Here is a 550,414-nt window from a genome sequence, read left to right on the forward strand (position 1 = left end):
GAGGCTCAACCACACCCATCACGTGAGCCTCTCCCACTCTGTCTCCAGCTCATTCTACATTAGGATGATGCAAGCTTTGATGTTAATGGTGGAGTTGAGGGTAGCCCTGGGGATGGAACCCAAGGTGTTCCACACTGCTAGTAGGCATCTACCACTAAGCTATAAACTCTTGCTTGCTTCATTTAAGACAGGGCTTCCTTAAGGACCCCAGCTGGCCTTGAACTCCCTCAGCATCCCAGGCATACTTTGAACTGGTGATCCTCCTGTCTCTTCCTCTCAAGTGCTTGGAATTCTAGGTCAATTGGGAACTTTTTTTCTAAAGGAGTCCAGGATCCTTCCCTCAGGAAACTCGTTCCTCATAATAACCTTACAGTAGGAGCCTGCCAACACCACATGCCAAGGTTAGCCAGAGGTGCAGCCATGAAAGCAGGAAACCCCATACGTGTACATTAATGCTATCCATTCTGCAAGCATCCAACTCAAAAGCCTGAGACAATGGTTTCCTCAGTGCTGCCTGATCTCAGAGGAGGTGTAGCCTCACCAATGTCTCATTATTCTACCAAATATTCTAACCTTTTTTTCTGTGAGGAGCTGAAGGTTGAGATAGGGTCTTACGGAATAACGCTGGCTGGGCTGGAACTTGCTGTGTAGACAAGGATGGCGTCTAACTTTCAGTGATATTCTGGCCCTGGCCTCCAAAATTCCTAGACTACAGGTGTGTGGCACCACACCTGACCACCCTAATATTTTATAGAGGGTATTTGGGAAGTCCTCCGGTTAGTCCCAATGTAGAAACATAAAAGGCCAGGTGAGGACTGTGGCTCATTAGTCTAGCATACATGAAGTCTGAGACTCTATCCTTGGCACATTCACATGTTTGTACATACATGCATACATGCATACATACATACATACATACATACATACATACATACATATAGCCAACTAAATCAAACGCCCTTTCCTCAAAAGAGCCAGCCAGCTGCATAAGCTAGAACTATTTCCTTTAGGGACTGGGACAAAGATGAGTCCCATCAGCATTTTCTCTTCTGTGACTGACCTGAGCAATGAATCAAAATTTGAACAGTCATGATAGGAGAAAATATCTGGTCAGTTCTTTCCAAGAGGAGAAAGCAAGCAAGGCAGACAAAACCCCACCTGTGTTTCCAAGGGAGCTGTCAATATTAGTCCTGCATGCAGCCTGTTTTTCTCCCTGTGTTCCTGGAAGCTGTTGCGATCACCTGCCACGGAGAGATGTTTTTCCCCTGGGAAATGGGTAAACACCCATCTGAACACCAGTGAACTTTTGTGCACACAACCTTGTCCATTGAACAAAACACACAGGTGGTCTGTTCCCAGGGCCACACCCACCACTAGGCTGCAGGGGGTGGGACACCAGAAACCAAGAGAGCAGCACCACAGTCATACCAAAGAAGTCTGAGTTCTAGAAGCTACCCTAGTCCATAAAATAGTGACATTAGGTTTAGCAGTCTTACCAGCCATGGGCTCTCAATCTCTTCGTGGATGCAAACAAACAGATAAGACAGTCATTTTCAAGGTGGATACTCCATGAGGGCTGAAACCAGAGGCAGGTTAAGCCAGTATCATCTTGTACCTTGATTTCTCCCAGCTGGCTCAAGCAGACAGCTCATTCTATCATCTGTGGTCCTTTCAGGAATATCTTTCAGGAATATCAGTAAGATGCTGATGTATGGGCACAGATTGTTTGTGTGCTTGTGCACTAAGGACCGAGGGAGACTGTACCTGGCTTGTCATTGCAGGTAATACACTGGGGCATGTCAGAGATTCTTTTTGCTTAGTGCCTTTGCAGTTTCCTTTTACAAATGTGTGTGATCTCATAAGCTCCTTTCCCTTTTAGGATACTGAGCAAGGGTCATGAAGCCCATTTCAAAGATGGAGAAAGTGAGGAACAAAGAACAGGAGTGAATCCTCATAAATCCATGTAGTGGATGGCATTGCCAAGCCTAGAATCTGCACACTCATACATTGAGCATCTTTTCCTCCACAGCCCCAAATGCCCTTGGCTGGGTGAGTTCAGATTTCATAGATTACTATGAGTTTTTTAAGTCTCTATCCACCCAGGAACACAGATCCTTCTGGATGGCCTTTCAGTACTCTACACTGTGGTACATTTAAATCTTCCAAAGTATTCATTTAAATATCATACCAAATGGCCATCACCCAAAGGCTCTGATGCAACTGGATCAAGCAGATCCTTGGTATATGGACTTTTTAAAAGTTCTCCCACATGGTTCTAATCTGCAGGCATCATTGAATACCTCTAGCCTCCAGCCCTACTAAGAAATAAAAAACAACTGACTCAGCATTTGGGTGAGAATCCATTGGAGATGCTCCAATTTTAGTATCAAGATTCTAGGTCATCTATGTCACACTGAACATGGCAGTCAAGGAAAACACCCAGCACATTTACAGCCATGAAGATCACCCACGTGTTCAACTTCCACACACCGCACAAGGGACAGGAGGACCGAAAGGCATGGGCCCAGACTGTGATCTATCCAAATCCTAAATGTGACAAATTCTTTCCCTCGTCAGTTTCCATTTATTATCCCAGCATTTCCCTTTTTAAGGAAAGAGAAATCAAGCACAATGCTGAGCTGAGGTTTTTCAATGCCTGTCAGGACCAGCAGAATGCATTCATCTGCCCCTCTTCCCTACAGAGTAAGTGCATAGCATACTAGAAAAGGCTTAGCTTTTCTACACGTATGTCTCCACTGTGTCTTGAAACTGTCATTCCTCTGATTCATTTAGGAGTAACCAGAATTAAGTCTCATGTCATTGATGACTTTTAGGGTGGACCAAATTACAGGGAAGTCCTATGCTATCAGCAGAACCATGAGGTCCCTTAGAAAACTCTCTGATCCTGCTTCCTCAGCATGTGTGTAAATGTTGTAGGGTGAATCTTGGACACACAAGACCCACAGGTTAAAGGCTGGTTCCCAGGTTGGGGATGTTTTTATAGCGGAAGTAGCCTAGAGAGAAACCCTTGGGCCATATGGGGCAGGCCCCCAAAGGAAATAATGAGACCATGACTCCTCCTCTCTTCCTTGCTCTTTTGCTTCTGGGTCATGAGCTACATGGGTCTGCCATGTACCCTTTTCTACGATATGCTGCCTTACCTCAGACCCATAGCAACAAAGCCAATTTGTCATAGATGACTGAACCCCCCCCAAGCTGTGAGCCAAAATAAGCCTTCTCTCTTTGTAAGTTAATTACCTCAGGAATTTCACTACAATGAAGTAAAGTTGACTGATTCACTCTGGTGGTGAAAATACTGTCAATTCACAAACATGCTTGTCAATGAACTAATGTTTCATTGGTGGGAAAATGAAATGACTAATCATTAATCATAACACTATAACCATTCTGGAAATGGCTTCCAAAAGTCCACCAAGCTTCCCAACCCATCTGAAACTGAGAAACAGGGATACTGAGCTGAGGGACACAAGGCCACAATGCTGAAGGCCACAGTTTGGGAACATTCAGCCTTTATTTACCCACATGATTTCCGTTTTTGAAACTCACAGGTATTTCCTCCTCATAATAGTAAAACATAGCCAGCACCACACAGTCCCAGTTCCCAGAGGAAAGCTGCACCCTCACCAGGGAGCCCAGTGGAAACCCAGTTTCTCATGAAATTTCCCGCCTGCACATGGCTACTTGGAAACAACACTTACTGAAGAAGTCCTTAGTTCCCTGAGAAGAAAACTACAATATACAAAATGTATGTAATAGCAGGACATTGCCAGGGATTATTTTTGCACACTGGTCACTTAGAAGTAACATTCTCAAGCTTCTAGAAGAAAAAGGATGTCATTTCTCCATCTGTGGACAAGCAGATTCACATCTGAAAGGGAGCTGGTGCCTCAGAACAACTTGGGTAGGGACTAAACAATACTGGTATCTGATGGTTGTTCACTCAAGGGCTGGATACTAGGTTGCTTCCCTTTGAGTCTGGAATGTCCCTGAGGGCTCATGTGTCAAAGGCTTAGTTGCCAGCTGGAGCTTTGGGGAAGTGACCAGATCCTGAGAACTCTGGAAGTATCTGTGAATTAATCCAGTGGTGGCTTCCTAACTTGCCAGAATTATTAACAGGAGGTGGCATCCAGGAGGTTGGGGCCTAGGTGATCATGGTTGTATTCATTCCACAGATAACTCAGGATGAGGAATTTACTTGGGGGTTTGGAAAAAAACATTTGGATTTTTGGTAGTGACTATACAATATATATTTGTGCAAACCTCTTCCATATGTATACAAACATATGTAAATGTAAAATCTACCACTTTAATCATTTGCAGGTCTACAGCTCAGTGGCATACAGTAGCCATTGTCTTGTAACCATCGCCATCCCCCATCTTCAGAACTTTGTCATCTTCCCTAATGGAAACCCAGAGCCAATCAAACAGTAACTTTCTATTCCCTTTCCCCAAGCCCCTGGTAACCATCAAGCTACTTTCTATAAATTTGTCCATTCTAAGTATCCCTTGCAAGTAGAATCATGCAGTATTTGCCTTCTTGTGTCTGACCTATTTCACTTAGCATGCAGCCTTCAAGGTTCCCATCCACTGTAACTGGTGCCAGATGTGCCTTCCTTCTTAAAGAAAAGGAAGAATCCCAGTGGATGCATTTGCATTTTCATTCATCCTTTTCCATCGTGATAACTTGGGTTACTTCCACCTTTGGCTGATGTAAATAGTGTTTACTTGAGGAAGGATTATCTGAAGTACCAAAGAAATATAGCCCTAAGCAGAGAAAAATGAGCTTGCTCCATAAGGATAGGCAACTATCTGAAGATTTGGATTAGGCAGGCTTCTTCTCATCTATCCTGGGATGCTTGGTGCATGATGCCTCTATCCTATCCTAGGACTGGTAATAGACCAGCCAAGTGCAGGACCAGGGTATACATTTCTCAAGCTCCCATGTTGAGAACCATTTGGTCTAAAAGGTATGTTGGGGTGCAGGGGAGTGGATGAGCTGGCCAAGGCTGACCACAGAGAAAGTCATGACTGTAGGATTCAATTATGAAGAGCATCTACCTGCACAGGAAGGAGGGATTGAAATGAGTTACCACCAGAGACAGCCAGAGATAGATTGGTTTAGACAGGGAATGCAGCAGGTAAGCCCTAAAAGATGAAGAGTAATGAGTCACAATAAGCACCCAGTAGAGGATAAGCAGGCTGGGTGGGAGGGAGCCAGTGGGCAATCTTCTACAAACAGAAACCAGCAAAAGAGCCACAAGTTTGTCACTGGACCTCTGCATATCACTGGACCTTTGAAAATGCTTCCTTTCTCCAGGGTGTCGCTTGACTGAAATTTTAAAAGATGCATGCAGCTGCTAGGCATGAGTCAGCTGGCTACATCATCCACTTGTTCTTTGTTATTCCTAGAAAAAGGACAATAGGGTTTCCTGGGTTATTTGTGAACCAGGTGTTAAGATCCATCTTAGACACAATGTAGCACCTCACAGCCTTCAGATTTTCTCTGCCTCACGAATGGAAACAAAAAAGAGGCAAGGAGACACAAACTTGAAATCCTAGACACTGAGACAGGGGGATTACAAGTTCATGGTATGTCTGTACTATACAAAGTGAGTTCAAGACCAGTCTGGGGAGACCCTGTCTCAAAAAGTAAAAAGGAAGCTAAGAACACAGTTCAGTAACAGAGCACTTGCCTAGCATGTATAAGGCCCTAGGTTTAATTCCCTGGGCTGCCAAAAATACAAAGGGTGGTCCAGCAAGATGGCTAAGGTGATAAAGGTACCTAATAACCTGAGTTCAATTCCCAGGTCCCACATGTTGGAAGGAGAGAACCGAACTGATTCATCATACAACTTGCCCTCCAGTCTACAAACATGTACTTGTGTGTGTGTGTGTGTGTGTGTGTGTGTGTAAACAATTTTTTTAAAAACCAAGGGTTGCAGACAAGGAAGACTTTCCCATTGCTGGGCCACCTTACTGTCCCTTGGGCCTTTCCTAAATACAAATTCTCAGAGCAGTGACCTCCAGAGGACACATACTGTCTGACCTCACACAGTCCAGAACCTCAAGGGCTGTTTTGGACTCTCTGTTCCTCTACCAAGTTTATTGGCTTGAGGGGCATATTGTGCACACACACCCAAACACAGAAACATGAAGATATGGAACTATAAGAAAAGCCCAGACTATAGACCAGTGTGGCCTGTTCTGACAGTAGTTGGGTAGATTTAGAAATCCGCCCGGGCCTACCTTTAAAGTTGATAACTGGGTACTCAGTATTCTAATAAACATCACTTCCTCTATAGACTATTTCAGATAACTTGAAAAGGTTCCCAGTCCTGTATGCACTTAGAGAATAGTGAGCACTGTACTAGGAGTCATGAATACAGAATAAATCCAAAGTCGAATGGTTCATTACCCCAGGTTCCCTATGAATGTTGGATAGAAATGAAAGGGGGAGTCTGACTCCTTCAGCCTCCCAAGTGTAGGCTGCAGAGAGTCTTAAATTCTCAGGCACTCACTCATATATTATCCTTTCTCATCCTCAGAGATACTCATAATTCATCTGATATACAAGTAAAAGTAAATGCAGGCTTAGGAACTTAAGGTAGTTCCCATCTTCACTCACCTAGCCTGTGGCAGAGCCTGTAATGTAATCTTTCTTCTTCTCTATGACTCTTAGCCAAAATAATAAATTCTTTGGGAGGGAATAATAAGTTTTCAAATACATGTGATACACAGAGGACCAGGTGGAGAGGATTGAAAGGTGTTGTTGTTTGGGATTACGCCTTCTTGTCCTGCTCTGTTTCTTTGCTTCCATGCATAATAGAGCATGCTATCTTGGCCTCAATAAAGAGTAAATGGTGATAACCCCACACAGCAGAGGTCTAGCTTTGTCACGAGAGGTATAATTAAATTCTCAAAGCCAGACACTATTACCGGCCCTATTGCTTCCCCTAGCCTTCAATCTTCTGTGCAACCCTGCTGAGCAAGAAGGAAGAGAAAGACACCTCTCATGGTGCACACAAGTTAATCTTGCTCTGTGCACTGAAGAAGATACTTGATGGACCACTCAGCCAGGAAGAGTCCCCTCTAGGAAGTGGAGTTTCAGATGTAGAAGTTACAGGGATGGAGTTATAGGTAGCATTGGGAAGCCTGTAAGCCATCTTCAAGAAGTGTTATATACTATAATTAAATGACCTCAGAATATTACAGAGCAAGATTAATGATGACTGACTGACAGACAGACAGACAGACAGACAGACAGACAGACAATGAAGTTTCTTTTCTGAGTTAGCGGTTCAAGACAGGGTTTCTGTTTGTAGCCTGGCTGTCCTGGAACTTGCTCTGTAGATCAGCCTGGCCTCAAACTCACAGAGATCCAACTGTTTCTGCCTCCTGAGTGCTTGGATGAAAGGCATGTTGAAGCTTTTTTTGGACCATCTTTTGAATTAACGAACACACACACACACACACACACACACACACACACGAGAAGTCCACTTAATACAACTAACACTTCAGATACAATGTTATAGAGGCATATGCCCCAAGGAATACAGGAAAGCAGACCTCCTGTAGCTACACAAGCCTTAGATCTCAGCTTCCCAATATAACCCACCCATTTCCTCCCAGGCCACTCTGCTGCTGACACCCAGTTGAATGCCCTAAGCAAGAATGTTAAGTCTCCTTGAGTAAAACCCATTATCCTAGACCCAGAACCAGTTATACTATAGTCTCTGCCCTAAGAATTCAGATTATCACTTTAACATTGCTATACAGCAGGATGCCAAGAGAAAATATTCTTTAAAATTAACCCCCCTCAAGAATAGAGGAAAGCAAGATAAGAGACGCCATAATAGAGAGAGCCATTTATAGGTTGAAAGAGAAATCTGGCACTAGGGAAATGTCCAGAGATCTACAAGTATGACACCAACTGGCAATCTAAGCAGTAGTGGAGAGGCTACCTTAAATGCCCTTCCCCAATAATGAGATTGATGACTACCTTATATGCCATCCTAGAGCCTTCATCCAGTAACTGATGGAAGCAGAAGCAGACACCCACAGCTAAACACTGAACTGAACTTCTGGAATCCAATTGCAGAGAGGGAGGAGTGATGAGTAAAGGGGCCAAGACCAGGCTGAGGAAACCCTCAGAAACAGCTGACCTGAACAAGGGGGAGCTCATGGACCCCAGACTGATAGCTGGGATACCAGCTTAGGACTGACCCAGACCCCATGAACGTGGGTGTCAGTGAGAAGGCCTCTACAACATATGGGGCCTGGATTAGTATATATCGCTAGCACATGAATGGACATTGGGAGCCCATTCCACATAAAGGGATACTCTCTCAGCCTAGACACACGAGGGAGGGCCTAGGGCCTACACCAAATGATATGACAGACTTTGAAGATTCCCCCATGGAAGGCCTCACCCTCCCTGGGGAGCAGAAAGGGGATGGGATAGGGGATTAGTGGGGGGCAGGGGAGGAGGAGAGGGAGAGAGAACTGGGATTGACATGTAAAACAAGCTAGATTCTAATTTAAATTACAAAATAGAAAAAAATTAACCCCCCTTTCTCTCTGTCATGTGTGTGTGTGTGTGTGTGCGTGTGCGTGCATGCGTGCGTGCACGCACGAGTGTGCTCTAGTACATACATGCATGCACACATGTTTGTAAACCTAGAGGCCAATGGTGGGAGTCTTTCTTTCTCGATCACTCTCCACATTATTTTTTGAGTATTTCTCACTGAACTTGGAGCTCCAGGTTTCAACTGGACTGGCTGGGTAGCCTAGGACCCACTTGTCCCTGGCTCTCAATGCCAGGGTTACAGACATGGGCAATCACACTCAGTTTTTAGGTGTGTGCTGGGGATCCAAATTCAGGCCCTCATACTTTCTAGCAACCACTTTTCCTACTGAGCCATCTCCCCAAACCCTAAGGGAAACAAAACCCTCACACTTTCTAGCAACCACTTTTCCTACTGAGCCATCTCCCCAAACCCTAAGGGAAACAAAAATTATTCAAACATGATCGTCCATATTCTACTCTGTCCTACTGGAGCCCACATCCTAATTCTGCAAGGCTGGCCCAGGAGTAGGAGAAAGGTGAAAGTCAAAAGCATCAGGGAAGACATCACACTCAGTTATCAGCATACGATGTATTTATTCATAGGGTAGAGTCATGTGAGCCAAGTGTGTTTTCTGCCTTGTGCTCAGATCTCTGCTTGCTGACGTTCCTGCCCGTTTCCCACCATCCCACTCTGCCGTGACACCCTTTCTCCCTGGCATGCTCCCTTTCCCTCCTCTCCTTACGTGCTTTCTCCTCCCTTGATAAAAGAAGCCAGGCTGCCAGACAACTGTGAAACATGCCAACAGGAGACCTGCTACGCAGCTGGAAACCCAGTTCTAGGAGGGTTTTTTTATTGTTGTTCATGCATCTCATTGAATGCATTTAAATACATTATATACTACCCCTAACTGCATGAGGCAGAGAGAAAGGCGAGTGCTCTTTCTGAAATCTCAATAGAACACAGAGAAGACACAAAGTGTCTCTGTGTGTGTGCATGCACACACAAATGCATATGCACATATAAAGATATATATACCCTTATGTACATGCATGCATATGCACTTACATGTATCAATGTATAAATGTGAGCACATATACAAATGCATATACCATATGGATTCACACAAGCATGTGCAAGCTCAAACACACACACAAGCACACACATACACACACAACTCACTAAGTGGGCAATAGTGCAGCACTGATTAAGCCTGCACCAAGGAGGAAATACACCGAAGCTAATCTTAAGGAAACCCTGAGGTGTCAGGCAGTTCCTCTCTACAGTGAAGAAGGGCTCCAAAGAGGAAAGACTGAAAATGTCACAGGACTAAAGTTCCCAGGATCCCTGTCACCATAGACCTCCGGGTCTCAGCCTGAATCCCCATCATAAGCACACCTCCTTTCCGATGCCATTGGAGCCATCCTTTCTTCCTACAAACCCTAGGGCAGGCTACAGGGTCTCACACCCAAGCTAGCTTGGGCACATGTATCCTGGTGCCAGACTCCTCAGAGTAATGCCTTCCTCGGCTACATCCAGGATGAGACCTTGGGCTTCCACTTCCTCCTCTGTAACTCGGATATTGAAGACAGCTCCTGCCTGTGGGGCCTGGGAGAACACGATGCATTCTCGAAATGCCACATAAAGGTCACCTTCTGTTCCCTGAGTCTTGCCATCACTTCAGCCATGTTTAAAAGCCAAACAGTTCATCTCCTTGCACTCAGATTACACACAGGTAAACTGAGGAACAGGCTAGTAACTAGCAGTATTTTTGTCCTTCATGCACAAGTTGCCACCGTGACATGTTCCTGTTCACCTGTCTGAGGTCTCTGTACTGTATAGACTCACCTTTCTCCAACCAGTCCTGCTCTACTGTGACCAAATCTTCCTGAAACGCTGCCCATCCTGGCCTTCCTCTGCTCCAGAGTCACAATGCACCATTTTTATTTACAGTCCAGGATCCCGCCTCTCCAAACACAGCCTTCTGCTCCACCACAGGGCCTTCTCCCCATCCTGTTTCCTCACACTTACTCCCAACTCACCCTGGTCATGCTGTGCCTATCCTTCCAGACGTCTAAGTTTCATGATGCCTCATGGTTGCTCCAGCATCCCCTCAACATTCCCACATCCATGATGGCATTCACTCACCCACCATCACCACCCTCAGTTCCCCCATAACCCTTGGAGTATTCAGTTACACACCAGGGACCTCTGTAGTGTCACTCAGCAACTGTTACCTGCTGTGCCTGTAGGACCAGATAGCTTTGAGCAACCCATCCCTGGGATGTACCAGGATTTTTCAACCTGTGAGGAGGATGACTGGTCCTATGCACTGTAGGATTTAGCAGTGTCTTTGATCTCTACCCTCTGATATAAGTAGCAACACACACAACCTCCAAATGCTACCACATTTCCTGGGGGAGAAAACAAATCACTCCCAGTTAACAATCCTTAGGATATACTAATGTCTTTAGCTATCACATAAACTCTAGGTCACCAGAGTCTTTCTCATTCCTCCAAGCAGCACCAGAACATAGCCACACACACAAGAGATATGGTATAAATGTATGACATGAATAAACACAGGAATGGTCACATACTTGTGAGGCAAAAATACAGGACATGACAAGGGTTCATGGGAGCCCTGAGCAGCAGGACCCAGACTTGAGTACACACCAAGTCCTCCATGTACCTATTAACATGACAAACAAGCAGAATTTCTGAATCTCCTCACTGCCTGGGAATCTGAGCCAGTGTACAGTGCTTTGGATATAATGGGCTCAATAAAACTTTAGAGAATGAATAATCTCTAAAGTACTATTTACAGGGAAAATCATAACTAATATGAAATAGGGAGTTGCTACTGCCCACACAGGCAGGGACCAGCACATTTTCATCCTTCCCGTGCATTCTCTTTTTGCTTAGTAAACAGAATAGATTTGAGCTGCAAAGCTGTGTGAAATCACAAAGTGGGCGGGGACTTGGAGTCAGGTGGATGTGAAGTCAGATACCAGGTGCCTGCATGATTCACCCGGAGGCTTTGGCAGGTGCCTTTGGGAGCATCCATCACCTGAACTGTAAAGTGAAACATAATGCCAGACACAGAGGGTTCCTGTGGGGCCTCACTGAAGCAGTCTATGGGAAAGTGATTACAGCGTGGCATCTAATAACAGTACCATTTCCTCTTTGTACTAATCAGAGCACTTGATAGTGTCATTTCTCACCAGCAGAGCAAGAGGCATAGAACTTCATGCTATACCTAGTTGGTAAGCTACACACACACACACACACACATACGTGCACACACTCACACACACATGCACGCATACACGTGCACACCTCGGTGTTTCCTAAAAGAGGCATTGATTAGATGGCAGAGTTCCCGTGCCTGTTTGGGTGGATAATCTCACCTGAAAGTGGTGCAGAGAGGTTATATGATTTGCCCAAAGTCACAAAGCAAAGGGAGACACTTGTCTTTTCTACTTTATAGCTAACTAGGCTCCTTTCCCCCATAAAATCCTCAATCACAAGAAGAGATCAACACATCAGCAAGAAAACATATACAGCAATTCTAAACACACAGTTCCAGGTACCTAATCCTGCTGTCTGACCCTGCCAGAGCAGATTCATCCTTGGTGAGGCTAAAACCTATGAGAACAGGTGAGTCCAGCAAGGAAAACTCTATAAAGTGAATGACAGTGACCAAGATGAGAGAGAAGACAGATAGCTTCCAGCTGGGGAGATAGCTGTTGGTAAGTGCTTGTACAAGCATGAAGACCTGAATGCAATCCCACAGCCCATGTAGAAAGTTTGGATGTTGTATATACATATAATCCCAGAACCAGGGAGACAGAAAGAAGCAGACCCCTGGGGCTTGAGGGTCAGCCAAACTAGTCTAACTGGGGATACTTAGGTTCCAGTGAGAGAGAGAGAAAAAAGGTAGGGTACTAAGAAGATGACTCAGAGCCAGGCAGTGGCAGACATACTTTTAATCCCAACACCCAGGAGGCAGAGGCAGGCAGATCTCTGTGGGTTTGAGGCTATCCTGGTCTACAGAGAAAGTTCCAGGACAGCCAAGGCTACACAAAGAAAAAAATAGAGGAGAAGTCTTAGAAGGTAAAGTGCTTTCTGTGCAAGTCTGATGACCTGAGTTCAGATCCCTGGACATACATAAAAGCAAGACAGAATAGCACAAATATCTGTAATCCCAGCACACCTCTACATGGAGATAGGGAGGAAGATAGGGTAATTGTCAGAATAGGCCAGCTAGCCTGACATAGGCAACAGCACCAAGACTGTCTCAAGCATATTTGAAGGCAAGGATAGACACCTAAGGTTGTCCTCTGACATGCTATGGCATATGTACACCCATGCTATGACACGCGTGCATGCACACACACGCACACACACACACACACACACTCATGTAAGATAGCTTTCTTCTGCACCCCCTCAACCCTGCTATAGAGCCCAAAAGCCAATTCTCAGGCACCCCAGTATGGTCACCTACTAAAGCAGATTGCAGACAGAATCAATGTGTTCAAACCCTGTGACCAGGCTCTAGAATTATACACTAGGATCTTGGGAAAGACATGTTAGGTAATGGTGTCATTTTCTCCCATTAACTACCACTCCATCACACACAAAGGAATTTCTCAAAATGTACCAGATAAAGAATAGACATCCTGCTAATGACTGGCTTTTGTTTTTGTTTTTTGTTTTTGTTTGTTTGGCTTGTTGGTTGATCTGAAGCAAGAATCATCTCTTTAAGTCAATTTGAACCAAAGTTCTCTTCTGAATCACAACCCCAAGAGGGGCTCCTCCTGAACATCAAGTCTCCTGCAAGGGGTCCAGGTTTGGGGGAGAATTAATCCCTATACCTTGGGGCCTGAAGCATCAAAGTGTCCCAGCTCTGGCAGGACTCTCTTTCTTCTCTTTCTCTCTCTTCTTTTCTTTCTATACATTTTTCTAAAGCAACCAGAAGACCAAAAAATCATGAAAATTCATATGGATATGGACTGTGGGAAGCACAGGTAAAGCTGAGGTTATTATTAGAGTGAAGAAAGGGGAAAGGTTCCTGACAGTAAAATAAGACTCAAAGCCATCTCTACATCTTAGCCACTACATGACCTTGTTAGTTCTGTATTCTGAGACTGGTAGTTCTTTTTTAAAAACAAAATATGGAAGAACTGAGCAGGAAGCCTCAATTCAAATGATCTTATTCTATTACCCTTGCATAAAGCCTATTAGTCATCAAATGGCATAAATCACTTTAAAACACCAACTTTGGTACAAATGTCAAAAGGAAGTGGCAATCTAGAAGCCATAAAAAGCAGATCTCAATATGACATGGCGAGTCACTCCCAGTTTGTCTTAACATAGCCACCACTAAACTGTGTGTCAACATCTACGATGTACCTTCTATTGCACAACTGCCATAAATCTTCAATTAGATGGCATTACATGGAAGAAAAAGGTTCTGTTAACAAAGGAACAGGCTGTCATCATCACTTCTCTTTACTGCCTCTTTAAATCTTCAAAGGACTAAGCAATCTCCTCCAGAAAGCTTGAATGTAAGGAAGTCTGGGGATCTGTCTTAGTAATGACTTTGATACTACCTTAAGACCCTGAAGGTGAGATGCTCACCATCTGTGGCTCTCCGCCTTTAGGGCCATTTTTCCCTCCACTTCTATCACCCATCTCCTGGAAGTCAGTCTCTTTTCCATTTTATCTTCAGCTATGGGGCTAGCCAAACTGTAGCTCAAGACAGCAATGATATGGCCCAACACAAAATGGGAAACTTCATTAAATAACAGTTGTTGCTTTGGGCACTTATTTGTAGAACGAAGATGTGAATGTAACATCTTGAGGCATGAACTTTGTAGGTGACAACTTTGTGCCATAACATCAAAAGTTGAGACACCCCAACAGCCCTTCTCTGGAGACATCCAGGTATGGGGAAGGAGCCAACACTTCCCCAGATATTAGCTTTCTTAGGTGCCAGGGCTTTACCTATGCCGAAATTAGACACATCAGTGACTACTGCAATCACAGCCAAACTGGCCATGGGTACCGCTCTGTGTTTCTAAACCTCACCTGTTCATAGCCACAGCCTTTTCTCCCTGGATACCTAGAAGACTTCCTCCCTCTGTTCTGTAGGTGGCCAGGTTCCTGCTCCAAGATCCTAGCCAAATGCCTTCCATTTGGCTCAGGTACAGTCTAGTATGCCTGGTGATGACAGAGCTCCACAGCACTGGCTGGTTTCTAACCACCCTCACCCCTGTGTCTTCCCCACTCCTTCCTCCACCCCTTTCCACCACACTCAGGATATACACTCCTACAACATGCCTCATTGACGGATCCCAGCCCAGGTCCTTCCCCATCTATCACTTCTTCTGTACTTTCTTGCCATACGTGAGGGCTAGGAAATGTAATCAGTTCATAAATCAGTCTTTTGCAATACTGTATACTTCTGAACCCAATCAGTTGGTTTATATGGAGATAAATTATAATCTGTGGTGATTTGAATAACTGCATTTCATGATTTTAAAACAAGTAATGTTTACTTCAGCTCTTGATATATGGGAGTTCACCAAATATTAAGAGAACTTAAAGCCATTACAAACATAGAAATTCAACTTTTTTTAAATGTTACCAATGGATTGTTTATTAATGAATCATTCCACTCTAGTTGTATATTTACAACTAAGGATTGTTATTGCCAAAAAGACTTCTAGCTGTTCTGTAGGAGCCCTTGATTTCAGGAAAGGTCTACATGACTCAGACGGGGGACCATATTCTCCCTTGTATTACGCTTAACTCTCAGAGCTCTCGCTTGTTCACGTTTTGTTCCTGGCCCCTTCCTCTTTCCACTGCTGGAATGGAGGTCCCCATGTGGGGTCATAATATGAAGCTGCACAGGATATAGCAATGCCTAGAAGAGGTCTAAGGATGGGAAGATAGATGACTTAGTGGATAACTGCATTTACATGATAATCTGAGTTCAAATCCCAAGCAACCACATAAAAATCCAGGCATGGTCACACTTACCTGGAACCCCAACACTGGAACATGGGGCAAGCAAATCCCAGGTACTCACTGGCCTGATACCCTATCTGGAATAGTGGGCTCCAGGCTCAGTGAGAGACCCTGTATCTCCAGGGAATGAATAGAGAGCCATAGAGCAAGGCACCTAATGTTCTCTGGACTCTGTTCATGGACACTGACACATCTCATAAACACATACACACACCACCACCTCTACTGCCACTATCACCACCATAAAAGGAAGACAGTGATAGTCTTGTTTCCTGATACCATGAAGAAATACATTGGCCCTGAACCTCTTACTTTCTAAGACTTATATACAAGAGAAACACGTATCCCATTTTAATCAAAGTTATTTGTAGGGGTTTTGTTGTTATTATTATTTTCAGCCATCCCTTGATAGGTATGTTCAGTGAATAAAGTTTCTGATACATAAGTGAAAGGACTAAAGTTCAGATCCCCCCACCCAACCCTATGTAAATACTAGACAGGTAAGGCAGCCATCTATAATCCTAGCCGTTGGGGAACTGGAACAATGGATTCCCAGCACGAGCTGATGAGGTAAACTAGTTGATACATAAGCTGTGAGTTCAACCAAGAAAGACACCTGACATCAACTTCGAGCTTCCACTTTCACACCCACATAAATGCATGCACATATAAACACATTCCCCCACGTGAACACACATAAGCAAAAAAATAGAGAAAAAAGAAAATCCAACATAAGTTTATTATCAAGATCAGTTACTGATAACATCCTTATTGATAACCCTTACATAACAGAGAAATGCTTAAGACACGTGGAGAAATATTTAAGAGGAGGAAAGAAACTTTAACCTACAATAGGTAAACATAGGTTTTTAATTTTCAATCCTTCTTCACTAAATCTTTGACTGACAGCAATGAATATTCTCACATCCCCTTCCTCCTTGTATTCTCCCAGTACAGCAGATTCCAGTATTGTCATTCCTTCAGAACCCAAATCAAAACACTCAAGCAACCATTCTGGAATTCTAATTTTCCTACAGAGATAAAATTTTCACTGAGTATGTACTCACTCATATATGATTTTAGACATGGATCAGTGGAGTGTCAGCCTACAATCCCAGGGCCAGTGAGTCTGGGAAACAGGGAGGTTCCCAAGAGATATGCATGATACCCGAGAGACATAGAAAGAGGCAAGATCTCCTGAGCAGATTGGGAACATGGGAGGAGAGGAAGGGGAACCAGGAAAAAGAAAGGGAGATAAGAGGAGGGTAGAAGAAGACATGGGGGAACAGAAAGGTAGTCTGGGTAAGAAAAGAGGAGACCAGGATGAGAGATACCATAATAGTTGGAGTCATTGTAGCATTGAGGAGAGAGCTGACACCAGTGAGATTTCCAGAGATCTACAAGCATAACACCAACTGGAAAACTAAGTAATAGAGGAGAGACTACATTAATAGCCCCTACCTAATGATAAGGTTGATGACTTCCTTATATGACATCCTAGAACCTTCATCCAATGACTGATGGAAACAGAGACAGATACTCACAGATAAACACTGAACTGACCTGCAGGAACCCAGTGATAGAGATGGAGGAGTGGTGAGCAAAGGGGTCAAGACCATGATGGTGAAACCCACAAAGACAGCTGACTGGACAAGGGGGAGCTTGTGAACCCCAGACTGATGGCTAAGAGGCCAACAGGGGACTGATCCAAACTCCATGAATGTAGTGTCAGTGAGGAGGCCTCAGAAATCTCTGGGGCCTTGGTTAGTAGATTAGTGTTCACCATGTCATATAAATGAACTTTAGGAGCCCATTCCACATGGAGGGATGCTCTCTCAACCTGGACACATGGGGAAGGGCCTAGGTCCTGCACTGGATGAAATGACAGACTCTGGAGATCCCCCCAAGGAGGGCCTCACCCTCCCTGGGGAAAGATGTGGGGATTGGGCTGGGGGTGGGGGTGGGAGTGGGGCTGGGAGGGAGAAGGGGGAGCTGGGAATGACATTTGAAGCATGGTATCTCCTCATAGGGAATGGGCTCCAACTACCTACTTCATGTACCAGGAATAGATCCTAGTCCTACTGCCATGGGCCCCTCAGATATCCCAAGATTCACAAATGTCTCCCAAATACAGAGGGCCTACTTTGAACCCATGGAGGATCCACAGATGTCGGTGTAGAGTTCATTAGTTTCCACAAGGTTGGTTCAGCTATCTCTGTAGATTTCTCCATCATGATATTGACCTCCCTTGCTCATGTATTCCCTCCTGCCTCTCTTTGAGGAGCTCAGCTTGTTGCTTGGTTGTGGATCTCTGCATCTGGTTCCATCAATTATTGGATGAAGGTTCTGTGATGATACTGTGATGATTCACCATTCTGATTACAGAGGAAGGTCAGTTTGGGCACCCTCTCCACCTTTGCTGAGAGTCTTAGCTGGGTCATCCTTGTGAATTCTTGGGCATTTCCCTAGCACCAGGTTTCTCCCTAACCCCAAAGTGGCTCTCACTCTATCAAGATATCTCTTTCCTTGCTCTCCCCCTCTGTCCCTCTCCTCCTTGACCATCCCATTCCCCCATGTTCTTATCCCCCATCCCCTCCCTTTACCAAACCCCCACCCCCAGTTTATCCAGGAGATTTCTAATTTCCTTTCCCAGGATGATCCATGTGCCCCTCTTGGGGTCCTCCTTTTTACCTAGCTTCTCTGGAGCTGTGGATTGTAGTCTGATTATCCTTTGCTTTACATCTAATATCCACTTATGAGTGGGTACATACCATGTTAGTCTTTCTGAGTCTGGGTTACCTCACTCAGGATTTTTTTTAGTTCCATCCATTTGCCTGCAAATTTCATGATGTCATTGTTTTTTTTTTACAGCTGAGTAATACTCAATTGTGTATATTGCCACATTTTCTTTATCCATTCTTCAGTTGAGGGGCATCCAGGTTGTTTCTAGGTCCTGGCTATTATGAATAATGCTACTATGAATATTTTTGAGCAAGTGTCCTTGTGATATGATTGAGTATCCCTTGGGTATAGGCCCAAAGGGGTTCGTCGCTAGGTCTTGAGTTAGATTGATTCCCAGTTTTCTGAGAAACCACCATACTGATTTCCAAAATGGTGGAACACTCCCACTAGCAGTGGAGGAATTTTCCTCTGACTCCACATCCTCTCCAACATAAACTGTCCTCAGTATTTTTGATCGTAGCCATTTGACAGATATAAGATGGCATCTCAGAATTGCTTTGATTTGTGTTTCCTTGATGATTAAGGATGTTAAGCAATTCCTTAAATGTCTTTAGGCCATTTGAGATTCTTCTGATGAGAATTCTCTGTTTAGCTCTGTACCCCATTTTTCAAATTGGTTATTTTGTGTTCTGACGTCTAGTTTCTTGAGTTCTTTATATATTTTAGAGATCAGCCCTCTGTCAGATGTGGTGTTGGTGACATTCATATGGAAAAAAAACTAGAATAGCCAAAACAATCCTGTACAATAAAGGAACTTCCAGAGGCATCACCATCCCTGACTTCAAACTCTACTATAGAGCTATAGTATTAAAAACAGACAGGTGGATCAATGGAATCAAATCAAAGACCTTGATATCAATCCACACACTTATAAACACCTGATTTTTGGCAAAGAAGCAAAAATGGTACAATGGAAAAAGGAAAACCTCTCTAACAAATGGTGCTGGCATGACTGGATGTTAATGTGTAGAAGATTCAAATAGACTCAGTCAAGTCCAAGTGGATCAAGGACCTCAACATAAATCCAGTTACACTGAGCCTGATAGAAGAGAAAGTAGGAAGTAGCCTTGAACACATTGGCACAGGAGACCATTTCCTAAATATAACATCAGTAGTACAGACACTGAGAGCAACAATCAATAAATGGGACCTTCTGAAACTGAGAAGCTTCTGTAAGGCAAAAGACATGGTAAATAAGACAAAGCAACAGCATCTGAGAATTATAATAAACAGGTTAAGGGTAGGAAGAGAGGAAAGTGGGAAGGAAACGGAAGAAGAGAGGGAGTGACTAGAAGGAGTGAAAAGGCATGCTTGCTTTAGAGACCCTGGGTCTGATCCCCAGCCCCCACATGGTGGCTCACAACCTTCCCTAACTCCATTTCTAGGGAAGCCCCTTTGTAGCTTCCATGGGCACCAGGCATGCATGTGGTACATACATACATGCAGGCAAAACATTTATATTCATAAAATAAAATGAGTCTTAAAAAACTGAAGTGACTAGACCCTAAGTTTATAGCCTACCGATGCCAGTTTTACTTTTCTATTGAAATTGTTTTGTACATAAATACAACAGGTTTTCCAAATACCCTTGTCAACACCCCCACCCAACTCATACCTATCCTATCCTTATCATTTATTTTACTACTAGATCTCAACTCATAACAATGGAATAGTCAGTTCTTAATCAACCAAAATAAGAAAGGTAAAAGCCCCAAGAAAATTCGAGGAAGAATAACAGGAAACTAACACAAGAGACACTTGGATTTATGAAACACAGGACAGGAAGAATGAAGGAGAGGACAGCCACGACTCTCCCTGTGTCCCTGTGATTTTCCAGAATAGTATGTGTGCACATACACATACTATATTTATGTTACAAATTGGAGTGTACTCAAGCCCCATCACCACACAAAAAATTAGCATGTATTTCTTAAGCACACCCAGTCTCCCCTGATAAGAAAAATGACTCAAAAATAAGCTGCATACCAAAAATAAACTCTGAGAAGCTAGCTTGGGAATCAACATTTTCCATGGGTAATCCTCCACGGGTAATCTGGCTCTATAATGAAATTTAAGCTTCTTCTAGTATTTATCTTCATCAGATGTACCATACTATAAATGGCTGAGACTCTGTCTTGTCAGGAACAACATGACACCTTTCAGGCCTGTGACATATGACCTTGCCAAGGTCTCCAGTGCAACCCTTGGATACTACAGTAGGATGTATCTTTCCCCAAACAAGAGGCCTGAAATAAACCAAAGGAGTCAAGTCCCAAAATGAGTATCCTAGGCTATCCTTCTAACTACCACACTGCCTTATTTCCTCTTGCTGTCCCAAACAGCAGCAATCCCTACATTTTAAACTGATAGGCATTTTCCATTTATCTTACTAGAGATTGGATACTGAAGAGATTCACAACATAAATAGGGCTCCACTACGCAGGAGCCCTGCTGCAACCCAGCTGGTCCCATCCCATCTCCAACAGGTTGCTTAAAACATATGCAATACTAATATGTGGAGAAAGGAAAAAAGTTATATATATATATATATATATATGGATATGTATACATATATATAGTATTATGTATTTCAGACTTTGTCAATATATTATTGGGGACTTACTTCACTGACAAGAGTGCATAAATGAGACCCTGTATTTGATTTCCATCACTGAATAGATAGACAAACAGACAGATAAGATACCTAAGAAAGTTGTTGACATAGGCACCATTCTAGACCAAAAGATATAATTAATCTTTTCTCTTAATTTCATTTAGGAACATCTATTTATCTTTTATTGTTGTTGTTGCTGTTTTGGTTTGTTTTTGTTTTTGAGAAACTCACTCAATAGGCCAAACTGACCTGGAATTCAATGTGTGGCCTATACTTCAGGCTGACCTCAAACTCCAGACATGCCTCCAGCCTTAGCCTCCTAAACACCAGGATTACAGGCATGATCCACCACACTCAGGTCCTCTATCTTAGCAGTGCTGTCATAACTTCTTCTGTGCTCCACTCTGTGACAGTGTGACCGCCCTGTCCCCCACTGCCAAGGAAGAATAATACAACTCAGCTTGCAAGATACAATACAAAAGAAAGTCATTTCTCAGCAGCCATATAGGATGTCTGAAAAGTTAAAGACATGAGAATAGTGACATAGGTCAGAGGTCTTGAAGATGGCACAGTGGGCAGGTAATGCTTGCTGTGCAAGCATGAAAACCTGAGTTTAAATTCCCAGCACCCATGTACAAATCCAGGCGTGGCTGCAGTTGCCTGTAACCCCAGCATTGGAGGATAGAGACATGTAGATCCTAGAAACTCTCTTGCCACCCAGCCAGTCTGGACAAAACTGAGAGCTTCCAGTTCAGTGAGAGAGAGAGAGACCCTGCCTTAGAAAAATACGGTGGAGAGAAATAAATAGACACCAGATGCTCTCCTCATCCTCCACATGTGTGACCATAGGAGCATGAGCCTGCAGGTGGGGAGCTGATGTCACTGACTACACCAAGGTCACCAAGAGCATCATCACCTACAGTCTTCAGTCCAGAGTCCTCAGCTCTCACTGAAATCATTTGGCTAGCTGCGCTGCCACCTCCTGCTGGGGACCCAACAAGACTAATTTTAGAGGTACAGGCTACAGCCTAGAAGAGGGCTTTTTGTAAAGATGGTGCCACACAACCATTTGTCTAGATGACCCTGGAAACATATCATAAAGCTCTATAAGTGTATTAGTAAGACAGACCACATACAAAAGGTCTAAGGAGATGGCTCAGTTGCACAAGCAGGACAGTGTGAATTTGACACCCAGACTACACATAAAAAACCAGGTGCCATGGACAAGGATGCTTCGCTTGCAGTGGTATCGGTGGCTGAAGATTCATAACTGAGAATGAGAGGCATTGAAGGCTTCTGTGACAACCTCCCTCCAAAAGAAACAGGAAGCTATTGAAGAGAGGCCTCCAAAATTGTGATAACGATGCTCTTCACAGCTGATGGCTTCTAGGGGGTGGTTGGAGGATGCGCTGCACTCAGTTTTCTTTAAAGGTCTGGCCATGCTCCTATGAGTATACGAACAACATATATTGGACTTGGTGGGAGGTTATTGCTTGTCTGCTTGGCTTTGTGGGGCATCAAAGGATAGGAAGATGAATCTGGACCTAGGAGAAATTGAAAGCAAGTGTGATCAGGGTACATAAAAAAAGCCAGATACAGCAGCGTACTCCTAGAATTCCAGTGTTGGGAGCAGAAACAGGAGTGTTCTCAGGAGTTGCTGACCAGTCGTTCTAGCCAAATCAGCAAGTTCTCAATTTGGTGAGACCCTCTTCCCTCAAAAACTAAGATAAAGATTCAACATCCACCTCTATGTGGGCATGGGGGGAGTGGGGATATGAATATATACACAAGGAAATACTCTAAGGTTTTACCCACTTACAAATGCACACAGTCACAGTGCCCCAAAAGCTGACAGTCCATGATACCTAAGACTAAAACCAAGGAAGCTAAGGATCCCTTGAGAGAATGACAACCTGGAAAAGGCTTCAAAACAGCTCCCACTAATGCTAACCAACCTTATATACTAAGAAAGTCACAACCAAGGTCAACTGCAGCCGTAACTGGCCCCTTGTGTCCAGCTCAGGAAGCTGCCTCCCTGCCAAGCCACTCCTATGTGGCAGGAGGCAGGAAGGGTGCTCACAGAGAGATGACTAGAGGAGGCAGGCAGTTCACCAATGTGGAAGAGCCGTCTTCTGGCCACATGGCTCTATGGTGGACAGTGACCTTGGCTGCTGGGTGTATCTTTTTGTTACTTCCATTTCCTAGTAAACAGAAGCTCACAGTGTAATTACCATGTCCCTCCAGGCCTGGTGCAATCTCACTGGGTTGATGGCATTCCGGGCTCTCTGCCACAAACCTTCCACAGCTGAGGGGACCCCCAAAACAGAACGTGGACTTGAGCCTTCAGCCATCCAATTCTGTGCTTGCAGAAATATCCTTTGCCCAAGGGGCCACATTAAAGGGGCTGGGGTGTGTATTAAGTGTATTAAGCAGAAGCAGGCTGAGAGAATTGCTATGGGGCTTTAATGTTTAACAACTAGCCACTGAAGGATGGCCACCTTGTCAGGCTTCACACAACATGCTTTATATTAACTCAGGCACACTGCCAGCACAGGCACAGCAGCCTCTTCACAGGTGAACTGTAATTCAGCTCACCGTGGGGACTGCATTCATTACTATTCCCATTGCTGTGTCAACCCATTTGAGGAGAAGTAACTTAAGGGAACAAGGGATGGATAATGCAGCCCATCCTAGAGGGACATCATGGAGGCAGGAGCTGGGCAGCTGGTCACATGACAGTCAGGAAGCAGAGAGAGATGAATGCTATACTCAGTTTGCTTCCCCTTCCAGTGTATTCTAAGGCTGTAGATGTGGAATGGTGCTGCCCACCTTCCCGTTGAATCTTTCCACCCAATCCAGAAACTGTTTCCCAGTCGTGCCCAGAGGGTTGTCCTTTTGATGATGTCAGAGCCTAGTCAGTAGACAATATTAACCATCACAGAACTGACTAGACTCAGCCTCCAGACCAACTCTGACGTTTTCCTCATGCAGGCTTCCAGGAATTTTTAATCTGGTGGTGGGTGTTTTTTTGCTAATTGTTCATTTGTTGTTTGGTCTAGAAGTTCTGCCAACCTCGACCACTGCCCACCTCAAATGTACTGTTAGAATTATTTTTATTGACGAAACTGTGGCAATTTTCTAATTCAAAAAACAACAATAAAATCAATCAATGAAATTTACCTAGTGATCCACTTGTCACTTGGTTTCAACTGTGTCCGGAGCTTGGTGACAGCCTTGACTAGTTTGTTGTGTTCCTTTCATGACTCACCACTATCAGTTCTGTGTCTGAACAATATAGCCAAACTGCTCTGGGTATTTTCTAGTTTTGAGATAGGTTCTTATGTGTGGCACTGTGGCTAGTCTGGAACTCACTGCATAGCCCAGGCTAGCATACACTTAATCCTCCTACCTCTGTCTCTTGAGTTCTGGGATTACAGGTGTGTGCCACCAGATCTGGCTATCCTTCAGTATTTTCTATCACAGTATAACTTTTGTCTTCGGACACCAGTACACACATGCCTGCACACACCCACACACACCCCTACCCTGCAATGGTTACCCATAGTAACATGGAGTTGCAGGGATAAGAGTCCGCCTAACACAGACACAGGCAGCTGTGGAAGCCTAATTGCATTTCTCAAATCCCCAGTGTGCGCAGGGCATGATTCTTCTTTACTATACGGAGGAAATGAAGTGTTCACATACAACCTAAGATTCCTAGCAGGAAAGCAAGCAGGGTGAGGGCTGGGGCTGGAGCACTCTAAGCCCACCCTGGACAGCATCTTTGTGCCCATGCATCTTTCCCCCACCCCCGCATTCCTGTCTTCCCACTAGGTTTGGGCAATGCCCCCATTTCTCCTCCTATAGCACACAGATCAGCAGGTGGTAGGAGGGTCGGGAGTGTGGCTGAGGCTGCACCAGGCAGTTCACTTGGATGTCAGCTACTAAGGCAGCTTTTCTGGTTGCCTGCCCTTATCACACCCTCATGAACTGCAAGACTCCTTCAGGGCTCTGCTCTGACCCCTCACACTGGGCAGGGAGGGGGGAGCCTCAAGTAGTTTCTGAGCCCAGTCAAGGTTTAATTAGCAGAAATGAGGAGCAGAGCATGATAGGACTACTCTCACCCAAGGGTCATGAAGAGTTCATCCAGAAAAACTGTCCCAACTCTAATCACTAGAGAGACACCTATTAGCGCTGGCCTACAAGGTATCACCAACACCCGGCCCTGTGAGTGTGGCTGCCACCATTCACAGCTACCCTGCTTCCTCTCTACCCAGGGAGCATGCTCTCTTAGCAGAAAGTGCTGGAATACAGCTGCAGGGGCGTCTGAGTTTCTATAGCAGCAGGGACACAGTGGCTCACAGGACCAGTGTGTTACTTCTGTGCTGCTGTGACAACATGCCTGGCAGAAACAACTTGAGTGAGGAAAATGTTTCCTTTTGTTTAGAGTTTCAAGAGGTTTCAAGTCAAGAAGGCAGGGGAGCACGGTGGAATTCATGGCCATAGGGGTATTCGGTGGAGACTCCCCCATCATATCAGACCAGCAGAGAGAGAGGGCGCATCAGAACCAGGGCCTGCCCCTCGTGACCTACTTCAGCCAAGCAGGCCCCACCTCCTAAAGGCTCCAGAGGCCACTGCACAGAACCACCAGCCAGGAGACACTGCAGATGTGAACACTAACGGGCAGTGTTCACATTAAACAGTCACTGCTGTGGAGAGTCAAGCTCACAGATTCATGGGACACCACGATACAGAAGCCTGGAAAGGACAATAGGGGCAATGAGGGGAGCATCAAAAAGCACTACGTAGCCTATTTATATGCTACAACTAACATCTGTGTTGGGAAAGGGAGGGAGCTAGCAGGTTCACTTATGCATGTAGACGTTGTATATATACACACAAGTCTACTTTGGCAAGTGTATCCGCTGGCTGCTATGGGATGGTAAGTGAGGTCAACTGTTCATCTGAGGCTCTGCGTAAAACCCTCTAAAGCAGTGGTTCTCAACCTTCCTAATGCTGCAAGCCTTTAACGCAGTTCCTTGTATTATAATGATCCTCAACCATAAAACAGTTTTCATTGATACTTCCTAACAGTAATTTTGCTACTGTTACAAACCATAATGTAAGTACCTGGGATACATAATGTCTGGTATGTGACCCCCATGCAAAGGCTGTTCAACCCCCAAAAGGGGTCCTGACCCACAGGTTGAGAGTCACTGCTCTAAAGGCAAAGCTCGTCATGCTTATCCAGAACATACAGGAGAATCGCTGGAGGCTTTTAACCACTGTTGCACATGTGATTTGGGCATCACTCCTCTCATCCTCAGGAACGTTCTGCACCCACTAAGCAATAACTGGAAACTCCCTCAGATTTGCAACTCTAAGTTGTTATCTGTCATTTTCTCCTGAGAGCTGAAGCCAGCGTGAGAGTTCCAGTGGGTGTGAAGGGGTGGAGCTAGGGAAAAAGACATCCCGAGATCTCAGTAGCGTGTGTCAGGGGATGCAGTCCTGTGGAGACCCGGAAACGGCAATGTTCTTTGTGTGTGTGTGCACACACATGGGCAAACATGTGGACGCCAGAGCTTAATCTCAGTACGTCTTCTTCAGTTATATCGTCTCTCACTAAACCTAGGGTTTATCATTGCAGCTAGACTGCAACTGTTCAGTGAATTCCTGAAATCACCTGTCTTCACCCCCAGCATGGAACTACAGGCATGTACCACCATATTCAGCTTTCATGCAGTGATGAGGCTCTTTTGCACGTTTGCTCAGAAAGCGTCTCTCTCCAGCTATCTCCAGCCCAAGCACCGTTCTTTAAAGCAGGATGGAAAATCCATGAACCCATAACTTGCTTATGATTCGACATTATTGGAGTAAAACTATTTCCCCAGAGTCTGACATGCTCGGTGGCCATCACAGGATAGAAATTTCTGTGTTGACCCATAGAACAGACTATCCCAGTCCCAAAGTCATGGCAATGGAATAAGCGAATAGAATGGTGGCTAGAGCTTCAATAATGCTAAAGTGATGACTGAAATGGACTCCTAGAAGCAGTGGGAAAGGTGACACTAGCCCTTCACTTGAGATTCCTGCCACCACTTCCTCCCACCCCGATCTGTACTGTGGTCTTAAGGAGTACTAGAGTATATGGGAGTCAGTGGTAGAGACTCCAGTGAGCCCATTTTTGTGGTGTCTTTACCTCTGCTGGGTGGGAATCTTCAGTGACACAACTGCTTTTGAGTCACCCGATGCTCCTTTAAGTCACCTCGCTCAGCGTTTCACAGAGCTGCATTTGGCTGGAGCCACTTCCTTTGTCTGTCTTTGCCATGAGATGAGTAGACTTTTCTTTATATCTTCCCAGGAAAGAAGTACAGCATGACCATGCATGAAACAGATGTGTATGTCTCGTGTATATGTGTGTGAATATGTTTATGTGTTTGCGGGCACGTGCCTTTGGAGAGCAGAAGAAGGCATTGGATCCACTGTAGCTGGGGTTGCTGAAAGACCTGAGAGGCCTGATCTGGGTGCTAAGAACCAAACTCAGATCCTCTGCAAGTGCAGCGAGCACTTTTAACCTCCAAGTCACCTCTCCAGCCCCAGATAATATTTACACTATTGGTAATCAACTTCCCAAATCCCCACTGTCCATTTTGGATAATATTGGTCTTTGCTGAATGCCAAGGGTAAATCTCCATCTTACTGAATCCTCAGAACCCTTCTGAGCCGAATAGCATCTTCTTGGTGACATGGCCCTTGTGAAATCCACCAGCCAACTCCAGTTACCTGACACCTTTCTTCTGGGTTGTATGCCACTGAAAAGCTGAGCATCTTGCTTCAGGCTGGGAAATGATTGGAAAGGACTTTAAGGAGAGCTTCAGAGTCAATCCAATAAAATCAAACTCAAATACGCATATAAAGTACAAATCAACTCAAGCTGTCTGTGCCACAGGGCAACTCCCAGGTCCTGCTGCCTGGAAGGGAAGTGTCCATGGAAAGAGTCAGCAAATTATACAACTTGTAAAGGGATCAATAAGGCTGTTCAATTTTTTCATTAGAGGCTGTGAGTATCGAGGTAGTGCATTTGATTTAAACCATGTGGCTGGAAGGGTTTGCATAAATCAAAGTTTTCCAAATAAAAGAGGGCAACTGATCATTAAAGGGATCTCAAATTCCACTTTTTGCATAGGTTACATTTTCTATGTATGGACTTTTGTTTCTGACCCACTCTCTGAAATGTTAAGGCTAAACCATTAGAGACCCCAAATGTTACCTCTCCACTTATTTATTGCCTTTTTAAAAAATCAGATGATGTAATTGAGGTGGTGGAGTCTTGGCTGGGCCCCAAAGCATGATTTTAGCAGATGGTTGTATTAGTCAGGGTTATCCAGAAAAACAGAATGGGGATGGGGTGGTTGTGTTTTAAGGAGCTGCTCAAATGACTGTAAGACTAGCAAGTATCAAGATCTAGGAGAAGGTGACAAGCAAGGGACCCGGGAGAGCTATGGCTAGAAGTTCTAGTGTGAAGATAGATAGGCCAGACACCCAGGAAAAGCGGATGTCTTTGTCCTCGTTAGTGTCCCAGATAGAAAGCCATCAAACAGATAGCATCCTGACTTACTCATGAGAGTCAGCCTGTTTTTATTTTTTTCTATTTAGGCCCTCAGCTCATTGGGTGAGACCCTCCATATACACATTAGGGAAAGGGTGCCTTATTTAGTCTATATACTCAGATATTAGTCCTACTCACATCTACACAGTCAAGTGTGGTGGTTCACAACCTCTGATCTCAGCACTCAGGAGGTTGAGACATGGGGATCTTGAGTTTGAGATCAATCTGGACTACAAGCAAGAGCCTGTCTCAAAAGCAGGAAGGGGAGAAGGAGGAAAAAAAATGTAAAACCTTATGGATAGACGGCAGGCTCCAAATATTTGACCAACTCTCTGGCATTTAGTGACCCCGCATAAAATATCTCCCACACCAGTGATGTTGGGTTTCCACAAGGAATAACATGGGAGCCCAGGAGGAAGCAGGAGAATCATGAGTTTCATGCCAGCCTAGGATACACAGAGACCCACACAGAGCTAAGCCCCACAATACACTAGGTCAGCTTAGGTACCTGAAGTCTGGAGCCCAGCCAGGGGATGCTGAGGTGGGAGACTTGCCTCAGAATCCCACCCTGCCTTTGTACGGTCCAGTGAGCCAGGGCCCCAAGCAACTTTGTGTTATGAAGAGCACCACTAAATGAGGCAGACTCACACTCTCGTTGTATGGGGTATTAAACCCTAGTTAATCTACAGGCATGAAAATAGTACATCTTGGTATTTTTAGTATTTTTTTCCTACTGAGAGTTCAAACTTCCTCTTATCTGTGACCTTGTCTGGATTCACAGGCCTCTAACAAAGTTAACACTGTTGCCAGAAAAAAAAGCTTTATAGTTTTCAGCACTGCCACCTGAGAGTAACAATTTGAGTCCTACCCAGGATTATCAAAGAGCTCAGAGCCTCAACAGCTAGGGTCTTGATGTTCTGGAATATTAGGCCAAGTCTCCCCACTCCTTCAGCTAGAGACAGGCAGAGGCTAGCAGTCATGTTTGCCGCTGAAGGGAGGACCTTAGCCACGAACCTGAGGTACTCAGACCTGACCATGATGATGTAACCTTCTTCTACATCCTTCCCCGAAACAGGAAGATGAGCAGGAAGATGAGGGACCCTGTAACTAATGCTGGCTACTACAGGAGCCTAGGGCCAGGTACCCCAGACTTCCCAGAGCAACTAACCAGAGAAGCAACTGCCTGCACCAGCCCCCAGCCCCCAGCTCCACACCCTCCCCGAACCTTTACTTCATTGAAATAATCTGCTTTAGCCATATTTGCTAAAAATACCCTCTGCTTCTGTTACACTTACTAATACATTCTATTTCAGGCCTGTTTGCATTCTTGCTCAGAAATACCGGAATGAGGAGCAGAGAAAGCACGCGAAAGGATTCTAATCATACTCCCTCCACAGAAAGGCTCCCGTCTCGCCCTCAGTGCTCAGCACATGAATCCCAAAAACAAGCCTTTCAGCCCTGGGTAATAACTGGCAATATGAAAGGGGGGAGCAGGGGAGAGCCCAGAGGAGGTCAATCGGGACAGAGGTTTCTGCCAGGGAGTGCCCGGGCTTCCTCTTCCTCACACCTGCCCTGCCCCGGCTCAGGCCAAGCCCAGCCAGGAATTGCTGCAACCATAGATGTGTGTGCCACTTCGAACTGGAGACCATCAAAAGAGAACCAAGCAGCCCGGACGATGATGTCTACACCAGGAGCCAAAGGAGACCCAGGGTGCAGGGATAGTGTCTCAGTGTCCTGGATCAAATGTCTTACAGAAACACTCAACCTCCATTAAGCTAATTCCCCTGCCTGGCTTCCAGGGGCCATCTTGGAAGAGTGAGTTGGCTCAGCAGCCCTGACTGCCGGATTTTCCAAGAACATTGGTTTTCTCCTATAATTACAGGGAGGATAATGACCGCGCTCCATCTCCGCTCTCTGCTTTCCTGCAGGGGAAGGAGGTGGAAGAATTATTATGTGCCCAGTCTTTAAAGTCCATAATTCATGCGTCCTTCTTCCTGTTTTGTCCCAGGCTCTCCTTACACAGGCCAGGCATTTGCCTGTCTCTGAGGTAAGACACAAAGGGAAATGCTACCTGGATCTTTTTGCAGCTCAGTGGTAGAGTGCACAACAGGTATATGTGAGATCCTAGGGAGCTACAAAAAAGGAGGAAGGGAAAGAGGCAACGAGAGTTGGCAGAGGGAAAGGAAGAAGGGTAGGGAACTAAAAATAAATGAACTTTCTCAAGTGGAAGTGCCAGGAGTCCAATGTTAGTATGGGCTACATACACTCTATTCTCACAAAGATAAGAACGAACAACGACAAAAAAAGAGATATGAAATCAAATGATGACTGTAAAGATAGACTGGACTCTCCCCAAACCGTTATCTGGGGGCTCCCTCAGGTCCCCCCCACCCCTGAGTGTAGCTGAGCAAAGGAGTAGGTCATAGCAGGAAGAGGAAGTTGCAGCTGGACCCTGTCATCAGGAGCGCAAGCTAAGGCAAGCAAGTGCCTCTGTAACTGATGCCTCTCTTTTGCACCTTTGTTTGCAAGGCATCCCGGGCAGGAAAGTGATTGGCCACCCTGAAACAGGAGAGCCCAACATCCGCAAGCATCCTGAACCACAGCAACCGCAGACGTTATTCACAGACTTTCTTTGTCCCGATAACAGAAAGCATGTGTACAAACAAGGAACCTGCAGCTGTAGCAGGGTAGCCTAACCAATAGGCTCAGATGGCCTCGAGCAGCAGGGTCTCTCTCGGTACCTACAGGTGTGAGCATGCACCGTGCTCCCAACAACAGACAGTGCCAACTGCAGTCTGGCATCACTCATGAGCAACAGGCCTCTCCATGAGTGTCCAAGAACAACAGGGAAAAGTTCCCCAGCCCTCCCTCTTCATTTTCCCCCACTATTCCTCTCACCGGGATGCTGTTTCAAAAGACAACAAATGCTGTCATTCCAGTATGTTCTCCTGGAGTCTCTAGGGGAGCACAAATGACTGCTGCATTCTCTCAGCAGAACGGGAGGGGTGGGGAGCTCTCAGATAAGCTATGGACCCCTAACACTACTAGGTTTTCTAAAACAAATAGGAAAGCATCAAGTTGTCCCCAAGCACACTTCTACCCAGCTCAGAAGTGATTGAAGGACATATCTGATTCCCGCCCCCCAAGCTCCCCTACTTTCCTCTGTGCCTTAGTGAGCAATGCACGCTGTGGGGGTGGGGTGGGGTGAAGAAAGGACAGGAGCTAAGAGCTGGCTCTCTGGGTTCATGGCCCTCTTTTCAAAGCTGCTAAGAGGATTAGAGTGGTAATTGTGCTCTAAGATGCACTATAATACAGGGATCCTCCCCCTGGAGAAAAGGCACATTTCCTTACAGTGGAGGGAAATGCAGGAAGAGGCAAGAAGGGTCTGTGGCAGGGCGGCCTAGGAGGACTGGCATTGAGAGGTCACTGACCCACACAGCACCCAACTCCCACTGGAGGCTTCTAGAACCGCCTGCATCTGCTATGCCCACCTATTGCCATGTGTGCTTCTGATGCCACTCAGGAAGCCCCAACTGAGTCTGATAGGCAGGGGATTCTGAACACTAGAGTCTATTACCTGACGGGGCTCTGCTGTGTCCACTGGCCAGGGAAGGAGCTGTCAGGAATCAGCTATGCACCCCAATTTTCCCAGATGGGGACAATAGGATCCACATCGTGAGTCACTGGGTTCACTCATCCCCCAGGGGAATTCCCACACATGTTCAAATTGATGAGTCACTGACTTCAGAAAAGTCACTTCAGTTTTGCTGAGTCATAGCTCCTTCCTTCATCAAGGGGAGCTGTACCTTCTGAGGCCATTGTATAAATGAAATGAGACAATTCACATCAAGCACTTGGCACAGTGTCCTGACCACAACAGACACTCAATGCACTCTACCTGTTGTCACCATCAATGTCAGTGCTACAGATTTACACACTAGCAGTTACTCCAAAACAGCTCCAGGGAAGCATTTTCAGAGAGAACCCAGAGGAGACACTAAGGGTAACTGGCTAACATTACTGTCAACTGCTTGAGGTAAGTTTGGGACCCAGGTTTCAGGTTCTGGAGTGCTCAATACATGTTGTCTATGATGTGGGTGTCAAGACACATCGGGACACCCACAAACTGTGACCCACCACCCAAGCGGGTTTGAAACACCATATAATGGATCTCTCTCCTCTCCTCTCCTATCTCTCCTGTTCTCTCTGTCTCTGTCTCTCTCCAATTAAAGGAATTTTAAGGAAAAGTCTCTGAAAAGAGAGCTAGAGACATCGATGCAAATACTGCTGCCTAAAACAATACTAGGCTATCAATTAGTGAGGGGTTTTCCATAGGGGAAGTTGATATAAAGATACCTAATGTCCAGAATAACAACATCTAGAATTCAAGAGGCAAGGAGGAGGAAGCATACTTGAAGAATCCCATTCTGGCGAAGGTCATGAGGGTTCCCAGCAACCAATGGCAGGGACACCTGTTGTCCTCTCTAACTTCTCATCAATGACACCTTTATTTGTTTCTCTCCTGACTTCCCAAATACCAACTGCTATGGCTTGAAACATAAATGCTGGCAAAGGTCCACATGGCAAAGGCTTGGTCCTCAGGTGGCACATAATGCTTGAAGTTTCAACCGTCTTTCAATAGAGCCTTGAGGAAGCTCGTGGACTAATAGAAATGGGTTTTAAGAAACAAGCATAAGCTAAGGCTGAGTATTCATAATTAATAAGTCTCTGTGTCGTGATTTGGGGGCTGGCAGTCAAAGAAAGCCTGCTACATTTCTGTCTGACTTCTGAGACAAGATCTTGTATAGCTAGGCTACCATCCAAGTTACTACATAGTTAGGATGACCTTGAACTTCTGATCCTTCTGTCTCTACCAGCTAAATGCTAGGAGTATAAGCATGTATCATCATGTCCATTTTACGGGGTGCTGAAATCAAAGCCAAGATCTCACTCATGCTAAGCATATATGTGTGTGTCCAACGAGGCTATGTCTCCAGCACATGGATTCTTGGATCTCAGAAACTCAAGAGTTGAAGTACACTTGTCAGGATCTGTGACAACCAAAGCTGAACTTCTGGTTTTGCCTGATGGGCTTGGGTGGAAAGACCAGGACATGTTTCACATAGCTACCTGATAGGAAAGCCATTCCCACCTGGTCACTAAGAAACAGGTTCACCATCTGTGATAGTTTGAAAGAAAATGGCCAATAGTGTCAAAGTGCCAAATTGTGCCAAAGGGAGTGGCACTATTGGGAGCTACGGCTTTATTGGAGTAGGAATGGTCTTGGTGGAGGAAGTGTGTCACTGTGGAAGCAGGCTTTGAGTTCTCTGTTGCTTAAGTTTTGCTCAGTGTCATAGTTGACTTCCTATTGCCTCAAAGATATAGAATTCTCAGCTACTGCTCCAGCACCACATCTGCCTGCATGCTGCCATGCTCCCCATCATAATGATAATGGACTGAATCTCTGAACTGTAAGCGAGCCACCCCAAATAAATGTTTTCATGTAAAAGAGTTGCTGTGGCCATGGGGTCTTTTCACAGCTATAGAAACTCTAACTAAGAAACCATCCTAAACAAGATGCTATTGACAGCTCAGATGTCCATGCAATAAATATGCATGTCTCAGACCCAGAAGTAAACCTGAAAGATACTGGTGAAGGAAGCCACTCTCATTGATCCATATATCTACTGACTCCCATTAGCAGTAGCTATATCCTACAGGCTAGACAGAATATATACCCAGGGGAGAATCAGTACCAAGTGAATGGCTTTAGCCCCAAGCTACTGATTGGTAGTGCAATTGAGAGCTGAAAACAAACAGGAGAAAAATAGTGTAGGGAAAGATATGCTTGAGTGAAAGAAGGACAAGAGGAAGACAGTACTATGCCAACAAAAAGAAAGCAAGTGAGCCCTAAAGACCTAATTGCAGACGGCCCCCCGTACCAACATAAAAAGTCAGGCATGAAAATGCACACCCATAAGTCCAGCACCAAGAGGGGACAGGAAGATTCTGGCAGCTTGCTGGTAGCTTGTCTAGCCTAGTCAACCAGTTCCAGTTCTTTAAGACACCTTGTCTCAGAAAATAAGGTGGAAAACAATAAAGGCACCCACATATGTATGAGTATACACTACAGAGAGGAGGAGGAGGAAAGGATGGAGAAAAGAAGTGATGGGGAGGAGAGTGAGCTTAAGCAGCAGGCTTGGTGCTGCAAACCTCTAATCTCTACACCCAAGAGACAGAGATGGAAGACCTAGAGATTCAAGGCCACCCGAGGCCACACAGACAGACACTATCCAATAACAAAACATAAAAACAAACAAGTAAGCCACCAAGACACCAGCTAGTTTAATGTAGAGGAACACAACACCGCGGACCCAGAATAGTACCTCCAGCTCCAGGTTCTCGAGATCAAAAGGGCACAGACACTGTTCTCTAGAAAGATTTACAATATAAAGAAATGTCCAACATTAGTCATTGTGTGGTTAGTACAAGAAACCATATGCAACATAAAACTAATTATGTTGACTTTGTTCAGCGAAAGAAAGATGTCCAGGTGGTTGGATTAAAGACCCCTCTTTAAGTCCTTGTAGTACAGGAGGAAAAGCATGTGCATTTTCCTTAATTCAAACAGGGAGGCCCTAAGTACCACACAGGCAGAGCCAGTTCTCACAAGCATGGTAGAAAACCATCACGAATCCAAGAGACAGCAAAGTCAGCACTGTTTCTATAGTACTAGACATTTTGAAATAATCTGACAAATGCAATCACCTGGTCACGTGCTAATAAAGCAACACTGGGAATCTCTTAGATACCACTCTAAGATCCAAAGGAACGTGTAAAACCATCAGGCGAACACTCACCTTTTTATCCATGGTTTTCATCTGTTTATATCAGAAGAAAGTGGTCAGAATTTACAAGGTAACAAGAGAGGAAAAGAGAGAGAAATCTGACAGAAATAATATGATTATTAAAAAAATCATATGCAGTGACTTTAAAGAATAATTTAATGCATGCATTTTCCAAATCCCTTGAAAAAAGTCCTCTCAACTAAACTTTCCTATGATATAATATTATTTTCTCCAAAAGATATAAGTTTTCAAACTGGGTTCTTCAAGCCTTATAAAGTAATATTCTGCTTTAAAATAATTTTCCAGACACTGGATAGTTGATTTGCCTTCCCTGGAAACAGGTTCTCAAGGTTCCCATGTCAGAAGCATCTGCTATACAGTTACATGTTAAGGGATTGGTAATTCCTGGGAAAGGTGTGCCTTTGTTTTCCATGTCTTGTGGCAGAGGAAATGACCCAGGTAAAGGAACAGGATGCAAATGTTGCTCTCTTATGACCACATGGAAGCAGTTAACACAAGGCTGCCCACTCATCCAATGGGCGGACCTGGCTCACAGGAACAGTTCACTCTGTGAGTCACTTGTATAGGCTGAAATCCAGCTCTTTCCTAAGTCTACATGAAAATGAGAGCATGTGAGAACTGCTACCTTCTAACCTAGAATGCTGGAATTAATTCCGGTGTGTAAAAATGCTGGGTGGCCTTTCCTTCCCTAAATAGAAACAAGGTCATGTCCCCATTCAGAAGAGCCCCTTTAGGCTCAGCAGGCAATGAACTTCAAGGGCCCCAGCTTGGAAAACTCCATGTCCTAGACAGTAACCCACCTTCCTCTCTCCACCCTATTTCTCCTTTTTAGTGTGCGAATATTCCTGTGTGTAGGTGCACATAGATGTGTGTGTGGGCTAGAGGACAGCTTTGACTGCCATCCTAGGGCACTGTCCACTCTGTTTTTGGAAATAAGGTCCCTCGTTAACCTAGAACTCTCCAAGTACACTGGGCTGGCTGGCCAGGTGAGCCCTGAGCCTCTACCTGATCTATCTTTCTATCTCCAGGATTGCAAGCATGCACCACTATAACTGCCTCTACCCCCACCACCTGCCACAGCCACCAGTTTGGGAATACAAGTCTCCATCCTTGTCAAGCAAGCTCTTTACCAACCACCTTCACAGATCCTCCTTATCGGGAGAGCTACAGGCTTCCATCTCCCCCACGACTTCTCCTGATGGAAAATGTGCTGCATTTCTATCACCCTCAATCACCCACCTCTCCAAGGCAAGATGCTATTGTGGGCTGAGGCTAGATGAGCTTTGGAACTTGGAAGATGCTGCTAAATAATGAATAAGATGAACCACTAGACCTCCCGCACTTTATCATCTGCTTACCTGCATCCAATAAGAAAACCAACTCTCATGAAGGAGATGTCAGAGATGACCAAAACAGAGACTAATTCTTCTAAAAGTTTTCTGGAGGCTTTAGGTTACAAAAAGAGGGCACATGATCTGAGATTTGCATGCAAAGCAGACTCCAAGTCTCTGAGGTCCAAACCACCCCATATATCCTCAGTATGTAGACTATATGGAGCTGCCACAAAACATTTATAGAGTAGAGGGTATGGGTCAGAAGTACACCCAAGAGAGAACTGGCCAGCCCTGAGAAATGTACACAGGGCTCTTTCACCCCAGGAGACCTTAGGAAAATCTTGTCTTCCTCCTAGGGTCTCTTTCAATCTTCCAAACTTAGCCATTTCCTTCCAGCTGGGGGTCAACCTCATCCCAACAGAGACACAGAAAGTTCTAGTTCCACCTGTACCTCAGACACCTATACCCTTACTTTTATCTTTAATAGTCATTCTCCATGATTTAAAAAACACTTTAAGACTATATTTAAAGCCAGGTGGTGGTGGTGTATACCTTTAATCCCAGCACTTGGGAGGCAGAGGCAGACAGATCTCTGTGAGTTCAAGACTAGCCTTGTCTACAAAGCAAGTTCTAGGACAGCCAGGACTGTTACACAGAGAAACCTGTCTTGAAAAACAAAACAAAACAATAAACGATTATTTAATAAAATCAGTGTATCACAGGAACAACACAAATAGACTGCATTGATACAGTGTCTTTGGTTGCAGTCATGACAGGGTAAAAGATACACACAATCTCTCTCTATCATTTCTTACAATGCCAGGTAACTATAACCAGCTCAATAAAAATGTCAATGAAGTGGAGCATGGTAGCACATGACCACAACACTAACACTCCAGAGTGGAGGCAAGAATATCATGAGATTGAAGCAATCCTGGGGTGCCTAGAAAGACCCTGATTTTTAACATTCTACCAAGAGGAGCCTCAAAGAACATGCTGTACAAGCCTCGTGTGGACAGAGAGGTCATGCTACATATGAGTGGTGACATGCATTGTACCTGGTTTCTGTAGATGATTCAGTAGTTCATGCATTCACCAAATACACATGCCATCCCTACAGTGTGCCACATCAGACTCTACAAAACCTACCTCTTCTGAACATGCACAGTGAGGAAAGCAACTGTTTATGCAGACCTAAAATAAGGGACAATTTCACATGTACACTCTACAGAGTAGGGTGTAGTTCATGTCAGCTACCTGACTCTCAACTGTCCAGAAATCACAAGCATGGACCAAATCACTAACTCTTCATCTGCATTCCACATTGCCCATGCTATAACTGTCTTCCTGTTCCTTCCAGTCTCTGTGTGGTGAGGAGCAGCTTTCTCAACAGAACAAGAAAACCAACATCTTATTCTGTCATGCAGACCAACCTCATGGTACTGGTTTCTCCAGTCATTTCCCAAAATACCCTGTGCCCTTCAGTGGTTTAGCAGTTGTGTTGTTTTGAAAATGGGTTTTCCTATGTAGCCCTGACTGGCTTGGAACTAACTGTGCAGACCAGGCTGCTCTTGAGCACACAGAGATCCATCTGCCTCCTTGGTGCTTAGAATTAAAGGGATAAAACCGTATGCTGGCTCTCCTGTGCCTTTTAATCAGAAAGAGCTAGAGGTCTTAACAAGCAAATATGTTCCCAGCCATGTTGATCCTTACAATGAGTTGGTTCCTTTGGCAACTATCATTTGTCTGGACCCGATAGAGCTCTCAAGTAATATAAGCAGGCTGTTGTAGCTACTGCAGTGACCTTCCTAAAACACAGAAGGGATGATGGAACATTCCCTGGAGCCAGAACCTTCCCAAGGAACACGGAACAAAGGAAAGGCTGTTCTCCTTGGCATGTCTATTAGTGCTTGCACTTGCTAACAACCTTCAGCACATTGTCTCACTGATTCAGCTCCAAGTTATCCTATTCCCCCAAAGAGAAGAACTTATTCACCTCCGTTTTAGAAATTCTGAAACTGAGATGAACTTTCTGAAATACTTGTCAAAGCCTGCTTATTCAAGACAGGTGATTCAAGATTATATTAACCTCTTTCTGACTTCCTCTGACCAGCTTCCACCAGAGAGTAGGTAGCCATATTTAAGAACAACAGAAAAAGTAAATAAATAAACAAGCAAAAATAAAAAATAACACAGCTGAAGCAGAAACCCAACTCTATGATGCAATGGATGATCTGGGTTACATTGTTCCTAGTCAGACTCCTCTTGGGAACATTGGAGTAATACCACATAAAGGGGCAAAATAAATAAATAAAAGTCACAACATAAACAAAAAGGTGACCATTGTTTAAGAATGTTACCTTTTTGACTAGGGAGAAGACTTGATCTGTAAAAAGCATGAGGGCATGAATTTGATTCACCGAAACCATGTGAAGAAGCTGGGTGAGGTGACTTTTGGTAGTAATTCTAGGGTGGTGAGATAGGAACCTCCTGGGCAGCTGACCTAGCCTACTTGGTGTGTTCCAGGACAGTGAAAGACCCTGATTCAAAAAACAAAGTAGATGGCACTCATGAACAACCCCCAAAGTTGTCTCCTGGTCTTCACATGTGCATGTTGCTAAAAGTTGTTTTTAAAATAAGATTGGCTCAGAACTAATCAAGTAAAATGTTAAAATTATTAGAAAATTTTAATTATGTACAAAATCCCTCAGTTTGTGGGTCAACAGAGATTTTCTATAACCATTGGCTTCCTTGAATGAGCAGTGTTTTTCATTTTCATTTATCTTAAATGGGAAAGAAAAGCTGCTGTATTGCTTTATTCTTCAATTAGCTACACATCATTAAATCTCTGCAGGTAACTGAGATGCACGGAAGTCTTGAGTACTTTATGGCTGATAGACATACTCAAGTTCTTAGCTACCATTCTCATCAGGGATCCTCATGCTGGCTGTAAATGCAAATAGACAATTTAGTATGGATTATTTCCAGCCTGAAATCCAAAACAGTCCAGAATGCATGTGTTGTACTGGGAGCCATAGGTAGTGTACTAAATGGTCAAGTTCAAGAATATGAAATATAGCAGAATGTACTTGGAGATCAACTTCACTCCTTCCAACTTTGTCTAACATTTGCCACTGATGCTAAACTTCTGAGATTATGGGAGGTCAAGTCACAAGGCCAAATTATATGCATCGAGGGGTCTACCGCTTCATTAGTCAAGTGTTCCAGACATGATGCCTGAGTTGCCTACTCCCTGAGCTTGGGAATGCTAAATGGGGAGGAGAGTGATGAAAATATTGCCAAGCCAGGTATAGTGAGGATGCATGGCTGTAATACTATAGACCTGCAGTTTGGGGGGCTAAGGTAAGGGAATTACAAGTTAAAGGCCAGTTTTAGCTATATGGTAAGACTCTGTCTCAAGAAAAAAAAAAGAGGTGGTGAAGAGGGATATATGATAGATACATACATACATATTTAGATAGATAGGGAGAGATAGATGATAGATAGATAGATAGATAGATAGATAGATAGACAGATCAGATAGGTGATAGAGACTCACCTGTCAAAACTTAGATTTGTCTTATACCTGAATGTTTTATTATTTACTTTATTATTTAATATCAAACGATCATGGGAACAAGATGGGAAAAAACAGCCAATGACTTTGTGGTTGTTGCTGGAGATATTCTAGGTAAGTTTTTATAACCCAGCTAAGCATTCGTATCCAACATTCAAGTCATTGGCCTCAGGTGAGAAAAAAAATCACCAGATCTACCAAGTACTGCTCAAAACAAACTCAATACCTTTCTGAAAAAGTTTCTTTCTCTGCTAATGCTGTTGAGTGTGTGATGACTTAACGCAGCTCAGTGATAATGAATGCAGCAGCCAGAATTAGTTACTTCTCAGAACACTTGCAGGACAACTTGGGGGGGGCAGTGTTGTTTTGGCTCACGGTTTCAGAGTCTTAGTCTATCTCAGTGGACTGGCATCATAATGCCAGTGAAGGCTTAGCAGAGCTCATGACAGCAGGAATATGTGGGGAAGGCTCCCCACATCACAACAGGTTGGTCAGAAGTAGAGTCAGCCCATAGCCTTCAAAGCCAGTCTCTAGTGACCTGCTTCTACCAGTGAGGCCCCACCTTCCACAAAACAGTGCTACCAGCTAGAGAACAAGCAAGTAAGCCGTGAGCCTGTGGGGACATTCCTATTCAAGTTGTAACACAGGCTGAAGTACTACAGTTCTGTGGGGCCAATAGTAAAGGCAGAGAGGAAGGACTTAAACCATCCTTCCTACAGTCCACCAGGAAGCCACGCTCACCTCTGGCTACATGCACAGATCTGACAAGGTTCTGAAACAGCCACTCCTCAAAGATGCTTCAAGTCCCTTGAGCCAAGGTAAAGGAAACAAGACAACAACCATCCATAGTCACTGTAGCATTTCTCCTGGGAAGACAACAGATTGGAGGCTGCCTCGAGCAAGGCCTTACTAGAACATGGAAACTAGTTTATAGTGGTTATGGCCAAATGATCTTTTGGCTGTACTTTTTTCAACCAATAAAAAACATGGTTTCTGATGATTTTTAAAGCAAATCACAAACCTAAGAATGCCTGGGAATATGCTGGCTTCAAATCACACAGAACTATGGATTGAATGGGTTAATTAAAAATTAATTTTTTAAAACCTCATGCAACCAGGTTTGCCCACCCAGTCTATGTTGTTTATGTGTCCTTCATTCCCTGGGAAAATTTTAATTGTTGTAGGCCCAAAGAATAAAAAAAAACTTGGGCCATGGCTTTTTCCTATATCTTTGATGTGGGTTCCTTACAATTTCTCAAGTTTCACCAAAATTTCATTGAATTCGAAGAGACAGAGAAAATTCTTCAAAAAATATCACTAATCACAGAGACTTTTCAAATAAACCTATAACTTTTTCTGTGACTCAGAAACTAAGAAAGAGAAATCTGCCAGAATGAGAAACAAAATAACCATGAGAGATATATGTTCAAACACATATACTTTAAATATCCCGTGGTGTTTTCTGGCAATGAATGTCCCAATGACACATGGGATAGAATGACTATGTGGCTCATCTGTACATAGGTAGAAGTTGTCGCAACTTTCTACAACTAGTAAATTAAAATGTTTGTTTTCCTAAATTTTAAAAATTCATTTGTCATAATAAATGTCCTGTCTAGCTAATAACCTATGCCTATTGTCACTAGTTAGATAGATAGCATTGTCACCAACATGTCCCACTGTTGTGAAATCCAAATACATGAACAAGTCAACTTTTTTGAGAGAGAAAGAGAAGGTTTCACATATTCCAGAGTTGGTCTCAAACTTGATATGTAGTTGAGGATAACCTTGAACTTCTGACCCATTGCCTGTGCTGTCCAAGTGCTGGAATTACAGGTGCAGACCACCATACCTGTATTTTAAGTTGTGCTGAGCACTGCATCAAGAGCCTCAGGCAAACTCTTTTCCAACTGAGCTATATCCTCAGCTCTCAGTCAATTTCTTATTGATTCAAGAGAATTTCAGTCCCTAAGCAACACAGCAATAGCAGACTGGAATAGGGTGGCATACCACAATCTGGGTTTGTATTTGAAACATCTCTGAAGAAATCATGATATTATAATAAAATGAAATCCTCACTGCTACAGCAAGAAATTAAATGTGAGCATTTACCTCACTGTATTGTGAAATGTGCAGCAGTACTACTCGTGGGCACACCAGCAACTAACATCCTCTGACCTCAGTGACCTTAGGATAGACCTCTCCCCTACCACAAGTGTCTTCTTGCCCCCATTTATCACTAGTTGCTGACTGTCTGTCCCTTGGAGAATGCCTGCTCCATGAAAGCTTGGCCATGAGCATTCCCACATCGTGGCAGCACCTAAAATAGCTCCTGGCGTGGAGGAAGTGCGCAATAAGCACTTGAGTTGGTCTCTGGGAAAAGAAATGAAGTGGGTGACCTCACCCCTTTACCTCACTGTCCCCCACCTGCTCTTATCTAGCTCAGTGTGGAGGCCTGTAATGACAGATTGGGTTTTTGTTGGGTGGTTGTTAGTTTTTTTGCATGATTCAAATGCCAACAAAATATAAAAAGAGTCACTCAAAGAATTTATTTCTAAACCTACTACCGATCACTCCCTTCTCTGTGCTTCCTAGGTCATACTTGCATGAGTTTCTTGCTTACCCCTCTAGGGTTTCTTAATGAAAATACAAGTAAACTCACACAAACACTCTCATATGCCCATATTTCTTAATGCCTTGATTTTTATACTTGGCTATGTCCATGGAGACCCTTTCACATCAGAATACAGGTCATTATCATTCTCCTCTCAAAAAATTATTCTTAGATGTATTTATATCATGTGTGTGTATGTACACCACATGTGTGCCTGGTACCCAAAAAGGTCAGAAAAGACATCAGATCTCAAGGAAATGGAGTTATGGATGCTTGTGAGCCATGTAGGAACTTTAAATTAAACCCAGGTCCTCTGCAAGAGCTAAAGTGCTCCTAACTGTTGAACCATTTCTCCAGATCTTTTATCATTCTCTCTTAACAACTACACAGCATCACTCTGTAGTCATGTGGCAATCATTCTATTAACTAGTCCCTGGTGAACCTTTGAGGACTTTCAACATTTTAGTGTCACACGCAGTTTTACTAACAACTTCATGCAAATGTCATTTGTACTGTGTGATTCTATGCAGTATTATATGTAGGAATACTACATACAACCAAGACTGCTGGGTCAAGGGGTAAATGTATCTTTAACACAGCCTCACACAAGTTTGTTCAAAAATATCATTGAGTGGTATAAAATGTGATGCTGTAAATACATGTATGTGGTGTAGATCTGGAGGATGCTTTCCATTTTAATCTACGGGATTGTTCTATTAGTTACCGTCTCATCATTGTGACCAAATTACCTCACAGACACAACTAAAGGAAGGAAAGGTTTATTCTGGTCCATGATTTCAGAAGGATTTTAGTCTCTTGGGAAGATGGGGAGGGTACATAGTGGGAATAGCACCATGCCTAGCAATGATAGTTTGCACAGACTCCTCCTATGGTCGTAGATTAGGAAAGACAAGGTGGTAAGGGTGGATTCAGGAAAGGCTATAACCTTCCAGGCCCACCCCTTAAGCCTACCTATGCCAGCCATGCTCTACCCTCCAAATAGTCCACAGCCTTAGTAACAGAGCCACAAGCCCGAGATTGCATATTCAAAGCAGGAGCCTGTGAGGGGCATTTCACATTCAAATCACAACAACAGCTAATCTACTTTCTGACTCCCATAAATACCCTCTTAAGATGGAAATCCACACCACATCTCTGAATTCACCTCTGCTGTTCTCCTGGGACCCATCAACTCTCTAAGGTCAACACATTCTCCTTCTGGTAGGCTATCAGAAGAAAACTGCCTGCCAAAAAAGTCTGCCGGTTAATATGGTAGAATTACATTTTTCTAAGAGCATTCAAAGATTCTAAGTCAGCAGCAAGTACTGTTTTTATTACAATGCACAAAGTGACAGGAGAACAAACACCTAAGTGGTTATTTTAAAAGTCTTGTTCATTCTGACTCAGGGAATTCCCAAAACTAGTTTATGTTCTGAGTTGTTAGTAATTCATGACTTTTTTCACAGCAAGGCTCCATAATTAGAAAACGATGCCTCTTTGCAGAATTAACAAAAAGGTTCTTTCCAACCCCTCCCAGAGAAGGCATTAAGAAATGCCATCCTTTCATAGGGATTGGGGCTTTCAGGAAACCAAAGATTTTGTTGAGAAGGAATGATCATTCCAGGCCAGAAACATAGAAGCAATGATCTGCTCTCCTATCAGCATGGATCTCCCTAAACACAAACCTTACTGCACTCACCCTGTTCCTCTTCTGTTACTTTTCTGTTGCTCTGATTAATACCCCAAAAGCAACTAAATGAAGAAAGGTTTCTTTCTGGGGAGCCAAGGAACTCAAGCACAACCACAGTCAACAGCAGTAAGAGGATAAATACATGGGTCCCTGTCTTCTCAGTTCAATTTCTCCAATTTTTCTCTGTTTAAGCCCCCGCCCCGCCCCACCCCCACCTGAGAAATAGTGTTACCAATAGGACTAGAACTTCCTACATCAGTTAAAAATAAGACAATATCCCACAGACATGACCACAGACCAGTTAATTCCTCAAGAAGACTTTCCCTAGGTGATTCTAGGCTGTGTCAAATTAACAGCAGCACTCCAGTTGATATTGTGTGACCTTCGCTCATTTTAAAATCAGGAGGCATGAAAATACGATAGTCAATGAATGATAACTTCTGGAGACAGTTACCTTAATTAATAAATCATACACCACGCAGCAAACACAATCATAAGGATGTTTCAGCTGCTTTATTCCTAATAGCCCCAAACTCAAAACAGTCAAATGTCCATTGACTATGCAGTAGTACTATGGTTTGGAAATAAAGGTCCCGCTAAAATGCTCATGTATTCAAGACCTGGTCCTCATCTGTTGGTGACATTTGAGGTGGTTCTGGGAACCTTAGGAGGTGAGACCTAACTAGAAAAAGTAGATCACTGATGGTGGATCCTAGGGACATCTTGTTCATGTCTTCTTCCTGCCAGTCACTGTTTCCCATCTACCATGATGTTCCCTCCATGGTGGACCAGCCACCATGAATTTAACCCTCTGGAACTGTGAGCTTAAATAAATCCTTCCTCCTTGAAATTGTTCTACCTGGTACTTTGGTCATAGCTATGAAAAAGCAACTAACATATAGGAGTCTAAATTTTATATAGTGGAATACTTCACAGCAGTGGTGGGGAGGCAGGGGAGACAACTTCTGTATGCATCAATGTAAATGAATCTCATGATGCCTAAGTGTGGTTCCACAGATAAGGAATTCTAAGCAGGGAAAACTAACATCTGGCAATAAGAATCCTATGAATGTTCCCCTTTGGGGGTACCAAAGGGTTTTAGGGAGCTGTCTCAGATGCTACAAATTTTTTATATCTTCATCTCAGGTTAAAAAGAGAGAGATTTCTGAGATAATGTGTAAACAGTAGCTTACCATTTCATGCTGGTCAGTTAGCACTCGAATCAAGAAGTCCCTACAACAGAAGTGTCAGCCAGAAGTTCTTCCATTACCCATCTTCAAGTGACACCAGGTCCTTAGCTGATTAACACAGCAAATGTCAAAAAGTTTTTTTCTTAAAGAAACTGAGGCTTATCTCTTGCTGGATAGTTCTTACACCCTGTCTATGGATGGATGGGCGTTTCTAAAATAGTAGGCTCCATTCTCATCACTTCTGAGACTTTCGGCTAAGGCCAAAAGGAAATATTACACCCTTATCTTAACACTGACCATGCTAATTTAAATTCTTTGGAAAGACATGTGCTGCAACCTGAGGGAACCATGAATGAAATAAGCTAGCCACACAGAGACAAGCATTGCACTCTTTCAATAATGGGAGGTTGGAACAAGGATGCTGGTTTTCACCTGGTTAAGAGTGAAACAGTTCTGAACATGAGTGGTGATGGATACGCTAAGTGCAAATGCACTTAATGCCACTGAACTGTACATCTGAAATAGTTAGAATGGTCCGTTGTAGGCTACATGTATTTTACCACAATCATTTAAATGACCAAAAATATGTAATCCATCTCTTGCTCCATTAAACTGAAGAAAAGTCATTGTGTAGTGACACGCTTTTCTCTCAGACCGTAATTGAAAGGAAGTAAGGGCCAACATCAGCCGCTGGCTCCATGCACCCTGGGTGCCTCCCCCATCCTTTTTCACACCAGTTTGCTTCTCACCTGTCCTGGACCGTTTTTCTCAATCTTCCCCTCAATGGGAGGACACCTGGTCACTTAGCTTAGGAGAAGCATCCCTGAAAATTGCTGCCTCAGAACCCCAGCATGTGGTCCTGGAGACCACGCCCTCCCAGATGCAGGGGACGATGGCTCCTTGGCTGGAGAAAAGTCTAGAACATATACCTTTCAAAGAAGCTCAGAATTCCTCTAAATGAACCTTTCAGATGCCATAACCCTTGCTTCCCGGGTAAGTGAGCTTTTTCATCACTTGTGAAAATATATGACATAAATATCTTAAAGGAAGATTTATCTTAGCGCATGGTTTCCAGGTTCTAATCCATCAGTGGTGGGGGGAAACGTCAAAGCAGCTCACATAAGAAGTATGGAATGAAAGGGAGGGAGGAAGAGAAGGAATGAGAAGGAATGTCATGCTAACTCCTTTTCCATCCACTTATTCCATCTGGAACCCCAACCTAAGGGACTGTGCCACAGACGGTGTTTCTCCTGTACAAGGGGAGAGGACCAGGGAGTTTGGTACAGCCTGACAGCAAAAGAAGTCATTGTCTAACCCCAAGTTTCAGGACCAGGCAGTTGCTGTGAAATAATCCTTCTGTACACTGTGTGAATATATGTCATTATGATTGGTTTAAAAAACAAGATGTCTGGCCAATAGTGGAACAGAATACAGTTAGGCGGGAAAGCCAAACTGAGAATGATGAGATGAGAAACAGTGGAGTCACAGCAGTCAACAGCCAAATGGAGAACGAGTCAGACACACAAAATGGGATAGAGGTAAAGGCCACGAGCCTCAGGGCAGTACAGAGATTAACAGAAATGGGCTAAGTGGTAAGATCTGGTAACAAGCCTGAGCTATTGGCCGAGCATTTATAATTTATATTAAGTCTCTAAGTCAGACATTTGGGAAGCAGCTACTGGCTATTTAGGAGTAGGCAGACAGGCAGGGAAACTTCCTCCTACAGGAAGCCCTCCATTGCCACACTCCACAGCCCAGGAATAAAGCTGCTGTTTTGCTGTCTATCTGCCTGCCCCTCAGCCCTACTTCTCAACTGGTTCAGAGCTCAAGTGAGAGAGACAGTGGTTCTATCCAGGCTCCTCGTGCCTGGTACCCCAGCATCATGCCTCTAGAATCACAGTGGCCAGAACAAGTTCAGACAGGATGGGCAAGAACCTCATGCTTAATGGAGATCCCAATGGGATGCTCAGAATCCAAGCAGCCAATAACCTCTGAGATAGCAATCCCTGGCATCTGCCAGACTCATTCCTCTTTTATTTGGGAACAATGGGAATTTCCCAAGACAGGTAACTTGATAGACCTAGTAGTCTCTCTCCTTAAAGAAAACACTCAAGTCTCAAGAACCCTGTTCTCCAAAGGGCTGCTGCAGACCTCTTACTAAAACTAGAAAGAACATTATAAGCACCTCTGGAGGCCATGGAATCAAGCCCCAGAACTCTTGGGCCTCAAAAAAATACATAGTCTCCTTCTCTCTGGTCAGTGTATAATTCATCTCCCAGTGTGCAGTGCCCAATCTACAGGTTACAGGTCACCTGAAATGCTACTGTGTTCTACTCCATCTTATCAATGAGCCACTGTTTGTGTCTCTAAAGCTAGGTCCCTCCTTCCTTAAGAACAAGAAGCACGACCTAAGGGTACAGAATCTAGGGGTGCAGCCCAGTGACAGAGCACCTGCCTAGCATATATGAATCCATGGGTCATAGCCCAGTCCTGCAAAATAAAAAAAGTTATTAACTAATTATCAAAACCAGAGCAGCACTGCTATGGGTATTAAAGATAAACTTTCAAATTCTTCTGTTGGTTTTGTTTGTTTTAATCTACTGTAGGCCAGGATGGTCTTGAACTCACTATTTACTAGGTATCTAAGGGTGACTCTGAACTACTGACCTTCCTGCCTCAGTTGCCCAAGAGCTGGAATTATAGGCATGCATTAGCATAGTCCAATGAAACTTTCTCTATGAACCTTTGAGATCATCTACATAGTTTGACCTCCTCACTGTTCAGGTGAAACAACTGTGGTACTAGGAATGCAACTAGAAGCCAGCCACCAATACAGAGATCTGAATACGAACTAAGTAGGAAGGTGTTGTGTAAGACAGACTAATAGCTGTGGCGGTGATTCTGGTGACCTAAGGAAACTTCCTTCTTCCCTTTCTCTCTTCCTTGCCTCTTTCCTCCTTTGCTGTGGGATACTTGTATATACTGTAAAGATGTGTCTCTGCCCAGGGTGCCTTCTGATTGGTTTAATAAATAGCTAGACAGGAGAGAACGGGTGGAATTTCCAAGGATAGAAAGGAAGAGGAGGAGGAATCTAGGTACTTGAATTTCATGTCATACTGAGGAGAAAGAACAGAGCCACGTGCCAGAATATAGATTTTAAAAATATGGGTTAATTCAAGTTCTAAGAGTTAGTTGGTTACAAGGCTAAGCTAAACTTAGCTTTCAAAATTATTAAGTCTCTGTGTTGTTATTTGCAGGCTGGCAGTCCAAGAAAGTCCAATGAGAAAACTTACAACACTCCTTCCTTTGGTGAGAGAGCAGATACCCAAAATATTATTTTTACAGGGAGAAGGTCAAGATGCCCTTAAATTTACTTTTTCTATAGTCATAGATTTAGAGTTTTGTGTAAGTCATTGAAGTATGACTGACAAACAAAAAGTGTATATATTTAGGGTATATAAAGTGAAATGATTACCACAATCAAACTAATTTACATATTCATTGTCTGGCATTCACATTGTGATGTGTTGGTAGTGAGAACACTTAAGTCTAGTCTCTTAAATAACCTTAGTATTTTTTGAATGGAGAAAGTTGAATTAAGAGACAGGTGACCTGGCCTCAGCATGTAACAGTTAGTAAGGAATGTCCAGAGTTACCTGCAAGCATTTTCTCCTACCATGCTGAATCCCAATTCCTGTATTCTCAACATAGGCACAGCTATATAATGTGACTACCAACCCTCAGGCAGATGATTCGGCTGTATTCCCTCTACTTTGGAGGGGCTCCTAATGTATGTGGTGTGGCAAACTGAGCTTTGATGAAAAAGAATGAACCAACTTCCTTTAATTCTGAGTTTGCAAAGAGTTATCAATGCACCAAGAAACTAGGATCCCATAACACTCACAATGCATGTAGAATTTGGGTGTATTCTTAGGATAGTAACTGTAAACATTCTATGCACTGAACACTTTTCTAAGTGTTTTGCAAGAATGAGTTTAGTTTATTATCACAGCATCCAAAGGAAACACTGTCTCTATTACACAGTTAAAGTAACCAGAATACAGAGAGATTAAGCAACTGGCCTAGCCCACATAGCACTAAGGAACACTCAGCACTTCGCCTGGAGTTCTCCTCTTTGCAGCCACACTCCATTTTCAGGCAATCATATCCAATGATCTTTACAGGGAGCAAATGTCCAGAAAAAGAATTCTTTCTCATCCCTCTCTTTCAAAATAGTACAAAGGACTAAAAAGTAAAAGAGAAAAATAAAATCTACCCCAAAGGCTGAAAGCAAAGTGTTGGATGTTTAAAAGAAATTTTTAACCTTAATTTTATTTTTCTTATGGAAAATTCAAATTATTTCAGTAGTGCCTGACTGTCTCCTCCAAAAAGCCAGACAGGAAGTCCAGACAGTTCTTCCGTTCCCTCTAAAGAATAATCTGGAAGTTGCCCCAGTGAGCAGTGTCAGTCAGGCAGTCCATTAGGCCTCACTCTTGAGAAGAAGTGACAGAAAGGTACCAGTCATTTCTGCTAAGGGTTCTGGGTGTGTTTCTGGAGAAAAAGTCACATAAATGTCCCCGGTGGGGGTTGGGGACCAGCCTTCTAATTTTTGTACTACTTTTCACAGTACTGACAGTGAGTCCATATCACTTAATTAAGTAATTCGAAGTAATGTCTATGATGCTCAAGTGAGGCCCCACCAAAAAACTGAGATCCAAACCACTAAGTCTGAAAAGGATGAGGCCTCTGAGAATGAGCAGGGAAGGTTCCCTGTCCTTTCCCAAAGCCCCCTCACTTACATTTACTCCTCTTGTCACAATGGGACAGGAACAGGTGACTCCTGTGCTCTCAGAGTGAGTCCCAGAATGCTCTAGAGGACACAAACTAAAACATAGCATCTCAGCACTTGAAAGAATGGCGTTCCCTACAACACAGACAGAGAGGTTAAACTCCAGAGGTCTTGGGGATTATTGCCAGGGGTTCAGATTACAAGAAGAAAGGGAGGTCTATACCAAGGCTGCCATCTCTTCCTCAACACTCTCAGTTGAACAATGAAAGGAATAGTTGGGACAAAAGACATGTCTGCATGTTGTATCTTCAATAGACATAGAAAGTGATATCTACAAATAATAAGAACTTTGAGAAAACCTTCCTTTTACCAGTTGAGGACTTCCTGTTCCTTTAAAAAGTTTATTAATGTTAAAATTAGTAGCTGACATTCACAAAACGCCAACAATATGTCTATATCTGCTATTATTGACTACATCATTTGTTCACCTCTGAACCAACTTTTCAAAACATTGTTAACTTCATCATAGCAAACAACAGTCAGACCCTGGGATAAGTAAGGCAATTAAAAATTATGCTGACAATAAAAATAAATTAGTGATATAATTCTCTGTGGTTGTCAAGGCATGGTTTATGACTTTTACATTGGAAAGACTGGGAACATTTTTTCTCCTTTTATTACTTTGGACATTGCAAAATCAATGATTTTAATGGCTAAAGGCAAGTCAGGGAAAGAAAAGGCCTTGGGAACATTTCCAGTCTACAAAAAAAAAAAATCCACCACACTAGATGGTGATGTTTGGAATACCAAAAGAGAGTGTCTACCCTGCAGGCCAGCTGCGTAGTCCTTCTTCATGTCACTAATGCTGCACCCATCTACCTCACAGTCCATAATGGAGGTGTCAACATGGAAGCCACCCAAGGACAAGGGTTGGTGGACTAAGGTCAAAGGGAGATCAAAGACAGCGGCACCACTGCTAAATCAAACTAAGCTCTGGCCATGCACTGTTTTAACAAGCTTCAAGGTGGCTTCACTGCAGGACTCTCATAGGAATTCTGAGCAGTATTTTCTCCTCTTTAATGTCTCAGACATTCGGGGAATGGAACTGAGCATCCCTATGCCTGACTACAGCAGGACGACAGCACAGCATCCATTCCTACAGGAAAAGAGCCACAGTGTTATACTTTGACTTGTAATTGCTGTGTTTCTCTTGTTCCCTTTTCCTGCCATTGTATGAACCCTCAAAATTGGGATATAAGTTATCCATTGATATAGCTGGCCATGGTGCTTGGTGTATAATGAGCACCCATTGTATCTGTTTCCTAAATCCTGCTTTCTACTCATAAATTTCAGGTTTCCCCACAAGTCAAGATTTCATTATCACTTTGAACCTGCCAAATAAAGACCTTATTAAAACTGACACCTTTCAAATCGGACCACTTTGTCTTCGGCTGTGGTGTACAGTGCCTATGAAAGAAAATTATTCAAAATTGAAAGGGAAACATGAGACAGACAGACAGAGAAAAAATGAGAAGGCAAATTTATATACATGATATGCATATGTGTATCATGTATGTATATTATACTTCTGCCAGGAACCTGACATCATGCTACATGTTCTTATGGCTAAATGTGTGGTATTTCTGAATTTTTACATATCCACCTTTACTTTTCTTTCTTTCTTTTTTAAAATCCCTTTTTGTTGTTGTTTGTTTTTTGAGACATGACCTTGCTTTGTAACACAGTCCAACCTCAAATTTGTAATTCTCACACCTCTGCCTCCTAAGTACCAGCATTGTATACACCACACCTAGCTAATCCTAAAACTTAACATGTTTCTCCCCAAAGAGGAAATAAAAGACCTAGGTTTTCACTCTCCTACAAGGTTCAACAATAGTTGAAAATTCATTCTGTATTGTTTTTCCCTTGTTAGAAAATAAATAAGGAAATAGAGAAATGGAGGGCTTAGACCCTGCTCCAAAAGATGTGACAGACTTTGAAGATCGCCCATGGAAGACCTCACCCTCTCTGGGGAGCAGAAAGGGTTCGGGATAGGGGTTTGGTGGGGGCAGGGGAGGAGGGGAGAGAGAGGGAACCGGGATTGACATGTAAAACAAGATTGTTTCTAATTTAAATTTTAAAAAGTGAAATGATTCCTAATGATATTCTGCTATAGTCACAGATCTGTGCCTAGCTCATCTGTCATCAAGCAATCCATAGAAGCTGTAGAGACACACAGCCAAACTCTAGGTGAAGACAGGGGAACCCAGCAGAAGGGAAGGATTGTAGGAGCCAGAGGGATATGAGAACACCTTAACTAACCGGATCTCACAAGGACTCACAGAGACGGAACCTTAATGGGTCTGAGCTAGGTCCTCTGCACATAACAAGTGGTTGTGCAGCTTGGTGTTCTTGTGGAACTCCCAACATTGGAAGTGGCAGGTGGTGGTGTCTGACTCTATTGCCTATGCTTGGGACCCCTGTCCTCCTACTGGCTTCCCTCAACCAGCAGTGATATGAGAGTTTGTGCCCAGTCTTTTATCCCGTATGTTATTAGGCCAGGTCAAGTGGATATCCCCAAGAGGACTGATCTTCCTTCCTTCCTGTCTTTTTTTTTTTAATTAAGGGAAACAGAAGAGGAGTTGATCTGGGGTCAGGTGGAGAATGAACTTGGAGAAGTGGATGGGGAGAAAACTGTAGTCATAAATGTTACCTATGTGAGGAAAAATAAAAGTTTTTAAGAATATAATCATTAGAAAAATTTAGATGATGAAAAAAGTTTTTAAGGTTTGGGGTAAAAGCTAAAAATAGTGACAATGAATTGGAAGTGCTTTATAAGTATGTCTGAAATTAAGCATTAGTTGGAAAAAATATAACTTTGAGAGAAATAATATATTAAGAAAATCTAGGGAGATGACTCCGTGAGTACAGTCTCTGTGTACAAGTACAAAGAACTGAGTTCAGATCCGCAGCACCCATATAAAAAGCAGAGATGGTGCATCTACCGTTCCAGCACTGAAAGAAGAGACAGGAGGATTACAGGGGCTCCCAGGCCAGGTGGTCTAGCCAATCAGTGGCCTCCAGATTCAGTGACAGACCCTTTCTCAAAAAGTAAGGTAGGAAGCAATAGAGGAGGACAGTCCACGTTGACCTTTGTCCCCATAAGCATGCACAGTTGCATGCACCTCTGCATATACAGTATGTCACATATATATGCATGCACACCCATGAAAAGAAAAATAGTAACAAAGACTAATAACTCTTGGAGTCTATGGTTCACATTTTATTGTGTTTGTTCCATTATAATGCTTTAATAAGACTTAAAGAATTATTGCTAGTGGATTTTATGCCATAAAATTCTCTTTCATAATTTTAAAAATAAAATGACCAGTTATAGCGATGTATACCTTTAATCCTAGTACACAGGAGGCAGAAGCAGACTGATCTCTCCGAGTTCAAGGCCAGCCTGGTCTACATAGTGAGTTATAGGACAGCCAGAGCTACATAGAGAGATGCTGCCCCCACTACAAAGATAGCTGTAAACTTGCAATTTTTGTAACTTTAAAAATATGTTGTATACTTTCTACTTTTGTGTAAAGGAGGTCATTTCATACAATATCCAGTGTATTGTATGTTATGCAGACCAGTAAAATGGACATGCCTAGTGCTTCTAGCTCATCGAAAGTTGTCATATTTGAATATAGAACAGAATATACACAGAAAAGTCACATTTAGATTGGTGTTAAAAAAGAGTTTGGCTTGGTCATACCAAATTAGACAGATCCCAAAAATAAGTCTAAAAAGACTAACACATAGTGGAAACAGGAGGAGACAGACCTACTATTTCATAATTACAACATAATTAAAATGTGTCTTTTATGGGGAGTTATAAAGAATAAATTCTAGTCAAGGACTTAAAGACAATGTCCTGGAAACTAGGAGCAAAACTCAAGGGTAGAGCCCTACCCCAACATGCACCAACATGCACGTGACTTTGGGTTCAATCCTTGGCACTGCCAGAAATAAATAAACAAAAAGATAGAATCTTCTGTGAGAAAGGACGGTAAATTTCAAACAATACTACATTCTTTCCCATGGTGGGTTTAAAAAAATCCCCAGACTGTTTTGTATCAAAGATGCAATAAAAAAGAAGCCAAGTTCAAGGGGCACTTCATGCTGAAGCTCATCTCTACAGTGGGTAATCCAGTCAGCAGGCTTTCCACTAGGAATGCTAACTAGCAGGGGAGGAGAAAACATAAAAGCCCAACCACCAGGTACCGTATGCTGCCAGGCCCCAAAGCAGAGAAATGTAAAGTAATAAACAAAGAAAGGACACATTTTAGCCATATCAACTTAAGTTCTCTTCAGTTCAATAAAGGAAATAAGCCTCCTGCAAACAGGAGGGGACATATAGACAAAAAAAAAAAGGCATTAAAGACAGGCAGCTCTCACTGTCTGGACTCTTGTCAATAAAGACACCCGGAGTCTGGAGCTGTCAATAAATATTAAACCACAACAAAAAACTGTCCAGATCTCTTCAGTGCACACAGCCTTTCTAACTGGAAAGCAACTGACAAAATGACTTCAAAGATGAGTTGTGGAAAATAAAAATGATCTCATCCTGTACTGTGGAAAGCAGAGTCCTCAGATAGCCTGAGCACTGATGTGTGGAAGAAAGGCCCCTGGGGGTCACAGGTGACAGTGTCCAGTGTCTGTTCTACACCTAGGAGTCTTCCCATGTAAGGCATTTATGCCTCGGGTTAACTACTGCAAGGAGAAAATGGGAACAGAGTCTAGAAGGATTCAGTATTGGAGAGCCACAGAAAGCTGAGTCAAACGTCAATACTGAGTTTTTCTAAAAGATAAAAGTAACATAATGCGATCCAAGAGTGCAGTTTGTACAGCATCCAAAGGCGAGGCACTTGTTTTTATTGCTGTTTCAGTAAAAATAAGCTTTTTTTGTTTTTGTTTTTCGAGGCAGGGTTTCTCTGTATTGTTTTGGAGCCTGTCCTGGAACTTGCTCAGTAGACCAAGCTGGTCTCAAACTCACAGAGATCCGCCTGCCTCTGCCTCCCAAGTGCTGGGATTAAAGGCGTGTGCCACCAACGCCCAGCACAAGCTTATTTCTTAAAGACTTACTACTTATTTTTGTATCTCATGTTCATGAATGTCTTGCCTGCACCTATGTATGTATATCACATGAGTTCCTGGTACTCCCAGAGGCCAAAAGAGGGTGTCAGATCTCCTGGAACAGTTGTGAGCTGCCATGTGGGTGCTTGGAATTGAACTCAAAGAGTCCTCTGCAAGAGCAGCCAGTGAAACCACTGAACCATCTCTCCATCTCCCAAATCACAATGATTAATTGTGAAGTAGAATGGGCAAGGCAGGGAGGGCAGATGAAGGACACCACTACGGAGGGCAACGTTAGCCCATCTCTCCTACAAAGCCTCCGACTTCAGCAACTCTGGTGAGACATCTAAGTCCCAAAGGGGGTCAGAGACAGCACCAAAAACATACCCATGACTCCTGGGTATAGAGTCAGTAATAACCAGAAAATGTATGTTTTGAACGCATTTCAAAATGTCATACTGAGATGTTGAAGTTCTAAACAGTAAAACAAATAGAAAGTCCCAGGGAGGATCAGAAGATGACCTCATGAGAAAGACATGTCCAAGAACCCTAAGTGATAAAATGCTTCAAAATCAAAGGGTTCCAGAAGTTTCTTGAGAGAGTAACTGAATGAAAGGCCTAGGGAACTGTGCCGCCTTACTTTTTCTTCAGGGAGGACAATATCTACATGAGTAATTTCATCAGGACAAAGAACAAATGAGGTGATACACCTACCTGTGTGACACAAAGACTCGGCGGTGCATAAGGTATACAAGGAAAGGCTTATCACATGGTTCCTCCCCGTGGCAGGGAATCAATGGTCAAACACTAACAGCATGGTGACCAGCGCTCAGAGAAAAGAGCCAGTGACTTCAGCCACCTGAGTCACTCTTGGCTAACCTTGACACAGACTGGAGTATGCAGTAGAGTTAGCATAGCAGGCTAGGTACCATACTTTGAAAGGTTTGCTTGCTCTGACATCCCGGCTGCCCTAGGGACTGATGCGGGAAGATTGCTAGATGGAGGGTGATTTAAGCAGCATAGCCAAACCTTATTACGCCTTGCCTAGCATCTGAGAGCTTGGTGTTTGGAAGGGTTCCCACTACCCTAACTGAAAAGAGTGACTCACGCTGCCTAAGCCATTCAGGCAAACTATATGGTTTATGCTGAGCACCTGCTTCCCTTCTGGGAGCCTGGAATTTTAGTCGCTGTGGCTGAATAAAGAACCTGATGTGAAAGCACCCTTGCCAAGCACCCTTGAGACGTCATTTGATGCATGTTCCTTATTGGGGTGCAGTCTGCATGATGCGCTCCGCTTCCTGGGCCTCTCCTCCCTCCAACTCCTTCCTTTCTCACAGGATCAGTCTCGCACTGGAATCATGGGTCATAACCAGCCCAGCCTCTTTTAAATTCACCACCAGCATCCTTCAAGCCTCAGAACTCTCAGCATAGGCCAAAAACAAGTAAGGGGTCTAAGCTAATGCTGAGCTTTGGGAACACTACTTGCACGCAGGACACTGACTTCACAGTGTTATTTAATAAGCTTATAAACGGCTCAAGCACTGCTTTAACGTTTCCATTATGGATGCAGGCTTGCTAGCATAGTTCCTTAAATCTTAAGAATCTTCAGGAAGTCACCCACTACATGCTAATTCTAGGTCAGTAAAGGACATCCATTGACCTAGGACCCTTTTCTAAATCAGTGGTTATCCGTGGGATTCTCACATGGCAAGCTGGGTAGCAGACCCTTCTACATGTTACAGCAAACCCTGAAAGATTCTGTATGCAAATGAAGATGCCAGAAGGCTGAGCAAAGAGCCTCAGGTCATGAGCCAAGGATGTGGCCTGGTCCCCAGCCCCACATACACTATGGCATGTCAGCGTCTGGTTTCCTCCACCACACACTCCTACTGTCAGGGTGTGCTGTTCAAGGCAGAGCTCAGGACCACAGAACTGTAGACTGAAACTTCTAAACCATGCTCTGAGGTGAGTCTTTCCTCCCTCAGGTTGTTTCTGTGAGGTCCTCAAGTCACAGCAATGCAAATGAAACCAAAATAGGATCCTAACCACAAGCAATCTGAGGTGAATAATCACCAAATCAGACTCTCCTAGAAGACACAAGCATGTGCCGTTTGGGAAGAGGCCATCACTGTGAGACTGTAAATACACTCTTAATCTATGCTCTTGTTTCCCTTCTTCTCTGTTGTCTTCATTTAGAGAACACTTAGCATATACTAGCTTTTCCAGACAATCACATAAAACACTAATAATGCGCCCCTGGTCCTGGGAAACTCTAAACACCTGCTCCAAAATTCCACTTGCTGTCAGTTCCTGCTTCTCCAACCTCATTTGATCTCTCTCTTGTTGACAAAATTAACCAATTTGAGGGGGAGAAGACATACGCAAGCCTCAAGCCTGTTGTTTGAAAAAGCAAGTACTTAAAAATATCAAACCCTTCAGTCTGAAGACAAATTTACCATGTTCCTGGAGCAAGAAATGAGGAGGGGGGGACAGAATGAAAAATAACCCAGTCCTGTTGATGACGTCTGATGGCCTGCAGGACAGGAGGTACTAGTGTGGTGTACCAACCTATCACCATAAAAAGGGCAGACATAGAAGTAGATAAAATAAGAAAGGCTTTAAGCTAGAAGGCCCAGATCTCCACAATGCCCTGATCTCTAGATAACACAAAGTCTGGGGTCATGAGGTGGGCTGGAGTGGAAGCTGACTCAGCACCTGCTGTGTGCTTTGCTGGTTTTTCCATGCCAATGTGACAGACGAGCCCTCTGCCCAGGATGCATCTAGGCCAACTAATGAGCTGTGTGCATTTCCTCTGTTCCATGCACCATGTAGACTCTCCTGCAGGGTCTCCCTGGCTGTGTTAACAGCTCCCATCACTAAGTCTGCAGCACTGTGGGAGCAGCCAGGAGGGATTGGGCTTCAAGGGAAAGGGCAAGCATGAGCCAGACTAAGAAAGATGGAAAAGAAACGATGAGAGACCAGGAAACTAGATAATGGAAAGTCTTCAGGGGATGAGGGAGGCAAGTACTAGAACCCTAAAGTCCCTTTTGTTATTTATTCATTCCCACTTCCCATTAGGGAAGAAAAGCAACAGGCTTTATTTTCAAGGTGACTCCCAGATGGATTTGCATACAAACAGACAGCAGACAAATGGGCCTCAGACTCACCAATCTGCTGCAAGTGGAAGGGTTTAGACTCTACCCTCAGGATCCGCAACAGCAAGTTCTAACCCATCTCTGTGGGCCAAACGGCTCTCACTCGCCATCATCACTACCAAAGACAAAGAGGAGCTTCCAAGGAAGCACTTTCCACCATCTTCACAAAGCCCACAGAATCTAGAATCACCTGGGTCCTAATTCCTGAAGGTCTAACACCAGAACCACACATGGCATCGTGCATTTGAACTGAGACATGGTCAGGCCTTCTTGGTCGTCTTTCCCAGGTATGACCCGATTCCAAACCCCAGGGCACAACTGAAAGGGAAGTCACGGGATGATGATGTCAGAGGAACACAGGCAGGAGCCAGCAGAGATTGCCAAAACACCCTCAGATCCTGTGTGGAAAGTGAGGAGGTTGTAAATCTTAAGAATATAAAGAAGTTGGCCCACAGCCATCACTTCTAGCTTTCCCAGGGAGTCCCTTGAGGGAAAGAGCAAAGAGGGAAAAAGTCAGACTTGGTCACTGGGACAAGAAGAGAGACCTTTTTAAGGCTGATGATGGATGTCCCCAGTCCCATGGAGCCGGAAGTAGCAGTCTTGTCTGGCCTGCCCGATCCCTTGCCAGCTCCCTGGTGGTCACAAAGACACTCTGAAGGACCACACTTGACTTTACCTAGCATTAGTGAACAATGGAAGAAGTGAGGGGGCCATTCGTTACCTCTTAGTAGTGTTTACCCAATTCTCACAAAGAATTGTGACAACATACCTCTCTTCCATCCCATATTCTGCCTCCCTCTCCCCTACTTGCATGCCCTGCTCCCTTCTGGCAACACAACAGCCTCTTGCACAGTAAAGCAGGCAAGAGGAGTCTGTTTCCACCTCTGCCTTCAATCAGCAGGAGTCAGAGCACAGATGTGAACAGCCCCAGGCTCCAGGAACCATATGTAGAGGTGTGATGTGTGCTGCCTAACTCTTCCCCAAAACTCCATCTAATATTTTGCCTTATTGTTTTAATCTTTCTTCCTTTCTCAACTTCAATCATAATGCAATAAAAACAGTGTGGAGGGAGTATAAATTTTTAAAAAGAAAAATCAACTAATCTAATGTATTCCTTCTAAGATTCAAAAATATATATTTTAAATTGTTTATCATGGCTGTGTGGAAAGCATGGGACTGACCCAGACACCCTGAATGTGGGTGTCAGTGAGGAGGCCTAGGTAATCTATGGGGCTTTGGGTAGTATTTATCTCTGACATACAAATAGATTTTGAGTGCCAATACCACAATGAGGAATGCTCTATCAGCCTGGACTCTTGAAGGAGGGCCTAGACCCTACCCTGGATGACATGACAGACTCTGGAGCTCCACCATGGAGGGCCTCACTCTACCTTGGAATCAGAGTGGAGATTGGGTGGGAGGCTGGGGGGCCTGGTGGGGAGGGATGGGGAGGAGGGGAGGAAGAGGGAGCTGGGATTGACATGTGAAACAAACTTGCTTCTAACTTAAATTTAAAAAAGGAAAAAATAAAATTAACTGTTTATCATATGTTTACATCAAATCTCCTAATCTGAAACACCACCCCAAAGAGTTTATAAAAAGTCATTTGATCCTTGGGATGTGGAGTCTGGGCTCAGCACCTATCAGGAAATACAGGGTCATTCACAGTCTAAGATGCCCTTGTGCTCCAGTTTCCTCGTTGGCTAAACAGGGAACATACCACCCCATGCTCAGATCACTGCATGTGGCCCAAAACTTACTCTCATTTAGTGAAATTTAGATATGAAAGGCCTTGATTCCTTTCTATGTCAGAAACCAAACAGTATGGCACTAACTTACTCCACATAAGCATGCCTGACAGCAGGAAGTTAAGTACCCTGGCATGACTTGTCAATCTGAAGAGATGACATCCCTCCAGGTCCATGCTAACCACACTGCTTTGCTGGGTGTTTTCTCTTTCCATGGAGAGTGCCAAGATCAATGCTGCCACATTGGTTACTTCCCTTGTTATGGTAAGATACCTGCCAAACACAGATTAAGGGAGCAAAGGATTATGCTGGCTCGTGGTTTTGAAGGTGCAATCCATTGATGGGAGGTGTCCTTCTGTATGCTGTAAATGTATTTTTCTTTTATTGGTTGATGAGTAAAGCTGTTTCGGCCAATGGGCAGGCAGTATTTAGACAGACAGGAAATCCAAACAGGGAAAGAGAAAGGTATTAGGTAGAGTCAGGGAGACTCCATTTAGCTGCTGAAGAAGCAAGAGCCCTAGGCATCACTAGTAAGCCAAGATGGCATGGAGATACATAGATTAATAGAACTATATTAATAATTAAGAGAGAGCTAGCCAATAAGAAGCCTGAGCCATTGGCCACACAGTTTATAATTAATATAAGCCACTGTGTATTTATTTGGGACTAAACAGCTGCAGGACTGACCAGGACAGAAACGTCCATCTACAGTCCATCATGGTGGCAAATGTGGGGCACAGGAGCGTGAGGCAGCTGGTCACATTGTGTCTGCAGTCAGAAGGCAGATAGAGGGGAAAGCTGCTATTCAGCTCACTTTCTTCTTCGTTCTTCTTAACTTAACCCTAGACTCCATCTAGCTCATGAGATGGACAGCACTGCCCACATTCAAGATGGGGCCTCCCTCCTTATTCAAATCTCTCTGGATAAACTGTCACCACTATACCCAGAGTAGGTGGTGATTCTAAATCTAGTCGGTTAACAATGAAGATTAACCATCCAAACAGTCACAGATCCCCAAAGGGTGGGGATCTTGGCTTCACTGCATGGGTCCAGCAACACCTGTCCCTACACTAGTTCCCTCTGGAAATCATTGTGTCTCACTAGAGGGCTTATCAGTCTCCTCTCCTGAGCCCTTGGGCCTAGAGATGGTTCTAGTCTTTGAGCAGCTGAATAACCCATCAGTTCCTCTAACTTACTGTGTTCATTTGTTTTGCATTGCTGTAGCAATACAACTGACACAACGACTTATGGGCAGATTAGTTTAGGCTGGTTCGAAAGCCAGCAGCCCATCAGAGTCGGGGGAGGCAGAGTGGAGTAGTTCAGTCCATGGCAGCCTGAGCATACATGGTAGGGGCTCTTCACATCACTACAGGTCAGGAAGCAGAGAATGTCAGGATCCTGGGACAGGCTATCAAGTTCAAAGGCCAAACCCCAGTGACCAACTTTCGACAACCAGGCCCCACCTCCTGAAGGTTCTATAATCTCCCAAAACAGTGTCACTAGCTAGGAAATCTATGTTCTAAATATGAGCAGATGAGAGACATTTCAGATTGAACCACAACACTTAACCATGCCCCTGTCCTCAGCTTCTCCACCAGGTCTTCATCTGCCCTATCAGTAATGAGTGCATTGTCCTCCAGACACTCAAAGGTGTCCTCAGAAAACCTCCACAGCGAGCATCCAGCAGCCTCAATGGGAAAGCCCTCAGCAAAGGGATATGCTTTCCTGATACCAAGCTTGATTACACATCAGACCTAACCATGCCATACTTTGAAGATGTTTTATTAAAGAGAATCCATTGCAGTGCTCAAGTAATAGCTGGTCATGAACAGTGTGTTAGAGGAAATAGCAAAATAATACCAGGACCAGTTAAAGTTGACTGATGTTAAAAAAAGGTGACGTATACCTGGCATTGGGTGCTTGCTGAAATAATCACAGTATAATTATTTAATAGCAGAATGAAGATTTTATAGTCCTATTGTGGATATATACCACAATGTCTTTATCCATTCCTCTGTTTGTCCAATAAATCTTTATCCAGCATCTAAGATTCCAAAGGGACTAAATTAACCTCAGATCCCAGTGACCAAGACATTGTGTTTATCTTCAGATTAGAATCTAGTGGGGTCATGAAAGGAGCAGAGAATTAACAGTGAGTAAAAGGCGTGACGAGATGAGTATAGGCACTGGGAGACAGCAGGGGAAGGGAGCCTTACCTACTGCTGAGTAAGAAAGCAGGTTTCCTGGATGGAATGAAGCTAAAGATGTGGGGCAGGAAAGATGGTACACTCCGTAAAGTGAATGTCATGCCAGCATGAGGACCTGAGCTTGGATCCCAGGCCCTCCTATCTGTAACCTCAGGGGTGGGATGGGCAGAGACAGGCAAATCCCTGAACCTCATTGGCAAGTCTAGCTAGGCAGATTGATGTGCTTCCGGTTCACTAAGAGACCCCGCCTCGAGAAATAAGGCAGATGAGTGATAAGGAAGACATTCAGCATCAACCTCTGCCCTCCATAGACATGCACATACAAGTATAAGCACCATTCTCATCCATCCCCCACTACACACACACACACACACACACACACACCACCCAGGAAGAACAGAGGGAGAGTCAGGCTGAAAAGATATACACAAGAGCTAAGGATGCCAAATAAAAACCACAATCCTGCTCTAGTAGCTCGATATAGCTAGGAAAACATAACATAGAGGTTGGGGTGCAATAAGACATCATTAAAACACTCGTTAGTAGAGAGACCAGATATAGGTTGAGAGACTCTCTTACCAGAAATGTTTGGGAATAGAAGTTTTTCAAATTGCAGACATTTTTTCAGCTATTGGAATCTTTCATGTACCTTAGTCTTGGGACTAAAGTCTAACCATGAAATCCATGCATATGTCAAATACCTCCTGGGCAGAAGGCATTCTTATAGAAAGTGCCTGTATTTTAACTTCTACATGGCATATGAGGTGAGGTATGGAATTTTGTAGCATTACATCAGCACCCCAAGAGTTTTAAAATTTGGAGCATTTCAGATTTTGGATCTTTAGATTAGGTCTACCCAACCTGAAGCTGGGACATGTTTAAAAATGATGCATCTACAATCATGGTACTCCAGATACTAAGGCAGGAAGATCATGAAATCTAAGCTAGATTGTATTATCTATGGAGTCTGGCCTTAGAAAAAAAGCCTTTCTCAAAAACTTAGGAGCTACAGATAAAACTCAGGGCTTGTTTTACATGCTGAGGGTCATGATTTCAATCTTCAAGGCCATCAAAGAAAAATATGAGATCAGAGCAAGGATGTAGCTCAGCAATTGCACACTTAGCTGACACGGATTGATCCAAGACTGTCCCAGACAAACTCAACATAGGGTTACTCTACCAACAATTGCACACTTAGCTGCATGGATTTGATCCAAGACTCTCCCAGACAAACACAACATAGGGTTACTCTACCAATGACATAAGAAGCAGTGGGGACTTCATAGGAAATGGAAATTCCCACTGCCTTCTGGCAGATCAAGGACTAACATGATCAGATGTGTGATTTACAAAATCACTTTGGATTGACCCTGGAAAGCAAACCAGAGCAGCACCAAAACAGGATGTACACCCAGCAGAGATGCTGGCTCTTGCTGGGTGAGAGTGGGGACTAGAAACGTGGGGACCATTAGTAAATACATTGCAGAGGTTTAAAGAGACATTTGAGAAACAGCATCATTTACATTTGAGAGTGTGATTAGAAATGAAAGAGAAGCAGAAGAGATGGGAAGGGCTCAGTGGGAACGAGCACACACTGCCGAGTTCAGTTTCTAGTACCCATGGACAATTCACAACCATCTGTAACTGCAGCTTCGGGGAAATCCAATGCCTCTGGACAGACACCAAAAGCTACCCGGAATACCAGCAAATACTTTTCTCACTCAAATACCCGCCTTGGACTTTTGTCACCACAGGAACAAAACCCAATAATAACCAAATTATGTAGGCAAAAGAATTCACAGTGGTCTGAATAAGCCTGGAGAGAAATGCTACTATTATCTGAGCCCAAGACATGCACTCATCATGTTCAGCTGCTCCCATCTGGATAAAAGAGGACAGCACTGATACTCTGAAGGTGCTGTGTGCCTGGACAGTCTGGATACCTGGCCAAAAATCACAAAAGACCCAGGGGCAACGGAATTTATCTGCCATAAGTTAAATTTGACACAGTTAAGCAGTTGCTCATCATACTAGATTTGAGCTGTGGACAGAACACAAGGAAACAACTCAGATCCTACAAGTCCAGAGAAGGCAGCAGACATGGTCCTGTTGCCTCCATTTTTCTGTGTCCTTAAAACAGCTGTGCACTTGATTCCGTAGCACAAATACTAAAATTGGAACAACAGTGGTTAATTAGCATGGCCCCTAAAATTTTGTGAAGCATTCCCAATTTTTAACCAGAAGAAGGACCAGATTTTTAACCAGAAGGAGGACTAAATTTTTAACCAGAAGGGGGACTATGAAAAGGGAGGAAGAGATATAAGGAAAGGTGTGTGTGTGTGTGTGTGTGTGTGTGTGTGTGTGTGTGTGTTGTCAGAGAGAGAGAGAGAAGCAAAAGGAAAAGGGAGAGAGAAAGACAAAATACTGTTCATTCTTCTATGCTGAATCTAGATTTAACTAGAGAGAGAGAGAGAGATGCACAGACAGACAGACAGACAGAATGACATTCAATTAGAAGGACCATTATTCAATAAAATGAAAACAGGAAAGAATAGGAGAGCCAGAAAAAGTAATGGGGGTGACTATGACCAAGATACAATAACATATATGTATGAAAACATCATAATGAAACACATTATTTTGTATGCTAACTTAATTTTTTGTTTGGTTTTGGTTTTGGTTTTGGTTTTAGTTTTGATTTTGGTTTTCTCTGTACAGAAGTCTTGGCAGTCCTGGAACTTGCTCTATAGACCAGGGTGGCCTCAAACTCAGAGAGATCCACCTGCCTCTGCTTCCCTCCTGCTGGGATTAAAGGTGTGTGCCACCATGCCCAGCACCAACATAAAAACTTTTAATGAGTGATAAATACAGGAAACAAATCATCCTTTGTGATACAGGCAAAGAGATACCTTAAATCCCCATATGAAAATTAAAATTTGTTGCCGGGCATTGGTGGTGCACACCTTTAATCCCAGCACTTGGGAGGCAGAGGCAGGCGGATCTCTGTGAGTTCGAGGCCAGCCTGGTCTACAGACCGAGTTCTAGGAGAGCCTCCAAAACAATACAGAGAAACCCTGTCTCGAAAAACCAAGAAAAAAAGAAAAGAAAATTAAAATTTGTAACAATATACTTCATAAACTAGAGGGCGCCTGGTGATGGCAAGTCCTCACCATCAGCTTGACTGGGTCTGGAGTCACCTAGGAGATACCTCTGATTTCTTTTTAAGATCTACTTTCTTTTATTTCACATGTAAGGATGTTTTACCTGTATATGTGTGTGTATGCCCGGTACCTGCAGAGGTCAGAAGAGGGCACTGGACTCCCTAGAACTAGTTACAGATAGTTGTGAGCTTCCATATGGGTGTTGGGAATCAAACACGGGTCTTCTATAAGAGTGCTCATAACTGCCAATTTCTCTCTCCAGATCCAAGGACACACCTCTAGATGTGCCTGTGAGGGTGCTCCCAAAGGATTTAATTGCAGAGGAGGATCACCCTGGCTGTGGGCAGCATCATCCCATGGGCTGAGATCCGGGGCTGAATGAAGAGGAAGAGAGGGGAAGCACTCACATGCCTCTGCCTCTCTGTCCCCCTCTCTCCTCCCTGCTTATGAACACAATGTGTGACCAGCTGCCTCAACCTCCTGTCAACATGATGGTTTGCAGCCCCAAACCATGAGCCCAAGAAACCCTTAAGTTGCTTCTGTCAGGTATCTTAGTACAACAAGGAGAAAATTGAAAATTTGCTAATATAAACTTTTAAACTTAATAATTTCACAATGAAAAACTAAACCCATGCCTTCAAGATATAAGGAAAAAGCCCCTTGCACATGAATAACCCCCTCTCAAAACATCATGTTACATCTTTTCCAAAGAGAGACCATGCTAGTGGTGTCTCCTAGACCCAAATAAGATTTGCTATTTATCTATCTATAAGGGGTCTGGTGGAGAAAGCAAGTTTCTCTCCCATGTCCTCCAGTGTTCCAGCAGCATGCTGTGGCTTGAAATCCACCAGTTATTCACACCCAGGGAACCGCGTCTCTCGTCATACCTGTTATTATGTGGTAACCCTCACGGACGTGGGGCCACTTCAATCACAGCTAATGAGTTATTTTTTCAGTCCTTGTGTAATTATCCCATTACCAATGCATGCCGAAAAGCTAGACTAACTGGATAAAGGCAAGGCTCTACTGTACACAACTAAAATCCTTACCAAGACCAGTTACCAACAGATCTCCATGCATGTCCCCAGCACCCGCTGGCAGCCGAACCAAAGTGAGAATTTTCATAGAACACAACTACCACATAACAATGAAAACTGTGCCCAACCACAGGAGATGTCAGGAAGTCACAAGGATATGACAAGGAGCTTTTTAAAGGGGTTCTGGGAACAAGGAGAGTAGTAGAGTATGCTTGGTGAGCATGAGGCCCTAGGCTTAATCTCCAGCAAACAAAACATTAAAACAGTTCTGGGTTGGAGATATAGCTCAGTCGGTGCAGGGGCTGTCTTGTATGCATGAAGCCCTAAACTCAATCCCCAGTTCCGCACTAACCAGGTGTCCCTATCCTGCGACTTGGGACTGGCAACAGAAGGATAAGGAGTTTGAGGCCATCCTCAATTATGTAGTGAGTTCAAGAGTGGTTTAGACTACACAAAACCCTATCTCAAAACAAGCAGACAGACCAGGTAAAATGGCCTGGCATTTTACAAAGGACAGTGTCAGAGGGCAGACACCCTAGCAGGTGGCTGTGGCATGGGTCCCACTTGGTTCTCTTGTTAGCTAAGGAATGCCAGGGTGTGTGCTCCATGTACTCACCACAGAACACCCTGAACCTGCTCTGCCCGCAAATACAGGAGAGTTACTGATAAGAATGTCACACTTGCCCTGAAGCTCTCAGAGCAAAGCACAAGCTGGGTCGAACTTGAGGGAAACATTATCTTCCCTAAGACGTGGAAGTCAAATCCATCCAGCCCAGCTACCTGACCCAACATGCCCACTTTATAGGTTCTACAAGTGGGCTTCGTTCAGTTCCTCTTGCTTCCTAAGGCACAGAAAGCTGGCCATGTAGAATCTGGTCTTCAGTGCCCCAAAAGAGTAAAGGGACCATCACTAGATAACAGGAAGCAGTGTGGCCATCTCAGTTAGCCAAGGGGAGAGCAAGTTCATGACGCACACCACAGTGCGATGGCACCTCTCCCCTGAATCTGATGGCTGGAGTGCTGGACCCTTCAGTTGCTGCAGATGCGGGTGTGAACCCAGAGGACAGATGACAATTCTCAGAGAAGACCAAGACATCTGACAATTCACAGGCAAAAAGTGGAGTTATTCTCCAGCAGGGCAGCCTCTACATTTGGTCTTGTCCTGAAACCTTCAGTCTTCCAAGAGAGAATACAGGCTGTTAGAAATACTCAGAAATTCTAAGACATCTGGGAAGTTACATACTCTAGACAATTCCAAATATATGCATGTGTATACACATATACATACATATGTATATTTCTATATATGACAACATGTACCAAAACCCTCCAAGAAAAACCAAGGTTAAATTATATTTGTAAACCTTCATCATCTCAAGATTGTACTAACTCAGAAAATCCACTGCCAACCATGTCCTACTAGACTTAGGGAGAAAAACATAATTCATAAAATAATAGTAAATAATGTTTAAAGTGGGTCATCCATTGAGGCATGGTCTGCAATCGACTCTTACGTCATGCCTCCCCAACCTCTATCACTGAAATGCCATCTTTTCAAAAGTTCCATCAATGTGATTTTCAACTAAGCCTAGAAAAAGTCACCTATTCAATCCTTCACTGCTTAGTAAGAGTTTTTATAGAGTTCAGTTTTGTGATTGAGACCACCATGAAAGCAAGACATACCTCAAGTTGTGTCCTGGCAAAGAAAGCAGCTATGACAGCCATTGCTCACACCACCAAGAAACTATAATAACACACCAAATATGTACGTTAAAATTCCAAGAAACAGAAAAGACAGTTTTTCCAGTCTCAGGATTTCTGCAACTAAGGAATAATAGAGACTCTATTTTTGCTTTGTGGTGTGTCTGTGTTTTCTCTTTTGATTAAGACTGAATCACTTTCTGGCTTCATTGAAAAGCCACTGAGGCCCAGTGGGGAGTTAGCTGTTTGTTCAGAGCTCCCCACACTAGGAGAATCATGGTCTGACTCACTCTGAATGTGTGCCCTGCCTGCTGTCAATAAAGCCTGTGGAAAAGTCAGGAAACAGGACTTGGCTCTGGTTATCTAGTGGGTTTCCCATTTTTCACAGTAACTTGGAAAATGTTGCTACTCAACACTGGAAAATGTTATAGCCCTACATCAACAGATACAAGGATAACCTTCCAAGTAGCCCCAGGCTAGAAACATCACCTTACTGGATTTGGTTTTCTCCAGCTTTTCTTTTATTTATTAAAAAATGATACTATAGAAGGAGGTAGAGCCATATATGTCTTTTATTTATTAAAAATCATAATTAATGAGGGTCATAGAGTCAGGTATTCTAGGGATTATGCCTGTCAAACCTTGAGGAAACTAGGTGACTGTAGACACAGCACCATCAGAAAAGCATTGCCAAACAAACATGATGACCCGAGTTCAATTCACAAGAGCTCACATAAAGAACTGGGTGTGGTGACTTCAGCACTTAGAAGGAAGAAACAGATGAGTCCCAGGGCCTTGCTGTCCAGCCAGCCTAGCCTAATAGACAAGCTCCAGGCCCATGAGAGCTCCCGTCTTCTCAAAGCACAAGGTGTGATGTTGAGGGAGAAGGCCTGAAGTTAGCATCGGGCTTCCACATGCATGTACATGAATACACACGGCAGGTTTGGATATTAAAGTCACTGAAGCTCAGTTTGAACCCCTCTCCTCTGAGTTTTATAATGCAATGAAGTTGCAAACTGATGACTTCTTGCTATCTTCTTGAATTTTAGGTCAAAATGAGACTGTTGGGTTCAGTTCATCAAGAAAAGCAAGCAAAAAACAGCTATTTCATCTGAGCAATCTTCAATCACACCACACCCTCCATTGTAGCCTTCTCTAAAACCCTGGAGAATATCCCTCAATCAGTGTAAAGCATCCCTCCCTGTCCCTTACCATAAGTAGATCTGGGATGCCTAGATAGATGCTATTCCCCAAGACTCTAAACCGAGTAATCAAGTACCTTTTAGTCCTACCTTGGTTAATTTAAATTATAAAAGATTTCAATTTATACAAGAATGGTGGAAAAAATAAGACTAATACGTGGTTGTTGTGACAAGATGGACATGTTCGCATGTAGCTAGGGATGGAAAGTGCTATTCTGAAAACCAGTGACCCTATTCAATAAATGAATAAGACCCCAGAACTAACCAGTGTAAGTCTGGAGCCCCAGACATATTGTGCAATATCACTTGCCCTCAGCAGGCCCAGGTATCTCCAACACTGGACGGCTTAGGGAGTCACCCATACACCATTGGCCATACCCTAGAGGAGGCTCATTTCTGATGAAACATCCAGGTTAAGCCAGGGGCAATAGAAGCCAGGACTGCTGAACTAATGAGGAAAGAAGAAAAGTGAAGAAACAATCCTATAAATCAGCAGCAGCCACGGGCAAAACAGGGCTTTGTGCACACTGAAAAATGTGTTACACTGAGTTTGGCAGATTCTAGCTCTCTCTACTGCCAAGTGCCAGGCGGAACCATTCCTCTGTGGTCCACTTAGACCCAGCTTATGGCAATTCTTCTCTGTGGACAAAGCCCTTGCCCTGTCCTGGGATTAGAATACTTGGACTGCAGGTGCCCTAGACGTGCATTGTTTAACTCCATTCAAACCACTCACAAATGATGGCCTCCAGAACAGATTGAGTCACCCTGTCCCATCTTCTCTGAGTGACAATCTTCATCATTTTCCAAATTTTCTGTGCAACCAGCAATCAAGACAGGAAAAACAAGCAAAGTCTTACACACTGACAAAATGCTGATTTTGTCTATTCTATTAATAATACAAAATCTCAGTGAATGCAAATGGCATTGCATGAATAATTGCACAGTTCAACCCAAGCCAAACATTTCCATCTGAATTGACATTTCCAGGAACCTCTCCATTAACATAGTTAATACTGATTTATATGTTTTGAAAATGGACAAACCAATGACAAGGGCTTCCCCTGTATTTCCTAAAGGAAAATGATGTGGACACTAAAAATAATTAATGCAGATGATATCCAGTTTTAAATACTGCCTTTTATTCTGCTGTATTTGACTATACATTGTATACATGGATTAGCATAAGAATAGTCACACGCTAATAAGTAGTCCTACTCACATGACCACCTTTATTTTGTTTTTTGGTTTGGTTTTTTTTTGGTTTTTTTTTTTTGGTTTTTCGAGACAGGCTTTCTCTGTGGCTTTGGAGGCTGTCATAGAACTAGCTTTGTACACCAGGCTGGCCTCAAACTCACAGAGATCTGGGACTGCCAGAGCTGTTAGACAGAGAAACTGTCTCAAAAAACAAAACAAAAAAATTGAATAATCACATGCATTGTAAACAATGTTAATATAGAAGAAAAGCTTTGCAGAATATGGTATACCAATATTCCTAAAGAGGAAATTAATACACTCAGAAAGGGGCATATGAAAATGGGGAGGAGAGTCTAAAATCATGGGCCAGCAATAAGCTCAGAAAAAAGAATTATGGGGGGGGGGAATAAAATAGGATTCAGTATAGAAATTTCCAAATGGCAGTTTTGTGAAATCTTTTGAACAAAGAAATTGATTCTCCATAATTTATTTCCTTGCACTGGACTGTATTTGGCCATCCAGAAAAATATGAACAGCTTCAAATAAAACTACATCCACACAGGCACAGCCAACCAGTGAATTAAAGTAATCAATCATTCAACTGAGAAAAGTGGAAGGCTGAGCCACTATGACTAAGAGGGCTTTTCATGGACGCTATCCAACTTCAAATTAATGAAGAACAGTTGCTGCATTTTCTTCAGTACTTGGCCTACAATATTCTAAGACAATGAAGAACGCCCATCAGAACCCATCCAGAGAGATGCCTACAACTGGGCATTCATGTTACATTTATTCAAACAGCAAGACTTGAAAAGTTGCAAAATGTTCAAAAAATGAGACTATTTATGCAAAACACATCTCCATCTGAGTATGTGGTATGGGGACTCAGCAACTAAGATGTCAGGTCATAAACTCAAGCCAGGCCCAGGAGATGGCTCGGTCTGTAAAGTGCTTGTCTTGCAAGAACGAGAATCTAGGCTTGATCCCAAGAGCATGCTGTTTCAAAGGGGGGAAGCCAATCATAGCCATGCACACTTGCAATCCTAGTGCTGGGGAGCTGGGGAGAAAAGACTGTGGATGGGGCACACCAGCCTGTCAGTCTAGCCTAGCTGGCAGGTAAGACACTCTGTGTCACAAAACAGAGGGGGAGTGCTCAGGGAAAGATATCTAAGGCCATCCTCTGGCCTACACACATACACATGTGTACCCACACATATAAATGTGCACATGCACAAACACAGAAAGGTTAAGCAAGGATCCTCAAGCCAGTTATTCTCCTTCTGTGAATTCTGAAAGTACAGGAAAGGAAGATGGTTTCTAAGACAGAATACTCAGCCAACAGACCTACTGTCCACAGCTTGCTGTGTTCTCCATGCTACAAGGCCTGGCACTCAGAAATCAGAAAGTTTCCAACAGTCATCAAAAATTAAGCCAGTAAATCCTTATGCAAACACTCATTACCTTCCTTTTCCCATCTCTACTTTAAAGAGAAAGGTTTCCTTAATTAAAGAACCAAATTATACATTTACTGGATTATGGATTTCAAAAAGCCATATAACTTTCTAACAAAAAAAATCTGGGAACTGGATTAGTTGCCAGCAGTAATTTATTTTCTTTTTTATTACAGTTTTATCTGTGTATGTGTGTGCATGTGTACATGTGTGTATGTGAACATCACAGCACACATGTGGAGCTCAAAGGATAACACTGTGAAACTAGAGTTCTCTCCTTCCACCATATGGGTTCCAGGAATCAAACTCAAGTTGTCACACTTGACAGCAAGCAGTGCTGAGCCTCCTCTCCTACCCTCAACTCTAATGTTTTGTAAAGTAAAGGTCAGTATATCCAAACTAGCATATAATCACCTTCATTTCATCAAAGAAGGGATGCCTTCCCGCTGGAGAGAAGAACAGTAACGGCGAAGGGAGAGGGTAAATCTTTTCCTTTTAATAACTTACACTTCTGGAAACTGCACGGCATCATTTTTCTCATTCTATTGCAGACCAGTGAAAACCTGGTGGTGATCAGGATGCCACCACTGAGTGATTCTCAGAGCAAGGGCCTCACACCATGGCATCAACATCGCCCAGAAACTTATTAGAAATGTCGATCCTCAAGTCCCCAGCTACTCCGAAGACAGAGTTCAGCAACCTGTGTTTTAACAAGTCCTCCACGTGTGGTCAGCACAGGAGAAGCCTGAAAACACCCTCAGTAAAGCCCATGATTCCATAACTTAGAAAGGAGTTCAGAAAACCCAATTTCAAGACTGGCAGGCTCAGGTTACTTATTGCAACCTCTGAAAATATGCTTATTTTTCCAAATAAAATATGTGTATCTGAAATATATGGTGACTATATGGTGAAATACATGGTAACAATGACATAGAATATGTAAATTCAATACTGTTGTAAATCCAATAATTCAAGACAGACACCAGCAAGTGTCATGTCAGTGTCCTTTTCATCATTCTCATCACTATCAGCAGCAACAGCATCATTACCACCATCATCACCACCACAGAGCATCAACAGCATCATTCTATCATCATCGTCACATTACCCTTATCCTCATTGTCACATGACCACCCCATCATAACACACTTCATTACCATCCATCACACACTACCATCACCTTAGACATCAACAGCATCACACCATCACCATCACATACCATCAGTAGTACCACGCCACCATCATCACCATCAGATCACATATCATCACCATCATTATGTCACCATCACACACCACCACCACCATTACACATCATCACCATCACCATTATCATGTTATATTTACACCACTCAGAAGAGGAGAAAGGGGTCTGAATTATATAGAATGTTCCATTCTTCCCAAGAACCCAACCCAAGGTTAGAAAGGATCTCTGCCCCACCACGAGTTAAGTATAGAGAGAGGCAGTTAGAGGATGCTGGGTGATGTTCACAAACTCTTTGCAGAGAGGGAGAGAACACAGGAGACCCAAACACAGGTGAGAAAGTGGTTTATTAAAGGAGGAGGAGGAGGGGGCTAGGGGGAGGAGAAGGAGAAGGAGGAGAGGGGATGAGGGGGGGAGGAGGAGGAGGAGGAGAAGAAGAAGAAGAAGAAGAAGAAGAAGAAGAAGAAGAAGAAGAAGAAGAAGAAGAAGAAGAAGAAGAAGAAGAAGAAGAAGAAGAAGAAGAGAGGTCAGTCTAGAAAAATTGGTGTCAAATACCCCCACATTACCATGGCTTTTTTTGTTAGTCTTACCTCAGGCATTTGCTACAATTTATGACTGGTTTCATTTTCTTTTTTTTAACAAGAGCAGGAATTAAATTTATTCATCTGTTTTGAGATGTTGTGAATGTGAATTCTTGCCAGAAGGAATAGCAATTTTAAAAGTATTTTATGGGACATACATATCTGCTCAAAGAAGGGACAAATTGTGAGCATGCAGAATAAAAATTAAAAATCAGAAGGGGGGCTGGAGAGATGTTTCAGTGGTTAAGAGTACTGGCTGTTCTTCTCAGAGGACCCGGGTTCAATTCCCAGCACCCACATAGCAGCTCATAACTGTCTGTAACTCCAGTTTCAGGGGCCCCGGCACCTTGCCAAATATATTCACACAGGCAAAACATGAATGCAATGAAATAAAAATAAATTGTTTCTTTAAAACTGGGAAAGTTAGATAAGTCCCATGATTGCTGGCTATTGGTACTATGTGGCTACTACAGTAACTTGTAACAGGTAATATTGGTCTATATATACACCCAGTTAAACATAAAGATTTGGCATTTTTGTAACAGTAACTTTAGAGTTACAATGACAAAGGAGGGGAGAAATAAACTAGAATTTGAATATACTGCACAAAACCGAGATATCATCAGGAAATTACTAACTTTCAGAAAATCCAAAATAAATATCACTGTCATCCAACAGTAATGTTTTCACTATTGAAGACCTTCAGAAGTGATGCCCATGATTGACTTGGTAGACTGGTTTCATTTTCAGTAAGATACTCATTGCACTTTGCTTTCTCTGGTGCCCACCAAGGGGAGCTAACTGGGGGAGCAGGCAGTTTCTGCCATCTCTATCCAGAGCTCCTCAGGCTCCCAGCTCCCACTGCAGGTGGGGTTCCAGGAAACAGAAGACAGGGACTGTGGTAAAAAGAACAGCCTCCTTTCCTCTAACAGAGGGAAAGGAGCACATCTGTGTGGTTAGAACCCTGCTTCTCTTTGTGTCTCTGCCCATCTGTCACCAACATAGTCAGACAGACTCAAACTCTAACCAAAGATAAACCAACAAAAGACATGCCCTCTGTTTTGGAATCATTATATGGATTCCTAACTTTGTAACTATCATCAACAATATGATTGTAAGAGGCCAGGTAGAATGACTTTGAATTTGGCTGAATGGTAGAGCCCTAGCCTAGCATACCATACACAAAGCCATGGGTTCAATACCCAGCACTGAAAAAGAAGCCAGGTAGAATAGCACTAGTAATTTAAATGCATCTACAATATAGTCCTATAGACAAATCTAAAGTCAGGAGGTAGAGGCAAGAAAATTGTGAGTTTGAAGCCACCCTGGGCTACATAGTGTGTTCAAAACCAGCCTGAGTTTCATACCAAAAGTCTGTCTCCAAAAACCTAGTTCTGGGGATGTTGGCTCAGGTATCCAGCACTTGGCTGGCATGCTCAAGGCCCGAAGTCCTGTAAGTCCCATCCCTACCCCACCTAAAACACACACTAACTAAAGTGGGTGGCATCTCATGTCTCCTTAAAGGGCTTGCCAGACACTCCCACCATCACCTACCCCTGCTCTGAAAACTACACACTGCCCAGAGCCCTGTGTCTATGGTTGAAGGAGACAGCAATGAGTGTCTGCTTCTGCAGGACTGCACAAAAGGCGGATTGCAGTATGGATTCACTGTATGTACACAGTGCTAAAGCGCTCTGAATTATTTTTTAACCAAAGCCAAAAACGTCTGAGATCAGGTTCATGGCACCCTGCCAGTGCTTAGATTTGCTTATGGAGTAAGCTAACAAGGCAGGGAAGGCAAGATCTTAGGATGCAGTTCAATGCAAGACTGTGGACCTCCACGTGAGAATCCCGGGTTCAATCCCTAGAGCCATTTAAAAAAAGGAGAGAGAGAACACAAGATCTGGGCATGTAGTTCAGCTAGTAGAGTGTCTGCTCATCATACAGAAAGCCCTGGGTTCAAGTCCCAGCACCACATAAACTGGGTGTGATGGCACATACCTGAACTCATAACACTCAGGAGGCAGAGGAGGAAGAGGTCAGGAGGTCAAGGTGACCCCTCAGCTGGATCGGAAGTTTGAGACCAGGCTGGGCTACGTGAGACTGACTCAAAAGCAACCAAATAACAGTAACAACAAAGGAAGGCTAACTGCAGCCATCTTGTCCTGGGTTGCTTGTCACCCTGAGCAGCTCAGACACTTCATGAGCCAACAAGATGATGTCATGGAAGCCCAGGAAATAGGCTCACAGCTTTAAAAATGAATGAAGCCGAATGGATTTTTGAGTACACGTTACAATGTGGAACTGGATCTGCAGGACAGGAGGGTATGGGCTCATCAGGCACATTCTAGAAATGTCACAGAGATGCAAGAGCCACCACAACAAATCATTAGGCTGCTGCATTAGGCAATTAGTACAGATTCAAGACGATCAAGAGCCTTGAAACTAAAAATCTGCAGAAACTGGCTGGGAATAATCAATAAAAGAAGGCAACATGAAGCATATCTTTCAAGGTCAAACTGAGCCTTGGGATAGGGGTATAGCTCAATGGAAGAGCCAAGCATGTTCGAGACCCTGGGTTCAATTCCCAGTACTGGGAGTCAGGAGGACCTGAGTCTCCACCAATCTTAGGCCTTACCCAAGGCACAAAATTTCTTTGGCTCTAGTCATGACATTGAATGCATGTCATTGTAGCTAAGAGAGAACCCACAACAGTTGCCACAACTTTATGTATGTATGTATGCATGCATGCATCCATGTATCTGCCTAGCCACTTGACCATACTGGATGTAAAGACCTTTGATTTGAGAAGCAAACAATAAAAATAAAAACAATTATCAAGTCACTTTCCCCAGAAAGTAGCCCTCCATAGAAGCACTTTTGTTTCCCTGGTGTTGTTTCACTCCTGAGACACATGTACTCCAAGAGGACAGACGTAACACTGTAGACGTGGGCAGAAATCTGGAGAATACTAAGATTCTGTGAGACTAGCTTCCCCGTTAAACCCTTTTGGGAAAGGTAATAGTGTAAACTGCCCCAAGTTCCTGCAGTTCTGCCCCTGCCCCATATCACGCTCTCTAGACACACTCACCATGGATGGCCTCAAAAAAACACAGTGACATAAACAGTCAAGAAGAGTCACAGAGACACACACCCCAGGAAATGACATTCCCATCATCGTCGCCTTCAAAATTTCCAGGAAAGTGTCAATCAGTTGAGAAATATAAATATATACTGGCAATATAGCACACTCATTAAGTTGATGAAAATTGTGGAAATACAGTAAGAAAATCAAAAGTATAGATCAAGAATTTTCCAGAAGCACAGATAAAATCTATCTATCTATGTGATGATAGAATATTGTCCAACCATAGAAAGAGAGTTCTGGCATAGTCAATCACTAGAAAACTTTGTGCTAGCCCTGAAAGAATCCAGGTTCAAAGGAACAAGTTCTATACAATTCCATTAGGAGGTAGCTAAATTGGGCAAATTTATAGAAACAGAAAGTAGATTTGGGGTAGCACAGGGCAGAAAGATGACTCTGGGGTAAAAGCACTTGTACACAAGGATATAGTGGGCATATCATCTATAAGTGGCTGCGGGGAACTGTGGAGAGAAACGTCTAAGTGGGATTGGCTGGACAGAGAAAAGTCTCCTGCACAGAACTCCAAGCAAGGTGGGAGGCACAGACAAAAGAATCAGACAAAGGCTTAAGGGCCAGCTGGTGTGCAATATGCTGCTTGGTCAGAAACAGCAAGTGAAGCCCTACCTCATTGATTATCTGCCTCAATTAGGTAGAAGGGGAGCACCAACCATCCTAGTCTTCAGACTCACACACACACACACACACACACACACACACACACACACACACACGCACGCACGCACGCACGCACGCATACTCAAATAGCACAAGAGGCTTCCTGACCAGTCCACCTTATCAAATCCTATTTTCCTTGCTTTCCCCATAGTGTCTATCACAGCATTCACCACACAATGCTACTGGTCAGTTTATTCATTCTCACAGCCCTCCAACCGTGAGTGCAGCGGTCATGCCCTCAGTCACAGGGACTGCAGAAGTGGATCTATTCACTTGGCTCTACCTAGAACCTGCTTAAGGAGAGGCTGAAGGCACCACTGAGATGAGGAACTAAGTCACGGAAAGGGTAAACAAGGGACAGAAAACAAGAGTACGAAGTTCCCTGCTGCAGGTCCAGGAAAAGGGCAAGACCAGGGAAATCCCGAGAAATGGACGGCAGGGAACTTCGAGCAGTGTGTGACGACTGAGTTGAGAAAGGGGGCTGCTCAAGTTCTGAACTCTAAAGTCCAAAGCACCTCAGCATCACCACATGCCACTTGCCCATCTTAGATAGGGCTACCGTTGGTACAATGACACACCATGACCAAAAGCAAGTTGAGGAGGAAAGGGTTTATTTGGCTTACACTTCTACACTGCAGTATATCACTGAAGGAAGTCAGGACAGGAACTCAACTATGGCAGGAACTTAGAGGCAGGAGCTGATGTAGAGGCCGTGGAAGAGTGCTGCTTACTGCCTTGTTCATCATGGCATGCTCAGCCTGATTTCTTATAGACTCTGTGACCACCAGTCAAAGGATGGCACCACCCACAATGGGCTGGGCCCTCCCCAACCCCATCAATCACAAATTAAGAAAAGGCCTTACAGCTGGATCTTATGGAGACAGTTTCTCAATTGAAGTTCCCTCTTTTAAAATGACTCTAGCTTGTGTCAAGTTGATATAAAACTAGCCGGGACTCCCCTGATCTCCATCTGCACTGCAGAAGAACAAGTTGTCAAGAAAAGAAAGATATAGGGCTCTCTCTCTCTCTCTCTCTCTCTCTCTCTCTCTCTCTCTCTCTCTCTCTCTCTCCCCATTTTCACAAGCAAATGACATTGACAGATGCATATCTGGAATCATGGTGGAAAACCATGTCACTGGGGAAGAATTCAGTTTTCCTCTGATTCAGGCTTGGCCGGGCAGAACATAGAATATAGAACCACTGAAAAAAATGCATGCCTTCAATCCCAGCACTCAGGAGGCAGAAGCAGGCAGAGCCCTGTGAGTTGGAGGTAGTCTGGTCTACATAGTGAATTCCAGGCTGACCAGAGTTGCATAGTAAGACCCTTTCTCAAGCAATCAATCAATCAGTCAGTAGCATGACCAAATCACCTGAGATGAGATGGGTTTGAGCTGCAGGGAGGAATAGCAAAGTCAGTTTCCTCCTGTATTTACCATTCCATCTAACAGCTCTCTCTTCACCATCCAGTCCATGCCTACCTGTGAGACAAGAGCTAGCAAAGCCAAAGCAGCCCTCCATGCAGTGCCTTAGAAAACCCTCCAAGAGAAGGGATTGTTGTGAAATAATGAAGGAAGGACTGGGAGAAGAGAGGGTCAGAACAGAAGAAGACAGGGCCTGAGGAGATGGCTGGGTCAGTGCAGTACTCATTGCACAATCGTAAGAACCTGAGCTTAGTATCCAGCACCATGTAAAAACCAGGCTTGGTGGTCACACTTGTAATTCCAGATCAGAGACCAGTGGGTCCCTAAGGCCTTCTGCTGGCCAGATAGCCTCGTGCAATCAGAAAGCTCTAGGTCCCAAAGAGATTGTCAAAAAATTAAAGGGGGTGTTCTGGCCAACACAGGGGACAGAGGGAGAAATGGTGGGGGAATATAATGGGAGGGGCAAAGATACAGAAAGAGGGAGGAGAGGGAATAAAGACATGAAGCAGCTCAGTGGGGCTGGGGGAAAGGGAGGGATGTTGAGAGTCACCCCAACTGTTCAAGGGCTGAACTCAGAAGTCTGAGTGATGGGATGACAAGGAACAGGAAAAGTGAAAATGCAGGACCTGGGATGCTCTGCTGACATTCTCTGCCCTGGTTTGGTGACAGATTTTAAGCTAGGACATGACGTGATCATATGTCTTGTTTTGTTTTTAGACATGTAACTGCTGGGGATGAAGGATAACTTTAAAACCCTGTTCCTTCTACCACCACCTCCAAAACGCTGGGATTACTGCCATGAACCACAATGCCTAGCTTGTTTTGTTTTTCTTTTATGTCATGCTGAAGATTGAAGCAAGGTTTTATGCACAATAGCCAAGCACCCAGGCAGCCACATCTCCAGGTGTGGTATGATCATATGTGCATATCAGCTCTCTATCTTATCTCTGGCTACTCACCCCTCATCCCTCATCCCTCCTTCATCCCTGGTCCCACATCCCACATGCCTCCAAGGACATTTCCTCCCTGGGTAGACAATACTATCCCCATTTTCCTTATTAGATTCAGAACAAGCTAACAGGCTGGATCCCACCCTGGGATATAGCCTAAAGACCCAGCTTCTTTTTACAAAGTCAAAAAATAAAAAGAAGAAGGGGTTGAGATTTCTGGCCAGGGCCACAAGGGACAAGAGAAGCATGGATCATGGGGTAGAACGTGGCTTTTAGAAATGTACTACAAAATTTAGGGAGAGCTGTGAGGACCTTAGGCAGTGGGGGAAGGGGATAGGGATGCAGGTGAGAAATGCCAGGAATAGATAGTTAGAGAATAGGGTGCCTTGGAAATAAAACCAAGGGCCCCTGCAAAAGGAAATTCCCTGAGAAAGAAAGGAAAAGTCTGTGGTTTGGAGAGCTGAAGTTGTGATGACTCACTTTGGCCGACCTCTATATCCCATGTCAAGAAGAGGCAGGGGAAAGAGGCTGGAACCATCCATGACAAGAAGAGGCAGGGTAAAGGGGCTGGAACCATCCATGTCAAGAAGAGGCAGGGTAAAGAAGCTGGAACTGTCCATGAGAACATGCAAAGAGCAACAGGCAATGACACCCAGCACTGAGGAGACCCACAGTAGGACGCATGACTTAGCACAGCCAACAGCTTAATTAAAATTACATGAATCATTTGCCAAACATTAACCTCTATTTTCTTCTGCTTTCTTTATTATTTTCTTGTTTTACTCTGTTGCTTTCAAAAACAATCAGAGAAGAACAATTTAAATGCTTAGAATTTTATTAACAACTTTTTTTTCCTTTTGAGACAGGCTTTCACTATGTAGCCCTGCCTGGCCTGGAACTCACTATGAAGACCAGGATGGTTTTGAACTTGAAGAGGCCCACCCCAGTCTCTCCAGTGCTGAGATTAAAGGTGTGCCACTATGCCTGGCCTCATCAATAACATCCAAGAGCTAGCAAATGATTGCTAGGCAGGAGGCTTGTTAGTTTAGGTAAGAATGGCCCATAACAAACACTTAACTACACTTGCAGATAGTAAAGCTAAGTGTTTGTTCTCAGAGGAGGGGGAAGCAATGTCACCATTATGGCATTGCTTAGCAAACTCTGCTTTCATAGATACTGTCTTCACAAACTCCACCTCCCTGTGTACACTGTCAATAGACATTTCAAATTCATGGAAGACTCCATTAATAAGTTTTTTTTCTGGGGGTTTTGCTACTCGGGCATTTATAGACCAAGACAATTTGCAGTTGGTGTTAGCTGTTCAATGTTTGGATCTGACAGACTGTAAGTAATCTTTTTAGGAGAGCCGCTTAGGGCTGTGGGTGCATGAATCAATACACAATCCAAGCAGATAGCAGTGTACTGACACAAGTTCATCATCTAACTGCCTCTGATATGTGAGGCTAGGAAGGCAGCTCAGTTGTACCTTGCAAGGCTGAGGATCTAAGTTTGATTCTGAGAACCCACAGTAAGAAAAAAGTCAAGCACTATGGTGAGAATCTCAGTGCCATGTGGGCAAAGACATGCAGATCCCTGGGGCTCTGCATGTCTATGTCAGTGAGAGAGACTGTCTCAAAAAGGCAGAACAAAAGTAAATAACGTCTAAAGAATGGCAGCAGAGGTCACTTGCACACACATGAACATGCTTCTGCATACACAGTGCCCCTATGCATGGACAAACATGGACAGACACACAATGGTGTGCATTTATAGCTATATGATGTTGTTTTCTATAAGGAACATGATACCAAGACACACTGACAGATATAACAGCTTTGTGGTATGCACTAGAGACAGCATATCACCTTACAAAGTCCCTCCATTGGACTGATGATCAAAGAGATTAAGACTGGGCTGGTTTAACCCCCAGAAACAGCTGACCAGACAAAGGTTAACTCTAGAATCCCAGGCATCAGCCTGGGAATCCAGCATGGGACTGATCAAGACCCCCTGAATCTGGGTGTCAGTGAGGAGGCCTAGGTAATCTATTGAGCCTTGGGCAGCAGATCAGTACCCATACCAAGTATACACACGGACTTTGGACTCCCATAGAACAATGTGAGGTGCACTCTCACCCTGAACTCTTGGGAAAGGGTCTAGGCCCTGCCCTATATGAAATGACAGACTATGGACACCCCCATGGAGGGCCTCACCCTCCCTGGGGGAATGAGGGGATAACGGGGGGGGGGGGGATGCGGGGAGGGCACGGGAGGAGGGGAGGGAAAGGGAGAGGGACCTCGTACTGACTTGTGAAGCAACCTTGTTTCTTATCTAAATTTAAAATGGAAAATAAAAAATATTAATAAAAAAAATAGTCAATACAACAATTATATTGTAAGAAAACACACTTCTATGTTACATATAAACTATTCATTTTAATATAGTTAATATTATATTGCGTGATTCAAGTAAAAAAAAAAAAAAAAAAAAACAAAGTCCCTCCATCTCTGACATGAGCAGGTGACCTCATACTTTAGGTCTGCAAAATAAGCTTGTTGGATTACAGCCAGTTATAGATGTCTCCAAAAGGAGTGTTAAAGATGCCTATTTTCATTATTTGAAAGGGTTCGATGAATGCCACAGTTACTCATAACATGACGGCACAGACCATTGGGACTAGAATGGTACCAACTCAATGTATTGCGGTTATGGTGCTAGCTCCACATCCAGAAGCCTTCACCAGAAGGTAGGTCTGTCATATATCAAAGGAAATATAAGAGGAATGAATGTCTATTTGATTACTGTAATTAAAAAGTTGAATTTAATATCCCTTCTGTGATTCTACCTCATTTAGGTAAATCCATGCCATGGGTAACACAGGGCTAGGGATTTAGCCCAGTGGCAGAGCACTTGTCTAGAATGAATGAGGTCCTATATTTATCCCCAGCATTGAACAAAGAAAAAAGGTAGCTCAATCTTCACACAGCCTAGTACAATACTTATCAATCTGCTTTCTCTCTTAGCTTAGCTTTTCTATACGTTTTCAAGTCTTTGATTCTAATAAAAAATGTATATATGTATGAGGTACACCATAATTTCAAAAATAATTAGACACACGTGAAGAAATGAAGAGAAAACATGAATTTGCTCCATTAGTAGTTTTCTCTTCAACTTCTTATTCTTTTTTTAAATATTTATGTATTTTATGTAGATGGGTGTTTTGTGTGCACACCAGAAGAAAGCACTGGATCCCAGGGGACTACAGTTATAGACAGTTGTAACCTGCCATATGGGAGTTAGGACTTGAACTCAAGACATCTAGAAGAGAAGCTAGTGCTCTTAACCAGTGACCCATCTCTCCAGGTCAACTTTCTATTCTTCAAAATGTATCTTTTTTAATCTCTTTGACATCCTTTTTTCTAAAGTAAATAGAATGTTTCCACTTGGTACCAGTGCCCCTACAGGACTCAAGAACTTGGAAGATAGGAATATCATCTATGATACTGATGAGTCTCAGGCCCCTGCTGCAAACATCAGTGCTATATCAGCCCTCATAAGTCTATAAGGGTGAGGAGTTGAAATGCTGAAGAAAAAAGAAAAGTTTTAAAAGCTCAAAGCATCATATAGCATCATTTATTATACTACGAATTTTCACTGATCGTGGGTGACTACTTTCAAACATGCTAAACTTTTGCAAATTCAATATTATAAATGCACTGACTGGGAATTTCTACCCCATTCTCTGCAGGAGCTGTATACTATCCTCTTTCACAATGAAAAATCTCTTAGAAAAACCAACTTTGAATTATGGGTTGATGTGTTTCTGTATAAGATCTGCTCACGTAACTCTTTTGACCCCCCCCTCTCTCTCTCTGTCTGTCTGTCTGTCTGTCTGTCTGTCTGTCTCTCTCTCTCTCTCTCTCTCTCTCTCTCTCTCTCTCTCTCTCTCTCTCTCTCTCTGAGTGCTGTATTCCAGGGACACCATCTCATTAAATCCACACTAAGTAGGACCTATGACCACTGTTATATATACAAGAAGACATGCAGAATAGGAGCTCATGTAAGGTCCCAGGCTGGTGAATGGCCAAAATGCACCCATCTGAAGCCAGACCATCAACCCCAGTATGATTCCACAGTGTGGAGTCCATGGAAACACAGTGTGACAAGCAAGTGACAGCACTTTCATAGGGCACTTTCAATTAGCAGCCTGCATCCCATCATCTCAACTGCCTTCCTTGGCTACCTTGGTCCTCAGGCCATGTCACTGAGGCATTTCCCTTCAAGGTAGAGATTTTCCTTTCCTTTCCCTACTCCTCTCCTGCACCTCTACTGGTAACAAACAGATCAACATAAACTGCTACAGCGGGTAACCGGCTACCAGGACCCAGCACCTTCCTCGCACACGAATGGGTGCTTTCTGTGAATTGTAAGTATAAAGCTGCATCTTTCATCCAACTGTCCAGTCATAAAACTGCTTAGTCTTTCTTTCTAGAATTAACATTCCCAAATCTGGAATGACAAAAAAGAGAGTTGATCACCCACTAAGGTTCTGCCTGTTGGTTCTACACCTGGGCACTCATCTCTCCCGACTGCCCCTCATATCTCCCAATGGGGCCTTATACGTGCAGGTTTCAAATACCACACACATACACACACACACACACACACACACACACACACACACGGGGAGGGGGGGGCTGATCAAGCTTCTCTTATAGTTCCCCTGTTGCTACTAAATGTGGCATAAAAATGAGGGCTGGGAGATGGTTTAGAGATTAAGAGCACTTGCTGCACTTGCAGAGAACCTGAGTTTGAGTCCCAGCACCTAGATGGCAGCTCACAACTGTCTGTAGCTCCGGTTCCAGGGGATCTGACATCCTCTTCTGACTTCAGCTGGCACTGGGCATGCACATGGTGCACATACATACATGCAGGCAAAACATTTATCATATGAAATAAATAAACCTTTAACAAAGGAGAGAGAGAGAGAGAAAAGGATGGCATAAAAAGTCCAATGTCCTCTCTCATCACTCCCCTCTTTTCTTTTTTGGGGGGGGCTGTTTGTTTGTTTGTATGTTTGTTTGTTCAAGGCAGGGTTTCTTTGTGTTACAACTCTGGCTGTCCGGGAACTTGCTTTGTACAGCAGGCTGGCCTGGAACTCACAGAAATCCTCCTGCCTCTGTCTCTGGGATTAAAGGCTTGTGCCAGCACACCCAGCTCACTCCCCTCTTTCTAACTAGACCTTGAAAATAAACACTTACCCTTCACACTCTGACTTCTGGCCAAAGCTGGCCAACAGGCAGATAAACTTATTTAGTGATAAACTCCTTCCCATGGCTCAGCCTGTGGGCCCAGCACACCCCCTCACTGAGGCTTCCCCAGACTCTCCTGAGCAAACAGCCACTTCTGAAACTCATCGAGGGAACCTTCACCACTCTCAGCTCCTCTGTGCTGTAGAGTGGATCCCTGGCTCCCTGGGAAGATGTCTGCCTTCGGATCCCAGGGCCCAGCACATGGCTGGCACAAAGAACGGCCTCCAAGTGATTTCATAGCTGTGACTGCCGATAACATGTGGGAAAGAAAGAAAACCGTTGTCTTTATGAGAGGAGGAGAATCTGACTTGGAATGTGCTTTGAGCTCATAAAACATCCTGCAGTTGAGCAAGGTGATAAGATACACAGTATAATCCCAGCACTTGGGTGGATGCAGAAGCACATGGCCAACCATGTACTTATACATGGCAAATATATGCCATGTATATGACAAGTTCCAAGACAGCTTGAGCTGCATAGTGAAATCCCTGTCTCAATAAAACAAAAAACAAAGCAAAAATCCACATGAAAAGTAGAAAAAAAGATTGGGAAGTTATTTCCAGCCTAGAGGTATATCTCAGGAGTAGAGAGGGATGGTTTGGACATGACTTGCTGAGATGCCTATGGAATGCCCAAGGAGGTGAGTCCCTCCATCATGGTACAAGGTTGTAAGCATGAGTTTTCTGGCCTGGCAGGTCTCACTGCCCTTGAACTCCAAATAAGCACACAAAGACTTACATTAATTATGAAACTGTTGGCTGGTAGCGTGGGCTTCTTATTGGCTAGCTCTGCCTTAGTTATTAACCCATAACTACTAATCTAAGTATTTCTACACAAGGTCACAAAGACACCATGGTGGATAAGTCACAACTCCAAACCCATCCATCCCTCTAAATGCAAATGTCTCCAAAACATGGCAAGTACTTTCTAGGCACTATTTAGAGGGAGTCATGGTTGTGAGTTGAGCAGCTATTAAGAAAAAAGTCAAAGGCCAAGAAAAATGGTTCAGAGATAAAGGCACCAAGCTTGATGACCCAAGTTCAATCCCCAGGACTCTCATGGTAGAAAGCAGGAACTGACTCTGACAAGTTGTCCTCTAACCTTTACTTATACACAATACACACACACACTAAATGTCAAAAAATATGAAAAGAAAAGAAAAAAAGGCCATGCGACTTCAAACAATAAAAGAAGGCCAGGTCTGAATGTGAAGTAGGAGACCAGAACGGCTTCTGAATCCGGCTTCTTTTCCGAGCCCTTTTATCTTTCGGCAACACAAACTTCAGTGAAACAGGAGGAGAGTCCACTTTACTCAACTCCCCACTGTACTGCCTGGACCTGAAGTGCACAGTGAGAAGTAAGTCCAGAGTGACATCTAAGACAAGGTAGTAGGACTCAGTGGTAGAGGACATGCTCATCGTTCCTGCAAAGTCCCAGGTTCAATCCCGGGCACCAAAGAAAACCAAAAGCTAAAGGTAGCAGATGGCAAAGGCCTTTATTTCCCATCACTAGAATATAACTCTTCAGAATGTGCTTCAAAGACATTCATGGTCGACACCCATAGGAAGCAGGTTGCAGACTACCCTGCAAAAATAAAAAAGCCCCTGTTCCCTCCATACCTGAGTGTGATTCCTCCTACCAAGACATTATTCTGAAATTATATTTTAATTCCTAAAACCATAACTTGAGTCTCAATAGTTGTTGCAGCTGTCTTACAAAGTCATAACCAAAGCTTAATCGGCTCAGGCACTACAGGAACACAAAGCAAAGCTCCCATCAGCCTCTGGCCACATCAACTGAGCAATATACAACATTGTCTTCTGTATGTTTGTGTTTAAAAATGCCTTATTTGCTATAAAGTGTTCACTCATTAGCAATGAACTCAGAGTTTTATTATAACCCATGCCTCGGTGTTTATAGCTTATTATAACACAATGAAGCTTTTTATTACACCCATGCCTTTTCTCGGAAAGGTGCATCATGGCCTCCATGCACATAAGGGCCCCGACAGTGACAATGACACCTCAGCACTGCAGATATTCCACAGCTGATTCTGAGGTCATGTAGACTTGGAAACACATGTAACATGCTCACCTGACCATCGAAGCTCAACAGCACAGAGCACAGTGTAACACCAGCATTCACTCCTGTGATGGCAGGATGGATGGGGGCTGGGGTTCACTGACACTACCCCACATTCCGACAGAGGATACCACCAAGCACACTGGCCTGGGAAAAGACCCAACTTCAAATCTCCAAACCCTTTCACACTATCATCGCAAAGCTGAAAAGTACAAAGTTACCACAGCCAGTCAAGGGCAGTGTGTCCTTGGTACAATTTAAACAGCAGAAACACCACCAGAGGGCTGGAGAGAAGGCTCAGCAGGTGAAGGTGCCTGCTATCATGTCCAACAAGTTGATACCTAGAAGCCACCGGGTGGAGAGAACTGACTCCCAAAAGTTGTCCTTTGACTGTCACAAACCCACTGTGGCACTCTTGCAAGCATATGGATGCAAATGAATGAATTAATTAATTAAAAATAATTTCACAAATGCCACCAGAAAGCATAAAGTTGTGACATTAACTAAACTGTGAAGAGGATACTTCTTTACAGAATAAAAGCTGAAAACAGAGGTCAGTCCTATCTTGGTGGCCCTCAACTGGAAACTGTTTCTTCAAACAACCAGCAAAATCCAGGACTATCTCCAAGTTATAATATATTTGAGTGAGGAAATGAGTCCACAAGCTTCAAAAGCCAAGGACAGCTGTAGTCTAAATTACATTTAAGAACTACTAGATAAATGTGGTGGTGTACCCAGCTCCGGAGAAGCTCAGGCAGGATTGTGTGTTGAAAGATAGTCTTCATAGCAAGTTCAAGGCTAGACTGGACTGAAAACCAAGATCACAAACTAAAAAGAAAAAGTTACTGAGCACTGAAGTCTGTGTGGCACTCTGCTCAGTGGGATGCAGGTCCTAACAGAACAAAGCCATGGTGTGTATGGTCCTGTCCTTGGGGAACTGGCAGTCCACAATGTTCCTCATCTTGTAACTGCCTGTGTGTTCCTGGGGACCAACTCCCAGTCCCTTCTGCCCATGAGCCTCTAAGAGACACCACAGGGCTTGACATGTACCATACCCATATATGGGATCCACCATACCTCACAGCAGCACAAGCTCCTGGACCAAAGAATATCCTGCTGGAAAGGAAGAGGCTAACACAACAACTAGGCTGGAAGCATAATAAATAGCCTGGTGCTATTGTGGGGGGGAGGGGTAACTCTTCACTAAAATCCCAGCACCAGGAAGCCTATAGGAGGAAGATTGCAAGTTTGCAGCCAGCCTTGGCTACAGAGAGAGAGTTCCAGACCAACCTGGGCTACATAGTGAAACTTTGTCAAGGAAGGGCCTGCCATAGTATCACTCCAGCTCAACATATTTATTTATGTATTTAGACACAGTTTCATTGCTGTCACATCTGGAAGAAAAATGAACAGCTAAACCTCAGCAGTGATGAATATTCATGATCATGGACAGGATTGGGGGAGGGTGGGTAGAAGGCTCCACCCATTTCAGCAGGAAACATACTCTGCACTCTGCTTTTACAGTACTTTCAGAATGTACACTTATATTCAAATGTATAATAGCATTAGCCTAGCATTGGGGTAATTATATACATGATTTTTAAAAAAATATATTTAGACTCTTACAGACACAGGTTTAAACATATAAGCATATTTTTTGCAGGGATAAATATGACATCCCAGGATAAAATTCCATAAAATTTAAAGGAGAAGAAAAATAGGTAGAAATTCCAATGGTTAAAAATAGCTTATTCTAGCAGTTTCTAAGCAGATAATTACAGGTATCTAATGTCTATGGCATTTGGATTCTATTTAGCCAGTTACAGTTAAAATGATGATGTCACTGTTTCATTCTAAGATGCCAATATTCTCAATAAGAAAATAAATCCTTTACCACTCTTAAGTTATGATAAAAAATATTTGGCTGTCCACTGAAGGCTGTGTGGACTGATGGCCTCATGGCATTATTTAGGGAAGACTGAGGAAAAGAAGACACAGTGCCCATGAGAAGGAAGGCTACCACCTTGGTTCCAACACGTTTCAGATCTTAGGACATTCTGAGAGAAGCTGTTTCATCATTAGAATCAACTTGGTTTTCATATGTCGGTTTTCAAAAATGTTTAGGCAGAATTCAGGCCAAACAAAATGCACTTCTAAGCCAACACTTCTCTTTGACTTTGCCTCTAAGCAACACTCAGCATCCTATATTAACTTTTCCATAGACTTAAAGGGGAATCTGCTCACTCAGGAAGCCCTCAGTGAGTACCTCCTGTATGCCAGGCACTCACCTAGGGCCTGGGAGATCAGGGGAGACATGAAGCACTAGCCCTTTCCTTAAGATGGACATAGCACAGGGCCAGACTGATAGACAGGGAAATGCTTGCAATGCATTTGACTAAAGTCCATGCTAGGTAGCCTGTGTACAGTGGCCACGGGGCCTTTGCTTATATTAAATCAGAAATAAATGGTTCTAATTACAAAAAAAAAGTCAGAGATAGAAGAAGTGATTCATCATGGGTATCTTGGGAAGACACCACAAAGCAGAATCAAAGCCATGGATATGGCCTTTCTATCCTAGGATGTCTGAAAGGCATGAGCGTACTCAGTAAGATAAAAACCCACCCCTCCCCATTTTCAGTTCTTATGTTAAAAACAGGCACATGATGGAAATAAACCATTAAGACAAGGTTCAAAAATAAGTTTAACTGGGTACCAAAACTCATTTTAAAAAAATGTTCTTATTTTAATCACTTCTGTAAGGCAGCTGAAAGGTACAGACACCAAAACTCAGCTTGGGAAGCAATCAGCTTAATCTGCTGCTTAGAAAGATTAATTTAAACAGAGATTACCAATGGCTGCAGATGAGCTGGGTTGGATGATGGGGCATGGCTGAGATGAAGGAGAAATTGTGAAATCACACAAACACAGCTGCAGGCCAAACATGGAGACAGTGTAAAGAAAATCTCCTTCCTGGGTCCGAAACCCAACTCTAAAGAACAGTACTAGAGTTAAAAACCCACATGTCAGGGACAGCATATGAAGGTTCAGCCTCACCAGGCTGGGGGCTGCCTGTGGCCTAGACAGCAGGGATCATTTGACCTGACCTAGGGAGCTGCCATAGTTTGGACAGAAAGTCCAACCAGGTGGCTGGGAAAAGAACAATCTGCCCATTGTTGATCTTACCTCAGACCAGATTGATTCTAAGTGCTTGTTGGAACCACTTCAAGGGCCTGTTCTGCTAAGCCCCAGATAGGAGGCAGAGATGAGATGAAGCTGGAAGAGATCAAATATGGTCTCCACAGGGGCCAAGAAAAAAAGTGTGTTCTGATGGAAAGTGGTCCCACCCCCAATAAACAAAAAGGAGGTTAATTTGGAGACCATTCTGGGAATTCTGGCTTCAGGAGTCAGAATTTGAGCATGTTATCATTGAGAATGCAGATTAAACCCTCAATAGCACTCACCAGAGGAGTAGCAACTCGGGCAGCAGTTCCCAGGGTTTTTAGTTCTTCAGGAGTGAGGTCAAAGACAGAATAGCTGGGAGAGGTTACCCCACTCTAGTCATATGCCCACAATTGTGCTGTTATTGTTGCATTCAAATGTATACTTGAGGGTAGGGAGGCCACAGAGCACAAAGGCCTACGCTTCACCTTACTCCAGGGTACCTCCCTAGACTGTTCAGAATGTGTGTTTTCTAATAAACCAGTAAAAAGTAAAGTGTTTCCCTGGGTTTTGTGAACTAACACAACAAACATTGCAAACTAAGGAGAAATGGAGGGAAAGCCTGGATTTATAGCCAATGGGTCAGAAGCACAGGTCTCACCTGGGACCTGTGATTACTGTCTGGGACTCGTGACTGGGAACAATCTTGGGAGCTCTTTGCCTGTAGGGTCTTAATAACTTAACATAATGGCATAATTAAATTTTCATGGCATGCAACTGATGTCTGGAGGACTGAGAATTATTTACTGTAAGGGGAAGACATAGACAACTAAGAAGTAAGTGCACAGTGTGAAATTTTCAGTTCTGTCCTCTCCCTCCCACTGTCTAGATCCTCCTGCCATATCCCTAGAGGTGTTCTGGCCAAGAATGTTTGTCCTAATCATTATCCTCTCCTCAAAGCTCAAACTCCGCATGCCTCAAGAATGGCTTCATATCCTCACTTTTCTCCCAAGTCTCCCTCAGAATCCCTGATACAATTACAGTCTCCTGTTTCCACCTTGCATAGCATTGACCTCTACTTACAGAAGGCTAAAGGAAGCTAGGTCACTGGACCCCAACTAGGACACTTACCCAAAACTTAAATCTCCTAATCAGTCTCACTGAGGTCATAAGGATACACAATAAGAACATCCATAAAATGATGGCCATTTTAATGTCACTTCACCTCTTTCCTGCACTCATTTTCCAAGTCTTATCCTTATTTAGGGTTATGAAGATTTGAGTGAAGTCACTTTTGTTTTTTTCAAAAAGCCTGGCACAATAGATTATGCAGAGAAAGAGCTAACTGAAAATGTATTCCTCAAAGAGGAATGGAATTCTCTTAAAAACTGATCTCAAGTGAAAAGAGGCAAGATATCCTGAGCAGATTGGGAACATGGGGGGAGGGGAGAGGGAACCAGGAAAAAGAGAGGGGGATAAGAGGAGGGTAGAAGAAGACATGGGGGAGCAGAGCAGGAAGGTTGAGTCAGGGTAAGAATAGAGGAAACCAGGATGAGAGATACCATAATAGTAGGAGTCATTGTAGCTTTGAGGGAAGAGCTGACACTAGTGAGATTTCCAGAGATCTACAAGGACAACACCAACTGGAAAACTAAGTAATAGAGGAGAGACTACATTAATAGCCACCACCTGATGATAAGGTTGATGACTACCTTATATGACATCCCAGAACCTTCATCCAGTGTCTGATGGAAGCAGAAACAGATACTCACAGCTAAACACTGAACTGACCCCCTGGAACCCAGTGACAGAGATGGAGGAGTGATAAGCAAAGGGGTCAAGACCGTGCTGGTGAAACCCACAAAGACAGCTGACTGGACAAGGGGGAGCTTGTGAACCCCAGACTGATGACTAAGAGGCCAACAGGAGACTGATCCAGACTCCATGAGTGTAGTGTCAGTGAGGAAGCCTCAGAAATCTCTGGGGCCTTGGGTAGTAGATTAGTGTTCACCATGGCATACAAATGAACTTTGGGAGCCCACTCCACATGGAGGGATGCTCTCTCAGCCTGGACACATGGGAAGGGCCTAGGTCCTGCCCTGGATGAAATGATAGACTCTGGAGATTCCTCCAAGGAGGACCTCACCCTCCCTGGGGAATGATATGGGGATTGGGCTGGAGGTGGGGGAGTGGGAGTAGGGCTGGTGGAGGGAGAAGGGGGGGAGCTGGGATTAACATTTGAAGCATGCATGTTTCTAATTTAATTTTTAAAAATCCAGAAAAAAGTTGATCTTATTCAAATAAAGAGAAAAATAGTGAATTCCAGGGACAGGAGTTGGGGAGATGTGGGTCAAGGATACAAAATTCCCATAGGACAATATGGCCAAGAAATTAAGAAATAATGAGAGGTGTGTGTGTGTGTGTGTGTGTGTGTGTGTGTGTGTGTGTGTGTGTAAGAAGAAAATTCTATCATAAGCTGTTAACCAGGTCTGGTGCATGCCTTTGATCCCAGCATTCAGGAGGCAGAGGCAGGCCATCTCTGAGTTTGAGGCCACCCTGATCTACACAATGAGTTCCTGGTCAGCCAGAGCTACATAGAGAAACTATTTCAGATTCAAAAAATAATAATAATTGATGGGGGAAGTCCTGTACATTTGTTAATAAAGCACTGCTGGCCAATAGGAATCTAGATAGGTGGGACTAGGAGTCCAGGAGGATTCTGGGAAGGAGAAACACAGAGAGTCGACATGTAACGCCATGAGGTAGGAGCCCGGAAACTTCTCCGGTAAGAGAAATACCTAGATTAACAATTATGGGGTAATTACTTAAATCAGAGCTAGCCAGTAAGAAACAAGCAAGGCCAACAGCTTCATAATTAATACAGTGTCTTGTGTGTTATTTGGGGACTACAATGTGGCGGAGCCCAGGCGACTGGCGGGTGATATACCAAAGCGGCTAGCAAGATAAAGCTTCTCTTAACAAATAATCCTAATCATAAAGGAAGGAGAAGGAAGAGAAGAATTTCAAGGGAAATAATCCAGTAACAAATGGACAAAATCTCTAGACTCCACTTTCCTGAGATCCCTAAACCGGTCAGAAAGTAGAATGATGGATTCTAGAGGCTGGTGGGAGGAAGGAATGGGAACTTCCTGTTTAATAAGGATAGAGCCTCTGGGAAGATGACAAAGTTCAGGAGAGGGATGGTGATGATGGCTGTACAATGTGAACATACTCAATCAGACACATGAGATGGTTAAGATGATAAATTTTATGATCTATATAATTATAGTGCAATAAAAAGAAAAATAAACTTTACTCAATGAATACATGGATTGGTTACTTTACAACTACTGTGGGTGCCATTTTCAAATCATCTCCCCATTTTAACTAATACTGTGGGTAGTAGCTAGCCCATTCATTCCATTTAGCTATCACAGATTTTTCTGGGGAGGCATTATTTTCAAGTTGGAAAGAGTCAATTTCAGTCATCTAAATATATTTGCTTCCCTGGTTACTATATACTGTGTGAAGAGGGTACCACTCCTCTCAAACCCACCATCAGGAACTACAGGGGCTTTTTAACAGTCCTCCTGGGTTCAACCAACCAGCATGCTTTGTTTTTAAGAAACATTTGAAAACCATCATCCTGAAGAGGCATATTTTATTCATGCCAGTTTAAGTAGAGACAGGAAAGTATTCAGTACTCAAAATGGAATGAAAAAAAAAAAAGGTCAGGATAAATTTCCAACGGCATCTGGAAAATTGGCAGGAGAATTAAGAATGTGGAGGCACCCCTGTGGTCCAGCTGGGGCGAAATCTCCTTGCTATGGAAACCCTGAGCGCAAGATGAGCTTCTAAAATTGATCGCTTGGGGCATTTTCTCTGTATGTGATACCAACGATGTTAAAAGCCCTTTAGGAATTCCCAAAGACAGTCTTCTGAACGTTCACTTACAAAGCCAGGCTGGCTTAATCAGGAAAAAGTACACCTCTAGCTTGTCCCCAGAGCCCTATCCAGCCTATAGTTAAAATATTTAATTTTACAATGAGAATAACAAGAATCCAGGCAAAACTCTGGCTTCAAGGAAAAGTCAAAGACTTCCCCTACAGCCCTGATGGCTAAAGATTTAAAATACAAAGATACACCCTCCCTGAGAAAAGTTTGTCCTTAATCTTGACCAGAAACAGGTAGTATCTCACTCAGTATGAGGGTCTAGAACAGTGGCTCTCAAGCTCCCTAATGTATCAATTCTTTAATACAGTTCCTCATGTCATGATGACCCCCAACCATAAAAATATTACTACTTCACAACTGTAATTTCTCTACTGTTAGAATATAAATATTTTTGGAGATAGAGGTTTGTCAGAGAGGCCATGACCTATAGACTGAGAACCGCTGGTCTAGAATCAATGTTAAGCCTAGAATGATAGAATGATCTCTCTCTCTCTCTCTCTCTCTCTCTCTCTCTCTCTCTCTCTCTCTCTCTCTCTCTCTCTCTCTCTCTCTCTCTCTCTGTCTCTCTCTGTCTCTCCCTCCCTCTCTCTTTCTCTTCTCTCTCTCCTCTCTCTCTCTTTCTGTCCTCTCTCTCTTCTCTCTCTCTGTCTCTCCCTCCCTCTCTCCCTCCCTCTTCCTCCCTCCCTCCCTCCCTCTCTCTCTCCCTCCCTCTTCCTCCCTCCCTCTCTCTCTCTCTCTCTCTCTCTCTCTCTCTCTCTCTCTCTCTCCTCTCTCTCCTCTCTCTCTGTCTCTCCCTCTCCCTCTCTCTCTCTTTCTCTCCTCTCTCTCCTCTCTCTCTTTCTCTCCTCTCTCTGTCTCTCCCTCTCTCTCTCTCTCCCTCCCTCCCTCCCTTGCTCTCTCTCTCTCTCTCTCTCTCTCTCTCTCTCTCTCTCTCTCTCCCTCCCTCCTTCTCTGCCTCCCTACCCCCACCCCACATGTACTCCATGCACTCACCTTGTATTCATATTCCCTCAACACTGGGCTCTGGGAATATTAGCCAAACCTTCATTGAATCCCACTCATTGGCTTTTTTCCTGTTTATGTTGTATTTTAAGAAAAAGTCTTATCTAGATCACGCTGGACTGAAACCCACTTTGTAGCCCAGGCTGGCCTCAGATTCAAACTCACAGTAATTATTCTGATATTACAGGCATGTGCCACGACTCTGGGTTCCCACTCATTTGATTCTCAAAGTTCAGACTATGTTCAACCATCTGTATTCACCTATTGGGAACCTAAGGGCATTCTGACTGCTCCATTGTGGTGGCTGGACCAGGCTGGGTCACTCAGTGTTGTGGCCTTGGGCAGGGTCCTCAGAACCTCTGGGCTTCCTTATTCTCATGAGTCATTTGCATGTTACACGAGCCACTTATGCTTTTACTGACCTAGGCCACGAAGGTCTCTGAAAGACGATGGCACATGCATCCTTCAAAACTGCTAAGCTCATGCTCCCTGCTGCCCTGCACCCTCTTGTAGGATTTGCCCTGGCATCCTGAAATAGTGCTATGATGCAGAGAAACAAACTTAAACTGTCTCTTGTGCCTGTTTCTCTGTACGATAACAGGACAAAGAAACACAAACAGCCAGGTCTGGTGGGGCAGGCCTATCCCCAGCTACTAGGAAAGCTGAGTCTGGAAGATGTAAAGTTCAAGGCTATCCTAGGCTAAAGGATAAGTTCAAGCCCATGCTAGTCAACTTTCTGAGACCTCCTTATCTCAAAACTGGAAGGCTGGAGAGGTGGCTCAGCAGTTAGGAGCATACATGTGCTCTCATAGGGGACCCCAGTTCCATTCCTAGTACCTGCATCTGACAACTCAGAACCACCTGTAACTCCAGCTCCAGAGGATTCAACACCTTCTTCTGGCCTCTGCAGCTACCTATACTCACATGTATACACACACACACACACACACACACACACACACACACAACCACACACTTAATCTTTTAACTTAAGAAAGCAAAGCCAGGCCGGGTGGTGGTGGCGCACGCCTTTAATCCCAGCACTCGGGAGGCAGAGGCAGGTGGATCTCAGTGAGTTCGAGGCCGGGCTGGACTGACAGCCTCCAAAACAATACAGAGAAACCCTGTCTCGTAAAAACCAAAAAAAAAAAAAAAAAAAAAAAAAAAAAAAAGGAAAGCAAAGCCAGAATTGGAAATATAGCTTGTGTGTAAAGACCTGAGTTCAATCCCCAGCACATCAAAGGCGATACAGAGATAGTAACACAAACACACACACACACACAGAGAGAGAGAGAGAGAGAGAGAGAGAGAGAGAGAGAGAGAGAGAGAGAGAGAGAGAGTCTCTTCCAGCTCTAGAATAACACATGTAAGAGAAACCTCACCTACTCTGAGTGAAAATGAAAATGAACTACTTCAGAGACTCTCAGGTACTACACACAAAGCATCATCAGGTGGACTCTGAAGAGTCTTCATTGGCCTTTAATAAGAACATAGCACAGGGTTTGGGTACTTCATGGAAGGTCACAACAGTATTCACATCACAAAGTCACCACCCAGTGGTCATACACATGACCCTGAATGAAATAGCTCCCAGGACCACCAGACACCTCACCTCACACTTAAGGGGTGGGACACCCCATAGACAATGCCAACCCATGCAAAAGGTGACCTTCTAGTTGAAGATCAAGGAGAGCATCTACTACAAGTGTGTGTGCTAAATTTGCTCCCTCCCTTGACCTAAATCCAGATGGAAGACATCAAGAGGAAAGAAAAACTCCAAAGACAACAGGTGACAATCAAAGCCGTGGGTTTTGCTGCCACTTTGTGCTGTCCTCTTCCCCAAAAAGGGAGCAGCTTCAGAAGATGCTACCTGACAAGGACATAGAGTCAAAAGAAAGTGTCTCCTTATAAATAAAACTTTCAAGCCCATGGCCATTAACACTCACCCAAAAGAGATGGACCATTGCCAGACGAGAAAGGGCAAGTTACTAAAACTGGCCCTCCAGCCTCCAAGAGGCTCAGCAGAACTCTTGCTGTGAGCAGGGAAAAGGAAGCAAAGTCTGGTCACTCTGCCAGCATGCCGAGAGTCACATTAACTAGGTCACGTTCTCACTCCGGCCTGGATGAAGCCACTTGGCAGATCCAGTGTCTCCATGTATTGTGCAAAGGATGGCCATGGTCTCACACTCAGCATCAACCCATGAAACCCTCTGGCTACGCAAACTGCCCCCTCCCTAGTGATGCAGTGTCAGGATGTCCTTGGACTTCTTGATATCCCAAGAAGCCCATCCCCAGAGCAGTGGGGAGAACAGAATGCCAGCTTCGATCTCAGCACAGCCTAGGGCTGGTACAGCATGGAACACATGAACCACCAACAACAACCTGCTACTCTAATCCTTCATCCAGCTCCATGTGCAATTCAAGCTGGAATAGACGCAAACTCTGATGATACCCTAGTATTCAGAGCGCTCCAATCTGGAGCTGGCATGGATCCCTAGAAACCTGCATAATTAGCCCTCTCTCTAGCAGATGCTAATAAACTCACACAGGCAGCCTATCTTGAATCCTCTTCCAGATTACCCACCACACAGGAAGGACACCCCCTGGAGTTCAGTCCTTAGATAGGGTGATTTACATGGACGGATTATGTCCTGCATACTTAATGACATTGCACTACACAATTGAAGTCCAAGACTCATGGCGCAGATTCCTCTACTCACTGGCTTTTCAGAACAGGGTGAATGCTTCTTCCCAGGAACGTGGTAACTAAATCACATCCATGCCTGACAGTGCAGTACGATGTTTTCTTCAAAGGCAAACCTCGACATTGCCACACAGTTTATCTGAAAATTATCAGCACCTCATATCTTGAGGCAATCACAGAGCTGTCTGTGAGGACCTCCAAGATCTCCCCACTAAGCATTTTTCAGCAATTTATTAATTTAGAAGGCATGCTAGATGGGAGTGTTTTTGCCTTGGCTTCTAACCTTTGCAATTAGCAAAAAGGTATTTCTCTTTGTGCCTCGTAACAGCCCCACCAGAGACGATAAGCAGCAGTCACTCATGCTGCCAAAGAAGGTTTCCTGGTGAAAAGGGGTGCACCAGCAGAGACGAGCTTTCCTGCTTCTGGCCAGCTTCACTTGACGCCACTGTTTGCAGCCACAGCTCTAAAAGCTGCAGTCTAGGGAAAAAAGCTGAAAGTGAGAAAATGAAGTTTCAAAGATGACTCCAGTAAAATCCTACACTAACAAGGGCTCAGTTCTCTCCTCCCAAAGTGCTGCTAAGGCTTGGAGAGGGAAGACTTGAGTGTGTCCCCAAAAGGCGAGAGGTGGGGCCTAGAAGAGGTTAAGATTTACTGGGAGGTTCCAAGACTGGTCTGTCCCTCTGGTTCTGCTGCCTCACCTGAGCCTCCTTCAGTCCCAAGTTCCTGCCACTACAGTGCCATCTGCCCAGAGGTGATACAGCTATGGGGACCCTTGCCAGAGCTGCACTGTTTATAACTTCAGCCTCTACAGTTACGAACTAAATAAACCTGTGTGTGTGTGTGTGTGTGTGTGCAAGCGCGCGCGCACACGCTTGCGTGCACACATCTTTGTGTGTGTTATACAAGTGCATGCATATACGGGGCAGTGCTCCCCTGTGCATGTGGAGGCCAAAGGCTGATGTCAGGGTGTCTCTTTCAGCCAATCACTTCTTGATCTGGTTCTGTTTTTGTTGTTGTTGTTTGTTTGGGGGGTTATTTTGTTTGTTTGCTTTGCTTTGTTTTGCTTTGAAACAGGGTCTCTCGCAGAACCTGGAACTCATTGTTTTGGCTTGACTGGCTGGTAAGCAAAGCCCCAGGATCCATCACACACACACATACACACAATGTGCATGCTTATATGTGTTTGTTAAGGCATGGATGATGTCATTGTCCTGAAACTAGTAATTATAAAATAAAATATGTGAGAATGAAGTTATCATGTTGGTTAATATCTGATTATTCCATAAAATTGAAAATGCACAGTATGGCAAAATGGAGAAAATTGAAGTCATCTACCCCTTGGGAGAAGGAATGTTATTATCGTTAATGTGTATACCTTCAGTCTTCTCCCTACACATATGACAAATGTTCTTTCATAAAATTAGGATCATCTTATCTTATATATCCTTCATTAAGCAGTAATACCATTTGTCAATATCTTGATTCACAATTTAAAATTGATGATACCCCATTGTATTGATGCACCATGGCTTATAAGTTTCATGCTGAGTTGTTTTCAACTTTCAATTACAATAGAGTTGAGGAACATTACTTTCTTTTTCCTATGGACATTCGTGTGTTTGTGTGTGTGTGTGTGAGTGTATCTTGCATGCTCATGGGGTGGGGTGGTGCATGTGAACATGTATATGGGTACATGTGGGTGCCAGGAGACAAATTCTGGTATCACCCTCAGGAAGGCTGCCCTCCTCCTCCACAAAGTCTCTCATTAGCCTAGAGAGCACCAATTAGTCCATCCTGGCTGGAAAGCAAACCACAAGGATCTTGTCTTGGCCTCCCCACCACTAGAATTACAAACAAGCCCCTCAAGATGCGCCTGGCATCTTCATTCGGCATTATTCTGCTCGATCACCCTCTGCCCTATTCCCTTGAGACAGCATCTCTCACAGGACCTGGAGCTATGCTGGCAGCCAGAAAACCCCAGTGGTCCTCCTGTCTCTGACGCCCACAGTGGAGGGGCTAGCACACACAAGGACCACACTTTTTACTTAGGAGCTTGTTCTCAGCTTCCACAGCAAACATCTTATCTGCTGGGTCATCTCCTCATGCCCTGCTATGAATTTTAACTTGCAGGCAAGCACTGTCTAAAGAATACAGGAATTAGCCTTAGAAGATCAAGGTAAATAGGGACCTTCCTTCTAGAAGGTTGGGGGCACACACCCTAAATCATTTCTAACCTCCAGTACAGTGTTGAATAGAAGAGGCAAGAGCAGGCATCCTTGTCTTATTCTTGACCTTAGAGGAAAGTATCCATTCTTTTGCCACAAAGAATGAGATTTGCTCTATAAGTAATTGTTTTTCATTTTTCATGTGAGCATAGGTTATATGCATTGGGATTTTTTTGCATGTGTATAGAGCCACATGTGCATGGGTGCATATACACAAGTGTGTGTACATAGGAACACCTGAAGTTGTCTAGAATCGTCATTCCTTGCTCTTCCCACTTTATTCGTTTAGGCAAAGGTACTCAATCAAACACCAAGCTCACCAATACAGCTAGGCTTACTTGCCAGTTTGCTTAGCGAATCTCTGTTCTAGGCTGGAATGACCATATCACATCACCAGACATTTACTTACGTTCCTGAGGATCCAAACACTAGCCCTCACATTTGCCTAGAAAGTGCTTAACCTCTGAGCCATCTCCTCAGATTTACTTACTCATTTATTTATTTATTTTATTTTTTTATTTTTAGGGATGGGGTCTTAGTTGGCCTGAACCAGGCTGACCTCCAACATAGAGGCCCCCTGCCTCTGCCTCCCAGTGCTAGGACTAAAGGTGTACATCATCAAACCCAACCCAGAATTCATTTATTTATTTATTTATTTATTTTAAATTAGAAACAAGCTTGTTTTACATGTCAATCCCAGTTCCCTCTCCCTCCCCTCCTCCCCTCCTCCCCTCCTCCTCTCCTCCCCTGCCCTCCACCAACCCCCTATCCCATCCCCTTTCTGCTCCTCAGGGAGGGTGAGGCCTTCCATGGGGGATCTTCAAAGTCCATCATATCATTTCGAGCAGGGCCTAGGCCCTCCTCCATGTGTCTAAACTGAGAGAGTATCCCTCTATGTGGAGTGGGCTCCCAAAGTCCAATTGTACACTAGGGATAAATACTGATCCACTACCAGAGACCCAACCCAGAATTCTTAACTTATTTTAAAGACTTTTAGAAGGCTATTTCAGTATATGTGTGTTCATGAGCTATCCTAAGCATGCTCATTTCTCAATGCACAACCTCCTCAATGTTTATTTCTCTACCAGGACTTTAACATTTGCCATGCCTTTCAGAAAGAAAAATTACATGTTAAAGCAGTTGCTGAAGTTCAGGGAGAATTGAAATGGTCATATCTAATAAAATCTATGCCTGTGCCTGGTAAAATCAACACCTGCCCGTACATCTAAGCAGACAGCAGCATGTTAAAGTTCACCTGGCATTTCCCCACCCTGCCAACCGTCCAACTCACTGCTGAAAAGAAGACTTCATTCTAAGTACATCCTGAAATTCTGTATCCATTCTCCCTTCTTGGATGTTCTGTGAGTTCTCGTTCTGTTACCAACCAAAATTAGTTTTACCACAAAAGGCTCTTCCTGATGAGAGAGAGAGAGAGAGAGAGGAGAGAGAGATCTATTCTAATTGTAGCTAACTCCTAAAACAAAGATGGATTTGGTGGTTACCTAATTTGATTATTTAGGCAAATTAAACACTTCAGACAGAAAACTGCATCCTGGAACCCGAAAATCCAGGTAGGATTGATATAGGATGTGTAGGTTATGTGGGATGATGTAGGATATGTAGGACTGATGTAGGATGTGTAGGATATGTGGGATGATGTAGGATATGTAGGACTGATGTAGGATGTGTAGGATATGTGGGATGATGTAGGATTGATATGGGATATGTAAGATGTGTAGGATTGATGAAGGATGTGTAGGATGATGTAGGATATGTAAGATTGATTTAGGATGTATAGGATGATGTGGGATGTGTAGGATGATGTAGTATGTGTAGGATTGCTGTAAAATATGTAGGATATATAGGATGTGTAGGATGATGTAAATGTGTAGGATTGATGTATGATGTGTAGGATGATATAAGATGTGTAGGACTGATGTAGGATTTTTAGGATGATGCAGGATGTGTAGGATTGATGTAGGATTGCAGGATGATGTAAGATGTATAGGACTGATGTAGGATGTGTAGGATGATGTAAATGTGTAGGATTGATGTAGGATGTGTAGGATGATATAAATGTGTAGGATTGATGTAGGATTTTTAGGATGATGCAGGATGTGTAGGATTGATGTAGGATTGCAGGATGATGTAAGATGTGTAGGATGATGTAGGATTGTAGGATGATGTAAATGTGTAGGACTGATGTAGGATGTGTAGGATGATGTAAATGTGTAGGATTGATGTAAGATGTGTAGGATGATGTAGGATGTTTAGGATGATGTAGGATGTGTAGGATGTGTAGGATGATTCCCTAAGTGCATTCCCACCTTGTTCACTGGGACACACTTAGAAAGGTAAAGAGAAAAATGGCTAGACTATAAAGAAAAGGAATAGGGCCCAAGATCTCCTAAAATAAAAATAAGATAAGATAAAAATAAAATAAGATATATAACCTTTCTTAATAACATTAAGGACTTGCTTTTGAACATGGCAGAAAATATCACAGTAAACAGACAACCGGACTTCATTCTTTCTGAAGTGTTTCCTTCACACAATCTCATGTAAACTACCTGTTAGGATGTCAGGATCATACATGTGTATCTTGGAATCAGTGTGAATAAACATGCTGGATACCATAGGCAGTTTACATTGTAGGGATTTACAGGAAAGTTCTCCTCCACCTTCTGCAAGTTCGCTGCAATAAACTGACAAAGATGAAAGGAAAAAATCACTTACAAACTTATTAGCTTGCAAGAGCAGAAAAGTCACAACACAGAAGAAAAACTCAGAGTTGTGATTCTGTCTGCTGACATTATGCACCAATGTGTACACCCCCTTTTCTACACAGAGAGGGGAGAGGGATGGATGTAGATCCTGAGGACTTGTAAATGACTACTCTGGGAACAACATTCTTTTGAGTTTAAATGAGCTGGCCTTCATTTTTTTAGATAGATAAGTAGAGTTGGAAGTGGGGAGGTCTGTAGTTGAGTTCCCCTTTGCATTCTAGTCTTAAGGCAGGGAAGAGGGAAGAGGAATCCAGGAGTTTCCTTTTACATCACTTCTTCAGCCTGTAAGATGCCATGTTTCAGGTCCCCACAGCACATGGGATTGTTATTACAAGATTTAAAATGCAAGCTGGGAAGAACATACAGCCAAAGACTTGGCATACATTTTAAAACATGGTTTCTGTTAGTACATTCCAACCATTACCTTATGTAATGTTTTCCTTAATGGGATAAGATGGGGGAAAAGCCAACTAACTGAGAGTGCAGAAAAGTGAAAAACACATATTTTGTGTTTGTCCCTCATTCCTGGCATAGGGCTCCTAAGCCTGTCATAACTTCTGAGTGACAGGCAAAAGGTTCATTTTTTGTCATGTTTGGTCTTAATCCTGGCTCCTGACAGATGAGATTCCCTGACTCTCAGGACTAATGGGTGTGTTAATGAAAGGATGAAGGATGCTCTTGGGTAGACGGGATGGTGCTGGGTGCAAGGGGAAGCAAACAGGTAATGAGAGGGTTAGGCCACTAAGCCCTAACCACCAAGTTCAAGGGAAGGAGAAGAGCTGGGTAATGGGCTCTGAGATTTAAGTTGTTCCCGAGTTGGTATACACATCTGTGTGACAGTCAGAGAGCACGCCATAAATCCACAGGGACTGGGGCCTCTGCATCCAGGACATTTCTGTCCTCAGCCAAAGCACCTGCTCACACAAATGCTCATCTGCATGTTCAGCTGCCTCCCCCATGCAACCTCCTTTACAATAGACGGAAAATGCCAACAAGGACTTCCTGAATTCCAATAGTCACAACAGCAAATTATCAATCTGGGGAAGGGCTGTAAGAATCTTCCGATTACAGATGTGCACTCAAGCAAAAACCACAACACGGGGGTCTGAAACTGGTTCAGAAGTTGGGGCCATTTTTTGTGGAACTGAGTCTGCCACTGCAGCCCTACAAAACTGTGATGAGTTGCTATTAGAATCAATCTGTGTGACACTCAGCTGATATGTCCGTGGAATGGGAATATCCGTTCGTGAGGGAAAACACCAAGTGTCAACACATGACAACTGAACTAAAAAAATCAAGGTTTTTTTTTTTTTCAAGACAGGACCTCCAATTGTCTATATAGCCAAAGATGTCCTTAATACCACCAATAATTCTGCCTCTACCTCCTGAATTAAAGGCATTCACCACCCAATTTATATGGTAATTTGGTACCAAAATCACGGCCTGGTGAATTCTAGCCAAGCACTTTACCAAGTGAGCCATATCCCCAAAGTTTCACTTTAGATTCCCAAGCCACCTAGCAGGTCACACCCACAACCTACAAACTAGTTCATCGATGGCATTGCCAGATTTGTCATTCTACCAATGAAACAAGCTCCTGGCACCAGCTAATTGGCACATCTGAAATTATCTAATTACCTAAAGAGGAAACTGATGAAGCTACAGAAGAAACTGGAGCCATTTCCCAATGCCACACCCTCCTTTTGGAAAACTCTGCCTGCACCATCAATTCTGAGAAGTGCAAGTTGTTTCCATAGAAAGGCTTGCAAGTGAATTTAAGATAACGTATTTTCTTAGTCATGAAAATTAAATGCACCTCACAGAAGCTTCTGTCTAAGGGTTAGCATCATCCTGGCAAGCAGAGACAAAATCAGGAGCCCAGAGTGTCTACTTCACAGAAGTTCCTACAAGAAGAGCTAATCCCAGATGCTGTACTCACAGCCTGGCCACCTCCTGCAAGTCTCCAGCACTGGGTTTCTCTGAACTGAGAACTCATTAACAGACAACATAAATTAAGCCAGTATAAGATGTCTACTGTGCAAAGACAGATACACACACACACACACACACACACACACACACACACACACACACACACGGCTCTCATGTGTCAGCCACCAGAGACCACTAATCAACAACTGAAAATTACCAAGCAGTAATAAAAAAAATCAACCCCATGATAATTGAGCAGATAAAGTGCTCCTCCTGTGCTTGGTCTCCAGGAAGACAAGCAGCCCTCTGGAAAACAAAGCCAGGAACAATGACAACACAATCATTAAGCACATCAGACAATGCCCACACCATGTCATGCTGCTGACAGGAAGGGCTGGCATGGGTGGGGCACTAAAGATTAACCAGGTGTCATGCTAAGAACTCCATGTTTGTTAGCTTATTTCATTCTCCCAACAGCTTGAAACCATTCACCACACTCTGTCCCTGATGGGGCTACAAACACAGCAGTAAGCTGGAAGAGAAGAAAGATAGCAGCCATTTCCCTCTGACCAAGGAGCCCCTCTCTGCATTTCTATCTCCTTAAGGTAGCATCTTGGGAGGTGCCTCAGTCAGTAAAGGACTTGCTGTACCTGAGCACAACCACCAGCGCCCATGTAAAAAGTAGAGTGTTGGTGGTACATGCTTGTAACCTAGCACTGGGGTGCTGGAGAAGCTGGCTAGCCAGTCAAGCCAAAAACAAGGTGGACTGCCCCTGAGGAACAACACCCAAGGGCCTACAAATACCCTTATTCATGCACAGGCACAGACACACCGACAGACACACATACATACCTGGCAGATACACATAATGCACATGCACAAAAGGAGATTAGTATCTGAAATCCCTATGAAATTATGGAAAGTCCCTGGAAACTCTGAACTCAATCTGTCACCCACTTGGGTGGCACCATTGATGGTCTCTGTTCTTTCAAGTTGATCAAAGAACAAGATGTTTGCAAGGCCCTCTCCAGATCGAGCATCCTCAAGCTTACAAATTCCAAAATGCCCTTACATCCACTCAAAGTGAACCAGGGACCATAGGAGGCACTCGCCTGCCAAGTCTGCTTGCCAGAGGAATGCCTCGCATTACAGGCTATACAGTGAAATGTAAAGTTTTCCATCTTCTGTTTCTTTAGAAACAGTACCCAAGATATCTCTTTGAGTGACTCCCCTTCTTAACCCAATTGCCCTGCTGTGACCACACTAGGAAGGGGGCCACTTAATTCCTTCCTTGCCTTTATGAGGTACAGGCCTATTGTCAGAGTTCAGTACATACAAAAAAATGACCTTCTTTTGCTATTATTGTCAAGGCCCAGCCCAGTCCTTCTTTTCACTTCTACTTCCGTTTTTACTTCCAAGTCTAAAGGGGAAAGGAAGGCTTTCAACTAAATCAAAATGGAGGAGGTTTATGAAATGCCTTGGCTACAGGAAAGTACTTCGGTTTAAACATCACCTGAACCCGAGACTATTTGTTAAACCAAAGACATGGAGAAGTGAGCATCTGGCTAATTTTATCAGGACCAAGCATGTGAGTCTTAAATTAGTTCAAAAATGTTCTTAAGCATGTACTAACTGGGCAGCATCTGCCCCTCTCCCCAGAACGTCACTCTATTTTATAAGGACAGCAATCACATGGAAAGCAGAAGTGACATGATGTCATCTGCTTCACAAAAGGACTTTCTTTGGCCTCCTTTCTGTTGTCAAACTAAATGATTGTTCTAAAAACTAAGCTGCGTGTGACAGATTCCTTGAAGCACTAGGAACCTCCGCTCTGCCATTTAGAATCATCGATCCCCTTCGCCGGAAGCTTGGATAGGACTGAATTCATTGCTCTGCAGGATTCAGACCTAAACAAACAAGAGAGCCCTTCCTGGATGCTCACTAAATGCCAAATGCTGGTGTGTGTGTGTGTGTGTGTGTGTGTGCAAATATACATATAAACATGCTCTTGTGGGAAGGTGTACATATGTATACACATATGTCAGCTCATGTGTATAGAGGCTAGAAGTCAGCATCCATAGTGTCATTCCTCAGAAGCCATCTTTTGAGACAAGAGTTTCTCATTGGCCTATAGCTTGCCAACCCACCTCGGCTGGCCTGACACCTTTCTCCATCTTCCTGGTGCTGGGACTAATGCCCATACCACAACAACCAGTTTTTGTGCTTTTCTTCAAATGTGAGCTCTGGAACTTGAACTCAAGTCCTCACTTTATTGAACAAGTCATGTCCCCAGTCCTCTGGTGCCTCTTTACTAGGTTCCCATCTCACCTTCACTGAAAACTGTCTCCCCCAAATGCTGACACATCTGTCACTTACACCCCTATTCCTACACTCTCTGTAATGAGGCCCTACACTTCGTTATTTGGGAAGTACAATGCAAAACACAAATTGAGGAGATTTATATTCAAGAATAAACTAATAATTTAAAGTTGGAAGGGCCGGAAAGATGGTTTATTGAGTAAAGCATTTGTCATATAAGGAAGCCTGAGGACCTGAGTTCCAACCCCTAGTATTCAATAAAAAGCTGGGCACAGTGACTCATGCTTGCAGCAGTAGGGAGGCAGACAAGGGAGGTAGTTTTGATGATCAGGGAACTCCACCTTTAGCAAAAGATCTTGTCCTAAAAGTCTAAGATGACAATCAAGAAAGACACCCCGTGTTAGCCTCTGCCTTCATGCACACATATACACAAGTGTGCACATGTGCACACACAAACAAAAGTTCATAATCTCCCCCCTACACACACACACACACACACACACACACACACACACACACACAAAGAATTTCAAGTCAGAGACAGCATTCAAGACACTAAATTTAGCATAAAGCCCTTTGTGTGGGGCCTGCCAGAGATGTTCAGAGTAGGTGGAACATCTCTGAAACTTGTACCAGAGGGATGTATTTCCAGAACCTCAGAGGTCACACTGGACTCCAGAAGACTAAGGTGCAGGCACCTGTGAGCTCAGCTGCTCCTGCTGGAAACTTGCTCTGGATGAACTGCAGGCAAAACTGGAATCAAACCGGAATATTAAACCGCCTGGCTTCTGATACCTCTGGATGTTAACTCAACGTCAGATACAGCTCAAACTGCTTCTGATTGCTAAGAAGTTCCTGTGACAACAGGAAAAGGTCACCTTCCACACAAATCATTAGAGAAACAGATATCAAAACGTATCCTAAACAGAAACAGTGAGTGACTGCCTACCAAGCTGGCAGCTCTTTCTTAACAGAGTGAATGCCCCACATTTTAAATTTTCCTATTGCTTTTCTCCTGGTGCTTTCCAATTATTGAGAATATAAAAAACTGCTTGAGGTACATAATATATGATGAGTCATTTATACACAATAATAATGATTCTTCAAAGTTAAGGAGCCCTGAGAAAAAGGCACCATATTTAATAGCATTTTGAGAAACATTTATAACACATTGTGATATGAAAAGGAAAAGACTTCTTTAGAGTAAGAATTTTGAAAATAGGATAAAATAAAATACCTTGTGTGAGGGTAATGTGCTTGGCATCAAAACATATCTGTCCTAGTCTGCTAAATATTTATGTTTACACCCATAAACTAGTGTGCTTCCCTCAGGCTGGTCTGAGAAGCTTCTCTGCAATGAATGCTGGTTAAGCTGAGATCCATGCCGGGCAAAGCATTGAGAACACATGACTGGTGAATGCTTCGCCTTAGCCTGGATTCCCATATCGCCCTCTTCAAGGTTCAGCGATCACTGTGGAAAAGAAGTTGGAAAGAATGTACAAGCCAAGCAATGAGGATGGGGCCATAAAACACTGCCCTAGGCTGGTGATATGGGCATGGTACTCATGAACTCAGAGCAATTGTAGCTGTTAGAGAGGCAAACACAAGACAGAACCACTAAGCGTTTAATCATTGATGGGGATGTGGTTCACAGGACCCAGACCCATTCACGGGAGCCCAGGACAGTCAAGGGCTGCTGGAGGACAGGAAGTGATGTAGTCACTGGAGATTTATTTGCTCATGCTCCACACCACGTCCATGTGAGCAGCTCTCATTAAATCCAGTGGGTCACAAAAAAAGAAAGAGAGAGAGAGAGAGAGACAGAGAGAGAGACAGAGAGAGAGACAGAGAGAGACAGAGAGAGAGACAGAGAGAAAGAAAGAAAGAAAGAAAGAAAGAAAGAAAGAAAGAAAGAAAGAAAGAAAGAAAGAAAGAAAGAAAGGATTGGAGATTTGGTGGGAGGAGGGGGTGAGTTGGTAAGGATAAAAGGTTAAGGGGCCTGTTAAAAGCAGAATTATTAAATACATGTATGAAATTGTCAAAGAATAAGTTAATTTTTAATTATCTGTCATAATCAGTTTAGATAAGTGGCCAGCTAAATAACAGGTCATGCAAAAGGAACAGGGACTAGCCAGAGAGTGGTGGCACACACCTTTAATCCCAGTACTCAGAAGGCAGAGGCAAGTGGATCTCTGTGAGTTTGGGGCCAGCCTGGTCTACAATGTTCCAGGACAGCCAAGACTACACAGAGAATCCCTGTCTGGAATAAAAAATAGGTGGGGAAGGGACTGACAGAGTAGTCCTGATATGTTTAGTCATTGAGAAACCAACCAGACTTCTCTGCATTTCTGAATGTATGACTGATTTCCTGCAACCCTTTGTTAGTGGACACCTAAGCTATAGATGACATGCATGTCCCAGTTCCAGCAACCACTACATTTTGCTTGCTGGGATTCTAAGAAAAGGCTGTACTTGAGTTTTATTTAGGGTTTTGTTGTTGCTGCTGCTGCTGCTGCTGCTGCTTCTGCTACTGTTGCCATTGTTGGTGTGGAAATTAGTTGGAACTTTCTGTTCTATGGATGTGTTACAAATTACTTTCTTTGCCTGCAAGATAACCCAGTCAGTACAGCACTTGCCTTGTATGCAAGAAATCCTGACTTCAATTCCCAGAACCCACACAAAACTGCCAGCCCAGGAGGTACACACTGCTGGGTAGATGACACTAGCCACCCTACTAGATGAGTTCCAAGCCAATGAACTCAAAAATCAAAATACAAAAAAAATTGAGAATCTTGTCTCAAAATACAAAGGCGGAAATCAGCAAGGAGCAGCAGCTAAGGTTGTTCTCCAGCTTCAATAACCTGTGCATATACACACATTTACCTGCATGCACATACAGAGGGGGTACAGACAGACAGACAGACAGACAGACAGACAGACAGACAGACAGACAGACAGTGAAAGAACTTGCTTCATTTTGCCAGGATAGAAACAGCTAAACAGTAACAAAATGTATTCTTGACCCATAAAATGCCCATATCTTCCCTCAACACAGGGTTTTTGACAAGCACACACCAGGTTAGTTTCCAGACCTAGCACACTCACCTGCAGATTGAGATGAGCAAATCTTACAGCTCAGGGCTCTAGGGCAAGCCCAGGGGGAGGGTAAAGTTCTAAGCTTGCAACAGTAACAGAACCAAAGAATCTACACAGAGCCTCTGGAAGGTTCCTCTAGGGAACTTACAGAAACAAACCAGTGGGGGAGTCTATAGGACACATCCTGGAGGAGATGCACAGCCCTATCTAGTTTGCTGTGAGCTGAACACAGCCTTCTAGAAATTTCTTTAGACAGATCTAAGTTGGAATTTTTCCTGAGGACTTAACCATCATGTGACTTGAGGCCAGTCAGTTCTCCTCATCTGTCAATCAAGATTTAATCTGCAGGGTGGTGCCATCATAAATGACCTGTCACAAAGTCAAGGGTCCAGGGAAGCAGTGTCTAGAAGATACTCAGATACTGGAAACCTCATTTCTCTTTATCATACCATCCTCACACCCTCCCACCACACCAGTTCTTGCAACCTCTTCAGTACACCTAGTACCACAAAAAACAGCTGTTGGCAAAGGAGAACTGTGGGGTTTCTTTCTACTCAGAAAGCTTGGCCAAGGTACTGAGGACAGGACTTTTACCTCAGAGTCAATGAATCTGGGACATTGAGACAAAGCGCCTGTCAAATTGAGAGGGACGAAAAGTCAGGAAGTACTAACTGCAAATGCCTAGAAGCTTCTCTTTCTACAGATGTCACATTTTCTGAAGAAAAATAATGCAAACCATAGCATCATCTTCTGGCTTTAGATAAGCCGGTATGCAAAACAGAATACAATCATAAAATTGTCCAAGTGCTCAGTTTATTAGGAGAAAACAATGAAAAAGCCAGGGCTGTGGAGATAACTCAATCATCAAAGCGTTTGCCACACACAGTGAGGACCTGAGTCTGATTCCCAGAACCTGCATTAAAAAGATGGGTGTGGTGACACACACTTGTACTCCTAGCACTGGGGAGGCGGGGACAGATGGATTCTGGGGTTCACAGCCAACCAGCTTAGTCTTATAGTCCCAGGTCACAGTGAGAGACACTGTCTCAACAAACAAGATTGACCTTTGGCATCCATACTACACATACACATATATGTATGCACATCTGCACATATACCTGCATGTATATATATGCAGGTATATATATATATATATATATATATATATATATATATATATATGACCAAAAGAAAAGGTCAAGTACACATTGTTTCTGGGGAAAATCTCAAAACCACAAGAAGCCACACTGGAAAGGATGGGAGAATGCTAGGCAGGAAAAGCAACAGAAAATCAGTGGGATGCCCATAGACACAGCCAACCTTGGTTGCCCAATTAATAGAAGGTGGGACCATTCATGGTCATTCATCATTCATATTTTCCTTCCACACTATGGAGCTAAGAGCTGTTTTGATGCCCTAGCATACATCTTCAGGTTATTTTTCCTACAATTCATCTTCTTCCTCATTCAGTTGAAGGGCCTGAAAACAAACTAGCAGGGAAGTAAGGCAAAGCCTATGGATTAAAACTTCACGCTGGCTAATCTGGACGGATGGTGAGTAACCCACACGTGGAAAACAGCGATGATTTAAAGAAGAAACCTGGAGGAGAAAATATGAGAGAGCATTCTTAAGGGCTTATCAGTAATGAAAACATTTAGCAGAGCAGCTGCCTCAGTGACCACAGAGGCACTAGCACTGCCCAGGAGTTTTTTAAGGTGACCCATTACTCAGTATGCTAGGTATTTGGGGAAAATATAGAGGCTGAGTGCAAGAACAGGTCTCTGAGTCCAAAGGGCTTCGGGTGGCATCAGGGAACAACTGTACAAAAGATTAGAACAACTGCTGGGGGGCACAGAGCTCTGTGTCAGAGCATCTGATAGGAATGCACAAGATCTGGGGTCAATTCCAGGGAGGGAGGGAGGGAGAAAGAAGGAGAGAAGTCGGATTTGTTGGGCTGAGAAGACAGCTCAGTTGATAGTGACTGCCTTCAAGCAAGAGGGTCTGTGTTCAATCCCCAAAAACACACTTGGAAAAAAAGGAGAAAACTGGCCATGGTGGTACTGCTGGGTAGGTGGAGACAAGAGCATTCCTAAGACTTACTAGCTAGCCAAGCGTAGCATATCTGGACAGCTCTAGGTTAATAAGAGACCCTGCCTCAAAACAAGCAACAACAAAAAATATCTATGTGGACAGCTTCCAAGGAACAACACCTAGAATTGATTTTTGCCCTCTGCATCCATGCAAACATGTGTACAACACATATGAACAAACACATAACACATATATGACAACTGATCCTTGATAGTACAAGTCTACGTTTGAAGGAACTATCATAAGATTGAAGGGAGACCACAAGATGCTGTTCGTAGCCACAGAAATCAAGGGAAAGGACCAGGGAGTGATTGTGTCCTTTTTGCACCTGAACTATCTGAGAAACTGAGGGCAGCCATAGGACTGATAAGACTGATGCTCTCAAATGGAACCCAACATATTCTTCATAGGCCATTGTGATGACAGAGTACAGCCATCACAGGCCACAGAGATAACATGCAAGATTCTTCCAGCATTGCTCACCACAGAGACACTCAAAAACTGATGAGTGAATGACTGATTGGATGCTTCCATCATGACTATCCAACTGCCTCCTTGCCATAATCCACATGACCACCACCTCTTAATTCTAGGCCAACACCTTGTGATACTTCAATATCTCTTTCTCAGTATCTCTTATATTTCCATATCTCTTCCTCTAAACTCAATCCAACAAAACAAACACTTTTACAATGATCTCTTAAAGACTACTGTGATGATTAACATTGATTGTCACCCTGGTAGGATGCAGAATCAACTAGAGACCAACCTCTAGGCATGTCTGTTAGAGATTTTTACAGACTGGGTTAAGTGAGGTGGGAAGACACACCCCAACTGTGTGTGGCACCATTCCAAGGACTAGGACTTAGACTTCATGAAAAGGAAAACAAGAGCTGAACACCAGCCAGCAGCACTCCCCCCATCCTCTCTCCTAACTGTGGACCAGCTGGCTGCCTTATGTATCTGCTGCCGTGGCTTCCCCATCATGATGGACTATAAGTTAAAACAACCCTTCCTCCACTAAGTTGCTTCTGTCAGGTGTTTTGTGTCAGGAACAAGAAAAATAACCAAGAGATCTTTAAGGCTTAGCTTCTTATTCTTGAAAGCATGCTGTAGGACCCAGGGATGAATTTCTACCAGTATTCCTGAAGGCACCAGATCAAAGTCTTTCCACTAAAAGTAATCATGTGATGGAAGCTAACATCTGCCTGCCAAAAACTCGTCTGTTTGTGCCCTTCTTTTTGCACCCAGAGCATGGAGCAAGCCTACATCCCTCAAAAATTGTTTATGATAAGATCCTCACCATAAGCTGGAAAGACAAGCTGTTATCTTCATCTGGGCATGGTGGCACATGCCTGTAAACTCAGTGTTAGGGAGATAGAGGAGGATGGAGAGTTCAGGTCATTCTGAGCTACAAATTAAGTTTAAGGTCACCCTGAGCTACATGAGACCTTGTCTCAAAAAAGGCAGAGGAGCAGAGGACAGTGAAATAGCTCAGTGGGCAAAGGTGCCCACTGCCAAGCAGGACAGCCTGAGTTTGATCCCTGTGACCCACAACACGGAATGAGATAAGCAGTTCCTGAAAGTTGACCTCTGACCTCCACACGGTGGCATGCATGCGTCCCCCACACCCAGACCCACAAATAAATGTAATAAAAAATTTAAGACAAAGAAATTTTTAAATTAATGTAAAAAGCTACTTGGTTGCTGTAACTCAGCCAAGGCCTCATAGCTCTAATTGGCACCACTGGAACTGGAGTGCCATTGATCTAACCAAAGGCAATGTTGACTTTCTTCCACTCATTCATTCATTTTCCCAACAAGCCTTCAAGCCTTTACTAAGCACACTGGTATTCCATCTGAGCTAAATTCTGTCCCTGGGTAAGACCTGCTCCCTGTGGACGTGGGAACATGTTTGCCCACCTCAGCACAAGAGTAGAGGGACCCATATACCCTACCTTCAGATCTGACTGCCCCACTGACTTGGGGACATATAGCCTGTGATCCACGCCACAGCACATTGGGAGGGAACCAGGCTGAGGGGACTGAAGTACTAGCCACTCAGCGCTGCATTTCTGAGTAGTCCATCACAGCCTCAGAATAATTCACACCTACAAAGTGAATCACACGGCCACAGACGTGTGAAAATAATGACCAAGGCAGGCAAAGCCCACAAAGCAACATGTTCTTTAGGAACCACGGCTGCACCAGAGCTGGGACCAGTGCTTCACAATGTTCACTGTCTACTTCTACATGACATGAAGGGGAAAACCTCAGTCAAAGAGCTAGTGGCCTGGATATTGTCAGGCTTCAACATGAGATCGTGGACAGGTCACTTACTCTCAAAGCTCCTGGTTTCACAGCCTGTATAAGAAGACTGCTGGGCCACCTGCTCTCCATGCAATAAGAAAGTCACCAGCATCTAAGTGCAAGATGGGATGACTCTGAAAATATTCTCAAGGGAATGTATCAGTCAGCTTCTGTCTCTATAACAAACACCAGAGATGAAGAGAAGGAGTCTCCTTGGGCTCACAGTTTGGGCAGTGCCGGGTTGATAGCCTTATTGCTTGTAGACCTGTTGTAAAACAGCACATCAAAATGGAACAGATCAGGGAGCAGATGCTCACCTGGTGCCTCGGACCTAAGAGGGAAGGAGATGCAGAACCTGGAGTCCCATCATCCATTCCCAAAGACCTCTCATTGCATCCCCTTTTGAAAGTTCCTTCACATTGCAACAGTATCAAGGTAGAAAAAGCCTTTAACACAGGAGAATTTGGTAAACAACTAGAATTTGGTCCAAACTCTAGAGACTGGTGATATAGTGCCTTCCTAGCATGCAGGAGACCCTGGCTTCAATTTTCAGTGTCATATAAGCTCATTGTGGTTCATGCATATAATCCCAGCACTTGGAAGGTGATACAGGAAGATCAGAAGTTGAGAACTATCTATGAATACATAGCAAATTTGAGGCCACCCTGAGCTATGTGAAACCCTATTTCAAAGGGGAAAAAATGTAGCAAAGAAGTGAGCTTAAAGGTATCAGGTATTTGCACTTTGTCAAAAGAAGGGGCTGTGTGTGAAATGGTATTTATTTTGTGTCACCTGTCATGAAACATCTGAGAAGCCAAGTTCCCATATCTCACCCTATCAGGGACAGTCAGCCACACTTGGGCAAACTATTGTTTATCTCCTTTTTCTCAGGTATATTATTAGCTCTCTACAAGCCAGTTAAGCAGGATCTCATCTTGGCACCAGGTTCTGTCACACTGCTGAGTCTGGAGACATGTTTACAAGTGGTGATGAGAGCAGAAGAGGTGACCATGACAGTAAATCAAGGAATACTATCACCACAACCATGAAGCTAGCACAAAACACTGATACACTTCACACAGTCAGTCATCTGTGGCATCCAACCAAGACTGCCACTACCACATCCAGAGCCCAAAGCAAACCTGTGCATAGTGGCCCAACCAACAGCTGCTGGTAGAATGACAAAGTATCAACAATATCACCAGTCAGTAAATATTCACCACCCTACAACAACCAAGAGACTACCTCCATTAACAACTCCCGAGGCAGCCATCCCTGGAGGAACTGAGTGCCCAGGGTTCATCCAGCCATCCAGTCACTTCTTTTTACCTGCTGTTAGGTATGACCCCAGAACTCCTTGCAGAAACTGAATGCACACAAGCTATCCGCTAACGGCATTTAGAGGTCGGGTCTGTGTGAGACCTGTGGGAAGTCATCAGGGTTGAGTAAGATCATGGGAGTGGGTCTTCTATAATTTCAATAGTGGCTTTCTATAGAAGAGAGAGCAAGAGAGAGAGAGAGAGACAGAGAGAGAGAGAGACAGAGACAGAGAGACAGAGAGACCTGTGCTACTTTGAGACTTTCTATAATGGACCAAGTAAACCATTTTTCTTTATAAAATAGTCTATAGTTTCTAGTTACAGCTACAGAAAATGGACCAAGACAATACCCTTCCATGTTTTTCAAATTCTTTCACTAAATAATATTTGTTTTTATAATTTCTTTTTAAAGGTTTCTCTTAAGGTGTCAATCACTTAAAAGCTGAGACTGAAAATAATAATAATAACAATTATTATTATTATAACAATAATCACCTAGGTAGGGCCAGATGGAATCTACTAAGAAATCTTGGGAGAAGATTCAAGGTCACCATATGACTAATTTCTATGGAAGACCTGCCCAAAAGATGATTGATAAGGGATGTCCTTCTTTATATATGTTTCTTTTATTGGCTGATGAATAAAACACTGATTGGCCAGTAGTGAGGCAGGAAGTATAGGCAGGGCTAGGAGACGAGGAGAATTCTGGGGAGAGAACACAGAAGTGAACCACCAGAGAGACACCATGTAGCTGCTGAGGGGCCAAGAGACCAAATGAGTAACATGCAGGAGCATTCTCCAGTAAGATAAGACCATGTAGAAATACACTGATTAATAGTTATGGGTTAATAATTAAGAGAGAGCTAGCCAGTAAGAAGCCTGAGCCATTGGCCAAACAGGTTATAATTAATAATATAAGTCTCTGCATTTACTTGGGGCTGAAGGCCAGTGGAGCCAGGTGGAACAGAAACTCCATCTACAGATGATAGCTGTCTTTCAAAGGTGAGCCTGCTGCTAACACACCTGGGAAAAGCTCATTCACAAAGCTATAATCTGCATAATAGACTAACACCTTCTGGGTGACACAGATCTCCCTGAATACTCTGCTGCACACCTGGCTTGACTCATTTGGGACTTACAAAACATCTGTAATATGAGCATATGATTCACACATAATCAAGCCACATAGAGGGTGAGATCAAGATTCTGGTTCCTGACTGACAAAGCAAGGCAGAAAGGTCTCGTTCCTGTCCTCTACATCCCCTGACATTTGTCCAAGGAGAACTCTGCTCAGGGGTCTTGCCAGTAGGTTACTAAACCATGAATAGCATGAAATGGACCCAGATGGGAGTTCTCAGCAAGGGCTAAAACCAGCCATCCCTCCCCACCAGCAGCTTCTGATGCACTCTGCTGTCCTGCCACAAATTTTCACCAAAGGGTGATGGCTTGGTCTCCTTCTTTACGGCCAGCACCTCCTCTGTGCACCAGCTCTAGCAAGGAGCTTTGTTAGCATCATGAGATGGGAAGAAAAGTTCAGAACCAGGAGCCAGAAGTCTCCTCACCACTCAACGGCATTTTAACCTGGGTCATCTAGCACCTCTGGCTTTTGGGTTTCTTATCTTAGCTATTTGAAGAATCAGAAGGAAGCAGAGCTATAAAAGCTACTTTGCACACTGTGAAACAAGGAGAATGGTATGGCAGTACCTCAAAACAGAATCATGGGCCAACAGGGGAAAATGCTTACTCTGCAAAAATGAGGACCTGAGTTTGAATCCCCGGCATTCACATGAAAAGCCAGCCATGGCTGGGCATGGTTGTAACACCAGCACTTGGGGACAGAGACAGGCAGATCCAGAGAGCTCACTGGCCAGCCAGACTAGCCAAAAACATCAGTAAATTTCCTGTTCAGTGAGAAATCCTGTCTCAAGGCAATAAAACTGAGAGTGACAGGAAGACACCAACATCCTGCTGCAGCCTCTTCAGGCATATGTATGGGTGAGTATGTGCACACACGTGTGCATGTTCCATATCCAGGCAAAGCACACAAATAATTTAATCGAAATTAAGCATGGTGTTTACCTAGTATCTCTCATGCATGAGAACCTATGTTCAATCCCCAGGACTGAAGAAATAAAACTAATATGAAGCATGGAAACTAGACATGCCATGGTAGCTTGCACCTGTAATACTAACACTTGGGAGGTGAAAAAACAAGACGTTCAAGGTTATTCCTGGCTACCTGGAGACATCAAGACCAGCCTGAGCTAAATGAGAACCTCCCCTATAAAATGTGTGTGTGGGGGGGGGTAGATTGGACCTATCTATCATACGATCTGACATTTCTGTATATGTGCCCAAAAGATTTGAACACAGGATCTTGAGGAGAGATTTGCATATCCAGGTTGACAGAAGCATTATTCAGAGTTGCCAAGAAGTAGAGTATAGGTCTAATGATGAAGAAATAAGCAAAAATGCAGTATATTCATACAGTGAGATATGAACACTTTACAAGTTTGAGAATCACAATGTCTGCTACAGCTCAGGCAAACTGGAAAACATTCTAGGTAAAATGGACTTAAACACACAAGGCCACAAGTCCAGAGCGATAGAAAGTGGAATGGTGATTGACCTGGGAAGAGGAAGAGGAAGGCATTGGTTAATGAGTACAGAGGTTCAGTTTGGGAGAGTAAGAACTTCTACAGATGGGTGGTGGTGCTTGCCCAACACAAGTGTTCTAAATGTGAACTATACAGTTTGAAATGGCTACAATAGTTGAGTTTTAAGTTACACGTTTAACCACAGTTGTTGAAACAAAAAGAGCAGGAAACAAATGTGAAGTCTTGTTATTACATCCGAGTTGTAAGAGGGGCCCAAAAGGCCACATAAAGCCAACACTTTTTTCATCTTTACTAAGCACCAAGTCCCTTGTGCTCATCTCATGGTTTCCCGGGCTCTCTCTAAACCTGAGCAGGACCCTAATTACCTTGTAAGATTTCACTTCCTAGAAGAAACATGCCTCAGAAAACAACCATGAAATCTTAGAATGAAATCTTAAAACAGACTCACAAGCAAAACTTCATGGTCCTTGGTGCTTTTGTGCCTGTTAATGTGGTCTACAGCAAGGGACTCATTAAGCAGCAACTTCCTCTTTCAGGGGCTGCCCAAGGCTTTATTTAATATGATGCATTTGGGATTCCATCTATTATGCTAAATCCAACTCATTGCAAAACCGATTCCAGTGATCTGAGGTGAGCTCGTGGGAGACAGAGAGACGTCCTCTCAACAGGTAGAGCATGAACAGTTGCGTTCCCAGCAGATTGTGGCATAAAACATTGACCATAAACAAAGGCTACAATAACAATAACAATGCCTTGTTTGGAACCCAGCTCCCAAGCGTTAGAGCCTGTGACCTGAGAAATCCAGAGCTTTTGAGATCTTCTCCCCATCTCAAAACCCAACAAGGACAGCTTCTAACAAATTCTTCCCTGTGCTTCTGTGGTGTATATATGTGCATCGTGCCATAGCAAAACCCACTAAAATAAAGGCAGTATGTAGGGATTTTAAACTATCCAACGACCTGAGGACTAGCTCAGTGGCAGAACATTTGCAAGGCCTAGTAGTATCAGAGATTCCATCTGTGCCTGTGTGTGATGTTAGTGTTAACCATCAACTTGACAGAATCTAGAATCACCTTGCCTGCATTAATTGGTTGGGAAGATCTGCCTACTGTGAGCAGCACCACTCCCTGAACTTCATAAATGGAGGAAAGGAACAGAGTGGCAGCGTGCATTTATTGTTCTCTGCTTCCTGCTTGTGGATGTGATTGTGACCAGCTGCTTCCAGTGTGTGATGCTTTTGACTCCCCTGCCATCATGCACTGCACCACTGAACTGAAGGGTGAAACCAACCTTTTCTCCTTTGAGTTGTTTTGTCGGAATATTTTTTCACATCAGCAGGGGGAAGGAAGTAAGATACTGGGCATGCCTACACATGAATGTTTGTGTGTGTGCAGGTGCACATGTGTGTGGGGGTAGATGTGAACATGTAGGAGCATGTGTTGAGGCCAAAGGACACCCTCAGGTGTCATTCCTTAGGTACTATCCACCTTGTTTGTGAGACAGGGCCTCTCACTGACCTGGAAATCATCAAGTGAACTAGGCCAGCCAAAATACCAGCATGCCCCAGGAAGGCACCTGTGTGAGCCTCCCCAATACAAGGATTACATGCATGTGCCTTCACACCCAGACACTTGGTGGGTTCTGGGGGATCAAGCTAAGGTACTCCCATTTGAACTATTTCTCCAGCCCCGAAGAGTATAAACTACACAACTCTGCTGAAATGATGTTTTAAGTTAAGTGGCTTCAGTCATCAAATTAAAATACTATTCTCAGAGTTAGGAGTATAGCTCAGTGATAGAGGAGTTGAGAAGCATGCACGAGACCTTGGGTTTCATTTGCAACACTGCAAAAAATAAAAATAAGAAAGAGGGTTTATAGCTTTGTACACATGCGCATATGTGTTACCTGCAGTAAGAAACATGGCAGAAGCAAACAACTTCCCCGAAGGAGGAGCATATCAACGCTGAAGAAGAGCCATGGCAGCACGAGGGCAGGTGGGCATCTTTGAGGAGAAGACTCCTCCACCAGCTGATGTAGACTGAGTTTTCAAACTCAGCCCAGGAAGCAGGAAGAGAGGCAAAGAGGCAAATCTGGTTAGCCAGCCAGAGGAAAGGATGTAGCAAACTAGGTCACTCCAGCTCACAAGCTGGCCTGGAGAATGCTTTCAGGCTGAGCCCTCAGTTAATGCTAGCTCTATATGGTTTAATCACCTCCTGCTGGCAACGACTGCTAATGGTCCCGTGCAGCCTCCAAATCTGTGCAAACAGCATCTGTGGAGCAGGGACGAATGAGCAGCTAGCCTTCACTGAGCCTGAAATCACGTACTACTTACTCTTGGTGGTTCCCACACACTCTTCATTTCATCTTCATTGTCACCTTCAACCTAGGCCCTCTTAGTACCTGGTTTTATGGAGGAAGCCACAGGGCTCAGAATGGTAATGTAAGACCAAAACCCACACAGCCAGGAAGCAATGGAGCCCAACAGAACTTGCATTCACTCCCATGTAACTTCAGGTTCATAGCTGTTCAATGTTCCTTGAAGAACAATCAACTAGTGTTCTGCCCTAACTGAATGACAGCTTGTCTGTGGTTGTTAATTTTCTGAAAGGTTAAATACACATTCTACATATTTGCAACAAGAGCGTCCAAAAATCAATTTTCAACAGATACCAGCATGCTCTTCTCCGCTGCTCCTGGCACGGATGGACCTTAGGCGGTCAGCCCAGCTTTTGGAAGGCTCCAGTCTAGATGTCATTGAACCCTACACAACCCAGGAGGAGGGAACTTCTATCTCCACCTTGACCCAGAAAAATTAAGTCAACACCTAGTGTCACAGAGCTACCAACAGCTACCCTGATGTGACTTTCTATTCCACTTTTATTGCCTCCCCTACCCAGGCTCAGCAAATAAACTCTCTTAAATACATACTTGTCCCCAGGATTTGGTGTCAACCAAGAACAGAATCTCTGTAGAGCTGCAGAGACAGTTCAGTTGGTAAAGTGTTAGACATGAGTTGGGTTCCCAGAACCCACATTTAAAAAATGGATATGGTATGCACTTGTATACCATATCCCAGTTCTGGGGAAGCAGAAATCAGGCAGGTCCTTGGACTCACTGGCTGGCCAATCTAGCCTACCTAGTGAGTTCCAACCTAGTGAGAAGCTCTGTCACTTAAAGTAGGTGTATGGACACACACGCATGGTAGGTGGTCCCTTCATTTATTTTAGTTCTGGTCAAACACACAGCATCATAGCACAGAGCTGATAGTAGAAGTCATGGAATCAATGTGGTCTACCACAGAATGAACTTGACCTGTGGCATGCATTTGGAGGTTATTATTGGTATGATTCGAGTTGAATGGTGAACTTTGTATGCATTGTATATACATTGCATAATAAACCTTCTTTTAAAAATTAAATAGAATCTAATCAAAAGCCAGCCAAAGGAAGAAGTGATTTCTAGCACCACAGAAAGCCAAAAGGGCAAAACCGACATGGACTGAGGAAAAAAATAATGTTGACATCTTTCCCAGAGTCCACATGTCCTCCTGTTTTAACTACATAAGCACTGAATTGGCCATATTGAGTCAGAAAAGAAACCTGGCCAGCTGACTATGCTACCATGAGTGTGTTAGCCACCTACTAGAAAGTCCTTCATTAACTAAAGGAATGTGAATCCAAGGGACCTTGGGTCCCCTGCTGATTCCTGTGAAATTGGAGATGTAAGAACTCAGGCATGAGGTCCAAGAAACTGACACCCTTGGGCAAGTTGACCAATAAATTATGACAATTCCCTACTGACCCATCACCTAAGCCTTTGGAGAGGGGAGAAGAAGAAAAGAGGGAGGAGAGAGATTGGATGGGGATTTGAGGAGATTTATCTGAGGAAAGGAAAGATTAGAGGGATTTATGGAGACCCAGCCAAAGGAAAGCTCAACAAGTTAACCCTTATGTTCTCCCCTGAGAGTGCATGAGTGTCCTCCTGACACCAACCTAGCATAATTACTGTGCACTCCATTGGCACGCTTAAACCACAGATTGAGACTTGAGACCCAGCCCTCATTAGTTCCTCTGGGGAAAAGCTCTAGCCCACAATTCCACCTCCCAGATCCCACTAAGCTCATGCATAAGAACAGCAGTTTGCAACCCACATCTAACTTCCCCATACTGCAGCACCATTTCCACTCACCCAGAGCATAGGAGAAGGCTCCTAACTGGCCTCCCCACTTCTGCCCTTGAACCCGACAGTCAGTCCCTACCACAGCAAAGCCAAGTATCACTCCTCTGCTCAAGCCCCTCCAATTTGGAGCAAAAGCTAAAGTGACCCAAGCCCATATATCACATCTTCAGCCCTCCCACTCCCCTCTCAGTTCCCTTCCAGCCTTAGCTGGACCGGAACCGTCACAGCTTGACATCTTCATCTCTTTTCAATTTGCATAGAATGTAGCCGGTATTCCAGGGATAATCTTAGATGTATACACTGAATATTTAGCATGCCTCCAAACAAATGGAGAAATCCAAACTAACAGCAAATACTGCAGCTGGGTTAGCCTCCCAGAGAAACCCAAGTTTCACATTCCCCCTTTTCTTTCTAACCTTTCAAATGATCGTCACAGATGCTAGAAATCTGACTGATCTTAGAATCCACAGCATATCCAGAAGTGCAAATATGCAAACAACCCCAGGCAGTTTTGAATTCCTTATACACACAGACACCCCACCACCAAAAGAAAAGGCAAATCTATTTCCCATCTAGGGTTGCAGACAAATCAATCACTTTTGTCCTCAACGGGTGTGCCTATTGAGCAATTTCAGCAGTGTAAGGATGAGATGGGCGGGAAAGATGGTTCCTGCCCCACAGAAATATCCATTTATTCTCCTCCTAAAGCAGCCCACAATGGGTACTTAGGTAATGAAAAAACCCATTGCTACTCCCTCTATTCGGGGTAAGCAGCTGTCATGGACTGTTTCTTCCTCTGCTTGAATGTCCATAAAAATGTCCCTCCATGGGTGTGGGGAGACCGCTTGGTTGGTAACAGCATTTGTTACACCAGCATGAGGACCTGAGTTCAATCCCAGCACTCGTGTAAAAGCTGAACCTTATGGTGCTCATAACCCAGCACTGGAGAGGTAGAGACAGGCAGAAATCTGGGCTCCCTAGCCAGCTAACCTAGGAATAGGTGAATTCTAAGCCGATGAAAAGCCCTGTCTCAAAAAAACAGGGTCCAAGGTGGACCTCTATCCACTATATGCCGGCAAACATATGTGCTCACTAACCTGTATCAGCACCTCGCCAGTCACCCAAGGAACTATTGAAAATGCCTTCCAGGCACAAGAGAACCACAGAATATCGAGTTGCCGGGCATCTGAAAACTTTCTACATTCTTCTCTGAATGGTGGATGTTAAGCCTCTGTTTTATGAGAAGGTACTTAAGGACATCTCTGTGGCTGGGGAGATAACTCAGTCAGTAAAGTGTTTGCCTTGCAAACACGAGTGTGTGAGTTCCATCCCCAGTAGCCACGTCTTTAAGATTTTAGAAATAACAAAAAAAAAATGTTAGGCATGGTAGCATGCTCTTGAAAATCAGCTGGAAAAGCAGAGTCAGGCCACAGGCTGGTTCCTAGGGCTTGCTGTCCAGTCAACCTAGCCTTCTTAGTGAGTTCCAGGCCAGTGGGAGACCTTGTCTGGGGGGGAGGAATAAAAAACAAAAAAAACAGTGATGTGGCCTGAGGAAAAACAGTCAATACTGTTCTCTAGCCTACCAACACACCTGCATGTGATGTACACATATGCATGAATCTGCACATAGATGCATGTACACACATACACACACACACACACACACACACACACACACCCTCCAGCAGAGATGGCTCTAACAGCCTAGCAAATGCACCAACAGAAATGTTTACCATCTCTAATTTGCTGTTACACAACATTTATTTGCTCTCACTGTGTGCCAAGGATCTGAAAACATGTTGTTGATTAATAAACAGTAATTAAGTCTCACCACCTCACTCAGAGATATGGTTAGGTTCTGGGATCCCCCTTTGCAGGAGCCTAAAGTGAAGCTTAGAGGTTGAAAGCATTTCTTGGGGCCTGACTTGAAGGTGCATTAGACATATCTGCACGAGAGCCTGTCCCTCTCCCCTCCCTCAATCTCCTCTTTAATTCTCCTGATCCAGTCATCACTCCCTGGGCCCCCTACTCAGCAAGGACCCTCTAATCACACTGACACAAGGCCTTGACTCTCAGTTTCTTACATTACACCTTCTAGCCTATAAGGGAGATATCGGATTAGACTGGCAAATACAAGATTACAAAGCCTGGCTACTGAATCCTCCTCCAGCTCTGTTTTGTTTGTTTGTTTTTACAATGTTTTATTTCAAAAGTATTTTGACCAGTTTCTGGCAGGGCTTTCCTGCCTTAGGGTCTTGAAGCTGTTTGGTGAAAGTGTGGGGAACAGTGTGGCTGGAGTTATACAGATCTTTGGGCATAGACTTCAATTCTTCAATTATTTTATCTACACCTCTGATTGCTACTAGACTTTCACTATAAATAAAAGTCCAGATGTAAAGCCCAAACTGAAGGGACAGAAAGTAACTTACAGTGAGTCTCAGGCCAAGGTCACTAGCCTCGGCCCACGTTGAGCCAGACATCCTCAACTAGGACCCACTTCTAGCAAGTTCAGGGAGATGATACAATGCTGATAAGACTTTGAAATTCTTGCATATAGATAAGAGGTTATTCATAATACTCTCTTATGTGTATCCTTATTAAAATTGGATTTCCACATACTAAAGCCCTTTTTATAATTATTTGTAGTCCTAGGATGTAACCCAGGTCTCACACATGGTCGGTAAACACTACCACTCAGCTACAGGTTGAACCCCTACTCTCAGGTTAAATTATCATTTTTTTAGGCTATTAGTAGCTGAACAGCACTGAGGATCATAGAGAGTTGTTCTGGAACTAGAAAGATGTCTCAGTAAGGAAAGAGTCATGCCACACAAACATGAAGATCTGAATTTGCATTCCCATAGCCACATAAAAGCTGGGCATGGCCACCCTCAACTGTAATCCCAGTACAGTTGGATCCCTAAAGATCATTGGCCACTCACTCTAGCCAAATGGATAAACCCAGGTTCAGTGTAAGGCAGAAGCAAGGAAAGGAGACATCCAGTATTAACCTCTGGCCTCCATGGGCACTTGAACACACACACACACACACACACACACACACACACACACACACACACACAGGCCTCTTCTGCCTAGCATTCTGAATAGTTCTCCATCACTTAGCAGCTAGCTCATTAGCTTAATCTCTCTCATGCTTTGGTTTCCTCATCTGAAAACTATGGTAGTACTAAATAATTATGTCATGAATTTAGTGTGTGAGTTAAAGTGGATTAATACACCCAAGAAGCTTAGAATAAATGTCTGGCGCTTAATATGATTTTAAGAATGTCACCACAATTACCAATACTATTATGTCAATCAATTTTTTAAAAATCTTGATCATTGTATTTCCAGTATCACCCTAGGTATCCTGTAAGCATTACACTAGAGAGTTTCTTTGCAAAGAATAATTTTCAAACAGAAGGGACCCTAGGAAAGAACTAGCTCACAGGAGCACAACTTAAGTTCATGAAGCTGTTCTGCCTGAGCTCAGGTCAGCATGAAGTCACAGTTCAGTCCTTCCCAGAAATGGAAGCCACTCTAGAGAACCCAAACAGCATGCTACACAGTGTAGTCTGCCCAAAGCTGGCTCCCTCTCAGCAGCCTGACCACTGCAGAGGTGCAAGCATAGTCCTGGGGCTTTGCCAGTGTGGTCAGTGAAGGGAGATCGGATCCACCTGCCTGGAGGTTGCAGGCAATGGGTTTCTGCAGGCAGGTAAAAGACACATAGGGGATATGTTCACACAAGAGGGTGTTCTGCAATCTCCAATCCCCCATCTGTAACCATATGCCAAGTCCCTGATGGACAAGCAAAAGGTACATTTCTGTTTTTTTTTTCTGCTAACTGTGCATCTCGAAGTCACAACCTCAAACCTCAATGACAATCTTGAAAAGTTTGGAACAGAAGTAACGTCTTAACTGGGAGTTAATAGACTAACCCTCCTTACTGAAAAGCCAAGAGCCCCCTCGTTTTATTTCCACAGACACTAAGTCGGTGCACAGACATGTCTTCTGTGGTGCACAGCAGCAGCGGCAGGGTGACCCTGTTCTAGAGCTCAGCACACACTGCACAGACTGGTCCCAGGAATCCGGGTGCACAGCTGAGAATGCCACCCTTCAACTTCTCTCTGGGGGACCCATTGCAGGCAGGTGGGGACGGCGAAGGGAAATCATTAGCAATGTTTAGCTGTGGAACTCTTGAGTTTAGAGCTGGTTTGAAAATGGGGTCCTGGAAAAGCAAAGCAAGTGCAGAAATAAGAGGGCTGAAACGACAGAAGGAAGGAAAGAAAAGCACCCAGCCACACAGATATGCCAGGGAAACACCCCCCTCTTTTCCCCCGTGTCATCAACACCTCCTGGACCCCAGCAAAATGCTCCTTTCATGCAGCACGTGTGTGACTGTATCTGGATGGATCAAAAACAGAGACCGATCAGGTGTGGGAGGGAGGTTTAACTTGAACTTCAGACTCATTCGGCAGCGCTGAATTCTTTCACAGCCCTCGTACCTATCTGAGGCGCTTCAAAACAAAACAAAACCAACTCATGCGCAGGAAGGGAACTGCAGCTGTGCTGAGAGGCACATGTTCCGAGCACTGATGACACACACTTTTGATCATTTCTGCTTTCTTGAGATGTAACCATCAAGCATGAGACTACGTGAAGCCGCAGGGAGAAGTGCCTCTTAAGATTCACTAACCCTCCTCCCACCCAGACTGCGTGCCGCTGACCCTATGTGAAATATACATTCAAATGAGGCTCTGCCCACAAGTCACTCTGAATACTGCGAAATTCTTCCCTCCCATCATCCTGAGGCCATCCAAAGTCTTGCCTACCTCTAGTACATGCATATGTCAATTCCATAGGATTATATGATGTAAGGACAGGACCAAAGGCTTAATTTCCTCGTGACCACTTTCGTCAACCCAGTGCGTCCATAATACAGTGAGTAAGTGCACACAGCCAGCGACCAACGAGATCCACCATACTCAGCCCACAGTCACGCGTGGGGAGAAAATCGGTGGAAGGCGGTGGTGGCAAGGGAAATAGAAAGTCGCCCGCCCGCGTGGGCTGCTCTCTGCACGCCCAGCGCTCCCCTCCCCCGCCCAGGAGAGGTGTCACCCGTGGGCACAGACCCACGCGGTAGACTCGCGGAGGGTCTCCGCAAGCGCGGACCTGGGACAATGAGGACGCTGCGACCAGTCAATTTCTGCGGCGGTGGTGGTGGCGGGCGGCAGCAGCAGGAGCCACCGATGCAAAGCTGCCGCCACAGATGCCACTTCCACCCTCTGGTCCCCAGCACCCACTTACGTTCCGAGGGTCTCCTTGAACTCGAAGATCTTCTTTATGTCTTCCGCTTGCTTTTTCCAGGAGGAGCTGCTCTCGCCGTTCTCCCGGGCCATGGCAGACTAGCGCGATGGGGCAGCCGGGGGTGTGCTGGGGAGGGGGGCGCCGGGGGCGCGGCGCGAACGCAGGGGAATGCCGGGCGCGGGGATGCAGAGCCGGAGGATGCGGAGCGCAGGGAGGCTCCGGCTGCGGCAGAGCTTCCTCTTCGGCAGTTTCCTCTTTCGCCTTGGCTGCTGCCGCCGCGGTCCCTCCCTGGCTCTAATTTCTACTGCTCTCCGGCACAGACTTCCTGCCTCTGCCGCCGCCTGCCAGCCTCACTTTCTGCTACTTTCTTGCTTGGCTCCTGCTCCCTCCCCGCCGCCCGCCCCACTCCCCCAGCCCGCCTCCTCTCGCGGGCTCCCCGCCCTCCCAGTGCACCCGGCAGCTTCCCCGCCTCCCGCGAGGCGGCCTTCGGGGATGTCCCGCTCCCCTCCCCAGGAGCGCCGTGCCCTGGGCGCCGGAGTGCTGCACTTGACCACGGGGCCACGCACGCTCCGGGGCTGTCCGCGCACCCTGAGTCCCCCAGCGAGGATGGGTGGGAGAAACCGGCAGGTGCCGGGCGCTGGAACGCGCGGGGGAGCCCTAGCCTTTAGGGAGCTTTATTATGAAGTCAAGGCTGGGGGCGCCCGGGCTTTCCCTCTTCGGGCAGGAGGGGGGCGCCTCTGCGTGGCGCTCGGAAGCTCCGGGCAAGGTGGGGATGCGCGGTTCATGGATTCGGGGCGCCCAGGGCGGGGTGCAAGCCCAAGAGCTGGTGGCCCAAGCCTGCTGTGCGGGAGGGCGGGTGGGGGCTGGTTGTCAAGGCAATGGGCGGCGGCCTGGATGGAGCCAGTGGCGGGCAGGCGTTGACTCCGGGTCCCAGCTTTGCCCAAGCTGGCGCTCCCTGAGCTTGGCAGTCCCCTCCCGACTCTGCTGCTGGAGCTAATTCGCATTGCACCAAAATCAGCCTCACGTCAATTTCGGGGCTGCTAAAGGGAGCCTCGGAGTGTACTGGACACGGTACAGGCACTCCCAGAGCAGGTCAATCACTGCCTGGTGGTCCCTTTGGAAGCAAAATTCCTAAAGATATTTGGCGGCCAAGTGACCGATGGATGTGGGACACCGTGGATGACCTGGCCCCGGACTGGCCACTCACTGGAGTGAGTGGACTGGTTAGTGTCTGAATCCTTCTGATTTGCTCTTTCTCGATATGCTCTTGATGCTCTATGGCTGTGGCCCAAAACCCAGTTTCTGTGGAAAAGCAGTGTCAGGTGCCTTTCTGACCGCCTTCCCCCACCCACATACCACGCAGATGGCTTGCTTAGTAAGTAGGTAGTAGAGGCAGAGAAACAACGAATTTCCTCAGGCCTGTGATCTCCAGAGCGAACTTTGACTTGCCCACCAGCTCCAGATAGTGGGTCACCTGTTAGAGGACAGCCAGCAGAGGTTCCTTGGTCCTGTGACCTGCAACTGGCAGGAACTACCTCTAGATCGGAAAATTTAAGTTTTCTTTGTAGGAAGACTTCCTCTCCCTTAGGCTGCTCGGCTGAGTTGAGTAAACAGCTCTGTCCCTTGATTAGGGACACCTGTCCCATTTTCCCAGGACCGTTCCAATTTGAGAGTGGGGAGGTGTGAATCTGCTTTCAGAAAAGAATCGTCCCTCATCACCTCCCTTTTGGTTCTGACTGGCCACAGGCTCTGCCTTCAAGCTCTCTGGTGACCCTCAAGGAGCTCAGAAGACAAACCATCTATCCTTGGAATCTGAGTGCTGTTTTCCACCTTCCAGTGACCCCTTAGCTCAAGGCTCTTGAAGCTGAAAAGAGAAGAGAGGAGAGCATTGCCATTGGTTGGTTAAGAGTGGGATGCTGCCTGAGTGGTTGCAGGATCACCATGTTAAGTGTACCTACATAGGCCCAGATGGTGTAGCCTACTACACAGACAGCCTGTGGGATAACACAACACACACACACACACACACACACACACACACACACACACACACACTATGGGGGCGGGAGTAACAGCCTATTGCTCCTGGGACCAAAAATGAACAAAGCATGAAATGAAATCTAACACAAGACAAAATTATGCAATCAAGAGAAACAGTAAACATAAGATACCAGAGGGTGCTGCCAGCATCATATAGCAAACTGACCTACAGTCAACTGTTTTTCATAATAGAAGGAATATATTCTAGAATAAAAAATTCAACACAATAAATAGGTGAATCGGTAAGAATCGTTTGTCATCAAGCATTATTTACTTCAGTAATGATCTCTGTAGTACCTCTAGGCAAAGTGCAGCACTGTAGATCTGTTTTCACCACTATTAGCACAAACACATGAGTAATGGGTCACAACCAGCTAAGAAGTCACTGGGCCATAGGAATTGTGCAGCTCTATTATAATCTTATGGGACTAACTTCAGAATGCCATAATAATGCCTACATGACTATGCTTGCTGTTACAAACACAGAAAAGAACCTTCAAACTCAATATCTAAGAGAGAGAATTAAGGAACCTCTCTCAAAGATGGAGATATCCCCATAGTCCAAAGCATATAACATCCCCTTCAATGAGAACCACTGTAGCACAAGTTCGAATAGGTCTTAATAATAAAAGCCCAGAGTCAGATATAGGGGTAAATGCTGAGAGATCAGAGAGTCAAAGGAGCAAGCCACAGTCACACCTTACTTCCTAAACTTCCCAGCAAAAAAAAAGCCATATCACTTCCTGACTGTTTGCACAGATCTCCAGACCTCTATGGTTAGCTAGTGGCTAGTCCCACCCTCTGATCTTTGGGCAAGCTTTATTGGTTAGAGCACAAACAAAATATCACCACAAACCATGTGAAGGCATACGCAATACAGACAAGCAGAAGTCAACTGAGAGCACAAATGACGCTGTCATGCGCACCTTCTTGGTTGTTTCTTTTCTCTTTCCCCTCTTCGTCTCCCTCTCTTCCTCTGTTCAATCCAAAAGAAACAATTTCGCAAGAACAATAAAAGTAGAAGGAAAAGTAGAGGTAAGGGCCAGGGAGATGGTTCAATAGGTGGAGTACTTGCCTTGCAGAGGTGAGGGCCCGAGTTTCATCTCCAGAATACAAGTGGGTTTTTGGTTTTAGGTTTTGTATTGCTTGGGGTCTTTTGTTTGGTTGTTCAGTTGGTTTGGGTTTGGTTTTTTTAACAACAACAACAATAATAATAACAATAACAATAATACTACACCAGATGTAATGCCCAGGCTTGTAGGGTGGAAATAAGTGAGTTTCAGCCAGCCTAGTTGATGACTTCTAGGTCAGTAAGAGGTTATTAAAAGAAGAATAATAGTAAATGAAATAGATAGCCCATGAGGAGTGACACCTGAGGTTGTCCTTTGCCCTTGGCATGCACATGAGCAGGTAGGCACGCACACATACACGCACATACACACACACGCGCGCGCACACGCATGCACACATACACACACACACCGAGGCATGTCTTTTCCTGCCAGGCTGTGCAAGGTCCTTCAGAGCAAGGCTTTTGGCATTCCCTCCATTGCAGGTATTCTCAACATTGGCTGATGGTAATTTATACATGGTGACTGTTCCATAAAGGAGTGTTTAGTGAACAAAGAAATAGACCTGTAGCAATACTATGAAGGAACTTGCTTTCTTGTCCAAACTCCATAATGATGTTGGTTCACTGGTAGAAAGCTATTTCCATCTGGACTAGATTCCTGAGGGGGAGGAGACAGCTTTTTAATAGAGAACTAGCAAAATCACACCCAGTCGAGCTGATCAGTGGTGTGTATGAAGACACATTCATTTGGGCTGTGTTATTTCCATTTCTCCCTTACCTGATGCCATGTAAAATAAACAACAGTGCTTGATCCTGGAAAGAGCAATTAAGACTCAAGCCTTCTATCCATTAAGAATGCTTCAGGGAGCCAGGTGTTAGTGGTGCATGCCTTTAATCCCAGCACTCGGGAAACAGAGGCAGGTGGATCTCTGTGAGTTCGAAGCCAGCCTGGTTTACAGAGTAAGTTCCAGGACAGCCTCCAAGACAATGCAGAGAAACCTTGTCTCGAAAAACCAAAAAATAAATGTTTCAGGGGCTGGAGAGATGGCCCGTCATTTAAGAGCACTGATTTCTCTTCCAGGGGACTAGGGTTCAATTGCCAGCACCCACATGGTGGCTCATAACCATCTGTTTATAACTCCAGTCCCCGGAGGATCTGACACCCTCTTCTGGTCTCTGTGGACACTGTTGCATGTGGAGCACAGACATATATGGAAGCAAAACACCCATATATATACATTTTAAATAAAAAATTTAAAGAATATTTCAACCTTAACATCACAGTTCTATTTACTAGTGTCAGCGCTTAGTCTCTCCTCCTCTGTAGCTGACTGTTCCTGCTTGTCACGTTTTTATGGCTGAAGAACTGACAGCTGCCAGTCTCTTCCTGCATTTCGTCCCTAAGTCTATCTTCAGTAAACTATAGTCCGTGAGTCACCATCCTCAGTTACTCAAAAACTCTATGTCGAAGATTTGACAGGGGCTGGAGAGATGGATGGGAGCACTGGCTGCTCTTCCAGAGAACTGGGGTTCAATTCCCAGCACCTGACTGGCGGCTCACGATTGTCTGGAACTACAGTTCCAAGGGGTCTGGCACCCTCACACAGACATGCTTGCAGAAACAAACACCAATGCACACCAAATAAAAATATAAAAATAAATATTTTTTTAAAAAAAAAGCTTTCTCATATATTTGGATTGCTAAGGCTTGGCTTCTGCTACAGTCTGAATGACAAAGGAAGTGCAAAGATCCACATTTTAAAACCTTGGTCCCTACTGTGACTTCACTGAGAGGCAGTGGAGCCTTGGAGAGGTGGGGCCTAGTGGAAATGCTCTAGGTCATGGAGGTGTGATCTTGAAGAAGAATATGGAACACAGGCCTCTTCTTCCCACCAAAGGTAAACGGTTTTAATTTAACATAAGGCTTCTAACGAGTGCCTTAGTACAAGGCCAGAAGGGGAACTGATAAACACAACTGTGAGCCTTTTGTTTTTATAGATTCTGTAGTATAAACGTTTATCATTTCACGCGTTTGGGGACTTTTCTTTCCCTTTGTTGTTTGCGTGGGTTTGGTGACTTTTTTTGTGGTTGTTTGGTTGGTTGGTTGGTTTTGCTTTGGCTTGGCTTTTGGTGCTGGAGTTGGAAGTCAGTGCCTCACAAGTGCCAAGAACCTACCACTGAGCTACACCCTTGACCCATCTGGTATTTGTCATAGTGACGGGATGACTAACACAGATTCAAAGTCTTTATATTTTCTTGAGGCCCTTAACATTTTGTTTAGTTAAAGAGCTCAAGGAAAAGGCATTTTAATGACCCATCATTAAAGGGTTACTAATTTTACACTCATAAACTCTTTCCAGCTAACCCCCAGTTTATATGACCTGGGTTGAGTACTGAGGAAATGGTATTGGAGAACTAAAGACTTTACTATCAAAAGCAAATGCACAGATGAAATTTGAAAATTGCTAAATTACCTGTCTTCAGACTTTTGTACCTAACATGATAAGCCAGCTAGGCAAGCTGGCTGACAGAAACCAGAAATGAAGCCAGGCAATGGTGCCACACACCTGCAATCCCAGTACTTACAAGGCAGAGGCCGGTGGACCTTCAGGCCAGCCTGGTCTACAAGGGAGTTCCAGGACAGCCAGGGCTGTTACAAGGAGAAACTCTGTCTCAAAAAGCAAAAAAGAAAGGAAACCAGAAATGAGGTCCAAGTCCCAGGTCTTCCACTGGTGTGTGCATATACTTGAGTGTAATTCAAAACAGTTTGTAGACAGGCCAATGGCACATCAACTAGATAGATGATTTTTAGACCAACTAAATCAATGCAGTTTTTCATATGGTGAAAAGCTTATCCACAGTATTATTACTATTATCTCTGAAAGTGTAATAAGTTTTGTTTTGGTTGTTGTTTGTTTTGCCTAAAAATGTATTAATCAGAAACTGGAGCGGTGGTTCAGCAGTCAAGAGCAATCACTGCTATTGCAGAGGATCTGAGTTCAATTCCCAACATCTACCTGGAGGTTCACAGTCACCCATAACTCCACTTCCAGGGGATCTGACGCCTCTTCTGACCACTTCAGGTACCAGGCACAGACATACGTGCAGGCAACACACACACACCTAAAAATAAATACGAATGTTTGAAGGGGTGACGGGTAGAGCATTGGCTGGCATTTGCAAGACCCTATGGTTGATCCTAACCTGGAGAGGAAAAAAAGATAGAAGGGAGGAAGAGAATAAATAAAACAAAAATATATGGATGACCAATACCAAGATGTCCTAATAAAAATTAACTCAGCTCCAAAGAGATACTTGAGTTTTCTTTTAAATAGTCAATTCACATGTATTATGAAGATAGACATTTATATTTTTATATTCATATCTATTTATCATCCTGTTGCAGACTTTTCTTTTTTTAGGTATAATTACTGAGCTGCAACCCCAGCTTTCTTTTTAGCTACTCAAAAAGGAAGCAATGTTTTTTGGATTTATTCTGTGTGTGTGTGAGTATTTGCCTGCATGTGTGTATGAGTTCCACATTCATGCCTGGTGCCTCCCAAGGTCAGAAGAGGGAGCCGGAGTCCCTGGAATGGAGTTACAGGTGCGCATGAGCTGTTTCTGTGCTCAAAGGTGGGTCCTCTGGAAGAGCAACCAGTGCTCTCAACCACTAAGGCTCCTTACTTACTGTTTTTAAGACAGGCTTTCACTAAGTTTCCCAGTGCTGGGATCCCGAGGCATGCCAGCTGGCTAGCCTAGGCAAGTTAGTGAGTTCCAGGTTCGGTGACAGACTATCTCAATAAACAAGATGAAAAGTGATTGAGGAAGACATCAGACATCAACCTCTGGATTTCCATATGCATACACAGACACACATGTGTATATCTGCATATACACACAGAGACATGTACACCTGCGTACAAACACAGTGACATGCACATGTACACCTACATGTGCACATACATACACAGAGACATGCACATGAACACCTGCGTATACACACACAAAGACATGCACATGAACACCTGCGTATACACACACAGAGACATGTACACCTGCATATACACATAGACATGCTCCTGTATACCTTCATGTATACACAGAAACATGCACATATACACCTGCATACACACATAGAGACATGTACACCTGCATATACACACAGAGATACATACACATGCACACCTTCGTGCACACACACACCAACCTGCACACAAACACCTGCATGTGCACACACAGAGACACACACGTATACACCTGCATACACACAATACACCTGCATACACACAAAGATATACATATTCACACCTGCATACACACACACACACACACACACACAAACAAACACACGCACACCACAACAACAATATACGAATAAAATTAAGTCCCCAAGGAAGGGACTTGCAATAACAGGAACTACACAGTAATAGCTATTAACTGTTGAGTTCACATAATGCAACAGGCCCTGGTCTAAATGCTATGCCAGTCTTCACTTCTTAATCTTGAAGTAAGTCCCATGTCCCAGGTCACATAGCATGAGCGAAAGAAACCCTAGCAGCCTACTCCAGGGCCATGTCAACCAGTACGCCAGAGCCTCTATCAGTAGTATCATATAAAAATCTTTTACAAAGAAAAAAAACACAGGAAAGAGAATCTATAGGTCGAAACCAAAATAAGACTACTATACCTCCAGGGGTATATTTTTATTATCCAAACCTTTTCCCCAGTTTCATTTCCTTTTTTTATTTTACTTATTATTGATTATTTGTGGATTTATCATCATGCATCCCAATCCCATTCATCTCCCCATTCTTTCATATCATCCCTCTGCCCTTGTAACCTCCCCGCAAAATAAAATATAATAAGATTTTTAAAAAACTCATCGTGAAAGCTATAGTGTGACACAATGAGTCATACAGTATACCCTTTAGTCCAAACATCTTTACTTGCAAAGCATTGGTCAGGCTTCTATTTCTCCAGCACTGTCCTAGCTAGATCACCCAATGCAACAGACAGCAAGGCGCAGGGCCAATTCCCCTGCTCTCAATGCCCTGGGGGCCAATCTCGGCCCCCAGACCAGCATGGCCAGCTCTACTGTGCTTCCCAGGCAAGGTGCAGGGCCGGCCCTTCCCGAGTGGGGCAACTGCTGTGCAGCTTCCTCCCTCCCTCCCTCCCTTCCTTCTTTCTTTCCTTCCTAACCACACAGGACTTTTAAATAAACACAGCCCCTTGGGCATTTATGTAGAGGACATTGTCCTGTGTCTGTGTGCCTTAGGTCTGAGAAAAGTGCACACTTTCCCCAACTCTCTCTCAGATGTGCATTTTGCTTCTTCCACTGACTGACACTGAGACACTATCTTGTCAGTTCGTGTTAGAGCTAAGAGTCTATTCTTTCTATTCTTAACAGCTCAATGAAGTACACTTAGCAGTGTGCATAGACGTGTTTTCAGAATTAAGGACAGTCAGTAAATATGCTGCTGCCGCTCACGTAGAGAACTAGCCCTAAGAAATGGGATCTCCACTAGTTATCTACCCGGAGCTAAAGTTCACCTTGTGCTACAGACACTGAGGATCTTATCCATTTACTGTGGTGTGTGCGTGTGCATGTGCGTGGGTGTGCGTGTGCGTGCGTGTGCGTGTGTGGTCATATGCAGGCACACATGTGTATGCACATCTACGTGTGTATATGTATATGTGCTTGTGGAGCCGGGAGGTCGATGTCTGGTGTATTCCTCAAACAGTCTCCACCTTATTTTGTGTGTGTGTTTTTATTTGTATCTATGAGCGTCTGTGTGACTCTACGCCATGTGCACTGGTTCCCGAGGCTGCCAAAGAGAGAGCCGATCCACTGGAGCTGGAGTTGCAGGCAGTTCTGAGACGCCAGTGTGGGTGTGGGGGACAGATCTCAGGCCTTTTTAGGAGAACAGCCGGTGCCCTTAACCACGGAGCCATCTCATCAGGTCCTCCACCTTATTTTTTGAGACAAGATCTCTCACTAAACCCGAGTTCACGTTTCTGCTAGACTGACTGGCCAGCAGGCTACAGAGACGCTTCTGCCCTGTCCCCTGTACTGGGGTTACAGATATGCCACCACGCAGGGCTGGGGATCTGACCTTAAGTTCTCATGTTTTCCCAGCAAGCCTGTAACTAAGCCACCTCTGCAGACCATACTCTGGAATTTACTAGTATATTACTAATGGCTGAGGAAGACGCAATTGATAATACGGATGGATACACTATGAAAATGAAAGACATTTGACAATGTTTCCTTCTACAACATAAAAAAGCACTTTAAAAATAAAGCAAAAAAGAAAAATCTATATAGTCATCTATGTGAAGAAATATTTTATTATCCAAGACGTATTTTCAGTTTCATTTTCTTTTTTCTCCCCCTTCCCCCACCTTCATTTTATAAGCAAAGCTAGGCTTAAACAACCACTACAGACATTTATTTATTTATTTGTTTGTTTATTTATTTATTTGATTTATTTCAAGGCAGGGTTTCTTTGTGTAGCTCTGGCTGTCCTGGAACTCAGAGACCCACCTGCCTCTGCCTCCTCAGTGCTGGGATAAAAGGAGTGTGCCATCATGCCCAGCTCACTGGGGACTTTAAAAAACACTTTTGAAGTTTTCCCTCAAAAAGCCCATCTCTCCCATCTTTTAAAAATCTTTTCCTATTTAAAAAACTAAATTGTCAATATTAGAAGAAGAAAGCATGATTTTAATTTTTTCTTTCAAGTGATTGAACTACATAGATAATGATGATGTTAAATCAAGAAAAAATATTTAGTTTTAACAAACAGCTTCCAAAATTTGGTAAATACTAAATGTATAAAATCATAATATAGATTATTTTTATCTGGGAACTTAAGGACTACGATCTTCTTTCCCCAACTCTGCCCCCCACTCCCTTTTTGCAGGATTGAAGACCAGACCAAGTTTTGCACATGATAGGCAAGCAAACATTCTACCAGAGCAAGACTGACTATAGTTTTAATATTGATGTGCAGGCCTTGGCCATGTTCTTCAACATTTCTGAGAGCATCGATTGCTCTGGGAGTCATTCATTGAGCTTGTACCTTAAAATAGACACTATGCATAGAAAAATGAGTGGAGTATAATTCTTCCCAGGAGATGTTTAAAGTCTTAAAGAAAAAGGAAGGCGCATAAATATAGCAGTAACAAAATGGGATTTTGGCTCCATGGTGGAGTCTTCATCATCAGCTTCATGGGGTTTAGAGTCACCATGGAAATCTACATCTTCGAGGTTTGCGAGGGTATCTCCAGAAAGTCTCACCAAAGTGTGGGTGGCACTAGTCCATGGACTGGGGTCCTGGACAGAATATAAAGACAGAACCCTGCAGAGCACAAGTGTTTCTCTCTCTCTCTCTCTCTCTCTCTCTCTCTCTCTCTCTCTCTCTCTCTCTCTCTCTCTCTCTCTCTCTCTCTCTCACCTGCCTCATGCTCCTGCTGCTGCCATGCGCTCCCTTCTTTACATCGCTACTGTCCAGTCTTTTGTCATAGCAGCAAGGAAGGTACCTAGTACAGGCAGTGACGGGGATACACACAGAAATCAAAGTCGAGCTCAGGCTGAAGAGTGCCAGCTTCCAGGAGGCACTCAGGAAAGATGCCTGATAAGGACTGTCTAGGAGGACCAGAAAAAAAGTTGCCAAGCAGACAGAGTAGGTTGTGGATTTAAAGATGGGAAAGCACGCAAAAATACCAAACCAAGAATGGTGAAACCATTACAATGGTATAGTTTTGATTCTAATCCCAAAATTATATTGGGTTATGATGACAAAGATTTCTTTCTCACATCTGAGTTGGTTAGGGACCTGAGTATAGCACCATCTCAGACTCTACTAGCTGCTATGGCAAATGGAATCCAACTCAACTCTTGAACTAGCAATTAATTGTTGTATCACCACCAAAGTGACACGTATCACTTCCACTTACAAGCCATTGACTGCTACTAGTGGTGTACCCCCACCCAACACATAGAAGCCAGAAAGTGGCATCCTATCATTTGTACCCAGAAGGTGGAGAGGTAGAAACGCAGGGGTTTGTGGCATTCTCCAGGATCAGTTCATATCTGTGGATGCTGGAGTTCCTTATGGCATAATATTTGCATAAAACCTACATACTCCTCCCAGTTACTGAAAATCACCTCTAGTTGACTTACAGTACCTAACAAGATGTAAATGCTATGTAAATAGTTGTTATATTGTACTGCTGAGGAATAATGACAAGAAAGAAAGGACTGTACATGTTCAGGACAGATTTGATTTAAAAACAAAAACAAAAAAACGTTTTCCATCCACAGGTGGTTAATTCTGCAGGTGTATGGACACAGAGGACTGAGTATATTTGGCGAACAGTGCTAATGACCACCCCAAAGTACCACATTAGCCTCTGGTTTCAGCAAGAGTTTAGTGTGTATTGGGTTAGAGAGCCTCGTAGAAGGTCAACAGCGATGAGCTTAGATAAACTTAGAAGATCTATTGGGAAAAAAGCCTCCTTTAGACTAACATGAAAATGTTAAGTGCTTTGATGAGTGTGACAATCAGGATTTGCAGCATGGCAATATTCTACCCTGACTCTGTCACCAATAGGGAGTATAGGACCCTGTGGTTGCTTTTCTGCTCTTGGTATGATATAACCTTAACCTCAGAAAATACTCAGTGTCTTTGAAGGAGTTCAGACCAGTGGCTGCAGAGAAAGTCCTGATGCTACCTCTTGAATTCCTACACTGGGCATCAGTAATGGATCTCAGTTTCTAGCATTAAGGGATCTTCAATTCTGGGTTGAAGTCCTGAGGATGCGTTAAAGACAACCTAATTGGCCAGGGTTCTAGATGCAATCTACTGTTGTGACATCCCTACACGTGATACAGTCTCACAGAGAGGTTTCATTCATGATCTTTAACTCCAGTTCCATAGCCCTATGCAGTAGCATCCTGTGGTGGTGAGTGGGTTGGTGTACCGCTAGTAAGTGACTTTGTAGATAGTATGATTCAGGAAGCTAGTCAGAAGGTATTTGGCTCCATCAGTCTGCCTGGTATCAGCAGTTTGCTTGTTCAGGCTTTTGCCTTAGGACTACATGGAGAAACAACCTGCAGGATACAATGGAGATGGGTTTTGTTCATTTGTTTGTTTGTTGTAACATGACATAATCCAAAGAAAGGCAACACCCTATGTCCCAGTGTTGGGTATACTAAATACCCAGCAGAGCAAGGTGCTGTGAAAAATAAAAGAACCAAGATCTCCGCTGACATCTCTCACTCTCCTTGACTTCAGACATCCCCCATTCCTTTCTTTAATCAGGAATAATCTATGGGGACAATGATATATTTCTGCAAAGCACTTTGGACTTCACAGGAGAAAGGCAGCCAACAAACATACGGAATTAATAGTATGCGTCTTTTTTTAAATTACCTGTCACATCTGGCTCTTAGTACTAGACGGGTACGTTTAATATTAGATGTAAATAATTCTGGACTGTCGCAAGACTCCAGCAGGGGTTCTCTAGCTGGAGAAACACAAAACAATGCCAAAAAGAGCTATCAATTAACAAGACCCTACCAGTATAACATTCCCTGAATGCCTTGGCTCTGCAGGCATTAGCTCTTTTAAATAAAACCTTTTGCAGTCTACCACTGATCTACATATATAGTTTAGTGGCAGGGCACTTGCCTAGCATGTCCACAGGCATGGGTTCAATCCCCAGCACATATAGAATCTAACAGTAGAAACATGGCAGGTTTTCTACCTAAACCATAGACGTATCCATAAAGGAACCCAGGGTCTCACAAATCTTAAGCATACAGTTCACTATCTGAGCTATACCTACAATTTTTTAGTAAAGGTAAATGACTTACATCTTCTTAAATATGAAGGAAGGTGAAAAGAAGAGGAGATTTGGTGTGGTAGCCTCAGCACTAGATTAAGCAGAGACAGGAGGATTCCAGCAAGTTTGAGACCACCCTGGGGCTATATATAGCAAGGCCCTATTACAACCGGGAAGGGAGGGAAGGAGGCAACTTTCTAAGCAATAGAGTGCTTGCCTAGCACACACTGCCCTGAGATCTAAACCTGGACACCATAAAAAACCAGCATGGTGGCACACACTGTAATCCCAGGAGGAAGTCAGAGTGTAAAAAGTTCAAGGTCATCCTCAGTCAAGAGCTATCAGGTGAAGTTTCTGCACCCCATAAGCCTCTCCATCAACTCAACAATCAAAATCAGTCCAAATCAAGCTGAACTGAAAGAGGAAAAAACAGCTGGGTGTTGGTGGCTCACACTTTTAATCCCAGCACTTGGGAGGCAGAGGCAGGCAGATCTCTGTGAGTTCAAGGTCACCCTGGTCTACAGAGTTCCAGGAGAGCCTCCAAAGCAATACAGAGAAACCCTATCTTGAAAAACCAAAAAAAAAAAAAAAAAGGAAGGAGGCAAGGAAGGAAGGAAGACAGACGGACGGACGGAAGGAAAGGAAGGAAGGAAGGAAGGAAGGAAGAAAGAAAGAACAAAAGAAAGAAAGTCCACTTAAGCAGATACAAGGCTCCCAAATGACTTTCCAGTCCCCCAGCGAGAAGATCAGAAAACTGGTTTTCTAAGGGACAAAAATATCCTGTGGGAGAGGAGGTCATCATTTGGCAGGCTGAGATGCGGCATGGTTTGGAGAGAGATATGAGAAGGGTTTGGGGTGGAACTTCCACCAGAGCATCCCAAACTCTTTGGGTATAGGGATGCCAGGGGCTGGGGTGACACTTCCATTATAACAACAGGGCAATAGGACGCTGCCTCAAAAAGGAGGGAGTAGAGTAATTCCCTAAACTGACTGGGCTGCTGTGCTTTTTCAGGTTTTCTATCTCTTTCTAAATGCAGATGAAAGATGAGGGAAAATAGCCATCCACAATGTTATAGAGCCACAGTTCAGTGAAGAGCTTCCCAGCCATCCTGTTTTGTCTGCTTTTTCCAGAGTTCACCAACTGAAACATCTGTGGAATTTATACCTCGGATGAACACAAGCATTCTGGAAGTATCAGAGGATAGCTCCACCCCTGTGTAGGTACACTCTGGCCAATGCACTTGGACCCCTAAAACTGACAGGTGGGAGAAACTTTTAAGTTATCACCCTGGACAGGAGCCTTTCTCTTGATTAAATTTGCACTGGAACTAAGCAAAGTGAAGAACTTGGGCCCAAAAAACTCCATAGCCCCTTAGCCTTCCCTTCTCTTCCTCCCTGGAGAGCCTCAAGCATCCAAATCTCAAACATCTCCCGTCCTCTGAAGGTTAACGAAGCTATTTCCCGCTGAACCAGCCAGAAACAACACCAGAAGTGGGTTTATTTTTACCCCTCGCTTTGTCATCTATCATTACTGAAAAACTAAGAGACAGGTTTTGGCTGAATATCCTGTGGAATATTCAAGATCTCCATGCAGGGTTTGGCCCTCTGCCTGCAACATTTATCTCATTTGGAATGGTCTCCTCCCTCTCCTGCCAATGTTCCTCATTAGTGAGATGATTTGGATCAAAAACAGGACACTGTCTGTCTTGGTCAGGCACCAAAGGGATCCTGTGATGACATCATGATAGAGCACCTGTGACATCATAGCTTTTTTCATGAAAATACATCTTCTTTACACTTTCAGAATGTCTTATTCGTGGTGAGAGGGCGTGATGGAGCAAGTGGGGAAATCAGGGCATGGCATTCAGGAGTCAGTTCTCTCCCTCTGCCATGGGTTCTAGGCTAGCACAGGGACCCCTTCTACCCACTGAGCCATCACATTGGCCTGAAACAACCTTAGGTGCCTTAGATGATTTATTTAACAACGGAACTGTGGTTGGGAAACAAATTTCAACTTGTTTTTCCTTCTTCACTGCAGAGACAAAGGTGAAAAAAATGTTTTTATGGAGAGCAGGTTCTCTTGATTTAAGGATATCTTGCTTTGGGGAAGTACCTTTTTTATTTCTAAGATGGAAATCATATTGCCTTCTGATTAGATGCTTTTTAGGATCATGAAATGGACACAACTGGGATTCCCCAGTATGCTCTACACTCCATCACATTGTTCTTCATTTCCAAAGTCCTCGGTTCATGCCACTGTACATAACCCCCCCTTTTCATCTTCTTTTCCAACTAAGCAAACTTGATCAGAGCCTCTCAAAGCAAACTCAGATAGCATAGACGGTTGTTGTGTGTCCCAGGGGCCAGCCATTATGCTGGCCTTTTGATCTCCTGTTTGCATATTTAATTTCAAGTTTTCTCCTGTTCCGTATTTAACTTCTTCGTAAGAAGCACCAAACTAGTACCTGCTCTTTTTTACATTCCAATCCCAGTTCTTCCTCCCTCCTTGACTCCCACTCCCCCCACTCCCTCTCCCCCTCCTCCCATCTGCTCCATGGAAAGGGTAAGCCCCCCCCAGGAAGTCTACTAAGTCTGTCCCATCATCTCATTGAGGCAGGGCCCAGGCACCTCCCCACTCCCACACCCCTGTGTCTAGGCTGAGCAAGGTATCTCTCATATAGAATGGGCTCCACTAAGTCAGTTTGTGCATTAGGGTTAGATCTTGGACCCACTGCCAGCGGCCTCATATATTGTCCCAGTCACACCATTGTCGCCTATATTAAGGGAGTCTAGTTTGGTCGTACCTGCTCTTTTCAAACATGGAAATACTTCTTTCAGAATAACTTTTAACAGATAAGGAAACTGAGGCATCAGAATTTTCCCAGGGGCACAGGTCTAGTTAGAACACAACACAGTCTACAATATAGTCCCAGGGAGGAATTGAAAGTTCTCAGTGTGTGAACTCAATTGGGTCCCAGAGAACCCAAGTTAAAGATTACCTTAGGCCTGACTGTGGGGATGTCTTTAGTGAGATTAGGGCTTGTGTTCTCAGGTTCACTACCCGGAGGCTTGTGGTAACCAAGTAATCCACAGTGGGATCTCTGCATACAACTAAAGGCAGGGGAAGGTGGGCTCCCTTTTCCCTGCTGCATAATTGCTTGAGCTGGGACATTGTTCTGACCTTAGACTGGGATTTTCATCATTCACCATCTTAGTTCTCAGGCTTTCCAATGTGGGTGTCCAGTTCAGACAATAGATTATAGGCCTTCTCAGCCTTCATACACACATAAACCAATTCCTTCTAATATCGTAATACATACTCACACACTATTAGCTTCATTGCTCTACACAGCAGTGACTTGGGCTACAGAGATGGTTCAGTCAGTAAGGTAATGCAAATGTGAGGACCTGAGTTCAGAAACCCAGCACGCACATAAAAATCCAGACTGCATGTCTGTAACCCCAGTGCTGAGGGGAGTGGGGCAGGGGGGGAAGGGGCAGAGAGTGGCAAATACCTGACCTGAGGCTACAGACCAGACAATCTACCCAACGAAAATGGTGAGCTTTGGGTTCCAGCAACGACTCTGTCTCAGAAAAATAAGGTGTAGAAGGACTGTGGAAAAAAAACACCAACCTGGCTGACTCACATCACATCACACACACACACACACACACACACACACACACACACACACACACACACACACCTGACTTTTTCTTGAGCTTTAAGTGAAAACCAAGGGTTAATATCCATGATCTTTAGAATTTGTACATTACAAATCTCATTCAAAAATCTCCATAGCAAAACCTAAGTTTTGCATACAAATGTATTTGTTATGTGAGTAAGTAGTAAACCCTTTTCAGTATAGAAACACCTGGAAAGATGTTCCAGGCCTACCTGGGGCAGGGAGTAGCACAGGGGTGTGGTCCTGCAAAGAGGGGCCTCTCCTCTTGGGCTACCAAGACCTAGCTGGATGACAGCTGTCCTGTTGAGAAATGAAAGGATCACACCTGGGTTCTCAGCTCTGCCTCTTACACTGGCTGCTCACACACTCACCTGGATCATTGTTGCTCAGGCTGTCCCCTCAAGGAGTTTAAGTCACAGCGCAATTAAAATCCAAGACGCTGGGTATGAATGGTTGGGAGTTTGAAACTGAGCAATCTGATTCAACACCCAGTAATAACCTGGAAATCCACCACTGCTCTGAAATCCCTGAGCCGGCTTCAGGATGTCACCTGCTCAAGATGTCACCCAAGCACAAAGCCCAAGACTTCTTCCTTACTAGTCCAGCATATTTAGCACTAAGTAAACAATCGCAGCCTTAGGTTTCTCTCCCAAAGCCTCCCAAAGCTCCTGGCAGAAGGTCAGTGCTAGTTTTTCCCCTGGTGTTTGGCTGACTCAGATCTCTCCTCTCTCTGTGGTTGCCTTGAGGAGGCCGCAGTTCCAGGTTTTCTGGTTTCAAAATAAATTGGCAGAAATCTGAAGTGATGCCAATACCGCCCTCCTGCCCGCAGGCAGCTGGGTCCCAGTGGGAGGTCTCTTAGCAACGAGGCTCAAATCAAATATTTGGGCGTCTGGACACATTCTGATTGGAATGAGATCATGAACAAAAACTTCTCTCTTTCCTTCAACCCAGCTACCAAGGGTTACGAAAGGATGCTGAGGTCCTGTGCTGACTCCCTGCACTGGGTAAGCATGACTCATGCGGACCTTCAATTAGAGCCGGTCCACACACCATCGCGGTCCTAGACTGGCAAGCTACAGCTCCAACTTCTATTTCTGGCTTCGTATATATCCTTAAACAAGAAGATCTAACTTTTTGTTGTTGCTGCTGAAGCTACTGTGCCTGCTCCATAAAGCTCAAAGTTTTAATTTGGTCCTGTCGGGCTCTCTGCACGCAGCCCTTTCCGAAAATCAGATGTTCCCGGGATCACAAGGGCAGCAGAGGCAAGTCCAATTCAGAAGGAGCCCTGAGGAAGGAGAGCTTCGGGTACCGTCTTATTCCATCTGCATGCCATCCTTCCCTCCACTTCCCCTGCAAGTGACAAAGGCAAAGGAGGAGAGAAGTGGGCAGACATATGCCGGCCAAGACGGCTCCACATCTTTTATCTTCCAACCTCAAATCCTAATTTCTCTCTATTCTTGTCCATTCAGGGAAAATGATCTGCACGGAATCTGGCTTTTGTTGCTATTTGAAATAGATATTGTTTTTGTACAGGGGAAGCAGCTTTTGTCTATAAATTGAACTTTAAAAAAATAGTCTTTAGCCAGGTATGGTGGTACAAGCCTTTATCCCCATCATTCGGGAAGAAGAGGCAGGCAAGGTCTACATGGTGAATTCCAGGACAGCCTGAGCTACACAGAGAGAGCCTGTCTCAAAAACAAACAAGCAAACAAAAGTTTTAGTCTTTTAAAAATTAATTTTGACAGACTCTGGAGATCCACCATGGAGGACCTCACCCTCACTGGGAATCAGAGTGGAGATTGAGTGCAGAACTGGGGGGGGGGGCTGGGGAGGAGGGGAGGGAGAGGGAGATGGGATTGACATGTGAAACAAGCTTGTTTCTAACCTTAATTTTTTAAAAAGGAAGAGAAAAATAAATAAAAATTGACATTTTCATAAATAAATATATATAATTCACACATATATATATATATAATGTATTCTGGTCACACGTGCCCCTCCACCCTTCTGAACTCCTAGTCTCTTGTTGATCCCATGAGAGATGGGTGGGTGTCTCAGCCCAGCATGCTCAGCCTGTGTGTACATCATTGGTATTGAGCAGACCACTCCAGTTCTGATGTGAGTTACTTCTGTGTGCCCAGGTAGATGTCCTGCCTCTTCTTTCAGCCCTAATGGCTGTTATCGTGACACGTGGCCTTTTGTCACTGTGTGCATGCCTGCATGTGCTTGCCCATTCTTGTGCTTGTGCAGGCAAGTGGACATAGAGGCAGGGGTGAATGACAGATGCTTTCTCGGTCATCTCCATCTTATATTTTGAGACAAGATCTCTCTCTAAACTTGGAGCTCACCAATTCTGCTAGACTTGCTGACCAGGAAGCCCCAGGGGCCCTCCAATCTCTATCCCCTAACTCAAGAGCTACAGGTGTTAGCATACCATACTTTGTATATGGGTTCTGAATATCCAAACTCCAGTCCCCATGCTTCCCTGGCAAGTGCTTTACCAGCTGAGCCATCTCCCCAGCCTCCCTTGTCACCTTTTAAAGGCCTATCAGCACAGTCCTGGGGGCAAACATTGCAAAATTTTGAATAAACACTCCATGAATTTAACTGACATTCAGACCACCCAGAAGTGCCATTTTTTATAACAATGGAACATCAGTATCCAGAACCAGGATGGTAGTATTGGTGCCATTGGTTTACCTCCCTGTCTTGATGGTTTGTGACCTTGGTCAGGTAAAATAATCCCTCCCAGATTGTTTCCTTATCCAGAAAACAGGAGTGGTATCATTCTTTCTTTAGCTGGAGTGTTTTTAGATCACCAGGCAAGGAGCAACTGCAAAGAATTTAACACAGGGGGGCCAATCTGCAGTCTATATCATAATTGCCATGGCTTTTTCACTTGAAAGCCTGAGTCTTTGGGTCCTTGGATCATTACATAAAAGTGTCTTTGGGTTGTTTAAATGTTCTGATTATAAATCCTTATCTAAAAAGCTACAAAGGAGTATAATAGGAGTTGGCACCCCAGCTTTGGTAGTTGAGGGTAACCCAGGTTTACTAAATCACTCCTTGGTTTAAAGCAGATATACACAACACACACACACACACACACAACTGACTGACAGAATTTTTTAAAAAATAATTCTGATCAAAAGAAATGTTTAGGATAAGGACTCTATTAAAACACCACATTAAATGAAAAACTAAAACTGAGTCAAGTTGACATTGATCAACTTTATCAAATAATAAAAGGGAATAGTGTCCTCTACATAGTAGGTGCTTATAGTGACTTAATCTTGAAGCCCACATACGTGTGTGTGTGTGTGTGTGTGTGTGTGTGTGTGTGCGTGTGTGTGTGTGTGTGTGTGTGTGTGTGTGTGCGTGTGTGTGTGTTTCTCAATAGGGTTTCCCTGTGTAACAATCCTGGCTGGTCTCGAACTCACAGAGATCCACCCGCCTCTGCTTTGTGAGTGCTGGGATTAAAGGCGTGCTACCACACCCAGCATGCTATTGTCTTTAAATAATATGTAATTTGATTGAGTACTTGGTTATCTTTACAAAGTAGCCCTTTCCCCACAGTTCCTAACTTATTGTGCATCTTCTCTGTATCAAGCATTGCTGGGGGAAGAAACAATGGGGAAACAATACAAAAGTTCCATAATCTTGCAATTTACATTCTATTTTGGGACACAGTCCATGAACACTGCGCACTTACTATACCCAAACAAAAGCTTTCACTTTCAGATTATACAACCATGAAGGTTAGTTGGTAGGGTTTAATGCCTGTGTCTAAGCTTGAAGGAGGCAAACTGGCTAACCCCAGCTACCTGGAAATAATAGCTGGGATTTGAACCTGAGTTACTTTTTAGGTCTACTTTGGCATCAATAAGTTAAGTGATTAAGATCATCCCTCCTACCAAAAGCAGCTTGCAAAACTGGATGAAATCTTTGTCTAATTTTCTTAAAAGCATCAAGGTCATAATGAGATAGTTTAGAAACTCCTGCCTAAGTCAAGGAGCAGGCAAAGCCAGAGGCATCCGTCAATCCCAAAGAAAAGCTAGTGGGAGATGAGCTCTTCATTTGATAAGGGAATAAAATTCCAAATCCCAGGAACAAAGTTCAGAATCAAACCATTCTTCACTTTAAGCCAGATCCTCAGGGTTAGGGGACATTTATTTTACCTTCATCTTTACATATGCTCCCAACACATACCTGACCCTGAATCAGGGCCTGGGCTATCACAGGAATTCGGCTGTTAATTCATGAGTGAATGAATCAGAAGCAAAGTGAGGCAACTCTATGAAGTACATGTCAGGGGTGTGGACTACCAGGAAGGTCTCAGCCAAACAAAGGGGAGGTCGGACAAGCAGCGTGGGGCAGGCAGCTAAGGGCTCCCTCTTGAGCCACACTTTACAAAGCAGAGTGCAAACTAGAAACAGCCTGAGTCCTTTATTTGTTTGTTTGTTTCATGTGTAAGACTGTTTTGCCTGCATGTATGCCTATGCAACACTTCCTCATGCCCGTGGAGGCCAAAGGAAGGCATTAGACCCCTGGATTTATAACAGCTGGGAATCTCTTTGTGGTTTCTGAGATTCAGAGCTGGGTCCTCCGGAAGAGTAGCCAGTGCACTGATCCATCTCTCTTGTCCAAGACTGTCTTTAAAACCTTAAAGTCCACCTCTAGTGACATACTCCCTCCAACAAGACCTCACCTCCAAAGCTTCCCCAAACAGCTCCCCAACTGGGAACTGTGAGACCCAAAAGTCAGTCTGGACAAACGGCTAACTGTGGTGCCTATTACATACCAAAGCACATGCTGGCCCCCAAGCTCTCCAAACATCCCAAGTACCTGCTACAGGGTCCATGCCTGGTATGTTGGCTCCTCTCAGCTCTTCTCACAGTCCCCTACCCTAAACCTGTCCAGCTCATGGGCTTCCCTTCCCCTATCCTGTCATTCCCATATAACCCTGCCACTTACGCCGTGTGCTCTCTCTGCTTTCTTGGTCCTCTTTGCTCTCTTTGTCCTCTGTCTTGGTCTCCTTTCCTCCCTCTCTCTTTCCTTCCCCGCTCACTCTCTCCAACCTCCTCCTCTCATGGCCCAGTTCATTCTGCTGGTCACGTTTAGTCTATCACTTTCTCTCCCTGCACCTTTCCAGGTGCCTCTGGTGTTCTCTCCCTCATATGGACAATAAAAACCTTCTCCTTGGTGCTGGAGAGATGGCTCAATGGTTAAGAGCACTGGCTGCTTTCCATAGTTCAATTCCCAGCAACCACATAGTGGCTTTCAACCACCTATAATAGGATCTGATGTCCTCATCTGGGATCAAGGTGTACATGCAGATAGAACACCCATACACATAAAATATAGAAATCTTGAAAAAAATAAAAATAGAACCTTTCCCTCAAGCATACCTTGGAGAGATTGTGTCATTTCATACATCTAGTGCCAAAACCCCCACTTTATACAGGGACTAAGAGTTCAAAAACCTGAGTCTATGCAGGATGTCCTCATTCACACCAGCACAGTAAGCTGACCCCTGAGAAAGAGAAGAACTCATAACAACTTATTTACACCACCCCACCACTATTATACATTATCTGTCACACTTGCTAAAACTACATTTCTTTTTTTTTTTTGCAAAAGTATCTTGGACTTAACTCAAGTTAAGTATTTGTTTAGCATATACAAGGCCCTAGGCTCAACCCCCAACTAGCCCCCCACCCAATTAATTTAGGATGAAAATAGACTTATAGGAAATAAGTATTTTATACAAAATCAATAGCTTTTGAATTGTTTTGAAAAGTACAGTTCCAGACAAGTTTGGTGACTCTTGGGAAGCTGGGGCAAAGGTTACCAGTTTGAAGGCAGCCTGGGCTACACAGTGAGCTCAAGATTACTCTTGGGTCCATAGTGAGACTCTGACTTGAGGAAGGAGAGGAGGAGAAAGGGGACAAAGGCAAGGGTAGGAGAGGAGAGGCAAGCTACTCTGTACTTAGTACTGCGCACTGGTAACAACCCCTTCTACACCTAACCAACCTTCCTTAGGGTCTCCAGCGCCTTACCTCAGGGAACTTGTAGCATCTGGTCATCAATGAAGACCTGCTCGGGGAAGGGTGAAGGGTGCTAAGTTGCACGTCAGTACATGAGATTCTAGATGTGGCACCGAAGGCTCAGTGTTACCATCTCTTTGTGCCCCAGAGATCTGGCGCTCACTCCCCTGGTCCCAGCACCCCAGCTGTAAGGGAAAAGATTTAGCATTGAGCTGCCCGTGGGGAAGTGGAGGCATCAGTGGGGACAGGAGCATTTGCCAGACTTTCTAGGTAATGGGGAAGTGTATGTATAAGCTGGTGACCATGATGACCACGTCATGCTATGGCTAAGGGAAAGGTTTTTGTTGTAGAGATGAGAGAGAGAATAGCAGAGGCACCTGAAAGAGCCCAGGGCAGAAAGAGAAAGCAGACTGGACATGGCCAGAGCTATCTACAAGAGATGGGAGAATAGCGTAGGATGGAGAATAGAGAAAACATAGTGAAAGAAGCAGGAGCAGAGCAAAGAGACAGACAGACAGACAGACAGGCACATAGCAAGGATATAAGGAGAATGAGTAGCTGGGGAAAGGGAAGACCATGAGTTAGAGGGAGTTTAGGGTAGGATAGGAATTGAGAAGGAATAGGATGCTAGCATGGGTTTTGAAATGTATACCAGGCACTTGTGATACAGAGTGGGAGCTTGGAGGCCAGAATGCACTTAGATATCCAATAGGCACCATAGCTAGCAATAAGGCCTCCTATAGTCCAGATTGAACTCGCTTCTATTTGGAGTACCTTTTGGATTTTGCTTTGGATCTAACAATTTGTAGTTCCAAGCATTGTTTGGTTGGGTTCTTTCCTAGAAGCCCATGCACAGAGGACAGCTGCCTTAGGCCCTAGTGCAGTGGTTCTCAACCTTCCTACTGCTGCAACCCTTTAATGCAGTTCCTCTTGTTCTGATAAGCCCCCCACACCATAAAATTATCTCCATTGCTACTTCATAACTGTAATTTTGCTACATTTGGGCTGCACCAGCTCAACAGATCCTGGCAATTGTAAAAGGCCAGGCAGCAGTTCTCAAAGCCACTCTAGGGGCAAGCCAGCTCTCCAAACAAGCTAATTAGCAGTCAAAATGCAGCCACTTAAAGTAGCTTTCTGGCCAATCTGAGCTGACAGCAGAAGGGCCCCACAGGCAGTCACTGGCAAGCCCTGGTTCTCCTCTCCTTTCTATAACCCCTACCATATCATGATGTCCTTGTCACCCCAGGAACTTAGAAGAGCACTCTTATTCTGCACATGAACTGGTACCCAGAAGTAATGCCTTCAATACTGGGGGAGCCTTCACAGTTTCTAAGCAGCAGTCACAGTGGGGAAAGCCTGTAGTTCTGGGACAGTTCACCAAGCTTCCAGAAGACTTGGGGTTCTAATGGGATGAACTGCTCTCCACTTCAGCAATTACATAAAGCTTCCCTGACCTTTATGGTTGCAGCCTACAGAGGAATCCAAGCAGTTGCTACCTTCAAAACCAATGAGTGACCAGGAAAAAGAAGAGTCATGTCATATGGTCTGCCAGTGGTCAAGTGACTTTAGTGCTCCATCAATTGGGCACAGAGTCAAGTTAGCTTTGCCTCTTGAGGAAATGAACTCGTACCAATGTGTCTGTCCACACCTTTGGTCAACCCTCTAGCCTTGTGACCAGGATCGGATGTTTAGAGACTGTCTCAGAGTTGGCTATAGCCATGGAAAAGATCAAAGCTCATTGTTGTAGACCTATTTGCACTTGCTGAGGACATGCAGGGGGAAAGGTTGGATGCATCCATGGAGTCATTGCTTGTATTTAGCAATTCTGTAGTTCCTACAGAAACCAGAATCATAAGAAATCCCAAACAGGTGATCCATGAGCCCAGCAGAGTCTCTAAACATAATTTATGTAGCCACAGATGGTGTTTTAAGTAGTCAATGTTTAAAATATAGATTTCTAGGGGTTGGCACTTGTTGCTCTTGCAGAGGACTCAGGTTCAATTCCCAGCACCCACATGACAACTCACAACCACTTGGAACTCTAGTCTCAAGAGGGCTGACACCCTCTTCTGACCTCTTCGGGAACCAGACATGCAAGTGATGCACATATATGCATTCAGGCAAAACACCCATACACAAAAATGCTACATCTTAAAAAAATGTAATGTAGATTTTATACCAAACTCTGGATTCCTGCCTTGAAAAAATGAGAAGCTTGAATAACACTTCTGCTTAGCTGTCACCACATAGAGCTGAATAGTCCCATTGGCTTAGGCAGGGTCAAGCCATGGAGCCCATTATACCAAAGGCACAGCAAGGCCTCATGGAGCCCAAAGTTTATGCATTTTGGATCAAAAACAAATTACAAATTAAAATTCAAAATACAAAGTTGGGGGCACCTAGAAAGATAGCTCTGTTGGAAAATTTTTCTTGCACAAGCATGAGGACCAGAGTTCAGACCTCTATAACCCACCCCTGGGGCCCATGTAAAAACTGGACCTATGTGCAATCCTAGTGTTGAGGAGAGGGAAAAAGAAGACCCTGGAGTTTCTGGTAGGTGACATCCAGGTTCAATGAGAGACCTTGTCTCAAAAGTAAGAAGGAGAGTTACTGAGGAAAATATCTGACATTGACCTCTGTCCTAAACATGCACTCTCTCTCTCTCTCACTCTCTCTCTCTCTCTCTCTCTCTCTCTCTCTCTCTCTCTCTCTCTCCCCCTCTCTCTCTCACACACACACACATAAATGTGGAGGGTCAAAGACTCACACCAAGAATGCTGGGGAAATGTAGTAGGATGTTTACTCAGATAGAGAGAGGTAACTTACATGGAAAGCTGGAAAGCTCATCAAAATGTGGTCAGCATCCAAGGAGCCAGTGCCAGGCCCTCTCTCTCTCTATTTATTCCCTCTTCCTGGAGTACTGTAGCCACGCCCATTGGTGGCATGGCTAAAGCTGCAGGTAGTCTCTCCCTACACACACACACACACACACACACACACACACACACACACACACACACACACCAAAATTGTTAGGGTTTTGTCATAGGCCTAAGCAAGTAAGAACTTGGGTCACTCAATATACCTTGCACTTCCAAGGTAAATCTACCACAGTCCCATCTTAAGCCATACCCAGTGAGATCCACTGTAGGTCATCTGTGTCTGTGACTTTTTGTCTGTACCTTAAGGCCATCAGCCCTTGATACCTTCCTAGCTCTGATTTCCAGTATCAAATGTAGCCAGACCCTTTAAACTCCAGCAGCTTCAATGAAATTCATTTCATGTAAAAGGCAGTAAAAAGGCTATTATTCTTTATGGTTTCTTCTTTGCTAAGCAGATAAAAGAAGCTGAAGGCTGAAGGTGTTCTTGGTGGTAGGGCACTTGCTCAGCATGTGTGAGACCCTGGGCTCCATCCCTTTGCCCCAAGAAAGAGTCAAATATCTGTCCAGCATTAACACATCAAAGAGAAGTATGAAAATCAACAAAAAGCAAGAACATGGAGAAATGTCTGTTTAGTCCACAGTCTAATTTCTACTCACTCTTGAATGCTCCTGTAGTTTATGGGTATTTCCTAGTTTGGACTGTCAGTCTTTAGATGGATTTGTTCTGAAAGGTAAAGGAGGGACATGCAAAAGAAAAATTCCAAATGCACGATGAGCCACATTGCTACAAATAGAGTAGGAAAGAGACAGTCTGCAGTACTTATTGAGTATCTGCTGTATATGAGCACCTGTGTACTGAGCATCATAGTAGACATTGCTAGGGGCTGCCCTGTAGGTTCTTCCAATCTAGTTGCAGAAACAGGTGCCCACGGAGAAGGCTAAACAACATGCCCGAAGCAAGAAAGCTCTAGTGTGAATTAAGAGGCTAGACTGGGCAGATATTCCCAGAATAGAGAGGACCTCACTTGAACTCTGGGAGTTAGAAGTATGTGACTGGTGTTGGGAAGCCAGGGGTAGAAGGAAGAATGCATGCCCTGGGAAGATGTCTGCAGAAGGAGGGGCTAGCTGGAAGAGCCACTGGGCTATGGAACGGAACGAGTGGATGTAGGAAGAGAGGCAGGGAGCCAACATGAAGGAACCTGAATCCTAAATGATGAGTTTTGGATTTTCCACTGCAGTGATATGGAACAACAATAAAATTGCAAGTGGGACCTATCTTAGGATTCTTGTAGAGAAGACAGAAAAACCTAGAGTTCACCAGCAATCCTATCCAGGATGACTAGTTATTTTCCTTCTGGTTTTATTTCTAAATATATTTTCTCAAAGATGGAGCCAATATATCTCTTTCTCTCATAGTTCCATATTCTGAGACTTTCTCATGTGTGTGTATGTTCTATGAGAATAACACATTTACTAGTTACATAACATTCCATTTTCTTTTTTCTTCCATACATTTTTTATTTAACTTTTTATGCATGTCATTTTCAGTTCTCTCTCCCTCCCCTCCTCCCCCACCCCAACCCTCCCAACCCATCACCCCCACTCCACCCCACCCTCCGCTCCCCAGGGAGGGCAAGGGTCTCCATGATGGATTTTCAGGTTCTGTCACATCATCCTGGGAAAGGCCCAGGTACTTCCTCATGTGTCCAGGCTGAGAGAGCATCCCTCCATGTGGCATGGGTTCCCTGAGTCCTTCTGTATGCCAGGAATAAATACTGCTCCACTCTTGTAGGTCCCACAGATTGCCAAGGCCTCCTCTCTGTCACCCAGGTTTTGTGGGAGGGATGTCTGGATCAGTCCCATGCTGGCCCCTCAGTCATCAGTCTGGGGTCCATGTGTTCCCCCTTGTTTAGGTCAGCTGCCACTGTGGGTTTCACCAGCCTGATCTTGATTCCTTTTGGTCACCACTCTTCTTTGTAACTGGGTTCCAGGAGTTCAATTTGGTTCACAGCTGTGGGTGTCTGCCTCTGCCTCCATCAGCCATTGGCTGAGAGTTCTAGGATGGCATATAAGGTAGTCATCACTCTCATTATCATGGGAGGGCATTTAAGGTCGCCTTAATGCCAGTTGGTATCTTTCTTGTAGATCTGTGAAGATCTCACTAGTGCCAGATCTCTCCTCCAACTTATAATGGCTCCCTCTTTTCTGGTATCTCCCATCCTTTTATCCTCTATTCTTACCCTGGCTCAACCTTTCTGCTCTCCCATGTCCTCCTCTCCCCTCCTCTTTCTCTCTCTCTTTCTCCCATCTCCTTCTACCCTCCCCTTCTCCGCCCCCCCAATCCAATTAGGAGATCGCATCCCCTAACCCTTCTCTGGGTTACCATGCATGTCTCTCTTAGGGTCCTCCCTGGACCCCAGACTCTCTGGCGGTAGGACTGTGGGCTAGCAATGCCCTGCTCCATATCTAAAATCCATATATGAGTGAATACATACCATGCTTGTCTTTTTGTGACTGGGTTACCTCACTCATGATGGTTTCTTCCAGTGCCATCCATTTGCCTGTAAATTTCAAGATTCTTTTTTTTTCTGCTGAGTAGTACTCCATTGTGTAAATGTACCACATTTTCTCTATCCACTCTTCAGTTGAGGGGCATCTAGGTTCTTTCCAGGGTCTGGCCATTACAAATAATGCTGCTATGAACACAGTTGATCAGATGTCCTTATTGTATGAGGGTACATCTTTTGGGTATATGCCTAAGAGTGGAATTGCTGGGTCTTGTGGTAGACTGATTTCCGTTTTTCTAAGGAATCTCCATACTGATCTCCAAAGTGGCTGCACTAGTTGGCATTCCCACCAGCAGTGAAGGAGTGTACCCCTTTCTCCACATCCTCTCCAGCATAAACTGTTATTAGTGTTTTTGATTTTAGCCATTCTGACGGGAGTGAGATGGTATCTCAGAGTTGTTTTGATTTACATTTCCCTAATGGCTAAAGATGTTGAGCACTTTCTCAAGTGTCTCTTGGCCATTTTGGACTCCTCTATTGAGAATTCTCTATTTAGTTCTGTACCCCATTTTTTAATTGAATCTTTTGGTGTTCTGGAGTCTTGCTTCTTGAGTTCTTTGTAAATTTTGGAGATCAGCCATCTGTCAGATATGGGGTTTATGAATATCCTTTCCCATTCTGTATACTGTCGTTTTGTCTTGCTGACTATGTCCTTTGCCCTGCAGAAGCTCCTCAGTTTCTCGAGGTCCCATTTATTAATTGTTGATCTCAGTGTCTGTGCTACTGGTGTTATGTTCAGGAAGCAGTCTCCTGTAGCAATTCGTTCAAGGGTACTTCCCACTTTCTCCTCTAGGAGATTCAGTGTGGCTGGGTTGATGTTGAGGTCTTTGACCCATTTGGACTTAAGTTTTGTGCATGGTGATAGATATAGATCTATCTATAGATATAGATATAGATCTGTTGTCTTTTACATGCCAGCATCCAGTTATTCCAGCACCATTTGTTGAAGATGCTTTCTATTTTCCATTGTATAATTTTAGCTTCTTTGTCGAAGATCAGGTGTTCAAAGGTGTGTGGGTTGATATCAGGGTTTTCCATTCAATTCCATTGGTCTACCTGTCTGCTTTTGTGCCAGTACCAAGCTGTTTTCAAGACTATAGCTCTATAATAGAGCTTGAAGTCAGGGATGGTGATGCCTCTGTAGGTTCCTTTATTGTACAGGGTTGCCTTAGCTATCCTGGGTCTTTTGTTTTTCCATATAAACTTAAGGATTGTCCTTTCAAGGTCAGTGAAAACTTGTGCTGGTATTTTGATAAAGATTGTGTTGAATCTGTAGATTGCTTTTGGTAAGATTGCCATTTTTACTACGTTGATCCTACCTATCCAAAAGCATGGGAGATCTTTCCATTTTCTGGTATCTTCTTTAATTTCTTTTTTTTAAGGACTCAAAGTTCTTGTTATACAGGTCTTTCACTTGTTTGGTTAGAGTTACCCCAATATATTTTATGGTGTTTGTGGCTATTGTAAAGGGTGATGTTTCTCTGACTTCTTTCTCATCCCCTTTATTGTCTATATATAGTAGGGTTACTGGTTTTTGAGTTAATTTTGTATCCTGCCACTTTGCTGAAGGGGTTTATCAGCTGTAGGAGTTTACTAATAAAATTCTTTGGGTTACTTACATAGACTATCATATCGTCTGCAAATAGTGAAAGTTTGACTCCTTCCTTTCCAATTCGTATCCCCTTGATCTCCTTTTGTTGTCTTCTTGCTCTAGCTAGAACTTCAAGTACAATATTGAAGAGATATGGAGAGAGTGGACATCCTTGTCTTGTTCCTGATTTTAGAGGAATCGGCTTTAGTTTCTCTCCATTTAGCTTGATGCTGGCTGTTGGTTTGCTGTATATAGCTTTTATTATGTTTAGGTATGTTCCTGTTATCCTTGATCTCTCCAAGACCTTTATCATGAAGGGGTGTTGGATTTTGTCAAAGGCTTTTTCAGCATCTAGTGAGATGATCATGTGTTTTTTTCTTTTTCAGTTTGTTTATATGGCGGATTACATTGATAGATTTTCGTATGTTGAACCATCCCTGTTCCTGAGATGAAGCCTACTTGATCATGGTGTATGATTTTTCTGATATGTTCTTGGATTCGATTTGCCAGTATTTTATTGAGTATTTTTGCATCAATGTTCATGAGGGAGAACATGGGTCTGTAATTCCCTATCTTGGTTTTGTCTTTGTGTGGTTTGGCTACTAGTGTAATTGTAGCCTTGTAAAAGTATTTGGCAGTGATCCTTCTGCTCCCATTGTGTGGAACAATTTGAAGAGTATTGGTATTAGCTCTTCTTTGAATTTTTGGTAGAATTCTGCACTGAAACCCACTGGCCCTGGACTTTTCTTGGTTGGAAGACTTTTTATGGCTGCTTCTATTTCTTTAGGGTATATAGATATGTTTAAATTGTTTGTCTCTTCTTGATTTAATTTTGGTAAGTGATATCTATCCAGAAAATCATCCATTTCCTTTAGATTTTCCAATTTAGTGGAGTACAGATTTTCAAAATATGACTTGATGATTCTTTGGATTTCCCCAGTGTCTGTTGTTATGTCCCCTTTTTCATTTCTGATTTTGTTAATTAGCATGTTCTCTCTCTGTCTTTTGGTTAGGTTTGTCTATCTTGTTGATTTTCTCAAAGAACCAACTCTTTGTTTCATTGATCCTTTGTATTGTTTTCTTTGTTTCTACTTTATTGATTTCAGCTCTCAATTTGTTTATTTCCTGGTGTCTACTCCTCCTGGGTGAGTTTGCTTCTTTTTGTTCTGGAGCTTTCAGGTGTTCTGTTAATTCTTTAGTGTGGCAATTCTCCAGTTTCTTCATGTGGGCACTTAGTGCTATGAATTTTCCTCAGAACTGCTTTCAAAGTATCCCAAAGGTTTGGGTATGTTGTGCCTTCATTTTCATTGAATTCTAGAAAGTCTTTCATTTCTTTCTTTATTTTTTCCTTTACCCATGGGTGATGCAATTGAGCTCTGTTCAATTTCCATGAGTTTGTGAGTTTTCTGCAATTTGTATTGACATTGAATTCTAATTTTAAGTCGTGGTGGTCCAACAGAACACAGGGGGTTATTCCATTTTTTGTATCTGTTGAGGTTTGCTTTACTACCAAGTATATGGTTAATTTTAGAGAAGGTTCCTTGTGGTGCTAAGAACAAGGTTCTATAGATGTCTGTTAAACCCAATTGGGTGATAACTTCTGTTAGTTCCATTGTTTCTTTGTTAAGTTTCTGTCTGGTGGACCTGTCCAGTGATGTGAGTGGGGTGTTGAAGTCTCCCACTATAAGTGTGTGGGGTTTAATGATGATTTGAGTTGTAGTAATGTTTCTTTTATGAACGTGGGTGCCTTTATATTTGGGGCATATATGTTCAGAATTGAGACTTCTTCCTGATGGATTTTTCCTATGATGAATATGAAGTGACCTTCTTCAACTCTTTTGATTAATTTTAGTTTGAAGTCTATTTTGTTAGATATTAGGATAGCTACACCTGCTTGCTTCTTACGTCCATTTGATTGGAAAGTCTTTTCCCAACCCTTAACCTTGAGGTAGCGTCTGTCCTTGAAATTGAGGTGTGTTTCTTGTATGCAGCAGAAGGATGGATTCTGCCTTCGCATCTATTCTGTTAGCCTGTGTCTTTTTATATGTGAGTTAAGACCATTGATATTCAGGGATATTAATGATCATTGATTGTTGATTCTTGTTTGCTTTGGATCCGTTTTTGGTGGTGGTTTTATGTGTGAGTTTTTCTCCTATTTCTGATTTCTGGTAAAGTTAGATTATCTATTGCCCTTGTTATTTTGAGCATAGTTAACTTCCTTGGGTAGGAATTTTCCTTCTAGAGCTTTCTGTAGGGTTGAATTTGTGGATATGTATTACATAAATCTGGTTTTGTCATGGAATTTGCTTTGAAGGTCATTGTTTTCTGTTTCATCTCTGTTAATATGTTCAGGTCTTGCTGGTGTAGAGTTTCTAGACCCTGGTGGTATCATACTGGTTCCTCTGTTGTTGGCTGTGTTTTTATATTGCCTTCTTCCCATCCTTTCTTTCAGTGGGAGCTCATGGGGTCTCTTCCTCTCGTTAAGCACCAGGAAATGACCTGAAGACACTGAAGACTGAGGTGTGGGCAGACTCAGCGTGGTCCATCCAGGAGGGGGAGGTCTTCTCTAGGTGCAGAAAATGCCCAGGAAGATGGAGCCGGGGATGTAAGGAGTTGGGGTTCAGAGCAGGGCCCCCACTCACCTTAAGCACTGAGAAAGAACTGGAAGACACTGAAGACTGCGGTATGGGCAGACTCAGGGTGGTCCTTCTGGGAGGGGCATGTCTTCTCTAGACACAGAAAATGCCAGGGAGATGGAGCTGGGGATGTAGGGAGTTGGGGCTCAGAAAAGGGCCCCCCACTCATCTTAAGCACCCAGAAAGGACTGGAAGACACCGAAGACTGAGGTGTGGCCAGACTCAGGGTGGTCCTTCCAGGAGGGGCAGGTCCAACATTCCATTTTCTTTATCTTCTATATTATTAATAATTATTCTCTATTTAACATTTAAGTTGCTTAACTAATTAGGTAACTAATTAATTGATAATGCTACAACAAATATCCTAGTATATAAATATTGGTCTATATGAGTCTAAGTCATGAAATGAAATTAGGTATACAAAATATTTTTATATAAAATATTTTTAGGAACAAATTATTTTGGACACATTGCCCATGACTCCAGCGGATGGCTCCATGCACATGTGGGCAGCACTGACTGGACTTACTGAGTTAAAAATAAGCAAATAAATAAAATTACAAAAGGGAGGCCTGCAATTGGAAGGGAGATGTGATGAAGGTCCTAGGGAGAGTTGGAATAGGGGAGGGAGGTGTGGTTTTGATCAAGATGCGTTGTGTACATGGGTGACATTTTCAAATGATAAATACTTTTTAAAGCTTGCCAGTTTACACATTTATCAGTAGTAAATGAAATGACTATTTTCCTGTATATGCACCTTAGAACACAGTGGTTTGATTACAGAAAACCAGGGCTTCTGATATCTTATGTGCCATCATTCATGAACACACAAGTATTAGATTTGGATTGTATTCTGTCCAGAACATTTGATTCCTAAGATTGCTATTTAAATTGATGACTTAAGATTTTTGTAAAAACTTGTTAAATGAATTTTGGCTTAGAATTAGGACAGAATTTCCAAAAATGGCCCTAAACGTTCTTCTGCCATTTTGTACTGTATATTTATGCAAAGTGATGTTCTCAGCATTGACAACTGCAAAATCAAAATATTAATCACCTCTGAAAAACATTGAAGATACTCTATGTCCTGCAGAATCAAAAATTCAGTCAAGACTTAATGCTTTATGTAAAAGTAAGTGTATTCATCTCATTAGTTCGAATATTTGCTTTCATAGCTAATAAATAATAAATTTATACTTATATCAAAGAATTGTTTCAAGATAAATTTCCTTATTACTTATTACCAATAAATGTTTGAGTTGTAGACTAATTTTATATACCCAAATACTTGAAGTCACATAAAAGTTCTCAGGCAAAAAGAGGTTGGGTCATGAGTGGAAAAGCTTAAAAAGATCTGCCCTAGAATCAAGTACTTTTTAAAAATCTTTGTTAATTGAGAAGTAAAAATGAATTCATGAAATAGCATCTAAGTAGCCATTTTTATTATTTGAGTATAAATTTTTCAAAACATATGTTTATTAATGATGTTTCTTTGAAATATCTCTATTTTGGCTCATCTTTTTCTCTGTCCAAAGCAGTTATTATTAACTGGTTTTCTTCAACACTGAAAAAAAAAAAGAAGAACACAAAGCAAAACGAAAGGAACAGGAAGCTGGGCTATAGTAGCCATGGTGGTATACGTAGCTCCACCCACTTGTGAGGTAGAGGCAACAGATTGCTTAAGCTTTGGAGTTCAAGGCTTGAGCAACATAGAAAGAACGCTATTGGCAGAAAGAAAGAAAGAAAGAAAGAGAGAGAGAGAGAGAGAGAGGGAGGGAGGGAGGGAGGGAGGGAGGGAGGGAGGGAGGGAGGAAGGAAGGAAGGAAGGAAGGAAGGAAGGAAGGAAGGAAGAAAGAAAGAAAGGGAGGAAAAGGGGAGGGGAGGGGAGGAGAGGGGAGGGGAGGGGAGGGAAGGAGAACAAAAGAGAAAAAGAACAGAAAGAAAAGGGTTGGATAGACAGCCCAGCAGTTAAGAACACTGGCAGATCCCAGGCTCAGATCCCAGTACCCACAAGGTGGCTCACGGCTATCTGGAATTCCAGTTCCAGGACATCCAGTACTGTCTTTTGATGTCCATGGTGTCCATACATACATCCAAGGAAAACACCCATATATGTAAAATAAATAACTTTTTAAAATAAGAGAAGGATTTGATTGACATTCATTACAATGTGTGCTTTTAATATACTTATATTGTGACCAAAACTGGTTTTAATGTTATATTAATTTTTAATGTATTTATTTTTTCATTGTCCATTTATTCCCCTGATTTTTATTATGATATCTTCAATTATAAGATCACTTATGTTTTTGCTACTGTTTTCTTAATAAAGTTTCATTTTTAATAATTATTTTTATCCTATCTTGAATTCAATTTGATGTGACTTTACCTTTGGCAGTCAAAGTAAATACTTCTCCATCCTCCCATCATGGTTCGAACCTGTTACTCCTTCCTCTGCTACATGGTGTCTCTTGCAGTCTCTCTCCACCTACCTTTCCCTGAATTCTCCTCATTTCCTAGTCCCACCTATCTCCCTGCCTCTATTGGCCAAACAGTGTTTTACTCGCCAACCAATAAGAGAAACATGTATATAGAAGGACTTCCCCCATGACTGTATTCTTATAGTACCCATACAATATTCTGCTCAGCTTTGTTTCCATGGTCTTAGTTACCCTGTTGAGAACCATAGTCCAAAATATTACATGGAAATTTCTAGAATGAAACAAGTCCTAAATTGTAAGTGTATTTTTATTACAGTATGGTGTTATAATAGTTTCCTCTCATTAGTTTTTATGGTTAATCCTTTACCACCATGTGCCTTAGTTATTCTATCTCTGCGACTAGAAACCATGACTAGAGCAACTCTCAATAAAGACAGCATTTAATTGAGACTTGCTTAGAGTTTCAGAGGTTAGTCCATTATGATCTTGGCAGGCAGGCAGGCCAGCATGGGGCACAGAGCTTACATCCTGATCCACCATAAAGGGAGAGAGAGAGAGAGAGAGAGAGAGAGAGAGAGAGAGAGAGAGAGAGAGAGAGAGAGAGAGAGAGAGAGAGAGAGATGGGCCTGGTGTAGACTTTTGAAACCTCAACCCCCCCCACACCTACTCTAAGACCAAACATTCCAATCGTTCCCAAATGGTTCTATCAACTAGGGACTAAGCTTGCAAATAAATGCACCTTTGGAGGCCATTCAGACCACCACATCATGCCTAACTCATAAAACGAACTTTATCATAATTATGTATGAGTAGGAAAAATATGATCTACAACTCTATACTCATTGCTGTTTCAGTCATCCATCAAGGGTCTTAAGACACATCTCTTGCAAATAACAGGGGGGGGTTGCTGAAGGGAAGCTTGTCTCTGCTTTAGATATCTGCGTGTGCTTTTATAAATAATCCCCCGTGGCAGTAAAGAGCATCTATTTCTCTCGTTTCTTTTCGCCTAGTTATTACTCATGTAAAAGACAAATGTTCTTCAGAGAAACAGATGTCTGGACTGAGCCTAAGAAAGGATCTCACAATTCTATGCCTCTTTTTGTGGAAAAAAATAAAAATAAAAAGCATGTCCTGATTTTGCAAATGGAATACTTACTGACTTGGAAAAATTCAAAACAAAACACTAGTAAAATCTGACCATAAGCTTGTTTCATTTTTAAAATTGGGAATGGATGTGTTAACCTCAAGGGTGCCAGCATCCATAAAGGAAAGAGAAGTTCTGATCACATGGACTGACTTTCCTAAAAAGAAACTGTTTATCATAAGCACAGAGCCCATGGGGATGTGTTCTGCTACCCTGTTCTTTCAGAGCCACACAGGAATCCTTAGCTCCCCCTTGACCTTCATCTACTGGGCTCACATTAGCATAAAACAGTGGTGGGCACCAACACCTGTGCAGCACCTTCTGTGAGCAGAGAAACACTTAGGGAACACTGCTTCATCCAAGTGTCAAACTTGGCACAACAGCTTGAATTGTAGCCTTTGCTGCTGTTACGAACTGGATCATAGCTGCATCTACCCAGCCTTCTATTCGAACATGCTGCCAAGGAGACTTAGGCTATAGATGCATCTAAGCTGGGGAGGCTTTCTGGCAGCTCCATTCAAGTCTTGGAAGAAGAGTGCTGGTTCACCAGAAAATTCTAGGGATGCTGTGGTCTGCTCAAGTCATCACTACCACTGGAAACCAGGTCTGCATACCCATCCTCTTAGGTGGGATCAGGTCAACTTGCCTTACCAGCTAAGCATCAGTAGGGGCTCATAATACATAATCTATACTTTATTCAATGCAACTTTTACATCAATAGATGGCCCTTAGCAGTCAATCATTACTTGCTTGTGGAAGGAAGGATGGAAGGAAGGAAGGAAGGAAGGAAGGGAAGGGAGGGAGGGAGGGAGGGAGGGAGGAAAGATACTAAAAGGCAAGGTAGACCAGTACTCTATATTAAATAGTAGTTTGTTGTTGTTCAGCGTGGATTTTGCTAATGGTTTGATTTTGGTTCTGTTTTGTTGCTGTTGTTGTTGTTGTTGTTTTAATGACGATGCCTCATTATGTAATCAAAGCTAGCCTAGTTTGTATCAACCCTCTTACCCCAGCCTCCCAGTTGCTGGGATTATAGGCATGAGCCATCATACTTAGGTAGTAGTCTTTATCGGTTAAATTTATGATCTTAGCAATGTGGAAACTTTTACATGCCTTGGATATGCATGTGAATCTATCCTTCTTGAACTGAAAAAAAAAACATAAAATAAGTTACAACCACAACATGTAATGAGCAACCTGCTTCACATCCTGGAATCATTGAGACTAGAAAGGAAGTCTGGTAGTGTTTCTTTAGGTGAGTTACTGAGATTGCGATGAAGAAGAGGGATGGGTGGGGGAAGTGACCATCTGTGAGAGCTGGTGTGCTAACGTTCACCTGTGAAGGATCACACTGGGGGGGGGGGGGGGCGGAACAGACCACTGAGGTATATATAATGGGAGTTTTTTCCACATTTTCTTTGAGAAATTCATGTTCCTGAGGAATGTCTCAAAAGGAGTCAGTGGCATCTAAGCCTCCTTCTAGTCTTAGTCACATGGATCTAGGGGCAGCTGGTCTTTTACAAAACTGGCCTTAAAAAAGATGAAGTCTGAGTGGGGAATCGAGCCACCGATAGGAATTAGTTAGGTTTTCTTTCATTGACAGTCATGCCTTCACCATTTTGTACATACCATAAATATGTGTCCTACACCACTGCACAACAACTATTGGCCATTACTAAGCTATTGTAGTTACAATAATGAAACATTTCAGAGACAGTCAAACCTCATTAAATCAGAAGAAAGTCTGATCAAAATCAGAGAAAATGTGGCCCTGGCATTTCAAAGAGAAAGGCGACAACCCCAACTAGCAGGTTGCATACTAACAGCCACCTCTGCAAGGGTCATTTTAATAAACTTGGAAAATAGATGAACTTAATGAGCTGTGTATATAAAGGACAGAACATTTAGCAAAACCATTTCTCTGACTCAGCCCCCACTCTGTGTTTCTCATTCACTTGTATGTCCTTAATGAAATGGACTTTTTCAACTGGTTTGTTAATTCCAAATAAGGAGAGTCTGAACTCAATGAGTCTACACTGTAGATCAAAGCCCATCACTTTACCATTCACTATAAGGCAGGTATGTGCAGCCAACCCTTGGCTGCCCACTTGTACAACCCTCATCTTGCTAGTTCAAGGAGGCTGATTATTTTGGTTTGGGTTGCGTTCTATTTTCTGTTTTGGTGTTTTGAGACAGCATCTTCCTTGCTTTGTAGCTCAGGCTTGCCTCAGGTCCTCCCCAAGTGCTGGGGATTACCTGTGTGTGCTACCATCTCTGGCTTTAGGAATTTAGTTTGTAAAATTCAGTTTCATTTCTTCTTTGCTTCCAGGCTCTGAGTTCTTCATTCAACCCACTTCCCTCCCAGCTGCCAAACCCTGAGCAGCTAGAAACACAAAATGTAAATTTGTGTCCACAATCGTCCAAAAAAAAAAAATCCAGTCAATCCCAGTAATGGATTCCAGAGTCAAGTGGGAATTTTTGCAAGTTGCCTAGTATGCAGATCACCCGTGAATATCCCCTTCATCCTTACGGAGGACCACAGCAGCTGTAGGCAAGAAAGCCTGGTGGGCAGGAAAACAATCTTTAAAATTAGACATGCTAGAATTCCAACCTCAGCTCTACCCGTGGTATAAGTCCTTCATTTAAGCTTTTGTTTCCTTATTGGTAAAACTGGGAGAGTGCACACAAAGACCTGGACTTGCTGCCCAGGACATGGAGCAGATGCATGGAGTTATTGGCAGCAGCAACTCTAGAATTCCTTACAAGGAGGTATTGTGTTCAACCCCTTCTTAATAAGGGACAGAGAGGACGGGATTCTCCTCCATCTTCCTGCTGCTGACCTGTGAAGGGAGTATGGAAAGTGCCGCCATTCAAGTGACAAGCAATAGCTAAAATATTTGATAATCCCATGAGCCACCCAGTAAATCAGACCTCCCACATAGGAACTGATTCTTGAAACAGCACAGCTGTCTCCACAGGGTTATGTGTGAGGAGCCACTGGAAACTAGGCAAGGCCAGGTGGTTTGTCCAACACATAAAGCAATTGCTGGAAGCCTGCCAGAGCTGCTGATATGGAAGAATTAGTCAGCCTCAGGGTGCACAGGGAGCAAGCAGAGAGTGGGGAAAACACCCTTTAACTCAGTTCAACTCCACAGAGGCTCAAGAGCCCCAGCCCCTTACTAATCACTAGCAGCAGTGACTGTCCAAAGGAATCTCTTTCCAAATGTTTGATGGAAGTTGTTTTTAGGAACTGGAAATACGAGTTCTTCCAGAAGGTGTTGCAAAGAGTCATTTGGATTTTCTAATCAGGTCCCCAAAGTTTCTACCATCAAAGGCATAGCTGAAGCCATGAACTTGAGCTGAGATAGCCAATGATTTATTTACTTGAGTCACAACAGCAAAGGAGTAAAAGAAAGCTTCCATATGCCTCAGTTTCCCTCTCTGCAAGTTGCACAACTGCTTCACATAGTCCAATAGATGAAGCAAGTTGACTTGCAAAAAGCATTTAGATCTCATAATACAGGCTCTCTAAAGAAGTTGCCATTATCATCAAGTCCATAAAGTCACAGATTAAAAGCTTCAAATGGCTGCAGTGAGGAAGCCAACCCAAGAGTTGGGACTTACACAAGAGCCCTGTGGCCAAGAAGACAGTCCAGTTCCATGTGTGGCACTAAAAGCTTACAGGTTTCTAGAACTTCCTGGAAGTTAGTTTGAGACTAGCCTTCACTTCCAGTTTATTCAAGAAGAAACTTGGATGTAGGAAAACAAGGGGATTTATTTAGCAAGATTGATGTCACTTCCTTTTTCTACCATTATATCCCTTCTTGTTGCACATCTCTGGTGCTATGCCCAGAAAATGGGTTCCTTTTGTAAACAGGATGTTTGTCAATAATTTTCGTCTTAAACAAAGTACAACCAAGTGGAGGTGATACATGCTTTTAATCCCAGAACATGGGAGGTAAAGGCAGACAGATCTCTATCAGTTTGAGTTCAGCCTGGTCTACAGAGCTAGTTTTAGGACAGCCCAGTTTACACAAGGTAGCCTGTCTCAAAAAATATAAATAAATAAGTAAACAAAGTGCTAAAAGACTCACACAACAGAAAAGAAAAAAAGATTATATACATCCAAGGAGCACACTGCCCTGGCTCTGACTCCCCAAGAAATATTTGGCCAATGTCTTCTTGTAGGAGCCTCTGAACATTGGTACTATCCTATTCACACCTGAATCAAGAGATATATTATGTAAAAGAGGGGACAGCTGTGTTGGCCCAGCAGGGGAGACTGGTACTAATACTTCTAGTACTCATAAACATGGGTATTGCTTATACCTATGAAGGTAATCCAGAAAGAAGACCTCACTGGTCATGAAGACACATCATTGAGGAACTCACACCATCATTCTACTAGGAGACAAAGAAAAGAGGCTTGGGGTGCAGCTCAGTGGTAGAGCACATGCAAGACCCTGCATCTAATCCCCAGTACCACAAAGAAACAGACAAAAATAGGATTAGGAAATGGAATGAAGGGAGAGACAGGAGAGACAGGGGAAGAGAAGGAATAAGGACGAAAAGAAAATAGTCTGACAAAAGCTGAGCCACTGGAGAAACAGAAGTAAAGGGTGTGCAGGTATTCATCATAACTTTTAAGCCACCAGGCCTGGAAAATTTAGTTAAGAGATGACCAGACTGGAGAAATGGCAAGGGCATCTGAGCATGAAGGCAAAGCTTGTCACCTGTAAAAGTTTCGTATTGGCAAGAAAGCCTTATTCTAGCTGCCTGAAGAGAAGAAGGAGAAAGACAAAGGAACATTTACGACTAAGTAACTAGAGACTGAAAGAGAGATGGGGAGGGGGTAGAAGCAGAGACAGAGACAGAAACAGAGACACAGGCACAGGCATAGGCACAGACAAAAAAGAAAAGAGAATTCTAGCCTTTGGTCTCATTTAGGACATCTTATTGGGAGATGTCATTCTGTAAATGTGTATCTGATTGGCTTGAATAAAGCACTGTTGACCAATATGGAAACAAGATAGGTGGGACTAGGAGTTGAGGAGGATTCTGGGGAAAATAAACACAGGCAGACACAATGTAGGCCGCCAACGGAGTAAGTGGTCCGGACCCTTTTCTCCGGTAAGAGAAATACTTAGATTAACAATTATGGGTTAAATACTTAAGTCGGAGCTAGCCAGTAAGAAACCAAGCAAACAGCCAACAGCTTCATAATTAATATCATGTCTTGTGTGTTATTTAGGGACTGTAACTGTGGCAGGGCCCAGGCAGCTGGCAGGGAAGACTACACATTACAACATCTGGTTTACTTAAGTGAGAAAAAAGTATTTTTTCCCTTGAAACATGTCCTCATATATCCCATGTTGGCCTCAAACTCACTATTTGCAGAGGATGACTTTGACCTTCTGCCACTTGCCCTCCAACCCCACTTCTGGGATTATAGGTGTGTTGCACCATACCTGGCTATATACAGTGCTGGAGTTCAAACCCAGGATATCAGGTATGCCAGGCAAGCATCCACCAACTGAGCAACATCCCCAGGCACCAAGTAAACAAATCATTAGTGGATATCGACCAAGGGCCCAGCACAGGGAGTGTTAGGAAGACTTTGATGGCTGCCATTCACAGAAGCATCTTCACCCTGGGACAGAGGTAGAAACTATTCACTGGGCAGAATGACTCACCTGGGATGACTAAAGACAAGCTCTGGTCAAAACCAAGAAAACATTTCTCTCGTCCATTTCCCCAAAGCTCAAAGTGTTGTTTTAGGAGTTGAATATCATAAGTCTACAGATTCTGAGGGGGATTCATATTTTGACAGTGGGATATATCATTTTGCTCTTAATGGCTGTATTATTGCTCTTCTCCTGGTTCCACTCGCCTCGTCACAGTTTCCAGCTTTCCCTTATTGCCATGGTTGTGAGGGAAACATCTTTAAACTCTTGGAAATCAAATTAAAGTCAGGAACTTTTTTCTACTTAATATTTTAAGAACCTTTTCCATAGAAGTGTCCTGGCATCCAGTCAGAACTTCACCTCACAAACTGGAGAACTTTCTGGAGGCAGACTATCATATGTTTGACAATGAAATCTCTGCTTCACCCGTGCTTTTTCCCCTTTTGTTTTCTTCTCAAATAGGCAGCTTTCCTTCTCAGATGCACTTTTCTAAACCACAATTTGTTTTGCAGATGGAAATGGACCAAAAGCTCTTTGAATAATGCTAATGAAATGAGGGAGGTTCTGTTTTGTTTTTTATTGTTGTTTGATTTGGCTTATTTTCAGTTTTAAAAGAATATAGCGAATATATACTCAGTTCATTTGGATTTCATTTGCTCCACTGTTTGTTTCCTTGAGACAGAGCCTTGCTATGAAGCCAAGACCGGCCTCAATCTTTTAATGTCCCTTCTCCAGTGTCCCAAGTGCTAGCTACAGACATACACTGCTACACCAGGGTTGGATCATTTCCAATGGCAAAATACTGTAGTAAGTACATTAAAGTAATTGTAATTAGTGGGAACAATACTTTAAAGATTTGCATTTAAAAATTAACCATCTTGAATTTGTCACATTGCCTCCTAGAATCAGCCACCAGTTTTTGAGTAAGGAAGATGAAAATAAATTTTAATCCTTGCTCACAGGACCTGAATTCTATACTTGGGTCCTGAACTAGTCTAATAAATACAATAACATAGTAGCAGCCTTGATTAAACTGTCTTAGGATTAGCCTTAGAAATAAAACAAACATAAATATTATTTGCCTTAAAATTGTAATTGAATTGATTGATTGTTAAAGTAACTTACACAAATGGCTCTACTGGGTATTGTTTTTTGGTTGCTAGCATTCAGTCCACTTACTGACTCAACATTTGTTGAACACCATGCCAAGTGTGAAAATTTGCCAGTGGACAAGTGACCCTGTGTATTCTACCAGCTTTTTATTGTGATGGGGTGGAATAACAATGGAGGAGCATTGGTAGGTAGAGGTTGTGGCTAGTGTGGTGGCCTTTGACAATTTTAGCTTGGTGCCCACAGTTGTGATCTCCTCCAAAACTAAATCTGTTAGCGTGGAAATATTCTATTTATGAGATTAAAAGGACCCAGGTTCTCTCTAACAGTATGGTGGTAACTTGTCCTTCTTGACAAAAAAGATAAACGTCTTTCTTGAAAAGTTCCAGAAGTTTTGGAAATAAATTTCAGTTTATCTTTTAGGAGGATTCTTTTAAGTTCCATTTCAAGCTCTAGGATGTATATTATCTACTTTTTTCAACTGATATTATTGAGCATCTACTGTAAAGGACAGGATGTTTATAGATACAGAGCCTTTGACTGGGAATGGGGACAATGATGGGACTGCAATGGGCTGAAGTTTTGATAGAGTCTCTTGGCATATTCCCAGATCTGTGGGAATATAAAGAAGCAAGTAGTCACCTTCTGAACAGATTTAAACCATCAGTGAGAATTTTCCCCAACTGAAGGGTGACAACCTTCTAGACAGGGACAACATCATGAGCTAACAGCTATTTGAGGAGGTATGGCATTGAGGGAACTTTACTGTAACCATCATAGTGTACACATAGGGGCTTGGAAGAGATGAGAGTAAAAGATCAGGTGGTTAATAGGACCGTGGATGTGCACCATGCTACGCATGTATTACACAGCTGTTACAAACTGGCACATGGTGGCTGATGAGTTGGCTCAGTGGCTTAAGATATTTGCCACCAAGCTTAGCACCCTGAGTTAGATCTTTAGGACCCACATGGTAGAGGGAAAGAACAGACTCCAAAAGTTGTTCTCTGACTTCTATATTTATGGCTGTGGAGAGTATGTGCACACGCACATGTGTGCACCCGCGCGCAAACAAGTAAAATATAATAAACATATTTTAATGTATAAACAGGTACTCCTTATGTCACATAATCATGGTTTCCCCTCACGCAGGTGAGACTAGAGGGAGAAAGCTACCGTTGGTCCTCCTATGAGGGCAGGATTGAAGAGAAGGAGAACAATTAAAAAGCAGAAGAGACTGAAGGTCCTTGGTGACCAGCAGGGTCTGCCCCTTGTCAACGAAGCCTGCCTCTCACACCACAGAAGAAAGCAGAGCTACTTCTTGGAGGACCCTGTTCACAGATCCCAGTCCTACTCCAGAATCCCCTCCACCAAAACACCTGGGAGGCCCTCTGCTACAGTTTGGATCCAAGATGTTCCCCCAAAGGACTACATATTGGAGGCTCAGTTTCCATGTTGACACTATTTGAGGAGGTAACAGAGTCTTTAAGCAGCGGTACCCTGTGGAAAGAAGTTTGGTCACTGGACACCATGTTCTCAAGAGGGCTCTGATCTCTTCCTTTCTTTTACATCCATGGGTGCTTTCCTGAATTGCGAATTCTCACCATGCTCAATAGGGCCAATCAATCATGAACTGACATCTCTAAAACTGTAGCCAAAAAATAAGCCTTTCCTCTTTTAACTTGACTAGGCTGGGTGTTGAGTCACAGTAACAGGAAGGTTAACTGACACCCTCTCAACTCCAATCTGCCATCGGATGCAGTTTGAAAGGAGGGGGCCGCCCTGTTTGTGCTGGGCCTTCACTTTGAAAATATGAGTACATGCTTATCAGAACTTCAAAAGCGGCTCTTCCGGTCCTTAAAATCCTGATTACAATCAGATGCATACTGTTTTTAGTAGCCTGTGTGGCCTGTAAAGTCCCTGAGAATACTAGAACATAGGAATGAGAGGTGACATGAAACACGAACCCATTTAGCCCTGGGGAATGTAACTCAGCAGTATAGTACTTCCTAGGATGTGGAAGACCCTGAGTCCCATCCTCAGAACCACAAGAAAATGATGAGGGGGGGGGGAAGAAGAGGAGGAAAGAAATCAGAACTCAGAGTTTCGGTGTGGACCTCTTCTTCCATGGATGCCACCTTCTTGTTGTTAACACCTTTCTAGAATAGTCATAACTCTTTCCAACTCTCATTCTGAGTGGGTTGAAAGCGCCAAGCGCAAATCCATGCTTCAATGCTACTTCAGGAATTGTAGACAAGTACTAACTGAATTCTTGGGCAAATGTTTTTCTTGTCTAGATTTCACAGGGGGGAATGCTAAGACCAAACCCAAGTGGTTTTGATAGAACTATTTGAAAAGACTCAGGGTCGGACACCACATGTTTGCAGTTTTGAATAAAAACTAGAGCTGCTGCTCGTAGTCACCAACAAAGTCAACTAACAGAAGAAAGATATTCGCGTTTCCAGTTAACAGCATCAATCTCATTTCAGATGTATCATCTTGGGATTTTTTTCTTCCTTTTTGGCAGAACTTCAAGGTCCAAAGCACAGTTCAGCATAAGCAAAGGCCTGGCTCTGCCCCAGCATATTAATGAATGAATTAATTCTCACCAGTCGTTAACCTTGGGCCTGACATAATGTCTTGGTTGTGGCAGCATGAGAGGTCCAAAGCCACTGGAGAGAGTAGCAGGGTGCCTTCAGTCTCCTGAAAAAGGTGATGGAAGCATACCTGTGCTTTCTAGTATTCTAGAACCTTCTATGAAATACAATGGTGAGAGAAAGAGTACTAAACTTGAGGACCATAGCCTGTGACATGGGTCAAGTCTGGCCACCTGCTCTCAAAAAGTCAGTTAAAGAGTCATATTAAAGTAGAAAGCAGAAAAGAGAGATTTACTCAATGTGGCCACACTGGGAAGAGAGACAATGAGATCCAAGGAATCCTCCAAGTTGATTTTCATGGTTCTGAAGACAGTTAAGGTTAAAATAGATCAAGGATTTACATATCTGGTCAAGGTGTGGCCCCTTCTACCACTGACTCATCTTTGTCTGGGCTTCATTCTTGTAAAGTAATATGAATGACAAATGGTTAGTTCTTGGTGAAGTCTTTCTTAGAGATGAGTTCCTTCTCTGACTGGCAACTTTTCCTTCTCCCAGCCTAAGATTCCTTGAGAAATTCCCATTTATTTGGGCCCATTGATTCCTAGATCTAGGTACTAGGTACTTCTATTACCTGAACTACTTTTTTTTTTGAGACAAGGTCTCACTGAGGGAGCCTTGGCTGACCTGGAACTCACAGAGTTCACCTGCCTCTCCCTCCCAAATGCTGGAATTAAAAGGGCCAGCCCCAACTTACTTCTAACATTCGCTTTTCAGAAATGCATCTTTCCTCTCTAATCTTTCACAAACACATTCAATATGATTTCTTAACAGACTTACTTTTATTTTTCTTCTATAAAAACTCTTATGTGGTGGTCACAGCTGGAGCCTGGATCCTCTGAATGGAGACTCTGGTGTGGTTTTTCACAAGATGATCACAGAATTCCTGATAAGGAGACTTGGTGAACAGTCTCTTTCCAGTGACTGGGGTCAGGCAGATGTAGGTATTAGAGATGTCATCAAAGGTGGCCTTGGCAAAGTTGCCCAGGGTGTCCATGCATCCCCTGGCTGATGTATAGCAACCACCAATACTGGCCATTAGCAGAAGCTTCTTGGGCACAGGAATAGAGACGATGCCTGGGTCCCTGAGGCCAGGGGTGACGTGCACTGGCAACAGAGTCATGGCAGCCTGACCCCTTGCATGGAACAGTGCAGGGATTGCCAGTATTGTTTCCCCATAGCCTTTCTGCACAGGGACAATGGAAAGCTTGGGCCATTCCTAGAATGGCAGGGGCTACCTACCTCCTTGAAGCATTTAATAGCAAGACCAGCATGACCACTGCAATTCCCATAGCGACAAAAGTCTTAAACCTGGTCCCCTGGCTAGCCCAAGTCTGTTCTGCACTGGCATGATCTTTAGAACCTCATCCTTTAAAGATGCACCAAGGAAAAAGCCAATAATCTCAGATGAACCAGCAGATCTCCAGGAACTTGATCTTCATATCCTTGACCAGGTGGCCCAACTTGGTGGCAGGGATCCACTCCTTGTCTTCAGCTTTACCTCCACTAGTCCTGTGACTTCAACCACAGCCAGGGACCTGCAGATAATCAATTCAGCTTTTCCTCAGAGGGCTGCTGAATCTGGCACTGGTGTGTAAATTTGGAGCTGCTTCAGAGAGGAGAGGGTATTTCCTGATGTTCAGTGAGGCCCAGCAACCAGACCTATGCCCGTTTCATGGCAAATCCAGAAAGGGTGACCACAACCTGCTTTTGCTTATGGAACTGACCATCTACATTGTAATTAATAATCAAGGCAAGACAGTGTTTACTTATTTGTTCATTTAATTTTTGCAGATCTGGGAATTGAACCCAGGACTTTGTATATGCTAGGCCAGCGGCAGCCCCCACCCGAGATTATATATTTAGCCAATACACTTATCATAGAACCTGCATCTAGAGGAGCTAAGGAAATCAAGTCTAGTGTGACTTGACATCATGAGGGGGAGCCTCATGAAGCATTAGATGCTTAATGCTAAGAAGGTAGTTTAGGTAGGCAATAGCAGAGGAAGTAAGCCACAGGTTGGCATATGCTGTGACAGGTGGTGGTGGAATGTTCAAGAAGACAGGCTATATTGTCAGGAATTTAGTGATGATGGCTGGGGGGGTCAGCCCAGTGGTGGAGAATTGGGTCTGTGAGGCCCTGGGTTCCATCCCCAGAGCCATAAAGAAAAAAAAAGCATTTGGAGACTAGGTTAGAAAACTGAAGTTGTTCCAAATTAAGGAAGGTGGTGAAAGCCTAGGAGCTCCTGCCTGAAGGGGAGGGAAAAGCAGCTTGCACAGGGTGGGCAGGGGGAGTCCAAGCCTGGAGCTGCTGCCACATAATGAAAGCAATGTTCCACCAGGCAGCCAAGTCCCTCAGCAAGATTTTGAGGATGGCTAATTGCTAGGAAACCAACAACCACGTGGGATCATGTCCTCATCTCTCAGACACACCCACTGCCCTGCTTTACCAATCCTTTGTGGTTTTAAACCATCTAAAACAAAGTCTCTCTTTCACCCCAACCATCAACTTGTTTTCCTGCCTCACTTAATCCACATGCTTTCCATTGCTTCACACAAATACCCCAAAAGGAGAAACTGCTCCACTGTCCCTCCAGCTGGGGAAGCAATCCATTTCTACCTGGAACAAGACCACAGTGCGGCCCCAACATGTCACAGACTGGGTGTTCCAAAACACCAGCTAAGCTTTGTAGACCACTCTTGTGACCACTCACCAAGTCCTTCCTGAGCCAGTGAGCACTCACAGGCCTCCTTAGGAACCCAGGCAGTGCGCTCCTGGAGTGTTAAGGGGACAGATCTGTGTCTCTACTTGGAAACACGGATGCTTGTGCACAGGAGCCAGCACGGTTGCAGGCAACACAACTGAGCTGCTGCTGACACTAGGAAACAAAAAGAGCTGCCCAGCATGCAGGAATCACCTGGGAAACTCCTGGGGCCGCAGGCCTTGGGGTCCTTGCCTCAGTTCTCCTCCTCACAACCCTGCCTAGCAGCTGGAGGTAGAGCTCAGTGGTCATCCTAGTTAACTTCATTGTCAGCTTGACACAGCCCAGAGTCACCTGAGAGGAAAGCATAGAGGAATTGCCTGTATCTATCAGATTGACCTGTTGGCCTGTTTGTAAGAAAGGTGCAAGGGGCCTGGGGAGGCAGCTCAATCAGTAAACTATCTGCTGTGCAAGCATAAGGCCCTAAGTAAAATTCCCACACCCACAATTGTAATCCTGGGACAAGGCGGTAGACACAGGAGGGTCCCTGGGGCTTACTGGCCAGTCAGCCTCCCCCAGGTCCATTGAGAGTGAAGAGATGGCTCAGCAGGGAAGAGCTGCTCCTTTCACAGAAGACACTGGTTCAGATTCCAGCATTCACACGGTGGCTTACAACCACCTACAACTCCAGTTCCAGAGGATCTGACACCCTCTTCTGGTCCTAGGGGGTACTACATGCATATGGTACACATACACACAACCAGGCACATACCCATATAGATAAAAATAAATAAGCATGTAAAAAAGAAATCTTGTCTCATGAAAACAAAATGGGCATCTTCTAAGTAAAAATATTTATAAGGTTGACCTCTAACCTCCACATACACATGTACACATGTGTGAACACAGAATGCAAAATATTATTGAGGAAAATTAAATGCTCAAACACATAGTTAGTGTTCATATTTATGAGTCAGAAGACTCAATTTGTTATTTTCAACTTTCCCCAAATCTATCTGTAAATTCAATATTAACCCAATCAAAATCCTTCCAAACTACTTTTAGCTAAAATATGAAAGCTTATCCAAAATGATCTAGGTAAAAAAGAGAAAGCAAGCTTATAGATTTATACAACTCAATATTATGACCTACTATAAAATTGTAAGAGAGCATGGTATTGGGGAAAAGATCAATAAATATATCCACAGAACAAAATTTAGAGCACAAAACTTTGTCTTTGCGTCTACATTCCTCATATAGGGCATACAAAATGCATCAGTTAACTTTCAACAATGTTTCCCAGGTGATATGGTGGGGAAATTCATTTTGAGAAAGTATTCTGTAAGAACTAAATGTCTACATGAAGAAAAAAAATAAACCCTGATCCCTGGTATAAACAATGGTGGCCAGTATCTGTACATTTTTGCTTTTTTCTTATTGGTAACTTGACACAAGCTGGAGTCATCTGGGAAGAGTTAGTCTCAATTGAGGAATTGTCTTCATCAGGTTGGCCTGTGGGAAAGCATATGGAGCATTATATAAGAATTATTTTAGGATTGCTCCTAGAGCCCCAAAGTCAAAACTAAAACTAAGAAAGAGCACCTAGAACATCCCTATGGCAAGGATGTCTGTGACAGTTTCCCCATCAAGAGACAAAAAGAAATAACCTTGAAAGAAAAGACTGATAAATCCAACATAGTCAAATTTAAAATATGTTTGTTCAATGTATATCATTAAGAAATTGAAAAGCACAAGCCATGATCTGGAAGAAATATGCAATATGCACATCTGGCAGTGGCCTTATATCCGGAATATAAAAAGGACTCCTCTAATCAAAAGTTTTAAGCCAGCAGACGACTCCAACAGCCATTTTGCAGAAGCTACTGTGTGCAAACAGTATATGGAAGGGTGTGCAGAATCATTAGTCCTCATGTAAATGCAAAGGAAAACCAGAGTTGCATGCTACTTTCTACCCACTAAGAGCTGAAACTGAAAAGACTTACACTAGTTATTATTGGCAAGAAACCATAACAACTGGAATTTTCTTACAGTATTAAAGGGACTATAAGGCCCCACATGCTTGCCCATAAGCCAACCTGATAGAGGCAATTAATTCCTCCACTGAGACTCCCTCTTCCAAGTGACTCTAACTTGTGTCACGTTACCAAAGCAATAGAAATATAAAGATACTGGTCAGCATTGTTTATATCAGCTTTGTTCAAAACAGTTCAGAAATTTTAAAAATACAAATGTATATAAACAGATGGCTTAAGACATTTTGATGCATTAATATAAAGGAATACTATTTAATAATAAAAAGGAGCAAATTACTAATACATGAAACAATGCTCATGAATTTCAAAAATACTGTGGTTGAAAAAAGATGCCAGACACAAAAAGTAAATACTAAATTAAATTAGTCTACCTATACGAAAATTTAAAATAGGCATGTGAACACTAACTGATAGAAATTAAAATACTGGTTGCCCCTCTTGTGGGTAACTAGATGGAACTTCCTGGTTGACAAAAAAAATTGTTTATCTCGAGGAGAGTAGATATTACATGAGTATGTGCAGATGTCAAAATTTATCAGACGGTACACCTAACACCTACTTGTTTTACTGTGTGAAAATAGCACCTCAATCTGTTAGGCACTGAATAAGGAGACCTGTCTTATTTTTTTTTTCAGTCCCAGGCTTCAAGTTGCCAATTAAACCAACCCCTAAAACACACTAGCAGACAATTCTGTGTGTCCTGCAATACATTTCCTCATTGGGCCGTGAGCTACTGGGTAATAGGAACTCATTTGCATAAGACATCTTTTTTGCATAAGGTAAGTTCTAAAGAAACCCTTATACATTATTGGTAGGAATGTAAATCAATACCCCAATAGGGAAATTAGTATAATAGTTCTTCAAAGTAAAAATTACCATACGATCAAGCTATGGCATTCCTTGGGAATATACTTAAAGAAATCAGAGGCAGAGAACAACAGAGATACCTACACACCCATTTTACATATATATAGCTGTCCACAATAGCCAAGCTATGGAATCAGCCTAGGCATCCATTAATAGACAGATGTATAAAGAATGTGTGGCATATACATATTTTTAAAGGAGCATCATCCAAATATAACGAACAAATTTCAGCTGGAGAGATGACTCAGTGGGCAAAGTGCTTGCCATACAGGCATGAGAACCTGAATTCAGATCCACAGCACCCATGTAAAAGCAGCACATGGTGACATGTAACCCCAGTGCTAGGGACAGAGGCAGGCAGCTCCCAGAAGCTCACTGGCTACCTAGTCTAGTGGGGAGTGACAGAGTAAAACCTGAATGATCTCCACAAGTACATGAGTGCACACTCATGCACATGCACAAACACAGTAAATAAATAAATAAAATTCGGTTATTTGCAGAATGAAATGAAACTAGAGACCACTATGTTAAGCAAATTGAGGCCGACTCAGAAAGACAAATTCCTCTGTTGCTGGAGGTTTCTGTCCCACCAGTCCCACAACTTCAGCCCCAAATGAGCACGCAGATGCTATATTAATTGTTAAATTGTTGTTGGATGGATAGGACTCCTTATTGGCTAACTCTGTCTTAATTATTAACCCATTTCTATAAATCTATGTATTTCCATGTGGTCTTGGCTTGCTGGAGAATGCCCAGACCTGTTACTCCCTTGGCAGCTACACGGTGTCATCCCTCTGCCATCTCTCTCTGCCTACCTTTCCCAGAATTCTTCTTGTATCCTAGTCCCTCCTATCTTCCTACCTCTATTGGCCAAACAGTGTTTTATTCCTCAACCAATAAGAGAAATACATATTTAGAAGGACATCCCCCATCACTCCTCCTGGTTTCTCTCATGTGCACAGTTTAGAATTAAAAAGACAAACATGGAAACAGAGAAGAAATTATTTGGGAAGAGGAAGGGAAGTAAATCGGGCTGGAGGAAAAGAGAGAGTAACAAGAGGGAGCAATATGATCAAAGCATATTCCACATCTACGAAAATGTCACAGTGAAACCCACTATTTTTATAAAGTAACATATGCTAACCTAAAGAACAAGATGTATTCTGAGAAATGTCCACTGGATGGGCAAACGTGGAGGTGAGCTGAGGACTAAGATGTCTGGCTATGACTGACGTCCTTCCAAATAGAGCAAGTGAAGGTGTGATCTGAGGGCGAGGCAACTGAGGGCAGTAACTGGGGTTGGGCAGGCAGGACAGAGAGCTTACATCATATCAAGCACCAATATAAGTTTCAGATCATTTGCTTTTGGTCCTAGGAATTACCCCCAGGGTTTCCGGCATTACAAATACAAGTTCTGTCATGCCACCTAAGGAAATATATTTTATCCAGGAAAACCTAGAATATGAAACAAAAGTTTGCAGAATGCTTAATAAAATACAATATATCCAACAGGAAAAATCCAATTATAAAAATTACATCCACAAAAATTTTAGTAGACTATCTTCCTCTAATATATGTGACCACAGAGAGCCCTAAAGTATCAAGACAACAAAGTTGAATTGGTGTGAAATGACTAAGGGTTTTTTTGTTTGTTTTGTAGCTTCCCATAAAGTAAGTGTGTGTGTGTGTGTGTGTGTGTGTGGTTCATATAGCAGAAAAATGTCCTCTTATAAAATCATCAAGTCTAATTTTTTTTTGAGACAGGGTTTCTCTGTGTAACAGCCCTGCTTGTCCTGGAACTCCCTCTGTAGCCCAGGCTGGCCTCAAACTCACAGAGATGCCTCTGCCTCTGCCCCTGCCCCTGCCCCTGCCCCTGCCCCTGCCCCTGCCCCTGCCCCTGCCCCTGCCCCTGCCCCTGCCCCTGCCTTGAGTGCTGGGAATAAAGGTGTAGGCCACCACCATCCAACTAAATCTAATTCTTGATACAGCATAGAGTGGCCTTTTGATAATGCATGTCTGAAATCATGATTCAGGAAGCTGAGGCACGAGGATGGTTGTAACTTTGATGTCAGTTTATACTACATAGTGAATTAAAGAGCAATATGAACTTCATAGCAAGTCACTGTCATGCTCAAAAGAGCAGGGCAGAGAAAGAGAGAGAGGGAAGATAAAGGGAGGCTAAAATAAGGCAGACCCCTTCCTCCTTTGTTGACCTTGACTATAGCTGTGGAACATGTCACTTCTGATATTAACTGTGTTTTGCTCATGGTAGTGGGCCTCTGAATCTTATCTGAAAGGCACCGTCTTGTCAAGTTTTCCACCTTACTATTGAGCATCACCCGTCCCTATTGCTCCTGCCCTTACAGAATCTGTTTCTACCTCTACTGCAGGTAAATGAGGGCTCTAGAGGAGATGGGCCACACGCTGGCATGCCTTCTTCAATGCCCCCATATTTCCCACACCAGCTGCTACCCAGAAGCCAATTTCCTATTAGTTCAAAGCCTTCTGCCTATGCCTAACCAGGGTGATTAAACAGGGCTTTGTGTTTAATTGTGCTGTGCTCTGTGTGTTGGTTTTATCTGGAGGATACCAAGGTAATGTCTTCGTTTTATCTTTAACATGATAGATAGAACCAAGGCCTTTGCCATACTAGGTAAGCTCTCTACCACTGAGACCTATCACAACTCTAACACCAGTATTTGGTTTTCTTCATTTTTAAAACAAGGTCTGCTCATTGGAGCCCTGGCTGGCCTCAAACTCATGGTGATCCTCCTGCCTCTGCCTCTCGAATGTTGGATTACAAGCATGCACCATCATGTCCAATTCCCAATACCAAGTTAGGATAAGCACTTTAAGCAGTAAAATGGCACCACAACTGAGTCACCACTTCAAACTCAGCTACTCTTTGTAGGAGAGAACAGTCTATTAAATTTTAATATATGTAACTAAAGGTAGCTGTGACTAAAACCTTATTATAAATGTTACAGCAAACAAAACCAGTGACATCATCCATCCCAGAAGTTATAAGTCCAAGATTATTTTATTTAGTATATATGGAGCATCTACTGTGTTCTAGTTGCTTCTCTAATATCACAAACAATTCTCACATGGCCTAAGTATCATGTGTTCCAGGCATGCTGTGTGTTCTGGGATCTGACCGATGAGTAACTTACCATGAAAAACTCAGAGATTCCTGTGGCAGTCCATTCTGCTCTTAGTCACAACTGCTAACAGGTTCTCCCTTGGTCTAATTCATAATCCCACTCATGACTGCCATATGAGTTATAATCGACTGTTGGCCTCCACAAAAAAAAAAAAGAATCAACTTGCCCCTTTCTCTTATTAACTACCTGCTACCACGTGACTCAACATAAGTTGAAGACTGTTTTTCTTAGACTTGGAAGTTGACAATTTTCCAAGGAGCTGTTCTGTTTTCTGGCACTCTGTCAGAGATGTATGCTTCCTAGGTCATTCAAACAATGTTAAGGCCCTGGAGTGTGAGCTTCTAGCTGCTGTTTGACCCTGTGATTAGGAATGCAAAAGGAGAAAATTAATCTTTTGGGCTCTTGGTGGTGAGTCATGGAACCCATAAAAGGTCCAACTTCTGGCCCCTGGCATGGAAGATGGATGGCTTTCTACCCTGACTATGATCCCCTTTATCCTCTGAAGGCAGAGCCTCTCAGACCCGCTGATGAAAGCGTTTACTCACCCTGCTATGAGGAAATGCTTAAGTAGAAGAGGGTGGAGAGATGGCCAAAAGAAACAGACTGAAAGAAAAACACAAAGTTTTAAAACTTAATTATGCTTCAAGACAATAAAATAATTTGTTCAAAATGTTTATGGGAAATGAGTTTGAATTTAGATTCCCTTCCCACTCAAATCATCAGTAGCATGAGAAGGGGCAAACAAACAAACAAACAAACAAAACAGTTTTCCTACCCATGTGCCCACCATGAAAAATCAAGAAACTACTTTGGCAAAACAAAAGAGAGTTGAAGAAAGGGGATGAAATGGGGTCAAATGTCAGTCAAATGTGAACTAGAAGGGAAGCCATTAGGCTGAGCAAGCAGGAAATTCTAGAACCAAAAGACTGAACTTCTGTTTTGCCCTTCTGGAATATCTCACAGCTCTCTGGAAATATTTAGCTCCATTTAGCAGGGTCTTTGATCCATCTAATCTTCTTACACAGTCTGAAATCCACTCACATGTAGCTGCGGCACCCATTGTGGTCAACATCAGCAATTTCCAGACCCCAGCCTGGTGCTTTGCCAATGATCTATCTCTAGCCATCTCCTAGGAAATTTCCCATTACAAGGAAAAGAACATGGCTGAATTCAAAGATCTTGAGCTTATGCTGTTTCTTGAAGACAAAAATTAGGACACAAAACCAGACTGATAAGTAAGATTGTAATTTTCTGAACCAACCAGACAGAATATTTAAAATCAAGCCATTCTTGCCAATTCAGGACAAATGGGACTAATATTATTCCTGGGTACCAGTGGAAGAAATACATCAAAATGAAAATCTGAGAACCTCGCCCTAGGGCTCCCTGGTGATCTCCTTGCCTGTGGACTCATCTCATCAATTTTTTCAAGAGACTCAACTTGCTTTTGGCAGGATGAATACCTATGGTGTTCCCACTGGCTCACACCTGGGTTCTCCACCAGTCTGCATTTCCTACAGATTTGTTTGATGATCACATATGACAGCCTTGATCAGGGACAAGTAACTATGTGGAAAGTGCCAAACCCAGCCTTTTCTCTTATCCCTGGTTTAGCTCAGGCCCCACACCTTCTGCCCTACTCAACCAACAAGTTATGCAGCTATAAGTCTTCTGGAAGCTTAGGAGTTATCATGCTAGTATGTATGATCTTGGGAGTAGAGTGGAGTGGAAGAGTAAGGCATCTTACTTAATATTTGAAGTCACTTATCAAAGTGCTTCTGCCTACCTCTTTCAACATTCTACTTAGATGGTCTGGGCTAGGTGCAACATGATTACATGATTACATGGTGAGTTCATGGCCAATTCAAGGCCGTGAACTTAAAATAAACAAATAAATTAACAATCTGAAAAGTAAAAGTTTCTATCTTATTGCAACCCCTGTATTGTTTTGGTGTTTCTTATAGGGTAAGACCCTCAGCAACCATAGAGCTAACTGGTCTACCTCTTAATGAATTCTGGACATAAGCCCTCAGAAGAACAGCAATCCTAATCATTTACACATACAACATACTCCTAGCCCTACCTCTTGTTTCCAGGGCTCCTTCAAGTGACTCATTGGTCTTGGCCACCAGAATGGCCTGGTGACAGCTGAGAGACAAAGATAAGAGCTGCAGGCCTCCCCTCCCTCAGGACATTGTGTCATTCGAGTTCTGCCACAAGAAGTTGATAAGCACTGGGCAGACTCACTTCCCCACAGAGATTGTTTCATACCCAAAGATGCTAGTCCTCAATCCAGAGAGGCAACAGTGCCTTACAAATAATTAATTACCTTGCCACATGAAAACAGGGAGGCACTAGATGGGGGTCCAGTTCACTCAAAGGACATGTGTCTCTCATTCCATTCTCTCAACAAATATAGGAAAACGCAGTTACTGTCCCAGAATTGAAAACCATGTGACTGATGAACCCTTCTAATTTCTAACTTATCTGCTAATCCATAAATTGAACATCCAGTGGAAGTGTAATCAGGCTTGCTTGCATGTGTGTAGCTACCAGCACTCACCTTGGAGTTCAGAGTCATCCTTCCTTGCACAAGTCAGTTATCACAGGCTCCACAGTTTTTTTTCTAGTGATGCTGCCAATTTCCCCACAGATGAATGAAAGAAATCAAGTGTTTGAGGCTTAAATCAACAACTACAAAACACAACAAAGAGAGGACATAGCTAGCACATGACCCTCCTACATACTCTACTGGGAACTGAGGAGAAAATCCAATGTCTTCAGAGACCAACTCAAGCAAAAATTTCTCAGAATAAGGAATTGCAAGCCAGGTGTCACTTTAGCAGCTGTTAATAGAAAAGATTTAGTTGGAAAGCAGAACATAGTTAAAGGGTATAAAAGGAGAATCTCCATCATTAAAAACTCATACAGTGATTCAGACTTTAGTCTCCATGGAAACAACATCAGTTCTGCCAAGTGTCCCCACTCTAAGTACAAGGACCTAAAATAGGGAAGGCCTTTTATTGACTTCCACACGCTGGGCGCCCTCTTATGGTAAGTCTCATAGTAACATGGAAGAAACCACAGATCAATTTTTTTCAAAAGTGTAAATAGTCAACAATTTTTAACTAGTTTAAGAGAACACTCTTAAAAAATTAAAAACTAAAAAATAGCTCATGCATGTCCCCCTGAATCTAAGAGTTAATAAATATCAGTTGTGATTTCCTCACCCAAAAGTCAGCAATCTTAAAAAAAGGAAGAAAATTTGAGGAAATAACTTAGCAGTTTTACAGAAAAATAGTCTTTAAATGACAATTACACCTTTAAGTGGAGAAAAGCACCACCCAGAGTTACGGGGACGGGGCACTGTTGTACTGCCTTCTTTCTGGATGGTTCAAAGGGAAGAGTGTATTCCAGTTACAGTCATAGATGGAATGGTTTCACACAGCCTGGGAGGGAACCTGATATCTGAACACGTGGAGCCTGGGCTCCTACTTACTTTGATTTTCAGAACGAAGTAACCAGTGAATCTTGTAAGTACCAGGTGCAGACAATCCACTTACTTATGTAAACATCTCATAATTGACTGTGCCCGCCAGAGCAGGATGGCTCCACAGTCTAAGGCTCCACAGTCAGACAGTGATTATCAAGTGCTCATGTTTACAAAATACACCATACTGGTTAGAGGTGGTGGTAAGTTCTGTATTTTGTGTGGTTATGACACCAATGTGTTTGTAGACAGAGTGTCATGGGAACTAGGCTACTCTTGGTGTTTTGTTACCTCACCTAGCCTCCCAGCAGACAGACTCCCAAATTCAATGTGTTAGTCAGGATTCAGTTACTGTAGCAACACTGAGACCACCAAGTTAAAGGGAGAAAAGGTCTGACTCACAGATTTGATGTTCTAGTCCATGGTCAACTGTGTCATAGCTTTGGACTTGTAGCAAGGCACTGCATCGTAGTGGGAGTGAGTGGTGGAGCTAAATAACTCACCTCATGACTGGCACTTAAGAGGGAGAGAAAGAGGAGGCTAGGATTTCCCAGCTCCTGTCAAGAGTACTTATCCAATGTTCTGAGGAGTCCCACTAGGTCCCACATCTTCAATTTTCTGTCTCCTCCCAATAGTGCCCTCCAGGGACCAGGCTTCTATAAGCGTGTCTAACCTGTAGTTCACTTGCTGCATGCAGCCCCATTCTGCTAAGCAGTCCAGCACAAAATCAGAAACTTAGTTAAAGCATTTAGAGGTGTATAGCTTTTATGAAACCCCAAATCAAACCCCCGGGGGAGTGCTTACCCTCAAGTAACTTCCGGGTCAGGGGGCATCTGACTTCAGCTGTTGGGCTTAACTAGAAAAGTGGAACAAGGAAGGCCACAATGCCATCGGGCAGGTAAGAGATGGAACTAGGATGTGGGTAGAGAAAAAGGAAATCAAAGCAACAGGACTGGGAGTCAACCAGCAGCTCCTGAGGAGGGGAAGGCCTTTAAGGGAACCTACTGGCACCACCACCCCCAGGGAGCAAAAAATTCTGGTAACGAATCTCAGATGGGAAGAAGTAGCAAACTGTGTTGATAAATCAACTAATTTGGGGTTCCATAACTCCTTCTGAACTCCAACCCACAATTTCACTGTTCCCTAACATTTCCTGGGTGAGAAAAGAGATCAAAAGTCTAAAGCCAGCAGAATCTTTTTTTAGTCTATGGGGCCCATTCTTACTCAAACCAACACAGCAGCAAAGTTAGTAATTAGCAACTAGTTTGGACAATGTAGGCTGTGGTTCTCTAGCAGTCTAAAGAAAGAAGAGAATTGAAGGCACAGTGGCTGTGGCAGAGGGTGTTGATTGGGTACAGGAGAAATTTATAGATGAATTCATGAGGCTTAATATTTAAATAGTAGTTCTGAACCCTTAGTGATACCTAGAATAATTTGGGGATGTTTGAAGCTTGTGGGCCTCAGAGATTTCAGTTTAATTAGACCAGTGAGATCTTTTACCATTGAGATACATATACACTTAAAACTCTCTAAGAGACTATAATACACAACTAGTGTTCAGGATGGATGAGATAAAGGAAGATACTTTAGGAAATCAGGAAGACATAGAACAAGTATCTCCAAACAAGCATATCAGGGCACATTTGAAGGACAAGCAATTTGACTGCTTGGAGCTGAGGATGCTTTAGAGGGTTGGTCAGTAGATTTGCGTAGACCAGAGTGAAATTATGATAAGGCTGATGAACTCTGGAGTCATGGAGGAAAGATGAGGAGATAATTGAAACAGGGTTAGCAGCACTTGCCAGTTACTTGCTAGACTAGTAAGTGTGAGGATATGAGTACCTTTACAGATTGGGGTGCTGGGATATAAATGCAGAAATGGGCACAGAAAACACGATGAATGAAGATTGGCAGGGCTTAAATATTGAAGCTATGCAGTGGTGGTGCACACCTTTAATCCCAGTATATGGAGGCAGAGGCAGGCAGGTCTCTGTGAGTTCAAAGCAAGTTCCAGGATAGCCATAGCTACACAGAGAAATATTGTCTAGAAACAAAAGTAAATGAATATGGATGTTGTGGTAATTTGAATAGAGTTGACCCCCATAAACTCATTGAGAGTTTGTTGGAGTAGGTGTGGCCTTGTTGAAGGAAGTGTGTTGGTGTGGGGGTAAGCTCTGGGGTCTCCTCTGCTCAAGTTACACTCAGTGCACTTCCTACTGCCTTTGGATCAAGATGTATAACTCTCAGCTCCTTCTCCAGTACCATGCCTGCTTGCATACTGCTATGTCCTGCCAAGATGATAATGAACTAAACTTCTAAAACTGTAAGCCACCCAACTAAATGTTTTTGAGTTGCCATGGTCATGGTATCTCTTCATAGCAATAGAACCCCTAACTAAGACAGGTGTTAAGGGAAAGCTTGAGTTGTAAATAATTCTAATGTTTCAAGGCTGATGGTCAAGAAATATGCTAAGGAAACAAATTGTTTGTGTGGAGGTAAGAACATGAACCTGGTCATCTCACAAGCTTTGCTCCATGGGATTTTATCTTCCTCAGCAGAGCCAACATCTTACCTGTTCAAAGTCATGATGGTTTGGATGGAACAACTGCTCATCACTGTGGTTGGCAAGATACAAGTGCCGGAAGTGGGAACAGCAAAGTAGACATCCAGCTATGAAACTGCATGAGATAGGAATTAGGAATAAACAACAAAGAAAAATGGGGAGGGAACCTTGAGAACTCCTGAGCCCTCTCCGTGGTAGATTCAGACTATCTAATAAAGATTGCTAATCAACTCTGTCATCCTACCACAGAGATATTTGATCAAGATGTTCATTGCTTCTCTATTCATAATGATCAGAAACTGGAAACAACCTAGATGTCACTTAACAGATGAATGGGTAAAGATAATGTGGTACATTTACACAATGGAATATTGCTCAGCTATTAAAAAATGAAATAATGAAATTCACAGGTAAATGGGTGGAACTCGAAAAAAAATCTTCCTGAGGTAACCCGGACCCAGAAAGCCAAAAATGGTATGTATTGATGTATATGTGGATATTAGTTCAGTCAATGATAAACAAGTTACAGTCTGTAGACCCACAGAGGCTAGATATAGAGTAAGGGACTGGGGGCATGACAGATAGATCTCCATAGGAAAGGAAAATAGAATAGATAGTTCTGGATTGGTGGGAAGGGCTGGAGCAGAAGGATTAACTTAGGGAAGTGGTGGGGGGAGAGGGGCACATGGGAGGAATACAGGGAGAGACAGTTAAAATGAAGGTCCATTTGAGGGGTGGTATGAAAACCTAATACATTAGAAGCTTTGTAAAATATACACACAAATGAAGACCATCCAAATGAAATTGTCAAATAAAATGGGAGAAACAGCCCCAACTGGCGATCTCGTCACCAAATAAAGCTTTCAGCACCGAGGCTGGGTTACAGCTAATTGAGTTGTTGATCAAAGGGGCCCCATGGAAACCCTCAAACAACCAGGCTATTGCCAAGGCTAGAGGTTGCTCTCCACAAATTGACAGAAAAGCCTGATTGCTAAAGACAATACATACACAACTCATTGAATGTGAGGAGATTTAGCTGGTGCCTACATAGAGCCTTCACCCCTATGTTCTTGTGTCTTTGGTACAGGAAGGAACTCTGTGTGCTAGCAAAGGAGAAACACAAACACCAACCCAGCCACAAACCCTTTGATCTACAATGGTGTCCTGCCTGCAAGAAATGCTGGTGTTATGGTGGTACAAAATTTGTGGGAGTAACTAACCAACATCTGATTTGACTTAAGGGGTACTCCATAAGATGGAACCATACCCAACACTGCTTAGATGACCAAGGACCTGAAACGAGATAGCTCAGGGACATAGGGTAAAAGCAAATACTACTGTTCTAAAAAAATACAATGTAGCAATAAAATGACTCCTAATGACATTCTGTTATACTTGTAGATCTGTGCCTTGCTCAGCCATCATCAGAGAAGCTTCCTCCTGCAGCAGATGGGAACAAATGCAGAGGATCACAGCCAGACCTTAAGCAGAGAGACAGGCCTTGGAACACTCAACTCTAAATGTGATGTCTCTATCAAGTTCCTTCTCTCAGGGTTCAGGGGGAAAGGATGCAGAAGCAGCATCCTTTGTGAATGTGTTAGTTTTCAGTTTGGTGATTTTATGGGTCTCCTGACTGTGTGAATGAGTGGGTCTCTGCATCTATATCTGTTTCGTGTGCCTTTTCTTGGGCTCTTTTCCTTCTATTTGTTATGTTCTATTCCAATGCATTTCTTTTTGTTTATCTTATTATATTTGATTTTATTATTATCCTGTAGAAGCAGTGTTTTTTCTAATGAGAGACAGAAAGGAGGTGGATCCAGATGAAAGGGAAGGTGGAGGGGAACTGGAAATAGTAGAGGAAACTATAATCAGCATATATTATGTTGGGAGAGGCTATATTCAATTATTCAATAAAAGAGAAAAAGGAGAGGGGGGCGTTGATCATCTCTGGAAGACTTCCACAAAGCATCCTCAATGCCCCTGGCTCACATACGCTATGTTTTGGCATCTGTGATCACTCCATTTTCTGGTAATGATTCCTCAGTTTTCCTTTAAGGGAAGTTCCCTATCTGAGGGCATTATGTCTTATTGACACCATTCATCAAAGTACTGTGTCCTGTTCTGACAAGGTTTCAAAGCCAACACTTAGACATTAAATCTCAGGAATGACAAGAAACCTCTTTTCTGCCCCTGGATCTTCTCAAAGTTTGTCTCCATTTACCTCTTACTGTGAATCTCTGGTGAACCAAAGTCCACACTGTTCAAGCCAATAGCTAATTGGCTCACATAGGAAGAGTCAGCCCCACCTCATCCTCAAATCTGAATCTTGACACCACAGCATCAGCGCAGATGTCTGCATCTATAGTGGCTGAGTCCTGGAGTCACACCCCATGAGGTTTTTCTGATCCCTGTTCTCTCTGTGGCCTGCTGTGTCAATTTCCCGAGAATTCTCCAAGGTATATCACAGACTTCTGAGATTCCTTCCACTGTGGTAGATCAGAGGGGTTTTCCTGTTGGTTGAAGCTGTTCATGTCTCCTGTCATGATGCGTCACATTCTGGGATCTTTATTTCTTCTTAGGAACACAACTCGAGAGATTCTCACTTTAATTTCAGAAAAGGTAGCTCAGTAACAAGCATCGGTACTGAGAAGGAGTCCTCAGCCATTCTTCATGAACCCCACTGACTTCCCAGGTTCTAAGTTCCTGCTGAGCCAGCTTCTCCTCAAGTGTACCTGAGACTGACTTCCCAGGTTCTAAGTTCCTGCTGAGCCAGCTTCTCCTCAAGCGTACCTGAGACATGATGCTGCATCTCTTTCTCCTGTGTCCTCTTGCTTCCAATGGCCAGATTTAAAAATAACCAAGGAATGAACTAAATAGATGCCTTAGTGGTTAAGAGCACCTGTTGCACAGGATCTGGGCTTTGGTTCCCAGCACCCTCTTGGTGGCTCACAACTGTCTGTAACTTCAGTTCCAAGAAATCTGACAAGTTCCTTCTCTGGCATGAGGCATGCATATGGTACGTAGACATTCATGCAGAAAAAGATTCATTGCACATAAAGAACAAATAATTATTTAAAAGAATAATTATGAAGGGTCTAGGCCCTGCCCTGGATGAAATGACAGACTATGGACACCCCCATGGAGGGCCTCACCCTCCCTGGGGAAATGAGGGGATATTGGGGGGGTTGGTGGGAGGGCACGGGAGGAGGCAAGGGAAACGGAGAGGGACCTGGAATTGACATGTGAAGCAACTTTGTTTCTAATTTAAATTTAAAAAGAAAAAAGAATAATTATGAGAGCTAGAGATGTATCTTAGTGAGATAGAACACATTTTTAGCACACACACACACACACACACACAGAGAGAGAGAGAGAGAGAGAGAGAGAGAGCAAACAAATCAACAACACATAACACAAACCTAAGGATGCTAATGCTTTTATCATTACCAATACATGCACAGGAGGCCACACTTTTCTTGTATGTGAATTGGAAATAAATTATGCCTAAGACACACTTTTCTTGTAGGTGAGCTAGAGATAAATTCTGCCTAAGAAGTTTGGGTTCTCATTGGACAGAGATATATGCCTTTTACCCTGGAGAAAACAAACACCCTTAAAAGCAATAATGTTGGTTGATGTGTATGCACCGTTTTTCATCTTCAAAGCAATTTGTAGACATTAAATAATTGACTGCCAGCTCTTCTTAGATAAGAATAAATACATTCTGCTGGGCACATTCTTATCCATAGCTTCAGACCGAAGCAATGGATCCTGCTGATACACTGTGGCTGGACAAGATCACTTCTTATGAGGATAGATGGGGTTGGGAGTGTGGCAGGAGTGGGGAGGGGTGAAAAAAACAAGTAAACAAGAAAAACAGAAAGACCTGCAATCTATCTCCTGACTACTGTGAGTCTGGGAAGAGACTTTGGGTTCTGGCCTGACTCTGCTTCCACTTATCCCTCTTGGTGACTGCACAGAAGTCTCCAGAGAGATCATGTCAATCCCAAGCATCCCTAAAGCACCTGTCATCTTTGATGCTCCTTCCTCTGTGTGTCTGGCACACATGCTTCCTTATTCCAGATTCAGGAATTGCATAGCATAGACAAGGAAGCCAGTATTAATAGCGCATGTGTGTGTCCATGTGCACATGTGACACTGGTACTTTTTCTTGCTCTTTGCTCCCCTTCATCTTTCTTATTTGAGGATGGGGGCTGACAGCTGGGGAGGTGGGAAGTATACCTTGCCTCTTTTAGGGTTTGATGTTTTGCATCAATGGAGCTGAAGGGAGCACACTGAGATTAAGGTTTGGCTTACTCTTAATAAATCATCCCACCAAACCAAAGATGAGCCTGCACCTGGTCAGAGAAACACTGGCGGAACATTGGAGCAGCTGGGCACCCGTGAACAGCACACAGCACATGTGAATGAAGTTAGGGCTAGAGCCCCTTCTCCCAGTCGCCACTACTGCTCATCCATCCCACCTGTGAGTAGCTGTTCCAAATAACAATCCTTCCTGGAGAGAAGGGAGGCACATCGGACACAGCAAGCAAGTGAAACTTAGGAGGCTCAGTAGGGCACTTGTGGAGGTTTCTCTTCACTGTCAATTTGACTGAATTGGATCGTCTAGGAAATGTACCTCTGGGCATGTTTGACTGTGCTTGCAAAGAGAGAAGAGCTAGGGTGGGACTTCCCTTTCCTTCCCTGAAGCTTCTCTGATTCCTATAGAACCTCAGCCATTTTGGACATGTGGTCTCTTGCTCTCTTGGCTCCTGGCTGGCTCAGTTCCTGCCACATCTTCTTTCCCGCTCTTGCCACGCCACCGCCACTGCCACCGCCACCGCCAGAGCCACCACCATCACTAAGGCTCAGTTCAGTCTGCTGGCCTGGTTCTGTCTGGGCCATTCCAGATGCCTCATGGAATAATGCAAGCTTATACCAAAGCCACTGGGCCCAGGTAATGTGCAACAGAGTTGGATTCCACGCAGGGATGTCCTGGAAAGTCACAGTGTAAAGCTGTACAGGTCAAGTCTACATTGTAACAGAGATTCTAATATGTTGGAGTATGCCAGGACTGTCTGATGTTTGCTGAGGAAAGCTACAGGCACAAAGTGAGCTAGAGTAAGAAAAATGCTGTGTGTGCTGTAGGTAGCAGAACTAGAAGAGTAGGAAACCCTAACCTATAGGAGCCCAGATGATGCCACCAGCTGCTCCAGATGCTGGACCCTGGTGTTTTTCCTGTTGGATTTGTCTTTCTTTGATCCAGTCTTTCCTTTCTATCCTCCCATTCCATCCTTTTGGAATGGAAAAGTTTACTCTGTTCCATAGTTGAGTTTCATCTTGAGTCTCAAAAGACACTTTGAACCTTGGGCTTTTGGACAGTGTTAGCACCATTTGCATCTTGGGGACTCTTACAGTTGAACTAAATTACATAATAGGATGATTATGAGCCTTGAGGAACAAGAGAGAAACGCTGCAGTTAAAAGTGATGTGCTTAGACGTTAACCTGACAAGGAGTAGACTTATAATGGTTAATTTTCATTGCTGCCTTAACTGAATTTGAAATCAATGGAGAGATACCCTTCCGGGCAAGTACAAAAGAAGTAATGAGGAGGGATGAACACTCTGAAAGAAGGTAGCATCACTTCGTGGACTAGGGTGCATAAACGAGAGAAAGGAGAAAGCCAGCTGAGCACCAGCACTCATCGCTCTGCTTTTGGGGTTCCCGTTCATGAAAACAGGAACAACCTGTACTAATATTTCTCAAAAATCTAAAACTGTTATAAGTTTTAGACGCAGTTATACAAAATCTAATCTAAACTTCTCTAAAACCCAGTTGCACCACTGCTGGACATGTACTCAAAGGGCACTACATCCTTCCACAGAGACACTTGCTCATGCATGTTTGATGCTGGTCTAGTCACAATAGCCAGGAAACGATATCAAACTGGATACCTATCAACAGATGGCATTATGGCACATATGCACAATGAGGAAAAATTAAATCATAAAATTTGCAGGAAAATATGTTAAGTTGTGTAGCCAAGTTCAGGAAGATAAATAATTCATGTCCTCTTTCATACATAAGTCCATGTCCTCTTTCATACATAAGTCCAGCTTCTAATTTTTATATACGTATTCACATTACAGGTCATGAAACTAGAGAGGGGATCATGAAAAGGAAGAAAAAGATTTGGGGGAAGTGGGAAATGTGGAATAGAACACATGGATGAGCAAGTGTTTTTGTGGAAGGAGTAGCCCTTAGCTACTCCTCCAGCACCATACCTGTCTGCTTCCTGCCATGACAACCGTGGATTAACCTTCTGAAAATGTAAGCAAGTCCCTATTTAAGCAATTTCTTTTATAAGTGACCCTGGTCATAGTGTCTTTTCATAGAAATAGAACAGTAACTAAGAAACTTTGTATGTCAATTGAAGATAAAAGTAGTTAAAGAGGAAAAAATCAGAAATAAAAGGAAGAATTCAAAACAAAAAAAGAAAGAACCCTCACTAGAATATTTTCAGGAAGCTGACTAGGCTTCCCTTGTGGTTTTTTAAAGTGATGATGTAAAGGAGAGTGTGGGTTTTGAACATGGATGGGCCTGAGTTTGAATCTAAACTCTGAAGCTTAATTATCTGAGTTTCAGATACAAAATGGGGAAGATTATTGATGAATTCACATGATGATAGGTTTAAGAATTAGATAATATACATAAATCATTTGGTTTTCCTTGTGCTAGAAGTTCTGAAAATTATTGTGTCATGTCACTTCTTGTATCTTCTAAGTGGATGCCCTGATTTCCAGTTCTAAATCTATTCCTTTAAATATAACTGTACTTTGACATTCCTAATGTTTCAGATGTTTGAACAAAGTGCTTGCTTCCATACCCCCTCCTTGCCTAGTCAAGCTCAGCCACACTGGAGAGCATGCACCGAGTCTTCAGAAGCGAGTGAGTCTTGTTTCCATTACAGTCAATGCCATTATAGGTCAAAAGCGGGGATGCAGGTAGGATGGGTAAGATGACTGTAGATGACTCTCTATAAATTACCATCCTCACCCCAAACACAAAAGAAATAGGGAACTGAAGTGTTATTGGGATGTCACATTATATTTATTACTAAAGGTGGACAGCCACTGAGTCACACTCCTATAATGACAGAGCACTGTAAGCTTTTGTTCACTGAACATTTATTCTGATGCCACTGCCCCTCACTGAATTCTAACATCTTCTAAGGAGATGCTACTGTAATGGCTGTTTTATAGATTAAGAGACAGTAGGCCAAGAAGCCAAATACTTTAGCCCAAGATCATGCACTCAGATGGCAAGCAAGCCATCTGGCTTTTGAGTTTACTTGAGTAAGTGTAAATGTATGAGAGTAATATGCCAGGGGCCTGTCCTGGTGATTGGTCAGGACCTAGAAAGGAGGCAAGGGGTTGGCCAGGGAAAGAGTGAGCCAGCCCATGGTGGTGGTGAGACTCTTGCAGCCTGATCCAGTTTACTTTGTTTTAATTGTCTTTTTCCTGAGTAAGACCAGGGGCAGATGTTTTATGAATATCTCAGACCTCATTAAAAGATCTATGGCTGTTTTATGTATGTCACAACCTCCAAGGTATAAGGAAGACCTTCAAGTATATAAGGATATCCACCTAAAAGCAGAAGGGGCAGTATGCTCAGGACTTTCCTGGGGAAGCTTAGAAGCAGTACTTCCAGGAGAAGTCATAAATGATCCTTGAGAAATTTCCCATCAATCCAATGCATCTAAGATGTACAAATATTAAAAGCCCCCCCCAATGCAACGTGGAGATCGAGACCAAAAGAAAGCAGCAGCCATCATGTGGCTCAGCTTTGCAGGATCTTTGTCAACTAGATGTGCTGGCTTCGTGACTCTTGTCATCCCCATCAGATGTGGCTGTGCTAGTAATATATAACACAGCAAATTCCAAATTTCATCTCAAAGACCAAACAGACAAAACCAAATCAGAACTTCCTCTGGGGAGCTCATTATTCTGCAACTTTAATTGTAAAGAAGGTATTCAGTACATCTGTGGATTTTAAATGTGACTAAGCAGTGGTCACCACTAACTGTATATCTCACACTGAAATACTGCTGTTATTGCTGGAGAATGGGCAGGGGAAGGGGATATGCTGGGAAGATGAAAGTTAAACAGTCCTAGGATATGATGACATTCTATAGTATGTTCTAGAACAAATGGGTAGAAATAATTACTATCCAAGGGTTACTGAGGACCTTGAGCTGTAGAGCTTGACTGGAACTTGTGTCTCTGAATTATCAAGGCCCTCATCAGACACCCATGAACTCAGGCTTTTTGAAGCTGGCATCAAGACTTGAGAAGACTTTGGAACTGAGGAAATAAATGTGCTGTGGTGCTGTCTAACAGTGCCCTTAGTTAATAAACAATGTATTGAATAAAGCAGTGAGGCAGATTTCCTCTGTGGCTCATTAGTTGGGTTGATGGACCTTCTACTGAGATTTGAGAAAAATGCCTGCTCTTCCAAAGAGGCATATCGTGGAGCCATTGTGTAAGGGCACATGCCTGCAATCTCAGCACTAGGGGGGCAGGTGGGAGAAGATTGAGTTTGAAGCCATTGGGCCTACACAGGAAGATCCTGTATCAAAACCCAATAAATACTGAGGGTACAGCTCTGTGTAGAGTGCTTATTTGGAATGTGCAAATCCTGGTATTCCAATCCCAACACTGCACAACAAAAAACCATTTACCCTGTGATTTTCTCCTAAAAACAAAACAGAACAAAATAAACTAACTGGTTACCTTGGTACCACCATACTTTTCAAAGAACAGCTATGTTCTGATACCAGAGCTATCCTCTGCAAGGACATACCTTCTGGGTGAAGGCTTTGATGTGTGTGCCGGGTGCCTATCATCCCAGTTGTCCAGCTAGTACTCTTTTGCTGTAAAGAGACACCATGGCCAAAGACACTTACCTTAGTTAGGGTTTCTGTGAAAAGACACCATGACCAAGGACACTTACCTTAGTTAGGGTTTCTGTTATTGTGAAAAGACACCATGACCACACAACTCTTACAAAGAAAACATTTAATTGGAGTGGCTCACCTACAGTTTCAGAGGTTCAGCCCATTTATCATCACGGCATGGTGCTGGAGAAATGGCCTACAGTCCTACATCTTGCTGGCAACAGGAAGTCAACTTGACACTGGGTGGTACCCTGAGCTTAGGAAACCTCAAAGTCCACCCCACAGTGACACATTTCCTCCAACAAAGCCATGCCCACTCCAACAAAACCACGCCTCCTAATAGTGTCATTCCCTATGAGATTATGGGGATCAATTACATTTAAACTACAACATTCCGCTACCTGGCCCCCAAAAGTTTGCAACAATATTATAATGCAAAATGCATCTAGTCCAACTTCAAAAGTCCCCATAGTCTATCACAGTCTCAACAATCTTTTAAAATCCAAAATTCAAAGTCTCTTCTGAGATTTGTGAAACCTCTTAACTGTAATCACCTGTAAAATGAAAATCAAAAAGCAGATCACGTGCTTCCAGCATTTAATGGTACAGGATATACATTACTGTTCCAAAACACAGGGAAGAGAGCATAACGAGGAAATACTGGATCAAAGCAAGACTGAAAACCAACGAGGCAAACTCCAAGCTCTGCATCTCCAACTCCTTTCATCTTTATTGATTGCAACACACTTCTTTCTCTTGGGCTGGTTCCAATCCGTTATCAGCTCTCCTCAGTGGGTATCCCACAATGCTGGCATCTCTAACGTCTTCGGTTCTCCAAGGCAATCCAGGCTTCAATTTTACCATTTCCCACAAGAGTCTCTTCCTCTGTCTTCCATGTTCCTACCAGTATGGCCCATTAAACAGCGCTTAAAGCATTCCACTGTTTTCCTAACCCAAAGTCTAAATTCCTCAAAACAAAAACATGGGTCTGGCCTATCCCTGGTACCAACTTCTGTCTTTGTTAGGGTTTTTATTGCTGTGAAGAGACACCACAAGCACAGCAACTCTTATAAAGAAAGCATTTAACTGGGGTAGTTTACTTACAGTTTTGGGGGTTCAGACCATCATCATGGTGGGGAGCATGATGGCATGCAGGCAGACATGGTTCTGGAGAAGTAGTTGAGAGTCTGACATTCGCAGGCAACAGGAAGTTGACTGTGACACTGAGTTGTATCCTGAGCATAGGAAACCTCAAAGCCCACACCATAGTGACACACTTCCTCTAACAAGACAATGCCCATTTTAACAAAGTCACACCTCCTAATAGTGCCACTCCCTATAAGATTATGAGACCAATTACATCAAACTACCACAACACTCTCATAAAAGAAAGCATTTAATTGGAGGCTTACTAACAATTTTAGAGGGTTCGTCCATCATCCCTTGGTAAGCATGGCAGCAGGCAGGCATGGTGGTGTAGTGCTGAAAAAGTAGCCGAGGGCTTTACATTCTGTCCCACAGCCATCAGGCAGAAAGAGAGACACTGTGTCTAATATGGGCTTTTGAAACCTCAAAGCCCACCTCCAGTGACACACTTCTGTCAACAAGGCCACACCTACTCCAAAAATGCCACACCTCCTAGTCCTTATAATCCTTCTCAAACACTTCACCAACTGAGGACTGAGCCCTGCGGGGGCCATTGTCATTCAAACCACTATATCAGTTATCCAAGCAAACATGCCCAGATCTCGCTATGAAGGGACCTTTTCAGACGTACTTAAAACCACTACCGGTAGGGAGAGGGTATCTTGCTGGGTCTGACCCATTCCACTAGAGGGCTCTGAAAGAAAATCTGTGATTTTTCTGTAGGAGAGGCTATCCTACCTAGACAATAGGTAAAGCCAATGACTGTGAGTTTCCAGAACACCATTTCCCTTCCTGCCTGCCCACAGAATTCCATTGCTCAGGCAGCCCTATCAAAGACAGGGTCAATCTCTAATTACAAGTACACACACATAACAGGAACATTTTATATACACATGCATGCGTTATGGATGTTTATCTCACCCTAGTTGGCCTTTGTGGTTCAATTCCAATACATAATTATGAAAGCTGGAAAATTATGCTGAAGGACATATACTGTAAAGGAATTAATTATATCAGCATTATGGTTAGAAATTGCAGTCACTAGAAAAGCTGGGAATTTCCTTTCTTGCAGTATAGTATATATTGTGAAAGGGCCCCTTCCCTGCCTGAAGGCTGTTACTTGATTTGACTTAAACAATGGGTTCTCAAATAATGATCCCAAGAAACTGAGTGCAAAATTATTCTGAGCAAAGTCTGTGTTCTTATTAGATTCTCAAAGATGCATTTCCTCTCAAAATAGAATAATAGTTGCTTATGTTGAGGTTATGTCATTTATACTCATCTTTTCCCAGTGAATCTGCATACTTTATGAATGGAAAGTTGGTCTTCTTATTGCTTACCTTGTTCAAAAACTGCTGCTGGCATTTTATTTATTTATCTATTTATTTATAGAAAGGAGTATGGTACAAGCCACTTGCAATCAGGAGTTTAAGTCTTTACTTGATTAAAAGTTCATAATAGCACCTAAGAATGCTACACATTAAGAATAATCTCAAATAGGTAAGGCAATCATTGATGCAGAAGATACGTCATCTTCAGTTCATATTGAGACTGAACTAAATAAAATGATGGTAAGTTAGAGAATTTCAATGTGGTTCCATAGAGCCAGCTTGGGGGTGCACACCAGTGATCCTAGTGCTCAGAGGCTGAGGCAGGGGGTGGGTGGGGACCAACAGTTTAAGGCCAGCTGGGCTAGACAGGGAGGCTGCTCAAGAAAATCATAAAATGGGAACTGAGGAGATGACTCAGTGGGTAAGAGCTCTTGCTATGAAAAAAAGAGGACCCAAGTTAAAATCTCCAACACTCACATAAAGGCCAGGCATGGCCATGAGTACCTGTAATCTCAGCATTGGGGAGCAAGACAGGTTAATGCTGGGAGCTTGCTGGCCAGCCAGCATGCCTGGAACTATGAGAAGATTCTGTCCAAAGAAAACAAAAAGTGAAGAATGATAGAGGAAGACATTTGAGACCTGTAGCGGTTTGAATGAAATGGTCCCCATAGGGAGTGACACTACTCGAGAGAGATTAGGTGTAGCCTTGTTAAAGGAAGTGTGTCACTGGGGGTGGGCTTTGAGGTGTCAGAAGCCCAAGTAAGGTCCAGTATCTCTCTCTTACTGCTGCCTGTGGATCTGGATGTAGAACTCTTAGCTACTTCTTCAGCACCATGTTTGCCTGTGTGCCACCATGCTTCCCACATACATGGTGACGATGGACTAACCTCTGAACTGTAAGCCAGCCCCAATTAAATGTTTTCCCTTATAACAGTTGCTATGGTCATGGTGTCTCTTCACAGCAATAGAAACCATAATTAAGACAACACCTTCCTCTTGCTTCCTTGTGCACACAGAGGGGTGATTATACCCCCCCCACACACAAACACACCACACATACACACAAAACAAGACAGGAAGAAAAATTATATCACTAAATACCCATCATTTCTTTTGTTTGAAGAGAGATTTATACTTGATATATTTGAAAAACAGCATGAGCAGTCTAAATTCACACTAAATAATCCCTTTAGGTCATCAAATAATTTCATAAGATTATAGTGAAGTTGTCAGAACCAAAGGTGAGTCATCTGTGACCATTCTAACTATGACAATGAAGAAAAAAGCCAGAAGGTTTGAAGGGAGTGCTCTCACAGTTGCTTGATAGAAGATAACCAATCACAAAGATTCACAACTTTGTATAGAAAATAATTCTGTAAATTGTCTATTGAACCTTCGACAGTCACAAAACCTTTACAAAAGGAGAAAGGTTTATTTTGGCTCAGAGTTTAAGAAGTGTCAGTCCATGACTGCTGGACCCTGTATTTTGGGTCTGTGGCCCATCTCTGCCAAAGTACATGGTGGAGGATCGCCATCTACCTTGTGTGATACAGCATTAACCTCTGAACTGAAGCATTTCCATTCTGCAGGGAGGGTTATTAAGACTAGGAAATAAAATAATTGGTAAGTCTCAGGAAGTTCCTGAAACTTAGGGTTTACAAGGTTTCTCCTTCCACTAGACTATATACGCATGGGGTGAGAAAGGACTCTGACCTGTTGAGCTGCTGCAAGTCACTCAAAGAGCTTTTGTGAGTCAACACCCAGGTTAGGGTGGGATTTCAATGATGCATTTGCCTTGAGTTGTGTATGCTTCTGTATGTAACCCTAATAAAGGCTAGGAGTGGTAGCATGTGCCTTTAATCCCAGCACTCAAAAGGCAAAGGCAGGTGGATCTTTGTGAGATTGAGACCAGCCTGGTTTACAAAGTGAGGTCCAGGACAGCCAGAGCTACATAATAGAGACCTTGTCTCAAAAACAAAACAAAGCAAAACAAATTAACCCTATTGCTTGTTCCCTCCCTATCTGTGGTGAGTAGCCATTTGTTCATGTCTCCTCAGGAAGTTATACAGCAGCTTATGAGACACAATGAAAGAAAGGAATACCTAGTAAAAGCAGCACATGCCTGTAGCCTAACTTAGGAGCAGGAGGCTCAGAACTTGAGATCAGACTAGGTTACTGTTAAGGGGGTGGGGGTGGCTGGCCAGATGAAGGGGACAGTGCCGGGAGGGACTAATGTCCCAACATTCTCTTTATATCCCAAATGATATAACTTCTATCTAAAGGTTCTACCATCTCACATGGTTTACTGTTATGTAATTTGGAGATCATTTAAGATCCAGACAACTTAAAGAGAGCATCCTCTACCCACTCATCTAAATCAGAAAGTTCCATACTAGTCCTGACTCCTCCTTTTCAATTGAGCCCGTTAGTACAGTTCCATTCTCCCTTTCCATACACGGTTAGCACACTTCCATTGCTATAACTGAATTCCTAAGGGATTTGTTTGGATTATAGTTTGGAAGACTGGGAAGTTCAGGATCAGAAAGCCACATCTGACAAGGTCCTCATGCTCCATCATAACATGGCAATAGCAATGGGACAAGAAGGAGCATGGAGAGGGGAGGGGGGCAAGAGAGGTGACCTGGAGAGCAGGAACTGATCCATTCTCGTGAGAAATGGGACATGAATCCCCCCCAAAGGCCCTACCCTTCACCACTGCTACAACTGAAACCAAATTCCAACGTGAGCTTTTGTGGGGGCAAGCTATGTCCGAATCTTTGTACCTTGTAGTCTTTCATCCTACCTATCAACTTACTGGCCATCTTGTCCTCTTATTTATCTTAACTGTCAGCACAGAGTGAAAGCCAAGATGTCTGGGAGACAGCCTCCTCCTAATCCACCACCCTGCTTTCCAGATAGGAATCAGAAAAACAACTCAGAAACATAAGTCAGATTATGCCTCTCCCTTGCTTAATTCAATGGCACATCCCACTTCAGAATGAATTCCCAACATCTACTCTGGGATAACCTGGTTCTGTTCATCTCTTTCCTCAACAAATGTGGTAACCTCTCTGAGTTGTGGCTATTGTACCCAGCATAATATTGGTTGGTAGTACATGGGACAGACAGCTGGAAATTATAATGTTTCCTTCCAGTCACCTGGGCAGTGTGTCAAAAGCAATGAGGGCTCCTTTAAGTCAAAACAGAATAATGACTAAAATGATGGATTTTTAATAGAGTGGCTCTATTACCCTCAAAAGTCCAATGTATTTTTTAAAGCCAAATTACAATGATGTCTATGATAATTTCACTAGTTTATGTTAGGATAATTATCATAAATGAAAGATGTCACAGTTGATAGTGAGAAATCTCTCATTTGTCCTTGTAACTCTGCCCAAACTGAAGTTAAACTCAAAGGAAGATTAGAAATTTCAAGTCAAGAAAAATATTTCCTATTGTAATATAAGATACTATTTTATATGGGAAAATAAAGAATAATCTTTACTTCTTCATTTTTATTTCAAAATCTGCTTACTGTATGTATGTGTGTATGAATGTATGTGTATGTGCATGTACGTGTGTACATGTGCACGTTCATGGTGTGTGAGTGCATGAACATCAGAGGCTACTCGTGGGAGTCAATTCTCTCCTTCCACTATGGCTTCCGGGGATCAAACTCAGATCGGCAGGCTTATGTGCCTTTACCCACTATCTCATCCTCCATATTCCTTTACTTCTTAAGACACACACCATACATATGTACCATTATATGTTGTTCTCAGTCTTTCACTTGCCCAGGGCCCTCCCCTTCTCACCCCGATCCCTTTCTTTCCCTCGGTACTCATTTCTGCTTTCCCTTTACACAACATCTACCACCCTCTCCCTTCCCACGTCATTTAAGCTCTCTTCTTCCCCTCTCACGACCTCGTACTATTTCTGTAAAGAATAATTCTGACCACCTACCTGACAGGTATAAAAATGGAAACGAAAGAAACACAGATAAATCTAAATATGGAGCCAGAGAGCAAGTATTTCATAGAAAGTTATTTTATTATCAGAACAGTATGCTTCCTTATGTTTAAGATCTATTTGTTTACTTATTTTTTACAAGTACCAAAGTTCCTCCATCTTTTCCGAAGTGAATATACATGGATATAAAAACTGATGATTTTGCATACTGCACACCCCACCTCTACCTAGTTTGGATCACCGGGAAGTTATGTTCTATACACAGCCTCCTGGAGTAGCTGTGTTCTCTCTTCTACTTATTCTCAGAGCAGCACTCAGTCATCCTCTTGCTGATTTCTTTTCTGTAAAAGGAAACCAAGAATATGTTGAAGAAACATATTCTAACTGGGACGTCTGCCCAGCCAATGTCACTGTTTCTGTCAGAAAGTGTAATTTTCTGGAGGTCTTCACAAAAGATGTAGCTAGAAATTATGGTAAAAACATGCTTTAACTAATTTGATAAGTTGGCTTATTATATGGCTCCTGGGTGACAACCCTCAGGCATCTGAATACTTTTTTCTCTTTCTTACATAGGTAAACACATTCTCACAAAGAAGCACACATGGAAACATACACATTCATAATCACTGTGTAGTAGCAGAGACTTGATCTTCAAGCCCCATGACAACATACATACTTCAAAGCTATTATGTAAATTTTTCAAAATGAGTATGTCATAAGAGTATCTTCTGCCATCCTGACTGACAAATTATCCCTTCAGCTTGTAGTTCCTATTTACTTACAAAGTGGCCTAATTCTATTTCACTGTGGTTCCTTAACCCATAACCAGCTATAGAAGTCCAGGTGGTCCAGGACTGAAAGCAAGTGCCACAAAGCACACTTGAACCCAATCTGAAAGGATGGCGAGCACATAAACTTCCATATACTCTACCAGCTTAAGAAAATCTATGAGCTTGTGAACGTCTTCCCCGGTGGAGAGGTCCACGAAGTCCTTGGGCAGTCGATAGCTCAGATAGGGGCTGGGCTGCACTGTGACCTCACTGTTTGTGCAGCGGAAAGCTGGAGAATCCTTTACAAAAAGAAAACAGCCAAGTCTGTCTTTTTGTTTTTAAGGACTGTAGTGAGATATCCACCCCGTATAGGCAGCATTACAGGTGCAGGCGGGGTGGATATCTCACTACAATGGTCTATTTTCCAAACTTAAAAACAACACTAGCACAATTTCAATGCCAGTGTTTTCTTCTGTACTAGAGAAGGAAGAAAACAAGACCCTAAAGTAAAAGGCACCAAGAATTTAAAATAATCCCACATGGTCACTGAAAAGAGAATAGAAAGCCTTTCAAAGCAGCGTTCCGTTTAGAGCAGGGTAGGTCTCTAAGAGCTGCCTGTGTACGACAGCGTGTGTGGGGCAGGTGCTTCTGAGCAGGACAGGGCCCAGGTTAGTTCCCTCGGGGCCCCAGCAATCTCAGAGGCCAGAAGTCTACATTATCATCACTTTCTACAGGTGTGCAGTTGGGAGGCATGGTCCGGCAAGTACTTTGCCCTTGGGGCAGTACCTTGACCTTTATAGTGAGGGCAAATGTGTATTCTGAAATCCATAATCTTTTTATACGCCTCTCAGATCATCTGCTATCTCACCATCTGCAAGTTCACAGGTCACTAACTTTCTAACTCATTCTTTAATGTACTTGGCCAAGTCTTGAGTAGAATGTTTACATGTTGCTTTGTGCCAAAAAGGACTCCAGAGACAGAAGGCCCTGGCTTTGGACTTCCCAAGTGATGGCTATCTAGGTGAGGATGGTTGGTGTCCAGTAGAGACAGACAAGACAGGAACTTAAACAATTTGGGACCAGGAAGCCATGTAAAGCAGGCCACACCTTACACAGATAACTCAAATGCCTGCTAAGAGTCATCTGCTCTGTGCAGGCTTTGTTCTGGGATTGGGAGACAGAGCGGAGGACCAGGAGACAGATGGTCAGCAGGTGAACAAAGAAATGACCAGACTATGTCAGACAGTGAAGGTGTGCTAAGAAGACAGTGATGACCACTATAGAGGGATGGGCTGGAGACTCTCTTAGAGAGGTGGCCTTGCTAAGGGCCATCTGGGCTGACAGCTGAACAGGAGCAGAGCAGGCTTTGGAGGCAGTGGAGACAACTAGATTGAAGACTTCAGGCAACACTGGGCTTCTCAGGCTTCTTAGATTTCTGGGGTAGAGGGAAGCCTGGGTCTCTATGACCAAGGAGAACCATGGCAAATGCCGGGGAAGAAGCCGGGAACCACATCCTGTCAAGTCCCAACCTCTAATATTTAGAAGTAAATAAAGCATGGTATGGAGAATAATCCTGCAAAACCACTTCTGCCAACAACTATGTCTCTCTTACTTAACTAAGTAACATGTTTTCTTTCCAATAGCAACTACATTCCTTCACTGGTTGATATGACGGACATGAACACTGTCTGGCACTGTGCAGGCCCCACAGATGTACCAAGGATTGGAGAGACACCATCCTTTGGAAACCCGAGTCTAGTGAGGGTACAGTACCCCAACAGGCACTTGAAATGGTTTTGGCAAGGACCACATGAGGCTGAATATTGATCTGAATCAGGTGCAAAGGGAGGGCCAGAGAGGGCCCAGGACAGAATGATGACAGGAATGGAAGGAGGAGTGAAATAAAACATGCTCCTCGTAAAGGCAGAGAAGAGGCCAGAAAAGCAGGAAGAAAGCATGAGTCTCTCAAAGGGAGAAATGGTGTAAGACTAAGAGGGCACCTGCTGAGCACATCAGGAAGAGAAGGGTGGTGTATCTCTCATCAGAGGTCAAAAGTCACTCAGGGCCCTTGCCAAGGGCAAGGCCTACAGCGTGGTAGTACAGAAGCTGGTTGGCAGAGGACTGAGGATGTAGGGTGACAAAGAAAGGACAGACAGCAAGAGACTAGGGAAGTGGGCCATGATGAGACACAGCTCCTATACTCTTGCAGCAGTTCCGTAACTGGATTTAATTAGGGTTGCCTGCATGAGCATGGGTGGGAGGCTACTTAATTGAGTAAAGTAACTGCAGCTACCATTGAATACGATGAGTCCTCTCCCATCAACCATTTACTTTGTTGTTGGGGGAAGTCCTGTTATTTGTCAATAAAGTACTGTTGAGCCTATAGGAATCTAGATAGGTGGGGCTAGGAGTCCAGGAGGATTCTGGGAAGGAGAAACACAAGAGAGTTCGAGATGTAACCGCATGGGTAGGAAGCCCGGAACTATTCTCCGGTAAGAGACATACTTAGATTAACAATTATGGGGTAATTACTTAAAGCAGAGCTAGCCAGTAAGAGACAAACAAGGCCAACAGCTTCATAATTAATATAGCCTCTTGTGTGTTTATTTGGGACTATTGCGGATCTAGAACCAGGCGGGCAGAAAGGCTCCACTCAAGGAAAGTTTCTCTTAACAAACTTTGCCTATGGCTCCTCAGGCAAGTATGCTTCAGGGTAGAAAAAGAAAGGTTAGCACTGAAGATGGAAGAAAGGAAGAGTGTAGCTGTGTAAATAAATGTGGTTAAAGGAAAAAATTAGGATGGGAGCTATATGAACTTGGCTGAACCCTAATGGAGAGGAGTAGACAAGAAGAGAGTGAAAAACACAACATGCTAAGGCAGCAGCGAGTTTAAGGCTTAGGAGGGTGGGCAAGGGTGAGCTTAAGACTTAAGGCAAGCAAGAATGAGCTCAAGGCTTAAGGCTGGCAACTGAGCTGAGTAGTTTCTCCTTCCTGTAGAGGGGCTAACAGGATCTGCTGAGAGGAAGATAAGGAGTAATGCCTGGAAGAGGTGAGGAGCCTGGAGAAGTGGGACCACCCTGGAGAAAACTGAGATGAAAGCTGACCAGGGACTCTCCCCACGAAAGTGAAGAGACTCTGGTCTAGGCAGACATGTAGCTACTGGTCTCTGTGAACGCTCAGCAGGGAGCAGGACGAGAGAAGCTGTAGTATGAACTGACTGGGGGTCAAGGTTCTTCTGGGTGAGCATGACAGGCAGAGCTAAGAAAAGAGCTAGAATAAGGAGAAAAACTCTGCTTTCTAGGTAAAGGAATGAGCCACATGGACAACTCACTGAACAGTCTGATAGGAAGTAACAGCTAGCAAAGCTGTGACTACTGAACTCTTTCCCAGAGGTCCAGGTTCTGACTACGATATCAACAGAGTGATGAAAGGGCTGAAAAGGCTGGTCTTACTTACCTGCTCCTGAGCATCCTCTTCACTGAGGTCACCTCTTAGGTTGTTCTCAGATGTCAGGTCTTCCCAACTAAACAACAGTGAGTCTGTGACTTCCCCAAATGGATTAAAGTCAATCAGCCACACCTTCCCCTAGAGCACAGACAGGAAAAAAAAAAAAAAAAAAAAACAGCTAAGTATAAAATAAAACCAAACATAACCTATACTGTCTTATTAAAAAGGCATTTTCCTATTATTTTCCCTTAATGATCATCTTAAATTCCTGAGAACTGTTTCAGAAGATCATCCCTCGGTGTCCCACAGACAGATCTAAGAGGATGACTGATGCAGAGGGAAGAGAATCAGTAAGAAGGGCACTGAAGAGGGCCCATCTGAACACACTAAGAGTACAGAATTTTCTTTTCTTATTTTTAGTTTCCAATGTGGCATTTAGTATGTATGTATGACAGAGCTCAAAAGCACATGAAGGGGAAATGAAAAAGACAGTATCAACCTTTGAAAGGAGTTTCTTGTCTTCAGAGACAGTCTACTAGATGCTCACCTAAGGGAAAGAATGCTCCAACCTGTTCAGCTATGCTGAGTCAGGAACACCTGAGCAGAAAGTGGCCAATATAGACCTATATGAACTGGCAATGTGTGCAGTCCTAGGAAATCAAAGCCAGCGCATTTGATCTCAGAGCCACTTGGGCATATAGTATACATGTTTACTTAAAATTTTAATTCCCCCCACACCGTGTGTGTGTGTGTGTGTGTGTGTGTGTGTGTGTGTGTGTGTGTGTGTGTGTGTGTGTGTGTGTGTATGTTGGGGGTGGAAGTACATGTGTAGAAGCCAGAGGGAGATGTCAGCTATCTTCTTCAATTGCTCTCCCCTTATTTTTTGAGACAGAGTCTGTCCCTGAACCTACAACTCACGAATCAGGCTAGACAGGCTGGCCATCAAGTCCCAGGGACCATTCTGTCTCCACTTCTCCAGTATTGGAATTACAGGTACATGCCATTGCACCCAGCTTTTCATTTGTGGGTTCGGGAATCAAACTTAAGCCCTCAAGATTACATGGCAAGTACTTTACCAATTGAGCCTTCTCCTCAATCTCTGATTTTCTATGGCATATTCATTTACTTTGTACTGTTGACAATTAGATGTTTTATTGTAAATATGAAACTCTCATGTCTTGATCAGATAGCTGTGTGTACAAATTTAGACATGCCAAAGGAGAGAGAATGCTGAGTAGGCATTTACTGATATGTTTTCATCTAGGCTAAAACAAAATTTTAGAGAAGATGAGATACCTTAGGAGGATTTACTGCAGAGTTACCCAGTCAATGGCATGAAGCCAGTTCAAGTTTTTACAACCTGTCATGTGAGTAAGGTTCCTATTTAATATAATCCCCAGGAGAATCCTACAAGTTTCTATTGCCCCTGGAATCATTGGCACAAATCAGTCTGGTACCCACTTCTATATTCTTAGACTATGTATAGTAATACCAGTCATCAGACAGCCGGCATGACGCCATATTTGTTTAGAGGGCTGTGACTAAGACAGCTTTAGCACACTGCCTGTTGTTTTTTAACAAAATGGGCACTTTCTAATCTCCAGTTCTCCCTTCTTTACTTTTGCTTGTTAGTTTTTCAAGACAGAGTTTCTCTGTGTGTAGCCCTTGTCATCCTGGAATTCACCCTGTAGACCAGGCTGGCCTCAAACTCAGAGAGATCTGCCTGCCTCTGCCTCCCAAATGCTGAGATTAAAGATGTGCACCACCATGAGTGTCCCTACTTGACTTTTTATCACCAACAAAACTATCTCATCAAAAAGAGGGAAACTTTCAAAAATGTTATACCTGTTAGCATAGGAATATTGACTTCTATAAACTAAAACTATATCTCAATACAAAATTGGAAGTAACCTAATTTAAAGACAAAACAAACCATCAATGGTAGCTGGCAGCATCTGCTCTAAAAGTCAGATGCCATTTCCATTCACCCCCAAATAAAGTAAACCAGCTGTGTGAGCCATAAAACTGTGTAGAATGAAATTTTATAATTGAACTTGCTTTCATGTGACATCTCAAGTCCCTGTTATCCTAAGCAGTTAATTCCTGTGATATTTTGTTTGTGATCTAACAAATAAAGCTTGCCTCTAGATCAGAGTGCAGAGCTAACCACACTAGTAAGCCATAGACTTCAGGCAGTGGTGGCACACACCTTTAACCCCAGCACTCAGGAGGCAGAGGCAGACAGATCTCTGTGTGTTCAAGGCTACCTTGGGCTACACGAGATTGATCAAGTTTAAAAGAGAAATAGCCAGTCAATGGTGGCTCACACCACTGATTCCAGCACTTGGGATCACATGCCTTTAATCCCAGCACCAGGGAGGTGGAGACAGAAGTGATATGGCTGGGCAGAGAGAGTAACATAAGAAGGGAGGAGACAGAAGTTTATTGAATTGAGTCTGCGGATTCATAGGGACAGGATCACCTGAGAATTCAGAAGAACTAGTGGCTGGCTGCTTTGCTTCTCTCATCTTTCAGGATCAACCCCTTATCGGACTCTGGATTTTTATTATTAAGACCAATTAGAATTTGAGCTACAATTCTATTCAGGGAAATTCATAAATGAAGAGTCAGAATAATGTTTCAAAGGACCACTTATGCAAATGTCTCTGAACTAGACACTGCATATTGCTATGGAATATAAAGACCAATCAATAACAGAATCTGTTCCTTCAACAAGCTCAGTCTAGATTACAACATACTTCCTAACAATCAAAACTCAACACTATCCATAATAAGGAGCACACTCTCATGGGCCAGAGCAACCTCAGGGTGTGGTGAGATTCCAGCAGAGCACAGGAGAACCTGACTGATGGGGATGCTAGAAATGCTTCTCAGAGTAACTTGGATTTTGCCACGCTGTTTTGAGACAGGTCCTGCTGCACTGCTCAGTGCTCAAGTGATTGTTCTGCCTCAGTTACCCTATAACTATAATCACAGCTGGCACCACTGTACCCAGTGTTTGTGACTCAGAATCCGGAGGAAAATAGAGACAGTGGGGTAAGAGTGCAGTGTGGATGGGGAAGCAGATCAACGCAGAGAAAAGATAAAGAAAATATAACCATATTCAGAGAAGCTGTAGACAGCAGACTGCTTTGGTTAGTGTGTAAAATTCATGAGGGTTTCTACAATACACTGCAGACTGTCTTTAAAAGCCTCCTTTTTGAAACAGGATGAAACTGAGGTTACAAGAATCCCTTTAAATGTATAGACAACAACATGAGAAAGTGTGTGTGTTGGGGGGAGGGGTATCCCCAGTAGCCAGAAAGGAAAGGAGTCTGAAAACCAGAGATAAGAATATGGCTGATCAGCAGGAGCTTTGGGGGCTTAGAAACCCTCCCAGGGATCCAAGGATATGGGCTTTAACACTACACAACAGCCAGGGACTAGCCCTATGGAGGGGCTTAGGACTAGGGAGCAACTTCAGAGGGCTGCAACCTCAATGAATGAAAAGAATGTGCCAAAAAAGAAAGGAAAATAAATGTCTACCAATTGACTGGGAAGCAAAGGCACCAGATTTTGGGAAACATGACAGGAGCAAATGAAATTTTGATCTTTAAGGTCTTTGGGATTCTCACAAATAAAAGCTCATTAAAGGTTAACTCAAAGTAAAATGAACAAAATGAATAATGAGATTAAAGGAAACAACATGGTGAAAGTCTGCAAATATAACAGGGAAAAATCCCAGGATCTTAAGGAGAAAACAAAACAAAGCAAACCCCACATCATCAGCCTGGGAGATAATAAGAATAGAAATACTGGTGTTAGGACAACTGGATAAAGTCTACAAAAAGACATATTGCACAGCAAACAGATAAATGGACAAATACTAAAGAGATCAACGACTTAAACACAAAGCAAGAGATGAAATTAGAGGAGCTCAGAACAGCGATTCACATTTGTAATTTACAGCAGGCAGGAAACTGGGGAAGGATTGCTTTGAGTTCAAGGCTGGGCTGGGCTACTTGGAAAGATCCTATCACAACTCCCCCACCCCCAAACCAAAACCTACCTCAAACCAAAACCTCCCCATATAACCCAGCAATATTCTGTTTATAAGACAGTAAATGTAAAAGCATAAAAAGATGAACTCTCAAAACAAACCCAAGCCTGCCGCATTATTGATATCAGACAAAATATATAATGAAAAACATACGAAAGCCTTATTAGTATTAGGAATAGTAAAATGATAAAATTTCACTTGAAAATGATCCGTTATGGCTAATCTCAATTGTCAGCTTGGTTAGACTGAGAGACACCTAGGAGACTGTTAAGCATACTTCTGAGTATATTGTGAGGGCATGTCTACAGAGGACTGCTATGAAAGACAGGGACTGAAGGAGAAAGACCCTCCCTGAAGCTGGGTAGCAAAAGCCAAAGAATGGGGCCTTGGAGGGAAAGTGAAAAGCAGACAGAAGCCCATCTGTGCAGCTCTGAGCTCACGTGCACTCTCTCTTTTTCTCTGCTTCCTGGCATCATGAGCTGAGCAGCTCAGCTCTACCACCTCTTTCTTTGACATCTGTTACCAAAGGCTCACTGTGACGGGACCAAGACTGAAACCTCTGAAACTGTGAGCCACAATCCATATTTCCTACTTACATTTTATATAATTGCTTATTTACATCATTTTCCTTCAAAATAATAAAAGCCTGGCAGAAAATTAGTGTTATCTAAGAACATAACTTCAAAGTATATTACTTAGAAACCAACACAATTAGGAAGAAAGACATATTAACATATGCTGTTGCTCAGTAACTAATAAATCAAGAAGCCAAAAAAATTAGGATCTTTCCCCATGTGATAAAGTCTACATATTGGTATTCCTATCCCTTCTCCTAACATGTATTTGATTTAAAGAGGTTCTCAAGCACCATTCCCTCCAGAAGCTACATATATTAGCAACAAGCTTGATCTAGACAGAGCTACCTGTAGAATACAGCACACACAACCTAGACTTCCTTTGTCTTTGTCAAGCACACACAGAAAGTTTCTCTATCTGTCCAGAGAGCAATGAAACTATAAGTTAATAACAATATAACACAACATAACTGAAACCACAAGAGAGACAAAAATGACTTTTTTGTTGTTGTTGTTTTTATTTCTTTTTTTTCCTCTTCCTTTTTTTTTAAATTTAAGTTAGAAACAAGCTTGTTTCACATGTCATTCCCAGCTCCCTTTCCCTCCCCCCAAAATGATTTTTTTAAGATTCTAAAGTAAAAGACAGATGGATCTCTGTGAGCTTAAGGCGAAACTGATCACAGTGAGATGCGAGTTCTAGGCCAGCTAGAACTACATGGCAAAACCCTGTCTCACAAAAAAAAAAAGAAGAAAAAGAATGTACATAATGACTCTAAATTCTACTGCATATTATCATCTCATGGGAGCTTCTGAGAACATTTTCCAGTGCCCCATCCCAGACTTACTGGATGGGTGGATCACCGATGAGACAAGTATAGAACAGCTAAGACTCTGCAGCACTAAATCAACTTGCCCAACCACAATAAACGCAGACGGGTCAAAATGTCACAAGGAGCAAACACACTTCAGCTATATTTCATGAACCAGACCACTTACATACGTGAGTTAGCTTCCTACAAGAATAGCCACACAATAACATATTCAAGGAAGTGTCTAACAAACTCTGATATACGTGCCATTGAGTAAATGCAAATGAGCCTTACAATATGGTCTAAATCTCTGAACAGAAACTGTCAGGATGTTTAGACTGGCGTGCTTCTCACTTTTAAAAATGTAACTAGCTTCAGATCCGCAAGATCTCAGCTACCATTACTCATGTACTCGCCCAACTTCACGTTAAGAAATTCCTCAACTCTTTTATAGGCTAAACAGCTGCATCTACCTGTCAGCCCTACTAAGTTAGTGATGAGATCAGGACACTTGCCAAGGACAGAAAGAGACAGCTTGCCAGGTTACAACATTTTCAACTGCCATCATATGAAATAACTGGTTTAGTATCTGCACAATGTAGGCATATAACACATACCTCACAGCATTATACAGACAGATATGGAATTAAATGATACCAAAAGCCTTCTGGGAAAGTGCGTTCTAGACAGTAGGCTGGGCTCATCCTGCTCTAATTGCCTTGATGCTGCCTGCAGCAAGCCACTCCTCACAAACATTTACATGTCTGCCACTTCCATGTCAAGATAATAAATTCGTCCACTGTCCAAGGTTATCTTGTCTGAAGCTGCCATCAGAAGCACAGCAGCTAGCACAGCACAGATTCACAAATACTGGTCATGTGCCTGATCCATCAACTTCTGTAGCAAGAAGCAGAGCTCAACGATAGCCAGGGGACCCTTGTCTGCAGGATCAGATTTCTATCCATGAACTCACCCACGCCTCCCACTCTTCTGAGGTTTATTTCCACACAGCTGAAACTTTCCAAAGCATCATTCTTGTCTTTACTCCATTTCATCTATTTTTTTTCTATATGTATGATGTGCATACGTGTGTGATATGTGGTCACATATGTGTGTGTATGTACACATGGAAACCAGAGGCTTACACTAAGGTACTTCCTGGATTTCTCTCTGATTCACTTATTGAGGCAGGGTCTCTCACTGGACCCAGAGCTTGCTGGTTTGGCTGCTCTAGCTAGCCAGCCTGTCTCAGGGACTCCCATCTCCACCTCTAGAATGCTGGGTTTACAGGTGCTATACCATGACCACCACCCAACTTTTATGTGGGTTCTGGGGATCTGAACTCTGATCATCATGCTTGCCCTGCAAATACTTTATCCACTGGGTCATCCTGCCAGCCCCTAAATCATCTCATTTTATAGCCTTCCTTTCTAATTCTTAGTATCTACCATCACTCTAGAAGACAGAGAGGTGAAATATGGTAAACATTTTTACTTAGTAGGGGGAAACAGCTAACATTACTAGGGGACATGATTCTATGGGCCACATTCCCTTGGTCAAAAAGATTTCAAAGTGGTGACAGGCATCACAGTCACACAGTGGGAGGGGAATGAGACACCTGCTGGTGAACAGGTCAGACATGAGAAAATATATCTACTATCTTCCAACAGCTCGGTCATCAAGCAGGAATCACAGGACAATATTCAGCCTGAGAAGATCACATGGCTCAGACAGTGAAATCTCTGCTGCAGGAAGCTTGTATTTTTTTTTATCCCATTGCATTATAGTTTAATAAAGATTGCAAGGTGTGAATAGTCGATGAGTCCCAGCTCCTTAGCCAAACAAAGCGAAAGTAACAAAATATGTTGATCAATGCTTTTCCCCTTTTATAATCTCTTTAAGGGGAGAAGAATTAAATTAATTATGAAACACAATTCCCTAGGCTTGATATAATTATTGTATTAACTCACGTAAACTCTTTGCACACACAGTAAAAGAAGAGGGAAGGGCTCGTGGGACACTACCTTTTATCTCCGAACTGATATCTATTGCAGACTCTGGGAGAAGGGGAATCACCATCTTTTCTGTATATGCATCTGCTGAGCCCTTGATAGCTCCAAACCCAGCCATGCAGATGGTTTGAGTTCATCTTCTCATGACACTAACCCACTCTGATCACCCCACATCATGCTACTCTTCCTGTGTTCCTACAATATCTAGTAGGCTCACCAGTCATTATTAATAAATACCCAATCAGTCTTTACTATGTCATATTTGTTCTGCCTTCCAAGTATTTCTTAATTTGACTCTTTTGAGGAAGTTTGTATTAAGTCAGGCTTTTGTTTTCTTTTTCATCTCACCAGTTTGCATCCCTTTTAAGATGTTAATTGAAAGTGTTAGAAGTTTCTCAAAAGAAGACGTACAGATGGCCAACAGGCACAGGAAAAATGCTCAAAGCCACCCAGCAGAGGTGTGTAAATTAAAGTTACAATGAGATACTGCCTCATGTCAGCCAGAACAGCTGCTATCAGAAAGAACAAAGATAAGTGCTGGCAAGGATGTGAGGAACAGTAAGTCCTCATGTATTGCTGGGAGGATCGCAAGCTAGTCCAGCCTATGAGGAAGAGCATGGAAGGAAAGGAAGTTCCTCAAAAAGTCAAAAATAGGCTGCAGCTCAGCCCATAAAGGCACTTGCTGACAATGCTGATGACCCAGGTCTGATTCCTGGAACCCACATGGTGGAAAGAGAGAAGCACAAGCAAGTGCATCCACACTCTCACACATTATCAATGTAAAACAAGTAAAACGGAGCCACCACATGAGCCAGCAACCCCAGCTTAGCATACATCAAGGAGGAGAAGTGAGTACCTAAAGAAACCATTGTCCTCCCATCTTTATTTCCAACACAATTCACAATAGTCTGGAAGTGTGGACAGCTGACAAGTGGATAAAGAAAATGTGATCCAAATGCACCACAAAATAGTGTTGAGCAAAAAAAAAAAAAAAAAAAAATGCTACCCAGTTATTTGAGGCAAATATGAATGAACCGGAAAGCCTTATGTAAGTAAAATAAGCCAGGCAAGGGCAAATACTACAAGATCTCATTCATATTTGAAACCAAACTAGGAATCTCACAGGAGTCAAGAGTAGAAAGGTAGCTACCTGAAGCCAGGTGGAGAGCAAGATGGGAAGAAGGTGATCAATGTACAAGTTAATAAAGAAGAATAAAAAGTTCTATTGCTATATTGCATAGCAGGGTGACTATCAGGATGTCTAACCTTTTAACAATGGGATAGGATACTGTCAACTCAAATGTATTGGGTCCCATTCATAGCTATCCTGGGACACATGTGACTACAGGCTACAGGTTGAAAATGCCTTCTAGATAATGATGATGTACTGTGTGGCCCAAGAGAATTTTGAATATTCTTACCATAAAGAAATGACAAATATTTGAGTGGAAAGATACTTACCCAGAACTAAACATTACACAATGCAGACATGTATTGAAATGTTAAATTCATTTAATACTTTTATGTATTAGATAAAAAATAAATTTAAGTTAAAAATGTCAACCTGGAGCTGGAGAGACAACTCAGTGGGTAAAGTCCTTGCCTCACAGCCATGAGGGACCCAAGTTTGATTCCCCAGAAAACAGAAAAATGTCGAGCATGGCTGGTACACATCTGTAAGCCAGCCCTGGGGAGGTGAGACAGGAAGCCCCCTGAGGCTCACTACCCAGCTGGCTCATTTAATCAATGAGATCCAGACCAATGACAGTTGCTGCCTCAGTGGAGACATGCAGCATTTCTGAGGATGCTACTTGAGGGTGTCTTTGTCTACATGCACAACCTGTATGAATATGCACTGCATGTACAGCCTTCCCACATGAATATGAGTACATACACACATGCTCACTCAAAAACTTTAAAGGGTAAATCTATTATAAACGCAAACAAACACACATCTTTAGTCTAAAGCAAGTCATGCAAAGAACCTTCTAGATGATTTTTAAAAAAATTAAATACCAAATGACAAACTCCTGGCCACTTAAGTGTGTACAATGAATTGAAGAAGGACATAAAGTAGCCACTTATTAATCTACTTGTCCTTTTGCTAGTCTCTGCATTCAGGATACATGGCCATAATCCCAACGCACAGGAGCAAAGGCAAGAGGGTCATAAGTTCAAAGTCAATGTGGTTTACATAACATGTTCCAGGCCAGCAGAGCTACAAGGAGAGACTGTTGCAAAAACAAGAATGCTGAGTTTATTCATGGTGGATATGCTACTGTAAGGAATAACCTTGCACTGTGAATTCCACAGACCTCAGCTTGAGAACACATTACTTGAGCAGCAGATCTTCACAACCTTAAAGGCTGTACACTATGCTTGCCATTCCTGATTTTACAGCAAGTTAACTACAGTCTACTTACCCTACTGTCTCTGTATATATCGAACACAACTGCAAAGAAGAAAAAACTCAGTTACTAATAAACTAATACTTTTATAATCTGTATCTTTTTGAAAACTCAAGTACACTTTATTACTAAACACAGCAGAAGATCATTGGCCTTGAACACTTCATACTTCTAAATCTCCAAACTCAAGTCAGGAATGCGGACCCACACTCCTTAGCTCTGGGGAAACTAAGGCAGGAGGATTGCTGCAAGATAGGGGTCAGCTTGAACCGCCAGTGGTATCTAGGCTAGTGGGCTACAGTGTGAGACTCTGTCTCAGAACTACAATAATTAACTGACTCAATAATGAAATAATCCCACTCTGTTCCACAGACAGGTACTGTGAAACACACAGCATTGCAAGCATGGAGAGAGAACGGCCTTGGTGTCCAATAATATCATCTAATTAAATGAGTGGAAATGCGCACAGAAATCACCAGTGGTGACAACTGAAAGCACAGTGACACGCTACAAGCACAGACCTTTGAGCTGAATGTTAGAGACGGACCTAAGGAGTGAGGCTCAGTAACCAGGCTCACCACTGCACCGACAGAGGATACTCACAGTCTTCATCCAAGAACTTATACTGTATGTGTTCCTTGAAAAAGTCTTGAATGCATCTGCAAATTTCTTCTTTTTGTTTAGAAATATGATCATAGTATTGCGTGTAGTCCCGCTGAGAAATACCTGACAAGAAAACATCCACAGCTGTTATTATAAAATACTCCTAATATGCCAACATGTAATTCCAAGTTGTAATCAAAGCCATTAAAATTGGTCAAAAGAGCAAGCAGGTGAGCACTGCAGCATACATGACTCAACAACAAGGGTCATGTGGATAAATAAATCTTAAGCTCCATATTGCCATGCATTCTTAATTTTATTTCGCAAAATGGAAACAATTCAGCCACAAAAAGGCTTGCTGAGTAAAATGTACAAGTGGCAATTCTAAACCTGTGCATATGTGCTTTATTTTTCTACAACAGTCTCTTCAAATCGATAGACTCTTCCAGTGGGGGTGGGGAATAAAAGAGCCCTCTCGCACACCTGCCATGTCCACACTATTTATAAAAGCAGCCTGGTTTTACTGTTTGGAGGAAGCTGATCTGTCTTCAGAACCTGATCTTTCAAATCACAGAAAAATCAAACATTCCTTTTTTAAAAAGTGATTCCCAAATATACTGAAGGAGCTGTTGCATGAAGCCTTCAATGTATTTTAGTCCTAGAGAAAAGGTCTCTGCTGTAAAGAAAGGCTTCCGCTTCCTTACTACATACCCAGGTCTTTCTCTTAAGCATACTTAAACTAAGTCAAATGTCTACATTTATTTTAGTTATGGAAATGAATGCCAATGTCACATTCAGTGAGTAGTGGTGAGCTGATACTCAATTACACATCCCTTCGTTAACAAATTTATTTTATAGAAAACATGCATTGGCTGATGGGAACAAATGCTGAGACCCACAGTCGAACATTAGACAGGGTTTTCAAAATCCTGCAGATGAGGGAGAGAAAGCATTATAGGAGTCAAAGGGGTCAAGGACACCACAAGAAAACCCACAGAATCAACTAACCTGAGCTCATAGGGGCTCACAGAGACTGAACCAACAACCAGGAAGCCTGCATGAGATTGACTTAAGCCCTCTGCATATGTTACAGCTGTGTAGCTTGGTCTTCTTGGGGGATTCCTAACAGTTGGAGGAGGGGCTGTCTCTGAGTCTTCTGCCACCTTTTGGGATCCTTCTACTCATACTGGGTTGCCTTGTCCAGCCTTAATACAAGGGGAGGTACCTAGTCTTACTGCAACTTGATATGCCATGTTTGACTGACATCTGTAGGAGTCCTGCACTTTTCTGAAGAGAAACGGAGGAGTGGATTGGGGTGGAGGTAGGGAAAAGGAGAGGAGTAGGGGGACTGGGAGAAGAGGGAGGGGAACTGCAGTTAGGATGTAAAGATCATCATCATCAAAAAATGCATTGGAAACATTTTAAAAGAACAGATTATCTTCAGCATTCAGCCTGAATAAGTGATAGCTAACAAAATAATAATTCCAGAGGTAAGAAAGCAAGCAATGTACTTGTTTGTTGAATACATTTTCTTTTGCTCATGTAATAACAGAAATAAAGATTCTGGAGAGATGTCTCAGTTAAGAGTACATACTACACTGAAGCTTGGTTTCCAGCACCCACATTAAGACTTCTTAGGACTCCCTGCAGCTTCAGCTCCAGGCAGATCCAGCACTTCCGGCCTCCATGGGCATCTGCACTATGTGTACATACCCCCACACAGAAACACACGTACGCATAAATAAATCTTTAAAAAGAAAGATGGTTAAAACTTGGTTTTTATGATGTTTACAACAAGCACTTTCTGCCAGCAAGTATGTAATATTACAGATAATGTGTATTGAGAATGGTAACAGCTGTCCCCTCCATCTTTAGACTCCAGACAAGACTAACAGCGCCATCTTCCTGTGCAGAAATCAAACATAGGCTCAGGACCCTTAGGAACACAGAGCTGGAGACTCAGTACTAAACAGAGGCAGCAGCTAGCAGCAGAACTGACCTAATCTCTGAAGTTATGTCCTTCGAAAGCTTGCCTTCTTTTCTATGGTTATTTTATTTTTTTATAAAACATGGTAATTAAACATATTTATGAAATAGTGTGACATTGCTATATATGTGATAAAATAATAAAAATTAATACATTCACACAATGAAATACAATTCAACCATAAAAGAACAAAATTCTAAAATTTACAACAGTTATCTTCCTCTTTTAAAAACAAAACTATTTCTCATTTGTTTAAGTTATATGTGTGTTCATGTGTGTGTGTCTGCCTGTTCGTGCACATATGAACACACACCTGTGAGCAAACAAGTTCATGTAGTGCTCAAAGAACAACCTATAGGCATCAGTGCTCTGCTTCCACCACACAAGCTCCAGGGTTCAGAATCGGTGGCCTTCACCCACGGGGTCACCTCACCAGCCACCTTCTTTTGAAGATGACTTTGGGGCTAGGGCTATAACAGAACACTTGCCTCACATATAGCAGGATCTGGGTTTGATTTCTGGAAACACACACACACACACACACACACACATCAAAGATTACTTTCAAGGATAAAAAGAACTCACCAATAAGCTTGTTTTCCTTGACAAAACATCGGAATTCAGCCCCAGGAATTAATTCACACCATTTTCGGAGGACAAGCTGTAGACAAATGAATAAATATAACAGAAGTATACAAGAAAACCCTTTCATGTCAAGACCTTATGATAAAAATTCAGAAAAAGAGACCATTTAAAACAGGAGATGTGACAGGAGACCCAGACAACAGAGCTGTGACCTATTATTCTAATAAGGAAAAATTGTTCTGAAACACTTTAGGACAAGATGCATCCTTGCCAAAATTGGGGCTTACGCTTGGCTCAGTGGTTGAGCACTTGCTAAGAAGCTCAAAGCCCTCAGAGCATCCCAGGCAAAACTTTCTCATTCTGAAAGCTCAGACACAATATTAGACACCAGATAATGAAGTCAAAGCTCACCACTACTGTGTCACAAGCTAGCCTGTGGCTTGTATATTGTGAAACTCGTTAAGAACACCAAAAAATAAAATAATTTCTGCACTGAGACCCTATATTCAATCATCAGCACAGTGTTTGTAAGCATCTTTAAGATGGTGTATGAACTACTCATGAAGAGTCAGTCTCCCTCCTTCTTCAAGAAAGAGAAGGACCAAAATGTTATCACTGAGGACATAACTAGGTAGTGGTTCCTCAATTTTTCTGGTATTTAAAATTTCTGGTAATAATTTCCTCTTCTTAAAGAAAAGTAAGTTTTTCTTTAATTAAATGTCTTAAGACTTCAAAAGTATATCAAGTCCATCATTGTGGTATTTAAAAAACATGGCGAGGGGCAAGCGAGATGGTTCAGCAGTTAAGAGCACTTGCTGCTCTTGCAGAAATCCTGGGTTCAATTTCCAGCATCCACATGATACTCCACAACCTCCTGTAACTGCATTTCTAAGGGATCCAATGCTCTCTTCCGACTTCTATGGGCACCAAACATACACGTGAGACATAAACATATATGTTGGTAAAAACACTTGCATATAAAATGAACAAATTAAAAAAATAAAAACAAGCAAAAAAATCTGTGAACCTCAAACTAAAATATTATACATTCTTATGTATTAAAAGTTGATCTTGGGGTAGTGTGTGTGTATAATATAGCTATGGAAATTTTATTTAGCAACAAATAAGCAACTACAGCATACTAACAGCAACAAGTAACACACAGTGGTTGATTTGTAGAGCATAAAGCAGTAAAGACTTTCTCCTTGCCCAATCTTTCTGTTGTTCTCAGAAGCAGCTTTCTGGTTCTTATTTGTCTTTCTAGAAGTAGTCCAGGAATACGTAAGAATATAGCATATGGAAACATTTTTAAAAATACAGACAGAAGCATATGCTACATGGGATTCTGCTTGCCACGTTTTTCACTTTAATTACTTGAGGAATATCACTTCCCTGGCTTTAACTCGTGTGTCTTACCATGACGATGCTGTATCAAAATAAAGCAATATAACAGCAAAGGCCTAGTAAGTAAACCAGAGCTTTAAATGATGACATTTCCACCAGGATTATACCTCAGTGAAAGACTAAAGAAACAGTCTTTGCAGTTCTTATGCAGCTAGCCCCGAGTACTAACACCCAACAGGTGCTTCACAGGAACTTGCTCAGCAAACCAGTAAGTGTAAATATGTAATATACATATACAAACGATGCTATAAAGATTGGATAATGGCATGGGAAAACACACTCTGGAAATCAGTGGGGAAAAAAGACCCCAATAACAGATACCTTAGGACCTACCAACTGTTTAGTGGCAAAATAATAAGTTCAATGTTGTACAACAATCAGAGAAGATGTATCAGTATAGTTATTCAACACAAAGAATATTCAATAGTGAGTATCAGCGAACAACATTTTTTCTTTGTGATGCTAGGGACAAACCCAGGGCCTAAAACATGGCATACAAACTAGGCTGCATCACCAGTCTATAGTAGAAAACAGGTTTATACAGAGATGTCTAGAAGCAAATAATGAAGAAAAAAATTTTAATCATGGCACTAATTCTAAGATATTAAAAAAACCAAATATGAAAATGTTTTGCAATTAATAAGCAAATATGGTCACACATGTTTCAAATTTTTCAGAAATACTCTATCTTAATAATGCAAATTCAAAAAGATCAAAAGTAATTATAAGTGATAGCCTACTATGTAGCATTTAAAGGACAAGAACACTCCAGATTTAACTAATTAGTTAAGAAATTAGCTGTATTTAAGAATGGTGCCCATTTGAGAGGTATTTATTTATATGTACATTTTTTAAAAATGGAGTAAAAACTGGAGTTTGCAATGGTTATAATTTCTACTAAAGTTGTGTCGTCACTCTCCATTCTTCTTAAGCTCTTTGTAAGATGAGTAGATGATATAAAGAGGTAAAGTGAAAATGATGGCTTTTCTTGTTAGCGTAACTTGGATCTGGAATGACCCCCACAGGCTCCTACTTTCAGCCCTTGGTATCCAGCTTGCTGTGCTATTTTGAGGAGCGGTGGCCCTGGCTAGCAGACACAGGTCACAGTAAGATGCAGGCTCTGAACCAGACTTGGTTGGGTGAAAAGCACAAAGGCATTTATTTTATTCAAGAATATAAATATTCTCTGTGAATAGTACATATAATCAAATATATAGTCTATAGATAGTACATACTCATTTTTCTTTCTGTGGTGGTTTGAATAAAAATGGTCCATAGACTCATAGATTTGAATGCTTGGTCACCAGGGAGTGGCACCATTAGGTGGTGTGGCCTTGTTGGAGAAGGTGTGTCTCTGGGGGTGAACTCTGAAGTTTCAAATGCTCTAGCTAGGCCCTGTGTCTCTCTCTTCATACTGCTACCAATCTGGATGCAGAACTCTCATCTAACTCTCCAGCACCTGTCTGCTTGCGTACCACATGTTTTCCAGCATGATGATAATGGACTAAACCTCTGAAGCTGTAAGCAAGCTCTAATTAAGTGTTTTTGTTTGTTTGTCTGTTTTTTAAATAAGGCTTGCCATGGTCATGGTGTCTCTTTACAGCAATAGAACACTGACTAAGACACTCCCCACCCCACCCCCACCTCTCGAGCTCTTTCTGTTTGAGACAGGGTCTCATGACGTGGTCTTGAAAGGCCTGAAAACTGCTTTGTAAACAAGGCTGGTCTTGAACTCAGTGATCTGCCTGCCTGGGGTATGCACCACCATACCCCACCTAAATAATACATATGCTTCTATAAGTATGACAAGTTTCTTAAATTTAAAAATTTAGTATTTCTATGTGCAAATGTTTTTATTCATTTATAAAGAAACAGCGCTATTCCATGATCTTAGTGTCATAAAGAAAAAAGATGCTTACCTCGTATTCTATACAAGGATCTGGAGAATCATCAGTACAATGGATGAATCTTTGGAGAGAAGAAAATGCAATTAAGTATTTTTTAGTGTGTGTTTATGCACAGACAGGCTCATAATTATTGTGAGACTCAGATTTCATAGAAACAAGGGACCAATGAAATTCAGCCAATAGTTAATCCTCAAAACAGCATGAGAAGCTCATATATTCATAATCTCCATTTTTTTTTCCAGTGGGCAAAGAAACTGAAATTTAAGTGTCCAAGCTTCAAAAATAAGGTGGGAACGATATACAACTCAGTCTGCCCAGTTTCAGTGAAGGTAGGATGCCACTACCCACTCTCAGTGTTGGTTCAGCTGATGAGTCACCAGGCTGCACACTGTTCTATGACCCTCAGCTCTGCCACTGAGAACCACACTAAGTGGTCACACTCTTTCTTCAGTGAAGGTAGGATGGCATGACGTTATCCACCTTAGTGCTCACTCTGTGGATGAGTCAGCATGCTGACCACTGCTCCATGAACATTAGCTTGGCCACTGAAAGCCACACAAAGTGGCTGTCATTTCAAAAAAGGTTTGACAGAACAATTCAGTCCTCCACTACACACCCCCCCTCTAAGCATTGTTTCATGAACAATGATATATACCAGAATAAAACGTCCATCTGTGCCAAGCACTGGCTGGGCATCAGAAGCACAAAAACACCTAGAACTCTGATGTCCTGTAAGGAGTTTAACAGAGAAAGCTAGCAGATATACAGACAATTTCAGAACACTGGGGTGAATAAAATAAAATACTCTAGCAGCATAAATGAAGAACCAACTGGCTGGCTGGCATGTGAGGGAGGGAGAGGAGGAAGCAGAAAATGAGTTCATGTGTGAGGCAAAGGGAAATGTGTCAAGGCAGGAAGAGGACTGATAAGGCAAAGGACTACATGAGATTAGTACCAATGGGGTGCAGAACACAAGGGGAAGTGCCAGTGATGAGGATGGATGAAAATGTGGGCTGGGAATGCTGATTAGGTTTTTTTCACTTTGACACAAACTAGAGTCACCTGAGAGAGGGAATCATATTGAGGAACTACCTCTATCAGAATGACTTGTACACATGTCTGTGGGGCATTTGTTTTTTACTGATGGTTGACATGAGAGGGCCCAGTCCACTGTGGGCATTGCTAGTCCAGGGCAGGTGGTCCTGAGTTGTATAAGAAAGCAGGCTGAGCAAGCCATGGGGAGCAAGTCAGTGAGCAGCATCCCTTCATGGTCTCTGCTTTAGTTTCTGCCTTAGCTTCCCTTAATAATAGCTGTAAGGAGTAAGATGAAATAAATCCTTTGCTCCTCAAGTTGCTATGGGTCTGTGTTTTATCACAACAGAAGAGAAGCAAGCTAAGACAAGGAGGAAACCCAGACAATGTGGCCCTAGGGATAGGGGACTATAAAGGAGATCACTATATTTCAATGCATTAAAGTGTCAGGTGGGAGCTGGAGAGATGGCTCAGAGGTTAAGAGCACTGGCTGTTCTTCCAGAGGTCCTGAGTTCAATTCCCAGCACATGGTGGTTCACAACCATTTGTAATGAGATCTGGTGCATAAAAAATAATTTTTTAAAAAGTATCAGAATGGCACAAGGTTTTGACATAGCGTGGGGGAAAGACTGGCAATGTGAGGCAGACAGTGAGAGGGCTTACTACAATAGTCTCAGGAAGTGATGCAGAGCTAAGCGAGACAATGGGAGGGGTAAGAGAGAAGGAAAAACACAGCACCATACAAAGCCATTGGAAAGGTCAAGCCACTCTAACTTAGCAAGGGATTAAAAAGGAAGGAACAGGGCTCAGTTGTTAAGAATGCATTGTTCTTGCAGAGGACCCGAGTTCAATTCCCAGCATCCACATCACAGCTCCTGGGGATGGCCCTAACCTCAGATACATGAACATATACAGACATACACACATGTACACATAAATAAATAGCAATATTTTTTTTAAAAGGAAGGAATGGGTGGGCAGTAGCGGCACACACCTTTAATCCCAGCACTCAGGAGGCAGAGGCAGATGGATCTCTGTGAGTTCAAGACTAGTCTAGTCTACAGAGAGTTCCAGAACAGGCTCCAAAGCTACACAGAGAAACCCTGTCTCAAAAACCAAACAAACAAAAAAGACTGACAGAATGACCAGGATGAGTCTGGGATCAAGTAGGGGTTGAAGCTGATGCCACTCGCTAGCACAGGAGGAAAAGCAGGCGGTGCACGGTGAAGAAAGAGAAGAGTATTTGAGCAACCAGAACTGAGACAGGGAAACCACAGAGAAGTTGAGCAAAGCCACTAAAATGAGGAGGCCCAAAGAGAGAGAGGCCAGGGGAGAAAAGAGGGCCTAAGAGCTCAGCCAAGGAAGGAAAAGTGACATCTAGGCAAATGACAGAATCCTGGGGGACAACATTTAAAGAGTGAGGGAAAGAAAAACACCCCAGGGAAGATTAAAGTAGGAAACCTGAAGGGACACGCTGAAAGGCAAAGGTTTCAAAAACAAAATTGTGGCCAGAGCAATTTTTAGAGTCTGCCCAAAGACAGGGAACCGGGAAACCGAGAGGCCAGAAAGGCAGGTGGTAAGAAAGAGAAAGCATGCCCTTAGGAGCAGCCTCGCCACGGAAGGCAGGGCCACTCACTAACCCAGAGCAGCCTCGCCACGGAAGGCAGGGCCACTCACTAACCCAGAGCAGCCTCGCCACGGAAGGCAGGAATATTCACTAACTCAGAGCAGCCTCGCCACGGAAGGCAGGGCCACTCACTAACCCAGAGCAGCCTCGCCACGGAAGGCAGGAATATTCACTAACTCAGAGCAGCCTCGCCACGGAAGGCAGGGCCACTCACTAACCCAGAGCAGCCTCGCCACGGAAGGCAGGAATATTCACTAACTCAGAGCAGCCTCGCCACGGAAGGCAGGGCCACTCACTAACCAAGAGCTTGCCAGTTCAGCCAGACTCCCCAGGGCTATAATGACAGGTGTGTGCCACCATGTCCAACTATTTACCTGGATTCTGGGAGTCCTAATGAACTCAGGTCCTCATGTTCCCATGGCAAGCAATTCATTGAATAAGCCCTCTCAAACAGCTCCTTCCTTTTATTTTTAATTTAACATCGACAAGAACCATCAGAGACAGTTTGACAAAATGGAAGCAAAAAAAAGTTGTGAAATGGCTTGTATATGTACATAACTTGTTGTAACGTATAATATATATAACATATAATCAAGAAATATTTGTGAAAAAAATGAGCATGAACAAAAAGTCCTTTTCCTTCTTTGTGGCTATTATGGTTTGAATGTGAGATGTCCCTTATAAGTTCATGTGCTGATCACTTGGTCTCTAGCTGATAGTGTGGAAACTTTAGCAGGTGGGGTCTAACTGACCAATGTGGAGGTGGGTATCTGAAGTCAGACCCAGCACAATCCTTTCCCCTGTCTCTGCTTCCCAGGCACCATGAGGTTTGCACACTTCCACCATGATTCTCTGCCTTATCACAGGCACACAGCCATGAGGCCACAACTCCTGGGATTAAAGACCACACACTGTGAGCTGAACTAGACCTTTTCCTCTTGTCTTGTCACAGCGGTAACAATTCACCTAACGCATATGTGCTGGTGATCAAATTCTCTGTCAGTGAAAGCACAGAAATGCTCTAGCAACAAAAAAAACAAAAAACATTTTAAAGATGTCTTGAGGCTGGCAAGTTAGGTGTTAGGGTTCATGCTTAGCAAGTAGGAAGTTTTGGATTCATTTTATATGAGGGGAGCATCAAGTCGTTCAAACACAAATCCAAGTGTGAAAGTCTTTTACATCACTGAATGTGTGATCATGTTGGTACCTCTGCAATCACTTATGTTTTACATTGCAAATAGTAATAATTTTAGTTTACTTGATTGGCTAAAATTCAGAGAAAGCAGGCCTCTACTACCACTAATAACTGGAAGCCAAATGATAAAAGGCACAGTTTTTACAGTAGTGAGTGTTTACATGTGCCAAGCACCACCGAGAGCCTTTCACAGCTGCCCTCTCATTTAAGCCTTGCTGTCATTTGTCATCTCCACTCATCTGAGCTACTAAGGCAGGGCAGGGTAACAAATGGGAAAGAAGCATTCAGTCACAAGTTGTACCACGTCACTCACGGATGTAGGTGCTAGAAGTATTCTTACTAAATCTCTTAGGTTAAGTTTAGTGGGTAGGCAGAGAGACAGAGGTACACACACACACACCACTGACGAGACTTAGCCTAAAGAAGTATCAGTGGTGAAAAAGAAAAGAAGCCAGGGGTACGCACGCGCGCACACACGAATGCACACACACCACACTGACAAGACTTTAGTCTAAAGAAGTATCAGTGTTGAAAAAGAAAAGAAGGCAGGCAGAAGTAGTATATGTCTTTAATACTAGTACTCAGGAGGCAGAGGAAGAGGATTTCTGAGCTCAAGGCCAGCCTGGTCTACAGAGGGAGTTCCAGGATAGCCAGTTCTACATAGAGAAGAAACCCTGTCTAAAAAGGGAGGGAGAGATGGAGGGAGGCAAAAAAGGAGGGAGGGAGGGAGAGAAGATGGGAGGACGGGAGGACAGAAGGAGTAAAATCTATCATTAACTAAAAGAAAGTTGGGAAACCTGCTTTAACATACTCCAGCATACAGTGGTACTATCTGAAGATCTCATTTTCCTGTGAAAACAAAAATTCCTTTCTTCAACTCAACTAAAGTATATTACCCAAAGGAGCTATATTCTAATATTAGCTTTGAGTATATTTAAGATCTCTTAAGCAAAAATAAATCTTACAGGTTGTTTTATGTTAATTAAAATTGAGGTCATGAAATGTCAGGTTAATAAAAATACAATTGTTCCATCCTTTAAAAATAACTACTCTTTCCCCACCAGGACCAGCAGCATGATAAGACTAAGAATCTTAATAGAGTTCCTATGTTTTGACACCCAGCCACTACAGAGACGAGTAAGTACTCTTGATTAAATTACCCATATAAACGAGAAAAGACAAGTAATCAATGCATATTAAGAAAACAAGAACTGCTTGGTGTGGTGGTGCATGCCTGTAATCCCATGATCCAAAGGGCTGAAGCAGAAGCACTACCATGAGCTCTAGGCTAGCCTAAGCTACACAGTGAGTTCCAAGTCAGCCTAGGCTAACATGTGTAAAAAAATAAAACTAAAAGGGGAAGAAAGGAAGAGAGAGGAAAGGAGGAGGAGAGAGAGGAAGGGAGGGAGAAAGGAAGGAAGGAAACAATCAAAAGACCAGAGGTCAAGAAAAAAAATCATAATCAAGACCTTGGGTTCTAAAACTAATGCCTTAGCTACTTTTCTATTGCCATGACCAAGGCAACTTATTTGGGGATCATCATGGTGGAGAGCATGGCAACAAGCAGACAGGCATAGCAATGGACCAATGGCTGATAACTTACATCTTGATCCACAAGCACAAGGCAGAGAAAGAGACACTGGGAATGGTGTGAGCGTTTGAAACCTCAAAGCCCACCTGCAGTGATAGACCTCCTTTATCAATCCTAATCTTTCCCCAACAGTTCCACCAACTGTGGACCAGGTACTGAATGGCTATACTAGCTAGTCATCAAGTTCTGGGCTGCCAACCTATCGTACCCCTCTGCCCCTAGTGACAGGGTTTCAGGCAAGGAGCACCATATCCAGCTTTTATGTGGGTGCCAGAGAACCAAACTCGGGTCCTCATGCTTCTCTTTTACTGACAGACCCATCACCCCAGACACCACTTTTAAAAAGTGCTTCTATATTCTTACAAATACCAACTCAGATTCTTAGTCATCGTATTGCTACATTAAAATAAGTGTATTTATATACATATTTACATTCTACCACCTTATAACATTATTTTTAACTGGTTTAGCATTTATGTGATTTTTAAAATGAGTAGTTAGAGAACATATGTGGTACCGGAGGCTACTGCTGTAAGCTTTTTGTTACTGAGATGATTAACCAGATGGCCAAGTGTGTTTATGAAAGGAGAGGGTGGTGCTGAGCTGTCTTGAGGCTGAACATAGGAACTGAGCAGATTTTAGGGGCATCCTGATCATAGTAAGACCTCTCTTTTCAGATTAAAAAAAAAAGTTGGAAGATTACAACATTGTGCTTCACATTAAACAGGGTCTAATTATATGAAAAATAAATAAATCATGGGCGGAAAGACAACGGACAAATTTTGAGCAAGGAGAAAATAATGCATCAAAGCTTTGGTGGTATAGTTTTCTTGCTGTTCTGAAAAGCAAATCAAGAGTTTTAGGATATAGATGCCACTTCTTTAGGGGTTTCAACTATAGTAGAAAGAGAAAGATGCCAGTGAAGTAAGGGTGATTAGATGTGTTCATTGGCGTTCTCACAGATCTTTTCTCCAAAGAGACTAAATACTGTATTTAAAAATTAAACCACCTATGGTGGTTTGAATGAGATGTCCTCCATGGTCACAGACACTGGAACACTTGTTCCCCAGCTGGTTACCCTGTTTAGGCCATTTAGAAGGTATATCCTTGCCAGAAGAAGTCTATCATTGGGGTGGGGGTGGGGGTGGGGGTGAGGGATGTTTTGAGGTTTCAAAGTCCCACACCATTCCTAGTTAGCTTTCTCTGCCTCCTGCTCACTGTTAAAGATGTGAGCTCTCAGCTGCACCTGCCACAATGCCTTCGCTCTGCCTTCAGACACTAACCCTCTGGAACTATAAGCCCAAATAGACACTTTCTTTAGTCACAGTGTTTCATAATAACAAAGAGTAACTAAGACACCATCTAAAGCACATACACTGTCATCTAAATAAAGCTGAAAAATAATAGTAGCACGGTTATGCCAGGTCTACTTGTGCACAAAATTTTACTCCCGAGACTTCTGCTTAACTTCATTTAGAATTACAGAAGTCTCATCAGCAGTTTTAGTTGCCCATGATTATGATCATTTATTTAAACAACTATTCCAGCACAGTAGACTTGTCCCTCACCAGTTGGGCACTACTCTAATGAACCAATGTGTGGTGGAGAGGTGACAGTGACAGAAAAATGGAGCTGCACAGGCACTGTGGAGAGAGGCGGAACTGGAGACAAGACAGCGGTGACAGGTGTGAGAGGGCTGAGCTTGACAGTGGAGCATGGTATTGCCCAGGAGGGCGGGAGAGGGAGGTTGCGGTATACAGCCGCATGGAGCTTTCACAGACACAGACTCAGTCCCCAAACGCACCTCCAGACTGTGGGATCGGATCACCCGGGCTCTGGTCAATGATGGAGGCCCAAGATGAGAAACAATTCACTTTCTGAACTGGACCTCCTCGAAGGACTACTGTGATCCATGCTGCTGTCCTAGGCTGTGAGAAAGCCTGAGAGTCAAGTGTATGTATGAGGTCTGCGCTGCTGACTGAAGCGCTGGTGATGCCCTCCAGCTTTACTGCCTCAGGGAGGACATGCTGATATGAGTGGCCTAAGCTGCCACCTGAGGCAGGGTGCCTGGATCCAGGCTGCCACTGAAGGCCACGTCTGGGTCTAAGGTTCTACTGAAGTCAGGGTCTGCATTGATGTTTGTGGCCCACATTACCACCAAAGGTCACTCAGATGTCTTTCTGTGGTATGTGCTACCATTTAAAGCTATGCTGATGTCCACGGTCTGTTTTTCTTCCTAAGGAAGGGGGGATTACTGATCTGAGGGGCATGAACTGCTACCTGAGACCATATCTGGGCTCATGGTCCCACTGTGTCTGGGGTCTTTGCTGATGTCCTGAGATCTATGTTGATATCTGTGGCTGGGCCCATGGACCTACTGCAGCAGGGAGCATGTATATGGTCTGTACTGTTGCCAGAAACCATGTCAAGGCCCATGATCCATTCTCCCACTGACTGTGACTACTGTGATATTGATGACTCCAGACAAACAGTTGAGAGGGAAGGATTCTATGACACCACCACCACCACCACCCATCCGCGAAAGTAACAGCCTAGACAGAAAGCTACCAAAGAGAACATGTGAAAAGTATGAAAGAGTGCTGAAGTGTAGCTTTCCACAATTGATGGTTTCTGGCAGGGATGCAGGAGGGGAAGGACTCAGCTCTATTTATGGGGCAGGCCACTGAGATTTGACCATGTCATAGTGAGTGTATAAATAACACAAACTGGACTTGTTTTGTTTGTTTACTTCTCTTATTTTTTTCTTATTCTTATTTTTTACTTTTTCGGTGGGTCAGAGGTCACAAGAGTGGGGATTAGGGGTGGACATGGAAGGACTGGGAAGTGAGTGTAATTGGGGTACATGATGTGACATTCCCAGAGAATGACTTTCTTCTAACCAGAGGAATCTGCCAGAATACAAATGCGGCTGCATTTACTAAAACGAAAAATGAGGGCCACCAACTCCCAGTAATATCTGTGCCAGCACGACCATAAAAGGTCAGCAACTGCATGTTAAAACAATACAAGCTTGGACTTTTTGTTGTTGTTAATTGTGTTCATTTCTATAAAGCCAGAAATGAACACCTATAGAAATACCTGGTTAACCCTCTTTCCTCTATATGCTATTTTTTCTTTATGATGCTACCCTGTATATGCTATTTTTTGTGATGCTACTAGGGACTGAAAGCAGGGCCTCATGCATGCTAAATCATATATGTAATAACTGAACCATGCCCTAAACTCCTTTTATAATAAACTTAGGATGCAAACACACTCATTGATGGCTACAAAACATTGTTTTCTCTTACCAACGCTATAATGCCATATACAGAGCCCAGGTATAACAGAGCTGACTGTGACTGTCAGGTAGTGGACCTACCTAGCCATGCCAGGATCCCTTCAAAATAGAAACCTAGGCTGAATCAGAGTAGACTGCTGGAGCAAAACCTACTGCACAGCTAGGGTGTGCAGAGGCATGCAAGCACTGTATTTCGGGAGCTTAAAACAGAATTTACAGACGAGTTTAGCTATGATAACTGGTGTCTAGAAGATGAATAGGAAGGGAGGTCAGGAATAGCTGCAGTCTGGTGATGAGACAAAGGAAGAATGGGGCACACAGGCACACTCAATGGTGAATGCTCTGCCCTGCTATAATCAGCAGCAGCAGGGTCAGTTCTTCTTTTTTTTCTTTTGAGACAAGGTTTCTGTGTAGCCTTGGCTGTCCTGAAGCTATCTCTGTAGACAAGGCTGGCCTCAGACTCACAGAGATTCACCTGTTTCTGCCTCCCAAGTGCTAGGACTAAGGTGTGCACCACCACCACCACCAAGCACAGCTCAAGTTCTTTAACCACATAGTTACCATCAAGGAGACAATAATTCTATTTGGGGAAAAAAAAATGTATCCTCAAGATTTACTTTGAGGATCTTCACTGCAGAATCTTATAAAGGAATTGTTCAAATGCATCATGACACCAGACTACAGTGACAAATCATCAAATTCAGATAAAATAGAATCTAAGAAAGACATGGAAAGAGGTCACTATTTGCTGCTAACATACTGTCACTATGTACTGCAAACACAACCTATAGAGCAATATGAACAACTGAATCACAATCTTTAAGTTGGGCTGGAGAATTAGCTCAGCAGTTAAGAGCACTGGCTATTCTTCCAGAGGACTCGGGTTCAATTTCCAACACCCACAGGACAGCATTCAATATCCATAACTCCAGCTCCAACAAAGGCACCAAGCATGCAAACATATACAGGCAAACAAAACAACGTTTACATAAAACAAAAAAGTCCTAAATTTTAAAAAATGGGGCAGGTGGGCTGGCAAGATGGCTCAGGAAGTCGAGGCAGTTGCTACCAGGCCTGACAACCTGAGTGTGACCCCTGGAATCCATATAGTGAAGGGAGAGAGTTGACTCCTGTAAGCTCTCCTCTAACCTCTACATGATCTCTATGATTTGTATACACATACATAACACACGCACACACAAAAATATATGAATAATTTAAATAATCCTTACTAGACAAAGACAGGTGTATTTACAGTATATCTATGAATCAAAAGAAATTTGGAAGTATATACAGCTGGTTATGTAATGAGCTCACCATGCTTTCCTGTTTTTCCTCATCAGTAGTTACTAATTTTGTTTTTATATTATAAGCACATTTGAATTTTATAATAGAAAAAAATTATTAAAATGTTTCATATATATTATATTCTTGATAGTTGGATATATACATCCACTGTATAGCATTTGCTGTAAAAGAAAAAAAAAGATTTGCTTCAAAACGCCACTTTAGGGCCACAAAGTAGCTCATGATACAGAACTGTTATAGTAGAGCACTAGAGAGTAGAATTTTACCAAGAGGAAGCTATTCACAAGACACTTACGGCTGTGTGAAGTCACGAGTGATGAAATCAGAACTCTTGAAAAGCAGGAAGATGTCACTGAGGGTTTTACACTTCAGAGAACTATTCATTGCTATCCAGTATGCATCCTAAATAATAAACATATATGAGTTAAGACACATCCCACAACTGCAGCTCAGGCATATAAATGAAAGCACCTCCAGGGTTTAAAGAAAACATCCAAGCAAATTTCAGTAGAACTGTCAGATATCAAACACACTTCCCAGCAAAAAGAGCATGACCAGTGCATACCAGATACTCAGTTATGCACACTGAAGACGAAGACAGTTCAATAGGTAAAGGCACTGCCCAAAAACCTTGATCACCAAAGTTCAATACCTGGGCCACACATGGGAGAAGAACAGAACCAAGTCCCACAAATTGACCTCTCACCATCAAGTATGCATGCAGAATTACACCCACAAAACAAACAAACAAATACAATTTTTAGAAAAAGAAGTGTAGCTACACACAGAGATAGTAGGATTTACACATTTCAGCCCAGGGCCTGTGGGAACACCAGACCTTGAGCAGAGACCCACTTCCCCTTCTGCCTGGGAGTAGGCAGCTGTAAGACAATGTTTACTAAAAACAATACAATGCCTGGGGGCATTAAGTTCCTGGAAAAGGCCTGCCCGCAGAAACCACCCTGACCTCGACCTTGTCCAAAGACTAACCACCTCTTCTGCCACGCCCAGATCAGTTTCTGGGGTCAGAGCAGAACCAGCCAGGGTAGAGGAGAGAGCAGAAGCTTCTCCGGTGGGAGCCTTTTTTAGGAAGTTTTCTTGAACCTTTTTGGGGCCTGCTTAAAGTTTTCTTTACATCATTGAACAAGTCTCTGTGTTGTCAATCCCTGACACCCTCTGCACGTGTTCTCGGACACAGGCCGCGCAGCAGACGCGACAAGGGCCAAGTACTTTTCCAATGTTTTTCATGTTAAGATAGAAGGTGGATTAATGAAGTCACACACATTAGCTAATAAAAGATTCATGAAAGTGGTAAGGAAACAGCTACTCTCCAAAGTAAGTGCAGTCATTTCCATCCTTCCTGTTTAGGGAGACTGACAAACACCTGGACTTGGATTGTCAGTACACTTAAGACCCTATTTATTTGATCAGAAAGGAAAAAAGTGAAACAGTTCCTTCCAACCAGTAGCTGTGCTGGACATGTGGACATAAGGGAACAAGGCTCAGTGAAATGTGATTAAGTGACACTTCTATAGACAGACCAGACACAGGATAAATACACATTGAAAAACATCGATAATTACCAAAACTATCCAGTTATCCACACTACATGGAAGAAAGCACTGGTGCATGCATACAAGTCAATCAATAAACAAATGGACAAGTAAGGAATTTACAACCAAAAATAATCTTTCCATCTTAATTGGAAAACAAAGAAAATTTAAAACATTACTCTTATAGAGATGCAAAACTGACTGAGAAACTAAAAATTAACTCAAAAACCTCTATGTATTTTTATAATATCTCCCAATAAAAAAGTCAATAACTTCCCATCATATTTAATTCCACTAAATATGGTTTACACATATGCTCTGTATGTACATTGCAAACAATACAGCTGAATAAAAAAAAGAATGCAACTAATAACTGTGGAATATGGAAAAAGAAAATGCTAATAATCATAATAAGCATGCATCAGGTGAGTACATGGTGTTTGCAAATGAAAGCCACTGGAAACCCTGAATACTGGGAGAAACAAAGGCACCCCCAAAAGTGAATATGCGCGTCCTACTGCTGTGCAAAGCTCACGTGTGGGAGGGAGGTATGTACTGATGCAAAGACTGGAGGACAGCTTTCAAGAGCTGGTTCTTTCCTGCCTTGTTGGTCCTCAAGATTAAACTCGGGTTATCAGGCTATCTATCCCACTGAGCTATCTCTCTGGTCCAGCATATTTATTGGCGCTTTCCGACAGAGGAAATCCTGCTCAGCTGAGCAGGTGACCTTTTAAAAAATGCAGACTATGAACATACCTGGGATTCTAGCACAATTGGCAACACAAGAGGTCAAACTGTCTTTTGGCAGAATACGCAGTATTTCACAGACCCAGGAAAGTACATACAGCAAAATCAAAGAATAAAACAGAAAAAAATAAATAAATTCAAGAGCATTTTTCCTGGAATTAGGAATATAATCAGATATTCCATGGGGATATAAAAAGAAATAAAGAGCAAAATAAAAGTATTCAAATAATGAGATTTCCTTATGTGTGCCTACCCTTGGGGCACTCCAGTTAAGCTTAGGGAAGACACTACCCCCAAGCAAATTGATAGCTTCTTGGACTTGAGTGTTGAACTCAGGAAACTCTGGTGCCTACAAAGATAGAAAACAAATCATGAGCTAGAGAAATGAAAAATATGATCAGTATCTCAAGGTTGTAGGTAGGATATTAAAACAATTATTTAGAATACAAACTGTTGCTCTTATTCCTCCACTCAATTAAATAAAATCAGCAAGGAAATAATATTTACCAGAAATAGAAATAATCAACTTCTAAATGGGTACTTTCTAAAACATTCAAAACTCACATCTCTGAAAACACAGATGTCATCAAGTACACGGTACATATGGAACAAATCACTGGTGCTTACATAAAGCCAGCATCTGAAACCAACTGAGTTGGCATACGACCTGTAATCCCATCACTTGGCAAGCAGAGGCAGGAATTAAGAGCTGAAGACCCTTGGCATATAGCAAGTTCAAGGACAGTTGAGACTGGGGGTGAGGGGGTGAAGCAGTGTGTAAGTGTGCTCTGCACAGCAAACATAAAGATTTGAGTTTAAACTCTCAATACAAAAGCCAAGCATGGCTACCCACACCTGTAACCCCAGCACTGGGAAGGTAGAGACAAGCATATTGCAAGAGCTCACTGGCCGGCCGGCCTCACTGAAATGACAAGTTCCAAGTTTATTGAGCGACCCTGTTTAAACACAGTGAGATGAAGAGCAGTAGAGAGGATGATACCCAGTATCTTCCTCTGGCCTCCAAAAGGCAGACAGACAAACAGACAGACACACACACACACACACACACACACACACACACACACACAAATGGACTAATGAGAGCTAGTATTTTTCGAAAGAAGAGACTGGGGTGGAGTGGGTATTGCCTGTACATACACTCCAATTCTCAGAAATAATAATCAATGCTTAAAGGACTATTTGTGGGAAAGAGTCAGTAAAAATGAAAACATGACATAATAAATTACACCTAAACACTACTATTTATAAGCAAGTGTCAATATAAACAAAACTCCCAAATAGTATTCGGGTAAGTTAAAATGTTTTTTTTTTTCAGTTGAGTTAGAAACAGACATTTTTGAATAAAAAGTAACTCAGTCTAGTGTTTGTAATTATTGTTTTTAAATTTTATGTGAATGGGTATTTTTTCTGTATTTATATCTATGCACCATGTTCATGATTGTCTGTGGAGGTCAGAAGAGGGAATAGGATTCCCAGGAACTGGAGTTATAGAGTTTGAACTGCTATGTGGGTGCTGAGAGTTGAATCTAGGTCCTCTCAAGGGCAGCCACTTACTTCTGCCTAGAACCTAATTACTTAAACATTCATTAGCTTTTTGTTGTAAAATGTCAGACTTCCAGAAACGTAAGATCAACAAGAATGCTTACATACTATTCAGACTCTTTCTCCCTTTCACCTCATTTGCTTTATCATAGTTCCCTGAACCCTACTCTCTATGCACGTCTATTTATTTATATTTTACATCATGTAATGAAGTCTTTTCCATATATATATCCTAAAAAGCTGTTTAAACATCCTTTTATAAAAAAGTAAAATGATCACAATCAATAGGCTTACAGAAATAGAATATCATGACCTAATTTCTAGATTGTATTGAAGCATGCCCACTGTCCTAACAGGGTCTTTTATAGTAAAAGAAAAATCAGAACCCTTTTCCTTATCTATAATCCATTGCAGTTAGATGCCATGTTTCATTAATCTCCTATAACCTCCAACAGTTGGTTCCTCTCTCTTTGGCACTTATTGCTCATGACCTTGGTAAAGTTAAAGAGTATAGAGAGGGCTGGCTTCTGGGATCTTTTTGTCATATCCACATCATTCTTTTCCGTCTCCTTAGTTTCTGGCACAGTAAGCTACTGTGAGTCCATTTCACTTTCCCAACCTCAGAACTTCAGTGCTAGGTTTCTCTAACAAATTTCAGGTGAGTGGAGAGTGAATGGTATTCAGAAGCCAGCTTAAAGGCATGACATATGCTCCCTGCTACCATGATGAATGTCACTGATCTTAGTACATAGGAGTATGGAAAACATGAGAGAGAGAGAGGGGGGAGGGAGGGAGGGAGGGAGGGAGGGAGGGAGGGAGGGAGGGAAGGAAGGAGGGAGAGTTCTCATTTCAGAAGACTTATTTACTGACTGATTGTATGAGTTTATGTTCAGTGTATGAGTATAAGTGTCCTTAGAGGCCAGAAGCCATATAGTGTGGAGATCTGGAGCTGAAGTTACATATGGTTGTAAGCCACCTGATAGAGATGCTAGAAGTTGAACCCAGGATGACTTCTATATTAGCAGCAAACACTTTTGCCCACAGAGTCATCTCTCCAGTTCCCACCATTCTGATTTTAAAGTCTATGTCTCTCCAAAACTCAATCAAACCTTAATCCCAACCACAGTGATACTGGGAAGTATGGTGTTTAGGAAGTTAAGCCATGAGGGGCTACATTCATGAATAGAGTTAAGAGCTTCATAAAGGACATCAGAGAACCTTCTAGCTCTTCATCTCCCCTGCTTCCTTTAGCACGGTCTTATACTGCAATAAGGGGCCATCTTGAAGCAGATACATCTTCCCAGATACTATGTGTACCTTGTTCTTGGCTTTCCTATGAGAAGTTATGACTTCTAAACTACTCAGTCTAGGAAGAATATACATGTGACATGAGAGCAGAAAGAGAAGCTTTGAGAAGAATGGGAGCATTGAGGAGAGAGAAGACAATGGGGAAATGAAGAAGGGCAAGTGTGACAGTATACACATATGGAGATGTCACAATGAAACCCATTTCTTTATATGGTAACCAAGAAACTAAGTTTTAAAACAAGGCATTGGGAAGACAGCTCAGTAGGTGAGGTACTCACTTTTCATGAGTGATCCCCAGAAGTTGCATAAAAACTCAGGCCCACATCAAGGTACGTACTTAAAATCTCCCAGCTAGATGGGGAAAAGGAAGAAACCCGGGGCTTGCTGGTCAGTCAGCCTAGCCTAATTGGTAAGTTTCAGCCAATGACAAGACTCTGACTCAAATAAAGTGAATCCTGTCCCCTTTTGTTTTTTCTTTTCTTTTTTGGTTTTTTGAGACAGGGTTTCTGTGTGTAATAGTCCTGGCTGTTTTAGAACTCACTTTGTAGACCAGGTTGCCCTGGAATTCAGAGATTCACCTGCCTCTACCTCCCGAGCTGGGAATACCCCTACCAGTTATGAACGACATTCTTAGCAATGATATCCAAGGTTGTCCTCTGGACTCCACATGCACATGGGCACATGTGCATGCACACCTACATGCATGTGCACCTGTGCACATATACATAATATTAACATAGAAATAAATTGTAAGGCATACTTTGTTATAGCAGAAGGAACAGACTAAGTTACATACATTATCTATCCATCTATATTACTTAAATGTGAGCCCATATACTAATCACCCACATCCCCATTAAGATCCAGGTCAAATGTATCAATGGATGGATAGCTCCATGTCCATGAATATATACATAGCACAAAGTGGGTGGGTAATTAAAGAAGAGGACAAAAGTTGGGAGTGGGGATGGGAGGGGGTCTGAGAAGTTAAGTGGAGGAATAGATAAATATGATCAAAACACACTACATATAGATATGAAATTCTCGAAGAATTCATAAAAACATTATATTTTGAAAATCCTGGCCACATGTTGCTTCCCATTGAAGCATTTCTAGATGCACTCAGTTAACTGTTTTTTCTGCTTTGACATCTTGGCCATCTATCACCTGCCTTAAGTAACACTTCTCCGTGGTTTACAAACCCTCTGATGGCAGAAACCAAATAAATATCTTTGTCCCACAGAGCCCAATTTAGAGGCCTGAGTATGACAGAATCACACTGAGCTGAATGAGATTTTTCATATGCAGGAGTGATATGCATGACATCTGGAGTAAACAAGACAAAAATGTCCTATCTCAGCATCTGTTGGCATGGTAATCTGCGGAAATAACACCACTTTTAGTCATCTCTACATCTTCTCATGTATCCTTGAAAATGCATCTCTTTAATCAAACTCAAGAAAAGTTCCTTTGAATAGTACTCAGTTTCGAAAGAAATAACTTTATGCCATTTAAATAATCTTGAATAAATGAATACAGACTTTTCCCTTTAATTCACATTCATCTGGGAACCTCAGAGCTAACAATTGGCTTGAATTCCATCTCTCAGGGTCTAACAGAAGCAAGGAGAGCATCAAATATATACTTTTGATGTTTCTTTTGTAAGCAGAGGGGAAAAGGGGGCAAACTATGCTTGCCTGATAAACAAGGACATAAGCTATTTTTACAAAGAGTAAGTGATAACCCACAGACTGTAAGCTATCTCATGAAAAGCACATCAAACGTAGAGGCAGGCACTCCAGCCTTGAGGCTCATTCTTGCGACAGTGTAAGGCTGCCCCATCTGGGTGCAGCTCTGCACTTACTGTAAGTGTGGCTGTGCTCTCATCATCGGACCACTGCATGGACAAGGAGAAAGAAAACATTCAATTTAAATATTGGAATAACAAAAGACAGTATGCTACCTAAAAATGACACACAGCAGACATCTTCCCCTGAACATGATATATGAGGAGATGGCTCAGTAGGTAAAAACACTTGCTATTCAAACACAAGAGGCTGAGTTCTAATCCTCAATACCCATGTAAAAAGCCAGAAGCAGCTGGGCATGCCTGGAACCCTGGTGTTGGAGTGGGGTTGAGGGTATCCCTGGGGCTTCCTGGCAAGTGCTAGCCTAGCTGAAAAACATTCAGTTCCTGGTTCAGCAAGAGAATGTCTCAAAGAAATACAATGGGGAGTGATAAAGCAGGATACTGGATGCTCTTTACTGGCTTCTGCATGCAAATACATGGGACACATACATAAGTATTCACAAACCCATACACCACACACATGCACCGTGTATTTGTGTGTGTATACATATATCCATATGCACATGGCATATATATGTACATATATATGTATATATTTAACATACCTATGTCAAGTAAGACTTTCATGTAATAAAACATAAGGTAAGATCTGTCAAAAGCATTTCAGAGATTGTCTGAATGAGAACAAATACTACAGATTATTCTCTACTGACCTGTGTTTCTTCCGCTTCATTATCACTGTCTGGCTGGGAACTTGTTGGTGGATCTTCCCTAAGAAAACATAAAGCAAAATTTAATTAAGAAATATACTTAGGTGCCATGAATTTACAAATAAATAAATAGATAGATAAACAGACAAACAGATGACTGCAAAGCACATTGGAGAGTAATATAAAGAAATATTCACTTCTTAAGACAGAAGCTAATAAAAACACGGAATTTAAATAAATAATTAAATAAATAAAAGCCAGGTAGTGGTAACGCACACCTTTAATCTCAGCACTAAGCAGGTGGATCTGGATCTCTGAGTTTGAGGCCGGCCTGGTCTATAGAGTGAGTTCCAGGATAGCCAGGGCTCCACAGAAAAACTCTGTCTCAAAAAAACCATAGATAGACATACAGATAGATAAATAAAACATGGTTAATGGGAGTATACTGCCAGTAAGAGACGGCAAAATGAAACATCTGCCTACTCAAAGTCACTCAAACCAGGAGAAAAAAACCAAACTCCATCTCTACTAATACTTTAAGAGTCATATAGCAAAGACAGGGAGGATCAGACAAGATGAAGGCAGATACAGAAGGGAAACAGGAAGAACTACCTACACAGCTAAAGGACAGCAAACAGCACTGTGAGGTAAAACCAAGACTTTTTATTTGTACTAGGAAAACTGAGCATGAGTCACGGTGTCAAGGATTACTCTGGATCCACACTGAGTTACACAGGAAGAAGTAAAAGGAGGGATGGAGAGAGGAAAGGAGGCAGGCGGGCAGCAGGCAGGTCCACAAACTTTCTACATATTTCTTTGCAGGGTTATTCTGCCTTTCCACCCACCATACTCCAGAATTTATTTCCCCATCCCTCTGATTTACACTGGCTTCAAGACTCATTCTGACCCACATAATTATCCAAAGCAATACCACCTGACTCTGCACTAGGCCACCAGATGTCCCTACAGCTTTTCCTCATACCCTTTTGGAATGTTCTCACTGTTCTGTAAAGAAGCTAGGGCTGGCCAGCCTTACTGAGGAGGTCCACATGGAAAAGGAGACCCAAGTGACAGCACTAATTGTCAGGCTTGTGAAGTAGTCCATCTTATGATGACCCACCTCAGCCTGGTCACCAAATGACTATAACCATGTGACCAACAGAAGACTTGCCCATGGCCAAGAATGAAGGAAGATCAGATTTTTGCCAAATGAACAAGTTAACAAGGGAGCCTCCAACAGCTTGTTGGACATAGCAGGTATCGTGAGTTTCCCGACTCAAAGACAAAGAGCACTGTCTGCTCTTGCAGAGGACCTGGGTTCAATTCCTAGCACCCATACAGTAGCTCACAGATACCTATAACTCCTGTTTCAGAGGATCTGATGCCATCTTCTGATCAGGCACACACATGGCAAACAAACAAACATGAAGGTAAAACTTTTACTCAATGAAAATAAATAAGGAAGCCAGGCGGTGGTGGCGCACGCCTTCAATCCCAGCACTCAGGAGGCAGAGGCAGTCGGATCTCTGTGAGTTCGAGGTCGGGCTGGAACAATAACCTCCAAAACAGTACAGAGAAACCCTGTCTCGTAAAAACAAAAAAAACAAAAAAAAAGAAAAAAAAGGATATAAAAAATTTAAAAACCTGAAAATGTGTCTTATTATTCTAAAGCCACTTACTATTGTTCTTATACCTCAGTGTTTTCAAACATAGTTCTGCAGAAAACTTATCACAATGCTACTATGAAGTATGATACAAAGTAAGTCCACTATGAAAGACTACAACATTTTCAAACTGAAGGTTTAGTAGGTAAGGTAGCCCAAAAGTACCAAGCTAACATTTAGGGCTTTATGTGTTTCCTTTTATCTATTTAAAAGATTAGGTTTTGCAGGGCTGTGGTGGTGCATGCCTTTAATCCCAGCACTTGAGAGGCAGAGACAGGTAGATCTCTGTGAGTTCAAGGCCAACCTGGTCTATAAAGCTACACAGAGAAACCCTGTTGGGGGGAGGGGATTAGGTTTTTGTTTTTAGTTTTTAAATAGTGTGTCTGCAAAAGGCATGGTGTACACATAAAGGTCATAGGAAATTTTTCAGTAGTAAATTCTTCCCTGCCACTATGTGAGTCCTAGGTATCAGACTCAGGTCACTGTGTTTAAAGATTCCTTTGGTTCCTTTGCCTGCTGAGCCATCTTGCTGACCAAGGATATTCTATACTTTCTTTTTTAGAAGTAAAACATATTTTACATTTATTTATTTAGTTGTGTGTGCATGCAATGGAGGAAAGAGAATCACTCGTGGGAGTTGGTTCTTTTTTCCTACCATGTGGGTTCCTGGGATCAAACTCAGGTTGTTAAGGTTGGCAATTGTCTTTTACCCACTGAGCCTCTTGCCAGCCCAGGACTGCACACTTTCTATATGGTCTCTTACATAGAGCTGGCACCTGAGAGCACTGAGTCAGAAAGACAGTCTAAGTGTCTCAGTTCTGCTGGAGTTTGCCTCCAACCTGCAGTGCATCAGCCCCATGACCCTAGTTTCTTCATCCGCCACCTTCAATGCACCAGAGCTTTTATGATGCTGTTCTCTTAGCTTGGAAGATCCTTCTCTCAAGCCCTTTGCTGGCTACCTTCCAACCTTCCCAATGCAGAGACTTTGCTGTTTCCTTAGTGCATTCCCTAACCTCCTCCACAGTCCCAGTAACTTAGTGTTAGTAACTGCCCTTGAGTCTTAGGGTTTTGGTGCTGTGAAGAGACACCATGGCCTTGGCAACTCTTATAAAGGGAAGCATTTAATTGGGGATGGCTTACAGTTTCAGAAGTTTAGTCCATTATCATCATGGCAGGACATGGCTAAACACAGGTAGATATGGTGTTGGAGAAGGAGCTGAGAGTTCTACATCTTGATCCCCCAGGCAGCAGAAGGGAGACTGAGTGCCACACTAGGCATAGCTTGAACATGAGACCTCAAAGCCCACACCTACAATGACACACTTTTTCCAACAAGGCCACACCTCCCAAACAGCACCACTCCCTATGGGCCAAGCATTCAATACATGAGTCTATGGAGCCCATTCTTATTCAAACCACCCCACCTTGATAACATTTATCTCAATTTTCACTTACATACTTGTGAATTTTCTTAATTGTTGTACTTACTGAGATTAATGATAATGACAGTATTTTGTTTGTTAAGAATATAAAAAGAAGCCGGGCGGTGGTGAAGCACGCCTTTAGTCCCAGCACTTGGGAGGCAGAGGCAGGCTGGATCTCTGTGAGTTCGAGACCGACAGCCTCCAAAACAATACAGAGAAACCCTGTCTCGTAAAACCAAAAAAAAAAAAAAAAAAAAAATATATATATATATATAAAGAAGGGGCTGGAGAGATGGCTCAGTGGTTAAGAGCACTGGCTGTTCTTCTAGAAGTTCTCATTTCAAGTTCCAGCAACCACATGGTGGCTCACAACCATCTGTAATGAGATCAGGGAGGCAGAGAATATATATATATAGAATATATATAGAGAATAGAACTTCCCAGTGGGCCCTTTCAAACTTTCCTTCTATCCTCTTTTGTGACTGCCAACCTGCAGAACCTCTCTCTACCAGATATCAAGCAGCTATGAGGATGGGACTCTGTTCAGAGCATTACTCACTCATCATTGATTTTTATCCTTATAACACCTTCATCAGATAAGCTCTACACTACATATAAGAAAACAGTAACAAAATGATCTACAAAATAGTAAACATTACTTGAACCTAGACAATCTGACAAATGGATTAACCCTATACTGTTCTGACTCAAAAAAGCAGCTCATTTATCAACTACTAAAGGGCAGGTTCCCCAGGTGATCTGTGCAGTTTATAGTACTGTTGCTATAAGACAACTTCCTCCCACTTAAAACTTCCATCTTGAGCAGGGCAGTGGTGGCGCACGCCTTTAATCCCAGCACTCGGGAGGCAGAGGCAGGCGGATCTCTGTGAATTCGAGGCTGGGCTGTACCGATACAATACAGAGAAACCCAGTCTCGTAAAAAAACAAAACAAAAAAAAAACCTTCCATCTTGAAATTAGCTCATTAAGTCACAGGACATCCCATCCTGTGGGGAAGCTCTTCAAGCTCATATGTAGAGGGCATCACAGATAAGCATCAGGGAAGCCAAGAATGTTAAGCAAGCAATCTTCTCTCTTCAAGAGAAGGGATGTGTATACCTGTTTTCCACCCAGAAGGCTAGGAATGGATGTAGTTAATACCCTGGTAATCTGTGTTATAAGCAGTGCCAGGTCACACCCAAATTACCCAGACTATCATGCTTGTTTCAAACTCATCCTCCCTAGACCTTTATCTTGAGCATTGCTTCTGTCAATAGAACCCATCTTTAGGGGAGATGTGACCTCTATGCTATTGAGACCACACCAGATCCTAGGCCCCTAAGCTATAGAACCCATCTTTATGGTAGAGGTCACAGGTACTGTGCAAGAGAGTTTCAATGTAAGTCAACACCTTAAACTTTACTGTGCACATGGGATTGAGATCATTATTACCAGAAAACTTTTTTTTTCCAAAATTGTACTGTACTTAAATGTCTAAAATAAACTGCCTGGTGTCAGACTCTAGAAGTTTGAACCAGCAATGGCTAGTGAGTCTTGTGGAACTGGATTTCCTTCTTGCCTTGAGTGAATCGTTTCTCTGCAGGATGTACCATTTTCAGGGACTCCCACATTCAGGAAGCAAACAACTCAAAGGTTCCAAGAAGTGTATGAAGTCTATGATACTGAGCAGATTTTCTGGGCCTCCCCTCCTCAAGTAAATATAAGCTGTAAGGACTGCTGTGGAAAACTCAGCCAGGAGCATTTCACAAGAAACAGCAGAGAGTGGCAGGGCTACATAAAAGAGGATCAAATAGTCTGAACTGCCTAAAAGAGACAGTCTCTAACCTATTACACTGCCTGAAGGTTATATCATGTTCTAGGGTTCAGTTTTTGTGAGCTGTCACCATTCTTGGGGGGTTCACACAGCTGTCTTTGAGTCATTTCTACTCCTATAAGTAATTCCTCACTATATTCTTCTAAGTGGCTCCAATAAAACAAATTGGTTCACCAAGCTGAACTTAGGCCCGTCATTAGTCCCCTATGTGAGGTGAATAGACACCTGTTTACATCTCCCCTCAAATAGTGTTACATAATACCCTCAACTAACACTGTTCATTCCACATGGTGCTCGCCAATACCTGAGACTCATGTAAGCATCTAACTGATGAAAAATCAATACAGAAGGCTCTTCAGTGTTCACAGCACTGGAAACTTATAAAATGTCTTCTAATATTAGGGGTCAATTATACTATGAATTATATATACTATATATTCCCAAATATATACATTTGGGAATAGCAGTTTCCTTTTCAGTAAAAGAGTTTCAACTCAGAACTTCTATTAACCATGTTAGGCAGAACCCTAATAACAAGTTTACAACACTTTTTCTTTTTTAAATCATTTCCTTATCCTTTAATTATACCACACTAATGAAGCTCTTCTTTTACAATTTTCAGGGTATTAGATGGTTATCAAGGTCCAGAGAATGGTGTAGGCAGAGGCACGCAGATCTCTGAGTTTGAGACTAGCGTGGTCTACAGAGCAAACTCCAGGACAGTCAGAACTACATAGAAAACCCTGTCTAGAAAAATAAACAAAAACAAACAAAGAAGAAACGAAGGAAGGAAGGAAGGAAGGAAGGAAGGAAGGAAGGAAGGAAGGAAGGAAGCTGGAGAGATGGTTCAGTGAACTAGAGATAGTTCAGTAGTTAACAGCACTGGCTGCTCTTCCAGAGGACCTGGGTTCAATACCCAGGACCCACATGGCAGCTCACAACTGTCTATAACTCTTGTTTCAAAGGATCTGACACCCTCCTACAGACATACATGCAGAAAAAACAGCAATGCACATAAAATAGGAATAAATAAATGTTTTATAAAAAAAAGAAAAGGGGTTATCAATGCCAAGAAGCCAGAAATACAATCCAGAAAGCTACACTAAAAATCCAGTAGACAATAATGAGGTCAACTTGCACACATAGTAAACTTTAGGCCAGTGTAGGAACGTGATAAAATGCTCTCTCAAAAAACAAAACAAAAGAAAAAAACAAAGGGCTGAGGAGATGACTTGCTGTGCAATTATGAGGACCTTGTTTATTTTTTTATTTTGAGATAGGCTTTTACTGTGTACAGGTTGGCCCTGGAAATTACTATGTAGACCAGGCTGGCCTTGAGCTCACAGAGACCTATTTGTCTCTGCCTTCTGACTGAAGAAGACGGTATGCCTAGGCTAATCCATTTACCCATGCAAAAATGTTGATTTAATAAGTACACTGTTTCTTTATGATTATAAAGAATTGTTTTCTGATATACTTTACCTTCCAGAAACCACCAGAGTCCCATCGTCGAGTAAATAGTCTTTCACATTCTGAGGAAGCGGGAGAATGACACTGGAAAAGATACATACCAAAATAAAGTGTCACCTCAAAGGACTAGCCACAGTGGAAAAATGTAGATGGATTTTTTTTTGGGGGGATGGGGCTGCTAGCTCACCAAAAGAGAGAGAGAGAGAGAGAGAGAGAAGAGAGAGAGAGAGAGAGAGAGAGAGAGAGAGAGAGAGAGAGAGAGAGAGAGAGAGAGAGAGAGAGAGACTTACTAATTATGAAAGCTCGGCCTCTAGCTCAGGCTTGTTTCTAACTAGCTCTTACAACTTAAATGAACCCATGTCTATTCATCTATGTGCTGCCATGTGGCTCATGGCTTTTACCTCTCCTACTGCATGTCTTGCTCACTCTTGCTCCCTCATCTGGCTGGCAACTCTTCCTTTCTTCTTCCCTGAGTTGTCTCTGCCCAGATGTCCCACCTAACCTCTTTCTGCCTAGCTACTGGCCATTCAGATTAAAACAATGAGAAGGCATGTTGGCAAAGACACATCTTTACAGTGTACAAAAAGATTATGATGGAAGGAGAAGACAGACTCCTGAAAGTTGTCCTGTAACCTGTACATTCCCAACATGCATACACAAGTTAAATAAATAAATAAACAAACATTTTAAAGGTGGTTTTAGGCAGCACAACCTAGTCGTTGACTGTCTAATGATGCCAGGAAATCCCACTTATTGGCTTAATTCCACTATTATCTTCATATACATGGCATACAATTTAAGTGAACTAAAATAATTTGCTTTGATAGGAGTTTATTAAACCCAAAAGGAAACAAGCAACATTTTTGTGTTTACTACATACTAGAAAGAGTTATAGCACTTTAAGTATTTTATCATATGTACCGCTCAGGACAATCCTACTACTTTCCAAAACATGTTTAGGGAGATTAAGTCATTTGCTGAAGATGCTGATCGAACCACAATTCAAACCCAGACAAATGGTTCTGACTCTAGAGCCTAATTCTTAATCACTGTATGCTTAGTCTTAAGGCAAAGGAACACTATGCCAGAGGTTACAACAGACAGTTACATAGAAACCAAAGGACATTTACATTCACTTGCAGGGCTGAGAATGGTGTTGTATGTCTGCAACCCCAGAACCTGGGTGATTATGATAGGAAAGTCACCAATTCAAAAACCAGACTCTCTCAAAAAGACAGACCAACAAAAAGGATTTTCAGCATAAGTGAACACTCTGTCATACCAGCACTGAAGAAATAATGCAAACATTATTTCAGACCCACAACGTAACTTTAGTTATGTAAGTTAAGGAAGGACTGGAATGTCAGCTAGGAAAGATAACTAATGATAGACAGGAATTACTGCTGCATCAGCTCTCCTTTGGTGTGACTAGCCATCTTCAAATGCAAGAATTATCTTCTTTTATAAACTCCACACAGCATGTATAACTAGAAAGAGATTTTATGTTTGAATAGCAAGATGGAAAAGAAATGTCTTTTGAATAACCTGCAAGTGCTCTTCCAAGCCTTCAAAATTCAAAAACAGGACAGAATGAAAAAGGAAAGGCAGAAGCCTGGTGTTGGTGGTGCACACCTTTAATCCCAGCACTTGGGAGGCAGAGGCAGACGGATCTCTGTGAGTTCGAGGCCAGCCTTGTCTACAAGAGCTAGTTCCAGGACAGCCTCCAAAGCCACAGGGAAACCCTGTCTCGAAAAACCAAAAAAGAAGAAAGAAAGAAAAGACAGTTGATGTCCAAATAAGTGACAATCTAGGTAGACCTAAAGGAAAAGTGAGCAAAATGCAGGAAATTATACCTATTCGTGGATACCCAAGGCCTTTGGAGCCTATCCCTGTTAGTGAATGAAATCTTTACCTGCATCTTTCAGATTTTATGATTGCTTTTGAATGGTTGGAGATAGTTTTCCTAGCTGCCTTGCATTTGACAGTTAAGATACCGTATGCAACTATTCATTAGAGGCATTTTGCAAGCCTGCATAGATTCCTTGTTCTAGTCCAGAGAACAAGTACAACCCCACTCTCTTTCCAGATGGATTGCTGCTTCTCAGAACACTGGACTCTCAATCAATGTAATCAATGCTTCCTATACACTACCATACTGGAGCTTCACGACAGACTTCGAGGTCGGGTCAGTATCACTGCCGTAATTCTACAGTGATGAAACTCAACTGTCACCAGACGGGTTAGTCAGTGGCAAAGCCACCCAGTTTTGCTATGTTTATCGCCTGGAGCTCCTGGCAATTCCAAAAGTATCTATCTCAATTGAGCTCCTGGCAATTCCAAAAGTATCGATCTCAATTTACCCTGCCTATGACCCTCACTGCTTTCCTACCTCTCTTGGCACGCTCCTTGAATCGCAAAAGGAAACCTGGCAAATTCTGATCTACTTCGTTAATCTTTTCACCTCAAATCTAGGGAGGTCCACAGCTCAACACCGTCGCTCCCACTGAGTCGTGAGAAGGCCTGCCTTTTTGTTTAGTTTTCTGAAGGAGGTGGGATTTTGCCAACACCGCAGTTCGCCTCCAGGCATCTCACCTCTTGATGGTAATGCTTCGGAAGAGCGGGTACCAGGCGGAGAACTGACAGTGACTAACATGCTCCTTCTTCATCCTCCACCTGCCGCGTCAATCGCTGCCTTTCTCCTCTCCCGCCAGCACTCTCCCGGAACCCGACGTAAGACTTCCGGAAGTGCCCGCCGAGCGGTTTTGATGAAATAACTCTTCCGGTCCGTAAAAGCCAGGAGGTGCCTGAAGCTAAAGTAATGGTGGAGAGAGCACGCTTAGTATGTCCGAACAGACTCACGAGACACAAAAAGAACTTGAGCCCGGAAAAGAAGAATCGTGAAAGTGTAGGATTTTAGGAAGCTTAAAACTTCTCTTTCGTCTCTAAGCAGCTCGACCCGGAAGGTAATCATCTAAAGCTAGCGGAGTTTCTACGGGTGCCGGGAGGAGGACGTGTGCACATCCTTCTTGCACCACGAGAGGCGCCGGTGTCTCTAGTGGTGGCGCCTGCTTCTACGGAGACTGCGGCTTCTGTCTGATTGTTTTTCCTCTCCTCCTCCATCCCTTCCACATCCCACAGCTTAGTGTAGGTAAGTGGGCGCGAGCCAATCTCGGTACCAAGTGTCCTTGGAGAGGGGACGGGAAAGCAGGGCGCGAGCCCAGCTGATGTGCTTAGAATTCTGCCAGTCGCGCGCGTGTCTCCCAGTCCGCGCTCAGGCGCGAGGAGAACCCGAGATCCAGGCGAAGCAGCCTGGACTACGAGAGGAACCAGGGAGCTGCACAGTAAACGTCTGAACGCATTAGTCGAGGCATCTACCAGAATGGTCCCTTCTCATTCATGAAAGTAGATTTCAAGAGACACAGGAAAGAAATTCCGGGGAGGGGGGAGGTATTTTACGGTCCTGGAGATGAGAAAGCAAGGAAAAGAGGAAAGTTGTGTCTTTTAAGCTTAAAGTTCATTTAGTCCAGCCTGGAAAAAGTTACCAGTGTAGAAAAGCACAGATTTTTATCAGTGTCTCTGCAATGATGAAATCATAAGATTGAAAGCGTTTATACGTGAACTTGTGGTATCATCTTTCTACCTACTCCTTTCTGTGTCTATCTCTCTACAGAGTTCAGTTTTGTTTCTTTAAAAGAAGATCACAAACTACAAGAGATAGGCCTTTAAAATCCACTGGTGCTTCCTATAATTTACAAGTCTTGGGCTTGTTCCAAGCACGTATTTGTCCAAAAGCACCACATTTTAGATATTCGCCCCCACCAAAACAACAACAAAAAAACCCTGCACATTTCTCCCAGCCTCGCTAAGCAGTTTAAGTTAGAAAGATAAAAGCCCAGCTACTGTCGACTTCTCTAGAAAGGTATTTGTTAAAATCAGTCAATAGAATACTTTGTATTTGAGTTAGTATATACACATACCCGAAGTATAACTTGTTTTGAAAGTTAAAGGTCAAGTAGTTGGAAGTATTGCTTAAAGAATACAGTTTCAAGCCGGGCAGTGGTGGTGCACGCCTTTAATTCCAGCACTCGGGATGCAGAGGCAGGCGGATCTCTGTGAGTTCGAGGCCGGACTGGACCGACAGCCTCCAAAACAATACAGAGAAACCCTGCCTCGTAAAACCAAAAAAAAAAAAAGATTTTCAAAGCCAAGATAAATGGATTATAATGTTCCAGTGTACATTAGGGGATTCTGGATGTCAGAGATTCTTATTTAAGAACCTATGAAATCCAGAATTAATCAGCCCCTTAGTTTGTTTTTTGTTGTGTGTTTGTCTTGTTGCTTTGGGACAAGGTCTCTATAATCCTCTATAAACCTATGTCATTGGTTCTCAACTTGTGGGTCATAACCCCTCAGCTATCCTGCATATCACATGTGTACATTACTATTCAAAACAGTAGCAAAACTTCATAACTACGAAGTAGCAACGAAATAATTTTATGGTTGGGGTCACCACAGCAGGAGGAACTGTATTAAAAGGTCACAGCATTAGGGAAGTTGAGAAACACTGTAGACCAAGCTAGCCTCAAGGAGATCCATTTGTCACTGTCTTCCCAGTGCTAGGATCAAAGGAATGCACCACCAGGTCTGGCTAGTCCTCTGTGTTTTGAGGGAACGCAGCAATAATCCATATCCTCCCTTTTCTTTTTCTGGGGATGGTGCTTGCACAGCTAAGAGACAGAGCATAAGAAAGAAGCCACTAATACTTGTTTTTAATTGACCTGGAAACAAAGTTGTAGCGGGAGGAAATGTTAGCACTGGTTGGGGTGCATTTGGGTAAAGTATTTTTTGTTGAAGATATGAATTGATATATGGGAGAAAGCAGGCCCCCAGGAAGTTATTCATTTGGGTAAAGCAATACTTTAACAGCCCAGCAAACACTTGGGCACAGAGACTGAGACAGTTACTTGGAGAATCAGCTAAGTTGTAAGGAGAAGGAAAGGACAGAGAAAGAAACTGGAATAGAATGTTATGTATTCTGTGGCTTGTTTGTTTGTTGTGGTTTTTGGAGACAGGGTTCCTCTGTGTAGCCTTGGTTGCCCTGGTACTTGCTTTGTAGACCAACCTATTCTGGAACTAACAGAGATAGAGATCCACCTGCCACTGCTTCCTGAGTACTGTGATTAAAGGCCTGTACCATCACATCCGTCTAGCCCGTGTTCTGTGTTTTCAATAACTGTTTTTAGTACTGCCGTAGATTCTGCTACAGACTTAGTCAGAATTCAGTAAGTTGATACCACAAATAAAAGATGCTCAAGTGTTTTGAACAGCAGAGCTAAATTATCTATTTTTTAACTACCGAGTTTTTATTTTCAATTTTTATATTCAGTTTTCTTCAGTAAAAACCTTACAATGCAATGGTAGAAATAATCATATTTAGTGTGTGTCAGTGCAGGTGGGTAGTACAGCAGGCGAATGGAGACCAAAGGACAACTTTGCAACTTTTGGGAGTCAGTTCTCACTTGCCACTGTGGGCCCCTGGGATTTCACTTGAGTACTCAGGCTTGCTCAGCAAACACTTGCTGGACCATCTCAGCAGCCCCTCGGGATTGTTTGTTTGTTTGTTTGTTTTTTATCAGCACTGTTAGAAGCTAGGGGATTTACCGAGTGATTCCAAAGTGAATAAAACAAAACAAAATATTTTCTTCTTTGAATTCATAGCATGACTTCTAGATAAATACTTCCAAAGCCACAAACTCAGTGTGTCCAAATATGAGCACGGCCTCACATCTTTCTTCTGCTGTTCCAGTCTCCTTTAAAATCTTGGAACCACCTTGTATTCACTTCCCTGAAATGATTCACTTTTAAGACAAAATACTACACTCTCATTGTTTGCTACTGCTAACACCCCAGCACACACTCACTCCCATCATCTCTTGTCTGAGGACTCATTACTTTGTGGTTGGGTCATTAAAGTCAGTTTCATCTTCCTCATCTATAATTAAGTGATTTAATGGTAAATGATTTTTTTTATAAGTCACCAAGTAATATAATCACAGTAAATGTCAGTCCCTTTACCACCTCCATTGCCCATCCCTGCCGGGAGAAAAAAATATATTGTAAACTTGAGTGTTGTTCCACCCTTACCATATGCATACAGGTCCCTCCATTAGTCTGGCAATAATTTTCAGTGAAGGGAAGAACACTGATATATATTTGATTTGATGTGGGTACCTGAATTTTTAGTACAAATTTGTATAGTACAAAAGAGTGTATGTTTTCTGTTTCTTAAAAAAAAGTAAACTTTTAAAGTTGTGATAATAGCTAAACTTATTTAATATTTTTATATTAGTTATTTCATTCTTGGTCCTTTACTATATGAGTTTTTTTCTCTATGAAATTAGTTCATTGACATGTGTATATTGGTTACTCTCTTCTCTCCTTCCCATGCATGTCAATGCCCCCCCTCTTCTCTACCTATCCCTTCTCCAGATTCATGACTTTTGGTTTTGTTATGTGACCATTTGGTTTATTCAGAGCCATCTGCGTGACCATTGGATTAGGACTGTCCACTGTAGCCTGCTGGGGGTCACCAGTGGCTATTCAACTGATGACAGTGAGTCCCTCTTTCCCTGATTTATATGTAGGAAATAGTTCAACAGTGAGGGATAGGGCCCCCTGCGTCCTTCCTCCATCCTTGTCTGACTGTTGAGCAGAATGATTGCAATGATCAGTAGTTTGGGAGAGTTGTTGGGGGCAATGGCTGTTCATAAGATGGCATTTTCCAGCCCTTTTTCCTGTATGCCAGCTTTTTCTTTTCTCTCAGTCTTACACGGTGTTCCCCTGAGGTTTGGCATGAATGCTATAAATGCCCTGTTTGGGGCTGAGCACTCAATCATTGTTTCCTCTCAAGTCTATATGCAGTCGTAAGACGAACTTCATCTCAGCTCACTGGAAAGAGGCTTTTTTGGATAAGACTGAGTGAGAATAGTAACTGTCTATGAGTATAAATATGTGCATTTAGCCAGTCAGTAATGGCACGTGCCTTTAATCCCAGCACTGGAGAGGCAGAAGCAGGTAGATAGAGGCCAGCCTGGTCTATGAAGAGAGTTCCAGGATAGCCAGAGCTATTACTTAGAGAAACCCTGTCCCCCCCCCCAAAAGTCAATCATACTAAATTATTTCTTCAATTTTTTTAATTCAGGTTTTTAATTGTGGGGAGACTAGGAAATAACTTAGTCGGAAAATGCTTACCATTCAAGATACCTGCCTCAGTTTGATCCCCAGAACCCTTGTAAAAAGCCCGGGGTTCTGGTTCAACTTGTAATCTCAGTGCTGGGGAGCCAGACAGAAGGCTTTCTGGGATATGACGGACAGGCAGCCTAAACTAAATGCTAAGCCCCAGGTCCCAGTGTTCAACCTTGTCTCACAAAAATAAAGTGGGCAGTTCCTGAGGAGCAAACAGTGAGGGTTGACATCAGGCCCCCACGCACTTGTGCGCATGCATGCATGTGCACACACAGCCACACACAAGTTTGTATACACCCCACATAAAGACACAAACTTTTCCCCACTCAGTTTCTTTCAAAGTGCCTTGTTGATTTCCCTATCGTTACATAACTGCCCCAACTGCCTGTTTGTCAGTCGAGCAGTGCTTATTATTTGAACTTCTACATTCTTTTTTCTTTTTTTCCTTCCTTCTTTCCTTCTGTCTTCCTTTTTTTCTTTCTTTCTTTCTTTCTCTTTTGAACTGTTTTCTCACCATATTATCCGTACTGGTTGTTAAGTAGTGGCCTCAGGCCATTCTGCGTCAGCCTCCCAAATGGCAAAGTCCTACTCTTAAACAGGATGAGTACTAAGCAATACTGATGACATTAGTGAGATTTTATCAAAAAGAATGCAGTGAACATGTTATCTCTTGTTAAGATTTTGTTTCACTTTCCGTTTTAAACAAATTTCAGTAATTCCAGGAGTGGTAGCACTGAGCCAGCGTACAAACTCCACAGCCTGACTTTAGTTTCTAGTTTCACTTCTTGCATCTTAACTCTTGCCTATCTCTTTTCTAATAATTTTTGATATTATAATTATTTCAATATTTCTCCCTTTCCTCCCTGGAGTCCTACCATATACCTTTCCTGATATTTTTTTCAAATGCATGGCTTCTTTTTTCATTAATTGTTATTGCATGTTATATTCCTAAATATAACTTGCTGAGTCTGAATAATGTTAACTTGTATGTATGTATGTTTTCAGGGCAACTAATTGGTGTTTCTTCTCTGGGTAAGATTATTTCTCTCACTCTCAGCTTTCCTTAGTTGCCTGTAATTCTTTGTGCTGAGTTGAGGCCCATGAGACTGTAGTTGGGCTTTTCTTTGGACTACCAGTTCACAAAAAAACCAAAAACAAAACAGAGACTCTTATGAAAGCTTGACCTTAGCTTAGTCTTGTTTCTAACTAGCACTTATAACTTAAATTAGCCCATTTCTGTTCATTTGCGTCTGCCTCATGGCTTTATTACCTGATCTCCCGCCTGTTCTACATCTCCTGTCATCTCTGTCTTCTTCTTCCCAGGGTCCTCTCTGCCTGGAAATCCTGCCTAGCGATTGAATGTTCAGCTTTTATTAAATCAATCAAAATGGCACATCTTTACAGTAAACAAAAAAATTATTCCTCAACATGAGATTGTGTCTCCCACTGAAACCTTTAGTTAGGGTTTCTATTGCTGTGAAGAGACACCATGAACATGGCAGCTCTTTTAAAGGAAAAGTACTTAATTAGGGTGACTTACATTTTCAGAGATTTAGTCCATTATTATGATACAACACGGTGGCAAGCATGCGGACATGGTGTTGGAGAAGTAGCCAAGTGTCCTACATCTTAACTTGCAGGTAACAGGAAATGATCTGAGACACTGGGCAGTATCTTGAGCATATAAGAGACCTCAAAGCATGCCTCCATAGTGACACACTTCCTCCAACAAGGCCACACCTCCTAATAGAGCCACTCCCTTTGGGGGGCATTTTTTTTTCTCAAACTGCCACATTTCGCTTTCTAGCCCTTAGAACAAATAACATAATGCAAAAATGTATTCAATCCAACTTCAGAAGTCCCAATAGTCATCACAGTTCCAAGCTTATTTAAAAGTCTAAAGTTCAATGTCTCTTCTGAGATTCCTGCAGTCTCTAATGTGGTAGACTATTATTTTAAGGTGTGTGACTTTTGTTTATGCTGCATTTGTTTAACTCTGTGAAGCTGTGATTCTTGGCCTATCTAAAACACCTGGTGATCTTAATAAAGAGTTGAATGACCAATAGTGAGGCAGGAACAAGGATAGGCGGGGTTAGCAGGCAGATAGTATAAATAAAAGGAGAACTGAGCAAGGAAGCGAACAAGGAGAGGGCAAGAACAGGACGGATGTCAGGAGCTGGCTGGCCAGCCACACACACAAACGGCCTGCTCAGCTACCCACCCACCCAGCCAGCCAGCGAGCAGGTAAGAAAGTTAAGATATGCAGAAATAAGAAAGATAAAAGCAGCTGGGCGTTGGTGGTGCATGCCTCTAATCCCAGCACTCAGGAGGCAGAGGCAGAGGCAGGTGGATCTCTGTGAGTTTGAGGCCAGCCTGGTCTACAGAGCGAGTTCGAGCCTCCAAAGCAATACAGAGAAACCCTGTCTCAACAAACCAAAAAAAAAAGAAACAAACAAAACAAAAAAAAAGATGAAAGATAAAAGAGGGAAAAGGTAGATGGGTTAATTTAAGAAAAGAAAGGCTAGAAACAAGTCAAGCTAAATCCTGGCATTCATAACTAAGAATGAGCCTCTGTGTGTGGTTTATTTGGGAGCTGGGTGTCAAAGCCAGAGTCAAAATAGTAAAAAAAAAAGTTACTACACTATTAACTGTAACCCCGTGTAAAATCAAAATAAAAAATTCTGCTTCTCAAGTATTCTCTTGCTTTCTTGGCCTGTTAGTATTAAGCCACCTTTTAAAAGTTTTGTAGTCTTTTCCTTAAATGTGTGTGGTTGCCCCACCTGTAAACATCCCAGTATTAGTTGGGTGTGGTGGCTCATACCTGTTTTCCCAGCACTTAGGATGATGCAAGCTCCAGGTTCCAGATACAAAAAAAAAAAAGAAAACTAAAGAATTTTTTTAAAGGAGGTAGTAACTTAGTATAGCCATGTCGTGCCATTCTAGACAGTTGAGTTTGTCCTTTCAGAGGGGTTACATGGTTGCCTAAAAGTTATTTTTCTTTAGAAATAGAATTCAAAAATTTCATTACATCAGCACATTTCCTTGCCTGCTGTGTGTTATTAATGAGGAGGAGTGGATATCTAAAAGATAAAAGGACCTCTAGCTAAATATAATGGACAAGCCTTTAATCCCAACACTTGAGAGGTGAAGGCAAGACGATCCAGGATTCAAGTCCAGCTTCTGCTACATAACAAATTTAAGGCCAGCCTGAACCATGTGAGACACTGTCTCAAGAAACAGAAGAATTCCACAGTTCTTTTATGCGAGTGTAGAATGTGCATGCTTGAGACTCATTGGGTTTCCCCCTTTGGCCAGTTGTCCACATTCTATGTTGGTTACCTATGGTGATAGAAATCTTTATCTCTGTCATTACCACTTTAAAGCTAACCCAAGTAAATGGCCATCTGAGTCACTGTCAAAAGAGTAACTAGCTTCCCCGTTCTCCTAGGCAGGCTGTAAATGTCAATATGCTAAGTAATTGCCTCTAAGTTGTGATGGCTGTGTGACTTGCTTCCTATTTACTCCCAAAAAATCTATGTTCATTTGTCACCAACGAGGCCTTCCTAATCAGTCGAACATATTCCTCACTCTGTTTATCCATCATAATCTTTCTCCATAAAACTAGGGATCACTTGACAGATTTCTCATGTTGAACTTTGCCTTTCCTCCCTGCTCCGCCACTAAGAGAGGTCCATGAAAGTAGATCCGTTCTCTCCTCTGCCCACTGTGTGTTGGGTCCTATCCTTAATGGGTCTACCACAGGTGATGCTAACATAAGATAGTCATCAGATACTGGATTTTTTTAATGCACGATGAAGTATGAATGTGTTTTTGTTTTGTTGTTGATTGTATTTTAAATAAGGGAACTGCTACTTTTATCTTTGTAGACTATGGACAAGAAAAGTGATGCTGAATGATCTATACAATTGGCACTTTGAATTCAGCATCCATAATTTCAGCCAGGTTGAAAGTATTGGAGGGGGGTGAAGTGGGAAATGTGTCTATGTTGAACTTTAAGGACTTTTAGTTATTATTCCCTAAGCAATACTATATAACAATTATTTATGCAGAACATACATTGTATTAAGCAATGTGTTTCTAGAGATTATTTGAAATGTACAAGAGGATGTGTATAGGTTAAATGCAAATTACCCCATTTAAGTGACCACAAAAATTTTGGTATTCAAGGGGAAGTCCTAGAATCAAACCTATGCTCTAACCCCTAGAAACAAGTGTGAGGAGGTGGGATAGTTTAGAGGACTTCAGAAGGCTAGACTGGTCTTTTGGAAATATAGATAGCAAAGAAAAGAGTATAAGTGAAAAAGAAAGCCTTGGAGTAATTCAGAAAATCCAAAACTATTTTGCTGGGGATGGGAAGTACTCGGGACTGAACTCGGGGCTTTGTGTTCTAGGATTTCAGCTACATCCCAGTCCAACAGCTACATAACAGTTCTTGAAAGAACAGGAAATCCAATAAAAATCCCTTTAAAACACACGTATGCATGAACACACTGTGAACTTCCAGATTGAAGAGATTAACTTGAGTGCCCAATACAGTATCAGCCTAGAGTGTGACTAATTGTAAACTCCCAAACAATAAAAAGCGATCACATGGAAAATGAGATAGGAGTTTGAGGTCACTTTAGACTTCTCTCTCAGAGACAACATCGAAAGTGAGACAGCTAAGAAATGACTCTGGATGACTAATCAGCCATGAGGGTCCAGAAAGGCGAGGTCCAGAAATGAAGCAAGAAACCAAGAGATAGTGTGCCACGGGCAGGCAAAAGTCTGTGCTCTTCATAGCAGACTGTCAGCACTAACTGACTACAGCTGTGACTTTGATACACTTAGAGATAAATGGGACACAATAGTGTGCATGCTTAATATGCATACCTAATAACACACAAGCTTAATAACGTACTTGTACAATTTGTACATTCTCAACTGTAAGCCTCAAATTCTCAGAAGTGCACACCTGTAATTTCAGCACTTGGGAAATGGATATAGAGGGATCGTAAATTCAAGACCAGCCTGGGCCATGTGAGACTGTTAGAGAAAAAAACGAGGTGGAAGAGCTGGGGCTCAGTTGGTGAAACACCTGCCTGACAATCAAAGCCTTAGATCGATGCTTCTCACCACGTGCATCTGGTGCATGCCTCTCATTCCAGCTTATGAGAGGTGGGTCCAGGGTTACCAGGAGTTTAGGGTCATTCTCAGCTACTGATCAAGTTCAAAGCCAGCCTGTGCCACATGAAGTCCCTGTCTTTAAAAAAAAAAAAAAAAAGCAAACAGCAAAAACCAGCCAGTCAGTGGTGGTGCACACCTTTAATTCCAGCACTCAGAAGGCAGAGGCAGGCAGCTCTCTGAGTTTGAGGACATCTTGGTCTACATAGAGAGTTCCTGGACATCCAGGGCTACATGGAAAAACCCTGTGTCTAGAAAAACAAGGTGTGTTGGGGGAGAGGGAGACAGATTGTGTGTTTGTTGGGTGTAACAAAGAAAGCAAGGACTCGTCATTCAGGCTAGTGAGATGGCCTGGTGAGTAAAAGTTTTCCCACACAGGCCTGACAAACTGGGTTTGATTCCCAGAAACCAAAGTGGAAGAAGAGAACTTACTCCTAAAAGTTGTCCTCTGACCTCCAAAAGCGCGCCATGGCACACATGTACACGCACACTCACACAACAATACAAAAATAAAGAAATGAAGCTAGGAGTGTTCCTGGAGAAATGGTTCAGCAGTTAAGTCCTCTTCCAGAGGACTCAAACCAGCTGCAGATTACAATGACTTGCAGTTCTAGTTCCAGAGGATATGATGCATATCCACTGTCCTCCACAGGCACATCCATACACATGGTACACATAAATTCACACATACACACACATACATAATAAAATGATAGTAGTTTAGTGCCTGAAACTACTGTTGTGGAATATTGGTTAAAGATGTGTTACACTCTTTCATGCTGTGAAATATTTGTTTTAATGATGCAAGGATATGTTACATTCTTTTATGATGTACTCATTTAATTCTGTGAAGCTGTGTTACTTTGCCTACCCAAAACACCTGATTGGTCTAATAAAGAGGTGAACAGCCAGTAGCTAGGCAGGAGGATAGGCATGGCTGCCAGGCAAAGAGAATAAATAGAAGGAAAGAAGGAGAAGAGGGAGGAGTGAGTAGGATGCCAGAGACACAGTCTACACGGAATAAGAAGGAAATAAAAGATATACAGAAATAGAGAAAGCCTAGAGGCAAAAGGTAGGCAGGATAATTTAAGAAAAGCTGGCTAGAAACAAGCCAAGCTAAGGCCAGGCGCTCATAAGTAAAAATAAGTCTCCTTGTATTTATTTGAAAGCTGGGTGGTAGGCCCCTAAAGAATAAAAAAATTTAAAAAACCAACTAAAGTAGACCACTTGCCTATCATAAAGGAGGCCCTGGGTGCAACCCAAACACACAGAAAACAGACATAATGCCTGAAACTACTGAAATGGTAACTGGGCTTGCCCCAGACTGTCATAAAGAAAGAGAAGTTGGGAGATAGAAGTGCCATTATAGACAGCTCTATAAGTTTGAGTCTGGTGTGATGGTGCTTCCCTCACTGAGGACACTGAGGAAAGGGAGCAGGAGTTCAAGGTAGCCTGGGATGCATTGCAAGACCTCAGAAAAACAACTAAACTGTGACGCTGCAACAATAAACGGCACACTTACTGAAAGTAAAATTAAGTATTTATTGTAGAAATTACTCACAAGAAACAAACAAGTAACCCAGATGAGCCGAGTAGTTTTCCACCACTGAACTGGAAGCCGGAAAGCCGGAAAAGAGACTGAGACTTCCGTTGTTCAGTCTTTTATACCTTCCTTCGTAGTGCCCCTAGCCATGCCCAAAAGTGGGCCTGGCTAGTGATGTAGTTCACCGCCTATGTCCGTATACGTCTTTAGTCATGCCTAAAGTGGGTGTGGTTAGCGGTGTGGCAAACCGATTTTTTATTACCTCATCTGTATGCTCATCTAATAAGTCACATGGCTAATGGCGGAGTTCTGTTTTCCTCCTACAAAACTGTAAAGCATTGATAATTGACCATAAAGACAAGTGGGTGGGTTTGGAAAGTGGTGTGTCATCCTTTGGTGGTTTTTTCTCCGGAAAGAGTGAAATGTCAAGTGAGAAAACCTTAGTGGGAATGGACCCTGGTAAATGCAAACTGAATCTAAATAGGATGGCTTTGAATTCTTCTGGGATGTCACCTCTGTGTGCTTTCTGAGGCCATTCTCCCAGAAAGTCACATGAGAGAAGATGCTTTAACATTTTTTAACTATTCGAGTACTTTGACTAGTGACCCATGTTTGAGGGAACCTGAACAAATCTCACTCCCTTACAGTAAACGTTCCATCGGAGGACTGTGGAGACCAACTAGGTTGAAATGGAGAACCAAGAATCAACAGATTCTTCTCAGAACACCAAACAGCACATTATTTCAGAGGAGGTAGAGTTGGCTTTTCCGTATCCTTCCCCTTCCCCACATAGCACTAAGGTTAAAATGAGTCTACAGGCTTTTTCTTTTCTTTTTCTCTTTTTTAACTGCCATGGGGTTTTCATTCTTGAAGATAGTTTTTTGTTTGTTTTTTTTTAATATTTTATTTATGTATTGTGTATACAGTCTTCTGCCTGCATGCCAGTGGAGGGCACCATATCTCATTCAAGGTGGTTGTGAGCCACCATGTGGTTGCCGGGAATTGAACTCAGGACCTCTGGAAGGAAGAACAGTCAGTGCTCTTAACCGCTGAGCCATCTCTCCAGCCCGAAGATAGTTTTCAAATGTTTTTCTCTCCATTTCAAGGCTAAGCCACATTTTGTTATTCCTTAGTATAGTGGCTTATCCGACTTAATTATATGTATTAATGAAATTGAGAATAAGTAGATTTCTGCTCCTGATAGGGAAATTCTTTCTAAAAATTGCCATAGATAGAAAAACAAGTAATTTATGGTTTTGCACACCATATGTGGCTTTTAGATTTCATATTTAGTAAATGCATTTTAGCTGTTTGTCATTCTGGCATAAATGTTTAAAATAATAAAAACTTAAATTGTTCATCATAGGTTCAAATTCCACTGAGTTCTAGAACTCATGTTATTGAATAAAGAACTAAAATTAGTGAATAAAGCTTTTAGGGTGTTTTTCTCTCGGGAACCAGTTGTTGTAGTGGATAAATTTTAAATATTCAGCCGGACAGTGGTGGCACAGGCCTTTAATCCCAGCACTTGGGAGGCAGAGGCAGGAGGATCTTTGTGAGTTCAAGACCAGCCTGGTCTACAAGAGCTAGTCCCAGAACAGGCTCCAAAGCTACAGAAACCCTACCTCGAGAAGTTAAAAATAAATTTAATATTCATCCTGAAACTCTGGTCCTAACACTTCTCTGAAATTCTTTTTGATTTAGAATCTTTTCATGTTGTCTGTGAACAGATCTGATAATGATTAGGTCTGGTGTTGGCAAGAAGGGATGGGGGAGGCCTCGTAAGAAAGGGCTGTTGCTTTAAGTCCATAGTGAAAAGTCTCCGCAGCTCTGCCTAGTGCCATTGGTGAGTTATGCTCCCAGACGCCTTGGTGTGTGGGCAGAGCAGCTGCTGATGCCTGTCTTAGATTGAGTGGGAACTTGGGTGTCGGAAAGAAAATCTAGTCTTTGATTTGTTTCCCTAGTCAAATTTTATATACAACTCCACACCAGTGCGGCCAGCTTTGCACACATACCTGGCTGGGGTTAAGACTTGAGAAACACCCAGAAGGTCTCTCTCCCACTAAACTGCCTTCTGTTACCTTTTTCTCCCCAGCCCATGTGTTATTTAAAGTGCCTATCGTCTTAGTTCTACTTAAAAATCTTAAAAAAAAAAAAAAAAGGCCCACACTTAGGGAAACAACTTTGAGTAATTATTCCAAGCTAGAAACTTGCCCACAAATTATTGGGAGGGAAGCAAATTGAGTTGGGGGGAGGGGACTTGAAAGAATACATGTTTTAATTTTTCTAAAAAAAAAAAAAAGACAACTTGGTTTGAAATTTTCCTACTTTATAACTGTTTGATTTTGTTTTAGTTGATTTCAGAAGGAAAATGGATCAAATTTGAAAAAACAACTTACATGGATCCTACTGGTAAAACTAGGTAAACTTTTTTCTTTTCTTTCTGCCTTTGGTTTTTCCAGGGCTCTGTTGAGTGTCTGGGTGAACACTGTTGTTTCATCATTGTAAGCTCTCTTTTAAACAGAGTGGAATCCAGCTCTTACTCCATTGCTAAATATTTGGGTCATTAATAATCTCTGAATAAAACTGAATTACAGTTGTTCCTTTACCTAATCTAGAATCCATATTAATTCCATTCTCCATAGAATTGTGGACCTAAAAGTTGGATTCTGGCTTAACAAACTATGGAATACTCATCAGTGTCTAATGCTTCCTTCCAAATGTTTAATGTCTGAGTTAGAATAACTAAAAAGAAGAGAAAACCATTGCTGGCTCTTCTGCTTAAAAGAAGCTGTGGTAGCCGGGCATTGGTGGCGCACGCCTTTAATCCCAGCACTCGGGAGGCAGAGGCAGGCGGATCTCTGTGAGTTCGAGGCCAGCATGGTCTACAAAGTGAGTTCCAGAACAGAGAAACCCTGTCTCGAAAAACCAAAAAAAAAAAAAGAAGCTGTGGATACTGCTTAGTGGTATGGCACTTGCCCAGCATGTGTAAAGCCCTGGGTTTGATCCCATCCACATAAATAACCAACAAACAAATCAGTTGGAATAAAACAATGTGGTGATTAGGTTTACTATTTTCTAAAGGAAATATAATAAGGAATAAAATAGAATAAATTCCATTTGCTACACAATCATGGTAGATCATGTTTTTTGTGTGAGCAAATGCATTTCTCAAGATGACAATACATAGATTTGTTGACGATTGAAACAAATGTTAATTGTTTCTGCTGAACTAGCACAAACCTTAGTAATAGAGATATACTAACAGACAGCAGACAAATAGAGCTAAATATGGAGTAAACAGAGGATGGGTGCAAACCCAGGACGAACCATGTGGTAAGACCTAAGCTACAGGGGAGTACAGTATGTGCAATGGATTTATACTATGAAATATGTAGATACTAAAACTCAGTATAGTGACAGTTTGGCTCTGTTTCTCTGAAAATGAAGTTTATAGCACAAAATGCAACCTTTAACACTAAGAAATCTAAAGAATATATGACAGTTCACACCATCTTGTCTCTTCACCTGACTAACCTTCAGATATTTACTGATCAAGAAAATATGTCTAAGTCATTGTCCTAGGTAGGGCAGCCTTTACTGCAATGAAACATGACAAAAAGCAACTTTGGGAGGAAACAGTTTAATTATGTTTCCATATCCCTGGTGATCATGGAAGGCAGTCAGAACAGGAACCTGGAGGCAGAGCTGATACTGAGTCCTGGAGGAGTGCTGCTTACTCTTACTGGCTTGCTCCTCGTCGCTAGTTTACCTGTATTCTTATGGTACCACTCATAATGGGCTGGACCTTCCTGCATCAGTCACTAAGAAAATGCCCTATGGCCTGTACATTTTCTCAAATGAGGCTCCCTCCTCTCTGGCGACTCGTAGCTTGTATCAAGTTGACATAAAACTGCCCAGCACAGCCATTTGGGGATATTTTCCCCAGGATTTAAATTTCTAGTTTTTAATTTGGGAGTGAGTTTTTAAGTCTACCTACCATGTTTTTGCTACCTGTGTAGAGCATATTCGCTTCTCCTCTTCCATACATAACTCTTCCTCCTGGTCATTGATGAAGGGTTATGTACAGCATTAATAGCTCTTACCATAATGTCAAGCTTTGAAACAAGACCATGTTTTATTCATAAAAATTCATTCTGTTACCTCAAAGAAAAGCATATGTATAAAAGGATAAAAATAGAGAGTGTTTTTACTACCAACTCATTCATGGAAGAAGGGATATTAATTCTAGAAGTGTTCAGCACTTACATTGGCATTCAAGATGGCGGCTGAATTGTTCTTTGCTACCTCCTCCCTCCTCCTGTACCAGTGGCTAGAGGGAAAGACCAAGGAGAGACCAAACAGTGGAGTAATTTAAGTGGAAGCCCAATTCTAAAGCTGAAGAGATGTTTCCAGATGCTTTACTTATTCCTGAATTACACAAAGGAGGAAGCTGTCGGGGCTTTGGGTTTAGCTGGGTAAGCTTTTATCCCCTGAGAGTACACATCTGTGAGTTCTAGGAGAGTGAGCTGTCTGGGCATTCTTGTTGTAGTGTTTGAAATGTGTTTTTATTCTATTGCTCATAATGTATGGCTCATTACTGCTTGTTTACTTCGCCTTAACCACTGTAATGATGCTACTCTCTCTGTTTTCCTTATTCCTAGTGGATTTGGGATGGGACCTTCAGTGCTTTTCCCAGCACTGTCTTCAGTCTTTAGGACTAACCTTAAGAGGCAGCAGAGAACTATGACAAAAGGTGTTTTGTCTCTTGTAATCTGTATTACTTATTGGAAATTGCTTGTTGGTTGGCTTTCTTGCTACTAACAGGAGTGTTGGGCTACTATGAGTTGTCACAGCAGTTTGATTTTTATTTTCACATGTTTGCTTTGTAAAACTTGGATGTAGTGCTGAAAGGTATTCAGTTTACAGAAAGGGTTTTTGTCTATTCTTGTTTTAAGCCAGATTAAATACCTGGAACTTTTTGTAAGAATATGGTATTGTCTGATCTCAAGGACAACCACAGGGTGAGAGGAGGTATGAGCAAGAGGGTCCCTTAGAGTAAGTAGGATGTCTTATAATTTACTGTACTTAACCTAGTCCCTAGAGACATCTAGATTATAGTCCCACCTTTAAAACACAGCCTAAAGTTTGCCTGACCACCTCCATCATTTTTTTGTTTGTTTGTTTGTTTGTTTTTGTTTTTTTGTTTGTTTGTTTTATCGAGACAGGGTTTCTCTGTGGCTATGGAGGCTGTCCTGGAACTTGCTCTTGTAGACCAGGCTGGTCTCAAACTCACAGAGATCCACCTGCCTCTGACTCCCGAGTGCTGGTATTAAAGGTGTGCTCCACCAATGCCCGGCCCTCCATCGTTATTTTAACACTGCTTTTCCCCCCCAAGAGATGAGAACTAAAAGAGGTGAAATTTCCTGTTATTTCCTCCCTCTTTTGAACAGTGTGATTTTTCCCCCGTAACTGAATTTCCCATGTAACTCTTCCTGATGTTAGTCTAAGAGCAGGTAGAATAGCAGAAATATTACCAAAACCCAAGAACAAACAAATCACTAACATGAAGTGAAGCCATAAAAGGGGCAAGAATATGATGTCAAACACTTCACCGCTTCCTCTAGGGACTTGTCTTTTTCTCTTATTTAAGGCCGCACTCATGCAAAGAAAATCTGATTCCTCAGAGAAGTGGGAAATTCTGCTTTCTTGAATTGCATAGTTTAGTCACATAATTTAAACCTGCATAATTTCAGTGGTTCATGTTGTGCATGGCATCCTTTGTTCTTGGAAATGCATCTGGAATGTCCCTAGGGGCTGACTACATCACTGCGGAAAGGCCTGAACATCTGCACTACCAGCTTATGCTACTCACTGTAGACTTGGAAATCAAACCAAAGTATTCTGGGGACTCAGGGACTCCAGTGCTCAGCTGCTTTCTGCTGAGTTGGCAGCCAGAGGCCCAGGTGGAGGGTGACAACAGTTTCTTTCTATTCACATGGACTATAAGGAAGCACAGTTGGCTGTTTAAGTACAGATCTTTACTGTGGTCCTAGATCACTTTATTAGCATATTTGCATGCATTTCATTTTTGAAGTTCTGATAGTCTACAGAAAACCTAAGGCCATTCTTCCCTTTGGCACTAATGATTTTTTTCTTTGTTCTCTGCCTGAATAGAACTTGGGAAACAGTGAAACTTACAACCAGGAAGGGACAATCTGCTGACGGTATGACTACTATAACTCTCTATGTAGAAAGTTAGCACATGAAATTATAAGATGGTGTTTAATATAACCAAAGACCTCAAAGCAGAATTACCCTCAATTAGGATCTTTTCTGTGTGAGTCTCCTGTTTTCACAATGCTATGTTCCAAAACCTTCTGTATAAGTAAGTAACTCCTGGCTCCTGTTTTCTAAGCTAAGAACAGTGTTTGAAGGAAAGACGTGTTAACCTTTATAGCCAAGCATATGTCAGTATAATTTGAAGCTACATGCTGGGTCTTCCTATGATAAGACCACTGGAGTCCTTTGTACTCTGAAGGTGAGTGCCTTTGGGTGTGGTGAAATGATCTCCCTGCCCTCATGCCACAGTTGAGAGGAAAGAAAATTGGGAAAGACTTCAGTTCATTTACCCTTCCAAGCATAAATGGCTTGGCCCCAACCGAGTCAAAAACATCCTGGTAGCCACACATGGTCTGCAAAAGCTGAGCTTTTTGTTTTTCTATCTTGATTGGCTTGTTTTTATGGGGGTAAACAGTTGCCGTGCTACAGCTGCTCTTCACTGTCAAAACTTCTGGGAGATAGTAACAATCCTCGGTGGTGGCTGTCTCCACAGCCAGTGGCTTTCTGGTTTTGCTTTCAGGTCAAATACTTGTAAGAGAAGAGCTTATATTCTAAAACAGTAGAAGTCAGTCTGTTGACATAGAAGACACGGTGGACCTTAACTGGCCTCTAGCTTAAGGGAAATCTAGCAGCATGCAGACCAGTCTTCACCCGGGGCCACTCTATTGGCTGCTGCATGGGGAACAGGGGCTCCCATCCTTGGCCCGGTGTGGCATGTTTAGTTTCAATTTTGACTTCATTTTTTTAAGAAATTGTGGCTGGGCCTGGTTGTGCACACCTGTAGTCCTATACACTTGGGAGGCTAGAGCAGGAAAATCATGAGTTTGAGTTAGCCTGGGTAGTAGAAACAACACAAGCAGACTCCATCTAAAGTAGAAAAAGGATCTTGTGACAACTGAAAACAAGCCTTTTATAATTAAAAGAGTATTTTTTAAATGTGACAGGCGGGGCCGGGCGGTGGTAGCGCATGCCTTTAATCCCAGCACTCAGGAGGCAGAGGCAGGCAGATCTCTGTGAGTTCGAGGCCGGGCTGGACCGATAGCCTCCAAAACAACACAGAAACCCTGTCTTGTAAAAAAATAAAAAATAAAAAATGTGACAGGTGGGGATTGGGAGGGGGGCTGGGGGACTTGGTGGATGGGGACAGGGGAGGAGGGGAGAGAGAGGGAACTCGAATTGACATGTGAAGCAAGCTTGTCTCTAATTTAAATTAAAAAAAAAGAAAAACACTTTCTTGTAAAAAAAAAAAAAAAAGTGACAGATGATCCCAGCATTTAGGAGACAGAGGCAGGTAGATCTCTGTGAGTTTGAGGTCAGCCTAGTCTACAAAGCTTCACAGACACAGAAAAACCCTGTCTTGAAAAATCAAAACTAAGAAAAGTGACAGATGTGTTACTCCCCCCCCCCTTGGTTTTTTGAGACAGGGTTTCTCTGTAGATCTCTGCTGGGACTAAGGGTGTTCACCACCACTGCCTGGCTTTTTACATTGTTAAATGAGAATAGTTTCAAAGTTGGCTGCCAACACAGTAGCAGGCTGGCCCCGAACTCACAGAGATCCGCCTGCCTCTGCCTCCCAAGTGCTGGGATTAAAGGCATGCGCCACCAACGCCCTGCATGGCTGATCTTTCTTAAGGATTCCTTAGTTTTGTTTCTGTTTGACAGTTGTATCAATCATCCCAGTGCTGCAAAGAACTCTTCATTATGAATGTATTGTTCTGGTGAAGCAGTTCCGACCCCCAATGGGTGGCTACTGCCTGGAGTTTCCAGCAGGTGAGTAACTCCATGCAGGTCCTTTGTCTGAGACTAAGCATGCATTGTTTACATCATCTGTCCAAGTAGCTATAAGTAAACAATAAACATTCTAAGGCTAGGGAAACAGCCCAGCCATTAAAGCACTTGCAATGCAAACAAGATGTCAAAACTAAGTAGGTATAGAGACTTACCCAGAACCCCAGCCCTTGGAAGTTGGGCTAAGGGGATCCCTGGAACAAGCTGGATAGTGAGACTAACCATATCAGTGAGGTGTAGGTCTGTCTGATCTTGAGCAGAAGAGTAATTGAAGAAGATTCTTATACCAACATTAGTCCTTGACATGCACATGAACAAATATATAAAAAGGAAAAAAAAAAAGCCAGAACCATGTCTCTATAATGAGGTTCCTTCAAGTCCTGACCACGTTTGGGATCAGGCAAGCCCAGGAACATGATGTGAAGCTCAGTGACCACACCCCCTTTCCACATAGCTTGATGACCTCAGTCTCCCAGTAGCTGCTTCATTCATTCATCAACTTATTTCCCCTTCTGTCACTAGCAGTGCCTTTCACTCACAAGAATTTTACAGTGGTAAGCAGTTCACTCTAAATGGCAAAAAGTTATAACTAGAAGACACCTTGATCTGTCATAAAAAAAAAAAGAGCAAGAAAACTGTCTTGATTTTATCAGAGGTATTTTTCAGTTTTGCTGTAATTAAGCCACCCAGAATTTGATATGCAGTATTATAACAATTATAATTTATTGGGCTGTGCTCATATGAAGGAATAAATAAACCCCATGTATTTATCAAAAGTGCTATACTTTACAGTTAGGTTCATGAAGCTCGGTAGGGTTTAGGTACAGTGTTTACCCAGCATGCACAAAGCTCTGTGTGCCATTCCCAGGACTGAAGTGGGAAAGCCCAGTTCACAGAAATATATAGTTAGCTCTTTTCTTTCTCACTTGCCATTTTATTAAGAAGTTAGCCAGGTGGTGGTGGCGAACATCTTTAATCCCAGCACTTGGGAGGCAGAGGCAGAAGGCTCTTTGTAAGTGCAAGATCAGCCTGGACTACAAAGCAAGTTCCAGGATAGCCAGGGCTGTTATATAGAAAAACCTTGTCTCGAAAGCCAAAAATCAAACAAACAAAGAAGTTAATAGCACTGAAAGTGATTTAATAATTTAATAACCTACTTTTTATTTGTTCTTTACACAGCTGCATTCCATTCAGGAAAATGAACCTGAGTTGTTAACTTTACCCCTGTGTGGCCTATCTGTTCCTCATAGTGACCATAGTAATGATCTACTCTGTAACCTTCAGGGCACTCTCTCCTGGCACTTCATTGCTGGGGCCTCATTATTTTTCTGTGAGGAAGGAAAGCAAGAGAAGTAAACTGTCACCATACAAAAAAGGAAACAGAAAGAATCAGCCTCCTGTATGATAGTTACATAACTATGAAATCTAGGCCATTTGGCCACCATCTTTCCTCACAGGGTTATCCCTCTTGTACAGAACATGGTTGAGATGTTCATGAAAAACACCTAGATGTAAGCAAGAGGCATGAGTAACACCGACTGTAAGCTACTTAGTATGCAAGAGTCACTTAGCAACTATTAAAAAGATGTTCAGAGAACACTGGCTTCCATCTGTCCTCCAGGGCTCATCGATGATGGGGAAAGCCCAGAAGCAGCTGCACTTCGGGAGCTGGAGGAAGAAACTGGCTACAAAGGCGATGTTGCTGAATGTTCTCCAGGTTCGTATAACTCTTCAGGGGTCGGTTTCTTGACCATTAATGAAGCAGGGGTTCTTTATGGTTGGAATGCAGACAGAGAAGAACCAGGGTTTAGATTGGTTTCCAGCCAGCTGCAATGACACATTCATAATCCTAGTCTTCTAGGGCTGAGGCAGCAGGACTGTGTAGCGTGGGCTACACAGTAACAGTGTTTCAGTGCCCTCCCAAGTAAAAAAGGGGGGTTGTTCCCCATGAGTGAGTGAACTGCTCTAATGCATGAGAGCAAATTGGAAAACCTGACACTGGAAAATTATTTAGCCTCGTTGTCTTCAGAATAGTAAACCTTGCTATTTACTTCCCTATCTTTGCCATACTCCTCACTGGATTTGTTTGAACCATCAGAACCATCTAAACCCTCAGACTGATGCAGGAACCCCAGGAAGTTTGAGTACTTTTTCTGTATATAAATGTTCTACAGTCTGGTAGCCTCTACTGATTAGATTAGATACTGGTTGAATTAACTCTCAGCCCCACCTCTTCTATGACATTTCGTGAAACAAGTAGCAAGGGACTAAGGCACTTATCTCATTTCTTAAGACAAGCTGTCACTTCTTTTCCCAGCTGTGTGTATGGATCCAGGCTTGTCAAACTGTACCACACACGTTGTGACAGTAACCATCAATGGAGATGATGCAGAAAACGTAAGGCCTAAACCCAAACCAGGTAAGGGTGTGTTATATACATTTAAGCTGATTGAGCTGCATTGAGTATCTTAACTTGCTAAAATAAGCATAGTTTTCATTGAAAGAATCATAGTCTGCCATAGGTTCTTTGTGGGTACTGCTTCCCAGTGTTGGATAGGTATTTTGGCATATTCTCTTTAACATTTGTTTTGTTTTTATAAAATGTAAGGTATGAAAAAAATGTAATGTGTTACATTTTACAAAATGTTCAATCTCCATTTTATTTATTTTCTTAGTGTGTATGTGTGTAGAAAACTGATTCCCATTTAATGAGCTACAGGCCTGACTAGGAAGTGAGAATCTTCAAAATCACTTTGGTGTTTGTCTAAATGTGTAAGAACGGCAGAAGTTAAAGGCTGCAGCCTTTATTCAGCCAAGTTTTATATTGAGAGTTTGTAAGGTTATTCTTTGCACTAAAATATCCCCTAGAAAGTTGGGCTTCAAAAGCACTTCAAGCACTGTCAATTCCTGCCGGTTGCTCCCACCCCTTTGAAAGTAGGTTGAGGGCTGGAGAGATGGCTCAGAGGTTAAGAACACTGGCTGCTGTTCCGGAGGTCCTGAGTTTCATTCCCAGCAACCACATAGTGGCTCACAACCATCTGAAATGAGATCTTATGCCCTCTTCTGGCCTGCAGGCAGACATGGAGGCAGAGAGTTGTTTACATAAAATAAATAAAATCTTTAAAAAAAAAAAAGTAGGCTGATGGATAGATAGATGGAGAGATTATCAGTACACACACACCATAGTTTGAGTGGTAATTCCTTATCCTTGTAAATTATGTATATGATTCACTGACTCTTTGTAGCCAATTTTAATTAAGCCAATTAATTAAGCCAGTGCTTCATTATTTAAACTGCAAATATTCATAAGACATGGAAAACATTCAGGAGCCCCTCAAAAAGTTAAATATAAAATTATCTAAAATTTCTGTCTGGCAAAGTAGCACACGCCTGTAATCCTGGCACTGGGGAGGCAAAGGTAGGTGGATCTCTGAGTTTGAGGCCAGCATGATCTACAAAGAGAGTTCTAGGGCTGTTACACAGAGAAATCCTGTCTTCAAAAACAAAACAAATCTAGAACCCAGTATTTCCAAAAGGAATAAACTAAACTAAAATAACTGAAAACAAGAGACTCAGGTTCTAATATAATTAATAGTATCATCACTCACAGTAGCCAGAAGAATAGACTATTCAGGATTCTATCAGCAGATGAAATGTAGAATTTTGATAAATGCTACACTATGAATGAACCTTGACAGCATTATACTAAGAAGCTATATTCGAAAGGGCAAACGTGTGATTCTACTGGTATGAAATACCTAGAATAGACATTCATGGAGACAAAAAGTGGAAATTCCCAGAGATGGATAATTACTGTTCAGTGAATTCCAGCTTTCAGTTTGAGATCTCTGTGAGTTCAAGGCCAGCCTGGTCTACAGAGCGAGTTCCAGGACAGCTTCCAAAACAATACAGAGAAACCCTGGGGGGGGGGGGGAGAGGTGATGTTTGCACAACTCTTACTTGATCTTGCTGAATTTTCATTTAAAAAATGGTTAAAATGATAAATTTTATATTGTGTATTTGTCCATAGGTATAAATGTAGCAAACATGAATTACAGGATATGCTTTATATTTTGCTGTGAAATGTTTGATCTGGAGAATAACAATGTTATACTATTGAAATTGACTGTAAAAGTAAATATGATATATTTTGGAGAGTTCTGGGTTTCTGTTAGATGCTTCTCCAGTGTTTATACCTGCACTGAAGTCTTCAAAAGCTTGCCACAACAGGTTGTACTAAAATATAAATATTATTCCCTCTTTTTATTTGCAGGGGATGGAGGTATGCTATTCAACTCCCAGTGGCTGGCCCTGTGATGACTTACTGTAGTGGTAATGATGACTACAGACATTTGGGGCTATGGTTTCACTCAGTTTAGTTTTCACTGTATTCTGTTTGTTTAGAATTTGTGGAAGTGATCTCTTTACCAAAGAATGACCTACTGACTAGACTTGATGGTAAGCACCTTAAGGTTATTACCCAGCCTTCTCTTTGTTCCCCATCTCTATCCACTAGGGCATTAGTGTAATTCCTTTATCTTCATCTCAAAATGTCAGACACTGTTATAAACTACTGTTGACCAATGCTAGTTTTCCGTTTCAAGTGATGTACAGTTTGAAAACTTAAGAAAAACATTGTGTCAAGGTAAAGCTTTAATAGGGACCGTTTTAAAATTTTTCCCTACATAATAGTGATTTTCCTGCTGTCTAACCAAAACTATTGAATGCTTAAAGTCTTTGATCTAGGGCTGGAGAGATGGCTCAGAGGTTAAGAGCACTGGCTGATCTTCCAGAGGTTCTGAGTTCAATTTCCAATAACCACATGTTGGCTCACAACCATATGTAGTGAGATCTGATGACGTCTTCTAGTGTACAGGTGTACATGCAGAAAGAGCACTCACACACAGATAAATTGAAGGAGGGAGGGAGGGAGGGACCTTTGATGCATACCAGTGCCAAGATTTAAATATATAGCTCAGCTATGCTGGTATGTTAGTTACTGTTTGTGGACAGTCAAGTTAAAGACTCTTACAGCAGTTCTCCAACACATACTTGACTGAGAAGCTGATGTAAAATGAACCTTAGTAAATCAGTAGTCAGTTAGTAGATCAGCCCATCCCACAAATCCTGTTAGATTTTGAAAGACCTTCTGTGAGAGATACTGTTAATGGAGAGGTGACAAAAGCCTTCTGAGGTGCTCCTCTGCCCTGTTCACTCATTTGTGAAGAAGCAGAGCCTTTCATTATCCCAATTTTTTATGGGTTCTCTTCCAGGAAACTTTTTTGACTACTGTTTTTAAGTAATTACTTTGAAGATTAACACAAAGTAACAAGTACTCATTGCCCTGAAACTCTAAGAGCAGTCCTAGCTCCTCCCATGCCAGTGGCTTACGGCTTCACGGAAGAAGCACAGAGCTCTATTTTGAAATGTCTGTTACTTATTTGACTATCTTTCCAAAAAACTACGGTTTTGTATTCCCAAACAGCTTCAATTTCTTCAACTCTTCAAAAACTAGACCTGAGGTAAAATCATCTCAATACCTCAAAAGCCAAGTTAAACATCATCATTTATTCAGAAAAAGCCATGGCATCCATTATTAAGTAGTCCAGCTAATGATAGAACAGACTGATGGGTTTGAGGCTCTGCTGCCATTATCATTATCAGTTACTAGCTTCTTGTTTTCCTAAATCAAGTAAGCCCCTTCCTATGAGGATATGCGAGAAAAGCTAAGCAGATAATGTAGGTCAAGTACTGAACCCCCGGTCCTTGAGTAATATGTGACAGATATCTTCATTTATAGAATATTCTTTGTAGAATTCCTTCTCTCATTCACCTGACTTCCCTTCAGGTCTCAGAAAGGGATAATTCAGCAAGAAAGAGAGGAGGGTGAAACAACTAGTTTACCTAACCAGTATAATCAAATATAGTAATCAACTTTCGTGTTGCTTAAGTGAATAAGATGTGAACCCTGACCTTAAAGTCTTCTTTGAACTTACTCCCAAACAAGTGGCAAGGAGACAGTAAGCCAGCAAGGTGGCTGAGTGCTGAGCTTGATGAGGCATCTAAGTCACTACTTGTAATCCTTTTCTCTCTAATTTTAGTGTGTCCCAAGCATCTAGTATGGAAAGACTGGCATACAGTGTGAATAGTGATTGAGTAGACTCTCCTGTCATCGTCTCTAAACTGTCATCTTTGCTTCCTTAGCTTTGGTAGCAGAAGAACATCTTACAGTGGATGCCAGGGTCTACGCCTATGCTCTGGCACTGAAACATGCGAACTGGAAGCCATTCGAAGTTCCCTTCCTCAAATTTTAAGGCCAAGGAGGACACTGGCCATGTTTTGTAAATGAGACCATAAGGCCTTCACTATTCATTGTATTCAATTAACTTTAATGAAGATTGGAAATCAGTTTTTTCATAAAATAAAAGTACAGACTGAATTGGGTATGGAATTATAATTACAGAGAGGATGTAACCTTCATTTAAACATGTTAAATGCTCATGAAAAATAACATAAATGTAGGTAGGTATGTTAACATTTTTTTAAACCTCACCTAGTCTAGAAGGTGAGGGTATTTCTCAGGAATAGACTTGAGCTTCAAATTAGGTCAGCTATTTCCACCCTCAAATCCTAAAATAAAAATTATGCACTTAGGTCTGCAAATAGCTATTTAATAGGTTTATGTTTCAAAATAAGAAGGTTGGATTTTGTTTTGAGATGGGATTTCACTGTGTAGTCCTGGTACTTGTTTTTTTGTAGACCAGGCTGCCTTTGAACTCCCAGAGATGCCTGCCTCTGCCTCTGCCTCTCCGAGTGCTGGGATTATAGGTGTATACTACCACACCTGGCCAAAATAAGAGCTTTAAAAGAGAGACTCTGATAGGGACTTAATTGGGGCTTCTCCTAGCTCTAATTGACTTGCTATATGGAATTTATTTGGATAGTAGATGTAAAATCAGCAGAGAATAATGTCTATGGTAAATATTTAGCTACTTGTGGTACATGCTCATAATCCACCTCCTTAGGAAGCTGAGGCAGGAAGATCATAAATGTGCCCAGTGTGGGCTGCATGATGAAACTTCAGCTCAAAAAATTTTTTAAATATATTTAATATCCTTATAAGGCCACTTAATTCCTTAAAAGTATACCAAAACTAATGCTTCAGTAGTGAACATAGTTAATTCTTAATGTATTATAGCTAAGAGACTGAAAACTCAGGGCCCTTCCCTCAATTGTTCACATACTTAATTTCCTGTCCTTACCTCAGAAAATTGTTTTCTAAGGCGAAATCCATAGTAAAAAGATTGGCATGGATTCCATGTGTGTGGATGTCAGAAGTCATGGATATAGGCAGATATATTAGCCAACTATCTGAAACATAAAACAAACTACCCTGGAAATGCAGCAATGGTTGAGTGCACGTCATACCTAAAGTTCATCACCCAAGACTTCTACCAGTGTTCTGGGCTCATTTCCTTGTTCTGATGAGCTCAGCTATTGTGTTGATTACTATAGCTTTCAACAGCTCAAAATTGTTGTCTGCAGCTCAGCCACTTGCAGCACTCTCAGTGTGATGCTTGTTGGCCAGCTCAATATGTTTGTAGCTGGATCCAGGGTTAAGGCAGACTCCTCGGAACCTTATAAAAGCAGTTTTCCCATGTACAGTCAGGGTCAATGCTAAGTGTTATCACCGACAGGTATTTTTATCAACAAAAATGTAAGCTCTTTATACAAAAATCTTTACTGTTCTTAAGAATGGAACTAATTCTGGAACTTTATAGACCAAGTCTGCTTTCCTAATGACTGTGAAAATTAAGACCCACTCTTTTATACTACAGTAGCCTTTCCTGTGATTCTAACCCTAAAATAAAAAAATAAAACCTATTTTCTAATCATGGGCATGATATTTCTCCAAAGATACTGTTTTTCCCCATAAATTCCCAGGATCTCTATTTCCCGTGTTGCTTCCATCCTTTGAAATGGTGACACGGGCCTCACACATTCACCCTTTCCACAGAGCAACTCTAGAGCCAGGTGCAATGGGAATGACCTTTGGCACTGGCCAGAACACAAGATTTGTCCCATTCTCCCTGGCCTATGTCTCTTTCCTCTAGGAGTACAACTGAGCAGTGACAGCGATCTCCTAGACTTGTCCTTAGTGCCATCTGTGTGACCTGCTTCGGGGGTGAGCTCAGACACAAGAGCTAGCCATCTGGGCGTCTTCCCTCCTCACAAACTCTTTACTTGCCTACATTTTTAAGAAGCTGCCCTTTTTGCATTCATTTTTAAAACACAGAACCCCGAGGATGTTTCCAGTGTCTGACTTCCACTTATCTCTTGCCTCTGTTATCTGACTTCCTGATCCCAGCTAAGTCAGTACTACCTCCCATTCCTACTAAGGAAACTGATGACTGAAAACTGTACTTGAACCAAAAACTAAATTTGGTAATTTTTTAAAATAAAGTATGTACTCTAAAAAATACTAGAGTATGTTTTGAAACACTTTGCTTGTCCCTTTCAAATATGCCATGAGTACCGTTCAATTGTCACTGCGCTTTAGAATTTACAACTGAAGTAGGATTGCATTTAACTTCTTTAAGCATGTCTGGATGGGTTCCATATAAATACACTGAACCTACAGAAATAATTTTAGAGAACATTTAATATATCTCTTTATTTTTCCAACACAACTGCGACAGTTTTATTAAATAAAAGTTTATTGTCTACTGTTTATATTTGGGTCCTGCTATGCATATAACAGAGTCCTAGTCTGAATTATTCATTATCCACTCAATTACAGACACTGCTTGAAAACAGGATCTTGCTTTAGGGACTTGGGGAAGGGAGAAAAGGTACTAATGGGGCATCATATTGAGTGACTATTGGAAGTAGAAGGCATAGCCAGTACAGTTGGACAGCGCTCATAGCTGTCACTGGAAGAGGACAAATGAAAAGCAAAAGAGGAATTAGAAGCAATTGTTTCCAGTGACAGATATAACTTCAATGCTTGATTTTTGCCCATCCAGGCTGAGTGGCAGTTTGGAGATGGGACAAATAAAGATGGATTGGGGCTGGTGAGGGAGGGTAGAGAACATGGATACGATGAGTTAAAAAAGTATAAAAATTATCTAAAATATACATTAGATATAAATGTTCCATAACTCAATAGGGAAGCTCAAAAATACTGGATAGTGGCAATTTGCACTACGTTTATTTTTAAACAAGGGAATATTCAGAGTTCTGAATGTTGTGTGCAAAGCTAATCCATGTCACTGTCTTGCTGTCTGATCAACAGCTAGGCAGATAGATACACTGCTTCCCAGCGTCATGGGCAACACTAGATGGACAGTGTCAACAAATAATGTAAACTTCAGTTTTAAGGCAGCTGGTACTAATGCTGCACACAGACTTAGCTCGACGCCCATTTCAGAAATGGGACAATTAGCACTGAAAACAACAAACTGGGGGGAGGAAAGGGAACCAGCATTATTTGACAGAGACAGTATGTCAAAATATTTTCCCTTTCACACACGCAAAGAAATATATGAACATTTAGAAAAACAAAGCACCCACCCCTCCAACTTCAGCCTGTTCCTTAACAAATATTTCAAAATACTGATAAATAATAGTAACCGCAAGCAGGATCCCAGTGCCAGAGCCAATGGCCCCAAGGAAGTCTGCTAACACTGACAGGGCACCAATGCACAAACCCCCAAAGGCAGCTGCTGTAGGGATGTACCTGAAAGACAAAAGAACTCCCATCAGGCAGTGGGAGAGACAGGAAAGAAAACACAATAGCTAGAGGCAACACAATGTACAGTTTCACTTGAAATGGTTCCCTCCAAAGAAATAAACTAGTCAGAACAGGCCCTCACTAATAAGACACTTACCCAACATATGGGAGATCAATTAAGACAATGATTTGAAACCCCCAAATTTTAAAAATGAATAGCTGTGATGTAATTTTTAGGACAGATGATTAGATTTTATACTGAAATTTAAATAATAGAAAAATGGAATATATATTTTGTATATATACATATTGAATATATTTTATGTGTACATTTGCAAAAATATGTACTCTATAATTCATATATTTTGCATGTTACAGTATATATAATATATATTAGACATGTCTATATCTTTAAGTTGGCCTAGAACTCATAGAAATTCATCTGCTTCAGCTTCCAAGTGCTAAGATTACATTAACACTATCACTTCTGACTAAAATTTGGAGTATTTTTGTTTGTTTAAACTGGATCTCATGTAATGAGGGCTGGCTCATCCTACCTCCACTTCCAGAGTTTCAAGATCAAAGAGACATATGCCACCATGTCTGGCTAAAATATGTAGTATTCTTAAGCAGCTATCCTTAAGTTCCCTCTTGTAAGGTAAAAAATAAATTTCAAACCAAGCATATATATACACAGAGGCAAAACACTCATACACATAAAATCATTTAAGATAGGAACATGCCAGGCATTGGTGACACACCTTTAATCCCAGCACTAGGGACAGAGACAGGTGATCTCTGTGAGTTTGAGGCCAGCTAGTCTACAGACAAGTTTCAGGATAAGCTCAAAGCTATAGAGAAACCCTATCTTGAAAAACAAAAGGGTGATAGGAACACTAGCTAGTGCCAGTTCAAGAAACTGCTGAACAAATAAGCAATGTACACACAACTGGATTTCGTTGTACTGATTTGATACTCATTAGGCAGCAGCCCAGGAAGGCCTTGAACTTACAGTAATACTGAGCCTCCAAAGTGCTCAAGTTAAAGGTGTGAACTATATATTTCAACTGGATATATTAAATGGTGTATGAATTTTATCTCAATAAAGCTGTCACCAAAGACCTGATGCCCCAAACAGATCCCATTTCCTGAATGTAAGGGTGCCAGTGTTTTAGAGTTTTCCGGTGGCTCATGTGCAGCCAGTCAACACTGAGAACTACTGATTATGTATTATTTTAACACTGGGGTAAGCAATGAAAGCACATTTTCAATTTAAAATTATGTAGGTTGCCTAAACAAAACCTGAACAAGGACAACACCAGTAGATATGCTAACACAGAAGGGGCCCCATCCCTAAACAAACAGCCATAGGCAACTAAAGAAGACTGGGAGCAGGAGAAGATAGCCTTCCCCAAGGAAGAGCCCCAGTTGGTTATCCAACACCAAATGGTCACCTCTAAAATCATGTATGTACAAGTAACATTATAAGACTCTGCAGATTGTACTTATATTTAGGAATGGATATGTATACAGAAGAGAGAGAGAGAGAGAGAGGGAGAGAAGAAAAAAGGCGAGATGCTGTGAACTTGAGAGACAAGTGCGGGGAGTACACTGGAGGGAGAGAAGGGGAAAATGATATTTCCAAAAAATAAATTTTAAAAGATTATAAAAGGCCAATTTTTATGTAGAGAACAATTAAGTTTCAGTTAAATTTTACTTCTCTTGTGAAGGGTAGACAACTATGAGTCTGAATAAAGCAGTGAGCCTTAGAGGTAAAAAGAAATGGCCTTGTGAGCTTACCTGTTCAGTTCGTGGACCATGGAGGTGTCTCTGTGGCCTCTCATCACCATCTGCTGCTCTTTAAGCTGCTTAGCCACCTGGCCGAAAAGAAAATTGAAATTAAACTCTTCACATTGTGTTGCTTTCCATACTGAAAGTATGAGAGCCTCAACACTAGTATTGTATCACTGCCAAGCATATGCTAGCCATACATTACATCTCTACTTTCACCATTAGTTGTTGTTACTTGTTTTTTTAAGACGGTTTCTCCCTAGCTGTCCTGAACTCCCTTTGTAGAACAGGCTGACCTTGAAATCAGAGAGATCCACCTGCCTGTGCCCCCAGAGTGCTGGGATCAAAGGCATGCACCACCACCACCTGGCTACTCTAATCATTTTTTTTAGTTAGCTCTGTAAAAAGGTTCTGAATACTAAAGAAAACAGAGGGTTTTGTTTTGTTTTGTTTCTTGGTTTTTTGAGACAGGGTTTCTCTGTAGCTTTGGAGCCTGTCCTGGAACTCTTTCTGTGACCAGGCTGGCCTCAAACTCACAGAGATCGCCCATCTCTGCCTCCCAAGTGCTGGGACTAAAGGCATGCACCAATACCATGAAAAAGAGATTTTTGAGTAGGACTGAGTTTTAGAGGACCACAAAGCCACAGTAAAAGTTCAGAAGAACCAATTTTTAGCCTGTTAGGCATATGTCTCACTAAGAATATATAAACAAACTAAAAATTATAAAAGTAAGCCGGGCATTGGTGGCCTACACCTTTAATCCCAGTACTCAGGAGGCAGAAGCAGAGAATCTCTGTGAGTTCAAAAGCCAGCTTGGTCTACAGGCTCCAAAGCAATACAGAGAAACCCTGTCTCAAAAAAAAAAATTATAAAAGTAACATATTTTGGCACCAAAATACTATGTTTTTTACAAAAGGTTTTTTTTGTTTTTCGTTTTTTTTTTAATGTTCATTAGTGTTTTGCCTGCATGTATGTCTGTGTGAGCTTATCAGAAACCTTGAAACTGGAGTTACAGAGAGGTGTTAATTGTGCTGGGAGCTGAACCCAGGCCATCTCTCCAGGCCCACAAAAGTTTTTGTTTTATTTCATTTTTTTTGCCTTTTTTTTATTGAGCTATACATCTTTTCCCCATTCCCCTTCCCTCCCTACCTTCCCCTGCCCTCCACACTCCCAATTTACTCAAGAGATCTTGTCTTTTCCCCTTCCTAGGCTGATCTGTATATGTCTCTCTTAGGGTCCTCTTTGTTACTTAGCTTCTCTGGGGTTGTGCCCGTAGGCTGGTTATCCTTTGCTTTATGTCTAATATCCACGTATGAGTGACTACATATTACATTTGTCTTTCTGGGCCTGGGTTACCTCACTCAGGATGGCTTTTTCTAGTTCCATCCATTACTAAAGCTTAAATCATACAAAAGTATGTTTAACTAGTCACATACTTACATCTTTGGCTGAGGAACCAGAGACTTCTATCCATGTCTTAGAAAAGAATGCACATGATCCCAACATGAAAATGATATATACAACTACATGGACAGGATCCTCAAATATGGCACCCATGGACTCAGGAGGAGACAGATAGTAACAAAGGCCTCCAACAGGGTAGGAACGAGCAGGTCCTCCACCACTGACATCCTATCAAATAAGAAAATAAAATGTCAACATACCTAATTGAGAAGACTAGGGTTTTTGTTTGTTGCCAAGGATTAAACCCAGGGCCTTGAATGTCAAGCATGTGCCATACAATGAATTGGACCATAAACCTTAAGATTTGTCTCCATTTTGAGATAAGGTTTCACTATGTTGCCCAAGATGACCCCAAACTCTTGAAATGATGTCCTGGTTTAGTTTCCTTTGTATTTGAGACTACAGATGTCATGGCCATAATATATATACTTGAATTTTTCAAAAGTCATAATGATGATTTAACTTTTTAAAAAAAGAAGCTTTTTCATTATGTGAGTGTATATGATGCCTGTGGGTTGGTATATGCATGGCACAGTGCAAATGAGCAGGTCTCGAGACAACTTCGTGGAACTGGTTCACTCCTGCCACCTTTTCATGGAATCTGGGGATCAAACTCAGTGTTCTACTTACACAACAAATATCTTTACCTGCTGAGCCATTTCACCAGCCCATGATGTTCTGAAACACCTACAGCCAATCAGCCTATATAATTTAAGAAGTTAACTTTGCATCTTTCATTCCTTCAAAAGTACTTTATTTTGTCCAAGACACTTTGCATGGATCATTAACAGAAGAGTGAGTTTTAAAAATATAGATCTACGCCGGGCGGTGGTGGCGCACGCCTTTAATCCCAGCACTCGGGAGGCAGAGGCAGGCGGATCTCTGTGAGTTCGAGGCTGGGCTGGACCGATAGCCTCCAAAACAATACAGAGAAACCCTGTCTCGAAAAACCAAAAAAAAAAAAAATTAAAAAAAATATATAGATCTACAACACCTGGAGGACAGAAATACAATTTATAATTAATCTGACTACATTCAGAATCTGTAATGTTTTTCAACTCTAGGGATGACCACTGCATTTTGTAGTATTAAGAAAACAATCTTGCAGGGTTGGAAAGACGACTCAGCAGTTAAGAACACTGACTGCTCTTCCAGAGGACCTGGGTTCAAGTCCCAGAACCCACATGACATGACAACTAACTGTCTGTAACTCTAAAGGATCTCACACCCTCATACAGACATATATACACACAAAAAACAATCAATGCTCATAAAAAATAATTTTAAAAAATGTAATCATGCAAGCCAGGCTTTAATCCTAGCACTGGGGAGGTAGAGGTAGACAGATCTCTGTGAGTCCAGTCTGGTCTACAATGCAAGTTCCAGGACAGACAGTGCCTCACAGAGGCTACACTGAGGCAAGAAGACGGCCTAGTCTGCCTGGCTATATAGAGTGAAACCATGTCTCTAAGCAACAAAGAATACAAAACAAAATCACTTTTGTGAAAGCAACTATGATTTTTAGCCTAAAAAGCTATTCAAATGATATATGAAAATGCTTTCCATACAGTAAAATATTAAAAACTACCTAGCCAATCTTAGTCTTAGAACATTTACCAAATTTTCAAAATAACAAAACAGTACTGATAAATTTCAAAATGCTTCACTATCTCAGTTAAAAATACAACTATAAAACACAAATTTTAAATATTTAATAAAAAAAAAACATACTTACAGCCCACTGTCCTAGTAAGTTTACTAAGAAGTTGCCACTAAATCGAACAGACAGCATCTGGGAAATGACATACAAGTTTGAAACTAGGGCAGACTGGAGAATTATGGGAATATTCGATGTGTAGAAGAGCTTGATGGGATAGCTACTGTACTGTCCCCGATACCGGGCCGACTTAATGGGCAAGTCAACACGAAACCCCTAAAAATGAAATAAAGAGTAAGAGGAACTGCATGTCAGAAGTGCAGAGAGAGGAAAGGCTGCAGCAGAGTTGACAAAGCAGCAATAAAATGTATTCCCTCCCCACAGATCCCTTTTTTCTATTTTATAGCCAATATTTTCCACCTTCAAACTAGGGCTGACTGGTCCTTGAAAAACTGACTTGTTAGACACCATCCTTTCAAACAGCATTCTTTTTACAAGAAAAAAAAGCAGTTCCATTAGTGAAAATGTTACACTTACCTGAAAATATATGACAACAGCAAACACAAAAACTGTGGCAATGAGGTTCATAAGATTGGGGAGGTTCTGCCGATAGAAGGCCTCCCTCAAGGCTCGGACTTTGTCTGTCCTGGTGGCCAACAAATGAAACAAAGCTATGACTGCACCCTCAAACTCCGTACCTGAAAAATCAAGACAGAAATGAACTGTGGATGCCTCTTCCAATGTTGCCTCAAAAGTCTACACAAATAATTTGAACTTCAAGTTAATTTACCAGTTCACGACTGTATGTTGTATGGCACAGCCATGTGTGTGGGTTCTAACGTATTTCTATCATGGAGGCAAATTTCAACATAAATCTGCAATTGTCCTTCATAAAGGTTTGCCTCTCTTTTAGGGAAAGGAAGGAAGTACTTTTAGGGATAATAAAAAGCAGCAGCAAAGCAGAATAAAAATGTCAGAATCAGAGGGGGGATGCTTGCCTTTAGTTGATTGCACCAAGAATGTTAATAAATTATCAGTACTATTTACTTAAGGCTGGGATCAAAGTTAGACATTGACTAGTTAGGAAAGGAATACGGGGAAAACAGAATGAAATCTTTCAAACCTTAGGTGCTATTACAAAGCCAGTTAGAGAGGCAAGGGTATGAGTGCTCTCAGAGGACGGCCAAACAGTAATCCACTACCTTTCTGTCCCTCCGGGAAAGCTGCAATCGGGGAAGTAAATGACTCTGGCAGCAATGGCTTAAGCAAGGTCAACAAAATTGTAATACTGTTTGCAACCACTGGAACTTTAAAGGAGCAGAGGTTAGAATGAATGCACTCTTTTGGGCTTACTACTGCATACTTCATACATCTCTGCTCATTAAGTTTTAAACAATTAGCATTCGTGGTCCCCTAGGGTAGCAAACTGGAGTGGCTACAGGCATGTGCTGCCGCATTATAGACTCATTTTCAGCATACACCCAGCAAAACTCGTGCAGTTGCAGTCACTGTGCAATGTACCTCTGCCAGTGTTAATGGTAGTGGGACTAAAGGCCTTCCAGACAATGGTCTCACAGATGTTGGTGGCAATAAAGAGGGAAATACCAGACCCCAAGCCGTAACCCTTCTGTAGCAGCTCATCTAACAGCAGCACAATCAAACCAGCAACAAACAACTGTGGGGAAAGAAATGCACGTAAGCGGAAGCAAGAATAAACTCAGGAAGGGGCAGACGAATGGCTATTTCACAGTTTGTGCATCCCCAATGTCAGACCTAAGCATTGCTCTTCACCACTGTGGAATCTGCACTTCTGGTCTGTTCCTGTCTAGTCGGGGCCAATTCTAACAATCAAAGGACTAGGAGTACTGCCTCATTATATAGCAAACATTTCACCTCAGAATAATATTTATGCCAGCTGGATAGTTTCCCTTACAATGTTTAAATTGTGCCCATGGTTGGAGGCACTAAATAATAATCACAGCTTAGAATTTGAAAGGAAGAAACAAAATATTCCAAATACCTTCATATAAGTTAAAGGCCAAATAAATTACATAAAAATTAAAAGATTCTTCACTCCCTATTGGCACATTTTACAAAGTACTATACATATATATCTTCTATGTAATACATATAGAATAAGCCAAAAACTACAGCACAACTATGTATACAAATTGTAATATAAAAATTCATGCTTTACTTTTTATGACAAAGATTGCATATAAATTTGATAAGTTAAGATTTCAGCATAAGCTGGGCGTTGGTGGCGCACGCCTTTAATCCCAGCACTCGGGAAGCAGAGGCAGGTGGATCTCTGTGAGTTCAAGAGCACCCTAGTCTGCAAGAGTTAGTTCCAGGACAGTGTCCAAAGCCACAGAGAAACCCTGTCTCGAAAAAAATCAAAAGATTTCACCGTATTTTCTAGCTCCTTTCTTCCCCCCTGCCCCCACTCAATAAAAGCATACTAGGTTTAGCTTATGGCTATCCTTGGAGAGGATACATCTATAAAAACATGTATCAATAAATCAATCCATTAGCTTCAGTCATGTGACTCCTTCCTGACTAGAATAACCTTACTGAGAGGGAAATAAGGCATGCTTGTGAGCCTTACTAGCTCACACAGGTCCCTACTCTACACACTCCTCTACAGAAACAAGGAAGCATATCCACTTCCTCCCAGCCCAAACAGCCCACCCGCATTACACACTTTACCTGTCAAGGAACATGTCAAACTGCACTATATCATTTGAGCATGCTTACCTTATACACTAGTTTTTTGGTTTTGTTTTGTTTTTTAAACAGCTATTTCAGTGGTTGTACAAAGTCTTATAAAGTTTTTAGTTTGACTCTCAAACAACTGGAAAAAGGGGCCTAATTCTCAAAACCGTAAGATAGCTCATAGAAACCTTTCACTATTTGAAAATCAAGTTTGACATTTTGACAAAGTAAGAGAAAAGTTAGGGCTGTGTTTTATTTTAACCACAATTAGTTAATGACCAAGTTGATTACTCCCAGTCACAAATACAGCAACCTATGCTCACTAAAAGGGAGAGTGCCTACTCACAAATCAGCCAGTCAGGGTTCTGATAGATGGCCTGTCCAAGGACACAATAACTGAGGTCCCTGTGCAGAATAATACTGGCCTACAGAGCACTTCATGAATACCCTTTGAAAATGAGACTCATCTTTTCCCAGGAGGAGTAAGGAAGTATAAATGATTCTAAATGAGAAATAGTTTGTACAATTTGGAGAATAGGAAAAGAGACAGTAAAATACGATGCATTCTTGTGAAAGAGGAAGAGGAAGCAGAAAAGACAGCAGCATGTCCATGAAGCCCAGTAAGAATAGAACCGTTACCAGGTATACATGTGGAATGCACTCTATGAACCTCTGAATGGGTGTAAAATCCCACTGGATATCAACCACTTAGTTTGACAAAGCATACTTACCTTTACTATGTGCCATGCACAATCATACTTTCTATTTAGTTTTTAATTTCAATCAAGACCCAATTTAGATTTCAAAATCAATTAGTGAAAAGAGCACTATGTGAGTGAAACAAAAACAAAGTGAGAAATACCTTCTGTAACAGCATGCAAACAGTTTTCAAAAACCTATGTTTCTAGGTGAATACACACTGATCCAATCATAGCTCTTCAGTGTAGTCACATATTTTCAATGTTAGCAATTCCTTGAAAAGACACAAATGGGCCACTGCCCATCAACAATCAAATATGACATTATTTTATCCATAGACACTAAAAGAATTCATCACGACACAGATATTTATACACCAGAATTCATGTCAACAAGCTAATATATAGTTGTTCATTTCATTTTAGAAATATAATTAGATTGCTGCATGTGCAAAAGGCATTAAAATAGCTTAGATTGCTCTAAAATCCAACTCACCTAACCAGCCCAGAGCTGTTAAGCTACATTCCGTGACACTAAGTCTAGCTTTTGGAAGGTACAAGACAAATTACACTGGTACAAAATGTTCTGAGCACTTGATACTAGTTCTGAATGTCTTTAAAAAAAAAAAGTTTCAAGGCTACTTTATGCTAAAGGAATATTGTTGTAGTAGTGCATATTTAGCATTTTCAAGGCCCTGGATTCAATCCTCAACTCCAAAAGAAAACAAAAGTTAAAACAAAACAAAAAAACCCATAAAACTTTATTTGCTGCATAAAGCAAATACTTTAAAGCAATGGTTCTCACAGGGGATTGGTGGCACACGCCTTTAATCCTAGCACTCAGGAGGCAGAGGCAGGTGGATCTCTGTGAGTTCGAGGCCAGCCTGGTCTACAAAGTGAGTTTCAGAACTGTTAACATGGAGAAACCCTGTCTGGAAAAAGAAAAAAAAAAAAAAAGCAACAAAAAAAGCAGTGCTTCTCAACCTTTCTAATTCTGTGGCTATAAAATACAGTTCCTTATGTTGTAGTAACCCCAAACATAAAATTATTTCATTGCTACTTCCTAAACGAAAGTTTGCTACTGTTCTGAGTTGTAATTAAGTACCTGATATGCAGGATTTCTGATATTTGACCACTGTGAAAGGGTGGTTCAACCCCCAAAGGATCATGACCCACAGGTTGAGAAGCACCACGTTAAAGACAGACAACAAACAAAAAGAAGCATGTTGTGCTATCAGCTGCACCCTCGGCACTGCAGCAGCACATGAAGAAATCCTAAGCACTGAAGGATACTAAAGTCATTGTCCAGAGAATTCTTCTCTCCCCATCCTCTGCATCTCTTTCTTCTCCAACTCCCAATGGCTATGTCAAGCAAGTGATTTGTAAATGGAGAAATAAAGGAACTGTTATTCTCTTGGGATACACATCTTATGCTGGAAGAGAATACACTAGGCCTCAGCAAGTTACCAAAGACCCAACAATTCATTAAAAATCCTGCCCTAGAACACAGACAAAATAGTTATAACCCATTAGAGGCCATCCTTATTAATCATGTCAACAGACACTTACAATCTAACTCTCTGCCCTGGGTCAGGCTCACTGAATGCTTTCTTATTTGACCTGCTTCTTATAAGGTTTAATTTTTTGAAAATAGGTAAACTATATACATCTGAGATAGTGATATTTCTCAAATACTGGCATTTGAGACTATTTTAAAAATATTTTCTGAATTTTATCTTTTGAACTAACCTTAACCCTGAAAAAATCCTAAATTAACTCTGATTTCATACAATAGATAAAATGAATTTCCATGGTAACCAAGACCCCAATAGACACATTTTATTAACTTAAAACTTTAAAAAGAAAAAAATCTCCTAAACATTGTATACAGCCAAAACTATGTTGGTCTATCCTAAAATTTCCATTTTGGAAATCCATGAAGGGCTGGGAATGTGGCTAAGCTGGCAGCTTGCCTGCTATGCACAAAGCTCGAGGTTCAATCCCTAGTCCTGCACAAACCAGATAATGGTATAGCATATGGACAATGCTAGGGTGGGAGGAACAGAAACTTAAGGTCATCCTCAGCTGCATACTGAGTTTGAGGCCAGTCCAGGCTATATGACATTGTCTCAAATAAATAGATATAGGTGGATGGATGATAGATAAGTAAATAAATACCTCCATAGAACACTTTTATGTGAGTATATATGGTATTTTTCAGACATTAAAATTATTTAGATCATAATTTTGTATTCCATCAAGAAAGGAAGGAACACTGTTAGATGCCCCAGTACACACCTAAAATTTGAGCACTCAAGATGTAGAGGCAAGAGGATTACAAGTTTGAAGCTTGCCAGTTAAACTACAACAAAATATCTTATTACAACCAATTTGGTTATTTCAAACTGTTATTACTGTATTTTCTGTAACTAGCTGTTTCATTTCAGTGATAACAATTTAATGTTGCACAGGCTTGTCTCTTAATTGTGGTTCAAGAACACTGCCCTGCAGCCTCCCAAACAACTTGGACTGGGAGTTATACCACCATGGGGATTTTCTGAAGTGACTTCAGCCCACAAGTAACCTCAGACATCTACTATACCAACAGTGCATAAAGTAACCAACAGCTAAAATGTTCATCTCAGCAGCTATGGTCAAGCAGACAGCCACACATGGGTGTTGAATGTCCCATTGCTGCCACCTGGCTAGCAACAGCAGAAATGCACTGCTTACCGAGGGAATAAATCAGGATTTCAGAGACATCAGAATGTGGAAAGGCGTATCAGAGAACAAGGATAGAGAGGCATCCATTAAGTCTTTAAGTGACAGACTATGAAGCTTTTAGAATAAACTTTTTTTTAAACTAACACAACATGTATGTCACTTCAGTAATAATACTACAATTAAAATGATTCTGAAGAAAATGATTATGTCACTCACCTACAGAAGTGCTAGAAAAAAGGGACCAACCTGCTTTATTAGCATAGGAAAACACAGAGTTTCTTACCTGTATAATGATAAGGAGACAGATCCCAGCACCCATTTCCGCAGGGTCCCCGTACATCCCCGTCATGACATACACAATGGCTTGCCCAATGGTAATGATCATACCAAATACTGACAAAAAAAGGAGTACATGCTTACAACCAAAGATAAAAAAACAACGAAACCAAAAAACTAGAGGAAACATCTTTCCCACAAACACCCTCAAATTTGGAAAAAGCTCCTTAATTATATTATTGCTCACGTTTCTGGGCTCCATTGAACAGAGCTCTATCTTTGGGTGTATCACCAACTTCAATGATTTTGGCTCCAGCTAATAACTGCATAATCAAACCAGATGTTACAATTGGGGAAATACCCAATTCCATCAATGTTCCTGTAAAGGAAGGAAAATACGTAAACAACTTCTGTACCTAACTAGTACAGATCAATTTAAAACATTCCAGTCCTGAATAACATTTAATAAAATATGTGTAAATATTAACAAATTCCCATTGTTAAACATTAATAAAATACCATTTATTAACAAACCAGCAACATGCAATGGATAAAACGTGTTGTACTATAAAATTTTAATTTATATAAATTCTAAACTCAAAATACTAAGTCTTTTTAGAAAGAAGCATTCTGGGGCTGGCAGGTACAGCTAAGTTGTAGAGAACATGAGGCTCTAGGTTCAATATCCAGCTTCAAAGCAGGAAAACAATGTAAAAACTAAGAGGTTGGGACCAGCAAGATGACTAAGGCATCTGCCACCAAGCCCAACAACCTGAGTGCATCTCCCAGGATCCACATGGTAGAAGGAGAAAACTGACTCCTGAAAGTTGTTCTCCGACCTGTAAATACACACTGACATGCAAGCGCACATACACACATACACAAATACATTTTTAGTTTTAAGTAATGCGATATAACATAGCTTTGTGGTCGCATGCCACCTAACATGTAAGGACCTAGTATTTAATCACCAGCAACACAAAATTAAAAAAAAAAAAAGTGAACAGAGGTGGGGTATAGGTAGAGTACTTGCCTAAAATAATCCAGTATACTCAGCCAATGTGCTGAAAACAAGTGAAAACTGAGTGTTCAGTCTTCAGGGGAAGGACCATATTACCACCACCATCCCAATGCTCAGAGAACATCTCAGAAAAAGAGGTAGACGGAATAGAAGAGCTGAATGATGGGGAGAAAGGCTGTGAAATGCTGTAGTGCGCATGTTACAGCCATGGCACTCGCTAACCCATAGCAGACACAGAGCTTATAAACAGACTGCACAAGACTGAGCCACTGAACATTTGTCCTCGGTCATGTTGCTACGATAATTTACTCAGTTCCAGTGGACAGCTCCACAACCATGCCCTGGTTAAGCCCACTAGGTCACAAAACAAAAATAAAAACAAGGGCTAGAGAGACGGCTCAGCATTAAGAATACAGGCTGCTCTTCCGGAGGACCCCAGTCTGATTCCCAGTATCCAAATGGTAGCTCATGACTATCTGTAACTCCAGTTCCAGAGGATCTTGTGCTGGCCTCTGTGGGCTCTAGCCATGCATGTGGTGCAAAGACATGCGTGCAGGCAAAACACCAATAAACATAAAAATAAGCTAACGGAAGAAGAAAAAGAGACAGGAAAATGGGATGGGACTTGATGGATGTCGCTAATAGTGATGAGAAATGGGGATGCTGATGAGTGTGACCAGAATATATGAAACTGTTAATGAATTTGGGGGAGAAAAAGGGAGAGGGTGGTGCTGGTGATTTGGCTCAATGATTAAAGGCTTTGTGCCAAGCCTGGCAACCTGAGTTCAATCCCTGCAACCCATGTGGAGAGATCAGCTCCACGAAGTTGTCCTCTGACCTCCACATGCTCATTGTGATGTGTGTGAGCATGGAGGAGCATAGAGATACACACACACACACACACACACACACACACACACGATTTTTTTTTTCTTTTTTTCTTTTTGGCTTTTTTGAGACAGGGTTTCTCTGTGGCTTTGGAGGCTGTCCTGGAACTCACTTGGTAGTCCAGGCTGGTCTCGAATTTACAGAAATCCACCTGCCTCTGCCTCCCGAGTGCTGGGATTAAAGGCGTGCGCCACCAATGCCTGGCACACACACGATTTTAATAAGTAAATGAACTAATATTACTCCTATAATCTAAAAAACTACCAAAAACCCTACCATCTGTTCAATTATTTCCCCCAAACATACAATCACCATTTCTGAAATGTAAGAGGCCTCATGGTCCAGTGCATCACCTCCCGACACTGCAAACATGGGATTTTAATAAGGAGATGGCACAGTGGGTAAGAGTTTGTGGCACAAGCCTGAGTACAGAGTTCCGATCTCCAGCACCCACATAAACACCAAGCTGGTGTGGTGGTCCACCTGTAATCCAAGCTCTCAGGATACAGACATGGGTTGTATAGAGTAAACTAACTAGCTAGACCACCAGAATTGGCAGAACAGAAGTGGAAGATCTGAGAGTTCCAGGCCAGCCAGGGTTACATAGTGAGACACTGTCTCAAAATATATACGGTAGAGAGTGACCAAGAAAGACACTAATCAACCTCTGACCTTCACTGTACACACACGTGACCACACACACACACACACACACACACACACACACACACACACAATAAACCTAGTGTCACTATTACAAGCTGGTTTCTCCTCCTAAGCAATGGATTTCTGTTCTAGTTGCCCATATAAAACCACAAAACAGCCGGGCGGTGGTGGCTCACGCCTTTAATCCCAGCACTCAGGAGGCAGAGGCAGGCGGATTTCTGTGAGTTCGAGGCCAGGCTGGACCGACAGCCTCCAAAACAATACAGAGAAACCCTGTCTCGTTAAAAAAAAAAAAAAACAAAAACAAAACAGCTGCTTAATGATGGCAGGACGGGGGTCAGAGTGCATACCTCTGTTGGATGCAAGAATAACTCTCATCCAGTAGAAGGGATCTGCAGAATCCGATGACATGATCCCAAACAGTGGAATCTGAAACATCATAGAGAACACTTCATGAAACAACAAGGACACTCTTAATTTAAAATGCACTTGCTTGGCCTACAATGCCTTTTAGCTATTTCTAGTAAAACAAGCTTAAAGTTCTCTAACAAACACCAGAGATCATTACTTAGTAAATACTCCTGTAAGTGCAGAGGAATACCCCTAACAGTGCTATACATCTAAAAGTAGCAAAAAGATCAATTTAGTCATTTTTTTCACCACAATTAAAAAAAATACTCCTAACAAATTAACACATGTATTTGCCAAGACATGGAATGACTTTGTAAACTGAGATTATTCACCAACTAGAATGACCACAACCCTGATTTAAGAACCAAGGAGATGGCGCCGGGCAGTGGTGGCCCATGCCTTTAATCCCAGCACTCAGGAGGCAGAGGCAGGCGGATCTCTGTGAGTTCGAGGCCGGGCTGGACCAACAGCCTCCAAAACAATACAGAGAAACCCTGTCTCGTAAAACCAAAAAAAAAAAAAAAAAAGTTTTTAAGCTCCAAAATATGCCGCCAGAAATTTCAAATAACTGAATCTCTAGAATATTTGAACTCTTAGTAAGCTAGGTGACAGAATTGGTAGTGCAGAAGGCACGGCTGGTTTGTGTGCACCCTGAATCTGTGACAAGTGAGGAGGAACGAAGTCACTGTGTAGGAACCCATTAGCACGAAAGGGACAGTCCCTATCTAAGGCCCCTGGAATAGAACCATCTATACTTCCTCTGGTGCTGTCAGAGTCCTTAAACGTTCAAATAAGTTGCTAAATTGATTTTCTGTAAAGTCTTTCTTTTAGCAAATCTGACAAATTACTAACATAATACAGTACTTTGGAAAACCCAAACACTCCACATTCTAATGGAAACCTGAACTAATAACCATATGGAGATACAGAAAAATGAACACTAGAAATCTTCAAAAGCAGTGGAAAGCCAAAATGGATGGGACTGCAAGTTGCAGGTCTGGAATGGGCTTGTATTTGCCTAGTATGCTCAAGGGTCAGGGTTCACCCCTAGTGCTAAAAATGAACAAGATGGCAAGTTGCAGTTACATTACAGAATTTTCCCCCCTGACACATAATAAAATATAAACAATATAAGAATAAAAGCTAATCCAAAATAAAGTCATAAGAAAAGGAAAACATCTCCAAAGCAGCTGTTCAGTTAGCCTGACTGTTAGATAACTTGGTAGGATTTAGAATCACCTAAGAAACAAGCTTGAATATGTATACCAAAGTATTTCCAAAGGCGTTTAACTGAAGAAGGAAGTGCCCTCCTGAAAATGGGAGACCTCATAGGTTGGGTCAAGGGATCATGCAGGCTCAGCATCAGCATTCATCTCTCTCTTTCTCTCTCTCCCTCTCTCCTCTCCTCTCCCTCCCTCCCTCCCTCCCTCTCTCTGTGCTTCCTGACAGCAGACACAATGTGACCAGCCACCCTTTTGCCACATGGACCAACCCTCAAGCACAGGAAACTATCCCTTTCTTAAGTTGCTTCTCTGAAGTCTGTTGTCACAGAGAGGAGAGCAACTAATGCAGCCACTAAACAAGAAAAAAAGTGACAGATTCAAAGCACTAATAGCCATGGTGCAGCACACTGAAGATCAGTAGACAGCTGCCTACCAACTACCATGTGAAGCTAACAATCCCCAGAGTGCCACTAACATTCCAAATGTTGAGAAAAGGAAACTACAGATAGCTTGATTCTTCATTTTCATTCAGAGGAAATAGAAGCAGCAGCTAAGAGGGGAGGAGAGGGGGGAAGGGAGGGAGGGAAGTTGATCGATGAGGGTGAGCCTCTAGGATGGAACTGAAGATTATGGGGCTATGCTAAATTTGAGGACTGAGGAATGACCAGAACTAGAATGGAATATAAACCTCCAGAGCAAGGTGGTAAGAAGCTCAAGACAGACCGGAAAAAAAAAATGCAGGATTCTGGAAGCATCTAATGTAATGATCTCAGCTTATCTCACCTCCCACCATTCCCTCAAGCTAGAGAAAACTGGCTAGAACTTGTTTTATGTTCAGTTGAAATTACCCACACTGGGCAGATCTGCTCAAACGTGAGAAACACAAAAAGCAGCCACTTAGCAATTATATAAACACAAGGAAACTAGGTAACACAAAGGCATAAATGTGCCACAGCATGAGACACTCCTGAGAAACAGCACTGGTTTCTAGTAAAAATTGTTGGGGGGAAGAGTATTTTTTATGATGGAATAATGAATATGTCTACCTTACATAAGCACCCTAAGGAGTCAGGAGAGAGGGAGTGTTTTTATGTTTTGTTATCATTTAACTTTAGAGACAGGTCTCTCTAAGCTGTCCAGCTGACTAAGCCCCTCAGTCTCCAGGGTAGCTAAGATCACAGGCCAATGACACTAGGCCTGGAGGTCATTCTTTTATGTTTCCTTCTTGGGACCTGGGTAATGATTTAAATCCCAAAACTTCCCTATCTGTACTTTTACAGGTTAAAGTTTGCTGACCCCTATATTAGAAGACTCAATATTTAAGATAACTCTCATAAATCAACCTTAAAATTCTCATAAATTGACCTAAAAAAAGCAAAGCAGCACATACATATATTCCCAAAGGACTTTCTTACAAAAATACACATAATGATTCTAGATGTCTCTATGGAAATATAAAGGACCTAGAGCTGGTCCTTCTCAATAAACAAAGCTGCAGGACTTTTCCTACCTGATCAGTGTAAAATGGAATGTCAGAATCCAGCAGCTGCTCCAAACACAATGTATCCAGCTGCATTCCCCTGCCATAGATACCAGCAGGCATCCATCCTACTGAGACATTTGAGTTCCTAGCTAACAGACTTCCAGGTGCCAACATCTTTCTAGCCTGAGAAGTAAATTCACATCAAAGTGAGCACTGATAGCCACACATCTTGTTCTTTACCCTCTTTCCTGTCTCCTGCTTGGGAATAACAGAGGCTGACTGTAGGCTCAGGCTGTGAAGCATCCCCCATTCTCAGAAATGTATAAGAAGAGACCCATACTTCCGTCATGTGGGATGACTCCTTTCTTCAGAGACCCACCATGCTGTCTCTGATGCTGGGGCCTCAAATCTCCTCACAGCCCCCATTATGCTATTGCATCTCTTTCTATCCATCTATGGCATTAATAACTCATATTCCCTGTGTTACTTAGGGGGTCTATTGCTGTGAAAAAAACACCAAGTTCAAAATCAACTTGGGGAAGAAAGGGTTTATTTCATCATCTGGTGAAGTCAGAGAAGGAGCTCAGACAGGAACTGAAGCAGAGGTCTTGGAGCTATGACTATTGGCTTGTTCTGTTTTCTTATGCCATGCAGGAACACCTGCCTCATGGTGCACCACCCACAATGTGCTGGGCCCTCCCATATCAATCAAGAAAATGCAAAGAGCATGATGATACACACCTTGAATCCCAGCACTCAGGAGGCAGAAACAAGCAGATCTCTGTGAGTTCTAGGCCAGACTAGTCTACATAATGAATTCTGGCCAGACATATAGAAACCCCTCTCAAGAATAAGCACTGATGTTGGGCAGTGGTAGGGACTGCCTTTAATCCCAGCACTTGGGAAGCAGAGGCAGGCACATCTCTAAGTTCAAGGCCAGCCTGGTCTACAGAGCAAGTTCCAGAATAGCCAGGGTTACACAGAAAAACCCTGGCTCTGAAAAAAAAAGCAAAACAAAAAAGAAACTTCACCAAATATTCATCACACACAAAAACATTGCTCACTATCATTTACCAAGAGAATTCAAACTAAAACTGCACCTATTAGGACAGTAACTATTCACAATAGATGAGCTAGTTGAAAATAAACAGAACCGCCGGGCGGTGGTGGCGCACACCTTTAATCCCAGCACTTGGGAGGCAGAGGCAGAGAAACCCTGTCTCGTAAAAAACCAAAAAGAAAAAAGAAAGAAAGAAAAGAAACAGAACCTTAGCACAAAGACACACGGGAGTCTCAACTGGGGGTGCACAACAGGCAAAGAGCACTGAGCAGTTACCATGCAAGACTAGCAACACTATCCTAGCCACGTTCTCCTGAGAACAGGAAGTCTTGTACACAAACATTCACAACAACCTGTTTCAGCCAGAAGTTGCACACAAACAGAATGTCAATGGATAAGTGAATACAGTGACATATTCACACAACAGAAACAAAAACTGCTGATAAGAATAAATCTCAAAAATATTATACAGTCTACACACCCTGACTACATACATATATGTGGAATTCTAGAAAAGACAAATCATAGTGATAAAGGGCAGATGAAGGCTTGCCTAGGACTGGGGGTAAGGAACAGTGGATGAAGCATTACAAGGAGCGTTTGAGAGTACCAGAAATGTTCTGTACTAGCTTCTTGGGTGTATACATCTGCCAAAATACTTCAGAATGTGCAGTTAAAACTATTTGTACATATACCTCCCTAGATTTTTTTAATGGGGGGATGAACTATAAATGCTTGCTTTTATATATATATATATATACTTTCTATGTGTGTGTGTTTATACTAAAGAAAACATTAAATCAAGTACAGTAGCATAAGTATTTTAATGACCATTTAATGAACATTTCATTCTTCAACATACATGGAGCAGCAAGATCGCTCAGCTCGTTAAGGCACCTACAACCAGCCCTGCCAACCTGAGTTTAATTCCTGGATCCCATGGAGTGAAAGGAGAAAATCAACTCCCACAAACTGTTCTCTGATCTCCACACACATGCCATGGTATGAGGCAAGCATGCACAAACACGTGCTCAAGCACACACACACACACACACACACACACACACACACACACAGTATTTTTTTAAAAAAGCTAGGATATAGTGGCCCACACCTTTGATCCCAATTTAGGATGCAGAGGCAGGATGATCTTTAAATTCAAAGCCTGCCTGGTTTACAGACCAAGTTCCAGGACAGTCAGGGATGGGAGTGGGGGTTTGGGGGAGCGCAGGTAGATCTCTGAGTTTGAGGCCAGCCTGGTCTACAAAGCAAGTTTCAGGACAGCTTTGAAACACTGTAGACAGAGAAAACCTATCTCAAAAAACCCAAAATACAAACAATGTACTAACAATAATAATAATTATGCCCCGCTTATAATGCAACTCAGTCATACAGTACTTGCCTTGCATGCACAAGGCCCTGGATTGGATCCCCAGATAACAAATAAATAAAAATGGCAGAACTCAGAGCTGAAGGGATGGCTCAAAAAAAAAAAAAAAAAGCTAGTCCCTGCTGCCTTTCCAAGGGACACAATTTCAATTCTCAGAACCAACACTAGTTACTGGTAGCTCACAACTACCTATAACACCAGCTGTGGAGGATCTGACACCCAATTCTGGCCTCCATGGGCAACTGTACATGTCTCTCTGTCTCTCTCTCTCTCTCTCTCTCTCTCTCTCTCTCTCTCTCTCTCTCTCTCTCGTCTCTCTCTCTCTCTCTCTCTCTCTCTCACACACACACACACACACACAAATAAAAATAAATCTTACCAAAAAAGGCAGCACTCAATATATTTCAGTATATTATTTTATCAGTTTTTCTAATCAAGACCTTAAAATAATACAGACATATATTCAGTAATCTGGTACATACCTGACAGCACACTAAGAAAATGAAGAGTGTTATAGCAGTCCATAGTACTTTCTCTCTAAACTGAATCTGTACAACAGAAGCAAAAATTAATGATCAATCAAAACCAAGAAAAACAAACTCAAACAAAACTCATTAAGGCGCCATTACCACTCCCCATTAGGTATGCTCCTATTCTTTATACACCCTAACTTGTTCCAGCTAAGATAAACAGCCAAGCATATCAAACCTAAGTCTCTTCTTTTCCAAAAGAAAGGTATTATTTGTCAGTATTCTGTGTTCTTTGTATATTCTAGATGTTAATCCTCAGTCAGCTGTACAGTCAGTGAGGAGTTTTCGTGTTCTGTATGCTGTCTCTGCATGCTTTTTCCTTTGCTGTGCAGAAACTTTTAATTTCATGAAAGTTCCATGTCAGCTGTTGACATTATCTTCTGAGTGACTAGAGTTCCATCCAGAAAGTCTCTACATATGCCTGTATCTTAAGATGCTTTCTCTATAGTCTTTCTTCTCATAATTCAGAGTTCCAGGTGTTACATTAAGGTTTTTGACCCACTTGGTACTTATGAAATTAGAAAGATTTGACTATAGCTTATAATAGTTAAGTCTTTATGTCCAATTAGAACCCATGTGCTGCCACAAAAAAAAAAGATAAATATAAACATGTTTCATGACTGAGAGGTAGTGGTGGTGCATGGCTTTAATCCCAGCACTCAGGAAGCAGAGGCTGACAGGTAGATCTCTATGAGCTTGAGGTCAGCCTGGTCTACAGAGTCAGGACTAAGACTACACAGAGAAACCATGTCTTAAAACAAAACAAAAACCATGCTTCATGTACTCTGTATAAGGGAAAATAACTGAAGAGGAGGCAAGGTAAAGCAGATCTAATGCACATTCCAATCAGAAAGGGAACTGCATGAAATACTGAACAACTTTACACAGGAATCCTAAGATATTCACAAACTATGAAAATTTTGATTATGCCTAAAGTAAAACTGGGTAGCCATCTCTACCATCTCAAATCATTAAAAATTAAAAGTACTTCAAAATAAAACAGTAAGTCCAACAAAAGCTTTATCACTCTCTATGTCCCTATTTTGTTATTAATTTCCTAATAATTTCCTAATTGGTTATTAATATTTCCTTTCCCAGGGATAATATTAAAAGCATGGAAGAGGATACCTGATAGCTGGAAAATTTGAATTAATATTATTTCTGAATTTTTAAATATCCCAATTCCAAATATGCTCAATGATTGAAGAGCAATGTGGTTTCGGTATGATACCTTCTAAACACATTCCTAATATTTCTTTCCAAACAAAAATTCAAAATATGGGAGGTATATACTTACACAATTGTAATTTATTATGTAAAACAGTTGGTACTCATCAAAACACACTCAGCAGATTAATATCATTAGCTAGCAATATACACATCGTATACTAAAGAAATTATAAAATACCAACGTGGCCAGGAGAATATCGTATCTTACCTAACACACAGGCCAAGAAGCACTTGGGTTGGAAACATCATAACTTAGAGCAACATTTTTGATAGAATAAGAATACTACCTAGTCTTAAAAAGGTCTATTAACCAGGGCCAGCCAGATAGTTGTGGTGTTTTAAAAGAGGCCAGCCCTATAGGCTCATATATATGAAAGTTTAGTCCCTAGTTGGTAGAACTGTTTTGGGAATGGTTATGGGGTGTGGCCTTGTTGGAGGAGTTGTGTCACTGGGGGTGAGCTTCGGGATTTTTAAAAGCCCAGGCCAGGTCCAATCCTACCTCCCCCGTCCAGATAGATGGTGAAAGAAGAGAATCCATTCCCTGAAGTTGTTTGCAAGAGAAATAACATTTTTCCACTTATCCAGAAATAGTTGGGGTAAACAAATAAACCTTGGTGGTTTGGCTGAGTAATTCACTTTGTTACCAGCTATATTACTAAAATATTATACTTACTTTTCTTTCAGGCTTCTGAATTTCTGGTAGAACTGCACAGAAAGGTTTGATAACTTCTAAAAACTTGACTGCAAAAAAAAAAGTTATCAAGTTTAAAAATGCATCTTTGAACGGTTTGAAAAACAAATTTTCTTTAACAGCTGTTTCTCCCATCCACCCAAATTAAATAATCATGATGTTCTCAAGTTCAAAGGAGTAGGCCTGCAAGAGATAAAACACCCAAATGGCTACTGAGTAAATAATGAAGGAAAGTAAGTAATGAACCATGACTTTGCTTCTTTGTGCTTAAACCCAATCCTTATGTATATATACACAACAGTAAACATTCAGATCACCACTATGAAAAATAAGCAGATGCAGTTTACTTTGACAATGCACTAGCAGATAGTAGAACAGAGGGAACCTTTCCCAGGGATGATATAGTAGGAAATGAGCTTAACCTGAAGTATTGATTTAAGCAGCTTAAAGATAGCAACATTCACTAGGCAAAAAAAAAAGCAAAAACACAAAATCAGGATCTCCTACAGGCAACTTTTTAAAGCCTACAAACTCTACTTCATTTCAGTTAACCACATTCACAGCCTGGTCATTCTCCAAGTAACCTTATCAAAGTATTTACATACAAGAATCACCTCCAAGAACGGCAATTACACGTCATTAGAAACTACTGCTTTCCCACACCACTTCTGAAGTAAAATAAAATAGGATAAACCAAGGTTTAGGGACAGGCCTATCTCCTAAGTCCCGCTGGATTCACAGAGGTGGAAGTCACTGATGCAGGTGAGAATTTATAATTGCCATGTTTGTTATCTAAGTACAGGTTTAGACTATTTTGAAAGTATATCTAAATTCTGAAAACATTCACCTGTAATAAAAAAAAAAAAAATCTATGGGTCACACCAGGAAACGCCCCAGAGTCTCCTTATTCCTTTTCTTTCTCAAGCTACCCTCCAAGATTTCTTGCCACTTTATGATTTACTGTACTGGTGTCCAGGTTCAAACGATGCTGTTGCGTGCCGCCATGTATTGCCTACCCTGAGAATTCCATTTATCATTCGTAATTCAAGGCCAAGGGTCTGTTCTATTTCCTTTCCAAATGTCTACCAGTTGGCCAATTGGGTGCATCGCTTGGACCTGCAGTGAGGTATCCCTTTATACAAACATGTAAACTGCTAGGTAAATATTTGTGTGAATACATAAGAGAATGAATGTTTGGGCCAGGGCCCTGGAAGGATTCCCATAATACGAGGCCTCGACCCTACGGCTTGCACCAACTTACAGTTTTCAATTAACACTACAGAATGACTGGGATGAATATTTCAAGGAAAATGCTGAGCTACCGATCACATGCCTTTCCTCCCCTAAAACACATGCAATGAATCACATTAAAAAAAAAATGAGGGAGACGTATTCATCGCAACACGCCAAGGAAGCGTGATTGAGGAATTAAAAAAAAAAAAAAAGCTTCCTAAGATCCAGAAAAATCCCGAGTGGTCCAAGCTAAGGAGTGTCCTAACTCCCCGCCCCCCAGCCAATGGCCTCTCGGCGCCATCCACACTCCCAGCCGCCTAAGGGGCGCAAACCGGGACCTCTGGGACCCCGTGACCCGCCGGGCAAGGCCTCGCTGACCGGAGGTGACTTGGCGGAGGCCCCCAGGTCGTGCCATCCGCGGCGACCCCGGCGAGGCCTGCGCATCCTTGGCCGCTGTGACGACCCCATGGGGGAAGCGGCTCCACTGCCCATAGCCCTGAGGGACCCGCGACCCTTGAGGTTCCCGCTCGGGCCACCACACTCACTGCCCATGGCGGCGGCTCAGGACACCCGGCAAGGACCGGCCACCTCGCAGCTGCTCTCGCTCAGTTCCTCACGACTCTGGCCTAAGCGGCAAGAGGCTTGGGACACGCTTTCGCCGTCCCCGCAAGGCTCCGCCCACGAGTCATGTGACACGCGCTCTCAGCTCCTCCCAGACCCGCCCCCAGACCTGGCCCCAACCGTTGGACTACGGCCGCCGCGTTGCCATGGTCACCGCGGGCGCGGCGACAGAGGCGGAGCTGCACGCCAAGAGGCGGGGCTACCTGCCATAGTGGGCGTGTCTTGGTTGTCCTGCTCAATTCCAGTTCTTCCCTGAGGCCTTGGGGACCCAGGGTTTTTCCTTTTTCAGAGTTGGTTTTCCCAGATTAGGTTTCCTTGTCCAGGCATTCTGTTGGTCCCTTGAGGCCTAGGGTTGAGCTGCCAGAACCAGCCTTTTCCTTTGCCCCATTTTAATTGTAACTTCTTAGAGATTGTAAAAATTGATGACACACTGCATACAATAGCTTACAAAAGTACTCTCCAGTTTACTACCATGCTCGTTCCCCTATATCCAAAGTACAGACATCAAGGTTTTATGTCTCCTGCGACTGAAGGAGTTCGCTAAAGTCAGTTCTTTGACCCCTCTGGTGGTTCTTCCTACCTTTCCAATTTGTGCCTTCTTACACAGCATGTGGTTAAAACACGCACACACACACACACACACACACACACACACACACACACACACACACACACACACTGTAAGAAATCAACCAGCCCTACACTGTGAATGGGCAATCAACCCAGATGAAATACTTGGACAAAATATAGACAGCAGCGGTCACTTCATGTGGGTATGGAAGGTAAAGATAAATTGAGACACTAGTATACAAGAAGACCCTCAGACTAGGTTTCCTCACTCAAACATTAAACCACACCCCAAAATCAAGTCTCTGTTCTAAAGTCTGCTGCAACAAGTTGACTCGAAGGTGACATCCTATACTGTCAGTCATCAATCAAATCCAAAGATATGCTCTCCTGTTCAGAACTATAGCCAAGAAAGAAACAAGAGAAGCATCTGCAGTGGGGGTAGGGACCTTTAGGGTGGTCTTGCAGAGGCCTGAAAGGAGTTTCTCATGGTATTTGCATTTTCTAAGACTCTCTCACTCAGATCTGGCCATCTGCATACTGTGAGCATTGACACACCCATTTGGCTTCCCATTACTGGGCCTCCCCACAACACTGCAACTTAGTGCCAAAGGAAGCCACTGGAAATGAGTCTCATTTATTCAGTGTATAGAGGCAGCCAGAAATGTCTACTCAAATTCTGGGAGAAAAGAGAAAAGATGCCATCTATAGGAGAGGGTGTGACAAAGCTACAATACCTTGAGTAATCTCCCATCCATATTTCATCTTACTTTGTTAGTCATTGTTTTTCTTATCCCCATCCCCCACTTCCTCCTCTTTTTCTTGAGATAAGAATCTCATGTACGCCAAGAAAAGATTGATTCCACAGATTAAATGGAGTAATTAATTCCTCTACTATTCTTCAGTCTTTCTGTATTTCCTAAATGCCACCCAAAATTTCTTTGACCAATGTGTTACCTAATCTATGTCATTCTACCTTTAGTCTTCAATTTGTTTTAGCATATCCACCCAGGCAATCTCTTGGGTTGGAAAGATGGCTCAACATCGAAGAACACTTACTGCTCTTGGACAGGACTTGGGTTCAGTTCTATGCTGGCTAGTTTTATATCAACTCGACACTGGCTAGAGTCATTTGACAATGACTCTCAAGTGAGAAAATGTCTCTATAATATTAGCCTGAAGGCATGCCTATGGAGAATTTTCTACATTGATGATTGATGTGGAAGACACCAGCTCACAGAGGGCAATGCCACTGTGGTCCTGAACACTATAAGATAGCAGGCTGAGAAAGCCAGGATAACAAAGCCATTGAGAAACATTCCTTCTCAAAGAGACCAGAGAGGCTTCAACCAGCAACTGATGGGAGCAGAAGCAGCAACCCACAGCTGAACATTAAAGAGCTTGGGAGTCTGGCAGGGTAGATGGAAGAAGGATTGGAGGAACCAGAGAGGTCAGGGACACCAAGAGAACACCATCCACAGAATTAATTGTCCAGGATTCATGGGGGTTTACAGAGATCCAAGAAACTGTAGTTTCTGACCTAGGTCCTCTGCATGTATGTTAGGGATGAGTAGCTTGGTGTTTTTGTGGGATTCCTAACAATGGGAGCAGGGGTGGTCACTGACTCCTTTGCCTACTTGTGGGACCGTTTTCCTCCTTCTGAGTTACCTCATCCATCCTTGATTTTTATAGTATGTGCCTGGTCTTACAATAGCATATTTTGCCACCTTTGGTGGATGTCCCTGGGAGGTAAGACTGAAAAAAGGGGAGTTGGGGGGGAGACTAGGGGAAGGGGAAGGGAAACTGGTCAAGATGTAATATATGAGAGAATTTTAAAAAAGAATTATAAACATTCATCCAGAGCTTCTGCTCCATTTGCTGCTTCTAGGTTCCTCAAGGCTCAGTTTTTCCGACTGCCTTCAATGATGGACTATGATATGGAACTGTACAGTAAAATAAACCCCTTTCCCCTCAAGTTGCTTTTATCACAGCAGTAGAAAAGTTCCCAGGACCCACATGGTAGCTTACAGTCATTCATAACTCTATCCCAGGGGATCCAATGCTGTCTTCTGACCTTTGCAGTCACCAATCATGCACACAATACACGTATGTACATTAAGAGAAACACACACACACATAAAATAACAAAACAAATAAAAAGTCCCTTGCTGTGGAATAATCCTTTTATACACTGTGAAGATTTGTCAGTTGGACTGGTTTAATAAAAAGATGACTGGCAGATAGCTAGACAGGAAGTATAGGCCAGACAGCCAGACACAGAGGACTCTGGAAGAAGAGGGCCAGTCAGCCAAAGAAAGCAGGAAATGTATGAAAATGAGGTAACAAGCCATAAGCCACATGGTAAAACTTGGATAAGAAATATGGGTTAATTTAAGTTGAAAGAGCTAGTTAGTAATAAGCCTGAGCTATTGGCTGAGCATTTATAATTTATATTAAGACTCTGAGTGGTTATTTGGGAGCAGGGGATCAGGACAGGTAATTTACATCTATAGTCACTCCTACCAGACATAGTGGCACACACTTTAATCCCAGCTCACAGGAGGCAGAGGCAGATCAGACCAGCCTGATCTACATACCCAGTGCCATGGCACCAAGGGTTAAACAGGGAAGCACTGTCTTAAAAGAAAAAACAAAACTATTTTTTTATCCACAGACTGCTAGTTTGTCAAGGACCAAAGCCTTATCTTTATTTCTGTGTATTTCTAAGGCAAAATAAAAACAATGATATAAGTAGAAGAACCCAATACAATATTTCTGGTTTTGGTTTGTTTATTTTTGTTTTTTGAGTTAGGGATTCTCTGTGTATACTCTTAGCTGTCCTGGAACTCACTTTGTAGACCAGGCTGGCCTTGAACTCACTGAGATCTGCCTGCCTCTGCTGGGATTAAAGGTGTGCACCACCACCGCCCAACAGAATATTTCTTGATGAAATAACTTTATTTTTTAAACTATTGTTCATTTAATACATCTGGCTATCCATATGAGTAAGAGAAGATAGTGATAATACTAACGTTTCCCTCAAAACATGCTTATTTTATGTAGAATGAGCTCTGAGAAGCTGACATAAAAATTAAACATCCAAGTATATCCAAGAGAAATGTACAGGAAGCTTTTGGAACTTCAAGACTAAAAGCACTGATTCATAATCTGTGACTTCCATCCATTTTATAAAAGAAATCTGTTTGTATTGACATTTCAAGAATCTTAAAAATGTAGCTGGAGAGTTCAAACTTAGTTCCCAGTCTTCACATCTGACTGCTTACAACTATGTGACTGTAGCACCAAGGGATCTAGAACTGTGGCCTTTGCAGGAACCTGCATTCACATGCTCACAAGCTCGACCCTCCCCGCCCCCTCTCTCTCTTACACACACAAATCAAATAAATCTTTTTTAAAGTAGTAAGACTTCCAAGATATTATAGGCAAACTAGAGAAGGTAGAAAATTTTATTTTACTAAGAAAAATACATCATTTCAATCAAAATTAAAATTCTCCCATGGTTATTAATATTTAAACTTACAAACTACATAATTTCAGCTCTATTCCCCACTGAACATTAAACAAGCATAATTATGGATAGCAAATATGAGAGGCTAATATCACATTTTGAAGAGGAATAAAATACAATAGTGTATGTCTGATTTGAAATTCTTCAAATGTTCTTTTCTGCAAAACAAAATGTGGTTGAGACAGAACATACTTTCATGGCTCATGTAGGTAAAACCATAACACGAAATAGTAAACTTGTGAGGTACATTGTTAAGAAAAAAATTCAGAAAGAACAAGATAATTTTTTTCCTTTTTTTAATTTTTTTAGGATAGGGTTTCTCTGTGCAGCCCTGGATGTCCTGGAACTCCCTCTGTAGCCCAGGCTGGTCTTGCACTCAGAGATCTGCCTGGCTCTGCCTCCCAGTGCTGGGATTAAAGGCATATACCACCACTGCCCAACTATGACAAAATATTTTTTAAGATATTTTTCCAGCACTCGGGAGGCAGAGGCAGGCAGATCTCTGTGAGTTCGAGGCTAGGCTGGACCGACAGCCTCCAAAATAATACAAAGAAACCCTGTCTCGTAAAACCAATATATATATATATATATATATATGTATATATATATATATTAAATTTTATTTATTTATTGTTAAGTATACAGCATTCTGCCTGCACACCAGAAGAGGGCACCAGATCTTGTTACAGATGGTTGTGAGGCACCATGAGGTTGCTGGGAATTGAACTCAGGACCTCTGGAAGAGCAGCCAGTGCTCTTAACCTCTGAAACATCTCTCCAGCCCAATGACAAAATATTTTTAAATATATTAACTTCCATCTTATTTTATAATTAGAGTTTTAAAGTCTTTTAAGAACCATTGTTATTCTTATTCAACAGGTCTTTGAAATTTTACTGATTTAAATAAGTAGCACTAAATTACATGATTTATAAGCCTTGACACAAGAAGGAATGACTGAGGAATACAGAAAGGAAAGGGAGGTAAAGGGTTGAAGGACTGTCTTAGTGGTAGAGCTAATAATTACAAGGTTCTAGAACTGATACCCAGATCCAGAGAAAAGGGAGGGAGGGAAGGAGGGAAGAATGGAGGGGGAGAGTCACAGAAAAGGGAAACAAATACTAAAGAAATGTTAAATAAGTACACCAAAGAATTATTTTAAAATGTAAACTGTGATCTGGCATAGTGCTTAATCCTAGCACCTTTAATCCTAGCACTCAGAAGGCAGAGGCAGAGAGATCTGTGTTCCAGGACAGCTAGAAGTACATAGTGAGAATCTACCAAAAACAAACCAACAAAAAGATGTACATTATGAATCTATCACTAAGCTAGAATTGCCCATACATTAATGATTTAAGACATGACCCATTGCCATTAGACATGGAAAGGGAACAGATGCATTCTAGTCCTTCATGTGTCCCCATCACCTTACAAAAACAGTATCATAAAGCAAGAATGGTACATGGTAGATGCTCCTCAGAACCAACTCAAATGAAGCCACACAGCTACTGTTTAGATTTGCTTCCAACATTAGGCTTAAGTCCAAACGGAATGGCTCACTTGGTGACCTCTAAGAAACCCCAAGTACCTGGCTTTGGGAAGACAGCTAAAAAATAATATACTTTATAGCACAAACATTCATCATAATTTTACCTGGAACTTTTAGACAGAAAAGTGATTAACCTGATACTAAAATCCAACTATCAGACACAAAAGTTAATTAAAAAGTTAGAAAATGTCTCTGGACAGTGGTACACACCTTTAGTCCCAACCGAGGCAGGCAGATCTCTGTGCATTAAGTCTGGCTGGTCTACAGAGTGAGTTCCAGGACAGGTTCCAAAGCTATGGAGGGGGTGGGGTTAGAAAATGTCACAGCAATATAATGAGGGAGAGGGAACTTAATGGTAAAAATAAATTACAATTCAGTTTTAATACAGCTAACACCTTATAATTGAAAGATTATTAAGGACCGGGACTGTAGGTTTGATCATCATCACCAGCATTAACCAGGCATGGTTGCACAAGTAAATAGTCCCAGCACTCAGGAAGTAGAGGCAAAAAGATCAGAAGTTCAAAGTTGGTAATCCTCAGCTACATAGTGGGTATGAGGCCAATCTGGACAACATGAGACACTGTCTCAGTACAGGGCTAGAAGATCATACAATCAGAAATTTGTATTTAACAGAATGTAAGTAAAAGACAATGGATAAACCCTGAAAGAACACAAATCAGGAGGGTCAATTTTACTGATATCAGGTGGAACATTACGAAGAGTGGCTCAGAGATGATATAAAAAAAATGCTGTTCAGAGGACTCTAAAAAGGGGGAAATTAAGAAAAGTTATGTGCATTAAACTAATTAAATAGTAGTGTTGGAGCTGCCTATACATTGCCTATACACAGCTCCATACATGGTTAGTCATCTCCTTTTCTAGTTCATTCAAATATAATCAAAGCATAACAAACACTATTGTCCTGCAAAGCATAAAATCTACTATCTTGTTTCATTACTCATAACATCAGTTTTCCCGCTTATTCTTCACTTATTCCAGAGTCAGTTGTCCCAGTCACTCCACGGACTTCCAGGATAGCTAGGGGGAAGGAGAAACAGGGGAGGAAGCAAGGTTTCCTCTACAGCACTTTGCTCAAAAGGCTGCCCTGTTTTCTCAAAGCACATCATGAAGCGAAGGTCTTGGTGAGGATGTCTTCATGCTGCTGCTGGTGCACTGTGCCGATTCCCACTGCAGGTGCCGGCAAAGGGGGCCGGCTCACAAGTCGGAGCTGTCATTGGAGCAAGGAAGAATCAAATGACATTTTGAGTGCATCGGAGTTTCTGCTCAGTTCCATCAAGAAGGTACATATATTCTCCATTAGCTTGTTCAAGCCAAGAAGAAATATTGAATTAAAGAGAACAGATTAGAGGGTAATATGTACCCCTGAATTTCAGGCATGATAAAGTGAAAAAAAATCTATCTTTTGATCTTAACTGTAGTTTTTTTAACTAAATGTATTTCATGTGAAAATGATTTTAGCCTAGCAAACTCATACTAAATGAATGAACTATATTCCAATGCACATAGAATAATAAGACAAACAGAGGTAGAACTACTCTCATTGTTTCTCCTTTCCTGAGGAAAATAAAGACATATAGTCTAATAGTATTATAAACATGTCTGGAAGAGTGCCAACATCTGGCAATTGGACTAGACACTATGGGGAAATAGTAAGAAAAGTAACAACATGCAATGTTCATAGTTTTTTTGGAATGTAAACACATTTATAACATACGGTTACAGTTAAGCATCCTTAATCCAAAATCTGAAATTCTCCAAACTCTGGAATTTTGAAAATATCATTTCAGTCCTTAAAAAGTCTTCAGATGTGAGGCATTTCAGATTTTGGAATTTTTTTAAAGCTTTGCAGCCTAGAAAGTGTACATAAATACTCCAAAATCTGAAAATCTCACATATCTGAAATACTTCCAGTTCTAAACATTCTGGACAAGTAAGACTTAACCCTGTAATCTGAATACATAGATGGCTCCATAAACTTAACATTTCTCCCAAAGAAATAATCTAAAACTAGATTTTCCTTTTTGTTCCTTCTTCCTCTTTATGTATTGGAATGCAACTATGTTGCCTGAGCTGATCTCAAACTCATAAGCTCAAGTGACCCCAACCTCCTTATATAGGCATGTGCCACTAAGGTTTTTGCTTAATTTTAAATAAATGGGCAAGCTGGTAATAAAAACCCATATCTAGTTACCCTAAGAGAAATGAAAGAGAAGATGGATGGATGGATGGATGGATGGATGGATGGATGGATGGATGGATGGATGGATGGATATATAAGAATGGGCACTCACCTTACAGGCCAATTGTTTTTCAAACCTTGGAGAAACAAAACACCATGGTCCCATGTTCTGAGGCTCCTCCTGACTCCAAATAATATCTACAAAAAGAAAAAATTTACTTCAGCACCTCATATAAACTTATATACCAAGAAGTGGAGAGGAATGAATGGTAAATAGATAAATTTGCAACTTCAATTAAATATATAATTTTCCAACATGTTAACATCTTAAATTTTTTATTATATGTATGTATGCATGTCTGTATAAATGTATGCCATGTGCTCCTGGTACCCAAGGAGGCCAGAAAAAGACATTGGATACTAGAGTTACAGGTGATTGTAAGCCACCAATATAGATACTGGAAAGGGCTCTTAACTCCTGAGCCACCTCTAACTCCTAATGCTTGCTTTCGTACTTCCTTCCTTCCTTCCTTCCTTCCTTCCTTCCTTCCTTTCTTCTTTCCTTCCTTTTTTCCATTCTTTCTGGCAAGTACATAGTTTTGTGTTCACCAGAGCAATCATGATGCAAACAGTTCTTTCAACCCCAAGTCTCCTCATTGTGATTGCTTGCAGTCAGTACACTTCTGAGTCCCAAATGTCAGCAACAATCAGTCTTTTGTCTACTGTGCAGTTTCACCTTTACCAAAATGCCATATAAATGGAGTTGGACAGTGTGTCGCCTTTTGAGTCTGATGTGTATTACCAAAATGCATTCGTGATTTGTCCAAGTTCTTGTGGATAACATCCTTGAGGCCCTGCACAACATATAGTACCTATTTCCTGGTTTTTGTTTTTGGTTTTGGTTTTTGGTTTTTCAAGACAGGGTTTCTCTGTATTGTTTTGGAACCTGTCCTGGAACTCACTCGGTAGACCAGGCTTGGTCTCGAACTCACAGAGATCCACCTGCCTCTGCCTCCCGAGTGCTGGGATTAAAGGCGTGCGCCACCACCGCCCGGCCCTATTTCCTGTTTTATTGAGTATAATATACACGTTTCTTGCTAGAGGGGAGCTGTGTTTATTCATTCCCTAGATGAAGGACACTTTGACTGTTTCCAACTTGAGGCAATTACAAATAAAGCTGCTAAAAATACCTGTAGGTAGATTTTCCTGTGAACCTGTTTTCATTTTCTGGGTAAACCAGCTGTGGGAATTCTGGGTTACATGGTAAATCAGGGTTTATACAGTAAGAAACCATCTTTCAGAGTTGTTGCAATCACTAACAATGCCAGCAGTGGTGAGTGGGGGTTCCAGTTGCTTTGTCCCCTCGGTTTATGGGATATGTGTTTTGTTTTGTATTTTAAATATATTTGAGGTATGGGTGTTCTGCCTGCGTGTATATCTATGCACCACATGTGTGCTGGTGTCCTCAGAGGCCAAAAGAAGTCAGATCCCTTGAAACTAGAGTTACAGTTCGTCATTAGCCACCATGTGGTGCTGAGAATTGAGTCAGATCCTTTGGAAGCCCGGTCAGTGCTCTTAAACACCAAGTCATCTCTCCAGGCCCCTACAATAATTTTTACAATGTAAGGTTTTCATGTTGATTAAGCCCAATTTTGATAATACACTAAAAACTTTCCATCCAAACAAGTTCATAGAGATTTTCTCCTAATAGTTTTACAGTTGCACTTAGGTCTGTAATCAATTTCTGTGTGGTACATACAGATATCAAATTTTCCGATCCTAAGTACTTTATCATTTACAATTATATTGCAATTATCACATACAATGGCACAGAACCAATGACCCACAAATTCTCAAGAAATTATGTTTAATGATAGTGGGAAGACTGAGTGGGACACCAAGAGAGTCATGGCCCTAGTGATACTCCAAAACATATCGTTGGATTCCAAGAGTTTTGACTTTCCAGTACCTTTCACTGCCCCCACCTCTTTCCATCTGAAATAGTGTGAACAGGCTTCAAGTATCTGAAAAACAGAAACAAGCCTTTACCTTTAACGTGTTTGTATTTGCTCATCTCTTGCTGTAACGAATCCAGTGGGAAAGGGCAGAGTTCCTCTATTCGAATGATGGCAAAGTCATGCTTCTTGGTCCCCAAAGATTCTCTTTGCTTCAGCAGGGCATAAAAGTGTTTGCCACAGCAGAATATGAGGGTTTTAACACTGTTGGGGACAAAGCAGGCAATGGTGTGGACAGAAAGATCCTTAAGAATTGTGTCAGAAGAAAGAGGCGACTAGATTTCACTGTGTTGCAATAAAGCTGCTTGGGGCTCTGCTGCTGGGTTCAGTCATCTGCCGAGCCCTGCAATTCTCCTTCTGCAACATCTGTCCCCAGAGTCCGCTCTTTCATACACACTCCTCTTAACACACGCCTATAAGGAGAGGGGCTGAGATGTAGCTCAGCGGTAAAATACTTGCCTAGCATGGTAAGGCAAGTATATTCAATCCCTCATATGTATGCACAGACACATACATACACATGAAAAATTATAACATGATATAAGAAATTTTGTTCATTTATTTAAAAAAAAACCCTACCCAGAGTAAGAGACAAAGAAACATCAAATTACTTTTTTGGATCTACTGATGAATCACCAATGACAGGTTTGAATGCTGTTCCTGGGGCCATTTCCTGAAGAGTTGACACAGCTGCCTACAGTAAAGAAACAGCAATACTCACGTCAATGACTGGAGAAGAACTATAGCTGTAACTTAGATCAGACCTTATAAAAACAGCTCCAGAATTCTGGCATAGAATTGCACTCAAGCATGTGCACTAACACAGTGTTCTCCAAAAAACTGTTCTGTGTATTTCAAACCAAAATGATAAGAGCATGCTTTGTCTCTACCAAACGACAGTTTGGTTTGGTTTGGTTTTTTTGTTTTGTTATCTGAGACAGTATCCCACTATATAGTCCAGGCTGTCCTGGAACTCACTGTGTAGACCAGGCTGGCTTGGAATTTACAGAGATCCGCCTGCCTCTCCTTTTGTACTCAGAATCAGCTGACCATTGTAGTAATTTACAGTTTGACTTGGCTTGAGACTTCTGTTTCAAAATATCTGTATCAGAAGAGCCCTTCCAGAAAAAATAAAACAATAACACCATCTCTCTTTCTCTTTCTCTTTCTCTCTCTCTCTGTCTCTCTCTGTCTCTCTCTGTCTCTGTCTCTGTCTCTGTCTCTGTCTCTGTCTCTGTCTCTCTCTCTCTCTCTCTCTCTCTCTCACACACACACACACACACACACACACACACACACACACACACCAACCAGTCCTAAAGGGATTATACAACTTTTCTTGAATTTCCTGTGACATCTCAAGGCTCCTGAGAATACTGAAGGAACCATAGAGAAAGCACAAAACAGCTGCTTGAGAGTGAGTGACAGATTCAGAGGCTAAGAGCACTTGCTGCTCTTCCAGAGGACCTGAGCTTAGGTTTCAGCACACACGCTGACTGTCTCATAACCACCTCTGAGTCCAGCTCCAGGGGATCCAACACCTCTTCTGGCCTCTGAGGGCTACTGCACACAACACACACACACACACACACACACACACACACACACACACACACACACACACCAGATAAAACTTAAACTTAAAATAAATACAGTTAAATGCAAAACACCAGAGAAATAGAATACAAGGTTAAAAAAAACCTATGAGCAAGCTCTTTCTACTTACAGGGTACCTAAGTAACACTTTGGGAGAAGCAACGATGAGAGGCTTTCTGAAATTCCGGATCATTTGTCGCCTAAGCACATGGAAATACTGAGCAGGAGTAGTCGGGTGTACCACGAACATATTCACAGTGTCACTGTCCACCCCTTCTTCAGCACTATCACACATCTAGGAGGCGATGAATAGACAACACAGGCACACTGAGATCATTTAAATTAGTCCCAAACACAACCCACTGGCTAAAGGGAAACACACATATTCTCAGTTAGCAAAGGTATTTCTCTCCATTGTACAACAGAAAAGTATTAGAAGGCATTTTCTCTGACCTATAAAGTATTCACCAAAGAAAAGAAAGGGGGTTATCTCTGTCCACTCATTTCTAACACAGCTACTTTCAGACAAGGCTGTTTGAAAGAAGTCTGGAAAGATTTTTTTGAAAACATATTCTGATGACTTTCTCTTGAGCAGCCAGTACCCACACATGAGTTTGGTAGGTACCGGCAAAAGAGTCAGATACTGATGGTCATCCTCAGAAAAACAGAAGTTAATTGAGGCTATCCCCAGCTACATGAAAACCTGTCTCAAAAAAAATGTCTTTTGTATATTATACTCCTATCCTTTTTTCCTCCCCCTGTATAAAGAAAATTAAAGGCAATAGTTATTTGACTTGCTTATTCTCAGGTATGTCTTACTTTCTTCTGAGTCCCTCTCCCCTTTTCTTAATGCCTATGTTTAAGCTTATATTAAAATATCTTTATGTCAGGCGGTGGTGGCAAACACCTTTAATTCCAGCACTCAGGAGGCAGAGGCAGGCAGATCTCTGAGTTTGAGGCCAGCCTGGTCTACAGAGGGAGCTCCAGGACATCCAGAACCACAGAGAGACACCTTGTCTTGAAAACAAAACAAAACAAAATATCCCTCCCTCACCCCACCACCTGCTGTTTACTGTCAGATTAAGATGGTAAGAGGAAACACCATCAGAATCTCATTCTCTTGGTGAAATATAATCGTAGTGTGCACATTTCAAAACAAAAGAATAAACAAATGAAGATTGAGTCAGCTGTGGTAAAATTCCAGGAATTGGAAGGAGGAAGGTTGGGAGTTCAAGGTCAGCCTTGGCTACCTGAGACTGTCTCAAAAAAAAAAATTAAGAAGCATGTTAAAAAATTGAGAGCATCCAGGTGGTGGTGGTGTATGCCTTTTAATCCTAACACTAGGGAGACAGAGGCAAGTGGATCTCTGCGAGTTCAAGGTCAGCCTGGTCTACAGAGTGAGTTCCAGGACAGCTAGAGCTGTTACACAGAGAAACCGTGTCTCAAAAAAGAAGAAGAAGAAGAAGAAGAAGAAGAAGAAGAAGAAGAAGAAGAAGAAGAAGAAGAAGAAGAAGAAGAAGAAGAAGAAGAAGAAGAAGAAGAAGAAGAAGAAGAAGAAGAAGAAGAAGAAGAAGAAGAAGAAGAAGAAGAAGAAGAAGAAGAAGAAAGAAAGAAAGAAAGAAAGAAAGAAAGAAAGAAAGAAAGGAAGGAAGGAAGGAAGGAAGGAAGAAAGAAAGAAAAGTTGAGAGCAAATGTATAATCTCAGAAGATCCTGCCAGCCCCAACCTAATTTAGAAGCAGTGCATGGATGGAAATGGGATTGAAAAAAAAAACCAACAATGTAGTATCTCAGAAGAAAGGCAGTAAGGAGCATCCTGAGAAAAGTCTAAGTCAAAGGCACAATCCTCTCTAGTAGAGAAGTTCCACAGAAGCCTAAGGGATGTGACATCCATCTCCGATGGAGGTGGGTGTTTGTGGGAAATAATCTAAGAAGAACACCCAGTCCAAAGAGTTAATTACTAGTTACATCCTCAGGAACAAAATTCTTCAATTATTGTTCTAAGAGAATATATTGGTAGGATATATATATATATTCACTCATTCTCGAACAGAAAATTTAGGTCTTTGAAGAGGCCTAAACAACCAAAACAAGATGAAATGAAATAGCACAGGGATAACATGTAGGAGGAAGGAAAAAAGAAAAAAAACAAAGAAAGGGAACACAGCAGACCAAGGACAGAGTTTGAGAGGTTTTTGTTTTTTGGGGGGGGGTGCTATTGTTTTGTTTTGGGGAGGATGAGACAGAGTCTTATATAGCTCAGATTAGCCTCAAAATCACTTATATCTGAGGATAACCTTGCATGTCTGACTTTTCTGCTTCCACCCCCTCTCCCGAAGTATTGGGACTACAGGCATGTGCCATACAACCATGCCTGGTTTCGTACAGCACAGGGGCTGAACTGGGACTTCAGTGCATGATAGCAAGCACTCTACTTACTGGGCTACTTCCCAAGCCCAGGACAGAGAGTTTTAAAGAGAACAGAACAAAGTCAGATGATAATGAAGAACATTAAACTAAGAAAACAAAGTGAGAACTCTACTCTGAAACTACTAAGGTATTAAGTAAACAAGAAGTACCAAGAAAACAAGTACTGGTGAGGTGCAGTGGTAGTTAAGAGCATTTGCTCCTCCTGTAGAGGACCTGGGTTCAGGCTCCAGCACATACATAACTCCATTTCAGGGGATTTGTTGCCCTTCTCTGGCTTCCATGACACTAAGCATGCACAGCGTGTACATACATACATGCAGGCAGACACTCATATACTTACAATTAATTAATAAAAAGAAATGTCAAGACCAGACAAGGCTGAAAATACAAATGACACAGAGAGCTTAGCATAGCATAATGACAATGAAAGCAGAAGAAATAAGCAGGCATTTATATGAGCAGATAAAACTCTTTAAAGTCATTTACATATGTGAATCTTTTTGCAAGACTAAAAATAAAATTAATAATATAAACAAAGGACTTGAGTTAACCACAGTGACAGTGGATGAAATGATAGCAATAAAGATAAACAGCACAAACTCACAAATGTCAATTTGTTTGTTTCTCACTAATCCTGGCTGTCCTGGCTGTAAACCCCGGCTAGCTTTCAATTTGCCTTCCTCTGCCTCCCTGAATGCTGGTATCAAAGGCATGTGCCAATACTTGTGCCTACAATTTTCAATTATTATAAGAAAGGAGCTGTCAAAACCTCAGGGATGCAGATCTTGACACTCAAAGCGTAAAAGCCATAACATAACACTAGGGCATAGGGGCTGGAGATATGTCAATATATCTCAATAGTTAAGAGCAATGGCTGCTCTCCCAGAGGACCCAGGTTCAATTCTCAGCATTCACATTATAGCTCACCACAATCTATAATTACATTTCCAAGGGATACAATGTCCTTTCCTAGCCTCTTCAGTCAATGCATGTTTGTGGTTTATAAACACACATGCAAGCAAAACACCCATACACATAAACTAAAAATAAATAAATTTTTTAAGAAAAAAAGCTTTAACACTGGCCTTTGCTCACTTACTATCAATGCTAGTTGCTGCTATAAGACCTTGACCACTACTAGTCACTGAACACACAGCTACCAATAGTCTGTGGTGGTTTGAATGAGAATGGTCCCCAAAGGCTCAGTGCCATGAAACTGTGTAACATTTTTTTAAGTTTGGGGGGGGGTTTGTTTGTTTGTTTGTCTTTGGTTTTGGTTTTTCAAGACAGGGTTTCTCTGTGGCTTTGGAGGCTGCCCTGGAAATAGCTCTTGTAGACCAGACTGGTCTCGAACTCACAGAGATCCGCCTGCCTCTGCCTCCCGAGTTCTGGGATTAAAGGTGTGCACCACCAACACCCGGCTTTATGTTACACTTTTAAGACAGTGATTCATGTAACCCAGCTGACATCAGATTTACTATGTAGTCAACAATAGCTTTGAACTCCTAATCCTCCTGCCTCTGCCTGGAAAGTGTTAGGATTATAGATATGTTTGACCATTCCTGGCTAAGTCCAAGTTACTTAGGAACAACATAAATTTATTTCTAACATTTATGAAGAATGGAAAGTCCAAGATCATGAGTAAAATTAGTGTCTGATCAGAGCCCATTCCCTGACTCATACATGGTGTCTTCCCACATGTCCCTACCTCCTAATTCCATCACCTGGTTTGGGATGAGGGGTATAATTCAGTGAATGAATTTTGGGAAAACAGATTATGGCACAAGATAATATCCTTCATATAAACAATAGGATTCTCGCCATAAGCTCCACTTTGTGCATTCCCCTTTCTGGTCACCATTTTCTATCTTTGTAACCCATTCTTTTGTTGTGCTTGTTACTGTGTGTGTGCACACGAGTGTGCAAGTGTGTACACATGTGGTGCATATGCACTCAAGTGCATGTGAAGGCCAGAGGTCAACACTGCATGACCTCCTAAGTCACTTTCCACTTTTTTTTTTTCTTTTTTGGTTTTTCATAAGAGGGTTTCTCTGTGCAGCTTTGAAGCCTGTGCTGGAACTCGCTCTGTAGACCAGATTGGTCTAGAACTCACAGAGATCTGCCTGCCTCCACCTCCCAAGTGCTAGGATTAAGGGCGTGCGCCACCATCACCCGGCCACTTTATTTTTTGAAATAGAGTGTCTCACTGAACCTGGATCTCACCACTTAGGCTAGGTTAGCTGGCTTCCCCAGTCTCTACCTCCCCAGCACTGGGATTCCTTCTCTCCCAAGACCCCCAATCATGTGGCTGGTGCCAGGAATGGAACTCAGGGCCACTCATAAAGTAGGTACTGAGCTACAACTCCAGACTGAAATCATTCTGTGCCTATGAATGTGTATGCATGCATGTGGGTGAACATGTGTGTGTGGGGGGGTGTGCATACGTGTGTGGGTGTGTAAGCCTAAGTAGGACAGAAGTAAACATTGAGGATCTTGTCTTAAGTGCCACCCACCCACCTTGTTTTCTGAAATAAGGTTTCCTTGGCCTGTAACATCCTGATTAGGCTAGGCTCACTGGCAGCGAGCACCAGAAGTCCTGTGTCTCCTGCCTCACCAACTATGTTTGTACAAACCTAGCTTTTGCTGGATGTGTGGTACATGCATTTAATCCCAACATGCAGGAGGAAGAGGCAGGAGGAACTCTGTGAGTTCAAGGCCAGCCTGATCTACAAAGTGAGTTCCAGGACAGCCAAACCTATTTATTACACAGAAAAATCCTGTCTCAAAAAAACAAAAACAAAACAAAAAATCCAGCCTGATTCCCCCCACCACCAAGTCTGGCTTTTAAATGTGAATGCTGGAGACCAAATTCAGCAATTCAGCTCCTTGCACTAGGGCAGCAAGTATTTTAATAAGCTATCTCTCTAACCTGCCTCCTATCCCCATTTTATTTATTTTATTTTATTGAGACTGTATCTTCCTCTATTTCCCCAGGCTAGGCTAGTCTAAAATTGAAGGAAATCATTCTTAGTCAGTCTCCTGAGAGCACAACCATGCCTGACTCCAGAAACCATTTTATTTTCCACAGAACTGTGATATTATAAAAGCTGAGGCATTACGTTTTGAAGGAACAGTCACAATGCATTGAGTTGGTTTCACTCAACTACTGAATCTTTTTTTTTAAGATTTATTTATTATGAATACAACATCCTGTTTCCATGTATGTCTACACGCCAGAAGAGGGCACCAGATCTCATTACAGAAGGTTGTGAGCCACCATGTGGTTGCTGGAAATTGAACTCAGGACCTCTGGAAGAGCAATCAGTGCTCTTAACCTCTGAGCCATCTCTCCAGCCCTCAACTACTAAATCTTACAATTGAAGTGCACATGAAACTATCTACAGGAGGTAATATATGGAATGGCAAAGAACCTAGGAAATATAAAAACATTTTTTAGAATCCAACAGTGTTCTACATACCTGCAAGAAACGCTCTATTCGACAAGATGAGTGGTCAGGTCCAGCCCCATCATAGCCATGTGGAAGGAGAATGACAATGCCACTCTGCAGAAGCCACTTGGCCTCTCCTGGGAAAACACAAGATAGGGATTCCTCTATGAAGCAGAACAAAATAACCTGGCATGACTTGGAGAATGAAACAAAATGTTAGTTTGGTTCCGGAGTCTCCAAACTGCTTTCATGCATATGTCTTCCAGCACTGATCTACTATACTTCAATGGAAATACCCATTTGAATGTATGAAAACCTGTCACATCACTCTTTTTGGGCTTTAGTGACTGTAATACTAATTCAGTGGTAAGTGTCCCAGACAACATTCGGCACTCTGATTTCATCATACAACAACTCTTTACAAATACAAGCAATTTCTGCCATGCTCATAGCACAACAGACAACATTGGCCACTGTCCTCAAATAGAGGGCAGTAGACATTTGAGAATAGTCTCTGGGGACAGGGAAGATAGCTCAGTTTATAAAACACTTTGTATGTGGGTCCAAGGACCTGAGTTCAATCCCCAGCACTCACATAAAAATCCAGGCATCGTGCACACTTGTAATCCTGGTGCTAGGGAAGCAAAGAGATGGATCCCTAAGTCTTGCTGGCCAGCCAACTTAGCCTAATTGGTGAGCCCCAAGTCCCGGTGAGAGACTCTATCTCAAAAAACAAGGCAGACAGCTCCTGAAAATAACACCTGAGGTTGAACTCTGATTTCCATATGTAACTATATGCATATGCATGTACATTTGCATACACATGAACATACACAAGTAGTTTCTGGACATATCAAAATCAAGATTCCTCAAGCATTTTTCTTCCTTCTAAAAAATGTCAGATTTTCAAGGGAATCATCAATCCCAACCATAAAGTGTTACTTGTGTCACCACAGAATGCTGGCTAATTATGCTATTTAGCACTCCAAGAACAGGTGCAGAACCACATAGCCAGGAGCTGCTGGGTACATCTGTGCTAGATAACAGCTAGACACATTCCTCAGGAGATGGGGGACAATGAAATGCTGACAGAAAGCTAAGATACTCTTCCTAGAAGCTCATTAAACTTCCTGAAAGCTGTCATGTACCTGCAGAAGATAACAAGTCAACTCCCCAAACTCTCTGGAGATGCTGTGGTACAGAGAATCTCAGAGGCAGCGATGGCCCTTTTCCATTTACTTATGATATGAGACTGGACCCACCACCACCCAGCCACTCACTAACACCAACCTCCAGAGATGAATGTGTCAAAGATGATCTGGGCTCCATTGAAGAAATCACCAAACTGAGCTTCCCAGAGGGGCAGCAACTTTGGACTTTCAATGCTCATTCCGTATTCAAACCCCAGGACAGCCTCTTCTGACAGGGGGCTGTTGCTAACCTAATAGCAAGGAAGAGAATCAGACACGGAAGTGCATGAGACATCTGAGAGAAGCCAGCAAAAGTAAAGCTCCATGAGGATACAAGCCTCTCAGGAGAAGGAGGGGCATGGAAGGGAGCTTTGCTCTCACTCATCACCTCATCTCTTTGCAAAAGGAGACCTACTGATCAGTGTCACTAGTGCATTTGGAGAAAGTCAGGACAAAAAAAGGAAAAGAGAAGACATTGGAGTGCAGTCATTCAATGTTTTCTTCAAGAGTACTTGCCTAACATTCACAAGGTCCTGGGTTCAAACTCCAGCACCACCACAGAAAAGAAAAAAGGGAAAAAGGAGGGAAGGAAGCTACTTGGGGGAGATAGCAAGATGGCTGAGAAGGTATCAGTATGCCTCAGGGCACACGCATTTAATCCCAGGAGGCAGAGGCAGGAGGATCTCTGTGAGTCTGACACCAGCCTGGTCTGCAGACTGCGTTCCAGGACAGGCTCCAAAGCTCACAGAGAAAACCTGTCTCAAAAAAAAAAGGATTTTGTTTGAGATAGAGTCTCACTCTGTAGCCCAAGCTGGTCTGGAACTTGCTATGTAGCCCAGGCTGGCCTCAAACTCATGATAATCCTGTTGCTTTACTTTCTAGATTCCTAGTATTGTAGGCATGAGTAACCATACCCATCTTGCTCCAACTTTTCTTTTTTTTCCAATTTTTGAATGTTACATCTCTACAGAATATTTTTAGGGGGTTTTCGAGACAGGGTTTCTCTGTATTGTTTTGGAGGCTGTCCTAGAACTCGCTCTGTAGACCAGGTTGGCCTTGAACTTGCAGAGATCTGCCTGCCTGCCTCTGCCTCACAAGTGTTGGGACTAAAGGCATGTGCCACCAACACCCGGCTTCTACAGAATATTTATTGGCAATGAAAAGGAATGAAGTACTGACAAATAAGACAGCATAGATGGGCCTTGAAAATACTATGTCAAATTAATGTCATATAAGGGACTATATCACCCTATGTACATGAGCTTCCTGAGACAGACAAATCCATTAAAACAGACAGTCAACTGACTAGTGGCTGCCAGCAACTAGAGGGAGGATGGAATGGGAGACAGGTGCTGATAGTTACAATGTTTCCTTTGAAGAGATGAAAATATTCTGAAATCAAACAGTGGTGATGGTCTTAGTGCTGAACTATACACATGCAAAGGTCAAATTTTGTGAGTTATTTTTCAATAAAATCTTCAACAAACCAACAACCCCAGAGGGCTCAGAAGATAGCTCAGTCAGCAAAGTGTTGCCATGCATCAGGAAAACTAGGCATGATGGCACAAGTTTGCAATCCTAGAGCTGAGATGGTAGAGACAGGGGGTTCCCTGGGGCTCCTTGGTCAGTCAACAACCTAGCCTACCTAGCCAGTGAGAGATCACATCTCAAAAACAGAAATGTGGATGGTAATTCAGGGACAACACCCAAGCTTGTTCTCTGGCCTGCACATATGCATGTATACATGGGTATGCATATACACAGTGTGCTGAGTAGTTTTGTCTATTTAATACAAAATAGACTTACCTGGGATTGGGAACTTCAGTTAAGAAACTGTCTGTATTTGAGTGGCCTGTGGCCATATCTGTGAAGTATTTTCTTAATTACTAATTGATATAAGTATATAAGTGGGAACAGCCCATTGTGTTTGGTACTATCCCTGAGCCGGGGGGGGGGTTAGACTATGAACAAACCAGGGGAACAAGCCATTAAAACAAGCCTCAACTTCCCTCAATGATGGACTATATAACTCAAATGCGTGCAAGCACACACACACACACACACACACACACACACACACACATACACACAGGGAGGGAGAGAGGGAGGGAGAGAAGGAGGAAGGGAGGGAGGGAGAGGAACTATATAACTTCTAATAACAGCTATAAAATGTGATTTATATAGATAGGAACTAAATGACAAACACAACAATGTCAATGGATTATTTTCTAGCATGGTGGGTGGAATCAGGCTTAATTTATTCCTTTAGATGCCTATTCTGACTTCAGATTTCAGGTTGATGTGTGTTATAAATGCATTTTAGCCAAGGCATATTGCATACATCCCTCTCTGCTCCCACTTCCTCCTTCCCATCTCTTCCTATCCAAGATTGACATGTTCAGTGCTCACTCATTCTCCATCCATTCCTTCTTTCTGTCCCTTCCAGGTCCTGGTTCCATTACCTAATTCCTCCTTCCTGAACTTTACCCCACCAAAGAGACCATCAAATGCTTAAAAATAAAACAAAAATTACTCCCTCAGCCATTTTTGGGGGGGTGGTTTCTTTTCTAGGAAGTGACTTAATTGACTTATCTTCAACTCTTTTACTTTTATCTACCCTCTAAATAAGTACAGTTGCTCTGTGACTTGTGATGGGGTCATGTTCCAATAAGCCCATTGATTGGTTTGAAAATAGTATAAGCCAACTGAACTAGAAACATAGCACAGTGGTTAAGAGCACTGGCTGTTATTCCAGAGGATCTGGGTTCATTTCCCAGGATCCACATGGAGGCTCACAACTGACTGTAATTCCAGGGGCATCAATGTTCTCTTCCAGCCTCCTCAGGCATCGGGCACACAAATGGCACATGGACATACATACAAGCAAAGCACTCATACACATACAAATAAAGGTTAAAAATATATGTCAAAAGTGCACTAAGCGAGCCGGGCGTTGGTGGCACACACCTTTAATCCTAGCACTCGGGAGGCAGAGGCAGGCGGATCTCTGTGAGTTCGAGACCAGCCTGAACTACCAAGCGAGTTCCAGGACAGCCTCCAAAGCCACAGAGAAACCCTGTCTCGAAAAACCAAAAAAAAAAAAAAAAAAAAAGTGCACTAAGCATCTTAAGAGGGAGCATCCTAGCTTAGCAACTCTACAAAGGGGAGTGTTGTTTCCCCTCACCGCTTCCTGGTTAAACAGGAGCTGTGGCTTGCACCATGGCCCTCCAATATATCAAAACTGACACTAAATACCAGATCACAGCTCAGTGAAAGTCTAATATGAGGTGGCAGGACACTAAACACTTTTACCCTGGTTCATTAATCTGATTTGATACAAAGACAGATTTTAGAAAAATAAGAAAGGGATATATCTCCTTCTTTCTCCACCACTTTCCACCTTATTTTTTGAGATGGAATATCTCACTGGACCTGAAGCTCCAAGATTCAGCTGGACTGGCTGACAAGTAAGGCCCCAGATCCTCCTGTCTTTACCTCCCTAGTGCTGGGACTGCTGTGCCTGGCTTTTTACCAGATGCCAGGGACTAAATTAATGCCTGCATAGGAAGCACTCTATTGCCTGAGTTGTCTCCCAGCCTCATCAAACACACAGGTTATATTTTCAAAGCAACAACTGGAATAGGAAAGAAGGCAACAAATTATTAGGTTTACCTTAAGGGGATAATTTGTTTTCATATCATGCATTGTTCACTAAAGCAATTGTTGAAGAAACAAAAAACGAAAAGACCCTGCTCTTAAGATCTTAAAAATGGGCTGGGGGGTGGTGGCTCACGCCTTTAATCCCAGCACTCGGGAGGCAGAAGCAGATGAATCTCTGTGAGTTTGAGGCTAGCCGGGTATACAGAGTGAGTTCCAGGAACTGGGCTACACAGAGAAATCCAAAGAAACACCCATTAAACTTTAGGAAGCAAGATAACCTGGAGGAAGTGTTTCTGTTGTACTCTGTTTTGTTTTAGCAGGCTAGAAATGTTGGCTTACTATCCACAACTTTAATTAAGTTTAATAAATCACAACAGTTTGCAGCCTGCAATGTTGGTTTTTAACTTGACATAATTACAGATAGGCGGCCAGGGTGATTGCTCTAGTCTTCAAGTGCCAGCTCCAACATGGCTGTCATTTGTTTCTTCCATTCCAAATTTACAGACCTCCACTGTCTCCCCACTCAGCATTCCTTTATTTAAAAAAGAAGTATTGAACATGAAGTTTCTGACATCTGAATTGAGTTGCTTGAAGAACCCTCTAACTGCTGGGTGTGATGGTGCAGGCCTATAACCCCCAGCACCTGAGGTCGAGTCAGAAGGATGAAGAGGAATTCAAGGTCACTTTCAGCCCCTGGGGAATTTGAGGGCAGCCTGGACTAAGACTCTGTCTCAGAAACACAAATCAAATAAAATGTTGTAACTGTAATAGTTGGCACATTGATATGTAAATGACTTACCTCCAGAAACCCCTTCTGATTAGGGTCCATATGGTTCAGAGGAATGTAGGCATCATCTGTGTTCTGGCAAACCACCATTGCATGCCTTTGACTAAAAGTTCCACGGCCAACATCTTGGCCACTCAGACGAACATTGAAACCTGAAGCGAGCAAGCGGGAGAAGAAAAAAGACTGCCATGAATAACAAGCACAAAAATAAGACATGATAGTCCTGGAGTCCTTTTGTTTTAAGACAAAACCTCCCAATGCTGTCAACACTGGTGTTGAACTCCCGGGCTCCTGAGGAGCTTGGCAATAGGTAAGCACTGTCACACACAGTTATCTGATGTCACACACTGGCTCATTCCTTAGGATATGAATTTTCCTTAGGATAATAGATCCTCCTGATGCTGGAGAGATGGCTCACTGGTTAAGAGCACTTGTTTTTTTTCTGAGTTCAGTTCCCAGCACCCATATGAAGCTGCTTACAACTGCCTCTAACTCCATCTACAGAGGAATCTGAAGACTCGGACCTCCTTGGGTACTAGTATGTGCACATACCCATATGTAGACAAACAAGTACACATAATTAAAAGTAGTATATCACTATATGTGTGTATGTAGATATCTTTCCTATTTTTGAAGGTGTATAGTCAATGTAAAAATTTTAAGAATGGAGAGTCATTTCCAGCCCTACAATTTTTAGAGAAACATCTTTGCAGTACATCCAGGGGTGAGTCCTGTGTGTCCCAGTTATGGCTGCAGCTTTGTCTATGTGCTGATGGAAGTGCTCAACATGCCTTATAGCTAAGGACTATTGTCAGCTAAGAAATTTTAAATTCTCTAATCAATGAAAGTGACAAGAGGCCATTGAAACTCAGAAGATCGCGTATAAGTGTATCTCAGAGCCATTTCCTACCAGCTGTGCAGCTAAACAGCAATTTCTTACCTTGAGCAAGTAAGGAGCCCAAGGCAAGGGTTTCTGCTGTGGCCCAGTCTAAATTTGTTCCATTCTTCACCTTCTCCATTCTTGACTGCAAAAAAACAGAAGAAAAAATGGAAAGGAAGAAAATAAAACAAACTTTTAAGAATCCGTATCCTGAGGGCTGGAAAAATAGCTCAGCTATTAAGCATACTTCTTACTGTTGCAAAGGGCTCAGGTTCTGTGGGTTCACGGCTAGCCTGGTCTTCAGAGTGAGGTCCAGGACAGCCAGGACTGTTTCAAAGAGAAACAGAAAAACCAAAACACAAAAAACAAAATAAAACAAAAAGAAACCCGAATAAACAAAAAAAGAAATGTTCCAGAACTAGATAGAGATGGTGGATGTAAAACACCGTAATATATTAAATGTTACAGAATTATTCTTTTCAAAATACTGCAGAGGGCTGGAGATGCACTTCAACAAACATATTTCTGTATGTTTTTAAAATGAGCATACATTTCAGCCAGGTATTGGTGGCGCACACCTTTAATCCCAGGACTCGGGAGGCAGAGGAAGGCAGATCTCTGTGAGTTCGAGGCCAGGTTGGTCTACAGAGTGAGTTCCGGGACAGCCTCCAAAAAAATACAGAGAAACCTTGTTTCGAAAAACGAGAAAAAAAAATGAGCATGCATTTCTTATATACATAATATGCTCAGCACACATAAAATTCCCATAGAGGAAAACAGAAGAAAATCTCAATCTACTAAATCATAGCTCTAAAACTACATGAGAATCAGCTGCTACAACCCAATAACAAACAACAATATTTCTAACATTAGCAACTAAAAGCATCAGAACAACAGTTTTTTTGCTGAACAAAAATCAAAAGCAGTGAAAGGTGATGTCAAGGTGTCCCACCTGAACATACATCTTGAGAAGGTGGTTATGTAACTGTAGTTCCTCTGGAACCTCCACAGACTTCACACCAACAAAGCGAAGGAGTTCTAGAGGCACACCTGTGTCCCAGGTGGTGATGTGCGCTTCTGGCTGTACCAGGCCCTGCCAGTGGGCCCTCAGGTTAGTGGCAGGGGGGCTGTAGTGGGCCACATTGGTTAAGTGGTCGTTTAATTTGATGTAGTAGGAGGTTTTTATGTCAGAAACCTCCTCCTGGGTCATGAGTCCACTGGCAATGAGGTGCTCTGCATAGGTGTCAGGAATGCTCTTTCGGGCTCTGTTGGAAAGAGATGGAAAGTGTGGAATAGAGACAGGGTCAATCAAATACATACAATTATAAGAGATAATCATTACCAAGGGCACAGCAGGATGTTGTCCCCCTTGAAAGTCACTTAAATGGTCTAGAGCCAGATGCATGCCTATAATCCCAGCATTTGGGAGGCAGAGGCAAGAGGATTTCAGTGGGTTCAAGGCTAGCCTGGTCTATAGAGAAAGTTCCAGGACAGCCAACCATACACATAAAAACCCTGTCTCAAAAAAAAAAAAACCAGGAATGTAAAAAGTAAATTAATAATAAAAAAGACAATAGACAATAATGGGGGTACAGGCTGACAAGATAGTTCAACTGCTATGGGCACCTGGGCTTGTTCCAAAGGACCAACATAGAAAGAACCAACTACCACAAGTGTCCTCTGACCTCCACGTATGCTCATGCACATACACACACAACCCTCAACCACCACAAAAACGACTGATCAATTGAGGAGTAGGAGGTTAGCCTATATATTAAAGGAAGATTTCTAATGGTACCTGATGATTTTGTACATGACTGGGTTGGTGAAGAAAGGTTCATCCAGTTCATTATGACCCCACTGCCTATAGCATAACAAATCAATAATTACATCCTTTCGGAACTGGCGCTGATATTCAAAAGCAAGGCGTGTGGCCCGGACCACTTCCTCTGGACTGTCTCCATTGACGTGGATGATGGCACAGCCTACTAGCTTTCCTAAAGAAAGTAAGACCAAGATAAAAAATGGCCAGTTAACATGGGCTAATATTAGTCATTTCTCAACACCTACTTGCCTAAGTGGGAAGACAGCCCTGCAGTGCAGAGGTAGTTAAGCCTGTGTTTTAAGAATGCAAGCTCTGGTGGGGCGGTGGTGATGGCGCATGCCTTTAATCCCAGCAGTCGGGAGGCAGAGACAGGTGGATCTTTGTGAGTTTGAGGCCAGCCTGGTCTACAAGAGCTAGCTCTAGGACAGCCTCCAAAGCCACAGGGAAATCCTGTCTCGAAAAACCAAAAAGAAAAAAAAAGAAAAAAGAATACAAGCTGGAATCCAGCCAATGAGACTCAGTTCTACTACGACTCAGTGAGACGTTGGAAAAGGTAGACATCTCAGTCTAGAAGCTAGAGGGCAAGGTTAAGAGCACTGACTGCTCTTCCTGAGGATGTGGGTTTGAGTCCTAGCACCCACACAGTAGCTGACAACTGTCTGTAATGGCAGTCCCAGTGAAACCCAACACTCTTTAGGTATCCACAGCTACTGCATGCATGTGGTACAGAGACATACAAGTATGCAAAACACACACACACATAAAATAAAAATAAGAAGCTGGGCGTTGGTGGCACACGCCTTTAATCCTAGCACTCGGGAGGCAGAGGCAGGCGGATCTCTGTGAGTTCGAGACCAGCCTGAACTACCAAGCGAGTTCCAGGACAGCCTCCAAAGCCACAGAGAAACCCTGTCTCGAAAGAAAAAGAAAAAAACAAAAACAAAAACAAAAAAAATAAAAATAAGATAAATTCAAAAATAATTAATGAGTCTAGTCTAGGCTCTGAGTGAGACTGTCAAGATTTCCTGAACTAAAGAATATAGAGTCAGTGTTTCACAGTATCTTATACAGTGACAGTTAACATTTATTTTGTTATTGTTATTACTACTATTATCTTTCTTCCTGAGACAAATGGTCATTAAAGAATGAATCCTAGGAAAAGATTTTTCTCCCAACATAGTTCTTGAAAGTATCTTTCCTGTGCCAGAAATTTTTAAAGGTATTGAGTCCAGACTCCAGTTAAATAGTTTTGTGAACTACGAGTGGACAATAAAATCCCTGATTTGTATCCAGTCTACAATCTACAACCCCAGAGAAGCTAGAACCCTCTTCTAGAAACAGATGAAAGCAGATGCAGAAATCTACAACTAATCATTGGGCCGAGCTCCTGGAGTGAAAATGAACTGATGGAGGAGCCCTGTCTATCCTAGAACTCACTCTGTAGACCAGTCTGGCCTAGAACTCACAGTGATCCAACTGCCTCTATCTCCTGAGTGCTGGGATTAAAAGCATGGGCAGCAACTACCTGCCTACAACTTATTTCAAACTAGACTATTTTATTTTAACAAATTTACTGAGTGAACACAGCCTTTTTTACTGAGACTCTGAGCACTCTAAACTCGAATAGTCTAAAAGTAATTACTCTATTAATGTACCAACTACACTGCTATTTGGTTTCTACCAGATAAACCAACTAACTGTGTAATATGGTTAAATACTCTCAGCTCCATCCTTGCCTAATTTCCTTTGATTTAAAAGCTCACAGTGGAGGTTGAAGTGTAGCTCTGTGGAAGGGCGCTTGCCTAATATGCATAACACTCTAATGCAGTTCTGTGGTAGAGTGCTTGGGTACCATTCATGATACCTTGTGTTCAACTAACATCATATAAAATAAATAAATAGCATGCTCAAATTTAAAAATATGAATGTAACCTTGGTCATTTTTGGCAACTACTGACCATATCTAGATTGAAACTATTAAAATGGCTGGTAGAGGGGGCACACATCTTTAATTCCAGCACTTAAGAAAAACCCCTATAGGCTTCTAGGTTTCAAAAGCCCATGTCAGGCCCAATCTCTCACTCTCTGACACATGCTTGTCAATCAGATGAAAGCTCTCAGCTACTGCTCCAGAGCCATGCCCACCATCAGGCTGGTCATGGACTCAACATCTGAAACTGTAAGCAAACCCCCAGTTAAATGCTTTCTTTTATAAGTTATTTTGGTTAGGAGGCAGAGGCAAGGAGATACCTGTGAGTTCGAGGCCAGCCTGGTCAACAGAGTGAGTTGCAGGATAGCCAGGGCTGTTTATACAGAGAAACCCTATCTCAAAAAAAATTTAAAATGGGATAACCAGCAAGACTCATTGTTCTGAATGAACTAGAAGTTTCTCTGCAAATTCCTGGTCTGGCTGACATAACAATGTTAATTCTAGTGTGCCACGTACCAACATCACTGCTGTATAAGGAAGACCTCCCTCTTTCTGCTGGCGTGGTGTAACCCAGCTGGTTATTGACTATTAGATGGATACTCCCACCAATTCTGAAATGTGGGAGATTAGAGAGGGTGAATGTTTCAAGAACAATCCCTTGACCGCAGAAGGAAGCATCACCATGAACCTAAAACACGTGTGAGATGGAGGAAATAAGGAATTAATAAACTTAGATTTCTTGATTGAAACAAACTGTTTTAAAATATTAATAGGATACCAACAACCACATTCTCATGACTCTCCTGACCTGAAAACATAGATTTCAGGATTTCTTATTGTGTTTAAACTCATCTCAAAGCACTTTTCAAATTTGCCTTATCGTTTCTCCATTAACACTGTACCGCCTTACCCATCCCACCCCTTGCATCCGATTCCTCACTTGCACAATCATTCTAGCATCCACAGCAGCACATGGGAGGAGTGGCTACTACATGTGCAATGAAAGCATCACTTCGGGGACTTCTTTCTCTGCTAGGGATTGAACCCAGGGTCTCATGTCTTCTAGGCAAGCACTCTACCACTGAGCTACAGGTTCAGGTTCAGCTTCAGCTCTAGGAAATTTTACATGAAAGTGCTTACCTCATAAACCTGAGGATCTGGAAACTCAGATAAATACAGAAAGACAGAGCTGACTCCACAATATTGTTCTCTGACCTCCACATGCATGTTGTGGCATGCATACCCCCCTCACATCTCACACACACATACAAGTCTATGAAGAACAGTGCACACCTCTGAGTTCTTCCTCTCCCAGTCACTCACCCCTGAAAAGAGACAGAGAGAAGTAGCTCCCACCACCAAATCCAGCCCACTATCCTGAATATAAGAGAGTAAGATGATGGCATGCATTAAAGCCAAGGTGCAGGAAGAAAGACAGTCAGTCACATATAAGTAGAAAAGTAATATTTTGAAAATCAAAGTATTATTATGAAAGGTTGTCTAAAATATGCTAATCCTTTAGGATATCCAAAGCCACTAGATTAGAATATCACCATGAAACTTGGTAGACAAGGTGGTTGGGGTAGGGCGCTTTTTTGAAACCTGCTGCAAATAATAAATATATCATAGAAATTTTAAGAAAAAAATTTAAGCCCTGGAATTCTTGTTTCTCAAAATGTCACTTCACTTCACTTCCCACTTGAACATCTGCAATCTCCTGTCACATCTACCATCACAGACAATGTTATTTCCAGTCGTTTCTCCCTTCCCAGACTCACATACCTGGAGGCAAATGACTTTGTCCCCAGGCTGAGCAGAACTGTGTAGAGAGTAGTCACCATCTTCCCGAGACTGCTGCCTGCCACGAGTTTTCCCTACAGCCACAGGGTTAACAGCTTCCAAATGTGAGGGATTAGGCAGCATCGTCACATGGAGTGGACGGTGAGCACCAAAGTCTAGGTCCACTGAAGAGGTCAGATGGGACAGGACATCTCCAATGGCTGAGACATTTTCTGGAAATTCACTTAAGCCTCGCATTTTACGGAACATCAGCTATTAGAAGAAACATATAAGATACCAAACAAGTCTTATTACAGTGAAGTCTAAGGTGAGCTTAAAGAAAGATAAGCATTATGTAAATTCTTTTATAGTTATTACAAATATGCATTATTCAAAGATAGGCACAGATTTCTAATCGCTGGGTCACTCAGAACTACTTGGAAGTCTACTTGTCTATATGTAAATGTGCTTGTGTATGGGTAAGTGCACATAAGTCCAGGTATCCATGGAGCCCAGAAGAAACTGGACCCTTCTGCCAGAGAAACACTTCTCTGAAATGTGGCTGGAAGGTAGTCTCCACCAGACACACAATACCAGTGAGACTTCCTGGAGCCCACCATCATGTGTAGTGGACACTAAACTCAAGTCTTCTGCAAATAGGTTCTTACCTCCCTATATATTTCTCCAGACTCTAGTGGCATTATTTTAAGAGGATTCTAACCCAAAGCAAATAATAAATACCTTTGCCTTATGTATCTTTTAAAATATGTAATCATTAGTAGTGATTCCAGCCACCATATCTCTGTAAATTGTAAGTGCAATTTAGTCTTTTTGTAATTCTGTTTGAGGAAGGTAGATATTTTAGCTAGCTTTCTACCCAACCAAATTTCTACTTTGAAATTTCTGCAGTCTTAAACATATTAAAGAGTTACTATGCTGGGAAGTGGTGGAGCACGCCTTTAGTCCCAGCACTCAGGAGGGTGCAGGGTGCTTAGGATGTGTGGGAATCATACCTCTCTGGGATTTCCACTGAGATGATGAGTGCAGAGAGCCTTATGTTCCTGCCTGCTTCTCCCTTCTCATCTGAGAAAGCCAGGGGCCACATCTCACTCAAATGTGCACAGACCTCATAGCTTTTCCCACTAGAGTCTGCTTATTTGCATCTGACTATTAACATGGGTCCTGCAAATAAGATGAACTGCCCACTTCATTCTACTCTAGACACTGTCCATGTGACATCATTCCCAAAGGCATGTTGAGGATGGTGGGGAGGTGACACTCTCACATATCAAGTAAAACTTGGGGCCTTTCGTTCACAGTGCTAACAGTGTGTCTTTATAGGAGACCAAAGATCCAGTGCAGTGCCCATGAGTCCCCAGAGTTTGTACTTTTCACCTGTGTTCTGTCTGTCTGTCTGTCTGTCTGTCTGTCTGTCTGTCTCTGTCTGTCTGTCTGTCTGTCTCTCTCTCTCTCTCTCTCTCTCTCTCTCTCTCTCTACACACACACACACACACACACACACACACACACTGGCTTGGGTCACCTGCACAAGGACAGAGACACACTATTGACCCTTCCACTGGCCCTGAACTTAGCATTTGAACAGTTATGTACAGATAGATTAAAAAATTCACAGGAAACACAAACCCAAAGCACAACAGGTATTCTAGTTGGATATGGGACCCTTCCGCCAGAAAAACATTTCCCTGAAATGTGGTTGGAAGGTGATTTCCACCAGATACCCCAGTAGACTCAAAGCCTACCAATGGGGAATATGGAGTATTCCCAGGCCTGCTCAGGTATCCAGGTTTCAGTAGGCAGTGAAGAAAGCAGATCCCCATTCTGTGGCTGACCCAGAAGCCCTTACTCAGACGCCCTCAGCTGTATAGGAAGTTCCTAGTCCTGCCAGTTAAGTATCCACGCTACCATAGCCCAGACAGGTCTCAGTTAAGAGTGATGATGGCAGGTTGTCTAGGCTTCTCATAAAGCCAGCTGGAAGTGTGGGCTACAGGCTGTCCCTGCCCTAAGACAGAAAGGTTCCCTAGATGTCACTAGCCCTGGAAAATTAAAAAAAAAAACAGGTTTGTATCATGGACTGAGAAAATTATGAAGCTTGACCACTGCCAAAGGAACTCACTAAAGGGGGCAGTTGTAAGGACCCAGGACACAGTGGAAGGCAGAACATGGGATATTCCCGTGAAGTCCCTTGCCTTCTGGATCCTTGAAGTCATTGCCTCTGGCTTACATGGCTAGTCTATGGTGGTTTAAAAGGGTGGCTTCCATAGCCTCATATGTCTGAATGCTTTGTTCCCAGTTGGTGGGACAGTTTGGGAAGAATTAAGAGGTGTGCCCTTATTGGAGGAGATGTGTCACTGGGGGCGGGGCTGAGCCATTCCCACTTAGCTCTCTCAATGCCTTATGCTTGTGGATCAGATGTAAGCTCTCATTCACTGCTCCAGCATCGTGCATGCCCGCCTACCTGTCGGCTGCCCTGCTCCCTTCCATGACGGTTGTGGAAACTGTAAGCAAGCCACCAATAAATTTCTCCATACGTTGCCCTGGCCGTGGTGTCTCTTCACAGCAACAAAAAGAAACTGAGACATGGCGAATTCTGCAGGAGCTGGGGCGTAAGCTTTGCAGTAATACTGTTGATGCCAATGCTGGGCTGTGTTCCACCAGGTACTTTATATTTCCTTTTTGTGTATGTGTGTGTGCTGGGGTGGGGAGGGCAGAGGACAGCTTTCCTTATCATTCCTTGATCACCATGCATGTTGAAGCAAACTAACCCTTAATTTCCCCAAGAGAAGAAAGAATTCATGAGAACAATACAGAAAAATTAACCTCAGGTCTACTTGTCAGCATTAAGTTCCACCCATTCACTAAGCTATCTCTCCATCAACTGCTCATAGGCTCCATTAGTTTCTAAAGGAAATCACCACCATCAGTTTTAGTCTGTTCTAATCCTACCCTGACAAGAACCACAGAAAGTCTCCTAGACATCAGAAAAGCTATATCCATGAAGTCTCCCCAATATGGCCACCTAAACAAGACCTGAACAACATCATCAATGGACATGCTAACATGGGAAGGGGGAAGCTCCTGGGACCTCAACCTGGGACAAGCAACTGGGGAATGCTGAAAGAAAGGATCTTCCCTCAGGGAAGAGCCTCCATTTGGTTACCCAATACCGAGTGGTTAGCCCTAAGGTCAGATACATACATGTAACATTATAACATTATACGGACCTAGCAGGTTATATTACATATTTAGGAGTGTATGAAGTAGGGTAGGGTATGTATAGAGAAAAAGAGACCATGAATTTGAGAGAGAGCCAAGAGCTGTATGAAAGTGTATGGAGGGGGAAAAAAGGAAGGGGAAAATGATGTGATTATATTATAATTTTTAAACTAAAAAAGTATTATTATAAAAAGACATGGACATTAAAACAACAAAAAATATTGAAAGAAAACTTACCTCTGGAGGTAACTGCAGGAGGCCTGTCAACAAGTTCAGCCTCCCTCTATGGGGCATCCCAATAATGATATCAGTTATACCGCCATAGGCTGCCGATTTCAGTAACTCATGAAAAAATCCCATCATGCTCTCGGCCCCTTCACCTCCATATCTCTTCACTGTGGCAAACTTGGTGGCCAAAAAGTGGTCAAACTCCTATGGAACAGATTTATTAGCTGCTGGAAGACAGTCAAGTGCTCAGGCAACAGGCAGATAAGTTCTGTGTTATAAGAAGGCCCACATTATTCCAGTGGTCATATCTGTGTCCCTTGACTACACATCCACAGAGAGAGACATCACGGTATAACACAGCTCTGCAAATGACCCTTGACACAGAAGGAGCTGTAAAGAGAAGAACCTGAGTGGTAGAATCGCGTGTCTGGGAACAACCTCCTTATGTATTCATTTCCAGACTTAAGGCCAGACTTAGCTATCTGCTGCCTTGCCCAACACAGTAGTTTTCACAGAGGCTCTATAGTATTATGTAACCAAGCTCTAACACTATCCAAGTACTCAAACTGATGGGACTCGCCTTCTTATCAGTTTGACATGCCTGAGCTCTTACTTGGCCCTGGTGATGATCTACTTCTGCTAACTGACACTGAGAACTTCTGTTGAGCAGCTTATCAGTCTCTTCGGGAAACAAAAGGAGGTGTACAATCTTAAGGACTTTATTATGTTTTATAAAACAAGCAGATGAATACATTAGCATACTTCAGTGCTGAGGAAAACCAATGGCTCAAATGTTTGTTTGCTTCTGGGTGGGGTGAGGTGTTGTTCAGTCTGTTGTGCTGAAGCCATGGGGAGGGACGGGGCAAGGTCTAATGTCTCCCTTTCCTTCTTCAGTAGCTAGTTATCTTTACAGAAAGTGAAAAGACTCGATCCCCTAATATTAGCTAATACTTATTTCTACGTCTATTTTTACCATTTCTAGTTACTTAAAGTTGTATGTATGTATGTGCATATGAGTACAGGTGCCCTCAGAGGCCATAAGCATTGGAGCTGGAGGTAAAGACAGTTGTGAGGCACCACATGGGTACTGGGAATTGAACCTGGGTCCTCTAGAAGGAACACCTAGTGCTCTTAACTGCTGAGTCATCTCTGGTTGATACTTTTTATACCTGAGATTCTAGCAATAGTTTTGCCAGGTGTTTTCGCTCTTCTGTGGTAAATGTCTCCTTTTTCAGCTCCTCAAACCTTCTGGCAAACCAGTCTTTCTCCTCCTGGCTCTGAAGCTGGGCGGTTTCAATAGAAATTGGCCCGCAGTAGATATGGTTCAAATAGGCTAATACTTCCTCAAGAGAAGCCTCTTCTTTGCCCATGTTCAACAGGCCTGTGAAATAGAACAAAGGGCTCATTTCGAAGAATAATCAACCACACAGAAAATAAGCTGCAGAACAACACAGAACAATGTTATTGCTTCAGTTCTGAGCACTCCATTACAAACTGAAGCATTATCAATGATGATTAATATTCCCTTTTTAAAATTGTGAAAAAGTATACCCAGGATTCCTCACATAACAAGCATGTACTCTGCCACTGAGGTATATAGCCTCTGATCCATCTAGACCTTTTCTAAAGGTAAAAATTAAAATTATGGTTGATGGCCAGAAGGTAGAAAAACTAGATAGGGAGGAGACCTCCTTAAGAACACAGCTCTATCACATTATGCCAAGTTTTGATTCCATAGTAATTTCAAACTAAAACTTGAAACTCCTGAAATAGGAATTCATTGCAGTGGTAAAGATCTTTCTTGCCTGGCATGCACAGGATCCCAGGTCTCATCCTTGCACTACAATAATACTATATATAATACAATATAAAACACTAAAACCATGACTTGTGATCTAGGCCCAGGTTTTTTTTGTTTGTTTTATTTTGATGTTGTTTTAGTTCCCAGGCTTGGAAAGAAACTGGGATGAGGGGGTTTAGGCTTTGAAATGAAAGCAGACCTAAGATGTTTCCCTACCTCTGCCATGTAGCAGCTACGTATTACTTAAGCTGTCTGAATCTGCTTCCATCTATGATAGTTTGGATGAGAAGGCCCCATTAAGTCCGGATATTTGAACACTTGGTCCCCAGGTACTGGTGCTATTCAGGAGGCCACATTGGAGGAAGTATGTCACTAGGAGTGGGCTTTGAGATTTTAAAAGCCAGATATCACTCCTAAATGTGTGCTTGAAGCTTGTTGCTCTAGCTTCATGCCTGCCTGCTGCCATACTTCCCCTCTGGAATCACAAGCCCAAATAAACCCTGTCTTCTGTAAGTGGCCTTGGTCGGTATGTTTTATCACGGCTGTGGCAAAGTAACTAAGACACCATCTCTAAACTAAATATGGTAATAAGGACTTTTAGGAGCAGTTATGAAAACGAATCAGCATCTAAAGGCAAGGTGTGTAGCACATATATGTTTGGATTATAAAATACTGTTATTTATGTATGGGGGGATGCCATGTGCACTCCATCACACATAACACATGAAGGTCAGAGCTGGCACTCCCCTTTTACTATGTATGTCCCACTTGGTGGCAGGCACCTTTACCCATTGAACCGCCTTGTCAACAATCTGCTCTATATGTTTTAACCACAGAGAAACAAGACCACTCTAGAACTTCAAGGCAGCTCCTATGTGTGTCCTTCTTTGTCCCTTCACCTGATGAAGTCTCTAATGCAGGGCATCCGGTTCTTGAAGGACAGAACAAGACACTTCATCTGACAGATCCCCCACTCTTGCCCAGGTGCTGCCTTACCTGCGGTAGTGAAGGGTCCCTGAAGTGTCTGTACAAGGGCTTGGATTTCAGGCACAGTATTCAGAAGGGCTTGTCCAGGGAAGAGAGGGTTGATCTGGGCAGCTTTGTGGCCATGCTCACAATATACTGTCACCAGCCTGGCAAGGCCATGGTCAACTAAATTGGAAGGATGAAAAAGTACAATTGAGGAGATGCTCAGAAACTGCAGAAGGACATTTACCTCGATGTTCCTACTCACATTGCCAGTGGATTTCAGTGTTAAAGGCTGTCAGGTGCTAAGTACACTTACTTTCTTTTTTAATTATTTACTTATTTTTATTTTGTGTGCACTGGTGTTTTGCCTGCATGTATGTCTGTGTAAGAGTGTCAGATCAGACAGTTATTAGCTGCCATGTGGGTGCTGGGAATTGAACCCGGGTCCTCTAGAAGAGCAGTTGGTGCTCTTCATCACTGAGCCATCCTCTAACTCCCACACTTACTTTCTTAAATTTATCTCAAGATAGCTAAAGTCCATGGGTGTAAAACAAAAGAAAACAGGAAAGGGGGCGGGGAGAGTAAGGGAGGGAGAGGGAGCTGGGATTGACATGTGAAGCAAACTTGTTTCTAATTTAAATAAAAAAAGAAAACAGGAAAGGAGCTAGAAGCATGAGCATATATTTGTAATAATAGCTGCACACGTGTTAAACATAGGAAAGAACACCGGAAACTAAGAAGCACTATTTCCACACTGACATTAAAGACCTGGTCCCTTTCTTTCCTGGTAGGTACAGGTGTTTTTAGATCTTAGACTAAACATTAAAAACAGGACTAATGCTGGGGGGGGGGGTTGGTGCACTCCTTTAATCCCAGTACTCAGAAGGCAGAAACAGGCAGGTTTCTGTGAGTTCAAGTCTAACTTGGTCTACAGAGAGAATTCCAGGACAGCCAAGGCTACAAAGAGAAATCCTGTCTCAAAAAAACCAAACAAGCAAACAAGAAAACAGAGCTAGAGGGATGGGTCAGCAGATAACACTTGCAGCTCTTGCTATTCTTGCAGAGGACCAGGTTCGACTACCAACTTCAACGTGGCAGCTCACAAACATCTGTAGTTTCAGTTTCAGGGGACTCAGAGCCCTCTTCTGGCCCTTTCAGGCACCACACACACACACACACACACACACACACACACACACACATATATTATATATTATATATATGCAGGCAATACATTCATTGACATAAAACGAGAATATCTATCTATCTCTATATTTATGTATCTATACCTATATATCTTTCTTTCCAGTTGGGTTTACACATGCCTTTATTTTGGGAGACAGAGATAAATGGATTAAGGCCTACAGAGTAAGTTCTAGGCCATCAGGGCTATATAGTGAGACTCTGTCTCAAACAAAAACAAGAGCAATAATAACACTAGATAAAACTGCAAAATCAATGTTACATTCTCCCCTCCACACTCAGTGCTGGGAACAAAAATTCAGGGCCCACATTTGTTAAGCAAGTACTCTACCATAAGGCCAAATACCCAACCTCACATCTCCCTTATTAAAAAATGTGTATTTATTTACTTTGGCAAGGAGAATATGCATTCATGTGAAAATAAGAGGACAACTTGTATAAATCTGTTCTCTCCTTTTACCATGTGGGTTACCAGGGCCAAATTTTGGTACTCAGGCTTGGCAGCAAGCACCTATATCTCATGAGCCATCTTACTGGCTCTCTTCTTTTCTTATAGACTCCAAACACAAAGCTGTAGACAAAGAAAGAACCTTAATTCTCTTGTCACTCACATAATACAATACTATCATAGAGCTCTATAGATAAGTTGGCTCACATGGTGGCTAACATCTGCAATCCAGGCATCCTGGCCGATTGCTATGAGTACAGGGCCATGCTGGACTACCTAGTGAGGTCCAGGACAGCCTGAGCTACAAAGTAAGACCCTATCTCAAAGCAAAGGCTCTATAAATCAGTGGATGGAACTACAACTCAGAGGAAGAGAGAGAGCTTGGCTAGCATGTGTTAAGGCCCTTGCTTAATTCCCAGCACCTAAATAAACAATTCATTCATTTATTCATTCATTAAATTAAGTAAATTAGGCTGGTGTGGTAGTACATGCCTTTAATCCAACACTTAGAGGGAGAAGGAGTGGCTTTCTGTGAATTCCAGGACAGTTGGCATTATATAGTGAGCCCCTGTCTCAAAACAACAACAACAACAACAACAAAAACAAAAACAAAAAACCTAACCCTCTTTAAATGTCTATTTTATGAACAACTACTGCAATGGAGAGGCTTTCCAGCAGCACATGTGCTTCGGTCTGGGTCTATGTGTTGCCAAGTTCACCTCTTCACCTGTGGCAGGCATAGCGAGAAGAGCTCAGGGATGCAATGATCAGAGGACATCTTTGTATCACTACAGCAGTTAGGAGGGTCCACAGTATGCTGTATGCCCAGAGACGGCTGTGGTTTGCTCCCTTCCTGAATATGTCTCTAGTTTGAGGAGATACTCTTGTAGCTTTCAGATAGCATTCTTTGCTTAGGATAGTCAGAGCTAGGTTGTTACTTGTGACTGACAAAAACAAAAAGGTTGTTTACAAAAACTATGGTAAAAACATCAATCTACATTGATTACTTTGTTGTTTACTATAAATAAAAATGGTAGTGAGGCCCACTGACCACAGTTCTGTTTCAAGAAGGAAAATGCCAAGTTAGCTGGCATGAAGTATACCATCAGCTAATTCAAACTAAACTTGGTGTTTCAATTAAAAGCCAGGCACTGGTCCAGGTGGTGGTGCACGCCTTTAATCCCAGCACTTGGGAGGCAGGGGCAGGTGAATTTTGTGAGTTTGAGACCAGCCTGGCCAACCGGCTCCAAAGCTACAAAGAAACCCTGTCTCAAGAAAAGGAGGGGAAAAAAGTCAGGCACTGGGGAGATGGCTTAGCAGTTAAGAGTACAGACTGCTTTTCAGAGAATCCTGGTTCAATTCCCAGCATGCATCTGGCAGCTCACAACCTTCAACTCTAGTCCCAGGGGATCTGACACCCTCTTCAGGCTTCACATTCAGACTTTTTTATTTTGAGACAGTGTTTCTCTGTGTAGCCCCCCCCACCTCACCTCCAATCCTGGAACTCACTCTGAGTAAGATCAAAGTCTAAGACCTCTAAGTTCTCTGAGGAGAGCTAGGTGTACCACTACCTCCTTGTCAGGTTAAGTAATTTCTAAAAAGTGACACTGGTAATAAAGAAACTGCAATTTGAACATGAGTATATTTGACTTCAACATTCCATTACACACACACACACACACACACACACACACACACACACACACACACACACACTTTTCCCTGGAGATAAAACCTGGAGCCCGACCATACTAATCACACATTCTGCCACTGAGGCAAATTCTCATCACATCATCTGTTAAACAAAAGTTGAAGAGGGATGTTTTGAACCTACAGAAAAAATGATGAGAGAACTATATCAGTAAACCACCTTTTTTTTATACAGGATAGAGTCATATACTTTTTGCATCTGCATTAATATTTTAGAATTTTCTACAGTTTTGAAAGTCACTAATGCTTTCAACTTCTTCAAACTATTTCTTTACAATTTCATTAAAGGACACTGTGATTTGAATATGCAACTCCCCCACAACTCCTCAACTATCAAAGCTCAGTGATAGAGACAGTAACCACTACTGGTCTAGGATCCAATAGCTTCCATTTCTTGAAGGTCTCTGTTACGGGGGAACCCCAGTACTCCGGAGGCAGAGGCAGGAGGATAGCCAGAGCTACATTGAGAACCATGTCTCAAAAAACAAAAAACACAGAGAAGGGCCTAGGCTCTCCCCCAAATGATGTGACAGACTTTGATGATCCCCCATAGAAGGCCTCACTATCCTTTGGGAGTGGGTGGGGGTAGGTTAGAGGGGCTGGTAGGGGTCATGGGAGAATGGGAAGGAGAGGGAACAGGGATTGATATGTAAAATGATTGTTTCTAAATAAAAACAAATATTTAAAAAAGGAATGCAAGAACAAAAGTAAAAGGCAAAAAATTTTTTAAATCTAAAATCCTTCAGGATAAAATCTATATGTGAGAATCATACACTTAAACTCACCTCCACTGTAAATTGGGAATTTAAATAAATAAATCCAAAATTGATGCATAATATTCTAGATTTGATACTAAGCACAAATAAATAAAGTTACTTGGCAACTAAGATTTACTGAGGCTAAAGTACAAGTTATTACCAAGAGTAAACTACAAAGAACATTCAACCTGGGTGAAAGTTTAACTTCTGAAAACACTAACAATCTTCTCAATCCCAGAGGTTTCTAAAGGCAAATTTAGTATTTCCTTAAATCCTCAGTACAAAGGAAGGCTTAGTTAATGGAATGGGCACCTTAGGCAGGGACTGACAGTAACTAAGAACACATGAAGGGTAAAGAAAGGAAGTGAGGCTACACAGCCTTGAGTAGTCTTCACTCCATTCCCTCTTAGTGCTTTCCTTAGAGACAGGGTTCTGCTATGTAGTCTAGGCTGGCCTTGAACTTGGTATCCTCTTATTTTAGCCTGTGAATGAATTATAGGTATGTATCACCATGTCACTTATGAAGTGTCAAACTGTCCATTTCCAGAAGGGCTTTATAAATGCTCCCAAATTAAACACATGTCCATAATAGAAAATCATTCCTTTGGATTAAGACTATACTTTTTGTTTTTTGAGACAGGGTTTCTCTGTATTTTTTGGTGGCTGTCCTGGAACTCTCTCTGTAGACCAGGCTGGCCTGGAACTCATAGAGATCCACCTGCCTCTGCCTCCTGAGTGCTGGGATTAAAGGCAAGCACCACCAGCATCCAGCTAAGACTGTACTTTAACAGCAACTGAAAAGTATGAAAAATACTAAAGACATGCTCATGGCCTCATCTGATTCTTTAATTTAAAGAAATTTAGTTTTGTGTGTGTGTGTGTGTGTGTGTGTGTGTATGCCTGCAGAAGCCAGAAGAGGGTATCGTATCCTCTGGAGCTGGAGTTACAGAAGATTATGAACTGCCCAAAGCAGGTGATGGGAACCTAAGTCCAATTCTCTGAAAAAGCATCACTGTTGTTAATCACTGAGCCATCACTTCAGCTTCCAGACTCCCAATAAATATACTTATCCAGAGTTTAAGCTCAAATACAGAAAGACTTCATTATATTTGTAGCAAAAAGCATAGAAACAATGTATTGGCCCATATTTAAAAATTTTAAAGGCATCTTCTCCTAATACTCAATGTTCTGTTTATACAAGCAAGATTCAAATATCACGCTCGCGCGCGCACACACACACACACACACACACACACACACACACACACTCTGCAAGAGCCTAGCATTATGGTGCAGTCCTGTAATCCCAGAATGCAGGTAGCTAAGGTAGGAGGACTACCATGAGTTCAAGGCCAGTGTAGGCTACAAGAGCAACTATCAGGTCAACCAGAATTACAAAGCAAAACCATGCCTCAAAAAATTACATGTACAAAACATTTTTTTTTTTTTGGTTTTTCGAGACAGGGTTTCTCTGTTGCTTTGGAGGCTGTCCTGGAACTCGCTTGGTAGTCCAGGCTGGTCTCGAACTCACAGAGATCCGCCTGCCTCTGCCTCCTGAGTGCTGGGATTAAAGGCGTACGACACCAACGCCCGGCACAAAACATTTTATATATCCCTTTTTTAACCTTTATTTTTATTTTAGGTATATGGGTATTTAATCTTTATTTTTATTATGTATATATACATATATATGTATGTATTTAACTTTCATTTTTATTTTAGGTATATATACGGGTATTTAACCTTTATTTTTATTTTAGGTATGTATATGGGTATTTAACCTTTATTTTTATCTTAGGTATGTATATGGGTACTTAACCTTTATTTTTATTTTAGGTATGTATATGTGTATTTAACCTTTATTTTTATTTTAGTTATATATATAGGTATTTAACCTTTATTTTTATTATATATATATGGGTATTTTATATATATGGGTATTTAACCTTTATTTTATATATATATATATATACACACACACATATATATATATGTATTTAACTTTCATTTTTATTTTAGGTATATATATGGGTATTTAACCTTCATTTTTATTTTAGGTATATATATGGATATTTAGCCTTTATTTTTATTTTAGGTATGTATATCGGTATTTAACCTTCATTTTTATTTTAGGGATATATATGGGTATTTTGCTCTCTTGCATGTCTGTGCACCACATGTGTGCCTGGTGCCAGCAGAGGGCCCTGACCTTATGCCTCTTACTAAGAAATAAACAGTGGGGCTGGAGAGGTGGCTTAGAGATTAACAACACTGGCTGCTCTTCCAGAGGACCCAGAGTCGATTCCTAGCACCCACAAAGTGACTCACAACCTTTTGTAACTTCAGTCCCAGGCACCAGGCACATGTGGTACACAGATATGAGACATACAAAACACCTATACACATAAAACAAAAATAAATTAAATCTTTAAGAGAAAGAAAGCATGAGGTCAAGTGAAAACTATCTAGTCAACAAATGGGTAGAAATTCAGCACTGCTAACAAGAGGGACTCTGTGTCTTAGCACCTAAAACACAGAGTGTAACAAGAAAAGAACAGGAGTCAGGCAAGAACTCCAGACTCAAGTGTCCAGGTCCTGAGTCTGATTCCCAGTGCTGAAATAATAAAATAACAGCAGCAATAGTGGTTCCAGAGAGGCTGTCCAGTAGACACATGGCTTCTTAGGGTATAGCACCTAGTAGTAGCATGGGATTTTGTTTGTTTTTGTTTTAACTCTCAAATACATTTACTCAGTACCTGCTATGCACAGAGTACTATAGTAGATACCAGAGATTTAGGTATAAACAATAAATAGTCTATCTATATTGTTCAAGTTTCTAAATCCCAATGAGGTAAAAGAAGAAACAGTATCTGAATCTTAGGAGAGACATTCTCCACCTGGTATGACCAGCATTTTATATGCAGCATATTGTCATTTATGAAGTTCAAGGGACTGATCAGCAGTTAGGAGCACTTGCTGGTCTTGCAGAAGACTCAGGTTTAGTCCCCAGCATCATACTGGGTGGCTCACAGCCACCTAGAACTCCAGTTCTACACACACACACACACACACACACACACACACACACACACACACACACACACACCCGGGGGGGGGACGGGCAAAACCAAACATGGACTTAGAGATATAGTTCATTTGGTAGAGTGCTTGCCAGCATTAGGTTCAATCCCTAGTACCACATAAATGAGGTTCAGAATTATAATCCTAATATCTGGGAAGATCAATCAGAAGGGTCAGAAGTTAAGGCCAGGCAGGAATACCTTAGATACTATCTTAAATAAAGAATTTAAATTAAATAAAAATTTTAGCTGGAGAAGTGGTAGTGCGCACTTTTAATACCAGCATTTGGGAGGTGGAGACTGGAGGATCTCTTGAGTTCAAGTCCAGCCTGGTCTACAGAGCAGTTTCAAAAGCAGCCAGACATCTAGGGCTACAGAGAGAAAACAAACAAACAAATAAATATCTCACACTGTTTAAGTAACTTTACAAGTTTGTGTGAGGCTACATTGATAGCCACACTTGGCCAGCTAGCAGGCCCATGAGGCCATGATCTCAGGCGGGCAACTGTTTATGCTGTACTGAGAATCCACCCTCCCTCAGAATTTTTTTTTAAGGTTAGGCTAGCTTAACCTTAAAAATCACATAAATAATGTAACCTCAAAGCAGGGCAAGGTGGAACATACCTCTATCTAGGAGGTAGAGATAGTCAGGATCTGTGTTCAAGGCCAGCCTGGTCTATAGAGCAAATTCAAGAATAGAAAAGACTACATAGTGGGACCCTATCTTAAAAAAAGAAAGTGTTACCTTCATACAAAAATCTGTAATTTAGAATCTAAAGGCAAATACCATTAAATTTACAGAACAGAGATAATAAGAGGCCAGACTTTTTGAGCTTAACTCTTTTTTCAATGAGTTTTTCTTTCTTTTTTGTTTTCTCTTTTCAACAGGATCTAAAACTTAACTTGCTATGTAAACCAGTCTGGCTTTGGAACTCTGGTCACCTCTGCCTCCTGAGTAGTAGGGTTAAAAGTATGTACCCTTTCCCAGCTAGATAAGCTTTTGACCTAAGCAATGGGCATATGGAATAACCAGAAACAATGGCTGCAACTTTTTAATAGAAACATATATTGTCAAAAATTCCTAACTCTGGCCAGAAAAACAAACACACAATGGTACTGAATGTGCATATATGGAGTGGGTGTTAGAGTTCATAAAATGCTAGACTGAGCTACAGCCAGCCCTGTTAAGTAGACTGCACACTTGCCAGACACTGATGCTGAGTCAGATTCATAGGCTAGGAAGAAAGAACAGTTCTTATGGAAGAAAACTTTAGAGAGACTCAGGATAGAACTTTGGTAGCCACTGCCAACTGTTTTTCCCCTCCTTCAAGATAATTAGATAATTCTTGGATGATGCATGGCCACCCTAAGTAAAAACTGTGTTTCCTCATCTCCATTACAGACAGATAAATGTAGCTATTGACCAAGTTATGGCCCATGTCATGCCAATATAAGTCATGCATGCAACTCCCTCCCCACCCCATGCAGTCCCAAAATAGTTACAGGTAAAGTTACCCCATTAGCCTTTAAGGGTTACTCAAAGTATTTTTTAAAAATAAAATAGCCGGCATTGGTGGCGCACGCCTTTAATCCTAGCACTCGGGAGGCAGAGGCAGGGGGTCTCTGTGAGTTCAAGGCTGGGCTGGTCCGACAGCCTCCAAAACAATACAGAGAAACCCTGTCTTGTAAAACCAAAAAATAAAAAATAAAGTTAAAACCATTATTATCTTTCCCAATGAAATTCCATCACTGACTTTTCTCTTCCCTCACAGTGGCCCTAACCCACATAAGATCATACCCATGAAGTTATAATCCAACATTGAACTTCCAGATGTTATTATCTCCTAATAAAGCAAGTTCTCTGTTACTAGGACATGGAAAGTGATTTGGTGATAAGGGAAAAGAGAAGGACTTATACAAAAAATCAACTCCAGAGATATTTTTCTAATTGTACCAGCCTGAAGGTCCCAAAGTGATTCTCATATAGTTTTCCAAAGAGTAACCATTACCCTAGGTTTTTCCATGACAAGCTTAATTCATTAGGTCAGCAGGGTTTTAAAGAAAAGCTCAAAGGCAATCACAGTAACTGTATGCTGAGTGTCCAATAGCATAACCTTAAAAGTTTTGTTCTTTCATGTACAACATACATCTCTAGCCAAAGGTGGATGGACACACACATACACACACACACTCACATAATTCTTAGGCTAAAGGTGTATGTAGCTCAGTGATACAGCATGCACAAGGCCCTCATTTTGATTTCCAACACTACAAAAAGAAAAAGGGGGCCATGTTTCTGAACCTCACTGAATTAGAACTTGGGTAAAGAGAAAAGATACAGAACTAGGAACTGGCATTTTAAGCATCAAAATCACTGTTAATAGACATGTAAGTTTAAGAATAATGGATATTAATTATGGGGAGGCAAGAGGTAGCTCAGTAGGTAGGGTTATAGGTTCAAATAACACAGAAAGAATTCTATACACTGAATTTGCGATGTGCCTTGCAAAAACCAGAATTAACAATCTAGATGATCAAAATGCTTTGCATAAAAAAATTTAACTATAATCAGGTGTGGTGACCCATGCTTTTAATACCAGCACTCAGGTGGATCTCTGAGTTTGAGTCCAGTTTACAGAGCAAGTTCCAGGACAGCCAGGGCTACATAAAAATGAGAGATAAAACTTATTTTCAATGGTCCCCAAGAAAAAAGCAAAATATTTTAATGTTCCAGTGTGTGAAGAATCAAAGGTCTAGTCAGACACTTAAAAGATAAAGAGGGTTTGTTTGTTTGTTTTTGTTTTAGTGGAAACAGGGTCTCACTTGCTATGTAGAACAGGATGGTATTGGACTCACAGAGACCCCAGCTGCCTTTGCCTCTCCAGGGATAGACTAAAGGCATGAACCAAGCCTGACAGAGGGGAATGTCAACATTAATATTAGGATCAAAGATGACAACTGGGGGAGGGGGTGGCATACACCTTTAATTTCTGCCCTTAGGAGGCAGAGCTCTGATTTTGAGACCAGGATGGTCTACACAAATTTCATGCCAGCCAAGGTTACATAATAAGACCCTGTTACAAACAAACAAAAAGCTAACTGGGGGCTGGATAAATGGCTGAGTAGCTAAAATCATAGTTGCATATTCTGGGGTTAGATTCCCAGCACCCACATGCTGGCTCACAATCATCTGTACATCCAGTTCCAGGGAATGCCTTCTGTGGACACTAGGCATGCACATGGTATACATACATATATGCAGCTAAAACACTTATACACATAAAATAAACATGAAAGATATATCATAAACAAGTAAATATAATTTTTAAAGATGCCAACAGGTTTCTCTAATAACATGCACTTTTCTACTGTATGAGGACAAATAAAGATAGAATAACAACTTTGTAGCATAAACCAAATACTCGAAATTATTCTTGGACACGAGACCGCAACATAGTTCCAAACACTGATATCCGTTTTGGCTAATACGTCAAAAACACACCAGCAATAAGGTTCCGAGTTTAGCAGTTTTAAATTGCAATTAAAGTGAAAGGCTAGCTAGGTTCAAGAGACAAATAGTAAGTCCCGCTGTTGTCTAGGCTCATGTACCAACTGCCCTCTTGCAAGTAGCACAGAGATGTCGTCTGTATGTAAGTTGTCCCTGGAAATATATCATCCGGTTAAGAGCTAGGAGATCTTAGAACGTGTCTTCTTTCACAGATCCATCTCCTCAAAGAGCTACATTCCCACTTGTTCACGGGTGAGGAATGAAAAAGAAAAGCTGTCCCCAAACTAGGACACAAGAAGAAAGATAAGGAGATTACGTGGAAACAAAGCCCAGGGATGCCCAATTGTGGAAGCTAGACAGCGGGGTGACACTGACAACTCCCACGCCCTCCTCCTTCGGTTTCCTCAGCTTTCCCAGGCTGTTCTCTTTCCCAGGCCAGAAGCTCCCAGGCGCCTAGTACCCACTTTCAAGAGCACCCCACCACAAGCCTCACAGGTAGTTTCCTGCCTCCACCCACAGTGTCCGACCACATCCCCAACCTGAGGGGCGTGCATGGTCGCCTCGGGGCTCCCTGCTCTCGGCCTTCCTAGGTCGGTAACCGTAGACGCCCCTCTCCGTCTGGTAACCGCGCCGGATAAGAGGGACAGATAGGCAGAGGGCTCTCCTTGCAGCTGTCATAGTGGCCGAAGCCATGTCCAGCCTGGGCCCGAAGACGCTGTGGAAGAATAGAACAGGAGTTGCAGTCAAGGCCAGATCGAGGGTCGCTGGCAAAGAGGGAGACCCTGAAGGCACCGCGTGAGCCTGAGGACCCGCCCCCAGGACAACGCCCCCGGGTCTAATTGGTCAAGGGTCGACCTGTCAGAGCCAATCAGAGACTGGAACCTGAGGCGTAGCAACGCCCAATATCCAGGCTGGTCTGGGGTGTTTCCCGGGCCAAAGGCCTTCTGGATCTGGACACTGTGCAAGGCTGGTAGCCACACAGGACCAGCTTTCTGTTACTAAAGTAGAACTATACGTACATCCCGAAGTCTCCCGCCTTAAAATTCACACTATGCTGGAAGCTCCAGAGTACAGCAATGTAGTTTTCCTTATAGAAAGGACAAAAACCAACCAAACAAAAAACAAAAGAGGGGGGGATGCAAAAAGAAAGGATTTGGAAAGAAGAAAACTCAATTTCACCATTTTTTAAAGTTAGCCTACAAACTGATGGGTTTCATTGCTGTATTTTCATTCATACTTTGTTCTCAATGATCATCCTTCCTTACTCTTCTGCCCCTCCCCTTTGGCACCTTTCTTCCCTCCTAGAACCTTCCTTAGGCTTTCCCTCCCTCCCTCCTCCCTTCCCTCCCTCCCTCCCTACCTCCATCCCTACCTTACTTTCTCACTTTCTGTTTCTTTCTTTTGGTTTTTCAAGATAGGCTTTCTCAGTGTAGCTCTGGCTCTCTTGGAACTTCTTCTCTAGCCCAGGCTGGCCTCGAACTCACAAAGATCCACCTCTGCCTCTGCTTCCCAAGTGCTGGGATTAAAGGTGTGCACCGCCACCAGCAGGTGCATTTTTCATGGTTTTTATAATGCTTTTATGTCTGTGGGTGTTTTGCCTGTATACATCTGTGCATCATTTGCAAGCAGTGACTTCGGAGAACCAAGAAGGCATTAGCATCTTGGGAACTGGAGCAACAGACGATTGTGAGCTGCCTTGTGGGTGATGGGAATTAATGCCAGGTCCTCTGGAAGGGCAGGCAGTGCACTTAACTGTTGAGCCATCTCTCTAGAATCTACATATAAGGGAAAAAAGGAAGTGTTTTTTTCTTCTGAGTGTGGCCTACTTTGCTTAACTTGATGTGGTGATTTGATAGGAATGGCCCTATAAGCTCACAGATTTGAATACTTGGTCACTAAGGAGTGGCTCTGACTTGACAGGGATGAGAAAGTGGCTTTGTTGGAGTGAATGTGGCCTTGTTGCAGGAAGTTGTCACTGGGGGTGGGCTTTAGGGGTCTCAAAAGCTCAAGCCAGGCCCAGTGTCTGTCTTCCTACTGCCTGCTGACCCAGATGCAGAACTCTCAGCTACCATTTCTGCCATGCTCCATAAGGATAATGGACTAAACCTTTAAACTGTAAGCAAGACCCAATCAAATGCTTTCCTTTATAAAAGTTTCAGTTCATGGTGTCTCCTCACAGCAATAGAACAATGGCTAGGACACATGATAGTTTCTATTTTCCTCATAAATGACATGACTTCATTCTTCATGACTGAATTCTGTCTGTCTGTCTGTCTGTCTCTGTCTGTCTGTCTCATGTGTGTTATGTGTGTGTTTTAATAACTTCATTCACTCAATACTTCATAGGCTGATTATATAGCTTGGCTATTGGACATGCTGCCTCAGTGAACACAGTGCCAATAGTTCAAGTATCTCTGCTATAATCTCAACTATACTTTCAGGTTTATATCCAGGAATGCTACAAGTGGATCTTGCAGTAGTTTATTCTTAGGGTTTGTTTGTTAGGGAACCCTTAATTACTGTTATATCACTGTGGAGAGACACCACAACCAAGGCAAGTCATAAAAGCAAACATTTAATTTGGGTCTTGCTGTGTCTGGCAGCGGCATGGGCTTTTGAACTCTCAAATGCCACCCCAGTGGCACACATCCTCTAATAAGGCCATACCTTCCTACCTTCTAAAATAGCCCACCAACTAGGGATCAAATATTCAAACACAAGAGCCTATGATGGTTATTCTCATTCAAGCCATTACAAACCTCCATACTCATATACTCATTTCCATAGTGGTTACAATAATTTACATTTCTCCTAACAGTGTATAAAGGTCCCTGTCTTTTCCATCCTTGCCAATGTTTAGCATTTTCTTTTTTCTTTCTTTTTCACTGGTAGCGTTTTGAAACAAAGTCTTACTCTATAGTTCAAGCAGGCTACTTCCTAAATGCTAGTGTGATACCTTGTCTGGTTTTTGTTATCTATTTCCTTGATACCAATGTATCAGCCATTCTGACCCAGGTATGCCTAAAGATCCTGAGCACTTTTAAATGTATTTATTAGACATCTATACTTCTTTTTTTATATGTTTTATTTATATGCTAATTGTTGGCTGGATAATTTGTTGTTTTCATGTTTGATTTTTTAGTTATCCCATGTCTGATGAATAGCTGACATAGATTTTCCTCCCATTCTGTTGGCTGTCTCTTCCCACTGGTAACTGTTTCCTTCATTCTTCAGATCCTTTTCAATCTGATGCAATCCCATTTGTTAGTCCTTGTCCATGGGCCTAAAGAAAACTACAAAATACTCAGAGAATAAGCAGTGGGGTCTAGGGCACTATCCAATTGTTTTTCCTGAAGGAGCTTCAGTTTGGTGGGTTTAAAGCAAATAGGCACCCGGGTTTGGTAATGCACAGTTAAGAATGGCGAAGTTGAGGCCAGGCTGGGTTACATGGCAAGACTTTGTCACAAAATAGCAACAAAACCAAAGTAAAAAAAACAAAGCAGCCAGACATGTTCCAGATCATGCTGTAACTGAGGCATGGCTGCTTGGATTTCTTGGACAAATGGCGAACAGTCCCTTTAAACAGAAGTGGTGGGAAAGCAGGGACTCCAGCCAGGGAGCCGCAAGAGATGTCTCAGAGGTTTTATCTCTAGAGACCAGCTGGCTCCATTCTGGTGGAGTCTACAATGGACTCAGGCAAGGGTGACTGAGTGCTGCTTCTACTATGAAGAAGTTAAACTCAGGATGCCAAGGCTATATAAAATGGTATGCACTTACTTCAGAAGTACATCATACCTATAAAACACATGGATATAAATATATGTATATGATACATTAAATAACAATTATTACCATTGGGTTTTTTTTGTTTTTTGTTTTTTGTTTTTTGTTTTTGTTTTTTTTTTTGGTTTTATGAGACAGGGTTTCTCTGTATTGTTTTGGAGGTTGTCGGTCCAGCCCGGCCTCGAACTCACAGAGATCCGCCTGCCTCTGCCTCCTGAGTGCTGGGATTAAAGGCGTGCGCCACCACCGCCTGGCACCATTGTTTTTACTTACCAATTACCCCACAATTTAGAGCCTTGAAACGACAAACCTAGATTGTCTCAGATTTTCATAGGCTAGTACAATGGCTGGGCCTCTTCTAAGAGTCATGAAGTCTCTGCAGCCCATACAGAGGACTACAGGTGTGTGTGTAACAGGCCCAGCTAAGACTAAAATAGTTGTTGCTTGGGTCTTTTTGTTTGTTTGTTTTTGTTTTTTGACACAGGGTTTTTATGTGTAGCTCTGGAGCCTATCCTGGCACTCACTCTGTAGACCAGGCTGGCCTCGAACTCACAGAGATCTGCCTGCCTCTGCCTCCCGAGTGCTGGGATTAAAGGCATGCACCACCAACATCCGGCTGATTGTGATAGTTGTAAAAATCTCATTTGTAGTATACTTTGTGAAGCGATACTCTTTCCAAGACTGCAAGGAGAGTGTTTAACTCTCAGGAGGCTGCCTGCTAGAGATGGTGTTGACAAGCTGGTAACGAGCAGGCTGTGAAAGAACTCACCAACACAGAAAAAGGCAGAAGTAGGGTCTATTAAATATTCTGAAGCAAGGCATGGTGACACTGCCTAAGGCAAGACAATCTCTAAGTTCAAGGCTAGTTTGGTCTATAGAGCAAGTTCCAGGACAGTCAGGCCTACAGTAGAGAAACGACACACAGGCATTTGAGGGGAGGGAAAGAGTTCCTCCACAGACAGCCAGGCAGTGTTTCCGAGTCATGTTACAGGGGGTGGGGGTGGGGGTTGGAGTTTGGGAGCGAGACAGGTATGGGCCACTAGGGGTCAAACTCCTGGTGATCTCTGTGCATACTCATCTTTATTTTATGTGTATGGGTGTTTAGCCGGCATGCATTTTCTTGTGAGGTCACATTAGATCCTCTGGAAGAGAACTACCAAGAGGATGCTGGGAATGAAACCTAGGTCCTCTGAAGGAGCAGCCAATGAGTGTTCTTAACCCCTGAGTCATTTCTCCGGGCCCAGTGCACGTTCATTAAAGAGTGAGTTCTGTACAGCTACACCAGGATACCCTAAGACAGACGTGTAGCCAGGACTTGTTAAGGTTCACTTCTTTAGACCCTGGTCAGAGGCAGCAGGTACTGTGCTCTGAGCCCAGCTTGCTCTCTTTCTGAGGCTAGAGTGGCTCTCTGCAGCCGACCGTCTTGGAACAGCACCCATAAGCCTGGCAGACATCTGCCTGGACATGACCACACCAAGGGCTTCCTTATCTCCCCGCATCCCAAGGCCCATCTCCACTCCCTTCCAGAACCAGCACTGAACACTTCCTTGTATGTAACATCCTTGTTTATCTTCCTATCTCCCCTTTTAAGGCGAACTTCTGAGAGATCCACTTTATTCAGTTCTGTACATATGTTGACATTAGCCCAAGCCTTAGCACATCACTTTGTGATAAACAAAATGTCCCACGAGGGCGCGCGCACGCACACACACACACACACACACACACACACACACACACACAAAGGTAAGTGTGAAACAGACCAGTATTCAGTTGCTTTGGGAATGTAAGTTCTGAATTATGTGTGGACTATTTAATCACTGATAGCCCACATTAGGGACCTAGAAATAGAGCTAGAAAGTTCAATAGTGAAGAACCATTAGATGGCAGAGAATTGACTCTCTCACCTTACCATCTGCTTCCCCAGAGGATACACTGACTGGTTATTCTGTGGCACAAAATGAAATGATACTAGAAATTAGGACAGATTACACTCACAAACCTCTGCCATTACTAGCTATGATAGCTGAGAAAACTTTTCCTCCCCACCCTGCCCTTTCATTTCAATCTTCTGGAAGTTCGTTTTCTTGGCACGGATTCCTAGTTTTTTTGTTTGTTTGTTCTTTTGTTTTTTGTTTTTGTTTTTTGGTTTTACGAGACAGGGTTTCTCTGTATTGTTTTGGAGGCTGTCAGTCCAGCCCAGCCTTGAACTCACAGAGATCCGCCTGCCTCTGCCTCCCGAGAGCTGGGATTAAAGGAATGCGCCACCAACGCCCAGCCTTTTTGCTCTCTTCTATATCATCAGATATCTCTCCTGTTTGTATCATTTTCATTATAACATATTCTCTGCAAATTAATCTTCAATGATCTTAATATTTTATTAACCTGCCGTATGCCAGGCCAATATGGTTCTTGAAATGAACCCTTTTCTCATCATCATATTCATTTTTTTCAGTGGCACCGACAGTTACTTGCTTTCCTTCCCTAAACATCTCTTCCTCTGCCTTTCATGACACCAGCACTTACTGGTTTCCCTTTTTCTCCTTCATCTACCATTTACAGACCTATCTTTTATATATTTAGAAGTTTCTCTGGGATTAGTCCTGAGCTTTCTACTTCTTGTTATTTTCTTTGGCAATCTTACCCATTTTTATGATTGAAGATGGTCCTCAATGTAACTATGGTTCAATTAAGGATTTTTGACTTTATGGTGGTACAAAAGTAAACTTACAAACTCACATTTTGAATTTTTTTCCTCCTGAAGATAGCAAACTTTAGCCTGGACGCTAGGCAGCTGCAATTCCCAATTGCTAATGTCTCAGTGCTCATGAGAGTTAACAACTAATATTCTAAGCATATTGTGCTGCTGAGTTAGAATGTTTAACAGGTTAGGTAGGTGAAATATTTCCAATTTCTGTTGAACTTAACACAGGCTTGAAATGGATGAAACCGTGCTGTATATGTAGCAGCATCCATGTTAAATTTTCATCTCTTAGGCAGAATCCCTTCCCGGGTTTCAACTGTCCTCTTAATTATATCTAGGTGGGTAAGTCAGGCTTTAGTGTATTAAAATACTGTGATTTAATGCTGGGGAGCAAACCCAGGACTGTCTGCATGCTAAACAAATACTCTACCACTGAGCTGTATCTTAGCTCTTCTCTTTTCATCCCCGTGTTTACAAGGTTTCATAATAGCACCTATTAACAAGACATGGGTTGACTTGTTTAGGATGAGAACTTGTTCATTAACACAGGGTTAAATCTTTTCTTTTTCCTTCCTTTTCTTAAAAGTCTTTAAAATGTTTACTTTATGTGTGCCTGGATGGGGCCAGAAGAGGGGGTCAGCTGGAGATGGAGCCACCTTGTGAGTGCTAAGAACTGAACCCAGACCTCTGCAAGAGCAACAAGTGATTGTAACTGATGAGCAATGTCCCCAGCTTCCTTTTCTTCTGCTTTAAAGTGGGATCCTGAGTTGGAATCCAGAGCTTCAGGCAACTTAAGGCAATGCTCTAAGCTATATCCCTCAGGCCCAAGAAATAAATTCTTCGTTTTGAGATAGGATTTTGCTACGTGTGCAGGGTTGGCCCCTAACTTGTGTCAATCCTCCTGTTGTGGCGGTATTACAGATGTGACCCAGATCTGGAGCAGGATAAAACAGTGAGACAAAAATAAGAAAAGGAAAGTGGGGAAATGTAAGTTGTCCTCATTTGTGTGGTGTCACAGGAAAAAAAAACTCTTACTTATCAACGGTACAGAATGGCAGTATTTATCTTTCTCTACTTTGGTACTCTTCGTGTGATTGACTTAGTGGTTGTTCGAAACAAGAACAAAATTAACACAGGAAGTGCATAACTTGAACGAGGATTTACTTAACAATAACAAAAGGGGGTAAAGAAAAAAGAAAGGACCAATCTAACGGGCAAAGGCTGAATAAAAAGGAGTCTAGACATCTCAAGTAGTTGGGATGGTGGATCATCGTGTGGGCTCCTCTTGTAAAGCAAGAGTACAGGTTTGTTCAGCACCTTTGTTCCTTTGGTTACGGGCCAGCCAGAGCGGAACCATATGCACATCCTGGCAGATTCACAATTTCAACAAAACTCGGAGGTCAGACGCACAATTACATCCACTTAGAAAAACAGCAGGTCGAGCAGCTGACAGCGCATTTCAAAGTCTACTTGGTTCAAGTTCGTAATCCCATCCTTTTAAAAAAGGGTGATTTCATTTCATTGTAAAAATTAAAATGCTTACAATAGAGGACTTTCTAGAAGAACCATATGTGATAAGCTTTGATTGCTCTCCATTCTAGTTGTTTTTCAGGTCCAACAACCGAAACTGATTCTGGAAAGTCCCCCACGAGACTTTCAGTCTAGTATTATTCCTAAGCAACCTCTACCTTCCTCACCAACCATATTCTTTTGTTTCTCCAGTTTTCAGTTTCTTAGATCTTCAATTCTTCGGTATTAGTACAATCAAACTTTGCCTCCTTGAACCTCTCCCTTAAGTTAGCATCAGGAAACTCCTCCGCGAGTCAAGTGACCAAACTTGTCCTCGATAGCGCTCCGTAATTCTACTATCCCACCACTCTCCTTCGCCTCCTTCAGTTCCGCCCCGCCTCATTCCGGCTCCCCCCTCCCCTCCCCGCACCAAGTGTTTGCGCCTGCGCATCTCCAATTCAGGCACTTTCCCTTTCCTGACGACCAATCCACTTCCCGCCCCCGGTCCTTGGAACACTCCTCCCTCCGCTGAGGCCCTGGTTGGATGCGCTGGAAGCAGGTGCCCTATTCATTGCCTTCATAAAAAATCCACAGATAGGGGAATTTGAACAAGTCACTGAAGCGAGTAGCATACATTTGAGATTTTGCATATGTAGATCACTTCAGAGACAAAATGAGGGTCTCAACACGGAGCGAGGACTGGCGGCGAGGGTCAGTTTTGGTTGGGCAATAGTGCGGGCAGCCTGTTCCTTTTCCCCACCCTCCGCCCCGCCCCCCTGGCAGCCGGACCGCGTTGGTGAGTGGCGGGCGGGAGGGCCGACGGGCGGAGGGAGGAGGGGGAGCTGAGGGAAGGCGGGCCCTCGGCTGCGAGATAGGTGGGGGGAGGGGAGGGGAGAGCCCGAGCGCTGGAGTTGGTGCTGGGAAACCCGGGGCTAATGTTGACAACAGGCTCTAGGTGAGTCCCAGGGAACCTCCTTCCCCTCAGCTCCAGCGAGGGGGAAGATCTGGCGGCGAGGGGGACCGGCCTGGACTCCTACTCCCTGAGGGACCCGAGAGGCGACTCGGCACTCCAGCTCTCCGGGGGCGGCGAGCAGTGGAGGGACGAGCGGCTCGGACGTCGTTCTCCTCAGACCCCTCTCCCGGAGGGGCTGGTCAATGTGGGGATCTCTCGGCCCGGCCGAGGCTGGCGTGAGGGGCGGCAGAAGAGATGCCTGCCCCACATGCCTGGGCCGGGCCTCGGGGCTGGCGGCGGGGGAGCCTGCTGTGGAGGGGGAAGGTTTTCGGGGGCGTGGAGGAGTACGAGGAGAGGCTGGGGCGAGCTCCGGACTCTGGAGGGAAGCTTGGACGAGGAAGTGGGGCAACGGAGAGTAGCCAGACGAACCCGAGCGGCTTCGGTGCTGAGGAGTGTGGGGCTGGAAGTTAGGGTTAGGGCTGGGATGATGCCCCCGAGGAATGGGAGTTGTGGCCGGGAACTGTGTCCGTGGTGGGACACCGAACCACAGCGGGGGTTTGTGGGAGGTGCGTGTGCAGGGAAGAGGCTTGGGGTGGACCTGCGGATGGTGGACCTGTTGGGATTTACTTCCTTTTAATCAGGTAGGCTGGTTGATTCTTCCCCAAGACTTTCAGTACCCTCTTACTAGTACTGTTGAACTAAGGAGGCGATCACATGATGTTTGATCTGGTGAGCCAAGCAGAGGCTGCTTACAGGTTTGGGGGTGCACATGGTAGCGACTAGTCCTGCTGTCTTAAATGAGGTGACTGACACATTGGACGAAAGTAAGACTGTCACTGACCCTTCTCATTTGTCATAGTTTTTAGGTGGTCATAAAAGTCGTACAGATCAACAGGAAAGCCGTTTTTGAGCTGTGGTGAAATTTCTGAAAAATTTGAATGAGTCTCACATATATAAGGACTTTGTAAAAGAATAAAGTCAGAGGCTGGAAGATATCTCTGTGCTGATACCTTTAGAACATTTTGAGTTCAAAACACAGACTTGAAAGGTAAACCAGCATTCTCTTACTCTGTAGTATTTTCAGAACAGTCTAATTGTGATTTCATACTTAGACCATATGGTACTTAGTGAAGTTATAGCTTTAGTAGGGAAACATCTCCATTCCCTGTCCTCTCTAGCACACTGCACTGGAATCTGTTTACTAGTAAAATAATTTTTACTTTCTTTTGGAAGTTTAGAATATATTTAGAAAACCAAATAAAATAATACAGACCAGTGTCAGGGTACTATTTGGGGAACTAGAAAGGTGGTTTGAACCATACTTTACTTTTGAGGGCTGTCTGAATAAAATTGTATTCAGCAAAATAGTTTGTAAGAGTTACTCATATTTCAATTTCAAGACCACTTATACTTTCATAGAATATTACATGGGAAATTTGGGAGTACTTTAGGTGAATTACTTAGCTATTATTGGAATTATTAAAGTAAGAATTTAGTATTTTTTAAAATATGAGCTGTTTAATTTTTTTAAATTGGCAAGATACAATGTGTGTTCATCAGATTCGTGTTTGTTCTCTAGTTTATTTGATTTTTGTGGGAGAGAGAGAGCTGGATAGCCACTGATGCTGTTGGTCAGTCTTGGGCAGATCACACTGCCTTTGACACTCAGTGTAAAAGCTGAAGCTTGCAGTGGGTAAAATCCGACAGTCCTTCCAATTCTAAGGATCTCTCATCTTGCAATGGCCTTTTCAGGGTTAGGTGTGAAAGAGAATTCACATGTATTCAATGACTTTATGGTAGCCACTGTGGTATAACTTTAGTAACTCTTTAAAATAGATAGCAATAGTTCCATTTCATTGACAAATAATTAGAATAAACAGAGTAGTTAAGTTGCCTGATTTGCATAACTAGTAAGGTACAGAGTTGGGATGCAAACCTGAACTCTGACTTGAAAACGGTTGTTTTTACAAGTTGCATTGTTGCCTGCACTTTTTCTTACAAATTTGTTAGTTGAAATTTAGTTATGAGCCTTGCAGTGGTGGCGCACACACCTTTAATCCTAGCACTCTTGGGAGGCAGAGGCAGGCATATCTCTGTGCATTCGAGACCAGCCTGGTCTACAAGAGCTAGTTCCAGGACAGCCTCCAAAGTCACAGAGAAACCCTGTCTCGAACCTCCCCCCACCCCAAAAAAAATTTAGTTCTGACACCAAGACTTACAGATCTTAGTGGGAGTCTGTTTTATCATCTTCTGAAACAGGATTTGTCTCAGTTTCTCTTTGACTATTGCTATCTATTAGTATAGTAGTTACTTCCTTTTAAATGACAATTGGAAAGTCATGAACATTTGGGACCTTGTTGAGCTTATAAATGATGACCTTTCATGGGTTTGTTAGATAAAAAGTGAGTGTGTTGATGCATTAGAAGAATTTAAGATATAATTTGTAAGTATCACCTTAGCCATAAATTCTGATGTCCTTGTTTTTGTTGCCTCAGAATTGTGTGCTCTTGTAATCCTTGAAATATCTTGTTTATACTTCAAATCACAAAATTCAAATTTCATAAAATTTTGTTGTATTGAATGATTAATACCCTTAAGTAAAATTGTGTTATTACCTTAGACATTATGTTGTCTCTGTACTTTCAGCTAGAGTGTGCTAATAAGTTAAAATCAGTATGTAGCAAGTGCTTAGCCATTATCAGAGACCTCTACTGAGATTCACAATTCTATGATTTGTCATAGTCAAGTGTCTGTGATCAAGTCTTCCATTTCACTGTGTGGTACTCTCAGGGTTCTTAACTTTGGTTAAGTCTGTTGGTTCACATTCCAGTTCTATCACCAGCTGTGGAGGCCTTGGTCAAGTTACTTGGTTAAGTCTCAGTTTACTCATTTATAAAATAGGGAAAACAATACCCACCTCATAAAGATTTTAGTATTAAGTGAGAATGTACATAAAATGTTTAGTGTGGTACCCTTGACTAGCTGTTAGTGGTAAACTGTTTGAAAGTTAATTTTAGAGTGTGGCATTTTCACATTAAAGGTGGGTATATACTGGAGAACAGGAAAGGAAAAGGCAAAAGGGGGAGGCTGAAGGAGGTGAAGACCATGACCACTAAGCTATATACTTCCAGAATTCTGGTCTGGGTTGCCTTTCTGGGAAAATTTTTTATCGTGTTCAAGTAAATTCCTTTTTATTTATACTTTATTATTGCAAATGTTTTAGTTATTAACCTGGGGTTTCTTGCTAGAATTTAAATGCTATAGTTGCAAATATTTAAGAATACTATGTATATCCTTAATTTTTACTAAGACACCAAGAAGTTTAAGTAATTTTCTACTTTATAAATTAAATTGTGGTTTTCTTATAGGAAACGTGTAGACTATTTAGAAATTAGAACATAAAAATATTGCCTGAAAATTATATGAGATAACTAGTTCTGGGTAGAAAAATATGTTTTTAGAAAACTCCTGTGTTTTGATGAGATATACAGGTTTGTTTGTTTGTTTGTTTTCTTCCAGTATTTGTAGTTGCCAGTTAAGGATGTGAGCTTGTTTAGTGCTGTCCAAATAGCACTTTCTATGATGGTGGAAATGTTCAGTATCTGTACTATTTTGTTAGGTAGCCACTAGGCATGGGGAGCTAAAGAGTTGAAATATGGTGGTCCTGAGGAACTGAATTACAGATTTTATCTTGAAGTACCTTAGTGCAGTAGTTCTTCAGCCAGTGATACTATGTCCCTCAGGAGCAGTTATTAATATCTAGAGTAGTTTTTGTTGTCCTGTCTGAGGAGGGACTGTTGCATTTATTAGATGGGAGGCATAGAGGTGCTAGCTACTTCAGGGATATGGAATAACCTTCTAGTTCCTCAAAAAGTGAATTATCTTGTAGGCTGGGGATACAGTTCAGTGTTAGAGTGCTTACCTTGTGGGCAGAAAGCTGGGGTTTCACTTCCATCACTGCTAAACAGACAAAAACCAAAAAATACCAGAACAGAATATACAGATTTATTAATCATTGTGTTGATAAATATTGCCTTTTACTAATGAGATCAAAAGCCTGATCTAATTTGAGATAATAAATTTATTTTAAAAGCTTGGTAAGATTATAGGAATGGCTGGGACTGGAGAGATGGCTCAGAGGTTAAGAGCACTGACTGCTTTTCCAGAGGTCCTGAGTTCAATTCCCAGTAACCACATGGTGGCTCACAACCATCTGTAATGAGATCTGGCACCCTCTTCTGGCTGACATGCATGCAGGCAGAATATTGCAATAAATTAAAAAAAATATTATAATAATGGGGTAAAATCTGCGACTCTTCCATTGTTTTGTAGGTAGCAAGAGTTTTTGCTTTGTAATTATTCTCTTGTGTAAACACATCCCATGAATATTGTATAAAATAGTACAATAGTATCTTTCCTTTGTTCTGGGGGGTTGCTGAGAATTGAACCAGGTCACATGCTAGATAGCATTCTCTCCTTGAGCTATGATCAGAGTGAAAGACAAACTTACTTGCTTGTTTCATTGTGCCAAGGATCAAATTCAGGGCCTAAAACAAGCATAGCATTTTTCCACTGAGCAGCATCTCCAATGCTTAGTTTCTTTCTTTTTTTTTTTTTTATTTATTTATTTGTGTATACAGTGTTCTGCCTGCAAGTATACCTGCACCAGATCTCATTACAAATGATTGTGAGCCACCATGTGGTTGCTGGGAATTGAACTCAGGACCTTTGGAAGACCAGCCAGTGCTCTTAACCGCTGAGCCATCTTTCCAGCCCCAATACTTAGTTTCTTATTCCTTTAAAAACTTAAAAAAAAATTGGGGCTGGAAAGATGGCACTGGGACCTGGGTTCAATTCCCAGCACACACATAGCAGCTCACAACTGTCTGTAATTCATCATGCTCACACAGACATACATGCAGGTCAGACACCAATGCACATAAAATAAAAATAAGGAAATCATTTTTAAAAAAACTTCAAAAAATTATTTACTTATTAGCATATGAGGAGGTCAGATGTCAACTTGTAAGAATTGGTTCTCTCCTTCTACCATGTGAGTTCCTGGATATCAGATTTGGTAGCAAGCACCATTACCCATGGCCACCTTGCCAGCCTATCTGTTTTTTTTTTGTTTTTTAGTTAAGGACTTAACCATATAGCCAAAACTGCTGTGCAACTCACTATATAATACAGGCTGACCTCTTTTTTTTTTTTTCTTTTTTTGGTTTTTCGAGACAGGGTTTCTCTGTGGTTTTGGAGGCTGTCCTGGAACTCGCTTGGTAGTCCAGGCTGGTCTGGAACTTACAGAGATCCGCCTGCCTCTGTCAGTGCTGGGATTAAAGGTGTGCGCCATCAATGCCCGGCCAGGCTGACCTCTTAACTAGGGCAGTCTCCTGCCTTGGCCTCTGGGCACTGCTCTTAACACGTAAAAAACTTGGTTTAAAACTTATTCATGATGTTTCCAGTTTCAGTGATGAATTGTTTTGGAGTTCATTGTGGTTGGAGCTGATAATATGTCTAGATGTTCCAAATGCTGTGCTGCCACTCTTTTGGTATGCTTTCTTTTTTGAGATTGGGTCTCTCGAGCGTGGAACTTGATATAGAGACCAAGCTGGCCCAAAATTCATGGAGATCTGCCTACTTCTGCTTCCCAAATGCTGAGATAAAAGTGTGCACCACCATGCCCAACCCACTTTTATGCTTGAGTATTTTCTTAATTAAAAAGTAAAAACAAAGCCGGGCGTTGGTGGCACACGCCTTTAATCCCAGCACTGGGGAGGCAGAGGCAGGCGGATCTCTGTGAGTTCGAGACCAGCCTGGACTACCAAGCGAGTTCCAGGACAGCCTCCAAAGCCACAGAGAAACCCTGTCTTGAAAAACCAAAAAAAAAAAAAAAAAAAAAAAAAATTAAAAACAAAGCCGGGCGTTGGTGGCGCACACCTTTAATCCCAGCACTCGGGAGGCAGAGGCAGGCGGATCTCTGAGTTCGAGGTCAGCCTGATCTACAAGAGCTTGTTCCAGGACAGCCTCTAAAACAATACAGAGAAACCCTGTCTCGAAAAACCAAAAAAAAAAAAAAAAAAGTAAAAACAAAACCAAACAAAAATATTTAGATATAGGAATAACTATAATGATAAAACATGGAATGAAACCAACAATTTTTTAGCGGTGCTGCAGATTGAGTCTTGTGCATGCTAGGCAAGTTCTTTACCACCAGTACACCCCTAGTCCCCAAGACATTTTCATCACAGCAATATTACTTTGAATATATTTTATAATTTCATGGTTGCCAAACTTCATATGTTTTGTTTAAAATATAATGTCATATCATTAAGTAAAAGCTACTCTACTCACAGTACTGACATTCTTTTACTCTCACAGATTGTCTTGGGTCACATAATGCCAGCTGAGCGTAAAAAGTCAGCAAGTATGGAAGAAAAAGAATCTTTACTAAACAACAAGGAGAAAGACTGCAGTGAAAGGCGGCCAGTGAGCAGCAAGGAGAAACCAAAAGACGATCTCAAGATCTCTGCCAAGAAGGAGGTCAGTAAAGTCCCTGAAGACAAAAAGAAGAAACTTGAAGAAGATAAGAGAAAAAAAGAAGACAAAGAACGCAAGAAAAAAGAGGAAGAAAAGGTGAAGGCAGAGGAAGAATTAAAGAAGAAGGAGGAGGAAGAAAAGAAGAAACACGAAGAGGAAGAGAAAAAAAAGCAGGAAGAGCAGGCCAAACGGCAGCAAGAAGAAGCAGCTGCTCAGCTAAAGTAAGACATCTTAGTTATGGTGTGAAGGAGTGAGAGTGGGTGGTTGTTTCAGATAAAATGTGCCTGCAGCTTCTTGAAGTTTGGGAGGATGTTAACTTGTTTAGGTCTCCAAGCTAGGGGCATGTTTGAGGTACTTTAAGTATTGTAGTCTTTAATGTTTTATGAGGTCTAGGGTAATCTGGGTTTTTGTTTGTAAAAGCTTTTATCATGGAGTTTCCCCTGGCCCCTCAGTGGTAGGGATTAAGCCTGGAACCTTCTGCATGTTAGGCAAGTGCTCTTCAACTAAGATGTACTTTGCAATACACTTTGCAATCCCTCAATCTGTCCTTTACTTACTTACTAATATATATTTCTTATTTATGTGTTTGTGTGAGTGTATATCATGTGTGCAGGTGACCCAGGAGGCCAAAAGGAGAGCACCAGATCCCTGGAACTGTACTTAGAGGTGGTTGTGAGTCACCCGATAATGGGTTCTAGGAACCAAACTTGGGTCCTCTGGGAGAATGGCAAGTCCTCTTAACCACTGAGACATTTCTCTGGTCTCAGTTTCTTCCTTTTTAGTAAGAGAGGTCAGGAAGGCAGTTGTAGTGCCCAATTTTAGAATATTCACAACCATCATTCTTAAGGATTTTTTGCTTATTAATTTTTCTTCTAAAACTAAATTTTTGTTTTTTTGAATCAGACTCAGTTGTTAGGCTTGTGTAGTCAGCACTTTTACCTGCTGACCCATCTAGCTGAAATTTTAATTGGTAAACATACTTGAATTTCACAGTGCTTTCCTTTGCCCCTTCAAAGTTAGCTTGCTTTGTTGTTTTTTTGAGACAGGGTCTCACTATGTATGTAGGTCTGGCTGTCCTGGAACTCACTATGTAGACCAGACTGGCCTCCAACTCAGAGATTTATTTTTCTGCTTCTGTCTCCCAAGTGCTTGGATTAAAGGTGTGTACCGTAACACACCTGGCTTCAAAGTGCTTTTAAAATAACTGAAAATAACCATTTTTTTGTTATTGTTGTTTTTGGAGATTTTATATGTATAAGTGTTTTGCCTGCATATATGTCTATGTACACAGTGTCAGCTGAGGCCAGAAAGAGGGTATTGGAGCCTCTGGAACCAGTTGTGGATGGTTGTGAGCCACCATGTGGGTTCTGGAAACTGATCCCAGGTCCTCTGGAAGGACAGCCGGTGCTCTTAACTGCTGAGTCAACTCTCTAGCCCCACTACCTAATCTTTTACTGGAAAAATTTCAAGTATTTACAAAAAATAGAATGTTATAACAAACCAGTCTTAGCCTACATCCTACTCTGGCCTAATCAACAGTTACCTACTTTTCTCCAAGAAAATATTTTATTTTTCAATGGTGTTGGACTTGAACCCAAAGCCTTAGAGCTTGAAACATAAGCACTTTGCCATGGAGCTACATCCTGCAATCCTTTCCTAAAGACATTGTGTTATTTGTCTATAAGGACTCCCATGTTTTTAGTACAGGAGAAATTGATTTGTTTAATTCAAATGCATAATGAGTCAAGCTTTTTTTTTTTGTTACAAGTCCTGTAGTTTATGTGACTGAAAGATTTCTATATCAAATGCCGTGCCTCTGATAATATATCCTAACTCTCTGCCTGGAGGTAGAATAGAGTATTTAAGAAGTGTTTATGTCAGGAAGAGGAAAATTACTTTTTGCAGATTTATATTTGAAAACATATATTCTAAAACCTTTTTTGTTTGTTTTGTTTCAAGACAGGGTTTCTCTGTGTAACAGTTTTGGCTGTCCTGGAACTCACTATAGACCAGGATGGCCTTGAACTCACAGATATGTGCCTGCCTCTGCCTCCCGGGTGTGGGGATTAAAGACTTGTACCACCATCACCTGGCTGTATTCTAAAATCCTAAAATCAAATTGTCTTTTGTTTCTATCCCTGCCCCAAGTCATTACTTCCCTTTAAACGTATTCTATTTTCTGAATGGGTATCAGCTTTTAGCTATTCTTTTAGGTAAAATTCAGTTTATTTGCATTCATTAAAGGATTTTAAACAGGTAGTAGTTCTTTTCAGGTTCCTTCCCAAACTTTCTAAGTCATTGGAAGGACCTTGAAGTTGGCACTAGATACCCCAAGATCAGGTTCTCAGCACAAAGGATATTTATTTGCCTCAGAGGGACAAAGGGCAGGGAATACGAGAAAAAAACAGGAGACAGGATGAAAGGGAAGGGAAGATGAACAAGGGAAACAGGGAAGGGGTAGTTGTCACTAGGGACAAAGGACTGCCCCTGGATAGAGAGATGAGTTGGTTTATTTTGTTTGGGCATGTTAACTAGTATAGCCAGAAGGCGACTTTTGATTGCTATACTTCAATACTTTGATAGCTGGACCTTGTAGTTAGCCTCAGGAGGAGAAAGTGACCAGATAAGGGAAAAGACTTTATAAGGGAATAGACCTTGGCGGCTATGTATCTTTAGGAATGTAATCTAACAGTTTAGCAAGTTGAAGGAAATGGAGGAGAAAGATAAGGCAAAAATTATTGGCACCATATTTGCCATGTTCGAGTCCCTTCAGTCATAATTTTTTCTTTTTGTTGATGTTGGATTTTATTTTTACTTTATGTATACGAGTGCTTGCCAGCATGTATGTCTTTGCATCACATGTATACATTGTATTTGGAAGTCTGAAGAGGGCAGCAAATTCTCTGGTACTGGAGTTCCAGATTGTTGTGCGCTGCAGTATGGGTGCTGGGAATTGAACCGGGGTGCTCCTAACTTTGAGCCATCTCTCCAGCCCAGGATCATCATCCTTTTTTTCCCCAGTTTTTCGAGACAGGGTTTCTCTGTGGCTTTGGAGGCTGTTCTGGAACTAGCTCTTGTAGACCATGCTGGCCTTGAACTCACAGAGATCCGCCTGCTTCTACCTCCTGAGTGCTGGAATCAAAGGCATGCACCACCAATGCTTGGCCCTTTTCTTTTTTAAGGGCAGATTTTTATGTTACTCAGATTGGTTTTTACCAATGATTTGATAAATGCTGAATATGGAAAAACAGTTCTTAACAATTTAGAACATTTTTATTTTTATTTTATTTTATTTTATTTTATTTTTTTTGGTTTTTTGAGACAGGGTTTCTCTGTGGCTTTGGAGGCTGTCCTGGAACTAGCTCTTATAGACCAGGCTGGTCTCGAACTCACAGAGATCCGCCTGCCTCTGCCTCCCGAGTGCTGGGATTAAAGGCGTGCGCCACCAACGCCCGGCTAACAATTTAGAACATTTTAAATATATTTTATAATGGATGTTCTTTACCTGAAATGTTTCTTGTGTAAATGTTTTTCTATTTGCCCAATGCTTCTGTTAAACAATTTGTATCATTCCCAGGCATATCATTTTATATTTTACATATTGAACATATGTCTTAATCAATTAAACTTGTAGATTGATAGAATGATTAACAATCTGGATTAGTTAATTTAAAATATTCTACCACAGTAGGTGTGATAATTTACTGTGCTATTAAGTCATTAACAAGATACCTTTGAAAGTATTGAAAGAGGTGAATACTTCTCAGTAGTGCAATGCTTGCCCAGCATATGTAAAGCCCAAGGTTCTGTAGTACAGCAAGACAAAAATAAAAAAGAGAGTAGTGGAAAGTCTTTTTGTACCTTTTGTACTTATACTTAGATCATACTCTTTCATTGGCTTTTACTTTTAAGTGGTTTATAATTGCTGCTTCAAAATGTATATTTTTATTTGTGTATTGTCTTTTCCATAGAGAGAAAGAAGAATCCCTTCAGCTTCACCAGGAAGCTTGGGAACGACATCAGTTACGAAAGGAACTCCGAAGCAAAAACCAAAATGCTCCAGACAACCGACCAGAGGAAAATTTCTTTAGCCGCCTAGATTCAAGCTTAAAGAAAAATACTGCTTTTGTCAAGAAACTAAAAACGATTACGGAACAGCAGAGAGACTCCTTGTCTCATGATTTTAATGGCCTGAATTTAAGCAAATATATTGCAGAAGCCGTAGCTTCCATTGTGGAAGCAAAATTAAAAATCTCTGATGTGAACTGTGCCGTGCACCTCTGCTCTCTCTTTCACCAGCGGTATGCTGACTTCGCACCCTCACTTCTTCAGGTGTGGAAAAAACATTTCGAAGCAAGGAAAGAGGAGAAAACGCCTAACATTACCAAGCTAAGAACTGACTTGCGTTTCATTGCAGAATTGACAATAGTGGGAATTTTCACTGACAAAGAAGGTCTTTCCTTAATCTATGAACAGCTAAAAAGTATTATTAATGCTGATCGAGAATCCCACACTCATGTTTCTGTGGTTATTAGTTTCTGTCGCCATTGTGGAGATGATATTGCTGGACTTATACCAAGGAAAGTCAAGAGTGCTGCAGAGAAGTTTAATTTGAACTTTCCTCCTAGTGAGATAATTAGTCCAGAGAAGCAGCAGCCTTTCCAGAATCTTTTAAAAGAGTACTTTACGTCTTTGACCAAACACCTGAAAAGGGACCACAGGGAGCTTCAGAATACTGAGAGGCAAAACAGGTGATTTTCAAATGTTTCTCAGAATTGAGAATTAATTATGGAGCTCATACTTAAAATGTTTAAAGTCTTCATGCCACTGAGAGAACTTATAGAAAAGGGCTCCTTACAGGTGATTTCTTAGCATTCCAGGAAAATTTCAACTGTAGCATAGTCTTAAGTACTCATCTGTAAATGTGACTCTACAATAGATTTTATTTCTGATTTTAAAAGAAACCTGGCAAGAAGGTGGTGAATTTTGCGTTGTTATGTTTTCTTCCGGTGGTATATAAAAAACAACTCATTAATGTTGAGGAGTAAATTTTCTGTTTCTGTCACTTTAACTGACCTGCCACTATTTTTCTGTGTTTCAGTGTGTCTCCTAGCAGGTTTGCTGTCATTGTTTTGTATTTTAAGTTGTTAATGTCACTGCTGCTACTTGCTCTTGTAAAGAAAATGAGTCATTCGTTAGCAGTGGTGTTTCAGGTCAGAATTTTGAGAAATAGTGCATGAAGTTAGCTATGAAAAGTGTCCCTAGCTAAGTTTTAAAGTACATTGACAGGGCTCCCTTCCTGAGGGCTACTATTTACAATTTTAACTGAGTCATGTATTGTGCCTGAGGTCATTGGTAAAAAGACCCTTTTGGAACCAATTAAATTGATACTGTAATTACTAATGTCTGCACTGAGCAGGCAACAATAAGCTATACAATTTGTGAGCATTGGGGCAACTTTAATGGGGCTGTTGATTTGATGGAGGTCTGGGATATGCAGAAAGGAGTGATATCAGTTTCATTTAGCTGAATAAATACTTCACCACTAGTTAAATTATAAGCTTAGGGGTCTAGAATTTCTACTGATCAACAATAAGTGAGGAGGCATATCTTTTTCTGTTGTCCTGAGCCTGCAGTGGGGGAGGACTGGTGTAAGTGATTAGCCCCAGAAGATGATTGTTTTAACCAGAAAGACAATGTATATGACAGTAGTAGTATATTAGTACAGGATCAGGTTGATGTCCAGACTATGTGAAAAGTCGTAGTGACTCAGGTGAGAATTAGACTCTCTGGGCAACATAGCAAAATCACATCTCAAAGAAAAAAGAAAAATGGAAACAATTAACATTCTGTTTTATGGTTTTGAATGTTTTCATTTATTTAAGTTTTCTTAATTATGATTTATATAATGCTTTGTCATTTTCAATCTTCTTTCCCTTATATGGTCTACCGAATACATCAAAACTGAATTTGTGAATATAACAATTGATGAGTTTTATTGACTTCTTCATGGTTTTATTGGTTACTTTAGAGTTTATGTATTTAGGTTTAGCATTATAGCATCCTAGTAGAGAGAAACTACAGTGATTTAATGCCAGTATGAGACATGTGTCTCTGATTCCTGTGTCTTCAATTGCATATTTGCTGACTGCCAGATGCTTTCTTTTTTCAGGATAGCTGTCTTCAATTCTACACTGTTCCAATCATCTTCAGACACTCTCACTATCCTTACGACGATATTTGTGTTTGATTCATTCTTTCTGTGACCAATATTGCTTTTGCCTGTTTAGCTGTCTTGTTAATTTGTTTTTTGTTAGGACTTTTTATACTGAAGCCTGATTCTCCAATGGACTGTTTATTTGTTTGTTTGTTTGTTTGTTTGAGACAGGGTCTCACTAGGTAGCCTTGGCTGGCTTCAAGCTTTCTATGGAGACCAGACTGGCCTAGAACACATAATAAAGATCACTGGCCTTATTCTCTGAGTGGTAGGACTAACGTGCACCATTATGCCTGGTTCAAATGATCTAGTAAGGTAGTAAGGTTGTTCTTTACTTTGAACTAGTGCAGTAATTTTTACCCTGAGTACATACTTGATTAACTCTTTATTTTTTGATGTAGTATCTCACTCTGTTTGCTTAACTAAGACTTAACTAAGATGGTGTGGATATACTATTTTAACTCGCTTCTTGCCAATACAGAGTTTCTCTGTGAAGCCTTGACTGTCCTGGAACGCACAGAGATCTGACTGCCTCTGCCTCCCGAGTGCTGGGATTAAAGGCGTGTGCCATCAACGCCTGACTCCAGTTTCCCATTGTTAATAAAATCAGAGAAGTAGTATTATTTTGGTTGATGTGGAAACTTAAATATACTGATTTAAAATTAAGTAATGCTTTTACTCTATAATTTCCTTCAAGTGGGTTTTACCTATTCTTACAGGTTGATCAGTTTGTAATATTTACACACTATTAAGATATGGGGTATAGTGGTGTGTGCCTTTAATTCCAGCACTCAGGAGGCAGAGGCAGGAGGATCTCTGTGACTTCAAGGCCAGCCTGGTCTGAGTGAGTTCCTGGACAGCCTCCAAAGCTACAAGGAAACCCCATCTCCAAAAACAAACAAACAAAAAAACAAAACAAAAATGTATTTTAGACATAGTTGAATTATAATCTCTCTTAAATGTACATATCAAAAACAAGTCACCAAAATCAAGGTGTCTATTTTAAATCCGCTTTTTAGCCAAAAAGGTAACCAGGATCCCCTCTGGTTGGCATGTGAGTTGGTAAGGACTGATTGGCTGGTCAGAAGTTACCTCGCATACTTGTGCGTCAGCATTCTTAACCTTCAAATGGAGAAAATAATAGTGTTCTACTTCTGATGTAAATGTGGGTCATGTAGTGCGTTCACATGTAGAAAAGTGCTTTTTGTCCCGTAATGTATTGCCAGTTTGATCTTTGGGGAAAACCTTCTGAGTTTTGAAAATTGATATGTTACACTGTTTAAACATCAATGTTTGAACATTGAACTCTGATAGTCTTACCCCAGCTTTGCTTAACTACGCTCATAGTTCACTTTAAAAATTTATTTTTTTAAGCCAGGCGGTGGTGGCACACGCCTTTAATCCCAGCATTCAGGAGGCAGAGGCAGGCGGATCTCTGAGTTCGAGGCTGGGCTGAACCGACAGCCTCCAGAACAATACAGAGAAACCCTGTCTCGTAAAAACCAAAAAAATATATATATATATATATATATATATTTTTAAGACAGTATAAAGCCAATAAGTAATATATAAAAAAATAGAAAGGAATAACAAGTCAAATCATAAAAGTGAAAAATTGGAAAAGAAAAGGATGCCTTTTACTATGAGGCATTAATGGGTTAATATTTGATTCAAGAATGAACTGCTTTAAGCCAGGCGTTGGTGGCGCACGCCTTTAATCCCAGCACTCGGGAGGCAGAGGCAGGCGGATCTCTGTGAGTTCGAGACCAGCCTGGACTACCAAGCGAGTTCCAGGACAGCCTCCAAAAGCCACAGAGAAACCCTGTCTCGAAAAACCAAAAAAAAAAAAAAAAGAATGAACTGCTTTAATCCCAGGTAGAGGCAGGCGGATCTCTGAGTTCGAGGCCAGCCTGGTCTACAGAGTGAGTTCCAAGACACCCTCCAAAACAATACAGAGAAACCCTGTGGGTGGGGGAGGGGGCGGCAAAAAAAAAAAGAATGAACTGCATGCTACTTTGTCAGTGTTATAATAGTAACAACAAAACAAAACAAAACAAAACAAAAAAACACTTCACTAAACAGTGTGGTAGCCTGTGCCTTTAATCCCAACACTCTGGAAGCTGAGGTGGGCAGAGCCTATGAGTTTAAAGCCACTTTTAGGGTGTTTCTTGATGGTGATCTCTTATTGGATAAAAGAGGTTTTATCTTTCTGTATTTTTGGAGACAGTGTCTTGTAGCCCTGAACTCATGGTGATCCCTCCTTTGCCTCCCAAGTGTTGGAATTAAAGGCTTGAGCAGCAAAAAATCTTTTAAAAAATATTTTTGTATAGTAAGACTTAGGATTGGTTTTGTTTTCATCACTTTTCACATCTGTGAGTGGGTACTATAACCTCCGTGTTGAGCAAGCATGGAAAGGAAACAAGGGAGTTAGTAATTGTTTAACAGTGATAATTCATTTGACTAATTGTAGTCATGCTGAAAGATTGACACACTGTCGCCCACTGGCCCGATTTGGTCATTGACTAGTTTTTAGTGCCTGTGTAAGGGTAGTTTTTATCTTTCCAGAAGGGCAAAAAAAATTTAAAAGGTGACTAATACTTTGTAAAATGTGAAAATTAAATGAAATTGACACTTCCCTGCTCTTAAAAGTTTTATCCTGGCAGTTACTCTTGTGCTGCAGTAGCAGTGAACAGTTTCAGTGAAAATCCTGTGGTCTAGAAAACTTAGAATAGTGAGTTCCTAGTTCTTTCCAGAAAAAGTTTACTGACCTCCAACAATGGTTTGAAAAGAATGCTTTCAGTTCAGCTTTGTTAATAGATATGTTTCGAAAAAGATTGGAATAGTACATGGTTATCATTAGATTGGTTTTGCTTATATTTTCAGTGTTAACATTCTCATGCACTTCGTTTAAGACATTTTGGTGAGGCATTGAAGTAGAGCTCAAAATACAGTGCTTGCCTATCATGCGTGAAGCCCTGGGTTATGTCCCCAGCACTGTGTAAGAACAAAAAGGCAAGGTTTTGGTTTTTTGTCTTGTTTTTTCTTAATTTCATTTTTGGAGACTGAACTTAGGGCCTAATCAAAGCTAGAGACTGAGCTCCATTCCCACTCAACACTTTTGATGATTGATTTCTGTGCTTAAATCATAATAGTCTTATTTGGTGCTGTAGCTTTAGTGAACTGTTTTAATAAGTATATATTAGGTAAGTGGTCCAATTAGATACCACTTTGGGTTCTGTTTGTAACAGAACTTAAGTTCTCCATTTATGATGTAGTTGGAAAAAATCCCCAAATTTTAGTTTTTATTTTCCTTAGGACTCTTTTACTGAATACTTAATCTACATTTGTATTTAATTATTAAACTACTAGATAAATTAATGTTAAGTTGTTAAAGAATTTGATCATGGTCTGGGTTTGGTGGTTTATGCCTATAATTCATAGCATTCAGAATGCAGAGGCAGGGGGATTGCTATTTCCAGACCATCTGAGTATTATATTTAATTGAAGGCCGACCCACACTACGAGACCAACTGGTCCTTCTTTCCCTCCCTTCCTTCTATACTCAGATTGAACGTAGGTTGTCACAGGTGTTAAGACAAGTGCTCTACCGTTGAGCTATAGCCTCATCACTGAGACCCTGTCTCCAAAACAAAACAACAAAACAGAATTAAGATTTGAGGGAAGGTTAAGTATCTCTGAAGTTTTGGTTTTTTTGTTTTTTGTTTTTTGTTTTGGTTTTTCGAGACAGGGTTTCTCTGTGGCTTTGGAGGCTGTCCTGGAACTAGCTCTTGTAGATCAGGCTGGCCTCGAACTCACAGAGATCTGCCTGCCTCTGCCTCCCAAGTGCTGGGATTAAAGGCGTGAGCCACCAACGCCCGGCATCTCTGAAGTTTTTAAGCTTTTTTTAAAAGATATTTTATGTTTGTTTTGCCTCCATGTATGTTTCTTCACCACATACATGTATGGCGCCCTCAGAGGCGAGAAAAGGTGTTAGAATTCTTGATTGTAGTTCCTGGTAGAAACCATATGGGTACTTGGAATCAAACTCCTGTCCTCTGGAAGAACAACAAATGCGCTTAACTATTGAGCCATCTCTCCACACCTAGTTTTTGTTTTATTTTATATGTATGGATGTTTTGTTTGCATGTATGTCTACACTACATGTGTGTTTGGTCATCCCCAATTTTAAAGTTTTAAGTTGGTCCCAGTGGAACTGTAGAAGAACTAGATTCTAGATACATGGAGTTAAATTTAATCATTGATCTGAATCATGTTCAGTTGATACGTGCAAAGTCCTAATCAACTACTTAAATATGAAGTTGGTCCTGAGTAGCTCTGTTTTCAATTGTGATAAAATGGTTATCATGTTACTGCTTATGTGCCAGAAATTCTTAGTATTGTATATTTTAATGTATGTTTTTCAGATGACCAAAAGGTGAAAACTTGTTAAAGAAATACATTTCTAGATTGTGTTGTAGGCTTCCCCCATTTTGTTTTTTGTTTTTTCCAAATACTGTAATAGTGTTACATATTTCTTTCTTAAAATTGTATGTGTGTGCACAATTGTTCTGTGGTGCATGTGTGGTCAGAGAACAACTTGTGGAAGTAGATTCTGTTCTTTCACCATGTATATTCCAGGACCTGAACTTAGGTCATCATGCTTTGTGGCAAGCACTTTACCCTTTGAGCCATTCAGATAACCCCAGTGTGGCTTAGAAATTTTCATTAGCTGTACTGAAATGTGTTAGAACTATTTCTGTCTCTCCTAACAAGACTTAAATGAGAATGAACTTGACATTTTATCAGCTCTGATACTTGCACATTATTCTTATTACTATATTTATGTGTGCATTGTGTATATGTGCTCGGGTGTTGAGGTGTGTGTCTATATGTGTATGTACATAAGTGTGCACATGCTACAGTGCACATCCAGTTCTCTTTTTAACTTTGTGGGTCTCAGATATAGAAGTTGGGTTGTCAGGCTTGATAGCAAGTGTGTTGGCTGATCCATTTTGACAACCCATTGTGAATATTCGAATCATTTATTTGTTTTAACTAAAAACTTCCAAATTTATCTTATAACTGACTAAATATTCTAATAAGTTCATAGTAACGTTAATAGTTTCTTTCATGAATATACATATTTTTGTTTTAATCTTTAAAATCTAAGAATTTACCAAAAGAAACTTTTATTTTGCCTATCATACTACTTTAAAGTAAAAAATATGGAAAACTTTTTTTGTTGTTGTTGTTATTTTCGGAGATAAGGTTTCTCTGTGTAATAACCCTAGCTGTCCTGGAACTAGCTCTGTAGACCAGGCTGGCCTTGAACTCAGAGACCTGCCTGCCTCTGCCTCCTAAGTGCTGGGATTAAAGACATGCACTACCACCGCCTGACTCACAAAACTTTTAAGACAATAGTTTTGGTTTTTGTAGAGAAATGCTTTTAGCCTAGATAATTATGGTTAAACAGAAGTTGATAATACATTTTTTAAGTCATAAGAAAATGAGCAAAAAATTTTAATTTTAAGCATATCTGATAGTAAATTATTTTTCCCTCCATCTCTCCTTCCCTCACTTTCTTTTTTGGTGTTCCTATTGTTGGAATCCAAAACCTTGTGCATACTAGGGTTCATAGCCCTTGTCCCAAAATTTTTCATTGTAAACCCTAATAGGATTTGGGGAAGTAAAGAAATGATTGCTTTAGTGAGTCCATGCATTGATGTGCTTACAATGGCAGCTGATACCCCAAAAGTAGAGCCAGTATTTGTTACACACAGAGAAGGTTTCTGTAGGCAAATAATCTGGGATGTTTGGAGACTGTTCTGAGTAAGCAGAGGAAAATGAGTGTAGGTATGGTTTTCACTTTATTTTTCTGTGACTTTTAAGAGGATAACTCCTCAAAAAACTAAGAATTTATTTGGTTTCTAAGAATGCTCAAATCTAAGCAATAAACTTTACTTTTGGGAATGCTTTAATTTATAATTCATAATTGGCTTTTAAAAACCTATATTGAAAGTTGGGTGTAATAGCACATCCCAGCACTTGGGGGGTGGAAACAGGAGGATCACGGAGTTGGCAACAATAGTGAGTTTGAAACCAGACTGGGCTATATGAGGCCCAATTTTAGTCAACCTATAAAACCTCTATTATATATACAGTATTGTTTATAAATATCAATTACATTATTATATAAGTATTTAGTATAGGACAAATTATGTCCTTCTGTATAAGTTTTAACTGCTTATGTTAATATGGTAGAAATTTTGATTTGTACATGTTGGTTATTTTCTGATAGTTTTACATTAGTAATCAAGAATGACTTATTGGTAGTTTTGTGAAGTAGGAAGAATTATATCCTTGGGCTTCCCCATGAAAGCTTGGACTTGAGTAAGTGAACTTATCAGTTACTTTTATTCACTGAATAAATAACCAGTACTGTAAATTGAAAACTGGCTATATTAGAGAAATGGATTTTTGCAAAAGATAATCTTGATTTAAATCATAAAAGTTTATGGATAGCCAATTCTGGCTTTGAACCTGTTATATTTAGAACTGACTTTTGTGAATGTATTTTAGCTAGCAGTATGTCTTAGGTAAGCATAATGTAACAAAAGAGCAATAGTTATTTTACAGTAAATTGTTAAATATATTTTCTTATGAAATCATTGTTGAGATTTAAGGATAACTGTTTCTTTTTATAGCATGTTGCTTTTGAAAACCAGTTTGGAGTGATTTGAAGTAAATATTTATGGTTAGCCATATGTCAAAGAGTTCTGTTCTTGTAACAAAATACTGAATAATCTTTTGTGGTATAGTAAAGTTAAATATTATGGTGATTCTGAATTCATACCTCTTAATCATTAAGTAAACTTAATTGCTTGGGTGATTTATTGTTGTTGTATTTTAGTTTTCAGATATAGCCAGAGAACATGAATTAAAAAAAAAAACTAAGTTAGCAAAGAACATTATGTTAAATTTCTGTGGTAAGATCAAATTTCCTGGACCATTTCCCATGACCATGTCTGCTTTGACAAGCTTATCAAATTATTTCATTGTTTATAGGCGTATTCTGCATTCTAAAGGCGAGCTAAGTGAAGATAGGCATAAACAGTATGAAGAATTTGCAATGTCCTACCAGAAACTGCTGGCAAATTCTCAATCTTTAGCAGACCTTTTGGATGAAAATATGCCAGACCTTCCTCAGGACAAACCGACACCAGAAGGTAAGACACAACTCAGTGTGATAAGTGATGTGTGCGTGTGTATGTGTTAAATGGCAGCTTTGTGGAGTTTTCTGCTTTTACTCTAGGGGTTCTTGAGGTTGAGCTCAGGTCAGCAAACTTGGCAGCAAGAATATTTGCCCATCCAGTCATCTTGCTAGTGTACAATATCCTTTTGCATGATTCTTTTTAAATCAATTTTTTTTGTATGTGTGTGAGAGTGCATTTATCTTTGTGGTGTATATGTGCACATGTATGTGAAGGGACACAGGAGTATGTATGTACATGTATATAGAATTCAGAGATTGATGTCAGATATCTTCTTTAGTTTCCACCTGTTTGTGTATATGTGTATTTGCTTTATGCATTTATGGGTGGTTTGGTACATATATGTGCTAAGGCCAGAAGTTGATGTCATGTGTCTTTTTCTTGTTCAAGTTCCCTCCCTCCCTCCCTCCCTCCCTCCCTCCCTCCCTCCCTCCCTCCCTCCCTCCCTCCCTCCCTCCCTCCTTCTCCCCCTTCCTCCCTCCTTCTCTCGTTTCCTCTTCTCCTTACGTCTTCTTTCTTTCTCTGAAAGATCACTATATAACCCTGGCTGCAGGGCTGAAGAGATGGCTCAGTGGTTAAAAACACTTGTTTGGGTTTGGTAACCTAGCATCCAAATGGTAGTTCACAACCATCTTTAACTTCAGTTTTACTCCCTCAGGCAGCACACATGCACGTGTTACATGCAACATACATGCAGGCAAAACACGCACATAAAATGAATAAATATAAAAAATTTGCCTGGCGTTGGTGGCACACACCTTTAATCCCAGCACTCAGAAGGCAGAGGCAGATGGATCTCTGTGAGTTCAAGGCCAGCCTCGTCTACAGAGCGAGTGCTAGGACAGCCTCCAAAGCTACACAGAGAAACCTTGTCTCAAAAAACAAAAACAAACAAACAAAAAATTTATAGTCCTGGTTGGGCTCAGAATCGCAGGGCTCCTCCTTGATTCTAAGCACTAGGTTAAAAACATGTACTACCATGCCCAGCTACCTTAACTTTTAAAGATGGTTTCTTGTAGGGCCTAGCACTTACTGGTTAGGTCAGACTGACTGGTCAGCAGGTCCTAGAGACCCATCTATCTTTATCACCCCAGTTCAGGAATACAGGTGTGTTCCATCGTGTAGGTACTGGGTATTTGAACTCAGTTTTGGAGGCTTGCACAGTAAGTACTTCACTAACTGAGCCGTCTTTCTAGTCAAGTTATGATTTAAAAAAAAAAAGCACTTTAAGGTCTGTTAAATTCACATTAATAAAAATTTAGGCTTTATAAATAGCTTCATTTGTTTTGGTTTTTTTGTAAATTAGGTATTAAATCTAATAAGTTTCTACCACTACTTGAAACACATCCTTGGATAGAAAAGACTCTGCACTTAGAAAATACTGTTTTGCTCCTATCATATTATGAGTTCCTTTAAATTCTTTAGTTACAGTTGTCCTCAGATCATGTCTAATAGGGACTTACCTTAAGCAGCATTTGGGGTTATAGAAAGATTTATTTTGTCAGATGTGTAATAAGAAAGTGAATTCAGTATTGCCATTCTGATATTTCTAGACTTTTTTTTACATTTATTTACTTTATTATGTGTGTGTGTGCAGGTCAGAGGGTGGCTTCTACAATTCTACAAGTAGTTCCAGGAACTACTTGTCACTGTGTTACTTCTGGGGTATGTATTCTTTGAAAGAATTTTGTAGGAACAAAGATATTTCATAATCTTAAAGGATTGAAATGATAAATGTGTATTTCTTAGCTTTATTCTGATTAGTACTGAGATTAAGAGTTTTTTGTTATTCTTTGATTTACTTGCTTGAACACTATCAGTTTCTGTCTTATTATATATGGGTCTCTTTCTCAAACACAAACACATGCACACACTTTTCTACATTCTCCCATGGAATATTACTGTTGCCATATCTATAGCATTTTTGTCATACTGATCAGTTCTCTGATACAATTTATGTTTTTTTTTTTTTTTTTTTCTTTCAGGACAGGGTTTCTTTGGGTAGCTCAGGCTGTCTGGAATTCACTCTACTATATAAACCAGGCTGGCCTTGAACTAAAAGCTCAGTCTATCCTTCTGCTTCCTGAGTGCTGGGATTAGAGTACTTAGATTAAAGGCATGGGTCACCACCACCTGGTGTGATTTGTGTATCTTAGACATCATTTCTGAAACTACCAAGAATTAGTGTTAATACTTACAACGAACTAGATTCCTAGGGGCTGGAGAGATGGCTCAGAGGTTAAGAGCACTGACTGCTCTTCCAGAGGTCCTGAGTTCAATTCTTAGCAACCACATGATGACTCACAAACATCTATAAGGAGACCTAGTGCTCTCTTCTGATATGCAGGCAGAGCAGTATGCACATAATAAATAAATCTTAAAAAAAAAAAAACTAGATTCCTGCCAGGTTTGGTGGCATTTGCCTTTAATCCCAGCACTTTGGAGGCAGATCTTTGGGTTCAAAGCAAGCCTGGTCTACATAGTGAGTTTCAGGACAGCCAGGGCTGTATAGAAAGACCTTGTCTCAAAATATTCTCTCTACTAAAGGACTAGAATCCTCTTAGTTTGTTATTTGTGGTAATTGTTCAGGAGTCTGCACCTAAGAAGCCACTGCAAGTATGGCTCTTGTTCTGACTGATGAGCAGGGTTTCTGTGGGCACCTCATATGATATGATGATTTACAAAATGGCTCCTAGAACTCAGTCTTTCCCTTTTTTGTGTATGGGTTTAGTTTCTTAGTAATCCTCTGTTAAAATACATTATTTTTAAGGAGTTCAGAGGCATTAAGGAGCCAGGGTTTTGTTGTTTTGCTGTTCTTTTCCCTAAATTACGTTTAGTGAATACTTTTCTGTGGGGTTCATTTTAATCCATATGATTGTGTGTAGTATTTATTTCTATTATGTGTGTGAAGAGCTTGCATGTGGAGATTAGAGAAGAACTCTATTGTGTTGGTTCTCTCTTTCCACCCTTACATGGGTTCTGAAGATCAGACCTGTGTGGCAAATGCCTTTTACCCACTGAGCCACCTCACATGCCCAGTTATCTATAGTTTGAGTTTGGAGATAAGACAAAAGGGATAAAGCCTATGGATGGCCTCTTAATTATGAACTAGGAATTTTTTTTTCTTTTTTTTATATTTGTTAAATTATATTTAGGAACTTTTTGTTAGTAAGTCCAATTTTGTCAGTAATAGCAAGCAAGTTAAAGAATTAACAAAACTTTAAATATGATAATTTAAATAATAAAAACAAAATAAGGAACTTGAGGTACATATGCTTTATAATAATAAAGTATAACTCCCTCTGAAATATAATAGTTCTTAAAATTACTTTAATAATTACCCTTACATTGTCAATTCATATCTGGGATATTTTTCTTGGTTTATTGTACTCTCATTTGTAATAAAAGTTATTACCTTTAAAGTTTATCATGTTTATCAAAATGTATATCATCACTTAGGACACATGATCATAAAATATATTTCATTTATTCACATACTTATTTCATTTGGTCATGAAACAAATATAATTGACCCCCATTTGTCAAAAGTTTACTCTTTTTTTTTTTTAAATGTTCTGAGCTTTTACTCTACAGTTATATGTAAGAGGGGGACAAGGGGAGGATAAGAATGAGCACAGACGTAATTTTCCATTCTCTGCTAAGGGGAGGGGAGGCTAGGGATATAGCTTACTGATGGAGTGTTGATTTAGCACACCCCAGGCCTTGAGTTCAATCCTGAGCACCTCATAACCCCAGGAGAAAAGACAGATTTACGTATTTATTTTTTCTTTTCTTTATTTTTTTTTGGAGGGGGTGGGTTTCAAGACAGGTTTTCTCTGTGTCTTTGGAAGCTGTCCAGGAACTCACTCTGTAGACCAGGCTGGTCTCGAGCTCACAGAGATCTGTCTGTCTCTGCCTCCTGAGTGCTGGGATTAAAGGTGTGCATCACCATTGCCCTGCCAGATTTATTTTTCACTTCTCCTTTCTCAGCTGTTTATCAATTGGTGTTTAGCAATGTGTCCAGGAGTAAACTAAGAGGAAGGATCTTCTGGATTCAGTGTTTATATTGTTCTTGTGCTCTTATCTGATTTGGGGGTCTTAACTAAACACTTATGACTTAATATTAAAGATTGTCACATGTCAGCTGATGGATGGCTCTGTGGGCAAAAGTAATTGCCTCACAAGCCTGACATCCTGAATTTGCTTCCTAGAATCCTCATAAAGTTGGGAGGAGAGAACTAACTCTTAAAAATTGTCTTTTGACTTGGAGCACACATTTGCACGCATGCGCGTGCACGCACACACACACACACACACACACACACACACACACACATTAAAAAGATGGGCCTTGCAGTGGTGGTGCACATTTTTAATCCCGGCACTCGGGAGGCAGAGGCAGATCTCTGAGTTTGAGGCCCGCCTGGTCTATAGAGTGAGTTCCAGGACACCTAGGGCGGTTACACAGAGAACCCTGTCTCACACGCTCACGCGCACACATACACAAGAAAAGAAAAGAAAAAAAGATCACTGTCTGGAAAGATGGTGAGCCATTAAGAGCACTTACTGCTCTTCCAAAAGAGTGAGGTTTAATGCCTAGCACCCATATTTAGCATCTATAACTCCAGTTCCAGGGAACCCAGGAAAGTTAGGGTTTACACCCTCTCTCGAGAAAGAAAAGAAAACAAAACAAAAAAGATAATCATGTGTAATCTCAAGTGCTTGTTGATTGAAGAAATTCTAGTAAGTTGAAACAATAGAGATTCAATAGCTATAAAATTGAAGATAAAAAGTATAGTGCTAAAAAAACGTATAGTGCTATGTTTATTACCATGCTATTTCTGAAATAATGTTATCTGCTCATTGTTTATTTTATTATAGAGCATGGACCTGGAATTGATATATTTACACCTGGTAAACCTGGAGAATATGACTTAGAAGGTGGTATATGGGAAGACGAAGATGCTCGGAATTTTTATGAAAACCTTATTGATTTGAAAGCGTTTGTTCCAGCCATCTTGTTTAAAGACAATGAAAAAAGTCAGAACAAAGATGCTAACAAAGATGATTCCAAAGGTAAATTAGTTTTTCAAATGTTATTATTATTGTTGTGCATATTTAATGTGTGCCAGGGGTTGGGAGTAGTGTGTGGAGATCAGAGGACAACTTTACAGAGTCTGTTCTTTCTTTCTACCTACCTTCATGTGGATTCCAGGGATCAGACTTTGTTTTTAGGCTTGCAGGGCAAGTGCTTTGCCAGCTAAGCCATCTTACCATTCTTCCAAAGGCAGATTCTCAAGGAAACAGCTGACATGAGCTCCAGAATGTTATGTGTTTAGAAACAAACAATTCAGCAAATAATTGCTGAATAAAGAAATGAGTGAGTATAGCCTCTAAATTTAGAGGCAGCAAAAGTTCTTAGAGCTTTCCTACATCTTTGGTATAGCACTGAATATCTTGATATAAAATATTTTTTCCTTTATTGTAGAATTTAGAGATAGAAAACATAAAACTGATAATATTTTGGGTGGTTTAAGTATACATTTAGAAGTAATTAATATTTATTTTGTGTGTATTTATATGTATGAATATATGGGTACATAAGCGTAAGTTTTTGAACTTACATCCTTAAATTTTATTTTTTTGAAACAACATCTCTCTCTGTATCCCTGGATGGCCTAGAACATTATCCCAGACTGGCCTTGAACATGTACTAGTCTTCCTGCCTCAGTCTCCTTAGTACTAGTATTACAGGCATGAGCCACAAAAGCACATATTCTCCTTATTCTGTCTTTCTCTCACTTAATAGATTTTTTTTAATCTAAAGGAAACAAGAAAGGCTAGTATAATGAACTCATATTTACCTATAACTCAACTTCTACAAATACCAACATTTTGCTAGTTTTGTTGACATAAGGTTTGGTTCTATTTTATTTATTTCTAGCCATTTTCCTTTGTTAGATGCATTTGTTTCCTTAACCACTTTCCTGATTATTTCTTCTCTGCATTTGGTCTTTTCTAATTTTTTTAGTATATTACTACTAAGTTAATTTTTGTATCAAATCATATTTCAGTGTTATCTCCTGCACAACCCAGGAAAGATCATACTGCATATAAAAATAAAGGAGAGGGACCTGGAGAGGATCTCAGTGGTTAAGAGAACTGGCTGTTTTTCCATAAGACCCAGCCAGGTTTGATTCCCAGCACCCACAGAGCAATTTATAACCATTTCTAACTCTAGTTCCTCGGTGTATCTGACCCCTACATTCAGGCAACACATCTATACACATAAAGTAAAATTTAAATTGAGAAGAGTGAGGGAGGGAAGGAGGAAGGTGGGGAGGAGAGGAGACGGGGAGGCAGCAAGCAAGCAAGCAAGAGTACATGAGCTGGGGGCACTGTGATGAACTTTGTCTCCTATCCTTAGCATAGATGCTGATATGTTTAAGATAGCTAGCCTGCCTCTATCCTCGCTTTTCTTCCTTCTTTTTTCCCCCTTCTTCTTTCCAGTGAACAAATAGAAAACTGAAGAAATTTGATAGCTTATTCCAGTGGGGTACTGGGAACACAAATGGTGCATATATATACATACAAGCCAAACACTCGAACACATAAAGTAAAATTTAAAAACATTAAGAAAACAACAGAGGATTAAAAAGAAAAGATCCATTTTTAATGGATCAATAAGCTCAATCTTTATTATAAAAATCTCTTTAGTTTTCATTCAGATTTGTCAGATATATACCTGCTTTTAGACAAGTCATATAGACTTGTCAAATTTTATCTAATTTTTTTATAGCAGGTTTAAAAAATTTTAGAGAAGTTTTACAAATTTTGTGAATCTTTAATATTTTATAGCAGGATTAATAATTTTAGAGATGTTATATAGATTTTTGTGAATTTTTAGTATTTTTGTAGGATTTTAAAAATTTGTTTTTGTTTTTTTTGTTTGTTTTTGGTCTTTTGAGACAGGGTTTTCTGTGTAACAACCCTGGCTGTCCTGAAACTTACCTTGTAGACAGGTTGACTCCAACTCACAGAGATCCATCTGCCTCTGCCTCCTGAGTGCTGGGGTTGACTTTTTTTTTTAAGATTTATTTATTTATCATGCACACACTGTTCTCCTTGGATGCCAGAAGAGGGTGCCAGATCTCATTACAGATGGTTGTAAGCCACCATGTGATTACTTGGAATTGAACCCAGGTCCTCTGGAGGAGCAGACAGTACTCTTAACCTCTGAGCTATCTCTCCAGCTGAACTTCCTTTTTTTTTTTTTTTTTTTGGCTTTTCGAGACAGGGTTTCTCTGTGATGTTTTGGAACCTGTCCTAGAACCCACTCTGTAGATCAGGCTGGTCTCGAACTCACAGAGATCCACCTGCCTCTGCCTCCTGAGTGCTGGGATTAAAGGCGTGCGCCACCAATGCCCCGGCTTGTTTTTTGGTTTTTTTTTTTTTAATGTCTGGGTATTTTTGTCTACACATATATTTGTGTTCTACATGTATGCCTAGTGCCCTTGGAGGACAGAAGAGGTGCTATACCCCTGGGACTGTTTGTTACAGACAGTTGTGAACTACCATGTGGATGCTGGGAATCATATTTAGGTTCTCTGGGAGAACAGCCAGTGCTCTTAACCACTGAGCCGTCTCTCCAGCCCTCTACAGGATTTTGAACTGACCTTGAATTCAAATGTATTGTTTGTTTTTATATATTTTAATTATTTTTGTTATGTTGAACCCAAGGTCCCTTGGAGGTAAATATTCTACCATTATACCACATCTTCTTATTTTTTATTTATAAACAGAAGCAAAAGAACCAAAGGATAATAAGGAGGCATCAAGTCCTGATGATTTGGAACTTGAGTTGGAGAATCTAGAAATTAATGATGATACACTGGAATTAGAAGGTGGAGATGAAGCTGAAGATCTTACAAAGAAACTCCTTGACGAACAAGGTAAAGGCCTACTTCATCAGTCTCTATTTTTTGTTATTTTTCACACAAACCTCTTGCTTAAAAAATGGATCTTTTCTTTTTGTTTTCTGAATTTTTAAAAATTTATTTTCTATGTGTGTTTGCACGTATGTATGTATGTATGTATGTATGTGTATGTATGTATGTATGTATGTGCACCATTTGTATTCCTGGTACCCATGGAATTCAGAAGAGGGAATCAGATTCCCTGGAATTAGAGTGAGGGAAAGTTATGAGCTTCTGGGTTATGGGAACTGAACACCAGTTCTCTGTAAGAGTAACAGTGTTCTTTACCACTAACCCATTTATTTCTCCAGTCCCAGTTTGGTTTTTTAATTACCTTCTTTAATATTGTTACTCAGTCACTATGTAGAATTTGACTTAGGATAGACTCTTACTTAATATTATTAGCTATTACTGATTAGCTTTACTGATTATGTATATTATAAATATTTTAATTATAAAAATATTAAGATATATCTTAATACTTTGCCAACAGTTTGCTGGCATTGTTCTGAATGTGTGTGTGTGTGTGTGTGTGTGTGTGTGGTGGATTTCCATGTATATGGAAATCAGGTGACAATCTAGAGTGTTGGTACTTGCTTTTTTCCTTCTTTGAGACAGGGCATCTTTTTTGTTCTCTGCCTCCTAGACCAGCTACCTGACCTGTGAGTTTGTGGGAATTCACCTCTCATCCTCTATAACTGGAGGTTTCTCATCCAGCCCAGTGGTTCCCAAATAACCACTCTAAGGCATAATTAATTTCAGTTGTTTGGCCAATGGCTCAGGCATGTTACTGACTAGCTCTCACAATTAAATTGACCCATTTCTATTATCCTACATTTTGTCACAAATCTCCTGGCTTGTTACCTCACATCTTGCTTCCCTAGTGGCTACGTGGCATCTCTTTAACTCTGCCCTCTTTGTCGCTCTACCTCTGTTTGAATATCCCACCTATCTATATTCTGCCCTATCAGGCCAAAAGCAGCTTTATTCATTATCCAATAAAAGCAACACATATTTGCAGCATACAGAAGTACATCCCACATCATTCCTCCCATAGTGAGATTATAGATGTGTATTACAGTGCCTGGCCTCATACAGATTTCTATGGAGTCAGACACATACCCTCATAATTGCACCTTAAGTACTTTAACTACATTGACTTATCTCCCCAGCCCTGAATATTTTAATTCTATTACAGTCTTTATGAAGACTTGTCATAAATATGTTTGAAAGTTACCCTAAAATTGTTGAGATAGAAATGAGTAGAATTTCATTGTGTCAGTGTTAATTTTACCTGTCTTTTAAATTGAGTTGTTTTCTGTTTAGTAATAAGTACATTTATTGTTTTCTAAATATTTTTATTTTATTTTTAATATCTTATTTTTGCAGTATAAGGGAATCCAGTCCAAGGCCAGGCAAGTGCTATATCACTGAGCTTAACATCTTTAGCAACTATTAAGTTTGTTAGAATTCTTTTTTTTAAAGAGTTATTTATTTATTTGTACATGTATGTATTCATGTGAATGTATATCATATGTGTGTGCATGTGCCCACAGAGGCTAGAATAGGGTGTTGGAGCTGGAGTTATAGGCAGTTGTGAATTGTCTAATGTGCTTGCTGGGAACTGAATTCCTACTCTCTAGAAGAGCAGCAAGTGCTAACTGCTGAGCCATCTTCTCACTCCTTGTTAGGACTTTTAATTAGGAGGATACCTTCTATCAGTATTTATTTTCTCTCTCTGCTTCATTGTTTCATACAGGAGATTTTGTTTTTCTGTATCAGTAAGGAGAGGGATGGGCATTGCTAATAAATGCCTCAGGACTAAATCATACCAGCTAATGACATCAAAAGAAGAGCTTCTTTCACTGGCTATGTATAAATACCACAGAAGGACTTTTGTTCTGTGCTGTGCTTATACAGTTGGTCCAGTGGATGATAGTGTGCTGTGCTTTGGCAGTGACCGCCCTCAAAATCACATAGAATGGGAAGACTTAGTTTGTTGATAGAGCTATTAATTACAGAATGTGAGAAAATAAATGTCAGGCAGATAAAAATATCTAGATTTACTATAAAGCTATATGAATTTTTGAATTTTTTATATATGTTCAGGGTAAAAGTTTGCTTATACTTAGTATCTGAAATATTATAGTAAGTTGATATTAGATTTTAAGGATATCTCCAATATCCTTAGCTCTCTAGAAATACCTTACAAAATGTTTTTTTCTGGGCCGGAGAGATAGCTCAGTGGTAAAGAACACTGGTTGCATAACTATAAAGATCAGAGTTTGAATCCCAGCAACCATATAAAAAATTGGACATTGTCTTCATCATGCTTATCACCCAGTACTCTGGGGAGCAAGTATAGGATAATTGGCACTTACTGGGTGTCAGCCTAGCCAAAAGACATAATATGTTCCAGATTCAGGAAGAGAATGGACACCTGGCTCCCCTCCACCCCTCTGACCTCTGCACAGGCATGCACATCTGCATATATTCATGTGCATACACCATACACATATATCCTCTAGATGGTCCATTTTGCATATTACTTAATGGTTGGATGCTTTCTTACAGTCTCTTTATTTTTTTAACCTACCCCAAAACTAATTTTATATTAGAACAAGAAGATGAAGAAGCCAGCACTGGATCTCACCTCAAACTCATAGTAGATGCTTTCCTCCAGCAGTTGCCCAACTGTGTCAACCGAGATCTAATTGACAAGGTATTCTTTTTTTTTAATGAACTTTTTATTTTAAACCTGATAATTTTTAAAAAGTTAAAATTACATCATTTCCCTCTATTCCCTTTTCTTCCTTCAACTCCTCTTATGTTGTCATCTCCCATGCTCTCACATTCCTGGCCTTCTCTTTGTTACTGTTACATATATATGTATGTGTAAACACATAAAGTAAGGGGGCTTCTTCCTAGGGTGGGGGTGCTGTTTCTCCTGTTCTCTGCATCCCTTAATTGCTTATAGTTCTTTGAAAGGTTTTGTTATCCTTATATAATTTTATAAAAGCACATAGATATTACAGTGCCATTTATCAGTAGTTTTTAGGCTGTTGCAGACATACAGTGAAGCATTTTTTTTTCAGAGCGAGTCTTTTGTGAGAGTAACTATAGATAAAAAAAAAATTGGACCTAGTTATACATTCTTCATTTGGAAGTAAAAGTAGCTCCAGATTCCTGTTGGCCTCACACCTTTCCTCTTCATATAGGGACTTTGAGTTTTTAAAAATGTGGTTTTAGGTGAGAGTTTCTTAAAACGTGCTGTGTAGATTTCTGATGATACCTAAGGCCACCAATCTCTTCATAATATTCAGAGTGCCCACTTTTTGCTGTTTTGGTATTTGCAAAATGGTGGTGAAAAATGTTGCTAGTATTATACATGAATGAAGGCATTAGCACCATTTTATTTTTTATGCCTATGAATTATAATATTTATTTATTTATTTATTAGATTTATTTATTTATTTATTACATATACAGTGTTCTGCCAGAAGAGGGCATCAGATTGAATTGTAGATGATTGTGAGCCACCATGTGGTTGCTGGGAATTGAACTCAGGACCTCTGGAAGAGCAGTCAGTGCTCTTAACCTCTGAGCCATCTCTTCAGCCCCATGAATTATAATTTTTAAAAATGTTAAATTTCATGTAATATCCTTTCTAATTCTATAAATATTAGTGATTTTATTATGTTTCAACTTTAAATTGCACTTTCGTATATATATGTTCCCCCCCCTTTTTTTTTTATTTTTTGGTTTTTCGAGGCAGGGTTTCTCTGTGGCTTTAGAGGCTATCCTGGAACTAGCTCTTGTAGACCAGGCTGGTCTTGAACTCACAGAGATCCGCCCGCCCCTGCCTCCTGAGTGCTGGGATTAAAGGCGTGCGCCACCAATGCCTGACATGTTTTCCTTTTTTAAAAAGTTATTTATTGTATTTTTATTTTATTTGTTGTTTTGCCTACATGCATGCCTGTGCAAAGGTGCCAGATCACCTGGAACTGGAGTTACAGACAGTTGTGGGCTGCTATGTGTGTTCCGGGAAGTGAACCTGGTTCCTTTCAGAGATTAGCTAGTGCTCTTAATCTCTGAGCCATCACTCCAGCCCCATGTTTTCCTTTTTTCTATCATCGGATGTTTGCTTTGTTTTGTAAGATGGGGTCTTGGTATTTTGGCCAGGCTACCATGGAATTTGATATTTGTATTCCAGGATTGCCTGCCTGGAATTTGCAACCCATCATATTGGATTGTTCTAGTTTGTATTGTTCTAGTTTGCTTCTCTGTTACTGGGGTAGATAATGACCAAAAGTAACTTGGGGAGGAAAATACTTTGTTTCCTCCTATAGGCTATAGTCATCCTAGAGGGAAGTTAGGACAGATACTGAAATATGAAATAGTGTAGGAACTTGAAGCAGAAGCCATAGAGGACTGCTCCTCCTGGGTTCATGTTCAAGTACCTTTCTAATACAGTCCAAGTACACTTGCTTAAGGATGATGGTGGTATGGGGATAGTACTTCTCACGATAGGCTGGGTCCACCTGCATCAGTTATCAACCAAGAAAATGCCCTACAGTTATTCCCACAGGCCAGTCTGATAGAGGCAATGCCTCATAGGAAGTTTTTTCTTCCCAGGTATGTCAGGTTGACAAACAAGATCATATGTATATATCCTTTTAATCTGACAAAATGGGAATTTATGTAGAACATCACTATCTCAAGGAAAATGCTGGTTTGATTGAGTTGCAAGTTCAACAAGTTGCTTTCATCATAGAATGCCATTCTATTAGGAAATAATGGCCATCTGTGGTTACTCAGATATGTAGCAGAAAAATTTCAGAAATTGACAAAATGCATTCATTACTTCAAGAAGAACAACTAAAAGTATTTATTGCCAGTGATCAAATTAGAGTTCTCAAAGCTTGAAAGTTTCCTAGTTTTTTTCTTTCTTTCTTTCTTTTTTTTTTTGGTTTTACGAGACAGAGTTTCTCTGTATTGTTTTGGAGGCTGTCGGTCCAGCCCGGCCTCAAACTCACAGAGATCCGCCTGCCTCTGCCTCCCGAGTGCTGGGATTAAAGGTGTGCGCCACCACCGCCCGGCTTCTAGTTTTTTTTTGTTTTTGTTTTTGTTTTTTTGGTTTTTACGAGACAGGGTTTCTCTGTATTGTTTCGGAGGCTATCGGTCCAGCCTGGCCTCGAATGCACAAAGATCCGCCTGCCTCTGCCTCCCGAGTGCTGGGATTAAAGGCGTGCGCCACCACCGCCCGGCCCTTCTAGTTCTTTTTTGAAGAAACTTTATTCATGGTATTTTTCTCTGGTAGATTTCTGTGATGTTAAATAATATAATTTAAGAATATCACATGCATATTTATTAGTTATACATGGCTGTAAACTATTGTATGTGTACATTGCTAAAAATCATGTATGAGGGTTAAAGATCCACTCACAGTGCAAGATAAAACTAAATTTTAATAAAAATGAACATGAAATGCTGATTCCTGTAGTTTTAGATTCCACATCCTTTAAGTAACTGTTACATGTCAAATTTTGGTATAGTGTAAGAGAAAAGTAATTACAGAAATCCCACATGGTGGTGTAATCCTGTCCAGAGGTAGGATTGAGAGTTTGAAGATAGTCTGGGCTGTATATTTATTAATATATAGAAACCCTGGGTTGCATAATTATTAATATAGAAAACCCCATCTCAAAAGAAAAAAATAATTGTGATGACTGAATTTTTTTTGGTTTTGGTTTATTTGTTTTTGCTTTTACATATAGGATTTCTCTGTGTAGTCCTGGCTATCCTGGAACTCGCCCTGTAGGCCAGGCTGTCTCAGAAGTCAAAGATTTGCCTGCCTGTGCCTTTGCCTCCTGAGTGCTAGGATTAAAGGAATGTGCCACCACTGCCTAGCATAGTCCACCTACTTTTTAAAGCAGTGTCTTCCATTCTTTTACTGCTTTATTTTTGTAAACTGTAGATTTTTTTCCCCTTAAAACATTTACTAAACTGGGTGGTAGTGGTGATGTACTCTTTAATCTCAGCACTTAGGAGTCAGAAGCCGGCTGATCTCTGTGAGTTTGAAGCCAGCCTGGTCTGCAAAGCAAGTTCTAGGATAGCCAGAGTTGTTAAACAGAGAAACCCTGTCTTGAAACTGCCCCTCCCCTGCAAAAAAATTACTAAAAGTCTTATCTCTATTTTTAAGTGAATTTATGTTTTAGAAATTTCTCATTGTTTCTAATGCAATAATTAGCATTAAATATTGTCTATATAAAAAGTCTTTAGCTGGGTGATGATGGCTCATGTCTTTAATCCCAACACTGGGGAGGCAGAGACAGATCAATCACTTATGTTTGATGCCAACCTAATCTACAGAGTAAATTCCTGGACAACCAGGGCTACATGGAGAAGCCTATCCTGAAAAAGAAAAAGAAAGAAAGAAAGAAAGGAAGAAAAAAGGAAAAAAAGAACAGGTCTTTGAAGTTCTGCATAAGTTTTTAGTGTAGAGTACTTGTGATAGAAAATATATATAACTATCACTGACATTCTTTTTACTTTTAAATCTAGTTATTAATCTATCTCCTTTTCTCCCTTATAGTGCTTAGAAGGGCCCCTTCTAAAGATCCATAGTTACATAATTTTCCTGTCTCTTTCTATTCTTTCTTCAAATGATTTAGAGACATTGTAGTAATCTTTCATGTGATTGAAACACATCCTAAATTGGATCCTCTCTAGAGTTATTCAGTCAGTGTAGTTTTCGAAAAGTTAGTAACTGTAGCATTTATCTCTGCAATCCTTTTTTTCTTCTTTACAACAGGAAAGTACCACTTTTGTTCGAAGTATGTACAGTGTGATGAATATTAGTGTTTTAAGCAGTCTGTCCTGAGAACTCTCACTGATGTAGAGAGGAAGCATCCCTCCTAATCTGAAATACTTTTCTACTCTAGTTGTTCATAAGCTGTGCATCGTCATTTGTATGTAGCTGGCATAAACTGTATTATCTGATCTTTCAGTTGCTTCTCTTATTTTTCTTTCACTGAGACCTGTATATGCCTTCTGTAAATGAATCCAGTAAATAGAGACATAAACTGAGACAAAAGCTGTACACTCTTACAATTTACATATTTCTCACACAAGATACAGGTCTTGAAAGCCAGGTGTTGATAGTGCACACCTTTAATCCTAGCACTTGGGAGGCAGAGGCAGGTGGATCTATGTGAGTTTGAGGCCAGTCTGGTCTACAGATAGAGTTCCAGGACAAGCTCCAAAGCAATACAGAGAAACCCTGTCTTGAAAAACTTAAAAAAAAAAAAAAGGATACAGGTCTTGAAAGCTTGTTTATGATGGCTTTCCATTGGAATAGGCATTAAATTGGTTACCTGTTTATATTGTGAACAATCTGTGCTTAGTAGCACTGAGTAAGTTTTGAATCTGTGAGGCTGATAGCAGCTGTTACCAACATCTTCCTCCCCACACCACACAGCAACCATAACTGCCATGGTTCCTTGTCTTCTTTTCCTTTTCCCTAATAGCCTCCTCCACAGGTCCCTTCTGTCTGTTACATTTAGAAGATGACTGAATCTGTCCCCTGCTAACTTGATATATTTTTTTGGCTGTGATTCCAGAATGAGAACAATATTTTGACATTCCTGCTTTCCATCACCCCACATATTGGTATTAGCATAAAGCTGCAGATGAAGAAGCTCAACAGTAATGTGTATTAGTTACAAAATTACTACAACTTTCAAGCTGTACTCCCTAAGTTCTTGACTTGGTATTAGAGCCATTTCCAATATATTCTGAGATAGCTTTCTGGGAGCCAGATCGATGAGCAATTGGAGCCACTTCCACTGGACCATTACTTCCTCTTGAGAGGAATTCTTTCATAGTTGCTGCTAAAGGGCCAAATGGCTGAAGAAGGAAAAATATTTGGCAATTAGGCAGAAAAGTGTAAGACTTTTAAAAATGTAATTCAATGATTTTATGAAGCTATAAATAAACTTAAGCTGTATATTTAACCACAAATGTTTATAAAGCCAGAGTTTTTCATATGGATCTAAGTCTGTGCTTTTGCTTTATAGATGTGAATGTAAGAGGTTTTCAAGATTACATAGGTAGAATTCATACATGATCCAAATACCTGATTTTATGTGTTGTGCTACGTGTTTATATTAATTCACGTGTGACTTTGAAATGTGGGTAGGGGTTCCTCCCCCTTGTTATGGAACTTAATTTGTACTGACAAGATAAAAATACTTGATGTGCCTCTGTCTTTATTGTATTGTTGCCAATTAGAATTCCTTACAGGGTTCTAAATATCAGTTCTTTTACTCCGAATAGGCAAGAAATAGGTCTTTTAAACACATTTTCTGTATATGTTTTTATTTTGTTTGCATGTGTGGGCACACAAATGCTATGGCATGCATGTAGAGGTCAGAGGGAAACTTTGGAAGTTGATTCTCTCCTTCCATGTGGGTCCTGGCGACCAATCTCAGATCATCAGACTTGGTATCACGAGCTGTTACTCCCTGAGGCATCTTTCCAGCCTTAGTCTGCCTTAGTCTGATTTTTTTCAACTTTCAAATAACAAGGATGAAGGACAGTAGGATCCATGTACCATTCATATTTAATGAATAATGTAAAATTGTTTGTGTATATATGGTGTTATTGACTATGAATATTTTCCAAGGTTTTAATTCTCCTAGCCATAAGGAGTAAATTAGGTATTTTGTTGTTGTTGGGTTTTTTTTTTTTTTTTTTTTTTTTGGTTTGGTTTTCCAAGACAGAGTCTCTCTGTATTGTTTTGGAGGCTGTCCTGGAACTTGCTCTGTAGACCAGGCTGCCCTGGAACTCACAGAGATCTGCCCGCCTCTGCCTCCCGAGTGCTGGGATTAAAGGTGTGCACTACCAATGCCCGGCTAATAAATTAGTTCTTTAAAAAATTTTCAATGGTTTATTTTTATGTGCCATGTAAGTGCTGAGAATTGAACCCAGGTCCTCTGGAAAAACAGCCAGTGCTCTCAACCACTGAACCATCTCTCCAGCCCCATAAATTAGTTCTTATCTCAGTCAGAGATGTTTTATTTCAGTAATTTTTGCTTTTTAGATTAGATTTAGTTTTATGTGTGTGTGAATGTATTTAATGTTTGTTGGTGCCTATGAGAGCCAGAAGGGGGAGTCAGAGCCCCTGCATCTGGAATTACAGGTAGTTGTTAATGATGCAAAATGGGTTCTGGGAATGAAACTTGAGTACTCTGAATTTTTTGTTGTTGTTATTTTGAGACAGTGTTTTTCTGTGTAGCCCTGTTTGTCCTGGAACTCTTTGTAGACCAGGCTGTCCTCCAACTCAGAGATCTACCTTCTGAGTGCTAGGATTAAAGGCATTTGTGCATTGCCACCCCCCCCCCCCCCGCACTTGGAACTTGGGTACTCTGGAAGGACAGGAAGTGCTTTTAACCACTGAGCCATCTGGAGAGTCCCTCCCTCTTTTTTTGTTTTTTAAACATTTATTTATTTAGTGTGTGTGTGTTTGCGTGAGTGGAAGTGTGTGCCTGCACTTTTGCCATGCACCTATTTGGCTGTAAGGGTTGGTTCTCTCCTGTATTGTGGATTCTGTAGATGAAGCCAGGTCAGACTTGATGGAAAGTGCCTTTACCCTCAGATTCATTGGCCAGTGTATATAATAATGAGAAAGGTTTTAAGTTTTATTGATTCTGGCAATCATTCTTATCTTTTTCTTTAATTTTCTTTTTTTTTTAAAGATTTACTTGTTTTTATGTGTATGGTATTTTGCCCACAAATATGTCTGTGTACCGTGTGTGTGCCTGGTACTCTCAGAGGCCAGAAAAGGCTGTCAAATGCTCACAACAGCAATTACAGATAGTTGTAAACCTCCTTATGGGTGCTAGGAATTGAACCCAGGTCCTCTGAAAGAGCAACCAGTGTTCTTAGTTGCTGAGTCATCTCATCTTTTTGTTTTTATTGTTTTCTGTAGTTTCTCTAGTCTTAGGTAAATCAAAAATGTTTGTGTTCCCTAGTTACTGTGTTATTGTTCTGAAATCTGCTGATGGAAAACTATGCCCAGACATGGGTCACTCATTGTCTATTAAAATGCATTGTGAGCCTACTTGGTTCATATGTTGTTTCCTTCACAGGAGGTTTTATGTATATTCACTTTTATGTATGTTCACTCATAAGCAATTCCCTTTTGACTTTTTAGTTTTTCTCATACCCTATAATTACATACCATTTATCCTAAAGTTAAGAATTTTCTTAAGTGACTTCTGTGAAGAATGCCATTCATTTTTCCCCATGAATTTGATGGTGAGAAAATTTATCTTTGCCTAAAGCAAAACATTGCTTATTGAGTTGCATTTTACTTGAGCATTTGAAGCAAGTTTTTAAAAAGCTGCTTAGTGAGTTGTCATGAAACAAACAAATATGACTACCTTACATGCTTCACATTATCCTTATTGCAGGCACTGACTGGCCTGGAATTTTCCCTGCCTACCTTTGTCTCTTGAGTATACCGGTGTCTGCCACCATACCCGAATTCTTGTTTTTAAAGATATCTTCAAATATATTGATTCTGGTAGTTTTTCTACTCGAGTGTTTTTATTCATTTCACATAAACTCTGTGTGTACTAGATATTGACATTTTGTACTTAGTTTCTGATATGTGGAACATTAAAATTTTTGTTATATTTATTTAGTATGTATGAGAGAGAGAGGAAGGGAGGGAGGGAGGGAGGAAGGGAGGGAGGAAGGGAGGGAGGGAGGGAGGGAGAGGAGACGAGACAGAGGAGACAGAGAGAGAGAGAGAGAGAAGACACACAGAGACAGAGAAATAGAGCCCATACTGCTCCAGGGAATTTAGAGGCTAGTTTATGGAAATTGATTCTCTTCTGTGTGTTAGGTCAGGTGATTAAACTCAGCTTGTCAGGCTTGTCAGAAAGTGTCTTATCCTTTTTAGCTATCTTGCTAGCCCCCATGTAGAACACTTTTCACACGGCTTTCTGTGTGTGTCCAACTAACTTTTGATAGTTATGGTAAGAAAAGTCTTAGGTGGGCAGTGGGTGATACACACCTTTAATCCCAGCACTCATGAGGTAGAGGCAGGTACATTGCGGAGCTTGAGGACAGCCAGGACTACACAAGAAAAGTCTTTATTACCTTGTCTATTTTTCCTGAAATTCGTTTAGATAGGTATAGAAGGTAAGTACAGGCATCCCATTATTGGATGGTTCCACCTCTATAGATTCAGCCAACCATAGGTAGTAAATATTTGTTGGGGGCGAACTACATCTGTCCTGAATAATACACTTTTTTTAGGTTGACATTATTATATTTATAATACATTTATAATCTAGAGATGACTTAAAGTATATGGGAAGGTATGCCTAAACTACATGCAAGCACTGTGCTATTTTACATAAGCAAATTGAACACTTGTGCATTTGCATATTCTGGGAGATTTGTGGAACCAATCTCCTTGTGGATACTCAGGGACAATAGTACCAGCTAACTAATGTTTCTATTTTCCAAGAACTTTCTAGAATGTAAATCTTTTCTTGCTTTTCTTTTTGTGTTTATATTAAGGGAATTGATGAAATACTAGTCTGAGTTTAGTTTCTAAAATACTGTGTTTTGATTGTCCTAGTAGCTTTCTTTACTTGTGTTAAATATTCTTGACGCAACCCAGAGCCTCCCACATACGAAGCAAGCATTCTACCACTGAATTGCAGCATAAACTCGTTATCCTAGTACTGATTTAGCTTTTTTTAGACACAGATTGAACTTTAGAGTTACTTGCCGAATACTCATGGGAGGTTTTGAAGCTGCCTTTAAATTCTATTCCCAATACAAAGTAGTATTTTTTTTTTAAGTAGGAATATATATTTTTAGACTTCTAGAAAGAAAGGACTTTTAGGCTTAATGATCTTACAGTTTGGAATGTGCTTATTGTTTAAAATACTAGTGTCTTAAAAACTATTTTGGGAGCCAGGCGTTGGTGGCGCACGCCTTTAATCCCAGCACTCGGGAGGCAGAGGCAGGCGGATCTCTGTGAGTTCGAGGCCAGCCTGGTCTACTGAGCGAGTTCCAGGACAGCCTCCAAAACAATACAGAGAAACCCTGTCTCGAAAAACCAAAAAAAAAAAAAAACTATTTTGGGATGTTTAAGAACATAAAAAATTGACTTAGGGTTTCTACTTTCAGTAGCTATGTCAAGGAGTTTTGTTTTGTTTTGTTTTTTTTAAAGAAAATAAATTGTTCTTTTTCCTTTAGGCAGCCATGGATTTTTGCATGAACATGAACACAAAAGCAAACAGGAAGAAGTTGGTACGGGCACTCTTCATAGTTCCTAGACAAAGGTCAGTATTTGAAATAGTAATTTGTTGGTAGTAATGTAAGATCAGCATTCTTATTATTTCTTTAAAATGATCACTCTGACTTAGTTTTATTAGTTCAGTAGGTATTATTATTAGCATATCCCTAGGACTTTTATTAATTTTTGTATTGTTTTATTCTGATGGAAATATTTTTTTTAATATTTACACATGCTATTTTAAGAGAAATATTTAGTAATAAAGATAACTTGGTGTATGTGGTGCTGCATACTGTAATCTCAGCACTCAGGAGGAGGCTGAAATCATGGATCGAATATTTGAGGACAGCGTGGGCTATGCAGTTGAGATTCTTACCTCAAGAAAACAAAGGAGGCTGGGATTGGTGGTTTATGCCTTTAATCCTGGTACACCAAGGCTGTGGCAGGTGGGCCTCTATGAGTTCAAGGCCAGCCTGGTCTATATAGTGAGATCCTGTCTCAAAAAAAAAAAAAACCCAAAATAAAACCCAAAACGAAACAAAAAACGACTAGGTATCTTGATTGGTACACACCTTTAATTTCAGCACTGTGAGGCAGAGGCAGGTAGTTCAGTTCAAGGTCAGCTTTGTCTACACAATGAATTCCAGGACAGCCAGGTCTGTGTAGAGAGAGAGAGAGACCCTCTCTCAAAAACAGCAAACAAAACAAAAAACCTCAAATAATAAACTCAGTAATGGCTGGAAGCAATAGTTAATTGGCTTTTATTTTCCCCCTCTGGGGGGGGGCAAATCAAATTATGTAGGTTTTTTGGGGAAGAATTTATATTTTGTATAGATATGGTAATTTAGTATATGTAATTCTTAAGCTTAAATGGAAATTATCTAGTTGTCTGAGTTATAATGTTAGAGAAGAGATAACCTGCCTAGAGATTTCACTCAGTAAAATTGAAAGCTACATTAATAATGATGTTGTTAGTAACTTGACACTCAGTTACATAATGCAGAGAGAATTTTGATGCTCTGTTATGCTAAATGAAAATCTCTACCTATATCTATCAGAACTTTTCAGACTTTTTACCAAGATCTAAAGAAGGTCCATTTCTGTTATTAGATTCTTTTTCTCGGATTCTTTTTCTCTTGTGAGACAAGATCTTAAATATTGAGGCTGACCTTTATATGTCTACCTCAAATTTGAATTTCTCCTGATTTAAACTTCTGCACAAAATGATTATGAGTGTGGCCACTGTGCCTGGTCATTTCTGTTCAATATAAAATTAGGAAATTTGTTGGGGTTAGAGATAACTCAGTGGTTAAAGCAGGACTTGTTTTATGCAGGAGAACCCATGTGTGATTCCCAGCACCCACATAGTAGTTTATGAATGTCTGTAACCTCAGTTCCAGGGCATCTAATCTAATGCCTGACTCTGCCATGACATTGGTGGGCACTAGGCACACTTGTGGTCATAATACATGCATGTAGGCAATACTCATACATGTTAAATAGAATAAATGAATCTAAAAGGAAAAATGTTTGTTAACTGCTGTGATAGCTTACAGTGTAGCTAAGATTATTTCTTGCCCCCAAAGATAAGGACTTTATTGAAGATTTTCTGATCTGTTGATACATAGAAACTAGAGTTAATTTAGTACTGCTAAAATTTCTCTGTGAAACCAAATCCCTACTTAATTTTTTCGTTTTTTTTTTAAAAAGTATTTGTTTTCTTTTGTTATGGGTTATGAGTGTTCTGCTTGCATGTATGTCTGAACTTGTATATGTACGTGTACCCATAGAGACCAGAAGAGGTAGTGGATCCCCTGGAACTGGAGTTAGAGATGGTGGTGAGCTGTCATGAATGGGTGCTAGGACCAACCCCAGGTCCTCTGAAAGACTAGCCAGTGCTCTGAACCTTTGAGCCATCTCTCCAGCCCCTCTTTATCATTTTTTTTAAAAACTGTTCTCTTTTTTTTTTAAGATTTACGTATTTATTACATATACAGTGTTCTGTTTACACGCCAGAAGAGGGCACCAGATTGAATTGCAGATGGTTGTGAGCCACCATGTGGTTGCTGGGAATTGAACTCAGGACCTCTGGAAGACCAGCCAGTGCTCTTAACCTCTGAGCCATCTCTCCAGCCCCCCCTCTTTATCATTTTAAAAATATTTTCGTAGCAGTGTTAATGAGCCTGTTTGTGTGTGTGTGTGTGTGTGTGTGTGTGTGTGTGTGTGTGTGTGTGTTTCATTTTAACAGTTGGGAGGGAGAAGGAATGCTAATACAGTGAGATAGTAATTGATACTAATTAATAAGTAATGTAATTTAGAGAGATGACTTGATATTATCTTTAGTCATTAGATATTAAATGGCAGAGGGCGATGGAGAAATGACTCAGCAGTTAAGGGAGTTAAGCTGCTCTTCCAAAAGATCTGGGTTCAATTCCCAGCACATACATGACTGCTCAAGACTATCTGTGGTTCTAGTTCCCAGGGGTTCTCACTCCCTGACACAGACATACCCTCAAGTAAAACATCAATGCACATAAAATCAAAATAAATATATTTAAAAATATATGAAATTGTATACTTTATCAATTTGTTTGGTTTTGATTTTTGTTTTTTTGGGACAGGGTTTCTCTGTGTAGTCTTGGCTGTCTTGGAACTCAGTCTGTAGAGCCAGGCTAGCCTTGAACTCACAGAGATTCTTCTCACTCTGCCTCCTGAGTGCTGGCATTAAAGGCATACTTTATCAAATTTAAGGTGCTTCCAATTAATGTGTATCATTATCTTATGTACAAGTAAGAGAAAAATGTTGCCAATATTAAGGCTTTACTGTGAGGTTCTGTTTTCATACAGATGAATAGGAATAATATATACCCTGAATTGATGAATAAGCTACAGTTTTCCCCAAATATCTTAGATATTTGGGCTTACCTATAAAAGACCAACTTTCTTCTTTGTATACTGGTGCCTCCTCCTAAATCAGACAAAAAGAAAAGAATCTTTAAAAATTGTTTGCTGTTATTATTGTATGTATATGTGCACACATGTGGAAGCCAGAGGTTGACATCCTTAAATCACTCTCTACCTGGTTTTTGTTTGTTTGTTTTTTCTTTTCCTTTTTCTTTCTTTTCTTTTGAAGCAGGATTTCTCACAAAATCCTGAGCTCAGATTCTACAAGACTGGCTTGCTAGTGAGTGCCAGAAATCCTCCTGTCTCCTTCCTCCCTAGTGCTGGAATTATTGGTCTATGCCAAAGCACCCCTTGTTTACATGAGTGCTGAGGGTGAAACTTAGCTCCTCGTGTTTATGCAGCAGGCACTTCACCAAGTGAGCCAACTCCCAAGTTCTATCCTTTGTTCTTTTAGAGCTACATTTATCTGTATAACTCATGAGTAGAAAGATGTAATAGTTCCATTCTGATAGAAACATAGACTTGAAAATGGTAGGAATTTACAAGGTAAGGGTCATTTTCAGACAAATATAGTATTCCAGGCCAACCTGAGATACATGAGCTTCTGTCTCAAATATTTTAAAAAAAATTATGTAACATCTTAAAACCCTGAGAAATACCCAGGTAGTGGTGGTGCACACCTTTAATCCCAGTACTTGGGAGGCAAGGGCAGGTGGATCTATGCGAGTTTGAAGCCAGCCTAGTCTACAGAGTGAGTGCCAGGACAGGCTCCAAAGCTACACAGAGAGACCCTCTCTTGACAAACAAAACAAAACAAACAAAAAAACCTGTGAGAAGTAGACTTTGTATCTAATATTATCTTAAAGGTTTAATATGATAATTTAAGTTGATTATTTAAACATAGAAAAATGAAGGTGTGTTCTAAAATCCAATCACTAAATAATTAATGGTCAGCTATGCCTGTGATTATTACAGAAGATAAAATATTATATGAACAGGTTGATTTTGTTTTTGTGTAGAGCTTAAAATTTGGAAGGAATATAGATGAATAATTCCAAGTTATATTATCAACAAGAGAAAAGCATGACATACTTTGAAATACAGAGCAAGTGGAATTTGGAGATTTTGTCTAGGGCAAGTAGAGAGGGCTGTATGAAACTAAGGATTGTTTAATAGCCATATTGAGGAATTCGCTATACAAAGAATGGGTGAGTAAAGCAAATCTAGAATGTTTCTGATAGATAGACTCACCTTTAAGCCTTATCACAGTGGATGTCTTGCCAAACAGCCGTCCTTTTTTCACATGCTGTTAAAGATAAGTTACTCTGGGCATGGTGGTGTACACCTTTTATCCCAGGAGGCAGAGGCAGGAGGATCTCTGTGAGTTCTAGGCCAGCTTGGTATACAAAGTAAGTTCTAGGACAGCCAAGGCTGTTAACACAGAGAAACCCTGTCTCAACAAAAGCACACACACAATCACACACACACTCACCCTCTCATCTTCTCAATACCAGAAGCCTAAGATATGTTTTAGTAAAAAGTATCCCTCATCTCCCTATTTACCCAGTTTCCATGTCTGTAGTGGAAAGATCACTGTCTTAATTCTTAGTTATATCCTCCTCAGGTTTCTTTTGCATATACAAGAAAATACAAGTTTAGCTTCCTACTTCTTCCTTTTTACACAGAGGGCAATCTCTTATGTATGCCTTCCATCAGTATGAAAATGTCTCCCTTGTTCATTTTTATAAGGCTATATGCAGTACTTGTCTTCATGGATGTACCATATTTAACCATTTTGGGCTTTCCAGCCTTTTCCTGTTACTGACAAAGCTATATTTATACTTCCTTTTTCTCTTCTTGTTTATATGAGCTAGTGGCTTGTCATCTTGGTTCCCCCCCTACTAAAACTTTTCCTAGCTTTTATATTTATCATTAATTCTATTGATTTACTATTAATTTTTGACTTATTTATTTTATTTAACCCTTCTTTGGGGCTATTTCATTTATTTTGTTTCTTTTCTGTTAACTTCATATATTTCTTGGCCTTTGAGTGTGAATCTAGCTGTTTTGTGGTTTTGACATATGGTGACATAATGTTTTCTAGAAATTCTGCATCTTTCTATGATACATGTACAATTTGGATTGTCTCTGAAGATGACTTGGTCTCTAGTGATGCTAGAACTAAAAGCATTCACCCGTCTCCTATCATTCCATTCTCAGTCTCCTCATTCCCATAAGTTCAGAAACATTTCTTTATCCCTTGAATTAGAGGCATAACTGGTAACCCTCAAAGGTGGGTGTGTGTATCGGGGAGGGGAAAAGAACACAAGAGAATAGGATTTAGTATGAGCTGGTTTAGACTATTCTGGCTAAGAAGTGTTGGGGTAAAAATACTCTTTGAGCTATCTGGATCATATAAGATTGACTTGAACACACTTGAAAGAGCAAGGAAATTGTTTTTATTGTCTGTTTAGAATCCTGACTTAGTCATCATCCATGCATAACTCTTCTTTGAGCCTCCTGCTTTAAAATGCTCTTGCTTTCTGTGGCATTTTTTTCATCCTCCTCCCTAAAGACGGAGGTGTCCTACAGAGTGTCTGTTCTCTGCTGTGTCTGGGATTCTGTTCATCTAACCTGACCTGGCCAAAGGTATGCTAGCAAAACCAGAATAGATTGTTTAGTAATTATTTTACTATAACTGTGAGTCCATAGGTTATATGTGGATCAAGGTATCGAGCTTAGCTGTTTTATCCAGTCTATACAGTTTCTTAGCTCTTAAGGACTTTTAGCCTTCTTTTCTCTTTTAAATAAGAACTTTGGTACCTGGAGAGATTGCTCAGCAGTTAAGAGCATTGGCTGCTCTTCCGGAGAACCCTAGCACCCACATAGCAGCTCCCAGCTGTCTGTAACTTCAATTCCAGGAGATCCACAGACATACCCAGAGATCTTTACACAGACATAAATGCAGGCAAAACACCAACCAGTGCTCATGAAATAAAAGTAAATACATCTTTCAAGGTGTAAATATATGGCTGACAACCCCCCCCAAAAAAAGAGAGCTCTGTAGAGAGGTAATTCACTTAAGTATGTGATTTGGGACTGTAAGGATATGCAACCACTGAAATTTGTTTACAACACTTTCATATTCTAAAAGAAGAACTTGTGACCATAGCAGTTTCCTCTCTGTCTCTTTCTGCAGTCCTAAGGAACTACAAGTCTGCTCTGTTTGTATTGTTCTGTCTGTACTGGACATTACTTTTTAAGTAGAATCATAACAGTATATGACCCCTTATGCCTGAGTTGCCTTTAGCATAGTGTTTTCCAAGATATACAAATTTCCTAGTAGGGACCTACACTTCAATCCTTTCTGTAAAGCAGTAGTGTCCCATTGTTTTTCAGCAACCATATTTTGTCTGTCTGTTAGTTGATGCTATATTAGTTTGATTATTTGTACGTTTGTTTTTACTATTAGGAATAATGCTTTTTTGATTGTTTGTGTAATATTGATATAGACATCTATTTTAGTTCTTAGTTGTATACCTTGAAGTAGAACTGCTAAATTATACAGTAACTCCATTATTTATTAGTTATTTTCACACAGGCTGTACTGTCTTACATCCCCACTTGCAAAATGTGAAAGATGTAGTTTCTTTGCTTAAATTTTTTAAAATCACATTTTTGAAGTTGGTTAGTGTGTGTGTGTGTGTGTGTGTGTGTGTGTGTGTGTGTAAGTTACTGCACTCATGGCGGTCAGAGGATAAGTTTTGAAGAGCTAGTTCTCAGGTTATCAGGCTTAGTGTCAAGCTCCTTCAGTCCTTGAGCCATCTCACTATCTGCAACCTAGTTTCTCTACATTTTTGCCCACAGTTGTTACAGTTTTTACATTGCAGCCATAATAGTGACTATGAAGTGAGCCTCATTCTGTGTGTGTGTCTGTATGTGTGTATGTGTGTAGACCATGCTAGTCTTGAACTTGTGGAGAGTCAAGGGATCTACTTCCCTTTGCCTTCTAAGTTCTGAGAACACAGATGCAGAGCACCATAGCAGCACTCATGGATTTGTTGCTATATAGCCTAATGGCTAGTGGTACTTTTTTTTTTTCTTATAACTTGTTGACCATTTGTTTAACTTTGGAACAATGTCAATTCAACATACATATACACACTTGTACTTTTGTTTTTTTGTTTTGTTTTTCTTTTGAGGTAGTAGGGCCTTTTGTAGCGCAGGCTGTTCTTGAACTTGCTAAGAAGTCAAGAATGAATAGCGCAGGCTGTTGTTGAACTTGCTAAGAAGTCAAGAATGAACTTGGACTCTTACTTGAACATGTGCCAGCATACCTAGTTTCATATAGAGCTGGAGATTAAACCTTGAGCTTCAGGCATGCTAGGCAAATACTTTACCAACAGATCCTTCCCTCCCTCCCTCTCTCTCTCCCTCCCCCTTTTAATTGTTATTTGTCTTCTTTTTAATGATATTCAGAGTACTATCCCTTCATCAGATCCTGGAGTGTTTTGTTGTTGTTATTGTTTTCTGAGTTGTCTGTGTATTTTCTTGGTGTAATGTGTAGGCCAAAAAATTTTAAGTTTAATATAGTTCATTTTTTTACAAACCCCCCCCCCCAGGGTTTCTCTGTGTGCCCTGACTATCCTGGACCTCACTCTGTAAACCAGGCTAACCTTGAACTCAGATCCACCTGCCTCTGTCTCCCAAGTGCTGGGATTAAAGATGTGAGCCCCACTGCCTCATTTTTTACAATTAAAGATGTGAGCTGAAACAGGGTTATATCTCAGTTTTGTTTGCACATTGTGGTTAAAGCATTGCTAAGGGCTGCTGTTATATCTCTTAGCTTATTAATTTGAAGGACTCCTCAGAAATGAAATCTATAAATTTTCCTAGGTATTTGCATATTATTTTATAGTTAATTTGTAATAGCCACACTACATATAGAGAATATTTAATCTTTAAATATACTGTCTACCACTCAGATCAAGTTATGCAATGTTTTCATCATCCTAAAGACCATTTACTTCCCTAAGCTAGTTTTTGAATTTAAAGTGTGAATCAGGGAAAGTACCTTAAAAAAATCTTTTTTCCTGTTGAGCAGTGGTGGGGCACACCTTTAGTCCCAGCACTCTGGAGGCAGAGGCAGGCAGATCTCTGTGAGTTTGAAGCCAGCCTAGTCTACAAAGCTACACAGAGAAACCCTACCTCAAAAAAAAAAAAAAAAATCTTTTTTCCTCATTTTAATTACTGCTATACCATATGGTTGTTTTTTTGTTTTGTTGTTGTCTTTTTTTTTTTTTTAAGTTACTTTAAATCCACTTAGAGTAACAAATATTTGGGAGGTAGATGTGAAGAATAGCCTTAGAGTCATATAAACACACCACTCTTTACATGTAAATTTTACACTTGATTCTAGAATGGGTGTTTTGTTGGACAGGGTCTTTCTGTAGCCTTGACTGTTCTGAAACTCAATATGTAGACCAGGCTAGCCTCAAACTTACAAAGCTCCACCTGTCTCTGCCTCACAAGTGCTGGAATTAAAGGTCCAGCTGGATTTCCTCCCTCACTAAATTTAAAACTGATAATAATCAGAGTTTGGTTTGGTTTGGTTTTGCTTTCTCCTTAACTTTATTATTATGCTATACCACTTGGTGGCACTGTTTTATTTAGGATATCAGGACTATAAAAGGAAAAAGTAAGTAAGTTACTTGGTTGTGGATTCCAAAGAAAATGACCCCAGTCTTTATTTAGTATATTTTGCCATTTTTGAATCATATTCTACTATGTATTATTTTCTGAGTGTGTGTCTGTGTGTTTGTGTGGCACAGGTAGGCCACAGCATAGGTGTGGAGGTAAGTATAGGGCAGCTTGTGAGAGTTTTGTTCCTTCTTCTACCTGGGTCCCAGGGATCAAACTTAAGTTGTCAGACTTGGTGGCAAGTGCCTTTTCCATTAAGTCATCTTGTCAGTCCCAGTTGTAATTTTCCCGTGCTGAATTTTTTTGTTGTTGTTTTGTAGTGTTGGGAATCAAATTTTTCACGATAAGAAAATTCTCTGAAACTCTGAGCCCCTCTAGTCTTTTGGGGTTTTTTTGGTTGTTTTGTTGTTGTTTTGTTCTTGCCCTGGAACTCCCTCTTTAGACCTCACTGGCCTCTAACTCACAGAGATCTGCCTGCTTCTACTTCCTGAATGTTGGGATTAAAGGCATGTACCACCACCAGTCTCTGCCCCTCCAGTTTGGGTTTTTTTTGGGGGGGTTGTTTGTTTTGTTTTGTTTTCCAGACAGGGTTTCTCCGTGGCTTTGGAGGCTGTCCTGGAACTAGTGCTTGTAGACCAAGCTGGCCTGGAGCTCACAGAGATCCGCCTGCCTCTGCATCCCAAGTGCTGGGGTTAAAGGTGTATGCCACCACCGCCTGGCAACCCCTCCAGTTTTTAAATTGAGCTGTAACAGTATTCTTTCATATTCAGTTTTTTTCCAAGGCAGTTTTGAAAAGAGATGAAATTAGTAGCTTTCAACAGTTAAAAAAAAAAATAAAGGGAAAAAGAGAACAAAGCAGGAGATTTGTAAGTTCAAAGCTAGCCAGGCCTAGAGAGGTAGTAAATTTAAGGTCAGGTATATAATAAGGTTCTGCCTTCAAGGGAAGGAAGAAGGGAGAAGGGGTATTTATTTGAGAAGGCTAACTCATTAGTAGATTAAAATACCTGAAAAACTTTCTTCTCAGGGTCAAGTATGTGTGAGTTCCTGGTATTTGTATTTCTTGAGCTTAATGACTGAATGTAGATCATTAACTGCAATAGTATATGTAAGTTTGTGATTCTTAGAAATACAGGTGAGGTTTTATTTTTTTTTTAGGAGATTTTGTTTTTATTTTTGCTTTTCAAGAAAGTGATACCTGTATCTGTCCTAGAACTCCTGTTGTAGACCAGGCTGGCCTCGAACTCAGAAATCTGCCTGCCTCTGCCTCACAGGTGCTGGGATTAAAGGCGTGCACCACTACTACTTGGAAGGAGAGTTGTTTTTAAATCATTCACTATTAACTGTTAAAAATAATTGTCAGTATCTGAAGATTATAGAATTCACCTTTTTCCCATTTACTTTTCAGAAAATTCCAGTTAGATGGACTGTATATATGGCTTTATTAGATGAACTGTCTCACTTTTAGATTTTATTGCACTGTAATGTGATGCAGAAATTTACTTGTTGCATCGGGCTACAACCCATGATATTCCTGGGATTGAATGAAGCAAACAAATCTCAAGTTCTGGGTCCACCTGGCCTTGAGAGAGTTTGGACAGCTGTAGCTACTTGGTAAGACCTTGTCACAAGAAGCAGGTGAGGGCAGGTTGTTTGCCTAATATTAATGAGGTCCTAGACTCAAATCCCTGTTGTGGATGAACCAGGGAGAGAGAGAGAAAGGAAATAAAAGGAAATGTGCTCCATAAGTTGATTAAAATGCCTCATTTTTATTTTAATAACTTTAAAATGCTTGATGCTGTTTTGCATTTTAGCCCTTTCAGCTTTGTATTTATTCTTAAGAAGAACAGTGCATTTTAAGTGTACTGTGTCATCCAGAGGATGATTTATAATCGTCATATTTCTGTTTTGAATGAATGAGTTTATTAGACAAAAATAAAAGAATCATTAGCAAGTGGTAGATTTATAGAAACAGCAGATAAGTAGCAAAATGTCATCAAATCAGGCAGAATGTCATCAAATCTGAGTAGAGTAGCCTCACTGAGAGAGTAAACAGGCAACATCATCAAGTTGAGGCTTACAAATGTTTAGCAGAGTTACTAGAGAAGCCCAGCAGAGGCAGTCAGTTCCTGATCTAGATTCTCAGATAGAGCAGAGTATCCCCTTAGGTAAGACTTCTATGTAAAAAAACACATAGCAACAGATAATGTCATCATACTGGGCACTTAGAAACATCCATGAAATGGACAGCAGAAACTGGCAGTCAGCTGGATTTTCAGGTTAAATTTTCTCTTCCTGGTTAAGTTTCCCATTACTCAGTGTACAGCTGCTTGTTTTGTTTTGAGACAGGGTCTTATTTATACTGATAAATCTGCTGCCCACTAAGTGTTCAAGGTCTACCTGCCTCTGTCTTCTAAGTGCTTTAATTAAAGACCTGTGCCACCACCACTCCTGGACTCACTGCAGGAGGTCTTTTATAATCTGGAATAAACAATAGTAACCTCAATTGAAAATAATATTTTTTCTAGCTGTTCTCATGTTTTAAATGCTCCTGGCTGTCTGGTGGTTTTCCTCTCCCCATTATAGAGCCACGAGGGGCAGCCTGCCTCAGGACAGAGAGTCTTAGAGGATACTTGAAGTAAACCTGCTTGAGTCTGTGATAGGAGTCTGCTTTCAATAAGCTTAAAGAGTACATAACAGTTTACTAATATAATGTACAATACAGTGAGTTATGAGTGACAGTGAGCAAGTAACTTACTATCTTATTTACACTGTAACAAATTTTATTTTGTAAAGTAATGAATGAACACAGAACTGAAGATAAAGCAGGGAAAACTTTAGTATGAACTGTCCATTTTATGGGAGTAGAAGTCTGAGAAAATGGAGTAATTCGCTGCTCCATGAAGCAAAAGATAGGATCATTAACTACCTGGAACTGTTCGCTCTATGATGGAAAAATGTGGGCTAGAGAGATGCCTCATTGGTTAAGAGCACTGACTGCTCTTCCATAGGTCCTGAGTTCAATTCCCAGCAACCACATGGTGGTTCACACCATCTGTAATGAGATCTGGTGCCCTCTTCTGGCATACATAATAAATAAATAAAATCTTAAAAAAAAAAAAAGAGGAAAAACCAACTTAAAAAAAAAACATGGATAAATGTAAGCACTTTTCTTTTTGTTTGGACCAAGAAAAAGCCTCCAAGTGGATTCAGTTAATTGGAGAAAGAAGAAAACATACATATACTGATGGCTATTCTTAGTTGTCTACTGGAATTAAGTAAAACTGAAATGGCTGGGGCACTCTATGAGGGTTTTTTCTTAATTAAATCAATTGAGGTGGGAAGATACACCTTCAATTCATTTCTTTTGATGTAGGGAGATCCACCTTTACTGTGAGATAAGTTCAAGACTGATTCTTAGAAAAATCCAGGTAGATAATGCAGAAAAAGACATTAAAGCCATATGTATGTATGTATGTATGTTTGAAATATTTAAGAGCCACTTGAGAGCTAGAGAGATGGTTCAGTGAGTAAAAAACTATTGCTGTATAAGGATGATGCCCCGAGTTTCAATCTTATTTTTTTAAAAGGGGTAATAATTTTTTAATATGGGAGAATATACATTTTAGAGAACATGTTAACAATGCACTTGAATTAGATTTATTTACATAACACATATAACACATAATCTTTTTCCAAGAACCACTTTTTAATGTTGGCACATTAAATGGTATTTAGCATTCCTTTGGGGGAGAAGTGGCAAGAAAGATAAAAATAACTTATCAAATAAGTAAATTATATATGAAGTTAAAAAGTTTTTTGTTTTGTTTTTTAATTTTGTATGTATGTGTGTTTTGCATCACAGGTCAGGCAAGGGTATCAGATCATCAGGAGCTGAGTTACAGATGGTTATGAGCCACACTGTGGGTGATGAAATTGAACTCAGATCCCATAGAAGAGCATCCAGTGCTCTTAACCATAGTACTATCTCTCCAGCCTCTAGTTTTTTTTTTGTTTGTTTTGTTTTGTTTTTGTTTTTTTTTTTTTTTTGTTTTTTTTTGTTTTTTGTTTTTTGTTTTGAGACAGACTCCCTCTATGTGTTCTTACCTGGCCTGGAGCTTACTATGTAGACTGGCTGAGCTTCAAATTCAGGAACAATCTTTCTGCCTCATTCTCTCAAGTACTAGATTATGGACATGTCACCACACTTGACTGTCAATTCCATTTTAAAAATAAGTTACAGGATGGGGGTCCAGAGAGAAAGGTGGATTTACAAATTCACTGGGATATTCAGAATGGGTTTCACTGAAGTGACTTGGATGCGGTGAAGGAAGAGAGTACGAGTGTTGGGGAAAGTATTTTCGACTTAAAAGGAAGGAGAAACGCTAAGGATTTGAGTGAGATGATGAATGCCATTGTGCAGGGAGAGAACAGAACAGTCGTCAGGTTGGCGCTGGTGTCACAGAAATGCTATTTGCAATGACTTAGCCAGGCCCTTGTAACTTCTAGCTTGTTGCTTTGTTCTGCAGCCTCTATTCTTGAACTTGATCTGTGCATGTGATGTCAGGAAAGCAGGTGATCCAAGGCATTGGTTTAGTTTCTATATTTGAATTTACCAATGGATTATTTTTTAGACTTATTCATGTATATGGTTTTTTGCCCTATATGTGTTTGCACCAGGTGTTTCTGGTGTCCTCAAAAGTCAGAATGAGTGTTGGATTCTCTGGAGCTAGAGTTACATATGACTGTGAGCCTGAACCCTGGTCCTTTGGAAGATCAGCCAGTGCTCTTAGTCACTGAGACATCTGTATAGCATCCCTGACAATTGAAACAGAACATTATTAATTGAAACAGAACATTTTCTGTTAAAATGAGTATAGAAAACAAAAAACCTAATATTCTGAGTATGGAAAACAAAGAATCTAGTATTTTCAAGAGAATTTATACTTTACAGGTTAGTGTAAATCCATTTGTTATACAAGAAGATTATGAGTTAATTTCAGGCTGTGTGTGTGTGTGTATACACTGTTTCTGTGCATGAGCCATTGGAAATCAGAAGAGTGAGTTACAAGTGATTGTGAGTCACTATGTGGGTGCTGGGAACTGAACCTGGATCCTATGCAAGAACAATAAGCACTCTTAACTACAGAGCCATCTCTCTAGTCATCTAGAATTTTTTTCTTTTACTTAAAAATACTAGCAATACCCAAGAAATTGTACAGGAATACTTAGGGTTTATAATATCAAGGAGTGATCATGTCCATTTTGTATGTCAGATTCTTAATTTTCAACAGATAAACCTTTAAAATATTTTAAATAAATATCTAAAGTTTGATTATAAATGTTAGGGTTCAAAACACTTTGAAATCTTTTAAAAATATTTTTAGCTGGACAGTGAGCACTTGAGAAGCAGAGGCAGGTGGATCGCTTGAGTTCGATGCCAGTCTGGTCTACAGAGTGAGTGCCAGAACAACCAGGACTACACAGAGTCTTCTATCTATCTTGTTATTTCTGAAGTGGTGACTGTAATAACCATCTCATAAGGAAGTTATTATTATTAATAAGTTGAATAAAATATGTATATGCATATTAGGATTAGGACTAGTCCTACTACATTAGTACTTTTTTAACCTTTAAGTTTCCTTTGAAATAATGTATGTGTGAAGGTTAGAGAACAACTTGAGGAAAATTGGTTCTTGTTTTTTGTTTTTGTTTCAAGACAGGGTATCTCTATAGCTTTGGAGGCTGGCTTCAAATTTACAGAGATCTGCCTGCCTTTGCCTCCCAAGTGCTGGGATTAAAGTTGTGCTCCATTGCTACCACCCAGCTGAGGAAATGGTTCTTTCCTTCCACTTTGTGGGTCGAGTAGGTTGAATTTGGGTTTCCTGACTTGGCAGCAACTACCTTATTAACTCACTGAGCCATCTCTCTGCCTTTCAAATTTTGGTGTTTTCATTTACAAAAATACTTGTCCAACTTAAAAACAGGCAATCCTCTTCCCCTTTCATAATGATAGAAATTCTGATGTTAGGGCACATTCTGTCGCTTATGAAAATGTTTTGTGTAAAAGCAAAATATTAAAACCAAATACTTTAAAAGAAGTTATAGAAGTCAAAAAGAAAACTAAGTTTTTAAAAATTTAGTTATGAATTTCCTTTGCTTTTCCTTAACCTTGTATCTCCTTTACCCTCTTTGTCTCAGGGTCAATCTAATTCTAATTCCAAATCTAATTTGTAGCCTATGACAGGATACCTTTAGTAGTAACGACCTATTTTCCTACATTAGTCAGCAATGCAGGGATATATCTGGGGATAGGTAAGAACTGTAGGATTATTTATTTGTCTTCTAAGAGCTTCTTGCTGTCACAGTTTCTGCTGCTCTATGTAGTGTTTAGCTTCCCTGTCTCTGCCCTGCTGGCCCTGCTGCTGCCAGTGTAGTTGCTTTTGTACCATCTTACTGCTCATCTCTAGCCCATGTGATCTGCTGAGTGTTGAATAGCTAAATAATCAAGCCAGTAAGGTAATAGCTGTGATAGGAATGGAAATAAATTGTAGTTTGTATGTTAATTCCAGTTAGCAGTGATTGCCTAGAGTATTGGATTACATAAGCAGGATTCTGGAGCCGCATCCACATTTGATGGGAAAGAGTGATCTGTCAGTGGAGTGAAGCGACAGCACGAATGCCACATACTGCCATTGGCTAGCGTGAGATCTTATGTGATGATCTGAATGGGTTTTGTGATAAAGTTCATTTGCATCTTTTGATATTATCTTAATATCTTAGGTACTTTTTAGTTCTTGATTACTTTCTTACTTCAGAAATTGGTATTTCCAAATGATTTACCTCTGGATAAAGGAAGGAAATAGTTTAAAAGGATTCTAACTTGTACTATTTAAGTTGCCTTTAGGTTTGTAAATATTCTGTTACTAAGTAATTATGTAATTAAAAATTTAAACCATGTCAGAATACATTTTCTTCACATGTCATTTCATGTACCAAAATTACATACCTAATCAAAATATAGACTAGAAAATGCCAGGCTATTGATACACTTTTACGAGGCTTACTGAATTTTCAGAAACTCCATAATGGCAATAATTGGCATGTCTGAATGATTAGCTTTTTAAAAATTATTTACTATGTGAGTAAATCTGAGAAAGTTTAAGTTTTAAAATGAAATATTTCTGGTATGTCTTTCTTTTTACACATATCACATATAACTTTTGCAGGTTGGATTTGCTACCATTTTATGCAAGATTGGTTGCTACATTGCATCCCTGCATGTCTGATGTAGCAGAGGATCTTTGTTCCATGCTGAGGGGGGATTTCAGATTTCATGTATGTATTTAAGTATTTATTTTGTAATATGTATATATTCTAATAAGTTGAGTGAAGGTTCTTTGATTGAAAATAATCATTTTGTTGATAAGTGTACTTTTTAAATTGATAGTGGCACAATAGTTGAGGATTTATGGAATTCTAAATTTTTTTTAAGTGTAGGACTACTTAGTAATGCTTAAAGTTGTAGGAGGGGAGCTGTTACTGTTTTTTCATCCCATTATAGGTACTGTAGTTTTTATTTTTACAAAGTAAAAAAAAATCATTCTTCAAGGTCAAGACACAGACCTTATTGTTGACCCCTGAAAAAGGAGAATTAGCCATGAAGAAAGTTGGATATGCTGCCCCGTAGATGCCTCTTTAGGTGTTGAATTCCAAAAATAGGAAGTATAATAGCTTTCATAAATTCTAAGACATCATTGAATTCTGCTGTTGCCTGTGTTTTATTGATTCTTGTCTTAAGAATTTTTATCTTGGATAGTATCAAGTTCTTTAAACAGTACTCTGGTAAATACCAAAGATCTTTTACCAGGCAGCTTCCCTTCCTTTCCAGTTCTATAAACCTGAGCAGACTCTATTAGTAGTACTCATGGACCCTAGTTACCCAGTCATCTTGTGGAAGTGATATGATAGAGCCTCAAATACAAGTTTGAAAATGACACTGCTAGTGACTAAAAGTGGACATTGGTAGACTTTGAAACAACTTAAGTTAGGATGTTAGCATAGCTGGAGAAAAGTTACATTCACAAAACTTTACAATTAGTTGTTTGGAATACCAATAAAACTATTGTTTGCTATGTTTAGTAAACACTATTGTATTCACTGTTTACAAGTCAGTAGTATTGCTGAGCACTCAAAAGAGAGCAGATAATTCCCAAGGCCAGGAACCGCACAATATAGTTCACAAATATGACGTAAATGTAAAAGCAAGAGGGAAATAATAAATTATGATTGTATACTTGCATAATGATTTATTAGGGGGAGTTCAGAGCCAGAAAATCTCATGAGGGACAGATTAATCTCTAATTACTTCTTGTAATGTTTATTTGTTGCTATCTTTATGATTAAAATTTTCCTGGGCTATGTTTTGCTTAAGTGTGTTTTAGATTTTCATAGACAATAGGGAGCCAGGTAAGGTTTCTGTGTTTAGAGAACTTGAGAAAAACTGAGCTCATTAAAGCTTAACAGTTTTGTTTTGTTTTGTTTTATTATAAAACTTCTCAAAACTTCATTAGGGTAATTGTGCTCTGTGAATGTAGTAGGAGGAGTATGATAAAGAACACACTTTGATAAATGCTGCTACTTCAGGAATAGATACAGCAAAAGTCATATTCTTAGTATGTAATTGATCCCTTGTACCAATGAGGATCTATTATACCTGTGAGCACTATGAAGGCACTATATCAATTATAAGCATCAGTCTCTCAACCAAACCCTAAATTAAGCAAAACACAAATTGTTGGACTAAGTATGATTAGTGCAGTTGGTGTAAAATGTACAATTAAGAGCATTCTATACATGCATACTTCTCCTACCCTGAAAATTGAAGCAGAAGTTGAAGGTATTGGCATAATTTATACTCCTGCAATCTTGGGGACCCACTGTTCTTAGAATAGAAGTTAGTTGAAGTAATTGATTGCTTTCCATCTCTCCCAGGATCTCTCCTTTCTATCTTCCTAATCTGCACACTCTCTTTCCTAACTTATTTCCCTTAGGCATTAAATGTGTTTTGTGTACAACTATTATCAAATGAAAACAAAGTAGCAGCTACAAAACCCACATGTGTCAATCTGATTAACACACTACACCCTACAACACTCATCTTTCATATCCTCATTTTGAGACAGGGACTTTCGTATCCCAGGCTTGCCTCCAGTTCACTGTGTAGTGGGGGATGACCTTGAGCTTCAGATCCTCCAGCCTCTATTGGGATAATAGGCATGTGCCACCACATCCCTTTGTTGTTGTTGTTGTTGTTTCCTTTTATTGGGATTTTGTTAGGCTATAATTTTTTCTTTTTTGTTTTTCTTAAACCACTATAGCAATATCCTTGATAGGGACCACCAAATTTCCTGATTACCTACTAGTTGATATCCTTGTAGATTCTAAACCACTGGACTCTCCTGATTTTTTAGAAGGCATTATTCTTGTTCCTCCCGGTTAATATCATGACTAGGACTTAGTTACTCAGGTGCTAAGCAGGTCTGTTTAATGAGAATAATTTTGCTCTTTGAAGTAGCATTTGTCCTAAGAATTAAATGAGATAATCTTTATATGGTATAGTACCTAATATAAATATCATTATCCTGGATCTTATCTTTATCACTGTTATCTTTTTAAAGCTAGATTTATATGTTGAGATTCCTTAGTCTTCTTTTGCACTACTTTTTTGTTTGAGACAGGATTTCATGTAATTCAGGCCAGTTTCAAATTCATAATCGTAGCAGAGCCTGGCTTTGAATTAATCCTCTTTGTTCCATCTTCCAAGTGCTGGGATTCCAGGTGTGTACTACCACACATGGCTCAATTCTGCTTTTTGAGTGGGAATAGAATTGTCTGGCTTCAATTAATGTTTCCCAACAACTTTAAGTCACCAGATGTGTATATCTTGCTAGAGCCTTTCCAGTGCATAGACAGTTGTGTTTTTTTTTCTTTCTACAAACCAGTTGTATCCACAAAACAGACTGATTATTTTCTTCAAAGAACATCTTTATATTTTACTTCATTGGATTTACTTTTGTATTTTCCCCATAAACTCAGTATATTTTATTCAACTGTTAAGGTTCTCTCAGATTCAGTGTCTGTGTTCACCAAATTCTTGTTGTCACAACATTCTGAAACACTCCAGTTCTAGCTACTTCTCATCATACCTGCTGCCACTGTCTTTCATAATCCACAGCTCGAGTTTTGACAATAGCTCTTTAACCAGGTTTCCCTGTCTCTGTCTTCTATCTAGGTCCACTATATTGCCACAATATGATCATATTTGCCCCCTTAAGAATCTCAGCTGAGAAGTAAAGCTGATAAAACTATATGTAGTCAAAGAAATTCTAGTTAAACAATGGATTTGCTAATTTGACAGATCAATAAAGCTAATAGAAGTGAGAAATCAACATTCTTATATACTTCAATCAGGTAAGAATTTAGATAAAACAGTTCGGCAATATGTTTCAAGATTGTTAGAGACATTCATACATTGAACAGCTCTGACAAAAGAATTAAAAAGCTTTGTTTACATCATGAACTGTACTAGGAAAAACTGATCACCTCAAAGCCCAACTGTAGGATTTTTAAAAAGGGTCAGATAATCACGATGCCAAGGTGATACAGTCACTTAAAAAATGGTTTTTATAAAATTTTGTCTTTGAATAGTGTAACTATGAGGAATATTTTTGTTTCTAGTATTCTTTGTCTTCCAAACTTTCATCAGAGTCTCCTTCTTAAATGAGGGAGAGGGCAGCTTTTGTTTAAGCAAATCATCTTCACTGACATCCTAAAAAATTGTCTTTTCTACATTTTTTAAATTAAAATTCATTATTGATGCATTAACTTTTCACAACTGACCATAATACCTCATGTAAACAACTTAAGAGAGAAAGGGCACATTTTGTTCATCTTCAGGAGTTGAATCCATGATTGCTTGACTCCCTGTGTTTGGGGGAGACCATCACGGTGGCTGGAATGTCACAATGGATGGGAAATAGAGAATGAAGAAGAAAGCAGGAACCAGGTATAACCTTCTAAGGCACAACCAGAGTGATCTACTTCTCCAACTTAGAGCCTGCTTCCCAGAGTTTTCCCACAGTATTCAACACATAAGCTTCGAAAAAGAAACATTCATAGTCACACTAAAACAATTGGTCAAAATAAGTTGAATACAAATATGTTTATGCAGTATATCTGTATTTTTATTATATGTATATGATTTTAAACTTACATTTGCAATTATAATATTTTATGTACAATAGAACATAAAAAAGTAAGTGAAAACTATGAGGCAAAGTGTGTTAGTAAAGTTCCAGATTTATCTTCGGCCGTCACTCCCTGACCCAGTAGGTTGACTGTGCATCTTTTGAAACTAATGTTCCACCAAAATAAGAATTATTTATGCAAATTATGGCAAATTTACTTTTTTATAAACTCAGAACAGATTACAAAATTGGCAGAAAATAGATTTGTAGAAAAGTATTGAATTAGTGGATAAAGTTAATATAAAGTCAAAAGAACAAGCCGGGCGGTGGCTGCCCACGCCTTTAATCCCAGCACTTGGGAGGCAGAGGCGGGCAGATCTCTGTGAGTTCGAGGCCAGGCTGGACCGACAGCCTCCAAAACAATACAGAGAAACCTGTCTCGTAAAATCAAAAAAAAAAAAGTCAAAAGAACAAATTATAGAGGGAAAAAGTGTGTTTTTGGACATGTATCTATTAGCCCTTCTAGAAGGGCCAACAGTTTGTTTTTTATAGGGGAGTAGTAAATGATTTACATAGAATACGTTTAAAGATTTATGGTGGACATATCTGAAGAGGTTATTTGGTGATACACACTAACAGTGATTAATCTAGTTTTATCTGCCTTTAAATATTGAACTGGAAGCAACATTTTTGTTAAGAATAATTGGTAATGTAAGTAAAATCTTGCCATAGTAATCACTGAACTTAATATATAAACAAATTCGTGTTGTTGGTCTACATTTACAGAAGTATTGCTTCTCATTTACAGAAGTATTGCTTCTCTGCCTTTTGGCTAAGAGCAAGTGTAGTTTTGCTTAAATTTTTTGATATGTCTTTGATTATAAATTTTAAAGAAATGATAGTGAAGAATACTGAATTGAGGAGTTAGGATAAGTTAGTGTGGTTTCCCCCTTACCCCATTACAGTCTTTTAAAATGTTTTCAGCTTTTCTTCTGAACAACAGAAATGGAGATCATTGGTCTTCCATGAACTTTTTAAGTTTTCATAGTTCTGAAGGAAAGAAAAAATAGATTACATAGAAATAGGGAGGAAAATAGTGATTTGTAGGCAGGAGAGATGGCTGTGGTTAAGAGTACTGGCTCACTGGGCGTTGGCGGCGTACGCCTTTAATCCCAGCACTCAGGAGGCAGAGGCAGGTTTATCTCTGAGTTCGAGGCCAGCCTGGTCTACAAAGCGAGTTCCAGGACAGTCTCCAAGACAATACAGAGAAACCCTGTCTCGAAAAACCAAAAAAGAAGAAAAGAAAAAAAGAGTACTCGCTTTTCTTTCAAAGGAGCTGAGTTTGATTGTTGCCAACACCCTCGTGGTGACTTATAGCCACCTGTAACTCCATTTCCAAGGAACGTGGCATGCCTTCTCAGCCTTCACAAACACCAGGCACACACATGGTGCACATACATATTTGCAGGCACTTGCACATAAACATAAAATAAAAACAAATATTTTTAAAAAGTGATTCCAAAATCTGAGAAGGGTTGAAGGTGGGGAGAAATGCAAAGAGAGTAGCTCATAGGTGTGTGGAGTGCAGTTGGGTGACAAGAAAGGCTAACTATAGTAGCTAATAAATTTCAAAATAGCTTGTAGGACTTGGTGGGAGCTCAGAGATAGAACATGTACTTGTTCTGCTCTGGCTGTGTTTTTTGTTTGTCTCTAATCACAAAGGTATCATTTATCTGCAAATAATATGACTACAATGAAGTTTTTTGGAATGTTTTTTATTTTGTTTTTGCTTGATATACGTTTGTTGATACTTTGGGTTAGATTGAGTAATAATGGCCTCCTAGTTTGCTCTGGGGTTTTAATAAATGTGGTTTTATTTTTAAAGTCATCACTAAAGAGACTGGGTATGGTATCACACACCTATAATCCTAGCTCCCATGAGGCAGAGACAGGAGGATTATTGCAAAGGCTACCTAGTAAGACCCTCTCAATCAGTCAGCCAGTCAGTCAGTCAGTCAGTCAGTCAGTCAATCATAGTAAGACCCTATCTCAATCAAACAAAAATCACTAAAATTCTAAAAAGTCTAAATACTTATCTCTGTTAGCTATAGAAAGTAGATACCTAAAAGTCAAATCCCATTGAGTGTTTAGTTGTCTGTTTTAGAAAAGTTCAATAAAATAATGATCATGAAGTATATGGCTGCAGATAATATTAGCCCTCCCCCCTTTTAAAACTTGGAATTCTGTCATGGATGAGTGAAGTAAATTTCAGTTGATAGCTGGGAAATTTGAATCATGGTGTTCATTCTAGTCAACTCATTTAATACTTTTGACATCTTTCTCCTTTCTCCCACTTTCCCTGTGTCTCTCCATACCCCTTCTGTTAGGATAAAGTTGAGGGGAATCTTATGCGTGGATTCCATGGCAGGCAGACAGAGCTTAAGTGAGAAGTTTTATTAGAAAAGGGGGGAAGGAGGAGGAGAGAAGAGAAGAGGAGGGAGACAGGAAAAATCCTGTCTGCCGCAGGAAAGAGTGGAAAGAGAAGTGAATGTAAGTGGGCAGGGGTCTGTCTTTTAAAGAGGTCCTTTGCACCTGTGTGTGCAGACTATGCAATCATGGGACCCTGGGCTGATTGGGTACTACCTGAGTGCATTCTGCCTGGTGACAGGGGCAGGCCAGCATAATGCCTGAATCCTTACACCTTCCCCTACTGCACCAGAAGAGAAACAACTATCATTTATTTCCCTGAATGTTGTAAGTATTCTAGATAAAATATGTGGATAATATTCTGGAAAGAGTATTGAATTAATTGAAGATGCTACCATCTCATGATCATTGTTTACATAATGATTTCTAGACTATAAATTTGAATTTCATATGAAAATACAATCCTACAGTTAAATCTAATTACACTTATCTCAGTGTGTCCATATTATACATACTGTTTTAGTGGAATTTCACTACATTTGATTTTTTTTAATTTACGAATTAGTGTAGAGCTCACACTTGCAAAGGATTTGAACTCTGACACATGATTATTTCTGGTAATGAAAACAACAGTGAATATATTCCATGTTTCTTTGTAGTGAATTATGAAAAATATGTACATAGTTCATAGTAAATAACATGAAAATATTTTTCAATTAAATGAGCTTTTAGCATTTATATTTTTTAAAGCAGCATTTCCTAAAGTGTGTTCTTAAAATATTAATCTGATGTGCTATTAATTGATAGTATTGATAACTGATAAAATTGCTTAGATCACTAAATTAACTTACGAAATGTTGATTTAAACTAAATGGTTTACTTTGAGGGCTTCTTTAAACCTGAAAAAACATTGTGTTGGTTCCCCAAATTATTTGATCATGGAGCAGTTTTGCAAAGAATTTTCTAGAACTGGTGTGGACAACTTGGGAAAATTTTTCCTTAAAATAATTTGAAGACAAGAAACCTTTTCCAATTTATTTGAAATATTTGAAGTGAGTTAAAATATGTTAAACTAGTTCTTACCACAGGTATTCAAAATATTGATTATCTAAGCAGTGTCTTTTAATTTATAGGTACGAAAAAAGGACCAGATCAATATTGAAACAAAGAACAAAACAGTCCGTTTTATTGGAGAACTAACCAAGTTTAAGATGTTCACCAAAAATGATACACTGCATTGTTTAAAGGTAAGTACTGCAATGTTTTTAATAGAAAAAAATTGTTTTATTTATAAGTTATAGATAAAATGAAATGATTAAATATTTGATTAATTGGTAAGTGCTTCAATGTTTTTAATAGAAAATTTTTGTTTTACTAATAAGTTATAGAAAATGAAATGATTAATATTTGATTAACTTAATTTGCCAAAAGAAATATTATTAATATGTGAGCAAATAGAAAACAATTAATAAGATAGTAGATACAAATGTAGTAATTTCAGTAATTAAATAAAAGGGACAAAGTATATCAAGTAAAAAGTATAAAAATACAATAACTAATTAAAGTAACTTGGTACAGCCTGGTTTACAGAGAGATTCCCAGGGCAGCCAGTGCTGTTACACGGAGAAACCTTGTTTTGAAAAACCAAAAAACAAAAGAAAAAACAACTTGGTGCTATCTATGAGATGGATGGTCTTAAAGATGTAGACAAAATAGGCTAAAGTAAAAAGACAAAGTACACTGTATAAATACTAGTCAAGAAACTGGTCTCACCAAACTGTTAACAAAGTTTGTGAGGCAGTAAGCATATTGAACAGAATCTCTCTGATTTATGGAGAGGCCATCTTAACAAGAAAATATTATACATCTGATAGCATAACTTCAAAATACATAAAGAAATAATCACAGTAATGACTAGGAAGAAATAGAGTAGAGTTTGATGAACAATTTACCAAACTTTTAATTAATATTATTGTTTACTGAAATACTTCAGATTATGTTTTCTGTCCATTATGAAATTAAATTAGAAATCAAATAATAACATTAATTTTATGTGGTAAAGTTAGAGCAGAATTGATAAACCTGCATTTTAAATGATCAATCTTTTTCTAAAAATTTTCTTCTAAAACAAATTTCTATTTAAACTGCATGTTTTTACAGTTTAAAAATACTAATAATCATTGTAAATATTCAGAGCATTAAGCATCCTTAGCTTCCCTAGGGAGTCTCAGGAGAGTGCTTAATAGCAGAGAATGTCTCAGGCAGACCTCGGGCAGCTATCTAAGAGTGACTGGGAGCCGTGCTGGAGATGGTTTAAATATATTAATAGATTTTTGTGTAATCTCTGGAGGAAGTATACATGTTTCCTGACATAGAATTCTGTTTCTAAGAATTTATTTCAAGAAAATAACCATCAGTATATGCACAGATTAATCTGCAGGGATTTTTATCCTTTTTTTTTTTTTTTTGGAGAGTTTCTCAAGCTTACTATATTCTTGCCCCAGGTACTTAAGCCCAGCTTTTATAACATTTTGTATGTTTGTTTTCTGTCATTTTCAATAAATACTTCATATGTCTGCTTTATCCTGTTAGTTAGGGTTTCTATTGCTGTGAAGAGACAACCATGACCACAACTCTTGTAAAGGAAAACATTCAATTGGGGCTGGTTTACAGTTCAGAGGTTTAGTCTATTGTTATCATGGTGGGAGGCATGGCAGTGTACATGCAGACATGGTACTGGATAAGAAGCTAAGAGTGCTACATCTGGATGAGCAGTCAGCCGGAAGAGAGAAAACCACTGGGCTGGGCTTGAGCTTTAGAAATCTCAAAGCCTGCCTCCAGTGACATACTTCCTCCACCAAGGCCAAATCCTTTCAAATAGTGCCACTTCCTATGAGTGTATAGGGGCCATTTTCATTCAAATTACCACACACTTTTAAAAGATTTACCCATTTTAAAGTTAGTGTTTTGACTAGCATACAAAGAAATAGGTTTTATTGTGACATTTTCATACACATATATTATTTTACTAGTTCCTTTTCACCCCTCCCCACTATCCTCTCCTTCCCAGTTTTGTTAGTTTCCCTCCTCCCTCCAGATAATTACTCCTCAGTTTTCATATGTTCTATTACCTTATTGTTCCTTACCCCTCTTTAGACCTCTTTCTTTTCTCTCATTGTTCTCTTTTCTACACACACACACACACACACACACACACACACACACACACACACACCACTGTTCAACATAGATTTCACATGATAGAAAGCTTCTTTATTTTACTTAACATAACCATCTATTTTCCTATGTTACAATTTCAATCTTACAACTAAATAAAATTGTTTTGAATCCTTACTATTAGAATTCCATATCTTGCCTATTGTATACAATAATATAACAGTAAACATGGATGTTCAAGTATTTCTATAGTATAGCCACTAGCCATATGCTTAGAAGTGGTATAGTTAGTCATTTGGCAGTTCTGTTTTTGGTATTTTGAATAGTAGCTGCACAAGACTGTATTTTTACAAGATCTAAATAAGGGCTCCTCTCTGTCCAGTTCCTCATCAGCATTTGTTGTCATTTGTTTTCTTTGTGGGTACATGACTGTGTGTATGTGCCTCTGTTGATGGTGGTAGGGATGTACTAGGTTAGGTGTGTAGGTCACAAGGCAAACTTTTACCTTAGGCAGGATCTCTTTGTTGAGTTTCCGTGCATGGTAAACTATCTGACTCAAAATTTTCTGGGGAGTCTCTTGCCACTTCCTGCCATCTGGCTGCAGGAGCATTGGGATTACAGGTCCACACTACCATGTCCTGGGGATTCAAACTCAAGTCATCACAGTTGGCATGGCAAGTGTTTATTGAACCATCTCTGCATTCCCGATCTTTTTTGTTTGTTTGCTTGCTTGTTTGTTTTGAATGATAGCTATTCTGATGGGTGACATAAAGTCTCAGTGAAGTTAGGTTTTGTTTTTTAAGATGTATTTATTATTGTGTGTGGGTGTTTTGCCTGCATGGATATCTGTCTAATAATGCACCATTGTGTGCCTGGTCCCTACAGAGGTCAGAAAAGGGCACTGAAACAAGTGCCATATGAGTGTTGGGAACTAAACCTAGGTCCTTTGAAAGAACAGTCAATGCTCTTAACTGCTGAGCCATCTCTCCAGCCCTTGATGTAGTCTAATTTGTATTTTCCTAATGGCTAAAGATTTTGAACACTTTTTCACATATTTCTTAGTCACTTGTATTTCTTCCTGTAAGACTTGTCTATTCAGTTTATTAACGAAATTTTTGATTGGGTGTTTTGTTTTGTCTGTCACTATCTAATTTTGGAAGTTCTTTATAGATTGTAGATACTGCTCCCTTGTCAGATTCTCCTTGTGCTGCATGTTGTCTGATCATTCTGGTGTTTACTTCCTTTGCTGTACACAAGCGTTTAAAATCATGTGATCCCATTTGTCAGTCCTTAATGTTGGTTCTTGAGCTATTGGAGTTCCTATGCCTATATGTTGAAGTGTTTTGAACTGTTTTTTGTGTAGGATGAGAAAGAAGGTGGAGAGAGGAGAAAGAGAGAGAGAGAGAGAGTGTGTGTGTGTGTGTATGTGTGTATAAAAGCATGCATGTACATGTGAAGACCAGAGATTCATGTTGGCTGTTTTCCTCTATAGTCTCCACCTTATTTCTTGTGACAGGATCTTTTCAGTGAGCCTGAAGGTGAAGCTCATTCATTTGGCTAGCTTGGGTAACTAGCAAGCTGTGAGGATCTAAATTAAGGTCCTTAAACTTAGAGGTAAAGTATTTGGCCCACTGAGCAATTTCCCTAGACCCCTTGTTCCACGATTTCACAGATCCCCTGGAACTGGAATTACAGATGGTTGTGAACTCACCATGTGGGTACTGGGAATTGAACCTGGATCCTCTGAAAGAGCAACAAGTGTTCGTAACAGCTGAGCCATCTCTTCCAGCCCTCAATTGTATAATCATTTTCACACATTAATTCTGCCAGTCCATGAGTATGGGAGGTTTTTCCATCTTCCAGTGTTGTCTTCAATTCTTTGATATTTCAGATTTTCATTGTAGAAGTCTTTTCACTTCATTGTATTACCTCCTGCCTCAGGTTGTTTGTTAAGCTTTTGTAAATGGGATTTTTTTTAACCCCCTGATTTCTTTCTCAGCAAGTGCTTTTACTCACAGAGCCATCTAATTAACCTGGTTTGCAGTTTTTGTTTTTTGTTTAGTTTTTTTCTGAGAATTTTTATGTCTATGCTCCTCAAGGAAATTGCTCTAGACAATTTTTTGTTGTGTCTTTAGTTTTGGTATCAGAATAAGACTTGCTTTATGTGGGGCTAAAGAGATGGCTCAGAGGATTAAGAGCACTGGCTGCTCTTCCAGAGGTCCTAAGTTCAATTCCCAACAACCACATGGTGGCTCACAACCATATATAATGAGATCTGGTATCCTTTTCTGGCATGCAGGCATACATCCAGGCAGAACACTGTATACATAAGAATAGATAAATCTTTAAAAAAAAAAAAGACTGGCTTTATAGAATGAGGAACAGTTTTGTGACCATGAGCATTGGTATCGGCTTTTTTTTTTTAAAGCACTTGCTAGAATTTAGTAATGAATCTATCTTGTCCTGAGCTTCTTTGTTAAGGGACCTCTATTTATTGTTATTGCTGGTTAAGGGTCTGTGTAATAGAATTTTATTTTGGTATGTGATCTATATCTAGGAATTTGTTTCTTGTATATTTTTCAGGTACTTTTGGAATATGAGTTTCAGTATTCCATAATGATATTCTGGATTTCACTGGAATCTTTTATTTAAAAGTTTTTAATTATTTATTTTATGTATATGAAAGTTTTGCCTATGTGTGTGCATCACCTGGTGCCCACATAAGTCAGCATCAAATCTCCTGGAACTGGATTTAAAAATGACTATGAGCCATCATGTGGGTGCTGGGAACCAAACCCAGGGCCTCTACAAGAACAAGTACTCTTAACCACTGAGCCACTGCTCTATTTCCTCTTTTTCATTTCTAATATAATTAACTTGATCTTATTTTTCATTCTTTTGTTTAGATTGTCTTCTGGTTTGTTGATCAATCTTAATTTTTTTTTAAACCAACTCTTTATATTGAGTCTATGTATTGTTCTTTTAGCATCCATTTTATTAACTTCTTCCCTGATTTTTATTTCTTGCTATTTACTCTTTGGGGGTTTGTCTTGTTTTTGTTTTTCTTATACTTTGTGCATCATTAGATTTATTTATTTGATATCTTTGACCTTTTTCAACTGATTAATGTGTGTGTGTGTGTGTGTGTGTGTGTGTGTGTACATGTGTGCCACATGTGTGTATGCTACCTCTGTGTGGGTGCCTGCAGAGACTAGAAGAGTGCGTTAAGTCCCTTGAAACTGATGTTACAGGTTGTTGTGAGCCACCCAGCTTGGGTGCTGGGAACTGAACTCAGGTCCCCTGCAGGATCAGCAGCACTAAATGCTGAGCTATCTCTCTAGCCCTGAGATCTCTGACTTTTTATTATAAGCACTCATAGCTGTAAACTTCCTGTTAGAACTGCCTTAGCTGTATCCCAAAGTTCTGGTAAATTTGACTTACATTTTCATTTGATTCTAGGAACTGACATTTTCTTCCTGATTTCTTCAGTGATCCATTGGCCATTTAAGAGTGTATTGCTCAGACTGGGCTTATTGCATGACTTAATCCCAGCACTTGAGAGGCAGAGGCAGAGACAGGAGGATTTTTCCGAGTTTGACCAGCCTGTTCTCCATAGTGAGCTCCAGGACATATAAGACTATATAGAGAAACGCTGTGTCGATAGTAAATTTTTTTTCTTTTAAAAAGTGTATGTGTGATTGGTATCTAATAGTATTTGATCATGATCTGAAAAATATAAAAATTATTTATATTCTTTTGTATTTGTTAAGACTTAAACTTTGTGACTTAGAATGTCATCTGTTATAGATGTGGTTTTACAGACTACTGAAAATAATGTTTATTTCATATCTGCTGGATGACTATTGTGTAGATATTTGTTTTAACCTATGGTCTAATTTAACACTTTTTTTTCTGCTTTTTCAATACAAGGTTTCTCTATGTAGCCCTTCCTGCCCTATAGAACAGAGAAGTGCCACCATGCCCACCTTCTAACTTAATTCTTAAATCTCTTTGTTGATATTAGTTTGGCTGACTTACATAAAGATGAGCATAGAGTTTGAAATCACCTGCCATTGTATTAGGAACTGTGTCATCTTTTTTACCCATTAGTGTTTGTTTTATGAAACTTAGGATTCCTAATATTCACTGCATATTTATCCATTATTGTGAATCTTTTTTCATTGTTGTTATTTTATATATATCTTTTTTTTTTTTTCAAGGCAGGGTTTCTGTGTCTTGGAGTCTGTCCTGGAACTGGTTCTGTAGACCAGACTGGTCTCAAACTCACAGATCCACTTGCCTCTGCCCCCCAAGTGCTGGGATTAAAGGCATGCGCCACCACTGCCTGACCTTTTTTATTTGTTTTTTTTTTTTTTATTGTATGAATGCTTTGCCTGTATGTCTGTCTACCACATGTATGCTTGGTCCCTGTGGAGGTCAGAATAGGGCTTTAGATCCCCCTGTGAACCACTGTATGGTGCTGGGAATCAAACCTGGGTTCTCTGCAAGAGGAGCCAGAGCTCTGAGCCATCTCTCCAGCTCTGTTTTTTATTGTCGTTAAATGTATGTATGTGTGCGTGAGTATGTGAAGCCAAAGTTGATGTCAGGTGTCTTTCTTCATCTCTCTCCACTTTGTATGTTAAGATAGAGTTTCTCCCTTGAAATTAGTGCTCACTGATTTGTATTCTGACTAGCCAGGTTTTCCTGGGAATTCATTATCTCAGTCTCTTGCACAGTGGAATGCAGGTTGCCACTATATCCTCTGAGCTTTTATGTTGGTGCTAGGAATCTGAACTCTGCACTTTTTTGCAAATATATTACCTGCCTCCCTATCCTAGCCCCTGTTATGTTTTTTGTGAATTGTTCACATTATTATGTTGCTATTTTGTCTAAGTAAATATACTTTATTTTAGTTGTTAACCTTGACTTAACCTAAAAGGAAGTGATTACCTAGATCAGATTGACCTGTGGGGTCTGTCTGCCTTGGTTGGTAATTGATATTGCAGGATCCAGCCCCCTGTGGACAACTCCATACCCTGGGCAAGTGTTTCTGGACTGTATAAGAAAACTAGTTAAGCATGAGTCTATGAGCGAGACAGCAAGCAGTATCCTTCTGCCTCAAGTTCCTACTTGAGTTCCTTCCTTGACTCCCCTCAGTCATGGACTATAACCTGTAAGCTGAAGTAAACTCTTTGCTCTTCTAAATGTGGTCAGAGTTTGTTTTCAACTTTCGTTTGCCTTATATATCTGCATTATACATTGATTTCTGTCCCTTACCTAGTCTGTATCTTTGTATCTTTGTTAGTGAGATGTGTTTCTTACAAACAAGTAGTTCTTGTTTTGTTTTACCTAATAAGCTAGTTATATTTTTTTTGTATTGATGAGTTGATCCCATTTACACTTAAGGTAAGCCATCCATGTAAGTGCACACATATACATAAACTACACACATCCATAATAAAATAAATATGTAACATCTAATAAATATAGAAAAGAATTTGATAGCTCTTTCCTTTTCTGAAAAGAAAGATGTTAAATATATTTAAGATTTTAGTAAAAATTTGATGGTGAACAATATTTTCAGCAGTAAAACTCACTCAAGTCATCTTGATTTTCATCATTGACATATTACAAGTTATTGCAGACAGATGCATGTATTGCTTTCTTTCTCTTAGAATTGATGTGTTGTCTTTGTAATTTTTCATCATTCTTATTATTCTAGATGCTGCTGTCAGACTTTTCTCATCATCATATTGAAATGGCATGTACTCTACTGGAGACCTGTGGACGATTTCTTTTCAGATCTCCAGAATCACATCTGAGAACCAGTGTGCTTTTGGTAAGGGCTTATAGATCGTGGTAAAAAGTTGAGGGTCTTGATTTACCTCGAGGATTAAAAGTATTAATTAGTGTTGGCTGTCTTCTGCCATTTGACTACAGGCATTTCTGCCTAACCTAGAACATCCTGCACAAATGAACTGCCATCCTGGAGAGCCATAGGAATGTTTTTTTCACCTTGTTGCCAAAGAAGAATTAATGAAGTAACAATACAGTTCAGTGGTTAAAGGCAATAACTGTGTAAGCCTGGCAACCTGAGCTTGATTCCCAGAGCCCACACATAAAAAGATACAAGAGAACTGACTCTATAAAGTTGTCCCCTGGCCTACATACATGTACTGTGACACACATACACATTGTACATTCATGTGCACATATGCATATGTATACTAATAATACATTTTTTATTAAGGGAGTATAAAGGTACCCCATAAAAACAGACAGATTATTCAAATAAATAGGTATTCAGTACTATTAGGTGGGGATCATCTTTGGTTTTGCTTGTTTCTACCCATTTTTAATGTGTCATGTAAACACATAAAGTATAACCTGAAAACTGTAAAATTAATTTTTATAACACAAATTTTAAAATGGGACTGGAAAGGTGGTGTAGAAGTTAAGACAATGTGCTACTCTTACAGAGAACCTAAGTTTTGTGCCTGGTATATATTTTAGCTGACTCACAACTGTCTGTAACCCCAGCTGCAGGATATCTGATACCTTATTCTGGCTTTCACAGGCAACACACACACATTATGTACATATGTAAAAACCCATTTAAACGTAATTTAAAAATAGATTTTAAAAATTAGAGAAAAATCATAAAATAAAATTTTTATTTGGAAGAGTTGTTTCACTGATTAGGATTTTTAAATGGTCATCAAGTTTATTAAGCATTATTACATTTATTGATCATATCTGAGCATCTGCTTGAAGACTTTGGTGTAAAGAGAAAGATAACATGTAGGAGGAGTTAAGTAGATTCTGTAACATAACCCACTATATATGTCTTGGTTGTGTCATTTTATCTTACTTCATAGTCTAGTTTTGAGGCTGAATAGTTTCCTGGTGAGTTTTGAAATGAAGAAACACAGACTTATTTGTGTGATTTCTTGGTAGAAACTATTCATGTGATGACCATCAAATGAAACCAAAATGCTCTCATTTTAGGATTCTCTATTCCTGGCTTAACTTCTGTCCTTAGTGGTAAGAGTCAAGGCTTAAAAAGGTGGGAGGGGATCACTTCTCAGGATGTAAACACATTAGTTCATGACTACTTGGCCTTAGATTGTACCCCATAAAATATTAAAAGAATATTGCTATTAATGTGATTTGATTTATAACTGTGCAAGCCTGTATTAACCCTACTGAGCATAAGGCTCAAATGTGTAAATGAAATTAAAGAGTAAGAATTAAATAAAAGTGCAATTCTGGCTTGAGCTGTTCTGTGTGTAACTGATTATAAATTCCTTCTCAGTTTATGTCATCCAGTATTATACCATTTAATCTGGAATATCTCTACAGACAAGAAAACTATTAGCCTTCAAGGTTTTAGAACTTAGTGTGCTCAGCTTCAGCTTGAAGTGTGACTGAAAAAGTCTCATCAGGATTTTTAGCCTCAATATCATTGCCTTTTCAGAGCAGGTAAGTGCTTTTGCTTCATGCATTGTGGAATGCTTTGGTTAATCTATACATTTTTCTTTAGGAGCAAATGATGAGAAAGAAACAAGCAATGCATCTTGATGCACGGTATGTTACAATGGTTGAGAATGCATATTACTACTGCAACCCACCTCCAGCTGAAAAGACAGTGAGAAAGAAACGTCCTCCTCTTCAGGAGTATGTCCGCAAACTCTTGTACAAGGATCTCTCTAAAGTCACTACTGAGAAGGTAAAATCTGAATCAGATCATTTAGTAATGATTACCTTGAAATTTGTGATGATGCTGCACTTATATACATTCTAGAACATCCAGGAGTAGATCAGAGTTCTATTATGAATGATTTTTGTTCAAGTCATCTTAAGAATTCAAGGGATGCTACAGAATATTTACGACATATGTTTTGTGTTTTTTAATTACATTTTACCATTAAAATGTTTCATTTTTAAATTTAATTGAGATGCTGTACCTATTTAAACCTTTCTGTCTTTGTTGTTTTTGTGTTTTTGTTTTTGGTATTTGCATGGGTGCCGGTGATAACTAGAGCCTTGTGCATGCTAGATAAGTAACTCGTGCATGATCTCTTTGGGATATCTATTTGTTTTCTGAAGAGGATCACAGCAGGAATTTTTTTTTCAGAAAAGGCTTCCTTGTTAAAATTTTTACTTTTAAGATGAACAGAATGTTTTCTTGTTAATCTTACAAGTTATATAATAAAGTGCAGAGTTCCTTTTTGTTTAGGGTAGAAAGTGATAAAAAATTACTGCATCTTTGAAAATTGAAGCTGTCTTTCAGAGTTGTTTAAAAAAGTTTTAGAATGGGGTAAAAGTTTGGAAAGTGTTGGAAGCTTCTGTAGTGATGAAGTGATGACATTTCCAGGGAAAGTGATAAGGAGAGCATGCTCGGTATTTGACAGGTGGTTATAGAGAGCAGATAGACATAAAAGGACTATTTCACAATCTGACAGTAATATCTGTTTTCTTTCATAACAAAGTAGGAACTCTTCAGGAAGAACTCTGCTGTTTATCTTGTTCCTAAGACATCTTTAAATAGTAAAACTAACATGTGGAACATTTTTATTTTACCAGATACTTCAATATGCACTTGCACATATCTTGTTTGAGCTTGTGAACTAGGAAATAAGTGTTAGTACTTTTATTATTTCCCATTTTACACATATGGAAACTGAGGTTATTCTTTCTCTTAAGTGACTTAAAACATTTGTGTGTATGTGTATATGTATACATGTTTGTGTGTGTGCATGTGTATGTACATGTGTAGAGGCCAAAAGGTTACTGACAGTCAGTTGTTTTCTTTTTCTAAACCTGGCATTCACAAATTCAGCTTTCCTGCCTCTCCAGCATTGGGATTGCAGGAGGGTGTAGTCATGCCTGTTTTTTTCTTGTTTGTTTGTTTGGTTTTTTTTAATGTGGACTTTGGAAGCATCAAACTCAGGCCCTCGTGATTGCATAGCAAGCACTTCATAGCTCAGCCGTTTCCCCAATCTGATTTTTAAATTTTTTTTAAGTCACCAAATAATGATTCTCTGTAACATGTAGTCTTCCCGCCAGCTGCCTGGGCCCCACAGCTATCTCAGTCCCCAAATAACACACAGGACACTATTTAATTATGGAGATGTTGGTCATTTGCTTGGTTTCTTATTGGCTAGCTCTTAACCCATAATTGTTAATCTGAGTATTTCCACATGGTCTTCTCTAACCAGAGAAAAGGGTCTGGACCTCCTCCTGCATCCTACATCATGACTGACTGTGCATCTGTTTCCCAGAATCCTCCTCGACTCCTAGTCCCACCTATCTTGCTTTCCTATTGGTCAACAGTGCTTTATTCATTAGCCACTAAGAGAGACATATATACACAGAAGGACTTCCTCCATCAGTTTTCATTGTGGCTTTTTCATTATACTTTTTGCTAATCTTACCCTCCCCCATATCCCCTTCTCTTCCTGATCCCCTTCTACTCTCCCATTAGTCTTCTTTTTTGCTTTCATAGCTCATGTATTCCTTTACCCTCCCTTAATCTACCCTACCCTTCCCCTTCATCTATGTCTTCATCCCCCAAGTTTTCTTACACTTTGTATCCTATAATACATACACACACATAAATTTAAATAGTCCACATGAGAGAGAACATGTGATATTATGTCTGCATATTACTTATCTTGATTAACATAATGATCTATAGCTCTATTTTTCTACAAATCTTATAATTTCATTTTTTTGTTACTGCTGAGTAAGATTCTATTGTGTACTACATTTTTCTAATTCATCCTCTGTTGATGGGTGTAGGGAAAAGGGACCAGTCAAAGAAACACACTCTGGCCCTGCAACCAGAACCAAAGAAATGTACCCTGACCCTGAAATCAGTGCCAAAGAAACACACTTTGTTCCTGGAATCAGAGTTAGTGAAAGAAATACAGCCTGGCCCTAAAATTGGAGCCAAAAGGCTAAAAAGGACCAGGGAAAGAAACACACTTTGGCCCTGAAACCAGAGCCAAATCTGACCCTAACCCTGTGCAGAAAACTAATCAATCCTCAAGCAGGAGCTCTAGCCAATGTGAGCTCAGCATTAAAATCTGACCAATCCCCACCTTGGAATCCCTATATAAACCCTGTGTCTGTTCAGCTTGTGGCTGTTCGCGCTACCTGGCTGTCCTCTGTTACTCTGGCAGAGGGCAGCCACTCTCCTGGATTCTTCCCTCCCAATAAACCCCTTCGATGAGCTTTGGGTGACGACCTTCTTTTGCAGCGGTGGTGGAGCAGAGGCGACCCTGGGCATAGCAGAGCGAGCAGGGCTATAACACTTCTGCCGGGGAAACCTTCCCTTGGCTCCCGAGCTCCAGGATACCTTTCCATCTGAGCTGTGTAACACTCAGTATTCTGTGACCTGTCCCGACCCAATCCACCCGAAATGCCCACAATGGGCATCTTTATTGATTCCTATAGCTTAACTATGGTAAAAAGTACACCAGTAAACATGAATGTTTAGGTGTCTCTGTGGTACAGTATCTTAGAATTCTTTAGGTATATACCCAGATGACACAAGGTCTCTCTTATATAGTCCTGGCTGTCCTGGAACTCACTATATAGAACAGACTGACTTTGAACTCACAGATCCACCTGCCTCTGCCACTGAATGCTGGCATTAAAGGCATGAGCCATCACCACTGGCTCTTCCCACATTCTTATCAGCACTTGTTGTTATTTGTTTTCTTGATGAATCAATGTGATTTGGGTAACATGGACTCATATGTAGTTTAATTTGTCTTTCTTTGATAGCTTAGGATTTTTAACACCCTTTCACATATTTATTAGCATTTGTATTTCATCCTGTTAATTCATTTGTTGGTTAGATGATATTATCAGTATTTAATGAAACAATAATAATAAATTCCCAGTCTCTGTATCTCTTCACTCTGGTGATTTTTTTTTTCACATGAAGAAGCTTTTTAATGTTAATCAACTTCTTTGTCAATTTTAAGATTATTTCTTATACTTATGAAGTCATTTCAAGAAGACTTTTCATGTGCCTGTGTGTTGACATGTTTCCTCTAGCACTTTCAGAGTTTCAGGTCTTTCATTAAGGTCTTTAATCCATTTTGAATTGATTTTTCTGAAGGGAGAGGGGTGGATCTAGTTTCATTCTTAACTTTGTGGATATCCAGTAAATTTGCTGAATAGGCTGTCTTGTTTGGTTTTCTTCTCCAATGTATGTTTTTGTCAAAGATTAGGTGGTTCTGATTGTGCAAGTTTATTTCTAGGTTTTCCATTCTGTTCCATTGGTCTGAACTTGAGTTTTTTGTTAGAAATTGATTTTTTTAATGAAATTATTTATGCTTATCTTAATAATTTAAGCAACATTTTCTTCATGTAGGTTTTGAGACAAATGCGAAAGTTGCCCTGGCAAGACCAAGAAGTGAAAGACTATGTTATTTGTTGTATGATAAACATCTGGAACGTGAAATACAATAGTATTCACTGTGTAGCCAACCTCTTAGCAGGACTAGTACTCTATCAGGAGGATGTTGGAATCCATGTTGTAGATGGAGTACTTGAAGATATTCGATTGGGAATGGAGGTAACAGATTTCTTTTATAGTTACCAGGTTAGAATTTTGTGGAAAACAAAAACAGTCTCTAAATCCTACTATTGAAAAATAAAAATTTGAAAAATTTGAGCCAGGCAGTGGTGGCACATGCCTTTAATCTCAGCATTCAACTCAGTAGGCAGAGGCAGGTGGGTCTCAATAAATTTGAGGCCAGCATGGTCTACAGAGTGAGTTCTAGAATAACCAGGACTGTACAGAGAAACCCTGTCATGGAAAAAAAAATTGAAAAACCCAAAAAAATAATGTTTGGAAAAACTGTTCATTTCTTGCATTAAATCATTTGCTGCTCCTTGGGAGTTACTTATGAGTAAACTTGTATCTTAAATTTCCTGCTACAACCTCAGACAATTACTAGTATGGTTTTTTTTTTATTCTTTTTCAGAAGTTTTTTAAAGCTTATTTTGTCAGATTATACTAAATTTTTATTATTTCTGGGTTACTATTGAGACTCAACTTTGAGAAATCTATAAGCTTATTAATTATAAAAATTGATAATTATAGGAATTTTCTGTAAGTACTTTCCTTTTAATCTAAATCTTACATAACCAGCTGCTTGTGTTTCTTGATTAATAGGTTACAAAGAAAATAGGTTGGGTGGGCTAATTGGAAGAATTGCAGTGTAACTATTTAGAAAAAGTTCATTTAATGATAATTTAATATTCAACTTAATATCAACATGTTCTTTATATTTCTAGAAAGTGACAGGATACTTAAAAGTGGCCATATTATTACGCAAAGAGTAAGGCAGCAAGCTTCATTTCTCTGACAGATGTTCTTTGAATACTTGATATTGTTACATTGAGATTAGCCCCTCCAGTTATATTGCTGCTACTCAGTGAAAACCTGTGGCATGTTTGTGTTTTTGTTTTTCAGGTTAATCAACCTAAATTTAACCAGAGGCGTATCAGTAGTGCCAAGTTCTTAGGAGAACTTTATAATTACAGAATGGTGGAATCAGCTGTTATTTTCAGAACTCTTTATTCTTTTACTTCATTTGGTGTCAACCCTGATGGTTCTCCAAGTTCACTGGACCCTCCTGAACATCTGTTCAGAATTAGACTAGTGTGTACTATTTTGGATACCTGTGGCCAGTACTTTGACAGAGGTTCCAGTAAACGAAAACTTGACTGCTTCCTTGTATATTTTCAGGTATGTAAGCACAATATGCAATTTGGTATGATTGAATGAATACACCACAAATTTTAGCAATGAAATGTATTGTTTATACATGTTCACAATTAGGTTGTTCTTACTGTAGAAACTTTAATTGTGTGATGGTTTCATACACAAACACACTCTAATTTTAATTCTTAAAGTACCTGAGTGTTTGGTGGTTTTGTTTGTTTGCTTGTTTGTTTGTTTATTTGTATTTTGAGAAAGTGTGTCACCATGTAGCCCAGGCTGGCCTTGAGTTCATGACCCTCCTGCCCCAGCTTCCCAAGTGGTAGGATCATAGATGTGCAATGCCACAATCAGCTACTTGCAGCTTGATAATGTTCTTCTCTTGTTCTGCTTTAATTTATATCCAAAATGCTTGTTTCTAAAAGACCCAATATATCTACTTGACTGTTTGCTTACTTACCTATTTAGAGATAACATATCACATAAAGATTTATAATGTAAAAAGTAAATTTATTTATTAGTAAACTCTTGGATTTTTATATTTATTTTTATTCCATAATTTGTGAATTAGAATAAGTATGGTGTCAATTAAATAAAGTACAAATACAGGGGTAATTGTACAACTTCTATAAAGTTTGTATCACTGAGGTTAACTTCTAGGTTGATTGCACGTACCTCAATTCCCTATAAAATACAATTTAATAAGTACTAATTAGAAAGGACAGACAGCTCATCATCAAGTACTTAGAATGTTGCTGAGTAAATATCTTTAGTATTTGATTCTACACAACCTCAGTTTTTAGCAATTTACCTCTTAAGAAGAGAGACGTATTATAACTTGAAGCATCAGAAATGCATCCACCTAGTAGCAGGGATTGATCTGGGAGTAAATAATGTTGTAGAATTTCATTTTAATTTTCTCATACTTCTGTACCTACTGTCCTTTTTTTTTATAAATTTACAAGCAAGAAATAAGAAAAGAAGTTTACATATTTGAGGGTCAGAGGCCCTGTTTTTTTAAGAACTGTCTTAAACTGGAAATGTCTATATTTAATACAGAATTTTGCTTGGAAGAGATGGCTGTATTAATATCCAAAGTAGAATCTCTGAGAAGAGAATCCTTATTTGATGTCTGCTCTTCCAGCTTCAGAGAAAAGAGCCACTCAGAAATACCCAGGACTGAAAATCAAAGGTGTTTTCCAAGTTAATTTGACAGAAAAACGTGGCAGAGATATTTGTAAGGACTGAGAGTTTGAAATGAGTTAGGCTTCAGAGATGAGATTATAGTATTTTGCCTAGAATATAGAATGTCAGTCCTCTGCAATGAGGTTGTATCTCACTAGAATAGAGTACAGGTTATGTTTTAGAAGGCTCTATAAGGCAGGATAAAGGATCATCTGGGAAATGCTGAACTTCCAAGTGCATGTGTATTATCTGGGACATTGCTAAGATGGTTGGATCTTAATCTACATTTCAATAAGCTTCCTGGTAAGGCACACAAGGTAGAGAGGAAAATTAAAGCACCCAGAAGAACATGTTTGTGCTAGCAAATATATATTTATATTTTTATTAAAAAAACATAAAAATATATATGCTTAGATTGTGTTACTTGTTAGTGTATATTAGGAATTAGAACAAGAAGAACAGGATAGAAGGAGGCAACACATTAGTATAGAAGGAAATATCTACATAGTAGCATGTACATAATAGCAATAGTATGTACATGATAATAAATGTTCGTAATTTATTTTTTATATTTTTCAAAAAGTATCATCCTCAATGAACCTTTTTAAAAAACATTGAAGCAAGTAGCACAGAAAAAAATGACAATTTATCAAAACTGTGGCATTGAATCTGCTTTTATAAAGTTAAATGTGTCAACTCTGTAGTATGGAAGTAGATTTTCTACCATTGTTTTAGGCTACCTGAAAGTGTATTTGGCATTTTGTGTATCATTTCTCCATGTCTTTTTTTTTTTTAAACATATGACATCCGGATTAAAAATGTTTAAAGTCAAAACATGGCTCAAAAATTACAAAGATAGGAGAAAATAGTTGGAATTAGGATCATTGATGTTGACCTTTAATAAAAAGTATAGGTTTCTTGTTCAGCATTTTAACTTAGCTACTATAACTAGGTAACATCAAAATACAATTTACTATTTTAAATTTTTGTTATTAATTTCCTATAGCTAAATTTATTTTTCATTTGTTATCAGCGTTATGTTTGGTGGAAGAAAAGTTTGGAGGTTTGGACAAAAGACCATCCATTTCCTATTGATATAGATTACATGATCAGTGATACACTAGAACTGCTAAGACCAAAGATCAAACTCTGTAATTCTCTGGAAGAATCCATCAGGCAGGTACAAGACTTGGAACGAGAATTCTTAATAAAACTAGGTAAGCAATTCCTTACAGAGAGAAAATGAAGGGGATTTGGTCAGACTGTCTCTAGAATCTGTTTTACAATGCTTCTAGTCAGAGTTTTGTATTTGCATACCGTGTATCTTTGATGTTGAGTACTGCATAGTAGGGTTAGGTGAGACTTTTCTGACCTAGTTGGTTTCACTAAGTGATCTCAAATTGAAATAAAATGGTCAAGCAGGATTTAAAGCAAGTGATTGTGAAGGAAAAAATACAATCTTGTGAACTGCTCTTAATTTTAGACTCTGGTTTCTGATTAAACATTTGGATGATAGTGTCTCATTTGTATAGTGTATTTTCAGCTGTTATTATTACTGAGAACACATGGACTTCAGAGGAAGTACCACTTAAAATTTGGAATAACTCATGAAATTTCAGTTCTTATTCATTAATGGAGTTGGCTCTCCTTCTGAGTCTAGAGAAAATGTGTTGCTAGAAGATTATCTGTACCATTCTCTTCATCCTTCTGAGGAAACATAAGACTTAACCTTTGATCAGCACCCCCTGTGGATATAGCAGTATACTGTTTTTGTTACCAGGTAACAAGTACTAGGTCTAGTCATACCAACCTAGTTTGCATGCTTACTGCTCTTCTGTCTCATCTGTTTTATTGTAGTATTTTCAAAATTATGTTTCCAGAGTCTGTAAAGCTATTATTTTATTTCTCATCAGCACTTGGTATGTTCACGCACATCTTTACTTTACACTTAAACTATTACTTTATTATGTTATATGTCTTTATGACCAATTTAAAGTAAAGGGATTAGAAGTAATAGTCCCCTCCAGACGCCAGGCATCCAGCATATTGATAAACTTACTATCTCCAAGGTAAATCCTCCTTTGGAGAATATGCTGTGTTTGTCTGATTTTTCAAATCCCTGCCACTGACTGTGCAAGTACTAATTTGTTCTATTGCTCACCTCAAAAAGACCTAGTGTAAATCTTAACTTTTCAACCTTGACCCAGGTTACCCAATTTCTTTTTCTTTTCAGATTTCTAATTATATAAACAATCATTTCAGGCAAAGCATTATCATCTTAAGTATTCACATTCTTTGTATGTTTTGAAATTGTTAAGATGTAGCCCAGGGCCCTGAAATTTTTCCAAATGGTTCAGCTGCATATAAGGGCATAAGAGAAGAGAAAAGATTTCTTTCTTTCTTTTTTTTTTTTTTGTAAATTAAAGGGTTAAAAGGCTTTGAGCTTCCTATGAGGAGCCCAAAGAGGAAAAAAAATGAATCATCATTTATGGTTTGAAGTTATAAAGATTGTGGCACTGAAAAGGTATCTGTGTCAAAGTGGTCTCTGTTTTCCTCCTGGTTTTAGATGAAAGGAAGAGGTTATACACGGAGGGTATATTTTAAGTAAGCTTTCTATTGATAGACCAATAGCATCATGCAGTTTTTGCCTTTCATTGTCTTTCTTTAAGCACCTGGAAATAGCCCATTTTAGTTTTATAGCAGAATTGAGTGCAAAGAGTAAAGCTAATGGGAAAAACTAAAATTAATTTTTAATGTCTTAAACAATTTACAGTATTATCACAGCAATTCTGAGAAATACAAAGAAAATCACCGGTATTGCATTCAGAAAGAATAATACATTGATGTAATTTGTGTTCCTGTTTATTAAAATTTTTCTTTTTCTTTGCAATTTTGTAACTGGACTTCTTTTAAGTCTTTGTTTTTTAATAATTTGTATTCTTTTGTTAGATATACCTTAATTCTAATCTTTGAGTCGAAAGGTTTTTCCAGTTTTACATCCTTGTGTTATTTTTTAAAGTGCCTTTCATTTCTTTAGGTAGCTAGAATAGAAAGAAAAAGGAGCTAAGACATTTTTCTTTAAATTATAAATAAAACCAAAATATTTAATTTTGTTTTGAAAGTTCCAACTAGTACTGCAAAGAACAGAAATGAGAGAAAGGAAAATAAGATATTCAAGCCAGCTAGTGGTGGCACACACCTTTAATCCCAGCACCCAGAAGGCAGAGGCAGGTGGATCTCTGTAAGTTTGAGGCCAGCCTGGTCTACAGAGGGAGATTCAGGACAGTCAGGGCTACACAAAGAAATCCTGTCTTGAAAAACAAACAAAAAGGGGGGTGTGAGAAAAAATAAGATATTCATATGAATAAATATATTTTAAAGCAAAAGAATTTATTTCTAAACAAAACCAAAAGCTATTAAAGGTTCAAAACTGTCTCTAATTAAATATAAGGCAAATTAGAATTCTTAAAAATAGAATAAAGAAAACCAGTGAACCAAATGGGTTGAGTGATCTAGTACTGTTTATTTCCAAAATTTAAAATTGTAGAAGAATGCACCCAAAAACAATAAATTTCTTTGTTTGAAAATTTTTATACATGTGGTCCAGTGGCATACACCTGTAATGTCAGCACTTGGAAGGCAGAGGCAGAGTCAAAGGCCAGTATGAATATTAAGGGAGACTCTGTTCCAGAAAAACAAAATAACAAACCCACAAAATAAACAAAACCACACAAAATGCACACATTTTATACAATTTGAAATTAAGAGAAAAAGTATTTCCTTGCCAGGTTATTACCATTTTTGTATGCCGTGTACAGACAAACTGATAGAATAGCATCTGTAAGGATAGGTAAATGAAAATAACATATGTAAACCAAGAAAGTTTGTTTTAATGAGTATAGTTTGTTTGCCAGAATGATAGAGGTGTTATTTATGTGTGACAAACAAAGCTCAAATTAAAGTCCCAGCTACTGTATAAGACAGGATTAACAAAAACATGTTCTTATAACTTCCAAATAAATGGAGGATAAGTTCAGCTAAGCAGAGAAATACAAGTTAAACAACCAGAAGAGAGACATTGCAGCTCTTACCAATCCTGTGATAAGCAGGAAAACTGAATCACCAAGCAATTCAAGTTGAAAGATAAATGTGTTTTTATTTTGTTCACCAAGTGCACTTCTAATGCTTTAATATTCTAAATTCTGTCAGTATTTTGCATTTTGTTATCCATATGTCCTTTATATGGTTCATACACATTTTTACATTGACAGTATCCTAGGTATTCGTAGTTTGATCATTCTTACATAGTTGAGCAAAAGGCAGTACTTATAAATTGGTTTTGAGGCTTTGTTGCAGTTCAAATTAAAATGTTACGAGATAATGTTATTTTTCCTGATACTTTGGAAGCATGACTATCAAAACACTTGCTTGCTTACATATTGTTTTCTTAGTGATGGATATTTAAAGGAGGACAGTAATGTAATAATGTTTCATATCACATAGGTTATCACTGTGTTGATATGTTTACATTGTAAACTCCTGGATTTGAATTGTTCACCTTTGATAATTTATCAGTCAAATATTTTAGGGTTTTTTGTTTTATGTTTTTTATGTTTTTTTTTTTTTATGTGCACTGGTATTTTGCTATGGATGTTGGGTCCCCTGAAACTAGAGTTAAACAGTGTGAGAGTGTGAGCTGCCATATAGATTTTAGTGGGATTTGAACCTGGGTCCTCTGGAAGAGCAGTCATTGCTCTTAACCATTGAGTCATCTCTCCAGCCCGCAAAATTTTGTTTTTTAAAATCTAGTTAGGGGTCTGCAAGATGGCTCAGCAGGTAAGAATGCTTGCCACCAAACCTGACGTTGACTTGATTCTCAGAACCTACATGGTAGGAGAGAACTGACTACTGCTGGTTGTTCTCTGACCTCCACACTTATGCCATGGCATGATACAGACACATCTACATATACACATATACAAATAAATAAATATTTTAAAAACCAATCAACATATACCTGTATAAAATATGTTACTTTTTTGTATGAAAGCTCATAAGCCATTTCACTAATGGAAATGTAACCTGAGACACCATCTATTGGTCTTCAGTATGAATTTTGATTTAAAAACAGATACTTCTGAGCTTCATTCACCTAGTCTCTATTTCCTTCCAGACTGAAAACAGGTACTTTAACTGTTCGTACTTACATAATTTCACCAGTTGCTTAGGTTTAGAGCACTAGAGTAAATTTTTGTTGTTACTGAGTTGTCTGGTTATTCAAACTCTGACATTCAATATTCATAAAGTGAGAAGATTAATACATATTGTCAGCAATTTTTCCTGTATTTCACTAAAATTCTGTAACTAGTATTTATTTGCTAAATACCTACTATCTTTACCAATTTATAGCCTCTGCTAAGTTTGAAGTATATAATTTAAGTTCTTTGTCCTTAATGGTCTTATGCAACATTTATGAAATTACATAAGATGTCATGGCATCAACATGTAAGGAGTTCCATGTGCTTCAGGAACAGGCAGTAGATAAACTTATACCAGATTGGAAGAACAGATGAAATTTCAAGCAACATATTCAAGTTTACTCTATTGGGACGGCTAGTGTGTGAACAACATCTAAAGACAATGTTCTGCGCAAGGTGTGAGAAAGAGTTGGGAAATAGGTTGGATAAAACTGTGTTATGTGTATCTTCAAAGTAGGATGACTAGGCTGGAATTCAGTCCAATAATATGAAGAAGAGCTGCACAGTGAGATGGGAAGAACATGGGCAGTGAAAGATTTGGGCCAGTAAGTTCCCCAAGGAAAAAAATGCTGCTACTAAAGAAAAAATTAAAACAGTTTAACAGAGCTACCATGTCCTTTTGCCTCTTTCCTCTTAAAGTGCATTCTGATTGGTAGCCAAATGAAATTTTTCCATTAAAGTGATATTTTTTTTGTAATTTTAGAGATTATTGAACTATTATATTAGAGTGTGGCCATGGATCTGTTTTATATATGTCTGAGACTGAGTTTAAACAGCATAATCTTTTAAGTATTTGAAGCTGTAAGAAAAGGGAAAGGAGATTTACATGCATGTATATTACTTTTTTCTAGTCCAGTGGCTAAGAAACGTATAGTGTTTTCCATCTCACAATTATTTTCGATTCTGATCATACTTTTTAAGTAAAGTGTTATAAAGACAGTAGTATAGCTCTTATCTTTCTAAGTGTATTTTTCTACTTTTGTCCTGTTCTCAAGGTCTAGTAAATGACAAAGAGTCCAAAGATTCTATGACAGAAGGGGAAAATCTTGAAGAGGATGAAGAGGAAGAAGAAGGAGGAGCTGAAACTGAAGAACAGTCTGGAAATGAGAGTGAAGTGAATGAGCCAGAAGAAGAAGTAATTGCTTTTATTTCTAACATAAATTTGTGGATATATATGTGTGGAGAATATTTTGATTGAGTAAATATTTTAAAAGCTTTTTATTACATTTGTGTAATAAATGTAGTAAAACACATGTGTGTTGTGGCACAAGTGTGGCATACTATGTGGCAAGTATGTGCCACAACACACCGTGGAACTTAGACATCAAATTGTGGAATAAGTTTTCTCCTTGGGTTTTGGGGTTGCTCTCCGGCTATTAGGCTTGACAGTAAGTGTTTTTTCATACTGAGCCATCTCTCCAGCCTGAGTGAAGATTTTTTAATTCATAGAGATCTCTCGTTTTATTACTGAAAATGTAACTAATACATTTCTATTATAACATCCCTTGATTAAGGGCTTTTATAGACATTAAAACTAGGTTAATCATGTCATTTTTATTAGCAGTTTGAGAAAAACATTGTTTTGATCTCATGTATCTTAATCTTATTATTGAATATGGATAATCTGTGGGCTTTACAATCTGAAAAACAATTGTATTGTCTAAATATACATATACTTTGCTTTATTTTTACCAACTTGAGTAGTTCTGAAATCTGAAATTCATTGTGTACATCATTAGTTTCCCCTTTTGGTGTTTATGACTCTCTTAGGCCAAACTATGTGAAATTGCTTCTCTGCCATTTATAATCCACTGAAACATTTTCTTGGTTCTGGGGAAATAGTATACTTTGTGATGTGCTTGCCATGTAAAAAACAACAACAAAAACAGGCATTGTGGCACTTGCCTTTAATCCCAGCAGTTGGGAAGAATAATAATGAGGATAAAATTTGAACCAAAAATTGTTAGTTGTTTCCTGGCCCTTGTATACATCCAAATTACAAAATCATTATGATTCAGGACTTTTTGTGTTGAGTGCTTAAGGCAATTAGGAAAATGTGATAACTTAAAAGTATGATTTTCGGGCGTTGGTGGCGCACGCCTTTAATCCCAGCACTCGGGAGGCAGAGGCAGGCGGATCTCTGTGAGTTTGAGACTAGCCTGGTCTACCAAGCGAGTTCCAGGACAGCCTCCAAAGCCACAGAGTCTGTCTCGAAAAACCAAAAAAAAAAAAAAAAAAAAAAGTATGATTTTCATTCAACATTGGAAAAAACTTATAATTAATACTTAAGTATTTGAGGAAATTGAGTTTTAAAGTTTTGGTTTGAGTATGTGGAACCTAGATATTTAAAGAATATATGTAGTTTAGTGTTTAAAGGAATAATGATTATTCATAGAGTCTTAAAGTAGGTATTTTTAAAGCTCTATTTAGAATTAAAGAGAAAAGGGCCCAGTAATTTAATGTAATTAAGATTTTCTGCAGGTAGAAATGAAAATCTCCAAGACCATGTTTTCTTTAAGTTCTCTAGCTGTTAACAAACATCTGGTGTGATTTAACTACACAAATAGTTTTACTGATAGTTAGAAATGAATGATTGAGGAAAGCAGAAGAGTCAATATGTTGACTTTCATAATTGGCTAGTATTTATAGGCAGCAGGAATGTACTTTTAAATATTTATTTGCTACTGCTTTCTCTTTCAAACCTATAACTCCTTTAAAGTAGATAAAAATAAGCTGGAATATGTTTTCTGTAATTGGTTTCAGCATAATAGACAGGCATTATGTTGATTTATTTTCAAAATAAAATTCCCATAGAAAATTTCTGTTATATAAATTTAATTGGCTTCTTAAGTACTTTATATAACAAAGGGAAATGAGACAGCACTTCCTTTTAGATTTTGAAACTAATAATTATCTTTGGATTTTTTTTGTGTGCTACTAATTAGATGAACAAAGTCTAATGAATCTAAAACATCCTTGGTAAATATGAAATAGCTTTCTTATGTAAAGAATACAAGGTGTAATTTTCTTTTTAAATGCATTTCCCTGTTTTCTTAAAAATCTTTTTTTAAAGATTTATTTATTTAGTGTACATTGGGGTTTTACCTGCGTGTATGTCTGTATGGGGGTGTCAGACTCTCCTGGAACTGGAACTACAAACAGTTGTGAACATAAATGTGAGTGTTGGGAATTGAACCCAGATCCTTTAGAATAGTCAGTGCTCTTAACTGCTGAGCTATCTCTCCAGTCCCCATTTCTTTATTTAATTTTGTCTTTTGAAGGCTTTGTCACTTTAAATTGCTTGTGTTTCAAATCAAAGAAGGTAACATTGCACATGATATATCTCTGCTAGGGACATATGCAAACCTAATGTTTAATTGGAAGAGTTACATAGTTGTGTGAAAAGATGTGTTGACTTTGAAAAAAATGAGATTGGAATGCTTTTCTTTATCCTCCAAGGTCACTGTTCCCCACATCTATCCTGCAAATACAAGCAGAGAAATTAATTATTGAAGAAGAAAGATGTGTTGTGGAGTAACATATGCATATAACCTTGGGTTCAGTTCTTCAGTATCTCTCCCAACAAAGCTACTGTTCTGTTTTCATCTTGTTTCTCTTTATTTTTAATGTGTATGAGTGTTTTACTTACATGTGTGCATGCATGTATGTATGTATGTATGTATGCCGTGTATGCAGTGCCCCCAGGAGCCATAAGAGGGCATGGGAGGAGCCTTTTCAACTGGCACTACAGACCATTGTGAGCTGCCATGTGGGTAGGAACCAGACAAGGGTCCTCTGCAAGAATAGCAAGTGCTCCTAACCATTGGGCCATCTCTCAGGCCCATTTTGGTTCTTTTATGTCTTAGTACCTCCCAACCAGGAAATTTTCTCTTAATTATCAGCTATAAATCTCAAATAACTGTTGAAGATTAAGGAGATGATCTACTAAAACATAATTTTCTGCAACATTTATGTAATTTACCAAAGGAAAGTAGAAGATTCATTGTTAAAATAGCAATACTCACTGAACATTTGCTATTCTGTTCCCTGTCATACGTACTCTGTATGACTGTTTCTGTTTCTTATGAACACACTTGATATTAGTAAAAAACTAAGGTACAAATAGGTTAAGAAATGTGCCGACACTCTTAGAGTAGTAGCAGAGCCAGTGTACATCATGGGCGCTTTGCTTTTTGTTACATTGCTTCTCCTGCTTGCCTTGACAGCTCAGCTTTTGTGCTGTATATTGTTCACTTGTATTTCATGGGTGTCCTTGAACCAATCCTGAGATGCAGTTTTATTGACTGAGAAATAACGGGGGGTGTTAATTCATTTAGCTTAGTTTAATCTAGTTTTTTTAATAGGAAGGATCTTTTATAATTAATTGATTCATGGGAGGGGAGCTGGGAAGGGGCTCATTTGATAAAATGCTTGCCTTGCAAAATTCAAACACCTGAATTTTTATCTACAGCACCCACATAGGAGTCTGTAATCCCAGTTCTGAGGCTGAGATGAGATAATCCTGGAGGATTAATGACCACCCAATCTAACTAAATCAGTGAGCTCTAGATTCAGTGACAGACTGTGTCCCCTAAAATATATGTATACACACAACACACACATAAAAAACACACACACACAAACTAATTCAATTTCTTCAAGGGCAAATTTATTTTGTGTGTTTTTGATTGATTGATTGATTGCTTGCTTGCTTGTTTTTGAGACAGGGTCTCATGTATCCTAGTCTGTTCTTGAATTTACTGTGTACCTTAAGATGACCTTTGTCCTACTTTGGTTTTTGTTGTATCATCATAATCAAAAGCAACTTGAGAAGGAGGAAGGTGTAGTTCATGTTTTAGGTTGCAGACCTTCATTGAGGAAAGCCAAGACAGGAATCTGTATGCAGAAAGTAAAGCAGAGACTCAAGAATACTGCTTATTGGCTTGCCCGGTTGTTTTTTTGTTTTCATGTGCATTGGTGTTTTGCCTATGATTATGTCTGTGTGAGGATGTCAGATACTCTGGAACTGGAGTTACAGACAATTGTGAGCTGCCATAGGTACTGGAAATTGAACTCAGGACCTCTAGAAGAGAGCAGCTAGCACCCTTAACTGCTGAGCCATCTCTCTAGCCCTGCCCAGTTATTTTTTTAATATAAATCAAGATCACCTGCCTAGGGTGGCCTGGCTCATCCCACATCAGTTATTATTTAAGATAATGCTCCACACACGTGTCCACAGGTCAGTTATAAGCATATATACCATGCCTAGCTAAGAACATCACTTGTGAATTTAATTTTAAATTACAGAACTACCTTAAGTACTTGCATTTAGAAAATAAAGTTTGTTTTAAGATTTTTGAACTTTTAGCCGGGCGTTGGTGGCGCATGCCTTTAATCCCAGCACTCAGGAGGCAGAGGCAGGCGGATCTCTGTGAGTTCGAGGCCAGCCTGGTCTACAAAGTGAGTTCCAGGACAGCCTCCAAAGCCACAGAGAAATCCTGTCTCGAAAAACAAACAAACAAACAAAAAAAGATTTTTGAACTTTTATTATTTATTGGAGGTGGGTGGGTAGGTTTGGGTGCACATGTGTACTACAGCACTTGTTTGAAGGTCATAAGGCAGCTTGTAGGAGTCAATTCTTTCATTCCACTGTGTGTATTCCAGGGATCAAACCCAGGTCATCAGGCTTGGTGAAGAAAACTTTTACTTACTGGCCATTGTATTCTTTCTGCAATCTTAAAAACTTTACATATGTTTGTAGTAAGAATATACTTTTGGGACTTTAGAATTATTTTTACATATGTATTATTTTTATGTGTATACTAACAGTAGTACAAATTTAAGTTATTTTAGGAAGTATTTCTCACTTGGCACATTGAGAAGCAGCTGAGTTTAGCATAGTGGACTTAAAACTTTTTTTAACACCTAGTTATTGAGTGTATTATTTGTGATAACCTAGATAAAATGTATGTAATGATCAGGTTGGTGTTTATCAATTCTGCCTCAAACATTTATGACTCATATGGTTTAGAAGAAAATATGATATGCTTACAATATGAAATGTTAATGCTCTTATATAAAAAATGTTATCTTGTCACTTGTGCCAGTGTGAGTGGAGCTAAAGGGTATTGTGTTAAGTGAAATAAGCCAGGCACAGAAAGAATAGCGTATGTTTTCACTCATTTGAAGAAACTTAAAAAAAAAATGGATCTCATGTTTGAAAGTAATTTGTTGAGTAGCAATGGGTTCTTGGGCAAGTTTCTTAACTTTTCTGAGCTGCAGATTGGGTTTTTGTTTTGATTTTACTGTAAAAAAAATAGGAACAATAAAGTACAAGATAACTTTTCTTTTCTTTTCTTTTTTTCCCTTTGGTTTTTCGAGACAGGGTTTCTCTGTATTGCTTTGGAGGCTTGCCTGGAACTCGCTCTGTAGACCAGGCTGGCCTGGAACTCACAGAGATCCACCTGCCTCTGCCTCCCGAGTGCTGGGATTAAAGGCATGCGCCACCAACGCCCAGCTTCAGGATAACATTTCTAAACTAAAGTACCTTGCAAAACTTAGTGCTATATCATTGCTATTAACTGGTGATATTAAATTTGAGCTTTGTAGAATTAGATGAATATTAAGAAAAAAATAACAGTGAGAGATTTCTGTAGAGGAGAGAAATACTAAAGGTTCAGGAAATGTAATTCAAGTTTATGCAATAGCTCTGTGTTCTATTTGACCTGTGACTAGTTGTTAGTTTCTGGAATGGAGGAAGGAATTGCATTCTGACTTTGAGCAGACTCCATAAAAGGAGGCTTCGTAAGGCATGTAAAGTCATTCTTTCAAAGGGTCTTAATTGTGTATTGATGTTAATTTCAGGAGGGTTCTGATGATGATGATGAGGGAGAAGAAGAGGAAGAGGAAAATACAGATTACCTCACAGATTCCAACAAGGAGAATGAAACTGATGAAGAGAATGCTGTATGTATGACTGGATTTTTTTTTAATTGTGTAGTGTTTTGAGTATTTGAATTTTAGTCTGTGATTTAAGAAAAAATGGCTTTCTTGGGAAACTCACTTGCACTCAATTCTCTCCATTGGGTAACAAGTTCTTTTAACCTTCATTCTTTGGTTATCTTAACCACATCAGTATAGAAAGGCTCTGAATTATGAAGCATCACAGTGAAAATTTGTTCTTTATTGTCTTTGTTTTGATAAGGAGGTGATGATTAAAGGAGGTGGATTGAAACATGTTCCTTGTGTAGAAGATGAGGACTTCATTCAAGCTCTGGACAAAATGATGCTGGAAAACCTACAGGTATGAAATATTCTGTTTAAAGATTCTTTTGAACACAAAACATTGTAGCACACCAAATTCTGATTAATGTGAGAGTCTCTGTAAACAGCCATCTTGTAGCATATCTCCCTCATGTGCATAGGTTGTGACTGCCATCACATCCTGATTTGCAGTTGGGGGCAGGGAAATAAATGTAGTTAATGTAAGACTGGGAACAGTCATTTTAAGAGTGTGCACTACCTTTACTGAGGTTGATTCCAAACATCAGTGTTGGACAGCTAACAGGTACCTATGATTCCAGCACTGGGAGATCAATAAATCTTTGTGTCCAAAGCATTAATAAACTAGATTTGGGAGGTAGGCGGAGATAGGATTTCTCTGTGTGGCACTGGCTGTCCTGGAACTCACTCTGTAGATCAAGCTGGCCTTGAATTCAGAGATCCACCTGCCTCTCCTTCCCAAGTGCTGGGATTGAAGATGTGTACTACCACACCTAGCTAATAAGCTAGATTTTATCAAAACTCACAAGGCTGTTTGTTTTGATTTTGATATATAGTGCTGGAGATCAAACCCAGAACCTTGTGCATACTAGCCCCACTGAATTGCATTCTTAACCCTCCATATAGCAATTATCAAAATATCACAGTAATTTGGAATAATACATATTCTATAATTGGAAAGAAAATCCTTTGGGTTGTTTGCATCTGCTTATTAAATTACTGTCACTCTTTGGTGATATAACAGTGCATTTGTTGGAACATAGAGTTGGTCAGGAGCAAGCACTGGGGTAGGTTCAATTGAAGGGAAGAAGTGAAACTGTTCAATAGATAATTATTGATCAGTTTGTACTAGAAAGGGAAGAGAAATAGGGAGTGGCTAGGATAGGCCATAGAGCAAGTTGGTTTCTTGTTTTTGGTTTGTTTAAGATATTAAGTTGTTATATGCTGAGAAGAACTATGGATTTTACTAATGCACAGTTATTGAAGAGTTCAACATATCTCCATCTTTATCCCTCCTCAAAGTATTTGTTATTCTTCCTATATTTATTATTAATTTAGAATATCATTATATATATATATGGTCTAATACCAATTTGCTTCTTCTTTTAGATACTAAATATTTCTTTATATATCCAGATGTTTGGGGGGAGATGTTTGGATGGTTGTTTTTTGCTTTTGGGGTATTTTTTGTCTCCAATATAATATTTTCATTAATTATTTGGGAATTTCACTTAAACACTTGCTTCCCTTTCCTCCCAGGTCTACCCTCCCACCTTGTACTCCCTCCAAAAAAAACCCTAAAATCTAAAAAAGAAAAAAAAATCAAGTCCAATTTGTGTTGCCTATAAACTCATTAGCACATTGTCAAATTCCTAGTGGCCAGCCCCTTAAAGAAAACTGAATCCTTTCCCACCCACCCCAACAACCTTCCCCCTCCTGCCAGAGACCATCAACTGTTAGAGAGTTACACTTCAGCATCTTTCTCACGAGTTTTAAAGACTTTTCAATAACTGTCTGGACTGAGGTGTTTTGTTTTCTTTTTGAGGCAAGGTCCCACTAGGTACTCTCTCTGGCACTACAAATGTGTTATGTGTGCTTACTATAGTACAATTTGCTTGGTAATGGTTTGATTATGTGTGTATGTTAGCGTTATGTAAGAGAAACTCTGGAGGTACATAACCCATTGCTAATGCTGGTTGCATCTTCAGCTGAGGCAGAGAGAGGTAAGACAAAGGAATTAGTATAGACACAAATACAATTTTGTGTTTAAATATCTTACAAAGAGAATTGTTAATTTTGTAATCATTAATAATTTAAGAATGCAAGTCAAGATTTGCCTAACATAATACTTCATTTTTTTAAGTAAAAGGTCTTTATAAAACTGATGAATCTGGGACTACTTTAGACCAATTCTAATGAATTGTAACTTAGAAAACAAAAACTAATAAGACTGTCATTTTGCTTGCTTGGCAAGTCTCTTGACTATATGAAGCTCATATCAAAAGATGATTTAAGGATTAGAAGAGCAGTTTTGAGACTGTGAAAGGATTCAGTCTGCTCTGTTCATCAGTATGTAGATAGGAATTGTTAGCATGAATTTAGGATTCCCAGTTTTCTTTAAATACATTGTTTCAGGTCCCTGCTTTTGCACCTGTTCTTCTGCTTAATTTTTTTCTGTCTTTTCCAAATTGCTGTTTTACCATCTACTTGGAAGAAGTTACACTAAGTCTTTAATATTCTCTAATATCCCATTTCTGTTCATTCTTTAATGAAATTCCTGTACCTATCTACTCCTAGTTAGGCACAGCTAATCACCTCTATAAACTTTTACAAGCTTTCTGAAGGTAACTAGATAAATCTTCCCATACCTGCCGTGTGTGTGTGTGTGTGTGTGTGTGTGTGTGTGTGTGTGAGAGTGAGTGTGACTAAAATTAGACATTGTGTGTCTTCGTCTGTCACTCTTTGCATTATTTTTTGAACTTAGAGATTGGTTTAGACTATCTGGTCAGTGAGCCCCTGGGATCTTCCTGTGTCTGCCTAGCAGTGCTGGGACTACAAATACTACTATACCCAGCCTTTCATATAGGTGCTAGTGAGCCAAACTTAGTTCCTCATGCATGCATTGCATGCACTCTTAACTACTGAACCATCTCCCCAACCACTAGACTAAATCCTTTTACTCTTAATTACCTCCAAGTTTAACATCAATGAAGGTCCATGTAATTAATTGTTTGGAAAATTTATTGTAAATACTAAAATCAGTTGGTAATACAACCAAGAAATGAATGTGAATTGCTATAGATTTCATTTGTTCTAGAGTGTTTGTTGAGCACCTGTGTAAAGACTGCTTGTGCATGCTGGGGAAAGGGTGATAAGTCCTTGGTGTGGTAGAAGAGTCAGACTTCAGACACTGAGATTTTCTGATAATTACAAAAGCAGATGTGGGCTGTGAGAGTGAAAGGACAGAATGTTTTTGAAGAATTCAAATTTTTGGGACCTATAGTGCTGTGTACCTATGGGAGACTGATGCAGTGAGCAGAAACCAAATCCCATGGTTCCTTGGGGGTCAGACACAAAGGCTTTTTAGGTAGTGAGGAGAAATATTTCTTGGTTTCATTGTGTTTCAGAGTCTCTGGATCTTAGGGTTGTGTTTTAAAGAAACACCATGTTGGGGGGTGGGAGAGTACAGGCACTTGGGAGGCAGAGACAGGAGGATTTTTGTGAGTTCCAGGCCAGCCTGGTCTACAAAAGTGAGTTCCAGGAGAGCTGGGACTGTTATACAGAGAAACCTTGTCAAAAAAAAAAAAAAAAAAAAAAGGAAAAAAATACCATGTTGAATGAATTGTTTGCAGTTATATTTCTATGTGTTTCAGAATATTTATATACTTTTTAAATTTCTGTCTTGAAGCAGAGAAGTGGTGAATCTGTTAAAGTGCACCAACTTGATGTTGCTATTCCTTTGCATCTCAAAAGCCAGCTGAGGAAAGGGCCCCCACTCGGTGGGGGGAAGGAGAGACAGAATCTGCAGACACAATGCCATTTGTCATGTTAACAAGAAAAGGCAACAAACAGCAGGTAAGAAATGTCCACTGTGTAGTTAATTGTTGGTTTTCAGGTGTAAGAATTAATTCTGTTTAATAAATTCTAAGTTACCCTTTTCCTACAAAAAGGGATGGAAACTTAAAATATTCAGTGATAGAAATATTATCCATTATATGTATGGAAGATGCATTGATTGACTTTTACAGAATGGATGGATGTGTGTTCTTGGAAAATTCTAAGTGCATATGTATCTGTAAGAATATATAAATTCCTTGACTTTACATAGAAAACTATACAAAGAAGTTCAGGGTGGTGGTAGGGAAGAAGATATTGACTAACATTGCAAGAAAATCCTGAGCTGCCAAGGTTCTTCTTTAAATCTGTTATCTGACCCCATGCCTTCTCTTATATTCTTACTATACTCTTTCTTTTTCACATGTTACTTATGGTCTCTCAAAATCATTTTCCTGACTACTGTGCCATTACTTTAGGGATTCATGTGTGTTCACTTAGCAGATACTGAACATCAGCTTTGCGCCAGTAAGCATGTATATGTGTCTAGGTTCTAGGACTATAGTGACACATACGATGGAATGACTATCCTCATGGGTTTTATATCCTACTGAGATAATAAGACATGGTATACAAGAATAAAGGACAGCTCTCAGACACAGCTCTTGAATGCACATGTATGGGTTCTGTTTTTATATTTTATGGTTTTTGATATCAGGTTCATTTCTTCTTTTTTTTTTTTTTTTGGTTTTTCGAGACAGGGTTTCTCTGTATCATTTTGGAGGCTGTCCTGGAACTCACTCTGTAGACCAGGCTGGCCTCGAACTCACAGAGATCCGCCTGCCTCTGCCTCCCAAGTGCTGGGATTAAAGGCGTGCGCCACCAACGCCTGGCTCAGGTTCATTTCTAAAGTTGCTTAATTCATATAATAATTAACATTTTTCCATTTTAATAAGTAAAATAATGGTATATATTAGAATTAAATACTAGATTTTATAACATAAAGATAGCTATCACAGGTAGACAAGCCTAATACTTGGTTTTCATGATATCCACATAGCCATTTGGCACATTTGTTTTCATTCTAGGCCCTTTGTATAGAGCCTGTGTTAAGTAAGTTCTTCCTCTCTTGGAGCTTTCATTCTTGTTTAGGGAGGCATATAGTAAAGAAATTTAGTGTCAGCTTGAGGTAATGTGAGGGTAATAAAACAAGATGAGAAGAGATAATGAAAGGGATAGAGACCAGAAGACTTTAGTGATTGCCATCTGTGATAGAAAGAAGAGTCTGTATTCAGAGTAATGACACCAGCATAATGAGATGGCTCAGTGGGTACAGGTGACAGCCTGAGTTCAGAACCCACCTGGGAAGAGAACTGACTCCCAGAAATTGTCCTCTGACATACACACTCTCTATGTCTGTCTGTCTGTCTTACCTGTCTCACACACAGAGACAAATTGAATAAATAAATCTAACTAAAAAAGCAATCAAAGGTCTTCCTGAAGTTGGAGGCTGAAAGACCCTAGGAAAAGGATAATGGTAAGCAAAAAAATCTCTGAAAGATTTATTTAGCAGGGCTAGGTCTTAGTGAATGCTACCATTTGGCCTTGGATGTCTGCTTGTCTGTCACTTTGTCCTCCACAGCTTGCCTCCCTGCTATCCTTTCAGATTTAGCTCCTTCTGGATCCAGTAGCTGAGGCCCACTCTTGTCACTTAGAGGACAGAGGGCCACCTTCCACAATTCCCCAGGTCCTCCAAGGACAGCTCTGCAGCACTATCCTTAGTCACCAGTGCCAACAGATGGAACCCCAAGCAAAGATGCTGACTCCTGGAAGTAGCCCCTTCTTGAACCCATGGCTCAAAGTGGGCTGCTACCTAAATGCCCTCAGCCTTGTTCCAGAACCTAAAAACTCTGTCACACTGCAATATCCACCAAACTCTGCACCTTCCCAAGGAACTGGAGTGTATGCAAGTACTCAAACCTGGGAGTAGGCAAGATAGGGAGTCATTTAACTCCCTAGGCCCTGACTCCTGACCTCTAGGAGTATGACTGTAACTAGGGGCCTCAAATCCCAGAGATTGAACTTTTTCCCTAGACCTACTTAGTTTTTTGAGCTATACTTTTTTTTTTTTTTAAAGAAACTTAGTCATCACATTTTAGGTCTCCTTTATTCTCCTCTGTGACCTATGCCAATGACTTTTCTTGGCACAAAAAATGTCTGAAAAGGTCATTTAATTCTATCATCTTAAGGCATATCCAATGCACAAAGCCTTTACATGGTGGGGGATGCAAAGGGCAGTGTTTAGCAACTATATAAAATTAGGTATTTCTTGGTTCCCATTACTGCATAGCTACTCATGTCTTGGCATGTACCTTGGGTCCTGAGTTTTATTAACTGAAAGAAAGCTTAGAAACATCTTTTCTGAAGAAAAGCTATACAACAATAGTTTTCCCCTTTTGTTATATTCAGGTACACATAAAACCCTTTGTTATCAGCTTGCACGTGCCGTTTAGTCCGTATACAACTTGTAGGCTTTGAGATTAAATCAAGATATACCTTAAGGCTAGGCATGGTGATACACACCTATAATTCTCAGAGGTTGTAACAGGGTCATTAATTTGAGGGCCAATTTCAGGGAAATTATTTGAAAAAGCATCATGGTATTTTGTGGTCTGAATAAGTGTATTTTGTTGTGATTTTTGTTTTTTTTTATTTAACTTTTGAGTGTTAGCTTTCTGATGCAAAGGCTTTTCTTCAAGTGTGAAATTTGTTGCTGTATAGGAATGTTTAAATGTTCATTTCAGTGAAAGATATCTTTGTGTACTAGATTCCTGTTTAGAAAAACCTTGCTATGATGTCATCTGCAGAAAAATTGTATCAGTGAAGTGAGTTGGTGAAAAGAAGTAAAAGAAAAACTGTCAACAATTAATGTCTATATTTACATATTTATGAATTTGATCATTAAAGTATTTTAGCATAATAGCTCTGTTATATAATTCAGCATATTTTGTTTTTAAAAATAAAAAGTAAACTGTGCAGTGGTGGCACACACCTTTAGTCCCAGTCCTCAGGAAGCAGAGGCATATGGATCTCTTAAGTTCAAGGCCAACCTGGTGGTCTACAGAGTGAGTTGCAGGCTATATAGAGAAACCCTGTCTTGAAGGGGAAAAATTAGTAGGGGTTAGAGAAATGGCTCAGGCTCAACAGTTCAGTGTTTGTGATAAAATCATGAGGACTGGAGTTTGATTCCAACAAACCATAATCCTACAGACACCTGTAGCTTAGCTCTGAGGAATCCAGCATGCTTTTCTCTCCTTCACACAAGCAAATGTGCAAATAAAATGAATGATTAAAAAAATGCAAAGTAGCTGGGTGGTGGTGGCACACGCCTTTAATCCCAGCACTCAGGAGGCAGAGGCAGGTGGATCTCTGTGAGTTCGAGGCCAGGCTGGACCGACAGCCTCCAAAACAATACAGAGAAACCCTGTCTCGTAAAACCAAAAAAAAAAAAAAAAAATGCAAAGTATATTTATCATAATACTGGAAGACAAACCATTCTTTTGCAACCACTACCCATAAAGAATTATGATTTTTTACATGTTTTGACTAGAATAATTAGTACTTACTGTAACCTGAGACTCTATAGTATATGTATGTAGTTTTAAAATGCAGCTGTTATGATCCAGTTTAAAACACCTTTAGTCCCCCACTGTTACTGACACATGCTCCAGAAGCTCAGTGAGTGATCATGCCTTTGATCTAGAGTCATACATTAGGTCTCTTATGATAGTGCAACAGAGATTTTAGGTTAAATGCTTAGGTGGTTAGCATAGTTTATTTTAGAAATTTTCCATGGAACCGTGAGCCATAATTTTATAGATTTTTATCTAGGTTTGTCTGTCATATGCATTCCTAAGCTAGAAACATCTTGCTTAAAATAAGCATTCCAAGAAAGGGAACTGGTCTCTGGTCAGACGTTGCTTCAGTCTCATCTTCAAAACAAAGAAGTACTCAGAATGGAAGATGGGTCAGGTTTGCCCTATGTAGTTTGGCAGGCAGGCAGAAATGTAAGGAATGTGCCTCTCATTTTGCTTTACAAAAGCCTTTTAAAAGTTGTTCACATATCACGGGTCTGCAGGATGAAAAGTTGTCCTGTCTCTAGGCGTTTCCAGAGAACTACTATTCATGAAGTTAATTGAACTTAGTGACCTTCCGGTTCCCATCCGCTGCCAATAGGTTGTTTCTTCTTAAAATAATACAAGTATCATTTGGACAAATCTGATTTATAGTGAAGGATAGATTGGGGTATTGGGGTTTTTTTGTTTTTGTTTTTTTTGAGACAGGGTTTCTTTGTGCAGTCTTGGCTTTCCTAGAACTAACTGTGGCTTTGAACTCCCAGAGATCTACCTGACTCTGCTTCCCAAGAGCTGGGACTAAAGGCATGCACTACTGACCAGCCTAATAGTATTGTTTTCTAAACTAATATATTTAATTCTACTTAACTGTTTTATCAGTCTGTTTGTGATTCCAATGTTATTTTTCCTCCAGTTTAAGATTCTTAATGTGCCCATGTCATCCCAACTTGCTGCAAATCATTGGAACCAGCAACAAGCAGAACAAGAGGAAAGGATGAGAATGAAAAAGCTTACATTAGATATCAATGAACGACAAGAACAAGAAGATTATCAAGGTATAAAATAATTTATAGGGAGCTGGAGAGATGGTTCCCAGCAACCATATGGTGGCTCACAACCATCTATAATGAGATCTGGTGCCCTCTCCTGGTGTACAGGCAGAACACTGTATGCATAGTAAATAAATAAATCTTTTTTTAAAAAAAGATAGTGTATAAATTCATAATAATAATTTATGGGCCAGGAATAATGGCTTAAGCCATAGGCTTAAGGTGCCATCACTTTGGAGGCTGAGGCAGGAATATCACCAAACATTTGAGGACAGCTTAGACTGCATAGTAAGACCATCTGAAAAAGAAAGAAACCTGCTAACAATGGATACCAAATATCAAAATTGTTACTTACTTTACCTTTTCATGCTCTCAATACTTCATAATCATTAGCCTATGTAATATTCTTTTTTGAAAGTTGCTATGTACATATAAACGCCAATGAACTGGATCTCCCTGGTGTGTTTGTAGAAGTACATATTTACAAGAGCTAACAGCATTTTTCCCTTTGTTCCTAATCACAGAAATGTTGCAGTCTCTTGCACAGCGCCCAGCTCCAGCCAACACCAATCGTGAGCGGCGGCCTCGTTACCAACATCCAAAGGGAGCACCTAATGCAGATCTAATCTTTAAGACTGGTGGGAGGTAAACAGCCTTCACTTGCTTCTTCCTCACAAGGGTTTCTGTTAGTGTTTTTGTGAACAAATTGAGAGTTTGGGATTAGACTCAATACAGTTAATTTTATGGAAGCCTGTTATATCAATGCTAAACATACAAAATAGCTTAAGAGGTGATGAGAAATATTAGTTTCCAAGTCTCCTCCAAGCTCATTCCTTGTATCCTTTCTTTGTGAGAGTCATAACTCTTCAACTAACCTCTGTGGCCTATTTTATCTAAAACCACAGCTTTAAAAAATGAAAAAGAAATTCCTAACTTATCTATTGTTTTAGTTAGGGTTTCTATTGCTATGACAAACACCATGAACAAAAAGCATGTTGGAGAGAAAAAGAGTTTATTCAGCTTACACTTCCACGTTGCTGTTCACCAAAGGAAGTCAGGACAGAACTCCAACAGGATAGGATCCTGGAGGCAGGAGCTGATGCAGAGGTCATGGAGGAGTGCTGCTTACTGGCTTGCTCCCCAAGGCTTGCTCAGCCTGCTTCCTTTTAGAACCCAGGACCAGCAGTCCAGAGATGATACCACTTACAATGGGCTGGACGCCCCCCCATTGACCAGTAATTTAGAGGCTCTGATGACTTTGACTTGTGTGAAGTTGACACACAAAACCAGCAAGTACATCTGACCCCTTATTGACTTGACACACAAACACATCACTATTAAGCCACAGCCCTTCCTTTCTTATCCATCCCCAAGATCTCACATTGAAAACATAAATCTCTCTAAAAGTTCTATAATCTTTAGAAAGGCATTAAAAGTTCAGTCTCTTTAAAATATCAACTCTTTCTAAAAATCCAAAATCTTCTAAAAGGTTCAAAGTCTTTAGCTGTGGGTTCCTGTAAAATCAAAATTATACTTTCTTACTTCAAGAGGGAAGAACCAGGGCAGAGTCACAAACCAAAGCAAAACCAAACTCCAGCTGTGTGACCAATACAAAAATCCAATGTGTGGGCTCAACTCCTGGTCTTCTGGACTCCTCCGAAGGCCTTGTTCACTTCCTGTGCTTTGTCCTCTGCAGCACACTCAGCTTGTCCTCTCCACCGTGGCTGACTCCACTCCACTGCTGCTGCAACCTCTCATAGGCTCTTTTCAGGGTGCCAAGCCTCAGCTTGTCTTCACGACCCCTTCATTCCCGGGCTTCACCTTCACTAATGGCCTCTCCTGGCTTCTTATAGTGCCAAGCCTCAGCTTGTCTTCACGACCCCTTCATTCCTGGGCTCCACCTTCACTAATGGCCTCTCCTGGCTTCTCATAGTGCCGAGGCTCAGCTGCTTTCCATGACACCTTCATGCCTTAAAACCAGCACCACCTGGGTGACTCTCAACATTACCAGGTTCCTGCTAGCTCCAGGAACAATCGTGGCCATCTCTGGAACACAGCTTCTGTGTGTAGACTCTGAGGAAACTCTTCCCAGAAGATTTTACCTTAGTGAAGCTAATCTCTTCTTAATCACTGATAAGTTTTCACCTCCAGCTGACCAGCATCAAGTATCCCAGCAAACCAAAGGTTTTTCCTTTAGTAGTTCTGGTATCTTGTTAATCACAGCTGACTCCAGCCCCAGCTAACCAGAACCACAGAATGTTAAATCCAAATAGCAAATAGCCCTGTTGGAGTCTTTAAACTTCCCTCTGAAATTTCACAAACCAAGCCTCCATCTTCTGCACTGCCCTCAATATTATCTTCCAAGTTCCCACAGACCATCCCACTGGGCTCTCAACACTCATTGGCTTCTCTAGCCCAAAGTTCTAAAGTCCTTCCAAAGTCCTCCCAAAAACATGGTTAGGTCTGTCACAGCAATACCCTACTATACAGGTACCAATGTGTCTTAGGGTTTCTGTTGCTGCAACAAAATACCATGACCAAAAAGCAAGTTGGGGGAAAAAAAGGTTTTATTTGGCTTATACTTCCATATTGCTGTTCATAACAAAAGGAAGTCAAGACACAAACTCAAGCAGAATAGAAACCTGGAGGCAGGAGCTGATGCAGAGACCACGGAGGGGTGCTACTTACTGGCTTGCTCCTCATGGCTTGCTCAGCCTGCTTTCTTATAGAACCCAGGACCACCTGCTCAGGGACAACCTCCCTCAATGGACTGGGCCCTCCCCCATAAATCATTAATTAGGAAAATGCCTTACAGCCCCATTTTATGGAGGCAATTTCTCAATTGAATTTCCCTCCTTTCGATAACTCTAGCTTGTATGTCAAGTTGACACATGACTAGCCAACATATCCATCATCTTCAAGAATGTCCCTTTGAGCCTATCATAGTGGCACATGCTTATCCTAGTACTTGGCCAGGCAGAAACAGGTGTTATTTCTGGGAGTTCAAGGCTTGCTAGATCATAGCAAGTTCCAGGCCAGCCAGGGATATATAAGACCCTGTCTCTAAAAGGGCAGGGTCGGGTGGCATGTGGCAGGAGAGTGTTTGGCTTAGTGGTTAGGAGTACTCTTTCTGAGGACTTGAGTTTGGTTGTGCAGCTTACAACCATCTGTAACTCCAGTTCATTCCTCAGATCAGGCATGCACATGGTACATATATGTATATACACATAGGCAAAACATTCACATAAAATCTTTTTAAAGGTTCTCTGTAAAGTATAATGGATGCTTTAGAAGGCAAGCCTGTAAATAAGAGGTGCTGAGCTTTTTGGAGTACAAAGTGCTCTCTGGCTTTAAATTTTAAATTCTAAGTGAAGAAATGTAGTTATTTGGGAAAAAAGAAACAGGATGAAATCTTCTGGTGGTTTGGGTCCTATTTATTTTCTTTAGTTTTCACTTCAAGTTAACAGTGATAAAAGAATGTGGCATCAACAGGTGTCTTAAGAGTGTTGTAGGAAGGGGTAAGTTGACATGTTTTTAAAGTCAGTTCCTAATATTCATGACAGTACATGTAAGTTAAATGAAATTTCTTTGTGGATGTGCAGCATTTTTGCCTGGGGATTTGATAGGCATTATCAAGAGTTGATAGGAATGTAAAGTAACAGCCCTTTAGAAAATTACAGGCATTTACCTTGAATGAGGTAAGATGCTGTAAGTAAAACTATTTTCTAAGTTTTTCTGTAGTGCAGACCATGTTGCTTTCTGCTCTGATAGTGTTGAAAACTGACACTGTGGTGTCTTCAGCAAGTGTTGATACTGATGTCTGAATGCTTCAGTTTCACATGGATTATTCCAGTGCTTTTCAAATTTTGATGATGCACATCAATTATTTAATGAAATGCATCTTGCCTATCCTTATTGTTTTGAGACTGGGTATTGCTATGCTGTCTAGATTGATTTAAGTAATCCCAAGCTTAGTTCTCCCATCTGGTTTACAACTTTTATTATATATCCCCTTATGTTCAAGCGCATGCTCACACACACATTGCTGGTGCTAAACCCCCAGCCCATTTTTTTGTTTGTTGGTTGGTTGGTTTGATTTGGTTTGATTTGGTTTGGTTTGGGATAGAATCTCCCTATGTATAGCTCAGGAAGGCCTTCAATTCATAAATCCGGTACACAGACTGGGATTATGTTGTTCCACCACACTCCATGTAGGAACTTCTTTGTAGTGAGAGATCTAAAATGAATATGGTTGTACAAATTACAGTACACAAGACTGGGATGAGATAGGTAATTTTATTGGGGAGAAATCACTTACATGAGAAACTGATAACCCAGGATCAGCACTCCGAGGATCCAAGCTCGGCTCCCTCCGTGACCCGACTGGAACCCCAATCGAGAGCAAGCCTGTCCCTGACTCCAGATCAAATCCCACACGTATGCACCTGTGACCACGCCCAAACAGGCATGGTCAGCGCCACAGGTGCGTCTGATAGATCTCTCACTACACTTCTTGATTATATATTATGAAATAGTATACCTCCTAGAATAACATTAACCCAAGTATGCATTAGATATACTTTTTTCAGCTCTTAGAATCACTCAGGATGATTCTTTCCTTATAAGCTAGTTGTGTGACATTGTACTAAAAGTCTGTCTACAAAGATTTTTAATGTTCTGTCATGTACTACACTTACTTATTCCATTTTAGACAGCTGCTTTGTGTTTACTTCAGGAGAAACCTTTGCATCTTTGAATTCTTACTTGGAGGAAATGGTGTGTTGATTTTCTCTCTCCCTTCCTCCCCATTCAGTTGTTCAGTTCTGGGAGTTTTTTCTGGGTAGATAATAGCTCAGGATACACTTCCCCATGTTTTTATTTTATATTTGAAAGTTTCTTGCTACTATAACCTGTAGTAGGAGTTAATTCAAGCTGCCATGAGGAAGTATAACACATTGAATGGCTTCAGCAGCAGAAATTTGTCTCAGTTTTGGAGACAGGAAATGTGAGGTCAGGTAATCAGCACACTACATAGTGAGTAGAAGGCCAGGTTGGGCTGCTTTTGACCATATCAAAAGTATGGGAGAGGGAGAAGGTAGGAGAGAGAAATTAGTTGCAAAAAAAGTATAGGAACCACACCGATGGAGGACATGTATGATCTTCAGATGCATTTACTTGGAAAAGTTTGTGCATGGTGGTTATTACTGGTGCTTGACTCTTGTCCCAGTTTTGTCCTGCAGGTTTCCTAACGTCACCCTGTTTGTACCTTTAGGAGACGTTGATCCAGCAGCACGTGTCATTTCATTAGGTCCTGTATCTGATGTTGTGGATAGTGGAGTCCTCCAGCAATTGAATGAGAGCAGCGGACACATCTCAGCATGTGGGTCTAGAGAGTTGCGAATCTAAACCTGGGACAGGCTGGGGCCATGAGGCAGAAACACCAGCCTCTGCCAACACCGGAACAAGCCGACGCTTCCAGACAAGGCAGAAAGGCCTTTTGTAATGGGAATCACGTGAGGGTTAATCTTCTCTTGAGAATGGCAGTCAAGAAATGAGAAGGTTCACTTGACTACTGAGCAGTTACACCAGGAAGAGCGTCAATGAGATGACTGAGCCGGAGAAGACACGGTTGAGATGGGAATGGTATGGGGGAAATGAACTTGAGTTTTAAACTTGATTTAAGTTACAGTGTCTCTGAATTGAACATCCCATGTTGGAAGAAGATACATTTGGGGGCTCCAGGACTACAGTAGAAAAGTATAGAGCAAGCAGTAAAATCTTCTAGTAAAAACTTAACATGCAGGACAACAAAACGATGAAAGATAAACAAATGCCAGATAAGCCACCAGGAAGGGTTCTGTTAAGGAGTTTGTTTCGAAGGAACAAGGGATGAGGGAGGAAAAACCTGTTTTATCCATCAGAGTCAGTGATGTAAAATTGCCTATTATAGTGAAAGAAAATGTGAAGACTGTTAATATGCAAAGCATTAATTCAGATGGTTTAGAAAAGTCTGATACCAGCCTAAGAACGGGGATATAGTTGAGCCCATTGTAAGTATCATTGAAAACAAAACGTGCCAGTGAGCATGTCACAGAAGAACGAAGGACAACAAGAAGTGGATCAGAGTATTTTGTTGACCTTCATGGGTTTACAGCCTCTGTGTCTAAACAAAATATGGAAACAAGTAGCGCTTTTACTTTGCCTTTGTTTTCGTTTCATTTTGTTTTCTCTCCCCCCCTCCCTAGTAGAAATGAGGGTTCTTAGTCTGTTTCTGACAGTCTGTTAATTTATTAGGATAGGTATCTTTCATTTGCTTTCAATAGGCATAGTAATTTAGTTAAAGAACACATCTGTATGCTACAACTTGATTACATCTTTTTTTCTATTTTGCATCTTTCTTTTACCATGTTTCAGTTTCTGCATGTAGATTTCAATAAGAAACAAAACTTGTAAAGTTGTAACATTTCACTTGGAAATGCTGCCCAATCTTCACCAGCTTCAGAAATCTGACCTTTGCCGATGCTGCAATAAAGTGTTGTAATTTGGATTTGGCATGATTTGTTTTATTTAGTTTGGGAGACCTTTCAGCTGTTCGGCTAGTATTACCCAGGGTCATCTCCATGCTGTATAAGAAATATTCTCTGATAGGTATGGTGGTACATGACTGTAATTTCAGAACTCAGTACTGAAGCAGGAGGATCACAAGTTGGAGGCTAACCTGAGCTATATAGTGACTTGAGTATATAGTGAGACCTTTTTTTTTTTTTAAACAGGGTTCCCTGTAGCCTTGCCTGTATGTACTCATTCTGTAGACCTTGAAATTCAATAGTTAGGCCTAGAACTCTTGGAAATCTGCCTGCCTCTGTTTCCCCAAGTGCTGGGGTTAAAGGCGTGTGCCACCTTGCACACAAGACATTGTCTTTAAAAACCAAGTAGTAAATTTCTCGCCTAGCATGACACAGGCCCTATGTTGCATCTCTAAGAAATATGAAAGAAACAAAGGGAAGAACTTTTCTTCCAGTGTTCCTAAATTAGTCCCCACACACACATTTACCTAAGATAAACAGGTATTCACAAACTAGCTATCATCAGACTCCTCCCTTCCCTCTAGTGATCAACCTTTAATAACTAATGAACTGAGAACCCACCTTTCTCGAGGTAAGCCGGGCACTTTCCTAGCAGGGCCTCAGACACCCTTTGCATGACAGACATTGTAGAACTAACCCACTTAAAACCAAGCAACCAGCCAGGGGTAAGGTCATAGGCAGTACATGCTAGAGAGAACAAAGAAGGATAAGATGAGAACAGTGGAAGAGGAAGAAAACAAAAGAAGTAGCTCTCGAAGCCACAACCCAAGTAGACTAGTAAGGGGTGGGGTTATAACTGTCAGGCCTTAGGTTTAAACCCCAATACCACAAATAACAAAAGTTAGGATTGCAAAAAGCCTCTGCCAATAATAATACCAATTCCAATATGCCAGTGTGATATTACTCTAGAATATAAAGCCTAGTGTGGAGAAGCATTCATTCTGCAGATGAGTCATCCTGAGAGGTATCTTGTCACTCAGTGTCAGTAATTGTGGGATTTTTATTATGAGCAGCAAATAATTTCACTATAGAAGTAACTGCTAGAGAATATTGAGAGTAATTCACCAGTAGTATAAAGAGAGAACCTCCGGGCTTCCTAACAATTTCAACCGTATATAAGATCTTTATCCATAGTGAGAAACTTCAGGACAGAAATGAAATTAAATGGGCCCTAGGTACACATTGGAAGTGACAAAGTATTTACCCTTTCAGGGGATGGAGAAATTAAGAGCATTGGCTTTTTCTGCCAGAAGACCCAGATTCAAGTCCTTACACCTACATGGTACTCAACAACTGTGTGTGACTCCAATTCCAGGAGATCTGATAACCCCTAGCCTGTGAGGGTACTGGGCACATACGGTACATAGATATACATGCCAACAAAACATCCACAAAGTAAAACTAAGTTTTAAAAACTAAAGTATTTACACTTCAGGGGTTAACTGAGCGATCTAGACTTCAATGTGTTATTTACTTAAAAGATAATTTGAGATTGCTTGAAGCAAAGGTGATTATTACAAGGATCCTAAGTATAAAGCAATGTTCAGGAGCCCACGGACATTAGACAAGTGAGTGTAAACAGAAATATTCTCTGTTCCTCACCATTGTTCATGCTCATGGTAGACTGCTCTTGCTACTCAAAATGTAACAGACTGCTCAGTTTAAGCAATGGCTTCTAGCTCTGCAGGCTGCGAGTTCAAGGGCTGGCAGAGTTGGGTAGGAGGCCTTGCTTTGTTCTGCAGAGGCTAATTGTGTCCTCACAAGACTTTCTCATGTATGACATCTTTTCTTTTCTTTGAAGACACATAGCCTTCTCTGTGTTCGAACTTGGCATGTAACAAAAATCGTCTTGAACTTACAATCTTCTCAAGTGCAAAAATTCCCATTCTTGGTTTCTGTACTTCTGGGGATCAAAGCCAGAGTCTCATCCATTTTAGATATGCACTCTACCAGCTAAGCCCCTTACTCAGGCCTGTCTATACAACACCTGTCATTTCCATAGGTGCAGAGACTGACTTAATGGACTGCAACCAAATCATATGACAGACTTTCCAGATCCCCCATGAAGGGCCTCACCCTCCTTGGAGAGTGGAGTGGGGATTGGGGGAGGGTTGAAGGGGAGCAGGAGAGGAGGGGAAGGAGAAGGAGCTGGATTTGACTTGTGAAACAAATTTGTTTCTAATTTAAATTAAATAAAAAAATTTAGATGTGAAGTTCCCCACATAGCTATAAATTTCATTTCTAATTATCAGTTTTTCTAGAACTCCCAGATATATTTCAGAAGCAACTCTGAACATCCTTTCGCTCTGTATGACTGGCACCATCATTGAAGCACTCAGACCAGTCAGTGCTTTAGACTTTAGGCAAATATAAAATATAGGCAAAATTAATTTCAAGTTTTATAAATCCTGTTTGTGTAAACATACACTGGTGTTTTTAATATTCCGCTTCATATAGGACGCTAAATATTAGGCTGTGTAGTCAACCTGTTAAGATCCATGGATTTAAACATTTATATAAATACTTAGAAAGGATGGGAAGACAAGACAAATGTTTATTCAATATGTTCTATATACCAAGCACAGTTCTAAGCAATAAATACAGAGGTAGGGGTTGAGGAGGGTTTCTGCCTATAATGGGCTAACTTACTAACAAGACACAGAAAGAAAAGCAATGTAAGCAAGTCAGTGAAATGAAGTGCTGCTGTCTGTACAGTGCTTGGGACAGCATTTGGCCCATAGGAAGTTTGTTTTGAGGTTGTAGCAGTTACTTTTATATGTCCTTTTTGGCCTTGCCTATTATCCTACTTACCCTTCAAGACCCAGTTTCAAAGCTGAGTATGGTGGTGCGTGTCTGTACTCCCAGTACTTGGGAGGGTAAGGAAGAAGACTGAGTCCCAGGTTGGTATATTCAGCAAGTCCTTCCCTTCTTGCCCTCTCTTCCTCCTCCCTACTTGTCTCCTTCCCTCCCTCCTTCCTTTTCTCTGTTTTTTTAGACAAGGTTTCTCAATGTAACTGTACTGGCTGTCCTGGAACTGGCTCTGTAAACCAGACTGGCCTCTACCTCAAAGAGATCCACCTACCTCTACCTCTGCACACACCTTTGGTCCCAGCACTCAGCAGGTGGATCTCTGTGAGTTCAAGGCCAGCCTGGTCTACAGAGCAAGTTCCAGGACAGGACAGCCCCCAAAGCAACAGAGAAACCCTGTCTCAAAAAAAAAAAAAAAAAAAGGAAAACCCTAGTTATTCTGTTTTCAGTTTAAGGGAGTACTCCTGTGCCTGCCTTCCTGCCCCTGGAGGAGACAGAGAGCACAGCCCATGCCCATGTGTAGGGATGTAAGGTGAGAAATAAGGCACCCAACAGATGTTCTCCCTCTGGCTTCTAAGGAAATGTGCCCAGTCCTGAGGAGTGGGTGTGTTGTCCCAATCACCTGTTAGCCACCTTAGTTTGGAAGGGTTCTTGTTTCTACTGTGCAGGTTCAAGCTCCCTATCTAGTTTAACTTGACTAGTTGAGCTCATAATTTGGAAATGGAAGCAAGTGCATGGGTCTCCAGTTCACATTTGGCTCTGGATTGTGGTGGCATGGCCATGATGACTTGGAGCCTACCTGGGTCTGTGCTAGCAGAAAACATTGTCATAGCAGAGAACATCAGTCTGATGCCATGAACTGTGGCAGTGGCCTCAGAGATACTTGTTCTGATGGAGAACATTTCTTCAGGGAAGCCCAAAGCAGAAGAAATGCTCTCTGCATTCAAGGGAGCAAAGGAAGCAGCAGTCTGGCCAAGGCTACTCTGTGTGTGTAGCGCACCAGCTCTAGCACTCCGTAACTTCCAGTTATTGGCCTCAAACCTTCAGCCTTCTCATCTATAAAGTGGAGAAAACTCAGGGTTGTGTGAGAATGTAAGGGTGATGGGCTTGAGGCTCAGCACAGCTGCTGAGTGCTCCAGAGACATCAGTGTGAACAGCTGTACCATTTCTTCCACCTCTGTGTGCCTGGTACAGTGCATGCAAAGTGGACCAAGCAAGCTGTGTCCTTGACAGTCTCATAAGTCAAGTATAAAGAGTCAACATCAGGTTCAGACCTGGTAGCCAAAGTCACATGGGTAGATCCAACCCACAACTGTCCTGCATTACTTGTAGTAAAGGGTTTGAGCAGCAGTGAGTATATACTACTACCCTTTGGATGAAACTAGGCTGGTCAAGTTGTTGTTCCCTACCAAGTAATGTCTGCCTTTCTGTGTACGTCTCCCCTAATCAATAACAAAGGCTGATGGTTATGTCAATATTATGGAGAAGTATGTAGTATATGTAGTATTTCCATATCTTGACCTTTTTTTTCTTTTCTGAGCCCTCCAAAATACCAGGCAAGAATGGTCTGCTGTGGGACTAGGTAGATGGCTCAGTAGGTAAAGGCACTTGCTGACAAGTCTGACTGGTGACCTGAATTCAATTCCTGGGACTCAGATGGTGGAAAGAACCCATTTCTGAAATTGTCTTCAGACTTCCATGTGTACAATGGGACACATCCCACCTACCCACATACAATAAATACACAAATGTAATTATAAAAATAAGAAAGAATGGACTGTTAGGCCAAATCACTTTGGGGGGGTTTCTGAGAGTCAGAAATAGCACAATTCAAGATGTGTCTTAGAAGGCTGGAAAGCCTTGAAACTCCAAAGGCCAGAAGCTTTTTTGTTCAATAAATAGTGAACCAAGAAAATGCTGAGTCATCTAGAAATTGTGAGGATGTGGCTTTAAAAGGCTTCGTTAAGAGCTGACAAATAATTAGAAATAAAGAGCAAAACAGGACAGTTTTGTTCCTTAGTCAATTTTGACCACTCACTTGTGACTCCAGCTCAAAGGGACATGGCAGTTCTCCTTAGTGATCCCATGTTTATGACAATCTCTGTTCAGGGGACATTGTATTAACCATGCGAGGGGTGGTACATGTCTTTAATGATTTGCAATCTGATTACCACATCCAGAATATTATTCATCTTTCAACATAGGGCAGGCTTTCTAACAGTGTGACGCTCTTACCTGAATTGAGTGACACAGCTGGGGACCTTCTTCACAGGCTTCCCCAGTCCACTTCCAAACCTGCAAGTGGGCAGGCCAAGTCTCTAGATAGCAGAGACTACTTGGCTCCCAGAGAGGCACAAGGAGGCACTGTGATTGGACTGAGTTTTCTCTCAGAACTGCTTGTGGTGATGTGTTATTAATGATTGCCTGAAGGGTCAGAATGCAAAGCTAGCCACAGCCATAGAAGCTGAGTAGTGGTGGCACACACTTTAATCCAGGACTCAGTAGACGGGCAGATGGATCTCTGTGAGTTCAAGGCCACCAAGTGCTACATGAGAATGAATCAATTTAAAAGAGAAACAAAGCTCATGTCTTTAATCCCAGCACTAGAGTGTTAAGGAGCTCAGTGCAGTCTCATGCCAGAGTCCAGCCTGTATCAGTCCTATGCTACAGGAGTCATCAATCCTGGACTGATGTCTTTGGGGCTGTGTTCAGAACCAGCCCAACAGCCCCTGGTTCAACCCTGAGTGGGGGAGTGTGGATCAGGGAAGTCCTAGCTACCCAACAATGTTAAGAATGAGACATTCTTATTTCAGGAGAGCTCTCAGTCCATACTGGAGACACCAGTTTATTCAAGCATCCTCTTAAATAGCTTTCTTAAAAGGGGAGTACTCCAGAGAAGATATCTATTATCATGTATATACTGACTAGGAAACACTTCCTTTAACCTTAGAGATGGTCTTAGAAAGAACGTACACAAACCCTGGAATCTTTAGGTAGGTCTCACTAGCCCCCAGGATAGTTGCGGGGGCAGAGGGGGAGCCAGGTCTATTGTTACACAAACTAGAAGTCATTCTCCTGGAATTGAGCTGAGGCCTATACGAAATATCATATTCGGAGCCCTGACAGTTTCAGGAGCAGTCTAGGATTCTGAAGCTTGGTGGAGAGCGGTGCAGTCTGGAGATACAATCTGAGGCTCAGTGGATCGCCCCTTCAGTCTGAGCATTGATAGACGTGAGAGCTTTCTAGTGGCTGGCTGCATTGCTTCTTTGATCTTCATCTTGAACCCCAATATCTGTCTCTGGGTTTTTATTATTCGTGCTACAACTGCTGCTCAACAGTGAGACTTTCAAGCCTGCGCTACCTGTCCTCTTGGGACCCATAGTTCTGGGCATGGGGCTTGAGGGAACAAAGAGAATGTCCTCTGAAGGGACAGAAACTGCTGCATGACCTGGATTTGCCTTTCATTGCATTTGACTAGGATTTGTTTGCTCGGTATGTGTTTTGCATTGTTTCTGAGGGAGGCTCATGAGACTTAAGCCAAGTGGTCTGTGGTGACAGTATCTGTGCATGTTATACACCTGCGTCAAGCCACAGACTCCTAGCCACAGCCTGCTGTTGTTCCTCCTAGACACCTGAGCCTCACTTAGCAACCCTTGTTGCCTGCTGCTCGGTGAGGCAGCGTCTTGATGCTCACGCAGAGTTTGATATTGCATAAGAACTCCATCTTTACCAAGCTCTTGTCTCAGCTTCTTCCTCCCTAAGTTTTATATTTTGCATTCTGTGTTTAAGTTATCAAGTTATTCCTTTGTTTGAGTTGTGAGATTTAGGAATCTGTGTCACCTTCTCGACACCTCCCTTGGTCTAAGGGTCAACCCCAGAGGGTGGGTACTAAGCAGTCTCTGCCTGCGCCAGCCACATCCCAGGTTTAGGCTTATTTTTGCCCAAGGGTTTCTAATTCCTTGCTGTGCCATTTGAAGGGCTGCCCCCCACTGAATAGCTTTTGTGCCTTCATCAGTCAGTTGAACACAGCCATGGGGATTCTTGTTCTGCCCCTTTGATCTCTGAGCCTCTTTCTACAAACACCATTCAGCCTTGATAACCGTGCTAAACTGTAAGCCTGTTGGGTGGAGCGACTCTTCCCACTTTGTTCTCGAGATTGTGTCAGCTCATCTAGTTCCTGCTATACAAACCTCGTACGACAAGTTACCTACATCTGTTAAATACCTTGCTGGAATTTTGATAGGAATTGTGCTAGTATTTTAGGCTAGTATAGGTGGAATTATTGATTTCATTCCCAGATTGTTCATTGCTACTACATAGAAATGCAGCTGACAGCTTACACATGTATCCTACAACATTGCTGGACTCTAATTGTTTTCTGTATTCCTTGAAGTCTTGTTTTCCAGTCCAGACATCTTCTGTTTTCCCACCTGACTGCACTGGCTAGAATCTCTTGTACAGTGGTCTTTAGAAGTGATTTGTGCTTACCTTGGTTCTGATCTTGGGCCAAAAAAAAAGTCCCTTTTAACCCTGCAGTGTAAACAAAGAAAACCATATGACCACCATGTAAGATTCAAAAAGGAAAATCAAGAAAGGGGAGGTTGGATGAGGACCATTTAGGAAGACGGGTCCACTGAGGGCAGACGTTCATGTGTTCCAGTAGATGAACTGCCCACAGAAGAAGGTGGGCTCCGTGCTGCCGACTTTACACGGTGTTGCTCTGTCTTCTGATGGAGAAAAACTGTTCTGTCTTCATTATACCTTCAGGAAGGACAGTCACAGAGCCCTCCAGAGCAGCTGCCAACACAGGCTGCATCTTCTACCTCATCACTCTGGCCTGGAGCCAGCAGTGGGATAGACAAGAGTTGCTTCCCACCGTTCAAGAAGAGAAATCCAGGACCAAGCCTGTGAGAGGCAGCTGCCCTTGGGACCTTGCAGCCCTTCTCCTGAATTACCTTGACCTTCTCATGTTTCCTTGTTAACCCATTCATTTGTTCCATGCACTTGAATAACAGGGACATGTCAAGGTATCTATCTGGCGAGGCACGGAAGAGCCCAACATAAACTAACAGGACCCTACTCACCAGGCACTTACCCCTCATGGCAGAAGAATGAATCTCAAGCAAACTGCATGGGCAATGTGAGCTCTTGAATAAAAGATCCATTGCTGTGAACACTCAAGAAAACTAACAGCTCGCCTAAGTGTGGGTGGCTGTTGGGACAGGTAGCTAGAGTAGGTAGGAGACTGTACACAGGGGGCATAGTCAAGCATACAGGAGACTTTTGCCTTTAATCCCTCTAACACTTACGAACCAAAGTCAGGAGGATCAAGAGTTTGAGGCCACCCTGGACTGTATAGTAAGAGCCTGATTAAAAAAAAAAAAACAAACCTCTCCAGAGTGAGTTTTTCTAAGGAATGCAGCCCTTGAAAGGTGTCTTAGTTAGGGTATCTATTTCTGTGATCAAACACCATGACCCAAAAGCAAGTTGGGGAGGAAAGGGTTTATTCAGCTTACACTTCCACAGCACTGTTTATCACTGAAGGAAGTCAGGACAGGAACTCAAGCAGGGCAGAATCCTGGAGACAGGAGCTGATGCAGAAGTCATGGAGAGGTGATGCTTACTGGCTTGCTCAACCTGCTTACTTATAGACCCCAGGACCAACTACCCAGGGACAGCATCATCATCATTGGCTGGCCCTCCCCCATTGATCACTAATTGAGAACATGCCTTACACCTGAATCTCATGGAAACATGGCTCCTTCCTCTCTGATGACTCTAGCTTGAACACCTGACCACCTGACAGCTTGTTGACTTGACACACAGACACAAACCCACAAACCTTCCTTTCTTATTCATCCTCAAGATCTCACATTAAAAATGTAAATGACTTTTCAAAAACTTCTGCAATCTTTACAAATTTAAACACATTAAAATTTTGGTTCTGGGCTGGAGAGATGGCTCAGAAGTTAAGAGCACTGGTTGCTCTTCCAGAGGTCCTGAGTTCAATTCCCAACAACCACATGGTGGTTCACAACCATCTATAATGAAATCTGGTGCCTTCTTCTGGCATGCAGGCAGAATACTGTGTGCATAATAAATAAATTTTTTTTAAAAATTTGGTCCCTTTAAAATAGCCAGTCTATTTTAAAAATCCAAAATCTTTTAAAATTCAAAGTCTCTCAACTGTGGGCTCCAGTAAAATACTCTTATTTCAAGGGGAAAAAATCAGGGCACAGTCACAAACAAATAAAAACAAAATCAATCCCCAACTGTCCCATGTTTGGGATCCATTCACAATCTTCTGGACTCCTCCAGATGGCTTGGGCCACTTCTCTGGCTCCACTGTCTACGGCACACACAGCTTGTCTTCTAGGCTCCGACTGGCTCCACTCCAGTGCTACTGCTGTTCTTTGGTCTTCCCGTAGCACTGGCATCTCCAAAATTCAGAGGTCTTCTGCTGCAACTAGGCTGTTCTTTCACCAGCTGTCTTTAAGAGACTCTCTTCAGGGTGCCAAGCCTCAACTTCTTTGCAGGTCCCCTTCAGTCCGGGGCCTTCAAATGCCACTGAGATTGCACCTTAACCAGTGGGCTTTCCTGGCCTCTCACAGTGTCAAGCAAGCCTTAGCTGCTCTCCACGACTCCTTGATGCCTTCAAAACCAGTGCCACCTGGGTAACACTTGCATTACCAAGTCTGGCTGCCAGCATGAGGTACAATCGTGGCCATCTCAGAACACAGCTTCTCTGTGCTCTCAGGGACACTTCCCAGAAGATTTCACTTTAGTGAAGCTGGTCTCTTCTTTTTTTTTTTTAATATTGTATTTATTTATTTATTTATTATGTATACAATCCTCTGCCTGCATGCCAGCAGAGGGCATCAGAGATCATTCAAGGTGGTTGTGAGCCACCATGTGGCTGCCAGGGATTGAACTCAGGACCTTTGGAATAACAGTCAGTACTCTTAACCGCTCTGCCATCTCTCCAGCCAGCTGGTCTCTTCTTAAACATCTTTTTGTTGTTTGCTTGTTTTTTTTGGTTGTTTGGTTGGTTTTTTCAAGACAGGGTTTCTCTGTAGCTTTGGAATCTGTCCTGAAACTCGATCTGTAGACCAGGCTGGCTTCAAACTTACTGAGATCCGCCTGCCTCTGCCTCCTAAGTGCTGGGATTAAAGGCATGTGCCACCATCACCCAGCACCTGGTCTCTTCTTAATCATTAATAATTTCTTAGCTGCAGCTGACCAGCTTCAATTGCTCCAGTAACACAAAGGTTTCTCTTCAGTGGTGCTGGTATCTTGTTAATCGTGACTGACTCTTCAGCCCCAGCTGACCACAATGACAGAATTAATTCAAAACAGCAAATGGCCCTGACAGTGTCTTTTAAATTTCCCTCTGAAAACTTCACAAGCCAGGCCTTCATCTTCTGCACTGCCTTCAACGATCTTATCTTCCAAGCTCCTAAAGTATATCCCACTGAGCCCTCAACACTCAATGGGTTTTCTAGCTCAAAGGTCTAACAGTTCTTTCACAACCCTCCCAACATGGTCAGGACTGTCACAGCAATATCCTACTATGCTGGCACCAACTTGTCTTATTTAGTGTTTCTATTGCTGCAACAAAACACCATGACCAAAAGCAAGCTGGGTAGGAAAGGGTTTATTCAGCTTACACTTCCACATTACTGTTCATCACTGAGGAAGTCAAGACAAGAACTCAAGCAGGGAAGGATCCTGGAGGCAGGAACTGATGCAGAGGTCACGAAGGAGAGCTGCTTACTGGCTTGCTTCCCATGACTTGCTCAGCCTGCTTTCTTTCTTTTGGGGGAGGGGGTGTTGAGACAGGGTTTCTCTGTGACTTTGGAGGCTGTCCTGGAACTAGCTCTTGTAGACCAGGCTGGTCTCAAACTCACAGAGATCCACCTGCCTCTGCCTCCCCAGTACTAGGATTAAAGGCGTGCACCACCACCGCCCAAGTCAGCCTGCTTCTGCCCAGGGATGGCAGTACCTGAGCTGGGCCTCCCCCATTGATCACTAACTGAGAAAATGTCTTACAACTGGATCTCATGGAGGCATTTCCTCAACTGAGGTTCTTCCTATCTGATGACTCTAGATTGTGTCAAGTTGACACAAAACCAGTGTGTACTCCAGTATTCGGCCCTACACCTAGGCACACACACAGGTAGCACTAAGTGGACTCAATGGATTTAAAAACAAACAGAAAACAACAGAACAAAACAAAAAATAACACATAAAGGTGAAAGGGAAAAGTAATGGTGTTGATAGGAGAGGAACTGGAGGGGAGGGAATGGGGGATAGATTTCATCAAAACACATATGCATGTATGAAATTCTCAACTTCAAAAATCCAAAACTGATATAGTATCTGTCTGTGTGTGTGTGCCTGTCTCTCTCTCTCTCTGTGTATTGTCTCTGTGTGTGTCTGTCTTGTGTGTGTGTGTGTGTGTGTGTGTGTGGTGTGTATGCCAGTATGTGCATTGTGTGTATGTGTGTGTGTGTGTGTGTGTGTGTGTGTGTGTGGAGGCTAGAGGTTGACTTTAGGTGTATTCCTCATTACTATCCATTTTACTTTTTAAGACAAGAACTCTCACTAAACCTGGAGCTTGCTGATCAGTCAGGCTAGCCAGAAAACTCCACATCCTCCTGTCTTCACCTCCTCAGTGCTAAGAATACAGGATCACACTGCTGTACTGGACACTGGGGATTAAACTCGAGTCCTCTTGCTAATGATGCCAACAGAGTCATCCCGCCCCGCCCCCAGGCCCTATATGAGACTTTGACAGACAACTGGCTGTACTCTGGGGACACCCTCCAGCACCGAGGCTCCATGTGAACATGCCCCACTTGACAGCTTTCTGAAAAGGCAATCTACTTCAGTGGGTCTGGGATAGGGTTTGATTCAGCATTGCTGACAAGCCAAGACAGATCCTGGGGTCACAGTATGGTAGGGAACATCTGATAGGAATGGGGTGGAGAACAGTGAGTGAGAAGAGCTGGGGAGGGAGGTAGGGGCCAGATGGAGCTAAGGGGTTTGAACTGCATTTGGCAAACAGCACAACTTGTGAAGGTATTTGGGTCATGAAGTAAGCCGAACCCAACTTAGGAAGATTAGCCTGCAGATCACTCGGCAGACTACACAAGGATAACTCAGAAATGTGTCACTCACTCACTCCCCATCTATCCATCCATACACACGCCATCCCTACCCACTGTCAGAATATTCTTGGTGAAGATGAAGAGGGCTGGGCTTTTCCCTAAGGGGTGCCAGGGCCTGGGTCTATGAGCCGCATTATGTGAGCAGGCACATTGTTGGCACACCATCTCGAAGCATTTCTAACTCTGAGACAAAGGAGACATAAGCTAAGTGCCACAGACATTCCAGGAAAGAAGACAGCACATCTGAGGGAGTGGGGAAGAGGCCTCTTGAAGGAGGGAACTTGGATACCTGTCTTGGGAACGTTCAGTGATAAAGAGGAGTCCAGTTGAAACATCTTGAGCAAAGGTCAGAGGGAGAGGCGGACAATGGGGGAAAGAATGCTTCCAGGAGCTTAGAGTTGATAGGGATGGAGAAAACCAGCTATGGGCTAGAGACACATCTTAGTCAGGGTGCCGTTTGCAAGTAACAAAACTGGTTCATCTGACTGTGTCAGTAGCTCACCTACTCCTTGGTGAACAAGCTTAAGCAGTTACTTAATGTCCTATCCTGTCTCCCCTCTCTAAGGATTTTCCCCAGAAGGGAAGGGTGGAGTCAGTTGTCTTGGGTTATTATTCCTGTGATAAAATACCATGACCAAAATCAAGTGGAGGAGGAAAGGGTTTATCTGTCTTACACTTCCACTTTGCTCTACATCATCAAAGGAAGTCAGGACAGGAATGCAAGCAGGGTAGGAACCTGGAGACAGGAGCTGACACAGAGGCCACGGATAGGGGCTGCTTACTGGCTTCCTCTTCATGGCTTGCTCAGTCTGCTTTCTTATAGAACCTAGGACCACCAGCCCAGGGATGGAGTCACCCACAATGGGCTGAGCTCTCCCCTATCAATCACTCATGAAGAAAATGCCCCACAGGCTTGCCTACAGCCCGATCTTATGGAAACATTTTTCTCAATGGATGCTTCCTCCTCTCTGATGACTCTAGCTTGTGTCAAGTTGACCTAAAACTAGGCAGTAGGCCAGTGAAGATGAGTTATCCACCATCAGAGGCATTTCCACATCCCTGGCTGTGCAAAGTACTTCACACAAATCATCCTGTGATTGTCCCCTGTAACGTAAGGAGTATTTTCTCTACCCTTAGGATGAGGAAAGTTCAGCTTAAAGAGATGTGGTGGCTTGCCCAGGGTGACCCAGCTACCGGTCACTGAACCTTCAAGCAGGGCTGTTTATTGGGAGCAAAACCACAGGAGAATGACCTAGAAGGAGACAGACCTAGGCTGCTAAAGAGAATCTGGGCAGGGTCGGGCCCAAATCAAAGAGCTGGGAAGGCAGAGCAAGTCATGTGATCACTGAGGCTCTGATGCAGTACATCACCGCCACCAGGTAGAGGCTGGGGTGGGAGAGACCACACATCGAAGGGACTGGGCAGAAAAGTAGGGCAGTGGCAAGGAACAGAGTGTCACATGGGCTCTGGAAACACCAGCCTCCTGGCATGTGGAACCAGGAGAAAGGTCAGAAAACCCTAGCAAGAGGACACAGGAGAGCACAGAAGCCAGGAATTGGCACTTTATATCAGAACTGAAGGCTGTGTACAGCCCAATGCCGTAGAGAATGATTTGGGCCAAACAGAATACCCAGAAAAGTTGGAGGAGCCCCCAAAAGAGAGAGGGAAAGAGTACTTACCGAGGATGATAATGAGGAGGAGGAGAGGGACAGAACAGGGACCATGGCACAGAAGAAGCCTGCATGCGGAGCTCACTGGACATGGTGCTCAGTGGCACACCCAGTACAAACTTAGCCTGTCTATCTCCCCATCCACTGTGGCTGCTGTGTGTCCTCCATAGAGTCATGTGCTGCAATCATAATTCTTCAATGGCATAGTGTTGAGAGGTAGGGGCCCTGGGATTAGATTAACAGCTTCCTTACCAGAGAGAGTCCTCTGCAGGACTCATCAGCTACCACCAAAGCAGGTTTATGTAAGGTCCTGTTTTCTTTTTTATTTATGCCGTGAGTTGAAGCAGCATGAGGTACTTACTAGTGGTACAAGGCTAGTGGACTCCCTAGACTCCAAAACTGTGACCCTAAATCTATTTTCCTTATAAAGTACCCAGTTTCAGGTATTCTGTTATAGCGACAGCAAGGCTAAATAAAACCGGGCATCGTGGTGCATTCCAGCAGTCCTAGCTACTAGGGAGCTGACACAGGAGGATTGCTTGAAGTAGGAGGACACAGAAGGAGGAGACTAGCCTGGACAGCATAATAGAACTATGTCTCAAAAAGAGCAGGGGAGGAGGGGGCTGGGGAGACCACACAGCTGGTGGAGCGACAGTGGTACAAGCATGAGGACCTGAGTTCAGATCCCTAGCGCCCACACAAATGTGTGTATAAACCCTAGCACTAGCGGTGGGGGGTGGGGGCAGAGATGAGCAGTTCCCCAGAGCTCACTAACTCCCCTGTCTAGCCAATCTGTGAACTTCAGGCTCAGTAAGAGACTCTGTCTCAAAACACACTGTGGAGAATGATTGAGGAAGACACAGAAGCCTACCTCTGGCTCCTCACATGTTCGTGCACATGCGCACACATACTTGTACACACACACACACACACACACACACACACACACACACACACACACAGCCAGACAGTCAGAGAGGCATTTGCGGAAGGGGAGATTGAGGTGATGTGTGGGTGGACAGGTGAAGAAAGGCAAATGGTCTGTAAGAGCAGAGACTAGTTGTCCAAGTTGACACCAGAAACAGGAGCTCGGCTAAGACTGTCCTGGGAGGCCGTGTGGGCCTTCGTGTGCTGCTTTCCTCACAAGGCTAGAGCTATTGCTAACTCAATGTGGGGTGGGCAGCAGCCACACTGCCCAGAGAACAAAGGATGTTACACACACTGGGTGGCTTGAGCCACCAAACATTGTCTCACAGCTCTGAAAAGTTGTCAGTCCAAGGTCAAGGAGCTGGTGGGGTTGGGCCCTATAGCTGCCCCCTTGCTGAATCCTCATGGGTCTTTGTTCAGCCTGAGTTAGGAGGGAAGCCTCTGGGATATCTTCCTCTTTCTTTTTATTTAACTTAATTAATGCATTTATTTATCTGTGCATGTGTGCACACACCTTGTTTTTAGAGACAGCATATTTCAGGGAGTCTGGAACTCACCAAGTGGCTAAATGGTTGACCAGTATGCTCCAGGGATCCTCCTGTCTCCTCCCCCTCCCCGCCATCAGTGGTAGACTAGCTTTTACACAGGTGCTAGGGATTTGAACTCTGGTCCTTATGCTTGCGCAGCCACTTTACTGACTGAGCCATCTCCCCAACCCCTCTTCCTCTTCCAGAAAGACAAGATGTATCCACTTATGTTCCCACATTCGTGACCTCCTTTAACCTCAGTTACCCTTATGGCTTTATCTTCAATACAGTCACACTGGGAACCGGGACTTCAAAGGACACATTCATCCTATAACAAGAGCCATGTAGTTCAGGCCCTTACTTTACTAGAGGGTAGGTACATCAAGGCTTAGGGGGAGGTTAAGAGATTTGCACAAGGTCACAAAGCTGGAAGGAAAATGCCTTCAACTATTGTGGTGTGAAGCTCCCTTCACCCCACCCCACCCTCGGGCACACCCTTCAGGAGCCAGGCTCTTGGCCTGAAGCCACAGAAGAGAGGAGCAGGCCTACTCTGAAATCCAAAGGAAGATTTGCCTGGACTTTGAGGAGACTTCCTGCTTGAAAACGATGTGTCATTGGAACGTAGGGAGGAAGGCAGTTGTGTGGTTCCTTTTGAAAATGAGTGAGAGTTTGGAAGGATTTGATACTAGACCTCGTCACTGCTCAGACATTCTTCTAGACTTGGGTTTCCATGGTGGTGATGGAAGCTCTTGAATGCAGGAGTCTTGCCAGGAGAAAACAGGAGGGAAAAAAACTACCCCTGTGTTCTAGCTTTGGCTCAACAGCTCAACCTTGGGGGTGTGGGCAGGGACCAGCTACAGCTGTTTACCTTGGTTGGGTAACACAGATAAGTGGCCCTTTCTGTTTGTACTTGCAGACTGGGGGCCAAGTTTTGGTGAGGAAGGTCAAGTCCAGAGCAGACAGGAGGAGTCAGGGAGCTGGTAACCAGGTTAGGGTCTGTCCGTGAGTGATGGGAGAGTCACACCTTCAGCTAAGGGTCTGTCCTCACTGTGGGGACACTGTTTGCCTCCTCACAAGGACATCTCAACAGCGTACGCTGACCTTCCTGTACCGATTTGTCCAAGAGTTTAGACTTTTGTTTTTCTTTTCGTAGGATATGTTGTTTTTTTAAATGTATTAAAAATAAAGCAAGAGAAAAATGTGTTAAAATATAAATTCAGACAATGCCTTTCAGAGCCTCAGTGACCTTTTGTAGGAATCTAAGGGCTTCTGAGACCCACCCTGCCTGTGTAATACTAGCTGTTGACCTCTTAAGCAGTCACTCCCAACAGGAATCGGGAGAATGTGGTTTCGGGAGAAGCCCCATCAAGATACAGCAATAACTAGAGCATTCTTTTTACAGCCATGGTGACCTTTGCTCACGATTTTCTGGCTTAGTGTGATAAAGCCATGCTGCCTTTGAAAGCTGGGAAAAGGAAGTTGAAAACAGGGCTAACAGTTTCTACTATTATACCTCCAAATGTGTTGCCGGTCCAGCATAATTCAAAGAAACAGCACCCCACACATACACAGTTACACACTTACGTGGGTGCGTGCAGCGCGCTCACACACACACACACACACACACACACACACTAGCACTGTTTACAAATCATAAATCCATGCTAGGAGCCTGACTTAGCTCTCGGCAACCCCTGGTCAGACTCCTTGCTGCAGCCAATTCACACCTACAGGAAAGCTTATCTGTTACACTGCTGGATGGAGGCACCACCCAACAGAGCTGAAGCAGCCAGAGTGCTGCTATCTTTTAGAGCCCCAGAAGTGAGTGCAGGGGAGGGAGGAGGAAGGCTCTTTCCGGTGACCCCAGGACCTGGGTGTGGTACGGGTGTGATTTCTGCTCCCACTGTTCCCAAGGGCTTTTGGTTGCTTGCTGTCAGATGGCAGTGTGGTTGGGAGTCTGCTCCTGCTCATCTGGTTGCGGTGTGAATGTGGGCTCTGGCCCGGTGCTTAGGACTATGTGGCTCCTGTGAACACTGGTGAAGTGGTGTGGGGCTGAAGGGGGGGGTGTAACCTCTTCAAGTTAACTTTTTTGGTTTTTGTTTTTGTCTTCTATTTGTTTTTTGTTTGTTTGTTTTGTTTTGAGAGAGAGGGTCTGAGTCTGTAGTCCAAGTTAGCCTCACATTCACAGTAACCCTCCAGAGCCTGAGGATTACAGGCCTGCTAATACTCCTTAGCTCTTACATGCTTTTCATCAATATCACACCCAGATGGGCCCAGGAGATTGGATGATACCACTCACCTAGCCATTTGACCTCGGGTGTGTCCATGGAAACGAAATAACACACTGTTCAAACAGTGTGTCCAGGGGCATCTCCATTCTACTGGATTTAAAGGTCTAGATGGAGGATGAGAGCAGTAGAATCGGATGACTAGTTTGTTCCCTGTCTATCATTCACTGCCTCTGTGGTCTTGGATGATCTTCAGCTCCCAGGTTCTTGAACAGAGAAAATAGGGGCTCACCTGACCACCTGTCAAGAGATTGCGTTTAGAGGATCCATGTAGGACTGTTGGCAATGTCCCTGGTATAAAATATATGCTCACCCAGTGATGAGTCTGCATTAAACAGGTCATTTGGGTGAAGGGGCAGCATTCTCAGTCACTCTCAGTTGTGGGGACCTGGTTTTAGTGTGGTCATATCTTAAAGGGGGCTTCATTTCCCTAAATGATGACCATGACTTGAGTGAGTAGACTCTCGAAGCACACGGGACCACGAGGCACAAGTGGGACCTTGCCAGTTCCCAGCAGGTTCATAGACAACGGCAAGGCAATGGTTTCTGGGGTCTCCAGGACTAACTGAAGGGCGGCTCTCGTCTCAGACAAACTGTTCTCCACGATTCTCAAACTCAGTACAGACAGCAGCCAGAGACTGACAGAAGACCACATTAAAGCCAGTGCCGATAGAAGAGACTCCTCTGCCTTGGAGATGAATTGGGGCTGGGGCTCTAAATACACAAGACAAGAGCTAAGATGCCGTTTCTGGCCTGACCTGTAAGTCCCGTTGGGTGGGCCAGGTCACCCGATCTGAGGACCTCATTCAGGGTGGCACCAGGCAGCCCTGAGTCCTGATGAGGAGAGAGATGCTGAGGTGCAGCAGATAGAAGATGAAAGGCTTGCAGAGGAGGCAGTGAGGGCTGATAATTGCTGGTTTGACCCAGCAGGGTCTCCCCGGGGCTTCACCCCTTGCCAGAGAATACACTGCTCCTGGCAAAGGGCCTCAGAATGGAATGTTCTGAGGCCAGCAGGTGTGAAGCAACTGCTACAAATGCTTGCTCAGTGATGTCAGAGATCAGGGCTGGAAGGAGGCCAGACTCACAGAGGTGAAGATTGACTGTGCCAACCCAGTTTCCCTCCCCTCCAATCCCTGTGCTGCTCTTTTTGTTGTTTGGTGGCCGTGTTTTGTTTCTGACAAGGTCTCACTGTGTTGGCCTCGAACTCTCAGATCTTGATTCTTGCCTCAGGCTTCCAAGTAGCTATGCACTGCCATACTCAGCTCTATGCTCTCCTTCATGGGTCTCTCTCCCACTTTAAACTATTTCCTTAGGAAACGAGTGTGTTTAGACTATAATGCAAGCGACTAACTGCACTCCTGTCTCCTTTCCCTCTCTCTTTAGCATGACTGACAAGTCCTCGCTTTGATTTGGATCACAAGACTATATCCATAGTAGAATTGGAGATAGGTAGGAGTAAAAAACCACAGGGTAACTTGCTGTACCCTTTAAAGTATCAGTTTTATTAAATGATTGAAGAGCAATTTCATTATTACAACAAACATGGCTAAACGAAGCAAAAAACCAAAGTGCGCAGTAGAAGAGGGTGTTCTTCTAACATTTTTTGTTATGTATTACGGTGGTATTTTTACTGAATATTGGTGCCTGGAACTGCAGTTACAGACAGCTGTGAGCTGCTGTGTGGGTGCAGGGTATTGAACCCAGTTCCTCTGGAAGAGCAGTTAATGCGTTGTGAACAAATCCTCTCTTCTAAAATCTATTTTTCAGTTTATGTATGTGAATGTTTTTGCCGCATGTGTGTGTATGGGTGCCTTACATATGACAGCACCTAAGCAGGAAGGTGTTAGATCCAGAACATTCACAGTTAGATTCTGTGAGCTACGTGTGGGTGCTAGGGAATGTTCGAACCGGGTCTCGTTTTAACGTATCTCTCAGTCCCATGACCTGAATCATTTAGTCACCGCTACACTGCAGTAGCTTCAGTAAATTCTTGTTTTCTTCAGAACCATTTGGGAAAAACTTGTGTCAGGGCACCATCACTTTCCAATACTGTTGAAAAGTTTCTGAAATGCAGGTGTGGGGAGAGGTGTTTCCAACACGCTGGTCCTATGGACCTGTGGGAAAAAGACAGCTAGGTGGAACCTCAGATAAAAGTTTCACGAATGATGCCTCTACCGATACAGCAATCCAATCGAATCAATCAAGCGGCTGCTCAGGACTTCAACCCCCAGAAAGGAGACGGGAAAAAGAACTTGATGTGTGTGTGTGTGTGTGTGTGTGTGTGTGTGTGTGTGTGTGTGTGTGTCCGTCCATGTCAGTGGTCCATCTCAATCACTATCATCTTATTTTGGGGGCAGACTCTCTCACTGATTCTGGAGCTCACTGATTCAGGGAGGTTGACCAGCAATCTCCAAGGATCCACCCATTTCTACCACCCCAGGCCTGGGATTGCAGTTGTAGACCACAAAGCTCTGCTTTACATGTGAGTGCTGAGAATCTGAATGAGGTAGCATCTACCAGACTTCTCCATATAAAGTTATCTTTCCTTTGTAATCAGTTAAGTATTTTGTGGAGTACTACTTTGAAACTGCATAAAAATCCTTTTACTCATCAAATAAATCATTACAGTTAATAATAATTAGGAATATGTATATTTGTGAATATAACTATGACTAGTATAATTAATGTATATTTGGCCTCAGATGGAGTCCCTTTTTATTTAATGGGTTGCAATGAACTATAATCCATTACCACTATTTCATCTCAAATGATGTAAGATTAAGTCAGTGGGAACTCCTTCAAGCTGGCTTCTGTGTGCTGCATGTCCCCATCATTTAAGCATTGCTCCTCCTCCTCCCTCTCCGCCTCCTCCTCTTCTCCTTCTTTTTCTTCCAGTAAGGTCTCACTGTGTAGCCCCAGTTGATCCGACACTCTCTGTATGGAGCAGGCACCAGACTGGCCTTGAACTCACAGAGATCCGGCTGCCTGTCTTCCATGTGCTGGGATTGCACGTGTGCACACAGCCCCTACATTATGTTCTATGTTCTCTGCTTTCCCTGCCCCAGCTCTGCAGTCACCTCCCCGCTGGAGAGCCCTTCTCTGACCAGTGGAGAATGGTAGTGTCAGAAGGTAGCATCTGTGTGCGCCTGCCAAGATCAGGATGTGACTGAGCTGGGAGACGCGGGTCTGTCTATGCGCATGGAATTGCAGATACACAGGTTCGTGCCCGTACTTTCTCACTCTTCAATGATGTGGAGTGAAACTGGAGCTCACATCCGTGTCCCAGCCATCAGAATAAGTCCATCCCGAGTCTCTCCTTCCTATGCTTATAACCCTCCCCTGATAGGAGAGACTAGCTCCGTCATCCTTCAGATCCTGACTTATCTGGTCACGCCCTCTGTAGAGACTACCTCGGAACCCTTGCCCCTTCTGTGGTGATGCTATCTGTGTTCTCCTCCAGCACCAGGCCGTACACGCCCACCCCCAGTAGCCTTCTCATCCTCCGCTTGGGCCTCTGAACTTCTTTCAGCTGGAAGCCGGCACCTCCTAGTTGCCCTTCATCTACCCCAGGGACCTCTTACCCCCACCTCGCAGACAGACCTACACCTTGCCCAGCTCTCCCTGTGACTTACTGGGGAGAAGGCCAGAGAAGAGCCGTGAGCTACCCCGACGGCAGAGAATATTATAGGCAGTGGTGCTGGTGATTTCTGAAACTTACAAACACAGCTAGGCATGGTGGGTGACACATGCCTTTAATCCCAGCATCAGGCCACAGGTGGATCTCTGAGTTTGTGGCTAGTCTGGTCTATTTAGCCAGTTCCAGGACAGCCAGAGCTACGTAGTAAGACCCTGACTCAAGCACCCATACAGAAAAGAAACTTACGAGCCCCAAATGCAGCCTGGGTACTCCCTCACACGGCCCTTCAGGAGATGTTTTCTGGTGGGCTCCTTGTGACGCTGCGCTAGTGACGGTACTCTAGAGTGGAACAGGCCCTTACTTCCTCCTCGGCTGCATGGTAAAGGCTGGGTGGGTCACCTCCTCCTGCTCCACCAGCTCCTGCCCACAGAGAATTTCCCATCTCTCCTCAGGGTCTTCTTGCTCTCCCAAAGCAGGCTTGTGCCAGCCCTTGCCGCTTGAATCACTCCTGCTGCCAGCAACCTGCATCCCAGGCACACCCAAGGGGCCACATCCCACTCCTAAGGGAATAGACAATGAGGCCGGCTATTTTGGAGTTTTCCAATTTTCCTTCAGACCTCCTGAGCTGACTTTCTAGTATGTTGCTTCACTTTTCCAGAGAAAAGAGACATAAAGGAAAACCCTGAGGAAGCCCTGGCTCAGGTAAGTTTTGTATTTTGTTGCTATTTGTTATTGGGTGTTTGTTTGTTTGTTTGTTTTCAAGACAGGGCTCTCTGTAGCTTTGGAGCCTATCTTGGAACTCACTCTGTAGATGAGGCTGGGCTCGAACTCACAGAGATCCACCTGCCTCTGCCCCCGGAGTGCTGGGATTAAAGTCAAATGCCATGCCTGGCCTGTACTCTCTATATAAAATAAACATCCTCAAGTCTTTTGAGCGGCTAGCCCCACAGCCTGGGCCTGCCTTATTCATGTACCCAGTAACAGGATTCCTAGACTCAGCACAACCCAGAAGAGAGAGAACGTGCCTAGGACAAGGCCCCTCTAGTGGGGACAGCAGCTCAGCGTCACAACAAAGTGATACTGCTGGGTTCACAGCTCTGGTCCTGACTATCTGTAGGACTCTGCGGGATCCTAAATGCTCCTCAGTCTCCTCCGTGACGCATCCCTCTCAGTTTAAGTGCAGATATTCAGTCTGAATCCCCAGACAGCTCTCAGATACTCCCCCTCTCAATCCTACTATAAAGTTGGTGATGCCTGGGTTGGAGAGACGGCTCAGCAGTTAAGAGCACTGACTGCTCTTCTAGAGGATCCAGGTTCAATTCTCAGCACCCACATGGCAGCTAACCCTGTCTATAACTCCAAGATCTGATACCCTCGCACAGACATACATGCAGGCAAAACACCAATGTATATAAAGTTAGCCTAAATAAATTATTTTTTAAAAAAGTTGGTGATGCCATAAGACATGGCATCCCGAGGGTTCCGTAGTCTTTGCATTCCGCAAAGGCAAAGTCTGTTCCAGAACTTCTTTGCTTCATTTAGCCAAGACCTGAAAGCCTGGTGATGGATTTTAGGGTGGATGACCTGGGATGTTTTGCCAGGTTAATGGTTTGGCCTCACCCACCACATGCAAACATGTTCACGCCTCAGCAGTAGGAGGCAGAGCCTGAAGGCCTGGCCCTGAGCTCCCTCCTGGCCTGGTCCTCGAGGGAAATACCACACAGTGGTTTCCTGCTGCACCCCTCTTCCCTGCTCAGCTCAGTGATGTCATGCATGACTCAGCTGAGGAGGAATAGTCCTTGCAGTGGGCAAATACTGTGTGTAAATCAGTATTGTCCTGTGGGTGGGGCTACACTCGAGAAAGGGATGAAGGAAGAGAATGTGAGTGAGGCGGATTAACCGGGACATGAATTATACCTGAATGCAACACACACACACACACACACACACACACACTCACACACTCACACACACACACACTCTCACACACACTCACACACACACTCTCTCACACACACACACTCACTCACAGAGAGAGAGAGAGAGAGAGAGAGGAACTCTTTTTTTTCTAGTGTTTGAAAACTATTACCCAATTCACTAAGATCTTGCTTAATTAATACAGTTTGTAATAAGTGTGTAAAGATCACATAGGTTTAAGGACAACAGATTTTTAAAGATTTATCATTTATCGATAGGTATATTTATGTGTATATGTGTCTGTGTGTCTGTGTCATGTGTCCAGGTGCCTGTGGAGGTCAGAAATGAGAGTCCTCTGCAGCTGGATTTACAGGCAGCTATAAACCTCCTGATGTGGGTTCTAGGAGCTGAACTCAGGTTCTCTGCAAACGCCATACAAATTCCTAACCACTAAGTCATCTCTCCAATCCCTTAAGGACAATACATTTAATGGAAATATTAAAGGTGTCATGACTGAATATGAGTTTGACACAAATCACTAAACAAGTTAAATATGAATCAACTGGGTATATAAAATTTACAGTTAGAATATCATATATTTTAACATTATTTAAAAATTGTCCATTATGCACCCTTTATACAAGCAGAATTTATAAGAAATACATATTTGGGGTTTTTATTTTGTTTTGTTTTTATTTTATTTTGTTTTATTTTATATTTGTTTTGTGTTTTTAATTTTTATGTGTATGAGTGTTTTTCTTGCATGCATGTATGTGTACTACATACATGTCTGGTATTCAAGGACACCAGAAGAAGGCGTTGGATCCCCTGGAAGAGGAGTTGCATGTGGTTGTGAGCCACCACGTGGGTTCTGGGAACTGAACCTGGGTCCTCTGCAAGAGCAGCCAGTACTCTTGACCACCGAGCCATCTCTCCAGCCCCAGAAACCCACAGTTGTGTATACATACACAGATGCGTTTTAGGGAGAGCCAGTTGCCAAATCACGCTCGCCCTTTCTCCAGGCTAGATATGCCGCTTGTAGCTGTCAGGCAGGCCTGGAGCTGCAGCGCGAGACTGGAAAGTGCCAGGCTGCACAAAATGGTTGTGAACGCATCTTTATTTTCACAGATATACAAGTTTCTACCTCCGGGAATTTCCTCCCCTTCACACTTCTTCAGAAACACAACATGAGGGGCTGGAGGTTTGGGCTCAATGGTTAGGAGGGGGTTCTTGGGGAGGACCGAGTTTGTCTCCTTGCTCAGCTCATAGCTACCTGTAACTTCAGTTCCAGGGGATCCTACGTGCTCTTCTCTGACTTCACGAGCGTCTGAACTCATATGCACACACAGATCTGCACGTACGCATAATTAAAAAGGAGATGCATCTTTTTAAGAAGCATTCAAAAGTACAAAGAGTGAATCCAGGGTAAGTTTTGTTCGGGGCCCTATGTCAGCCAATCTGATCAGGGCTCTCCTGTGAGGATGCCTCTGAAGGCGGCCAACCCACACAGGAGGCACACCCACCCGACGTCCTGTCATTAGAGGATCAGCCAGGGTGGCTGCTGTCTGGATCTGAGACTCCAACTCCCATTAAATGTCATTAGCCCGACCTACAGGCCCCTCCCTGCCTGCCATTCACCATTTGCCTGGATACAGTCTGGGAACTGAATGGGCAGAGAACCAGTTTTAGAAATAGTGGCCCTCACAGCGTGGGACTGAGACCCCAAATTCCAAGCCCAGCAAATGGGGCTCCTTGTCCTCAGCTGCATCAGCCTTGGCTCAGTTCCGACAGCATTTGCCCAGCAGTGTTGCAGGGTGTGGAGCGGAGGACAACCAGCAGGGGATATGCAGCTGGTGCCGCACGGTGGGACTGGGATAGCACGGTGTCGTATAGACGCAGACAGTACTTTTTATGTCTTGTTCCTTCCCGGGAAGCACGGGCATTTCCCCTTTCTTGGATCTCAAGCAGGGGTGTTGAAACCTTCAGGCTGAGGTCACAGAGCTCCAGTGCTGAAGTGACTTGAGAGCTGACTTGGCACATTCCCAACTCCTAATTACCTGTGATGACACTGCCCTTCCACTCCTGGGCCCCACCCACCTGACCTGTCAGGAATTCCAACGATGTCTTGGCCTAGCCCTCTCCCCACAATATTTTCTGTCTTCGTCACTAGGATAACAAGTTCAAGAATGAGGCCTTTTCTATTTTGCTTCTGTTTTACTGTGTCCCCAGTGTACAGAATGGTGTTGTTTGTTGAGTGACTATTGGGTTGTAGGCCCTGCCTCACTCAAAGGCAGTGTTTGCCCAGTGACAGTACAGGCCACTATCCCTCACATACCCTCCTCCTCCTGGCCTGCTCTGGGTCTTTTCCCGTGCTGTTCCTCGTTTCTGAGCACATTCTGCCTGATGTTTGGTCCCATTAGCTCTGGCCCATCCTTCAGGTATCATCCTGATCATCTCCCTGCCCTCAGGTCTTTAGTTCCTATGTTTGTTTCCCCTTTTGCAGTATGGTCACACCTCAAAATCAGCCTGTCCGTCCTCCAGCTGGGCTGCGGGACTGGGGAGGATGCAGCCGGAATGGCCTACTCACTGTTATGTGCTCAACTCCCAGAACAGCACATAGTAGGGGCAGCAAGGCTAGTAGGATGAATCCATGAAGGGCTGGCCACAACTAACAATTCACCTTTTGGTCCAGTCAAGGTAAACGCGAGGCCTTGCGTGGACGGTGCAGGAATCATAGCCTGGTCCTTGTCGGAGTAGGGAGTCTCCAGTGATCATCTCCACACGGTGTCACGCTCAACTCTTCAAAATGGCCTCAGAGGACTGTGTCCTCTGAACTAGTTCAGTGAAGGGAGTATGTGCTCTTGCTGTAAGGTCTGAGCTGTTCTTATTCTCTCACAATTGTTCGATTTAATAGCTGTTGGGTTTTTGTTTTGTTTTTGTTTTGTTTTGTTTTGTTTTGTTTTTCTGAGACAGGGTTTCTCTGTAGCTTTGGATCCTGTCCTGGAACTCATTCTGTAGACCAGTCTTCCTTGGACCCACAGAGATCTGCCTGCCTCTGCCTCCCTCCCAAGTGCTAGGATTAAAGGTGTGCGCCACCACCTCCCGGCTTACAGATGCGACATCAGGCACACTGTAGCCGCAAAGGTAAGTGTAAGGTGGCCCCCACATCAAAGACTGTAGTCCAGCACCCATTCTGCACCCTAGGTTACTTCTTCCACTGTGCACCTTGACAGAGGAAGACACTTCTGTTTTCGGGTCATGCATTAGAGTCTCACAAAGGGCCTCTAAAACTCCAGACTCTGCCAGGCGTGGTGATGTGCGCTTTAATCTCAGCACTCAGGAGAGACAGGCAGATTTCCAAGTTCCAGGCTAGCCTGGTCTACATAATAAGAAAGTGGTGTGTGTGGGACACATCTGAGGGCCATTGCTGGCCACATAGATCCCCAGTGTTCTAGCAGAACTGGGCTGGCATTGCCTCTAGGAAGGAGACCCAGAAAGGAGGCTCTGGGGAGAGTGGAGAGTCCTCCACAGGCTGAGAAAGGAGACGTTAAGTGTGAGCTCGGATACACAGCTTTATTCAGTGCTGGGCTTCTGAACAGGAAGCCAGGCAGGCAAACCCAGCCCCAGAGAAGGAAAATAAACTCTGGACACATATTTTTAGAAAGTGGCCAAGCCCTGCAGCTCAGTTCTCCGTGGAACAGAATCTAAAAGCAGTTGGCCGTGTCTCTAAGCAGGAACCAGGACCCACAGGCTGCACGCTGGATGGGGGCCTCTGCGGAATACCAGAGTGCTCTATCCTGCCTCAGCCCAGGCTCCAGGGCAGTGAGGGGCTTCCCTGCTGTCATGGTGGTGTGGGCAATAGCTGTGGTGATGGAGGTGTGAGCCAGTCATGTGCTAACCCTATGATCTCACAAAGGCCCCTCGATGACCCTGAGAACTAAGTAAGGCTCATCCCCGTCAACCTCCCTGAGGCTCCCAAAGTAAGCAGTCACAGACTGGGGACTCAGAGGCAGGTGACCATGTGGGTGGAAGCCCTTTCTTTGCCCTCCAACAGTTTAAGGCTACACAGTTCACGCCAGCCCTCGGTCCTTTTAGACCCTCTCCATGCCGAGGTTCAAGGTGCTCGGCCTTTAGATTCATCTTTCCTCTTCACTAGCACATTGTAGGGTACCATGTGGGATCTGAAATCCAGGGGCCAAGATTTTGAGATCATATGGGACGGATTTGTTTTTGTAAAGTCTCATGTAGCTCAGGCTGGCCTCAGAGTCACTATTTATCCCAGGATCGCCTTGAACTCCTGATCCTTCTGCCTCCACCTCCCAAGTGCTGGGATTGCAGAGGTGGGCTCACACCCCTGGCTGGTTCTCATTTTCAGAAATAGCAAATCATTCCTAGAATTAAGATTGTAAAGCCAGGTGGTAGTGGCGCACACCTTTAATCCCAGTACTCAGGAGGCAGATCTCTGTGAGTTCAAGGCCAGCCTGGTCTACAGAGAGAGTTCCGGGACAGCCTCCAAAGCTACAGAGAAACCCTGTCTCGGAAAAAAAGCAAAAAAGAAAGAAAGAAAGAAAGAAAGAAAAAAGACTGTAGGAGGTGGATGGCTGAACTGGGGGGAGAAAAAACTTAAAGGAAATGGTGAGGTGTTTTTTTTACAACCTGGCCTAAAGGCACAGAAGGTAGTCATTGCCAGAAAAAATTACAAAAATAGCAGCAAGCTCAGGCGAAGGGTAGAGCCTCCCAAGGCAGGAAACACTGTATTCTTTGATGCAGGCACATCCCAGAAAAATGGGGTATAAATGCCAGCAATGCCAGTTACAGACATTGGCAGAGCTGTCATAATTTGTGCCAAGATGGTTAAAGGGGCCAGAATTTGCACAGTGGCCGTATCATAAAGGGAATGGGGCTGGACACATGGGGACCATGTACCTTCTCATCCTTGCTCTCTTGGAACCTGCAGCCCTGGCTAGAGCCCCACGCTGAGGCCTACTGGTCCTTCCAGTAACTGCTGTGACTTCCAAGGACTATGGTGGGCAGCTGCTCAACACTTGCCCCAAAGTTCCCATCTAGGTGGTTAGGAGCGCCTGTGCAGAGGGTAATTCTGGCTTTCAAATCAAGTCCTGGGGGAAGGGATGGAAACAGGAAACAAAGGCCTTGCCTTGAAGGGTTCTTCCAAATCAGAGGTCAGAGGCCCTGCCCTTGCTGCAGGGTCTTGCACGAGGCCTCTCCTCTCCCTAAAGACTCCCTAGGCCCAGATTCAAGATGACCCTAGCTCATCTTATTCAAAATGAAAAGACCCCTGGTCTGCTAGTAGGAGGAACACAACTCCAAGTCTGGCAGAGAGCAGGAAGTGACTCCAGGGAGATGAGACGAGTTCTGTAGAGAGACACCAGATGGGATGCACCCCTCTTGATGACCTGCGGATGTGTCCCTGTAACCCAAGCTACTGCAGAGACTGAGGCAGGGGGATAAGGAGTGTGAGATCAGCCTTGGCTACCCTGTCTCAATAAACCAAAATAATATTAAATAATAATAATAATATTAATTAATAATAATATTAAATAATATTCTTTAGTTATGGACTCGCTCCCACCGATTGTTTGACTTCATACACATTTTAATTCTACTCTATTGGAGTGAATGGAGAATCCAGGTGTGTGGCACACACCTGTCATCCCAGCATTCTGGAGGAGCAGGTAGGAAGACTGGAAGTTTGAGGAAGCCCATGGGTGGTGGTGGCTTGCTGGGGGGAAGAGTGCTTGTTGCTCATGCATTAGGATCTGAGTTCAAATCCTCAGAACTCACATAAAAAGTCAATCATGGTTTCATGTGTCTGTTACACCAGCACTGGGAACTGGGGACAGACAGGATTCATGGGGCTTGTTGGCTAACCAGTCTAGCTGGAAACAGTAAGCTCCAAGTTCAGTGAGACATCCAGACCCTGTCTCAAGGGAATAAAGTGGATAAGGGTGATAGGAGAAGACAGCTGATATCTTCCTTCACCACCCCAGGTGCATACAAACACATACAGTACACACACATACACACAGAGAGACATACATACAGACACACACACTCACACACACTCACACACACACACACACACACACAGGAGTACACTGAAAAATAACCTTACAGATAAACACACACATACAGACACGCACACTCACATACATACACACACACAGGAATACACTGAAAAGCAACCTTATAGAAAGCTTCAGAAACATATAGATATGAATGTAAAAGAATATGGCTAAGTTCATAATGTAAGCATTGCAGCTCTGATGGAAAGGTATCCTGGCAGTCAGGAGCCAAGGAATACCCACGAAGTCACACCGCACAACAAACCTCACACAAGAGATTTACTGGGAGGGAAAAAACCATGGAGGGTGGCTGCCTCTGCTCGGGTGAAAAACAGCAGAAAACTGATCAGAATACAGAATTTATACCGAGTTTCTTGGGGGGGGGGACTTTTCAGAGTGGGGCTTTCCATGGTGGAGATTGTGAGATTTCATGTCCAGAGATTGGGCTTTCTACTCTGTAGGGTGGGGGCAGAGCCCAGCAGTTAGAGTATCCTTGGTTGGAACCTCAAAGTTGGAGGTCCTCTGGGGAATGGAATCTGGCTCAAGGGGCTTACATATAAGACAAGAGATAGGCAGGAGGTACTCCAGTTAATACAGAGTTCTGGTCTCCACAAGCCCTTTTTCATTCTGCCTCACAAGGCAGAGGCCATCTTCCCCAAACTCAAATGCTCACACCAAACAAGCAGACAACAAACCAATTAACTAAATGGACAAAGTCTACCTAGTTTTTCGGGCCAGGAAACTGTTGGGCAATAGAATGAGATGGAAGCTGAAGAGATCTTTGAAATTTGCTGTCACAGCAACCTGCAAACAACCTGATTTCAGATGTACCAAGGGCTTATGTCCTTCCCAAAGGCCAGAGACCTAAAGGCATCATTAGTAAGAAGGTCAGGACTCTAGCTGTGTGTGGCAATACTCAAGGCCTATATACTCACCTAATGAGCACCAATCAGAGATGCCAAGGGCTGAAGTCAGCCTGGTTGCTCTAGAAGAGTGTACACATCCACACATGTGCTTGCACACACAGAGACACAAGTCAGCTCTCCTTGTTCATTCAGCCTCGCCCTTTGAAACTATTCCCAGAATTTTGGCAGCTTTGTTGCACATGCACATACTCTGAAGTTAGAGTTTATGAAGTATGACCTGTTTGTGTGAACCTGTCATAGGTTCCATTAGGTTCAGCTTCCAACTGTGAATTTTCACCCATGACTAGAGCAGGAAGGGTATAGCCTGCCTCCATAGCTGGCGGTGGGGATTGGCGCCCTGACCCTAAGAGTGGCTAGTCTATAGCTTGGAGTTTCCCCTTCGGCCCCAGTGAGGAAATAGACGGCTCTGAGAATGTTGAGTTTGAGGACCTATATTAAGCATACATGAAGACCCCTCCTAACTTGCCTTGGTCTAGATCCCAGGATACCTTAAAGCAATAGGGCCTCATGGCAGACCACTAGGCACTGGTCAGAGATGTCTGAGACACATGACACCTGAGCTGCTGTCTTCCTCTAGGCTGGAAAATATCTGATGCTTCACTCGGACTTTTCTGGAAGTCCTCATTATACCTCCTTCCTCCTTTAATAGTTGCACAACAGAAAGTTCACATAGTTCAGAAGGCAAGGAGGAAGACTAAAGGAAATAGTTTCTGATCCAGGGGGTTGTTTGTGGCTGCCCATCCCCAGCCCCTCCCAGGGCTGTCACCAGGAGGGGGTGTAGAGCCTGATTGACATTTCTGAAGTCTTGCAGCTTTTTGAAGACTGGGCCTCATGAAGACCTCAATCTTGCCTTGTAGCTGAGGATGACCTTGAACTCATCTGCCTGCCTCCACCTGCCAAGTGGGGCTAACACAGAGTTGCACCATGGTGTCCAGCCAGAAGTCTTCAGAAACAGGACTGCAGGCGACAGTTTTGCTGTATCTTTCTGAACCGAGGCACCTTTAAAAGCACTTCAACTGTCACCCACAAAGCCTAATTCCTTCTATGCTGAAAAGTATGTCATGGCTCTAGGCAACTCCAGAGGCAGATCTCCAGCACTGCTTCTATGCCCCCCACACACACCGGGGACTTTGATGGCCAGGAAAGTGGGTGACTCTGATGAGTAGGGGGTGAATGGGAGGCCAGCGGCTGAACTGAATTTCCAACTGAGCCTCCATTTCCAACTCAGTCACAAAGAACTGCCACATTCCCAGGACACAGCAGCTTAAAGCGCCGACTCCTCTTTCTCAGGTGAAAGCCCAGCTTGTCCGACTGGTAGATTAGAAAAGGATACGGGACTTGTCCCCACACTCTAAAGCCTTGTGAAGAGAAGACACAAAACCTGTTTGGTGACTTGTCACTTCAGAGAGAACAGAAACCTCTCCAGGCGAACATTCACCATCCTCCCCTTCCTCCTTCCATCCAGCAGCCTTGGCCGGAGACCAGGGTGAGGACAAGAGATCCAGAGACACAAGGCGGCTGCTCATCCAGACTGCGCCACTATTAGATGACAGAAGTTTGAGAACACAGTTAGGGCAAAACGAAGTTTATTAACCTTGCCAGGTCACACCAATGAAGTATCCAGAGAGAAACAATGCCTCATTGTACATGGATCAGCTAGGAAAACAGCTGTGTAGCAGAAACACATTTTTTTTGATAAGAGTAAATCGTTGTCATATTTATCTTCCCTTTTTTCCTCTTTAATACATGTTCAAGAGCTGATATCACCTACCACTAAAAGTTGCCACTAAATCCTGGGAAAGGTGCTATCGCCACGGCCAAAGCCCTGCGGGTTTGGGAAGAATGCACTTGCCTTTGTTTTGTTCTGAACTGATACTAGGGTTCCGTGGGCCTCGTTAATCAACTCCACCAAGCTCTTCCATGAAGGCTAGCCCTAATGAGGTCCTACCCTGCTCCCTGCTAGCAGTGTGTGCAAAGAATTCTAGTCAGAAATCTGCTTCTGTGGCCCTGCCTTCCTGTACGCCTCCTGAAGGCTGAGGGCTCCATGATCACCACTGTGCAGGGCAGGGGCCTTGGCATGTCTGGTGGGTAGCATCCCCTAGTGTGACTCTGCCCTTTCTCCTCAGGCAGCATTACAAGAGGATGTAACTTAGTGAGGAAACAGCGAAGCGTCTGCCTGTTTTGTGAGGCTGAGCACACACACCAGGGAGAGTGCAGATATGGCAGAGAGGGGGCAAGAACCGGGCAGATGCTTCTCCCAGGCACTGCTAGGTAGGGCTGTGGCTGCGAGACTCTGGGTAAAGAACCATCAGCGGAGGAAAGGAGGAATTGTTTTGTTTTTCTGACTTTTACATAGTATGATAAGAGTTTCCTAAAAATGAAGAGCCGTTTATAAATGCCACCTGAGGGGAAACCGGGAACTTCGTATCTGCATTTTCTTTTCACTACAATCTTGCTTTGAAATATGGTCTTTCAGCACTAGGAACTAGATGTCATTTAAGAATGTCACATCACATAACAACTGCAAGGAAAATAATGCTTTTCAGACACACAGAAGGGCCATCACTCACAAAAATGGGGCTTTAATCATTAGGGCTTTGGACACAAGGAACATTTAAAGTAACAGTCAATATAATTATGGATTAAATAGAAAGAAAACATGAATAAACAGAAGAAAACTATATAACCCTTTAAAAGCAAATAATAACACATAATGTAATACAGTTATTTATAGGTAAGATAAAAATTTGTTTTTCAAAAATGCCATTGCAAGAATATATTAGTATACAGTCAGACTCATTCTATTCACAATAAAGTCCCATGAAAATCCTCAACAAAGGCTATCTGTAACAGCTGTATTGAGACCTTCAACTACTAAACACTGTGTATGGCATCTCACTTTGTCAAAGAGAAACCTCCTGGCTCCTGTCAGCAAATCAATCATAAGTAAGAACAAAATTAAAGGTACTTTTAAAAGTTTAAAGTCCTTATTTAAATTAAGATTAAAAAATGTTCGAGATGACTTCAGGAAAACGAAAGCTGGGCGAGTTGCTGGACCGTGGTTCTGAAGAAACAAAACATAATGATTCATAACTCACAAGGTAACAGTACTGTGAAAATGGCCTCTAACAGCCTTCAAAAGCTTGTTTCGAGTATGAGACTCAGTAATACTCGACTGGAAAAGAAACGGGCTCTGTAAAGGAGCGCCGAGGACTTGTGGGTGTGGCTATCAGGCCAGCCCTTCCCCATCTATTTTTAGAGGTTTGAGACTCCAGCCTTAAGTAGTTTTGATAATAACACTTGTGGCCACAACTCTGTAAGACAAAGTCTGGGAGAAAAGAAAACTTTTCACACTGCACAACTTGACTTCATAGTCTTCTTTTGAAGAGTCCTGAGATGTTGCTCATGAACATAACCAATCAGGTTGTACCCATCGGTCTACTAGCTACCTTGCAACACAAAACTGGTGAGGTGACAAAGAAGATTTTAATTTTTCTGTAAATGGAAAATGCTCTTAAGTAAAACCAGGAACCATCTTGCTTATTTGGAAGCAGGAAAAATTACTTTAATTGGGAACAGAACATACTGTTGAGGAAAAGGTACTTGGGGTTCATGTGTCCTTAGCTGACTTCCATAATAGGAAGAATTCTTAGTGCCCCATCACATGCTGAGGTTTGTATGTGTGTGAGACAGAAGGAAGTCCTCATATTCTGTAGTTAGATAATGGTGTCTTCAGAAGAAGATACTTGTATACTAATAAATGTGCATGCATACATGTTAGCATAGGTACATATATTTATACATAACACACTCACACACACACATCCCAGGGTAGCATGAGATTTGCTTTCTCAAAATTACCACCTTTTCCACTTTTCCACACTGGACCCCCTGTTTTACTCTCACAAAATTACAGTAACTTTTACTCTAAGCGATTCACTCAGATTTTCAGTTAAGAAAATGGGGCAAACCATATTGTGTCAAGAAACAAACCAGGATCGGTAGAGTACCCATCATCTTCCGCCCTTCAGAAACAAACACACAAGCAGCTAGACTTCAAAGTGTACATTGACACTAGAAAAAGTTAACAAGCATTTCTTTTTTATTTTCAAGGAAGGGGAATCCTGAACGTCAGGGCTACACTGGCTTTCAAGTCCTGTGCATGGGACAAGAGTCTAGATGAGAGATCCTAGACCAAGTCAAGTCAAGGCTGTCCTCACGTATGTCAGCCATAGGTCATCTGCATCCATGGAAGCCCACAGGTCCTAAAGGTTACTCTGTGACCCCAGGAAAGGAAGAGGGCAGCTCCGGGGTCTGGTCCTTGCTCCGTTGACCTCTGACTCCACGCTGCACTGGACACAAGGGATGGGGCAGATACATCTTCCCCGAACATCCAGCACCTCGTGCTGCCCAGCTCCCGTGCTTATAGAACCGGACACTCAGTGGGCATGCAAGGTCTACCCAGTCACTCCGGCAGTCCCACCCATGGCCCTCACAAGTTCTCCTTCAGCAGCCCAAGTTTGCGCAGGGCCTCACGTCGTGCTTCTTCGGTGGAGCCGCGGCCGGCGAACTGCACTGTGATGCCCTGTGGCCGGAAGCCCGCAGCCCGGGGGAGCGAGCCTGTGCGTTTGCGAGCGTCCTGGGGGCCATCCAGGCGCGGTTCGTACAGACTGCGGCTGGCGTTCTGGCGTGCCAGCTTGCCCGCTATAGCCGGGTCTGGCCGGAAGGTGATGGTCTTGCTGGTGGGGACGAAGACGCTGGGTTCGTTGCTGCGCAGGGCCTCGTGCACACTCTGGAAGCCGTTGACCAGCGGCGGCTGCTCCGTCTGCACAGCCCGGGACTGCTGCGCCCTGGCTGGGCCTCCTGTACGCGGTCCCCCGGGCTCCCCGGCCATGCCCACCCTGCCCTGGGCGCGTCCCCCGTCCGCAGAGCCGCCCCTCTGCTCCTCTGCCTTTTGCCACCGCTCTTCCGATGACTTGTCGCCCGCGGCGATGAAGGACATGCCATTGATGTTGGCCAGGACCTGGGCCTTCCGCTCCTGCACGTTGACAGCAGCCTTGGAGATGGTCTTGTTGAAGTCCTTCCCGGAGCTGTTGGTCACGCTTATGTTACTGGGGAAGCGGTGGATCTTGGGTGCTGGCTGGGTCGTGTGTCGGTGCCACACGCCAACCTGGTCCCCATTTCGAGAGGCTACAGAAGTCGACGTCCTCCATTCCCCAGGCCTGCCCTCCTTCGATGGGGAGGTGGGGGACAGGGCTTCGTTTCCGGACAACTTCTCAGAAATTTTCTGAGCAATCACCAGAGGAGTGGGCACCGAGCGGGGTAGTTTGGGATGCTCTGCTGGAGGAGAGGGGGGGTATCAGATCCTTTCGGGGGGCAGAGGGTGCAGAGACAGGCAGGGAGGGCAGCAGAGGAAACGCCTCGGGATCGCTGGAGTCTGGTGGAGGCAGGGAATTCTCAGCGGCTTGCTTCCCACCTTCAGGAACAGTTGTGCCCTGCTTTGTAGCAGATGGGGCCCCTGAAAAAAAAGAGACCTCATAAGTTTTCACCCCAATAAGAATAGACACGTGGTTTTCCTGCCAACCGAACTTCAGAGAGTCACAATGGGACACACTACCAACTCTACAATGCCTAATCAAAATGCTGGTCCTGGTACCCGGACTGGTGAGAAAGAAGGCAGTGCATTTATTCTCAGGGCCACACACTGAGAACCAAAGATTCCTGAGAGGGCGGTGACGATTTAGAGCCAGAAACAGCCAGTTAGAAAGCAGTCTGGAAAGGTATACTCCTCATGCTCTGTCATGCTGAGGGCACTTGACAGAAGGCAAGCAGTGACCACCTCATCAGGGGTCTTTACAAAGGAGACAGAGTGGAGGATGGGGATGCTCATCTTGAATCCCAGCACTCAGGAGGTCAAGGAAGGTGGATCTCTGTGAGTTCAAGGCCAGCCTGGTTTACACTGTGAGTTCCAGGACAACCAAATCTACATAAAGAGTCCCTATTTGAAAAAACAAAAAAGATAAAAAAAATATAGTAGGTTAGAGAATCACTGGGCACACATGCTGAATTTTCCAAGCCCATTTTCTTTGGTGTGATTATATGATCTAATCTTTTTAAAGGATCAGCTGGTTCAAATTACTTTAGGAACTATGCTTCAAAGCAGAAGTGTTTAAAAAAAATGCAGGGGCTGGAGAGATGGCTCAGAGGTTAAAAGCACTGATTGCTCTTCCAGAGGTCCTGAGTTCAATTCCTAGCAACCACATGATGACTTACAACCATCTATAATGAGACCTGGTGCCCTCTTCTGACATGCAGGCAGAACAGTGTGTACATAATAAATATTCTTTAAAATGCAAAATTTAATGTCTCTTCCCTCAAGGGTTTGCTGCAACCATTCTCTTTTTGTATGGAATTCATGACTACAGGATGTCAATTCTGGGAATGCAGAAACCAAATGTCAAAAGAAACCATACTTAAGCTAAGAATGGTGGCATACACTGTAACCCCGGCACTTGAGAGGCAGAGACAAGGGAACTGAGTTTGAGGTCAGGCTGTGCTAGCACCAGGCCAGCTGGAGATCCTTGTCTCACAAAGATGCCTCCACTCCCAGAAACTTATGACAAACACTGGTGTTTATAGTCTGCGGGGCACAAATGTCTTTTCTCTAATTCTTTCTTCTCCTGTCTAGTCCTAAATATCTCCATTTGTTTTTTAATGTCATTTCCCACCAGCAAATAGAGGGCCGTAAGAAGCTTTCCACTGACTCAATGGGCAGAAGTGTACCTCTTCATTGATGCTGTTCAGTGATGCAGAGCGGACCATGGCAGTGTGGACCTGCATCTTGTCTGCTCTGTGCTGTACTTCACAGAGCCATGTGTTAGAAATGGGACATGATTTGCAGCACAAATCAAGTGCCCTGTGACACCTAACCACACACACACACACACACACACACACACACACACACACACATCTATATGCTCATTTGGTCTCTCCTTTCTCTCTCTTTCCTTTCAGTTGGTCTTCTTTGCTACCTGTTTTTGGAGTTCCTTGCTGGAGAGACTATCAAGAGGCTGAGACTCCCTTCTAGAAGCTTCTATATTGACAAGCATAAGCAAACAGAGTAGAAAAGTGCTGGTGTGCCTTGGGTGCACCACCAAGCACAGTCAAAGGCACGGGGTCCTGTGTGTACCTGCTACTTGAGGCACATCTGCAAGGCTCTCAGCTTCCTTAGACACAGGTCCTGGTTGTACTAAATCGATGACATCTTCCGGTTCAGAGTGACTGGAAGGGCTCTCTTGCAGAGACTGTGGAGAGTGGCAATGGATGCCACTGTCACACAGGGCTGGCTCATCAAAGTCATATTCCAGGGAATCGAGGGTCTCTTCAAAGAACAGGATGACGTCCTTTTCCTCGTGTGTGAGGTGCTTCAGGCTCTCGTCATCCTGTAAGTGGGTCAGAAAGAGATGATGTCAGCAAAGAGAAAGAGTCACAAAGAGTAGGAGGCAAAACCTTGCCTAGCGAAGACTTTTCTGTGTCCTGGAAGATCCCTGCCATTTGGGTCACCCCGCTGACAAAAGACCTGTAAGTCCCTCACCATTTTACCTGCACGGAAAAAAAGATATTGACAAACCCAAGGCCTTCACCCTATCATGAGGTTCAGATGTGGTTACCAGTGAGCCAGCACAATAGAGGAAGTCTCCTCCAGGAGTTGTATGCCAGGCATGCTATTGTCTCCATACTGCCAAGGGAGACTTCTCAGTAAGCATCAGATTGAACTCACCATTTATCTCCCCTTCCTTCAGAAATGCTGCTAAGACAATAAGCGATCTTACTAATGGTTAATTATCTTATGTCTATGATATGAGTATTTTGCCTGCAGATATGTCTGTGCCGTGTGTGTGTGCCTGGTGCCTACAGAAGCCAGAAGAGGGTGCTGGATTTCTTGGGACTAGAGGTACAGAGGGCTGTAGGCTGCCATGTGGGTGGTGCTGGGAATCTAACCCAGGTCCTCTGCAAGAACAACAAAATGTTGAACCATCTCTCCAGCCTGAGACCTTATTGATTTCCTTAACCAGGCCTAAATCACAAAGATAAAAATAACAGGGAAAGAAGCGATGCCAGCAAATGGAAGTCAGAAAAGAAGGAAGGTGGTGATGAGCCAAGGCTGCAATTTGCATCAGTGCCGGGAAAGCCTACAGTCAACCTGCTGGGTACTGCGTGACCTGAACTGAGCCCAGCCAGGAATACAGCGAAGGTGAGGCTTGATGGGCACAGCTGGCTGGAATCATCCTCAGAAGCAACTGGGTCATCCCTGCAGAAAGCGAAGAGTTTATCCTTAAGGGAGTCTGCAGTGGAGACAGGGTAGCTGCATTGATGGGGAGGAACTGTACAGAAAGTGGAGGGGGCGCCACAAGGCCAAATGGATTCCCCAGATAGACCGAGCACTGTAAGGGCCATTGGCAGGGAGAGAAAAGGGTTTGAGAGTCCAGAAAGGGTTCTTCCAAGGTAGCTGCTCAGTAGCACTAGTTCATAGGTGGAGGCCAGTCAACACTTCTCACATGAGAATTCCAACCAGGGGCTGAAGATGACTCACTGGCAAAGGGAACACATTCTTTCAGAGGATTGGAATTCAGTTCCCAGCACCTATGCTGGGCAGCTCACAACTGCCTGTCACTCCAACTTCAGATCTGATGCTCTCTTCTCGACTCAGCAGACACTGCCCCCATGTACACATAATTAAGAATTAAAAAATAATAAAAAAGAAATCTCAGTCCACATTTTCTAGACAGTCTTGAGAGCTAAAGGTATGAGTGTAGTGACAACGGGAAGAGAAGGGATGGGTCTCTGAGTTATTTGAAAGCAGAATCCGTTCCTGCTGTGACATTCTTTTGCACTATAGATGCTGAACACCCAGGCTTTTCACCTCCATTAGACTCTACACTTAAGACTCACATTGTAGGGGCTGGAGAGCACTGGCTGTTCTTCCAGAGGACCCAGGTTCAATTCTCAGCACACACATGGCAGCTCACAGATGTCTGTAACTCCAGTTCCAGGACATGGGACACCCTCACACAGACATACATACAAGCAAAACACCAATGAATAAAAAATAAAAATAAGATACATACACACATACATACACACACACACACACACACACATATGAATCACATTGGCTATATCAAGGCTTGCAGGTTTTCTCACGTCCCACAGATGCCTCCTTACCATGTACATCTATTCTGACCTTTTGATGCCTAGAACAGCAATACTCATACATATGCACATATATGTACATATACACACACTGGCGGGGGCATCTGAGTGTCATACACACACAGGCGGGTCATCTGAGTGTCATAAAGTATGGCCTTCCTGTCTAATCTCTTCACCACATTCCTTATTTCTGTTGGACTGCCTGGCTCCCACATCCTATAAATGCTGCCCCCAGTCACTGCATGACAGTTCTCAGTCTTCTATCTAAAGTTGTCTCTTTTTCTTTTCTTTGAGACAGGGTCTTCCTTTGTAGTTCTCCTGGAACTTGCTATGTAGACCAAGCTGGCCTTGAACTCACAAAGATCCTCCGGCCTCTGCCTCCCAAGTGCTAGAATTAAAGGCATGTGCCACCAGGCCCAGCTCATTTATTGTTTCGACACAAGCCCTGCAAGTCTAAAGTCATTGGGACTCTTGGCATAACAAAGATCCCTCTAGTTAAGTTTCACCCACTGTGGATTTTGTCCAGGAGACCCGATGGAGATAACAACCATTACACAAATGTTGACCTCCACTGCTGAGACATGAAATCTAGAGAAATACATTGTGCTCTCTCCCCAACTGTGATCTTATGTGGGGCACTTCAGTGGATGCGTGACGTTTCAAAGGTTTTTATTTTTAATTACGTGTATATGTGTGTAGGGAGGTAAGTATGGACATGGTGCAGTGCCCATGGAGGCCAGAAGAGGAAAAATGCCCTCAAGCTGTAGTGACAGTGGCTAAGAGCTACCCAGTGTGAGTGCTGACAACGCATGTCCATCCCATCCTCTCCACAGGAAGAATATGCACTTAGAACCACGAGTTATCTCTCCAGCCCTGAGCATCACTTTTGGAGTCTATTTTGGTTAGGTATCATCATTCTCCTTGGCTATGTAGCAGAACTGAAATTGCACTAGCCTGGCTGAGGGTCCAGCTCAATGACAGAAAGCTTGCCTAGGGTGGGCCCTGTATTCATTCCATCCTCAGTACTACAGAATGGACATGGCATAAAAATTACGTAAAAATTTCAAAAAGCGAGGTCCTAAAATGGACCTTCAGTTTAAGACACATTCCAATTTCCCACAAGAGGAGCACGTAAGCACGGACTAGAAGTGGGCTGGGGAGACAGCTCAGTGGCTGCGAGCACTTGTTCCTGGGTTTTTATTCCCAGAACTCACGTGCTGGCTCACAGCCACTTGTAGCTCCAGTTCCAGGGGATCCGGTTCCTCCTGCTGACCTCCACCAGCACCAGGCGCATATGTGGTGTACATACACACGCAGGTAAACACTCATATACGTTAAAGAACAAACGATGGACCATGTCTAACCCAGCCTGACGGCAAGCAGTCCTAACATGAGGCTGCATCTGAAAACAGGCTGAGGACGGTGCCGCCCACATGACTGTTCACACCTGTACACTGCGGAAAGGCTTGGCCTGGCTTTCCAAGGGTCTCACCACTGCTGCACCAAGGGCCCGAGCCTGCTAGAACTCAGTCCTCTGCTTGCCTTCTGCTTCACCCTTTCTAATCCTAGCCTACCTAGCAAGTACCGACAGATCTTGCAGAGATGCCTGCGCGAGTCTTGTGCAATTTACCCGGGGATTCTTCAGTTCTCTTCCTTTCACTAATTACACAATGTGAGATAAAATCAGCTCCGGCCAGTCTGCTCAGAGACAAGACCCCCAGGTCACTCAGGTCCTCAACCCAAGGGCTTTCTCTCCAGTGTGGGGCTGGGTGGATGGCATGCTTTCTTTGCAATCAGCCTGGCCCGGAATCCTGGATTGTGGAACGGTCAAACCTGCTGTGGGTTCAGTGTGTGGCCCAACTTCCAAGACTTGAAGCTTTCTCCCAGTGAACATGGACTCCACATACCTGGGAGAGGAAAGACATTGGGGCTAGGCAGGGGAGCGAGGTACACCAGGGCCAGGAAAAGGGGCACTTGGCACCCCGCCAAGACGGTTCCTGTCTGCTCCTCCCATTCTGGAGGGATGATCAACACCGCCTCTGCTAGGGTTGTAAATGAAAGGCATTCTTGGTCCTGAGGGAGAGGCTGGGCAGTAAGAGGTGTGGCAGCGAGACACATCCAGAGTGAGAAAGAAGCTATGGCCCAGGGAGTAGAGAAGCAATGGAACGTGACTGAGAATGGGCAAAGGCTTTCTTTAGGGGAGATGAAATGTTATAGAACTGACTATGGTGATTTCTGTACACACAGAGAAACCATTTATTTTAACTGACACACAAAACATAAAAACTGTGTACGTTTATGGGGTAAACCCATGTAATATCAAATTAGGCCAGATAGACCTATTTCTTTAAACATTTTTCACTATGGTGCAAGCTTTTAAAACTTTTTCTTCTAGGTTTTCAAGTACAGTGCACAACAGAGCATGTTTCTAGCCAACTATAACTTAGCAGCACCCATCAGTCTCTTCCCCACTGCTATCCTCCTCAGCTTCTGGGGACTATCATTCTGCCTGCAACTTCCGTGAGATCAACCTTTTTTCAAGAACTGTTTTCCTTTTCTTTTACTGTACGTATATGGGTGTCTTGCCTGCATTAAGTATGTCTGTGTACCATGTACACGTCTGGTGTTCACGGACGCCAGAAGAAGGTGTTGGATCCTTTGGGACTAGAGTTACATACGGTTGCAAGCTGCTATGTGGGTTCTGGGACCCAAGCTTGGATCCCCTGCAAGAGGAGCCAAGTATTCTTAACTGCTAAGCCATCTTTCCAGGCCCAACACCAAGTCTTTAAGATTCTGGATGTGGCACTGGGTGTTCTGAGCCTGGCTTATTTTACTAAACACAATGACCTGCAACTAGTTCCATCCATGTTGTTGCAGATGCCAGGATTTTATCTTTGTTGTGGCTGCGTAGCATTCCATTGTGCACATGTAGCATATTTTCTTTACTCACAAATTGGATGATGGGCACTTAGGTTGTTCCAATGTCTTTTTGGGTGTGTATTTGGAGACAGGCTCTCATTATGTATCCCAGGTTTGAATTCACTCTGTTACCCAGGTTGACCTCAAACTCAAGATCTTTGCCTCTACCTCAAGACCTGGGGTCAGAGGCATGTAACTCCATGCCTGGCTCTTGCATTTCTTAGTAACTGTGAATAGTGCCACCATTACCTTGAAAACGAAGAATTTCTTTGACATACTGAAAACTGGGTCATATAACAGCTCTAAACTCCCTCCTGTTTTTTATTGTAGCAGTACTAATCACCCCCCCCCACACTAACAGTGTCCAAGGCTCCCTTTTCCCTACTCCAGCACAAGCAATTGATGTTTTTAGTCTTTCTGACAATAACCATTCTTCCTGAGGTGAGGTGCTATCTCATTGTGTTTTTTATTTGCATTTCCCTGATGATTAATGGTGTTGAACTCTCCCGTCCAATACATCAATTTAGGGCTATTGTTCATTTTTCAATTGGATTTTTTTTTTTTGCTGAGCTTCTGATTCCTTATGTACTGTTACTATCAACCTCTTCACAGAAGAATAATTTGCAGATATTTTCCAGACTTTGTAGGTTGTTCCTTCACTCTGTTGATTATGTCAAGTTGATTTTTATAACTAATGAGAGATTGGGTTCATGTCAACCTGCAGGTAGACATCCAATTTCCCGGTACCACTGACTTGAATGCCTGTACTTTCTTCAGTGTGTGTGTTTGGAACACGTTTGCTGAAAGTCAGCTGACATGTCTGTAGGTTTAATTCTGGGCTCTCTACTATATTCCACTGGTCTGTGTGTCTATATCTATGTCAATACTATGTTGATTTGTGCATGCGTGTTTGTATGGAGCTATCAATTAAACCTAAGACCTTGCATATATGAGAGAAGTCATGTGTCACCAAGCTGTACCCCCATCTGCTACTAGGCTGTTTGATTATAACTCTGCAGTAGACTTTAAAAATAATGTGTATGAGTATTTTTGCCTACATGATATCTGTGCACCACCTGCACACAGTGCCCATGGATGGCAGAAAAGGGTGTTATATCTGAACTAGAGTTATGGGTGGTTGTGAGCTATCATTTGGGTGCTGCAACCAAACGTGAACCCTCTGCAAAAGCAGTCAGTGCTCTTAACCCCCAAGTTGCCTCTCAAGTCACTCAGTTCTGTGGTAAACTCTGGAGACAGGCAATTTAACAGCTTCTGTTTATTCTCAAGACAGCTTTGACTATTTGGTATTTTTGTTGTTGTTTCATATGCATTTTGGATTGTTTTTCAAGCTGTGTGAGGAATTTCATGGGTGCTTTGCCTGGGACTGCATTGAACTGAATATATAGATGGTTTTGAGTGGACTGGCCACTGGGGTAGGATAAAAGTGTTCTAAAAATGACAGGTGATGACTGCACAGGCCTGTAAACACAGTAAAAATGGTTAAGTGGCACACTGTGAATATGAGTTATATTTCAACTTTTAAAAACCACCCACATGGCCGGGCGTTGGTGGCACACACTTTTAGTCCCAGCACTCGGGAGGCAGAGGCAGGTGGATCTCTGTGAGTCTGAGGCCAGGCTGGACCGATAGCCTCCAAAACAATACAGAGAAACCCTGTCTCGTAAAAACCAAAAAAAAAAAAAAAAAAAAAAAACCACCCACATGAAGGGGGCAGTAAGACTCCACAGAGGCTCCTTGTGGAGTGGCTGGTTAGGAAGTGGTTTGTGATAATCACTTAGGAAATGAAGACAAATATACATGTCCTAGTTACTGGGACAGAGTGAGCTATAAAAAGTCAGTTTGTCTGCATTAATTAGGAAGGTTGTACGCTGACAGGAGAATGTTTTAATTAAGTCCCATAGATGTTATTTTTAATGTACCAATAATCTTCAGATGCTAAAAACACTGTCTAGAAAACCATCTCACATATTCTAAGCCCAGTACACTAACTTCAGGTAAGGTTTACAAGTCTCTGGGGGAAACATCTGAAGAATGCACAAAGGAACCGGAAAGTCAAAGGACAGAAAATACATATTGTAAGAATGAGGACGACCAAACCTGGTGTTGTGGCCCTCACCTGGGATGCCCCTCTCGGGTAGAAGTAGAAGGATCCTTGCAAGTTTGACAGTAGCTTGGGCTACATGCAGTTGTTTCCATGCCAGCCTGGACTGCATAGCAAGGCTCATTCACAGACAGGCAAGTGGGCAAGCAGAGGTGACTAAACAGATATTTTGAAAGGAGACCTGGACCAGGACTCTTCACTACTCCTCCCCCAGGTAGCAAGCAAGGATATTTTGTCTTGATGGAGTATGCTTTAATGATCACGTATCCTGGTTTTTTTCGGTTTTGTTTTGTTTTTTCTCTCTCCAAGATTTGTTTTTATTCTGTATGTATGGGTGTTTTACCAGCATGTAGATAGGCACACCACATGCCTAGTGCCTAGGCGGTCAGAAGAGGGCATCGGATCCCCTAGAACTGGAGTTACAAACAGCTGTGAGCAGCCATGTTGGTGCCGGGAATGAACCTGGGTCCTCTGGAAGAGCAGCCAGAGCTCTTGGTTGCTGAGCCATCCATCTCTCCAGTCAGATTACATGTCCTCAAAGACACCAAAGACCTGCCTGACATTTGAGCAATGCTTTACTGATTTAATTATGTAAGCTGATGCCAACACGGAATAAAGGCAGGGAGAAGGCTCTCAGCTTAAATGTTGTGATGTCTCTCTCTGGCAGTCTGGGCAGAGCCGCCGTAAGTGCACATGGCACTTCCTTACGGCAGAACAAGGGCTTAATTATGCTTATTTCCAACTAGACACTGTTGTAATTTTTTTTTTTTTGCTGTGGCTAAACTTCAACCTGTACTTCTGAAGTTAAGAAAGGGACACAAACAAATCAGCAGAGAATGAGGTCTGTGTACAGTTTTGATTATAGAACTCAAGAAGAATGGCTTCAAAGGCTTGCAGCTGGGCTCAGTGGCTTTAAGCTTCTTTAAACTGGCAATAGAGCCCTTGATCTCTTGTCTGTCTGATGTTCAGACAGCCTTATAAGCTGTGCCACACCACCCTAGCTCTCATCCCTGATGTGATCTTGAATAAAACCACATTTTATTCAGTTCTTGTACACAGCGGGTATTTACTAATGTTTAATGGATTAAACAGCTCTTTGGCTATGTCTTCAAATAGTTTCTGGTCTGGTGTGGGGAAGAAGCCAGCCCTGGGTCACTTACCAACTGGTCTGCACATCTTTTTTACCTCTTGAAATCCCAGAGCAAATGATTAATCAAAATCCTAGGACATTGTGTGTACTTGTATCTAACCCCACTATGAGAAGAGCAGTCCCACACTCCACAGTCCTACCTCCTCCACTCTGTGACTAAGGGATGTGTAAGAGGGTATCACAATACTATCTAATCCAGACGTTCTGGGACTCTGGGACATAAAGTCCAACAGCTCTGAGAGTTTGGGTGGGGGCAGGATTCATGAGAGTTCACTGTGTATTAGATTTTAAAACTTTGCTAAAGAATCTGGACCTCTGTTTTCAGCCAAGTCATAGGTATCAATGATTAGGGAATATTGTGGGGTGTCCCCAACCCTCAAAGAGTGGGCACAGATTAGGATTAAGTTCCTTAGGATTTAACCCTATGAAGACCTCTCTTCTTTCCAACAACCCAAAGTTCCATTGTTTCCTAGAGGCTGTTCCGATGTACCCTCGGGTAGATTAGGCTGCAGGAACACATTAAGAATAAGAACTCAAGAGAGTCCCAGGACAGCCAAGGCTACACAGAGAAACCCTGGGGTTGGGGAAGAATAAAACTCAAGACTCTTAGTGTGGTTCTGCTCCTGGAGTAGACATAGGACATTCTATGAAATGGCATGACAACTGTGACACCCAAGTCAGGAGGTTGACAACAGGTGGTGTACCATCCCAGGATTGGGTACAGCAGGAAGGATTTATTAAAAAAAAAAAAAAAAAACACCTTCAAAAGACCTAACGTTCTTGGATTGGTTAGTGCCATGTAAGGATCTGGATCAGAAAGACTGGGCTTTGTAAAGGCCTTCAGTGTGAAAGTGAGCTGTCTTTATCCTGCCAGATGGCTCCCATTGCCCACGGCCGGGTGGTCAGTGACTTCAGGCATGGTCCTTGTCCTTTGGGGAGCTAAGCTGTCCTAAGTTACTATCTGTGACCAGATATTCGCTCCACTGCCATGTGCAAAATTTAATATGATTAAAACTGAGACATCCAACAGGGCTTTGTAAGCTGTTCCGAATGGGGTGAAGGGCTGAGGCCAAATCAATCAACCAGAGCATCTAAAAGTTCTAAAGAAAGCAACATTCACTGCAGTGACATTTTTTTGTGCTCTAACAAATAAAGCTTTCCTGAAGATCAGAGGGCAGAGCTAGCCACCACTTAACCATACAGGTCTGGAGGTCTGCAGAGACAGACAGGAAGTGATATGGCTGGGCAGAGAGAGGGGTATAAGGTAGGAAGAGGTAAGAGCTTGCTCTCTTTTTGGCTGGGAGGTTGGCGATGTAAGGTGTGGCTGTGGCTTGCTCCTTTGTTTCTCTGTCTTTCGCACTTACCCCTGCATCTGACTTGGGTTTTTATTACTTAGGCCAATTAGAACTCATGCAACCACTCACCAGGGTGAAGCTTCTGGACCGAGAGCTGCTGCTCCGGCTCTCCAGACTGCCACCTCTGCTCAAGTCACTGAGCCTGCAGCTTGGTGACATGTCAGAGTCCATCTCCAAAGACTCTGATTGCTGCTGGTTCCCAGGCATCCCCAACAGGAAGCTGTCACTGGCTGGTTCACAGAAATCAGGGTAGGAGCCAGGGTCCCATCCTGAGGCAGGGGAGGTCTTCTAGGGAAATCAAACACACAGCAGCAGTTAGTGACTGAGAAGTGCCCAGCTGCTCCAAAGTGGAAGGGGAGCCCCTTCCTCACGGACTGGAAGAATTAACACTGTGGAAATGACTGTCTTACCAAAATAATCTACAGAGTCAATACAATCTCATCAAAATTCCAATTCTGTTTCTTTTTACAGAAATAGAAAAAATAATATTAAATTGCACCCTAAAACCACAAAATACCTCAGATAAGCAAAGGAGGGTATGCTGGGCCTAGGGAAATGGCTCAGTGGGTAAGAGAGCCTGCAGGACAAGCCGAGGACCTAGGTTTTAATCCCTAGCACTAAGTAAAAAGCCAGGCACTTGTAACCCTAGTGCTGTGTGTGTGTGTGTGTGTGTGTGTGTGTGTGTGTGTGTGTGTGTGTGTGTGTGTGTAGGGGGACAGGGACAGGTGATCACTGGGGCTTGGTAGCCCAGGTTGAGTAAGAATCTTGTCTTAAAGATGGAGGAATAGAGAAGGACACCCAGTGTCTTCTGACCTCTACACATACACATAATCCATCCCCACAATTAATAATGCCAAATAATGTTTCTAAATTATGTTACAGAGTGGTAGTAACAAAACGGACATGACATGGACACAAAAACAGATATGTAGATTAATGGGACAGAATGTAAGATCCAAACATAAACCCTGTGATTCTTGACAAAGATGACAAATATATATATATATAATTCTATATATAAAAATATAACTAGATCATTCTCACCCTGCATAACCCCAAGTGGATCAGATACCTTAATGTAAGACTTAAAACTTTGAAACTGAGAGGAAAACATTTTAAGATACAGAATAGGTTAAAAACTTGTGAACAAGATTCTAGTTGACATATGGGATCTCAGGAAATCACAAACCTGTTCAGCAAAGAAAACAGATAATCGGGTGCAGAAAGTCTACAGAATTTGAGATGATCAAAGCTACACATCTGACAGGATTAACAGCTAGAAAATTAACTCAAAAAACTACACAGACTGCGCATAGTGGCACACACTTTTAATCCCGCACTCCAGAGGCAGCGGCAGGTGATCTCTATGAGTTTGAGGTCAGCCTGGTCTACACAGAAGTTCCAGGTCAGTCAAAAAGCCAAACCAACAGACCAAAACAAACAAACAAACCAACAAACCTACCCAAAACTAAACCAAACAATCTACCCAATCAAAAAAATGAGCTATGTAACTTTACAGAAGAAGAAATACAAATGGCCAATAAATATTTTTAGACATATTCAATAGCCTAAGCCATCAAGAGAACGAAAACTAAATTGAGAGCCTACCTCAGCCTAGTCAGAATAGCAGTCATCAAAAAAGAAAATGAGAACAAATGCTGGCAAGGATGTAGAGAAAGAGGCCCCTTATCTACTGTAGGTGGGAGTGTAAACTCACTGTGGGAATCAGTATAGAGGGTTCTCAAAAATCTGAAAACAGAACTACTGTATGACCCAGATGGACCACTTCCAGGCAAACACCCAAAGGATTTACATCCTGCTGCAGAGAAACTTACACACTGCTGATAGTTACTGCTGATCCCGTCACATGGCTAGGAAATGGAACCAGCCTATATGTCCGCATACACATGAATAGATAATGAAAATATGGTACACATACACAAGACATAAAAACATACGGATATTTTTGAGATAGGGTTGTACTATGCAGCCCTGGTTGGCCCGAAGCTTGCTATGTAGACCAGGCTGGTCTCAAACTCACAGAGATCCATCTATCCTCTGTCCCCTGAGTGCCGGAACTAAGGGCATGTGCCACCATGTCTGACTAATTTTTATAAAGGAATGGAAGCATTGCAAATGACACCATTGGTGGGAACTTGGTAAAATAACTCTGGCATCTTCCTTTGCACTGAGAATCTGTTTGTACTTTCTTCCTCAGGCTTTCCTGGCTTTTTTGCCTTGGCCACCAAGACACAGGTTCCTTCTCCAGGTCACTGCACTTCAAAGTTAAGACGCAGTGACAATGACTACGATGTTGGGAAGCATGGTTGGTATCTCTAAGACCATTGGACCTGAGTCTCAATGACATTGCAAGTTCTACAGAAAGTGAAAAGTATTTTAAGTTGACCCTATCAAGAACGTCATGTGGCTAGTACTTCCAGGAACAAAGGCATCCATGGTTAAGAGCATTTATTGCTCTTCCACAGAAACTAGGTTTGGTTCCTGGGACCTATATCAGGTGGCTCACAACTGGTTTAATTCTAGTTCCGGAGGATACAGTGACCTCTGTCTCCGTAAGCACTTGCACACATAAACACAGACACATGTGCACATAAACACAGACACAGATACACAGATAAATAAAAGAAAATCTTTTTAAAAAAGTGTCCCTTGTGAACACATGAACACACACACACACACTTTTTTTTAAGTGCCAACCTGGCATGGTGCTGTACATCTTTAATTGTAGCACTTAGGAGACAGAATCAGGTGGATCTCCGAGTTCAAGGTCAGTTTGGTCTATAGACTGAGTTCCAGGACAGCCAGGGCTACACAGAGAAACCCTATCATGAAAAGCAAAAATCAAAACAACAACAACAAAAAAAGGGTGCCCTTTGTAAGCTAAGTTAGTTCACCTTCTGACCTTCTTAGCAAAAACCAAACCCAGCACCATAAACACCAACTGAGTTCAATAAAATAGTGTAGAAGAGCAAAGAGCCAATAAAAATACACCTCTAGTTGATGACTTAACAGCCATTTGTGGAGAAAGTCCAATCAATATTGACACCTGCCAGGGGATTCTCTCAGTCGGTGAGCCTGAGAGCAAGCCTCTCTATAAGAACAGATTTAAAGAGATATTGTCTACCCCAGTATCTCAGTGGTTAAGCCCAGGTCAATTCAAGAGCAAGGTTTGGAAACCGGAAGACTCTGAACACACAACGCCTTTTAGAATATACCATTACTCCAAATAGTGTGAAAGCAACTCAAAGTGTTACAAGTCTAAAGCTGAGTATGTTGACACATCCTGTGTGTGTGGGTCTGTGTGTAAGTGCGCGCGCAGAAGATCACAAGTGAAAGCCAGCTTAAACTATCTAACAAGACCCTGTCTCAAAACAAAAACAACAAAACTAGATGTGATGGCTCATGCCTGTAGTCCCAGCACTTGGAAGGCAGAGAGAATCAGAAGTTCAAGGCCTCAGGTACATAGTGACTTCAAGGCCAGCCTGGATTGTATGAGAACCTGTCAAAAAACCTAGCCAAGAGCCAGGCATGGAGGTGCATGCCTTTAATCCCAACACTCAGGAGACAGAGGCAGCAGATCTTTGTGAGGTCGAGGCCAGCCTAGTCTACACAGTAAGTTCTAGGTCAGCCAGGGCTGTTACACAGAAAAACCCTGTCTTGAAACAACAACAAAAAACAAAACAAAAACAGAAAAAAAAAACTAACCAAACCATTACCATAACAGAAGTAAGGTTTTGAAAACCATTTAATAACACGTGACTTTAAACAGTAACACAATTATATAAATATCTAAATGGCTAACAGCATATAAGTCAGGCTCTAATTTATTTAGCCTCAAAAATCAAACATCCTGCATGCATCTAGTATAAACACATACTGCGGACTCTACCATGAAGGCTGACAGCAGGGGCCAGTGCAAGCAGCAAAGCCCAGCAAAGGCAGATACATGCTCCTAGACCCTGGATGGGCTGGAGTCAGGCTAAGTAAGCCAGCCCAGGCGGCGAAGGCAGGCTAATTCCTGCATCCTTCCTGTGGATCCCACCCACTGACTCAGCTCACATTGGGTCCTGACCTGAGTGAATCACAGCTCCAAGGAAAGGGGAGGGGATGGAGTCCACCAGCCTTCTCCAGGAGTCAGCAAGGTGAGGGCGGGCAAGGAAGTGCTGACTCACCCACACAGCAGCCTGTGGGAAGGCTCTGGACCTGTGCCCGCCTGGGCAGCGAGGGTAGCACAAGAGCCCTCACGGTGTGGCCGGAGGGTAGTGGCTTACCATGCTTTCCCAGCAGACACCTTGTGTATGTGCAGCTACAATTTTAAAAGCGAAGAGAGTGTAACATTTAGATTTATGCTGTTCTCCCAAAAGTGTTGGGGAAGCTAAGCAGAGTCTCCCACAAGGCCAAGGTGGCAGAAGAGAAGGCCAAAGCTTGGGTGTACATTCCTCACAGCTGCAAGACATTCATGGCTGATTTCTAAAAGAACTGAGAATGGCAGGCTCCCCAGGAACTGAAGCCCACTGTGAAGGGCAGGTTTTCTGAAGGGCTGAGTCAAGGCAGCCTCCATCTACCCTGGATGTGGGCCCTGGAGTCAGAGCAGACAGGCCAGGCAGAACTAACCATGGGCCTGTGAGGGTCATTACCACTTTGAAATATCTACTGTCCTTGTCCAATCTAGATTCTCTCTGGGCTTACAAGAGGTACGAACTACAGTAAGCCAGGCTAGGGTCAGCGGAAGGCATCCAGAAACTGACTCTTCTTGGGCAGAGAAGGCTTCAATAGAAACTCAAAGCCTCTGCTTCACAGTCAGAAACACAACTGTGTCTCCTATTTTTATGTTTCCCGTGTTTATTTCCATTACTTACTAGGAGCAACCCCAACCCCCCAGCAAAGTGAACAAGGCCAAGGCCATTCATCATCATACTGTGTCTGTATCTGCCCGGAGTTGTTTATTCATGAGGACAGCAGCCAACTGAGGGGACAGTCCAACAGCAGCTATTGAGCTATGACTGTAAGGAGGCAAGTGACCCCCCCCCCCGCAGGGAGTTTGCAGGAGCCAGAAGAAAAAGGCCCCTCATATTCTTACTGGGACATTCCAGAAAGACCTAGCATGGCCTAGAGGGTATGCCTACAACTTTCCTTCCACCACCACCCTCACTGTTTGTCAATACAGCCAGCAGACATACAGAACATCACAAGTCAGTGTGTCCCACCATTGCTCACCTGAAAGCTGTGGAGTTTGTGGGATCCCAAAGCTGACCTATGCCACTCAAAGGCCCACCCACAGGCACAAAGCTTTGGAGACACTCTTGGTTCCTCTCTGTGGTGGTTTGAAAGAAAACAGCCCCCATAGGGAGTGGCACTATTAGGAGGTGTGACTTTCTTGGAGTAGGTGTGGTCTTGTTGGAGGAAGTGTGTCACTGTGGGGGTGGGCTTTGAGGTCTCCTTTGCTCAAGCTACTCCCAGTGTGCCAGAGTTGCTTCTGCTGCCTTTGGAGCAAGATCTTTCCAGAACCATGCCTGCCTGCATGCCAATATAAAAATAATGGACTAAACCTCTGAAACTGTAAGCCACCCTCATTTAAATGTTCTCCTTTAAAAGAGTTGCCATGGTCATGATGTCTCTTTACAGCAATAGAAACCTAACTGAGACACTCCCTCCTCCTGCTACTCATGTCCAGCCAGCCCTGCAGATTCTCCCTACTCACAACAGGAACATAACTTTTCTCCCTAGCCCCCTCTCTGGAACAGACCCACTTTGGCCCATGCTGCCCACTGCCAACCTGCCATGCCCATCTTGATGTTCACCTGTCTTCTCAATCTTATTTATACTTTCCTGGCATAATTACACTGGATCAAAGTAGATATTCTACTTGATGTCACCATTCTCCTAAAGCAATCAACTCCAAACCCCTCCCTACAGACTTCAAAAATCAAACAACCAGAAGACTTCAACAGGTTAAAGGTTTGATCTAATCAATGTTTACAGCATACGAGGATATAGCAACTTCATAGTATACATTCCATCACCAGGTATGGTAGCATTCCCCTGTAATCTCAGTCCTCAGGAGGCTGACACAGGAAGCAGGAGAATCTGAAGTCATCCTGTGCTAAATACCCAGACCCTGTCTCCAAACAAAAAAAATATTCCTTTAATTTCATGAATATATATGAAAACTACTGACATAATGGTACAAATACTTTAATACTGATATTAAGAAACTCTCTTGACAATATCATTGTGTTATACATCAGTAAAGGTTACTAGAAGAATTCATGAACTGACTTCTGGGTTTGGAGTGATGTCTCAGGTGTTAAGAGTGCTTGCTGGTCTTCCAGAAGACCTGAGTTCAGTTCCTAGGCCCCATGTTGAAACTATTAGAAACTAGAAGGTGTTTCTAACTAAATGGTAAGCAGGATGTGAGAAATGGAAACCAGGATGCAGTCAGTACTAACTTATCCCATCAGAAAAGGAGGCAGAGACACAGTGACTCAAGTTCATTCCAACTTAAACTGGACAACAAAAACAAACAAATGGAGTGGACGGACACACAGAAAAGCATGAAAACTGAGAGCCTGGATGAAAGTAAACAGAAAACTCCTTCAGACTAGAGCAGGACCCTGAGTCACCTAGGCCCTGCTCTTGGATCTTCTCATTCCTCTCGCCCCCATTCACAGGGATTTTGAGAACATGTCTCCCAAAAGCTAAGACAAAAAAAAAAAAAAAAAGAAAAAAACCTAGTAAAGAAATAATCTTTAGCTAGGTTCCCCCTCCAAAATCTCAATCTCAATCTCAGTATGATCAGTATGATGACATAGTAACCAAATGACTCTAAAAGGATGTGCCTTCTTCCTGACCTTCAATTAAAATACACGAGTGTCCCACAGCAGGCCCCGTTTAGAACGGCCGCAGCTGATTACCATGAGTGGGCTTTTCATATGGGTAAAGTGGGTGAAATAAAGACCAGCAAACACAAAGCAGCCATTGTGGGCTTTTGGACCAGTGGCTCTTGACGACGTTTGTTCCTATCAACAGGCCCTGAGTGGCTTCTGTGTGACAGGCATTTTTCTGTTTTTACACACCAAGATGGGAATCTACTTTCATAGTCCCTGTCTGGCTCTCTGTGTGTGTGTCTGTGTGTGTGTGCGTGTGCAGATAATGTGTTTTAACCAGATGACTTCTGAATGATGCTTACCATTTTAGCAACTCAGTTCTTGATAGAAAACTGAGTCCCAACATCCTTTTCCATTACTGAAAAAAAAACCTGAGGAATTAAAAAATTCTTAGTCTACTTTCTTTTTACATTAAAAATAATTTATAGACCACTTCCATAAAACAGCTAAGATAACCACAGTGTTTATCTTAGAAAAAAGTGTAGTCTGACTTTCCACACCAAGCCAGAGTTTATGCCCTCTGCACACCCAAGTTGCCCACTCAGAGACCCGGAACTGGCTGAACTGAAAGATAAAAGGAGTTGTTGGTCCTGGGACTCATTCTCTTCTAAGAATTTCTACTTTCAAAAAACTTTCTAGAACACAAAACCAAATACTCAGTACCACAGTCCACAGCAACCTGCCAAGTAAACAACCCTTCGAAGGCTCCAGATTGGTCTCGGGAGCACAGACTCATCAAGCCAGCAGCTTTTGTATTTTCCTAATGTACACTGCCAAGGAACCTATCTGTAGGCACGACGGCTCAGGGTGATGCTCTAGATCTGGTCTGTCCTTACCTCTTCTACCTACATCTCCACAACATGAACCATCCCCCTTTAGCCCTGATGCTACATTATCCCAATCCCCACAGCTTCCTGTTGCTCTTTCCCAGCCTTCTAACTCCAGCCCCAAACTCTGTCAAACCTATCACTCCTTCCTCCATGACAGTCATATCCTCTCTCCCAACACACACACACACACACACACACACACACACACACACACACACACACACACACACACACGAGTGCTTAGGACATGGTCTCGTGTAACCCAGGCTGGCCTCAGATGCTCTATCTAGCACATGAAGGCCCTGACCTGCTCCTCCTGCCTCTCTCTTCTGAGTGCTGGAATGAAGGGTGTGCACCACCAGGCCCGGTTTCTTTGGCATGGGGCTGAACCCTGGGCTTTGTGTATGAGAGGCAAGCATTCTACCAACAGAAACACACCCCAGCCCCTCCTCTCTGACCTTCTTACTGTCCTCTCTACTCCACTCTTCTGGTCTTGCTGTTCATAGTCCACCACTGTAGTTATGTGACCGAATTCTGGAGCAACTGATCTCACTAGGTTTCTATATGGGATTCTTTTTCTTCAGCCTGATTAAATCTCTTACAGGCAGAAGTTTGTGTGCGCGAGTATGTGTGTGTGCACACATGAGTGTATGTATGCCTCCACAACATTTTGGATGATACTTGTTACCAAATATAATCAATACCCATTACGTAACTACCTCCCCAGCATACACACTTTTTGAAACAGGTTCTCACTATGTTGCCCTAGCTGGCTATGAACTCACAGACCTGTTTCTGACTCCTAAACACTGGGATTAAAGGCATACACCAGGGGCTGGAGAGATGGCTCAGCAGTTAAGAGCATTAGATGCTCTTCCAGAGGACCAGGGTTCAAGTCCCAGAACCTACATGGCAGCTCAATACTGTCTGTAACTCCAATTCTGGGGATCAGACACCCTCACGCAGACATACACGGGTTCAGTTCCCAGCACCTGCAGGTTAGTTCACAAATGTCTGTCACTCCTGTTCCAAGGGTTCTGATGTCCTCTTTAGGCCTTTACAGACACCAGGCATGAACACAGTATACATACATGCAATCAAAACACCCAAATACATAAAATAAAAATAAATAAATGTTTAAAAAAGGCATATACCACCATGCCTGGCTAAAAACCCACAATTTAAAAATTCTAAAACCTTCTTACTTTCTTGGGGTTGGGAGTGGGTATGAATTATAGAAACATATTTGTTTTCTGACAGGGTCGTGTATACAGCTCAGGATGGTCCAAGATTCTCCACCTTCCTGCTCTGGCTTCAAGGGTTTTGTTTTGTTTTTAGCAGTATTAGGGTCAAACCCAGGCCCCCAGAACCCTGTTCATGTTCTATGTAGCTCCACTGACTCCATCTCCAGCCCCCCTGAAAACAGACTTTTTGAGTTTGGCGTTTGTAATCTCAAAATTCAGAGGCTGAAGCAAGAGAATAAGAGTTCAAGGCCAGGATATACTACAGAAAGACACACTGTTGTCTGTTTCCAATGCCGTCAACTGGACCCCAGGGTGCTGCCGACACACAGACAGACACACACAAGCTGTACCCTTGGTCCTCACCTCTTTTCAGTAGGGTCCCCCTGACCCAGCACTGAGTACTGAATCCAGCCTCTCATAAGCACGCTAGGAAAGCACTCACTCCTGAGCTACGTCCTTAGTCTTTTTAAAAACGCTTTTATGGTGAGACAGGGTCTAAGTTGCCAGGCTGATCTTGAATTCACTCTGCAGCCCAGGCAGGCCTTGAACTTGTGATCCTTCTGCCTCAGTCTCCTAAGGATTAGAGCCTTGTACCACCACGCCTGGTAGTATTCTCTTAACTTCTGACAGTTTATGTAAAAATCAAAGACCTTAAATTCTAAGACACTCAAAGGGATACACTAAAAAGGCTGAGATGATTGTTAATTTGCTCTTGGGAAGCACAAGGAAGCTTCCATTTAGATTCTGATCCTTAGAAAAATTCTTTCTGAGCAATGTAGAGAAAACAGCCATGATGGATGTCACACTGACTCTGTTATTACTAACTGAGTGATGGTCACATCGAATGAAAGTAATTGATGGGCCCACACTGAGGCAAACAAGTTGGCCAGGCAGCCTCGAGTAACAGCCCATGGGCGAAGGTCTCTTGTCACTCGTATACCATCTCTGAGCAGATGAAAATCTGATGTCCCTAAAAATGAAAATCTGACCTGAAGAGTGCAGGAAAAAAAAAAAAAACTCAGGCTGGGAAACTTCCAAAATGCAACCGAGTCTTTCCCCGGGCAGATGCTGCAAATTTTCTCTCAGCTCAAAATTTACAAACGGACACTTCAGATGGCTAATTTAGCTGGGTGTATTGTTTAATCCCATATCGAGTTCCGGGACAACCAGAGTTATATAGAAGGAACCTGTCTCAAAACAAACAAACAAACAAAAAAACCCCAAACAAACAACCGAAAAACACAAAAGGTCTATTTTCTTTCTAGATATGGGGGGGGGGGCAGGGTTTTTAAAAAACAGTAGAAAACCCCAGGTTAAGCTGTTCTTTTGAGAGACAATGTTGTGAGCCCCACTACGTGCTACCTGGTGAGATAAATGTAGTCCCTCTAACTCAGAAGTGGTAATTAGACCTTCTTGTTTTACAAAGCCCTTTGTTCCCAAGAAGCTTACAGTTCTCACCTGAAGTTTTCCCCAGTGAACTCTGTTTACAGGTTCATAGCACCTGGCTTGACTGGACACGGGATCTGCTTTACACATCTCATCTCCAATGGATAGACCTGAATCAAAACCAGGGTAAAGGTCACACAAGACCTCCTACTGGGCCCAGATTTCTCTTTTTTTTTTTCATTGCTTGGAGTAGAACCCAGGACTTTGCATGTTTGGCTACTATGTACCCTCAGCCCTAGCACAGAATTTTTAACTGCATCTTAACAAAACGTCTATGCGGGCTTTTGTCTGAGAAGGGGATGTGCACACTACTTAGGGATGTGGACCAGGCTCCTCCTCCCTGGACTCTTTGCACATGCATGTTCAGGGAGCTTAGTAACAGAGTCTGCAAGAACCCACTTTCTGTGCCCGCCTGTGAGTATAGTTCGCAGCCCTGTGAGCACAGTTCACAGCCTGGCTTTAAATAAGGGGCCCTTAGGTCTTCATTAAGAAGCAGGACCATCAGTGTTGGTGGATAACACTGGATGACTCCAACCAACAGTTAAGATGGAGCTATTTTCAGAGTACAAGCCCTGTCTACCAGTCTCTATAGGAAAAACAGAGCACCTTAAGTAGTTCAAAGAGTAGAACTTGATAATTGTTCAAATAATGGAAAGGGTCAGGTTGACTGCCGCGCAGTCAGGCTTGTAACCTGATCAACCATCTTGGAAAATAAACACACAACTCACATCCCACTGAGGAGACTAGCTAAGCGGTATAGACTTAAATATACACTGCAGGCCTTTTGCTGTTTTATTTTTTCTTCGGAATGAGGGATTGGGCGTGCCAGGCAAGTTCTCGACCGCTGAACCTTACGCAGGGCTTTTCTATGATTTTTCAAAGTCACTGACTAAGTTCTGGCCTGGCTGGGAAGCGAAGGCCTGCCAAGTGGTACCGTCAGATGTCGTGGCTGTGTGAGCAGGCCGAGCACAGCTTTGTATCACTGATCAGCAATCACGCCAGTCTTTTTATAACTGAGTTGGTAGTTAACACTGTAAAATCGGGCAGTGCGCCCTGCAATGGAGTTCCGACTTAAGTGGATTTGCTTGTTTGTTTTTGATCCTCCTGCCTCAACCTTGCCAGTGCTGAGATAACAAGCGGCTGCTACCACACCTAATGCCAAATGTGGTTTAATTGTTGATGTCAACAGCTTTCCCACAGAAAGCATCTCTAAAATCAGAATAGAGGAGAGAGGGGCATGCTGACCTCACAGACAGTTTAAAGACTGACCTACACAGAGAAGAGCCACACCCATCCCCTCTGTACTTGGAGGACAACTTACTCTATCACTGGCCTTAGCAAGTTCAAGGCCATCGTGGCTGAGCAGGTTCCTGGGGCTGCTTTTTGGCCGTCTACCTTTTGCACAGAACTTCGAACAACTATTGCACCAAGAATTCCACTGGGCATTTTTCAGGGGCCTTCTCCCATTCATAGCATTCCATCTTTACATCTTTGTATTTCTAACCACCCTTCCTCATTCCACAGCAAATCAGTATCTACTATCACAACCACACTCCTGAGCCTCGAGCAGCTAGTGCCCAAGGCAAAGCCTGGACTCTGCCCACGACCATCAAAGCACAGCTCTCCCATGTTAGCCTCATTTCCACTCTCCCCTCCAACCCCAAAGGCTTGTTCTTGTCTTTGTTATCAGTCCATAATGATAGGAGTATGTATCTTATTTTCTTTAATCTCAAGGTTCGGGAACAATTTCCAATGTGCTGAACGTGAGAGGGGGAAACTTCTGTTTTCTTTTTAGAGATAAAATGTCTTGTAGTCCAGGCTGGCCTTGGACTCACTATGTACCAGAGGATGACCTTGGACTTCTGATCCTCTTGCCTCTACTTCCCTAGTGCTGACATCACAGGCAACTGTCACCATAACCAGCGCTTTGTGGGGGCACTCTACCAATGCTACACACCCAGTCCGTGAGAGGGACCTAAGCATCCACTAAAACTCAGTTGTCTGAAGCTTTACTGAAAATGCCAATGCCCCATTTTAGGAGGCAGCAATGGGCCACTCTTAGATCCTAAAAGTACCTCACCCCCCTAATACCTATAATATTAACTATTTTAAATATATGCAGTGAACTGAGTTTGTAAAGGGAAGAGTCTTGCATCTACAGATGCCCGGAGAAGTCAGAGTCCTATCCCAAACTATAGAACAGAAAACCAAGTTACAGAAGCTCTAAGTATGAACCCTAGGGTCACACAGCTCTCTGGTGATGAAGCCCGAGCCGAGCCCCTGAATGCCTGTGGAATGTGGTTCTCCTTATGCTCCTTTAACCTGTGCATTTTAGAAATGAATGTGTAATGTATACATATCTGTTTGTCTGCCCAGTGACTACATCAGGGCTCAGCATGTAAAAAATTGCTGGAGAAACAAATCAACACCCTGGAGCTTAGAATTAAAAAAAAAAAAAAAACAGGCAGAAGATTAAATATTTCACAGCACTGGTCAGACAACTGGCCCCTGAGAGAGAGAGAATCAGTCTCAGAGAGAAAGAAGAAAACCATAACAACCCATAACAGAACAAAGGGTTGAAAGAGAACCCAATCCACAGACTGAACTTGCATGCACGATTGTGGTGATGTGAAAAAAAGCCTAAAACAAAACAGAACTACAGTTTGCATAGGCAATGAGTGTCTCCCACAAGGGCTCAGGTGTTGGGAGCTTGGCTCCCAGCTGGTGAGGCTGTTCTGAGTATCTGTGAACATTAGGAGGTGTGGCCCAGCCAGAGGAAGTAGGTCACCAGGGGCGGGTCCTTGGGGAGTGTCCTGTCCCAGGCCCCTTCCTGTCCTTTCTATCAAATTAACCTTTCCACCTCTGTGTTGCCCTCTCAGGTGTCTTGGTCACAGCAACGCAAAAGTAACAACAGAGAGAATAAAGTCCTCAGCGGACATTTCTCTAAAGATGTAGGAAATATGGCTGAACACGCTCATAGTACATGTCTGATGACCTGAGATCAATACCTGGAACTCATAGCAAAAGGAAAGAGCTGACTCCCAAAGTTGCCCTCTGACCCCCACATGTACACAGTAGCATGAATGCACACCCCCGCGCCACACACACACACACACACACACACACACACGCCCTGCAGATAAATGTGGGAATGACCAACAAGCGTAGGAAACAGTTCTCAACATTGTTAGTCATTAGGGAACTGCAAATCAAAACCACAATGAGCTACTACTTCATACCATTTGAAGGACCATAACGAGCAACATGTGGCCTATACATACAGCAGAACACCGTGCATTTGTAGAAAAAGGATAAAAGGCCAATACAACGCTGATGAATCCTGAACCACAAAGGCCAACACTTCAAAATTCCATTTGTATGAGAGTAGGCAAATCCAGAAACAGATTAGCGGCTGTCGGGGTTAGTGCCATGGAGGAAGGGAGGCTGTTCAATGGGGAAGGCTGATGGAAAAGTTCTAGAATCAGACAGGTGTAATGGTTACACACCACATTAATACACTTAGTGTCACACTTTAATAGACGTTAAGATGATAAATTGTATGTAATTATGTACTTTATATTTTACCACAATAAAAAAATGATAATTGGACTGGAGAAATGGTTCAGTGGGTGAAGGTGCTTGCCACCAAACTTGACAACCTGAGTTCTAAAGCAGAAATTCACAGAGTGGAAAAAGAGAACCCATCCCTGTCAGTTGTCCTTTGACCTCTACATACACAGTGGTACATGAACATGTATGTGCACATGTACACACACACACACACTCAAGCACAAACAAATGCAATGGACATTTTTAAAAATGAGAACCATTTCAGCACCTGGGAGGCAGAGACAGGTGGGCCAGGAGCTCAAGGTCACCCACTGTCAGGTACCAAGTTCAAGACCAGCCAAGGCTAAAAGAGACCCTGATGGGGGCAGGAGGGGGAGATGAGAACCAAGCGTTCCCAGTGCTAAAGTATCTAGTATAATGATATGCTTTCATGAGAGTCAGCAGCACTGTTCCAAAAAGGTAGGATGCTAAGTCGCACAGAGCGTCGGGACAATCCCAGCTTTCATTAGACTCTCCAGAATGTCAAGACTGGTGCTCTACTCCAAGGAGGTAAGGGCATTAGAGAGGAGAAACTTCACTGTGCTTCTTCACAGACAGGCTGCTATCAGGGATGTCGCTACATGTGGAGAAGGAAGTCCCAGCATGATCAGAGGCACTCAGGGGACAGAGACAGCCCACCCTCGGTAGAGCACACATGAGGAAGCCATCACCTCACCCCCAGAAAGTGCGATGGAAACCGAAATGAAATGCTGCCCTCGGTTATCGAAAGTGCTCGAGTTCCGGGATGCTCCTAGGATTCCCCTGGCACCTACCAAATGGCCGCGATGCCACTGGCATTCATCCCGTAACAACGCAGATAAGGCGCAGATAAGGTGCGCTTGAACTTTCTGTCCAGAGGCTTCCCCCTGCTGTGCTCTGCTCCACACAGGGCTTCTGCTTCCCTCCCTTCGGTCTCAGGCTCTGTTCCGCCTCTAGCAGTTACCTGAGCTGATCTCCAGATCAACACTAGGTGCCAACTGCAGGCTCCTGAGGTGTTTGAGAACTTTGGAACCAAGGCCAGGTGTCTCGTCAGTCACTGACGGAGGCACAGTTACCAGAGCTGGGTTTAATCAGTTCGGACCATATGGCTCTTATCTAGAAATTCTTGCATGTGCAGTGGTAAGTCAGGGCTCAGCACATTGGAGATGGTCAAACAGACTACAAACATAACAATGAATGAATGAATAGCTAGCTACGCCAGGCCTGCATTAAAACAGGCCAAGCCCTCTGCAATAAAGAACTATAAGGTCAAACAGACTCAGCTATTTTCAAAAGCACAACTCTACTTTATAACTGCCACTTAGTCTAGTTTCAAATTTCTGGTTTCTCTGATTGGGAAAATGTACTTTAAAATTCTCCAGGAGAAGCTCATTGGAGGCACTGATAGAAGGAATCTGCCCAGTCACTGAAAATTAGGCCTTTACTCGTCTAGGCAAGAAAACACACAATATTCCATACATACACTGTCAAGCCTGGCAAGGAAGATCTTAGCTGACTTCCACCCTTCCCACCCAACCCCAAGTAAATAGGGCATTTGTTTGTATTTCCACATTGGCTGCACCAACGAAAATACCTCCTCCACCTAGAAAAACATTTGGAACATTCAGGCATGGAATATGAGGGCAAAGTTTCAGCACACCGTGGAGCCCCTCACAGAAAATGATTTTTCATAAATGTTCCGCAAGCACTTTCCCCAAGTTTACACTCAATACCTGGTCTCATGTTTCCAGATCGCTCAGGGGCAAAGCTTTTTGTTGTTGTTGCTCTTTATTATAGTTGGAACCAGAAAGAATCTTCCCATAGCAGGGCTTGAAAGTTTTGCTCTGGGCTGGGCGGTGGTGGCGCAAGCCTTTAACCCCAGCACTTGAAAGGCAGAGGCAAGCGGACCTATATGAGTTTAAGGTCAGCCTGGTCTGTAGAGCTAGCACCAGGGCAGGCTCTAAAGCTACGCAGAAAACCCTGTCCCGAAAAGCCAAAAAAAAAAAAAAAAAAAAAAAAAAAGTTTTAGGAGGAAACACACACACACACCTTCATTTTCTGCTTTACACACACACACACACACACACACACACACACACACACACACACACACACACACACACACCTTCGTTTTCTGCTTTGTACCGAATAGGTTCAGGCAAAGAGTTAAAAGCTGTCTTGCGGTTAAGTGGCCAGAGGAAGGGGGGTTAGTGGCTTACATTTAGAATCTGTAAAACAATGCAGGGAAACTTTCCACCTTGGGGAAACGCTGCAGTTTGACTGCCTTTTGTCAAGCCGTGTCCCATCAGCCACCTACTCTTTCTAATCCTGACGCCCTAGTTCACCGGGTAGATCTATACATACATCCCCGCGCGATTCAGTTACTTGCGGGAAACTGGGGGGGGGGGCATGGAAACCTACGGAAAGATTCGCGCAGGACTCCGGTTTAATAGGTGGCTCTGGCCACCTCCCGAGTCTCAGCCTCTCAGCGGACACGGTCCCCACGCGCAGTCGGGCGCCGATCCCCTCCCCAGGCTCTGGGAAAGAGCAGTGGGGACCAAAGCTTGGGAGTCAGGGACCCAACGCAGACAACACGCCGCGAGCCACAGAGCGCTCGCCTTCCGGAAAACCCCCGAGGTGGGAGGCCACGCGTCGCGACCCCTGAGGACCCGGGATGAAGGCCTTTGAGTGGCACTGACCTCGGCGACGACGGGCGCCCCAGCTGCGAGCAAAGGACTTCTGCAACTTCAGAGACCTGGACCCGGTGCCCTCGATGATCCAGACAGCTGCCGCCGCACCTCGCGACCAGCCTGTCCCAGCTCAGAAGGGCCGAGCTCACCGAGCCAGGTCCCCTCCGTGGGCCGCAGGTGTCCACGCCGACTGCGACCCGCAGCGCTCTCGCAGTCCACCCGTCTACAAGCCGCGCACGCTCGCCGACCGTCCGGGACAGCCCGCTGCGCGCTCCCCCGTGCGCCCGGCACCTCCCCGCCGCGCGCTCACAGTCGTGCGCGCTCCGCCACCAGGCTCCGCGCTCCGCACCTCTGCCGCGCGTTCCCGCCTTCGGGACTCCAGTCCTTCAGAGGTAGTCTGCGCGCCCCCGCGATATTTAAAGGGCCAGGGCCTGCAACCCCTAGCTGTGCCTTTGGCCACCTTTAAAGGCCTTACTCTACTTGTGAGACTGAATTAAGGGTTGGCAGTGTGACATCGTTATGCAGATGTGCTTTTGAAGCCCTGAATGAGAGGGGACTTCTCCAGTAACTCTACCACCAACTTTGAGAGTTTCATTGGTGTTTGTTTTTTGAAGTAGGCTTTCACCATTCAGGATGACTTCAAATATGTGATCCTCCTGCCTCAGCTTCCTGACTTCTGGAATTACAGGCACTCAACAGCAACACTATCTTGGAGAGATTATTTTCATTTAATAATAACAATGGCTGCCGTTTATGAAATACTTATACTTTCAGACATATAACAAACATTATTTCTTTTAATTTATTTGGACAATGCTTATTTTATATTTTCCCAATTATTTTTTGGGGGGGTGATTTTTTCTTGTTTGTTTCCGGGGTTTTTTTTGTGTATTTTTTTGTTTTTTTACGAGACAGGGTTTCTCTGTATTGTTTTGGAGGCTGTTGGTCCAGCCCGGCCTCGAACTCACAGAGATCCGCCTGCCTCTGCCTCCCGAGTGCTGAGATTAAAGGCATGTGCCACCACCGCCCGGCTTGTTTCTGATTTTTAAGGGTCTCACTGTATAGCCTTGGCTGGCCTGGAACTCACTATATAGACTAGGTTGGGATTCAGAGAACTCCATCTGCCTGGCTGGGATTATAGGTGTGTACTACCACGCCTAGATTTGCTTTGTTTTTAATGAACTTGTGGGAACTGCATATGTTTGTGAGGTACTTACGAAATGTTCCTGTACACGTGCATATGGAATAGAGTTTTTAGCAGAGTAAACATAGCCAGAGCTCCTCAAATAATCATTTTTCCCATGAAAAATGTCAAAATCATCCTTGCCTTTTTTCTTTTTTTGAGAACTTTGGTTTCTTTTGGCACAGTCACTTATTTATTTATTCATTTGTGTGTGTCTGAGTTGCTGCAGGAAAGAGAAGGTCAGAGGGCAACCTTCCGAAGCTGGTGCTTTCTTCCCAACGCACAGGCTAGAATGCAGGGCTCCTGGCAAGCGCCTCCACCTGATGAGCCCTCTCCAGGGCCTCGTGCTGTGGCTTCCTATGGTCACTTTATAGAGAAGGGATATTGAGGTAGCCAGGGTTGAAGAAATGCTCAGCTTTTGACCTGCTGTTTGTGGCTATGTCTTTTACCACCAGAAATATTTCTGAATAACTGATGACAACAGCTAGTTGTGGAAGCCTTTTGTGAGCCGGTGGAAGTTGGTGCTACCGGTGAGAAAGCCAGAGGCATGTGTTTTGTTCATTGTAAGACTTAGTATGGGCTTGAACGACAGCCATTGTAACAATCTGTATTCCCAGAATGTTTGTGCTTGTACCCATTTCACAGAAAACTGAGGAAGGCAGTGGCTGCGGAAAACGACTGGCTTTCAGGCAGCTGTCAGGGCTGAGTCCAATTCCTCGGTCATTAGTCATACCTTGGCCCTCCCCAGGAAGAAGGACTACCTGATTAAAGGGAAGAAGACGTTTTCTCTAATAACACATTGGCCTCACCTAGCTCTCTGCATCTTTAATTAATGTTTACAAAGCACTTTAATCTGCCCAACATGCTAGTTAATTAGGCAAGTATTATTATCCCCCTCTTTCTGAACCAAATCCAGAAGAGAATCTAACCTGACAGTTCCCCCATCCTTGACGAATAAGGATACAAGATTTCCATTTCTGTTGGGTTTTGTTTGTTTGTTCCTCTCACTCTTAAAAGTTTGTGTTGTATTGTGTTAAGTGTGTGGATGTATTGATCATTCAGTGACTTTTTACAGGTATATAATATTACATGCTGCAGGTGAAAGGTAAAATGTAATATAGGGAATCCTTGTCTTTAGGAAAGCATGTCAGAGCTGCTGTGGAAATCAGTATGTCGGTTTCTCAGAAAATTGGGAATCAGCCTACCTCACTCTTGGGCATATACCCAAAGGATGCACACTCACACCACAAGGACATTTGCTCAACTATGTCCATAGCAGCATTGTTTGCAATTGCCAGAACCTGGAATCAACTAAGATGCTCCTCAACCAAAGAATGGATAAGGAAAACGTGGTACATTTACACAATGGAGTACTACTCAGTGGTAAAAAAACAAAAAACAAACAAACAAACAAAAAACCAATGATATCTTGAAATTTGCAGGTAAATGAACAGAACTAGAAAAAGCCATCCTGAGTGAGGTAGCCCAGACCCAGAAAGACAAACATAGTATGTACTCACTCATAAGTGGATACTAGACATAAAGCAGAGGATAAACAGCACACAGGTCACAACTCCAGAGAACCTAAGTATCAAAGAGAACCCTAAGACAGACATGCATGGGTCCCCCTGGGAAAGGGAAAAAGACAGTCTCCTGATTAAACTGGGAGCATGGGGGGTTGGGGGAGGAGTGGAAGAGGAAACCTGCGGAGGAGGGAAGGGTAGTGGGGGAAGATGTGTAGCTCAATAAAAAAGAAAGAAAAGAAAGAGAAAAAGGAGGAAAGAAAGAGGAAAAGAAAAGAAAGCAGGTCAGGACTGGTGTGGTGGCACAAGTCTTTGGTCCCAGCACTCAGGTGGCAGAGGCTGGTGGATCTCTGTGAGTTCGAGACCAGCCAAGTGTACGGAGTGAGTCCTGGCCAACCAGGGCCACATAGTGAGATCCTGTCTCAAGCAAAAAGAAAACAGATCAGGAAAACCAAAAAACCCCAGGCATTTTGGTAAGTGCTTTCCAGGACTTCTTTTCACTGATATTCTTCTCCTTTCTAAGCTTTTCTCTGGGATATGTCTTTTTAAAGTATTTGTGATGTGTTTCTTCCTTGTAGATTAAGTAAAAGGGAGGAGACGGAAGGATGATGGAATTAGGAAGGGAAAAGGAAAAGGCAGGGATGGGAAGGCAGTTGAGACTCAGAAGGAATGTCAAGAGGCCCCTCCCACACGCAAACACCAGCCTTTGTGAGAATGAATCCTGAGTGCCTTTACAGATGAACAGGGACTGGCTATGGAGACACACTGGCTTCCACTCCCCAAGCACCTCTTGTCAAGACACCTTTGTGTCAACCTGACATGCACACACTGGACATATGTGGTCAGAAAAGACACAAAGTGAGGTAGAGGAAAAAATATGCAGTTTAGAAGGGACATTAAAAATACTTAATGTTGCTCTCTCTTTTCTCTGAGAAAGTAGCTCTCTGTCTTTCTGTCTCTGTTTATCTCTTTATCTCTTTCCTTCCCTTACTCCCTTACCAACAAACTTGCCACATAAAAAAAAAGGACTTAATCTCTAGGAAGGAAACCTCTACAAGAGTGGTTCTCAACCTTCCTAATGCCTCTACTCTTCAATACAGTTCCTCATGTGGTGACCCCCAACCATAAAATTATTTTCATCACTGTAATTTTGCTAGTGTTACAAACTTAACATAAATACCTGTGTTTTCTGAAGGTCTTAGGCAACTCCTGTAAAAGGATCCTTCAACTCCCCGAGGGGTTGAGACCGCAGGCTGAGAACCACTGTCCTTAAAGGTGTTTGTCTATAGAAATCTTTACTGTTTTTATTTTTCCAGACCAAGTTTTACCATCCCGAGTGCCAGGATTATAGACGTGTACCTGTGCTCTAGTGCCCCCCATCCCTTCCTTTGTGGTGATCCTGAGGATGGGCCCAGAGCCCTGCATTCTATAGGCCAGTGCTACCTGTAAAAGATAGCCCTAGCCGGGCGTTGGTGGCTCACACCTTTAATCCCAGCACTAGGGAGGCAAAAACAGGCAGATCTCTGTGAGTTTGAGGCCAATATATATATCCCTAGTCTCTGTCATTTCTTTAAAACTCAAGAAATTTGTTGAGCAACTTTGTGATTCCCTTTCATCTCAGCAACAGAGTAGCAGGCCATTTCTTTGTGAGTTGGATTTTAGCTAGCTAGCTCCAGAATGGCCAGAGCTACATAATGAGAACCTGTCTCAAAACAAACAAAAACCAAAAAAAACTAAGGCCTGGAGAAATGGCTAAGAGCACTGCTCTCTCTTGCGGAAGACCCAGGTTTGAATTCCAGCATCCACATGGTGGCTCAAGGCTGTCTATAGCTCCAGGGCTGGCGATCTAAGACCCTCTTCTCCCTTCTGCAGGCTCCAGGCACTCTTGTAACTTTACAAAACTTACTTTGAACTCACTTCAATTTTTTTTTCCTTCACAGTGATGGCCATTGAACCTAAGGCTGCATGCTTTCTAGGCAATGACTCTACCATTGCTACACCTCCTCCTTTTTCTCCTCCTCCTCCTCCTCCTTCTTCTCCTTCTCCCCCTCCTTCTCCTTTTTCTCCTTCTCCTCCTCCTCTTCTCCTCCTTCTCTTCTCCTCCTCCTTCTCCTTTTTCTCCTTCTCCTCCTCCTCTTCTCCTCCTTCTCTTCTCCTCCTCCTTCTCCTTTTTCTCCTTCTCCTCCTCCTCCTCCTTCTCTTCTCCTCCTCCTTCTCCTTTTTCTCCTTCTCCTCTTCCTCCTTCTTCTCCTTCTCCCCCTCCTTCTCCTTCTCCTCCTCCTTCCCCCTCCTCCTCCCCCTCCTCCTTCCCCCTCCTCCTCCCCCTCCTCCTCCCCCTCCTCCTCCCCCTCCTCCTCCCCCTCCTCCTTTTCTTCTTGTACATAAATGTCTTCTTCAGATGGCTTTTGCTAAGATCATTATATGTGCTACAGTTTGGAGCTGGAATGTCTCCCAAGGCCCTGTGTTCAAGCACTATCACCAGCCAGTGGTGCCTTGGGGAAGTAATGGGACCTTTAAGAGGTGGGAACTAGTGGGAGGGAATGAGGTATTCTGGGCAGCTCTAGACTGGATATTGGGACCCTCACTCCATGGGCAGAGGCACCTTCCTACTTGCTGTCTCTTGTTTGTCTGCCTGGGTTGGGACCAGGCTGTGAGGAGGAAGGTCTTTCCTAGAAACAGTGGCGCTGGAGCAAAGGGATCGGAGGTCCAGCCCTGGGTTTTGTTTGTTTCCTCAATTCAAAACCTGAAGTAGTGTCGAGGGATGTCTCAGTTGGAAAGTACTGACCTGGCTTGCAGGAAGCCCCGGGTTACAGGCCCATCAGTATATAAACCGGGTTAGTGGCTTACATCTGCAATTCCAACACTCTGGATGTGGAGGCAGAAGAATGAAGAATTACAGTCATACTTGGCTACACAGAAGAGTTCAAGGCCAGTTGGGGTTGCCTGAGACCCTGTCTCAAAAATAATACTAGGGTTATCATACATATACACATACTCATATTTAACCTTCTGGAGAAGTTGTTGCTGAATTATTTTCCAGGGTATACCTCCCAAACATTAGAAAACTTTGCTGTTCAGTGTTCCTGGGGAAAGGGGACGGGAATTACATACAGGTTCTCTTCACAGCCTTGTCAAGGGTTTTTGTTATTTTTTTCTTTTCCTTTCTTTTTTGTTTCCCCCAGAAACAGGGTTTCTCTAGCTTTGTAGACCAGGCTGTCCTCGAACTCACAGAGATATGCCTGTCTCTGCCACCTGACTGCTGGGATTAAAGGCGTGTACCACCACTACCGGTTTGTGAAGGGTTTTTAGCTTTCGGGGTCACGATTCTGGAAGCGCTTCTGAAGAGAGCTTAAGGAAATCTTGGGTGGGTAGCCTCTATTGTGGGCTCCTACCATGATGCACTGCCTCGCCTCAGGTCCTATAGCAATGCTGCCAAACAACCATGGACTCAGAGCGGTGAGCAAGCCCCTTCCCCCAATAGCCTATTTATGCTATTTTGTTATTGTCCTGGAAAGCTGGTTGACACCAGAGTTCCAAGCAGGAGACAATACAAACTTTATAAAAATAAAGGTGTTTAAGGTGTGCTAAGAGGGCCTGGAGATGTGTAAACCTGGCGTGGCAGCTCCTCAGCACTATGTCAGCCCACCATAGTACCTCACACCTACGATTTCAGCACTTGGGAGGTGGAGGCAGGAGCAGAAGTTCAAGGTCATCCCGCTGCTTGTCTGGATGAGCCTGGGCTACAGGAGACTCTGTATGAAACAACAACAAACTAGTAAATTAAACTAAAAGTGTTTGTACTTTATAAGAGAAAACAATCATACGCTCCATAATACCATTTAAGTCAATACAGAACCAACATGATCTATTTAATTTATGCCATCCAGTGACATCATAGCCTCTCTAATTTATGCACATGCACAGTGATGTCCACACAGGGACAAAAATCACCCACTGACGCACCTGGTCAGGACATATTTCAATATTTAAGCTTTGGAGGCAAGTGTATATGAAAAAGCATGAAAGAAATACATCCAAAGAATGAAGTTACTCATTTTGGGTGTGACTATGTGTGCTTTTACAGTATTGTATATTTAGGGTTTTCTTGTTGTTGTTTGCTTGCTTTTTTCGAGACAGGGCTTCTCTGTAGCTTTGAAGCCTGTGTTAGAACTCAACCTTGTAGACCAGGCTGGGCTTGAACTCTCAAAGATCCTCCTACCTCTGCCTCCTGAGTGCTGGGATTAAAGGTGTACACCGCCACTGCCCAGTGAATTTTAGGTTCGACAAGTCAGTAAAAGCTAACACGGAACATATAGAATCTGGCATCTGAGATACACAAACACATGAAGAGATAAAGTACAGGAAGTAAAACCAAACCCCCAGGTGTTTGCTGGGAGGAAGAAAGGAAAGGAGATGTATTCGTTTCAAAGTTAACTTCAGTGCAGTTTTCACTAAAAAGAAATAGGCAGCGGCTGGACGGATGGCTCAGTGGCTAAGAGTGCTTACTGAATTCACAGATGGCCACAGTTCTGGTCCCAGCACCCAGGTCAGGGGCTCCTAAACACCTGTAACTCCAGCTTAAGGGGATCTGATGGCATCTTCTGGCCTCCACAGGCACACACAAATGTGTACAAATACATGAATAAAAATAAAGACTTATTCTCTTACAGATGAGGAAATTATTACCTGGGGATTTGGGGGTGATCGATTTTTTTTTAAAGATAGAAAAAGCCATATGGTTTCACATATCTATCAAATGCATGGTGTTACAGGTCAATGTTTGAAGGGGATAGATGGGAGAAAACAGTAAGTTACATCTAAATTAATTAATTAGCTAGTTATCTAGTGCTTGATAGGCAAGTGCTTACCACTGAGTCACACTCCCAGCTTCTCAAAGTTGGCTGATGGGTTTTTTTTAGTTTTGGTGTTTTAGAGACAGTTTCTTTGTGGCCCAGGCTAACCTTGAACTTCCACTCTTCCTGTTACCAACATCTCAAGTGCTGGGGCTATAAGTGTGTGTCTCATGCCCAGCCCTATAGTCTAAAGTCTAATTCTAAGACTTCTGAAAGAGAAACAAGACTCCAGAAATCCTTAGTGAAAAGCAAAACCCTGTAACCCAACAAAATCAAGACAAGTGGTACCTATGTAAATATTAGGATTACTAATTTTTCATGCTCAAATCATTTGTGGTTTGTGTTCTAAGAGTTCTTATGGGTCAGGTCACAGAGATGTAAACATAGACAGTCAAGAAAGTTCCCTATCTGTGTGCAACATACAGTCTAGGAGGGTTTGGGGGTACACAGGCAAGAGGCCTGTGGAAAGACTGTCTGTTGTTATTGGTGTGTTGACAGCATACAGTGAAACACCAGGGGTATGAACTGTGTGTCCCTCAGAGGAGTCTGGTTAAGGTTTGGCGGAGGATGCCTTGTTTGGCTTCTAATCTCAGCTAGTTTGCTGTATATGAAGAGCTTGAAGTTCTGATGGGGTTTTGGGAAGGGTTTGGGACAGCCCCCAGAGTCTTTGGAACTGGGAACAAGGCAGCTGCTGACACAACAGGAGATCTGTTTTTAGGCAGGGTCTCTCCCCAGCCATCCCTGACTGTGCTTCAGCTCACTGCTCCCTTCAGTGCTGGGACTGTCGATGCATCTGACCCTGCCCTGCCAAAGAGACTTTCAAAAGTCCCGTCATCCTTCAATAAAACCTACTTTCCTCCTAAATGCTCTGGGAGTAGACTCTCTCCGGCAGATTTGAATATGGACTGAGACTGGTCTTGAGTGAGTGGCAGGCAATAAACAGGAGGACCTAGTTTCAGCCTAGGTCTGATTGGCTGTAGATAAACATGGTTCCATATTGAGTACAGGAAGTAGAGTAATTAGCATTTCTAGTTTGTGTCACCTTTCTGCACAGTTGAATTCTAGTTCTGTTTGTTGAAGCAGTCTCCTTTAGCCCAGACTGTCCTCAGACTTGACCCTGGATTTCTGCTCCTCCTGACAGCCTGGAATTGAAGGCCTGCACCACAAAGCCCAGTTAATGTGGTGCTGTGTATCAAAGGCAGGCAGACAGACAGACAGACACAGACAGACAGACACACACACACACACACACACACACAGAAGTCCTCAGTGGCTAACCCTTTAAGGACTGATAGTCATCAAATATAAACTGTCCCTCCAGCAGCTACACCCATCATTCCTCTCATTTCTGTAGCCTTTTGAGGCTGAGTAAAACTCCTATTGCATATGCAAACTGCAGTTTTTTATTAATCACATATGACATTTGGGTGATTTCCATCTTTTGACTATTGTGAATGAAGATGTATAGACATTGCCATATAAGTAACATTTGTGTCCCTACTTTCGGACCCTCCTGGAAGTGAAATTGCCGAAGCACATGGATACTGGATGTGTGACTTTGGGGGAACTGCCATACCATGGCCTGCCACACACACACCATCTTACATTCTGGTTAGTAATGTGTGGAGGGTCCAACTTCCTGGAGGCCTTGTCAACATCTATTGTTCCCCTTAAAAAAAAGTTAGACTGAATCTTAAATACAGAACTGAGACTGGTGTGATAATAAAAACTTAGGAATTGTTAATTTGGGCTGTCTGATCACTGATGTGTGGATATGGGAATTGGTTGGAAATTTGCTGGAGACAAGATATTGAAGCAATAAAATGATTTCAATTTTATAGCCTTAAATAAACCAGTTACAAAAATAAAGTGCTAAGCAGAGGGAATTTTCCCCTTGGCTTTTTCTTAAAATTCTTATTTACTTCAATAATGCTTCACAAGAGGATGGGGCAGGCAAAATATATTTATTGCCTTTACCATTTTATTTCCCTCTGATGCCTGACTTCTGTTCTCACAATCACTCAACAGCAATAATTTTTTTAGCACTCATCTTCATCTTCATTCACTAGACAGTTTGGACCATGCATTCAATGTGACCATTTCCCGCACGGCTGAATGTGCAGCACAGCGTTCAGACAGCCCTTCTCCAGCAAAAGCATGCACCACCTTGGCCTCCAGCATTACCTCCATGATGACCAGAACAGTCTCCACCATGGATATAGTTTGTTCCATTTAATAGTTGAGCACCTACTCTGGTTCTGATTGAAAAGCTTGTTTGAAAATTATCGGCCTGGCATCACATTCATTAAATTCATTGATCCATCCACCATCCTTATTTGGTTGTGAAAGGCAACACTCTCTCTTTGGAATGCTAGAGATGGGAGAGTTACAGAAAAAAGGAACAATCTCAAAATAAACAAAACCAAGTTAAGTCATTCCATGTGGGACAGAAAAATCCACTGGAAGGCTGTTTGTAGCTCTGTGGTAGAGCGCTTGTCTGGCATGAAGCCTTAGGATGGAGATGGAGGGAAGGAGTATTTTAGAGTCCAGGAATGTAGCTTAATCAGTAGATTTCTTGCTGAGCATGTACATAGCCTGGGAACAATCCCCAGCACTACATAAAGCATGTAGTGACAGCAGCATTCAGAGGTGAAAGCAGGACGTCAGAAGTTCAAGGTCATCCTTGACTGTATAGCAAGTTCAAGGCCAGTCTGGGATACATGAGACCGTGTGTCAAAAAAAAATCCTTTGGAATCTCACAAGATGAGAACTGGGACCGGGACGAAAGCTCTCAGAGGAAGAAGGGAAGAGCTAGTCAGAGATGCAGTAGAAATCCACATCTTCACATACAGACATGGATCTAAAGAACTCTCAGAGTGGAGCAACGCCTAGGCTGTAAAACAGAAGTGGTGTCTGACATCAAGCCATGCCGTCATTTCCTCTGGTGCCCATAAGGCTTCAGTCACCTGGAGTAAACCAGGACGGCCAGAGCACATCATTTTCAGAAAAACAAGCAGGGGGGATCTGACAGTGTGGAGAGGATGCAAACCCCCTTGCATGACAGAGACATGGGAGAGTGTGTTCTAGACTATGGCTAATTAAAGTCATCTGTCCCCCCCACCCCACTCCCAGTGCCCAGGGATTGAACCTTGGGCCTTGAGCATGCTAAGCAAGTGCTATAACATTGAGTTACATTCCTAGTCTGCTATTTCATCTTGGTATTAAAACAGTGTCAGGAAGCAGGAAATCAAAGAGATGTTTGGGTTGTATCAATGTCCACACAGGTGACATGGGCCAGTGGCTTAGATGTCCCTTCTTCATACATGTCAGCATGCTCCTGGGACTGGCTTCTGTCTGTCACTACTAAATGCTTCCTTTTGAGCTCATAATCTGTCATCTCAGACCTTTGATCTTTCTTAAAGTTCTTTTAAAAACGTGGAGATCCTGAGTTGGAGAGACAGACAGCTCAGCAGGGGGAGTATCTGCTGTGCAAACACGAAGACCTGAGTTTGATTCCGCCAGAACTCACATTAAAAAAAAATGTGGGGCATGGTGGTGCTTGCAATCCCAGCGCCAGGGAGGTAGAGACAGCTGGATTTCTGGGGCTTGCTGGCCAGCCAGCCTGGCCTAATCTTGAGAGCTCAGGGGCAATGAGAATCTGTTTCTTAAACAAAAACAAACCTAAGATGGATAGCTCCAGAGGAATAAGCTTGACCCTGGCTTCCATACACATGCACACATGTGTACTCACACGAACACATGCACAAATACACAAACAAACCTAGAGACCTTGTTCTCACATTTCATAATATAAATACTGAAACACCTTATCTCTAGGTCAGTTGACAGTATACAAAACTCATTCACACACATCTGATTCTTTCAGTAGCCTTGGAAGATGTTCCCATTTTACAGATGAGAAAACCAAGGCTCCAAAGGGTTTGATGACTTTCTCAGAGTTGTTCATGTGGCAAGTGGCAGGTGGATCATTGAAGCTACTGCCTTGTTTGCCTTTGCCAGAGCAGCTGTGGTAGTTCATCTTTACTGTCGTCTTGACTGGATCTGGAGTCACCATGGAAACACATCTCTAGGGATGCCTATGAGCATGTTTACAGAAATGCTTATACTGAGTAGGGAAGACACGCCCACAGTGGACAGCATCGCCCCACTCGAGGGCTGGGGTCCCAGGTTGTACATATAAAGGAACAAGCTGAGCACCAGCCTTCCTCTCCCTCTGCGTCCTGACTGTGGATGCAGTTCATGTATGTTCCTGCCAGCATGGCTTCCTGCTGAGATGGACTTAGCCTCAAACTCTGAGCCAAAGCAAACCCCTCTTTCCTGGAGTTGCTTCTGGCAGGTGCGTTGCCACAGCAACTAGAAAAGGAGCCCACAGGGCTGCCCTTCGCCATTCTGTGGTTACTAGCAAAGCATGGCTTGCATTTTCACTTTTTGAAGCCAATTAAGGTATTTGTGCTCCAATTATTGGATGTTTCCAAGCTTATGATAAAATTAGTCTCGGGAAAAAGCACAACCTTTACGAGAGATGAAGGAATGGTAATAAACATTAGGAATGTGAAAGTCTCATTACAGATGTGGGACTCTTCCTTTATTGGATAATCATCTGAGGGTTGATGCTGAGGGATGCTAGGAGGAGGGGCTACAGGGATAACAAAGAATAGAGGCTGTGTCTTTGCTGGAGCTTGAGAGATACATGAAAACCCAACGGATGTTGATGGAAAGCCTCTAAACTTTCTCTCGAGTGTTCCATAGAGCATAACTGAGTACCAACTATGGAGTAACAGTATATAGACTTACAAGAAGATTCTGTGCTTCCCCATACCAATTAGATCTAAAACAGACTAATTCCCTGAGCACAATTAACATCTTGTTCCAAGACAGACAAAAGCCCTTCATTCAAGCAAAGCCGCAGAGGCAGCAGAGAGACCACGTCTGGGACTCCAACCCCATGGAAGTCATCATTTTACAGGATCAGGGAAGAGCTGGTCCCAAACACAGGCTGCTTCACTCCTGAATTCTCCCAGCAAGAACAGATGGGCCGTCCTTGTAAACTGCTATTATGGTGGGGCACTCATTCTCAGTGGGGTATTTATACACCCCATTTTCAGTGTCTGGAGGATAGCAAGGGTACTCGATATAGAAACGATTCCATAGTGGATTTGAGCTTTGTGTTTCACCAGTCTTCTCCCAGACTTTACTAAAACACAGGATGAACTCATTTAATTTTCACTGATTTTCCTTTCAACAGGCTCCAAAGAGGTGCAGGCCTGGTTAGGTCATAACTTGAAGGCATCAAACAGCTATGAGTTGCCTTCACAACTCCACAGGATGCGCAAGCAAGGAATCATCTTATTTATGGAGTGGGATAAGTGGTCATTTCTAGATCACATTAACAATCGCCTGGGGTGGGGTGGGGGGATGACTTAATGAGTAATGTGCTTGCTTTGCAAGCCTCAAGACCTCAGTTCAAACCCCAGAAGCCACGTGAAACCCAATGAAGTGTGTGTGGTCCTGGTGCTCCTCTGAGAGAGTGGAGGCAGAGGAATTTTTGGACGTTTCCAGCCCTCTGAGTGGTGGTGTAGGGAGGACAAGGTGGAAAGTGAGGACTGGCACCCACATGTACCCTGAGGGGTGTGCACGTGTGTTCACACACATGGATGGACACACAAAAGATAAAGTTGCTTTTAAAACCTGGGTATTTGGAGCTAGGATTGTGTCCCAGTTGGCAGACTGCAAGCACAAAGCTCTAGGTTTGACCTCCAGCATCTCACAAACGAGTCGTGGCAGCACATGGCCATAACCCAGCATAAGATGTCAATGCAGGAGAATCATAAAGTGAAGGTTATCCTCGGTAGCTAAGGATATGTAGCATCTGGGATTCTGGACTATATGAGACCCCTTTCTTAATAAATAAATACAATCTTGAAACATGCTGAAGGGAAAATATTTTTATTTCATAGATACATTTACTAAATTGTGGGCGTCTTTGATGTGTTTGGAAAATTCAGGAGCTAGGGGTGTTTCAGTCATGGGATGCTTGACCAGCATGTGAGAGTTTCTAGGTGTGACCCCAACACACACACACACACACACACACACACACACACACACACACACTTTCATACAGAGTAGGTGTGAGATTTTATTAAATAGGGCATTTTGGACATTGCTTGCATACGTTAAATGCAAAGAGCCCATCTCAACCCTCCTGTGGCTCTAATTCCAAGAGAAGGCAGGCAGCCAGGGGGTGGGGCTGGGGTGTAGAATTCAGATTACACACAGCTTTGGAAACACACTTTACTTCTTTCTGTTAAGATAAGCTACATCTAACTCTGAACCTAGAGGTTTTCATGCATGAGTCTCAAAAGAATCTCTCAGAATTAACCAGATGAATTATATAGCCTGTTTTTGGAAGAGAAATAATTGAAGACCCAAGAAAACCAGGAAGCAAGTCAGGGTTCCAGACCCCAGTCTGTCTTTCTTCAATAAAATACTTCATTTTTAGGAACATTGGGAGAAAGGTGGGATTGTTGTGAAATGCTTTTATTAAAACAAGGCAGTATGCCAGGCAGTGGTGGTGCATTCCTTTAATCCCAGCACTTGGAGGCAGACTTCTGAGTTCAAGGCCAGCCTGGTCTGCACATTGAGTTCCAGAACAGCAAGGACTACACAGAGAAACCCTGTCTTGAAAATCTGAAAAACAAATAAGTGGCATAAATAAATAAATAGATAATCTACCATATCTTTTCAAGAAAGCCATCCAGTTTAGTAGAACACAAAGATATGCAAGTATATATTCTAACTACAGGCTTCATCTTGTCCCCCAGTGAGGACGTGTGTAGTATAGGGTGGCATTGGATGGATATCTTTAAATTAGTGAAAAAGTATCTCGTAACTGAAACAGGAGGACTGCACTGTGCCAAAGCAGTGTGACATTTCAGCACCAGCCTGTGACTGACCACACTCGCTGGGGATCGCTGTCCCTGACAGCATTTCGTGTTATCTCAGAGGCCTTCCATTTCAGCCAGGTTTGCCTTCCAGGATCAGCTAGTGCTCTGCTCTGGGGAAGGAACCTTCTTGGCAGCCGTTTCCAGATGCCTGAGTGATGACCCACTTCTCTCAAAAGTCACATTGGGAGAGAGCTGCTGCTGGGGGCTCTGGGGAACAGCCAGTAAGCTGGACACCGAAGGACTGCAGTGAGGTGGGAGAACGGGGAGTGATCTGCCCTTGCCCCAAAGTTTATTTCTTTTTAAAATAGGAAAGAGGGCTGGGAGTCAGTAAAGCCTTGCCATACAATCATGGGAACTTTTGTTTGACTCCCAGAACTGCACTCCCCAACACAAAAGCTGAACAAGGTGTGTGTGCATATAATCCCAGCACTAGGAAAATAGAGACAAGAGGATCCTTGGGGATTTCAGGTCACTCATGTAAACGCCAAGCAAGTGTGGCAGTCTGCCTTGAACCTCAGCATGCTCAAGGCAGAGACAGAAGATCCCTGGAGAAAGCCAGCTAGCCAAACTAGCTGCATCAGCCAGGCGCTGGTGGTGCATGCCTTTAATCCCAGCACTTGGGAGGCAGAGGCAGGAGGATCTCTGTGAGTTCGAGACCAGCCTGGTCTACAAAGTGAGTTCCAGGACAGCCTCCAAAGCCACAGAGAAACCCTGTCTCGAAAAACCAAAAAAAAAAAAAAAAAAAAAACAAAAAACAAAAAACAAAAAACAAACAAAAAAAAACCCCAAAAAACAAACAAACTAGCTGCATCTCTAATATACTGATGCTGAGTAGAAACTGTGGGGCGGGGCCCATGTCATGGAGGTTATACATAGGACCATTGTCCGGTGCTGTTCTGCAGCCTAGCAGTTAAGAGAAAGCATTATTAATGAGTAGAATCAATCTTGTGCTTTGTGTACTCTCAGAAATCCAGTGTTAGGGGTGGTGGGTGAAGAAATGAGCTGGTGTGGAGGAAGGGACCAGAAGCCTCCGTTCGGCACCTGTGGCTGAACTCTGTTTACCAGAGTTGCAGTGTAAGTCATACAAGAGGGGAAGGAGGGGCGGAAGGACCTGGAGCTGCGCCTCTGAGTGGGGCCTCAGAGTGACGCAGCTCCGTGAATCCCTGCACTGTGTGGGAGAAAGGAGCCATGAATAACTCGCCACAAACCCTGACTGGAGGCCATTCTTCTAGGTATGAAGCCTAGGTGACGAAATCTGAACGGAGCCTGAGGGACAGTCTTAATCAGAGAACTAGCTAGCTGTTGCCAACTTTGGTTTGCTACAACCCCTAGGGTTCAACTAGGAAAATAAATGGACTTTTTTTTTTGTGATGGTCTCATGTAACTCAGGCTGGCCTCGAACTTGCTGCACAGTTTAGGATTACCTTGAATTCCTGATCCTCCTGCTTTCACTGCTTCAGTGTTTGGGGTGGGAACTTTGTTTTGATTTCAGTGGTGGTATTTTTCTTTGACCCCTTTAATTCAGTAGTGCTTTAATTTATGGCCCCACTGCACTGATTATATCATACTAATTATATTATATTAATTTATAGTCCCATTGCACTGATTATGTCATACTAATTGTATTATATTAATTTATAGTCCCATTGCACTGATTAGCAACTGCTGGTTCTCTGCCTGGGTCTTAAGCCCCTTATCACCAAAGGTGGATGATATGAAACACCCCATGAGGAAGCCTCCCCACACACAGAAAGCTTTTGAAACATTGTGGAAATACTTTAATCTCTCTCCAGTACATACAGAAAAGCTAGCTAGACATGAAGACAATCTAATCAGGAAATACTGATGGCTGTCCACTCACGCTGAAGCCACAGTCCTGGGAGTCTGGCTTACTGAAGAGAACAGATAATTGGTGACTTCTCGTATTCCTTCCCTCTCCTTCAACAGAGTCCACCCAGCTTCCTCACAATCCTTCTCTAAGGTGGTTGTGTCTTCACAGGCTTCAGAAGCATCCCCTTCCTCCACCCCTCACCAGTGATCAAAGGCAGACTGGGCATGTATCAGACTTGTGGTCTAGAGGGCCCAGGCTTCTGCAATGGCCGTGGCATTGCTCAGCGCATACACAGCCTGCTATGCCTTGGTCAGATTCTCCACCAGCTATCATGGTAAGAAGGTGGTGATTAGTGCCAGCCTTGAAACTGACTGGCACAAGCCCATAGGTGAGACCTCTTCTCCTGGGCTGACGGTAGCAAAGGCATGTTGCCTGTTTGTACTGTGGTAGCGTAGGCCCCAAGGAGCCTAGGTCTAATGCTGACAAACGAGCATGAGAGAGGCCGAGAGCCCGTTGTGCTGTGCCTAGAGGAAGACTTCACCAGGAAATCCCGCCTCAATGAATCTGGTCTCTGAATGAGACAGAGATTGAGAGACAGGGTTTCAGGAGGGGAGCTGAGGGCCTTAGAGGGCTCCTCTGAAGTCAGATATTGTAATAGGCTGATGCTGTAATTGTGTCCCCTCAATTCATAGTTTGGCATTCTATGCCCACACCTCAGAGTGACTCAGTGCAGATGATCCCTCAAAGGGTAATGAAGTTAAATCGAGTCGTTAGAGTGGACCCTGATCCAACAGGACTGGTGTCCCTGTAAGCAAAGAAGGTTAGAACACAGACAGGTGACGTGAGGACCAGGTGAAGACACACCGAGAAGGTGGCAGAGGATAAGCCAAGGACAGAGACCCAGAAGCCAGCCAGCTGACGCCTTGGCCTTGAAGATCCAGCCCCAAAACTGGAGGCAGTTAACTTGTGCTGTTCCAAGCACTCAGTGTGCAGTGCAGGAACCTGTCAGTGGAGTCAGGGCGGGAGGCCTGAGCAAATGAAGGCTTGGATGACACGAGGGTCACCGGACTGTTCTGGATTCGGGAAAATAACAAGGGGAAGGAATGGAAAGCTCATTGTCGAGGAAGACTGGGGAAGGGGAAAGCAGCATGCTGGGCTGGCTCTCTGCTCTCCAGTTTATTTCCCTCAGCCCACCTTTTCCCAGCTGCCTGATGTATTGCTTACTAGTTAGGGACACAGCTGCCACAATGCCATCACGTCTCTCAGAAGTGCAGGCCACTTATTAGAGCATTCCTGAACATGGGAGTTCCATCTTTTGGGGCCTTGTGTATGCTAGGCAGACACCCTACCACTGAGTCACAGCCCCAGGCTGGTGATGGAGAAATACTTCATTTCTCCTCCCGTACTCTGTACTGACAGATTCTCACTACGGTGACAGTAAAAGAATTTAGGATAAAGGGGCCTCCATATTATATCATATGGGGACTGCTTGCTTCTTCTACCCTTGAGCTGTCTTAATAAAGGTAAAACAATTAGAAGACTAAAAATACCATGTAAGGCAAATGCCGGATCTAGATAGAGTCTGGCGCCTGACTTGACTCATGTCCTGGTTCTTCTTCATTTTGTTTTGTTGAGATAGAATCTCATGTAGCCCTGGCTGGCCTCATGTATCTGGAGATGACTTTGAACTTCTGATCCCCCAGCCTCCACCTCCTGAGTGCTGGGATTACAGTTCTGTGCCACCACATCTGGTTGACGCAGGGTTGGGGACTGAACCCAGAACTCAGTGCGTGCTAGGCAGGCACTCAGCTTACTGTGCTAAACCATCAACAAATGCCCGGCATAGTTTTAAGGTGGGCCAATGGCGCAAGTTGTGTCGCTGAGTACACTTCATTTAAAGTAAGTTATTCAGGGCTAGAGAGATGGCTCAGCGGTTAAGGCCACTGGCTGCTCTTCCAAAGGATCCAGATTCAATTCCCAGCACCTAGAAGGTGGCTCATGAACATCTGTAACTCTAGTTCCAGGGCATCTTGGCCCTCTTCTGGCTTCTGTAAGCACAGCACACACGAGGCACACAGGCATACATGTGGGCAAAATATCCATACACACAAATTATTATTTGTTTAATAAGTTAGTGAGTTATCCCATTGGTTTGAGTCTTGATTTTATCACAGGCAGAAGTGGAAGTTATGCTACCCAACACTCCATTCAAAGTGAAGGATCAAGCTAAAACATTGTTCAGCTATGAGGTAGCTAGCCCACTCTAACCAGTGTCCCTTTGTAACCTTTGAGGTCAGAAAGGACTGCTTACTGCTTTTTATGAAAAAAAAACTACTCATTTTGCTCATTAAATTGTTATAATTTTCTTTTAATAACAGGTCTGTAATAGGTAGAAATTCCTGAAACCTTGGAAAGAATGTCTTCTTGTTTCACTGTAATTTGGGTAATTATAGATGACAGCAGCTAATGTAGTTGGCATCATCTGAGGGAACTGAACCTTATCTTTTTGGTAATATAGTTGACAGCTGTCATTATTGAAATATTTTGTGTGGTGGTAGAATGTATTTTTTCCTCCTAAATATTGTTCACTCTCTACAGGGAAGCATTAGCCTCCAGGGTAACAGCATTAATTTTGTACTGACATGTGATTCAGTGATGTCATTAATGAGCTACTGCATTGGTCTGTTGTCTGTGACTGGCTAAATAATTGTGTCCTTTGGAGTCTTATGTCTACTTTATGCTATTTCTTTTTTTTGTCATACTGTCTGCTCTGAGTATGCCCACCTCCTTACAGTAAGCTGGGAGGTCAGACCTCATGTTTATTAAGGATGTGTCTACAACTACATAAAATAGGCTTGGATTACAGGGGTCAGGACTCTGTAGGAAATAAGGGTACAGTGGATATTATGGGTTGAATGTGTGTGTCTTTCCCAGATACCTGTGTTTAAATTTTAAGAGTCAACATTATGGTTTTAGGAGAGGGGGTATTTAGGAAGAATAGACCCTCATGGATGAAATTAGTGCCCTTTTAAGAGACCTGAAATCTTAATTCCTGTCACTGTTCTGAGCAATGTGAGAACACAATGAGAAGATGAAAAAGTGAAAATTGGGAAGGAAGCCCTTGACAGATATGGGGTCTGCTAGCACCTTGATCTTGAACTTCTAGCCTCTAGACCTGTGAGAAATAAATGTCTGTTGTTGTGGTGTCTATGGCATTCTGTTATAGCAGTTCAAAGAAGACTGCAGGCATTTGTCAATACTTCCCCAGCAAGCACCACTTCCTTTCCCACGATCTTTGATGTCTACTTGGGATCTATGTGTTTCT

At 42.0% G+C, this 550,414-nt stretch overlaps 7 protein-coding genes and 1 long non-coding RNA gene across 14 annotated transcripts in view; 2 read left to right on the forward strand and 6 right to left on the reverse strand.

Moving 5' to 3' along the window:
• The window catches only part of Camk1d (calcium/calmodulin dependent protein kinase ID), a 414,097-nt gene extending 284,699 nt beyond the window's left edge, over positions 1-129,398 (reverse strand). For all 3 annotated transcript variants that reach the window (XM_040755520.1, XM_040755519.1, XM_040755522.1), the window contains exon 1: positions 129,012-129,398. In XM_040755520.1, the coding sequence (XP_040611454.1) occupies positions 129,012-129,103 (92 nt within the window). In that variant the 5' untranslated portion in view covers positions 129,104-129,398. The remainder of the gene's footprint in view (positions 1-129,011) is intronic.
• Positions 129,399-204,713: 75,315 nt separating this feature from the next.
• Cdc123 (cell division cycle 123) lies at positions 204,714-252,155 on the reverse strand. 3 transcript variants are annotated; one of them, XM_005081238.4, is made up of 13 exons: positions 251,946-252,155; positions 249,366-249,437; positions 242,966-243,023; positions 242,307-242,339; positions 237,825-237,920; positions 235,567-235,673; positions 225,230-225,278; positions 221,907-221,982; positions 219,335-219,457; positions 218,747-218,775; positions 208,877-209,005; positions 205,583-205,720; positions 204,714-204,992 (listed from the first exon to the last, which is right to left on the reverse strand). In XM_005081238.4, exons 1-13 carry the CDS (start codon positions 252,017-252,019, stop codon positions 204,966-204,968), a joined length of 1,011 nt encoding a protein of 336 aa, XP_005081295.1. In that variant the 5' UTR covers positions 252,020-252,155; the 3' UTR covers positions 204,714-204,965. The 3 variants fall into 3 exon arrangements, with proteins under 3 accessions (XP_005081295.1, XP_021089289.1, XP_021089290.1); XM_021233630.2 differs by lacking the exon at positions 249,366-249,437; XM_021233631.2 differs by lacking the exon at positions 205,583-205,720.
• Positions 252,156-252,355: 200 nt separating this feature from the next.
• Nudt5 (nudix hydrolase 5) lies at positions 252,356-279,339 on the forward strand. 2 transcript variants are annotated; one of them, XM_005081237.4, is made up of 10 exons: positions 252,356-252,501; positions 263,973-264,077; positions 265,680-265,747; positions 269,503-269,552; positions 271,330-271,437; positions 273,077-273,172; positions 273,773-273,874; positions 275,729-275,737; positions 275,860-275,913; positions 277,660-279,339. In XM_005081237.4, the coding sequence occupies exons 2-10, from the start codon at positions 264,015-264,017 to the stop codon at positions 277,767-277,769; spliced, it is 660 nt and encodes a 219-aa protein (XP_005081294.1). In that variant the 5' UTR covers positions 252,356-252,501; positions 263,973-264,014; the 3' UTR covers positions 277,770-279,339. The 2 variants fall into 2 exon arrangements, with proteins under 2 accessions (XP_005081294.1, XP_021089291.1); XM_021233632.2 differs by lacking the exon at positions 252,356-252,501 and adding an exon at positions 258,710-258,842.
• Positions 279,340-280,099: 760 nt separating this feature from the next.
• On the reverse strand, positions 280,100-311,700 carry Sec61a2 (SEC61 translocon subunit alpha 2). Of its 2 annotated transcripts, none has more exons than XM_040755524.1 (12): positions 310,814-311,700; positions 303,089-303,156; positions 301,138-301,203; positions 295,439-295,517; positions 292,761-292,892; positions 292,521-292,630; positions 287,622-287,775; positions 286,638-286,798; positions 286,179-286,376; positions 284,420-284,611; positions 282,989-283,065; positions 280,100-281,194 (listed from the first exon to the last, which is right to left on the reverse strand). In XM_040755524.1, the coding sequence occupies exons 1-12, from the start codon at positions 310,848-310,850 to the stop codon at positions 281,008-281,010; spliced, it is 1,461 nt and encodes a 486-aa protein (XP_040611458.1). In that variant the 5' UTR covers positions 310,851-311,700; the 3' UTR covers positions 280,100-281,007. The 2 variants fall into 2 exon arrangements, with proteins under 2 accessions (XP_040611458.1, XP_040611459.1); XM_040755525.1 differs by lacking the exon at positions 310,814-311,700 and adding an exon at positions 304,885-305,041.
• On the reverse strand, positions 310,981-352,095 carry Dhtkd1 (dehydrogenase E1 and transketolase domain containing 1). The gene is made up of 17 exons (XM_040755523.1): positions 351,827-352,095; positions 340,608-340,763; positions 338,980-339,191; positions 337,820-338,014; positions 334,349-334,618; positions 333,083-333,254; positions 330,610-330,808; positions 329,764-330,076; positions 328,872-328,956; positions 327,944-328,083; positions 323,585-323,735; positions 322,325-322,431; positions 316,548-316,712; positions 315,433-315,515; positions 314,856-315,025; positions 312,919-313,004; positions 310,981-311,834 (listed from the first exon to the last, which is right to left on the reverse strand). The coding sequence occupies exons 1-17, from the start codon at positions 351,978-351,980 to the stop codon at positions 311,730-311,732; spliced, it is 2,763 nt and encodes a 920-aa protein (XP_040611457.1). The 5' UTR covers positions 351,981-352,095; the 3' UTR covers positions 310,981-311,729.
• Positions 352,096-358,918: 6,823 nt separating this feature from the next.
• Positions 358,919-361,038, reverse strand: LOC121143519. The gene is made up of 2 exons (XR_005880746.1): positions 360,989-361,038; positions 358,919-359,268 (listed from the first exon to the last, which is right to left on the reverse strand). It is a non-coding gene; the product is annotated as an uncharacterized LOC121143519 (long non-coding RNA).
• On the forward strand, positions 360,143-461,372 carry Upf2 (UPF2 regulator of nonsense mediated mRNA decay). The gene is given in 23 exon segments (XM_040755526.1): positions 360,143-360,238; positions 361,095-361,283; positions 366,617-366,996; positions 370,747-371,526; positions 380,058-380,218; positions 385,145-385,339; positions 388,066-388,215; positions 390,858-390,961; positions 400,522-400,607; positions 416,392-416,500; positions 423,972-424,085; positions 431,738-431,854; positions 433,559-433,744; positions 437,405-437,608; positions 438,512-438,787; positions 440,979-441,162; positions 446,199-446,338; positions 452,068-452,169; positions 452,408-452,506; positions 455,894-455,990; positions 455,993-456,060; positions 460,588-460,729; positions 461,248-461,372. Coding segments are annotated over 21 exon segments (3,801 nt in total). The 5' UTR covers positions 360,143-360,238; positions 361,095-361,283; positions 366,617-366,634.
• A 37,460-nt stretch (positions 461,373-498,832) lies between these two features.
• On the reverse strand, positions 498,833-530,986 carry Proser2 (proline and serine rich 2). Its single transcript, XM_040755527.1, is given in 5 exon segments — positions 498,833-502,619; positions 502,621-502,781; positions 504,456-504,708; positions 514,095-514,313; positions 530,881-530,986. Coding segments are annotated over 4 exon segments (1,416 nt in total). The 5' UTR covers positions 514,233-514,313; positions 530,881-530,986; the 3' UTR covers positions 498,833-501,755.
• Between the last annotated feature and the right edge of the window lie 19,428 nt (positions 530,987-550,414).

Source organism: Mesocricetus auratus, unplaced genomic scaffold, assembly GCF_017639785.1.
Source record: "Mesocricetus auratus isolate SY011 unplaced genomic scaffold, BCM_Maur_2.0 Super-Scaffold_100013, whole genome shotgun sequence".
NCBI classification, from domain to species: domain Eukaryota; kingdom Metazoa; phylum Chordata; class Mammalia; order Rodentia; family Cricetidae; genus Mesocricetus; species Mesocricetus auratus.

Coding starts and splice junctions, on each gene's coding strand:
- Cdc123 (XM_005081238.4), bottom strand. CDS start 252,019: ATGAAGAAGGAGCATGTTAGTCACTGTCAGTTCTCCGCCTGGTACCCG. Junction 235,674..237,824: donor TTAACTGGAGTGCCCCAAGG/GTAGGCACACAT, acceptor TTTATTATTTAG/GATGCATACTGGATAGCAAT. Junction 225,279..235,566: donor ACTCGTGACTTCACACAGCC/GTAAGTGTCTTG, acceptor TTCTCTCCAAAG/ATTCATCCATTGTACTGATG.
- Nudt5 (XM_005081237.4), top strand. CDS start 264,015: ATGGAGAACCAAGAATCAACAGATTCTTCTCAGAACACCAAACAGCAC. Junction 264,078..265,679: donor AGCACATTATTTCAGAGGAG/GTAGAGTTGGCT, acceptor ATTTTGTTTTAG/TTGATTTCAGAAGGAAAATG. Junction 269,553..271,329: donor GAAGGGACAATCTGCTGACG/GTATGACTACTA, acceptor TCTGTTTGACAG/TTGTATCAATCATCCCAGTG.
- Sec61a2 (XM_040755524.1), bottom strand. CDS start 310,850: ATGCACAGAGATCTGCCTGCCTCGGTTGGGACTAAAG. Junction 286,377..286,637: donor CTGTTGTCATATATTTTCAG/GTAAGTGTAACA, acceptor TTTCATTTTTAG/GGGTTTCGTGTTGACTTGCC. Junction 281,195..282,988: donor ATGGTCCACGAACTGAACAG/GTAAGCTCACAA, acceptor TTTGTCTTTCAG/GTACATCCCTACAGCAGCTG.
- Dhtkd1 (XM_040755523.1), bottom strand. CDS start 351,980: ATGGCTTCGGCCACTATGACAGCTGCAAGGAGAGCCCTCTGCCTATCT. Junction 315,516..316,547: donor AAGTGTTACTTAGGTACCCT/GTAAGTAGAAAG, acceptor TCTTTACTGTAG/GCAGCTGTGTCAACTCTTCA. Junction 313,005..314,855: donor CAAATACAAACACGTTAAAG/GTAAAGGCTTGT, acceptor TTCTTTTTGTAG/ATATTATTTGGAGTCAGGAG.